At 41.2% G+C, this 576716-nt stretch overlaps 8 protein-coding genes and 4 long non-coding RNA genes across 16 annotated transcripts in view; 7 read left to right on the top strand and 5 right to left on the bottom strand.

Moving 5' to 3' along the window:
- Nucleotides 1-935, bottom strand: part of LOC139354975 (uncharacterized) — a 1143-nt gene extending 208 nt beyond the window's left edge. The window contains exon 1 of the mRNA XM_070999249.1: nucleotides 1-935. This exon is cut by the window's left edge and continues 208 nt beyond it. Within this exon, the coding sequence (XP_070855350.1) occupies nucleotides 1-935 (935 nt within the window).
- Nucleotides 936-143778: 142843 nt separating this feature from the next.
- Nucleotides 143779-145899, top strand: LOC139354974 (uncharacterized). The gene has a single exon (XM_070999248.1). It carries the CDS (start codon nucleotides 143779-143781, stop codon nucleotides 145897-145899), a length of 2121 nt encoding a protein of 706 aa, XP_070855349.1.
- Nucleotides 145900-147556: 1657 nt separating this feature from the next.
- Nucleotides 147557-148363, top strand: LOC139354973 (uncharacterized). Its single transcript, XM_070999247.1, has one exon. The coding sequence runs from the start codon at nucleotides 147557-147559 to the stop codon at nucleotides 148361-148363; it is 807 nt and encodes a 268-aa protein (XP_070855348.1).
- Nucleotides 148364-159755: 11392 nt separating this feature from the next.
- LOC139354989 (uncharacterized) lies at nucleotides 159756-162381 on the bottom strand. Its single transcript, XM_070999261.1, has 3 exons — nucleotides 162322-162381; nucleotides 162151-162225; nucleotides 159756-162094 (listed from the first exon to the last, which is right to left on the bottom strand). The coding sequence occupies exon 3, from the start codon at nucleotides 161889-161891 to the stop codon at nucleotides 161358-161360; it is 534 nt and encodes a 177-aa protein (XP_070855362.1). The 5' UTR covers nucleotides 161892-162094; nucleotides 162151-162225; nucleotides 162322-162381; the 3' UTR covers nucleotides 159756-161357.
- Nucleotides 162382-189009: 26628 nt separating this feature from the next.
- On the bottom strand, nucleotides 189010-190087 carry LOC139354972 (uncharacterized). Its single transcript, XM_070999246.1, has 2 exons — nucleotides 190005-190087; nucleotides 189010-189709 (listed from the first exon to the last, which is right to left on the bottom strand). The coding sequence occupies exons 1-2, from the start codon at nucleotides 190085-190087 to the stop codon at nucleotides 189010-189012; spliced, it is 783 nt and encodes a 260-aa protein (XP_070855347.1).
- A 21469-nt stretch (nucleotides 190088-211556) lies between these two features.
- Nucleotides 211557-213081, bottom strand: LOC139354971 (uncharacterized). The gene is made up of 2 exons (XM_070999245.1): nucleotides 212349-213081; nucleotides 211557-211564 (listed from the first exon to the last, which is right to left on the bottom strand). The coding sequence occupies exons 1-2, from the start codon at nucleotides 213079-213081 to the stop codon at nucleotides 211557-211559; spliced, it is 741 nt and encodes a 246-aa protein (XP_070855346.1).
- A 55197-nt stretch (nucleotides 213082-268278) lies between these two features.
- On the top strand, nucleotides 268279-270706 carry LOC139354955 (uncharacterized). Its single transcript, XM_070999232.1, has 2 exons — nucleotides 268279-268443; nucleotides 268498-270706. The coding sequence occupies exon 2, from the start codon at nucleotides 268518-268520 to the stop codon at nucleotides 269367-269369; it is 852 nt and encodes a 283-aa protein (XP_070855333.1). The 5' UTR covers nucleotides 268279-268443; nucleotides 268498-268517; the 3' UTR covers nucleotides 269370-270706.
- A 24731-nt stretch (nucleotides 270707-295437) lies between these two features.
- LOC139354980 (SH2 domain-containing protein 3C) lies at nucleotides 295438-543283 on the bottom strand. Of its 5 annotated transcripts, XM_070999252.1 has the most exons (5): nucleotides 542341-542634; nucleotides 481273-482253; nucleotides 342886-343320; nucleotides 295847-296253; nucleotides 295438-295791 (listed from the first exon to the last, which is right to left on the bottom strand). In XM_070999252.1, exons 1-5 carry the CDS (start codon nucleotides 542632-542634, stop codon nucleotides 295662-295664), a joined length of 2247 nt encoding a protein of 748 aa, XP_070855353.1. In that variant the 3' UTR covers nucleotides 295438-295661. The 5 variants fall into 5 exon arrangements, with proteins under 5 accessions (XP_070855353.1, XP_070855354.1, XP_070855357.1 ...); XM_070999253.1 differs by lacking the exon at nucleotides 342886-343320 and having other exon boundaries at nucleotides 542341-543216; XM_070999256.1 differs by lacking the exon at nucleotides 481273-482253 and having other exon boundaries at nucleotides 542341-543132.
- Nucleotides 392833-394278, top strand: LOC139354981 (uncharacterized). The gene is made up of 2 exons (XR_011605779.1): nucleotides 392833-392982; nucleotides 393966-394278. It is a non-coding gene; the product is annotated as an uncharacterized lncRNA (long non-coding RNA).
- LOC139354976 (uncharacterized) lies at nucleotides 406996-411029 on the top strand. The gene is made up of 2 exons (XR_011605778.1): nucleotides 406996-410324; nucleotides 410809-411029. It is a non-coding gene; the product is annotated as an uncharacterized lncRNA (long non-coding RNA).
- On the top strand, nucleotides 526219-528581 carry LOC139354983 (uncharacterized). The gene is made up of 3 exons (XR_011605781.1): nucleotides 526219-526830; nucleotides 526898-527170; nucleotides 527236-528581. It is a non-coding gene; the product is annotated as an uncharacterized lncRNA (long non-coding RNA).
- Nucleotides 543284-554635: 11352 nt separating the features above from the next.
- LOC139354982 (uncharacterized) lies at nucleotides 554636-555959 on the top strand. Its single transcript, XR_011605780.1, has 3 exons — nucleotides 554636-555347; nucleotides 555580-555750; nucleotides 555817-555959. It is a non-coding gene; the product is annotated as an uncharacterized lncRNA (long non-coding RNA).
- The last annotated feature ends 20757 nt before the right edge of the window (nucleotides 555960-576716 follow it).

Below are 576716 nucleotides of genomic sequence, written 5' to 3'. Positions count from 1 at the left end.
GCTGCGTTCTCGCTCTTCCACAGCAGTCCAATTTCAAATCTGCCGTCCTCAAATCTGGCTGTCGAGTTCATGATGGCTATGGCACGATAGTCAGCTTCAGAATATAGGTGGGCACGTCGAGGAGTCTCTACTGCGAAGGTTTGCTTAATGGCCTCGTGTAAGGCGGTGTCTGCTTCGTAGCATCTGCACTCATGGATGTTAACGTGTCCCTCTGGGTTAGATCTTCTGTTCGGAGGGATTTGCAACGTCCAGCCCAGTCGAGTTTTGGAAGCAATTGGCTGGCGCCACGCTCCCTCCCGGATTCTAAGAGGTACGGCTAAATTCCAGTTATCCGCTCCAACGATTATAGTTGGTCGCACGTTGGCATATGAGGCAATTGGTAGTCCTTTAAAGTACGGGAACTTCATGGCGAGCTCCTTCATGTTGGCGGACTGCATTGGTAAGTTTAGGCTTCTGACGCTGCGAGCATCTCTCAGTTTAAATTTGGCTCCGATCTGCGTGTTGATGACACGTAAAGTCGCTGTTTTAGAAGTTTCTTCGACATGGGTTGTATTGTCGGTCCATTTCAGGCAGAGTGGGTGTGGTACGCCTGTCACCCCCAGCTTCTGGAAGATAGTTTCTTCGATCAGCGTTACTGATGATCCTTCGTCTAGATAGGCAAAGGTGTTAATTTGTTGAGTCTTATAATCGATTTTGATTGGTACGATACGGAAATTAGTTTGATCCGCATGTCTATGGGCGAGAATGTGACCGCTCTCCAGCTCGGGTGCTGTTGCCTGGCGCTGGTGTTCGGCGCGGTAGAGGGGATGGTGACGTTCGCAACAGTTGTTTATGTTGCATGTCTTCCTTGAAATGCACAGACTTCGGTGCTTGTTGAGGCAATTGAGGCACAAGTGATGGGTGCGGGACACGTCCCATCTTTCTGCCGTGATCATAGCGGAGAAGTTAGGGCAGGTTTGAATCTTGTGGTCTCCGGCATCGCATATCACGCATTTCCCCCTTAACTCGAAGTGGTTCCTCACTCGCCAAATGGTAATTAAGGCGTTCGCTGCGCCCAAATGCTGGCAACTCCCTGGGGATCGCTTGACGAGCGGTAATCTGCGAAGGTGTTGGAATGCCAGAGGTCAGCATTCTTTTGTGGCTGCGTCTGGTCCTAATAAGCGCTCTGCGGCTTCGGCTTCCTTTGGCCTGATCAGCTGTTGCTTAACCGGGGCCGGACCATGTGAGGTTAGGTTCGATAAACCGCATGGCGTTTGAGCGGTCTTTTCACCTACCGCTGAGATGCCACCCACTGCCATGCTAGTGGTCGTGACCGTCGTCGACGCGGATTGCGTATTTATGTTGCTGGGTTCCAGAGGAGAAGCTTGATATGACGGGTTGTGATCCGCGTGATTAGTTACGTAATTTATTACGATTATTTTTAAAGATTGTTGAGGCCAGCGCCACCCTGTCCTCGACTTTTACGTAGCACGTCCCCGTTCTAATAAAACTCGTAGGTTAACATATATCCAATTTATTATTCAATATATAACTGCTGGCTGTATAGCGTTACATATAGCCGTGAGACAAAGAAGTAAGGGAACCGCTTTAAAAACAATCGTAGCAGACGGTGGCTGATGCTGTACTGAATAAGCGCGGGCGAAGCAAGTGCTCGCGTACCCGACAAGTGCGCTTAAAGCTTATGTAGAACGGTACAATTCCAGCCACTTATCTGCTGATTGGAACATTATAGCGAGCTCATTGGGTCTGTCTATTGTAACAGATTTCGGCGTCGACAACCATTGATAACAGCTCAACAAATTAGCATTACACCCATTATTTCGAACAACGGTTATTTACTTCTGAACACAGGGACTATAAAAATACCTCTAAAGTATGAACATCGTATGAATAAAATAAGTGAAACTAAAATATTTGAAACATATCAGAAATTTATAAAATACGAAATCAAATTTAAAAACTAATGAAAAAGAGTTGGAAGATAAACTACAAAACATACAAGAAAAATTAATTGAAAACAAAGAATTTAATGAAATAATTCAAATAAAAATAAAAGAAAAACAAGAAGAAGAGGTTTTGCACATTTTTAGATATTCCCTAAGTATATTCCTAGAATACAATGAAGATTTACAAATGAGTTTACAATTAACAAGAGTTAGAATATTTAATCCTAAAGAAAAATGACTATCAATCAAAACTTCAGCTTGGCTAAGCAGTCAAACTAAAGACACTTTTATTCTAGCCCATATAAATAATATATAAAGAAACATAAAATTATAAAATTATTCAATATCCAGATATATTATCTGGCAGACAAATTGATATATATGATAATTATGAATATTTTGTAAGTGACGAAAAGAAAATATTTTACTTGGAAAATTCACCAAATTAATTAGCAAATATATTAGACCAAAAATTTATAATCACTGATCAATGTATCTCTCAAATCCTTACTAATCAATTTGCGAAATGTCAACACACTTTTGTATCAGAAAATGAATCTGTAAAATATATTGATCCTCACATCATTATTACTTATACAGGGTGGCCCACGAAAGATTTTCAACATTTTTCTTTTTATTGGATAGCCGCCAACATTGCGGTTTATGTTAGGTTAGGTTAGGGCGGCTGTGAATTGTGATACCGCAGGTCCCGTATCTAGTAGTTTCCGCCTGTGTTAAGCTGATCAGCATGTCTTCCACCCGGAAGATTTTATAAAGGCAATTTTTGAGATTAATCGCTGATATTTCGGTAAGACCGTCGATGAAGGGTCTTCTTAAGTGTTTCAGTCGGAGTCTGCATAGGGCTGGGCAGAAGCAGAGTAGGTTTTCTACCGTTTCGTCTTCTTCCACATCCCTGCAGCTTCTGCAGAAATCATTTTGCGGGGCTTTTAGTCTGACGGCATGTGTGCCAACAAGCCAGTGGCCTGTAAGAGCTCGAATCAACATGCCACACTCTGTGCGGCTGAGTTTAAGTAATTCCGAGGTTTTTTTGTTGCTTATCACAGAACATGTCTGATGAGAGATACGACACTGTGGTGCGTTTTGCCAACGGGTGTTGGCTAGTTTGTTAAAGTAGTTTTATATATTTAGCTTGCAAGTTGTCATGGGCATACCGACATTCTCCTTTCCTGGGAGGAGAGGCTTGGTGGTGCCCTGCCTGGCTAATTCGTCCGCTATGCAGTTGCCTACGATGTCCCGGTGACCCGGAACCCATATTAGGCTGATAGTAAACTGATTAGCCATCTCGTGGAGAGGTCTGCGACAGTCTGCTATTGTACGGGAGTTGGTGTTTGTCGAGTAGATCGATTTAATAGCCGCTTGGATGACACTATATATGTCTAGGTGTCCTCTCTGGAGGCTAAGGTTCCTTAAACAGGTTAGTGCTTCTTTTATAGCGTGGACCTCCGCCTGAAAGACGCTACAGTGGTCCGGCAGCCTGAATGACTTCCTGATATCTAATGGTTCGGAGTATACACCTCCGCCAACTTGTCCTTCTTATTTGGAGCCATCTGTATAGAAGCAGATTGCGTCCGTCGTGCCTGGTCGGCCCTGGTTCCATTCCTCTCTATATGGAATCAGGGCCTCAGGGGGTGTGGGACTAAATTCAATGAATTTGCATAGATCCGTTATCTTCGGAATCGATTTATCAAGCTGGAGAATTTTAGCATGACTATAAAATTGGGCTTTCCATTGCCCTGTTTCCCTGCTAAGTCCAGGCTAGGGAGGTTCAAAATCGCATCCAGCGCTTCATTCGGGGTGGTTCGAAGGGCTCCACTAATACACAAAGCCGCCATTCGCTGTACTTTGTTTAGAGGAGTCAGTATGCATTGTTTGTGCAGAGCGATCCACCACAGAGCCACCCCGTATAGTAGGATTGGCTTGACTACCGCTGTGTATATCCAGTTGACTATTCTAGGGGACATGCCCCATCTTAGCCCAATTGCTTTTTTACAGGAGTAAAGTGCAATGGTCGCTTTCTTGGTTCTCTCTTGGTTCTAACCCCAAGTATCTGGCTTCACTGGACAAGAAAAATTAATTAAAATGCTCGCCGAAAATGAAAATCAAGTTTTTTATGAAACAGCTGATAAGTTATACAACTAGAAATTCATACTGAATGTGCCTGGGAAAACCAGGGCTGATAATATATGAAAGAACGAAAATTTCTTTGCTAATAATTGTTTTTCTCAGAAGGGGAACAAATGTCTGTGGCAGCGTTATGGGCGTCAGAGTATGCGTGGCAAACTATTTTAAAACAAGGAAGAACGCTATAGTCGAGTACCTCGACTATCAGATACCCGTTACTCAGCTAAAGGGACCAAAGGGAAATGGAGATATGCAAGCAGCAAATCGAGATTTAAATACGCCACCTACCGGCGGTAGACAGATTTAAGCGTTATGGGCGTTAGAGTGGGCGTTGCAAAATTTTTTTTGGATCAATCGATAGGTATTGACGAGACCAATACATATAAGTTAAAATTTTTTATCTAGCATGAAAACTATGGCCGTCACAGGTTTGGGCGGTTTGTGGGCGTTAGAGTGGGCGTGGCAATTTTTTTTCGGGTCACTCGATAGGTATTGATGAGAAGAATACACTTATGTTAAAATTTTTATTCTAGCATCAAAATTGTAGGAGCCACAGTTTTGGGCGGTTTGTGGCCGTAAGAGTGGGCGTGGCACATTGCTGAAACAAACTTGCGCTGCGTAAGAAGCTTAGGAATCTGCACGCCAAATCTCAATAGCCTAGCTCCCATAGTTTCCGAGATCTCAGCGTTCATCCGGACGGACAGACAGACGGACAGACGGACATGGCTAGATCGACTCGGCTAGTGATCCTGATAAAGAATATATATACTTTATGGGGTCGGAAACGCTTCCTTCTGCTTGTTACATACTTTCCGACGAATCTAGTATACCCTTTTACTCTACGAGTAACGGGTATAAATACAAAAAATGATATTCCCAATAGTATAAGATAGTATGTCAAAAAGACCGAAACTATAATTTGTTTCATATTATTTTCCCACCAATTTTCCGATCGTTCCTATGGCAGCTATATGATATAGTCATCCGATTTTGATAAAATTTAGTTCGAAATACAAAACTAATTAAAAAATGTTATTTCCAAGCTTAGGAGGTTATATGCTAAAAAACACCAAATATATAATTTTTTTAAATTTTTTTTCCGATTATTCCCATGGGAGCAATAAGATATAGTTGTCCGATCCGCCTGGTTCCGACTTATATACTACCTGCAAAAGATATAAGACTTTTGGGAAAGTTTCCGCCCGATTGCTTTAAAACTGAGAGACTAGTTTGCGTAGAAACGGACGGACAGACGGACAGATGGTCAGACGGACACGGGTAGATCGACTCGTCTAGTCATGCTGATCAAGAATGTATATACTTTATCGGAAACGTCTCCTTCACTGCGTTGCAAACTTCTGACTAAAATCAATATACCCTCTGCAAGGGTATAAAAACACCGAAGCTATAATTTTTTTCATATTATTTTCCCACCAAATTTCCGATCGTTCCTATGGCAGCTATATGATATAGTCGTCCGGTTTTGATAAAATTTAGTTCGAAAGTCAAAACTAAGTAAAAAATGTTACTTCCAAGCTTAGGATGTTATATGTTAAAAAACACCAAAGATATAGTTAAAAAAAAATTTTTTTTCTATTATTCCTATGGGAGCTATAAGATATAGAGGTCCGATCTGGCTGGTTCCGATTTATAACAATATAAAATTTACAACAAATATATTTCAAAAAATTAATACCGACTAATGTAAAAATGATATTACCGAAACATCGTTTTTACCATTTCGAACATATCAAATTGATATGTGCCGTATCAAGGCCGAATTGATACTGGATTTCATTGCATTGTTTGTGCAGAGCGATCCACCACAGAGCCACCCCGTATAGTAGGATTGGCTTGACTACCGCTGTGTATATCCAGTTGACTATTCTAGGGGACATGCCCCATCTTAGCCCAATTGCTTTTTTACAGGAGTAAAGTGCAATGGTCGCTTTCTTGGTTCTCTCTTGGTTCTAACCCCAAGTATCTGGCTTCACTGGACAAGTATATTCCTAGAATACAATGAAGATTTACAAATGAGTTTACAATTAACAAGAGTTAGAATATTTAATCCTAAAGAAAAATGACTATCAATCAAAACTTCAGCTTGGCTAAGCAGTCAAACTAAAGACACTTTTATTCTAGCCCATATAAATAATATATAAAGAAACATAAAATTATAAAATTATTCAATATCCAGATATATTATCTGGCAGACAAATTGATATATATGATAATTATGAATATTTTGTAAGTGACGAAAAGAAAATATTTTACTTGGAAAATTCACCAAATTAATTAGCAAATATATTAGACCAAAAATTTATAATCACTGATCAATGTATCTCTCAAATCCTTACTAATCAATTTGCGAAATGTCAACACACTTTTGTATCAGAAAATGAATCTGTAAAATATATTGATCCTCACATCATTATTACTTATACAGGGTGGCCCACGAAAGATTTTCAACATTTTTCTTTTTATTGGATAGCCGCCAACATTGCGGTTTATGTTAGGTTAGGTTAGGGCGGCTGTGAATTGTGATACCGCAGGTCCCGTATCTAGTAGTTTCCGCCTGTGTTAAGCTGATCAGCATGTCTTCCACCCGGAAGATTTTATAAAGGCAATTTTTGAGATTAATCGCTGATATTTCGGTAAGACCGTCGATGAAGGGTCTTCTTAAGTGTTTCAGTCGGAGTCTGCATAGGGCTGGGCAGAAGCAGAGTAGGTTTTCTACCGTTTCGTCTTCTTCCACATCCCTGCAGCTTCTGCAGAAATCATTTTGCGGGGCTTTCAGTCTGACGGCATGTGTGCCAACAAGCCAGTGGCCTGTAAGAGCTCGAATCAACATGCCACACTCTGTGCGGCTGAGTTTAAGTAATTCCGAGGTTTTTTGGTTGCTTATCACAGAACATGTCTGGTGAGAGATACGACACTGTGGTGCGTTTTGCCAACGGGTGTTGGCTAGTTTGTTAAAGTAGTTTTATATATTTAGCTTGCAAGTTGTCATGGGCATACCGACATTCTCCTTTCCTGGGAGGAGAGGCTTGGTGGTGCCCTGCCTGGCTAATTCGTCCGCTATGCAGTTGCCTACGATGTCCCGGTGACCCGGAACCCATATTAGGCTGATAGTAAACTGATTAGCCATCTCGTGGAGAGGTCTGCGACAGTCTGCTATTGTACGGGAGTTGGTGTTTGTCGAGTAGATCGATTTAATAGCCGCTTGGATGACACTATATATGTCTAGGTGTCCTCTCTGGAGGCTAAGGTTCCTTAAACAGGTTAGTGCTTCTTTTATAGCGTGGACCTCCGCCTGAAAGACGCTACAGTGGTCCGGCAGCCTGAATGACTTCCTGATATCTAATGGTTCGGAGTATACACCTCCGCCAACTTGTCCTTCTTATTTGGAGCCATCTGTATAGAAGCAGATTGCGTCCGTCGTGCCTGGTCGGCCCTGGTTCCATTCCTCTCTATATGGAATCAGGGCCTCAGGGGGTGTGGGACTAAATTCAATGAATTTGCATAGATCCGTTATCTTCGGAATCGATTTATCAAGCTGGAGAATTTTAGCATGACTATAAAATTGGGCTTTCCATTGCCCTGTTTCCCTGCTAAGTCCAGGCTAGGGAGGTTCAAAATCGCATCCAGCGCTTCATTCGGGGTGGTTCGAAGGGCTCCACTAATACACAAAGCCGCCATTCGCTGTACTTTGTTTAGAGGAGTCAGTATGCATTGTTTGTGCAGAGCGATCCACCACAGAGCCCCGTATAGTAGGATTGGCTTGACTACCGCTGTGTATATCCAGTTGACTATTCTAGGGGACATGCCCCATCTTAGCCCAATTGCTTTTTTACAGGAGTAAAGTGCAATGGTCGCTTTCTTGGTTCTCTCTTGGTTCTAACCCCAAGTATCTGGCTTCACTGGACAAGAAAAATTAATTAAAATGCTCGCCGAAAATGAAAATCAAGTTTTTTATGAAACAGCTGATAAGTTATACAACTAGAAATTCATACTGAATGTGCCTGGGAAAACCAGGGCTGATAATATATGAAAGAACGAAAATTTCTTTGCTAATAATTGTTTTTCTCAGAAGGGGAACAAATGTCTGTGGCAGCGTTATGGGCGTCAGAGTATGCGTGGCAAACTATTTTAAAACAAGGAAGAACGATATAGTCGAGTACCTCGACTATCAGATACCCGTTACTCAGCTAAAGGGACCAAAGGGAAATGGAGATATGCAAGCAGCAAATCGAGATTTAAATACGCCACCTACCGGCGGTAGACAGATTTAAGCGTTATGGGCGTTAGAGTGGGCGTTGCAAAATTTTTTTTGGATCAATCGATAGGTATTGACGAGACCAATACATATAAGTTAAAATTTTTTATCTAGCATGAAAACTATGGCCGTCACAGGTTTGGGCGGTTTGTGGGCGTTAGAGAGGGCGTGGCAATTTTTTTTCGGGTCACTCGATAGGTATTGATGAGAAGAATACACTTATGTTAAAATTTTTATTCTAGCATCAAAATTGTAGGAGCCACAGTTTTGGGCGGTTTGTGGCCGTAAGAGTGGGCGTGGCACATTGCTGAAACAAACTTGCGCTGCGTAAGAAGCTTAGGAATCTGCACGCCAAATCTCAATAGCCTAGCTCCCATAGTTTCCGAGATCTCAGCGTTCATCCGGACGGACAGACAGACGGACAGACGGACATGGCTAGATCGACTCGGCTAGTGATCCTGATAAAGAATATATATACTTTATGGGGTCGGAAACGCTTCCTTCTGCTTGTTACATACTTTCCGACGAATCTAGTATACCCTTTTACTCTACGAGTAACGGGTATAAATACAAAAAATGATATTCCCAATAGTATAAGATAGTATGTCAAAAAGACCGAAACTATAATTTGTTTCATATTATTTTCCCACCAATTTTCCGATCGTTCCTATGGCAGCTATATGATATAGTCATCCGATTTTGATAAAATTTAGTTCGAAATACAAAACTAATTAAAAAATGTTATTTCCAAGCTTAGGAGGTTATATGTTAAAAAACACCAAATATATAATTTTTTTAAATTTTTTTTCCGATTATTCCCATGGGAGCAATAAGATATAGTTGTCCGATCCGCCTGGTTCCGACTTATATACTACCTGCAAAAGATATAAGACTTTTGGGAAAGTTTCCGCCCGATTGCTTTAAAACTGAGAGACTAGTTTGCGTAGAAACGGACGGACAGACGGACAGATGGTCAGACGGACACGGGTAGATCGACTCGTCTAGTCATGCTGATCAAGAATGTATATACTTTATCGGAAACGTCTCCTTCACTGCGTTGCAAACTTCTGACTAAAATCAATATACCCTCTGCAAGGGTATAAAAACACCGAAGCTATAATTTTTATACCCGTTACTCGTAGAGTAAAAGGGCATACTAGATTCGTCGGAAAGTATGTAACAGGCAGAAGGAAGCGTTTCCGACCCCACAAAGTATATATATTCTTGATCAGGATCACTAGCCGAGTCGATCTAGCCATGTCCGTCTGTCCGTCTGTCCGTCTGTCCGTATGAACGCTGAGATCTCGGAAACTATGAGAGTTACAATACTGGGATTAGGCACGCAGATTCCTGAGATTCCTGCGCAGCGCAAGTTTGTTTCAGCACAGTGCCACGCCCACTCTAACGCCCACAAACCGCCCAAAACTGTGGCTCCTACAGTTTTGATGCTAGAATAAAAATTTTAACTGAAATGTATTGTTCTCATCAATACCTATCGATTGACCCAAAAAAAAGTTTGCCACGCCCACTTTAACGCCCACAAACCGCGAAAACCTGTGACGCCCACAATTTTCATGCTAGATAAAAAATTTTAACTGAAATGTATTGGTCTCGTCGATACCTATCGATTGATCCAAAAAAAAATTTGCCACGCCCACTCTAACGCCCATAACGCTTAAATCTGTATACCGCCGGTAGGTGGCGCATTTTAATCTCGCTTTGCTGCTTGCATATCTCCATATAGCTGAGTAACGGGTATCTGATAGTCGAGGTACTCGACTATAGCGTTCTTCCTTGTTTTCATATTATTTTCCCACCAAATTTCCGATCGTTCCTATGGCAGCTATATGATATAGTCGTCCGGTTTTGATAAAATTTAGTTCGAAAGTCAAAACTAAGTAAAAAATGTTACTTCCAAGCTTAGGATGTTATATGTTAAAAAACACCAAAGATATAGTTAAAAAAAATTTTTTTTTCTATTATTCCTATGGGAGCTATAAGATATAGAGGTCCGATCTGGCTGGTTCCGATTTATAACAATATAAAATTTACAACAAATATATTTCAAACAAGGAAGAACGCTATAGTCGAGTACCTCGACTATCAGATACCCATTACTCAGCTATATGGAGATATGCAAGCAGCAAAGCGAGATTAAAATGCGCCACCTACCGGCGGTATACAGATTTAAGCGTTATGGGCGTTAGAGTGGGCGTGGCAAATTTTTTTTTGGATCAATCGATAGGTATCGACGAGACCAATACATTTCAGTTAAAATTTTTTATCTAGCATGAAAATTGTGGGCGTCACAGGTTTTCGCGGTTTGTGGGCGTTTAAGTGGGCGTGGCAAACTTTTTTTTGGGTCAATCGATAGGTATTGATGAGAACAACACATTTCAGTTAAAATTTTTATTCTAGCATCAAAACTGTAGGAGCCACAGTTTTGGGCGGTTTGTGGGCGTTAGAGTGGGCGTGGCACTGTGCTGAAAAAAACCTGCGCTGCGCAGGAATCTCAGGAATCTGCGTGCCTAATCCCAGTATTGTAACTCTCATAGTTTCCGAGATCTCAGCGTTCATACGGACAGACGGACAGACGGACAGACGGACAGACGGACAGACGGACATGGCTAGATCGACTCGGCTAGTGATCCTGATCAAGAATATATATACTTTGTGGGGTCGGAAACGCTTCCTTCTGCCTGTTACATACTTTCCGACGAATCTAGTATACCCTTTTACTCTACGAGTAACGGGTATAAAAATTAATACCGACTAATGTAAAAATGATATTACCGAAACATCGTTTTTACCATTTCGAACATATCAAATTGATATGTGCCGTATCAAGGCCGAATTGATACTGGATTTCATTGCATTGTTTGTGCAGAGCGATCCACCACAGAGCCACCCCGTATAGTAGGATTGGCTTGACTACCGCTGTGTATATCCAGTTGACTATTCTAGGGGACATGCCCCATCTTAGCCCAATTGCTTTTTTACAGGAGTAAAGTGCAATGGTCGCTTTCTTGGTTCTCTCTTGGTTCTAACCCCAAGTATCTGGCTTCACTGGACAAGAAAAATTAATTAAAATGCTCGCCGAAAATGAAAATCAAGTTTTTTATGAAACAGCTGATAAGTTATACAACTAGAAATTCATACTGAATGTGCCTGGGAAAACCAGGGCTGATAATATATGAAAGAACGAAAATTTCTTTGCTAATAATTGTTTTTCTCAGAAGGGGAACAAATGTCTGTGGCAGCGTTATGGGCGTCAGAGTATGCGTGGCAAACTATTTTAAAACAAGGAAGAACGCTATAGTCGAGTACCTCGACTATCAGATACCCGTTACTCAGCTAAAGGGACCAAAGGGAAATGGAGATATGCAAGCAGCAAATCGAGATTTAAATACGCCACCTACCGGCGGTAGACAGATTTAAGCGTTATGGGCGTTAGAGTGGGCGTTGCAAAATTTTTTTTGGATCAATCGATAGGTATTGACGAGACCAATACATATAAGTTAAAATTTTTTATCTAGCATGAAAACTATGGCCGTCACAGGTTTGGGCGGTTTGTGGGCGTCAGAGTGGGCGTGGCAATTTTTTTTCGGGTCACTCGATAGGTATTGATGAGAAGAATACACTTATGTTAAAATTTTTATTCTAGCATCAAAATTGTAGGAGCCACAGTTTTGGGCGGTTTGTGGCCGTAAGAGTGGGCGTGGCACATTGCTGAAACAAACTTGCGCTGCGTAAGAAGCTTAGGAATCTGCACGCCAAATCTCAATAGCCTAGCTCCCATAGTTTCCGAGATCTCAGCGTTCATCCGGCGGACAGACAGACGGACAGACGGACATGGCTAGATCGACTCGGCTAGTGATCCTGATAAAGAATATATATACTTTATGGGGTCGGAAACGCTTCCTTCTGCTTGTTACATACTTTCCGACGAATCTAGTATACCCTTTTACTCTACGAGTAACGGGTATAAATACAAAAAATGATATTCCCAATAGTATAAGATAGTATGTCAAAAAGACCGAAACTATAATTTGTTTCATATTATTTTCCCACCAATTTTCCGATCGTTCCTATGGCAGCTATATGATATAGTCATCCGATTTTGATAAAATTTAGTTCGAAATACAAAACTAATTAAAAAATGTTATTTCCAAGCTTAGGAGGTTATATGTTAAAAAACACCAAATATATAATTTTTTTAAATTTTTTTTCCGATTATTCCCATGGGAGCAATAAGATATAGTTGTCCGATCCGCCTGGTTCCGACTTATATACTACCTGCAAAAGATATAAGACTTTTGGGAAAGTTTCCGCCCGATTGCTTTAAAACTGAGAGACTAGTTTGCGTAGAAACGGACGGACAGACGGACAGATGGTCAGACGGACACGGGTAGATCGACTCGTCTAGTCATGCTGATCAAGAATGTATATACTTTATCGGAAACGTCTCCTTCACTGCGTTGCAAACTTCTGACTAAAATCAATATACCCTCTGCAAGGGTATAAAAACACCGAAGCTATAATTTTTTTCATATTATTTTCCCACCAAATTTCCGATCGTTCCTATGGCAGCTATATGATATAGTCGTCCGGTTTTGATAAAATTTAGTTCGAAAGTCAAAACTAAGTAAAAAATGTTACTTCCAAGCTTAGGATGTTATATGTTAAAAAACACCAAAGATATAGTTAAAAAAAAATTTTTTTTCTATTATTCCTATGGGAGCTATAAGATATAGAGGTCCGATCTGGCTGGTTCCGATTTATAACAATATAAAATTTACAACAAATATATTTCAAAAAATTAATACCGACTAATGTAAAAATGATATTACCGAAACATCGTTTTTACCATTTCGAACATATCAAATTGATATGTGCCGTATCAAGGCCGAATTGATACTGGATTTCATTAAATTGACCATCATATCAGATCAATTTTTTTTTCTGTGCACAAGTCCTGTTTTTAAGAGTGACAATATTGTGGGGTTTTTTTGACGACACTTTTGCACTTCCGGGTCTCGGATTTTTCTTCTCACTTCTCACGGATTACTCGGAGGTTTGGCCGAAACGTCGAATTTTTACGAACTACGCGAAACGCGGTACTTGTTATCCTTCGCGGCTTTTAATCAGGTCCGTGTTCGGGCGCCAGTGAAAAGATTGATTATTATTTTGATATAAAGAAAAATATCAAACTTCTCTTTATTGAGTTGGACTAAGAACTGATTTTACTTAAGCTAAACAATTATTCATTATAACTACGCGTCGATCCATCGCTGCCACCGTCTCTGCCGTTGCTGCTGTTTCTGCGAACGTTCTTTATTGTCATTGGCTGCTGCTCTTCATCGCTGTCGCTGTTGACCATATTTAGTTGTTATTGGCCAATGCATTTAAGCTATTGATATTGTTGTGAGCACTTGGCTGAGTTCGATCAACTTTGGAAATTGGCTATTCTGCATTCCCACGGTCGCTAATCAAAAGGTGCAAGCTTAGCGCAAGTGGCTTCGCTCGTTTGATTTTTATTGGTGGAATTGGTTGTGCAATCAATGCTTACTTCTACTTCTGTCAACTTTGGCTATTCTGCATTCCCACGATCGCTAATCAAAAGGTGCAAGTTCAGCGCACATGGAAATTTAGACAGATTTAAGCGTTATGCGGGTTAGAGTGGGCGTGGAAAACTTTTTTTGGATCAATCGATAGGTATTGACGAGACCACTTGACTGAGTTCGATCAACTTTGGAAATTGGCTATTCTGCATTCCCACGGTCGCTAATCAAAAGGTGCAAGCTTAGCGCAAGTGGCTTCGCTCGTGTGATTTTTATTGGGGGAATTGGTTGTGCAATCAATGCTTACTTCTACTTCTGTCAACTTTGGCTATTCTGCATTCCCACGATCGCTAATCAGAAGGTGCAAGCTCAGCGCACATGGAAATTTAGACAGATTTAAGCGTTATGCGCGTTAGAGTGGGCGTGGAAAACTTTTGTTGGATCAATCGATAGGTATTGACGAGACCAATGCATTTCAGTTAAAATGTTCTCTCTAGCATGAAAATTGTGGGCGCCACAGGTCTGGTGGGTTTGTGGGCGTTAGAGTGGGCGTGGCAATCCTTTTTTTGATCAATCGATAGGTATTGACGAGACTAATACATTTCAGTTAACATTTTTTATCTAGCATGAAAATTGTGGGCGCCACAGGCTTGGGCGGTTTGTGGGCGTTAGAATGGGCGTGGCATATTCGCGTAACAAACTTGCGCTGCGTACAAGGCTACGAAATCTATATCTGAGATCCCATTTTTCTATCTTTGATAGTTTCCGAGATATCCGCGTTCATATTAACGATTTTTTGAAGTTTGTGGGCGTTAAGGTGGGCGTGGCAAACTTTTTTTTGAGTCAATGGATAGGTATTAATGAAAACAATACATTTCAGTTAAAATTTATATTCTAGCATCAAAACTGTAGGAGCCACCGTTTTGGGCGGTTTGTGGGCGTTAGAGTGGGCGTTAGAGTGGGCGTGGCACATTGCAGAAACAAACTTGCGCTGCGCAGGAATCTCAGAGATCTGCATGCCTAATACCATTATTGTAGCTCTTATAGTTTCCGAGATCTTCGAGAGCGTTCATACGGACAGACGGATATGGCTAGATCGACTCGGCTAGTGATCCTGATGAAGAATATATATACTTTATGGGGTCGGAAACGCTTCCTTCTGCCTGCTACATACTATCCGACGAATCTAGTATACCCTATGAGTAACGGGTATAAAAATCCAATTCGATTAATTCGCGCTTTAAAGTTTAAAAAAAAGTTCCAATAGTGAAAACAAAACTAAGGATCAAAGAACATTAAACATGTCAAATCCACCAGCATTACTGCAGTTGTCTGAGATTCATCTGAATCAACTAGTCGGACAAATCAAGGAGCTACATTATTTCGATGGAAATCCATCAGAGGACAATCGCCGATTCCGCTCAAGCAGTCATCGAGGAGGAGAAATCCAACGCATGGGGAACAACAAAAATGGCCTTAATCAAAGCTTTTGAGGACCACAGGCCATACGAAGACATCATACAACACGTTCGTGACAGGGATTGTATATGTCGGATAATTGGAGCCTTCTCCATGCAAGTTCTCATTAGTCGCAGGTCGATTGCTTGTTGTTGCATATTGAGTTCTGGCTGATGCAGCGAGTCTTCGTTGCCTTTGTTGCTCATAATAATTAAACTTTTAGCAGTCCTCAATTGTACACCACGTTATATCTCAGGACGAAAAGAAAAAGGGAGCAACCAGACCTAGCAACGCAACGAAGCCACACAAAACCTCAAACTGAGTCCCCATCATACCAGAACTGGTATGTACAGTTTTACCCATGGTCATACCTTAAAGTATCATGCCTAACGAAAGACTAAATTACCTCCTCTCCGACACGGCCATACTGACATATACACGTCTATAATAAACATCTGAATTTCATTCCAATTTATAATTTTTATTGAATGCTTCCGAAGAACTTAACCACATAATCTCAAATCCATATAATGTTCATTAACATAACTTTACTTCTATTTTTAACATGTAGGATATTTTAACATATCTCTGTTATATTCTCTTATAACCCATTTTTTTTTGTTTATATTTCCAAACAAGAGGTCAATAAAATATTTTCAAATTATACATTAATCAGTTCAAATCATTAATTCGTAAATCAAAATTCATAACTAGACTTTTACTAGCCAGCTTTTAAATTCTTCGCCATACATTGGCTTCAGACATTTTCAAACAAATTAAATTGTCCATCGCCAAAAAACATGGCTTCAAAAATTCATCAACCACATTACTCGTCCATCGCCCATAACTTGGCTTCACGAATTCATCAAATACATTACTCGTTCTCAAATACATTATGGTTCTGTGTAGACTTTAAAACGTATAGGTCTCCGTCCAATACCTCGACCACCAAAAACGGTCCTCTAAACTTTGGATCTAATTTCGTTTGCTGTCTCTCGCTGTTTTTAAGCAGCACAAAGTCACCCACACAGAACCTTATTACTCTAGCCTTATTTTTATCAAATTTTGTCTTCTCATATCTAGCGGAATCCTCCATGTTCTTAGTGGCCAACTCCCTTGATTTAATCTTGTCAATTTCATCTTCGGTATCACTAATAGGTATTAACCCCAGTGGTCGCCCAACTTTACCAATCAAAAATTCTGAAGGACTACACTTAGTGCTACGATTAACTGTACAGCTTAGAGCTAACTGTACATCCCCCAGTGCATCCTGCCACGATCTAGAGCTTGTCTCAACAGCCGTCAACAGATTCTTCAGTGTACTCATGGCCCTTTCAACTTGACCGTTTGCTCAACTTGCGCCCGATCCAATTAGATGTGTTCGGAGCAGATCGCCAGCGCCTAGTCATGCGCGCATAGGTGTACGACGGCACCTGCAGCGCTCTCTGCTTATCTTTCGCCTTCTTTCTTATACCACTAAAGCCGTCGCTTATCTATTCAGCAACTACTTTGTAAGCCTGCATATGTCTATATGAAGATCTTGGAGCCAAGCTGTTTACACATTCACAGTCCGTCTGCCGCTCCGAATAAACGCTATACATTTTAATATAACCTATTCGTGCGTTATTAATTATACATATAAGGGTGGCATATTTGTTGTCTTCCCCACAAACATTTGGTGACCCCGACGTGATAGCAGTTTTTATCGGAGTCTGCAGCTTGGTCTCGCGATTGTTTAATATAGTTTAAACAAACGCTTTGTTTCGCTGTCGTTATCGTGCATTCGGGCACAAACATACGAACATACATACATACATAAGTGCATATAAAAGTGCACAGCCGGCCGTTTGATTTTTTGTACATTTTGCGCTGTGAAAAAACACCAAAACTGTGTTGTGCAAACAATTCTTAACAAAGTGAATCGCATTTAATCTTTGTTAATAGCGCATATTACATATATATATGTACATATAGCCATACATACATTCGTTTGCCAGTTACATAATCCGCTGTTGCTAGGCAGGCAATTTATCGGCAAGGACAACAACAACCAAGTTAAAGGTTCCGTTGCATCTCGGCGACGCTTGTTAACCTCCACGTTTTCGCGGTAAAGGGTATACGGTGTTTTGTGCCTCTAACGCGGTCGGACATTTTATTTTATTTCATTTTCATTTCATTTTCTTTCCTTTCTCGTGATTGAAAAATGTCTGATACGGAAAACTCGGTTCGGGCTCAAAATGAATCCACAAGTGACGTCGACTACTACCGAGTCATAGCCCAATCTATTTTGCGGCAAATGAGCTCGATGAAAGGCTATTTAAACGCTGATGTGGTTAATCAGTTTGACGAAGCTGATTTGCTGGCGCGAATGGAATGGATCAATTCCCTAAACCAGGCATTTGATTCTGCGCAGACATCGTTGGAAAGACTGGATTTTGCAGAGATCTCGAGCGACCATCGGATTGAATTTGCTGAAGTCTTCATGGATGTGAAGGCGAAACTAAGCCGAGGCTTGGCGGCTCATCGCAAGTCACAATTGCCGGCTTCAACCGCTGCAAATTCAACATCTATTGACATCACTAATAATGCGGATCTTTCTTTTCGATCTATAAAGCCTCGGTTGCCAAATTTGGAAATTGCTCGTTTTCATGGATCCTACTCTGAGTGGCCGGATTTTCTTGCGACTTTCACTACGGTCATCGGAAATGATGATGAGCTAAGCGACATTGAAAAATTACAATATTTGCGTTCGAGTTTGGGCGGCGTGGCTCTGGAAACCATACGCTCGCTCGAACCCTCGAATGCTTATTTTAAAAAGGCTATGAATTTGCTGGTTAATCGATTTGATAATAAAGTTTTACACTTTCAGGCACATGTTCAGGCAATATTCGGTTTAAAGGTGTCGAGAAGGGATCTTCGAAGGGTCTTCGGGAGCTGAGCGATTGCATGAATTCGCATCTGCGAGCAATTCGAACCCTGGCCAATACGCAACAAATTTTGGATGGACTTTTAATTCACATCGTCACTCGGAAACTGGATCAGAGGACGCGGGAAAAATGGGAAGAGGATTTGTCAATCACTGAGCTGTCTACCTGGGATGCTATGGAGTCGTTTTTGGAAAAGAGGTGCAGGATGATGGAAAACTTGGATCAAGCCTTGGTAACTCAAACACCAGGCCAGCAGGTGGGAAAAAACTTGCACAAATATAACCAAAATACACTTATTGCATCTGCTACTAACTCAAATCATTTGACATGCTTATTTTGCGATGCACGGGATCATTATTTGCCAAAGTGTTCTCGATTTTTAAATTTGAGTCCGAATCTTCGATATAGAGAAGCAAAGAAGTTGCACCTTTGCCTCAACTGTTTGCGCAAGGGGCATAGTTTGCAGCAATGCAAGTCGACTCACTGCAAGTATTGTCGCATGAAGCACCATTCATTATTACACATGAACCATGACCAATCCGCAACATCAACCTCATTTTCATCTCCATCATGCGACCCATCCTCGAGCTCTCAGCCATTACCATCTACTTCATCAGCATTAGTATCATGTTCGCATACATCATCGCATCCTGATCATCATTTACCAAGCCCTCCACCAAAACCATTTATGCCTTGCCGAGCAATTTTAGATTCGGCCTCCCAGCTAAGCTTCATAACCTCTCGCTTAGCTAGCCAACTAAACTTGAATCCCAGAAGATCGCAAACGTCGATTTCTGGGATAGGAGAATCTTCCATGATCTCTGATAAGACTGTCGATATTCTTGTGCAATCACGGGATGCAAGCTATCGTGCGGCATTCACAGCGGTTGTGACTCACAGTATTACTGATTATCAACCCCATTTCAATATAAATGCAACATCGTGGAGGATACCGCAAAACATTTCACTCGCTGACCCTAATTTCAATCAATCACAACGAATTGACCTTTTACTCGGCGCTGGGTTGTTTTTCGAAATAATTTCTATGGGACAAATTCATTTGGATAGGGCTTTGCCAACTCTTCAGAACACTAAGCTTGGTTGGATAGTCTCTGGAGGGCTATCATCGAACATGCCAACTCATAAATCGATTTTACAAGCCAGCATCAAGGACCTAGCTGATCATTCCGATGACACACTTTCCGCCATTGTAAAGCGATTTTGGGAGATTGAGGACTTCACTTCGTCTAAGCCATCTTTATTGCCGGAAGACTTGCGATGTGAGCATTTTTTTACTGAAAATTGCATTCGACTTGGAAACGGCCAATACTCTGTTCGTCTCTTGACCACTTCCGGATTCGAATCTTTAGGTGATTCTTATTGCTTGGCTCGTCGTCGTTTCAAGAGTTTGGAAGCTAAATTAGATAGAAACCCAGCCCTGAAAGCTCAGTATTCAGCATTTTTGAGGGAGTATATCGACCTAGGTCACATGCCTCTTGTAACTAAGGAACCGCCAGAAACACAATTCTTTTTGCCCCACCATTGCGTACATAAGCAGGAGAGCACGAGTAAGAAGCTTCGTGTCGTTTTTGATGGATCTGCTAAATCAACTTCTGGTAGCTCTCTGAACGACTTACTTCTGGCAGGACCAACAATTCAACAAAAAAACTTCAATATACTGCTTCGCTTTCGATTTTTTAAAGTGTTTTTAAATTGAACACGGTGACTTATGGAACCAAGCCAGCTGCCTTCTTGGCCATAAGGGCCATGCATCAACTCTCTTACGATGAGGAGGAATCATTTCCTATTGGAGCAAAAATTGTTCGTAGAGATTTCTATTTGGATGATTTAATATCTGATTGGGACTCAGTTGAGGAGGTGAGAGAAATTCGTCGTCAGGTGAAGGAACTACTGTCGCGAGGCCACTTTCCAATTCTCAAATGGTGTTCGAATGAGTCAGCAGCCCTAGAAGGAGAGTCTGAATGCGACAAGGAGCAGTTAATCAAATTTCACGATGGATCGGATGTTGCCAAGGCATTGGGGTTAGTCTGGGATCCATCTTCTGATCAGCTCCTATTTCATTTTTCTCAACTGCCAACCAATTAACGACCCACTAAGCGGGTTGTATGTCGACGATTGCCAAATTCTATGATCCACTCGGTTTATTACTCCTATTATCACAAAATCTAAGATTTTTTGCAATCTCTATGGAGTGCGAACGTGGATTGGGATGATGCACTGCCAGAGCCCATTCTTTCGTCATGGGGGGAGTTGACCTCACAGTTATCGGTCTTACAGAACTTAAAATTCCCACGATTCGTACTGCGACCGAGGGCTTCCGTTGAGTTGCATGGATTCTGCGATGCTAGCATGTCAGCTTATGGAGCGTGTCTATACTTGCGATCGGAGACCAATGGAGAATCGAAAGTCCATCTGCTCTGTGCCAAGTCAAGGGTAGCTCCATTGAAGGCCTTAACAATTCCAAGACTAGAACTTTCCGCAGCGCTTTTATTGGCTGAGCTAATCGTAAACGCCAAGGAAGCCATAGATTTCGATTGCACCTTTCATTGCTGGCGTGGATTCGGCAACCTCCGAGGGAGTTTAACGTTTTCGTATCAAACAGAATCGCGAAAATTCAGGAGATGACGAAAGACATGTCTTGGCATCACGTTCCTACAAACTTGAACCCGGCAGACGTCGTGTCGCGAGGATGTACCCCAAGAGAATTGTTGGAACATTCCCTTTGGGCTAACGGGCCTCCATTCCTTCTGCAAAGCTCGTCAAATTGGCCGTCCCTGCTAGACTCAGTAAAGGATCTTCCAGAGCGCCGTTCTGTGGCTCTAATTGGGGCCGTTTGCATAGACAGTTCATCAAACTGCAAATTCCTCAACTCTTTTGATAAGTTGCAGCGCGTATTTGCATACATTTATCGATTCATTTCAAATTGCAGAGCCAAATCTGCGTCGTTAAAAGGTCGACTTTCGGTGGAGGAGATAAACTCTGGAACTGTACTTCTTCTGAGGAGCATCCAACAGGTTAACTTGGCGAAGGAGTATGGATCTCTTAGCCAGGGCAAGCCTTTTCTACAGAAAAGCAAGCTGGTTTCGCTTAGGCCTATACTCGGCTCCGATGGGTTACTTCGCGTGGGTGGAAGGCTTCAGAACGCAAACTTGGACTACGATACGAGGCATCCGATACTGTTGCCCAAGGATCATCCAGTCACCAAGGCGATCATCGTTTATTATCATGAGAAATATTTGCATGGAGGATCGCAGGCGCTGCTTGCCGCATTACGGCAAAGGTACTGGCCGATTGGAGGCCGCAAGTTCGTCGCCAGCGTTATCAACAAATGCGTCCGATGTTTCCGAATGAAGCCTGTTACTTGGGAGCACGTCATGGGTAGCCTTCCAGCAAATAGAGTGCAGCCTAATCCAGCTTTTCATACCACAGGAGTGGACTATTGTGGGCCATTCTATCATAAGGCAGAGGCCAGAAATAAGGCACCCCACAAGTGCTATATCGCCGTCTTTGTCTGTTTTTCCACGAAGGCTGCTCATTTGGAAGTGGTCCAGGATCTCACGACGGATTCTTTCATCGCAGCGCTGAGGAGATTCATCAGCCTTTGAGGCAGTCCGCGTACCATTTGGAGCGACAATGCTACAAACTTTGTCGGTGCAAAGAGAGAGCTTGCCGAGCTGAAAGAGCTCTTTTTGAGCGAGCAGCACACAGCATCGATATCTTCCGTCTGTTTAGCTGATGGGATCGATTGGAAGTTCATCCCTCCGCGTGCCCCGCACTTCGGCGGTTTATGGGAGGGCGCTGTGAAGTCAGCTAAATTTCACTTCTACAGAGTCGTCGGTGCATCCATCTTAGCCATCGATGAATTAAGAACTCTTGCATATGAGATTTCTATGCGGTTGGACGCATAGTTTTGCTTAAGGAGGACAACGTTCCACCCTTGAGATGACAGCTTGGATGCATCCAGGAAGTCATACCCGGCGGTGACGGAATCATCAGAGTAGCTATGGTCCGCACAGCTACGGGTCTGATCAAGAGAGCCGTCGCCAAGCTAGCCGTTCTGCCCATCGATTCCGAGATAGTTGGAACCTTACCCCTTCCAACGGGGGGAGTATGTTCGGAGCAGATCGCCAGCGCCTAGTCATGCGCGCATAGGTGTACGACGGCACCTGCAGCGCTCTCTGCTTATCTTTCGCCTTCTTTCTTATACCACTAAAGCTGTCGCTTATCTATTCAGCAACTACTTTGTAAGCCTGGATATGTCTATATGAAGATCTTGGAGCCAAGCTTTTTACACATTCACAGTCCGTCTGCCGCTCCGAAGAAACGCTATACATTTTAATATAACCTATTCGTGCGTTATTAATTATAAACATAAGGGTGGCATATTTGTTGTCTTCCCCACAAACAAGATGTAATTGTATTTTTTGGCTAAAACAAAATTGCACAAGCTTTGTGCGCGTGAAGCTGCGCCCCTGATCGGCAATTAAATGTGTTGGCACGCCAAAAATGGCAATCGAAGATTTCATTGCGTTTATACAAGTATTAGTATCCAAGGAAAAGGTGTGAAATACATAAACGTATTTTGTTAAAGCGTCGATTTGAACAATAATATATTCTTTACGATCACTTTTTTCGCTCAATTTTCCAGATATATCTATGTGAACAGTGTGCCAAGAAATGCTTATTTTTGGAATTGGGTGTAATTCCATTTGAGGTTTTCCTGACGTACCCTTAGAAACTCTGCATGTAATGCAATTCTCCACAAATCGTCGAACATATTTTGCCATACCCGAAAACCAGTAATGATCGTACACTTTATCCAGTGTTTTCTCCCAACCTAGATGCATGATAGACTCATGTACCTGATTTATAACTAACCAGCGAAAAGTACGAAGCACTACAGGTAAACAACGAGTTCTTGAATTCCTCTGAATCTTTCTATACAAAAAAGTTGATCTAATTTTATAAGTGGCAACTAATGCCAATGGTAAATCGTCATTCTTCAACTTAGTTAAGATTTCAGATATTTCTTTTCCGATATTTCTGTTAAGTCAATTCGTTTTTCTTCTATTTTATTTGGTACTGACTTATTTTTTGGACACACCGGGTTCCTATATAGAAAGTCGACGTGTGCCATACATTTACCTTCTCTGTATTCAATTTCGAATTCAAGTGTTTGTAGAAACTCCCACCAACGATAAATCCTAGGTGACAACTCGACTTTATTTCGAGAGGATTTGATTGAATTACAGTCAGTAAAAATCACGAATTTTCTCCCATGCAGATAGTGACGGAAATGTTTCACGATAGCCAACGTTTCTAATTCATATGATGTATATCTGGACCCACAGGGGCTAGTTGCTCTGCTAAAGTATTTAACCACATGGGGCTTAGAGTTTATACGCTGCAAAAGGACGGCACCATACCCGATAGAGCTGGCGTCGGTATGCAGTTCTATCGGAAATTGAGGATCAAAAATAATCAAGACATCAAGACACTAAAACGTCTAATACGAGTTTCAAACGCTCATACGCTTCTTCCTTCGTTTCTGAAACAATTAATATATCGCCCATATAAACAATTACAAACGAATGAGCAAGACTGCCGAGTGTGTTTAATACAGCTCTCTGAAACACTGAAGGTGCGTTTTTTAATCCAAAAGGGATCGCAAGAAATTCGAACTGCCCATCAGGAGTTACAAAAGCAGTATATTCGATTGATTCAGGGTGATTTGAAATCTGGTAATACCCACTAGCCATGTCAAGAGAAGTGAAATATTTAGCTCCCCTAAGTCTAGCTATTTGATCTGATATTAACGGTATTGGAAACTTATCAGCTACGGTATTTTTATTTAATTCTCTATAATCAACACAAAGTCTTGCTGAGCCGTTTTTCTTCTTTACTAATAATCCAGGACTCGCAAATGGTGAGTTACTAGGCCTGATAACTTTATATTCTTTAATTTTAGCACGTACTAACTCCCGTTCACTTGGACTAAACCTGTATGGTCGCCTTTGCACAGTCTTAGTCGATTCAATCAAACGAATACGCATTTCCCCAGTACTCACACGCGTTTGCGGAGTGCCATTGATAAAAGCTTTAGAATGTTGCTTTAGCAATGATATTAAAATTTCTTTTTCATTTTCTACCATTTCAGTTTCAATCTTATCGAAATTTGTAGGCTGAGCGGTTTCACAAATGTTTACAACTTTAGTTTGAACAATTTTAAAATTATCGTAGGAGACTTCTACTGAAAACCCTTGAGCCAATATTTCTCTGCCGATTACAATATTATTTTTCAAACATTCGTCTGGTACTAATTGAAAGGAATTCCCATCAATCACAATGTTTGATTCAACTTGTGCGGTACTGTAAGTATTGGAATAAAGAAATAACGCTATGAATTCTCTTACCAATTAACTTATTAGAAACGCTTTCCTTAATTAATGAGCACTCAGCTCCCGAATCAAAGGTAATTAGAAACCCAGTTGCCGAAACCTGGGATCCAGATCTGCAGTCTTGCTTTTTGTGGCCTAGTTTTCCACACCGGTAACATTTGATTTCTCCAGTCCTAGCTCGCTTCGCCTCTGGTTCCCAGTTCGATGTATTAGGGCGCTCAGGAATCTGCACGCCAAATCTCAATAGCCTAGCTCTTATAGTTTCCGAGATCTCAGCGTTCATCCGGACAGACGGACATGGCTAGATCGACTCGGCTAGTGATCCTGATCAAGAATATGTCAGGGGCTGAGACATTTGCTGGTCTCCTTCTTGCATATTGTTGCAGATGCGCAGTGAGTCGCGGTCAACGTCTTCTCCGTTCAGATATCAAAAGCAAAGTGAAGTCGGCTTCCTTCTGCCGGCTTCTTCTGACACACGTCAAAATGACACACGTCATCTAATTGCAAATTCCTTTCTTTTCTCTCTCTCTCATTTGCAATTCCTTTTTGGTCCTTCTCTCTCTCAGAGTCCTTGACCTTGACCATGACCGCGCCACACTCGGCTGAGACGACACTCTCTCTCGTTCTCAATCCACGCTCTCAGCAATTGTGCAAATGACAGGAACCACAAATAACCTAGTGACTAGTTTATTTTATTCTTTATTCTATCTCTTTCTTAACGCTCTACAGTTTCTTTTACATTTTCTTTCTTCTTATACATCTCCGACACGGCCATCCTGACTTTCACACGTCCTCGTGTGCATACTGTAACACTAGGTTGGTATCATTCTTGCTTTATTTCTCTTTTCATCTTTTACATCTTTCAACATCATTCTTAGCTTAATAATTAGTCTACACACACAACTTTATAAATTGCGTCATCAAATGTCGGTTTCGCAGGCTATCTCCCTTTTTCACATCATACAGTAAGTCAAATCAAACTTGTCACACCAGTCAACCGCGCCACACGCCATGACAGAACACTTCTGGTTCCACACTTGTGCCTTCGGCTTGACCTGGTTCAACTTTCTCTCAGTAGCTCGTACTCTTCTGCGCAAACCCGACCATTTGGCTATCCTTGTTATCAAACCACAGTTACAGGCTCTTGCCGCCCCAGGCGACGCTTTGCACCTTTAGTGCCACGATCTGCTCAGATCCAAACTGCATCACACAATATCATCCATACCAGGCATGACTATTGTTGATCAAATCTAGCCCCTGTGTTTGATGTCTCACGACGAGTGTCTTTTTCACCACTGTCACTTTCCTCAATAGTCTCATCAGAGATCTGCTCGTCCGGCAGCCTTCTCAAACTCTCGTGCGAATACTTGTAGGTTCGCTTGCTAGTTAACGATTTTAACAGGTATCGATCACCTTCCAACAACTCGGCAACCACAAAAGGTCCTTTGAACTTAGGATCCAATTTGGTCTGATGCCGCTCTTCACTTCTAAGCAAGACATGATCCCCAACCTTGTGTTTTACAACTTTGGCCTTATTCTTATCAACTCGATTCTTTTCATATTTCGCATTTATTTCAATATTTTCTTTGGCCTGAGCCCTCGCTTGCTTACAATCTATTTTAGTCTCTTCATTTATTGGCAATAAGTCCATTGGCCTGGCCTCTCTTCCAATCAATATTTCTAATGGGCTATACTTTGTTACCCTGTTCGTTGTGCAATTCATGGCTAACTGTACTTCACTGAGTGCATCCTGCCAGGAACGTTCACCTATCTCTACCGCTGTCAACATACTCTTCATCGTGCTCATGACTCTTTCAACCTGTCCATTGGCCCTACTTGCACCTGTTGCTATCAAATGTAACTCTATTTTATGCATTGAACAGAACTCACGAAATTTCCCACAAGAGAAACTCCTGCCTTGATCTGCTATGATACGGTTAGGTACCCCAAAAAGTGATATTGTTGATTTTACAGCCTTAATACAGTTTTCTGCATCTAAATGCAAAGTATGATATAGGTGAACAAATTTAGTAAATGCGTCTATTTGTACTATGACATATTCCTTGGTATCATTTCTACCACTCAGCTTTCCACTAATATCAATGTGCACAGTATGCCAAGGTATCTCAACTTTCGGAATTGGATGCAATTCCATTTGAATTTTCCCTGATGGAGGCTTTGCTAGTTTGCATTTGATGCAGTTTTCTACAAATTTTCGTACATACTTGGACATATGCTCGAACCAATACTGCTCATAAACCATGTCTAACGTTTTCTGCCACCCCAAATGCATGATTGCTTCATGGACGTGATTTACTACAGACCACCTAAAGGCTCTTGGGATTACAGGTAGACAGCGTGTTTTTCCATTTCTCTGAATTTTCCGATACAGAATTCCTGCTCTTAGCTCATACGTCTTTGCTAAACTCTCCAACAACTCTCCATCATTCAAATGGACTATAATTTCCCTTACACACGAATCACGCTGCTGCTCAGCTACAAGCCAGTTGTCTGTCACCTCTGTCAGGTCGATGCGGACTTCGGGTACTCTATTGGTTGTCTCACATTCAATGACAATCGGATTTCTGGATAAAAAGTCCACGTGCGCCATGCGATTTCCCTTGCGGTACTCTACAGTGAAATCAAATGATTGCAAATATGCCCACCAACGGTGAACTCTCCGCGTTAGTTCTATTTTAGCACGACTTGCTTTCAATGAACTACAATCTGTGAATATTACAAACTTTCGACCGTGAAGGTAATGTCGGAAACTTTTTACAGCGTTGTATACTGCCAGAGTTTCTAATTCGTATGAATGATACCTCGATTCTGGGGGCGATGTACACTTGCTAAAGTATTCGACCACTCTAGGCTTACCGTCTATTTTGTGCATGAGAATGGCACCATAGCCACTTGCACTTGCATCTGTATGCAGCTCTATGGGATATTGTGGATCAAAAATAATTAAAACTGGATCATGTGTTAGTACTGAGATGATCTTCTGCCGTATTTCTTCATGCTCAGCTTTCCAAACGAAACTACTAATTTTGGAAGTCAACTGATATAACGGTTTCATCTGTTCAGAGAACTGTGGGACAAATTTACGGAAGTACGACGCTAATCCTATAAATTGTCGTAATTGTGAAACATTCTTTGGTTGAGATAGTCCAGCCAGAGCTTGTATTTTTCGCGGATTTGGTTCAATACTACCATCCTTGACCAAGTAGCCAAGATATTCTATTTCAGTTTTCAGAAAAGAGCATTTTTTTATATTAAATGAAAATCCTGCTTCCGATAGAGCCTTTAGCACAACTGTCAATCTTTCAAATGCTTCCTCTTTTGACCTTGCTACTATCACTACATCATCAATGTAAACAATTGCATAGGAGTACGCCAGGTCACCCAGTGCTCGCGCTATAGCTCGCTGAAAAATCGAAGAGGCATTCTTCAGCCCAAATGGCATAGATAGAAACTCGTACTGGCCCTCAGGGGTTACAAAAGCAGTTCGCTCTATAGATCCTACATCTATTGGAATCTGATAAAACCCACTAGCCATATCTAAACAAGAGAAGTATTTACCCCCACGCAGTCTGTTTACTTGATCTGATATTAGAGGCAAAGGATATTTGTCAACCACTGTATTTGCATTTAGCTCTCTATAATCTATGCACAAACGATCACTGCCATCTTTCTTCTTAACTAACAAGATTGGACTCGCGAATGGAGAATTACTTGGACGTATTACATTTGCCGCCAACATTTCTTTGATTTTATCTCTAACTAATTCCTTTTCATCTACGCCAAGTCGATATGGACGTCTCTGCACAGTCTTGTTGGCATCTAATAAACGAATTTCTAATTCTCCAGTCGTGACACGTCTGCTCGGTATTCCAACAATAAAATGCTCAGTGTATTGGTCAACAATGTTCTTCAATTTAGACTTATCATTATCACTTAAATCATAATTTTCATCAAATAGCTTATCATAATTTGTAATAGTTTCATCGGATATTGAATTAATTTGTTTACTTTTAAAAATACTAAATTTATCAGCATCCATCGTTATGCCAAAGCCAAGTGCCAAGATTTCACGACCAATCATTATGTCATGTTTCAAATGCTCGTCCATAACTACATTAAACATGATTTCCAAATTAAATTTACAAATTTGTATGGTGGACAGTATTTGTAAATTACAGTGTACAACATTTGTTCCAATTCCTTTTAGAATGACTAAATTATTAAATCTTTTTCCGGCCAGTTTGACTGCTAACTTTTCCTTTATTAAGGAGCACTCGGCACCCGAGTCGAAAAAGAATGGAAAGGCCTCACCAAATTGATATAAAATTCCTTTCGGCTCCAACACTGCACAGACATCTACTCGCTTCTCGTTCATACTGCTACTCGATGCTGCTGTTCCCTTCATACATGCCGATGCAATATGACCGACGATTCCACATTTAAAGCAAGTCACGCCAGTCCTGTCTCGTCCCGCCAGTGGTCTTCCAAACGATTGATTTGGTTTTGATTGTTCTGCCTTCCTTTTACGGCAGTCCAGCATTTTGTGTCCAGAAATTCCACAGTAATGGCACTTCATTGGTGTGTGTGCCTTGAATCTCTTCCTGTCGGGGCCTATCGAAAGATCTGAAGCCAAATGCTCACTTCGCTTGCTGTATGCGTACGCCTTCAACTGCTGCTGTAGTTCATTTCTGTTCGTTATATTGGTGGTGAACAGTAGACGCTGCAGTCTAGTGTCGATTTGTGACGTGTGTGCCAGCACGAAAGAAACAGCTATCTCTTCGATGTCCATCGACTTCCATTTTGTCAAAAGTGACGTCACTAATCGGCTACCGTACGCTGACAAACACTCGCCCGTTTTCGGCCGTCCGTTGAGAATGTTCAATAAGGTGGCGGCCGGCGTCTCAGAATCGTCGTAGCGCTGAACAAACAACTCTTGGAATTGTGGCCAGGTAATACCAGCGTAGCTGATCTGTGCAAGCCATTGGGAAGCGCTCCCTTCTAGTGCTCCACTCAGCGACATAACCAGCGCACTGCCCTCCAGAGGATGCTCCGTGAGAATCATGTCGGCTGTTTTGCGCCACGCGCTGGCGTCAGCTTCAGCCGCGTCTGGATTAAACTTTGGTAGTCTCAATGATTTTTCACTTGTTGTTGTTGAAGCAGGCTGCTGCATTGTTTTTAGTATTTCGATGAATCGTAGATTTTGTGCTTCCAACAGAGATCGCCATTCACTATCACGCTGGGCCTGAGCCGATCCCACTTCTGATGTCAGGGGCTGAGACATTTGCTGGTCTCCTTCTTGCATATTGTTGCAGATGCGCAGTGAGTCGCGGTCAACGTCTTCTCCGTTCAGATATCAAAAGCAAAGTGAAGTCGGCTTCCTTCTGCCGGCTTCTTCTGACACACGTCACACGTCACACGTCATCTAATTGCAAATTCCTTTCTTTTCTCTCTCTCTCATTTGCAATTCCTTTTTGGTCCTTCTCTCTCTCAGAGTCCTTGACCTTGACCATGACCGCGCCACACTCGGCTGAGACGACACTCTCTCTCGTTCTCAATCCACGCTCTCAGCAATTGTGCAAATGACAGGAACCACAAATAACCTAGTGACTAGTTTATTTTATTCTTTATTCTATCTCTTTCTTAACGCTCTACAGTTTCTTTTACATTTTCTTTCTTCTTATACATCTCCGACAAATATATAAACTTTATGGGGTCGGAAACGCTTCCTTCTGCCTGTTACATACTTTCCGACGAATCTAGTATACCCTTTTACTCTACGAGTAACGGGTATAAACACCGAGGCTATAATTTGTTTCATATTATTTTCCCACCAATTTTCCGATCGTTCCTATGGCAGCTGTATGATATAGTCGTCCGATTTCATAAAAATAAAATTTGAAATTCAGAACTAATTAAAAAATGTTATTTCCAAGCGTAGGAAGTTATATGTTAAACAAGAAAGGAAGTTATCTTCGGCAAGCCGAAGCTTGTATACCCTTGCAGTTATATTTATTAAATTTAACAAGCAAGAACGCTATAGTCGAGTACCTCGACTATCAGATACCCGTTACTCAGCTAAAGGGACCAAAGGGAAATAGAGAGATGCAAGCAGCAAAGCGAGATTAAAATACGCCACCTACCGGCGGTAGACAGATTTAAGCGTTATGGGCGTTAGAGGCAAATTTTTTTTGGATCAATCGATAGGTATTGACGAGACCAATACATTTCAGTTAAAAGTTTTTATTCTAGCATCAAAACTGTAGGAGCCACAGTTTTGGTCAGTTTGTCGGCGTAAGAGTGGGCGTGGCACATTGCTGAAACAAACTTGCGCTGCTTAATAAGCTCAGGAATCTGCACGCCAAATCTCAATAGCCTAGCTCTTATAGTTTCCGAGATCTCAGCGTTCATCCGGACAGACGGACATGGCTAGATCGACTCGGCTCGTGATCCTGATCAAGAATATATATACTTTATGGGGTCGGAAACGCTTCCTTCTGCCTGTTACATACTTTCCGACAAATCTAGTATACCCTTTTACTCTACGAGTAACGGGTATAACAATAAGTTCAAATGTATGTAATCAGTATCTTTATAAATAAAATTGAAAACAATGGGCTGTGCCAAATCCCTAATAATTTTGTTATTATACCCGTTACTCGTAGAGTAAAAGGGTATACTAGATTCGTCGGAAAGTATGTAACAGGCAGAAGGAAGCGTTTCCGACCCCATAAAGTATATATATTCTTGATCAGGATCACTAGCCGAGTCGATCTAGCCATGTCCGTCTGTCCGTCTGTCCGGATAAACGCTGAGATCTCGGAAACTATGAGAGCTAGGCTATTGAGATTTGGCGTACAGATTCCTGAGCTTCTTACGCAGCGCAAGTTTGTTTCAGTAGACTGCCACGCCCACTCTAACGCCCACAGACCGCCCAAAACTGTAACTCCTACAGTTTTGATGCTAGATAGAAAATTTTAACTGAAATGTATTAGTCTTGTCAATACCTATCGATTGACCCAAAAAAAATTTTGCTACGCCCACTCTAACGCCCACAAACCTCCCAAGAAAAAAAGCTATGACGTCAGAGCCAGACAATGCGAAATGTTTTTACGCGTGTATGTGTGTGTATGTAAATAGTTGCTGGCCGAACTTAGCTGCAAAGAAAAAACCACTGCCGGCGCTCAGAGAAAGCAAAGTGCGCGGCTAACTTATTCTATTGCTTCTTACGCAGCGCAAGTTTGATTCAGCAATGTGCCACGCCCATTCTAACGCCCACAAACCGGCCAAGCCTGTGGCGCCCACAATTTTCATGCTAGATAAAAAATTTTAACTGAAATGTGTTGTGCTCGTCAATACCTATCGATTGACCCAAAAAAAAAAAGTTTGCCACGCCCACTCTAACGCTCATAACGCTTAAATCTGTCTACCGCCGGTAGGTGGCGCATTTCCATCTCGCTTTCTGCTTCCATATCTCCATTTCCCTTTGGTCCCATTATCTGAGTAACGGGTATCTGATAGCCGAGGTACTCGACTATAGCGTTCTTCCTTGTTTTATTTATTTATTTATCTAATGCCAACAAATAGTATTAAACTAAGCGCTAACAGTGGTTTTTTTTGGAGCCATAGCAGCTTAGGCCTTCGTCTCGGGGCTTAAGTTGTGGGTTTACTGTGGGATTATATACATATTTACAAGATTATACTATTTATGGGATCCTTAGATTCTAATTGTATTTACATTGATGTTTATTTATATTTTGTGCATTATTTTTGAACTGTTTAGGAACTTTATGATGTTGTGGGAGTTTGAGTTTAAGGGATTGGCTATTATTTTCTTATTATTTTTTATAAAAGACCTATAAAAGACCCAAATTTACAGCAACAGGACACCATTTTTAAAATTTAGCTGAACATTAAAAAATATCAAAAAAAATCAATATATCGATATTTTTTTATGATATTTCTTTATATCATCGTGTGATATTTTTCAAACAGCAAATATCATCGATACGATATTTTTTCAAAATCCAACAACCCTAATACATACACACATACAACCCTGATGCATGCTTACTAATGTACGTACATATGCCTGGCCATCTCAACATATGTACATAAGGGAAAAAGTCACGTAGCGTAACGTAAGGCAACGTAAGCACGGTAACCCACGTACCTTCTTTCGCGGTAAACCCTACAAACATTTCGAAAGCGACATTTACAATACAGTCCACATTATTTCTAATTTCCAAATATAAAAAGAACAATTTACACACATATATTTCCGAGTTTCCACAAACACACAAATCATACGCCCATACATACACACATATAACCCTGATGCCTGCTTATTAATGTAAGTACATATGCCTGTCCACGGCAACATATGTACATAAGGAGAAACGCTCATAAGTTCATACGGTACACCCTACAAAAATTTCAACAACGATATTTATTATATGAATATGTATAAGAATATTATCAAAAATCAAAATAACCTGATTCCACCGAACACCACACGATACGCCTTTCCAGAATTTGCATGATATTTATTTCATCAGCGCTAATTCGCACACATCGGCGGCTCACATCCATTAAATAAAAATAAATAAATACTTTTTTTCCAAGCCGTGACGGTGCGAAATATATATTAATTTTCCCATTCCTAGCGCTCATTTCCGCAGCACAGCAAACAACTGCAAGTATCTTGCAGAGCATTTGTTCCGAATTCTCGTTATTTCTTCGCACATCAAGTAGTTGATGTGCGACTGTTCCGTTTCCACATATTCCAAAGGTACACTGGAGCTGCAACGCTAATAGTGAACACAAGCGGGCCGCTTCCAATTGCCATAACGGGAAAACGGAGCAGCCACTGCGAAATATTAATTTTTTTTTTTTGGTTTTTTTTTAAATTGAATTAAATTAATTCCATACGATTCCAATCCTGTGATCCGCAACAGTGTGACTACACTCCAGGACAGACTTTTCCGGGTGGGTTTAATTTTTACAAAGCAAACAAGGGCGGCCCAGATAATCTGAGTTCTGGAATGCCAGGTCCAAGCCCAGTAGCCCCAAAGTCGATCACAAAGGCAAAGAGCGAAACATCCTTAGCCACCCATGAAGACCACAAGAAGCTGTCTGTTAGACGAAGGTTAGGCCACAAATCCAGACCAAGTCCATAAAGTGTCTAACAACTCGTTCTCAGGAAAAGAAGAGTAACGAAATTGCATTTGCAGCCCTCGCGCGGTTCATCACGGTGTCCGACCGTATGAGCCATTTCAGAGCGACGATTGAAACTCCAGGGTCGTCATCTCCGTCCTGCAAAGTCCGTAAGGAAAAAGTCCGCTTACTCTGGGACAAAGCTGAGAAAGAATTTGAAGCGTATCTAGACACGATTTCCAGCATTACGACTGAAGGGGCGGAAGAGATACTGGCGACTCTGCACCGAAAATATGAATATTGCTATTCGGTGTACGAGGAGCTAGCGGTTCAGCTCAGTGAGCTTATCGACCGAGCCAATTCTCAGCATCCGCCCACGAGCACCAATAATCAATCCTCCTACATTCCGTCGGGGTGCCGGTTACCGCCATGCGATACTGAAGTATTCGAAGGGGACTTATGTCAACAATTCTAGGTTGACATCGGTCGAAAAACTTTTTCATCTCAACGCTAAAACTAGCGTCGAGGCTAAGGCAATCGTAGCCAAGTCCCCTCTCACAAATGAGGGTTTCGACTCAGCATGGGCAGCGCTTCCAGACCGTTTCGAAAATAAGAGACTGCTAGTAAACAGCCAACACAATTTATTTTTAATTAGAGTTCCGTAAGTTCTGAATCTGGCCATGGTCTGAAAGACTTACATAGCACAATCCATGGGTGTTTAATAGCGCTGGCTCATTCCAACATTTCCACAGAGAACTGTCTCCTGGTATTCCTGTGCGCCAGCAGATTACCAAAACTGACACTCTCCTTATGGGAGCAGCCCTTTCATCCAAGTCCGACATTCCGACCTGGGATGAAATGAACACGTTTCTTAGCGACCGGCCTGATAACTTTATATTCTTTAATTTTAGCACGTACTAACTCCCGTTCACTTGGACTAAACCTGTATGGTCGCCTTTGCACAGTCTTAGTCGATTCAATCAAACGAATACGCATTTCCCCAGTACTCACACGCGTTAGCGGAGTGCCATTGATAAAAGCTTTAGAATGTTGCTTTAGCAATGATATTAAAATTTCTTTTTCATTTTCGACCATTTCAGTTTCAATCTTATCAAAATTTGTAGGCTGAGCGGTTTCACAAATGTTTACAACTTTAGTTTGAACAATTTTAAAATTATCGTAGAAGACTTCTACTGAAAACCCTTGAGCCAATATTTCTCTGCCGATTACAATATTATTTTTCAAACATTCGTCTGGTACTAATTGAAACAAAACAACCAAGGAATTCCCATCAATCATAATGTTTGATTCAACTTGTGCGGTACTGTAAGTATTGGCATTACCTGTCCCCTTTAAAGAAATAACGCTATGAATTCTCTTACCAATTAACTTATTAGAAACGCTTTCCTTAATTAATGAGCACTCAGCTCCCGAATCAAAGGTAATTAGAAACCCAGTTGCCGAAACCTGGGATCCAGATCTGCAGTCTTGCTTTTTGTGGCCTAGTTTTCCACACCGGTAACATTTGATTTCTCCAGTCCTAGCTCGCTTCGCCTCTGGTTCCCAGTTCGATGTATTAGGGCGCTCAGGAATCTGCACGCCAAATCTCAATAGCCTAGCTCTTATAGTTTCCGAGATCTCAGCGTTCATCCGGACAGACGGACATGGCTAGATCGACTCGGCTAGTGATCCTGATCAAGAATATATAAACTTTATGGGGTCGGAAACGCTTCCTTCTGCCTGTTACATACTTTCCGACGAATCTAGTATACCCTTTTACTCTACGAGTAACGGGTATAAACACCGAGGCTATAATTTGTTTCATATTATTTTCCCACCAATTTTCCGATCGTTCCTATGGCAGCTGTATGATATAGTCGTCCGATTTCATAAAAATAAAATTTGAAATTCAGAACTAATTAAAAAATGTTATTTCCAAGCGTAGGAAGTTATATGTTAAACAAGAAAGGAAGTTATCTTCGGCAAGCCGAAGCTTGTATACCCTTGCAGTTATATTTATTAAATTTAACAAGCAAGAACGCTATAGTCGAGTACCTCGACTATCAGATACCCGTTACTCAGCTAAAGGGACCAAAGGGAAATAGAGAGATGCAAGCAGCAAAGCGAGATTAAAATACGCCACCTACCGGCGGTAGACAGATTTAAGCGTTATGGGCGTTAGAGGCAAATTTTTTTTGGATCAATCGATAGGTATTGACGAGACCAATACATTTCAGTTAAAAGTTTTTATTCTAGCATCAAAACTGTAGGAGCCACAGTTTTGGTCAGTTTGTCGGCGTAAGAGTGGGCGTGGCACATTGCTGAAACAAACTTGCGCTGCTTAATAAGCTCAGGAATCTGCACGCCAAATCTCAATAGCCTAGCTCTTATAGTTTCCGAGATCTCAGCGTTCATCCGGACAGACGGACATGGCTAGATCGACTCGGCTCGTGATCCTGATCAAGAATATATATACTTTATGGGGTCGGAAACGCTTCCTTCTGCCTGTTACATACTTTCCGACAAATCTAGTATACCCTTTTACTCTACGAGTAACGGGTATAACAATAAGTTCAAATGTATGTAATCAGTATCTTTATAAATAAAATTGAAAACAATGGGCTGTGCCAAATCCCTAATAATTTTGTTATTATACCCGTTACTCGTAGAGTAAAAGGGTATACTAGATTCGTCGGAAAGTATGTAACAGGCAGAAGGAAGCGTTTCCGACCCCATAAAGTATATATATTCTTGATCAGGATCACTAGCCGAGTCGATCTAGCCATGTCCGTCTGTCCGTCTGTCCGGATAAACGCTGAGATCTCGGAAACTATGAGAGCTAGGCTTTTGAGATTTGGCGTACAGATTCCTGAGCTTCTTACGCAGCGCAAGTTTGTTTCAGTAGACCGCCACGCCCACTCTAACGCCCACAAACCGCCCAAAACTGTAACTCCTACAGTTTTGATGCTAGATAGAAAATTTTAACTGAAATGTATTAGTCTTGTCAATACCTATCGATTGACCCAAAAAAAATTTTGCTACGCCCACTCTAACGCCCACAAACCTCCCAAGAAAAAAAGCTATGACGTCAGAGCCAGACAATGCGAAATGTTTTTACGCGTGTATGTGTGTGTATGTAAATAGTTGCTGGCCGAACTTAGCGGCAAAGAAAAAACCACTGCCGGCGCTCAGAGAGAGCAAAGTGCGCGGCTAACTTATTCTATTGCTTCTTACGCAGCGCAAGTTTGATTCAGCAATGTGCCACGCCCATTCTAACGCCCACAAACCGGCCAAGCCTGTGGCGCCCACAATTTTCATGCTAGATAAAAAATTTTAACTGAAATGTGTTGTGCTCGTCAATACCTATCGATTGACCCAAAAAAAAAAAGTTTGCCACGCCCACTCTAACGCTCATAACGCTTAAATCTGTCTACCGCCGGTAGGTGGCGCATTTCCATCTCGCTTTCTGCTTCCATATCTCCATTTCCCTTTGGTCCCATTATCTGAGTAACGGGTATCTGATAGCCGAGGTACTCGACTATAGCGTTCTTCCTTGTTTTATTTATTTATTTATCTAATGCCAACAAATAGTATTAAACTAAGCGCTAACAGTGGTTTTTTTTGGAGCCATAGCAGCTTAGGCCTTCGTCTCGGGGCTTAAGTTGTGGGTTTACTGTGGGATTATATACATATTTACAAGATTATACTATTTATGGGATCCTTAGATTCTAATTGTATTTACATTGATGTTTATTTATATTTTGTGCATTATTTTTGAACTGTTTAGGAACTTTATGATGTTGTGGGAGTTTGAGTTTAAGGGATTGGCTATTATTTTCTTATTATTTTTTATAAAAGACCTATAAAAGACTTAAATTTACAGCAACAGGACACCATTTTTAAAATTTAGCTGAACATTAAAAAATATCAAAAAAAATCAATATATCGATATTTTTTTATGATATTTCTTTATATCATCGTGTGATATTTTTCAAACAGCAAATATCATCGATACGATATTTTTTCAAAATCCAACAACCCTAATACATACACACATACAACCCTGATGCATGCTTACTCATGTACGTACATATGCCTGGCCATCTCAACATATGTACATAAGGGAAAAAGTCACGTAGCGTAACGTAAGGCAACGTAAGCACGGTAACCCACGTACCTTCTTTCGCGGTAAACCCTACAAACATTTCGAAAGCGACATTTACAATACAGTCCACATTATTTCTAATTTCCAAATATAAAAAGAACAATTTACACACATATATTTCCGAGTTTCCACAAACACACAAATCATACGCCCATACATACACACATATAACCCTGATGCCTGCTTATTAATGTAAGTACATATGCCTGTCCACGGCAACATATGTACATAAGGAGAAACGCTCATAAGTTCATACGGTACACCCTACAAAAATTTCAACAACGATATTTATTATATGAATATGTATAAGAATATTATCAAAAATCAAAATAGCCTGATTCCACCGAACACCACACGATACGCCTTTCCAGAATTTGCATGATATTTATTTCATCAGCGCTAATTCGCACACATCGGCGGCTCACATCCATTAAATAAAAATAAATAAATACTTTTTTTCCAAGCCGTGACGGTGCGAAATATATATTAATTTTCCCATTCCTAGCGCTCATTTCCGCAGCACAGCAAACAACTGCAAGTATCTTGCAGAGCATTTGTTCCGAATTCTCGTTATTTCTTCGCACATCAAGTAGTTGATGTGCGACTGTTCCGTTTCCACATATTCCAAAGGTACACTGGAGCTGCAACGCTAATAGCGAACACAAGCGGGCCGCTTCCAATTGCCATAACGGGAAAACGGATCAGCCACTGCGAAATATTAATTTTTTTTTTTGGTTTTTTTTTAAATTAAATTAAATTAATTCCATACGATTCCAATCCTGTGATCCGCAACAGTGTGACTACACTCCAGGACAGACTTTTCCGGGTGGGTTTAATTTTTACAAAGCAAAAAAGGGCGGCCCAGATAATCTGAGTTCTGGAATGCCAGGTCCAAGCCCAGTAGCCCCAAAGTCGATCACAAAGGCAAAGAGCGAAACATCCTTAGCCACCCATGAAGACCACAAGAAGCTGTCTGTTAGACAAAGGTTGGGCCACAAATCCAGACCAAGTCCATAAAGTGTCTAACAACTCGTTCTCAGGAAAAGAAGAGTAACGAAATTGCATTTGCAGCCCTCGCGCGGTTCATCACGGTGTCCGACCGTATGAGCCATTTCAGAGCGACGATTGAAACTCCAGGGTCGTCATCTCCGTCCTGCAAAGTCCGTAAGGAAAAAGTCCGCTTACTCTGGGACAAAGCCGAGAAAGAATTTGAAGCGTATCTAGACACGATTTCCAGCATTACGACTGAAGGGGCGGAAGAGATACTGGCGACTCTGCACCGAAAATATGAATATTGCTATTCGGTGTACGAGGAGCTAGCGGTTCAGCTCAGTGAGCTTATCGACCGAGCCAATTCTCAGCATCCGCCCACGAGCACCAATAATTAATCCTCCTACATTCCGTCGGGGTGCCGGTTACCGCCATGCGATACTGAAGTATTCGAAGGGGACTTATGTCAACAATTCTAGGTTGACATCGGTCGAAAAACTTTTTCATCTCAACGCTAAAACTAGCGTCGAGGCTAAGGCAATCGTAGCCAAGTCCCCTCTCACAAATGAGGGTTTCGACTCAGCATGGGCAGCGCTTCGAGACCGTTTCGAAAATAAGAGACTGCTAGTAAACAGCCAACACAATTTATTTTTAATTAGAGTTCCGTAAGTTCTGAATCTGGCCATGCTCTGAAAGACTTACAGAGCACAATCCATGGGTGTTTAATAGCGCTGGCTCATTCCAACATTTCCACAGAGAACTGTCTCCTGGTATTCCTGTGCGCCAGCAGATTACCAAAACTGACACTCTCCTTATGGGAGCAGCCCTTTCATCCAAGTCCGACATTCCGACCTGGGATGAAATGAACACGTTTCTTAGCGACCGGTACCGAACGCTGGAGGCGATTGAGGATATGAAACCCAGCACCAGCAAGCACTCTAACACAAAGAGTCAATCCGTTTCCAGGAAGCTCAACTCCTTCGAAGCTAAGGTGGTCACAAAACCAAAGAATTGCGATCTGTGCTCAAAAGAGAGTCATCCAGTGCGCTTATGCCAGCGTTTTCTCCAGATGTCTGTGGATGCGCGAACGAACTACATCAAAAAAAAGCAGCTTTGCCTAAATTGTTTCGCGAGAGGCCACCAGCTACGTGAATGTACTAGCACTCACAGCTGTTTCACATGTCGAGCGCGGCATCATACACTGTTGGATAAAGGCAACCCCAATTCCCGTGGATCAACTTCCGCAATAAGTTCTTCAGCAGTCCCACAAAATCCAGCGGTACAGGGGCCCGCCACCGGCTCAGAAAATCTGTCCCGTGTGCAGAACTATTTAGCAACCGGTGCTAGAGCGGTTTTGCTAGGCACGGCTATTATTGACATATGCCACTTGGGAACGAACTACAGGGCTCGCGCTCTGATAGACTCGGGTTCTGAGGCTTCGTTTATTACGGAACGCCTGTTCAATCTGATTAAGCTGCCATTCCGCCATATCCAAGCCCAAGTTTCGGGCTTAAATCAGACCGTTTCCGCTCAGACGACCAGGCTCTGCCATTTTTCTATTCCAGCCCTTAATAAGTCAGGCCTTCAGCTAGAAACCGCAGCTTACGTTTTGCCTGAATTGGCCGGAAAGCGAGATGCGTTGATTGATTTACCTGCCATCCCCCTGGCAGATCCAACATTTTTAGAGAGTTCCCAGATAGATGTTCTGATCGGAGCCGACATTTTACCGTCCGTGTTGCTGAGCGGCACGCGCACAAACATTTGTGGTTCTCTCGTTTGAAAAGAGACTTTCCATTAAAACAGCAATATGACTCAGTCATTCAAGAGTATTTGGATCTGGGTCACATGAGAAAAGTCCCCCCGTCTTACGATTCTCCAAGCTATTATCTTCCACACCACGCGGTGGTCAAACCTGAGAGCACCACCACCAAACTTCGCGTGGTATTCAATGCTTCTAGCCCTTCAGCAAATGGGACAAGCTTGAACGATATTCTTCATGCTGGTCCAGTTCTACAATCTGATTTAACCATTCAGATTTTGAAGTGGCGTTATTTCCAATACGTGTTCAGTGCAGACATTACAAAGATGTACCGTCAGATCTGGGTCGATCCCAAGCATACGCCGTTCGAAAGAAATTTATTACGGAATAAAGAAGGAGAAGTAACCGATTTCGAACTAAAAACCGTCACCTTTGGTATCAACTGTGCACCTTTTCTGGCACTCCGAGTACTCCAACAATTGGCAGATGACGTAGAAAAGGACTTCCCCAAAGCAAGCAATATTGTTCTGCATTGTATGTACGTAGACGACGTTCTAGCAGGGGCCAATTCCATTCAAGAGGCTCAACTTGCGATCAGCGAGCTTCACCACGCCCTTAACCACGCTGGGTTCCCATTGAGAAAGTGGACAGCTAATCAGGAGAGCATACTCGAAGATATCCCAAACGAGCATCTACTCCACGACGACTTTCGTGACCTTAATTCCGAAAGTTTTGCAAAAAAAAATGGTGTTCGGTGGAATGCAACCTCGGATGTGTTCTATTTTGTCCCACCGCCAGTTTCGATTGAATCTACTTATACGAAGGGAGAGGTTCTTTCTCAAATCGCGAAACTTTTTGACCCAGCCGGATGGCTGTCCCCGTTTATTGTCCGCTCAAAAATCTTTATGCAAGAGATTTGGTTGCAAGAGTTGGGCTGGGATGAAAATATCCCCACAGAAATGAATCAAAGATGGCAAGAATTTTTGCGCAGCTATTCCGAGCTTGAACAGATCCGTATTCCAAGGTGGATTGGTTTCCAGCCAGAGGTGAAGGTAGATCATCATGGTTTTTGTTATGCGTCGCAGAAGGCATACGGGGCTGCAATGTACTTGCGGGTTGAAGTAGGCCATAACATTATGACACGTCTGCTTACCGCCAAAACCCGAGTCGCCCCTATTAAAACGGAGTCCCTTCCACGGCTCGAGCTGTGTGGGGCATTGTTGTTGTCAGAAATGATCGCAGCTATCCTTCCGAATATGCCAATTACCAATTCCGACATTTTCTGCTGGACTGATTCCACCATCGTCCTCGCATGGTTAAATAAACCGGCATGATACTGGACCACGTTTGTAGCCAACCGAGTGACCAAGATTACTCAGGTGACAAGCGCTGATCATTGGGCGCATGTGCGATCTGAGCACAATTCCGCGGACCTAGCCAGTCGAGGCGTGTCGCTGCGGGATCTGGTTCATAGCCAACTCTGGTGGGAAGGACCGGATTGCCTACAACAGCCAAAAGACAAGTGGCCAACACTGGGGCTTACACCTCCAGTCACAGACTTAGAGCAGCGGGCTGTGAAGGTCAATTTTCGCGAAGGGCCCATCCGAAGATTTTCTGGAACGGTTCTCCAAGTTGGACAAGGCTCTGCGTACGTGTTACGGTTCGTTCAACGCTGCCGCAAGATGCCGAGGGGCCCAGCTGATCGGCCTACCAAGGAAGAGGTCCGAGAAGCTGAAAGAGCCCTTATTCTATATGCTCAGCAGGAGGAAGAGCTTAAATTCCTAAACGATAAGCGTCCAATTCCAGTTTCCAGCCCGATAGCCAACTTGTTTCCATTCATAGACCAGCGAGGCCTGTTAAGGGTATGTGGTCGCATTACAGCCACAACGGCCCTTCAGTATGACGAGCGGCATCCTATTATACTGCCATACAACTGTCGACTAGCGCGTCTGCTCGTCCTTTTTTCACACCAGATTTCCCTGCATGGCGGCAATCAACTCGTGGTACGCCTCATCCGATCGAAGTATTGGGTTTCTAAAATCAAGAATCTGGTAAAAGCTGTGCTAAGTTCCTGTAAGGTGTGCACTATTTACAAGAAGAGAGTACAGACCCAATTGATGGGCGATCTTCCTACCGATCGAGTTTCCTTTTCCAGGCCATTTACATATACTGGCATTGATTATGCAGGCCCGTTTGAGATAAAAAACTATACAGGCAGAGCATGCCTTATTACCAAGGGATATGTTTGCGTGTTTGTGTGTTTCTCCACAAAGGGTATCCATTTAGAGCCTACGTCCGACCTGACAACAGAGAAGTTCCTCGCGGCATTTGCCCGATTAGTAGCGAGAAGAGGTTGTCCTCAGTGGGTCCATTCGGATAATGGCAAAACCTTTGTGGGGGCAGCGACTCCACTTTCTCTGCCATCAGGGAATTTTGTGGCGGTTCATTCCTCCAGGAGCTCCACATATGGGAGGATTGTGGGAGGCTGAAGTGAAAAGCTTTAAAGCACTTTTTTACAAGTCGACGTCAAGTCGGAAGTATACGTTTGAAGAGTTCTCAACTCACCTAGCCAAAGTTGAAGCATGCCTCAATTCCAGGCCGCTGTCTCCCATGTCCGAAAATCCTTCTGAGTTGTTGGCATTGACGCCAGGCCACTTTCTGATTGGGGGTCCGTTGCTTTCCACAGCTGAACCCGAAATTAAGGGCGAAGCTAAGTCGATTATAAATCGCTGGCAACACCTAAAGGCCCTGCATCAGCAGTTCAGTGTGCGATGGAAAGAGGAGTACTTAAAGGATCTTCACAAGCGCAATAAGTGGCAGAATCCTTCCAGAGATATCCAAGTCGATGATATGATGGTCGTCAAAGAAGATAATATGCCATCAAACGAGTGGCTGCTCGGCAGAGTTGTATCTGTCTTTCCAGGGGCCGATAGTAGAGTTCGCGTAGTCGAAATCCTTACCGCTCGAGGGACTATAACGCGTCCCATCCACAAGCTAGTACTTCTCCCTATGGAGGCCAAGGCAACCTCCGCTCTTCCGCAATACTGCCTTCAGTCCTCATGCTTCAAAATCCGTTTACAATTAATACTAAATGCGCTTATCTTTTTTATTAAAGCATTAAAACCATGGCTCCACGTCCTCGCAGCGCCCAAACTTTGGACGACAGAGGTTCACGAGGTACTCGATCCTACCGCTGCCGAGTCTGTCGGGGAATCCATCCTCTACGGATGTGCAACCGTTTCCTGAGGCTCAGCACTGAGAAGCGGCTCCGCGCCGTTATCATCAACATATAATGTGCGAATTGCCTGGCCCACCAGAATTCCGAAGGAGTATGTCGCAGCGGAGACACGTGCAAAAAGTGTGGGCAGGACCACCACACGCTGCTCCATTTGCATGAATCTTCCAGTTCGCGACACCGATCAGTTTCTCCGTTGCGACCCTCGGCGACGTCACCACGACCTTCAGCTTCCGGTTTACGCTCGCCAAATCCAACGCCAAGCTCGCGGAACCATTCCCGGTGTTCCGACCAGTTCGAAGCGCCAACTGCAGCTCCATTTGTGGCGTCTCTGTTGCAGCACTGGAGTGTGCAAATCATCCCGACGGCCATCGTGGTTCTCGACACGGGAACCAATAAGTATGAGACGGGGGCCCTGATCGACCCGTGCACCCCAGTAAGCACCATCGACCGGTCGCTGGCCGCGGCGTTCGGTCTTCCCACTACGAGCGTCGGAGACGAGACGGTCTGTTCGTCGACCTTAAGGTCACGAACGGGCACCTTCAAAATCGACGTGGTTAGACGCAACTTCGGCACTCGCACTCCAATCCCTGCCCTAGCCGACGATGTTCGCGCTAAATTTAACGATATCCGCCTCGCTGACGAACAATTTCATCGTCCGGCAACTATATCCCTGGTGTTGGGCTCTGACGTGTATCGTGACGTCATCCAACCCGGGTTCCTGAATCTGGATGAGGGGTTGCCGATTACACAAAGCACTGTGTTCGGCTGGATTGTCTCGGGATCATGTCGACAGTCTTAAGGTGCCAAACGAGGTCTGATTTGGTTGCTACGTTTGTCGTCGTCCGCGCCAAGGTGGCGCTACTGGTAATGTTAGTGGTTAACAAACGAGAGCAGTTACGTCCAGATGGTCTTTCATCTCGCTCTCGGACTGTTAGCAGTCTCCACCCCCGCTCTCCTAACATTAAAGTTAAGTTCAAGCTGTTAGTGCTAAGTTACCATCGAAAGCCCACGCTGTGGCTAATAAAAGTGAAGTTCCAAGTGAAACGAAACCCAAGTAGTTTTCTGTGCCTTGAAGCATATTTCTTCCAGGAAATTCCCCACCCCAAGCTTGAGGAACCCAGGAAAGCCGCCACTCTCCACTTTAACAAGATTTGGATTTGTAATTTACTATTAAAAGTACAAATATGAACATGCTTAGCCAAAGAAAAATTTGCGTGCATTGTAAACGCTTTCCGTAACCAAAAACTAAAACCACCCTGCAGTACCATTCAGCGCTTATTGAGCACTCAATCACTGCAAAAAGTTCATCACTGAGCGCACAATTTGTATGGAATTGAGTGCTTAAATTAACATAGGCATGTCCTAGGGCTCATCAGTGCACAAAAACTAGCACGCATTGAGCGCTTCTTTGAGCACCCTTTTGAGCGTTTTTTTGAGCAGCAAAAAAACACACGTTCAACACATGTTGAGCGCTCGATTAAGCAGCGGAAAAAGCACACACTCAGCACACGTTGAGCGCTCGAGGGGTTCCCGGTGTTATCGGGGTCGTTGGCTCTTCAGCATCTTGGGCCGGCGTTGCCTTTTTTTGTGCAACACAAGTTTTTATCGCACCGCACTGCCTTCTGCAGCGCCTTTTCGGGAGGCTCCGAGGGCTCCACCAGAGCGATTGCATCTAGTTATAGAAGAAAAATTAGTTTTGAAAATAGAAAGAGACGAGAATAAAAACAAGGAAGAACGCTATAGTCAAGTACCTCGACTATCAGATACCCGTTACTCAGCTAAAGGGACCAAAGGGAAATGAAGATATGCAAGCAGCAAAGCTAGATTAAACTACGAGTAACGGGTAAAAATACGCCACCTACCGGCGGTAGACAGATTTAAGCGTTATGGGCGTTAGAGTGGGCGTGGCAAATTTTTTTTAGATCAATCGATAGGTATTGACGAGACTAATACATTTCAGTTACAATTTTTTATCTAGCATGAAAATTGTGGGCGTCACAGGCTTGGGCGGTTTGTGGGCGTTAAAGGGGGGGTGGCCTTTTGGGTCAATCGATAGGTATTGATGAGAACAATACATTTCAGTTAAAATTTTTATTCTAGCAATAAAACTGTAGGAGCCACAGTTTTGGGCGGTTTGTGGGCGTAAGAGTGGTCGTGGCACATTACTGAAACAAACTTGCGCTGCGTAAGAAGCTCAGGATCTCAGCGTTCAACCGGACAGACGGACATGGCTAGATCGACTCGGCTAGTGATCCTGATCAAGAGTATATATACTTTATGGGGACGGAAACGCTTTTTCTGCCTGTTACATACTTTCCGACGAATCTAGTATACCCTTTTACTCTTTGAGTAACGGGCATTAAAATATACCACACGTTAATTATATATCTTTGTATTATTTATTAACATTTTTTTTCTTTTGCATTTGCTGGAAAACTAACACTTTTCCAGGGACTAAAAATTGAGACATTTATTTAAATAGCCATGTTTGTTTACGTACGCAAAAATAAAAACTGTGATTAAATATTACTTGTTGAACTAATAAGCTTTTTTATTAGTTATTGCTAAATTAAAATACGAATTTCAGGCTGCATTTGGCTTGTTAACAATTTATTAGCGAGAGAGAGCACAGCAGGCGAGACGAGAGTGCATTTAATGTCGAGATCAGAATTCGTACTACTTTTACAAAGGGACAGCCAGCCGAATGCTGGACCCAAGAATGCAAGTACACAAAAAACGGGAGAGCTAGATAGAGAGAGCTACCTTTCGCGATGCAATTAATATAAGAGATCGAATTAAGTTAATTAGGTGCTGCGGCTGCGTGACCCTACAGACTCTCCCCGTTGGAAGCCTGGGTTTCAACATCATCCTTAAGGGGAAGCAAACACAGCTTGTTTACTGCTCGCTTTGTCACTCCTGATGCTGTCTTCAGAACGGCAACTCGAGCAACCCCATCTCCACCGAACAGAAGCTCGATCACTCTGGCGAGGGGCCACTTCATGGGAGGCAAGTTTTCGCCCTTGACCAGATCTATGTCATCGACAACCAGGCCAGGTTTTGGGGTGCGCCACTTGGAGCGCTGCTGCAGTAATGTTAGGTATTCTTCCTTCCATCGGGACCAAAAGATCTGCTGCAAGTAAGCCACGCGTTGCCATCCGTCCAAGCGATTGAAGTTAAGACTGGTCACATCCACCATTGAAAAAATGTGCTGGGGTTAATACATCCAGCTGGGTTTTCTGAAATCGAGACTAATGGTCGAGAATTAACAACCGCCGAAATGTGACACACCAGGGTCCGCAACTCCTCAAAGGCTAAAACAGCAGTGCCAACAGCGCGGTAGAAATGATGCTTAGCGATCTTCACAGCCGCTTCCCAAAGACCGCCAAAGTGTGGCGACCTAGGAGGAATGAAACACCAATCAATAGCCTCCGCTAGGCAAAAGTCCAACGTAGCTCTCTGGTGATCACTGCTGAGGAATAGGCGCCTTAGTTCGAGCAGCTCATTGCGAGCGCCAACAAAGTTGGTTGCATTATCAGACCAAATCTGCCGCGGCCTTCTTCTAGTGCATATAAATCGTTTGAGGCCATGTAGAAACGAACCGTGGAGAGATCCTTGATTAACTCCAAATGAATAGCGTTCATTCATTTGTTTCGCCACGTAACAAATGAAGACACAAACGTAGCATTTTACTGGAGGCCTGCTTCGCGCCTCTGGCTTGTAGAAAAATGGCCCGCAAAAGTCAATGCCAGTGTTTCGAACGCATGAGATCCATCAAGTCGCTCCTTTGGAAGATCCGCCATTATATGCTCCACTACTCGAATCTTCATTCGAAAGCATCTAATACATTTGTTTACTGCCTTCTTCACCGTCTTCCTCCCCTTAATAGGCCAATACTGGAATCGAATTATGTCGAGTAATGCCCGTGGCCCAGTGTGCAGATTGCGTTCATGAAAGTGAGTAATAATGGCAATAGTGACCGAATGACTCCGTGGTAATATAAATGGATAACGCCCATTAAAATCCAGAGAAGAATTTCTCAGCCGGCCATCCGCGCTAAGAAGCCAAAATTGGTTAATAAATGGCGAAAAAGATGCGAGCGAGCTGGAGGAGTGCACCATTCCCTTTGACTGCAATGACGAAGCAACACCAGCGTACCGCCTTGAAGGTCAGACACCGTGAGCGTAGGGCGATGGATGCGATATAGACGTATCCGAAAATTCTTTGAAGGGCAGCAAAGGAATTGGCACATTTGGAACTGGCCACTATGACTCCGTATGGAGATTTTGTTAGTATAATCCTCCGGCGAACCTCAAGCGTTGGCTTTTCAGCAGTGATTGGGGTCGACCAGTCAGCTTTGGGGCCACAGAGAAATTTTGAGCCCAGAGAGGGGACTCGTTGAGCTCAGCAGGAAAAGCACCTCGGGAGAGAGTGTCAGCTGGATTTAAAGAAGTTGGAACACATCGCCACTCCACTGACTCAGTTAGCTCTTGAATGGCAGCTACTCGGTTCGCTACAAAAATATTGAATCTGGACAGCTCGTCTCTGATCCATGAAAGCGCAACAGCAGAGTCGCTCCAGCAGTAAACCTTTCCCTCAAATGCACTCGTCCCAGCCACTTCTGCGATGAGCCTAGACAGGAGTTCCGCCCCACATTTCCAACTTGGGCACAGTGAGTGTTTTCAAGGGGGCTACCCTTGACTTTGACCAAAGTATTTGAGATCGGCCGTTGCAAACGATGTAGACACAGGCACCATATACTTCTATGCTGGCATTACAAAATCCATGAATTTCACTCTCAGAGTTTGGAGATCGAACCAGCCGAGGAAATGACGAATGCTTAATCTGCCCAAAACTCGTACATATAGCACTCCATTCCGTATTCTGTGACCCAGGAAGGCTTTCATCCTAGGATAACTTCTCCTTGCGCAGTTGTTGAAGGAAAATTTTCGATTTTGTGATCACTGGTCCAACCAACCCGAGAGGATCGTAAAATCGCGCTATTGCAGACAGGACAGATCGCCTGCAGGGGCTTGATGTTGACTGTAAGACGGAAAAGGAAAACAATAGTTGGTCAGAAAATGGATCCCAAGCGAGGCCTAAGGTTTTTGCAAAATCAGTGCCATCATCAAACTTTAAATAGGACTCCTTATCCTTGTCTGCAAATCCATCCAAAACAGCCGACACATTTGAGCACCACTTTCTAAGCTTAAATTTTCCCTTGGCTAGAAGTTTTGATGCCTGATCCATAATGATGACTGCCTCTTCCTTGGACTTGGCTCCAGATATCAAATCATCCACATAAAAATCGCGACGAATGACCTCAGCCCCAAGCGGAAACGCTGTATGCTCGTCTGCTGCCAACTGATGCATAGCTCGCACAGCCAGAAATGAAGCTGGCTTCGTGCCATAAGTAACGGTGTCTAGCTTAAACACCCGCAATTGGTCCTGGGGGGAGTCCTTCCATAAAATTCATTGCAAATGGTTGTCCTCAGGCTGAACCCTAACACAACGGTACATTTTACAAATGTCTCCTGTGATTGCTACTGGGTGTGAACGAAACCGAAGAAGAATCTGGAACAGCTTAGGCTGAATAACAGGACCTGCCATAAGAACATCGTTGAGAGAATAGCCTGAGGAACTGGCCGCCGATCCATCAAAAACTACGCGAAGCTTTGTAGTGGAGCTATCTTCCTTTATGACGCAATGATGAGGCAAGAAGTATCGGCACGACCCGATGTCAGCGGCAGAAACTGATGACATATGTATTCCTTTATGAATGCTGCATATTGAGCCTTCAAGGCTGGCTGACGATTCAACTTTCTCTCTAGGGACAAGAATCTTCGATAAGCTTGCTGGTAGGACTCTCCCAAAAGATCTAGATTGAACTTGGCAGGCAGCCGAACAGAATAATCACCAGCTGGCAAACGAACGACGTGTCTTCCGAAATGTGCTTCACAGTCCAGTTCTTCCTAAGTGGGGCCTATAATTGACTCGGCGCAGCTTTACACTTCCCAAAATCGTCGAAGAAGATCATCTAACCGATCGAAACTATTCTCTCTACTAGCGAGAAGTACATCTTGAGACGACATTAAGGAAGAGCCATTGGAAACCTCTAGAAACAACCCAACCCAGACGCGTCTTTTGAATTAGGCGTAATCCAGGTGGGAGCTTGATTTGGCCAACGCACAACATCTCGAAAAAGAGGCTGGCTCCGATTGAAAGATCCACCCGCTGGGGAGCATAAAACCTTGGGTCAGCTAACTGTATATTTTTGGGTATATTCCAGCTGCCAATGTCGACGTTGAAGCTAGGCTGTCGCTCTGTTATGTTCGGAGCAATCACCGCTGTAATGTTGGCTGAGTATTACTGAATCGTAATATTGACCGAGTGACCGTCCGTCACAAAACTGGAATCTCCTATTGCAGTTAAAGATGCTGAAGATTTTATTTTCTTTACTTGAAGCTGATTTGCGAATCGGGACGTTATTAGATGCAGTTGGGAGCCCGAATCGAGTAGAGCTCGACAGGGAACGAAAACCCCGGAACGGTTTTTTACTAAAACGCTAGCCGTTGCTAAGAGCACAATATCATTTCTAAACTCCTGTGCAATAAGAGCAGTCGAAGTGGAAGGAAGTACAGAGGGTGAGGCAGAGGAAAGTGCTTTTTGAAGCTGTGCTCCTTCTTGTGAAGGAAAGGAAGGTGAGTTTCCCAGGTGAAGCAGGGTGTGGTGCTTAGATCCACATGTACGACAACTACTAGAGCTGCATTGCCGAACTTGATGACCAGCCTTAAGACAATTTATGCAAAGACCGAGCCGTTTCGCTTTTTGAAGCCTATTCGCAGGATCCAGGATTTTAAAATTCTGACAATAAGAAATGGAATGCCCCGTATCATTACAGAATGTACAAATCCAAGGGTTAGCATTCGAGGCAACAAATGCTGATCTACGCGCATTGGGTATTCTGTTACTTCCCACCTGATTGCCTGGCGCATAGTTTGCCATGGCGAACCACTCTGCACCGCCTTAAGTCCCAGGATCTCAGTAATGTGTGCCTGAAAAACCAAACGTCGATTATCAAATCTATTTTTCAGCAAATCTAATTTCCAAGGAGCGAATAGTTTCCAACGCTGCGTCCCTCAGGCATGATCGTAGATGCTGCAGCTTTTCTACGTTGGTGAGGTCCGGATGGCTATCTATGATCGTGGTTAACATAGAATAAAAGTCAGACCAATTTGCATAGCCTCCAGCGAATTTTGGAAGGTCCAGTGGGGGCAGCAATGCTGCCCTATGTCGAGGCTGACGCTGCTGGGGGCCGAAAACTCCCGGAGTGATGCCGTCAGCAAAAGTTGAATGCGAAAGAAGCTGTGAGGCGCGCTTTGAAATTTCGAATCGAACCGATGACTTCAGAATTACGAGAATGTCATCAAATTTCTCACTTAAATCACTTTCAATTTCCTCGAAATCCAATTCTTCGAGCTCGCCGAGCACCTTTTTAAATGACTCTTGAAGCTCATCAATCAACTCCAACCTCACATGAAGATCGGATTCGTCGCATGAAGTCAACGCCGCACTTGATAGGGAATCCACTAAACGCTCCACTCTATTAAATAAAGCCGTTGCCTTGCACTTTAAAAATATTGCCCTGCTTGCATCAGCGGTAACATCTCCAAAAGTTCCCGTAGGCATGGCTACAACAACAACAACAACAGCAGCAGACCAAATGCCCGAAATTCGGCTTCAGCGGGAAGATAAGCGCAAAGCCAACGAGGGAATAACAGCCCGTTACTTGGCTATGTACGCTTCTATGTATGCTGATTTTGCGCCTTATATGTAAATTTCCGCAATCACCAACTGCTATTTATTTATAGCGCTCACTGCATTTGAGGCCTTATGATTGTTGCTCCGCCAATGCACCGCAGCCGCAAGAACGAAAAAAGTCAATAAATAGACTTGTATGATTTGCACTTAGTATGTATTATTTATGCACAAATCACGTCGGGTCACCAATGTTGAACTAATAAGCTTTTTTATTAGTTATTGCTAAATTAAAATACGAATTTCAGGCTGCTTTAGGCTTGTTAACAATTTATTAGCGAGAGAGAGTACAGCAGGCGAGACGAGAGTGCATTTAATGTCGAGATCAGAATTCGTACTACTTTTACAAAGGGACAGCCAGCCGAATGCTGGGCCCAAGAATGCAAGTACACAAAAAACGAGAGAGCTAGATAGAGAGAGCTACCTTTCGCGATGCAATTAATATAAGAGATCGAATTAAGTTAATTAGCTGCTGCGGCTGCGCGACCCGACATTACTTTTTAACGAAATTTATCCACAAACATAAGTTTTAATAACGAACTTCTCTTATTTTTGATCTCTAGGAACTATGCACTCAATAAGATTTTTAAGTTCTTTCACAGATTCATTTATTTGTTTATTTATATGCATCATTTGATGTTTTTCACGTTAAAAATTAATATTTTCCAAAGTTACCCTGCAGTTCCACAATTGAGTTAAGCGCCCAATCATCACGAAGCCGACTGCGACGTCGGCAGAGAAGCCAGCGACGCCGGCAGAGCTGAGCGCAAAGCGACGCGCTCTCAGTCGGGTCCGCAAAGAGAACGCACAAAAAGTAATTTTGGGCTCTCTCTCTCTCGCCATGTCTCAGACGGAAAAGTGCGTGTGATGGGAAGGAGGCCCAGCAACTAAAATATATAGACTTTTGTGCACCCTTGCCTTTTGAATAATGCGACATTTGTTCGTAAATGATAAAACAACCATTTAAAATAAAAGGTTTCTGTTTTAAAATATGTGTATTTCTTAAACAAATTTATAGGTTTATTAATATTATTTAATAATATGTGAAGTTTTAAGAATATATTTTTATAAATCGATTTGCATAGTCGGATATGTCTATAAATACCCTGCTTTTATGTGCAAGATGCATAGACCAAACGGGACATGCCAAAAAAAACAGAACAACAACGGATTAGCGGAACCGTTGTTGTTGTTGCTTGTTGTTTTTCTGGAAGGCACGCGACTTTTTTCGTCTTTATACCCGTTACTCGTAGAGTAAAAGGGTATACTAGATTCGTCGGAAAGTATGTAACAGGCAGAAGGAAGCGTTTCCGACCCCATAAAGTATATATATTCTTTATCAGGATCACTAGCCGAGTCGATCTAGCCATGTCCGTCTGTCCGTCTGTCTGTCCGTCCGGATGAACGCTGAGATCTCGGAAACTATGGGAGCTAGGCTATTGAGATTTGGCGTGCAGATTCCTGAGCTTCTTACGCAGCGCAAGTTTGTTTCAGCAATGTGCCACGTCCACTCTTACGCCCACAAACCGCCCAAAACTGTGGCTCCTACAGTTTTGATGCTAGAATAAAAATTTTAACATAAGTGTATTCTTCTCATCAATACCTATCGAGTGAAAAAAAAAATTGCCACGCCCACTCTAATGCCCACAAACCGCCCAAACCTGTGACGGCCACAGTTTTCATGCTAGATAAAAAATTTTAACTGAAATGTATTGGTCTCGTCAATACCTATCGATTGATCCAAAAAAAATTTTGCCACGCCCACTCGAACGCCCATAACGCTTAAATTTGTCTACCGCCGGTAGGTGGCGTACTTAAATCTCAATTTGCTGCTTGCATATCTCCATTTCCCTTTGGTCCCTTTAGCTGAGTAACGGGTATCTGATAGTCGAGGTACTCGACTATAACGTTCTTCCTTGTTTTCACTTGGGTTTACTGATGTGAAGGAGTTAGAATTGCACGCAATCAAGGTAGTTAAATAAAATAAACCAGTGGTTTAAAAGTGATACCTATACGATTCCCAGGTAAGTCTGTCGCAGACCAATATTAATTTAATCAGTAAGAGAAAAACAAGTTAATGTATATTAAAAAAATGGAAAATACAAGATTCCCAAAAAAACATGTGGCGGAAAAAAATAGCTATGAAAAATATTAATTTTTGATGTGAAAAACAACAAATGATGCATATAAATAAACAAATGAATTAATCTGTGAAAAAATTTGAAAATCTTATTGAGTGCTAAGTTCCTAGGGACCAAAAATAAGAGATGTTTGTTTTTAAAACTTATGATTTTTTACTTTTATTTTTGTGTAAGTAAACAAACATGGCTATATATATACATATAGCACTCCATTCCGTATTCTGTGACCCAGGAAGGCTTTTATCCTAGGATAACTTCTCCTTGCGCAGTTGTTGAAGGAAAATTTTCGATTTTGTGATCACTGGTCCAACCAACCCGAGAGGATCGTAAAATCGCGCTATTGCAGACAGGACAGATCGCCTGCAGGGGCTTGATGTTGACTGTAAGACGGAAAAGGAAAACAATAGTTGGTCAGAAACTGGATCCCAAGCGAGGCCTAAGGTTTTTGCAAAATCAGTGCCATCATCAAACTTTAAATAGGACTCCTTATCCTTGTCTGCAAATCCATCCAAAACAGCCGACACATTTGAGCACCACTTTCTAAGCTTAAATTTTCCCTTGGCTAGAAGTTTTGATGCCTGATCCATAATGATGACTGCCTCTTCCTTGGACTTGGCTCCAGCTATCAAATCATCCACATAAAAATCGCGACGAATGACCTCAGCCCCAAGCGGAAACGCTGTATGCTCGTCTGCTGCCAACTGATGCATAGCTCGCACAGCCAGAAATGAAGCTGGCTTCGTGCCATAAGTAACGGTGTCTAGCTTAAACACCCGCAATTGGTCCTGGGGGGAGTCTTTCCATAAAATGCATTGCAAATGGTTGTCCTCAGGCTGAACCCTAACACAACGGTACATTTTACAAATGTCTCCTGTGATTGCTACTGGGTGTGAACGAAACCGAAGAAGAATCTGGAACAGCTTAGGCTGAATAACAGGACCTGCCATAAGAACATCGTTGAGAGAATAGCCTGAGGAACTGGCCGCCGATCCATCAAAAACTACGCGAAGCTTTGTAGTGGAGCTATCTTCCTTTATGACGCAATGATGAGGCAAGAAGTATCGGCACGACCCGATGTCAGCGGCAGAAACTGATGACATATGTATTCCTTTATGAATGCTGCATATTGAGCCTTCAAGGCTGGCTGACGATTCAACTTTCTCTCTAGGGACAAGAATCTTCGATAAGCTTGCTGGTAGGACTCTCCCAAAAGATCTAGATTGAACTTGGCAGGCAGCCGAACAGAATAATCACCAGCTGGCAAACGAACGACGTGTCTTCCGAAATGTGCTTCACAGTCCAGTTCTTCCTAAGTGGGGCCTATAATTGACTCGGCGCAGCTTTACACTTCCCAAAATCGTCGAAGAAGATCATCTAACCGATCGAAACTATTCTCTCTACTAGCGAGAAGTACATCTTGAGACGACATTAAGGAAGAGCCATTGGAAACCTCTAGAAACAACCCAACCCAGACGCGTCTTTTGAATTAGGCGTAATCCAGGTGGGAGCTTGATTTGGCCAACGCATAACATCTCGAAAAAGAGGCTGGCTCCGATTGAAAGATCCACCCGCTGGGGAGCATAAAACCTTGGGTCAGCTAACTGTATATTTTTGGGTATATTCCAGCTGCCAATGTCGACGTTGAAGCTAGGCTGTCGCTCTGTTATGTTCGGAGCAATCACCGCTGTAATGTTGGCTGAGTATTACTGAATCGTAATATTGACCGAGTGACCGTCCGTCACAAAACTGGAATCTCCTATTCCAGTTACAGATGCTGAAGATTTTATTTTCTTTACTTGAAGCTGATTTGCGAATCGGGACGTTATTAGATGCAGTTGGGAGCCCGAATCGAGTAGAGCTCGACAGGGAACGAAAACCCCGGAACGGTTTTTTACTAAAACGCTAGCCGTTGCTAAGAGCACAATATCATTACTAAACTCCTGTGCAATAAGAGCAGTCGAAGTGGAAGGCAGTACAGAGGGTGAGGCAGAGGAAAGTGCTTTTTGAAGCTGTGCTCCTTCTTGTGAAGGAAAGGAAGGTGAGTTTCCCAGGTGAAGCAGGGTGTGGTGCTTAGATCCACATGCACGACAACTACTAGAGTTGCATTGCCGAACTTGATGACCAGCCTTAAGACAATTTATGCAAAGACCGAGCCGTTTCGCTTTTTGAAGCCTATTCGCAGGATCCAGGATTTTAAAATTCTGACAATAAGAAATGGAATGCCCCGTATCATTACAGAATGTACAAATCCAAGGGTTAGCATTCGAGGCAACAAATGCTGATCTACGCGCATTGGGTATTCTGTTACTTCCCACCTGATTGCCTGGCGCATAGTTTGCCATGGCGAACCACTCTGCACCGCCTTAAGTCCCAGGATCTCAGTAATGTGTGCCTGAAAAACCAAACGTCGATTATCAAATCTATTTTTCAGCAAATCTAATTTCCAAGGAGCGAATAGTTTCCAACGCTGCGTCCCTCAGGCATGATCGTAGATGCTGCAGCTTTTCTACGTTGGTGAGGTCCGGATGGCTATCTATGATCGTGGTTAACATAGAATAAAAGTCAGACCAATTTGCATAGCCTCCAGCGAATTTTGGAAGGTCCAGTGGGGGCAGCAATGCTGCCCTATGTCGAGGCTGACGCTGCTGGGGGCCGAAAACTCCCGGAGTGATGCCGTCAGCAAAAGTTGAATGCGAAAGAAGCTGTGAGGCGCGCTTTGAAATTTCGAATCGAACCGATGACTTCAGAATTACGAGAATGTCATCAAATTTCTCACTTAAATCACTTTCAATTTCCTCGAAATCCAATTCTTCGAGCTCGCCGAGCACCTTTTTAAATGACTCTTGAAGCTCATCAATCAACTCCAACCTCACATGAAGATCGGATTCGTCGCATGAAGTCAACGCCGCACTTGATAGGGAATCCACTAAACGCTCCACTCTATTAAATAAAGCCGTTGCCTTGCACTTTAAAAATATTGCCCTGCTTGCATCAGCGGTAACATCTCCAAAAGTTCCCGTAGGCATGGCTACAACAACAACAACAACAGCAGCAGACCAAATGCCCGAAATTCGGCTTCAGCGGGAAGATAAGCGCAAAGCCAACGAGGGAATAACAGCCCGTTACTTGGCTATGTACGCTTCTATGTATGCTGATTTTGCGCCTTATATGTAAATTTCCGCAATCACCAACTGCTATTTATTTATAGCGCTCACTGCATTTGAGGCCTTATGATTGTTGCTCCGCCAATGCACCGCAGCCGCAAGAACGAAAAAAGTCAATAAATAGACTTGTATGATTTGCACTTAGTATGTATTATTTATGCACAAATCACGTCGGGGTCACCAATGTTGAACTAATAAGCTTTTTTATTAGTTATTGCTAAATTAAAATACGAATTTCAGGCTGCTTTAGGCTTGTTAACAATTTATTAGCGAGAGAGAGTACAGCAGGCGAGACGAGAGTGCATTTAATGTCGAGATCAGAATTCGTACTACTTTTACAAAGGGACAGCCAGCCGAATGCTGGGCCCAAGAATGCAAGTACACAAAAAACGAGAGAGCTAGATAGAGAGAGCTACCTTTCGCGATGCAATTAATATAAGAGATCGAATTAAGTTAATTAGCTGCTGCGGCTGCGCGACCCGACATTACTTTTTAACGAAATTTATCCACAAACATAAGTTTTAATAACGAACTTCTCTTATTTTTGATCTCTAGGAACTATGCACTCAATAAGATTTTTAAGTTCTTTCACAGATTCATTTATTTGTTTATTTATATGCATCATTTGATGTTTTTCACGTTAAAAATTAATATTTTCCAAAGTTACCCTGCAGTTCCACAATTGAGTTAAGCGCCCAATCATCACGAAGCCGACTGCGACGTCGGCAGAGAAGCCAGCGACGCCGGCAGAGCTGAGCGCAAAGCGACGCGCTCTCAGTCGGGTCCGCAAAGAGAACGCACAAAAAGTAATTTTGGGCTCTCTCTCTCTCGCCATGTCTCAGACGGAAAAGTGCGTGTGATGGGAAGGAGGCCCAGCAACTAAAATATATAGACTTTTGTGCACCCTTGCCTTTTGAATAATGCGACATTTGTTCGTAAATGATAAAACAACCATTTAAAATAAAAGGTTTCTGTTTTAAAATATGTGTATTTCTTAAACAAATTTATAGGTTTATTAATATTATTTAATAATATGTGAAGTTTTAAGAATATATTTTTATAAATCGATTTGCATAGTCGGATATGTCTATAAATACCCTGCTTTTATGTGCAAGATGCATAGACCAAACGGGACATGCCAAAAAAAACAGAACAACAACGGATTAGCGGAAACGTTGTTGTTGTTGCTTGTTGTTTTTCTGGAAGGCACGCGACTTTTTTCGTCTTTATACCCGTTACTCGTAGAGTAAAAGGGTATACTAGATTCGTCGGAAAGTATGTAACAGGCAGAAGGAAGCGTTTCCGACCCCATAAAGTATATATATTCTTTATCAGGATCACTAGCCGAGTCGATCTAGCCATGTCCGTCTGTCCGTCTGTCTGTCCGTCCGGATGAACGCTGAGATCTCGGAAACTATGGGAGCTAGGCTATTGAGATTTGGCGTGCAGATTCCTGAGCTTCTTACGCAGCGCAAGTTTGTTTCAGCAATGTGCCACGTCCACTCTTACGCCCACAAACCGCCCAAAACTGTGGCTCCTACAGTTTTGATGCTAGAATAAAAATTTTAACATAAGTGTATTCTTCTCATCAATACCTATCGAGTGAAAAAAAAATTGCCACGCCCACTCTAATGCCCACAAACCGCCCAAACCTGTGACGGCCACAGTTTTCATGCTAGATAAAAAATTTTAACTGAAATGTATTGGTCTCGTCAATACCTATCGATTGATCCAAAAAAAATTTTGCCACGCCCACTCGAACGCCCATAACGCTTAAATTTGTCTACCGCCGGTAGGTGGCGTACTTAAATCTCAATTTGCTGCTTGCATATCTCCATTTCCCTTTGGTCCCTTTAGCTGAGTAACGGGTATCTGATAGTCGAGGTACTCGACTATAACGTTCTTCCTTGTTTTCACTTGGGTTTACTGATGTGAAGGAGTTAGAATTGCACGCAATCAAGGTAGTTAAATAAAATAAACCAGTGGTTTAAAAGTGATACCTATACGATTCCCAGGTAAGTCTGTCGCAGACCAATATTAATTTAATCAGTAAGAGAAAAACAAGTTAATGTATATTAAAAAAATGGAAAATACAAGATTCCCAAAAAAACATGTGGCGGAAAAAAAAAGCTATGAAAAATATTAATTTTTGATGTGAAAAACAACAAATGATGCATATAAATAAACAAATGAATTAATCTGTGAAAAAATTTGAAAATCTTATTGAGTGCTAAGTTCCTAGGGACCAAAAATAAGAGATGTTTGTTTTTAAAACTTATGATTTTTTACTTTTATTTTTGTGTAAGTAAACAAACATGGCTATATATATACATATAGCACTCCATTCCGTATTCTGTGACCCAGGAAGGCTTTTATCCTAGGATAACTTCTCCTTGCGCAGTTGTTGAAGGAAAATTTTCGATTTTGTGATCACTGGTCCAACCAACCCGAGAGGATCGTAAAATCGCGCTATTGCAGACAGGACAGATCGCCTGCAGGGGCTTGATGTTGACTGTAAGACGGAAAAGGAAAACAATAGTTGGTCAGAAACTGGATCCCAAGCGAGGCCTAAGGTTTTTGCAAAATCAGTGCCATCATCAAACTTTAAATAGGACTCCTTATCCTTGTCTGCAAATCCATCCAAAACAGCCGACACATTTGAGCACCACTTTCTAAGCTTAAATTTTCCCTTGGCTAGAAGTTTTGATGCCTGATCCATAATGATGACTGCCTCTTCCTTGGACTTGGCTCCAGCTATCAAATCATCCACATAAAAATCGCGACGAATGACCTCAGCCCCAAGCGGAAACGCTGTATGCTCGTCTGCTGCCAACTGATGCATAGCTCGCACAGCCAGAAATGAAGCTGGCTTCGTGCCATAAGTAACGGTGTCTAGCTTAAACACCCGCAATTGGTCCTGGGGGGAGTCTTTCCATAAAATGCATTGCAAATGGTTGTCCTCAGGCTGAACCCTAACACAACGGTACATTTTACAAATGTCTCCTGTGATTGCTACTGGGTGTGAACGAAACCGAAGAAGAATCTGGAACAGCTTAGGCTGAATAACAGGACCTGCCATAAGAACATCGTTGAGAGAATAGCCTGAGGAACTGGCCGCCGATCCATCAAAAACTACGCGAAGCTTTGTAGTGGAGCTATCTTCCTTTATGACGCAATGATGAGGCAAGAAGTATCGGCACGACCCGATGTCAGCGGCAGAAACTGATGACATATGTATTCCTTTATGAATGCTGCATATTGAGCCTTCAAGGCTGGCAGACGATTCAACTTTCTATCTAGGGACAAGAATCTTCGATAAGCTTGCTGGTAGGACTCTCCCAAAAGATCTAGATTGAACTTGGCAGGCAGCCGAACAGAATAATCACCAGCTGGCAAACGAACGACGTGTCTTCCGAAATGTGCTTCACAGTCCAGTTCTTCCTAAGTGGGGCCTATAATTGACTCGGCGCAGCTTTACACTTCCCAAAATCGTCGAAGAAGATCATCTAACCGATCGAAACTATTCTCTCTACTAGCGAGAAGTACATCTTGAGACGACATTAAGGAAGAGCCATTGGAAACCTCTAGAAACAACCCAACCCAGACGCGTCTTTTGAATTAGGCGTAATCCAGGTGGGAGCTTGATTTGGCCAACGCACAACATCTCGAAAAAGAGGCTGGCTCCGATTGAAAGATCCACCCGCTGGGGAGCATAAAACCTTGGGTCAGCTAACTGTATATTTTTGGGTATATTCCAGCTGCCAATGTCGACGTTGAAGCTAGGCTGTCGCTCTGTTATGTTCGGAGCAATCACCGCTGTAATGTTGGCTGAGTATTACTGAATCGTAATATTGACCGAGTGACCGTCCGTCACAAAACTGGAATCTCCTATTGCAGTTAAAGATGCTGAAGATTTTATTTTCTTTACTTGAAGCTGATTTGCGAATCGGGACGTTATTAGATGCAGTTGGGAGCCCGAATCGAGTAGAGCTCGACAGGGAACGAAAACCCCGGAACGGTTTTTTACTAAAACGCTAGCCGTTGCTAAGAGCACAATATCATTTCTAAACTCCTGTGCAATAAGAGCAGTCGAAGTGGAAGGAAGTACAGAGGGTGAGGCAGAGGAAAGTGCTTTTTGAAGCTGTGCTCCTTCTTGTGAAGGAAAGGAAGGTGAGTTTCCCAGGTGAAGCAGGGTGTGGTGCTTAGATCCACATGTACGACAACTACTAGAGTTGCATTGCCGAACTTGATGACCAGCCTTAAGACAATTTATGCAAAGACCGAGCCGTTTCGCTTTTTGAAGCCTATTCGCAGGAGCCAGGATTTTAAAATTCTGACAATAAGAAATGGAATGCCCCGTATCATTACAGAATGTACAAATCCAAGGGTTAGCATTCGAGGCAACAAATGCTGATCTACGCGCATTGGGTATTCTGTTACTTCCCACCTGATTGCCTGGCGCATAGTTTGCCATGGCGAACCACTCTGCACCGCCTTAAGTCCCAGGATCTCAGTAATGTGTGCCTGAAAAACCAAACGTCGATTATCAAATCTATTTTTCAGCAAATCTAATTTCCAAGGAGCGAATAGTTTCCAACGCTGCGTCCCTCAGGCATGATCGTAGATGCTGCAGCTTTTCTACGTTGGTGAGGTCCGGATGGCTATCTATGATCGTGGTTAACATAGAATAAAAGTCAGACAAATTTGCATAACCTCCAGCGAATTTTGGAAGGTCCAGTGGGGGCAGCAATGCTGCCCTATGTCGAGGCTGACGCTGCTGGGGGCCGAAAACTCCCGGAGTGATGCCGTCAGCAAAAGTTGAATGCGAAAGAAGCTGTGAGGCGCGCTTTGAAATTTCGAATCGAACCGATGACTTCAGAATTACGAGAATGTCATCAAATTTCTCACTTAAATCACTTTCAATTTCCTCGAAATCCAATTCTTCGAGCTCGCCGAGCACCTTTTTAAATGACTCTTGAAGCTCATCAATCAACTCCAACCTCACATGAAGATCGGATTCGTCGCATGAAGTCAACGCCGCACTTGATAGGGAATCCACTAAACGCTCCACTCTATTAAATAAAGCCGTTGCCTTGCACTTTAAAAATATTGCCCTGCTTGCATCAGCGGTAACATCTCCAAAAGTTCCCGTAGGCATAGCTACAACAACAACAACAACAGCAGCAGACCAAATGCCCGAAATTCGGCTTCAGCGGGAAGATAAGCGCAAAGCCAACGAGGGAATAACAGCCCGTTACTTGGCTATGTACGCTTCTATGTATGCTGATTTTGCGCCTTATATGTAAATTTCCGCAATCACCAACTGCTATTTATTTATAGCGCTCACTGCATTTGAGGCCTTATGATTGTTGCTCCGCCAATGCACCGCAGCCGCAAGAACGAAAAAAGTCAATAAATAGACTTGTATGATTTGCACTTAGTATGTATTATTTATGCACAAATCACGTCGGGGTCACCAATGTTGAACTAATAAGCTTTTTTATTAGTTATTGCTAAATTAAAATACGAATTTCAGGCTGCTTTAGGCTTGTTAACAATTTATTAGCGAGAGAGAGTACAGCAGGCGAGACGAGAGTGCATTTAATGTCGAGATCAGAATTCGTACTACTTTTACAAAGGGACAGCCAGCCGAATGCTGGGCCCAAGAATGCAAGTACACAAAAAACGAGAGAGCTAGATAGAGAGAGCTACCTTTCGCGATGCAATTAATATAAGAGATCGAATTAAGTTAATTAGCTGCTGCGGCTGCGCGACCCGACATTACTTTTTAACGAAATTTATCCACAAACATAAGTTTTAATAACGAACTTCTCTTATTTTTGATCTCTAGGAACTATGCACTCAATAAGATTTTTAAGTTCTTTCACAGATTCATTTATTTGTTTATTTATATGCATCATTTGATGTTTTTCACGTTAAAAATTAATATTTTCCAAAGTTACCCTGCAGTTCCACAATTGAGTTAAGCGCCCAATCATCACGAAGCCGACTGCGACGTCGGCAGAGAAGCCAGCGACGCCGGCAGAGCTGAGCGCAAAGCGACGCGCTCTCAGTCGGGTCCGCAAAGAGAACGCACAAAAAGTAATTTTGGGCTCTCTCTCTCTCGCCATGTCTCAGACGGAAAAGTGCGTGTGATGGGAAGGAGGCCCAGCAACTAAAATATATAGACTTTTGTGCACCCTTGCCTTTTGAATAATGCGACATTTGTTCGTAAATGATAAAACAACCATTTAAAATAAAAGGTTTCTGTTTTAAAATATTTGTATTTCTTAAACAAATTTATAGGTTTATCAATATTATTTAATAATATGTGAAGTTTTAAGAATATATTTTTATAAATCGATTTGCATAGTCGGATATGTCTATAAATACCCTGCTTTTATGTGCAAGATGCATAGACCAAACGGGACATGCCAAAAAAACAGAACAACAACGGATTAGCGGAACCGTTGTTGTTGTTGCTTGTTGTTTTTCTGGAAGGCACGCGACTTTTTTCGTCTTTATACCCGTTACTCGTAGAGTAAAAGGGTATACTAGATTCGTCGGAAAGTATGTAACAGGCAGAAGGAAGCGTTTCCGACCCCATAAAGTATATATATTCTTTATCAGGATCACTAGCCGAGTCGATCTAGCCATGTCCGTCTGTCCGTCTGTCTGTCCGTCCGGATGAACGCTGAGATCTCGGAAACTATGGGAGCTAGGCTATTAAGATTTGGCGTGCAGATTCCTGAGCTTCTTACGCAGCGCAAGTTTGTTTCAGCAATGTGCCACGCCCACTCTTACGGCCACAAACCGCCCAAAACTGTGGCTCCTACAGTTTTGATGCTCGAATAAAAATTTTAACATAAGTGTATTCTTCTCATCAATACCTATCGAGTGAAAAAAAAAAATTGCCACGCCCACTCTAACGCCCACAAACCGCCCAAACCTGTGACGGCCACAGTTTTCATGCTAGATAAAAAATTTTAACTGAAATGTATTGGTCTCGTCAATACCTATCGATTGATCCAAAAAAAATTTTGCCACGCCCACTCGAACGCCCATAACGCTTAAATTTGTCTACCGCCGGTAGGTGGCGTACTTAAATCTCAATTTGCTGCTTGCATATCTCCATTTCCCTTTGGTCCCTTTAGCTGAGTAACGGGTATCTGATAGTCGAGGTACTCGACTATAACGTTCTTCCTTGTTTTCACTTGGGTTTACTGATGTGAAGGAGTTAGAATTGCACGCAATCAAGGTAGTTAAATAAAATAAACCAGTGGTTTAAAAGTGATACCTATACGATTCCCAGGTAAGTCTGTCGCAGACCAATATTAATTTAATCAGTGAGAGAAAAACAAGTTAATGTATATTAAAAAAATGGAAAATACAAGATTCCCAAAAAAACACGTGGCGGAAAAAAAATAGCTATGAAAAATATTAATTTTTGATGTGAAAAACAACAAATGATGCATATAAATAAACAAATGAATTAATCTGTGAAAAAATTTGAAAATCTTATTGCGTGCTAAGTTCCTAGGGACCAAAAATAAGAGATGTTTGTTTTTATAACTTATGATTTTTTGTATTAATAACATTAAAGCACAATTTTTATTTTTGTGTAAGTAAACAAACATGGCTATTTAAATAAAAATCTCAAACATCTCTAATTTTCCGTCCCTGGAAAAGTGGTATTTTTTCCGCATCTGCAAAATAAATAAATAACTTAATAAATAATAAAAAAAATACATAAATAATTTTTTACAACAAAATAAAATAAATCAAGTGACCGAAAACAAAAGTTTGCAAATTTCTTCTCGATATTTTTTTAATTTTCTTATATTTTTAGACAAGGCTGATGGTAAATCTATAAAAAAATGGAAGGCTAAGTCGTTCCATCTTAAGCATATTATCCGAGGAACTTGTTCTGTCCCACAACTTGGAGGGGGGCAAAACAAGAAGAGGCTCAGACTACCCAAATTTCGCCCGTGCCTTATTAAGTAAGTTTTTGTTGAGGCTGAAAACTATTGTTTGTAAGTTTAATTTTTAAAAGACTTCTGGGATTTTTACATTGAATGCCAAAGATAACATTTCTTTTATTATAAATAAATCTTACAAATAACGATTACTTTCGGTCACTCGTTTTTATTCTCGTCTTGTTTTATTTTTAAAACTAATTTTTTTCACTGAGCGCTCAATGAGCGCACAATTTGTATGGAATTGAGTGCTTAAATTAACATAGGCATGTCCTAGGGTTCATCAGGGCACAAAAACTAGCACGCATTGAGCGCATTTTGAGCGCTTTTTTGAGCAGCAAAAAAAGCACACGTCCAGCACATGTTGAGCGCTCGATTTAGCAGAGGAAAAAGCACACAATCAGCACACGTTGAGCGCTCATTCAAGCAGCGAAAAAGCGCACATTCAGCACACGTTGAGCGCTTAGCAGCAAATAAAATTTTAGTTGTAATTTTTATTTTTATTTGTTTGCTTTAAAATTTGAGCTCGGGGGTTTCCGGTGTTATAGGGGTCGCTGGCACCTCCTCCTCAGTATCTGGTGGCGGCGTTGCCTTCTGCAGCGCCTTTCGGGAGGCTCCGAGGGCTCCATTTCTTTATAGATTTACCTTCAGCCTTGTCTAAAAATATAAGAAAATTAAAGAAATATCGAGAAGAAATTTGCAAACTTTTGTTTTCGGTCACTTGATTTATTTTATTTTGTTGTAAAAAATTATTTATGTATTTTTTTTATTATTTATTAAATCAATTATTTATTTTGCAGATGCGGAAAAAATACCACTTTTCCAGGGACGGAAAATTAGAGATGTTTGAGATTTTTATTTAAATAGCCATGTTTGTTTACTTACACAAAAATAAAAGTAAAAAATCATAAGTTTTAAAAACAAACATCTTTTATTTTTGGTCCCTAGGAACTTAGCACTCAATAAGATTTTAAAATTTTTTCACAGATTCATTCATTTGTTTATTTATATGCATCGTTTGTTGTTTTTCACGTCAAAAAATAATATTTTTCACAGCTATTTTTTTCCGCCACGTGTTTTTTTGGGAATCTTGTATTTTCCATTTTTTTAATTACATTAACTTGTTTTTACTCTCACTGATTAAATAAATATTGGTCTGCGACAGACTTACCTGGGAATCGTATAGGTATCACTTTTAAACCACTGGCTTATTTTATTTAACTACGTAATTGCGTGCAATTCTAACTCCTTCACATAAGTAAACGCAAGTGAAAAAGACGAAAAAAGTTGCGTGCCTTCCAGAAAAACAACAAGCAACAACAACAACGGTTCCGCTAATCCGTTGTTGTTCTGTTTTTTTTTGGCACGTCCCGTTTGGTCTATGCATCTTGCATATAAAAGCAGGGTATTTATAGACGTATCCGATTATGCAAATCGGTTTATAAAAATATATTCTTAAAACTTCACATATTATTAAATAATATTAATAAACCTATACATTTTTTTAAGAAATACAAATATTTTAAAACAGAAACCTTCTATTTTAAATGGTTGTTTTATCATTTACGAACAAATGTCGCATTATTGAAAAGGCAAGGGTGCACAAAAGTCTATACATTTTAGTTGCTGGGCCTCCTTCCCATCACACGCACTTTTCCGTCTGAGACATGGCGAGAGAGGGAGAGTCCAAAATTACTTTTTGTGCGTTCTCTTTGCGGACCCGACTGAGAGCGCGTCGCTTTGCGCTCAGCTCTGCCGGCGTCGCTGGCTTCTCTGCCGATGTCGCAGTCGGCTTCGTGATGATTGGGCGCTTAACTCAGTTGTGGAACTGCAGGGCAACGGCACAATGTGCAACTTACATACATACTGACAAATAAGAGATACATACATAACTCTCGGCTACTATTAGAAAAAAATGGAAAAAATCTATTATTATTATGATACCGAAGCCCGGAAAAGACCACACAATTCCGTCATCCTACAGACCAATTAGTCTATTATCGTGTCTGTCTAAGCTGTTCGAAAAATGCCTTCTAACTCGCATAACACCATATCTAGGAGCACACAATGTTATCCCTGCTCATCAATTTGGATTTCGTCAAAACCATGGAACAATCGAACAAGATAACAGAATAACATCAGAAATACGCACAGCCTTTAAGCATCGGGAATACTGCAGCGCAATATTCCTCGAAGCCTATTCAAGCCTTCGATCGAGTGTGGCTAGATGGCCTCATGCACAAAATCAAAACACACTTACCTGATTACACTCACAAGCTTCTTGAGTCGTATCTATACAACAGGACCTTCGCAGTAAGGTGCAATACAACAACATCCGACGACTACATTATCAAAGCTGGAGTCCCGCAAGGAAGCGCGCTAGGGCCTACTCTGTTCCTCCAATACACAGCGGATATTCCCACGAACGAGCAGCTAACAACATCTACGTTCGCTGACGACACCGCAATTTTAAGTCGCTCGAGGGGCCCAGGCCGATCCACAACACAGCTAGCAAACCACCTCCTCGTAGTAGAGAGGTGGCTATCTGATTGGCGGATTAAAATAAATGAACAAAAATGTAAACACATAACGTTTACTCTCAACAGGCAAACATGCCCTCCACTATTATTGAATAATACGCAGATTCCCCAAGTCAACGATGTAACGTTTCTCGGCGTCGACCTTGACAGACGACTAACCTGGAGAAGACACATCGAACGCAAGAAAGTACATCTAAAACTAAAGGCCAGCAGCTTCCACTGGATTCTTAACGCTCGTTCGCCCCTGCGTCTGGACTACAAGGTTTGGCTCTACAACTCCACTCTCAAGCCCATCTGGACATATGGCTCCCAGCTGTGGGGGAACGCCAGCAGAAGCAACATAGACATTATACAGCGCGTTCAATCGAAAATCCTGCGAACTATCACTGGGGCACCATGGTATATTCGCAACCAAAACATCCACAGGGACCTTAGCATTCTTACCGTAAAAGATAAAATAGACAAACAAAAAGCGTCCTACACAACGAAAAACTCTCTGTGCACCCCAATCGCCTCGCAAGAGGCTTGACTTGGGTTTCCAGCCGATCCCGTCTACAACGGAACGACCTGCCAAGCCAGCTATAACTTTCGGGCCCCTTTAGCACAACATCAGTCATATGACTGTGAGTTAGATTAATTAGTCTAATATTTGATACACTTATTGTTAGTATCCAAAGGGAGAAGATTCAATAAATAAATAGCAAAGCATTTAAAAAAAAAAAAAAAAAATTAAACATATAAATGTGAATATGATTAATATTAACGTAACTGGTATTTGAGTTTGTTTACTTTGAATAAGTGGATTTATAATGTTAATATTATCAAATGAGAGTTCTGAATCATTGGATATAATATATTCGGATACTAAAAAATCTGTATATTTTCGAGCTGTGATGTATTCCAATATCTTATTGTCTACATTGGTGTAGGAAATATTATTAATTATAGAGGTGCCATTAAAAGTAATTAAATATAACCCATTTAAATGAGTGTCATTAACTGTATTTTTTCCATTTACAAAAATGGCTCCATCTTGGATTACATCTACATTTATATATTTTTATCTGACTTTTTTACAAAAAGATTTTTCTCCATTTAGTAATCTGTTGAAACAAGAACCATCTGGATTAAGTGTGCAATAATTATTAAATTTTTCTGTCTTAAAATTAGACATTACATAGTACTTATTTCTACATTTTGCGACGTGATTATCATGTGAAATAGATCTTGAATTGTAAACGTCACAACGATCGTTAATAATAGGGTATTTTATGTAAATTATAATAAGATCTTAGGTTAGGTTAGGTAGGAGTGGTTGGAGATTAGATACTAATCCCCTCACTTAGGCCACAATGGGCCCCTTGTGATACCACATGATCTCTAAACAGATCCGTTTCCCTAGTTCATGAGTTATCTGCTTTCGCGAAGTATTCTTATCTTCTTAAGAAACATAAGAGTTTTTGGATGCTTATGTCCTGAATGGCTGCAAGGTTCGAAAGTGTGTAGCTACCTAGGGTTTGAAAGCGCTTTAGGCTATGCGCTGGGCAGAAGCATAGGAGGTGTTCGATGCTCTCCTCTTCGTCTATCTGTTTGCAGCTGCGGCAGAAGTCGTGGTTACTTAGTCCCAGCCTTAGCGCATGAGTCCCTATAAGACAGTGGACCGTGAGGGCATTTAGGAGAGTGGAGATGTCCTCCCTGCTACATTGTAGGAGAGTTTTTGTTCTTTTCGAGTTGTAGTTTGGCCATGTGAGTCTAGAATTGTGGCATGTTGAGATTGAGTTCCAACGGTTGTTGGAAAGTGTATACAATCTCTGCCTGAGATGGAGCTTGCAGGTAGCCATGGGCATACCTACCGTGTCCTTATCACGAAGGATATCGGCGGTTGTCCCCTGTCTTGCTAGCTCGTCTGCTATGCAGTTGCCCTCAATATTGCGGTGTCCAGGCACCCAGATGAGGCATTCAGAGGTTGTTTTTGAGTTCGTTGTGTAGGAGTCGAGGGCCCTGAGGGCTGCTTGACTGTCCGAGAAGATGAAAATATCTATGTCTTGATGTATAGACGTGTTCAGGTGGGTAATGGCTTCCTGAATTGCCATGACTTCTTCTTGGAAAACACTACAGTGGTCTGGTAGGCGGAATAAGACTTTTATGTCTAGTTCGGGGGAAAAGGCTCCCCCACCTGTTTGGGAGTTAAGCTTGGAGCCGTCTGTGTATATGTTGACGGCGTTTACGAATTGGGGTTGGAGGTTGTCCCAGTCTGTACGGGTGGGTATAAAGATCTTGTATCTTCTTTCGAAGTTGACTATGGATGGGACGTAGTCTGTACTACGTGGTAAGGGTGAATGTTTTGATAGGATATTGGACTGACCCGTAGAGCCTGTTGTCCATGCCGCAGCTTCGCGGAGCCTCAGCGCTGTTGCAGATGCCCAGCTTTGGGCAAGTAGGTCCAGGGGTTGGAGATCGAGAATTGTGTTTAGTGCCTTCTTTGGATCTTGTGAAGGATCCGGAGGTTGCAGTTCTTGTCTAGAGAAGGCCACCAAACGATGTTTCCGTAGAGGAGAATGGGCCTGACTATTGCAGTGTATAGCCAGTAAACTATCATGGGGGAGAAACCCCACTTCCTCCCTATGGCTTTTTTACAAGCGAAGAGGGCTATGGCCGCTTTGCGTGTGCGATCTAGGATATTGTCTATTCAGAGAAGCTTTTTGTCAAGGATAACACCTAGGTACTTTGCTTGGTTGCTAAGGGTTAGGCGCGTTTGGTGTAGTTTTGGGAGAACTAGATTTGGTATCTTATACTTCCTTGTAAAGAGAACTAGTTCGGTCTTTTCTGGGTTAACTCCCAGTCCACAGACAGCCGTCCACCTGGAGAGGGTGGATAAGGCTGTCTCCATTAGATTGCAAAGAGTTTGCGGGAATTTGCCCTGCAGTAGGATATCCACGTCACCCGCGTAGGCTACCACTTTAGTGCCCGACTCTTCTAGAAGTGATAGCAGTTTGTTGACCACTAAAACCCAAAGAAGAGGTGAGAGTACGCCCCCTTCTGGGGTTCCTCTCTTGACATTCCTGGTCGAGTGGGCCGATCCCATAGTGGAGTACACTACTCTGCTGGTTAGCATGGTGTGTATGAGTCCCAATATGGGCCGCTCAATGCCCAGTTCAGTCAGAGCACCAGTAATCGCCGTTGGGGGACGTTGTTAAAGGCGCCTTCTATGTCTAGAAACGCTGCAAGAAAGTATTCCTTATTGCGGAAACCTCTCTCTATACTGAACACTAGAGAGTGGAGGGCGGTATCTGTTGATCTACCCTTACGGTACGCATGCTGTGCGTCAGAGAGTAGGCTATGGTCGATGTTTAGTCTGATATGGGTGTCAATTAGCCTTTCCAGGGTCTTCAACAAGAAGGAAGAGAGACTAATCGGGCGGAAGTCCTTTGGGTTGGTGTGGGAGGGCTTGCCGGCTTTCGGTATAAAAATTACCTTAACGTCCAGCCACCTTGTTTTAATATGGTTTAGAGCAAGGCAGCCGTGGAAGATGGCTGTCAGCCAGGGTAGGGACATATCTAGTGTCCGTTGTAGCTGGGCCGGGAAGAACCCATCTGGGGCGGGTGATTTGAAGGGCTTAAAAGAGTTGACAGCCCAATGAATGCGACCTGGGTTTGTAAAGTTGTCAATACTCTGGTCGTCTAAGTTCTCCTCTATGTGGAGGTCCTCCACTACATGGGTGTTCTTAGGGAAGTGGGTGTCTAACAGTAGTTCAATGGTTTCCTGACTGTTTTCCGTCCAGCTGTCAACATTGGTTTTTAGATAGCCAATGGTTGCTGGAGCTTTTGCTAGAATTCGTCTGAGTCTGGATGCCTACGCAGTAGATTATATGCTACTGCAGAAGTTAGCCCAAGCTCTTCGTTTTGATATTTTATTTTACTTTTTGTATAGGCTTAGTTTTGTATGGTATAAATTCCAGGAGGATTCGCTATTGTTGTATTTAGCTCTATTGAAGTAAGTTCTACACTCACTTTTAAGGTTCGCCAGGGTTGCGTTCCACCGAGGGGGTTTGTGCTTTGTTTTGACTGTTCTGCTTGGGCAAGCCCATTTTAATGCTTCACCGCAGATATCAGTAAAAGTGTTAACTAGGTTATCTAATTCTTGACGGTTGCGTATGTGTGTCGATGGAGCGTGTAGGTTCCTGTTGAGGAGATTTTTGTAATATCCCCAGTTTGTTAATCTTAGATTAGTGATGTTCTGGCGAGAGGACAGTCTAGAGTTATTGTAAATTCTATGTATCGGTGGTCTGAGAATGAGTGTTCGATCCCCACCTCCCACGCTTATAGCTTGTTAAGTAGGGGATCAGATATTAGTGTAATGTGTAGTACTTCCCTCCTATTTCTAGTGATGAAAGTTTAGAATAGATTTTATTGAAGGAGATAGTCGTAGAGTAACTCACCCATTTCGTTGGTGTTTGTACTTACCCATTGTGTGTGGTGTGAGTAAGCGTCCCCACCCAGGATGAGTTCCCTAGACGAGTGAGTGCGTATGAGTTGTTGTGTAGTGGTGTTTGGTATTGGCCCTTCGTAGTCGTGAGCCAGATAGAATGCTGCTATGGTGTGATGAGAGTGTTCGTTTAGCTCCAGTCTGACCATGGTGAGGTCGCCTTCGCTAAACTGTGGAATAAGAAATGTATTAAAGTGTGTCTTTGTAAGAATGCAGGTTCTGGTTTTACCCTTATCCTTGGTGTAAAATAGCTTGTATAGGGGGGTTGATAAGCCACAGATGTTGTTACCAACAATCCATGGCTCTTGAATGAGGACTACGTCTATGTTGCCTGTTCCCAGGCGGGTGAGGAGGGCAGCGGATGCTGCCTTGCTGTGGTGCAGGTTAATTTGCAGAAACTGCACCATCTTTGGGACCGAGGTCGGGCTGGGTACCCTCCGCTTCCTCCGCTATGTCCTGGAGAACAGTGCGCCCTGGTCGGGTTGTGTCCTGGGTGCACAGCTGCTTCAGGCTCTCTGTCAGCTCCGAGTTGGTTGACACGTAGCCGGTGAGGGTGGCCTCCAATTCCAATTCGTCGTCGCTCGGGGGTTCGTACGACGCACAGGCAGCCAGGTTGTCTGCCGCTAACTTATCCGTGTCGTAGATTCGTAGCTGCACCTTATCGAACCCGTAGTTCACCCGGTATTGTTGGGCTTCGAGGGGTTCCAAGCAGGCCTGGTTCAGGAGGATAACCACGTTCATGGTGACGCGATCGGTTTTCTCCACCTTGACCACCTTCCAACCGTCTGTTGGAAGTTTCGCGTTGAACCTGGTCAGCAGGCTGAGTATAGCCTCTGGTTCCGATGGTTCCGACGGCAGCCACACCCTCGCTCTCGGTCGAGACGGGATGTCTGCAGCCTCACAAACTGCCAGCTTGGCCGCGGGGTAGACCTTGCCGACTTTGGTAATTGCAGCCTTGTAGAGTGCTGCCGATCTCTCGTCTTCGCAGGCGATCAACTTTACATTGCCCTGGTACCACCCTGCATCTGTGCAATCGGGTGGCGGGTCTGGGTTTTCGTCCAGCACTTTCAAGGCCACTGACGCAAGGGCCCGTCTAACCAGACCCCATTGGTTTCTTGGGATCCTACCGCCTTCATCGCTCTGGTCGATGACACCAATGATCTTCCGATCCTTTACCACATCCGCAAAGGATCTCGACCATGTGCCGCGGTTGGTTACTTTAGCCTTCTTGCTCGCTGGTTGAGCTGTCTCCATCGACCTCTCTCGCTTGTTGCTGTTGCTGGTAGTCATTGCGATGTCGAAGTCTGGGATAACCGCCTTTGCCCAGGCTATGTCCTCTTGGATTTTCAGGTAATCCAATTTTGACGTCTGATCCTCACGTATCGGATTGGTGGCCAGCCGTTTGAGGATCCTAAAAGCTTTCTTTCGTTCAAGAGGTCCGGTCTGGTTAGGTGGTATCCTCTTAAACTCCTTTGCCCTGGTACTCACCACGAGACCGGCTTTTGCGCTCCCCTCAGGTTGGTGTAGCTGGTTAGCCACACCTACGCTGGTGGGAGGCTTGGGCTTGTAGCTATGGCGAGTTGGGCTTAGCCGGCTGCGTTGGCAGGGGTAGACGTCACATGGACTGGGGTAGTCGGAGCCGTGATCTTGCTCTTCTTATCGTCGTTGGTTACGACTTCCGACTTTTTGAGAGTGTCGGGCTCTTGTTTGGTACAGTCTTTATTGTTTTTATTAGTTAAATTCTTCATGTTAAATCCCACGAGCTGCGGAGAAGGGACAGGTCCACCCGGGCAGAGATCCGCTGTACCCGGGTAAGGCTAACTTAGAACAGGCGGTCCCACTTGCCTGAGCTCACCGTTTGAGACTGAGTTATTTGATGACTCGGGCTCCCAGCCAGATTGACTCTCGGCACGGTACGAGTGACACCTTAGTCCAGACCGGGGTGAGATGAGTTGTGTGGGTAGAAAAGAGGTAGGTTCAAAGAGTGTGGGAAGACGTGTATGTGTGAGCTATTTGTCGGAGGCGGCAGCACAAGCGCGACGTCGGTACTGCTACGGCGCGTTGGGGGCTTGGCGGTAGACGGGCCGTGTCCAACTTCCACGCTTGTTCGTAGCTACCCTGGAGAACCAGGGCGCTCGCTATCCGCAACCTGCGACCCCTTCGGTAGCCTTCAGCTCGGCGCACTCTGAGCCATTCCACTAGCTTTTTGGCCGATCTTGATGCAAAGCGATTTTAAATTCAGATATATCTAAAAGGTCTGTTATAACTACAGGTCTATTTTCGTGTTTATAAATTTCTTGTATAGAAATTTTAGTATTAAATACATCGATTTTGGCGACTGTAATTGTGTCCATTAAATTCATAAGATCGTAAGTAAGCAAACGCAGACGATATTTTCTAAGCGGAATTTCTTGATCTTTAAAGGCTGTTTTGAATTCTTCAGATAAAGATTTTATCTCTTTAAATACTTTAGAATTAATAACGAATTGATCGTTATTATTTTGTATTAAATCATCGATTTTATTTTGGACAGTTATGAAATCATCATGATCTGGTGTTCCCGCTATCCATTTCCAAATAGTGCCTATTTCATTAATGCCTCTTTTCGATCTACTCGGTACAATTTGGGAGATAAGTATTTGGATAATTTTTAAATCGTGGGATATTTCCCAAAGCAAATTGTTGCTGTCGTGACTCTTTAGAAATTCTGTTTCAAGATTAATTATATCTGTATAAAGGCTTATATTAGTTATATGAAATAAATCTGCGTATGATTCATAAATAAGAACATCTTTTGTATCCTTTTAAAGAAGGAAATCATGGTTCGTGTAATCCAAAATTTCGGATTTGGTTGTAGCTACCAGCAGTAATAAGTACATTATTGAAATCATTATCTGTAATTTGAAACAAATTATTTAATATTATCTTTATGAATCGTACGGTTTCTGTTATTTATAATAACTTTATTAGGGAGATTTTCCTTAACTACTTGTTTTTTGTATCTAGAATTAAGCTTGTTTCTTTCCCCATGTTCCTTTTCGGAAATTACCTCTCCTACGTGATAATTCTTATTTTGTCTGTCTTTATTGTGGAAATGCAACGTTTTCTCTTGAGCTTGTTGCAATAATTTAGGCATATCTTCGTGTTTGATTTTATTAAATAGTATGTCAAGATTTTGTCTTATTTTGTCTATCTTTATTGTGGAAATGCATCATTTTCTCTTGAGCTTGTTGCAATAATTTAGGCATATCTTCGTGTTTGATTTTATTAAATAGTATGTCAAGAGGTCGTTGGTTGGTTATTGAGTGAATTGTTAAGTTATATTTTTGTGCTGCTTTAATAATAATTTCGGAACAATCAATTAAATTAAGCTCATACTTAATGCAGCGAGCAATTTCTGTTAAAGTAGAGTGTGCCCTTTCTATTTGTCCGTTAGACGAGGATCTGCAAAGAATAGAGATATCCCATTTCTTAGAGCAAAAAATTTGGAATTGGCATGAGGAGAAACTTGGTTCGTTATCTATCATCAAAGATATGGCTAGTGGAAATTGTTGTAAAATTTTTGAAACTTTATTTTTTATATTTAGTTTATTGGGGATTTCTTTTACGACCAAATATTTCGAATAGGAATCTATACAAGTAATGAATATACGACTTTGGGCGTAATATATGTCAAGATGCAAATTTTCACCTTCTCTTTCTGGAGTAGGTGCTTGACCGATAGGAATCTGTACTGGGTGTCTGTTGTATTTGTTTTGATTGCAGATTGTGCAATTCTTTATAAACTCCTTTAGCTTTTTGTATAAATTAGGTCAATAATAAAAGCTAGTTATTTGTTTATAATTTTCATCAAGCCCTCTATGAGCTCTACAATGAGTTTCTGTGATTATCACAGATCTGTCTTCAGCGTCTTCGACATCCTGGACAGATGTCTAAGTGTATAAAAATGTATTTATAAAATTGTCTTTAAGTGGTTTTTAAATTCTATAAAAATCTTCTACAGTACAGTGAACTCCTATTGTTATATTGGGTGGAATGTATTCTCTTAATATTGATATTAAATTTTCTGGGTTTTTTTTAAGGGTTTTCGGGTTTCTTGTATAACATTCTCAAAACTACTATCTGCTGAATGCTGAGTATTTTGATCTGAGACCGATTCATTACTTTCCGTTAAGTTATTAATTTGTATCCTTGATAAAGCGTCCGCAACAACATCTGTTGCTCCTGGCTTATAAATTATTTGGGGTGAATAGCTTTCAATAAAAGAAAACCATCCTTTCATTTCGATATTTGGATTTTTTTGAGAAATGGAAAATGAAAGAGGTTTGTGATCGGTATAGATCTCGATGTTGTTAACCCCATATAAGTAATAACGAAGGTTTTTAAAAGCCCATACTGTGGCTAAAAGTTCCTTTTTATTTGTCGCTTATAATTGTTCAGTTTTGGTTAGAGTTTTTGAAATAAATGTGATTGGTTTTCCTTCCTGAGAAAGAACCGCACCAATTGCTAAGTCAGACGCGTCAGTTGTTAGGGTACATTTTTATACCCGTTACTCGTAGAGTAAAAGGGTATACTAGATTCGTCGGAAAGTATGTAACAGGCAGAAGGAAGCGTTTCCGACCCCATAAAGTATATATATTCTTGATCAGGATCACTAGCCGAGTCGATCTAGCCATGTCCGTCTGACCGTCTGTCCGTCTGTCCGTCTGTCCGTCTGTCCGTCTGTCCGTCTGTCCGTCTGTCTGTCCGTCCGGATGAACGCTGAGATCTCGGAAACTATGAGAGCTAGGCTATTGAGATTTGGCGTACAGATTCCTGAGCTTCTTACGCAGCGCAAGTTTGTTTCAGTAGACTGCCACGCCCACTCTAACGCCCACAAACCGCCCAAAACTGTAACTCCTACAGTTTTGATGCTAGATAGAAAATTTTAACTGAAATGTATTGTTCTCATCAATACCTATCGATTGACCTAAAAAAAAGTTTGCCACGCCCACTTAAACGCCCACAAACCGCGAAAACCTGAGACGCCCACAATTTCCATGCTAGATAAAAAATTTTAACTGAAATGTATTGGTGTCGTCAATACCTATCGATTGATCCAAAAATAATTCTGCCACGCCCACTCTAACGCCCATAACGCTTAAATCTGTCTACCGCCGGTAGGTGGCGCATTTTAATTTCGCTTTGCTGCTTGCATATCTCCATTTCCCTTTGAGTAACGGGTATCTGATAGTCGAGGTACTCGACTATAGCGTTCTTCCTTGTTTAATATAGTCCGGTTGTACTAGTTCTACTTGTGCTATTTAATTTTCTTTGAGCTCGTTAAAAGCTCTTACAGCTGAATCATCAAACTGTATTAAAGTTTTACGTGATGCTTTTTTTAGATACTTTGCCGTTTTGGCCTTCTAAATATTTTGTTAAAGGTTTAGCTATCTTTGCGTCATTTTGCACAAATTTTATGTAACATCCTGTAAGGCCTAGGAAGCTTTTAAGCGCTCGAATATTTTTAGGGATCGGATGTTTTACAATTGTAGAAATTTTTTCGGGATCGGTTTTGATCACATTGTGAGAGACAACGTAACCGAGAAAGTTTGTTTCTAATTTAAAGAACTCTGATTTTTCAATAAAAATTTTCATGTTTGCGTTCAGCAAAATTTTAATAATGACAATTAAGTCTTTGTAATTGTTTTTGAAAATATTGTTTTGAAAATTGTTTTTGAAAATATTATTATGTCATCCATATAAACATGACATGTTTTACCCACTTGTTCTCTCAAAATATCGTCCATCTCTCGTTGGAATATTCTAGGAGCGTTTGTCAAACCGAAGGGCATTCTTAGGAATTCGTATTTCCCATTATTTATTGAAAACGATGTTTTTTGAATGTCAGGTTCGTTCATCAGAATCTGATGAAATCCAGATTCCAAGTCAATTGTTGAAAAGTATTTGGCTTTTCCGAGATTTGATAAAATCACTGAAGGGTCCTGCATTGGATACCTATCAGGTATAGTATTTTTATTAAGTTTTTTATAATCAATTACGAGTCTTAGTTTTGGAGTTCTATCTTCATTGAAACCCTCTTTTTGGTACCACTAGTACAGGGGAATTATAAGGACTTCTACTTGACCTTATAATTTCTTTTTTTAGCATTCGACTTATTTCAGAATTTACAAAATCTGAAGCTGATAGAGCGTAAGGGTATTGTTTGCTGTAAATGGCCCTATCATTTTAATATTTCATTCTCCAGATCTTTTCTTTGATCTGCAGATGATTTTTTTATGTTCTTTACTTTTTGGTTGTCGGATAGTTCAACGGCGTGATCAGAATTTTTCAATTCCGAACTTTTATTTATATTGGACGTTGATGCACTATGGTCAGTACAAACAAGTGGCCCTACGACACCAAGCAAAGCTTGTTACGCGCGGAGCCCATTACCGTTTTGGGCGAGTAAACATAATCGCGGACAAAGAAAAAGACAATGTAACAATAGACAATTAAAAATACAGGTCAATATACGAATAGACAAAATACATCAAGTAAAACTAATTAGTTACTAGGGAGGATAGTATTATTGATTTAAAGATAGGAAGTGAGTCAGTAGTAGATATTAGATGATATAGTCTATTATAATCATTGCAAAGTACTCTAAAAGGTTCATGCATTGCGTAATTAGAGATACAGTGATTTAATACTAAAGGAATATAGTTTCTAGTGAATCTATTTGGCACATTAAAATGCAGGCGACCCAGTAACTCGGGACTCTCTACATCACCATGAATAAGATTTCTAATAAACGTAATACCAAGCATAGTTCTACGGTTAGCTAACGATGGTAAGTTAATTAGAAGTAGTCTACTAGAGTAGGATGGTAGTATTAGGCTTGTATCCCAGTTAAGTCTCCGTAAGGCAAATATTAAGAAGTTTTTTTGCACAGACTCAATCCGGTCTATATGCACCCCATATTGGGGACTCCAAACAGGAGCGCAGTACTCAAGAATTGGTCGGACTAATGAAATAAACAAGGTCTTTGTGACATAGGGATCATCGAATTCCTTCGACCACCTTTTGATAAATGCAAGCACGCCCCTGGCTTTATTTACCATAGTAGTAATGTGATCGGAAAATTTAAGTCTAGGATCCATGTAGACTCCAAGGTCGTCGGCATGCGTTATCCTATCTAACGCACAACCACTCAAAGTATACGTTGAGTAGTGGGGGCTGACACGAAAAAAGGTCATTAGTTTACACTTAGAACCATTTAAATTCAATTCATTATCCATGCACCATGTTTGAAATGCATTTAGATCCGATTGTAAAGCTAAACTTTGTGCGGGGTCATTATATTGCAGGCACAACTTAACGTCATCTGCGTACATAAGAACCCGTGACTTCGTTAAGACTAATGGAAGGTCATTTATAAATAATGTAAACAGGAGCGGACCGAGATGACTTCCTTGTGGTACACCGGAAGTAACTCGGATTAGGGATGACAAAGAGTTTTTAAAAATGACCCTTTGAGTCCTATCATTCAAATAACTTAAAATCCACCTAAGAAGATCACCTGAAAACCCTAAAAGGTCCAATTTCCGGACTAAAATCGGGTGACTTACAGAATCAAACGCCTTACTAAAATCAGTGTAGACCACATCAGTCTGACGATTCTTTCTAAAACCTCCTATAACAAATGAAGTAAACTCCAAAAGGTTGGTTGTCGTTGACCTACGTTTTATAAATCCGTGTTGACAAGAGGAAATAAGGGACCTACAACTGTGTTGTAAATGAGGCGTAATAATGTTCTCAAAGAGCTTCGGTATAGCTGATAGCTTTGAAATACCTCTGTAATTACATGCGTTCAATTTACTCCCTTTTTTATGAAGCGGGATAACAAACGATTCCTTCCATCTGTGTGGGAAATCGGATGTTTCTAAAGACAAAGTAAACAGTTTGTGCAATGGTCTACACAAAGTCTCAGCGCAATACCTAAGCACACATCCAGGGACTCCGTCAGGACCCGGAGAGTTGACTGGTTTGACCCTTTGCAATTCTAAAAGAAGTGAGCTTTTACTTATAACAGGACAACAAATAAAGTTTGATTTAGGAATGACATATGGGTAAGACTGATCTGGAGGACTTGATGTTGAATAGGTGGTTTGAAAAAACTGTGCAAAAAGATCGGCTATGGCTTGATCAGTGCTAGCAGCCGAATTTTCAAATTTAAGTGATGATGGGTAACTAGAAGATTTACGCTTTGTGTTAACAAAATTATAAAACTGTTTTGGATCCAGTGTAAACTGGGTCTTGCAACGAGCTAAATAGTTTTTATAACACTGGGCGTTAAGCACGGTGAAATCAGACCGAGCACTTAAGTATCGGGAAAAGGCAGCTTGTGAACCTGAAGCTCTAAACTTTTTGTAGAGTCTAGACTTTACATTTTTAAGTCGTGCCAGCTCTTTGTTAAACCACGGAGGTTGGTTTGAAATTTTGGGATAATACGTAGGAACGCATGTATCAAAAACTTCGTTTAATATGTTATAAAATATAATAACCGCTTCATTTATATTAGTACTTAAGTATAGATTGGACCAATCCGAGCAAGCTATAAGGCTATTAATGAGTGCAAAGTTCGCTTTACGAAAGCAGGGGATGCGTTTAGCTATTTTTTCAGATACTTCATACACTTTTGTACCCGTGTCAATAGTCAGCTCTAGCGTTGGGTGATAAGGGTCTTCTGGTAAAGTAATTGCAGAGGTTCTAGCTATGCAGACACAATCTGGACTGGAAACAAAGCATAGATCCAGTAATCGTCCTAAGAAATTTAATACATGATTTACTTGAGACAATGAAATATCAAGCAAACCGTCAAGAAAATCATGCTGCGTTGAAGGTAACAATATATTTGAGGTTTCGACGGTGGACCATGTCGCCCTAGGTATATTAAAGTCACCTAAAACTATTAACTGATCCCTATCTGATAGTTTACTTGAAATAAACTGGATAGCGGACAGATGATTCGCATATGTCGGGAATTCCGATGATGGCGGAATATATGAACATGTTATGTATATAGAAATACCCGGAAGGGATAGTTTTATACACAGAAATTCAATGTCATTTATTTCGTCGGACGTTATTACTTCAGACGTTAATTCTGAGTCAACTGCAATTAAAACTCCACCTCCACGTCGGGACGGACGATCAAGCCTGTAAGTTGTGTACTTACTTGGAAAAACTTCGGAACTTAGAACTTCCGGTTTTAACCAGGTTTCTGTAAAAACAATAACATGGGAAGACAAGGAAAAACTATCAGTATACAATTTGGTTAACTTTCTTTGTAAACCTCTTGTATTCTGATAATAAAGCTGAAGAAAAGAATCTAGTTTTTTGAGATAGATGAGGATGTAGATGTGGATGGCTCTTTAAAGGGATTTCCAACTTCCTTTGAACGAATTTTCTTTTTTTTAGCTTCGTACTCTTTAACAAAAATGCCAACAGGCCAAAAATTGGCTGAGCACATAGTTGCAAAATGAGCACAGGGAACACCGATCTTAAAAGATGATACTTCCCTAGCATATGGAAAATTAAATCGTTCAACCTTTAGATCATCAATCTGAACTTTGTTACGGATATAGGCCGTAATGTCCAGCGATGAAAGGTCAGGATTTAGCCTAGAAACAAAAATTTGTTTCCGCTGCGGTACACAGGTGACTGTTTTAGGTACCACGCATGTGACAGGTTTAGGTACTACGGCATTTACGGCTGCACTACCAGTTTCATTCGGTACTCCGGACGTTAAGTCAACATGCGGCGTTGGAATTATTAAAGTACTGTTTATAGCAGATTTTTCGGGCGTCTCATGCGGCAAAATCTCGCGTCATTTGCATTCGGAAACCGAATCTTTTTTAGCTTTCGACCTCAGTACCATTTGTGCGGCGGCTGAGATCGACTGCTGTGTTGCAGACCCCGGATCGCCAGAGAGAGTTACACTAGCGGCTACCGTGGGTTGTCTATCGACCGCGATCTTTTTACGCTTAGGTGAATCGGGCTCAGATAGCATACGGCTAGTGAGCTGCGACTCAAGCGCCACAAGCAGATCCGTATTTTTACGGCTGTTCCGGATTAATTCCGTAACAGTGCTTTTTGTAAGCCGCCTTATAGAGAGTGCCTGGGTTTCATAGGCAATGCATTCATCACAATAGTAGCGCAAGCCACTTCTCATGTCGATTGCATCGCGTACCAGGCCCGAATAGCCAAGGCATTTTGCATGAAAAATATTCTCACACGAATGGCACGGAATGCTCTGTTGTCCAGCCGAAATTAACGACTTGCATTTCTTTAAATTGCAGACAGCCATTATCGCGATATTCCGAACCACAGTGCCAAGAGAATAAAGCTACGCAAGTAAAAGAGAGAGTTAGAGAGCGGGAGAGAATGAGCGGGAGTAAGTAAGCTGGGGGAGCGTAAGTTTTAGATGTTCCAAAAACAAAGTTATAAGCGGGAGTGCGGGAGAGCGGGTAACTACCGTTTAGACACTTACCGCTCCAGACAGCGTTTGGAAGAAAAGAAGAAGGCAATTAGAAAAAAACTATAACAACAAACACTGCACAGAGATTAGACGTGCAAACAAATTTTGTTAATTTAAACACAAAACAATCACTATGCACTCGCGAAGCGAACGGATGTTGTTAGGGACATAAAAACTTATATAGACGTATGAAAATATGAATTAAACCCCGATGGTTTATGGACAAAAAGAACAAAAATTCGGAGCGCAAGACAAAAACACGACCGTTCACTGAAAGTTCTCTAGGAGAATGTCGGATTTTTGTCGGATAGTTCAACGACGGCGTGTTCAGAATTTTTCATTTCCAAACTTTTATTTTTGTCGGATTTCTCAACGACGGCGTGTTCGGAATTTTTTAATTCCAAACTTATATTTTTGTCGGATTTTTCAACGACGGCGTTTTCAGGATTTGTATATCCCAAACAAAATTCGCTTTGATTACCCATTTCAGATTCGGATTTGATTTGAGCCTTTTCATCAAAGTATTTTTTTAATATAAATTAATTTAATGGAAGAATAGTGTTTTCTTCTGTTAAAGAATGTTGGTTTAAAATGTTTCCGTTATCATAATTTAATTTTTCTTCTATTCCATTATATTTAATAACTCCCTTAGCTGTATCGATTACAGCTCCTATTTTTTTCAATAGGTTATAGCCGACCAGCAAATCTGAGTCTAGCCCTTCTATTTCATAAAAAGTATATCGCGTATCAAAAATAGTTATCATATGATAATATTTAATTATTGAATATCCATTCACTGTGTATGGTACCCTTTTATTTTGGGCTTGCCCTTGCTGAGTGTTCTGGGTCTCAAATTTTGTTGTTTGATCCCACTTGTTCTGGCTATAATTATTATTTTTATATTTATTATAGCTTTGATTTAGCCGTTGTTAGCCCTATTCTGAACCTGGATAGACTCGTCTACCTCCATGGTTCTGGCTTATTTTGTGGCTGCCCTAGATGTTCCACTGATTTTGTTGGTTATTATTAAATCTACCCTGGTTCCAGGAATTATTTTTGTTCTGATTATAATAACCATAAGTATTTTTGTTCTGGTTGTTGTCATGATTAAACCTTAAATTATTATTGTTTCGCTGGTTATTGTAATTGTTGTATTGTTGTCTTTGCTTGTGGTTGAAATGTGTTTGACCATTTCCACCAGAGTTTGGTTCACTATTTTTTCTTTGAGTTGTTAAGAAACTATTTGCGAAATGCGCCCTCATGTTGTTGCTTTCCAATTCCTGAACTATGACCATTGCATTCGGTAGGTCAGGTGGATTCATTGAGAAAATTGTATCTGAAATTTGGCCGTTGAGGCCGGTAATGAAAACTCTAAGAGCAGTCTTTCTATGTTTTTCATTCCTTTCTGCTGTTGTCGGTTTGTTTCTACCGTAGGTCATAATTGTTTTATTAATAAGTAGAGCTAATTTTCTATTAACTGTACCATAATAATCCATAATGGATAATTTTCCCTGAACCGAAACACTTAGTTCCTGTTCAATAATATGAATAGGACGTTTGTCGCTAAAGACAAAGTCAAGTCCGGCCATTATGGCATCGAAATTTAATACCATACCATTATGGGTTAAGGCTTCGTTTGCCATTCCTGTCATTTTGTTTCTTAATATTGATAAGGCGGAATAAAATCTTTCACTCCCTCGCTTTCGCTTACATATTTATCTTCTTCTTTTTTATATTCTCTAAAAGATTTGATGATCTCATAAGATGTGTCGCACTTGATATTTGGATCTATAATCTCTATCTGATAATCCTCAACCGATTTAATTTTATGAGAAAGCTGCGATCTTAAGTTAACGATCTCTTCCTTTAATGGATTCAATTCAAAATTTACAATTTGTTTTATTAAATCTCCTACATTTAACATTGTATTGATTGTAATCGCCTGATGTTCTTGAGGCGGATTTATGTGGAGTCTTTTATTTGCTCCGTTCTGGCTTGTTGAAGGTTCTGACATTTTGAGAATATTTTCGAAATCAGAAATTAATTCTTCTGCTTTGTATAAATATATTTTTATTTTTACAAATTTCTTATTAAATAATAATAATAATCAAAAATAGATAGTACCGCTCACGAATCGTCCTCCTCATTTTTCTTGTTGTTGTTTTTGGGGTCGTGTTTTCTTGGATGATGATCCTGCTTGGGGTCGTCCTTCCTTTTTTGTATCTTGGGGTCTTCTTTCTTTCTTCGGGTTTTTAAATTGGGGTCTTCCTTCTTTCTTCAGTGTTTATTTCTGGGCGAGGGATTGCCCTTCAGCCTTTTTTCTTTAAATGTCTTTTTGTTGATGATTTCGAAGATTTGTTTGTTAATTTTTGTTTTTAAATATTTTTTTGAGTTAAATTTTTTTTTCCGATGGTTATTAGATTCGATTAATTTTTTGACACTTTTTAATTTTTAGATTGCCCGAGCAGTGAATTTATGTAACGATCACTATTTTGTAATTTGAGATTTAGGGGGATTATTCCATTAATTATTTTCCACCTTAGTTTTTTTTGATCAACACAAACTTTTTCTTTTTTTGCCGGTTGTATAGAGTTTAAGGGGATTATTGCATTTATTAATTTCCACCTTATTTTTATCAACACAGGCTTTATATATTCGTCGGTTGTATCAGGTTGTTGGCCGCGCAAAATTCCTTTTTCACTTTTAAACTTTTTTGGGTTTATTTAAAAGCTTTGCATTAGAATTTTTTAATCACACGTCCCCACGTTGGGCGCCAATTAGGTTTCTCACTAGTGAATTGATTAAAAAAATGTATTCTTATTTTTAGCAATCACTTATTCACTATTATAATTTTTCCATAGGTCGAACTTATTTAACTCACTGCTCTTGTATTTTTTCTCGAATTGTTGTACTGCTCGATTCGGATCTCAAAAACGGACTGCCTGCTCTCTAGTTCAATGATCAATAATCAAACCTCGGCTTAAGAGATTTTATCCCCAAAAATTGATGAAGAGAATGACTCAAGAGAGTCGGAAAAAAGGATGATGCAATTTGCCAATTAAATTCGAAGTCCAATCTTGGCCGGAAATTGGTGTCTACATTACCGAAGTTTAGGGACCGCTTTGGGGATCTTTTTGTTTACGTTAGCGGACTCGGGACTCACTTGGCGCTCCGATTGTTTACAATATCGGTTTGGATGGTTACAGCATCAGTTTGATTCGGACTGCGTGAAATTGATCTGGGTGGGAATGATTTGGAGGCCTGGTTGACAGAAATAGCTGACCACGGATTTATCTCGGGTCTGTCAGAGTTATTTGGAAATTAGCTCTCGGCTCAAATTTGTTTATAAATTGGGTAAGAGCTCCTAAATAATGTGTCATATAACTTGTATGTATAGACAGATGCACGCGATTTTCATTGCTTTTCATTAAATGTTGCTTATTCTTGAAAGTCTTTCACAAATTTTCTGTTATTACACAATTAATTAAGGTTTCAAACTGGAATCTTATACGATTGTATAAAAACTATAATTATAAGTTAATCACAATTAAGAAATTGTAGTAAATAAGTAAACATATGTAAAAAAAAGTGACCCAATGTAAATATCTAAAATAATGTGTCAATAAGAAATACTGTAAATATTTTGTACAAACTGTAAATAGGTAAGAAAACGTACTTGAAAATATAACAAAATAAATAATTAAAAAATTTAGTATATTATTTTTATACCCGTTACTCGTAGAGTAAAAGGGTATACTAGATTTGTCGGAAAGTATGTAACAGGCAGAAGGAAGCGTTTCCGACCCCATAAAGTATATATATTCTTGATCAGGATCACTAGCCGAGTCGATCTAGCCATGTCCGTCTGTCCGTCTGTCCGGATGAACGCTGATTTGGCGTACAGGTTCCTGAGCTTCTTACGCAGCGCAAGTTTGTTTCAGTAGACTGCCACGCCCACTCTAACGCCCACAAACCGCCCAAAGCTGTAACTCCTACAGTTTTGATGCTAGATAGAAAATTTTAACTGAAATGTATTTGTCTTGTCAATACCTATCGATTGAATTGAATTTTGCTACGCCCACTCTAACGCCCACAAACCTCCCAAGAAAAAAAGCTATGACGTCAGAGCCAGACAATGCGAAATGTTTTTACGCGTGTATGTGTGTGTATGTAAATAGTTGCCGGCCGAACTTAGCGGCAAAGAAAAAAGCCCTGCCGGCGCTCAGAGAGAGCAAAGTGCGCGGCTAACTTATTCTATTGCTTCTTACGCAGCGCAAGTTTGATTCAGCAATGTGCCACGCCCATTCTAACGCCCACAAACCGCCCAAGCCTGTGGCGCCCACAATTTTCATGCTAGATAAAAAATTTTAACTGAAATGTGTTGTGCTCGTCAATACCTATCGATTGACCCAAAAAAAAAGTTTGCCACGCCCACTCTAACGCCCATAACGCTTAAATCTGTCTACCGCCGGTAGGTGGCGCATTTCCATCTCGCTTTCTGCTTGCATATCTCCATTTCCCTTTGGCCCCATTATCTGAGTAACGGGTATCTGATAGTCGAGGTACTCGACTATAGCGTTCTTCCTTGTTATACCCGTTACTCGTAGAGTAAAAGGGTATACTAGATTCGTCGGAAAGTATGTAACAGGCAGAAGGATGCGTTTCCGACCCCATAAAGTATATATATTCTTGATCAGGATCACTAGCCGAGTCGATCTAGCCATGTCCGTCTGTCCGTCTGTCCGGATGAACGCTGAGATCTCGGAAACTATGGGAGCTAGGCTATTGAGATTTGGCGTGCAGATTCCTGAGCTTCCTACGCAGCGCAAGTTTGTTTCAGTAGACTGCCACGCCCACTCTAACGCCCACAAACCGCCCAAAACTGTGGCCCCTACAGTTTTCATGCTAGATAGAAAATTTTAACTGAAATGTAATGTTCTCAACAATACCTATCGATTGACACAAAAAAAAGTTTGGCACGCCCACTTTAACGCCCACAAACCGCAAAACCCTGTGACGCCCACAATTTTCATGCTAGATAAAAAATATTAACTGAAATGTATTGGTGTCGTCAATACCTATCGATTGATCCAAAAAAAATTTGCCACGCCCACTCTAACGCCCATAACGCTTAAATCTGTATACCGCCGGTAGGTGGCGCATTTTAATCTCACTTTGCTGCTTGCATATCTCCATTAAGCTGAGTAACGGGTATCTGATAGTCGAGGTACTCGACTATAGCGTTCTTCCTTGTTTTAGTATCCCATCTACAACAATGTACATTTGAAAATATAATATCAAATCTACAACAATATCAAATTTACAACTAATATATTTCAAACAAGAAAGAACGCTATAGTCGAGTACCTCGACTATCAGATACCCGTTATTCAAAGGGAAATGGAGATATGCAAGCAGCAAAGCGAGATTAAAATGCGCCACCTACCGGCGGTAGACAGATTTAAGCGTTATGGGCGTTAGAGTGGGCGTGGCAAATTTATTTTTGGATCAATCGATAGGTATTGACGACACCAATACATTTCAGTTAAACTTTTTAATCTAGCATGCAAATTGTGGGCGTCACAGGTTTTCGCGGTTTGTGGGCGTTAAAGTGGGCGTGACAAACTATTTTTTGTGTCAATCGATAGGTATTGTTGAGAACATTACATTTCAGTTAAAGTTCTATCTAGCATGAAAACTGTAGGGGCCACAGTTTTGGGCGGTTTGTGGGCGTTAGAGTGGGCGTGGCAGTCTACTGAAACAAACTTGCGCTGCGTAGGAAGCTCAGGAATCTGCACGCCAAATCTCAATAGCCTAGGTCCCATAGTTTTCGAGATCTCAGCGTTCATCCGGACAGACGGACAGACGGACAGACGGACATGGCTAGATCGACTCGGCTAGTGATCCTGATCAAGAATATATATACTTTATGGGGTCGGAAACGCTTCCTTCTGCCTGTTACATACTTTCCGACGAATCTAGTATACCCTTTTACTCTACGAGTAACGGGTATAAAAATTAATACCGACTAATGTAAAAATGATATTACCGAAATATCGTTTTTACCATTTCGAACATATCAAATTGATATGTGCCGTATCAAGGCCGAATTGATACTGGATTTCATCAAGTTGACCATCATATCATATCAATTTTTTTTTCTGTGCACAAGTCCTGTTTTTAAGAGTGACAATATTGTGGGGTTTTTTTGACGACACTTTTGCACTTCCGGGTCTCGGACTTTTCTTCTCACTTCTCACGGGTTACTCGGAGGTTTGTCCGAAACGTCAAATTTTTACGAACTACACGAAACGCGGTACTTATTGTCCTTCGCGGCTTTTAATCAGGTCCCTGTTCGGGCGCCAGTGAAAAGATTGATTATTATTTTGATATAAAGAAAAATATCAAACTTCTCTTTATTGAGTTGGACTAAGAACTGATTTTACTTAAGCTAAAAAATTATTCATTATAACTACGCGTCGATCCATCGCTGCCACCGTCTCTGCCGCTGCTGCTGTTTCTGCGAACGTTCTTTATTGTCATTGGCTGCTGCTCTTCATCGCTGTCGCTGTTGACTAAATTTAGTTGTTATTGGCCAATGCATTTAAGCTGTTGATATTGTTGTGAGCACTTGGCTGAGTTCGATCAACTTTGGAAATTGGCTATTCTGCATTCCCACGGTCGCTAATCAAAAGATGCAAGCTTAGCGCAAGTGGCTTCGCTCGTGTGATTTTTATTGGGGGCATTGGTTGTGCAATCAATGCTTACTTCTACTTCTGTCAACTTTGGCTATTCTGCATTCCCACGATCGCTAATCAAAAGGTGCAAGCTCAGCGCACATGGAAATTTAGACAGATTTAAGCGTTATGCGCGTTAGAGTGGGCGTGGAAAACTTTTTTTTGGATCAATCGATAGGTATTGACGAGACCACTTGGCTGAGTTCGATCAACTTTGGAAATTGGCTATTCTGCATTCCCACGGTCGCTAATCAAAAGGTGCAAGCTTAGCGCAAGTGGCTTCGCTCGTGTGATTTTTATTGGGGGAATTGGTTGTGCAATCAATGCTTACTTCTACTTCTGTCAACTTTGGCTATTCTGCATTACCACGATCGCTAATCAGAAGGTGCAAGCTCAGCGCACATGGAAATTTAGACAGATTTAAGCGTTATGCGCGTTAGAGTGGGCGTGGAAAACTTTTTTTGGATCAATCGATAGGTATTGACGAGACCAATGCATTTCAGTTAAAATGTTCTCTCTAGCATGAAAATTGTGGGCGCCACAGGTCTGGTGGGTTTGTGGGCGTTAGAGTGGGCGTGGCAATCCTTTTTTTTGATCAATCGATAGGTATTGACGAGACTAATACATTTCAGTTAACATTTTTTATCTAGCATGAAAATTGTGGGCGCCACAGGCTTGGGCGGTTTGTGGGCGTTAGAATGGGCGTGGCATATTCGCGTAACAAACTTGCGCTGCGTACAAGGCTACGAAATCTATATCTGAGATCCCATTTTTCTATCTTTGATAGTTTCCGAGATATCCGCGTTCATATTAACGATTTTTTGAAGTTTGTGGGCGTTAAGGTGGGCGTGGCAAACTTTTTTTTGAGTCAATGGATAGGTATTAATGAAAACAATACATTTCAGCTAAAATTTATATTCTAGCATCAAAACTGTAGGAGCCACCGTTTTGGGCGGTTTGTGGGCGTTAGAGTGGGCGTTAGAGTGGGCGTGGCACATTGCAGAAACAAACTTGCGCTGCGCAGGAATCTCAGAGATCTGCATGCCTAATACCATTATTGTAGCTCTTATAGTTTCCGAGATCTTCGAGAGCGTTCATACGGACAGACGGATATGGCTAGATCGACTCGGCTAGTGATCCTGATGAAGAATATATATACTTTATGGGGTCGGAAACGCTTCCTTCTGCCTGCTACATACTATCCGACGAATCTAGTATACCCTATGAGTAACGGGTATAAAAATCCAATTCGATTAATTCGCGCTTTAAAGTTTAAAAAAAAGTTCCAATAGTGAAAACAAAACTAAGGATCAAAGAACATTAAACATGTCAAATCCACCAGCATTACTGCAGTTGTCTGAGATTCATCTGAATCAACTAGTCGGACAAATCAAGGAGCTACATTATTTCGATGGAAATCCATCAGAGGACAATCGCCGATTCCGCTCAAGCAGTCATCGAGGAGGAGAAATCCAACGCATGGGGAACAACAAAAATGGCCTTAATCAAAGCTTTTGAGGACCAGAGGCCATACGAAGACATCATACAACACGTTCGTGACACCCCGTACCAAGGAAGCATCAGTAAGTTCGTCAACGAATTAAAAACCAGATCATCAAAAGGACTTTATAAGTTAGAATTCAAACCAGATCAAACAGACAGATTAATTTATACAAGCTCTTTAAACAAAACAATTAGGGATTGTATATGTCGGATAATTGGAGCCATGCAAGTTCTCATTAGTCGCAGGTCGATTGCTTGTTGTTGCATATTGAGTTCTGGCTGATGCAGCGAGTCTTCGTTGCCTTTGTTGCTCATAATAATTAAACTTTTAGCAGTCCTCAATTGTACACCACGTTATATCTCAGGACGAAAGGAAAAAGGGAGCAACCAGACCTAGCAACGCAACGAAGCCACACAAAACCTCAAACTGAGTCCCCATCATACCAGAACTGGTATGTACAGTTTTACCCATGGTCATACCTTAAAGTATCATGCCTAACGAAAGACTAAATTACCTCCTCTCCGACACGGCCATCCTGACATATACACGTCTATAATAAACATCTGAATTTCATTCCAATTTATAATTTTTATTGAATGCTTCCGAAGAACTTAACCACATAATCTCAAATCCATATAATGTTCATTAACATAATTTTACTTCTATTTTTAACATGTAGGATATTTTAACATATCTCTGTTATATTCTTTTATAACCCATTTTTTTTTGTTTATATTTCCAAATAAGAGGTCAATAAAATATTTTCAAATTATACATTAATCAGTTCAAATCATTAATTCGTAAATCAAAATTCATAACTAGACTTTTACTAGCCAGCTTTTAAATTCTTCGCCATACTTTGGCTTCAGACATTTTCAAACAAATTAAATTGTCCATCGCCCAAAAACATGGCTTCAAAAATTCATCAACCACATTACTCGTCCATCGCCCATAACTTGGCTTCACGAATTCATCAAATACATTACTCGTTCTCAAATACATTATGGTTCTGTGTAGACTTTAAAACGTATAGGTCTCCGTCCAATACCTCGACCACCAAAATCGGTCCTCTGAACTTTGGATCTAATTTCGTTTGCTGTCTCTCGCTGTTTTTAAGCAGCACAAAGTCACCCACACAGAACCTTGTTACTTTAGCCTTATTTTTATCAAATTTTGTCTTCTCATATCCAGCGGACTCCTCCATGTTCTGTGAGGAGTTGAATAACTCCCCACAAATAGAAGCAGCAGCAGATGGCCGGCCGCGTAGTAACGGCGCGGCGAGGAGATCGAGAGAGTTTGGAGACCAACGAAGGAGAGCGAGAGAGTTTGGAGACCAATGAAGGAGATCGAGAGAGTTTGGAGACCAACGAAGGAGAGCGAGAGAGTTTGGAGACCAATGAAGGAGAGCGAGAGAGATTGGAGACCAAGGATGGAGATCGAGAGAGAATGGAGACTTCGCGGGCAGAGCAAGAGTGCCGTATGCAAAAGGGGATAACGGAACTCCACCGGACTTTGGACTCTCCCGTGAACTTTGGACCGGGAGAGGAAGTGCCACATCTCGGCAGTGGAGCGGCACACAGGCGTGCCACAAGCGGCACGGGAATCAGCGGAACGGCAGCAGTGGGCGGAACATCTATTGGAAGCGGTACATAAAGGACAAGTGGGTCATCCAGGAGGCACGAACTTTGGACCCAGAGTGGAGAGATCCAGCGGGCCGTGCGCAAAAGGGAAATAACGGTGCTTGGAGGCCCTATATAAGGCCGCAGAGCGCTGGCAGCTGGATCAGTCGATCAGGAGGAGTCAAACCTTCAAGATCAATTAAAGTACCAAATAAACAGTCAGTCAAGCAAATAATCTACGAGGGAGCTACAACCAAGCGAGTCGTCGGAAGCAGCGCCGAGGGAGCATCGAAGGAGCAAGATCGCCACGTCGAGACGTTCGGAATTAGGACATCAGGAATCTCCGAATTGAGACACAGGTGGCTGAGTTCTGAAAGGCATCACGCGGCTAAGTCAAGGCGTTTGTTTCTAACTTTGTCACGACCACACCCTGGCGAGTCGCCCGGCGGGTCTGTCAGAGACAAGCAAAAGAGTCCTACGACGAAGAGCCGTCAGCTTGGGGAGGAAAGTTGTCTGCGACCCAGCGTACCTTGCCCGACCAAGCAGGACCTGGCGTGACGGACGAGCGGTAGATCGATTTGCGGTTTCAAGAGGCGGCAGCCTGGAGAGCCCTGCGATTACCGGCGAAGTTCCCGAGCAGCGACCGCCCAGCTCCCCGAGCGCCAGAACAACGAGATACTGGTCAGAAGACAGCGCAGAGGACATCGACAGCGACGCCAGCAGACATTTCCGGCAGCCACGTTACCATCGCCGCGCGGAGCTCATTGGGGAGCGCAGGAGCGTCGCGGACGTCACGCATTAGGGTGAAGCCGGGTGGAACGTTCGTCTGCGCTAGGCGTAAAGCGAAGTGAACCGCTAGACAGCCTCCGGGCGGCAGCCTTGACTGTCAGCGCGAACTGAGCAAGAACCTAGCGGGACCGTCCGGGACAGAGCAAGGGACAGGTATTGCCTCGAAAGGCGTCAGCCTGGAGAGCAAGGCTTGTTCACCCTAGTCTGAGAACGGTGACGCTTCCCTAAGCCCACAAGGCCGAACTCTCTGCGGGTCTAAGGCGCAATAAGCGACCCCGAGGCAACGCGTCGGCAAGCAAGCAGAGGCGGCCACTACGAGCGTCCCGAGACCCAGGAGCCAAGCGGAAGCCGAGTCAACGCGTCGACAAGCCAGAAGGAGGAGCACCAGCAGCCGGCGGAACCAGAACAAGGAGATACAGAAGCCTGCATAGCCACACACCCGCTGTACCAATACCACGAGAATAAATCCCACTGTTACCATTTGAACACTTTGTTTTCTCACTGATCTACGGGCAATCACCTCATATAAATTTGGTGGGACGAACGCACAATCTTCTGAGCTAGCCGCACGAATCTCGTAGCGAGCAGACATACAAAATCAGTTCGTTACATCTGGCGCCCAACGTGATTGTCGCAACAGTGAGAACAGCACAGTAAAAATGGGAAAGAAGTGGATTTACCGCCTCAAGCAGGAAGACTTCGCCCATGTCGCACAGAGGCTCAACGTCGCCCTGGAGGGCAGGCTAGACGACATGAGGAAGACACTATCGGAATACTACTCCGAAACAGAGAACGATCCACAACTCGTCGACATCTGGGCCGAGCTAGAGGCGACATACTACGACAGAGCCGGCCCAAGCATTACGTTAACGAACGCTGAAGGGGACAACCTGGTGGCAAGCCTGAGCGTTGACAACATGCAGAAAGAGGCCCACAGGAGAGAATCAAGCCAAGAAAAGAAAGCAGCAGCGCTGATCCCGAGACCAAGCCAGTCGGACTATGCAAAGGTCGCTAAGCAGGTCCGCGAATGGTCGTTCAGGTTCGACGGGGCGGAAAAACCATTCGAGTTCCTGGAGCAGGTAGAATGGTCCGCCAACACTTACGGATTGGAGCTTGATATGATCCCTCGAGCGATGCCGGAGTTGCTAAAAGGAAGGGCCTTGAAATGGTTCATCGCCAACAATAAGCAATGGAGAACATGGGCAGAATTCATTGAAAGCTTCCACACATATTTCCTGCCAAGAGACTTCTTCACCAGGCTGGCGGACCAGGTCCGGCAAAGGAAGCAAGGCTTCAGCGAGTCGTTCAAGGACTACATGATCGACATGCAGACGATGGTGAGGCCACTTAACTATTCTACAAAAGAGAAGTTAAGGGTCATTAAAGAGAACTGCACCCCAAGCCTACGAATGTTCTTAAGAGCATACAAAGTGTCGGACCTGGACACGCTAATGATCCTAGCCGATGAGTACGAAGAACTTGAAAAGGAACGGGAAGTCTTCGCACAGGAGAACAAGTTCTCAAAGACAAAGTCGGCGTCACCAACACAGGTGACATGCAGGAGATGCGAGAAGGAAGATAACCAGGACACACGAGGAAACGACCAATGGTCACCACCACACCAAGCCAGACGACAGCAGGCAACAGACGCACCACGCGGAGGCCATTGGGCACCACCCCCACAGCAACAGTGACAGCCAAACAATACCTTGTGGAGACCGCCAAGCAACACACAGAGGCCACAAGAGGCCACCCATATCACAGACCCGCAGGAGGCCTGTCGGAAATGCGGTGGGAACGGACACTGGGCTAGAGGATGTCGAAACCAGCGGCTGCTGTTTTGCTGGATATGCGGCAAGGTGGGTGTCAGGAGCGTCGATTGCTGCCAACGATCGGGAAATGGCCAGGTGCGGCGGAATTGATGCGCAGCTCGAGGTGGAGGTCAAATTCGGCAACAAACAAGTGACCATGAGCCTGTTGATTTTACCCGGAGTAGTGGATCCATTAGTGTTGGGATGGAACTTCCTGAAACAAGTCGGAACCGAGATAAGGTGTGCTGGACACGAGATAATAATACCAGCCAGGAACCGACACAATGGATGGCTTGAGGAGAAGCTATCAGTAGCAGTCGTTCAACAAGTAAACGAGTTGGACGATACTACAGCGTTACTTGAAACAGAGCTGGCAGACTTCAGCACAATGTCGGGAACATCGAATATGGCAGAACACCAGATCAAAATGAAGGACGACAAGCCAATCAAGCAGAGATACTACCCAAAGAACCCAAAAATTCAAGGGGAAATCAACGCAAAGGTGGACGAGCTTCTCCAAATGGGGTTCATAGAGCATTCAAAGAGCCCATACAGCTCCCCCATCGTGATGGTGAAAAAGAAGACAGGCAAGTGGAGACTGTGTGTCGACTTCAGGCAGATCAACGCGAAGTCAGTGAAGGATGCCTACCCAATGCCCCGCATAAACTACATCCTAGATCAACTAAGAGAAGCGCGGTACATCAGCAGTTTGGACCTGAAGGATGGATACTGGCAGATCCCACTGGAAGAAAGTAGCAGGCAATATACAGCATTTACGGTACCAGGCAAAGGACTGTTTCAGTGGAGGGTAATGCCGTTCGGACTTCACTCGGCGTCGGCAACGTTTCAGCGAGTCTTGGACCAAGTAATTGGCCCCGAGATGTCACCTCACGCACTCGCTTACCAGGATGACATAATAGTGATCGGTCGCACGCTGGAAGAACACAAAAGAAACCTGAGGGAAGTGTTCCGGCGTCTAAAGGAGGCAAATCTGAGGCTGAATCCAGAAAAATGCCAATTCTTCAAAAAGGAGCTGCTGTACCTGGGTCATCGAGTGACTAGCGAGGGAATAGGAACCGATCCAGAAAAAGTAGCCGCCATCGCCGAACTAGAACCGCCATCGACTGTCAAAGAGCTCCGGCAATACCTAGGAGTAGCGTCGTGGTACCGCCGGTTTGTACCAGATTTTTCCAGAATCGTCAAACCCCTGAACGACCTGCTGCCCAAAGGCAGTAAGTGGGAGTGGACACCAGAGCACCAGATGGCGTTTGAGGAGGTTAAAGCAAGACTCGTGGCAGATCCAGTGCTAGCATGCCCGGACTTCAGTAGAACTTTCATCCTGCAAACAGACGCCAGCGACTACGGCATCGGAGCGATACTGACCCAGGACACCGAAAAGGGCGAAAGAGTAATCTCCTACTCAAGCCGAACACTGAACGGCTCGACAACGGAGAAGGAGTGTTTGGCGATCGTCTGGGCGATCCGGAAGCTCAGGCCATATCTGGAAGGTTACCACTTTAAGGTAGTAACCGACCACATGGGCCTGAAGTGGCTCAACAGCATAGAAAGCCCTTCAGGAAGGATCGCCCGATGGGCCCTGGAGCTACAACAGTACGACTTTGAGATAGCGTACAGAAAGGGTCAGCTAAACGTGGTGGCCGACGCATTATCAAGACAACCACTACCGGAAACGCTACGAGGTTTAAAAGAGGCATCGGCAACTACAGCTTCAGGAGGGTGCAGCTGGATCAAGGACATGGGCGAAAAGATAAGGACCCAACCGCAGAAGTACCCGGACTATGTTATGGATGGTGAGACACTGTACAGAAACATACCTCACCGAGCAGGCAGTGAAGACGTCGCGTCATGGAAGATGTGCGTCCCGAAGTCGCTACGAGAAACAGTGTTGAGGGAAAACCACGACGCACCGTCCGCGGGACACGTAGGAAGCCGAAGGACAATTGCACGGTTGGCAGCCCGATACTACTGGCCAGGCATGCATAGAGACGCCCGAGCCCACGTACGAAAATGCGAGATTTGCATGCGGTTTAAGCCCAATCAGATGCAGGCGGCTGGGAAGATGTTGACCCAAGTGCCGGAGGAACCATGGGCCACGGTATGTGCAGACTTCGTTGGACCCCTACCAAGATCTAAGCACGGGAACCAAATGCTGCTGGTCATGATAGACAGGTTTTCGAAATGGACGGAACTGGTGCCCCTACGCAGTGCGACGGCAGAGTCGCTCAAGAAGGCATTTAGGGAGCGCATAATCGCAAGGTACGGGGTCCCGAAGGTGGTCATAACGGACAATGGAGTACAGTTTGCAAGCCGCATATTTAAAAATTTCCTGGCTGAGATGGGTATCAGTCAACAATTCACCGCGCCATACACACCACAAGAGAATCCAACCGAACGAGCAAACAGAACGGTCAAGACCATGATTGCGCAGTTCGCAGGGCAGGACCAGAGAAACTGGGACGAGAAGTGGCCGGAGATTATGCTAGCAGTGAACACGAGCACATCGGAATCCACCGGCCATACACCGGCGTTTCTTACCCAGGGAAGGGAACCACGTCTACCCAGCAGCCTATACGATAAGGAAACCCTAGGAACCGGACGAGCTACGGAGACCCCTGAGGAAAATGCCAACAAACTAAGAGAGGTATTCGAGATCGTGCGGCGAAATATGGAAAAGGCGTCCCAGGACCAAGCCAGACACTACAATCTGAGAAGGAGACAGTGGTCACCAGCGGTGGGCAATATAGTGTGGGCCAAGGAACATCACCTGTCCAAAGCGGCAGAAGGATTCGCTGCAAAACTAGCCCCGAGGTACGATGGCCCTTACCAGGTGGTAGATTTCGTCTCTCCAGTGATCTGCAAAATTCACCACACACAGTCGAAGAAAGAAAGGACAGTTCACGTTGGCGAGCTCAAGCAACAACAAAACGAGCAGACAGCAGAAACGTCAGGTACGAGGCGACAGGATTAGGCGTCAGGCCGAAGCGAGAGTCATCCATACGCCACACGGAAAGGACAATCAGGATAGAACAAGAACATGGATAAGGATCACACGTTGATCCAGACTGCGAGGCCACAGGATTAGGCGTCAGGCCGAAGCGAGAGTCATCCACACGCCACGCAGAAAGGTCAACCATAAGGGTAGGGCACAAGGACGTGGATAGGGATGGATAATGATCCCGACCGCAAGGCAACAGGATTCAGCGTCGGGCAGTGCCAGAGTCATCCGCGATAACGCCAGGCGGAAGGAACACTTACAAAACGGCACAAGGATACGGGTAAAGTAGAAGAGAGTATGCGTGGAAGGAGACAAGCAACACAAGACGCGCAGTCCAGACATACACCGCAGCATCCGGAGATTCTATACGGAATGCGCCGGACGAGCTCGTCTAGTTGTTACCCGAGGAAAAGGGGAGGACGGTACAGAATCTGATCCACACCGTAGCCAGCTGGTCACAAAAAAAAAAAAAAACAAAACAAGAAAAGGAACGGGGCGTGCATGGGCCGCACCAGCAACCTGAAATTTAAAGGAGGCTTAATGCAGGAAGCAGAAACGGACATCATAAATACTTACCTGCTGTCCTGGTTGCGAAGCGAATGCGAAGTCCTCTCCGCAACCGCTCTCAAAAGCTGCCAATGTGGAGTCAGATGCTGCCAACAGAGGACGAGTGAAGGGCGAGAGAGGACGAAAGGATGAGATGAAAAGGAGTGAAGGAAATGCAAAGGAAACTTACCTATGAATTTCATAGTATGAAAGTTGCAAAATCACAACGAGCCAGGGAAGGGGGCGCGTCGATAGGCGATCGATTGGCACTGGACGATAGTGCGATCGATGGGCACACGACAATGGAAATATCGGCCAAGGTGGAAATATCGCAAACGAGCAGGTGGCAACGCCGCACCGTCGGTATCGATATGCGAATAAATATCGATCACGCACGAATGGTGTGACCAGGCGGAGGAAACATGGAAAGGAGTGAGACGCAGCAATGAGCAGCGAGCTGGGGATCGATAGCCCAGGAGTATCGATGTCCCAGTGGGAACACAGGAAATATCGGCGCGGGAGATTTAAAGTTGCTACGAGGCGGATGACCCCGCTGTAGAAACTCAAGGGAGTTAAGAGCGTCGAGGGAGCATCGAGGGAGCAACGAGGGAGCGCCGCGGGAATCACAAGGATTCAAAGGCTAGGATAAGCAAGGAAACGCCGGAGAGTAGGAACCAGTCTTAAATGTTTCCCGAAGTAAGGGGGGAATGTGAGGAGTTGAATAACTCCCCACAAATAGAAGCAGCAGCAGATGGCCGGCCGCTTACCAGATACGCGGCGAATTCGCGTAGTAACGGCGCGGCGAGGAGATCGAGAGAGTTTGGAGACCAACGAAGGAGAGCGAGAGAGTTTGGAGACCAATGAAGGAGATCGAGAGAGTTTGGAGACCAACGAAGGAGAGTGAGAGAGTTTGGAGACCAATGAAGGAGAGCGAGAGAGATTGGAGACCAAGGATGGAGATCGAGAGAGAATGGAGACTTCGCGGGCAGAGCAAGAGTGCCGTATGCAAAAGGGGATAACGGAACTCCACCGGACTTTGGACTCTCCCGTGAACTTTGGACCGGGAGAGGAAGTGCCACATCTCGGCAGTGGAGCGGCACACAGGCGTGCCACAAGCGGCACGGGAATCAGCGGAACGGCAGCAGTGGGCGGAACATCTATTGGAAGCGGTACATAAAGGACAAGTGGGTCATCCAGGAGGCACGAACTTTGGACCCAGAGTGGAGAGATCCAGCGGGCCGTGCGCAAAAGGGAAATAACGGTGCTTGGAGGCCCTATATAAGGCCGCAGAGCGCTGGCAGCTGGATCAGTCGATCAGGAGGAGTCAAACCTTCAAGATCAATTAAAGTACCAAATAAACAGTCAGTCAAGCAAATAATCTACGAGGGAGCTACAACCAAGCGAGTCGTCGGAAGCAGCGCCGAGGGAGCATCGAAGGAGCAAGATCGCCACGTCGAGACGTTCGGGATTAGGACATCAGGAATCTCCGAATTGAGACACAGGTGGCTGAGTTCTGAAAGGCATCACGCGGCTAAGTCAAGGCGTTTGTTTCTAACTTTGTCACGACCACACCCTGGCGAGTCGCCCGGCGGGTCTGTCAGAGACAAGCAAAAGAGTCCTACGACGAAGAGCCGTCAGCTTGGGGAGGAAAGTTGTCTGCGACCCAGCGTACCTTGCCCGACCAAGCAGGACCTGGCGTGACGGACGAGCGGTAGATCGATTTGCGGTTTCAAGAGGCGGCAGCCTGGAGAGCCCTGCGATTACCGGCGAAGTTCCCGAGCAGCGACCGCCCAGCTCCCCGAGCGCCAGAACAACGAGATACTGGTCAGAAGACAGCGCAGAGGACATCGACAGCGACGCCAGCAGACATTTCCGGCAGCCACGTTACCATCGCCGCGCGGAGCTCATTGGGGAGCGCAGGAGCGTCGCGGACGTCACGCATTAGGGTGAAGCCGGGTGGAACGTTCGTCTGCGCTAGGCGTAAAGCGAAGTGAACCGCTAGACAGCCTCCGGGCGGCAGCCTTGACTGTCAGCGCGAACTGAGCAAGAACCTAGCGGGACCGTCCGGGACAGAGCAAGGGACAGGTATTGCCTCGAAAGGCGTCAGCCTGGAGAGCAAGGCTTGTTCACCCTAGTCTGAGAACGGTGACGCTTCCCTAAGCCCACAAGGCCGAACTCTCTGCGGGTCTAAGGCGCAATAAGCGACCCCGAGGCAACGCGTCGGCAAGCAAGCAGAGGCGGCCACTACGAGCGTCCCGAGACCCAGGAGCCAAGCGGAAGCCGAGTCAACGCGTCGACAAGCCAGAAGGAGGAGCACCAGCAGCCGGCGGAACCAGAACAAGGAGATACAGAAGCCAGCATAGCCACACACCCGCTGTACCAATACCACGAGAATAAATCCCACTGTTACCATTTGAACACTTTGTTTTCTCACTGATCTACGGGCAATCACGTCATATAAATTTGGTGGGACGAACGCACAATCTTCTGAGCTAGCCGCACGAATCTCGTAGCGAGCAGACATACAAAATCAGTTCGTTACAGTTCTTAGTGGCCAACTCCCTTGATTTAATCTTGTCAATTTCATCTTCGGTATCACTAATAGGTATCAACCCCAGTGGTGTATATGATGTATATCTGGACCCACATTGGCTAGTTGCTCTGCTACTAGAGTTTATGCGGTGCAAAAGGACGGCACCATACCCGATAGAGCTGGCGTCGGTATGCAGTTCTATCGGAAATTGATGATCAAAAATAATCAAGACAGGCTTGTTTGTTAATACACTAATGATTTTACTGCGAATTTGTTCATGCTGTGTTTGCCAATCAAAACTATTCTTTTCAGATGTTTGAAAATATAAAGGGTTCATCAGTTGAGAAAACCCCGGATTGAATTGACGAAAATATGACGCTAACCCAATGAATTGTCTTAGAGAAGCAACTGACTTCGGAGGAGGCAACGCTACTAGTGATTATATTTTGTTAAGATTTGGGCGTATCTCCTCCGCTTGTATCTCATAGCCAAGGTAGCGAACCTACAGTTTTCAAGAAAAACCACTTTGAAATGTTAAAAGAGAATCCTGCCTTCACTAAAACGTCTAATACGAGTTTCAAACGCTCATACGCTTCTTCCTTCGTTTCTGAAACAAATAATATATCGTCCATATAAACAATTACAAACGAATGAGCAAGACTGCCGAGTGTGTTTAATACAGCACTCTGAAACACTGAAGGTGCGTTTTTTAATCCAAAAGGCATCGCAAGAAATTCGAACTGCCCATCAGGAGTTACAAAAGCAGTATATTCGATTGATTCAGGGTGCATTGAAATCTAGTAATACCCGCTAGCCATGTCAAGAGAAGTGAAATATTTAGCTCCCCTAAGTCTAACTATTTGATCTGATATTAACTGTAATGGAAACTTATCAGCTACGTTATTTTTTTTTAATTCTCTGTAATCAACACAAAGTCTTGCTGAGCCGTTTTTCTTCTTTACTAATAATCCAGGACTCGCAAATGGTGAGTTACTAGGCCTGATAACTTTATATTCGATCAATTCTCTAATTTTAGCACGTACTAACTCCCGTTCGCTTGGACTAAACCTGTATGGTCGCCTTTGCACAGTCTTAGTCGATTAAATCAAACGAATACGCATTTCCCCAGTACTCACACGCGTTTGCGGAGTGCCTTTGATAAAAGCTTTAGAATGTTGCTTTAGCAATGATATTAAAATTTCTTTTTCATTTTCGATCATTTCAGTTTCAATCTTATCAAAATTAGTAGGCTGAGCGGTTTCACAAATGTTTACAACTTTAGTTTGAACAGTTTTAAAATTATCGTAGGAGACTTCTACTGAAAACCCTTGAGCCAATATTTCTCTGCCGATTACAATATTATTTTTCAAACATTCGTCTGGTACTAATTGAAACAAAACAACCAAGGAATTCCCATCAATCATAATGTTTGATTCAACTTGTGCGGTACTGTAAGTATTGCCATTACCTGTCCCCTTTAAAGAAATAACGCTATGAATTCTCTTACCAATTAACTTATTAGAAACGCTTTCCTTAATTAATGAGCACTCAGCTCCCGAATCAAAGGTAATTAGAAACCTATCACCATTGACCAGCATACTCGATTGAGGCTCCACTATAGCGCACATCTCCACTCTTTTTTCCGTTCTTACTCCCAATCCGGTATTCTGCACTTTTTTTTGACAATTAGTGGATATGCGTCCCGGCTCCTGACATCTGTAGCACGTTACGTTTGTCCTTCCATGACGGGGCTGCCCTGACCGCCACTCCTTTCCAGTTGCCGAAATTTGGGATCCAGGTCTGCAGTCTTGCTTTTTGAGGACTAGTTTTCCACACCGGTAACATTTGATTTCTCCAGTCCTAGCTCGCTTCGCCTCTGGTTCCCAGTTCGATGCATTAGGGCGCTCAGGAATCTGCACGCCAAATCTCAATAGCCTAGCTCTTATAGTTTCCGAGATCTCAGCGTTCATCCGGACAGACGGACATGGCTAGATCGACTCGGCTAGTGATCCTGATCAAGAATATATAAACTTTATGGGGTCGGAAACGCTTCCTTCTGCCTGTAACATACTTTCCGACGAATCTAGTATACCCTTTTACTCTACGAGTAACGGGTATAAACACCGAGGCTATAATTTGTTTCATATTATTTTCCCACCAATTTTCCGATCGTTCCTATGGCAGCTATATGATATAGTCGTCCGATTTCATAAAAATAAAATTTGAAATTGAGAACTAATTAAAAAATGTTATTTCCAAGCGTAGGAAGTTATATGTTAAACAAGAAAGGAAGTTAACTTCGGCAAGCCGAAGCTTGTATACCCTTGCAGTTATATTTATTAAATTTAACAAGCAAGAACGCTATAGTCGAGTACCTCGACTATCAGATACCCGTTACTCAGCTAAAGGGACCAAAGAGAAATAGAGATATGCAAGCAGCAAAGCGAGATTAAAATACGACATCTACCGGCGGTAGACAGATTTAAGCGTTATGGGCGTTAGAGTCAAATTTTTTTTGGATCAATCGATAGATATTGACCAGACCAATACATTTCAGTTAAAATTTTTTATCTAACATGAAAACTGTGCGCGTTACAGGCTTGGGCGGTTTGTGGGCGTAAGAGTGGGCGTGGAAAACTTTTTTTTTGGATCAATCGATAGGTATTGATAAGAACAATACATTTCAGTTAAAATTTTCTATCTAGCATGAAAACTGTAGGAGCCACAGTTTTGGTCGGTTTGTGGGCGTAAGAGTGGGCGTGGCACATTGCTGAAACAAACTTGCGCTGCGTAATAAGCTTAGGAATCTGCACGCCAAATCTCAATAGCCTAGATCTTATAGTTTCCGAGATCTCAGCGTTCATCCGGACAGACGGACATGGCTAGATCGACTCGGCTAGTGATCCTGATCAAGAATATATATACTTTATGGGGTCGGAAACGCTTCCTTCTGCCTGTTACATACTTTCCGACAAATCTAGTATACCCTTTTACTCTACGAGTAACGGGTATAAAAATACAAAAAATGATATTCCCAATAGTATATACATATGTCAGAATACACCGAAGCTATAATTTGTTTCATATTATTTTCTTACCAATTTTCCGATCGTTCCTTTGGAAGCTATACGATATAGTCGTCCGATTTTGATAATATTTAATTCGAAATTCAAAACTAATTAAAACAAGGAAGAACGCTTTAGTCGAGTACCTCGACTATCAGATACCCGTTACTCAAAGGGAAATGGAGATATGCAAGCAGCAAAGCGAAATAAAAATGCGCCACCTACCGGCGGTAGACAGATTTAAGCGTTATGGGCGTTAGAGTGGGCGTGGCAAATTTATTTTTGGATCAATCGATAGGTATTGACGACACCAATACATTTCAGTTAAAATTTTCTATCTAGCATCAAAACTGTAGGAGTTTCAGTCTTGGGCGGTTTGTGGGCGTTAGAGTGGGCGTGGCAGTCTACTGAAACAAACTTGCGCTGCGTAAGAAGCTCAGGAATCTGTACGCCAAATCTCAATAGCCTAACTCTCATAGTTTCCGAGATCTCAGCGTTCATCCGGACAGACAGACGGACAGACGGACAGACGGACAGACGGTCAGACGGACAGACGGACAGACGGACAGACGGACAGACGGACAGACGGACAGACGGACATGGCTAGATCGACTCGGCTAGTGATCCTGATCAAGAATATATATACTTTATGGGGTCGGAAACGCTTCCTTCTGCCTGTTACATACTTTCCGACGAATCTAGTATACCCTTTTACTCTACGAGTAACGGGTATAAAAATGTTATTTCCAAGCTTAGGTGGTTATATGTTAAAAAACACCAAATAATTTTAAATTTTTTTTCCGATTATTCCTACGGGAGCTATAAGATATAGTTGTCCGATCTGGCTGGTTCCGACTTATATACTACCTGCAAAAGATATAAGACTTTTGAGAAAGTTTCACCCCGATATCTTTAAAACTAAGAGACTAGTTTGCGTAGAAACGGACGGACAGACGGACATAACTAGATCGACTCGTCTAGTCAGTCTGATCAAGAACATATATATTTTATGGGGTCGGAAACACCTCCTTCACTGCGTTGCAAACTTCTGACTGAAATCAATATACCCTCTGCAAGGGTATAAAAACACCGAAGCTATAATTTGTTTCATATTATTTTCCCACCAATTTTCCGATCGTTCCTTTGGAAGCTATATGATATAGTCGTCCGATTTTGATAATATTTAATTCGAAATTCAAAACTAATTAAAAAATGTTATTTCCAAGCTTAGGAGGTTATATGTTAAAAAACACCAAAGATATAATTTTTATACCCGTTACTCGTAGAGTAAAAGGGTATACTAGATTTGTCGGAAAGTATGTAACAGGCAGAAGGAAGCGTTTCCGACCCCATAAAGTATATATATTCTTGATCAGGATCACTAGCCGAGTCGATCTAGCCATGTCCGTCTTTCCGTCTGTCCGTCTGTCCGGATGAACGCTGAGATCTCGAAAACTATGGGAGCTAGGCTATTGAGATTTGGCGTGCAGATTCCTGAGCTTCCTACGCAGCGCAAGTTTGTTTCAGTAGACTGCCACGCCCACTCTAACGCCCACAAGCCGCCCAAAACTGTGGCCCCTACAGTTTTCATGCTAGATAGAAAATTTTAACTGAAATGTAATGTTCTCAACAATACCTATCGATTGACACAAAAAAAAGTTTGCCACGCCCACTTTAACGCCCACAAACCGCAAAACCCTGTGACGCCCACAATTTTCATGCTAGATAAAAAATATTAACTGAAATGTATTGGTCTCGTCAATACCTATCGATTGATCCAAAAAAAATTTGCCACGCCCACTCTAACGCCCATAACGCTTAAATCTGTATACCGCCGGTAGGTGGCGCATTTTAATCTCGCTTTGCTGCCTGCATATCTCCATTTAGCTGAGTAACGGGTATCTGATAGTCGAGGTACTCGACTATAGCGTTCTTCCTTGTTTTGACTGCTGTTGCTGTTGGTGATTTCCTCCACGGGCGGTAGTTGTGTGCTTGCAGTATGGCGAGTAGTAAAGGGCCTTTGCATTCCCTTGGACACTCCTTTTTAGAGCGAGCATTTCTTTTTTGTGAGGAGGTTGGATTTTAGTTCTATTATTGGCATTTGATATTGCAGTGTTGGTGGTAATGTGCGCGGTTTCGTTTTCTGAATTTTTGCTAAAAATAGTTGTTTTACGTGGTAAAGCTTCACCGATTTCTTCCAACTATTTTTTCACCATTTAATAGTTATTACAACTTAGCCTTTCTGTTTTTAAGGAGTTGCACCACACCGCTTCTTTTTCCACACATACCACTCTACTCACTGCATTTTGAATTGGTTGCCATGCTCTCCTAATATTGTTGTCGAAATAGGTTTGCCATGAAATATATTTGATGTATTCTCCAGTTGCCTCTGCTCCAGTTTTTGATATTACTGGATTATGGTTTGATGTTGTTGGTTGATGGTTTTGATGTTGTCCTCCAGTTTTTTATATAATTGGTTGGTAGATTGATGTTGTTGGTTGATGGTTTGATGTTGTCCTAGATCCTTCCAGGATCTTTGGTCGCTTCTCTGGTTCTTGATCGAATGATTGACATCATACAATTTTAGCTTAAATGAAGCTTTAAATCGAGGCGCACCGCTGCTGCTGAGGACAGTAGCAGAGCGGCTGCATTATATATTATGTATTTATATATGTTTATGATTATATAAGACTGATTATATGTGACTGAAGCCGGCAGCATAAGAATGCTGACCATGCATTTATGCAATTCAAGTGTTTATGTACACATTGTAACAATGTGTCACAGTGTTTTAGTTAATATTATTTACTGTACTTGAGTACATTGGTCATACACTACACCCCAACCGACAGCGCGTTGGGGCACCTCATTTTTTTTACCCGCCGCTTTTGACTGAAAGTGTACAGCTATGCAGTGCAGTCCCTACGGTATTTTTTTTGGTTGTGGACCGACGCACACTGGGCCAGCCGATCCGATTTCTTGCCAAAAATACGTTTTTTTTTCAGAAAATGACCAGACCGAGTATGGAGTCCTTTTAATAATACATTAAACTAATTTATGCCAAAGTTTCAAAAAATTCGTCCAAGTAGTTTTCTTTTACCGTATTTTTAAATTAAAAAATTCATCAAATATTGATGGAAAGGAAAAAATTTTGAAGTCAAAGATGCTGATGTAGCTGTTTGACTTCTTCACAAAGCTTTTCGGAGTCATTATTTTCAACAAGTTAAAAATATTAAAAAGCTCGAATGTCTTACTTGTTTCCTAAAAAAAACTTTTTCGTTGATTTTTACTGACTTTGTAGCAAATGAGTACTTTGCTCAAATGGAGTCATCACATCAAAAATAAATTCTTTGATTCGTTTACTAAAATCGCTCAACGCCGACTCAATGCTGTTTTGCCTTAGTTTTCAGTAATTTTAATTTTAATTGAAAGCTTAATTTTAAGTCGAACCATTTTAATGAGCTTTACTAAGAATGCCCACAAGTATGCCGTATTTTTTTTCTTGAGGTTTTAATGTACGTTTTGCGCGCCAACATTTGATTTTTCTTTTGTAAACTTTACTATGATCTTAAATAAATAAAAAATAAGGCAAACTTTTGTGATGACTTCAGAATATGTCAAACTTACATTAAGCAAATTAAAAAACAATATTTTACAAACAATTTTTTTTCTAATAATTTCATTATGGGAATCTAAAGAGATAACAAGAAGAAAAAAATAGAAAATGTTGCTAAGTCGATTATTAAATAAACGTTAAATTGGGAGCCTCCGAAAGTAGCAATTTTTAACGGTTCGCCACAGCTTCTGGAGCTCTGAAACAACGCGTGCTCAGCAGTCTCATGGACCGCTTGGACATAGTTTCCGGGGAAGTGAAGCCGATGGAATCTCGTATCCTGACACTGGAGCGCAAGGTTTCCGATCCTCGCTCCATGAGGGACCAACTGGTTGAACTGGTGAAGACGTTGGACAGGGGGGGTGGCGAACCTACAAACAACGGATGAGAGGTTGGGTGAACTGGAAGCCAGGCTGGCAGCGCAATGCAGGGAGACTAGCTCGTGTGAACCGTTGTCGAAGGCTAAGATCTCAGAGCTGACTCCACCACCAAGAGTTTCTGATATCTTCCGAGCAAAAAAATCACCTCGCACGCGAAAAGGTCAAGCTGCTTAGACAAATTGGAATGTACCGACGCGAGCACAAAAAACAACTAAGCTTGCAGTTTTTGGGTCTTAATTCAGAAGCGGTCACTTATGTTAATCAACATCTGTTAAAAGAGAAGGTCGATGAGAAGGTGCCTATTGCATCAAGAGTATTGTGGAACTGTTGTCGCTTACGTCCGACCCACCAACTCTCTGACCCACTAACTACGTATTCCACTATTAACACTTCAAATTGATTTCACTCTTAATCGAAATAGTATTCTCTTTTTTATGATAAGTTTAAAAGTAATTTACTAACGGTTTGTGTTAACAACAATGCAGGATGAGGATGTTTATTCAATAGCTAGTGCAATGATAAAAAGAATAAGTAGATATAAAAATGGTCTCAAAATCGTTCATATAAATGCACAAAGTCTGTTAAAGAACATTGATGAGCTTACATTTCTTTTTACTCAATCTAATATTGATAAGATCTGCGTGTCCGAGACGTGGTTTGTACATGATTTATGTTATTTGTCTATTGCTTGTAATGGCTTTAATGTGTTTCGTTCCGATCGTAATGGGAATGCCCTAGGTGTTGCTATATATTTGAATACGAAGATTCAATGTAAAGTGGTACTTAAACAAACAAGTGAAAGTACTATTTAATATATTCTCCTATAAATTGCCAGTATATCCCATGAAAGAAGCCTGTTGGATTGTATATACACACTAATCGTTCAATTGACTACGAGTCTTATATAAATGCTATTACAGACAATTCAATGGAGTACATTAGCATCATATTGGAAGGCGATTTCAATATCAAATTATTGTCAGAAAACCATCTCGTGGATATTCCGTTAACAAAACGATCCCCACGTACTATAGCATCAACTATTATACACTACTTGAGGTATTCTTTCTTAATTACCCTAGCAAAATTGCACATTATGACCAGGTTTCTGTACCAGCGTTCTCTATACATGACTTTATGTTTTTAACATGGGACTTGGCCATAGATTAACGATCCAATTATTTTACGTATAGATATTTTAAAAATATAGATTATAATAAACTAAAGATGGAATTTTTTGTTGTGACTGGTCATGTATTTATCGTTTTCGTCATGTAAATTGCCAGTTAGATGTTTTGAGCAACAATGTCCAGTATTCGTTTAAAAAGTCTGTGCCCTTAAGAACCATGAAATATTATATCAAGCCCGTCAGCGAGATATTGATTACTTTCTGTGAAGGCGATAGAAAATGCAAGAACTTCGTATTAACTATAAGGAGGCTAGGTTAAAGGCTATCAAAATGATAAAATCAGCAAAGAGAGAACATTACAATATACAATTTAATAACTGTGTTTACCAGTCCTCTGTGATACCAGTTCTAGCCTTATGTGTATAAACCAAATTGATGCCCCAACTGGTGTTCTGCATGCTATAAATCTTGATAATATAAGTCCAAAATTCGATACATTTTTGCTCCCTTTTTTGTTAGCCTATATTACTCACATTTTTATGAAAATGGAAAAACGATAAATTCTTCCAATTCCTAAGCCGAATAATGAATGTCTCTATGCCTATATCAATTTTACCTTTCCTCTCAAAAACATTTTTGCTTTAGCTTAAGCTTTTAATTCAATTGGAACTTATGTGTTTAACTTAAAACGTTTTGACCATTTATCAAATCTGACATATAATATAGTTCGTCTTAAGTTGACCACGTTGATCGATCCTAGAACTTTCATACTCGTTCATAAAATAGTGACGACCGGAGAACCAACTTATCATTTCAATAAACTTAATCCAGCTACATCACAAAGAACCAAAAATGATATATGCCATAGAATACAAACGCTATGCTCGAAAACGCAAATTTTTATTAATCTTCCGCATCAATACAAATCAAGGAAGAACGCTATAGTCGAGTACCTCCACTATAAGATACCCGTTACTCATCTAAGGGGACCAAAGGGAAATGGAGGTATGCAAGCAGCAAAGCGAGATTGAAATGCGCCACCTACCGGCGGTAGACAGACTTAAGCGTGTCAAATTTTTTTGGACCAATCGATAGGTATTGACGAGACCAATACATTTCACTTAACATTTTTTATCTAGCATGCAAATTGTGGGCGCCACAGGTTTGGGAGGCTTGTGGGCGTTAGAGTGGGCGTGGGATATTCGCGAAACAAACTAGCGCTGCGTACAAAGCTACGGAATCCAAATCTGAGATCCGAATTCTCTATCTTTGATAGTTTCCGAGAAATCCACGTTCATATTTACGATTTTTTGATGTTTGTGGGCGGTTTTGGGCGTTAAAATTGGCGTGGCAAACTTTTTTTGGGTCAATCGATAGGTATTGATGAGAACAATGCACTTCAGTTAAAATTTTTATTCTAGCATCAAAACTGTAGGAGCCACAGTTTTGGGCGCTTTGCGGGCGTTAGAGTGAGCGTGGCACTCTGCTGAAACAAACTTACGCTGAGCAGGAATCTCAGGAATTTGCATGCCTAATCCCAGTATTGTACCTCTTACAGTTTCCGATATCTCAGCGTTCATACGGACAGACGGGCATGGCTAGATCGACTCGGCTAGTGATATTGATCAAGAATATATATACTTTATGGGGTCCGAAACGCTTCCTTCTGCCTGTTACATACTTTAAGACGAATCTAGTATACCCCTTTACTCTACGAGTAGCGGGTATAACAATTAGGAGCGCAACTCTATTTTATAATAAAATTAAAGAACTTTTAAAAACATAGTAAAAACAAAACAAAAATAAAATAAAACAAATAAAACCAAGAAAAACAAGAAAGGAAGTTAACTTCGGCAAGCCGAAGTTTGTATACCCTTGCAGTTATAATTATTAAATTTAAAAATACAAAAAGAGGTATTTCCAATAGTATAAGATTTTAATTAAAAATCATTGAAGCTATAATTTGTTTCATATTATTTTCCCATGAATTTTCCGATCGTTTCTATGGCAGTTTTTATAAAATTAAATTCGAAATTTAGAACTAATTAAAAAATATTATTTCCTAGCTTAGAAGGTTACATGTTATGATATAGTCGTCCGATTTTGATTAAATTAACATTCGCATCAAAAGTAAAATATTTACGAGTTATGAAAGAAAAAAAAGATAGACGACCTTTTTTAGGTTTAAAAAAATGTAGTCCCTCTTTTTCTAAAATCAAAGACAATTTTCACCTTTAAATAAAAAAATGGCAAAATAGATAAGAAAACCTTATATTTATATTAAGAAAACAAGGAAGCACGCTATAGTCGAGTACCTCGATTATCAGATACCCGTTACTCAGCTAAATGGAGATATGCAAGCAGCAAAGCGAGATTAAAATGCGGCACCTACCGGCGGTAGACAGATTTAAGCGTTATGGGCGTTAGAGTGGGCGTGGCAAATTTATTTTTAGATCAATCGATAGGTATTGACGAAATCAATACATTTCAGTTAACATTTTTTATCTAGCATGAAAATTGGGGGCGTCACAGGCTTGGGCTGTTTGTGGGCTGTAAAGTGGGCGTGGCAAAATTTTTTTTTAGGTCAATCGATAGGTATTGATGAGAACAATACATGTCAGTTAAAATTTGTATTCAAGCATAAAATCTGTAGGAGCCACAGTTTCGGGCGGCTTGTGGGCGTTAGAGTGGGCGTGGCACTCTTCTGAAACAAACTTGCGCTGCGTAAGAAGCTCATGAATCTGCACGCCAAATCTCTAAAGCTTAGCTTTTATAGTTTCCGAGATCTCAGCGTTCATCCGGACGGACAGACAGACGGACATGGCTAGATCGACTCGGCTAGTGATCCTGATTAAGAATATATATACTTTATGGGGTCGGAAACGCTTCCTTCTGCCTGTTACATACTTTCCGACGAATCTAGTATACCCTTTTACTCTACGAGTAACGGGTATAAAAAGTCTAAAAACTGTCGTTCTATGGTAAATTTTGTAAATTATGTTTCCAATTAATTTTTTTTTATCCAGAAAGTTTAATTTTTTTGTAATTGGTTTTATTTCTAAAAAAAATAATTTTTTGAGTGTACATATTTACTAACTAAAGTAAGAGAAAACGCTATGCCCCTGATCATTACATACCCGTTACTCAGTTAAAGGGAGTGCGACAAAGAGGAAGATATGCTTGCTTGTGCCTAGCGCAGCCCAGCCTATAACGCCAACTAGCCTATAGCGCCCATACCTGCTTGGTGGCGTATTAGTAAAAGAGCTGATGTGCTGCATTTGGTGTGCTGAAACTGCAAAATATGTATTATTAGTTGGCTATAATTTTTTAATGAATGGACCGATTTCAATAAATTGATGGGTAAAATTGACGAAAAAGTAAAGCGTTTCCCAACCATCGAATTGTCAATTTTACCCATCAAATATTTTCTCTTACGTAATACGTAAACGTCAGTGTTACTATATAAAATAGTTGTGTTGGTGGTATGGACCCAACCCATGGGTTTTAGTTAAATAACTATTTTTATAGTTATCGAGGCCATAAAATATAGGTAAGTGCATCTTTTAATAGAAGATATATACCTATAAAGTTGATCAAATTGTTAATAATAATTATAAATACGTCACCGTAGCATGGTAATTTATAAGCAAAATAAAAAAAATAATTTCAAATTGCACTTTTAAATGTGTACAGTGACTTTCAGCAAGTGTGGAAGTATGTTTAAGACTTTAGAGAATATATGTTTTAAGTAAAGTGCTTAGTTTTCAGAGATCTGCTTGGGAGTCTAGGTGTACGAGACGCTAGACCCGGTTGGGAACTATAGTAATAATTATAAAGTTATATATGTCAGACATTTGCTGGTCTGCTTCTTGCATATTGTTGCAGATGCGCAGTGAGTCGCGGTCAACGTCTTCTCCGTTCAGATATCAAAAGCAAAGTGAAGTCGGCTTCCTTCTGCCGGCTTCTTCTGACACACGTCAAAATGACACACGTCATCCAATTGCAAATTCCTTTCTTTTCTCTCTCTCTCTCATTTGCTATTCCTTTTTGGTCCTTCTCTCTCTCAGAGTCCTTGACCTTGACCATGACCGCGCCACACTCGGCTGAGACGACACTCTCTCTCGTTCTCAATCCACGCTCTCAGCAATTGTGCAAATGACAGGAACCACAAATAACCTAGTGATTAGTTTATTTCATTCTTTATTCTACCTCTTTCTTAACGCTCTACAGTTTCTTTTACATTTTCTTTCTTCTTATACATCTCCGACACGGCCATCCTGACTTTCACACGACCTCGTGTGCATACTGTAACACTAGATTGGTATCATTCTTGCTTAATTTCTCTTTTCATCTTTTACATCTCTTAACATAATTTTTTTATAACAAACAAATAATATACATACACAACTTTATAAATTTCGTCATCAAATGTCGGTTTCGCAGGCTATCTCGCTTTCTCACATCATACAGTGAGTCAAATCAAACTTGTCACACCAGTCAGCCGCACACACCATGACAGAACACTCCTGGTTCCACACTTGTGCCTTCGGCTTGACCTGGCTCAACTTTCTCTCAGTAGCTCGTACTCTTCTGCGCAAACCCGACCATTTGGCTATCCTTGTTATCAAACAACCACAGTTACAGGCTCTTGCCGCCCCAGGCGACGCTTTGCACCTTTAGTGCCACGATCTGTTCAGATCCAAACTGCATCACACAATATCATCCATACCAGGCATGACTATTGTTGATCAAATCTAGCCCCTGTGTTTGATGTCCCACGACGAGTGTCTTTTTCACCACTGTTACTTTCCTCAATAGTCTCATCAGAGATCTGCTCGTCCGGTAGCCTTCTCAAACTCTCGTGCGAATACTTGTAGGTTCGCTTGCTAGTTAACGATTTTAACAGGTATCGATCACCTTCCAACAACTTGGTAACCACAAAAGGTCCTTTGAACTTAGGATCCAATTTGGTCTGATGCCGCTCTTCACTTCTAAGCAAGACATGATCCCCAACCTTGTGTTTTACAATCTTGGCCTTATTCTTATCATCTCGATTCTTTTCATATTTCGCATTTATTTCAATATTTTCTTTGGCCTGAGCCCTCGCTTGCTTACAATCTTTTTTAGTTTCTTCATTTATTGGCAATAAGCCCATTGGCCTGGCCTCTCTTCCAATCAATATTTCTAATGGGCTATACTTTGTTACCCTGTTCGTTGTACAATTCATGGCTAACTGTACTTCACTGAGTGCATCCTGCCAGGAACGTTCACCTATCTCTACCGCTGTCAACATACTCTTCATCGTGCTCATGACTCTTTCAACCTGTCCATTGGCCCTACTTGCACCTGTTGCTATCAAATGTAACTCTATTTTATGCATTGAACAGAACTCACGAAATTTTCCACAAGAGAAACTCCTGCCTTGATCTGCTATGATACGGTTAGGTACCCCAAAAAGTGATATTGTTGATTTTACAGCCTGAACAAAGTTTTCTGCATCTAAATGCAAAGTATGTTATAGGTGAACAAATTTAGTAAATGCGTCTATTTGTACTATGACATATTCCTTGGTATCATTTTTACCACTCAGCTTTCCACTAATATCAATGTGCACAGTATGCCAAGGAATTTCCACTTTCGGAATTGGATGCAATTCCATTTGAATTTTCTCTGATGGAGGCTTTGCTAGTTTGCATGTGATGCAGTTTTCTACACATTTTCGTACATACTTGGACATATGCTCGAACCAATACTGCTCATAAACCTTGTCTAACGTTTTCTGCCACCCCAAATGCATGATTGTTTCATGGACGTGATTTACTACAGACCACCTAAAGGCTCTTGGGATTACAGGTAGACAGCGCGATTTTCCATTTCTCTGAATTTTCCGATATAGAATTCCTGCTCTTAGCTCAGACGTCTTCGCTATTCTCTCCAGCAACTATCCATCATTCACTGGACTATAATTTCCCTTACACACGAATCACGCTGCTGCTCAGCTACAAGCCAGTTGTCTGTCACCTTTGTTGTCTCACATTCAGTGACAATCGGATTTCTGGATAAAAAGTCAACATGCGCCATGCGATTTCCATTGCGGTACTCTACAGTGAAATCAAATGATTGCAAATATGCCCACCAACGGTGAACTCTTGGCGTTAGTTCTACTTTAGCACGACTTGCTTTCAATGAATTACAATCTGTAAATATTACAAACTTTCGACCGTGAAGGTAATGTCGGAAACTTTTTACAGCGTTGTATACTGCCAGGGTTTCTAATTCGTATGAATGATACCTCGATTCTGCGGGCGATGTACACTTGCTAAAGTATTCGACCACTCTAGGCTTACCGTCTATTTTGTGCATGAGAATGGCACCATAGCCACTTGCACTTGCATCTGTATGCAGCTCTATGGGATATTGTGGATCAAAAATAATTAAAACCGGATCATGTGTTAGTACTGAGATGACCTTCTGCCGTATTTCTTCATGCTCAGCTTTCCAAACGAAACGACTAATTTTGGAAGTCAACTGATATAACGGATTCATCTGTTCAGAGAACTGTGGGACAAATTTACGGAAGTACGACGCTAATCCTATAAATTGTCGTAATTGTGAAACATTCTTTGGTTGAGATAGTCCAGCCAGAGCTTGTATTTTTCGCGGATTTGGTTCAATTCCACCGTCCTTGACCAAGTAGCCAAGATATTCTATTTCAGTTTTCAGAAAAGAGCATTTTTTTATATTAAATGAAAATCCTGCTTCCGATAGAGCCTTTAGCACAACTGTCAATCTTTCAAATGCTTCCTCTTTTGACCTTGCTACTATCACTACATCATCAATGTAAACAATTGCATAGGAGTACGCCAGGTCACCCAGTGCTCGCGCTATACCTCGCTGAAAAATCGAAGAGGCATTCTTCAGGCCAAATGGCATAGATAGAAACTCGTACTGGCCCTCAGGGGTTACAAAAGCAGTTCGCTCTATAGATCCTACATCTATTGGAATCTGATAAAACCCACTAGCCATATCTAAACAAGAGAAGTATTTACCCCCACGCAGTCTGTTTACTTGATCTGATATTAGAGGCAAAGGATATTTTTCAGCCACTGTATTTGCATTTAGCTCTCTATAATCTATGCACAAACGATCACTGCCATCTTTCTTCTTAACTAACAAAATTGGACTCGCAAATGATAATTACTTGGACGTATTACATTTGCCGCCAACATTTCTTTGATATGGACGTCTCTGCACAGTCTTGTTGGCATCTAATAAACGAATTTCTAATTCTCCAGTCGTGACACGTCTGCTCGGTATTCCAACAATAAAATGCTCAGTGTATTGGTCAACAATGTTCTTCAATTTAGACTTGTCATTATCACTTAAATCATAATTTTCATCAAATAGCTTATCATAATTTGTAATAGTTTCATCGGATATTGAATTAATTTGTTTACTTTTAAAAATACTAAATTTATCAGCATCCATCGTTATGCGAAAGCCAAGTGTCAAGATTTCACGACCAATGTCATGTTTCAAATGCTCGTCCATAACTACATTAAACATGATTTCCAAATTAAATTGACAAATTTGTATGGTGGACAGTATTTGTAAATTACAGTGTACAACATTTGTTCCAATTCCTTTTAGAATGACTAAATTATTAAATCTTTTTCCGGCCAGTTTGACTGCTAACTTTTCCTTTACTAAGGAGCACTCGGCACCCGAGTCGAAAAAGAATGGAAAGGCCTCACCAAATTGATACAAAATTCCTTTCGGCTCCAACACTGCACAGACATCTACTCGCTTCTCGTTCATACTGCTACTCGATGCTGCTGTTCCCTTCATGCATGCGGATGCAATATGACCGACGATTCCACATTTAAAGCAAGTCACTCCAGTCCTGTCTCGTCCCGCCAGTGGTCTTCCAAACGATTGATTTGGTTTTCATTATTCTGCATTCCTTTTACGGCATTCCAGCATTTTGTGTCCAGAAATTCCACAGTAATGGCACTTCATTTGTGTGTGTGCCTTGAATCTCTTCCTCTCGGGGCCTATCGAAAGATCTGAAGCCAGATGCTCACTTCGCTTGCTGTATGCGTACGCCTTCAACTGCTGCTGCAGTTCATTTCTGTTCGTTATATTGGTGGTGAACAGTAGCCGCTGCAGTCGGCTGAACAGACGTGTGTGCCATCACGAAAGAAACTGCTATTCCCTCGATGTCCATCGACTTCCATTTTGTCAAAAGTGACGTCACTAATCGGCTACCGTACGCTGACAAACACTCGCCCGTTTTCGGCCGTCCGTTGAGAATGTTCAACAAGGTGGCGGCCGGAGTCTCAGAATCGTCGTAGCGCTGAACAAACAACTCTTGGAATTGTGGCCAGGTAATACCAGCATAGCTGATCTGTGCAAGCCATTGGGAAGCGCTCCCTTCTAGTGCTCCACTCAGCGACATAACCAGCGCACTGCCCTCCAGAGGGTGCTCCGTGAGAATCATGTCGGCTGTCTTGCGCCACGCGCTGGCGTCAGCTTCAGCCGCGTCTGGATTAAACTTTGGCAGTCTCAATGATTTTTCACTTGTTGTTGTTGAAGCAGGCTGCTGCATTGTTTTTAGTATTTCGATGAATCGTAGATTTTGTGCTTCCAACAGAGATCGCCATTCACTATCACGCTGGGCCTGAGCCGATCCCACTTCTGATGTCAGGGGCTGAGACATTTGCTGGTCTCCTTCTTGCATATTGTTGCAGATGCGCAGTGAGTCGCGGTCAACGTCTTCTCCGTTCAGATATCAAAAGGAAAGTGAAGTCGGCTTCCTTCTGCCGACTTCTTCTGACACACGTCAAAACGACAAACGTCATCCAATTGCAAATTCCTTTCTTTTCTCTCTCTCTCTCATTTGCAATTCCTTTTTGGTCCTTCTCTCTCTCAGAGTCCTTGACCTTGACCATGACCGCGCCACACTCGGCTGAGACGACACTCTCTCTCGTTCTCAATCCACGCTCTCAGCAATTGTGCAAATGACAGGAACCACAAATAACCTAGTGATTAGTTTATTTTATTCTTTATTCTATCTCTTTCTTAACGCTCTACAGTTTCTTTTACATTTTCTTTCTTCTTATACATCTCCGACACATAAAATTATTTTTGCATACTTTTGTGAAAAAGATTAATAAAGCCACTATTAACATATGTTAGTTGCGTTTACGTGATGTGATAACTATCAAAAATGGTTATCCTAACTGTTAAATTATACACAAAACAAAAGCAAATACATATACAAGCAGTTTTAATATAAATTAACATTTTTTATAGTCACTTACCTATCTGCATTGGTCAATTTTACCGACCACCTTTGTTTTTGTGTAATGGAAATGGTAATAATGGTAATGGCTTCTAAAATAAATTGGTTTTGTATTCCGCATAAGACAGATAAGAACTATCAAAGAAAACATGTTGATCATGTACGGATTTACTGTTTGGTATGGAATTATTACATGAACATGTTCGTACCATGATACTATGATCTATGGCTGAAATGCAAATATCTAAACATTTTCAAAGAATCATAAAAAAAAGAATTTGGAAAAATTCATGGGTTGATAAAATACTTGTATCATTCAAACGGAATACAAATGACCTTTCCATTGACGCCAAAAAGTATATATGATGGACGTTGATGCACTACGAGCAGTAGAAAACAAGTGGCCCAACGACACCAAGCGCGTGCATGTTACGCGCGGGCCTCTTTTATAATTTTGGGCCAAAAATGCGTGTTCGCGAGGAATATACAAAAAACAAAATAGAGACAAAATTAAAGAAGCAACTATGAATGAAGCACATGAGTTAAAATATTAGTTTTTAATACCGGGATAGAAGTTAAAGTGCAAATTAAATTATAAAGGTTGTTATAATTATTACATAGAACGCGAAAGGGCTTGCGCAAAAAACAATTTGATGTACATCGTGGCAAATTTAGGGGATAATAATTTCGTGTTAGACTAACAGGAACAATGAAAGTTAGGCGACTTACAATAATACTCTTATAATAGTTTGCATAAAAATAGTACCAAGCATTGTTCAACGATTTACAAGTGTAGGTAAATTAAGCAATAGTAATCTACTCTGATAAGAAGGTAGCCTTACGTTTTCATCCCAGTTCAAACTACGAAAAGTAACAAGAAGAAATTTTTTTGTACCGACTCAATACGGTCAATATGCACTTGATATTGCCGAAGAGAGTAACTAACAAAAGTAGGAGTACCCATATAAAAAGTCATAACGTTGCATTTAAGACAGTTCAAATTTAAGAGGTTGTACTAACACCATCCCTGAAAACAATCAATATCTGACTGTAAGTTGAAACAAGACGCTATATCATTATATGATAAACAAATCTTAAAATCATTAGCATACATTAGTACACGAGAATGTGCTATGATAGAGGGAAGATCGTTAATAAACAAAGTAAACAGCAAAGGGCCCAAATGACTACCCTGTGGCACTCCAAATGTCACGTAGATCAATTTTGACGCAGCATTCTTGAATATAACCCTCTGAGCCCTACCATTCAAATAACTTGAAATCCTAGTTAATAGATTACATGGAAATCCAGGCTGATTTAATTTGAATAAGAGCAGAGAGTGGTTGACAGAGTCAAAGGCCTTACTAAAATCTGTATATAAAAGGTCCGTCTGCATTTTTTCTTAAATCCATTTATTACAATGGATGACAATTCAAGAAGGTTGGTGGTGGTCGATCTAAGCTTAACAAAACCATGCTGGCACAGTGATATTACCGAGGAACATAAATGTTGCAAATGAGAAGTAATAATACGTTCAAATGCTTTAGGAATTGCCGACAATTAAGAAATACCTCTATAATTCTGGGCATCCGCCTTCGCTCCCTTTTTGTGAAGTGGAATGATAAAAGAGTCCTTTCAGATAGTAGGAAAAACTGATGATGAAATAGACAAATTAAAAATTTTTAAGAATCGGTTTACATAGGGTTGACGCACAAAACTTAAGCACACACTCGGGTAGTCCATCTGGACCGTGAGAATAAGTTGGCGTTGTTGTTTCTAAGTCTCTTAAGAGAGAACTTTCCGTAATTACAGGGGTAAAAATACAATTTGCCCTATTAAAGGGTGTAACGAACTGATTTTTATTGTCTGCTCGCTACGAGATTCGTGCGGCTAGCTCAGTATATTGTGTGTTCGTCCCACCAAATTTATATTAACGTGACCGCCCAGTAGCTCAGTGAGAAAGCACAGAATTCACGGGTTCGTATTGGGTTTTATTGCGGTTATATTATTACAAGTGTCTTAGTCGCTTGGTTGGCTTTGACTCGTTGCTTGTGACCTTCGGTGCTTCCGACGGTCCTGGATGACTCTACGGCCTCTCGCCTTGATGACTCGGTGCTCCCGTCCTGTAGCTCCCTGAAGATACTCGCAGCTCCCTGAAGATCCTCGTCGCTCCCTGAAGATCCTCGCAGCTCCCTGAAGATGCTCGCTCGCGGTTCACTTCTCACGCGTGACTTGGTGACTGCTGGCAACGACTCGGACTCGCGAGGGGTATCGGCCGTACGGGCTTAGGGAAGCGTCACCGTTCTCAGACTAGGGTGAACAGAAGCTGCGCTCTCCAGGATCGCTCCTTTCGACACACCGCCGCCTGTCCCTTGCTCTGTCCCGGATGGTCCCACTGGGGTTTCTGCTCAGCCCGCGCGGACAGTCAAGGCGGTAACGCCAGGAAGCTGCCTCGCGCCTTACTTCGCTTCCACGCCTAGTGTAAACGAACGTTCCACCCTAGCCTCACCCTTTTGCTTTTTGTCCGGGACGTTTCCGTGTGGCTTTTGGTACTCGGGGTTCGGGCACGCCGCTCCGGGACCTCGCAAGTCGAATCCGTAGGGCTCTCCTGGACATTTCCACTCGAGACCGTACCGATCGACCGCTCTCCCTTCTGGCTTGTTATATTTGTGGTTCGGGCACGCCGCTCCGGGACCTCGCAAGTCGAATCCGTAGGGCTCTCCTGGACAATTCCACTCGAGACCTTACTGATCGACCGCTCTCCCTTCTGGCTTGTTATACTCTTTCCAGGCGTAACGCCAGGACTTTGTGGACAGGGTTAATCGACCGCCTTGACCTAGCCGTGTGATGCCCTCCGGATCTCAGCTACCTGCGTCTCAATTCGGAGATTCCTGGTATCCCAATCCCGAACGTCTCGACGTAGCAATCTCGCTCCTTGTAGGCTCCCACGGCGCTGCTTCTCTGGCGACTCGACTTGCTGCTGCTCCCTTGTAGGTTATCTGGTTGTTTGATTGTTCACTTTGGTATCTGAGTGATCTTGACGGTTTGACTCCTTGTGATCGACTGATCCAGCTGCCAGCGCTCTGCGGCCTTATATAGGGCCTCCAAGCACCGTTATTTCCCTTTTGCGCACGGCCCGCTGGATCTCTCCACTTTGGGTCCAAAGTCCGTGCCTCCTGGATGACCCACTTGTCCTTTATGTACCGCTTCCAATGGATGTTCCGCCCAGTGCTGCCGTTCCGCTGATTCCCGTGCCGCTTGTGGCACGCCTGTGTGCCGCTCCACTGCCGAGATGTGGCACTTCCTCTCCCGGTCCAAAGTTCACGGGAGAGTCCAAAGTCCAGAGGAGTTCCGTTATCCCCTTCTGCATACGGCACTCTTGCTCTGCCCGCGAAGTCTCCATTCTCTCTCGATCTCCATCCTTGGTCTCCAATCTCTCTCGCTCTCCTTCATTGGTCTCCAAACTCTCTCGCTCTCCATCCTTGGTCTCCAATCTCTCTCGCTCTCCTTCATTGGTCTCCAAACTCTCTCGCTCTCCTTCGTTGGTCTCCAAACTCTCTCGATCTCCCCGCCGCGCCGTTACTACGCGAATTCGCCGCGTATCTGGTAAGCGGCCGGCCATCTGCTGCTGCTTCTATTTGTGGGGAGTTATTCAACTCCTCACATTCCCCCCTTACTTCGGGAAACATTTAAGACTGGTTCCTACTCTCCGGCGTTTCCTTGCTTATCCTAGCCTTTGAGTCCTTGTGATTCCCGCGGCGCTCCCTCGTTGCTCCCTCGATGCTCCCTCGACGCTCCTAACTCCCTTGAGTTTCTACAGCGGGGGTCATCCTCCTCGTAGCAACTTTAAATCTCCCGCGCCGAAATTTCCTGTGTTCCCACTGGGACATCGATACTCCTGGGCTATCGATCCCCAGCTCGCTGCTCATTGCTGCGTCTCACTCCTTTCCGTGTTTCCTCCGCCTGGTCACACCATTCGTGCGTGATCGATATTTATTCGCATATCGATACCGACGGTGCGGCGTTGCCACCTGCTCGTTTGCGATATTTCCACCTTGGCCGATATTTCCATTGTCGTGTGCCCATCGATCGCACTATCGTCCAGTGCCAATCGATCGCCTATCGAGGCGCCCCCTTCCCTGGCTCACGGTGATTTTGCAACTTTCTAGGTAAGTTTTCGCATTTCCTCACTCCTTTCTATTTCATCCTTTCTCTCTCCACACGACCTCTCTCGCCTCTCGTCTCTCTCTCTCGCCCTTCAATCGTCCTCAGCCGGCTGAGCCTGGTTTTACGTTGGCAACACTCGAACGCTGGTGCGGAGAGGACTTCGCATTTGCTTCGCTGCAGGTAAGTATTTTGGTGTCGCTTGGCTGCTTCCTGTATTAACCCAATATTGATTTCAGGACGCTGAAGCTGCCATGTATGCCCCTTACTTCTGGCCCCTGTTTCAGCCGCGTTTCCCGTTCTATGTCGGTTTTTTTCCTTTTTTTTTTAAACTCTGTTTTTTTCGGTTTATTTAATTTTTATTTTTTCTCCTCGAACACTCTCATGCCCGCCAGCCCCAACCGGACGCGGAACGCGCGCCCCTCTCTCCATACGCGCACGCTGCGCCTGCCGCCCAGGATGCGAGCCTCCTGCACCACCGGTGTCTCCGCGATCCCTTCGGGCCACTCCGTCTCCGCGATTTCTAGCCATCGCTGGCCTTCCGGCGCCGACACCGTCCGCGACAACTTTGGCCGGGCCACCACCTCGGACACTTCGGGCGCCGAGTGCTGCCGCTTGAGCGGAGGACGGCCGTTTCTCACGGGCTCAGGCCACACCCAGGGTCCTCGCTCCAGATGCTCCGCGGTTCCTGCGCTCCCGGTAGGCGTTGGCGTCGACGGCCCTGTCCTTGGCGTTGCTGGTCCGGTGCTCGGCGTCGGTGGTGCCCACTGCTCCGGTCTGCCACGGGTCCTGGGGTCCAGCGGGCTCACCCGGGGACCACACTCTTCCCAGATCCGGGGTTCTTCCGCCGCTGCCGTCTCCTCCGCGGGTCCCTCCGGCCAGGTCCAGACGACCGTCTGTTGTCGCCACCTTACCCCTTCGGCCACGAACGTCCGGGTGCTGTGGCTCACGTGGGCCGCCGGGATATCTGTCCGGATGTGTTGCTGCTGCGGTGGTGGCTGCCGCTGCGGTGGTGGCTGCTGCTGTGGTGGCTGCTGCTGTGGTGGCTGCTGCTGCTGTGGTGGCTGCTGCTGCGGTGGTGGCTGCTGCTGCGGTGGCTGCTGCTGCTGCGGTGGCTGCTGCTGCTGCGGTGGCTGCTGCTGCGGTGGCTGCTGCTGCGGTGGTGGCTGCTGCGGTGGTGGCTGCTGCGGTGGTGGCTGCTGCTGCGGTGGCTGCTGCTCGTGCCTCGGCGTGGGCGGTCGCGCTGGCGTCCACCGTGGTGACCCCTCGTACCGCGGTGTGGGCGGGATTTCGGGCAGCCACCGCGGAGGCGAGGACGCCCAATCGTCTGCCACTTCTTGCGGCGTGGTGCAGGGTTCGGGCGCATACCTCGGCGTAGGTGGGTACCCCGGGTTTTCCCACAGCTGCGCCTCCTCCTCCTCGGCCATCCGTAGTTGGGCCTGCCACTCCGGCGTCTCCTCCATCGCCTTCAACCGCCGCTCCTCGTCTCGCCTTCGCGCCTCGCACTTGCGCCGAAATTCCCATGTGGCCGCTACCACAGCCTCGGCATGGCTACTGAGAGCCAGCTGGTCTTGGGGCGACTCTTCGCTGGCCCACTCTACCTCCGCCGCGCCAGTCGGGATGCGGCCGTCGGCCCTGTTGACCGCTTTGCGAAGCCGCCATCGCCGTTGCTCCACCCGTGGGTCCTCCACCAACTCGACGTCGCTGTCGGAGCTGATTACCGGATCGGGGACGCCCCGCCCGGAGATCCGCCGCGAGGTTCGGGTAGGCCGGGCTGCCGACCATCCTTGCCCCGGGCTAGATCCTCCGGACGGCTGGTGGGCAGCCATCATCCTGCGCGCTTCGCTTCTTGTTACACGTGTGCTCATGATTGCTCGTTGATTTTGATTGTGCAGCTGGAGCCTGGGCTCCCTTTAACGACACCTCGGTTCCGAGCCTTCCTCTTTGCTCAATCCCGCTATTTCCATCGGCCTCTCCTTCTTACTACTCAGATCTACGGTACAGCTCTCTGCTCTGTACCGTCTTCCCTCTTCCTTCGGCAGACTTTTGATGCGTGTTTTTTCTTTTCCTCCGATCAGTCCCAATCGAGACCTTAGACGCTCTGGTTCGCTCCCTTTGTGTTCTTAACGTTCTCCTGATGTCCTTTATGTGTTTCATTGCGCCTTTGTAGATGACCTGTAGTATCCTTGGAGGTATCCTTGGAATTTGTTCGTAGTATCCTTTGGGAATCCTTGCAGGTATCCTTGGACTCTTTCCGTAGTACCCTTTGGGAATCCTTGGACGTATCCTTTGACTCCTTTCGTAGTGTCCTTTGGTCATCCTTGGAGGTATCCTTGGACACCCTTCGTAGTATCCTTTGGGCATCCTTGGGGGTATCCTTGGACTCCTTTCGTAGTATCCTTTGGGCATCCTTGGAGGTATCCTTGGGATCCTTTCGTAGTGTCCTTTGGTCATACTTGGAGGTATCCTTGGGCACCCTTCGTAGTATCCTTTGGGCATCCTTGAAGGTATTCTTGGACACCCTTCGTAGTATCCTTTGGGCATCCTTGGAGGTATCCTTGGGATCCTTTCGTAGTGTCCTTTGGTCATCCTTTAGAGGTATCCTTGGGCATCCTTCGTAGTATCCTTTGGGCATCCTTGAAGGTATTCTTGGACACCCTTCGTAGTATCCTTTGGGCATCCTTGGAGGTATCCTTGGGATCCTTTCGTAGTGTCCTTTGGTCATCCTTGGAGGTATCCTTGGACACCCTTCGTAGTATCCTTTGGCCATCCTTGGAGGTATCCTTGGGATCCTTTCGTAGTATCCTTTGGTCATTCTTGTGGGTATCCTTGGACTTTTAATGTTGTTTTGCATCTGTTGTGTGTGGACCCACCTTTGGCGACCATTGCCTCCTCCTTAGGTTATAATGCCTAGCCTGGTCCTGGGATGCTTTCTCCAGGTTCCGCCTTACAATCTTGAAGATTTCCCTGAGTTTGTTAGCATTCTCTTCCGGGGTCTCTGTCGGTCGTCCGGTCCCTACGGTTTCTCTGTCGTATAGGGCGCTCGGTAGTCTTGGTTCTCTGCCTTGGGTAATGAACGACGGTGTGTAACCTGTGGATTCTGAAACGCTCGTGTTTACTGCCAGCATGATTTCTGGCCATTTTTCGTCCCAGTCTCTTTGGTTCTGCCCTGCGAACTGCGCAATCATTGTTTTCACCGTCCTATTGGCTCTCTCAGTCGGGTTCTCCTGTGGGGTGTATGGAGCTGTGAACTGTTGCCTGGCTCCCATTTCGGCCAGGAAACTCTTGAAGGTTTTGCTGGTAAACTGGACTCCGTTGTCCGTTATGACTATTTTGGGGACCCCATACCTCGCGATTATGCGTTCTTTGAAAGCTTTCATTAGGGATTCGGCCGTCGCGCTTCGCAGCGGCACCAACTCAGTCCACTTGGAGAACCTGTCTATCAATACCAGCAGCATTTGGTTGCCGTGTTTCGAACGCGGCAGGGGTCCGACGAAGTCCGCACATACCGTAGCCCATGGTTCCTCTGGCACCTGCGTAAGCATTTTCCCAGCCATTTGCATCTGATTCGGCTTGAACCTCATGCATGTCTCGCATACTCGCACGTGGGCTCGGGCGTCTCTGTGCATTCCTGGCCAGTAGTACCGGGCTGCCAGACGTGCTATTGTCTTTCGGCTTCCTACATGGCCAGCCGCCGGTGAGTCGTGGTTCTCCTTCAGCACCGTTTCCCGCAGCGCTTTCGGGACGCACATCTTCCATGTTGCAACATCTTCGCTGCCCGCTCTATGGGGTATATTCCTGTACAGGGTGTTACCCTCCATCACGTAGTCTGGATACTTTTGCGGCTGGGTCCTTATCTTTTCGCGCATTTCCAGAATCCAGCTGCATGCTGCAGAAGCTTCCGCCGCCGACGTCTCCTTGATCCCTCGAAGCGTTTCCGGCAGTGGCTGCCTTGACAAAGCGTCTGCCACCACGTTGAGTTGCCCTTTCCTGTACGCTATTTCGAAGTCGTACTGCTGCAACTCCAGGGCCCATCTGGCGATCCTCCCTGAAGGGCTCTCTATGCTGTTGAGCCACTTCAGTGCCATGTGGTCGGTTACTACTTTAAAGTGGTAACCTTCCAGATACGGCTTGAGCTTTCGGATTGCCCAGACGATTGCCAAGCACTCCTTCTCGGTTGTTGAGTAATTCTTCTCAGCGCCGTTGAGCGTTCGGCTTGAGTAAGAGATTACCTTTTCGCCTCGTTCAGTTTCCTGGGTCAAGATTGCCCCGATGCCGTAGTCGCTTGCGTCAGTTTGCAAGATGAATGGTTTGTCGAAGTCCGGGCATGCCAGTACGGGGTCTGCGACGAGTCTTGCCTTCACCTCTTCGAACGCCGTCTGATGTTCCTGTGTCCACACCCATTTATTGCCCTTGCGTAGCAGATCGTTGAGAGGTTTGACTATTTTTGCGAAGTCAGGTACAAACCGGCGGTACCATGATGCTACGCCCAGGTACTGTCGGAGCTCTCTTACTGTCGATGGTGGTTCTAGTTCGGCGATGGCTGCTACCTTTTCCGGATCCGTGCCTATTCCTTCGCTAGTCACTCGATGACCGAGATATAACAGCTCTTTCTTAAAAAATTGACACTTCTCCGGGTTTAATCTCAGATTTGCCTCCTTTAGTCGTCGGAAAACTTCCTTTAGGTTGGCCTTATGTTCTTCCAGCGAGCGCCCGATCACTATGATGTCGTCCTGGTAAGCAAATGCGTGCGGCGACATTTCCGGGCCGATCACCCGGTCCAGCACCCGTTGAAAAGTCGCAGACGCCGAATGAAGTCCGAATGGCATTACTTTCCATTGGAATAAACCTTTCCCCGGCACTGTAAATGCCGTATACTGCCTGCTGTCCGCTTTCAGTGGGATTTGCCAGTACCCATCCTTTAGGTCCAAGCTGCTGATGTACCGTGCTTCCCTCAGTTGGTCGAGAATATAATTTATTCGGGGCATCGGGTAGGCATCCTTTACAGATTTGGCGTTTATTTGCCTAAAGTCGACGCACAGTCTCCATTTGCCCGTCTTTTTTCTAACCATCACGATGGGAGAACTGTATGGGCTTGTTGAGTGTTCTATGTATCCCATTTGGAGAAGCTCGTCCACCTTCGCATTGATCTCCCCTTGAACTTTCGGATTCTTGGGATAGTATCGCTGCTTTATTGGTTTGTCGTCTTTCATCGTGATCTGATGCTCTGCCATGTTTGATGTTCCCTTCATGCTGCTGAAAGTCGATAGCTCTGCCTCCAGGAATTTCGTCGTGTCGTAATCTTCGCTTGCCCGTTGTACGACTGCCACCGACAACTTTTCCTCGAGCCATCCCTTGTGACGATTCCTGGCCGGTATTATCACTTCGTGTCCAGCGCACTTAATTTCGGTACCGACTTGTGTTAGAAAGTTCCATCCCAACACCAATGAATCCACTACTCCTGGTAGTATCAGCAGGCTCATGCTCAGTCGCTTGTTCCCGAACGCAATTTCCACCTCCAGCTGCTCATCGATTCCGCCACATCTTCCGTCTGCCAACCTAACTTGCCGTCGTATCCTCGTAATCTTTCCGAGGGCAGCCAGGTCGTCCGCCAGCTCTTTGCTTATAAAGCTTGCTGTTGCCCCGGTGTCGATTGTGGCCTTGTATGTGCCCCCACCAATCGTCACCGCTGCGGACAACTGCTGCTCCTCCTCGATCAGCTTTCCCGTTAGTTTGGAGAGGTAGCATCTTGCGACCCCCGCTCGCCTCTCTGCGGCTGAGATCGCTGGGCATTTCCCGCCTGCTGGCAGCATTCAACGCTCCTGACGCCTACTCTCCCGCACACCCAGCAGAACAACAGGCGTTGGTGCCGACATCCCCGCGCCCAGTGTCCATGACCGCCGCACTTTCGGCAGGCCTCCTGGGGGTCTGTGATGTGTGTCGTTTCACGAGGCCTTTGTGTTGTACTTGGTGGCCTCCAAACATTGTTTGCTGGTTGCATCTGTTGCTGTTGTGGTGGTGTCCATTGGCCTCCGCGTGGTGCTCCTGTTGCCTGCTGCCGTGGTACTCGGTTAGGTGGCGACCATTGGTCGTTTCCCCGCGTCTCCTGGATTCCTGTCTCTTCGCATCTTCTGCATGTTACCTGCGCTGGCGATGACGACTTGTTCTTCGAGAATTTGTTTTCTTGCGCGAACGCTTCCCGCTCCTTTTCCAGTTCTTCATACTCGTCTGCTAATATCATCAGCGTGTCCAGGTCCGACACTTTGTATGCCCTTAGGAAGATCCTTAGACTGGGGGTGCAGTTCTCTTTAATGACCCTTAACGTCTCTTTCGTAGAATAGTTAAGTGGCCTCACCATCGTCTGCATGTCGATCATGTAGTCCTTGAACGACTCGCTGAAGCCTTGCTTCCTTTGCCGGACCTGGTCCGCCAGCCTGGTGAAGAAGTCTCTTGGCAGGAAATATGTGTGGAAGCTTTCAATGAATTCTGCCCATGTTCTCCATTGCTTATTGTTGGCGATGAACCATTTCAAGGCCCTTCCTTTTAGCAACTCCGGCATCGCTCGAGGGATCATATCAAGCTCCAAACCGTACGTGTTGGCGGACCATTCTACCTGCTCCAGGAACTCGAATGGTTTTTCCGCCCCGTCGAACCTGAACGACCATTCGCGGACCTGCTTAGCGACCTTTGCATAGTCCGACTGGCTTGGTCTCGGGATCAGCGCTGCTGCTTTCTTTTCTTGGCTTGACTCTCTCCTGTGGGCCTCTTTCTGTATGTTGTCAACGCTCAGGCTTGCCACCAGGTTGTCCCCTTCAGCGTTCGTTAACGTAATGCTTGGGCCGGCTCTGTCGTAGTATGTCGCCTCTAGCTCGGCCCAGATGTCGACGAGTTGTGGATCGTTCTCTGTTTCGGAGTAGTATTCCGATAGTGCCTTCCTCATGTCGTCTAGCCTGCCCTCCAGGGCGACGTTGAGCCTCTGTGCGACATGGGCGAAGTCTTCCTTCTTGAGGCGGTAAATCCACTTCTTTCCCATTTTTACTGTGCTGTTCTCACTGTTGGGACAATCACGTTGGGCGCCAGATGTAACGAACTGATTTTTATTGTCTGCTCGCTACGAGATTCGTGCGGCTAGCTCAGTATATTGTGTGTTCGTCCCACCAAATTTATATTAACGTGACCGCCCAGTAGCTCAGTGAGAAAGCACAGAATTCACGGGTTCGTATTGGGTTTTATTGCGGGTATATTATTACAAGTGTCTTAGTCGCTTGGTTGGCTTTGACTCGTTGCTTGTGACCTTCGGTGCTTTCGACGGTCCTGGATGACTCTACGGCCTCTCGCCTTGATGACTCGGTGCTCCCGTCCTGTAGCTCCCTGAAGATACTCGCAGCTCCCTGAAGATCCTCGCCGCTCCCTGAAGATCCTCGCAGCTCCCTGAAGATGCTCGCTCGCGGTTCACTTCTCACGCGTGACTTGGTGACTGCTGGCAACGACTCGGACTCGCGAGGGGTATCGGCCGTACGGGCTTAGGGAAGCGTCACCGTTCTCAGACTAGGGTGAACAGAAGCTGCGCTCTCCAGGATCGCTCCTTTCGACACACCGCCGCCTGTCCCTTGCTCTGTCCCGGATGGTCCCACTGGGGTTTCTGCTCAGCCCGCGCGGACAGTCAAGGCGGTAACGCCAGGAAGCTGCCTCGCGCCTTACTTCGCTTCCACGCCTAGTGTAAACGAACGTTCCACCCTAGCCTCACCCTTTTGCTTTTTGTCCGGGACGTTTCCGTGTGGCTTTTGGTACTCGGGGTTCGGGCACGCCGCTCCGGGACCTCGCAAGTCGAATCCGTAGGGCTCTCCTGGACAATTCCACTCGAGACCGTACCGATCGACCGCTCTCCCTTCTGGCTTGTTATATTTGTGGTTCGGGCACGCCGCTCCGGGACCTCGCAAGTCGAATCCGTAGGGCTCTCCTGGACAATTCCACTCGAGACCTTACTGATCGACCGCTCTCCCTTCTGGCTTGTTATACTCTTTCCAGGCGTAACGCCAGGACTTTGTGGACAGGGTTAATCGACCGCCTTGACCTAGCCGTGTGATGCCCTCCGGATCTCAGCTACCTGCGTCTCAATTCGGAGATTCCTGGTATCCCAATCCCGAACGTCTCGACGTAGCAATCTCGCTCCTTGTAGGCTCCCACGGCGCTGCTTCTCTGGCGACTCGACTTGCTGCTGCTCCCTTGTAGGTTATCTGGTTGTTTGATTGTTCACTTTGGTATCTGAGTGATCTTGACGGTTTGACTCCTTGTGATCGACTGATCCAGCTGCCAGCGCTCTGCGGCCTTATATAGGGCCTCCAAGCACCGTTATTTCCCTTTTGCGCACGGCCCGCTGGATCTCTCCACTTTGGGTCCAAAGTCCGTGCCTCCTGGATGACCCACTTGTGCTTTATGTACCGCTTCCAATGGATGTTCCGCCCACTGCTGCCGTTCCGCTGATTCCCGTGCCGCTTGTGGCACGCCTGTGTGCCGCTCCACTGCCGAGATGTGGCACTTCCTCTCCCGGTCCAAAGTTCACGGGAGAGTCCAAAGTCCAGAGGAGTTCCGTTATCCCCTTCTGCATACGGCACTCTTGCTCTGCCCGCGAAGTCTCCATTCTCTCTCGATCTCCATCCTTGGTCTCCAATCTCTCTCGCTCTCCTTCATTGGTCTCCAAACTCTCTCGCTCTCCATCCTTGGTCTCCAATCTCTCTCGCTCTCCTTCATTGGTCTCCAAACTCTCTCGCTCTCCTTCGTTGGTCTCCAAACTCTCTCGATCTCCCCGCCGCGCCGTTACTACGCGAATTCGCCGCGTATCTGGTAAGCGGCCGGCCATCTGCTGCTGCTTCTATTTGTGGGGAGTTATTCAACTCCTCACATTCCCCCCTTACTTCGGGAAACATTTAAGACTGGTTCCTACTCTCCGGCGTTTCCTTGCTTATCCTAGCCTTTGAGTCCTTGTGATTCCCGCGGCGCTCCCTCGTTGCTCCCTCGATGCTCCCTCGACGCTCCTAACTCCCTTGAGTTTCTACAGCGGGGGTCATCCTCCTCGTAGCAACTTTAAATCTCCCGCGCCGAAATTTCCTGTGTTCCCACTGGGACATCGATACTCCTGGGCTATCGATCCCCAGCTCGCTGCTCATTGCTGCGTCTCACTCCTTTCCGTGTTTCCTCCGCCTGGTCACACCATTCGTGCGTGATCGATATTTATTCGCATATCGATACCGACGGTGCGGCGTTGCCACCTGCTCGTTTGCGATATTTCCACCTTGGCCGATATTTCCATTGTCGTGTGCCCATCGATCGCACTATCGTCCAGTGCCAATCGATCGCCTATCGAGGCGCCCCTTCCCTGGCTCACGGTGATTTTGCAACTTTCTAGGTAAGTTTTCGCATTTCCTCACTCCTTTCTATTTCATCCTTTCTCTCTCCACACGACCTCTCTCGCCTCTCGTCTCTCTCTCTCGCCCTTCAATCGTCCTCAGCCGGCTGAGCCTGGTTTTACGTTGGCAACACTCGAACGCTGGTGCGGAGAGGACTTCGCATTTGCTTCGCTGCAGGTAAGTATTTTGGTGTCGCTTGGCTGCTTCCTGTATTAACCCAATATTGATTTCAGGACGCTGAAGCTGCCATGTATGCCCCTTACTTCTGGCCCCTGTTTCAGCCGCGTTTCCCGTTCTATGTCGGTTTTTTTCCTTTTTTTTTTAAACTCTGTTTTTTTCGGTTTATTTAATTTTTATTTTTGCTCCTCGAACACTCTCATGCCCGCCAGCCCCAACCGGACGCGGAACGCGCGCCCCTCTCTCCATACGCGCACGCTGCGCCTGCCGCCCAGGATGCGAGCCTCCTGCACCACCGGTGTCTCCGCGATCCCTTCGGGCCACTCCGTCTCCGCGATTTCTAGCCATCGCTGGCCTTCCGGCGCCGACACCGTCCGCGACAACTTTGGCCGGGCCACCACCTCGGACACTTCGGGCGCCGAGTGCTGCCGCTTGAGCGGAGGACGGCCGTTTCTCACGGGCTCAGGCCACACCCAGGGTCCTCGCTCCAGATGCTCCGCGGTTCCTGCGCTCCCGGTAGGCGTTGGCGTCGACGGCCCTGTCCTTGGCGTTGCTGGTCCGGTGCTCGGCGTCGGTGGTGCCCACTGCTCCGGTCTGCCACGGGTCCTGGGGTCCAGCGGGCTCACCCGGGGACCACACTCTTCCCAGATCCGGGGTTCTTCCGCCGCTGCCGTCTCCTCCGCGGGTCCCTCCGGCCAGGTCCAGACGACCGTCTGTTGTCGCCACCTTACCCCTTCGGCCACGAACGTCCGGGTGCTGTGGCTCACGTGGGCCGCCGGGATATCTGTCCGGATGTGTTGCTGCTGCGGTGGTGGCTGCCGCTGCGGTGGTGGCTGCTGCTGTGGTGGCTGCTGCTGCTGTGGTGGCTGCTGCTGCGGTGGTGGCTGCTGCTGCGGTGGCTGCTGCTGCTGCGGTGGCTGCTGCTGCTGCGGTGGCTGCTGCTGCGGTGGCTGCTGCTGCGGTGGTGGCTGCTGCGGTGGTGGCTGCTGCGGTGGTGGCTGCTGCTGCGGTGGTGGCTGCTGCGGTGGTGGCTGCTGCTGCGGTGGCTGCTGCTCGTGCCTCGGCGTGGGCGGTCGCGCTGGCGTCCACCGTGGTGACCCCTCGTACCGCGGTGTGGGCGGGATTTCGGGCAGCCACCGCGGAGGCGAGGACGCCCAATCGTCTGCCACTTCTTGCGGCGTGGTGCAGGGTTCGGGCGCATACCTCGGCGTAGGTGGGTACCCCGGGTTTTCCCACAGCTGCGCCTCCTCCTCCTCGGCCATCCGTAGTTGGGCCTGCCACTCCGGCGTCTCCTCCATCGCCTTCAACCGCCGCTCCTCGTCTCGCCTTCGCGCCTCGCACTTGCGCCGAAATTCCCATGTGGCCGCTACCACAGCCTCGGCATGGCTACTGAGAGCCAGCTGGTCTTGGGGCGACTCTTCGCTGGCCCACTCTACCTCCGCCGCGCCAGTCGGGATGCGGCCGTCGGCCCTGTTGACCGCTTTGCGAAGCCGCCATCGCCGTTGCTCCACCCGTGGGTCCTCCACCAACTCGACGTCGCTGTCGGAGCTGATTACCGGATCGGGGACGCCCCGCCCGGAGATCCGCCGCGAGGTTCGGGTAGGCCGGGCTGCCGACCATCCTTGCCCCGGGCTAGATCCTCCGGACGGCTGGTGGGCAGCCATCATCCTGCGCGCTTCGCTTCTTGTTACTCGTGTGCTCATGATTGCTCGTTGATTTTGATTGTGCAGCTGGAGCCTGGGCTCCCTTTAACGACACCTCGGTTCCGAGCCTTCCTCTTTGCTCAATCCCGCTATTTCCATCGGCCTCTCCTTCTTACTACTCAGATCTACGGTACAGCTCTCTGCTCTGTACCGTCTTCCCTCTTCCTTCGGCAGACTTTTGATGCGTGTTTTTTCTTTTCCTCCGATCAGTCCCAATCGAGACCTTAGACGCTCTGGTTCGCTCCCTTTGTGTTCTTAACGTTCTCCTGATGTCCTTTATGTGTTTCATTGCGCCTTTGTAGATGACCTGTAGTATCCTTGGAGGTATCCTTGGAATTTGTTCGTAGTATCCTTTGGGAATCCTTGCAGGTATCCTTGGACTCTTTCCGTAGTACCCTTTGGGAATCCTTGGACGTATCCTTTGACTCCTTTCGTAGTGTCCTTTGGTCATCCTTGGAGGTATCCTTGGACACCCTTCGTAGTATCCTTTGGGCATCCTTGGGGGTATCCTTGGACTCCTTTCGTAGTATCCTTTGGGCATCCTTGGAGGTATCCTTGGGATCCTTTCGTAGTGTCCTTTGGTCATACTTGGAGGTATCCTTGGGCACCCTTCGTAGTATCCTTTGGGCATCCTTGAAGGTATTCTTGGACACCCTTCGTAGTATCCTTTGGGCATCCTTGGAGGTATCCTTGGGATCCTTTCGTAGTGTCCTTTGGTCATCCTTTAGAGGTATCCTTGGGCACCCTTCGTAGTATCCTTTGGGCATCCTTGAAGGTATTCTTGGACACCCTTCGTAGTATCCTTTGGGCATCCTTGGAGGTATCCTTGGGATCCTTTCGTAGTGTCCTTTGGTCATCCTTGGAGGTATCCTTGGACACCCTTCGTAGTATCCTTTGGCCATCCTTGGAGGTATCCTTGGGATCCTTTCGTAGTATCCTTTGGTCATTCTTGTGGGTATCCTTGGACTTTTAATGTTGTTTTGCATCTGTTGTGTGTGGACCCACCTTTGGCGACCATTGCCTCCTCCTTAGGTTATAATGCCTAGCCTGGTCCTGGGATGCTTTCTCCAGGTTCCGCCTTACAATCTTGAAGATTTCCCTGAGTTTGTTAGCATTCTCTTCCGGGGTCTCTGTCGGTCGTCCGGTCCCTACGGTTTCTCTGTCGTATAGGGCGCTCGGTAGTCTTGGTTCTCTGCCTTGGGTAATGAACGACGGTGTGTAACCTGTGGATTCTGAAACGCTCGTGTTTACTGCCAGCATGATTTCTGGCCATTTTTCGTCCCAGTCTCTTTGGTTCTGCCCTGCGAACTGCGCAATCATTGTTTTCACCGTCCTATTGGCTCTCTCAGTCGGGTTCTCCTGTGGGGTGTATGGAGCTGTGAACTGTTGCCTGGCTCCCATTTCGGCCAGGAAACTCTTGAAGGTTTTGCTGGTAAACTGGACTCCGTTGTCCGTTATGACTATTTTGGGGACCCCATACCTCGCGATTATGCGTTCTTTGAAAGCTTTCATTAGGGATTCGGCCGTCGCGCTTCGCAGCGGCACCAACTCAGTCCACTTGGAGAACCTGTCTATCAATACCAGCAGCATTTGGTTGCCGTGTTTCGAACGCGGCAGGGGTCCGACGAAGTCCGCACATACCGTAGCCCATGGTTCCTCTGGCACCTGCGTAAGCATTTTCCCAGCCATTTGCATCTGATTCGGCTTGAACCTCATGCATGTCTCGCATACTCGCACGTGGGCTCGGGCGTCTCTGTGCATTCCTGGCCAGTAGTACCGGGCTGCCAGACGTGCTATTGTCTTTCGGCTTCCTACATGGCCAGCCGCCGGTGAGTCGTGGTTCTCCTTCAGCACCGTTTCCCGCAGCGCTTTCGGGACGCACATCTTCCATGTTGCAACATCTTCGCTGCCCGCTCTATGGGGTATATTCCTGTACAGGGTGTTACCCTCCATCACGTAGTCTGGATACTTTTGCGGCTGGGTCCTTATCTTTTCGCGCATTTCCAGAATCCAGCTGCATGCTGCAGAAGCTTCCGCCGCCGACGTCTCCTTGATCCCTCGAAGCGTTTCCGGCAGTGGCTGCCTTGACAAAGCGTCTGCCACCACGTTGAGTTGCCCTTTCCTGTACGCTATTTCGAAGTCGTACTGCTGCAACTCCAGGGCCCATCTGGCGATCCTCCCTGAAGGGCTCTCTATGCTGTTGAGCCACTTCAGTGCCATGTGGTCGGTTACTACTTTAAAGTGGTAACCTTCCAGATACGGCTTGAGCTTTCGGATTGCCCAGACGATTGCCAAGCACTCCTTCTCGGTTGTTGAGTAATTCTTCTCAGCGCCGTTGAGCGTTCGGCTTGAGTAAGAGATTACCTTTTCGCCTCGTTCAGTTTCCTGGGTCAAGATTGCCCCGATGCCGTAGTCGCTTGCGTCAGTTTGCAAGATGAATGGTTTGTCGAAGTCCGGGCATGCCAGTACGGGGTCAGCGACGAGTCTTGCCTTCACCTCTTCGAACGCCGTCTGATGTTCCTGTGTCCACACCCATTTATTGCCCTTGCGTAGCAGATCGTTGAGAGGTTTGACTATTTTTGCGAAGTCAGGTACAAACCGGCGGTACCATGATGCTACGCCCAGGTACTGTCGGAGCTCTCTTACTGTCGATGGTGGTTCTAGTTCGGCGATGGCTGCTACCTTTTCCGGATCCGTGCCTATTCCTTCGCTAGTCACTCGATGACCGAGATATAACAGCTCTTTCTTAAAAAATTGACACTTCTCCGGGTTTAATCTCAGATTTGCCTCCTTTAGTCGTCGGAAAACTTCCTTTAGGTTGGCCTTATGTTCTTCCAGCGAGCGCCCGATCACTATGATGTCGTCCTGGTAAGCAAATGCGTGCGGCGACATTTCCGGGCCGATCACCCGGTCCAGCACCCGTTGAAAAGTCGCAGACGCCGAATGAAGTCCGAATGGCATTACTTTCCATTGGAATAAACCTTTCCCCGGCACTGTAAATGCCGTATACTGCCTGCTGTCCGCTTTCAGTGGGATTTGCCAGTACCCATCCTTTAGGTCCAAGCTGCTGATGTACCGTGCTTCCCTCAGTTGGTCGAGAATATAATTTATTCGGGGCATCGGGTAGGCATCCTTTACAGATTTGGCGTTTATTTGCCTAAAGTCGACGCACAGTCTCCATTTGCCCGTCTTTTTTCTAACCATCACGATGGGAGAACTGTATGGGCTTGTTGAGTGTTCTATGTATCCCATTTGGAGAAGCTCGTCCACCTTCGCATTGATCTCCCCTTGAACTTTCGGATTCTTGGGATAGTATCGCTGCTTTATTGGTTTGTCGTCTTTCATCGTGATCTGATGCTCTGCCATGTTTGATGTTCCCTTCATGCTGCTGAAAGTCGATAGCTCTGCCTCCAGGAATTTCGTCGTGTCGTAATCTTCGCTTGCCCGTTGTACGACTGCCACCGACAACTTTTCCTCGAGCCATCCCTTGTGACGATTCCTGGCCGGTATTATCACTTCGTGTCCAGCGCACTTAATTTCGGTACCGACTTGTGTTAGAAAGTTCCATCCCAACACCAATGAATCCACTACTCCTGGTAGTATCAGCAGGCTCATGCTCAGTCGCTTGTTCCCGAACGCAATTTCCACCTCCAGCTGCTCATCGATTCCGCCACATCTTCCGTCTGCCAACCTAACTTGCCGTCGTATCCTCGTAATCTTTCCGAGGGCAGCCAGGTCGTCCGCCAGCTCTTTGCTTATAAAGCTTGCTGTTGCCCCGGTGTCGATTGTGGCCTTGTATGTGCCCCCACCAATCGTCACCGCTGCGGACAACTGCTGCTCCTCCTCGATCAGCTTTCCCGTTAGTTTGGAGAGGTAGCATCTTGCGACCCCCGCTCGCCTCTCTGCGGCTGAGATCGCTGGGCATTTCCCGCCTGCTGGCAGCATTCAACGCTCCTGACGCCTACTCTCCCGCACACCCAGCAGAACAACAGGCGTTGGTGCCGACATCCCCGCGCCCAGTGTCCATGACCGCCGCACTTTCGGCAGGCCTCCTGGGGGTCTGTGATGTGTGTCGTTTCACGAGGCCTTTGTGTTGTACTTGGTGGCCTCCAAACATTGTTTGCTGGTTGCATCTGTTGCTGTTGTGGTGGTGTCCATTGGCCTCCGCGTGGTGCTCCTGTTGCCTGCTGCCGTGGTACTCGGTTAGGTGGCGACCATTGGTCGTTTCCCCGCGTCTCCTGGATTCCTGTCTCTTCGCATCTTCTGCATGTTACCTGCGCTGGCGATGACGACTTGTTCTTCGAGAATTTGTTTTCTTGCGCGAACGCTTCCCGCTCCTTTTCCAGTTCTTCATACTCGTCTGCTAATATCATCAGCGTGTCCAGGTCCGACACTTTGTATGCCCTTAGGAAGATCCTTAGACTGGGGGTGCAGTTCTCTTTAATGACCCTTAACGTCTCTTTCGTAGAATAGTTAAGTGGCCTCACCATCGTCTGCATGTCGATCATGTAGTCCTTGAACGACTCGCTGAAGCCTTGCTTCCTTTGCCGGACCTGGTCCGCCAGCCTGGTGAAGAAGTCTCTTGGCAGGAAATATGTGTGGAAGCTTTCAATGAATTCTGCCCATGTTCTCCATTGCTTATTGTTGGCGATGAACCATTTCAAGGCCCTTCCTTTTAGCAACTCCGGCATCGCTCGAGGGATCATATCAAGCTCCAAACCGTACGTGTTGGCGGACCATTCTACCTGCTCCAGGAACTCGAATGGTTTTTCCGCCCCGTCGAACCTGAACGACCATTCGCGGACCTGCTTAGCGACCTTTGCATAGTCCGACTGGCTTGGTCTCGGGATCAGCGCTGCTGCTTTCTTTTCTTGGCTTGACTCTCTCCTGTGGGCCTCTTTCTGTATGTTGTCAACGCTCAGGCTTGCCACCAGGTTATCCCCTTCAGCGTTCGTTAACGTAATGCTTGGGCCGGCTCTGTCGTAGTATGTCGCCTCTAGCTCGGCCCAGATGTCGACGAGTTGTGGATCGTTCTCTGTTTCGGAGTAGTATTCCGATAGTGCCTTCCTCATGTCGTCTAGCCTGCCCTCCAGGGCGACGTTGAGCCTCTGTGCGACATGGGCGAAGTCTTCCTTCTTGAGGCGGTAAATCCACTTCTTTTCCATTTTTACTGTGCTGTTCTCACTGTTGGGACAATCACGTTGGGCGCCAGATGTAACGAACTGATTTTTATTGTCTGCTCGCTACGAGATTCGTGCGGCTAGCTCAGTATATTGTGTGTTCGTCCCACCAAATTTATATTAACGTGACCGCCCAGTAGCTCAGTGAGAAAGCACAGAATTCACGGGTTCGTATTGGGTTTTATTGCGGGTATATTATTACAAGTGTCTTAGTCGCTTGGTTGGCTTTGACTCGTTGCTTGTGACCTTCGGTGCTTTCGACGGTCCTGGATGACTCTACGGCCTCTCGCCTTGATGACTCGGTGCTCCCGTCCTGTAGCTCCCTGAAGATACTCGCAGCTCCCTGAAGATCCTCGCCGCTCCCTGAAGATCCTCGCAGCTCCCTGAAGATGCTCGCTCGCGGTTCACTTCTCACGCGTGACTTGGTGACTGCTGGCAACGACTCGGACTCGCGAGGGGTATCGGCCGTACGGGCTTAGGGAAGCGTCACCGTTCTCAGACTAGGGTGAACAGAAGCTGCGCTCTCCAGGATCGCTCCTTTCGACACACCGCCGCCTGTCCCTTGCTCTGTCCCGGATGGTCCCACTGGGGTTTCTGCTCAGCCCGCGCGGACAGTCAAGGCGGTAACGCCAGGAAGCTGCCTCGCGCCTTACTTCGCTTCCACGCCTAGTGTAAACGAACGTTCCACCCTAGCCTCACCCTTTTGCTTTTTGTCCGGGACGTTTCCGTGTGGCTTTTGGTACTCGGGGTTCGGGCACGCCGCTCCGGGACCTCGCAAGTCGAATCCGTAGGGCTCTCCTGGACAATTCCACTCGAGACCGTACCGATCGACCGCTCTCCCTTCTGGCTTGTTATATTTGTGGTTCGGGCACGCCGCTCCGGGACCTCGCAAGTCGAATCCGTAGGGCTCTCCTGGACAATTCCACTCGAGACCTTACTGATCGACCGCTCTCCCTTCTGGCTTGTTATACTCTTTCCAGGCGTAACGCCAGGACTTTGTGGACAGGGTTAATCGACCGCCTTGACCTAGCCGTGTGACGCCCTCCGGATCTCAGCTACCTGCGTCTCAATTCGGAGATTCCTGGTATCCCAATCCCGAACGTCTCGACGTAGCAATCTCGCTCCTTGTAGGCTCCCACGGCGCTGCTTCTCTGGCGACTCGACTTGCTGCTGCTCCCTTGTAGGTTATCTGGTTGTTTGATTGTTCACTTTGGTATCTGAGTGATCTTGACGGTTTGACTCCTTGTGATCGACTGATCCAGCTGCCAGCGCTCTGCGGCCTTATATAGGGCCTCCAAGCACCGTTATTTCCCTTTTGCGCACGGCCCGCTGGATCTCTCCACTTTGGGTCCAAAGTCCGTGCCTCCTGGATGACCCACTTGTCCTTTATGTACCGCTTCCAATGGATGTTCCGCCCACTGCTGCCGTTCCGCTGATTCCCGTGCCGCTTGTGGCACGCCTGTGTGCCGCTCCACTGCCGAGATGTGGCACTTCCTCTCCCGGTCCAAAGTTCACGGGAGAGTCCAAAGTCCAGAGGAGTTCCGTTATCCCCTTCTGCATACGGCACTCTTGCTCTGCCCGCGAAGTCTCCATTCTCTCTCGATCTCCATCCTTGGTCTCCAATCTCTCTCGCTCTCCTTCATTGGTCTCCAAACTCTCTCGCTCTCCATCCTTGGTCTCCAATCTTTCTCGCTCTCCTTCATTGGTCTCCAAACTCTCTCGCTCTCCTTCGTTGGTCTCCAAACTCTCTCGATCTCCCCGCCGCGCCGTTACTACGCGAATTCGCCGCGTATCTGGTAAGCGGCCGGCCATCTGCTGCTGCTTCTATTTGTGGGGAGTTATTCAACTCCTCACAAGGGATAAGGGTAGTTAGGACTGGACCAAGCAGCCGAACTAAAAGTAGTTTGGAAAAACTCGGCAAATAAATCAGCAATATCAGAATCCGTCGATGCCTCCATTGGATTAAAACGTACCGATGAAGGCAACGCCGAATACTTACGCTTGGCATTAACAAAGTTATAAAATTGCTTCGGATCATTTGAAAATTCAAATTTACATTGACTTAAATACATAGAATAGCAATGACTATTGAGAACATTAAAATCCGATCGAGCCACCACATATTTCGATAAATAAGTTGGCTTACCCGATTTATAAGTGTTTGTTTTCCGGTTTTTAAGTCTCTGAAGCGCATTGGTGAACCAAGGAGTCCTATTTAACTTTGAAGGAAGCCTATCAGGAACGCATTCATTCAAAAAAAATATTTAACACTATATAGAATAGTTCAGTGGCACTTTCAATATCCATACAATTGTACAAGTCTATCCAATTATATTGAGAAATCATACGTTAAGTTTATTATAGTCACATTTTCGAAAACAACCATTTTTAGTTGGAGAAACTAAAGGAGAGAGGGTATCAATGCATGGGAGGCAGATTGTAAATTCCATTGGTCTTCAGGTACAACAAGAGCGTCAATTCTAGATACCGTGACTCCAGACGGGTCTAAAACAAACACAAGACCTAATTGTCTATTTAATGAATTCCGTATAAAGCGTACTTGCTGTAACACAATTCTAAAATACCATCTACAAAATCATGGACGGATAAGGGTAAAGCGACAAGTGAGTCAGTAGGAGGAGACCAAGAAACACCAGGGAGATTAAAGTCAACAAACAATCAAAAGGTCTCTGTTAGAAAGAAGGGATAGAACAGATTTAATCGCAGACAGATGGTGCTCATAAATTATTAAATCAGAGCCAAGTGGAATATAGGAGCATGTAACAAAAATAAATAGGGATTGCAAGGAAACTTTCACACTAACAAATTCAATTTCGATAGGGATATCAAAGTGAATTCTCTCAGATGTTACGCTAGTGGTAACTGCAATCAGCACACCGCCTCCCCTACGTGAGGAGCGATCGGTCCTATAGGCATTAAAATTGTTTGACAGAACTTCTGGTTTCAGCCAAGTTTCCGTAAAAGCTAAAATATCTGCAGTAAATGCAGAGGAGTCAGCATAAAGCTTGGGTAGCTTCATATTTAGTCCCCTAACATTTTGATTGTCCAAAAATAAAGTTTTTAGTTTTTTGGCGCAGTGGTAGGCCTTTTATTTGTTCTCGGTTTATTGGGAACCAATTCTTTTATTACTAAATCATCATTAAGCCGGTCGGCAACGTAGCCGGCACTGAAGATTTTTTACCACAAGACTTCTAGAAACACTGACTCCACCGGAGTCAGCTGTATCTATATTCGCAGTTGGTTCACTTACCCCTGTGTCAACAGAAACTGCTGCAGCTACCAAGTTCGGATTTGGGGTGGATACCATGATCGTATTAACTCCCGCTAAGCTGGCTTTTTTGCGTTTAGGCGACTTAGTTAGTAATTTTTATACCCGTTACTCGTAGAGTAAAAGGGTATACTAGATGCGTCGGAAAGTATGTAACAGGCAGAAGGAAGCGCTTCCGACCCCATAAAGTACATATATTCTTGATCAGGAACGCTAGCCGAGTCGATCTAGCCATGTCCGTCTGTCCGTCTGTCTGTCTGGATGAACGCTGAGATCTCGGAAACTATAAGAGCTAGGCGTGCAGATTCCTGAGCTTCTTGCGCAGCGCAAGTTTGTTTCAGCAGAGTGCCACGCCCACTCTAACGCCCACAAACCGCCAAAAACTGTGGCTCCTACAGTTTGGATGCTAGAATAAAAATTTTAACTGAAATGTATTGTTCTCCTCAATACCCACGCCCACTTTAACGCCCACAAACCGCCCAAGCCTGTGACGCCCACAATTTTCATGCTATATACCAAATTTTAACTGAAATGTATTGGTCTCGTCAATACCTATCGATTGATCCAAAAACAAATTTTCCACTCCCACTCTAACGCCCATAACGCTTAAATCTGTCTACCGCCGGTAGGTGGCGCATTTTAATCTCGCTTTGCTGCTTGTTGATGAACGCATTGCAGCCGTTATTTAATTTTGAATCTTATTCTCTTTGGTATATGAAATACTAACTTTTGCCTTTTTAATGTATTTTGGTGCTGCGTCACACTTAAGAGATTTTTTAGGACTTAGTGTTAAGACTACAACGGAAAGCATCGGACACACAAGAAAATGTGACAAAATTTAATCATTGAAATACAGTCCACTCAAATCGGGAAATAAAACGTTTTTATTCTACACCATATCTTTGGTCCTTCTAGCCAGATTTAGTTACTGATTAACATGGATCAGTTTAAACTTTTGAAGGCAGCTAGAAGCCGTGCGAAGGCAAGCATTACGCGTTTGCTAACGGCGTCTCAAGATCCACGTGCGGGATCAAAATGGAAGCTTGATGAAATACAAGTTTCATTGGAAAGGCTCAACATCGTATGGAAAGAATTCGAGTCCATCAGCGACCAAATGGTCCTTTTTGACGAAGAGGAAGGGTACGTCGATCCAGCCATCGACAACGAAAGGTACGAGGACAAGTACTTGCAAGCGAGCACATTATTTCGCAACCTCATACGCACCTGTGAAGAATCTCAAGAGAATGAAAGAGAAGCCAATAACTTCAGAAACTCTGGCAACCCTGATGAGGCCGCACCAATGGCATCAGGAGTGGGAAACGAAAACCTAGTTCGTTTTCTGGAACAACAGCAGCAGCTCAACGAGCGTTTGGCTGAGCAACAAGCAACGCTTTTAAGGGCAAGCTCGGCAGCAAATGTAATGCATAATGAACTGCCAAAAATCCACATCAAGTTATTCACTGGCGACTACAAGGAGTGGCCAGCCTTTAAAAACATCTTCGAGAGTACGATCCATAGCAAGCAGCATTTGACAGAAATACAAAAGTTGCACTACTTGAAAACGTACATCACTGGCGAAGCAGCTGACTTTATACGACATATGCCAATAACGGATGCAGCTTACGAGGCTGCTTGGACTTGCCTAATTGATCGGTACAATAGACCACGTCACATTGTTAACACTCTGCTGGAGACATTTGTTAACTTACCTTCGACCGCCAGAGCAGATGTAACGGTTCTGCGCAAGGTGACGGACGGAGCCACCGAAATTGTACGCGGCCTGGATGCAGCAGGGCAAACTAATAGGGACTGCTGGATTATACACTTCATTCTGGCCAAAATCGATGCTGAAACCCGTCGCAAATGGATCGAAGGGAGCCGGGAACTGGAATCTCCGTCTGTGGATGATCTACTCAAGTTTTTAGACCGACGTTGCGAGGAATTCGAGCTCAGCAAAAGTGAATCAGACATAGACTCCACGGTTGGCCCACAACATGGCAAGGCAAAGCGATCGTCACACGTTTTAGTATCAACGGAAGCAAACACTTGTGTGAAGTGTAACTCGAAGGAGCACAAGATCTACGCCTGCTCAAAGTTTGGTGAATTGTCAATCGAGCAGAGACGCACATTTGTTAAAGCAAAATCACTGTGCTTTAACTGCCTTAAGCCTGGGCATGTGTCGCGAAAGTGTGAATCCAAATTCACATGCAAGTTTTGCCACAATCGTCACCACTCTCTGCTACATGCAGATATTCTTGGTTCGCAAGCCGCTGTCGCTTCGACACACTCACGAGATGATGAAAGACACATCCCAAGCGCTCCCGAAGATGCTACCGTCACCATCAGCCATATCGCACGGGCACAAGGGGCTCCCACAGCTGAATCCTTGTGCAACGAATCAACAACAGTAACACAGCCAAAAGGGCTACGTAAAAGTGCATTGCCAACCGCTCTAGTGTTTGTAAGAAACGCAACAGGATCGCACACTACCTGCCGTGTGCTTTTGGACAGTGGCTCGGAACTGTCGTACATCTCCGAGCGGTGCGTACAGGCGCTCGGACTGGCACGCTCACCGTCACGAATCTTGGTGACCAGAATTTCATCAATCAAAGCTGAGACAACTAGAGGCTGCAGCACACTGGACTTGCAGTCAAGGATCTCAGATCACACAATGAAGGTACGTGCCCACGTACTCAGCAAAATTAGCTCCACGTTGGCAAGACATGATATCGCCGCCTCAGCACTCAAGGCATTCGCTGGCTTTGAGCATGCGGATTCTGACTATCAATCGTTGGCGCCAGTTGATATACTCCTGGGCAGCGACTACGTTTGGACCGTATTCACCGGTCAAAAGATGTTCGACAACCAGGGCAATATCATCGCCATTTCGACCATATTTGGATGGGTCATCACATCTATCGTTACTACCGGATGTTCATTTACAACAACAATGCACACGGCTATTGACATTGACGAATCGCTAAAACGCTTTTGGGAGCTGGAGGATGTCAACCAGGAATTCCATGGGAAACCGGAGGACGATGAAGTTGAGCAGCACTTTGTGAAGACGCACACTCGGGACTCTAAGGGGCGTTACATCGTCGAACTTCCGTTCAAAACCTCCATGGAACAGTTTTCGGATACTTTACAGGGAGCGCTAACAAGATTCAGGGGTGTAGAGCGCCGCCTAAAGAAAGACCCCAATCTGCATTCACAGTACGTACAATTTGCGTGAGTATCTTGAGTTGGGCCACATGCGAGAACTATCGCCAGAAGACATTGACAAAAAGCCGAGCTTTTACTTGCCACATCATCCTGTAATTACCCAAAAATTACGCGTCGTATTTGACGGCTCATTCAAGGACACGAATGGACGGTCCTTAAACGAAGCTCTGCACATTGGACCCAGCATTCTACGAAACCTTTTCTCGATTTGTATGGGTTTCAGAATGTTCAAGTTCGTATTTTCAGCAGATATTGTCAAAATGTATCGACAAATCTGGGTGGCTGCCAACCATTGTGGCTTTCAGCGAATTGTTTGGAGAGAAGATGAAATGACTCCTATTAAACACTATGAACTGTCCACGGTAACATACGGCACATCCTGCGCACCATTTTTAGCAGTGAGGGTCCTGGATCAGTTAGCTCACGACCATCAACACGAATTTCCTACCGCTGCAAAGATCTTGAAGGAGCAGTTTTATATGGACGACGTACTGACCGGAGCACATACCGAGGAGGAGCTCATTCGCAATCAAAATGAGTTGATCCAGTTGATGAAATGCGCAGGCATGGAACTTGGTAAATGGGTTTCCAATTCATCACGTGTTGCTGACAGATCTCTCGCTACAACCGAAGTGCAAGGCAAAGGATCCAATTCTACAGCAAAGGTTCTTGGCATTCATTGGGATCCCGAAGAGGATATGTTTTCCTACAAAGTTTGCCTCACAACAAATCCGCACAACACCAAACGCCAAGTGCTGTCAGATGTGGCACGCATCTTTGACCCGCTGGGTATTCTGTCGCCGGTGGTAGTGCAGTTCAAAATTCTGTTCCAAGAATTGTGGCTACTCGATCTCGGCTGGGACACGGAGCTCCCTCCAAAAATTGCGGACTGGTGGAATAAATGCCGTAACGACCTACACATCCTTCGAGATCTACGCCTGCCACGGTTTGTCCAAAACAATGAAGATCACATCGAACTGCATGGATTTTCAGATGCATCCATCAAGGCATATTCCGCAGTCATCTATAGCAGAGTGGTACGAGCAGATGGCACCGTATCTGTTTCACTCATAGCAGGAAAAACCAGAGTTGCTCCGCTGAAGCAGCAGTCTCTATCGCGTCTCGAACTGTGTGGCGCTTTGCTACTGAGCCGACTTTTCTTATCAGTCAAGGCTGCGCTACAACACAAGGACATTGAAGTACATGCATGGTGTGACTCAACCATAGTCTTGGCCTGGCTTTCACATCCTCCATCCAAGCTTAAAACATTTGTAGTCAATAGAACCTCAGAAATACTCGAAGCCTTACCGCGCAACGCATGGCATCATGTAAACACAAAGGAGAATCCGGCGGACTGCGCCACACGAGGAATGCTTGCTTCAGACCTTCTCCATTTCGACTTATGGTGGATGGGACCTTCATGGCTGCAAGATCCAGAAATGCTTGCGGTAAAGTTGACCTCTAAAAAGTTCTGTTCTTCACTTTTAGAAAACCATGAAAAAGAGGAAGTGAAGACCACCGCATTAACCGCACAGGAAACCTCCTCATTGTCACCAATCGAAGCTTTGACTCAACGCGTCTCGTCCTGGACAAAGCTGGTACGCGTTGTAGCTTACGCCTTACGCTTCATCCAAAAGACCTAATCTGTAACGTTGGCAAATGGAAAGATGCTCACCTTTGAGGAGATTCAGGCTGCTCGCGTTCTTTGCCTGCAAGAGGCTCAGAAATGTTTCATGGAAGACCGCAAACTACTGACGGAAAACAAGCCACTTCACAGCCGCTCCCAGTTGGTGAAGCTCTCGCCGATTATCTGCAAAGATGGCCTTCTTCGAGTTGGTGGACGACTGGACAACTCACAATTACCAGCTGATGTAAAACACCCTATACTGCTTCCGAAGTCGAACCGCATCACAAGAATGATTTTGGAGCACGAGCATACGACAAATCTTTATCCAGGAGTTTCTGCACATTTTGTAATTGTTCGTCAAAGGTACTGGATCTTTGGTGCGCGCAACCTGATAAGAAATCTGGTTCACAACTGCATCAAATGTTTTCGCCAACGTAAACTCACGGAGCACCAATTCATGGCCGATCTACCAGGCATCCGTATAACAGAAGCCGACAACGGGACGAATTTTGTGGGTGCCAAACGGGCACTAGATGAGATGCAGCAACTTTTATCTTCGCAGGAGCATCAACGCAATCTAGCACAATCGCTGGCCAATGATGGAATCAAATGGAGTTTTATACCTCCCCATTCGCCACATTGGGGAGGGAAGTGGGAGTCATCAGTACGTTCCGTCAAACTACATCTGCGTCGAGTTGTGGGAAAAACTGTTCTAACCTGTGAAGAAATGCAAACTCTTATTGCTCAGATCAGTGCAGTGGTGAACTCGCGACCGCTATGCTACACACCTGACACCGACCTCACCTGGGCGCCCATTTACAACTGTTCCAGAGGGAGATCTGACTAATTTGCCGATCAATCGTCTGGACTATTGGCAGCACTTGCAATCGATGTATCAAGGGTTTTGGAAACGCTGGCACCAAGAGTATTTAACATCCTTGCAGCAACGCCAAAAGTGGAACAACAAGGAACGCAACATCGCTGTAGACTATGTAGTCCTCGTCAAGGACTCAAATCTCCCTCCAGCAGCTTGGATACTAGCCCGTGTAGTGAAAGCTCATCCTGGACCAGATGGACTTGTACGCGCTGTAAAACTTAAGACGTCTACTGGAGAGATGACACGGCCCATCACCAAGTTAGCAGTACTGCCTAATTCTGAAACATTGTTTCAGGGCGGCCCGGGATGTTGATGAACTCATTGCAGCCGTTATTTAATTTTGAATCTTATTCTCTTTGGTATATGAAATACTAACTTTTGCCTATTTAATGTATTTTGGTGCTGCGTACACTTTAGAGATTTTTTAGGACTTAGTGTTAAGACTACAACGGAAAGCATCGGACACACAAGAAAATGTGACAAATTTAATCATTGAAATACAGTCCACTCAAATTGGGAAATAAAACGTTTTTATTCTTCATCAGTGCGGATGTCGGAAATTTTGGGATTGCAGTTTCACTTTTGGCCCAAGACAATGGTGTGCTTTTCATATATCTGAGCTTGCAATATTACATTAATTTGGCTTGGGAATTCTTTTTGGATTGTTTTCATTATTCAGATGATATGAACTGTATTACTTAGTTATATATTAAAAGTAATTTATTTTCTTGAGCTGATTAGCATTTTCATCGACCAGAAAAGTTGATCTAAAGGTCTGCCTTCAAGAAAGTCTTTACTTAACTTCACGGTATATTAAAACCTTATTATATTGATTTGTTCAGATTATTTGAGTCTCGGAAATAAAAGTATATATTAATCTATGTTAAATACTTGAATATGGAAGGTATCTTTGAATGGTTGATTGCAGCTCGTAAGTTTTATATGAAAATATTTTAAAGATTTTTTTTCAAGATTTACTTTATATATCAAAATTTCAAATCGGGAAATAAAACGTTTTTATTCTACACCACTGCTTGCAGATCTCCATTTAGCTGAGTAACGGGTATCTCATAGTCGAGGTACTCGACTATAGCGTTCTTCCTTTTTATACCCGTTACTCGTAGAGTAAAAGGGTATACTAGATTCGTCGGAAAGTATGTAACAGGCAGAAGGAAGCGTTTCCGACCCCATAAAGTATATATATTCTTGATCAGGATCACTAGCCGAGTCGATCTAGCCATGTCCGTCTGTCCGTCTGTCCGTCTGTCCGGATGAACACTGAGATCTCGGAAACTATGGGAGCTAGGCTATTGAGATTTGGCGTGCAGATTCCTGAGCTTCCTACGCAGCGCAAGTTTGTTTCAGTAGACTGCCACGCCCACTCTAACGCCCACAAACCGCCCAAAACTGTGGCTCCTACAGTTTTGATGCTAGATAGAAAATTTTAACTGAAATGTAATGTTCTCATCAATACCTATCGATTGACCCAAAAAAAAATTTGCCACGCCCACTTTAACGCCCACAAACCGCAAAACCCTGTGACGCCCACAATTTTCATGCTAGATAAAAAATTTTAACTGAAATGTATTGGTCTCGTCAATACCTATCGATTGACCCAAAAAAAAATTTGCCACGCCCACTTTAACGCCCACAAACCGCAAAACCCTGTGACGCCCACAATTTTCATGCTAGATAAAAAATTTTAACTGAAATGTATTGGTCTCGTCAATACCTATCGATTGATCCAAAAAATTTGCCACGCCCACTCTAACGCCCATAACGCTTAAATCTGTATACCGCCGGTAGGTGGCGCATTTTAATCTCGCTTTGCTGCTTGCATATCTCCATTTAGCTGAGTAACGGGTATCTGATAGTCGAGGTACTCGACTATAGCGTTCTCCCTTGTTTGTTATTAAATTGGGCACAAACGGAATAGAACCCCTCATTAAGCAGTTCAAAAGCACCTGAGAGATTCAAAAGGCTGTCTCGAGTCTGCTTCATAAAGCCGCTCATCTCAACTACCGTTTCCTTGCAGGATCCACATGACCACCTGAGACCAGAATTCAGATCAATGAAGTGTTTTACTCTGCCAGTTAATGCAGCGCATTTAACGTGCATCATCGATTCGCAGAGCCAGCAGAAAATAAAAGGGTCTTTAGTTGAAGACGAAAGACTACAATTTTTCTTAGAGCAGACCTCAAGTAAATTTGGCACTAGGATCAAAATTCAAAACCACAGAGGCACAAAACACGCTTATTAATTTAAATGTAAGAGCACGAGAGAGTAAATCTTCTATCGGCTGAGCGTTGCTTGTGGGAAACTGACAACTTTACGCAGGAACAGTTACAATTTAAGCAAGCAAGAGAGTGAGAGAAAATAGGACAATAGCACACCAAAAGAGTGTTATTACATATGTAATATAGAGCGGGATAGAGAGAGGGAATAAAAGAGTTAAAGCAAATTTAGTGAGTGTAAAATTACACTAACAAAGCATGGAGATTAAACAAATCTAATAGAAATGTTAAAATAACTATAATTACATACCCGTTTTCTGGGAGATCTAATCGAAAACACTTACACAACTGTTAGACTAAGCTTTGTTAATAAACAAACACAAAACACTCGCAAAAAGTCACTGAAATAATAATCACTGAAGTTCTTGAAGTAAGTTCAAATTATAAGTATATTTAACTTTTGTCATGTGTAAATACTTTTGACCACCCTGACCTGTATAATTATCAAGTTACTGTTAAAACGAACCAAACAAGTCACATTTGCACAAAATCCATGGTAAAATAGATTTAATTTTGTATATAATAGCTTTGCATTGTTAGGCCGGAAACATAATTGCGTCTAAAATTAGAATTTTAGTATTAACCAACCTAAGAAGGTACATGTTATTCATTAACGTCATTAAAATCGACTATTGATAATAACCTAACCTAACATTAATCATATTATTTAAGTATCCACATAACAAAAATGGTGTATAAAGTGGGTAATTAAGTTATTACATGTTTATTTGTTTTTCTTATTTGTAGCCTATTTATTTGTTCGGAAAAAATTATTATAAAAAATAATAAATTGGTAAACCGCAAACCTATTAATTAAAAACATAGAGATACCAACAAAATTTTCTTTAAAACAAGAAAGGAAGTTAACTTCGGCAAGCCGAAGCTTGTATACCCTTGCAATTATATTAATTAAATTTAAAAATACAAAAAATGATATTCCCTATAGTATATATGTTAAAAAACACGGAAGCTATAATTTGTTTCATATTATTTTCTAACCAATTTTCCGATCGTTCCAATGGCAGCTATATTATAAAGTCGTCCGATTTTGATAAAATCAAATTCGAAATTCTTAACTAATTAAAAATTGTTATTTCCAAGCGTATAAGGTTATATGTTACAAAACACCGAAGCTATAATTTGTTTCATATTATTTTATATGATATAGTCATCCGATTTTGATAATATTTAATTCGAAATTCAAAATTAATTTAAAAATGTTATTTCCAAGCTTAGGAGGTTATATGTTAAAAAACATCAAAGATATAATTAAAAAAAAATTTTATTTTCCGATAGTTCCTATGGGAACTATAAGGTATAGTTGTCCGATCCAGCTGGTTCCTTAAACCTTTGTCCGGGTCCTCCAAATCCTTGGCCAACGCTCCTGAAAAAATGTTTCGGCATATGTTAAAAAAATGCCTTTTATTTGTTATGTGCATATTTACCTTTTAGAGCTGTGTTTCACCCTTTGCAGGATTTTTATTGGCGCAAAACCCATTGAATACTGTGAGGAGTTGAATAACTCCCAACAAATACAAGCAGCAACAGATGGCCGGCCGCTTACCAGATACGCAGCGAATTCGCGTAGTAACGGCGCGGCGAGGAGAGTTTGGAGACTTGGATGGAGAACGAGAGAGTTTGGAGACCAAGGATGGAGAGCGAAAGAGTTTGGAGACCAAGGATGGAGAACGAGAGAGTTTGGTGACCAAGGATGGAGAGCGAGAGAGTTTGGAGACCAAGGATGGAGATCGAGAGATAATGAAGACTTCGCGTGCAAGGCAAGAGTGCCATGTACAATAGCGGATAACGGGACTCCACCGAACTTTGGACTCTTCCGTGAACTTTGGACCGGGAGAAGAAGTGCCACATCTCGGCAGTGGAGCGGCACACAGGCGTGCCACAAGCATCACGGGAATCAGCGGGACGGTAGCAGTGGGCGGAGCATCGATCGGAAGCGGTACGTGAAGGACAAGTGGGTCAACCAGGAGGCACGGACTTTGGACCCGGAGTGGAGAGATCCATCGGGCCATGCGCAAAAGGGAAATAAGGGTTCCCGGAGACCCTATATAAGGCCGCAAAGCGCTGGCAGATGGATCAGTCGATCGCAAGGAGTCAAACCGTCAAGATCAATCAGATACCAAAGTGAACAATCAAACAACCAGATAATCTACAAGCAAGTCGAGTCGGCGGAGAAGCAGCGCCGTGGGAGCCTACGAGGAGCAAGATTGCTGCGTCGAGACGTTCGGGATTGGGATACCAGGAATCTCCGAATTGAGACGCAGGTAGCTGAGGTCCAGAGAGCATCACACGGCTAGGTCAAGGCGGTCGATTAACCCTATCCACAAAGTCCTGGCGTTACGCCTGGAGAGGGTATAACAAGCCAGAAGGGAGAGCGGTCGATCGGTACGGTCTCGAGTGGAATTGTCCAGGAGAGCCCTACGGATTCCACTTGCGAGGTCCCGGAGCGGCGCGCCCGAACCCCGAGCACCAAAAGCGCGGAAACGTCCCGGACCAAAAGCAAAAGAGTGAGGCTAGGGTGGAACGTTCGTTTACACTAGGCGTGGAAGCGAAGTAAAGCGCGAGGCGTTCCGCCCTGACTGTCCGCGCGTGCTGAGCAGAAACCCCAGTGGGACCATCAGGGACAGAGCAAGGGACAGGCGGCGGTGTGTCGAAAGGAGTGATCCTGGAGAGCGCAGCTTCTGTTCACCCTAGTCTGAGAACGGTGACGCTTCCCTAAGCCCGCACGGCTGATCCCCCTCGCGAGTCCGAGTCGTTACCAGAAGTTACCAAGCCACGCGTGAGGAGCGAGCAGCGAGTGAGCATCTTCAGGGAGCTGCGAGGATCTTCAGGGAGCTGCGAGGATCTTCAGGGAGCTCCAGGACTGGAGCACCGAGTCGTCAAGGCGAGAGGTCGTCGAATCGATCAGGACCGTCGGAAGTACCGAAGGCCACAAGACGAGGCAAGGCCAACCAAGCTACCAAGACATTTGTAATAATATACCCGCAATAAACCCACTACGAACCCGAGAATTCTGTGCTTTCTCACTGAGCTACTGGGCGGTCACGTTAATATAAATTTGATGGGACGAACACACAATATACTGAGCTAGCCGCACGAATCTCGTAGCGAGCAGACCACAAAAATCAGTTCGTTACATCTGGCGCCCAACGTGGTTGTCCCAGCAGTGAAAGCAACTTAAACAGAATGGGGAAGAAGTTGATGTACCGGCTTAAAAAGGAGGGCTTAATGTCACCCTGGACGGCAGATTAGAGGACATAAGAAAAGCATTATCCTTGTTTTACTCAGAAACGGATAATGACCCACACCTTCTTGACATCTGGGTCGATTTGGAAGCTACATACCACGACAAAGGTGGCCCCAGCATCACGTTAACGAACGCCGAAGGGGACAACTTAGTAGCAAGCCTGACCGTTAACAACCTACAAAAGGAGGCAAACAGTAGAGACTCAAGCCAAGACAGGAAAATAACAGCGCTGATCTCGAGACCCAGTCAGTCTGACTATGCAAGGATCGCTAAACAGGTCCGCGAACTGTCGTTCAGGTTCGACGGGGCGGAAAAACCGTTTGAGTTCCTGGAATAGGTGGAATGGTCCGCCAACACATACGGCTTGGAGTTAGACATGATTCCCCGAGCGATGCCTGAATTGCTGAAGGGAAGTGGTTTATCGCCAACAACAAGCAATGGAGAACCTGGGCGGAGTTCATAGATAGTTTCCACACATACTTTCAACCGAGAGACTTCTTCACCAGGCTGGCGGATCAGGTCAGGCAACGGAAGCAGGGCTTCAGCGAGTCGTTCAAAGACTACATGATCGACATGCAGACGATGGTGAGGCCACTTAATTATTCCGCTAAAGAGACCCTAAGGATCATCAAGGAAAACTGCACCTCCAGTCTAAGGATCTTCCTAAGGGCATACAAAGTGTCGGACCTGGACACGCTGATGATATTAGCAGACGAGTATGAAGAACTCGAAAAGGAGCGGGAAGCGTTCGCGCAGGAAAACAAATTCTCGAAGACCAAGTCGGAATCGCCAGCGCAGGTAACATGCGGAAGATGTGAAGAGACAGGAATCCAGAAGACACGGGGAAACGACCAATGGTCGCCACCTAACCGAGTACCACGGCAGCAGGCAACAGGAGCACCACGCGGAGCCCAATGGACACCAGCACAACAGCAACAGATGCAGCCAGCAAACAATGTTTGGAGGCCACCAAGTACAACACAAAGGCCTCGTGAAACGACACACATCACAGACCCCCAGGAGGCCTGCCGAAAGTGCGGAGGTCATGGACACTGGACGCGGAGATGTCGGCACCAACGTCTGTTGTTCTGCTGGGTGTGCGGGAGAGTAGGCGTCAGGAGCGTCGAATGCTGCCAGCAAGCGGGAAATGCCCAGCGATCTCAGCCGCAGAGAGGCGAGCAGGGGTCGCAAGATGTTACCTCTCCAAAGGAGGAGCATTAGTTGTCCGCAGCAGTGACGATTGGTGGGGGCACATACAAGGCCACAATCGACACCGGGGCAACTGCAAGCTTTATAAGCAAAGAACTGGCGGACGACCTGGCTCCCCTCGGAAAGATTACGAGGATACGATGGCAAGTTAGGTTGGCAGACGGAAGATGTGGCGGAATCGATGAGCAGCTGGAGGTGGAAGTCGAGTTCGGGAACAAGCGACTGAGCATGAGCCTGCTGATACTACCAAGGGTAGTGGATTCATTGGTGTTGGGATGGAACTTTTTAACACAAGTCGGTACCGAGATTAAGTGCGCTGGACACGAAGTGATAATACCGGCCAGGAATCGTCACAAGGGATGGCTCGAGGAGAAGCTATCGGTGGCAGTCGTACAACGGGCAAGCGAAGATGACGACACGACGAAATTCCTGGAGGCAGAGCTATCGAGTTTCAGCAGCATGAAGGGGGCGTCAAACATGGCAGAGCATCGATGAAAGACGACAAACCAATAAAGCATCGATACTATCCCAAGAATCCGAAAGTTCAAGGGGAGATCAGTGCGAAGGTGGACGAGCTTCTCCAAATAGGATACATAGAACACTCAACAAGCCCATACAGTTCTCCTCCCATGGTGGTGTAAAAAAAAGAAGGGCAAATTGAGACTGTGCGTAGACTTTAGGCAAATCAACGCCAAGTCTATAAAGTATGCCTACCCGATGCCCCGAAGAATTTATATTCTCGACCTTGAGTCTCCAACTCTCCCGTGTGCAGTCGCTTTATTGAACGCTCTACAAAATAAACGATATTCCGCGGAAAAAACCATTTATAAAATTGAAGAAAGTCTATAGCCGCCTAAAATACCACCAGCCCTATCCGCGAACAACGCAACATAGTGCTAATAAACAAAGTTGACTCTATAAATCAGAAAATAAATTCTTGCTGAACAACAAGTGCGGTTGTGCGTGCACCTTCAGTGAGAGACAATCGGTGCGGCAGCATCTTCGGAGTGCAAGAGAGAAAAAGGTTGCCCCATCAGCTACTTTATCGCTGATATTCACTATTGTCGATAAGGCAGTTTGTCGGTAAAGCAGTGAGTGGTTGCAAGCTAAGCTACAACTTAAACTTAAAGATTAAATCTGAAAGATACAATACAAACACAACCGACCTAACCTTAACCAAATCAAACAATAAATACACTTAAAAAAGTCATGGGTTCTTCTGCTCCACCCACTAAACGTACCCGCAACAATGCTGGAACTGCCAGCGAACGCATCTCGGATGTAAATTCGCCTCAGCTTCTGGAGCTCCTAAAGACTCGGTTCGAGGAACAAACCGAGAAAATTGAGTCGGCCGTTCGGGAAGCTGAACAGCGAATGATCAGAAGCCTTATGGATCGCTTGGACAAAATCGCCGGGGAAGTAAAGCAAATGGATGCTCGTGTCCTGACGTTGGAGCGCGAGGTTGCCGATCTTCGCTCCATGCGGGACCGAATGGGTCAGCGGGCTGAGACGCTGAACCGGGAGGTAGAAAATCTACAAGCAGCAGGTCAGAGGTTGGGTGCACTGGAGGCCAGGATGGCAACGCAATGCAGGGAAACTAGCTCGTGTGATCTGAGGGTTCATGGAGTTCCCTATGTCGAAGGTGAAGATCTCAGAGCGCTCTATCACAAGCTATGCTTTAATCTCCAGCTGACTCCACCACCAAGAGTCTGCGATATCTTCCGAGCAAGGAAATCACAGCAAACACATGTGGATCCGGTGATAATAATTAAAATGCTAAACCCACGCGAAAAGATCAAGCTGCTTGGTCAAGTCGGAATGTACAGGCGCGAGCACAAGAAACAACTTAGCTTGCAGTTTCTGGGTTTCAATTCAGAAGTTAAAAGAGCATTATCTCATCTTTAAAGAGGCTATGCGTATGAAAAAACATAAAATGATTACGGCTGTCTTTACACGACGCGGCCTTGTGCACGTACGCTGCACTCGAAGAGAGGGTGTCTGTTGCATTAACAGTATGGAGGAACTTTCGTCCATTAATCTTTCGCCTGATCCACATTCTACATCTCTCACTAACGCTTCGGCTGGACCTGAAGCTGATAGCTTTCGTTCTTAAGCGTATAAATCGTATCCTCTTAATTAAGATAGGCTTAAAACTAGTTTACGTTAAGAAATGTATAAGATACACATTGAATATTGAGATTGCGCCCCTAATAATCATTGATAGCAACAATGCAGGATGAGGAAGTTTGTTCCATAGCTAGTGCCATGATAAAAACTATAAGTAGTTATAAAATTGGTCTAAAAATTGTTCACTTAAATGCACAAAGTTTGCTAAAGAAGATTGATGAGTCTAGATTCCTTTTCACTCAGTCTAATGTCGATGTGATATGTGTGTCTGAGACGTGGTTTTTCGTCTATTATTTGTGAAGGCTTTAATGTTTATCGGTCCGACCGTACTGGTCATGCAGGAGGTGTTGCTATATACGTGAATGTGAAGCTGAAATGTAAAGTGGTACTTAAACAGCCAAGTGACAGTACTATCGAGTACATTCTATTAGAACTTCCCAATAAATCCCATGGAAGAACCCTTCTAGGTTGCATATATAGACCGAATCGGACAATTGATTACGGGTCATTACTTAATGTTGTTTCAGACATTTCGTTGGAGTACACTGACATCATATTGGCAGGTGATTTTAACAGCAACCTATTGTCAGAAAGCCATCTCGTAGATAACTTTAAGTCCCTAGGTTTGTTTTCCGTAAACGAAACGATTCCCACGCACTATAGCAGCCACTGTGATACATTACTTGACTTATTTCTTATCAATGACCCTAGCAAAATCATACATTATGACCAGGTTTCTGTACCAGCCTTCTCCAGACATGACCTAATATTTTTAACATACGACTTGACCTTTGACATCAAAATCAATTCTTTTACGTATAGAGATTACAAAAATATAAACTATAATTAATTAAAAACGGAATTTTTGTGTTGTGACTGGTCATGTATTTACCATCTTCGTCATGTAGATTGTCAATTAGAGGTTTTAACCAACAACGTCCAGTATTTGTTCAACAAGTTTGTGCCCCTTAGGACCAAGGTGATTAGGCCAATGCAAAATCCATGGTTCAGTAGTGAAATTAAAAACCTAACCCGTCAGCGAGATGTAGCTTACCTCCGGTGGAAGCGATACAAAACTGATGAATTTCGAAAACAATACAAAGAGGCTAGGGTAAAAGTAAACAAAAAGATAAAATCAGCAAAGAAGGAGCATTATAACATACAATTTAATAACTGTGTTAACTCAAAAAACAGATGGAACAAACTAAAACGGTTAGGTATTGGAAAGTGTAAGCAACAGACAGAGTCTGAGGTGGATGTCGAATTAATAAACAAAAAGTTTTTGGAAATAGATGTACCTGAAGCAACATGCAATCTGTACCTGAATACTCAACCCCTCTGTGATAATAGGTTTAGCTTTATATGTATAAACCAAAGTGATGTCCTAGCTAGTATTCTGCATGTCAAGTCTGATGCTGTTGGTCTCGATAATATGAGTCCAAAATTTGTTAAGCTTTTGCTCCCCTTAATGTTGCCCCATGTTACATATGTTTTTAACACGGCTAATACAACGTCTTCATTTCCGTTAATATGGAAAAACGCCAAAATTTTCCCAATTCCTAAGCCAAACAATGACTATAGACCTATTTCAATATTACCGTTTCTATCAAAAGTCTTTGAAAACCTTATGTCCTCACAGATTAAACTATACTTAGCTAATAATTCTCTACTTGACGAAAAACAATCAGGATTCCGTAAGAAAAGGAGTTGTATTACTGCAATCACTAATATTGTAGAGGATATAAGACAAGAACTGGACAGTAACTGCGTAACGTTTTTGACGCTCCTTGACCACAGCAAGGCTTTTGATTCTGTGAATCATAACATTCTCTGTACCAAGCTTAGGAATATGTTTAATTTCTCAACTAATGCGACGAAGCTTATTAGGTCGTACTTAACGAATAGGTTTCAAGCAGTCGTCTCTGGAACGCAAGTTTCTTCTCTCCGGAACTTATCCAGGGGAGTGCCACAGGGATCTGTGCTAGGCCCTTTATTGTTTTCTATATATGTCAATGATCTCCCTAGTATCCTGTCTGAGTGTGCAGTACATTTATATGCTGATGATGTCCAAATATATGTTAGTAGACCCGTAACTGAAATACATGACTGTGTCCGTATAAGTAATAAAATGTTGTGGCTAATTGAAAAATGGGCAAAGGAAAATGGCTTGGGTATAAATCCTAAAAAATCGAAGTGCTTGGTAATTGGTAAAAAGCAACTTTCAACACTTTCACTCCAAAAATTATACATAAACCATACGCCGATAAGCTATGAAGTGAATGCAGTTAGTCTAGGCATAACATTTAACAATACTTTATCATGGAGCAACCATATAGCCAAAGCGACAGGGCGTACATATGCTCTGCTGAGAAAATTTTCATTCTCCAAATCGTTCTTAACTGAGGAAGTTAGACTATTAATCGCCAAAGTTATCCTCCTGCCCACTCTCTTTTACGGCATAGAAATTTTTGGAAATTGTGATTCGCGGGATTTGCGTACATTAACTGTAGCTTTTATTTCAGTTGTCCGTTATGTGTTTAACTTAAGACGTTTTGACCATGTATCAGAACTGACATATAAAATACTTGACCTTAACTTGACCTCCTGGATCGATCTCAGAATTTTAATCTTCTTTCACAAAATAGTGACGAGTGGAGAACCAAAATATCTTTTCAATAAACTTACCCCAGCCACATCTGTAAGAACCAAAAATTACATATGCCCTCGAATATAAACACTGTGTTCGAGAAGGCAATTTTTCATAAATGGTATCCGGCTATGGAACAATCTACCGCACCAATACAAAACAATTAGGAGCGCAACTCAATTTTACAATAAAGTAAAAGATCTTTTAAAATACCAGTACACATAAGTATAAAAATTAAATGAAATGAAATAAAACAAAAAAAAAAAAATAAAAAAAAATAAAAAAAAAAAATATATATATTTTAAAAACAATAATAATTGTAACTAAGAAAATACGAAAATTTGATGTTAGTCATTAATATTAATTAAGATCGAGAGAAATTGTTTTAATAACTTACAAATAATTATAATATAAAATATCAACTCAATGTGACTAGCGCGATAATTATAAGTGTGCACTTGTAGCGCTAGGATATAAATAAATAAATAAAAAATAACTGAGGGAAGCACGGTACAACAGCAGCTTAGACCTAAAGAATGGGTACTGGCAAATCCCACTGAAACAGACAGCAGGCAGTATACGGCGTTTACAGTGCCGGGGAAAAGTTTGTTCCAATGGAGAGTAATACCATTAGGACTTCATTCGGCGTCTGCGACCTTTCAACGGGTGCTGGACCGGGTGATCGGTCCCGAAATGTCGCCGCACGCATTTGCTTACCAGGATGACATCAGTAGTGATCGTGCGCTCGCTGGAAGAACACAAGGCCAACCTAAAGGAAATGTTCCGACGGCTAAAGGAGGCAAATCTGAGGTTAAGCCCGGAGAAGTGCCAATTTTTCAAGAAAGAGCTGTTATGTCTTGGTCATCGAGTGACTAACGAAGGAATAGGCATGGATCCGGAGAAGGTAGCAGCCATCGCCGAACTAGAACCACCATCGACAGTAAGAGAGCTCCGACAGTACCTGGGCGGAGCATCATGGTATCGCCGGTTTGTACCTGACTTCGCAAAAATAGTCAAACCTCTTAACGATCTGCTACGCAAGGGCAATAAGTGGGTGTGGACACAGGAACATCAGACGGCGTTCGAAGAGGTGAAGGCAGGACTCGTCGCAGACCCCGTACTGGCATGCCCGGATTTCGACAAACTATTCATCTTGCAAACTGACGCGAGCGACTACGGCATCGGGGCAATCTTGACCCAGAAAACTAAACGAGGCGAAAGGGTAATCTCTTACTCAAGCCGAACGCTCAACGGCGCTGAGAAGAATTACACAACGACCGAGAAGGAGTGCTTGGCAATCGTCTGGGCGATCCGAAAGCTCAATCCGTATCTGGAAGGTGACCACTTTAAAGTAGTAACCGACCGCATGGCGCTGAAGTGGCTCAACAGCATAGAAAGCCCTTCAGGAAACCCGACGGGACATCACATCCGGACGGACATACCGGCGGCCCACGTGAGCCACAGCACCCGAACGTTCGTGGCCGAAGGGGTAAGGTGGCGGCAGCAGACTGTTGTCTGGACCTGGCCGGAGGGACCCGCGGAGGAGACGGCGGCGACGGAGGAGCCCCGAATCTCGGAGGAGAGTGGTCCCCGGGTGAGCCCGCTGGATCCCAGGACTCGTGGCAGACCGGAGCATTGGGCCCCACCGACACCGAGCACCGGACCGACGACGCCAAGGACAGGGCCATCGACGCCAATGCCAACAGGGTGCGCGACGGTAACCGCGGAGCCAGATGAACCGCTGGAGCGAGGACCCTGGGAGTGGCCCGAACCCGTGGAAGGTGGCCGACCTCCGCTCAAGCGACAGCACTCGGCGCCCAAAGTGTCCGAGGTGGTGGCACGCCCGAAATTGTGGCGGACGGTGTCGGCGCCGGAGGGCCAGCGATGGCGAGAGATCGCGGAGCACGAATGGCCCGAAGGGATCGCGGAGGCACCGGCGGTGAAGGAGGCTCGCATCCTGGCAGGCGCAGCGTGCGCGTATGGAGAGAGGGGCGCGCGTTCCGAGTCCGGTTGGGGCTTGCGGGCACGAGAGTGTTCGAGGAGCGGCCGAATAAAGTTTAAATAAAAGAAACGAAACAGAGTTTAAAACCGGCATAGGACGGGAAACGCGGCTGAAACAGGGGCCAGAAGAAAGGGGCACACATGGCAGCTCCGGTATCCTGAAATTCACATTGGGTTAATACAGGAAGCAGCCAAACGATACCAAAATACTCACCTGCAGCGAAAAAAATGCGAAGTCCTCTCCGCACCCGCTCTCGAGTGTTGCCAGCGTGGAGCCAGGCTCAGCCGGCTGAGGACGATTGAAGGGCGAGAGAGAGAGACGAGAGCGGTAGTATGGAGAGAGAAAGGATGAAATGGAAAGAAGTGAAGAAGTGCGAAAACTTACCTAGAAAGTTGCAAAATCACCATGAGCCAGGGAAGGGGGCGCCTCGATAGGCGATCGATGGGTACACGAAAATGGTAATATCGGCCAAAGGTTCAAATACCACAACGAGCAGGTGGCAACGCCGCACCGTCGGTATCGATATGCGAATAAACATCGATCACGCACGAATTGTATGACCAGGCGGAGGAACCAATAAAAGGAGTAGAACGCAGCAATGAGCAGCGAGCTGGGGATCGATAGCCCACGAGTATCAGCCCCAGTGGGGTCATGAAAAATATCGGCGCGGGAGATTCAAGTTGCTACGAGGAGGATGACCAGCGCTGTAGAAACTCAACGGAGTTAAGAGCGTCGAGGGAGCGCCGCGGGAATCACAAGGACTCGAAGGCTAGGATAAGCAAGGAAACGCCGGAGAGTAGGAACAAGTTTTAAATGTTTCCCGAAGTAAGGGGGAATGTGAGGAGTTTAATAACTCCCCACAAATAGAAGCAGCAACAGATGGCCGGGCGCTTACCAGATACGCGGCGAGTTTGGAGTCTTGCATGGAGAACGAGAGAGTTTGGAGACCAAGGATGGAGAGCGAGAGAGTGTGGAGACCAAGGATGGAGAACGTGAGAGTTTGGAGATTAAGGATGGGGATCGAGAGATAATGGAGACTTCGCGGGCAAGGCAAGAGTGCCGTGTGCAAAAGCGGATAACGGGACTCCACTGGACTTTGGACTCTCACGTGAACTTTGGACCGGGAGAAGAAGTGCCACATCTCGGCAGTGGAGCGGCACATAGGCGTGCCAGCCAAGCATCACGGAAATCAGCGGCACGGTGGCAGTGGGCGGAGCATCGATCGGAAGCGGTACGTGAAGGACAAGTGGGTCAACCAGGAGGCACGGACTTTGAACCCGGAGTGGAGAGATCCATCGGGCCATGCGCAAAAGGGAAATAACGGTTCCCGGAGGCCCTATATAAGGCCGCAGAGCGCTGGCAGCTGGATCAGTCGATCACAAAGAGTCAAACCGTCTAGATCAATCAGATACCAAAGCGAACAATCAAACAACCAAGTCGAGTCGGCGGGGAAGCAGCGCCATGGGAGCCTACGAGGAGCCAGATTGCTGCGTCGAGACGTTCGGGATTGGGATACCAGGAATCTCCGAATTGAGACGCAGGTAGCTGAGGTCCAGAGGGCATCACACGGCTAGGTCAACGCGGTCGATTAACCCTATCCACAAAGTCCTGGCGTTACGCCTGGAGAGAGTATAACAAGCCAGAAGGGAGAGCGGTCGATCGGTATGGTCTCGAGTGGAATTGTCCAAGAGAGCCCTACGGATTCGACTTGCGAGGTCCCGGAGCGGCGTGCCCGAACCCCGAGCACCAAAAGCCACGCGGAAACGTCCCGTACCAAAAGCAAAAGGGTGAGGCTAGGGTGGAACGTTCGTTTACACTAGGCGTGGAAGCGAAGTAAAGCGCGAGGCAGCTTCCTGGCGTTCCGCCTTGACTGTCCGCGCGGGCTGAGCAGAAACCCCAGTGGGACCATGTGGGACAGAGCAAGGGACAGGCGGCGGTGTGTCGAAAGGAGTGAGCCTGGAGAGCACAGCTTCTGTTCACCCTAGTCTGAGATCGGTAGCCCGTACGGCTGATCCCCCTCGCGAGTCCGAGTCGTTACCGAGCGAGCAGCGAGTAAGCATCTTCAGGGAACTGCGAGGATCTTCAGGGAGCTGCGAGGATCTTCAGGGAGCTCCAGGACTGGAGCACCGAGTCGTCAAGGCGAGGGGTCGTCGAATCGATCAGGATCGTCGGAAGTACCGAAGGCCACAAGCGACGAGGCAAGGCCACCCAAGCTACCAAGACATTTGTTATAATATACCCGCAATAAATCCACTACGAACCCGAGAATTATGTGCTTTCTCACTGAGCTACTGGGCGGTCACGTTAATATAAATTTGGTGGGACGAACACACAATATACCGAGCTAGCCGCACGAATCCCGTAGCGAGCAGACCACAAAAATTAGTTCGATACAATACCTTCAAAGTTTACGTACTTAAAACTAAGATCAATGCACAACATCTTAAACTTAATGTAACCCTTACGTGACTTTTTTATTTTCACTTTAAAAAACAAAAAAAGTAAATCTGCTGCGCACAACTTAAATGTCTTGCTTCCTTTTCAACAACTCAAACAGAATGAACCAAGTCTTCCTCTCACCCCATTTACTTGATTTTTACTTTTGTTTTCTCTTCGCCGTTGGCGCGTGCCACTGCACCTATACCCTTTCTAAAGCGAAAAATATCCGACTGAATAATTTAGTTAAATATACAATACAAAATTTCTAAAAATGTTGATATTAAAATGTTTTAAATATTTAAATCAATTTTAACGTACTCAATTTCTATAACTTAACTAAAATATTAAATTGTAATATTAATGTATAATACGTAAGCATAACATTAAAAGTAAATTCGACTTACTTAATGTAACTATAATCAAATAAAATATTCTTTTATAAAACAATATTAGTTGTTTTTTTTCGATGTACAATTATGCCTAAAGCCTAAAATATTAGGGCATTCACATGTCGCTGCGCCACGAAAATTTTTCAGCCGAAACATTAGTCGCTAGCCGAACATAACGAAGAGACTCAAACGAGTGCAGGCAGATTATAAGACAAAGAAAGAGAGGGAACCTCCGAATATCTGCCTCTCTTTGTTGCACGATCGTTTCCGTAGGCAGTCTTCTACGCGGCGCCGACTTCTCTGGTGACGTCAACAGCGGCACAGCGTTTTAGGCAGAAAAAAAAGACAAAAAAGCTTTTTGCCTTGAGCCATGTCACCGCGTCCCTACTGCAGAACTGAAGGGTTTGTTTACGCTATAATACTGGGATAAGCCATGCAGATTCCTGAGATTCCTTCGCAGCGCACGCTTGTTTCAGCAATGTGCCACGCCCACTCTAACGCCCACAAACCGCCCAAAACTGTGGCTTCTACAGTTTTGATGCTAGAATAAAAATTTTAACTGAAGTGTATTATTCTTATTAATACCTATCGATTGAGTTTGCCACGCCCTTTTTAACGCCCACAAACTTCAAAAAAACGTAAATATGAACGCGGATATCTCGAAAGCTATCAAAGGTAGAGAAATGGGATCTTAGATTTAAATTCCGTAGCCTTGTACGCAGCGCAAGTTTGTTACGCGAATATGTCACACCACAGAGTATTTATAGACATATCCGACTATGCAAATCGTTATATAAAAATATATTTTTAAAACTTCACATATTAATAATATTAATAAACATATACATTTTTTTAAGAAATACAAATATTTTAAAATCCAAACTTATTATTTTAATTGGTTGTTTTAACATTTACGAAAAAATGTCGCATTATTTAAAAGGCAAGGGTGCACAAAAGTCTATACATTTTAATTGGTGGGCCTCCTTGCCTTCACCCGCATTTTTTCAGCTGAGACATGGCGAGAGAGGGAGAGCCCAAAGGTACTTTTTGTGCGTTCTAATTGCGGACCCCGACTGAGAGCGCAGCTCTTTGCCGCCGTTGCGCTCAGCTCTGCCGTCGTCACTGGCTGCACTGCCGACGTCGCAGTCGACTTCGTGTTGATTGGGCGCTTATACTCATGCATATGTATGTATGTATATACGAAATATTTTGACACCGATTTGTAACTGTACACCGGGGGGTAGCGCGGTACCGTCGGTGCTGGTAGAATAGCGTGGGAGGCGGCGGCGGGAACTGCTGCGCTGGGCTTCGGTGGTTTGCTGCTGGTGCGGCTGGCGTACGTTGGATACGGCGGACTGCGTCCTATCTGTAGGGGAGAAAACACACGATGCGCGAAGTGTCCCGGTGACCGAAAGAAAGTACGCAAAAGGTTCACTTTACAAATTAGGCGGGGGAGCGACCGCGGTGTATTGAATATGACTGCCAAAATCAAACTGCTTAAGTCTAATCTGAAATCCGCGTTCCAAAGCGTAGCAGAGACTTCACGAAGAGGAGCTGGGAACAGAGCGGGAGAGCGAGAGAGAGCGGTGCAGTAGGAGAGCGGTGCAATCGGATAGCGGGACCGGGGTCCAGATTCGCAGGACAGTGGGCCTGAACAGTAACGAATCCCGGGATCACTTCGAAGCAAGCGGTTCTCCTGATCGGGTGTAAAAGTGTTTAATAGAGTTTGATAGACAAAACGCATAATTTCATTTAAGTGTAATATAAGATTGAAAAGTACAGTAAAAAGGTGAGTAAAATAAAAATACAATAATTACTTAATATTAAGGCATGTACATGTCCATTTTTTTTTGTCGCATATTTTATTTGTATACCCTTACAGAGGGTATATTGATTTCAGTCAGAAGTTTGCAACGCAGTGAAGGAGACGTTTCCGACCCCATAAAGTATATATATTCTTGACCAGCATGACTAGACGAGTCGATCTAGCCATGTCCGTCTGTCTGGCCGTTTCTACGCAAAGTAGTCTTTCAGTATAAAAGCTATCGGGCTGAAACCTTCCCAAAAGTCTAATATCTTTTGCAAGTAGTATATAAATCGGAACCGGCCGGATCGGACCACCATATCATATAGCTTCCAAAGGAATAATCGGAAAAAAAAATTATATCTTTGGTGTTTTTTAACATATAACCTTCTAGGCTTGGAAATAACATTTTTTAGTTATTTTTGAAATTCGAATTAAATTTTATTAAAATCGCACGACTATATCATATAGCTGCCATAGGAACGATCAGAAAATTGGTGGGAAAATAATATGAAACAAATCATAGCTTCGGTGTTTTTTAGCATATAACCTCCAAAGCTTGGAAATAACATTTTTTAATTAGCTTTGATTTTCGAACTAAATTTTAACAAAATCGAACGACTTTGTCATATCGCTGCCATAGGAACGATCGGAATATTGGTGGGAAAATAATATGAAACAAATTATAGCTTCGGTCCTTTTTGACATATTATCTTATACCATTGGGAATATCATTTCTTGTATTTTTAAATTTAATGTTTATAACTGCAAGGGTATACAAGCTTCGGCTTGCCGAAGTTATCTTCATTTCTTGTTGTGTTTCTTCTTTGATGTTTATTTGTTATTATTTATTAAACTAACAAAGCTCAAAAGAACATTACATTTAAAAACAAAACAGCAGAGAACGCTATAGTCGAGTACCTCGACTGTCAGACACCCGTTGCTCAGCTAAAGGGACCAAAGGGAAATGAAGATATTCAAGCAGTAAAGCGAGATTGAAATGCGCCACCTGCCGGCGATAGACATTTTTAAGCGTTATGGGCGTTAGAGTGGGCGTGCCAAATTTTTGGATCAATCGATAGGTATTGACAAGACCAATACATTTCAGTTTATATTTTTTATCTAGCGTGAACATTGTGGGTTTGGGCGATTTGTGGGCGTTAAAGTGGGCGTGGCATCTTCGTGTAATAAACTTGCACTGCGTACAATGCTACGGAATCTAAATCTGAATTACCAATTCTCTATCTTCTATAGTTTCTGAGATATCCGCGCTCATATTTACGATTTCTTGAAGTTTGTGGACAGTTTGTGGGAGTTAAAGTTGGCGTGGCAAACTTTTTTATGTTAATCGATAGGTATTGATGAGGACAATACATTTCAGTTATAATTTTATTTTAGCATCAAAACTGTAGGAGCCACAGTTTTGGGCGGCTTGTGGGCGTTAGAGTGGGCGTGACACTTTGCTGAAACAAACTTACGCTGCGTAAGAAGCTCAGGAATCTGCATGCCGATTCTCAATAGCCTAGCTCTTGTAGTTTTCGAGATCTCAGCGTTCATCCGGACGGACAGACAGACAGACAGACGGACATGGCTAGATCGACTCGGCTAGTGATTCTGATCAAGAATATATATACTTAATTACTTTACTCTACGAGTAACGGGTATAGAAAGATATACGGTTGGGTAAAAAACATGAAGAGGATAACAAATACGCGAAAGAAATGAAGAATATGAAAGGAAATTAAGTGAAAACCCGCGCTAAATTGATAAAAGGAGTAGAATGCACGAGAAGGAAAACACTAAAAAGGCTCTAAAAAGACGCTTTGCTGCCGTTGCATTCGGCTCTGTGGCGTCGCATTCGTTTCACCTACTTCTTTATTATATTTTTTTGTTCTCTCACGTGATTTTGCTCATCTTTGGGTTAATTTACTGATCCAACAGTCTCTTAAGAGCGAATTCGGTTTATATTTGTATACATATGTGCTGTTCTTTACAAGCCGAACGGAATTCGCAAAAAATAATAATTTTTAAAAATAAAAACATATTAAATTAAAAACAAGGTAGAACGCTATAGTCGAGTACCTCGACTATCAGATACCCGTTACTCAGCTAAAGGGACCAAAAAGAAATGGAGATATGCAAGCAGTAAAGCGAGATTGAAATGCGACATCTACCGGCGGTAGACAGATTTAAGCGTTATGGGCGTTAGAGTTGGCGTGGCAAATTTTTTTTTGATCAATCAATAGGTATTGACGGGACCAATATATTTTTTATCTAGCATGAAAATTGTGGGCGCCACAGGCTTAGGCGGTTTGTGGGCGTTAGAGTGGGCGTGGCATATTCACGTAACAAACTTGCGCTGCGTAAGAGTCTACGGAATGTAAATCTGAGATCCCAATTCTCTATCTTTGATAGTTTCCGAGATATCCGCGTTCATACTTAGGTTTTTTTGAAGTTTGTGGTCGTTAAAGTGGGCGTGGCAAACTTTTTTTTGGGTTTATAAATAGGTACTGATGAGGACAATACATTTCAGTTAAAATTTTTATTCTAGCACCAAAACTGTAGGAGCCACAGTTTTTGACTGTTTGGTGGCGTTAGAGTGGGCGTGGCACATTGCTGAAACAAACTTAAAAGGATTGCTTACAAGGACTGTAACAATTTTAATTCGTTTGGCAAAAATATCGGTGAAAGCCTAAAAGAAAAAATTAAGAAAATTGAAGCTATGAAGGTGAATTATGTGATTGATGTTTATAACAGAAACTTCTGATATCAAACAAAAACACTTCTTAACGAGGTAAAAATCTAGTGACGATCGCACCTTCAGCAAACAAATGTTCTGATATCAACTTTTGTGACGAAAATGTATTATACGGACTACTACATAAATACAATTTCTTATCCGTCCTAATTTTGCTTTCACTTGGGTTTTCTTACTAAGATGCGCAGCGAGTCGCAATTGCTAATGTTGTCCGTTCGAAGGTTCTCGAAAGAATGAAATCTAAACACTTTTCTACTCTGGACAACTCTATCGGGTCCTTGTCATTCTGTAGTCACTTGTCATTCTTTTAATTTATTCTCTACTCCCTTCACACTCTCCTTCTTGCAACAACAATTGCGCCATGCTCAGATAAGGTGAGTTCCCACATAGCCACGCTCTTGAAAGCCTTAAACGGTATTAAAAGGTCACATTTCTTTCTCTCAACTCTTTATTTCTATTGACAGGTTTCTCTCCGTTACATTGATTTTATTTCACATTAAATATTAATATTACTAATTCTTTCGACACGGCTACCCTGACTATAACACGTCCTCGTCTGCATGGCTTGGCATCACAGCTTGCTAATCTGAAACAAATTCGAAGTTACTCGTTTGCTTTAATTATGACTTTTTTTTGTAACCCTTAATACGCATCTTGTGTTTTCAAATGACAGTTTAGCAGGATAACCCTCTCTCATTAGTAGCTTGTACTCTCCGACCATTTGGCTTACAATTTGTCACAACACAGTACAGGTGCCACAATCTCTCATTAGATCAAACTTAACCTCTGTGTGTGATGTCCTGTGCACCTCTCCTAGGTGACAGATCTCAACTCATCTCCTGCGTCTATTTCAACGCCATCACTCTCTTCGACAAACTCAGATGCAACTCGTTTATCTGGTAATTTTCGCAAGCTCTCATGCGGATACTTGTACGTTCTTTTACTAGTCAATGATTTAAACAGGTAACAATCACCTTCGACCAATTCTTTTACCACAAATGGTCCCTCGAATTTGGGATCTAAATTCGTTTGATGCCGTTTCTCACTTTTTAACAAGACATGATCGCCAATCCCATGTTTCACAATTTTTGCCTTATTTTGGTCAACTCTACTTTTATCATATGCTTCATCATAAGCTTCTGCCCTAGCTTCCTTACAGTCTACTTTAGGTTCAGCTATTATGAGTAACATGCCCAAAGGTCTTGCCTGCTTTCCTATTAGTTATTCTAAAGGGCGGAAATTAGTCACCCGATTACTAGTACAATTCATAGCTAACTGGATGTCAATCAACGCATCCTGCCAAGAGCGTTCTCTTGTCTCAACTGCTGTCAACATTCCTTTCAACGTGATCATCACGCGATCCACTTGGTCGTTTGCACTGCTTGCCCCTATTGCAATTAAATGTAATTGAATTTTATTTGATGAACAGAAGTCACGGAATCGACCACTAGCAAAGCTCCTACCTTGATATTCAATGATACGACTAGAGACCCCAAAAAGTGATATACCTGCCTTTACTGCGCTGATACAATTTTCAGAATCCAAATTCAGGGTGTGATATATGTAGGAAAACATACTTGGTAAATGCGTCTATTTGTACTGTAATACGAGGGTGGTCCAATAAGTACTTAGCCTCCAAAAAAAAACGAAAATATTGGAAAAATGGCGATTTATTTCTCAAAATAATCTCCTTTTAGCTTGATACATTTGACCCAGCGATGCTCCAACTTCTTCAAACCGTCTGAAAAATACGTTTTCTCAAGGTCTGCAAAATAGGCCTCTGAGGCGGCGACGACCTCCTCATTCGACGCAAATTTCTGTCCAGCGAGTGACTTTTTCAAGTTTGGAAACAAAAATAAGTCACACGGGGCCAAATCTGAAGAACATGGTGGATGGGGTAGCAGTTCGTAGCCCAAATCGACCATTTTGGCCTTGGCGAGGGCGGAAGTGTGAGCTGGTGCGTTGTCATGATGGAAGAGCACTTTTTTCTTCGCCAAATGGGGCCGTATTTTCTGCAATTCGGCGGCGAATCGGCCCAATAAATCGGCATAGTGCAGCCCTGAAACCGTTATGCCCTTCTCCAGGTGGTCGATGTATATCAACCCTTGTGAATCCCAAAAAACGGGGGCCATCACCTTTCCGGCCGATGGGACGACTGTTCCTTGGTCTCTGGTGTGTACCAGTTGATCCATGTTTCGTCGACGGTCACGAAACAACGCAGAAACTCCTTCGGATTGCGCTTAAAAAGCGTCAAACACTACTCTGAAGTGGTCTCACGGTTGCGTTTGTTGTCCGGAGTCAGCAAACACGGCACCCATCGCGCCGACAGCTTTCTCATGCCCAAAATGTCATGCAGGGTATGACCCACGCGGTCTTTTGACATGCCTACTGTCTAAGCTATCTCGCGAATCTTCAATCGGCGGTCTGCCAATACGAGATCGTGGATTTTTGTCACGTTATCCTCCGTGGTAGCCGTTTTCGAGGCACCTGGGCGTGGCTCATCAAAAACCGACGTGCGACCACGTTGAAACTCGTTAAACCAATTTTTGACGGTCGCCATCGAAGGAGAAGAGTCACCGTACACAGCATCCAAGCGCTCTTTAATTTTGCTGCGCGATTTCCCTTCCAAAAACAAAACTATTAGTCCGATTCTGTTGATATTTCGACAGTAGCCGTCTACGAGAATGTACTACACGATAGTAAATTTCTCTTGCGATAGTGACGCCATCGAGCGGTGAGGCTAAGTACTTAAGTCAAGTCATTTTTGCCGCTCAGTTTTCCACTAATGTCAATGCCAGGGAATTTCTACCTTGGGAATGGGGTGCAGTTCTATTTGTACCTTGCCTGTTGAGGGTTTGGAGAGCTTACAGGTTATACAGTTTTCCACAAACTTTCTGACATACTTCGACATATTTTCAAGCCAATATTGTTCATATACCTTGTTTAAAGTCTTCTGCCATCTAAGATGCATTATGATTAATGACCGACCACCTAAAGGCTCTCGGAATCACTGCTAAGCAACAAGTCTTACCACTTCTCTGAATTTTGCGATACAACATTCCGGCTCTAATTTCATAAGTTATAGCTCTGTCAACTTGCATCTCACCTCCATTTATGTGATTCATGATATCAACTTTGAGTTCCCTTTCTATATTCTACGCTAAAATCGAATGCCTGCAAGAACGCCCACCATCGGTGTATACGTGGTGTCAGTTCTGTCTTGGTGCGACTCGCTTTTAAGGAATTGCGGTCAGTATGGATGATTAACTTTCTACCATGCAGATAATGTCGTAAATGTTTCACAGAATTATACACGGCTAAGGTCTCTAGTTCATATGAATGATATTTTGATTGTGAAGCCGATGTACACTTGCTGAAATATTCGATCACCCTACATTTGCCGTCAATTCTGTGAAGGAGCATTGCACCGAAGCCATCCGCGCTGGCGTCTGTATGCAATTCGATCGGAAGCCCAGGGTTGAATATGGTCAGCACCGGGTCACTTGTCAACACGTCAATAATCTTTTTACGTATTTCTTCATGATTCTGCCAGTTAGCTGATACAATGGTTTCATCTGTTCAGAGAATCGTGGAACAAACTGTCTAAAATATGAAGCCTATAAATTGTCTTAACTGCGTGGCAGTGAGTTGGTTGAGTTAATGCGGATAAAGCTTCTATTTTTCTAGGATTGGGTTTAATTTCGCCATTTTTAATATAAACCCCGAGATACTCTATTTCTGTCTTAAAGAATGTGCACTTCTTTATGTTGAATGAAAATCCGGCATCTGACAAGGCTTTAAGCACATCTTTCCATCTTGTAAAAGCTTCTTCTTTGGAGTTTGCGACTATCAACACATCATCAATATAAACAATTGCATACGAGTATGCCAAATCACCTAAGGCTCGTACTATCGCTCTTTGAAATATTGACGAAGCGTTCTTCAAACCGAATAGCATAGCAAGGAACTCGTATTGGCCTTCTGGAGTCACGAAAGCTGTTTTCTCGATGGAATCAGTGTGAATCGGTATCTGATTTATGTTCATCAATTAGACGAATTTCTAATTCTCCTGTAGTTATACGCCTGTGTGACATGCCAGTTATGAATCTATCTGAGAATTCACTAAAAATAGTTCTTAATATTAACTTATCATTATCAGCTAGTTCCACATTATCGTTAATCAGATTTTCTAAGATGCTTATCGAAGTTTCATTACTCCCTACATTGACAATTTGATTCATATACATTGTGAATTTGTTTGCATCTATCATGACACCAAAACCTAGCTGCAATATTTCTCAACCAATTATAATATCGTACTTAAGGTACTAGATGAAGAAGGACTTCTACATTAAATTCGGAAATATTTACAGTTGCCAATATTTGTAAGTTACTTTTAACAATGTTATCACCTATTCCTCTTAGAACTACCGTGTTATATATCCTTTTTTCAGCCAGCTTGTTGCAGAGTTTTTCCTTGACCAAAGAGCATTCGGCATCCGAATCGAAGAAGAAGATAAAACTCTCACCCATTTGCTTCATAATACCAGATGGCTCCAACACTGCACACATGTCGACTCGCTTCTCGTTGTTGTAGTTGTGCGTCAAAGTCGTTCCCTTTGTACATGCAGATGCAATGTGACAGGATTGCCACACTTGAAGCAAGTAACTCCTGACCTCTCTCGTCCAGTGAAAGGTTTGCCAGTATGATGAATTGGTTTTGCGTCGTTTCTCTCTTCTCCCTTCTTTTTGCGGCATTCAAACGCTTTATGCCCCATCTTGCCGCAATAATGACATTTGATTTGCGCCTGCGCCTTAAACCTCTTCCTGTCCGGTCCTTGATCCAATCCAGAGTTGTCGCTCACTTTGCTGAACGCAAACGCCTTTAAAAGTTGCTGCAGTTCATTCCTAGTTTTTATGTTTGTACTGAAAACGGAACTTTGCAGCCTGGGATCGATTTGGGACGTGTGGGCCAACACTAAAGAAACAGCTATCTTCTCTTGGCTCATTCCTTTCCACTTCGTTAGCAGTGACGTCACCAGCCTGCTGCCATATACTGATAAGGACTCGTTTGCATTCGGCCGTCCGTTGAGATGGTGGCAGACGGTGGCTCGATGCCTTCATAGCGGTGTAAAAACATTTCCTTGAATTCCAGCCATGACATTCCAGGGAAGCAAATTTGGGATAGCCATTGCGAAGAGTTTCCAAGCAGCGATTTGCACTAGTGCTCCGCCTTCCAGTGGACGCTCGGATATGATCATATCCACTGTTTTACAGGCACATTAAACATGTGCAATGTCACCGAAATATTTTGCAAGGCTGCAGCCGATGTTGCTCGCACAGTATTCAGCAACTTTAGGAAGTTTTGGTTTTGTGTCTCTAAAATCGCCTGCAACACACCGCCAGAATGTTCTTGTGGCGATGGGAATCGACCTTCTGATGTCGGAGAAAGGGGTCTCTTCGCCGCTTCGCGAGTTGATTTATCCGTCATGATTTTGCTTTCACTTGGGTTTTCATACTAAAATGTGCAGCGAGTCGCAATTGCTTGTGTTGCCCGTTCGAAGGTTCTCGAAAGAATGAAATCTAAACACTTTTCTACTCTGGACAACTCTATCGTGTCCTTGTCATTCTGTAGTCACTTGTCATTCTTTTAATTTATTCTCTACTCCCTTCACCACTTCACTCTCCTTGTTGCAAAAACAATTGCGGCACACTCGGCTAAGGTGAGTTCCCACCTAGCCACGCTCTTGAAACCCTTAAACGGTATTAGAAGGACACACTTCTTTCTCTGAACTCTTTATTTCTATTGACAGGTTTCTCTTCGTTACATTGATTTTATTTTACATTAAATATTAATATTATTAATTCTCTCGACATATATATATATATATATATATAGTGACATATCTATGCACATGTCCACACACACATACACCACCCTAGAATCTACACTTCAGACTACCTTAGTACTTTAACCAGCCTGTATCTAATTGCAAGTGCACCCAAAGTCTAGACTAAACATCTTGAACGAATGAAGTTACACTATCAACTCGTTCCCACACTTTTGGACCCTCAATGAAAAATTACCATGTGAAAGAAGTCCCAAGATCTAGACTAAACATTTGGATTGAGCCGCCGGTGCATTATCAATTAACAATCCAAAGGGCAATTAGAAAACTCACTCAATGAAAAGCGAAAATTCCGTGAGTATACAAAACGATAAATATCGAGATCTGGCATATAATCTACACTGGTCGGCATAAGTATTTTGACAAACAAGAAATATACTCATAATATGAACTTACTTCTTGTAAAATTTGGCATCAATGGAAAGGTAATTTAAATGCCGTTTGAATGATACAATACATTTCTTAACCAATTCAGTACTTATTTAAAAGGACGAATTTGTGTAAACACCTACTTTTTAAACTTTTTTCCTCGACTTGAAAACTTAAATTTTTTGATTGAAAAAGTTTCTTTAAACAAAAATAACAGTAACTGCAAAAATAATTTTTCAAAAATCATTTTGCTTATATTTTTTATGAATTTTTAATGTTGACAATGTCGGAAAAAATTTGTATGAAAAAAGAAAATTATGGCTCGAATTCATGTTTCTAAGCATTTTCAATTTGATGAGAACAATACATTTCAGTTAAAATTTTGTATTCTGGCATCAAAACTGAAAGAGCCATAGTTTTGGGCGGTTTGTTGGCGTTACAGTAGGCGTGGCACATTGCTGAAACAAACTTGCGCTGCGCAGGAATCTGAGGAATCTGCATGCCTAATCCCAGTATGGTAGCTCTTATAGTTTCCGAGATCTCAGCGTTCATACGGACAGACGGACAAGACTAGATCGACTCGGCTAGTGATCCTGATCAAGAATATATATACTTTATGGGGTCGGAAACGCTTCCTTCTGCCTGTTACATACTATCAGACGAATCTAGTATACCCTTTTACTCTACGAGTAACGGGTATAAAAACCCAATTCGGTCAATTCGCGCTTTAAAGTTAAAAAAAAGTGCCAATAGTGAAAACCAAACTGAGGATCAAAGAACATTAAATATGTCAAATTCACCAGCATTACTGCAGTTGTCTGAGATTCATCTAAATCAGCTATTATATCGATGGAAATCCATCAGAATTAAGCCGCTATATTGCCAGAGTAAAGTATTTACTCCAACTACACCCCACCTAAGATGTTCGTCAAATCCACATCATCTATGGAGCCATTGAGAGGACAATCGCCGATTCCGCTCAAGCAGTCATCGAGGAGTAGAAATCCAACGCATGGGGAAGAACAAAAACGTCCTTAATCAAAGCTTTTGAGGACCACAGGCCATAGGAAGAATTCATACAACAACAGTAAGTTCGTCAACGAATTAAAAACCAGATCATCAAAAGTACATTATAAGTTAGAATTATAACCAGATCAAACAGACAGATTAATTTATACAAGCTCTTTAATCAAAACAATAAGGGATTGTATATAAAGAAAACTTTCTGATAGATTGTATAACTCTCTGTCCAAAAAAGATAGGTGATCTATATATATATAAAAAGATATAACAACACTTGCCAACTTAAAAAAAACAGCAATGGTTTAAGGTCATTGGGATGCAGACCCTTTTGAAAATGATAAGCCTAGGCGCTACGATAGTCCAAGGAATTAGGGAAGTACACATCAATACTATTATAGTCAAGTGTAATTCTCATTCGTATAATAATAATTCAAATAGTTTATGGTTTGTCTTCAAACCAAGGTAAGTCCTGCACTTAAGTTAAACACAGAACTTGGATGCTTAGATTATAATATATATTTTGTACTTTGTTACAACTGAGTGATGGTTCAGAATTGAGCTCTCTTTTCTTAGTGGGCTTTTTAGCGTGGTTATTCAAGGAGTGTGCCCAGAGAGGTTTTTTGATACCTATGGTTTTGTTAATGAATAGATGTAATAAAATTAAGTATTAAACAGACAACCTCCCAATGAACAAATAATAATGCAAGCTTAGATTGTGTGAACCGCACGCTCTCAACGCCAGAATCGAAGTGAACGAGAATATCAAGAGAGAAAAAGAACAACGAGAAGATAGGAAAAAGAAGCACGATAGTCCCGTTTCCTTAAGCGGTTGCCTAGGAAACCAAGACATCGGAATGTGCGTCTACCTCTCGTACACATACATTCATGCAAACATGAATTGCACAATTATCCATGTGACTTTTGTATATTTGAACATGCAAACTCCAACACGCCGCCTCAAAAGTTACATTGATTATCACTTCAATTCCTGACGTGAGTTTGTGCTTTAGTTTTAATTTGTTTCTTCATGTCATTTCTTTTCTTTTTCAATTCTGGGGATACATTAGATCCAGCATTTGCTGCAAGAGTTGGGGAAACCCAGTAAAACCCAACTAGATCCATACAAATATTAACATAATTAAAGCTTTGACAAATGAAATTAAACAGGAATAAACAGTAAATATGAAAATTGAAATTAATTACTTCATGAGATCCATTTGAAAAAATAAACAAGAATATGAATTCAATTCAATTACTTAAGTCTTAGTAAGTAAAAAAAAATAATCATAAATGACTTCATGGGATCCATTTCATGTTTTGCTTCGATGGATTTTCAGCAACAGTTCACCAGGTTCGTAGTTGGATTATTCAAAAAGACCCAGCTGGCTTCTCAGGGAAAAAAACCGGGCAGATGGTAATGGCTTCGTTAATATGTCGGCTAGTTGCAGATCTGTGGGAATATACTGTACACAAATTAGTTTCTTTTCAATTTGCTCTCTTGTAAAGTGATATTTAATATCTATGTGCTTTGTTCTCTTATGGCAAGTAGGATTATTTGCAATACTTATACAACCTTGGTTGTCTTCAAAAATATTAATAGGACCACTTAATTCTAGATTAATCTCATTTATTAGCGATTTTAACCAAAGAGCTTCTCTTACACCTTCAAACAAGGCCATGTATTCTGCTTCAGTAGATGAAGCAGCAACCGACTTTTGCTTCATGGTACTCCATGAAACCAAACAATTTTCAAACATTTTAAAAAGGTACCCCGTGGTACTTCTTCTGTCAGTTTCATTTCCAGCCCAATCGGAATCTACATAGCCTGTAAGAATATTATTAAAATTAGCTACCTTCTTGAATCTAAGCTTGATATTAACAGTTGCCTTCAGATATCTAAGAACTCTCTTAAGGCATTTCCATAGTTCCTTATTGTTGTTGTTTGTATATCTGCTTAGAATACTTATTGAAGTACTTAAGTCGGCCCTGTGCATAACATTATGTACATCACACAACCAATTAAATTTCTCCACGGTGCATCACATAATTCTTCTGATTGTAGAGCTGTATAGTCTAACTTACTTGGGAGGGGAGTACTAACTGAACTACACTCTTCCATATTAAATTTTCTCAATACATTTTTAATATATGCTGACTGACTAAGACAAATCTCTCCATTAGTTCTATCAATTTTTATGCCAATAAAGTGTCTAATTTCACGTAAATCGGTCATTTGAAACTTGTCATGAAGGTAAGACTTAAAATTGGACATTGTATCAGATTTGTTTGTAGCAATTACTACATCGTCCACATATAACAAGACATATATATTTCTCGAAATATCTCCCTTATCCAAAATATAAATACACCGATCAACTCCTAAGTTTTTAAATCCAACATCCTTCAACACACTTTCAAAAACTTCGAACCAACATCTAGCAGCTTTCTTAAGACCATATATAGCTTTATTAAGTTTACATACTTTATTTTCATAAGAGTGATTCAGGCCTTTTGGAACGCTCATGTAGATTTCATCCTTTAGAGTTCCGTTTAAAAAGGCAGTTTTTACGTCCATATGATGAACCATTAAATCGTATTGATTTGAAAGTGCCAACAAAAATCTAAAACTGGAAATTCGTGCAACTGGTGCAAATGTCTCATCGTAATCAGTCATATATTCTTGAGTGAAGCCCCGCGCTACAAGTCTTGCTTTGTACTTTACTATGTTCCCAAATTCATCTTGTTTTATACTAAATACCCATCTGCAATCAACTATGTTTTTATTTTCTGGCTTATGCACTAGGGATCAAGTATTATTTTGAAAATTAGAATGAAGTTCATCTTGTATAGCTTTCTCCCAGAAAGATCTGTCCTCACGAAACTTAATTTCATCAAAGGTATTAGGAATATCATTTAAGCATATTTGAGTATTCATGAGACATCTTTCTAAAAATCGATATGATAATTTGGGTCTACTTTTAATTCTTTCACTGCGTCTGATTTCTTCTTCACTTTTATTTTCTTTTAATTTATCACCAGCTTTAACAACTGGATCGGCATTCTCTAGACATGTGGAATTTTCATTGAGTTGTTCACTTAACTCAGAATCAACAGATTCATTATTTTCTATCAAAGGAAAAACCAACTCTTCATTTCCTTTACTTAAAGATTCATTATTTTGTTCAACAGTATTACTTTGAACCTCAGAATCTTCCCCATGTAAAACTCTTGATTTTAACATGTTTATTTTATCCACCACAACATCTCTTGCTGTCATAAATTTCCTCGATTCCTCAGACCACAACTTATAACCATTTGGCTCATATCCAACAAGTATAGCTTTAATTGACTTTTCGTCAAACTTTCTTTTTCGTATTTTATTCAAAGCATATACCGTCGAACCAAATATTTTAAGATATTACAATGTTGGCTTTTTGTTATGCCACATCTCAAATGGCGTTTTATTAATCCTTTGCAATGCTCTACTTGGGGATCTGTTAATTAAATAGGTTGCTGTTAAAACAGCCTCACCCCAAAAATGCTTATTGAGCTTAGCACAACTGATCATAGATCGAGCCTTTTCGGTGATTTTTCGAATCATCCGTTCTGATACACCATTCAATTGTGGAGTATGAGGAACCGTTAAATGATAGCTGATGTCTTTTTCGACACAGAAATCACGCATTTCGTTAGAAAGATATTCCCTTCCATTATCGATATACAAATTCACAATTTTTAAATTGAAGTGAGCCTCGCTCTTCGCTACGAAGTCTTTGAAAACAAAAAACACATCCGACTTATAAGTTATTAAATAGGTCACACAGTAATGTGTATACTGATCAATAAAGACTACATAGTAGTTCTTATTATCAATGGTAGAGGGTGTTATTGGACCACAGACATCGGAATGGACAACAAACAATGGTCGTGTAATATTTTCTTTATTTTTAAATTTTTGAAACTTTAATCTAGCTTGCTTGCCATTTATACAAGCCTCGCATAATTCATGGTTTAAATCAATATTGTTTAATATATTATTATCTTCAAAAAGACTATTTCGTTTTATTTCTAAAAATTTTCCTACACTTATGTGGCCTAATCTTTCATGCCATAATCGATACTCAGCACTATTAGAAATTTTAGTCGTAAATATTTTACTGTTCAATTGAAATTTTATAACAGGTACATTGTACTCACATATTCCATCAAAGGCCAATTTACCATTTTTAGATACTTTTACACCTTTAGGGTTAAATTCGATGGTCATGCCTGCATCCTGCATCTTCTTTACCGATAGTAGGTTGTGTGGAATATCCTTACAATACAAAACGTTTTGCAAGGTGATTTTGTTTCCGCAGCTGTTAAGATTGACCACTCCTTTGGCTGTAGCGTATATAAACTCTCCACGTTTGGCAATCTCGATGGCCACATTTGATTGCAAACACTCATATTCGGAGAACAATGCTGTGTCATTTATAAGGTGGTCCGATGCTCCTGAGTCTAGGATAAACTCAGCTTCGCTTGACTTTGAATTGGAAGTTGCATTTCTCAACATGAAGGCAAAACTACGCTCTGCTTGGGCTGTTGCTGCTGTTGCCATCTGAGCCTGCCCATCTTTTCTTTTATTTTCACTAAAGTTCTGATTCGGCTGCCTTTTCAAAAGAATACAATCCTTCTTTAAATGACCTGGCTTACCGCAATGAAAACATTTTGGTTTCGGTTTGAAACTTGGCTTAAACTGAATCTTCTTGAACTTCTGCATTGGATTATTTTTAAATTTTATATCTTTTAACTCCTTTTTACTTACTGCTTGCAAAACTTGAACACTCGTATCCTTGCTTATATTCCTAAGCTTAATCTCTTGGTCAAGAAGTCGTGTTTTTACAAAAGCTAATGTTAAGTTACTTTCAGATAGAGTCTCTATTGCGGTTATAACTCCATCATAACTGGGTGGAAGAGTTAGGAGTAAATGGGAAATTTTATCCATATCATCTAACTTTACTCCTGACGCGATAAGTTCAGTAATGAGATCATCGAAGAAATTAAAATGATTAAGGAGTGAAGAGTAACCTTTTAATTTCATGGCTAAAAGTTTCTTTCGCAGAGATAGTTGCGATGCCAAGCTTCTTCTCTCATAAATTGCATCTAAGTTTGCAAAAATCTGCTTAGCAGTGCTTTCACTGTTAGCGTAAGATAAGAAAGCATCACTTAAATATTCAATTATTAAACTTTTTGCATTTCGTTCTGCCTTTTTTATCTCATCAGTCACTTCTGCATGAGTTTCATCTATGACCCTCAAAAGATCGTGCTCTTCTAACAGCGCTCTCACTCTGAACTTCCATATTGAATATTTTTCACCGTCAAACGGTTTGATATTTCTTTTCCCTTTATCCATTGTATGGTTCTCTATCAAAAAACAGCACCCCAATAACTACCTCCTCAGCAACACCAACAGCAACCCTTCACAGCAATGTTTAGCAACAGCGGCCAGCAACTTTCAACAGCATTAACGTCGCTCAACACTGTCCAGCAACAATGTCTTTCAGCAGCAGCACTGTCTGGCAACACTGTCCCGTCGCAACGTGGAGATTTGCGGCAAATTTGTCGAAGCGTTTGTATGTGTGCGTTCAGGAAAGATTTCTCGGCGAATTCGTAAGTGTGTTCTAGAAAGATCACGGCGAATTGGTTCCTGGAAATAGAAAAATGTTTTGCCACGAATTTGTCGCAGCGTTATCCACAAAACTAATTTAATCCTCTTTATTGTACAGGAATTCCTTTTTGTTCTTCATGGACCACTCCGCACGTATGTACATATATGTACATACATATGTAGATGCGCATATTCGAATGCACACACACACATATAATTAGTTCACTTTTATGCACTTTCAAATTGTAACAATTAAAGCACTATTATTTATTCACTGCAATTGTGTCTGGGCCCATAACCTATGGTTTTGTTAATGAATAGATGTAATACAATTAAGTATTAAACAGACAACCTCCCAATGAACAAATAATAATGCAAGCTTAGATTGTGTGAACCGCACGCTCTCAACGCCAGAATCGAAGTGAACGAGAATATCAAGAGAGAAAAAGAACAACGAGAAGATAGGAAAAAGAAGCTCGATAGTCCCGTTTTCTTAAGCGGTTGCCTAGGAAACCAAGACATCGGAATGTGCGTCTACCTCTCGTACACATACATTCATGCAAACATGAATTGCACAAATATCCATGTGACTTTTGTATATTTGAACATGCAAACTCCAACAATACCAATCTTTCCTGAGGAGTTTTTAGCGATGCCAGATGGCACAAAACATGATCGCCCCAGTACTCCCCTTAGACTTCATGATGTAAAACGAAAAGGGAGTCTAATTGTACGACGAGGTCTTGAAGATTGGTTAACAGCAGGGGTCGTTACGGTGTCTTCGATCCTGTTGCTGAAGTCACTGGATGGATTTGAGGGTGAAATAATTGGCTGCGGAGTTTCGATGAAGGCGGGCTTGAGTCGGTCTATAGACACCTTAATGCATCGAGTGCCGGTGTTTATGGTAAAGTATTTGCATTTCTTTTCTTTCACTTCAAAAGGTCCATCGTAAGGCGGTTGTAGGGATCCACGGACGGTGTCGTTGCGTAGGGAGACGTGAGTTGCCTGTTTCAGCTCTTTAAAAACAAATGGCTTAGAGGAGTCGTGATGTGCCGTCTGGATGGGCCGTATTTCTCGCATGATTTCCTCCAGTTCCTTTGCGAAGTCAATTTGCGGTTGATATGGAACTTTTGATGAAAAAATTCTCCAGGAAGGCGAAGGGTTGTTCCGTACAGAAGTTGTGCTGATGTTGTTTGGATGTCTGGCTTGAATGCTGAACGCAACCCGAGCAGGATCAGTGGAAGTTTTTGTGGCCAATTTACACGATTTTTGAACATAATGGCTGCTTTTAAAGTTCTGTGCCAGCGTTCGATGATTCCGTTTGCTTGCGGGTGATATGCTGTTGTGCGAAGGTGATCTATTCCTAGCAGTCGTGACAGTTCATGGAACAATTGGGACTCAAACTGTCTGCCCTGATCCGTTGTGATGCAGGCTGGAACTCCAAATTTTGAGATCCACGAGCCGATGAGTGCAGAGGCTACCGTGTTGGGGTGCATGTCCTCGATTGCGATGGCTTCTGGCCAAGGTGTATAACGGTCAATGATTGTTAAACAGTTTCTATATTGACCTGACTGTGGTAATGGTCCGATGAGATCTAAATTGATGTGGTCGAATATTTGTGTAGGAAGCGTGAACTGCTGCAGCGACGAGCGGACATGTCTGGAAATCTTCGATTTTTGGCAAGGTGTACAGTGTTTAACAAATTGAGAAATCTCCTTGTGCATTGAGGGCCATACGAAGCGTTGCTTGATAAGCTTTATCGTTGATCCAACTCCTCTGTGAGAAATGTTGTGTAGTTTTCTGATGACGTTCTTCCTTAGAGGCTCCGGAACAAAAGTTCGCACGCTGGAAGTAGATAAATCGCAAATTATTGAGTTGGTAGAGTTGGGAATGCTGATTGACTTCAACTGCAATGCAGAGGTGTTGTCGTTCAGTAGCCGTTTAAGTTCTTCGCAACTTGCTTGTGCGATGCTGAGTTGGTTGTGGTCAATAATTTCGCGTTCGATGGTTGAGATGCGGGAAAGCGCGTCAGCGGTAGTGTTTTCAATTCCAGCCACATGCACGATAGAGGTAGTGAATTGGCTAATGAAATCCAATTGTCGAAGTGGCCGTGGGGAGGCTTTTTCAGGCTTTTGCGAAAAAGCGTGTACCAAAGGTTTATGGTCTGTGCGAATGTCAAACGTTCTTCCTTCTTGCATGTCGCGAAAGTGTCTGATGCTGAGCTATATAGCGCGCAGCTCTCTATCATATGTGCTATACTTGCGTTGCGTTTCAGTTAATTTTACACTGAAAAGTCCCATTGGTTGAAACTGGCCGTACACGACTTGATGTAGTACTGATCCTACTGCGAAATCGCTTGCATCTGTGCAGAGAGAAAGTGGCGCAGAGGGTGCTGGGTGTACAAGTAACGTTGCCTCTGCAAGAGTTCGCTTACATTCATCAAAATCGTTCATGGTGGCGGCAGTCCAAGTGATTGGAGTTGAGTCATTCTTCTTATTTCCAGGGATAAGTTGGTTTAGCGGTGCCTGATGTTGAATTGCATTTGGCAAGAATCGGCTGTAGAAGTTAATCATTGCCAAGAACCTGCGTAGCACCTTTGCGACTTTGGGCAGAGGGAAATCCGAAATGACCTTTACCTTCCCTGGCAGTGGTTTGATGCCGTTTGAATCGATATGATGGCCTAAGAAATTGATCGACGTCTTTCCGAAACTACATTTAGCTGGATTAATGGTGAGGTTGAATTGGCGCAGTCGTTCAAATCCATCTCCGAAAATGCGGAATGCATGTATCGTTGGAATGTTTGCGCCGCGTTTCACAGTCCGAAAGTCATGTGGGTGAATTCGAATAATCCAAAAGGTGTAGTTATGGCCGTTTTGGGGATGTCTCGAGCCTCGATGGGAATTTGATGGTATGCTCGGTTTAAATCGATCTTTGAAAATACGTGCTTCCCCAAAAATATGTGAGTGCAGTCTTGAATGTGTGGTAAGGGATACCGATCTGGGGTGGTTTGGGCATGAGAGCTCGGTAATCGCCGCATGGACGCCATTTACCAGTAGCCTTACGGACCATGTGTAACGGGGAGGCGTAAGGGCTTTTTGACGCGCGGCAAACGCCGAGGTTGATCAGATACTGGAACTCACTTTTTTCTGCTTAGAATTTTTCTGGAGTAAGTCTTCTGGGCCTAGCGAATGGTGGAGCGCCTTTGGTTTCAATGAAGTGTGTGACATTGGCGGTTGTTGATTGAGGAGGAGATGAGTTAAGCTGTGTGATGTCCTTAAATTCTTCCAGTAGCTTGGAGAATTCGCAGTGAATGTTATGTGTCCTGATCTCCGCAATTGATTGTTGACTAAATATACCGCAGCACGATAGGCGTGTTTCGACATCAACTAACCTCGAGTTTTTAAGATCAACCAGGAGATTACAGTGCTGCAAGAAGTCTGAGCCAGTGATTGGTATTTTCGTATCGGCTATGATAAAAATCCACGTAAAAGGACGGCGCAAGCCGAGATCCAGCGTAAGGCGGGTGGTACCACAAGTATGGATTGCTGTTCCATTGGCTGCGAATAGTCTATGGTTATTATTAGCTTTGATGTCTCGATTAATTGTTTTTGTTGGGATAACAGATACGTCAGCTCCAGTGTCGATGAGAAAGCTTTTACCCGATTTGGAGTCCGGAACGAAGAGACTGTTGGAGGATGAAATTCTGCAGATATTTACTTTGAACAATGGGTAGCGGTTTGAGGCATTTGCGTTACGACCGTTGGATCTGCCCTGTTGATTTCCAACAGTGGAGCTTAGTTTTTTGAATTGTTGTTGGCATGGAAAGAGCACGGTTGGATGCAATGTTGGGCACTGTCTGCGTACTTGTTGTGGTACCAGCAAAATTGAGGGTTAGAATTGTCCCTGGATGGTGTGTTACTGCGGAAGCTGTTGTTGCTGGTCGATCGATTGTAGCTCCGACCGCGTTGCTGATTGGTGGTGCCAAGGAGCTGACTTAGCTTGTTGTTGATCTGCTGTAGCATCTTGTCATTGTCATCCAGGCGTTTAACCAGCTGTGTGATGCGATCCTCCTGTGAAGCGTGGTGGGTGTTTTGCTGTGATACTGCACACATGTGATCCGAAGTGTCGTAGTTAAGGAAATTCATCACAGCATCGGCAGCAGTTGCAAGCTGGGCGAGGGTGGTGTTGAGAGAGCTTTCGAGCAGACCTACGATTACAGCACGCGCTGGAGGTGGAAAGCGCTTGATCCAGTAGCGGCGTACAACCGATTCGTCATTGGTGGCGTTAGTTTGCTGTAGTTGGCTGAGTAGATGACTTGGACGACCGTCACCTAGTTGAATTCATGTCGCAAGTCTGTCGGGGCGCACCATCTCTGATTCGGCAAATTTTGACAAAATTTTGACGAAAAAGCTTGCTTGAGGGTTTTTTTTTTTTTATATTCATTTATTTTATACAACTATATACATTAAAAGTGAGTTCAAGAACAGGAGTAGGGGGCCGTGGTTGCGCGGTATCACCGCAAGGTATTGCTTCGCGCAATGGTAGCCACCTAGGCTGTTACTTCTCTCCTCTCGTTATCGGTGCGACGCAGCGTTCGCAGTACGCTCGCTGCGTAGGCTGCCGTCGCTTCCCAATTCGCCTCCTTCAGCAGCATGAGGGGCACAAAGGTTTCTGGCCGAACTCTTGCCCCGGTGGTCTCCGTGAGTATCTGGCGGTCATAGCCAAAGCGGCGACATTCAAAAAGGACATGATGAGCGTCCTCGACAATGCCACTGCCGCACTCTGGGCAACCGTCCTCCGTGTCGTGCCCAAAGCGCTTAAGGAAGCTTCGGAAGCAGCCGTGTCCACTCAGCGCCTGCGTGAGCTAAAAATCCACCTGCCCGTGCTTCCTATTTAGCCATGGCTCTATGCTGGGGATGAGCTGGTACGTCCAGCGACCCTTGCTGGAGATGTCCCAGGCTGCCTGCCAATTGACGACGCTCTGCATCCTGGCCCTTCTCTTCACCTCGGTCTTGGTACTGCGGTCCGCCTGTTCGCCTGCTAGAGCCGCGCGAATCTCCTTGGCCTCTCGCACCAGTTCACACAGGGGAACTTGGCCTGCGATGACAAGGGCTGCGTCGTCCGAGATCGTCCTGAAGGCACACAGGCGGTACGTCGAGTTAACACCTCGCATGTAGCTACTCACAGCAGTGGCCTCAGCCCACAGTGGAGCAGCGTACAGCAACTGCGACTTGACAACAGTCGCGAGGAGCCGGCGTCTGTCCTGCTTCGGTCCCCTGGTATTCAGCAGGATCCTGCAGAGCGATCCTGTGGTTTCGCTTGCCTTCTTGTTTACGAACTCCAGGTGTTCGCGGTAGGAGAGGCGGGTGTCCAGCATTACTCCCAGGTACCTTATGGCACGCTGAGAAGTTATCGTTGTCCCTCCGATCTGAATATGCGCCGACTCCACTGCTTTCCTGCTTGAAATCAGCACCGCCTCAGTTTTGTGTGAGGCCAGCTCTAGGCCCGCCAATGCGAGCCACTCCTCCACTGCTCGAATTGCGCAGTTTGCAGCTGCCTCCACGGCCGCAACTTCCTTGGCCACCACAACCAGCGCGACATCATCCGCAAAGCCCACAATGTTGGTGCTGCTCGGCAGTGAGAGCTTCAGAACACCGTCATACTTGTACATCGTGTTCCAGAGGGCCCAGTACCGAGCCCTGAGGAACCCCGGCTGTCACCTCGTAAGTCCTGGGGCCCACAGAGGTATCTAGGACCAGCTCCCTTTTGCTGAGGTAGCTGTGCACTACATTCAGCAGGTAATCCGGGATGTTGAAGGACCGTAGTGCCTCCAGTGTCCTCCCCCAATCGGCTGAGTTGAACGCGTTCCGTATGTCCAGCATGACCACTAGGCAATACTTTTTCGTCCCACCTTTCCATCTGGTACCCGCGATGGCTTTAGCAGCAATGTTGGTGACCCTTTCTATCGCGTCCAGTGTAGATTTCCCTTTCCGGAAACCGTACTGGTTGGAAGTCAGTCCACCGGCATCCTCCATAGCAGCGTTAAGTCTTGTTGCAATGACCCTTTCGAAGATCTTGCCTATAGTGTCCAGCAGGCAGATGGGTCTATAGGAAGAAGCTTCGCCCGCTGATTTCCCTGGCTTCGGCAGGAGCAGAAGTTTTTGGCGCTTCCACCTGTCGGGGAAGGTCCCTTCCAGCAGGCACGAGTTGTAGAGCGATGCTACCGCGCCCGGATGGAGGGATAGCAGGGTCTTCACTGCCCTGTTCGGGACCAAATCCGGCCCGGGTGCCTTCCTGCTCTTCAGGTTCCTTGCCACAGACAATAGTTCCGTCTCCGTGACCGGACATATCTGGCTACCAATTTGTCGCGTCCATCGGGGGATGCAATGACGGCGACCCTCTATAAACAGCACTTGGACAATGCCTTCCAGGACCGCCGGGTCAGTAGGCGACCTGTTGCCGGCACTCACACGCTTGACCACCGTCTTGTAGGCTCTTCCCCATGGGTCGTTTCCAGCTCGTCACAGAGCTTGAGGTAGCTCTCCCTCTTGCTGTCCCGAATCGCCAGTTTGAGTGCCTTTTTTGCACTCTTAAAGCTAGAGTTGCAGGCAGAAAGGTTTCCGGTGCCTCTCGCCCTTTGGACTAACCTCCTGGCTCGAAGGCAGGTCCTGCGCAAGCTGGCGATTTCAGTAGCTCCACCAGTACACTGGCGCGTGGTGCTTCCGAAAGGTCTAACGCTGCTGCATGCTTTGGTCACAGGCTTCCTCCAGTCTGGCTGCCAATTTGTTCGCTGCTACATCTGCCGAGTCCAGCTCAGATACAGCCAATCCCTCCAGTGCGCTGGCAAAGGTCTGTGTCCTAAAGGTGTCCTGGCGGTAGGCTTTTCCTGGCCCGGTCATCGGCTGGCTTTGGCACGGTGGACCGCCAACTGTCAGCAGGATGGCCTCATGGTCGCTGGCCGTGAACACCTCGTCTATCCTCCAGCGTGAGCTACGGGATAACGAGCTGCTCGCGAACGATAGGTCTATGATTGAACCGGCCCCAGCTCTGTTGAAGGTGTGCTGGGAGCCCTCGTTCAACAGGACGATGTCCAGTAACGCAATTGCTTCAAGGATGGTGCGCCCCCTGGCGTTGGTATAGAGGGAGCCCCATTCCTCGGCCCAGGCGTTAAAGTCGCTTCCGATCACCACGTTGCTCCTTCCTCTCAGGTCGCTGATCATCCATGTGCCGCCTACGTTCGCTCGGACAAATCCCTCTACTGCCCTCGTGTCCCGCATTGGTGGAACACTCACACCGCAGAGCCACAGTGCCGCTTTGCCTGTGCGATCCGTGACCCAATCGCTTCTGCTTTCCACTCTGTAGGGCTCACTGAGTATCGCCACCTCAGAACCCAGCTCGCGCACCGTCTGCTTCAGGAGGTCCTGCGCGGCCCTGCAATGGTTCAGATTTAGCTGAATCAATTGCATGACGGTCGAGGTCTCCCTGTCCCGCTGGTTGTGGCTGGGCAGAGTCTGCTTCCTGCCTGGTGCCTGGTCTCCTTTCTTCCTTACTCACAAAGCTGCCTATCAGCACAACACAGGCCTGGGAACATTCCTTGGGCAACAACGTGGAAATCCCCACCTTCACAAAGCTGGAGGTGTTTCTTCACAATCGATTGGTCAGCATCGACCTAATTGGGAGTAGGAAACCAGCCGTTCCAGTTAGATCATCTATACAATCGACCAACCATTGCCAGACAACCATACCATCGGGAAACTCCACTGTTAGGGGACACAGCTTCCACAGCACTCTTGAGTCTGGATCTATCATGTGGTCGCTCTGTCAACAGTCACGTTCTAAGACGGTGCCCAGACTTCCTTGCCGAGGACTGTGCCGCGCGTAAGGTTATAGTCGACCGCTCGAAGGCATGCATCAATTGCCTTAGTGTTTCCCATTCTCTTAGTCAATGCAGCAGCAACCGAAACTGCTCGCAATGTGGTCAACGGCACCACACTTTGTTATATTTCCCGAATGCTCAACATTCATTTTTCATTGACTCCTGGAGTATCCCGACAGCATGCTTCAGACTCTGGTCGGAGCGCAGTTGCCTCCCATCTGAACTCAACAACCCTTCTTGCTACTGCACTGGTTGGGATCGTAAATAACGCTACCGGGCAGTCAGCTTAAGTTCGAGCTCTCATCGATCATGGCTCGGAAGCCTCCCTAATCACGGAAAACATCGTTCAAGCGCTTAGACTCAAACGGCATCCTGTACGAGCTGAGATCACGGGAATTGGTAATACTTCGCATAATCAGTGCAGGCACAGCACCGACTTCACCATAATCTCATGTTCAGGATCGGATTTTAATGCCTACGTATCCTCAGCCTTCATCCTTCGGTCACTAACAGGTCATTTACCAAAACAAAATGTAAACATTAAGTCCTGTAAACATCTCCAAGGGTTATCCTTTGCAGATCCTAATTTCATCAAGACGGGTCGCATTGACCTACTTATCGGTGTTGACATTATCCCGCAATGAATGCTTCCGGACATAAGCAAAGGGACGGTTGCAGAACCAATTGCACAAAACACACAGCTGGGCTGGATAGTTTTTGGACCAGCTGAAGCAGCCCAGACGACTTCAATCTCCATTCGTTGTAATTTGGCAAACCTAAACAACATGGTACAGAGGTTTTTCGAATTGGATCAGGTCTCCACAACAAGACAACTCAACGCAGAGGAAAAATGGTGTGAAGACCATTTTCAACAAACTCATATCCGTCAGCCGAATGGGAAATATCTAGTTCGTTTGCCTTTAAAAACGTTGTTTGACCCCACACAGGTGATCGGCCGATCAAGGCAAATCGCATTAAACCGTTTCCACGCCCTGGAAAGGAATCTTAATCATCGGCCAGATTTCAGTCAACAGTATGCCAGCACTATTCAAGAGTACTTTGATCTAAAGCAGATAAAAGAGGTAAAAGGTAGTGAGGAAGAACACACTAGGATCAACGCTCAAAGGCAACTCTCAATCTCTGCGTGCACCGTTCCACATCATGCTGTGATCAAAGACGACAGTTTAACTACAAAGATGCGCGTCGTATACGACGCTTCGTGCAAAACGTCTAACGGGAGGTCTTTGAATGATATTTTATGCACCGGTCCCGCCCTACAAAACGATCTTGGAGGAGTTATACTCAACTGGCGTCTCCATCGGTATGTCTTCGTGGCCGATATAACGAAAATGTATCGCTGCATAGATATGCATGAAGAAGATGCCCAGTATCAGCGAATTTTCTGGCGCGATGAAAAGGGACTCATCAAGGAATATTTTTTGACTACAGTAACGTTTGGCACTGCCTCGGCACCCTTCACAGCAATTCGAGTCATACATCAGCTTGCGTCCGACGAGCGCGAACGCTATCCTCTGGCCGAGCATGTCCTTAAAAAAGAAATCTATGTGGACGATGTTCAAACAGGACACGAGACCATCGACGGAGCTCTAAAAATTTGCAATAATGTCATCGCAGCTCTGCAACCAGCAGGCATGGAGCTCAAGAAGTGGGCATCCAACCATCCAGATATCTTAGAAAGCATCCCAACTACAGATCTCTCTAACAGTAGCATTTTTGAGATAGACAATAAGGACTCCATTAAAACTTTAGGGTTGTATTGGCATCCAAACAAAGATGGTTTTGGTTTTAGTCTTAAGTTTTCTCTCAATCCTATATTCCTAAATTCACCATCGCTGCGAAAATCCTGTTGAAAGAAGTTTGGAGTTTTCGTATCGAGCGCAAGGACGAGCCCCCCGCATCATTAGATTGGGACGACCCATTGCCAGATCAACTCGCCGAGCGGTGGCGACAGCTCATTCAAGACCTCCCCGACATTGAAGAGATACACATCCCTCGTTGGTTAGGCTTCGATTTAAGGCATGTCTCGACGTTGCAACTACACATGTTTTGTGACGGATCATCCATGGCGTATGCAGCATGTGCTTATCTTCGAGCTAGTTGTACGGATGGTTCCGTGCAGGTTAACTTAGTAGCCGCCCGCAGTCGAGTCACACCTGTTAAGCCGCTAACAATTCCGAGAGTTGAGTTATCCGAAGCCCTGCTGTGTACACAATTAGCCGATTGAATTGTCAATCAACTTCAAGCATCACATCACACCATATCCGTACACTACTGGTCGGATGCAATGATAGTGCTGTATTGGATCAGCGGTGACCCTAGGCGTTGGAAGACATTTGTGTCGAATAGAATTGGAGCAATCCTGGAGGCAAGCTCGCCATCGCAGTGGAGACATGTTCTTACGCAAGAAAACCCAGCAGATTGTGCTACACGCGGACTCACCCCTTCCCAGCTGAAACACCACACGCTTTGGTGGAACGGACCACATTGGCTGCATCTTTCAGAGGAGCATTGGCCAGTCAATCCAGTTCAGTCCCCAAAATCAGAACTTATTTCAGGAGAGCAATCCTTAAAGCACATCGGAGCCCACATTTGTATGCAACCATTTATCGAATCATATTCCTCCTATAATAAACTCTTATTCGTTACAGCCTACGTCAAACGATTCATTTATAATACTCGTCACAAAAAAGCGGATAGACTCACCGGCCCTATTCAGGTATCTGAATTTCAACAGGCTTTGTTCGCACTGGTGCGGATGGTTCAACAAGAAGTCTATTCGGAAGAATTATCAAGACTACGATCCAACAAATTTCTATCCAAACACAACAAACTCAGCCAGCTATCACCGTTTCTCGACGATGACGGGCTCACGAGAGTTAAAGGCAGACTTAAGAATGCTTTGCAGCTCTCCATGTCTCAACGCACACCAAAAATCCTTCCAAAGGCCCACCATTTGACGATTTTGGTTATAAGGAACGCTCATCACAACACCTTACATGGCGGCGTGCAACTAACTTTATCTACAATTCATCAAGTTTTCTGGATCGTCAACAGTAAACAGGCAGTAAAAAGGATTCTGCGACAGTGCGTAACCTGTTTCGAACACCGGCTGTCACCATCAAGCCAACTGATGGGAGATTTACCAGCGCACCGTGTCAATCCGCCCAAACGGGCGTTCGAAGCAACTGGAGTTGATTACACTGGTGCGATTGAGATAAAGTCATCCAGATTCAGAGGTCACACTTGCTATAAAGCATACGTTTCAGTTTTTATTTGCTTAGCGAGCAAAGCGATTCATTTGGAAGCAGTCACGGGAATGTCGGCACAGCATTTTCTGTGGGCGCTGCAGCGCTTTATCGGACGTAGGGGTTTTTGTCAACATCTATACAGCGACTGTGGAACCAACTTTATCTCATCCGACAAGTCTCTAAAGCTGTGGACCAATGAATTCTATAAAGGAATTGAAGAGACAGTAGTTCCTGAACTTACTCGTCGAAACATTCAGTGGCATTTCAATCCTCCACATAGTCCAAACTTTGGAGGACTCTGGGAATCCAACGTAAAGGCTATTAAAACCCATCTTTATCGATCGTTTAATGGGATTCGAATGACGTACGAGCAGCTGTCTACCATTCTCGTCCAGATAGAAGCGTGCTTGAACTCTCGGCCATTATGCCCCTTAACGTCTGACTTAGATGATTTGCAAGCTCTCACCCCTGCACATTTTTTAATCGGGGATTCGATGATGTCACTCCCTGAGCCTAGTCTTAAGGATTCTTCATTGAACACAGAGTTCCTGAATGGTCAAAGGATGTTTCGCCTCTTTTGGAGAAAATGGAGTGCAGATTGGCTATCTCATCTGCAGGCGCGAACTGACAATCTTCAGCGTAACGACATGATCATCATCAAGGATGATCGAACTGGTCCTTCTGACTGGAAATTAGGGCGAATCATCGACTTACATCCTGGGGCCGATGGGCTCGTTCGAGTAGCTACAATTAAGACCTCAACGGGTATTTACAAGAGGTCTGTGTCAAAGATTTGTCGTTTGCCCTTGCCAAGATTTACTGAAGAGTCTAGCCCAAGTACACAACCCATGCACCTTTGAATATACCCGCATTCACTCCATAACACACTGCAACCTTTTCAGAGTTTAAGCATGGTCTAAGGCTTTGAATACTGGGTCCAGTATTGGGGGCGGCATGAACGGGTGTTTCTGTCGATTAGGAGAAGCTGGACAGCTGTTTTCTGGCGACACTGAGAAGCAGTGGACAACAGCAGTTTTAACAGCGAATGTTAGATTTCTGCTGCTAATGTTAGCAGCACGACACTACGAAGAAGACATAAGGAGAAGCTGGTCGCGTTTATAATCGAGCTTTTATATTTCCTAATTTGTAAAACAAAGTTAGCAATAAGTCAAAGATTGAAAGTATACAAATGAATATAACTAGTGAAGTTCAACATATTTCTGAGTTTTTATTACAAAGTGTGTGAAAGACCCCCAGAGTAGACTTCTGATCAACTTTGACGATCGGGTGCGAATCGTCACAACATGATGAGATCCACTAGAGAATCCCAGTGGGAAGGAACATGCCGAGTGGGACTTTGCTCGATCTCCGACGAGCTCTCCATTGAGGAACCACTGGACTCCACCTCCACCAACTACTTGGCAACTAAAGCGGAGATGGAGGACGCACCGGCTTCTATAGGGAGGAGGAAATAAGGTCGCCTGCTAAGGGCCAGCTGGAGGAGCCATCACCAGCCATTACCAGGATGCTGGGCGACTAAATGCAGCATCAGGCGGAACAAGCCCGTTCCCAATCCGACTCCCACTTCCTCAAGGTCCAATATGCGTATTGGGATTCGGAGCTGAACTACAGATGGGGCGGGAAAGATACTTTACATAAGTAAAACATTCCTTTTATTTGTATGTTCATTTCTTTGTGCACCAGCAGACTTTTCTTTTTTTATTTGTTCCAGTTGATTTGTTTTCCGTTTGTCAACAAACCCAGCTTTTTGACAGTAAGACCATGCTACATGCATTGCGGGTGAACTTTGAAAACTTCGGTCACACTGCAAAGAATAAGATTTTTCGACTAGTGAAACTCTTAGCAGGAAATTACAGAAAAAATACCAGATTTAGCAAGTGAATTTCGATGAACGCCGTTAGCCGCGGCTTAAAAAATACAAAATTTAATCTTTGGCGGTGTTCGTGCAAACGCGGCGTGGAAACTATAAATTAAAAATGGAAGGAAAACCCCAAAATCGACTGCAGGAGGTCAATGCAGATGAAATAAGACGCCTAATCCAAGCTGCTGCCCATTAATGTGGGATTTCACCGACGGGAAGCAATACCACAACAGGGCAAGTACGCAGAATAGTTGCAGTACTGGAGGATATCCGGAGGAACATGTCGAGTGGGACCTCGCTCTCTACATGGACATCCTGACGGTCGCGTCCTCGCAAAGAAAGTATGATCTGGACGTTCTACTAATAGAAGTATATTTTTAGCAGAACCACCAGTATTACGATCTCCGACTACCTATCCATTAGGGCTGGTGTCCGCATACCACCACCACCAGCTACTTGGCAGCTTAAGCGGAGCTGTAAGACGCGCTGGCTTCTATAGTGATGAGGAAAATAGGGCGCCCGCTAAGGAATAGGTATTGCCAACATGCTGGGCGACTTTTTGCAGCATCAGCGGATCAACCCCGTTCTCAATCTGGCTCCCACTTACTCAAGGTCCAATATGCCCATTGGGACTCGAAGCTGGACTGCGGTGGCGCGGGAAAGATGGCGAAACATCCGTGGGACGAGAAGGAAGCTTTAAACTACTAATTTACAAAAATAAAAACATTTGATGAACATTTAATTTATATTAATTTTAGTTTATTTGTGCACCAGCAGACAATTCTATTTTAAATTGGTCCAATTGATTTGTTTTACGTTTGGCAACAAACCAAGCTGCTTGACAGTAAGACCATGTTACATGCTTTGCAAGTGAACTTTCAAGACTTCGGTCTCACTACAAAGAATACGATTTTTCGACTCGAAGCTGGACTGCGGTGGCGCGGGAAAGATGATAGCCGATCTGAGTACTAGGCTAAAAAAGGAATGCTGAAAACAAAATATGCGTGCGTGTGTGTATACATAATGCATTTGCAGCTTACGGGGGGAAATGAGAAGCGTGTAAACACAAGTTATTTATAATACCCACTGATATCTTTTAACAGCTTTAACGCATTTCAATCAAAGGGCATAACTAATACCATATTACAAACTAATTTTGTTATTCTCAAACTGAAACTGCATTTCTATGTTTAATCAAAAACAAATGCTAAAAAAAATAGTTTCAGGACTTTTCTTCACTCCCGTCTTCAAAATCCCACTAGTGAATTAATTAAAAAATTTTTTTTTTTTTTTATAATCACTTACTCACTATTACAATTTTTCAATAGGTCGAACTTATTTTATTCACTGCTCTTATACTTTTTCTCGATTTGTTCTACTGCTCGATTCGGATCTCAAAAACGGACTGGCTGCTCTAGTTCAATGATCAAAAATCAAACCTCGGCTTAAGAGATTTTATCCCCAAAAATTGATAAAGAGAATACCAATTAAATTTGAAGTCCAATCTTGGCCGGAAGTTGGTTTTTACATTAGCGGAGTTTAGGGACCGTTTTGGGGATCTTTTTGTTTACGTTAGCGGACTCGGGGCTCGCTTTGGGGATCTTTTGCTTACGTTAGCGGACTCAGGGCTCGTTTGGGACTCCGATTGTTTACAATATCGGTTTGATTGGGACTGCGTGAAATTGATCTGGGTGGGAATGATTTGGAGGCCTGGTTGACATAAATAGCTAACCACGAATTTATCTCGGGTCTGTCAGAGTTATTTGGAAATTAGCTCTCGGCTCAAAGTTGTTTATGAATTGGGTAAGTGCCCCTTAATAATGTGTCATATAACTCCCCACATGTTGGGGCGGTGCGGCTTGATCGTTGAAATAGTTGAAGCCCCAAGATCGAATGGTACGCATAAAAATACGAGGGTACTTTTGGGTTTTTACGCGACGTGCGTAGGTGTTTATTAGTACACTTTGAAACATGAACTGCTTAAGCCTAACTTAACTTAAGCGCTCCAGAGCAGAGCGGAGACTTAGGGGAGAGATGGAGAGGGAGAGCGGACGGCAGTGCGAGCGCGCGAGATGTAGACATCTGGATAAAACTGCCGCTCGACACTGCCTCCTGAAATTAAACGCCCTTTTGACGTGAACACCCGTTGCGAGGACACCCGTAGCAAGAACCTCAGGATAGTAGGCTCAGGAACATGTTGGAAGTGTAGATCGGTCGTCCGTATGTAGGAGAGTGTGGTGGGCCTTTCCACACTTGAGCAGTACTTCTGGATATGTACTTTCTGAAGCCGATTCTGGGGGCTTAGCCGTAGAAAGTGGTGGCACTTCCGTAGAGGATGGATCTTTTGGCAGACTCGGCATTGGTAGGATTTAATACCTCGATAGGTATTGATGGGGACAATACATTTCAGTTAAAATTATTTTTCTAGCATCAAAACTGTAGGAGCCACAGTTTTGGGCGGTTTGTGGGCGATAGAGTGGGCGTGGCACTCTGCTGAAATGAACTTGCGCTGCGTAAGAAGCTCAGGAATCTGAACGCCAAATCTCAATAGCCTAGCTATTATAGTTTCCGAGATCTCAGCGTTCATCCGGACAGACAGAGAGACGGTCATTTTCACCCACACCTATCAAAGACACTCAAAGAATTTTTTTTGGGTGCAGCAAAACCAGATTGAAATGCGCCATTTACCCGCGATCTCAATATATGGTTATGTGGGTTATATGGTAAGCCACGCCTACCTTATTTATCCAGCGGCAAAATGATCTTTTCTGACAAAAAAGCCTTTTGTAGAAAGCTTTTTTTCAAGTGGCAACTTTGCCTTTATTAGGGTCAACTTGATGTTCTTCGTAACAAAGACTTTTTGACACTCAATAGTATCACGTTGACACCTAAATAGGGGCATATTGATGACTATTTTTTTTTAGGTGTGCTTGCATATCTCCATTTCCCTTTGGTCCCTTAAGCTGAGTAACGGGTATCTGATAGTCGAGGTACTCGACTATAGCGTTCTTCCTTGTTTTGTATTGAAGTGTGTAACCTATTTACTTAATACGAAATTTAGTTTTATGACTTCCTGACCTACCTTAAAGGTTCGATCCCGAGAACGTAAGTCATATGCTTTGCTGTATCGGATCGAACTATGATGACTTTACTCGGAAATGGACCAATAAAGTTCAAGCAAATAGGTTGGAACGGCCTTTCACTTGTGGCTTGGCAACCCATGGTGGACGAAGACGATGAGTCGGGTGTTCGGACGTTTTGCATATCTCACACTGGGCTATGTACTTTCGAACACCTACCACCATGTTGGGCCAATAGAAGTGTCACCGTAGTTGGAAAGAAGTTGGCTGGTCGTGTGCCGAATGGATTGCGCATATCCTCAGTTCCGTTGGAACTAACAGCTTCAATTCGGACTTATCGATTTTGGAACTTCCAGTTGCAAAACCAGTCCTATAATAAAAGTGATCGTCAATGACACGGAAATCTTTTAATTGACAATACTCAGTCAATTGAAAAGCATCTGAATGCAAGTCAATCTCTGAAAGTATCTATACGGCCATGATATCTTCTTGAATCGAACGTGATAAAGCGTCGGGTACGACGTTTCGAGTCCCCTTGCGGTGCTCGATTTCAAAAACAAATCTCCCGTTGAGATCTTTTTAATTCGTTAGCCATCGTAGGGTTGAATGATCGGTAACGACTTTGAACTTATGACTCTCCACATACATGCGACACTTTCTGATGGCTAACAACACGGCAAGGCACTCTAACTCTGTTACTGTATAGTTGCGCTGAGCACCATTCAACTTATGCGACATATACGCGATGGGACGCTCATTCCCTGATTCATCGCACTCCACCAACACCATACAGGGATGCATCGCATTGCATTAAGAACGGCATTTCATATTCAGGGTGAACTTAAAACGGAGCAGAGCAAAGCTTGGACTTGACTTCGTCAAAAGCAAGATGAGCTTCGTCGTTCCATAAAGGTTTTTCCACGAAGTAGATTAGTCAGAGGAAATGTTATCGTCGAATATTGGGGTATAAATCGACGATACCAGCCATACATCCCAATACATCTTCTTAAATGTTGTTGGCTTTTGGGTATGGGAAATCCAGAGACAACATTAACCTTTTTGGGATTTACTTGAAGTATCCCTTCACCTAACCTAGATATTCGGCTTTCTTAGGACAAAACTGGCTCTTTTAAATGTTGATGGTTTCCAGCATGGCGAATACAAGATGCAACTTCGGCAAGGTGTTTTAGATGATCTTCAAAACTAGATGACATGTTTAGAGTAAACGAATGTATGCTATTTCATTTGATACGGGATGACTTCGTCCATAAGGCGAGACATTGTCTGAGGGGCGTTGCACAGTGCAAAAGGCCTTCGCGTGAATCGGTTTAGTGGTCTATTTCGCAGCAAAAGTTATTGTGCAGATTTGTACAGGCTTAGCCTATGTTACAAGAGTTGGGGGTACACAGTATGAGGGAGTGAGACAAGCATAGTGTTTCTTAAGAGTAACAGGGATGTATGTATGTGTTTAATAATAGTGTGACCTAACTTAATGTAGAACAGATGCTTAGGGATATGTATGTGTGTGTGTGTGTGTGTGTCTGCTTGCTACAATTCGGCCATCCTGACCAGAGAGCTCCTGATCTCTTAACTATTTGCATTATTAATCCATGGTCGTATATTTGCTACTGCCCAAACTCCCTTATAAGGAAGCCTCGACTGTTGAAAACCTTCGACATCCTCCAAGACATACCTATCATTACGAAGAACCTTTGTCGCTCTGTATTTGAATTTGGAATTTTGGAATTAGTTTTTTGGATACGCCTACATGAGAATCGAAGTTTTTGATCGTTACTAAATCGTCCGTCTGGTATTCTTTAGCAATCTTTCTCTTAAGGTCTGTGCGTAACGTATTGTATTCTTGCAGCTTCTCGATGATCTGAGTAGCTTTTTCTCTAATTACTTCTAAATTCCTACTTTCTCTATCTTTATTTAACTCTTCTAATTTCTCTTTTAAGCTATCTATAACTTTTCCTTTTTGAGACACTCCGAATAAGACTTGACTTGGGTGCTGACTAACTGATCTTTGAATCTTATTATTAAGTGCCTGTTCAACTGTTTCTAAAACTGTATCCCAGAACAATCCCTTGTCTGGATCACTCAATTTAGCGATCATGGGTCCTATGCTTCTATTAACTCTTTCGACTTGCTCATTAGCCTGCGGCGATCCAGTGGCTATCTTAATGTGTTTCACTTCGTTTTCCTCTAAGAAGTCATGAAATTCTTTAGATGTGAAGCATGTCCCACGGTCTGAAATCACGCATCGCGGCCTACTATACGACCTGAAATAGTCCTTTAATGCTACTATTGCTTCCCTAGACTTTGTAGTTTTTGCCGGATAAAGTCTTACAAACTTTGTAAATGCGTCCTTAATCACCAGTACGTGTTTGTTAGCTCTACTCTTGTCTACCGGGCCATAATGGTTTATGTGTATGACATCAAAGGGAATGCTTACTTTGGGGATGCTGTGAAGGAAACCTTCGTTTTTACCAGACTTATCAGAATAGGCGATACATTTCAAACAATTATTAATGTGCCGCTTGCATTATTCACGAACTTTGGGTAACCAGTAACTTTTTGAGATAACTTCTACCATCTTATCTATTCCAACATGTCCTAATTGATCGTGGTAACTTAAAAGAACGTGGCTTTCCATTTCGCTTGGCACATAAAATAAAAGACCATTCCTATCCTTTTTTCTGTAAATTATTCCATTCCGCATCTCATAATCCTTTAATTCTGTTTCCTGAAGTTTCTCAGCTATACTTTTAATTTTCTCATCTCTACTTTGACATATAACTAAGTTTTCTTCAAATGAATTGGAATCGATTGACAGTATGTGTGTGTTCCTGCCAAGTGCATTGCGTACGCTTGCCGGCTCTATGTTCTAAAGTGTAGTCATAATCTTGAAGAAAAAGTGCCCACCTGGCAATTCATGGGCATAATTCCTTTTTATTTAACGCCAGGGTAAGAGCACTACAATCTGTAACTATTTTGAACTGTATTCCTTTAAGATAGATTCTAAAGCGTTGTAACGAGTAAACTACAGCGAGCGTTTCTTATTCAAAACTGTGGTACTTCGCCTCCACATCCGTCGTGCGTTTGGAAAAATAGAATACGGGGTGAAACTAACTATCTTTCTTTTTCTGCATTAAAATTGAACCAAAACCTAGGGCGCTAGCATCGCAATGTAACTCTGTTGGGTCTTTTGGATTGTACAAGGACAGAATAGGGGCTTCCAAAAGATTTACTTTTAATATTTCAAAACACTCTAACTCTTTCGCACCAAATTCGAACTTTCTGTCCTTTCTTACAAGATCATACAACGGCTTTGCTTTTGTTGAAAAATCTTTGACAAAGCGTCTGAAATAGGAGCACAGTCCAAGAAAACTTTGAACCTCATGCGTTTTTGTCGGTACAGGGAAGTCTTTTACTGCTTGCATACCTATCGAATCAGGTTTAATACCCTCTCCCGATATTGTATATTCTAAATACTTTATTTCTCTTTGAAGGAATTCACACTTGTTAACCTAAGCTCAAGCCTGTTATCTACCAGTCGTTTAAGTACCTCCGTTAATATCTCCATATGACTTTTACTATCTTTCGTTGCTATTAAAATATCATCCATATAAATTAAAACCTTATCTTCTTTAACCAAATCGGCAAAGATTTTGTTCACAAATCTTTGAAAAACTGCTGGTGCGTTTCGTAAACCAAACGGCATTCTAAGCCATTCATACTGACCCATAGGTGTTGTAAAAGCGGTATACTTAATTGAATCCTCATGCATGTGCAAAATAGTTTTTTCAGACAGTTTATCAATAAGGTCATCTATTAAGGGGGTTGGGTAGTTATCTTTAAGCATGTTTTTGTTAAGGGTTCGGTAATATACGCACATTTTTAATTCTCCAGACTTTTTCTTTACTAGAATTATAGGCGATGCATACTCAGACTCGCTTACTCGAATAATACCGTTTTTTATGTAATCGTCTAATAAATTTTGAACTTGACTTTTCTCTGCGTATGATAAACGCTTTGGAGGGTAATTGAACGGTTTAGTTGTATCAAAATTCAGTTTCATTTCCCATTTTACTAAGGGGATCTCCGGCCGTTCCGGTTTCGTATAAAACTTATTAAAAATATCTATCAGTTTTTTTCTTAACGCAAACTCACACTTGTCGCTAATATTTAACAGGTTGCATTCGGCTGGATCAGGGTATTCAATTGACATAATTTCTGACTCGAAATGATCGCTTGGCTGGACACTTAAATTTTGACTTGACTCTATCATTTTACACGAATCACTTTGTGTTTCTTTGTAACCACAATAAACCTTAATAATCATTTAGACAATCATCTTTCTCACAGCTATCAGTAGAACAATCGTTTCCAATCTGACCAACATTTGAGCAATAAATTCTAAAACTGCTATCCTTCTCACTATTACTATCATCTGAGCGATCATTTGCAATACAACTATCTTTTGAACAAATATCCTGTAAACGATCATCAACCCCACTGTCATTTAAACGATCATCAGCACAACTATCATTTGAACGATCATTAGCAAAACTATCATTTGAACGGTCATTTTTCCTAACAATCTTAAAGTTACAAATGTTCATAAAATCTCTTCCCAAAACAGTGCTATATGCCATCGATTTGTTTGCCACAATTAGTAATTCGAAATTAAACTTCACTTTATTCATAATAACAAAACATGATATCTTTCCATATATATCTAAAGGGCTGTGGTTCAAGCCAAAGTAATGCGATAAATTGTTTTCATTCGGTATTTTGGACGTTGATGCACTATGGTCAGTACAAACAAGTGGCCCTACGACACCAAGCAAAGCTTGTTACGCGCGGAGCCCATCACCGTTTTGGGCGAGTAAACATAATCGCGGACAAAGAAAAAGACAATGTAACAATAGACAATTAAAAATACAGGTCAATATACGAATAGACAAAATACATCAAGTAAAACTAATTAGTTACTAGGGAGGATAGTATTATTGATTTAAAGATAGGAAGTGAGTCAGTAGTAGATATTAGATGATATAGTCTATTATAATCATTGCAAAGTACTCTAAAAGGTTCATGCATTGCGTAATTAGAGATACAGTGATTTAATACTAAAGGAATATAGTTTCTAGTGAATCTATTTGGCACATTAAAATGCAGGCGACCCAGTAACTCGGGACTCTCTACATCACCATGAATAAGATTTCTAATAAACGTAATACCAAGCATAGTTCTACGGTTAGCTAACGATGGTAAGTTAATTAGAAGTAGTCTACTAGAGTAGGATGGTAGTATTAGGCTTGTATCCCAGTTAAGTCTCCGTAAGGCAAATATTAAGAAGTTTTTTTACACAGACTCAATCCGGTCTATATGCACCCCATATTGGGGACTCCAAACGGGAGCGCAGTACTCAAGAATTGGTCGGACTAGTGAAATAAACAAGGTCTTTGTGACATAGGGATCATCGAATTCCTTCGACCACCTTTTGATAAATGCAAGCACGCCCCTGGCTTTATTTACCATAGTAGTAATGTGATCGGAAAATTTAAGTCTAGGATCCATGTAGACTCCAAGGTCGTCAGCATGCGTTATCCTATCTAACGCACAACCACTCAAAGTATACGTTGAGTAGTGGGGGCTGACACGAAAAAAGGTCATTAGTTTACACTTAGAACCATTTAAATTCAATTCGTTATCCATGCACCATGTTTGAAATGCATTTAGATCCGATTGTAAAGCTAAACTTTGTGCGGGGTCATTATATTGCAGGTACAACTTAACGTCATCTGCGTACATAAGAACCCGTGACTTCGTTAAGACTAATGGAAGGTCATTTATAAATAATGTAAACAGGAGCGGACCGAGATGACTTCCTTGTGGTACACCGGAAGTAACTCGGATTAGGGATGACAAAGAGTTTTTAAAAATGACCCTTTGAGTCCTATCATTCAAATAACTTAAAATCCACCTAAGAAGATCACCTGAAAACCCTAAAAGGTCCAATTTCCGGACTAAAATCGGGTGACTTACAGAATCAAACGCCTTACTAAAATCAGTGTAGACCACATCAGTCTGACGATTCTTTCTAAAACCTCCTATAACAAATGAAGTAAACTCCAAAAGGTTGGTTGTCGTTGACCTACGTTTTATAAATCCGTGTTGACAAGAGGAAATAAGGGACCTACAACTGTGTTGTAAATGAGGCGTAATAATGTTCTCAAAGAGCTTCGGTATAGCTGATAGCTTTGAAATACCTCTGTAATTACATGCGTTCAATTTACTTCCTTTTTTATGAAGCGCGATAACAAACGATTCCTTCCATCTGTGTGGGAAATCGGATGTTTCTAAAGACAAAGTAAACAGTTTGTGCAATGGTCTACACAAAGTCTCAGCGCAATACCTAAGCACACATCCAGGGACTCCGTCAGGACCCGGAGAGTAGACTGCTTTGACCCTTTGCAATTCTAAAAGAAGTGAGCTTTTACTTATAACAGGACAACAAATAAAGTTTGATTTAGGAATGACATATGGGTAAGACTGATCTGGAGGACTTGATGTTGAATAGGTGGTTTGAAAAAACTGTGCAAAAAGATCGGCTATGGCTTGATCAGTGCTAGCAGCCGAATTTTCAAATTTAAGTGATGATGGGTAACTAGAAGATTTACGCTTTGTGTTAACAAAATTATAAAACTGTTTTGGATCCACTGTAAACTGGGTCTTGCAACGAGCTAAATAGTTTTTATAACACTGGGCGTTAAGCACGGTGAAATCAGACCGAGCACTTAAGTATCGGGAAAAGGCAGCTTGTGAACCTGAAGCTCTAAACTTTTTGTAGAGTCTAGACTTTTCATTTTTAAGTCGTGCCAGCTCTTTGTTAAACCACGGAGGTTGGTTTGAAATTTTAGGATAATACGTACGAACGCATGTATCAAAAACTTCGTTTAATATGTTATAAAATATATTAACCGCTTCATTTATATTAGTACTTAAGTACAGATTTGACCAATCCGAGCAAGCTATAAGGCTATTAATGAGTGCAAAGTTCGCTTTACGAAAGCAGGGGATGCGTTTAGCTATTTTTTCAGATACTTCATACACTTTTGTACCCGTGTCAATAGTCAGCTCTAGCGTTGGGTGATAAGGGTCTTCTGGTAAAGTAATTGCAGAGGTTCTAGCTATGCAGACACAATCTGGACTGGAAACAAAGCATAGATCCAGTAATCGTCCTAAGAAATTTAATACATGATTTACTTGAGACAATGAAATATCAAGCAAACCGTCAAGAAACGTTAATGATATTACTACTTAGAATGTTTTCAACGCAGGATAACTTCGTAAAACTAATTGTACTCCCAGAATCGATTAGGCATTCTGTGAAGAGGCACTGATTAGACTGTGAATTAAAGTAAATTTTAAACGGTCTCACATATTCATTTTTGGTTGCGTTCTTCTTCTCGTTGCAATGAGATATCAGGTGCTCCAAGCTTCCACAACCGTAGCAAGCGCCGTACGCGCGCTTAGGCTTGCGGCAGTCGGCCGCGAAGTGACGCACGGAGTTACAGTTGAAGCATCTTACAGCGGGTCCGGCCTGATTTCCGGAAACGACTTTGTGGCGTCCAAATGCGAGAGATGGTTTCCGCAATGTTACTTTGGAGAATGCCTGCAACAGCTGGGCAGACGAATTAAAACAGTGCATGTGTGCCTGTTGCCGTAGAAGAGTATCCGGTATTCCTTCGATGATACTGTCGATTAATTCCTCGTCGTCTATCCGTATGTGTGCAGCCAACAGGGTCTTGTCGTTGAAGTACGTAGCAAAGTCTTCAGCTGGTTGCCACTTTCGCTCCTGGACATTATCTTGCTCTCTTTTGACTGAAAAGCCTCTGCGAGTTGAGTTAATAGGTCCTGGACTGGTAAGGACAGAAAGTTCTCAGAAGAGTGCAACCAAATTTGAGCGCGGTCTTTCAACTTTAACATAACAAGCATGCGCGTTATGTCTTCACTCAGCTTGTACATTTTTATGATCGCGTTGAGCTGTGCGATCCACGTGTTAACTGGCACTTTGCTGTTAACAGCACCGTCGAAAGGTGGAAGGTGGAACCATGGTCACCAAAGAATTGTTGTTAAAAATGGCTGTATAAGGCCTGGCAGCCTCTGCAACAATATTCCCCAAATCCGATAGGGTGACATTGGTTTGATTTGGTGTGGAAACATTGTTCTGGATTTCTGGCAAATTGCTCGTCGAAGGTGCGGTCACTCTATTCAATGGCTGACGCCGGGAAACTTCCAGTTTGAGAAACTCATTTTTCAATTCGACGACTTCTAAATGGCGCTTCAGAGATTCCAATTGCATGGAAATTTCTGGAACGCACATGTTGTTGTTGGCGGCTTCGTCGTTGTTTTGGGCATCCAGCGATGTAGCCCCGACATCGTCCTGATCGGTTCCTTGAACTGCAGCAGTATTTGACCATTCCTCAGGCCCAGCTTCAATGTCGGTCATGTCCTTCGGGTCCAGTACTGGACAATCTCCTCGGGCTTCGGGGGGCACACCATTCAACCGCGCTGCTAGTGTTGCCTTGGTGCCGCTTTTCGGTAACCCAAGTTTTTCCAGCCAACATCGAAGTTCTGATGCTGTGTAGTCGTCTGCAGCGATGGTGTCCATGATTACGCACAATTTTAAATAACTCACTTAATAGCTTTTGCTTTATTTTACACGTAGGCAGAGTTAGGGACGCGAGAAAAAATTTTTCGCGGTAATCCCACTTCTGAAATTGTAGACGGCACTTTCTAGGTGCTTCTTCTTAGGCGGTCGCAGCAAAAGTGCTCTTTATTGTGCAGATTTGTACAGGCTTAGCCTATGTTACAAGAGTTGGGGGTACACAGTATGAGGGAGTGAGACAAGCATAGTGTTTCTTAAGTGTAACAGGGATGTATGTATGTGTTTAATAATAGTGTGACCTAACTTAGTGTAGAACAGATGCTTAGGGATATGTATGTGTTTTTTTTTTTTTTATATTCATTTATTTCATACAACTATATACATTAAAAGTGAGTTCAAAAAACAGGAGTAGGGGGCCGTGGTTGCGCGGTATCACCGCAAGGTATTGCTTCGCGCAATGGTAGCCACCTAGGCTGTTACTTCTCTCCTCTCGTTATCGGTGCGACGCAGCGTTCGCAGTACGCTCGCTGCGTAGGCTGCCGTCGCTTCCCAATTCGCCTCCTTCAGCAGCATGAGGGGCACAAAGGTTTCTGGCCGAACTCTTGCCCCGGTGGTCTCCGTGAGTATCTGGCGGTCATAGCCAAAGCGGCGACATTCAAAAAGGACATGATGAGCGTCCTCGACAATGCCACTGCCGCACTCTGGGCAACCGTCCTCCGTGTCGTGCCCAAAGCGCTTAAGGAAGCTTCGGAAGCAGCCGTGTCCACTCAGCGCCTGCGTGAGGTAAACATCCACCTGGCCGTGCTTCCTACTTAGCCATGGCTCTATGCTGGGGATGAGCTTGTTCGTCCAGCGACCCTTGCTGGAGATGTCCCAGGCTGCCTGCCAGTTGACGACGCTCTGCATCCTGGCTCTTCTCTTCACCTCGGTCTTGGTACTGCGGTCCGCCTGTTCGCCTGCTAGAGCCGCGCGAATCTCCTTGGCCTCTCGCACCAGTTCACACAGGGGAACTTGGCCTGCGATGACAAGGGCTGCGTCGTCCGAGATCGTCCTGAAGGCACACAGGCGGTACGTCGAGTTAACACCTCGCATGTAGCTACTCACAGCAGTGGCCTCAGCCCACACTGGAGCAGCGTACAGCAACTGCGACTTGACAACAGTCGCGAGGAGCCGGCGTCTGTCCTGCTTCGGTCCCCTGGTATTCAGCAGGATCCTGCAGAGCGATCCTGTGGTTTCGCTTGCCTTCTTGTTTACGAACTCCAGGTGTTCGCGGTAGGAGAGGCGGGTGTCCAGCATGACTCCCAGGTACCTTATGGCTCGCTGAGAAGTTATCGTTGACCCTCCGATCTGAATATGCGCCGACTCCACTGCTTTCCTGCTTGAAATCAGCACCGCCTCAGTTTTGTGTGAGGCCAGCTCTAGGCCCGCCACTGCGAGCCACTCCTCCACTGCTCGAATTGCGCAGTTTGCAGCTGCCTGCACGGCCGCAACTTCCTTGGCCACCACAACCAGCGCGACATCATCCGCAAAGCCCACAATGTCGGTGCTGCTCGGCAGTGGGAGCTTCAAAACACCGTCATACATCGTGTTCCAAAGCAGAGGGCCCAGTACTGAGCCTTGAGGAACACCGGCTGTCACCTCGTAAGTCGTGGGGCCCACAGAGGTATCTAGGACCAACTCCCTTTTGCTGAGGTAGCTGTGCACTACATTCAGCAGGTAATCCGGGATGTTGAAGGACCGTAGTGCCTCCAGTGTCCTCCCCCAATCGGCTGTGTTGAACGCGTTCCGTATGTCCAGCGTGACCACTAGACAGTACTTTTTCGTCCCACCTTTCCATCTGGTACCTGCGATGGCTTTAGCAGCAATATTGGTGACCCTCTCTATCGCGTCCAGTGTAGATTTCCCTTTACGGAAACCGTACTGGTTGGAAGACAGTCCACCGGCGTCCTCCATAGCAGCGTTAAGCCTTGTTGCAATGACCCTTTCGAAGACCTTGCCTATAGTGTCCAGCAGGCAGATGGGTCTATAGGAAGAAGCTTCGCCCGCTGGTTTCCCTGGCTTCGGCAGGAGCAGAAGTTTTTGGCGCTTCCACCTGTCGGGAAAGGTCCCTTCCAGCATGCACGTGTTGTAAAGCGATGCTACCACGCCCGGATGGAGGGATAGCAGGGTCTTCACTGCCCTGTTCGGGACCAAATCCGGCCCGGGTGCCTTCCTGCTCTTCAGGTTCCTTGCCGCAGACAATAGTTCCGTCTCCGTGACCGGACATATCTGGCTCCCAATTTGTCGCGTCCATCGGGGGATGCAATGGCGGCGACCCTCTGGAAACAGCACTTGGACAATGCCTTCCAGGACCGCTGGGTCAGTAGGCGACCTGTTGCCGGCACTCACACGCTTGACCACCGTCTTGTAGGCTCTTCCCCATGGGTCGTTTTCCAGCTCGTCACAGAGCTTGAGGTAGCTCTCCCTCTTGCTGTCCCGAATCGCCAGTTTGAGTGCCTTCTTTGCACTCTTAAAGCTAGAGTTGCAGGCAGAAAGGTTTCCGGTGCCTCTCGCCCTTTGGACTAACCTCCTGGCTCGAAGGCAGGTCCTGCGCAAGCTAGCGATTTCCTCGCTCCACCAGTACACTGGTGCGTGGTGCTTCCGAAAGGTCTTTCGCTGCTGCATGCTTTGGTCACAGGCTTCCTCCAGTCTGGCTGCCAATTTGCGCTGCAGAATCTCTCCTCCAGACAGGCGTTGTCTGCTGTTCTTTGTCGGCGCTCTGCAGGCTTCGAGAGCATTTCGCGCACACAATTGCAGCACCTTGCCCATTCACCCTGATACTGTCGTCCTTGCCGCCCTCTCTGTTCGCCTCTAGGATGTTCGTGTGGAGCGCCTTCATGCGCACGAACGTCTCCCTCGTGGCGACAGTTATGTGGCGCGCCGTCTTGTCCATCATCTTGGGGGATACCTCCTGCAGAAGCTTCCCCAGCTCCAAGAGATCCTCCAGACAGGTTGCCTCGTGGGAGGCCTTGCTCCTTTTGGCCGGCGTTGTCCTCTGCGAGTTAGCTGGGCTCGCAGGATCACGCGTCCTCTTAGGGGTATCCTTAGCTTCCTCGGTGTCTACGATCAGCTCATCGACTTGGGTTGTCGAAGGTGCCGGCGAGCGGGCGAGCTTGCTGCCCTTCTTAAATGCCGCTGCAACTCCGTCGGTCCCATCTTCCCTCGGCTGGCGGGGAGAGTACGGGTTTGTTTGTGGTGGGTTATTGACAAGATCGTGCACTTGATCCAGGTATTTGGGATCAGTATACGCAATTACTGCTGCGTATTTCTCCTGCTCTTTGCGTGCACCGAGACCTTGCAGCCAAAACCAGCTTTCCAGTTTGTTGAAAAACATTTCGATGTTGGTGATGAAATGTAGTTGAGGGAAGGGCATCTTGGCAAATACCGAGTTCACAGAACTCGCATCAGGAATATGCAGTGGTTCCTGCGCGTCGACGAAGTCTTCGTTATCCGGCATTGTTTGAGGTTATGTTGAAGTTCTGAGTAAGTCGAGGTGCGTTCGCTTTGATTGCAGATGTTCGAATCGTCTGGGGTCACCAATTATGGTTTGTCTTCAAACCAAGGTAAGTCCTGCACTTAAGTTAAACACAGAACTTGGATGCTTAGATTATAATATATATTTTGTACTTCGTTACAACTGAGTGATGGTTCAGAACTGAGATCTCTTTTCTTAGTGGGCTTTTTAGCGTGGTTCTTCAAGGAGTGTGCCGAGAGAGGTTTTTTAATTCCAATCTCTTCTAAGGAGTTTTTAGCGATGCCAGATGGCAGAAAACATGATCGCCACAAGTTCAACAAATCTTCAAAGTTCATTAAATAGAAACCAAATTTTCCCTCAAAACCAGAGAATTTATCATGAGTATAGGAGAAACTTACACCAAGGTAGGGCCCAAAAACCTTTAAATTTCCAAGCATCAACGTCAAATAACTCCCCGAATGCACCTGTTAAAAGACAAGGGCATAACGACAGTGTAGAATGGACGTAAATTTCAGCAAATTGACTCGGATACAGAAAGTGTTGCCCATATGTCGGAGTAATGTAAAAAGGAAATCTTCTTAGAGCCATGATAGATACAGGGTCATCTATCAATATAATGACAAAAAACTTTGGAGAAAATGAAGAGCAATATGAAAAATTAAAAGTGTGTACTATAAATGGATCAATGCCCTGCAAGCATTTTCTATCGCGGAAGGCACTATTAAGTGACTTCAAGAAGATGAAAACGATCGTCCGCGATATCGCATTCGGATCGCGGAAGTGACTCCCGTCGGGAAGAAATGTGCCACTTCGCCGACACTTCTCAAAGTCACTTCTGCGTTGCTTCTGGAAAAGTCGCCGAAGTGACTCCGAAAATTGCGAAATTGCGTCAAATTGAGACGGATAAGAATTTCCTAAAATATAAAAATTATTATTGTGTAATATGTATACACTCAAAAAACTATTTGCCCCAAACTTTAGAAATCTGCAAAAAAAAAAAAAAGTTTGGGCCGAATAGTTTTTAGAGAGCATTAATTTTATTTAGTTTCCATACAACTTGTATTTTTGTTTAATTTTTTATGAAATAGTTGGTTTTGGAATATAAATAAACATTAACTGATACAATTAATACTTACCTGCACCGGTGTTAGAATCCATTTTTTTTATTTTCTACACGAAAGGAAAAATAGCGAAAGTGTTTTGTGTGTTTTTTAATATTATTGCTTTGTTTTTAATGTTGCTAAGGTTAAAGCTAATACTTTCATTTGTTAAAATCTCATCTACTTTAAAAATACCAAAATTTGATGAATTGTAAGGTTGATTAAAAAGTGGTTGTAAATTTATAATAATTTTACCTTCAAAAAACGGAACCTTTTCTATCTTTTTAATTTTGTTAATAAGGACAACATTTTCATTGACATAACAAATATTGTTGGGCAAATCAACAGAGAAGTAAAAGTTATTAGTTTTTAAAAAACTATACAGTTCCTCGTTATCAGAAAGTTGTCGACCAAATATTATATCAGCATTTTTTTGCTTCCTTTTGAGGGTATAACTCTTTTCAATATGTCTGTTGTAAATTTGGGCAGCAGCATTGTTTGATTTTTTAACCGGTTTTTTTATAGTTTGTAGGTAATTTTCAAAACGGAAAGCGCTTATTGTTTCTATAGACCCAAAAGATTTTGCTTCCTCGTGAATATGAAGCAAATAATGAAAATTAAAAGTCATGAAGCAAGGGTCATATAACGAGGATACTTCTATTACAAAACCTATTAAGAGATTTTGGGCCATTTTAATATCTGCCAAAGAACAATTGCTATTTAACAATATACGTATTGCTAGGGATAAATTTAAAAAGTGTTCGTACCTCTTTTCGGATAGAATTGGTTTTAAAACAAACGGCCCATAATACAACAAAAATTGTCTAAGTTCCGTGGCTTTGAAACGATCAAGCTCGTCCAAGGACCTAGACTTACGAGAAAATTCGTACGGGCAAGATTTTTTTAAATTTTTTAGTTCGCTTGAAAGCTCACCAATTTTCCATGAAGTTAAGGAATACGGTTCTCCTTTTTTCTTTACCCAAGACTTTAGGAGAGTCCTTACTACTCCAAGGCAAACAATATGCATGTAGTCCAACCCAACTTGTTTAACAATATCGATAGAAAGTATTTCTAAAACAGTTAAATCTTTTTTGTTGTGGTGTTCAGGTTGACTTCTGCTTCTAAATGAGTTGTTATCCCGATGAGGGTCCATCCCAATTTTTAAAAAAGCAACTCGATTTTTAACCATTTCCCCTTTTTGAAGGCACCTTGTGCAAGAATAATAACCTGAATGTCCTTTTATTCCTAAAACAAATGATCGGGCTGGAGCATCCATAATAAAGCATCTGATCCCTACGCTGTACAACTTGTTTTTGTATGCGAACCCATTTTCGGCAAGTTCCTTTACTTCATTTACAAATTCACTCAGGTATTCGTCAGCGTTTTTCACACCTATCAACATTACTTCTGGATAACCAGGAACATTACATAATATGGGCCAAACATTTTTTGACGAACTTTTTCATAATGGCAAGCCATCAACATTTACATCCATATTTATTATTTCTGACTCATAGTCATTTACCATTAAAAAATCTGTAAGCGCGTCAGACAAACCGTAATGGGTATAAAAGCCGTCCCCCATAGTTCGGGCTACAACTTCTTTAGGAGTTTTTTTCAAGGTTCTAGAATCTTTGGGCACATTCATGTTATTATACCTTAATAATACCAAAAGTTCGTTCAAAACATTATTGGCAATGTTATTTTTTATAGCCCATCGCCTTAACTGCTCAGCGAAAGTCTCTGGGCTATCGCTGTCACTACTCTCGTCAGAACTAGTATAAATGTTGTCAAAATCTCCATCTGTTCCGTCAGGTACATCAATACATACTTCGTCAGGTATAGCAACATCTACTTCGTCAGGTGTATTAGCATCAACAATAACAGGCACATTATTACACTCTTTTGTTAATTTACAAACATCTAAAAATATTCTTTTAGACGAGCTGGCAACATTTGTTGATTCCTCAGTCTCGTAAATAGCTGAAAATAATCGTGCAGCTTCACGCTTAGCACGCAATTTAGCAGCCTTTGTTAGTAGGGACATTTTAAAATCGAAGCAAATTTTATTCTTATTTTTTTTTTATATTATTATGTTTGTTTAAATTGAAATCTAAGGTATAGTTAAAATTTTTTTTTGTTTTTTGTTTTTGTAAAATGGTTACTATCGCCTTTCTATCGTCCAGAAGTTACTTAGAAGTTACTTCTACGCGATACATGTATATTTTGTTTTTGTAAAATGTGTACTATCGCCTTTCTATCGTCCAGAAGTTACTTAGAAGTTACTTCTACGCGACACATGTATATTTTGTTTTTGTAAAATGTGTACTATCGCCTTTTTATAGCGCAGAAGTGTCTCAGAAGTTACTTCTTCGCGATCGCGACCCTTTTTGTTTTTGTAAAATGTGTACTATCGCCTTTCTATCGTCCAGAAGTGACTTAGAAGTTACTTCTACGCGACACATGTATTTTTTGTTTTTGTAAAATGTGTACTATCGTCTTTCTATCGCGCAGAAGTTACTAAGAAGTGACTCCTGGACGACAGGCGAAGAAATATCGCCCTTTTGCTTGCAGGGTGGAATTAAATAAAAGTATAACATTGGATCCTTGAAAAATCTGACCAGTTAAACAAAAATTTTTTTGAAATAAAGATTAAAGAGGATAGGACCGCATTAGAATGCCTTAATCCGCATTTATCAAAGGATCCATTATTTAATTTTTCCATCAATAATGAACAAAAAAATCTAATGAACACAGTTTAGAACACTTGAATGAAGAAGAAAAAGGAAGTTTAAAGAAGGTTTTATTTGAATATAATGATATTCAGTACAGGGAAGGTGACATTTTGACTTTTGCGAGTACTATAAAACATTCAATACAAACAAAACATGTAGACCCAGTATACAAAAAACCATACAAGTACCCTCAAACTTTTGACGAAGAAGTCAACAAACAAATAAATGAAATGATTGGACAGGGAATAATTCGTAAATCAAAATATCCCTATTGTTCAACAATTTGGATAGTTCCAAAAAAAACGATGCATCAGGCAAAGTGAAGTTTAGATTAGTAGTAGATTACAGAAATTTAAATGAGATCACTGTCAATGACAAATTCCCGATACCCAGAAGGGATGAAATATTAGACAAATTGGGTAGGTGCCAATATCTAACAACTATTGATTTAGCTAAGGTTTCCATCAAATTCAAATGGAACAAGAGTCAATAGCTGAAACAAAACACGGTCATTACGAATATACACGAATGCCATTTGGTCTTAAAAGAGGCCCCGCTACATTTCAAAGATGAATTAACAATTCAATAGAAGATTTAATATATAAAGATTGTTCGGTAAACCTAGATGAATCCGTTTCATTGAAAGATCACATTCTATCATTGTAAAAGGTATTTCAAAAGTTACGAGATGCAAATCTAAAACTGCAACTAGACAAATGTGAATTCATGAAAATGGAAACAGAGTTCTTAGGCCACATAGTAACTACTACAGGTATTAAGCCAAACCCAAAAAAAAGTGTCATTATAAATTTCCCATTATCAAAAACTCCAAATGAAATTAAATCATTTCTAGGGTTGTGTGGATTTTATCGAAAATTCATACCGGACTTTGCCCATATCATAAAACCAATGGCAATGAATATTAAAAAAAGGCGCCACAATTAATATCAAAGATAAATCTTACATAGAAGCATTTAAAAAATTAAAGTCTTAATTACACCAGACCAAATTTTAATTTATCCCGCCTTTAGTAAACCATTACCTTTAACAACAGACGCAAGCAACATGGCGATAGGAGCAGTATTTTCACAAAATCATAAATCAATCTGTTATGCTATAACTCTTAACGAACCCGAAATAAATTACGCTACCATAGAAATATTTATCAATAGTATGGGCTACCAAATATTTTAGATCAAATTTACTCGGCAGGTCTTTTGAAATATTAAACGGTCATAAACCTTTAGTTTGGTTAAACAACATAAAAGGGCCAAATATGAAACTACAAAGATGGAAAATAAAATTAAACGAATCAGACTAAATATTGGCCAGGAAAAGAAAATGATGTAGCTGACGCATTATCCAGGACTAAAATAGAAGAGACAAGGAAGAACGCTATAGTCGAGTACCTCGACTATCAGATACTCGTTACTCAGCTAAAGGAACCAAAGGGAAATTGAGATATTCAAGCAGCAAAGCGAAGTTGAAATGCGCCACCTACCGGCGGTAGACAGATTTAAGCGTTATGCGCGTTAGAGTGGGCGTGGTAAATTTTTTTGGATCAATCGATAGGTATTGATGAGAACAATACATTTAAGTTAAAATTTTTATTCTAGCATCAAAACTGTAGGAGCCACTTTTTTGGGCGGTTTGTGGGCGTTAGAGTGGGCGTGGTACTCTGCTGAAACCAAATCTCAATAGCCTAGCTCTTATAGTTTCCGAGATCTCAGCGTTCATCCGGACAGACAGACGGACAGATGGACATGGCTAGATCGGCTTGGCTAGTGATCCTGATAAAGAATATATATACTTTATGGGGTCGGAAACGCTTCCTTCTGCCTGTTACATACTTTCCGACGAATCTAGTATACCCTTTTACTCTACGAGTAACGGGTATAAATATAAACGAGATACTTTTAAAGAAAACATTCCAGGACAAACACCCAGCAGTGAAAATGCAACAGTCCACAGTGCTCAAGAAGACAACCAAAATTATATTTATATAACCGAGAGACCATTTCATTTTTTTTCCGGACAAATCGAATTAATTATTTGAAATGAAAAAAAATGATTTATGAAGAAATTACAGAGACTTTAGCAAAATAAATATTTAAAGAATACTTGTGTACTAAAAAGAGCGCAATATATTTCCATAATGACTCCGATTTTCTTACACTACAAAAAGCTTATTCAAATCAGATATCTAGTAGAGAAACTTAAAAGAGAAATTAATGGAATTACAACAGCAAAACGTGGTTAGAGAGGTCTATTTAAGAGGTCTAATCCAAATTTTTTCTCGGAACATTGGATCAAAACAAGAAAGGTTGTTAACTTCGGCAAGCCGAAGTTTGTATACCCTTGCAGTTTTAATTATTAAATTTAAAACAAGGAAGAACGCTATAGTCGAGTACCTCGACTATCAGATACCCGTTACTCAAAGGGAAATAGAGATATGCAAGCAGCAAAGCGAGATTAAAATGCGCCACCTACCGGCGGTATACAGATTTAAGCGTTATGGGCGTTAGAGCGGGCGTGGCAAATTTATTTTTGGATCAATCGATAGGTATTGACGACACCAATACATTTCAGCTAAAATTTTTTATCTAGCATGCAAATTGTGGGCGTCACAGGTTTTTGCGGTTTGTGGGCGTTTAAGTGGGCGTGGCAATATTTTTTTTGGGTCAATCGATAGGTATTGATGAGATCAATACATTTCAGTTAAAATTTACTATCTAGCATCAAAACTGTAGGAGTTACAGTTTTGGGCGGTTTGTGGGCGTTAGAGTGGGCGTGGCAGTCTACTGAAACAAACTTGCGCTGCGTAAGAAGCTCAGGAATCTGTACGCCAAATCTCAATAGCCTAGCTCTCAAAGTTTCCGAGATCTCAGCGTTCATCCGGACAGACAGACGGACATGGCTAGATCGACTCGGCTAGTGATCCTGATCAAGAATATATATACTTTATGGGGTCGGAAACGCTTCCTTCTGCCTGTTACATACTTTCCGACGAATCTAGTATACCCTTATACTCTACGAGTAACGGGTATAAATACAAAAAATGAGGGAACATCATTTTAGTTTAAGATAATATGTCAAAAAACACGGAAGCTATAATTTTTATACCCGTTACTCGTAGAGTAAAAGGGTATACTAGATTCGTCGGAAAGTATGTAACAGGCAGAAGGAAGCGTTTCCGACCCCATAAAGTATATATATTCGTGATCAGGATCACTAGCCGAGTCGATCTAGCCATGTCCGTCTGTCCGTCTGTCCGTCTGTCTGTCCGTCCGGATGAACGCTGAGATCTCGGAAACTATGAGAGCTAGGCTATTGAGATTTGGCGTACAGATTCCTGAGCTTCTTACGCAGCGCAAGTTTGTTTCAGTAGACTGCCACGCCCACTCTAACGCCCACAAACCGCCCAAAACTGTAACTCCTACAGTTTTGATGCTAGATAGAAAATTTTAACTGAAATGTATTGTTCTCATCAATACCTATCGATTAACCTAAAAAAAAGTTTGCCACGCCCACTTGAACGCCCACAAACCGCGAAAACCTGTGACGCCCACAATTTGCATGCTAGATAAAAAATTTTAACTGAAATGTATTGGTGTCGTCAATACCTATCGATTGATCCAAAAATAATTTTGCCACGCCCACTCTAACGCCCATAACGCTTAAATCTGTCTACCGCCGGTAGGTGGCGCATTTTAATTTCGCTTTGCTGCTTGCATATCTCCATTTCCCTTTGAGTAACGGGTATCTGATAGTCGAGGTACTCGACTATAGCGTTCTTCCTTGTTTTCATATTATTTTCCCACTAATTTTCCGATCGTTTATATGGCAGCTATATGATATAGTCGTCCGATTTTAATGAAATTAAATAAGAATCTCAGAACTAATTATTAAATGTTGTTTCCAAGCGTAGGAGGTTATATGTTAAAAAATACCAAAGTTATAATTTGTTTCATATTATTTTCCCACCAATTTTTCGATCGTTCCTATGGCAGCTATATGATATAGTCGTCCAATTTTGATAAAATTTAATTCGAAATTCAAAACTAATTAAAAAATGTTATTTCCAAGCGTATGAGGTTATATGTTAAAAAACACCAAAGAAATTTTTTTTTAAATTTTTTTTCCGATTATGCCTATGGGAGCTATAAGATATAGTTGTCCGATCAGGCTGGTTCAGATTTATATACTACTTGCAAAAGATATAAGACTTTTGGGAAAGTTTCAGCCCGATAGCTTCAAAACTGAGAGACTAGTTTGCGTAGAAACGGACGGACAGACGGACATGGCTAGATCGACTCGTCTAGTCATGCTGATCAAGAATATATATACTTTATGTGAAACGTCGGAAACGTCTCCTTCACTGCGTTGCAAACTTCTGACTGAAATCAATATACCCTCTGCAAGGGTATACAAATTAATAGTTCATAACACTGATTTAAATATGACTATGGATGTTATAAATAACGGAATTGAAGTAATTAGAAAATTAAACGAAGACGGAGAAATGGAGCAACAAGACAACGTTTTAATATTTCATTTACAACACTTTACAGAATATCTAAGTGATACCGAATTAGGGATGCAGCTGACAAGATTAGGTTTATTCAACCCAAAATTATTAAAACACGATTATTTGAAAAACATGAACCCTGAGAAATTGTTGGCTTAAAACAGAACAAATGAAATTTTGAATATTTCTTATATCCCTTAGGAAATATTTAAATCTCCCGTTTTTTTGAAATTATTCCTTATCCCGATGAAAATAACAATATTTTAACAAAAAATATATTCGACAAATATTTCCTATATGAAGATAAAGTATTTAACAAAGAAACAGGAAAAATTGTATTTGATGAATATATAAATGGAATAATTAGACAAGAAAAACTGAATGCAAGTATAGAACCAAATATCTTATTGACATGGAATATCCCTAAAACATTGTTAAATCAAAATTGCATTAATAAAGAAATTTCTATAGTTGGAATTAACCTCGTTAAAATCCTTAATTTTTTTGTACAATTTGATGAATTCTCTCTTTTAAATACATTGTTAGATTACACACAGAGCGTTTACGTAAATTATAATGTAACAAAGTTAGAACCATTACCTTATATTCAAACGAAAGAGATAATAGAATCACACTCAAAATATTATAATGTATTCCACATAATTACTTTAACAACCTTTGTTTTCATTATTGTAAGCATTTTATTGTACCAAGAAAACTTATTGTAAAAAATGTAAAATCAATTGAAGAAACACCAAAAAAAACAGAATTTGTAAACGATCTACCAAATCAGATTAACATAGAAGAAAATTTAATGTTATACCCAACACTATCCACTTGAGGTCAGGCCAAGTTCATACGATGTAGTGTGAGTTGTCCATAGCTCCACATAACTCTATGCACATGTCCACACACCCACACACTTAGACCACCGCAGACAACCTTAGTACTTGGACTAGCCTGTATTTAATTGCAAGTGCACCCAAAGTCTAGACTAAACATCTAAAACGAATAAAGTTACACTATCAACTCGATACCACATTTTTTGACCCTCAGTGGAAAATTACCATGTGAAAAACGACCCAAGATCTAGACTTAACATTTGGATTGAGCCGCGGTGCATTATCAATCAACAATCCAAAGGCAACTAGAAAACTCACTCAATTAAATCTAAAGCTAAAGCCTCAAAGCCGAGGTATGATTGTCGAAGAAGCTTATGATAAGAAGCGAGTTTAGTTTGAGATTTGTTAATAGCAAGTCGGTGTTCTTCCAACATAAAAATAAGATTGTAACCAGTTTAAAAATAAATTAAACAAAGTTTTTTTATATAAAACTTATGGTACTAACTTGTAATGATAAATATTTATATACATATATACATATACGGGTTGGATGACTCTGAAAATTGTTACTTAACTACAATTTTGCGGTTGGTCCCATTAAAATATAATTGTTGGGGCGGTGCGGCTTGATCGATGAAATAATTGAAGCCCCAAGATCGAGTGGTACGCATAAAAATACGCGGGTACTTATGGGTTTTTACGCGACGTGCGTAGGTGTTTATTAGTACACTTTGAAACATGAACTGCTTAAGCCTAACTTAACTTAAGCGCTCCAGAGCAGAGCGGAGACTTAGGGGAGAGATGGAGAGGGAGAGCGGACGGCAGTGCGAGCGCGCGAGATATAGAAATCTGGATAAAACTGCGGCTCGACACTGCCTCCTGAAATTAAACGCCCTTTTGGCGTGAACATTCTCCCAACCCCCCCCCCCCCCCCCCCCCCCCCCCCCCTTGCGAGGACACCCGTAGCAAGAACCTCAGGATAGTAGGCTCAGGAATATGTTGGAGGTGTAGATCGGTCGTCCGTATGTAGGAGAGTGTGGTGGGCCTTTCCACACTTGTGGCAGAGATGACCACTGCGGCAGGAGTCCTTGGAATGATTGTGAGCCAAGCAATTGGAGCAGTACTTCTGGATATGTACTTCCTGAAGCCGATTCTGGGGGCTTAGCCGTAGAAAGTGGTGGCACTTCCGTAGAGGATGGATCTTTTGGCAGACTCGGCATTGGTAGGATTTAATACCTCGAGTACGTCTGCCATCCAAGGCGGGGTATGGAACCCAATATTCGGATGGAGTATTCTTAGGAGGAACTTTTTGTACGGAAACTTGCGTTGAATAGGACGAAATGATGTGTGGAACTGAGGCGGATACTGGCCTTGGAGGGTCGGATGGAATCGTCGGAGTAGTAGGGCCGCTGTTTCGATGAAGCAATGTGTGATGCCGATCTTGGCAAGTGAGACAGTTGTGAGCGCTTGTGCAATCCCGGAATTGATGGCTACTTGCAAAGCAATTGGAGCACAACTGCTTCCTTTGGATATAGGCTAAGCGATCTTCTACCGTCATCTGTAGGAAGCGTGGACATATACGCACGGGGTGGTTCTTCTTCGAACACAGATCGCAGCCTTTGGTTATCGGAACTAACCTTGTGTTGAAGGAATTTATTTTTGGAAATTCTGCCTCTCGATTTGTGTCTTTGGACTGGACGTGGTGGAAATTGGCAGATCGGAAGCTATCGACGGCCTCAAGAGTTAGATGGCGCTCCGTCAAATATGAATCAAGCTCAAGCCACGTAGGAATTTCGGCTTTATTTTGGATGGATTGCTCCCATAATGAGAGAGTGAGCTTTGGTAGTTTTGTCGAGCACATATAAACCAGGATAGGGTCCCAATTCTCAATATTAACACCGGAAAATTTTAAGGAAGTTAAGCAACCTTGAAAAGTGCGTTGAAGTTCCTTTAAGGCTGCTCCCGACTCCTGTGCTATGGATTGCACATTGAAAAGTGTTTTCAGGTGACTGTTCACCTGCAATCGCTTATTTTCGAAACGCTCAGTTAGATTATTCCAGGCTGAGCGAAAGCCATCATTGGTGAGTGGGGATCTTGAAACTATGGAATGAGCTTCGCCACTTGTTTTTGAATTTAAGTGGAATAATTTTTCAACGGGCGTTAGGCTCGGATTGTCAATGTATATTGCCGTGAAAAGGTCCCGGAAAGTCGGCCAGCGAAGATAATCGCCAGAGAAAACCTCTGTGTCGATAGGAGGGAGCCGACAGCCATAAGACGTGAAATTTTGGGACGGAGTTACTGGAGCTTGAGGTATTTGGGAGGAGCCTTTTTGGATTTGTTCCATCAGCTGCGCGGCAAATATTTCATAAGTGGAGTACGTTTGGTAATACTTGGACTTTAGTATGGATTTTGTTTCTGCGGCGCTCTCGCCTGCAGCTATAATGCAGTCGGAGCATATGTCGTATGCTGCCTTTACCGTTTGCCACAAGGAATTGAGGTGATCGCGACGGATTTTACAGGCGGATAACGTTGGTGTAGGAGCACCTGGAGCGTTCACAGTGGCCTCAAAATGGATCAGACAGTCAGCTGTGGCCATAAATCGGGTTAAAGCGGATTTTACTGATGTTGCCATGACGTTAAATAATTTAGAATTTTAATTCTGATGTAAGGAAACGGATTGGAATCAAATTGGAATTTAGGAACCAATTAAGATTGTAAATATATACGGTCACACTGTCGGATAGGCAATAAATATTTATTATATCGAATGGTCGGACATATGTAAGGAATTACGGACTTTAATATTGTTTGTTTGAAAGGAACACTTTTTGTGAGCTCTTGACCCACTGTGCACTGGTGATATACGGTATACGTATGTATGTACACTGTACGTATGTATATATGTGGGGTGCGAATAGCAGAATAACGTTGCGGGAATGGGAAAGACTTCGCTTATGTTTGTATGTCGGTGCGTTTGTTTGTCACCTGCACAACTAAATTGCAAACGATTTGCTGTAGTAAATTTGTGGATATTGTCACTTTGTTTTTAATTTTAGAAATAGTTTAGCCGTATTTGTAGGTCGAGAAAAGTAGTTGGAGTGGACTGTATTAGATTGTTTTTGTAAATATACACATGCAGCTGGAACACAGTAAAAAATAAAGAGTGCAAATCTTAAGGGAAAATTTTATGACCGGGAATTTTTTACTGCGGCTGAGTTATATTTTACACACGATTGGAATTGAAAATATATTTGACAAATATTTTCGTTGAATAGTAGCACTGAAATATTTACTGAAATTGTTTCAAGTGTGCAACTGTGGGCAAAGGAAACTGGAATATTGTCGGGCACAAGTAACGGAATTGAAATACATATATTAAATGCCGTTGCGTCGGATTAATCTCTTTTGGATTTAGACAATATATCATACAGAAAGTTAGTCGAAATAGGGTTCGAAAAACTGGCTGTATGACCGGCAATTATAGTAAGCGGAACTTATCTGGAGTGTTTCAAGCCTGCTGGGACAAAATCAAAGGAAACTCCAGGAGAGGAAAGTCCAAAGATTTTGAAATCCTGCTCGAACTGGACCAAAATGTTGGGGCGGTGCGGCTTGATCGATGAAATAATTGAAGCCCCAAGATCGAGTGGTACGCATAAAAATACGCGGGTACTTTTGGGTTTTTACGCGACGTGCGTAGGTGTTTATTAGTACACTTTGAAACATGAACTGCTTAAGCCTAACTTAACTTAAGCGCTCCAGAGCAGAGCGGAGACTTAGGGGAGAGATGGAGAGGGAGAGCGGACGGCAGTGCGAGCGCGCGAGATATAGAAATCTGGATAAAACTGCGGCTCGACACTGCCTCCTGAAATTAAACGCCCTTTTGGCGTGAACAATAATATTGGTCAATTGGACTAAGAGTTTTTTATGTGTAAATATAACAAATTTTTTTAAGCGTACTTCGCTAAGATGTTATTCATATTTTCCCCATCCATCTATCATAACGAATTTTCATTTCCGGGTAGTACAGTGCATTATTTTACCTCCAATTCCAGATTCAGAAGCTCGACCAGGCCTGGCACTTTTTAAGGCAGCCGTATACGGAGAGAGCAATTACCTTTGAGCAATAGATTCTCCAACCTATTTGGTTTTGAGTTCCATCTTGAGGGTCGGGAATCTTACATTTTCAGACATACTTGTCTTTGATACCAGTGTCCTCTTGTTAAATTTATTGAACTCATTAATTACAATGCTCATCTGGGTTTTCTGATTCAAGATGTAGGTTGAGCTGTCTGGACTTGGTGTAGCTGTTAGACGTCGTTATAAGCTGATCACTAACTGTTTTTAGATGGTTACTATCTATTTAATAGATGTTTACTATTTGTTTACTAGTTGCTATTAGCTGGGTACTAGCTGTTATTAGATGTTTTTATCCGTTTAGTAGTTGTAAACTAGTTGTTTAAGAGTTGTTATTAGCTGGGGACTATCTATTATCAGCTGTAATGAACTGTTATAGTCTTTTGTTAAGAATGATCTAAAATTTCTGTCCTTTAGACGACTTTCGATATTGTCGCATTGTTTATTGATTTTGCAATTGTTGCACTACCACTCGCTAAACTACCAGGAGCGCTGAGGGCTGTCAAGATCGGCACGATAGGGAGTATTTGGTACTGTGAGTAGTTGAATAACTCCCCACAAATAGAAGCAGGAGCAGCAGCAGATGGCCGGCCGCTTACCAGATACGCGGCGAATTCGCGTAGTAACGGCGCGGCGAGGAAAGGACGGAGAACGAGAGAGTTTGGAGACCAAGGATGGAGATCAAGAGAGTTTGGAGACCACGGAGCGGATAAGGAGAGAGTGGAGACTTGCCGGGCAGAGCAGGAGTGCCATGTGGGAATAACGGGACTCCACCGTACTTTGGACTCTCCCGTGAACTTTGGACCGGGAGAAGAAGTGCCACATCTCGGCAGTGGAGCGGCACACAGGCGTGCCGCAAGCATCACGGGAATCAGCGGGACGGCAGCAGTGGGCAGAAAATCGGTTAGAAGCGGTAAGTGAAGGACAAGTGGGTCAACCAGGAGTCACGGACTTTGGACCCGGAGTGGAGAGATTCAGCGGGCCGTGCGCAGAAGGGAAATAACGGTTCCCGGAGGCCCTATATAAGGCCGGAGAGCGCCGGCATCTGGATCAGTCGATCACGAGAGTCAAACCATCAAGATCAGGTAAAATACCAAAGTGAACAGTCAGTCAACCAAGTAATCTACGAGGGAGCCAAAACCAAGCGGTTCGTCGGAAGCAACGTCGTGGAGCAAGCATACACGGAGCAAGATCACCACGTCGAGACGTTGGGGATTGGGACATCAGGAATCTCCGAATTGAGACACAAGTGGCTGAGTTCCAGAAGGCATCACACGGCTAAGTCAAGGCGTTTGTTTTCCAACTTTGTCACGACCACACCCTGGCGAGTCGCCCGGCGGGTCTGTCAGAGACAAGCGAAAGAGGCCTACGACGAAGAACCGTCACCTTGGGAAGGAAAGTTGTCTGAGACCCAGCGTACCTGGCCCGACCAAGCAGGACCTGGCGTGACGGAAGAGCGGTGGATCGATTTGCGATTTCAAGAGGCGTTCACCTGGAGAGCCCTGCGATTACCGGCGAAGTTCCCGAACAGCAACCGTCCAACTCCCCCAGTGCCAGAACACAAAGCTACTGGTCAGGAGACAGCGCAGAGGACATCGGCAGCGACACCACCAGACATTTCCGGCAGCCACGTTACCATCGCCGCGCGGAGCTCTTGGGGAGCGCAGGAGCGTCGCGGACGTCAAGCATAAGGGTGAAGCCGGGTGGAACGTTCGTCTGCGCTAGGCGTAAAGCAAAGTGAACTGCTAGGCAGCTTCCTGGCGGTACCCTTGACTGTCAGCGCGATCTGAGCAAGAACCTAGCGTGACCGTCCGGGACAGAGCAAGGGACAGGTATTGCCTCGGAAGGCGTTGGTCTGGAGAGCAAAGCTTCCCTAATCCTACAAGGCCAAATTCTCTGCGAGTCTAAGGCGCGACAAGCGACCCGGCAGGCGCGTCGGCAAGCGAGCAGAGGCGGCCACTACGAGCGTCCCAAAACACAGGAGCCAGCGGACGTCGAGTCAACACGTCGACAAGCCAGAAAGAGGAGCACTAGCAGCCGGCGAAGCCAGAGCAAGGAGATACCGAAGCCAGCCCAGCCACACACCCGCTGTACTAATACCTCGAGAATAAAGCCCACTGTTACCATTCCAACCCTTTGTTTTCTCACTGATCTACGGGGCAGTCACGTCATATAAATTTGGTGGGACGAACACACAATCTTCTGAGCTAGCCGCACGAATCACGTAGCAAGCAGACAACAAAAATCAGTTCTTTACATCTGGCGCCCAACGTGATTGTCCCAACAGTGAGAACAGCACAATAAAAATGGGAAAGAAGTGGATTTACCGCCTCAAGAAGAATTACTTCGCCCATGTCGCACAGAGGCTTAATGTCGCCGTAGAGGGCAGGCTAGACGACATGAGGAAGGCACTGTCGGAATACTACTCCGAAACAGAGAACGACCCACAACTCGTCGACATCTGGGCCGAGCTGGAAGCAACATACCACGACAGAGCCGGCCCAAACATTACGTTAACGAACGCTGAAGGGGACAACCTGGTGGCAAGCCTGAGCATTGAGAACATGCAAAAAGAGACCCACAGGAGAGAGTCAAGCCAAGATAAGAAAACAGCAGCGCTGACCCCGAGACCAAGCCAGTCGGACTATGCAAAGTTCGTTAAACAGGTCCACGAATGGTCGTTCAGGTTCAACGGGGCGGAAAAACCATTTGAGTTCCTGGATCAGGTAGAATGGTCCGCCAACACGTACGGCTTGAACTTTGGTATGATCCCTCGAGCGATGCCGGAGTTGCTTAAAGGAAGGGCTTTGAAATGGTTCATCGCCAACAACAAGCAATGGAGAACCTGGGCAGAGTTCATAAAAAGCTTCCACACCTATTTTCTGCCAAGAGATTTCTTCACCAGGCTAGCGGACTAGGTCAGGCAACGGAAGCAAGGCTTCAGCGAGTCGATGGTGAGGCCACATAACTACTCTTCGAAAGATACGATAAGGGTCATTAAAGAGAACTGCACCCCAAGCCTACGGATTTTCTTAAGAGTAACAAAGTGTCGGACCTGGATACGCTAATGATCCTAGCCGATGAGTACGAAGAACTTGAAAAGGAACGGGAAGTCTTCGCACAGGAGAACAAGTTCTCAAAGACAAAGTCGGCGTCACCAACACAGGTGACATGCAGGAGATGCGAGAAGGAAGATAACCAGGACACACGAGGAAATGACCAATGGTCACCACCACACCAAGCCAGATGACAACAGGCCACAGACGCACAACGCGGAGGCCAATGGACACCACTCCTACGGCAACAGAGACAGCCAAACAATACATTGTGGAGGCCGCCAAGCAACACACAGAGGCCACAAGATGCCACCCACATCACAGATCTACTGGAGGCCTGTCGGAAATGTGGGGGGGGGGGACAGACACTTGGCTAGAGGCTTTGGAATCCAACGGCTGTTATTCTGCTGGATATGCGGCAAGGTGGGTGTCAGGAGCGTCGATTGCTGCCAACGATCGGGAAATGGCCAGCGATCTTAGCCGTAGAGAGGCGGGCGGGGATCGCACATTGCTACCTCTCCAAACTAACGGGCAAGCTAATCGAGGAGGAGCAGCAGTTGTCGGCAGCTATGATGATTGGTTGGAACAGCTACAAAGCCACCATCGACACCGGAGCAATGGCAAGTTTCGTTAGCGAAGAAATGGCGGACAATATTGCTGCTCTAGGAAGGATTACAAGGACGAGACGGCAAGCTAGGTTGGCAGGCGGAAGATGCGGCGGAATTAATGCGCAGCTCGAGGTGGAGGTCAAATTCGGCAACAAACAAGTGACCATGACCCATTAGTCACTCCATTAGTGTTGGGATGTTACTTCCTGAAACAAGTCGGAACCGAAATAAGGTGTGCTGTACACGAGATAATAATACTAGCCAGGAACCGACACAATGGATGGCTCGAGGAGTATCTATCGGTAGCAGTCGTTCAACAAGTAAACGAGTTGGACAATACTACAGCGTTCCTGGAAGCAGAGCTGGCAGACTTCAGCGCAATGACGGGAACATCGAATATGGCAGAACACCAGATCCAAATGAAGGATGACAAGCCAATCAAGCAGAGATACTACCCCAAGAACCCAAAAATCCAAGGGGAAATCAACGCAAAGGTGGACGAGCTTCTCCAAATGGGGTTCATAGAGCATTCAAAGAACCTATACAGCTCCCCCATCGTGATGGTGAAAAAGAAGACAGGCAAGTGGAGACTGTGTGTCGACTTCAGGCAGATCAACGCGAAGTCAGTGACGGATACCTACCATATGCCCCCCATAAACTACATCCTGGATCAACTAAGGGAAGCGCGGTACATCAGCAGCTTGGACCTGAAGGATGGATACTGGCAAATCCCACTGGAAGAGAGTAGCAGGCAATACACGGCGTTCACGGTACCAGCCAAAGGTCTGTTTCAGTGGAGGGTAATGCCGTTCGGACTTCACTCGGCGTCGGCAACGTTTCAGCGGGTTTTGGACCAAGTAATTGGCCCCGAGATGTCACCTCACGCATTCGCTTACCAGGATGACATAATAGTGATCGGTCGCACGCTGGAAGAACACAAAAGAAACCTGAGAGAAGTGTTCCGGCGTCTAAAGGAGGCAAACCTGAGGCTGAATCCAGAAAAATGCCAATTCTTTAAAAAGGAACTGCTGTACCTGGGACATCGAGTGACTAGCGAGGGAATAGGAACAGATCCAGAAAAAGTAGCCGCCATCGCCGAACTGGAACCGCCATCGACCGTCAAAGAACTCCGACAATACCTAGGAGTAGCGTCGTGGTACCGCCGACTTGTACCAGATTTTCCCAGAATCGTCAAACCCCTAAATGAACTGCTGCACAAAGGCAGTAAGTGGGAGTGGACACCGGAGCACCAGATGGCGTTTGAGGAAGTAAAGGCAAGACTCGTGGCATATCCGGTGCTAGCATGCCCGGACTTCAGTAGAACTTACATCTTGCAAACAGACGCCAGCGACAACGGCATGGGAGCAATACTGACCCAGGACACCGAAAAGGGCGAAAGAGTAATCTCCTATTCGAGCCCAACACTGAACGGCGCGGAGAAGAACTATTCAACAACGGAGAAGGAGTGCTTGGCGATCGTCTGGGCGATCCGGAAGCTCAGGCCATATCTGGAAGGCTACCACTTTAAGGTAGTAACCGACCACATGGCCCTGAAGTGGCTTAACAGCATCGAAAGCCCTTCAGGAAGGATCGCCAGATGGGCCCTGGAGCTACAACAGTACAACTTTAAGATAGCGTACAGAAAGGGTCAGCTAAACGTGGTGGCCGACGCATTATCAAGACAACCACTACCAGAGACGCTACGAGGAGTAAAAGAGTCGTCGGCAACAATAACTTCAGGAGGGTGCAGCTGGGTCGAGGACATGGCCGAAAAGATAAGGACCCAACCGCAGAAGTCGTCGCGTCATGAAAGATGTGCGTCCCAAAGTCGCTACGAGAAACAGTGTTGAGGGAAAACCACGACGCACCGTCTGCGGGACACGTAGAAAGCCGGAGGACAATTGCACGTTTGGCAGCCCGATACTACTGGCCAGGCATGCATAGAGACGCCCACGTAAGAAAATGCGAGATTTGCATGCGGTTTAAGCCCAATCAGATGTAGGCGGCCGGGAAGATGCTGACCCAAGTGCCGGAGGAACCATGGGCCACGGTATGTGCAGACTTCGTTGGACCCCTACCAGGATCTAAGCACGGGAACCAAATGCTGCTGGTCATGATAGACAGATTTTCGAAATGGACGGAACTGGTGCCAATGCGCAGTGAGTTGCTCAAGAAAGCGTTTAGGGAACGCGTAATCGCAAGGTACGGTGTCCCGAAGGTGGTCATAACGGACAACGGAGTGCAGTTTGCAAGCCGCATCTTTAAAAGTGTCCTGGCTGAGATGGGTATCAGTCAACAATTCACCGCACCATACACACCACAAGAGAATCCGACCAAACGAGCAAACAGAACAGTCAAGACCATGATTGCGCACTTCGCAGGACAGGACCAGAGAAACTGGGAGCAGTGAACACGAGCACATCGGAATCCACCGGCCATACACCGGCGTTTCTTACCCAGGGCAGGGAACCACGTCTACCCAGCAGCCTGTATGATAAGGAAACCTTAGCACTGGACGAGCTACGGAGACCCCTGAGGAAAATGCCAATAAACTGAGGGAGGTATTCGAGATCGTACGGCGAAATATGGAAAAGGCGTCCCAGGACCAAGCCAGACACTATAATCTGAGAAGGAGTGTGGGCCAAGGAACATCAAATACCCAAAGCGGCTGAAGGATTCGCTGCAAAACTAGCCCCGAGGTACGACGGCCCTTACCAGGAATGTGAGGAGTTGAATAACTCCCCACAAATATAAGCAGCAGCAGAATTCGCATAGTAACGGCGCAGCGAGGAGCGGACCACACCCTGGCGAGTCGCCCTGCGGGTCTGTCAGAGACAAGCGAAAGAGGCCTACGACGAAGAACCGTCAGCTTGGGTAGAAAAGTTGACTGAGACCCAGCGTACCTTGCCCGACAAAGCAGGACCTGGCGTGACGGACGAGCGGTGGATCAATTTGCGGTTTCAAGAGGCGTTCGCCTGGAGAGCCCTGCGATTATCGGCGAAGTTACCGAACAGAAACCACCCAACTCCCCGAGTGCCAGAACACCAAGCTACTGGTCAGGAGACAGCGCAGAGGACATCGGCAGCGACGCCAGCAGACATCTCCGGCAGCCACGTTACCATCGCCGCGCGGAGCTCATTGGGGACCGCAGGAGCGTCACGGACGTCAAGTATTAGGGTGAAGCCGGGTGGAACGTTCGTGTTTGTGCCTAAACGAAGTAGACACTTCCGGGTCACACCGCGGGACAAGGGGGTAATGAGCACTTATCGCTGGCACGGGGACGCTTTGCTGGCAGGACGATCGCGCCGCAGGACGAAGGTTACTGCGATGCCGGACCACAGGCGATGCGGAACTGCGCTGAGGTTGAGCTAACGTAGGTTAGCTGCTTGTGGAGATAGTGTATTACGAGCCCTATTCCCAGAGGTAGGAAGTAGAACCGCGGAGTTATGGGATGTGTTGATAACTGATTTATTCTTCATTTGGAACATGTTTATATACTACTTGGAAGACGGAAGTTTAGTGTAATGATTAGTGAAGTAAACTATATTCTAAAGTAGGTCAGGGAATTATGATTATGGTAGCAGTTTGCGTAGTTGGCTTTGCGTAGTTGGCTGACACTGCAAAATGTGCTGACTGCATTGGCGGGTCAGTGTGCCGTTGAGTCGGTGAGACGGTGAGTTAGTGAGACATATAATATGCTGATCAGCAATTCTCATATGCAGTAAGTGCTACTAAGCGCCTGGTACTGTTCCCAACTTGGATACTGCTTGATTTGTTGAGTGTGGTCATGTTGAGTACCTTTGGGTACGAACAGTTAGTCTGCGCTAGGCGTAAAGCAAAGTGAACTGACAGGCAGCTTGCTGACGATAGCCTTGACTGTCAGCGCGATCTGAGCATGAACCTAGCGGGACCGTCCGGGACAGAGCAAGGGACAAGTATTGCCTCGAAAGGCGTTGGCCTGGAGAGCAAAGCTTGTTCACCCTAGTCTGAGAACGGTGACGCTTCCCTAAGCCCACAAAGCCGAATTCTCTGCGAGTCTAAGGCGCGACAAGCGACCCCGAGGCAGCGCGTCGGGAAGCGAGCAGAGGCAGACACTAAGAGTGTCCCAAGACACAGGAGCCAGCGGACGTCGAGCCAACACGTCGACAAGCCAGGAAGAGGAGCACTAGCAGCCGGCAAAGCCAGAGCAAGGAGATACCGAAGCCAGCCCAGCCACACACCCGCTGTACTAATACCACGAGAATAAATCCCACTGTTACCGTTCCAACCCTTTGTTTTCTCACTGATCTACGGGGCAGTCACGTCATATAAATTTGGTGAGTCGAACACACAATCTTCTGAGCTAGCGGCACGAATCTTGTAGCGAGCAGACAACAAAAATCAGTTCGTTACAGTAAATGAACCCATTGATCGTTAAATTGATTTAATAGCACTCAATATGTCCTGTTTTTTGTTTTTTAATGTCTTATTAGCAACATAAATAACGGTCTGAAGGTTTGTCTTCTTAATTTTCTTCTTTGTTATCTCTATCTTTCTTTCTTAATCCATCCCATCCCAAATTTTTTCATGGCTTTCATTGTATTTGTAACAAAGTATGCTGCTGCTTTCTAACCGATACTGCTATCTGGTGCTTTGACACGCGACCAGAATTTGTTGATCAATATGAAGTCCGCACTGTGTCGTTCTCTCAATGTCTGCTTTTGAGAACATGCAATATCATACTGTTTGCAAGCTTCATCCAATTGGTTTATTCCTTGATCAGCGCGTTCCAAGCTTTTCTGTAACTTTGTTCCCGGTCCACAAAAATTATATCATACAGAGCTTATCGAGCTTACCATTATAAATACGACTGAAACGATTATAAAAACGTTTTTCCCACTTTATTGATGTTGAATCATCAAAGACTTATTTTTCAAAAAAAAATTTTAATTTTAAATATTAATAATGAAAACGAGAAAAATCTACCGCCCCGACATAGGAGTTCTCTTACAGAACATAATATGGGCTCTAATTCTTGGAATCCTTAGAATCCTTTGAATTGTGGTAAAACTAAAAGTTGACCAAAACAGCGATTTGGTGAATTTACGTGGTGATTAATATAATGATTATTTATGATAAATGACCTAGCTTATATCCTCAGACGTGCCCTACTAATTGTGAAGCTATAAAAAAGGATCGATAGTAAAAAAAACCGCACTTTGCGCGTTTTATTTTGAAATTTGTTGAAGAGTTAAAGGCGGGAGCGCAATAAAGCTTTCTTAGCTTTCGCGAATTCGCCCCGTTTCTCGCCACTAGTTAAGATAGGCTTAATGAAAATGTAAAATTAAAATAAAAGTTTAGTAGTCATATGAGAATCATTGCGTTCACTCCCTTTCGTTATCGAATAAATCCCGGATCCCTGCAAACACAAGTTTTCGCGTTTTCCTTAATACAAAACAGTATTCAATTTTCATGGTGACCCCGACGTGAGTTGCAGTGGAACTCGATTTTTTGGTGAAACAAACACAAATCGCGCCGGCTTTCTTAAAAACATTGAAGTTGTTGGTGCAATTGTTGCCGCTGCTAATTCTTCGTTGCTGCCGCTGGAAAGTCTTGGACGCTGTTTAGCTGCAGTTTTTTGGGTTTCATTGCCGCTGCTGGACCGCTGTTGTTGTGGTGCTCCTCATCGCCAAGTTCACCGCTCGCTATCCTCTTCACCCCAGAAGGAAATCATATGGATTCAAACAGCGAAGTTGCCGATGGGTGTGAATCGTTTCCACAGGTATAGAGTGCTGAATGTTGAAAGTTAATCTGTGACGTGTCTTAAATTGTGTATTGGACCATCTTTCACCTTTTTGCATTCGTGTGAAAAAATTCGGTAGATAGCGAGTATTCTAACCAAGAAACAAATAAAACTTGCATGCACTAACGATTACAATTCTGATATATACATGCAAGTTATCCAGCTCATGATCCCAGCCTCCTTACCTAGTTTATACACAAACACTTTATATACAACTCTTAGCTGAGAACGCCTTCCAGCTCAAGTGCCCAGCCGCCTTACCCAAGTCGTAAACAATTTCCTATAAACATTTCTCAGCTTTCCCACAGAATCCCAATTAGCTCCACCACTTCAGTTGAAGTTCATTATTTAGATTCAATTGCGCCGCGGTTCTTCTAACATAAACTAAGCTGGGTCCAGCTAATGTAAACACAAGCATCCGGTCAACACACGGCGAGCCTAAAAACTGCAGCGTTATCCGTTTAGCAATCGAGCAGAGAATTTGATCATCCAATTTCCCGACTCTCTTGAGTCCAACTCTTGTCCAACTTTTAATGAGTTCTCCAATTCTCTTAAGCCAAGGTTTGCTTATCAGATAATCGGCCCTTGGCCAGGAAGTCCGTTTTTGCATTTGAAGATCGGTTCAATCAAATAATAACTGTAAACAATAAAGTAAAAGTCGATATTAAGGAAAAGTTGTAACTTAGTGAATAAAAAATAAAAATACATTTTTTTAAATATTTCACCAGTGAAATAATTGGCGCCCAACGTGGGGCCATTCGTAATTTGTTCTAACTAAATCTTTAAAATAAATTACTAACGGTTTTAAAGTAAACAAGAAAGAACGCTATAGTCGAGTACCTCGACTATCAGATACCCGTTACTCAGCAAAATAGAGATACGCAAGTAGCAAAGCGAGACTAAAATGCGCCACCTACCGGCGGCATACAGATTTAAGCATTATGGGCGTTAGAGTGGGCGTGGCAAATTTTTTTTGGACCAATCGATAGGTATTGTCGAGACCAATACATTTCAGCTAAAATTTTGTATCTAGCATAAAAATTGTGGGCGTCACAGGCTTTTGCGGTTTGTGGGCGTTAGAGTGGGCGTGGCATATTCGCGTAACAAACTTGCGCTGCGTATAAGGCTACGGAATCTAAATCTGAAATCCCAATTCTCTATCTTTGATAGTTTCCGAGATATCCACGTTCATATTAACGATTTTTTGAAGTTTGTGGGCGGTTTATGGGCGTTAGGGTGGGCGTGGCAATTTTTTTTGGGTCAATCGATAGGTATTGATGAGAACATTACATTTCAGTTAAAATTTTTATTCTAGCATCAAAACTGTGGCTTCTACAGTAGAAGCCACAGTTTTGGGCGGTTTGTGGGCGTTAGAGTGGGCGTGGCACTCTACTGAAATAAGCTTGCGCTGCGTAAGAAGCTCAGGAATCTGCACGCCAAATCTCAATAGCCTAGCTCTTATAGTTTCCGAGATCTCAGCGTTCATCCGGACAGACAGACGGACAGACGGACATGGCTAGATCGACTCGGCTAGTGATCCTGATCAAGAATATATACACTTAATGGGGTCGGAAACGCTTCCTTCTGCCTGTTACATACTTTCCGACGAATCTAGTATACCCTTTTACTCTACGAGTAACGGGTATAAAAAGAACTCTAGTAAAAACCTAATCAACCAATAAAAAGTTCGCGTTGAAAACAAAGGATTAAATTAATAAATGAAATAATCACCTTTACTTACAACAATACGCTAATTAATAATCGACATAATAAACAAAAAAAAACTGGACGGACTAAAGAAAAAAAACCAAACAATTCACAAAATTAGACAAAAATTTAATAGCTGTGGAAGTGTAAGCTGATTCAAAAAAAATACCCACTCAGAAATAAATTCAAATACAATTACAAATCCAAAAACCAATTCAACAAGAAGGAAGAGCGGAGGGCAATCCCTCGCTAAACAGTTACGATCACAAAATAAATCGAAGGAAGAGCTGAGGACAATCCCTCGCTAAACATTTACAACCAAAAAATAAATCGAAGGAAGAGCTGAGGGCCATCCCTCGCTAAAGCAACCAAGAAAGATGACCCCAGCAGGATCATCAAAGGAAAACAGAAGACATCCCAATAAATCAAGGAAGAAAAGAAGACAATTAGTGAGCGTATACTGCTTATTTTTATACCCGTTACTCGTAGAGTAAAAGGGTATACTAGATTCGTCGGAAAGTATGTAACAGGCAGAAGGAAGCGTTTCCGACCCCACAAAGTATGTATATTCTTGATCAGGAGCACTAGCCGAGTCGATCTAGCCATGTCCGTCTGTCCGTCTGTCTGTCCGGTTGAACGCTGAGATCTCGGAAACTATGAGAGCTAGGCTATTGAGATTTGGCGAGCAGATTCCTGAGCTTCTTACGCAGCGCAAGTTTGTTTCAGTACAGTGCCACACCCACTCTAACGCCCACAAACCGCCCAAAACTGTGGCTCCTACAGTTTTAGTGCTAGAGTAAAAATTTTAACTGATATGTATTGTTCTTATCAATACCTATCGATTGACCCAAAAAAAGTTTGCCACGCCCACTTTTACGCCCACAAACCGCGAAAACCTGTGAACGTTCGTGTTTGTGCCTAAACGAAGTAGACACTTCCGGGTCACACCGCGGGACAAGGGGGTAATGAGCACTTATCGCTGGCACGGGGACGCTTTGCTGGCAGGACGATCGCGCCGCAGGACGAAGGTTACTGCGATGCCGGACCACAGGCGATGCGGAACTGCGCTGAGGTTGAGCTAACGTAGGTTAGCTGCTTGTGGAGATAGTGTATTACGAGCCCTATTCCCAGAGGTAGGAAGTAGAACCGCGGAGTTATGGGATGTGTTGATAACTGATTTATTCTTCATTTGGAACATGTTTATATACTACTTGGAAGACGGAAGTTTAGTGTAATGATTAGTGAAGTAAACTATATTCTAAAGTAGGTCAGGGAATTATGATTATGGTAGCAGTTTGCGTAGTTGGCTTTGCGTAGTTGGCTGACACTGCAAAATGTGCTGACTGCATTGGCGGGTCAGTGTGCCGTTGAGTCGGTGAGACGGTGAGTTAGTGAGACATATAATATGCTGATCAGCAATTCTCATATGCAGTAAGTGCTACTAAGCGCCTGGTACTGTTCCCAACTTGGATACTGCTTGATTTGTTGAGTGTAGTCATGTTGAGTACCTTTGGGTACGAACAGTTAGTCTGCGCTAGGCGTAAAGCAAAGTGAACTGGCAGGCAGCTTGCTGACGATAGCCTTGACTGTCAGCGCGATCTGAGCATGAACCTAGCGGGACCGTCCGGGACAGAGCAAGGGACAAGTATTGCCTCGAAAGGCGTTGGCCTGGAGAGCAAAGCTTGTTCACCCTAGTCTGAGAACGGTGACGCTTCCCTAAGCCCACAAAGCCGAATTCTCTGCGAGTCTAAGGCGCGACAAGCGACCCCGAGGCAGCGCGTCGGGAAGCGAGCAGAGGCAGACACTAAGAGTGTCCCAAGACACAGGAGCCAGCGGACGTCGAGCCAACACGTCGACAAGCCAGGAAGAGGAGCACGAGCAGCCGGCAAAGCCAGAGCAAGGAGATACCGAAGCCAGCCCAGCCACACACCCGCTGTACTAATACCACGAGAATAAATCCCACTGTTACCGTTCCAACCCTTTGTTTTCTCACTGATCTACGGGGCAGTCACGTCATATAAATTTGGTGAGTCGAACACACAATCTTCTGAGCTAGCGGCACGAATCTTGTAGCGAGCAGACAACAAAAATCAGTTCGTTACAGTAAATGAACCCATTGATCGTTAAATTGATTTAATAGCACTCAATATGTCCTGTTTTTTGTTTTTTAATGTCTTATTAGCAACATAAATAACGGTCTGAAGGTTTGTCTTCTTAATTTTCTTCTTTGTTATCTCTATCTTTCTTTCTTAATCCATCCCATCCCAAATTTTTTCATGGCTTTCATTGTATTTGTAACAAAGTATGCTGCTGCTTTCTAACCGATACTGCTATCTGGTGCTTTGACACGCGACCAGAATTTGTTGATCAATATGAAGTCCGCACTGTGTCGTTCTCTCAATGTCTGCTTTTGAGAACATGCAATATCATACTGTTTGCAAGCTTCATCCAATTGGTTTATTCCTTGATCAGCGCGTTCCAAGCTTTTCTGTAACTTTGTTCCCGGTCCACAAAAATTATATCATACAGAGCTTATCGAGCTTACCATTATAAATACGACTGAAACGATTATAAAAACGTTTTTCCCACTTTATTGATGTTGAATCATCAAAGACTTATTTTTCAAAAAAAAATTTTAATTTTAAATATTAATAATGAAAACGAGAAAAATCTACCGCCCCGACATAGGAGTTCTCTTACAGAACATAATATGGGCTCTAATTCTTGGAATCCTTAGAATCCTTTGAATTGTGGTAAAACTAAAAGTTGACCAAAACAGCGATTTGGTGAATTTACGTGGTGATTAATATAATGATTATTTATGATAAATGACCTAGCTTATATCCTCAGACGTTCCCTACTAATTGTGAAGCTATAAAAAAGGATCGATAGTAAAAAAAACCGCACTTTGCGCGTTTTATTTTGAAATTTGTTGAAGAGTTAAAGGCGGGAGCGAAATAAAGCTTTCTTAGCTTTCGCGAATTCGCCCCGTTTCTCGCCACTAGTTAAGATAGGCTTAATGAAAATGTAAAATTAAAATAAAAGTTTAGTAGTCATATGAGAATCATTGCGTTCACTCCCTTTCGTTATCGAATAAATCCCGGATCCCTGCAAACACAAGTTTTCGCGTTTTCCTTAATACAAAACAGTATTCAATTTTCATGGTGACCCCGACGTGAGTTGCAGTGGAACTCGATTTTTTGGTGAAACAAACACAAATCGCGCCGGCTTTCTTAAAAACATTGAAGTTGTTGGTGCAATTGTTGCCGCTGCTAATTCTTCGTTGCTGCCGCTGGAAAGTCTTGGACGCTGTTTAGCTGCAGTTTTTTGGGTTTCATTGCCGCTGCTGGACCGCTGTTGTTGTGGTGCTCCTCATCGCCAAGTTCACCGCTCGCTATCCTCTTCACCCCAGAAGGAAATCATATGGATTCAAACAGCGAAGTTGCCGATGGGTGTGAATCGTTTCCACAGGTATAGAGTGCTGAATGTTGAAAGTTAATCTGTGACGTGTCTTAAATTGTGTATTGGACCATCTTTCACCTTTTTGCATTCGTGTGAAAAAATTCGGTAGATAGCGAGTATTCTAACCAAGAAACAAATAAAACTTGCATGCACTAACGATTACAATTCTGATATATACATGCAAGTTATCCAGCTCATGATCCCAGCCTCCTTACCTAGTTTATACACAAACACTTTATATACAACTCTTAGCTGAGAACGCCTTCCAGCTCAAGTGCCCAGCCGCCTTACCCAAGTCGTAAACAATTTCCTATAAACATTTCTCAGCTTTCCCACAGAATCCCAATTAGCTCCACCACTTCAGTTGAAGTTCATTATTTAGATTCAATTGCGCCGCGGTTCTTCTAACATAAACTAAGCTGGGTCCAGCTAATGTAAACACAAGCATCCGGTCAACACACGGCGAGCCTAAAAACTGCAGCGTTATCCGTTTAGCAATCGAGCAGAGAATTTGATCATCCAATTTCCCGACTCTCTTGAGTCCAACTCTTGTCCAACTTTTAATGAGTTCTCCAATTCTCTTAAGCCAAGGTTTGCTTATCAGATAATCGGCCCTTGGCCAGGAAGTCCGTTTTTGCATCCGAGAAGATCGGTTCAATCAAATAATAACTGTAAACAATAAAGTAAAAGTCGATATTAAGGAAAAGTTGTAACTTAGTGAATAAAAAATAAAAATACATTTTTTTAAATATTTCACCAGTGAAATAATTGGCGCCCAACGTGGGGCCATTCGTAATTTGTTCTAACTAAATCTTTAAAATAAATTACTAACGGTTTTAAAGTAAACAAGAAAGAACGCTATAGTCGAGTACCTCGACTATCAGATACCCGTTACTCAGCAAAATAGAGATACGCAAGTAGCAAAGCGAGACTAAAATGCGCCACCTACCGGCGGCATACAGATTTAAGCATTATGGGCGTTAGAGTGGGCGTGGCAATTTTTTTTGGACCAATCGATAGGTATTGTCGAGACCAATACATTTCAGCTAAAATTTTGTATCTAGCATAAAAATTGTGGGCGTCACAGGCTTTTGCGGTTTGTGGGCGTTAGAGTGGGCGTGGCATATTCGCGTAACAAACTTGCGCTGCGTATAAGGCTACGGAATCTAAATCTGAAATCCCAATTCTCTATCTTTGATAGTTTCCGAGATATCCACGTTCATATTAACGATTTTTTGAAGTTTGTGGGCGGTTTATGGGCGTTAGGGTGGGCGTGGCAATTTTTTTTGGGTCAATCGATAGGTATTGATGAGAACATTACATTTCAGTTAAAATTTTTATTCTAGCATCAAAACTGTGGCTTCTACAGTAGAAGCCACAGTTTTGGGCGGTTTGTGGGCGTTAGAGTGGGCGTGGCACTCTACTGAATTAAGCTTGCGCTGCGTAAGAAGCTCAGGAATCTGCACGCCAAATCTCAATAGCCTAGCTCTTATAGTTTCCGAGATCTCAGCGTTCATCCGGACAGACAGACGGACAGACGGACATGGCTAGATCGACTCGGCTAGTGATCCTGATCAAGAATATATACACTTAATGGGGTCGGAAACGCTTCCTTCTGCCTGTTACATACTTTCCGACGAATCTAGTATACCCTTTTACTCTACGAGTAACGGGTATAAAAAGAACTCTAGTAAAAACCTAATCAACCAATAAAAAGTTCGCGTTGAAAACAAAGGATTAAATTAATAAATGAAATAATCACCTTTACTTACAACAATACGCTAATTAATAATCGACATAATAAACAAAAAAAAACTGGACGGACTAAAGAAAAAAAACCAAACAATTCACAAAATTAGACAAAAATTTAATAGCTGTGGAAGTGTAAGCTGATTCAAAAAAAATACCCACTCAGAAATAAATTCAAATACAATTACAAATCCAAAAACCAATTCAACAAGAAGGAAGAGCGGAGGGCAATCCCTCGCTAAACAGTTACGATCACAAAATAAATCGAAGGAAGAGCTGAGGACAATCCCTCGCTAAACATTTACAACCAAAAAATAAATCGAAGGAAGAGCTGAGGGCCATCCCTCGCTAAAGCAACCAAGAAAGATGACCCCAGCAGGATCATCAAAGGAAAACAGAAGACATCCCAATAAATCAAGGAAGAAAAGAAGACAATTAATGAGCGTATGCTGCTTATTTTTATACCCGTTACTCGTAGAGTAAAAGGGTATACTAGATTCGTCGGAAAGTATGTAACAGGCAGAAGGAAGCGTTTCCGACCCCACAAAGTATGTATATTCTTGATCAGGAGCACTAGCCGAGTCGATCTAGCCATGTCCGTCTGTCCGTCTGTCTGTCCGGTTGAACGCTGAGATCTCGGAAACTATGAGAGCTAGGCTATTGAGATTTGGCGAGCAGATTCCTGAGCTTCTTACGCAGCGCAAGTTTGTTTCAGTACAGTGCCACACCCACTCTAACGCCCACAAACCGCCCAAAACTGTGGCTCCTACAGTTTTGGTGCTAGAGTAAAAATTTTAACTGATATGTATTGTTCTTATCAATACCTATCGATTGACCAAAAAAAATTTGCCACGCCCACTTTTACGCCCACAAACCGCGAAAACCTGTGACGCCCACAATTTTCATGCTAGATAAAAAACTGAAATGTATTGGTCTTGTCAATACCTATCGATTGATCCAAAAAAAAATTTGCCACACCCACTCTAACGCCCATAACGCTTAAATCTGTATACCGCCGGTAGGTGGCGCATTTTCATCTCGCTTTGCTGCTTGCATATCTCCATTTAGCTGAGTAACGGGTATCTGATAGTCGAGGTACTCGACTATAGCGTTCTTTCTTGTTATACCCGTTACTCGTAGAGTAAAAGGGTATACTAGATTCGTCGGAAAGTATGTAACAGGCAGAAGGAAGCGTTTCCGACCCCATAAAGTATATATATTCTTGATCAGGATCACTAGCCGAGTCGATCTAGCCATGTCCGTCTGTCCGTCTGTCCGTCTGTCCGTCTGTCCGTCTGTCCGTCTGTCCGTCTGTCCGTCTGTCCGTCTGTCCGTATGAACGCTGAGATCTCGGAAACTATGAGAGTTACAATACTGGGATTAGGCACGCAGATTCCTGAGATTCCTGCGCAGCGCAAGTTTGTTTCAGTAGAGTGCCACGCCCACTCTAACGCCCACAAACCGCCCAAAACTGTGGCTCATACAGTTTTGATGCTAGATAGAAAATTTTAACTGAAATGTATTGTTCTCATCAATACCTATCGATTGACTCAAAAAAAAGTTTGCCACGCCCACTTTAACGCCCACAAACCGCGAAAACCTGTGTCGCCCACAATTTTCATGCTAGATAAAAATTTTAACTGAAATGTATTGTTCTCATCAATACCTATCGATTAGTCCAAAAAAAAGTTTTCCAGGCCCACTTTACCGCCCACAAACCGCGAAAACCTGTGACGCCCACAATTTTCATGCTAGATAAACAAATATAACTGAAATGTATTGGTCTTGTCAATACCTATCGATTGGTCCAAAAAAAAATTTGCCACGCCCACTCTAACGCCCATAACGCTTAAATCTGTATACCGCCGGTAGGTGGCGCATTTTAATCTCGCTTTGCTACTTGCATATCCCCATTTAGCTGAGTAACGGGTATCTGATAGTCGAGGTACTCGACTATAGCGTTCTTCCTTGTTTTATATGTATTATAAGCAAAAAATTTAAATAAAATCAAACAAGGTGGAAGACTTAATTAACGATTTTGAAAGAATTCTCACCATGCCTCAACCCCAACCAGCAATGGCTTCTAGCAGCCAAGCTAATAACCAAATGAGCGATTTAATTGCACATACTGTCAATAATGAGTTTAACCCTTTAAGGAATGAGATCGTGAGTCTAAAAGCACAACTAAATCAAAGTATAAGCAAGGAAGAACGCTATAGTCGAGTACCGTTACTCAGCTAATGGGACCAAAGAGAAATGGAGATATACAAGCAGCAAAGCGAGATAGAAATGCGCCACCTACCCGTGATCTCAATATATGGTTGTGTGGGCGGTAGACAGATTTAAGCGTTATGGGCGTTAGAGTGGGCGTGGCACACTTTTTTTTCATCAGTCGATAGGTATTGACGAGACCAATACATTTTAGTTAACATTTTTTATCTAGCATGAAAACTGTGGGCGCCACAGATTTGGGCGGCTTGTGGGCGTTAGAGTGGGCGTGGCATATTCGCGTAACAAACTTGCGCTGCGTACAAGGCTACGAAATTTAAATCTGAGATCCCACTTCTCTATCTTTGATAGTTTCCGAGATATCCGCGTTCATATTTACGGTTTTTTGAGGTTTGCGGGCGTTAAAGTGGGCGTGGCATAGTTTCCGAGATCTCAGTGTTCATACGGACAGACGGACAGATAGACAGACGGACATGGCTAGATCGACTCGGCTAGTGATCCTGATCAAGAATATATATACTTTATGGGGTCGGAAAACCTTCCTTCTGCCTGTTACATACTTTTCGACGAATCTAGTATACCCCTTTACTCTACGAGTAACGGGTATAAAAAAGTTGAAGATTTTCAAGTAGAAGCCATTGACCCAAATATTAAATGTGAAACTTCATTTGAAATTATCAAATCAGTCAGGGAATTTAAAGGTGAAGAAGACAAATATGTGAGTTGGAGAGAATCAGCAGAAATAGCCATGGAGCAATATGCTAGAGGTAGCGAAATATTATTTTCTGCATTGTCACTCTTGAGAAACAAATTAGCTGGTTCAGCAAACGATGCCCTAACACATAATGGAACACTACTAAATTTTGACGCCATAATGGCAAGGTTGGACTTTGTTTTTAGCGACAAACGTTCAACTCATATAACTGAACAAGAGTTAGGAGTCTTAGTCAAGGGAAACTGTCCATAATGGGATATTATGGGTTAGTTAATAAAAAACTTACTCTTCTAATTAATAAAAACATTATGACTTACGGCAGAAATAAACCATAAACTGCTGAAATGAATGGAAAACACAAAAAGACGACAGACGTCATATTTTCTATGAATCCAAAAGACTTACCGAACGGTATGGTAATAGTATAAGAAATAGAAAGCAACAATTCGCAAACAATTTGCCATCATCACAGCGCAAGACTTATGAGTCCAGCTTATACGGGTACCAAACCTTAAATAATAAACGCAGGCAAAGTAACCATAATAACTATAATAAAAATCAAAGGAATACTAATAACTTGAGGTTTAACCAACCCGATAGTCAGAAGAGAACTAATTATAATCAGAATAAAAATCATAATTGGAATCAGGGCAGTCAGTGTAATCCACAATATAATTCCCATAATCAATGGAATTCCGATAAAGCTCAGCAAAGCAAGCCAAACCCGATGGACGTAGATGAATGCCTACAGATTCAGAATAGGCCAAAGCATAATCAGAGTTATAACAATTATAGCAACAACAACTATAATCAGAATAGATGGAATCAAATTAAAAAGCCAGAGACACAAACAACTCAGCAAAACCATCCACAGAACAAAAGAAAACCAACAGGTGCGGTTAACCAACCGGCAAATAAAACTATGCAGTTAAATAATATCGAAGAGGATCATTTTTTAGGCCAGAATCCGGAGTAGGATTACCCTACTTGATGCGATATGATAGCAAGATAAACAAAAAACGTACCATTTTAATTAACACACGAGCAACCTCCTGCTGTATCAGAGAAGGGATTTATAAAAACAAAAACGAGCTTCCTATATATAAAAGAGTATCTATGGTTAATGGATATTCTATATTTAATTTATTTTAATTATATCTGAAGAGGCAAATCAAAGCAAAACAAGTTTGGGACTCAAAAATCCCGAACACGTCGTCGTTGATATATCCAACAAAATTACAAGTTTGGGATTAAAAAATCCTAAACAAGCCGCCGTTGAATTATCCGACAACAATGAATTAAAGAAATGGATTTGGAAAATGATATAATAAATATTATCAATAAAGAGCACTCGAAGATAAACATGCAAGTCCCTTTCAGGACTGATATTCGCGGTGAAATAAACACCGAAAACGATTGAGCTATTTATAGGAAACAGTATCCCTATGCTCTATCGGCTTCAGATTTCGTAAAATCTGAAGTTAGTCGCATGATGAAAGAAGGAATTTAAGACCAAGCAAAAGCCCTTATAATTCTCCTTTTTTAGTGGTACCAAAAAAGGGTTTTGATGAAGATGGTACCGCAAACGTAGATTAGTTATAGACTATAAAAAACTAAATAAAAGCACCATTCCGGACAGATATCCAATGCAAGATCCTTTGGTGATTTTGACAAGCCTTGGGAGCGAAATACTTTTCCACGATCGACTTGGAGTCTGGGTTTCACCAGATCCTCATGAAAGAGACAGACATTGAAAAAATAACGGAAAATATGAATTCTTGAGAATTCCATTTGGGCTAACGAACGGTCCCAGAATATTCCAACGTGCAATGGATGATATTTTGAGAGAACAAGGATGTAAAACATGTCTTGTATATATGGATGACATTATTACATTTTCTAAAACAATCATAATTAATATATTGCTGAACGCAAACATGAAAATTTCAATTCAAAAATCAAAGTTCTTCAAATTAGAAACCACATTTCTTGGTTACTTTGTTTCTCGCAATGTAATCAAAACCGACCCCGAAAAAAAATCTACAATTTTAAAATATCCAATTCCAAAAAACTTTCGAGAGCCTAGAAGTTTCTTAGGCCTTACCGGCTATCACAGAAAATTCGTACAAAAGTACTCAAAAATTGAAAAACCTCTAAGAAAGTATTTGGAAGGTCAAAATGGAAAAGTTTCCAAAAAAATGTCCCGTATAACTTCCCTATAGTTGGACCATTCAGCTGTAAGAGCTTTTAACGAGCTCACAGATAATTTACTTGCGCAAATCGAATTGGTACAACCAGATTATAACTACCGATGCGTCCGATTTAGCTATTGCAGCTGTTCTTTCTCAGGAAGGAAAACCAATAACCTTTATTTCAAAAACTCTAACTAAAGCCGAGCAAATATATGCAACCAATAAGAAAGAACTTTTAGCAATAGTTTGGGCATTTAAAAATTTGGGAAACTATTTATACGGCGTTAACAACATAGAAATCTATACAGAATACCAACCACTGTCTTTCTCGATCTCTCAAAAAAATCCAAACATCGAGATAAAAAGATGGTACTCATTCATTGAAAGTTACTCTCTTAAAATAATTTATAAACCAGGATCTACTAATGTAGTTGCTGACGCCTTATTAAGAATTCAAATTAACAACCTAACTGACAGTAACGAGTCGGTCTCAGATCAAAACACTAAGCATTCAGCAGAGAGTAGTTTTGAGAATATACAAGAAACCCGCAAACCCTTAAACCAGTTTAAGCAACAATTACTAATAGCAACGGAGAGGTATACAATACATGAGATGGTCAATATATTCGGAAATACCAGACATATAATAGAATCTGATACCCCGGAAAATTTGGTATCAATCATAAGGGATGTGAGGAGTTGAATAACTCCTCACAAATCTAAGCAGCAGCAGCAGCAGATGGCCGGCCGCTTACCAGATACGCGGCGAATTCGCGTAATAACGGCGCGGCGAGGAGAGGATGGAGGACAAGGGAGTTTGGAGACCAATGATGGAGAACGAGAGAGTTTGGAGACTAAGGATGGAGATCAAGAGAGTTTGGAGACCAAGGAGCGGATAAGGAGAGAGTGGAGACTTGCCGGGCAGAGCAGGAGTGCCATGTGGGAATAATGGGACTCCACCGTACTTTGGACTCTCCCGTGAACTTTGGACCGGGAGAAGAAGTGCCACATCTCGGCAGTGGAGCGGCACACAGGCGTGCCGCAAGCATCACGGGAATCAGCGGGACGGCAGCAGTGGGCAGAACATCGGTTGGAAGCGGTACGTGAAGGACAAGTGGGTCAACCAGGAGTCACGGACTTTGGACCCGGAGTAGAGAGATTCAGCGGGCCGTGCGCAGAAGGGAAATAACGGTTCCCGGAGGCCCTATATAAGGCCGGAGAGCGCCGGCATCTGGATCAGTCGATCACGAGAGTCAAACCATCAAGATCAGGTAAAATACCAAAGTGAACAGTCAGTCAACCAAGTAATCTACGAGGGAGCCACAACCAAGCGGTTCGTCGGAAGCAACGTCGTGGAGCAAGCATACACGGAGCAAGATCACCACGTTGAGACGTTGGGGATTGGGACATCAGGAATCTCCGAATTGAGACACAAGTGGCTGAGTTCCAGAAGGCATCACACGGCTAAGTCAATGCGTTTGTTTTCCAACTTTGTCACGACCACACCCTGGCGAGTCGCCCGGCGGGTTTGTCAGAGACAAGCGAAAGGGGCCTACGACGAAGAACCGTCACCTTGGGAAGGAAAGTTGTCTGAGACCCAGCGTACCTTGCCCGACCAAGCAGGACCTGGCGTGACGGAAGAGCGGTGGATCGATTTGCGGTTTCAAGAGGCGTTCACCTGGAGAGCCCTGGAGCTCATTGGGGAGCGCAGAAGCGTCGCGGACGTCAACCATTAAGGTGAGGCCGGGTGGAACGTTCGTCTGCGCTAGGCGTAAAGCAAAGTGAACTGCTAGGCAGCTTCCTGGCGGTAGCCTTGACTGTCAGCGCGATCTGAGCATAAACCTAGCGGGACCGTCCGGGACAGAGCAAGGGACAGGTATTGCCTCGAAAGGCGTTGGCCTGGAGAGCAAAGTTTTTTCACCCTAGTCTGAGAACGGTATCGCTTCCCTAAGCCCACAAGGCCGAACTCTCTGCGAGTCCAAAGCGCGACAAGCGACCCCGAGGCAGCGCGTCGGCAAGCGAGCAGTGGCGTCCCGAGACACAAGAGGCAGCGGACGTCGAGTCAACGCGTCGACAAGCCAAGACGAGGAGCACCAGCAGCCGGCGGAACCTGAGCAAGGAGATACCGAGGCCAGCCCAGCCACACACCCGCTGTACTAATACCACGAGAATAAATCCCACTGTTACCATTCCAACCCTGTGTTTTCTCACTGATCTACGGGGCAGTCACGTCATATAAATTTGGTGGGACGAACACACAATCTTTTGAGCTAGCCGCACGAATCTTGTAGCGAGCAGACAACAAAATCAGTTCGTTGCAGGGAATATATCCCTCCTTACATAACAATAGGTGTTCACTGTACTTTAGAAGACTTATACAAAATTCAAAATCCACATCAGTCGATTTAGCGTCGCTTGTGATTTTTGTCAATTTGTCATTAATATCTGTGATACTGGTGCCTTGCTTTGTGACTTAGTCCTGTTTATGTTTAATTGTCTTTTTTATTGTTGAAATTTTAACAAAACCTAACTCTGTTTTTAGCCTGTGCATTTTATTATTGTAACTTCTGTACGCTGTGGTGCATTTGTTTCAATAGCCTTTGTTGTTGTTTTCCATAACTTTCTTGTAATCTCTCCCGTTTCTTGTCGTCTAAATTGTTGTCCTGTATATTTTGTTTGTGTTTCGCAAGCCACGCTCAGTCGACAGCCACTCTGTCGCGCTCTCTAGCTCTCGCAGTCTCCACGCTCTTATACTTTTGAGTTCTTGTGTTGCTTGTGTGTCTACATATTTATTGTTTGATCCCAGTGTCAAATTAAGTGAGGAATTTATAATTCTTTTGATTTTTGGGTTTTATAAATCCATTTTTTTTCTTAAATTAAAATACTTAAAAATGTCTCTTTTTTGTTCCAAAAAAGATTGTCAGCTTGGATCGTCACCTAATGACGTTTTTGTTTACTGTCGTCCCTGCAACATAGTAATACATCCGAAATGTACTGGACTTTTTGGCAGAGTAAAAGACTATATTGATCTGCGTGTTGGTTTTTCGTGGACTTGTGCCTCATGCGTTGAAATTGACCGTGATTTGGATGGCTATGTTGCGCTGACCAATGATCGTTTTATGAAACTGTTTAAAAAACTTATGCTGATTTCAATAGCCTAGCTCTTATAGTTTCCGAGATCTCAGCGTTCAGACGGACATGGCTAGATCGACTCGGCTAGTGATCCTGATCAAGAATATATATACTTTATGGGGTCGGAAACGCTTCCTTCTGCCTGTTACATACTTTCCGACGAATCTAGTATACCCTTTTACTCTACGAGTAACGGGTAGAAAAAGAACTCTAGTAAAAACCTAATCAACCAATAAAAAGTTCGCGTTGAAAACAAAGGATTAAATTAATAAATGAAATAATCACCTTTACTTACAACAATACGCTAATTAATAATCGACATAATAAACAAAAAAAAACTGGACGGACTAAAGAAAAAAACCAAACAATTCACAAAATTAGACAAAAATTTAAAAGCTGTGGAAGTGTAAGCTGATTCAAAAAAAATACCCACTCAGAAACAAATTCAAATACAATTACAAATCCAAAAACCAATTCAACAAGAAGGAAGAGCGGAGGGAAATCCCTCGCTAAACAGTTACGATCACAAAATAAATCGAAGAAGGAGCTGAGGACAATCCCTCGCTAAACATTTACAACCAAAAAATAAATCGAAGGAAGAGCTGAGGGACATCCCTCGCTAAAGCAACCAAGAAAGATGACCCCAGCAGGATCATCAAAGGAAAACAGAAGACATCCCAATAAACCAAGGAAGAAAAGAAGACAATTAGTGAGCGTATACTGCTTATTTTTTTATATGTATTATAAGCAAAAAATTTAAATAAAATCAAACAAGGTGGAAGACTTAATTAACGATTTTGAAAGAATTCTCACCATGCCTCTACCCCAACCAGCAATGGCTTCTAGCAGCCAAGCTAATAACCAAGTGAGCGATTTAATTGCACATACTGTCAATAATGAGTTTAACCCTTTAAGGAATGAGATCGTGAGTCTAAAAGCACAACTAAATCAAAGTATAAGCAAGGAAGAACGCTATAGTCGAGTACCGTTACTCAGCTAATGGGACCAAAGAGAAATGGAGATATACAAGCAGCAAAGCGAGATAGAAATGCGCCACCTACCCGTGATCTCAATATATGGTTGCGTGGGCGGTAGACAGATTTAAGCGTTATGGGCGTTAGAGTGGGCGTGGCACACTTTTTTTTCATCAGTCGATAGGTATTGACGAGACCAATACATTTTAGTTAACATTTTTTATCTAGCATGAAAATTGTGGGCGCCACAGATTTGGGCGGCTTGTGGGCGTTAGAGTGGGCGTGGCATATTCGCGTAACAAACTTGCGCTGCGTACAAGGCTACGAAATTTAAATCTGAGATCCCATTTTTCTATCTTTGATAGTTTCCGAGATATCCGCGTTCATATTTACGGTTTTTTGAGGTTTGTGGGCGTTAAAGTGGGCGTGGCAAACTTTTTTTTTGCGCTGCGCAGGAATTTCAGGAATCTGCATGCCTAATCCCAGTATTGTAGCTTGTATAGTTTCCGAGATCTCAGTGTTCATACGGACAGACGGACAGATAGACAGACGGACATGGCTAGATCGACTCGGCTAGTGATCCTGATCAAGAATATATATACTTTATGGGGTCGGAAAACCTTCCTTCTGCCTGTTACATACTTTTCGACGAATCTAGTATACCCCTTTACTCTACGAGTAACGGGTATAAAAAAGTTGAAGATTTTCAAGTAGAAGCCATTGACCCAAATATTAAATGTGAAACTTCATTTGAAATTATCAAATCAGTCAGGGAATTTAAAGGTGAAGAAGACAAATATGTGAGTTGGAGAGAATCAGCAGAAATAGCCATGGAGCAATATGCTAGAGGTAGCGAAATATTATTTTCTGCATTGTCACTCTTGAGAAACAAATTAGCTGGTTCAGCAAACGATGCCCTAACACATAATGGAACACTACTAAATTTTGACGCCATAATGGCAAGGTTGGACTTTGTTTTTAGCGACAAACGTTCAACTCATATAACTGAACAAGAGTTAGGAGTCTTAGTCAAGGGAAACTGTCCATAATGGGATATTATGGGTTAGTTAATAAAAAACTTACTCTTCTAATTAATAAAAACATTATGACTTACGGCAGAAATAAACCATAAACTGCTGAAATGAATGGAAAACACAAAAAGACGACAGACGTCATATTTTCTATGAATCCAAAAGACTTACCGAACGGTATGGTAATAGTATAAGAAATAGAAAGCAACAATTCGCAAACAATTTGCCATCATCACAGCGCAAGACTTATGAGTCCAGCTTATACGGGTACCAAACCTTAAATAATAAACGCAGGCAAAGTAACCATAATAACTATAATAAAAATCAAAGGAATACTAATAACTTGAGGTTTAACCAACCCGATAGTCAGAAGAGAACTAATTATAATCAGAATAAAAATCATAATTGGAATCAGGGCAGTCAGTGTAATCCACAATATAATTCCCATAATCAATGGAATTCCGATAAAGCTCAGCAAAGCAAGCCAAACCCGATGGACGTAGATGAATGCCTACAGATTCAGAATAGGCCAAAGCATAATCAGAGTTATAACAATTATAGCAACAACAACTATAATCAGAATAGATGGAATCAAATTAAAAAGCCAGAGACACAAACAACTCAGCAAAACCATCCACAGAACAAAAGAAAACCAACAGGTGCGGTTAACCAACCGGCAAATAAAACTATGCAGTTAAATAATATCGAAGAGGATCATTTTTTAGGCCAGAATCCGGAGTAGGATTACCCTACTTGATGCGATATGATAGCAAGATAAACAAAAAACGTACCATTTTAATTAACACACGAGCAACCTCCTGCTGTATCAGAGAAGGGATTTATAAAAACAAAAACGAGCTTCCTATATATAAAAGAGTATCTATGGTTAATGGATATTCTATATTTAATTTATTTTAATTATATCTGAAGAGGCAAATCAAAGCAAAACAAGTTTGGGACTCAAAAATCCCGAACACGTCGTCGTTGATATATCCAACAAAATTACAAGTTTGGGATTAAAAAATCCTAAACAAGCCGCCGTTGAATTATCCGACAACAATGAATTAAAGAAATGGATTTGGAAAATGATATAATAAATATTATCAATAAAGAGCACTCGAAGATAAACATGCAAGTCCCTTTCAGGACTGATATTCGCGGTGAAATAAACACCGAAAACGATTGAGCTATTTATAGGAAACAGTATCCCTATGCTCTATCGGCTTCAGATTTCGTAAAATCTGAAGTTAGTCGCATGATGAAAGAAGGAATTTAAGACCAAGCAAAAGCCCTTATAATTCTCCTTTTTTAGTGGTACCAAAAAAGGGTTTTGATGAAGATGGTACCGCAAACGTAGATTAGTTATAGACTATAAAAAACTAAATAAAAGCACCATTCCGGACAGATATCCAATGCAAGATCCTTTGGTGATTTTGACAAGCCTTGGGAGCGAAATACTTTTCCACGATCGACTTGGAGTCTGGGTTTCACCAGATCCTCATGAAAGAGACAGACATTGAAAAAATAACGGAAAATATGAATTCTTGAGAATTCCATTTGGGCTAACGAACGGTCCCAGAATATTCCAACGTGCAATGGATGATATTTTGAGAGAACAAGGATGTAAAACATGTCTTGTATATATGGATGACATTATTACATTTTCTAAAACAATCATAATTAATATATTGCTGAACGCAAACATGAAAATTTCAATTCAAAAATCAAAGTTCTTCAAATTAGAAACCACATTTCTTGGTTACTTTGTTTCTCGCAATGTAATCAAAACCGACCCCGAAAAAAAATCTACAATTTTAAAATATCCAATTCCAAAAAACTTTCGAGAGCCTAGAAGTTTCTTAGGCCTTACCGGCTATCACAGAAAATTCGTACAAAAGTACTCAAAAATTGAAAAACCTCTAAGAAAGTATTTGGAAGGTCAAAATGGAAAAGTTTCCAAAAAAATGTCCCGTATAACTTCCCTATAGTTGGACCATTCAGCTGTAAGAGCTTTTAACGAGCTCACAGATAATTTACTTGCGCAAATCGAATTGGTACAACCAGATTATAACTACCGATGCGTCCGATTTAGCTATTGCAGCTGTTCTTTCTCAGGAAGGAAAACCAATAACCTTTATTTCAAAAACTCTAACTAAAGCCGAGCAAATATATGCAACCAATAAGAAAGAACTTTTAGCAATAGTTTGGGCATTTAAAAATTTGGGAAACTATTTATACGGCGTTAACAACATAGAAATCTATACAGAATACCAACCACTGTCTTTCTCGATCTCTCAAAAAAATCCAAACATCGAGATAAAAAGATGGTACTCATTCATTGAAAGTTACTCTCTTAAAATAATTTATAAACCAGGATCTACTAATGTAGTTGCTGACGCCTTATTAAGAATTCAAATTAACAACCTAACTGACAGTAACGAGTCGGTCTCAGATCAAAACACTAAGCATTCAGCAGAGAGTAGTTTTGAGAATATACAAGAAACCCGCAAACCCTTAAACCAGTTTAAGCAACAATTACTAATAGCAACGGAGAGGTATACAATACATGAGATGGTCAATATATTCGGAAATACCAGACATATAATAGAATCTGATACCCCGGAAAATTTGGTATCAATCATAAGGGATGTGAGGAGTTGAATAACTCCTCACAAATCTAAGCAGCAGCAGCAGCAGATGGCCGGCCGCTTACCAGATACGCGGCGAATTCGCGTAATAACGGCGCGGCGAGGAGAGGATGGAGGACAAGGGAGTTTGGAGACCAATGATGGAGAACGAGAGAGTTTGGAGACTAAGGATGGAGATCAAGAGAGTTTGGAGACCAAGGAGCGGATAAGGAGAGAGTGGAGACTTGCCGGGCAGAGCAGGAGTGCCATGTGGGAATAACGGGACTCCACCGTACTTTGGACTCTCCCGTGAACTTTGGACCGGGAGAAGAAGTGCCACATCTCGGCAGTGGAGCGGCACACAGGCGTGCCGCAAGCATCACGGGAATCAGCGGGACGGCAGCAGTGGGCAGAACATCGGTTGGAAGCGGTACGTGAAGGACAAGTGGGTCAACCAGGAGTCACGGACTTTGGACCCGGAGTAGAGAGATTCAGCGGGCCGTGCGCAGAAGGGAAATAACGGTTCCCGGAGGCCCTATATAAGGCCGGAGAGCGCCGGCATCTGGATCAGTCGATCACGAGAGTCAAGCCATCAAGATCAGGTAAAATACCAAAGTGAACAGTCAGTCAACCAAATAATCTACGAGGGAGCCACAACCAAGCGGTTCGTCGGAAGCAACGTCGTGGAGCAAGCATACACGGAGCAAGATCACCACGTCGAGACGTTGGGGATTGGGACATCAGGAATCTCCGAATTGAGACACAAGTGGCTGAGTTCCGGAAGGCATCACACGGCTAAGTCAAGGCGTTTGTTTTCCAACTTTGTCACGACCACACCCTGGCGAGTCGCCCGGCGGGTCTGTCAGAGACAAGCGAAAGAGGCCTACGACGAAGAACAGTCACCTTGGGAAGGAAAGTTGTCTGAGACCCAGCGTACCTTGCCCGACCAAGCAGGACCTGGCGTGACGGAAGAGCGGTGTATCGATTTGCGGTTTCAAGAGGCGTTCACCTGGAGAGCCCTGCGAATACCGGCGAACTTCCCGAACAGCAGCCGCCCAACTCCCCGAGTGCCAGAACACCAAGCTACTGGTCAGGAGACCGGCATCCACGTTACCATCGCCGCGCGGAGCTCATTGGGGAGCGCAGGAGCGTCGCGGACGTCAACCATTAAGGTGAGGCCGGGTGGAACGTTCGTCTGCGCTAGGCGTAAAGCAAAGTGAACTGCTAGGCAGCTTCCTGGCGGTAACCTTGACTGTCAGCGCGATCTGAGCATGAACCTAGCGGGACCGTCCGGGACAGAGCAAGGGACAGGTAATGCCTCGAAAGGCGTTGGCCTGGAGAGCAAAGCTTTTTCACCCTAGTCTGAGAACGGTATCGCTTCCCTAAGCCCACAAGGCCGAACTCTCTGCGAGTCCAAAGCGCGACAAGCGACCCCGAGGCAGCGCGTCGGCAAGCGAGCAGTGGCGTCCCGAGACACAAGAGGCAGCGGACGTCGAGTCATCGTGTCGACAAGCCAAGACGAGGAGCACCAGCAGCCGGCGGAACCTGAGCAAGGAGATACCGAGGCCAGCCCAGCCACACACCCGCTGTACTAATACCACGAGAATAAATCCCACTGTTACCATTCCAACCCTGTGTTTTCTCACTGATCTACGGGGCAGTCACGTCATATAAATTTGGTGGGACGAACACACAATCTTTTGAGCTAGCCGAACGAATCTTGTAGCGAGCAGACAACAAAATAACATACATAACAATAGGTGTTCACTGTACTTTAGAAGACTTATACAAAATTCAAAATCCACATCAGTCGATTTAGCGTCGCTTGTGATTTTTGTCAATTTGTCATTAATATCTGTGATACTGGTGCCTTGCTTTGTGACTTAGTCCTGTTTATGTTTAAATGTCTATTTTATTGTTGAAATTTTAACAAAACCTAACTCTGTTTTTAGCCTGTGCATTTTATTATTGTAACTTCTGTACGCTGTGGTGCATTTGTTTCAATAGCTTTTGTTGTTGTTTTCCATAACTTTCTTGTAATCTCTCTCCCGTTTCTTGTCGTCTAAAATTTTTGTTTGTGTTTCGCAAGCCACGCTCAGTCGACAGCCACTCTGTCGCGCTCTCTAGCTCTCGCAGTCTCCACGCTCTTATACTTTTGAGTTCTTGTGTTGCTTGTGTGTCTACATATTTATTGTTTGATCCCAGTGTCAAATTAAGTGAGGAATTTATAATTCTTTTGATTTTTGGGTTTTATAAATCCATTTTTTTTTCTTAAATTAAAATACTTAAAAATGTCTCTTTTTTGTTCCAAAAAAGATTGTCAGCTTGGATCGTCACCTAATGACGTTTTTATTTACTGTCGTCCCTGCAACATAGTAATACATCCGAAATGTACTGGACTTTTTGGCAGAGTAAAAGACTATATTGATCTGCGTGTTGGTTTTTCGTGGACTTGTGCCTCATGCGTTGAAATTGACCGCGATTTGGATGGCTATGTTGCGCGACCAATGATCGCTTTATGAAACTGTTTAAAAAACTTATGCTGATTTCAAAGAGTTTAAAGCCGACCTCGATACTAAAAAAATGTCCGTAGGGTTACCTAAACGCAAAAAGACCGCTCCTTCAAAACCTGTTGAAGTAAAGGCATCAATTCCGAATCCCAACTTAGCTTCAAATATTTTTACCCGATCGGTAACGGCAGCTATGTCGGCATCTACTGGCGCTTGGGGACCTAAAGCTTCACTGCCAGCAGTACCCATAGTTACCAAAAGCTCTGGAGGAGTCCCTGTTTCTGCTAGTCAGTCTAAGGGGTCAAACACTACGCAGCTTTCTGTGCCTACAGGTGAAGTTAGCTCTATAGGAGTCCCTAGGCTCGATAATCAGACGAACGATGTTCAGATTGCTGGTGGTGGAGGAAAGAGCATCTCGGTTGTTCCATATAGGAAGCAATTATTTGTGTCTCGTTTAACACCTGAAACCACATCTGCAGATGTTTTGGAATTTATACAACAGGAATTCCCATCTCAAAACATCACAGTGGAGGAGTTTAAATTTGCATATGTTCTTAGGATATACAGCTGTGTTCATTGAAATAGCAGTGCATACGACCTGCACGTATAAAATCGAAAAACACTATTATAAACACATCATTGAAACAAAACTTAAATACAACAGTTTTAATTATTTATTTTTAAAAAATTTAGCTGTTTTTTCCTGTTGGGTACTTCAATATTTTAGCAAATATGGATATTTTTAAAAAAGAAAGACTGAATTATGGTGTTCATTGAAATAGCAGTCTTAAAAGAAAAATATGATAAAATTCAATATGGTTCATTAATAACTTAATCCTACTAAATATCGATTTGATTGTATGGCCTTTATTGGCTATTACAGGCTAACACCTACGTGTCATGGAGTGACAACAAATCGCTTAAGTCCCTCGATAAGTTCTCAATCGGATTTAAATCCGGGGACTGTGCTGGACTCGGCATTACGTCAATTTGTTTTTGGCTAAATGTTGGTGTGGCAAATTTGTTGGTGTGTTTAGGATCATTGTCCTGCTGAAATGTCCATATTAAGGACATTTCATCATCAGTATAACCCAGAATGACGTTTCTCAGTATATTTACGTAAACATGTTGGTCCATGATCTCATCGATCAAACGTATGGGGCCCACACCGCTATATGAGAAATTTGCCCATACCATGATTTCAAGGCCATCTGCCTAACGGTCTTGAGATTTTGTTTTGGGTGGTACCCGGTGTTTGGTGGTCGACGGACATACTATTTTGAACCTGTTCCACCAAAAAACATCAGCTAAGACTCATCTGTCCAAAGGATATTTCGCCTTTTGAAAGTGGCTAGTTCAAGTGGCTTTTGGCAAACTTCAACTTGTCTTTGGGGTGTCTTTTTCCAAGTAATGGCTCCTTTGGTGGACTTCTAGCATTCAAATTTTCATCGAACAGACTTCGGAGAATAGTGCCATCCCTGATTCCCAAGCTCACATCCGCTTTCATAGTCCTATAGGATGCACAAGGATAAGTTTTGCTGAAGCGCACTTTGCGAACGTCCTCTATAATTGTGGTTTTCTGTATCGCATAACGTTTTTTGGGCTTCGGTTCATAGTTTATGGCATTGTAACTTATTTTGGCTGTACATTTTAAGGGACTTTGAATATATTGATACGTTTTACCCTCCTTTCTAAGCTCAATCACTTTTTCCTTTCTCCCTTGAAGCAATGATCTCCTCTACCCACTAAAGTTTATTTTTTTTCTATAGTTATAGTGTATTATGGTTCAATTTATAATAATAGTCTTCATTAAAAACCTATTTTTACCAAGTTACAAACATTTTCGGGACTTTTCCTGGAGGAAAATCAAAAACTGCTATTTTAGTGAACAGCCGAAATGTTGTGTCCATGTGCAAAAATATGAAAGGAACCCAAAAACAGACCAAATCTAATGGGGTTTTTGGTTATTTTGTATCTCTATGATCCATTCTACAAAATAAATGTACTAGCGATTAACTAACGAAAAGGACTATGCTTATAAACCGTTATATAGTTTCGCTTCTGTCGCACTGCTATTTTAATGAACACAGCTGTATATATAATATCTGCTCCTCCGGAAGTATTTAGTGTACTAAATTCTAAAAGTTTTTGGCTTAATGATGAATTGGTTATTTAAGAATTTGTTCCAAACAGACGGAGAACTAATAATAGGCCTTCCACGCCTTTCCTGCGCCAAAAAACTGAGCAGTTTATTTTTGGCCTATCAAAATGTTAGGGGCCTTAATATAAAGCTACCTAAGCTTCATGCTGACTTCTCGGCCTTTTCTGAAGACATCCTTACCTTTACTGAGACTTAGCTGAAACCGGAGATATCAGACTCTGAAGTTCTGCCCAAAAATGTTAATACGTATAGAACTGATCGCTCTCCTCGTAGGGGGTGGGGTGCTGATTGCCGTTACCTCTACTTTAACATCGGAGACAATATACTTTCTTAATCCCAATGATGTCGAATTCGTTGGTGTCAAAGTTTTTTTTAAATCTTTTTATATTTATGTAACTTGTTCTTATATTCCACCTGGATCCGACTTAACAATTTATGAGCAACATTTGTCTGCAATAAAAACTGTTCTATCTTATCCTTCCGAAAGTGATCTTTTGATTGTTTTGGGTGACCCCTTTATCTGACCATGACTTCGATGAAGGTCTGTTAGAATTATCATTACAGCAAGTAAGCTTTATACGTAGTTCACTAAACAGACAATAAGATCTTGTATTTGTTTTAGATCCGTCTGAAGTCACGGTATCTAGAATTGACCTACTAGTTGTGCCAGAAGACCGGTGTCATCCCACATTAGATCTTACAATTTATTTTCCCTGCGTTGATACCCTCTCTCCTTTACTTTCTCCAACTACAAGTAGATGCTTTCGTAAATGTGACTTTAGTAAACTCAACAACTTGATTTCACAATATAACTGGGCAAATTTTTTTAATTGCTTTGATATTGAAAGTGCTACGGAACTATTTTATAGTGTCCTAAACTCTCTTTTCTGTGAGTGTGATCCTGATAGTTTTCCTCCTAAGTTAGACAGGCCTCCTTGGTTTACCAATAAGTTGCAAAGACTTAGAAACAAACTTCTATAAAAGCTACAAAAAGTCGGGTAGGCCATCCGATTTTTCAAGGTATTTGGTGGCTCGTACTAATTTTAATGTACTTAACAGTCATTGCTATTCCTTGTACTTGAACCGATATAAGCTTGAATTTTCAAAGGATCCGAGGCAGTTTTATAACTTTGTCAATGCTAAGCGAAAGTCTTCAGCATTGCCATCATCTGTACGATTAAACTCCATTGAGGCATCTACGGATCTCGAAATTGCAGATTTATTTGCTGAATTCTTCCAATCTACTTATAGTTCTGTTTCTTGGTCTAATTCTAGCTACCCTAATCACTTAAACAGGGCAAATTGTATCTTTTCTCTTTTAATCACCGAAAGTTCTCTCTTAAGTGATTTAGAAACTATAACGCAAATTACTCTCCGGGGCCAGATGGACTCCCTGGGTGTGTGCTTAAGTTTTGTGCCCGAACTATTTGTAAACCCATTTTTAAACTATTTCATTTGTCTATCTCATTATCTGTTTTTCCTTCTATCTGGAATGATTCTTTTATTATTCCACTCCACAAAAAGCGAGCGAAGGTTAATGTTCAGAACTATAGAGGAATCTCCAAATTGTCTGGCTCTCACTTGCAACATTTGTGCTCCTCTTTAACATCTCCGTGTCAACATGGTTTTGTTAAGGGAAGATCGACCACCACTAACCTGCTGGAATTGACATCTTTTGTAATAGATGGATTTAACAAAAAATTGTAGACAGACGTTTTATATACAGATTTTAGTAAAGCCTTTGGCTCTGTAAACCACTCTTTTCTTTTATTCAAATTAGATCAGCTCGGGTTTCCGAATAATCTATTAACTTGGATTTCAAGGTATTTGAATGGTAGATCCAAGATGATCAACGTGACATCTGGAGTGCCTCAGGGCAGTCATTTAAGGACCTTTGCTGTTTACTCTGTTTATAAATGATCTTCCCTCTATCGTAACTCACTCTCGTGTACTAATGTATGCTGATGATGTTAAGCTTTCTTTTTCATATAATAATATTGAGTCTAATTTCTGCTTGCAATCAGACATTAATAGATTCCAGGAATGGTGTCAGTACAACCTTTTGAATTTAAACTATCTTAAATGCATCTTTATGACTTTTTATAAGGCTTCAGAACATGTTCCTGGACCGAATATACTCAGTAAACGATTTAGGTGTACTCCTAGATCCTAAACTAAAATTTGACTCCCACATAACGTCTACTGTAAATAAAGCTATGAGTGTTCTTGGGTTTATAAAGCGATGATCTAAAGAATTTGATGATCCATACACTACCAAATTATTATTTACCTCCCTAGTCCGTCCTAATTTAGAATATTGTTCTTCCGTTTGGAGTGCACATTGACCGTATAGAGTGCGTACAGAAACAATTTCTTCTTTTTGCCTTACTGGGAACTCGTGAACCGTATTTCTCCGAAATAAAAATGGGCCCGCGCGTAACAAGCACGTGCTTGGTGCAAGTGGCCCAAACACTTTTTTGTACTGCTCTTAGTGCATCATAGTTCAACAATACCAAAAAAAAAAAGAAACTCACGAATAAATTCCTATATACAAAAATATTCGTCCAAAATGTAGAAAACGCTGAGGACATAGCATTAATAATCGAAGAAACTCATTGTAGAGCACACAGGGGACGGGACGAAAATTACAAACAAATTAACAGACTATACTATTGGCCAAATTTGAACAAAAATCTCCAGGAGAGAAAAACTACAGAACTGTACGACTTGTAATAATAACAAATATAATAGACACCCCGTACTAATTACTTTTGGTACAGAACCCATCCCAAATAAAGAAGGAGAAAATCTGCATGTTGACATTTTTTACGCGCAGAATTTAGTGTTCATTACTTGTATTGATTCATATTCAAAATACTTAGTTGTAAAGGAGATTCAAAATAAACTCAACATAGAAACCAAAAGTTTAGAAATAATGCTACATTTTTACTTGCTAAAACTTTAATGATGAATAACGAGCCTAGTTTTTCATCAACACAATTTAAATCTTTCGCACAAAGATGCGGTATGAATTTATATTTCGCGGATCCTCGCCATAGTACGTTCAGTGGGCAAATAAAAAGGGCTTATTCAACCCTTACAGAAAAAGCTCTTTGCATCAAAGATGAACTTAACTTAGTTGATTAATCTGAAATTATTATTAAAGCATTTATGAGAAAAAACACGGGGAAAGGAATAAGCTTAATCCTAGATACAACAAACAAGTAGTTAAGGATAATTTACATAATGAGGCTAAAAGAGAACATCAAATCTTAAACACGTTTTGTCTTAAATTACAGAAAATGAATTCAATAATATATGCATTATTGATAGTAGTGGCCACCAATACTAAAATAATGGCTTACACGAACCATGATTTTTTCCTCTGCAAGGATACAAAAGACATTCTTATTTATGATTCATACGCTGACCTACTTCATATAACTAATTTAAGTTTATATAAAGACATAATCAAATTCGAATCAACGCACATAAACAAAAGAAATCAGAATTTACAGTGGGAAATTTCCTATGATTCAGATGTTATTAAAATGCTTCTCTCACAAATTTTACCAGGAAGGGCAAAAAGACGAATCAATGAATTAGGCACCCTTTGAAAATATATAGCAGAGACTCCCGATCATGATGATTTAGTAACGGTACAAAACAAATTGATGATTTAATCCAAAATAAAAACAATTAATTTGTTAGTAATTCTAAATTATTCAAAGAAATAAAAACTATATCTGAGAATCTTCAAACAGTTCTTTCAAACCAAGAATTTCCATTCAGAAAACACCGTCTTCTCTTGCTCACTTACGATCTGATTAATTTAATGGATACAATTACATTAGCAAAAATTGATGGGTTTCAACAGTAAAATTCTAAACGCTGAAGAAATCCAAGAAATATAGAAACACGCACTGAAACCTGTAGTAATTACTGACAATGAATTAGGCACCCTTTGAAAATATATAGCAGAGACTCCCGATCATGATGATTTAGTAACGGTACAAAACAAATTGATGATTTAATCCAAAATAAAAACAATTAATTTGTTAGTAATTCTAAATTATTCAAAGAAATAAAAACTATATCTGAGAATCTTCAAACAGTTCTTTCAAACCAAGAATTTCCATTCAGAAAACACCGTCTTCTCTTGCTCACTTACGATCTGATTAATTTAATGGATACAATTACATTAGCAAAAATTGATGGGTTTCAACAGTAAAATTCTAAACGCTGAAGAAATCCAAGAAATATTGAAACACGCACTGAAACCTGTAGTAATTACTGACATATTAGATATATATAAATTTAAAATCGCCATACATCAAGAGTTTAATGTAATATATATAAAATACTCCACCATAACAAACCGTTGCGAAGTGTATAACGCAAGATCCATCTCACACAATAATGGAAAACTATTAATTGATAATCATGTCGCCAAATGTAACAATAGGTACTATGTAATTTCTAATTTTAAGACAGAAATATTTAATAATTATGGCACTTTAAGCCCAGAAAGTACTTGTTTTACTAGGCTACTAAATGGAGAAAAATACCTTTGTAATAAAATCAGGGAATATAATAAACAAATTGATGTAATCCAAGAAGGTGCCATTTTTATAAATGGTTATAATACTGTTAATGATACTCATTTAAATGGGTCATTTTTAATTACTTTTAACAGTACTACTACAATAAATACTACATTAATCTGGACCATAAGATAATAGAATATATCACTGCTAAACAGTATAATAATTTTTTAGTATCCGAATATCTTATGTTAAATGATTAGGAACTATCATTCGATAACATAACCTAACATAACTCATAAACCCTTTTATTCAAATTGAACAAACTCAAATCCCAATAACGTTAATACTGATCATACTAACTTTAATATATTTAATTATCACGCTTATATTTAAATTCAAAAAATATCTAATATGCAAACAACGTCAAATTCATATTGAAATAAGCGCCGAAAATAATATGTCCGAAAATGCAAATACCACTGAGGATAAAATTGTAGTCGAACTGACACAACATCTAAATTCAGTTTATCGATCACTTCCAATGAATCGGGACAATTCAATTTAGAAGGGGGAGGGTTATCCAGCTCATGATCCCAGCCTCCCAGCCTATACAATTCTTAGCTGAGAACGCATTCCAGCTCAAGTGCCCAGCCGCCTTACCCAAGTCGTAAACAATTTCCTATAAACAATTCTTAGCTGGGAACCGTTTACTCAGCTTTCCTACACAGAGAGAATTATTCAAGTAATTTGCCCTCAAATTGAGTATTTTTGTACTCAAAAATTCAGCATGAACAAAAATTCTCACTTTGAGTGCAAAATACTCACTTTTAGTACAAATTTCTCAAAAAATTTGTACTTAAATTGAGTACACTTGTGCTCTTTGTTGAACATTTTTTTTCAATATGAGTACAAACTGCACTTATTTTAAGAAAAATTTTGACTTGAATTTTAGAAACGAGTATCCCCTTTTCCCATACTGAGAAATTCCAAGCGCTCAAATTGAGAAACAAGTTCTTAATAGTGAACTTCTAAATTTTCAAATGAAGAACTTTTGTACTTAACCCGCTCCACCCATTCCCAAAAAAAGGGTAAAAATATTTTTTTTCATTTTATTTTGTTCTACAGATATATATATATGTACATATGTACATATTATTATACCCGTTACTCGTAGAGCAAAAGGGTATACTAGATTCGTCGGAAAGTATGTAACAGGCAGAAGGAAGCGTTTCCGACCCCACAAAGTATATATATTCTTGATCAGGATCACTAGCCGAGTCGATCTAGCCATGTCCGTCTGTCCGTCTGTCCGTCTGTCTGTCCGGATGAACGCTGAGATCTCGGAAACTATGAGAGCTAGGCTATTGAGATTTGGCGTAAAGATTCCTGAGCTTCTTACGCAGCGCAAGTTTGTTTCAGTAGACTGCCACGCCCACTCTAACGCCCACAAACCGCCCAAAACTGTGGCTCCTACAGTTTTGATGCTAGAATAAAAATTTTAACTGAAATGTAATGTTCTCATCAATACCTATCGATTGACCTAAAAAAAGTTTGCCACGCCCACTTTAACGCCCACAAACCGCAAAAACCTGTAACGCCCACAACTTTTATGCTAGAAAAAAAATTTTAACAGAAATGTATTCGTCTCGTCAATACCTATCGATTGATCCAAAAAAAATTTGACACGCCCACTCTAACGCCCATAACGCTTAAATCTGTATACCGCCGGTAGGTGGCGCATTTTAATCTCGCTTTGCTACTTGCATATCTCTATTTAGCTGAGTAACGGGTATCTGATAGTCGAGGTACTCGACTATAGCGTTCTTCCTTGTTTTTTATTTCAGTTTGTGTTCCGTGTTCTAGGTTATGATATTTTTCCTTAGCTGGCTGGTCTATTGTTATTGTTACCAAATATTGTATATATATATGCATGTATAAGCATGAAACAATAAAATTAGAATGTTATTAAATGTACATTTAAAAAGCATTTAAAAAATTATATGTGTATGTACAGCTGTGTTCATTAAAATAGCAGTGCGACAGAAGCAACACTATATATCGGTTTATTAGCATAGTCCTTTTTGTTAGTTGATCGTAGTACATTTTTTTTGTAAAATGGATCGTAGAGATAAGAAACAAGTAAAAGTCCCGTTAGATATGGTTAGTTTTTGGGTTATTTTCATATTTTTGCACACAAGCACAACGTTTTGGCTGTTCACTGAAATAGCAGTATTTGATATTCTCCCACGAAAAGTGCCGAAAACTTTTGTAATTTGGTGAAAAGTGAGTTTAATTAAGATCATTATTACAAATTATACGACAATACACAATAATTATGGAAAAATGATTATTTTAGTGGGAAGAGGACCTCATTGTTCCAAGGGAGAAAGAGAAAAAATCATTGAGCTTAGAAAGATGGGCAAAACATATCAAGAAATTCAGAGACTCTTAAAATGTTCTGCCAAGATGATTTCCAATGCTATAAATCATGAATGGAAGCCCGAAAAACGAGGCGCGACACCCAAAACCACAATTTTAGAGGACCGACGCATAGTGCGCTTCTGCAAAACTAATCCTTTTGCATCCTCTAGGGATATAAAAGCGAACCTGAGTTTGGGAATCAGTGATGTGACTATTCGCCGAAGACTGTTGGACAAAAATTTAAATGCGCGAAGCCCGCGAAAGGTGCCATTACTTGGTAGAAGACATCTCAAAGCCAGGATGGAGTTTGCCAAACGCCACTTGAATTGGCCACTATCCAAATGGCGTAATATCCTTTGGACAGATGAGTCCAAACTGGTGTTATTTGGTGGAACATGCTCAAGACAGTATGTTCGTCGACCACCAAACACCGAGTACCACCCAAACTATACGCTTAAAACCGTTAAGCATGGTGGCCTAAAAATCATGGTATGGGCATGTTTCTCATACAGCGGTGTGGGCCCTATACATATGGTCGATGGTATCATGGACCAACAGGTGTATGTAAATATATTGAGAAACGTTATGATGCCTTATGCTGAGGATGAAATGCCCCTAATTTGAACATTTCAGCAGGACAATGATCCAAAACATACCAGCAAATTGGCCAAGGAGTGGTTTAGCCAAAACCAAATAGACGTAATGCCGTGGCCAGCACAGTCCCCTGATCTAAATCCGATCGAAAACCTGTGGGGGGACATTAAGCGATATGTGTCGAAGAAATCCCCGACTTCTAAGCCGCAGCTTTGGCAAGTTGTGCAGGAGGGATGGGGCCAGATTCCCCGCAAACGTTGCGAGGACTTAGTGGACTCCATGCCACGTAGGTGTGAGGCTGTAATAGCCAATAAAGGCTATTCAACAAAATATTAGATCGTAATCAAATCGTTATTTAGTAGAATTAAGTTATTTATAAGCTACATTGAATTTTATCAAATTTTTTTTTTAGCACTGCTATTTCAATGAACACCATAAAGCAGTCCTTTTTGTTTGTTATTATCCATATTTTCTTTAATATTGAAGTACCTAAGATGATGTAACGAACTGATTTTGTATGTCTGCTCGCTACGAGATTCGTGCGGCTAGCTCAGAAGATTGTGTGTTCGTCCCACCAAATTTATATGACGTGATTGCCCGTAGATCAGTGAGAAAACAAAGTGTTCAAATGGTAACAGTGGGATTTATTCTCGTGGTATTGGTACAGCGGGTGTGTGGCTATGCTGGTTTCTGTATCTCCTTGTTCTGGTTCCGCCGGCTGCTGGTGCTCCTCCTTCTGGCTTCTCGACGCGTTGACTCGTCCTCCTCTGGATCCTGGGTCTCGGGACGCTCGTAGTGGCCGCCTCTGCTTGCTTGCCGACGCGTTGCCTCGGGGTCGCTTGTTGCGCCTTAGACCCGCAGAGAATTCGGCCTTGTGGGCTTAGGGAAGCGTCACCGTTCTCAGACTAGGGTGAACAAGCCTTGCTCTCCAGGCTGACGCCTTTCGAGGCAATACTGCCCCTTGCTCTGTCCCGGACGGTCCCGCTAGGTTCTTGCTCAGTTCGCGCTGACAGTCAAGGCTGCCGCCCGGAGGCTGTCTAGCGGTTCACTTCGCTTTACGCCTAGCGCAGACGAACGTTCCACCCGGCTTCACCCTAATGCGTGACGTCCGCGACGCTCCTGCGCTCCCCAATGAGCTCCGCGCGGCGATGGTAACGTGGCTGCCGGAAATGTCTGCTGGCGTCGCTGTCGATGTCCTCTGCGCTGTCTTCTGGCCAGTATCTCGTTGTTCTGGCGCTCGGGGAGCTGGGCGGTCGCTGCTCGGGAACTTCGCCGGTAATCGCAGGGCTCTCCAGGCTGACGCCTTTCGAAACCACAAATCGATCTACCGCTCGTCCGTCACGCCAGGTCCTGCTTGGTCGGGCAAGGTACGCTGGGTCGCAGACAACTTTCCTCCCCAAGCTGACGGCTCTTCGTCGTAGGACTCTTTTGCTTGTCTCTGACAGACCCGCCGGGCGACTCGCCAGGGTGTGGTCGTGACAAAGTTAGAAAACAAACGCCTTGACTTAGCCGCGTGATGCCTTTCAGAACTCAGCCACCTGTGTCTCAATTCGGAGATTCCTGATGTCCTAATCCGACGTGGCGATCTTGCTCCTTCTATGCTTCCCACGGCGCTGCTTCCGACGACTCGCTTGGTTGTAGCTCCCTCGTAGATTACTTGCTTGACTGATTGCTCACTTGGTACTTTGACTGATCTTGAAGGCTTGACTCCACTTGATCGACTGATCCAGCTGCCAGCGCTCTGCGGCCTTATATAGGGCCTCCACGCACCGTTATTTCCCTTTTGCGCACGGCCCGCTGGATCTCTCCACTCTGGGTCCAAAGTCCGTGCCTCCTGGATGACCCACTTGTCCTTTATGTAGCGCTTCCAATAGATGTTCCGCCCACTGCCGCCGTTCCGCTGATTCCCGTGCCGCTTGTGGCACGCCTGTGTGCCGCTCCACTGTCGAGATGTGGCACTTCCTCTCCCGGTCCAAAGTGCACGGGAGAGTCCAAAGTCCAGTGGAGTTCCGTTATCCTCTTCTGCATACGGCACTCTTGCTCTGCCCGCGAAGTCTCCATTCTCTCTCGATCTCCATCCTTGGTCTCCAATCTCTCTCGCTCTCCTTCATTGGTCTCCAAACTCTCTCGCTCTCCATCCTTGGTCTCCAATCTCTCTCGCTCTCCATCATTGGTCTCCAAACTCTCTCGCTCTCCTTCGTTGGTCTCCAAACTCTCTCGATCTCCACCCTTGGTCTCCAAACTCTCTCGTTCTCCCCGCCGCGCCGTTACTACGCGAATTCGCCGCGTATCTGGTAAGCGGCCGGCCATCTGCTGCTGCTTCTATTTGTGGGGAGTTATTCAACTCCTCACATTCCCCCCTTACTTCGGGAAACATTTAAGACTGGTTCCTACTCTCCGGCGTTTCCTTGCTTATCCTAGCCTTTGAGTCCTTGTGATTCCCGCGGCGCTCCCTCGTTGCTCCCTCGATGCTCCCTCGACGCTCTTAACTCCCTTGAGTTTCTACAGCGGGGGTCATCCTCCTCGTAGCAACTTTAAATCTCCCTCGCCGATATTTCCTGTGTTCCCACTGGGACATCGATACTCCTGGGCTATCGATCACCAGCTCGCTGCTCATTGCTGCGTCTCACTCCTTTTCATGTTTCCTCCGCCTGGTCACACCATTCGTGCGTGATCGATATTTATTCGCATATCGATACCGACGGTGCGGCGTTGCCACCTGCTCGTTTGCGATATTTTCACCTTGGCCGATATTTCCATTGTCGTGTGCCCATCGATCGCACTATCGTCCAGTGCCAATCGATCGCCTATCGAGGCGCCCCCTTCCCTGGCTCGTGGTGATTTTGCAATTTTCATGGGTAAGTTCCTTTTACATTTCCTCTACTCCTTCTCATCTTATCCTTCTCTCTCCTTTCGTCCTCTCTCGCCCTTCACTCGTCCTCTATCGGCTGCATCGGACTCCATTTTGGCAGCTCTCGAGAGCGGGTGCGGAGAGGACTTCGCATTCACTTTGCAACCGGGACAGCAGGTAAGTAATTGGCGTTCATTTCTTCTTCCTGGACTAAGACCATTCGACTTACAGGTTGCTGGAGTGGCCCATGCATGCCCCGTTCTTCTTCCAGCCACCCCAATCCAACTCTGGGCCCCGTACCCCTTCTCTTGTTGTTTTGGAAAACCCTTGTGTTGTTTTGTGATTTTTTTTTTATTTATTGTGCGAAAACCCGGATGCCCGCGACTCCGAGCCTCACCCGGTATCTCCTCCCGCCATCGCAGACCAGGACGCACCGCCTGCCGCCCTTCCGCCGTGCCGTCGCGACCGCGGGTGCTTCCTCAATGCCCACCGGCCACTCGCTCCTGGCGACCTCGCGCCAACCGCCTTCCTCCGGCGCCGATACCTGCCGCATGAACTGCGGCCGCGGGCGCGTTGATCCGGGCGTCGAATTTTGTCGTTGTAGTGGAGGCCTTTGGGTGGCCGGTGGCTCGGGCCACACCCATGGTCCTTTCTCCGGTGACTCCGCCTCCCCCGTCGTTACCGTCGTCGCCGGTGTTGGCGGGCCCGTGCTTGGTGTCGGCGGGACCCATGCATCCTGTCGGCTCCTCGTCCGGGGGTCTCGAGGGTTCACCTTCGGTGCCCCCTCCTCCCATATCCTGGGCACCTCCGTCGTCGGTCCTGTCGCGGGCCCCTCGGGCCACGTCCACGTCACCGTCTGCTGCCGCCACCGCATACCCTCGGCCTCGAACGCCCGTGTGCTGTGGCTCACGTGCGCGGCCGGCACCTCCGTCCGCACCACCGACGGCTCGTCCGCCCTTGCCTGGTGGACGTCCTCCTCCTCCGGTTGCGGCATCGGCTGCGCGGTCGACTCCTCGCTCGGCGTCTGCTCCTCAGGTCGTCGTGGCTCCGCGTATCGCGGCGTGGGTGGCCGGGCCGGCCTCCACGGCGGGCGCCAGATGTAACGAACTGATTTTGTATGTCTGCTCGCTACGAGATTCGTGCGGCTAGCTCAAAAGATTGTGTGTTCGTCCCACCAAATTTATATGACGTGATTGCCCGTAGATCAGTGAGAAAACAAAGTGTTCAAATGGTAACAGTGGGATTTATTCTCGTGGTATTGGTACAGCGGGTGTGTGGCTATGCTGGTTTCTGTATCTCCTTGTTCTGGTTCCGCCGGCTGCTGGTGCTCCTCCTTCTGGCTTCTCGTCGCGTTGACTCGTCCTCCTCTGGATCCTGGGTCTCGGGACGCTCGTAGTGGCCGCCTCTGCTTGCTTGCCGACGCGTTGCCTCGGGGTCGCTTGTTGCGCCTTAGACCCGCAGAGAATTCGGCCTTGTGGGCTTAGGGAAGCGTCACCGTTCTCAGACTAGGGTGAACAAGCCTTGCTCTCCAGGCTGACGCCTTTCGAGGCAATACTGTCCCTTGCTCTGTCCCGGACGGTCCCGCTAGGTTCTTGCTCAGTTCGCGCTGACAGTCAAGGCTGCCGCCCGGAGGCTGTCTAGCGGTTCACTTCGCTTTACGCCTAGCGCAGACGAACGTTCCACCCGGCTTCACCCTAATGCGTGACGTCCGCGACGCTCCTGCGCTCCCCAATGAGCTCCGCGCGGCGATGGTAACGTGGCTGCCGGAAATGTCTGCTGGCGTCGCTGTCGATGTCCTCTGCGCTGTCTTCTGGCCAGTATCTCGTTGTTCTGGCGCTCGGGGAGCTGGGCGGTCGCTGCTCGGGAACTTCGCCGGTAATCGCAGGGCTCTCCAGGCTGACGCCTTTCGAAACCACAAATCGATCTACCGCTCGTCCGTCACACCAGGTCCTGCTTGGTCGGGCAAGGTACGCTGGGTCGCAGACAACTTTCCTCCCCAAGCTGACGGCTCTTCGTCGTAGGACTCTTTTGCTTGTCTCTGACAGACCCGCCGGGCGACTCGCCAGGGTGTGGTCGTGACAAAGTTAGAAAACAAACGCCTTGACTTAGCCGCGTGGTGCCTTTCAGAACTCAGCCACCTGTGTCTCAATTCGGAGATTCCTGATGTCCTAATCCCGAACGTCTCGACGTGGCGATCTTGCTCCTTCTATGCTTCCCACGGCGCTGCTTCCGACGACTCGCTTGGTTGTAGCTCCCTCGTAGATTACTTGCTTGACTGATTGCTCACTTGGTACTTTGACTGATCTTGAAGGCTTGACTCGCACCGTTATTTCCCTTTTGCGCACGGCCCGCTGGATCTCTCCACTCTGGGTCCAAAGTCCGTGCCTCCTGGATGACCCACTTGTCCTTTATGTAGCGCTTCCAATAGATGTTCCGCTGATTCCCGTGCCGCTTGTGGCACGCCTGTGTGCCGCTCCACTGTCGAGATGTGGCACTTCCTCTCCCGGTCCAAAGTTCACGGCACTCTTGCTCTGCCCGCGAAGTCTCCATTCTCTCTCGATCTCCATCCTTGGTCTCCAATCTCTCTCGCTCTCCTTCATTGGTCTCCAAACTCTCTCGCTCTCCATCCTTGGTCTCCAATCTCTCTCGCTCTCCGTCATTGGTCTCCAAACTCTCTCGCTCTCCTTCGTTGGTCTCCAAACTCTCTCGATCTCCACCCTTGGTCTCCAAACTCTCTCGTTCTCCCCGCCGCGCCGTTACTACGCGAATTCGCCGCGTATCTGGTAAGCGGCCGGCCATCTGCTGCTGCTTCTATTTGTGGGGAGTTATTCAACTCCTCACAATGAACAAGTTGTTAAATTATTTAAAAATAAATATATTAAGCTTTTATAACTTAATTTGGTCTCAAAGTTGTGTTTATAATAGTATTTTTCAAATGTGAACGTGTAGGTCGTAAGCACTGCTATTTCAATGAACACAGCTGTATGTACAGTGTACATTGAAACTAACAAAACTAGACACGTGCTTCACGCCACTTACAACCGCACACACATACATATTAATGTACACGCTTTGGCAATATTTTGGCAGTGTTTGTTAATTGTATTATTATTTAGCGCATTATAAATACAGTTTAAATTAAAAAACTTACCCTCGAGATACGGAAGGGTCGCACGAATGTCCAATTCACTAGAATACTTTTTTAGCTTTGTGTTACGCGCACGTCTTCACTTTGCCAAATCACACGGCAAATGACAGTCACACAAATGCGGCGCGCACCACTTTTCACACCCATTAATGAGAGAGAGACAACCATATACGCAACGAAATAAAGGCCGCTCATCTCTCGTCTCGTTCGCAGAACGGAATTCTCTAGAATACTTTATGAGAATTCGCAACTCATTTTTGAGTATATCGGTTACTCATATTGAGAATATTAATTCTTAAGATGGAAATTGAAGAACACATTTCCTCAAACTTAGAATTTTGTGATCAATTCAAGTTATTTTTCTTAAAATGAGTTCAACTTTTCTCAACATGAGTATTTTCCACAAATTCTATACTTAATTTGAGTACATCCTTAAAATGAGAATACAAATACTCAATTTGAGAACGTCATAATTTTCTCTGTGTACAGAATCCCATTTAGCTCCCCCACTTCAGTTGAAGTTCATTATTAAGATTCAATTGCGCCGCGGTCCTTCTAACATAAACTAAGCTGGGTACAGCTAATGTAAACACAAGCATCCGGTCAACACCCGGCGAGCTAAAAAACTGCAGCGTAATCCGTTTACCAATCGAGCAGAGAATTTGATCATCAAATTTCCCGACTCTCTTGAGTCCAACTCTTAATGAGTTCTTCAATTCTCTTAAAACGAGGTTTTCTTATCAGATATTCGCCCTTGGCCAGGCAGTCCGTTTTTGCATCCGAGAAGATCGGTACAATCAATTAATTGTGAACAGTTGATTAAAAGTCGATATTATGGAAAAGTTGTAACTTAGTAAATAAAAAACATAAAAGAACGCTATAGTTGAGTACCTCGACTATCAGATACCCGTTACTCAGCTAATGGGACCAAAGGGAAATGGAGATATGCAAGCAGCGAAGAGAGATTGAAATGCGCGGCCTACCGGCGGTAGACAGATTTAAGCGTTATGGGCGTTAGAGTGGGCGTGGATCAATGGATAGGTATTAATGAGACCAATACATTTCAGTTAAAATTTATTATCTAGCATGAAAATTGTGGGCGCCACAGGCCTGGACGGTTTGTGGGCGTTAGAGTGGGCGTGGCAAACTTTTTTTTGGGTCAATCGATAGGTATTGAATAGAACAATACATTTCAGTTAAAATTTTTATTCTAGCATCAAAACTGTAGCGTTGAATTGCGTTGAGCCGCCAGCCATACACACATACTTACACACTGACAGCGCGGCTCGTTCTTTCGAGTTCTCTTTCGTCGTTTTCGTTTTCGATCGCTTGAGCTTGGCGTGCGCTCCCCTGCACAACGTGCGCTCGGCATATTATTGTGATTGAATTATTAAAATAATAGGATTCTTTAAATTGATTTAACTCATTAAATAACTCCCCGACACTGCTTGCGTTCGGCTTTTAATTTTTATAAAAATAAAAAATTACTTAATAATAAAAAAAAAATATTAAAAAAATGCCGAAACCAGAAATTGGTAACAAGGAAATGGAAAAGTTGAGAAACCAACGAGATGGATATATGAGAATTATAGAGCGAACGCCAAGATATTTAAATGAGGGTCGATTCTTGTTAAATACGGTTGAGTTATAATGCCGATTAGAAATCCTAGATAAGCACATTGAAAATCATTCAAAATCAAGTCGAAGCGAAAGATGGAGATGATGTGTACCGCGAAGAGTAAGATGGGACTGTCTTAAAAGTAAAATCGTTGCAAATTTCCATAATTGCAGAAACAAGGCGGAGAAGCGTTGACAATTCCGCTCCGCCGGCAACGGGTGTGCGACCCCAATGCCGTTTGCCGAGCGTCGCTCTTCCAAACTTCAGCGAAAAGCATTCCGAATTTACAAATTTTATTAGCCTTTTCGAAACGTTTGTTGACAAAGATGACACGTGTTTGGCTGAAGACGTGTTAGAAAAAGTCAGGGCATTTCAAGTCACCGCGGATAATTATCCAAAGGCCCTGGGTATCCTAAAGCGGGTGTACGATAAAGATTGTTTCATTTTTTTGACAATATATCGACCCTGTTTAATTTGCCAAAAATGTCCCAGTCATCAGCTTCTGCCTTGAAAAACCTCGACACAGTCACAGCGCTGTACGATTTTCTTTTGTCCATTGGGGATGGCAAACGTATCACGAATGCCATCCTAATCCATTTAGTAATGGGCAAAGTCTGTATACTAAAAGAAAGTGGGAAGAACAGCTGGTCTACACATCGGTTCCTCTTTGAAGCGAGTGTGATTCGGCCCTGAACAAGCGCTATCAACATATGGTTGCCGAAGAAGAGTGCAAGACAAAAATTGTTCAGCAGAGCCAGGCTTATCCTAAGAAGAATGGAATCAGGAGTTTTTCGTTTGTCGCTGCCATCGATCCTGATCCTGATATGTCTGTTTTGCAACTTAGCAGAACATCAAGTAGGAAATTTGATTTTGCAAAAAGGGTGCCCTTGTGCATTAACTGCCTTCGAAAGGGCCACACGGTAAAAAAATGCATATCGAAAAGATGCAAAGTGTGTAAGTCACTCCACACATTGCTTCACATTTATTCGCCGAATTCAAATCTCGCGTTGCCACCTCCTTCTCAGGCCACGCTCTTAAAGAATACTCCATCCACTTCGCAAGTTTTGCATGCGACTGCATCGGATAGAGTTATTCTTGCCACAGCCATCGTGAGCGTGCAAACAAAAAGTGGCGAGGTAGTTTTGGCTCGAGCGTTGCTCAATTCTGGTTCACGAGTACATTTTGTGACCGATGAGCTCGCTCAGAGACTTAAGATTAAGAGAGAGGACGTGTGTTTGAGGTTTCGGGGCATTGGTGGAACTTACGCTCAAGCAACCTAGAAAATATACACGATATTCAAGTCGCGAGTGGGTAGCAGTCAGTTGTCATCCAAATTTTACATTCTAAAAAATATTTCTGGTTATCATCCGGATCAAACGGTAAACACCAGCGGTTGGAGGGTGCCTGAAAATATTCAATTGGCAGATCCATTCTTCTTCAAGCCCCAGAAAATAGGTCTGCTTATAGGCGGAGACTCGTTCTTTAAACTGTTGTCAGTCGGCCAAATATAGCAAGGGGCAGAGTTTCCCATTTTACAAAAAACAGTTCTCGGCTGGACAGTGTCAGGGAGATGTGCCTCAGAAAAAATAAAAGACACAGAAAAATTGGTACATCTGAGCTTCCAGGAGGAAGTGTTGGAGTCAATCGACACCATTGAAACTCTGGTCTGTGGAGGACTTGCCACCCAAGGCCAAGGTCCATACACCTTAGCAGCAGCTTTGTGAGCAACACTTTGAGAAATATACCCAAAGATTGCCCAAATACTCTTGGTTTATCCTTTGAAGTTGCGAAACGTAGATTTTTGTCGCTTAAAAGGAGATTGTCCAAGGATCCATCATAAAAAAAAAATGTATCTTGAATTCATGGAAGAATTTGTAACCATGGGCCACATGTCCTTCACTGATAATAAAATTCCAGATAGTCCGCACTATTTCATTCCGCACCAATGCGTGCTGCGACCTTAAAGCACCTCAACAAAGTTGAGAGAGGTATTCAACGCCTCGAGCGGTACATCGACGCAGGACGCGTTGAATGACATATTGACAGTAGGCCCCACCATTCAAGAGGAGCTGTATTCGACGCTGCTTCGTTTTACATTTTTTACATTTTTTACATTTACTTGGACGTTGATGCACTATGGTCAGTACAAACAATTGGCCCTTACGACACCAAGCAATGCTTGTTACGCGCGGAGCCCTAAACCGATTTGGGCAAGTAAACGAAATCGCGGACATGGAAAAAGACGACATAACAATAGACAGTTTTAAAATACATGCTCACATAGAATGGCTAGTAACATAGAAATTTACAAATTATTGGAAGATAGAAAATACATAAGTTTATCATAATTAGTTGCATTAGGGCTATCAAACAGTAAGACGTGACACAGTGCATTATAGTCGTCACAAAGAACCCGAAGGGACGAAAACGACGAACTGTTCTACAGGGTACATTCCAGTTGAGGGAACTAAGAAGGAAGGGAGAGTCATTAATTAATTTATGCAAAAACATAACTCCATGACACTTTCTACGATGGTTCAGGGTTGGTAAGTCCAGCAGGCGCAACCTCGCATGATAAGAGGGCAATCGACTTCCTGTGTCCCAGCTTAAACCTCTCAAAGCAAATAAAAGGAATTGTTTTTGAACGGACTCTAACATATTTTGGTAACAGCTAATTTGAGGTGACCATATACACGAGCAATATTCCATTGAGGAACGAACAAGAGAAACATACAAAAGCTTTGTTGTGTATGGATCATCAAACTCCCTTGACCAGCGCTTCATAAACGCCAGGAGACTTCTGGCTTTGTTAGTTATAGTAGATATATGGTCTTTAAAACTAAGTTTATGATCAAATAGAACGCCAAGATCCTGAACAGAAAAAATACGTTTAAGGGCGTTATTACCGATACAATAAGAATACAGAGATGGACTACAACGATAAAAGGTCATAAAGTTACATTTAGAATAGTTCAAATTCAACTTGTTAATCATGCACCACGTATACAAACAATCAAGATCTAATTGAAGGTCATTATATGAATTAGGTAAACACATGGACAAACATAGCTTGACATCATCTGCATACATTAAAACAGTTGACGATTTTATAACATAAGGTAGATCATTAATCATTAAGCCAAAAAGTAAAGGTCCCAGGTGGCTACCCTGTGGCACTCCAGAAGTAACATTAATTATTTTGGAAGTATTATTATTAAAACAGACCATTTGAGTTCTATTAGAAAGGTAGGAAAGTATCCACTCTAGTAGGTTGGGTGGAAAACCTAAAAGGGACAATTTATAAATAAGAATCCTATGGTTCACTGAATCAAAAGCTTTAGAGAAATCGGTATAAATCACATCAGTTTGATGATGTGTCAGAAAACCTCTAGTGATTAAAGACGTAAATTCAAGTAGGTTTGTAGAAGTAGAGCGACATCTAGTGAAGCCATGCTGACAAGGTGAAATAATAGACCTGCAATGATGCTGCAACTGACAGGTAATAATTTTTTCAAAAAGTTTAGGAATAGAACTGAGTTAAGCAATACCGCGATAGTTTGAGATATCGGACTTGTTCCCTTTTTTAAACAATGGGATAATAAAGGATTCCTTCCATATGGATGGAAATCTACATTGACTTAGGGACAGATTAAATATCAATGTTAAGGGAAGAGCAAGATAAGATGAACAATTCATAAGTATACAACGTGGTATTCTATCAGGACCCGGTAAAAATGAGAGCTTGAGAGTATTAAGACTCTGAAGAACATCAGATACATCAATCACTGGTTTGAAGATAGAGTCCAAATGAGGTAGCGGGTATGGATAATCTTTGATAATGACATTATTGCATTTCGTATAAGTGGATTGAAAAAAGTCTGCGAATAAGTTGCAAATATCATTATCATCAGATGCTACCTTATTATTGAGAAAGAGAGAGAGAGCTAGATTTTCGTTTAGAATTGACGAAAGAAAAGAAAAGCTTAGGATTGCTTTTGAAATACCGCTTACAACGAGCCAGGTAATTTTTGTAACAATCAGTATTGTACTGGACAAATTCCACCTTAGCTGAGCTATATTTGGTGAAGTGTCTGTAAGCCGGATATTTTGAAACGTTTAAATAGTCTTGTTTTTTTATTCTTCAGATAAGATAGTTGACGGGTAAACCATGGAGAGCTGTAAGAATTCTTCATGGAGGAAAGAGGGACATGTTCTTCAAATGGACGGTAAAGGATCTCATAAAAGTGCCTAACTGCATCATCAACAGGAAGGTCAACTAGAAAGGACCAGCTTACTGTCGATAAAGATTCCACTAGTCTGCCGTAATCAGTCCTCTTAAAACACAAACTAGGCTGTACATTTATTGCAGTCCTAGGATTATTAAAAAATCCATTAATACAGAGCTGAAGGGTAGGATGATAACAATCTTCAGGTAAAGATAGTGACGAAATACGACTGACTTCAGCATCGCTACTATCAAAAACAAAGATTAAGTCAAGAAGGCGACCAATATGATTGGGAATCCTGTTAACTTGCTGCAAAGATAGTTCAACAAGACCATCAATGAAATCATTTTGCATCCTAGGAATCATTGCCAATGAGTCCTTACTCTCCAACCAAGAGATATTGGGAAGATTAAAGTCACCAAGCACAATAAGTTGGTCAGTTTCAGTAAGCAACAAGGAGATAGAATGTATGGCGGACAGGTGCAGTAGATACACGTTAAATTCAGAGCCGGGAGATATATACGAGCAGGTTAAAAAAATGTTTCTTTTTGGGAAAGATAATTTTACGGAAATAAATTCAATACCTGATGATTCAGAAATATCAACAAACTCAGAAGTTAAATTGGATTTGACTCCAATAAGAACGCCTCCTCCTCGACGGGTCTGACGATCCTTCCGATAAACAAAAAAGTTATTAGACAAAATCTCACTATCGTGTACGGATGGGTTAAGCCAGGTCTCAGTGAGTACAATAACATTGGCCTCAAAAACTGAACTATTTATATAAAGCGTAGAGAGTTTACTACGGTGACTCTTTCCTGGATCTTCGTGCGACAAAACGAAACACACTGTCGGTGACTGCCCGACTTTTTTATCCGCTTGTCCTATTGTGTCCTCTAGTGACAAGGGCAAAAATGTTGTTGCAGGAACTGTGGCTTTGAAAGTTAGCCTGGGACGATTCGCTGCCGATGCAACTGCAGACTTCTTGGGAAGCTTTCAGGAACGCTGTTGCAGCTGCCCAAAATCAAGGTATCGCGATTCGTTCATACAGACGCCAAAGTCCCGGCAGAAATATATGGTTTCGCTGACGCTTCCATACGAGCATATAGAGCGTGCATCTACGTTCGCACTAATTGCGCTGAAGGTTTAAAAGTATCTTTATTGACAGCAAAATCCAAATAGCTCCCCTCAAGACGAAAACTTTACCCCGCCTTGAGTTGTGCGCAGCTCACTAGCGGATCTTTACAATCGTGCTTAGTTTTACGATGACAAAAGTGTTCCTATGGACGGACTCGGATTTCACTCTTCATTGGATCAAAACGCACCCGTCGTCATTGTCGGTTTTCGTCTCAAGCCGAGTGTTTGTGCCTAACCGAAGTAGACACTTCCGGGTCACACCGCGTGACAAGGGGGAAAGGAGCACTTGTCGCTGGCACGGGGATGCTTTGCTGGCAAGACGATCGCGTCACGGCAATGGTAACGAAGGTTACTGCGATGCCGGACCACAGGCGATGCAGAACTGCGCTGAGGTTGAGCTAACGTATGTTAGCTGCTAGTGGAGATAGTGTATTACGAGCTCTATTCCCAGAGGTAGGAAGTAGAACCGCGGAGTTATGAGATGCGTTGATAACTGATTTAGTGAAGTACGCTATATTCTAAAGTAGGTACGTAGGTCAGGGAGTTTTGATTATGGTAGCAGTTTGTGTAGTTGGCTCGGCAGACACTGCAAAATGTGCTGACTGCATTGGCCGGTCAGTGTGCCCGTGAGACGGTGAGTTAGTGAGACATATAATATGCTGATCAGCAATTCTCATATGCAGTGGGTGCTACTGAGCGCCTGGTACTGTTCCCAACTTGGCTACTGCTTGATTTGTTGGGTGTGGTCATGTTGAGTACCTTTGGGTACGAACCTTCTCCCCCGCCCATTGAGGGGTACCCTCAATTAAGTCGTGATGACCGAATTGTATAGGAAGCACCTAACAAATCATTGATTAAGGTGGATCTTTCCTTCAACTGCGGTCGTAGAACTCGTAGAACTTGATCATTTGGTACGTCTATGGTATGTGGACATTCTGCAACAAAACTAAGATATTTCTTGGTTAAGTTTAGAAATGTTGAACCAAAGTCAGCCTTCTTGTAGGTTTGAGATGAGAAGTTGGTTCTATATTCATCGGATTTTTATCTTTTGTTGGCTCATAAGCAGCGTTTGGTCCTGCAAAATCCCCTCTGCCATCTATCAGAATAGGGTTGATTTCCGAATCAGATGAGGTTTCTTTATTGAGATAACCTGTGATTACATAACCAAGCCTAGTGCCTTATGCCAAAGGTTTATTAGGTCCTAGTTCAAGATGTTCACCGGATATTACACGAGAATACACCTCAACCCCTAAGGTTAGGTCAATGGGTCCAGGTTGCCGAAAGTCAGGATCTGCTAACGGCAGTCCCTCGGGAACATTAAGATCGGTATCAATTGGTACTGACGGTTGGTCTGTAATGACTGTGGGAATAATAAATACCTCTATTAGTGTTTCAAACCCTGATGTAACTGATGAGAGCTTTAGTGTTGATCTAGTTGCTGTTGATATTTTTCCTCCTATCCAACATATCTCAATCGGTGACCTTTGCTTAAGAGATAGCAGATCTGCCATTCTCCTTGAGATAAGATTCATCTGTGATCCACATCTATTACAGCGCGACATGTTTGTAATTGACCGTTTGGCCCTTGTAATGATACCTTTGCGGTCGCAAGCAGAGTATATCCTCCTACGTCGTCGTAGCCTGCAATGGTTACTGCACCGGCCACTGGATTGCTAGTCGATCCTTGGTGTAACAGTGAATGATGCCGTTGCTGGCAGACTTGACAAATGGTCGGTGATCCACAGTTTTCAACCATATGAGCTGTAGACAAACAATTTGTGCATGCTCCTACTTGAATAATGGCTTGGCGCCGTGCTTTGGGGTCCATTTGCTGGACACGGCTACATGCTCTAAGATTTTGTTGTCCTAGGTGACAAATCATACAGCTCTCTTCGTTGCGAACTGACTGATGGCGGAGTGTTGCTGTAGGTTGAGCGCTTATCGTCTCCAGCATGCAAGCGCGCCGCTCAACAAACGTCAGTACACTCCATAACTTTGGAATTTCCGTTGGTGCATCCGCTATATTTTCCAGAGCAGCTAGCGACTGCTGGTCTAGTTTTCTTCTGATAAGAAAGCACAGGATTGGATCCCAGGATTTTGTGCTGACATCGAGGTTTTTAAGAGTACTTATTGAGTTTTTTATAGTGTCATGTAAGGCCCTTAGTTGGCGCGAGGAGCGGTCAATCATTTTTGCTATGGCGGCGAATACTAGTATTTTTCCGCTCTGGTACCTGGCCTTCAAACCCAACCAGGTGTCGTCATAGCCACCCTGTGAGAAGGCTGTGTCTGTCAAAACGTTCCTCGCTTCACCACGAAGCGAACTCTGTAGAATATGTAGTTTTTGTCTGGTCAAATATGGTTTATTATGTACCAATTCCACAAAGAGATCATGGAACCGTGGCCAGTCTAGATACTCGCCGTTGATCTTTGGAATGCTATTTGGCGGAAGTGCCAAGTTTAGGCTCATTGGCGCGTCGTTTTCTCGAAGCGGGTTCATTTCGTATTCCTGGTATAATGTGTGGAATTGAGCTAGCTCTGCTTCTGCCAGGGCTGCGGCCCCAGGTGTGCTGACCAATTCGTCGTGGGCTTGCCTCAGTAACGCCCCATGGAGATCCAGGTGCCTTTGTAGGGCTGGGGTGACGTTTGGGGCGATCGAGCTTAATGTTTATGATGACTCCAATTCGTTGCATCTTCTCTGCAACTGTCGGATCACCGTGTCAATTGCGGAACCTCCTTTGACTTGATCTCTTGTTGTGATCTTGATGTTGGCCGACGTTCGACTCGGGGCCTTTGGAAGCCCGCTTCCAGTCGGCATGTTGTCCAGAAAGATATTCTGATATTTTTCAACCAGCTCCTTAACTGCTACTAATCGTGAAGAGTACTCACTTCCAATGGGTAATGCCGCTTGCTGGACTTCTTCATCTAGGTCGCAAAACTGCTGCCAGAGAACGTTTAACTGATTTAGCTTACCGGAATAATAGCCGTCTCGGTGGCGTCGGTCGGCAAAATCCTTGCCATAATTCTTAATGAGCTGTTGGATTTTCCGGCTCGTTTTGGGTGTCTAGTAATCGATTGTGTAAATCGATTCTTGTGTGACTTGTTTCCTCAATGAATGAAGTAGACATATTGTGTGTCTTGGAAACAAAGAATCTTGTGAAGCTGGATGAAGCTGAGTATCCTGTGAAGCTGGAAGAAGAAGCGTATCCTGTGAAGCTGGATGAAGCTGACGTTCCTGTGACGCTGTAAGAAGAAGCGTGTTCTGTGAAGCTGAATGAAGTTGTGAGTCCTGTGAAGCTGGATTAAGCTGAGTATCCTGTAAAGCCGAAGTTCCTATGACGCTGGAAGAAGAAGGGAATCCTGTGAAGCTGGATTAAGCTGAAGTTCCTGTGACGCTGGAAGATGAAGCGAATCCTCTGAAGCTGGATTAAGCTGAAGTTCCTGTGACGCTGTAAGAAGAAGCGTGTCCTGTGAAGCTGAGTGAAGCTGTGAGTCCTGTGAAGCTGGATTAAGCTGAGTATCCTGTGATGCCGAAGTTCCTGTGACGCTGGAAGAAGAAGCGAATCCTGTGAAGCTGGATGAAGTTGAAGATCCTGTGACGCTGGAAGAAGAAGAGTATCCTGTGAAGCTGGATTAAGCTGAAGTTCCTGTGACGCTGGAAGAAGAAGCGTATCCTGTGAAGCTGGATTAAGCTGAAGATCCTATGACGCTGGAAGAAGAAGGGAATCCTGTGAAGCTGGATTAAGCTGAAGTTCCTGTGACGCTGGAAGATGAAGCGTGTCCTGTGAAGCTGGATTAAGCTGAAGTTCCTGTGACGTTGGAAGAAGAAGCGTATCCTGTGAAGCTGTATTAAGCTGAAGTTCCTGTGACGCTGGAAGAAGAAGCGTATCCTGTGAAGCTGGATAAAGCTGAAGTTCCTGTGACGCTGGAAGAAGAAGCGAATCCTCTGAAGCTGGATTAAGCTGAAGTTCCTGTGACGCTGTAAGAAGAAGCTGTAAGTGAAGCTGAATGAAGCTGTGAGTCCTGTGAAGCTGGATTAAGCTGAGTATCGTGTGAAGCCGAAGTTCCTGTGACGCTGGAAGAATGAGCGAATCCTGTGAAGCTGTATGAAGTTTAAGTTCCTGCGACGCTGGAAGAAGAAGCGTATCCTGTGAAGCTGGATAAAGCTGTGAGTCCTTTAGTGGGAAGGGGGTTGCTTGAGTGTGATCCTTTGTTGTTAAAGGATAACGTCAAGGTCACCAATGTTTGTGCCTAACCGAAGTAGACACTTCCGGGTCACACCGCGGGACAAGGGGGTAAGGAGCACTTGTGGCTGGCACGGGGACGCTTTGCTGGCAAGACGATCGCGTCACGGCAATGGTAACGATGGTTACTGCGATGCCGGAACACAGGCGATGCGGAACTGCGCTGAGGTTGAGCTAACGTATGTTAGCTGCTAGTGGAGATAGTGTATTACGAGCTCTATTCCCAGAGGTAGGAAGTAGAACGGCGGAGTCATGAGATGCGTTGATAACTGATTTACTCTTCATTTGGTACATGTTTATATACTACTTGGAAGACGGAAGTTTAGTGTAATGATTAGTGAAGTACGCTATATTCTAAAGTAGGTAGGTAGGTCAGGGAGTTTTGATTATGGTAGCAGTTTGTGTAGTTGGCTCAGCAGACACTGCAAAATGTGCTGACTGCATTGGCCGGTCAGTGTGCCGTTGAGTCGGTGAGACGGTGAGTTAGTGAGATATATAATATGCTGATCAGCAATTCTCATATGCAGTGGGTGCTACTGAGCGCCTGGTACTGTTCCAAACTTGGCTACTGCTTGATTTGTTGGGTGTGGTCATGTTGAGTACCTTTGGGTACGAACACCGAGTTTCAGAGATTTGAGAGTGGTCGGGGATAAGTAATTTGGCGATATGTCCCTACGAAAGTAAACCCAGTGGACATCGTGTCACGGGGATGTGACGTTGAGGAACTTACAGCTTCCATTTGGTTCGCTGGGCCGTCGTTTTTGCTCGATGCAGAAATAGATTGGCCTGTAAGTCGACACGTTTCCGTTCCTGTTGATGTCGTTTCGATGGAATCACGCAAATCAGCATTAGCGGTTGTGGTAATACCAGAGCCCAAATGTGTGCATCAGAAAATAAAGTCCTTTTCGTCCCACATAAAGCTTCTAAGAGTTTCCCGTTGTTGTTGTCAAAGGGCTCACCGTTTTTTAAGACCTACGTGTCATACCTGCACGTTACAAATTGTCACGCTGGCCCTCGAGCACTTGTAAGTCTGTTGCGAGAAAAGATATGGTTGGTTAATGCGCAGGAAGCTTGCCGCCGAACAGATCGTTCTTGCATTCGCTGCTTTCGGTGCAAGCCTCAACTCTTGACGCAAATCATGGGGAAATTGCCATCAGACAGAGTTCGAGCACTCCGTCCATTTAATATCTGTGGTGTTGATTTTTGTGGCCCATTTAACACAACGTGTCGTATTCGTGGTAAGCCACCGTACCATACGTTTTTTTTTTTTGTGTTAGTGGTGGTTTAAAGCATCGAAAGCCAACTCGGAGCTGAGCTAGCTTGCCGAAGTCTGGGACTCTAACCCAGTAAAAAGTCCACAAAAACACATGTTCTGCGTCTTCATTATCCGACTCGCAGAGTGGGCAGTGCGGATAACGTTCATGCTTAAACCTATTCAGATAGTATTTAAAGCATCCATGTCCCGTCAACAGTTGCGTTAAGTAGAAGTCCACATGTCCATGCTTACGTCCCAGCCATCTCTGCAGTTCTGGGATGAGCTTATACGTCCATCGTCCTTTGCTACTATTTACCCACCTCTCTTGCCACTTAGCAATGGTGAGTTCTCTACACCTTTTAAGTAGGGATTCTGCAGTTGCGACCCCTGTGCTGCCTGCGCGGATGTTAGCTGATTCCACAGTCAGCAGATCAATCTGTATGCCTCCCGATATTACCAGTGCCGCGTCATGGGATACCGTGCGGAACGCACTGCATACCATTAGGGCACACAATCTCTGCACGGAGTCGCCGTCTTGCATATAACTTCCATTTTTTGTGGCTCGAGCCCATATGGGAGCAGCGTACATCAGCGTCGATGTGACAGCACTAACCAGTCCTGGTTGCCTTGGTCCCCGAGTGTTCGGTCCTACTTGCCTTGCCACTAGCGTACGCTAGATGTTCTTTGAAAGAAAGCCGGTGGTCGATCATGACGCCCAAGTATTTTAGGCTTGGGCGCGATGTAATTGTGGCTTCTCCAATTTTGATAGTAGCCGCCTCCACTTTCTGCCTGCAACTTATCAGGACTGCTTCAGTCTTGTGCGCTGCCAAGGCGAGTCCCTTGGAGTCGAGCCATGCGCTTGCTCGTTTCCCCGCTTCGTTGCAGATTCTTTCCGCATCTGGTAGTTTCTTTGTCGTAACCACTATGGCCACGTCATCCGCGAAACCAATAAGTCGTGCCCCTTCGGGCATCGTGATCCTAAGTATCCCATCGTACATGACATTCCATAATAAAGGGCCTAGGACTGATCCTTGAAGAACTCCCCCGGTGACCCTGTGGGTCGATTGCCCGGAATCAGTTTCATACAGGAGCAGGCGGCCTTCAAAGTAGCTCGCTATTATTCTCTGTATTTAATGTGTGGTGCCAGCTGGCGGAGTTGAAAGCGTTTTTTACATCCAACGTTGCCGCTATGCCTTTTCCCCTCAATGGCTTTAGCTGCGATTTCACACAGTTTACCGACGGCGTCGATGGTGGATAGTCCCTTCCGAAAACCATACTGCATCTCTGAGAGGCCGTTTGTTTCGACAAGGGCACCTTCTAGCCGGGAGTGGATTATTCTTTCGAGAATTTTACCCACCGTGTCCAGCATGCAGAGTGGCCTATACGAAGAAGGCTCCTCCGCGGGTTTTTCTCCCTTTGGTATGAGTACCAGCCGCTGTGTTTTCCAGCGGCTAGGGAACACACCTTCCGTTAGGCATGCATTATACATGTCAACGTACTCTTTAGTATTTGCTTTTATGGCAATTTTGAGGACTTTATTCGGGATTCCATCTGGTCCCGGTGCCTTGTCGTCCAGTATTGTCTTCAAAACCTTTGTGACGAGTTTATATGCGAAGCCCCATGGGTTGGAGTCTATTTTTTCGCATATATTGTTAAAGCACCTGCGTTTGCTCTCTTTTATAGTTTTTTCCAGGGCTCGTCTTTTTTCCCTGAAATATATATGAAGTGCCTCAAATTCGGGCCTTCCTCTTGAGCGTTGGTATGCGCGTTTTGCCCTGTGGCAGTCTTTCCTGGCTTCCGCAATGGACTGGTTCCACCAGTATGCAGGTCTTCCTCTTGATGGGGTTTTCCCCCTTCTCTGCATAGATGCATCACAGGCTACTTTGGTGTATTCTGCGATGTGGTTTGCCCTTTCTTCAGCTGAGCCGCTTGTGGAGAGGTCCTCGAACAACATCTGTACCATCTCCACGTCTAGCGTTTCTATTTTGTAACCTGGCACGGTCTTAGGAACTCGTGGTGGGCCACTTCTAGAATTTATCGTGCAGATTATTGCTGCATGGTCACTACCCGTGTAGGTGTCACTAACCTCCCAGCTGGAGCCCGAGGCCAATCCAGCGTTCACAAATGTGAGGTCAATGATAGAACTGGTGCCGGCTCTTGAAAAAGTCGGTTTTGTTCCAGAGTTCAGCAGCTCTAGGTCAAGATCGGCGAAGCTCTCAAGTAGCGCCTTTCCCCTCGCGTTGGTTCGGGGGGAGCCCCACTCCGTAGCCCAGGCATTAAAGTCCCCGGCAATTACGGCGGGGCGATTTTCCCGGGCATCTTCTGCAATCTCTTAGAGCGCAGATATTGCCTGGGAAAGCCTAAGGCTAGGCGGCAGGTAACAGCTATAGAAAGCTATACCATTCACTTGGGCCCTAGCGAAGCAATTTCCGCATTTTTTCTTGCTTATCTGTCGCTTTGGATTACCGCAGTCCATATTGCCGATTTTTTGCTATTATTTGTTACCCATTCTCCGGAATTTTTATTCCTGTATTGCTCGCTTATGAGTTTTTCTCGATGACATTTTGCTCTAGCAACGATTGGGCAACCTCGCAATGGTTTTGGTTTATCTGAAGGAACTTCATTTACCCCTAAGCCCTTGCATAGCCCTCCTGAAGTACGGGCATTTCCCACTCATTGTTGGGTGATCGCAATCTTTCTCCTTCTTGCGTTTGCATAGCATGCAGCAGGCCTTTGCTTTGCAGCCTCTGGCTTGGTGCTCCTTTGCGCCACAGTTGTAGCAGCATTTTGAGCCGTCCTCCAGGACCCTGCAATTCCCTGCTATATGGTTAAACTCCATACATTTAAAACACCTTTTAGGTGTTAGCTTTGGGCGGACTCTACACCAGGTCCATCCCAGCCTAATTTTGCCCTTCTCCAAGAGTCGCCTTCCTATGTCGGGCATAACTCTTAGTGTGGCGGTTTGGGTGCCTCCGTATGCCACCCTTAGGTTTACCACCGCGGATTCTGGCAGTTTCACATCGAACTGTGACTGAACCGCACATAAGATGTCCGCTTTGTCGGTGGTCTCATCGATGTCTTTTACCTCGATCAGCATTGTCTCAGTCAGCGCTCTGGCGTCGACATTGTTGCCCAGGACAGCCTTCATTTTGGTCTGAAGTTCTACGGTTTTAGGGTCAGAGACCTTGTTTAGAATGACTAGGAGTTTCCCCTTTTCTGTTCGCCTAACGGCCTTTACTGTTTGTCCTAGCTCCTTTAGCTGTGGTTCAGCCTTAACCTTTTTAAGGATGTCGTCATAGAACCCTCCAGCGGAGGCTGCGATGACTATCGCGTCGTTCCGTGGCGGTCGCACCTTGGGCTTCCTAGCCTTCTGCTTCACCTATGTCCACTCCTATGGCTTCTTCCCAGGTTTTTGGGGCTTGCTGGTGCTCACTGTCCCAGCATGTTTCCCCTTACTTGCACCTTGATTGGCCTCACTTGCCGGTGCCTTATGCATCGCCTTTTTCGCTAGTACCGCTTACGTCATCCCAGTTTCTTGACCCCTGGGTCGCTTGCTGGTGCCGCTCGCGAGCACTTCTGCGCAGGTTTTTTTAGCTATCTCCTCTTTTGCACAGCCGACAGGACTTCCCTCTGGAGATAGTCAATTTCGTCGACTATGTCCCTCATGGGGTTTGTTATGGAACTCTTTCCTTCCATTAGCTTCTTCAGCTCCCTGGCCTTTGATCCCAGGCCAGTCAGCTGTTTCAGCATATCCCCCTGCTCCTCATCAGCAGCTTTTGGGCTGCTTTTTTCTCCTGCTGGGGGGTGCCAGGCTGCCTGCCACTGCACTCCACCCTTTTTTCTGGCAATCTCGCCATTACACTGCTTTTTTTAAACGGGTCAGCTCCCGTGTTGGCCCAGTCAGGTAGACTGGACAAAGGCGTGTGGAAGCCGTCGGCGTTTGCCGGCGTGCCCCCACTACTGGTTGGCCCAACCCCTAGGATAGCGCCAGGGTGCTGTGCCCCCGATCCCCTGCCCGCCATTTCCCCGCCTGGGGATTTCGATGGTACTGCAGGAAACTTGGATCTTTACCCGCAGTATCCTGCTGTTCTTCGATCGGACTTTGGAAATTATTTAAATAGAAAGATAAATCTTATTACTAAGGTTTATGGATTTTATTTTCAAATTGTTTTAAAATAGCCGCCCAAAATTCCCTACGTGCTACGGCACGCACTTATGTGCTTGGCCTGCACCCTGTCCGAAGCTTGCTGCTATAGCACCCGCAGCCCCTTTCGCACACTACGATCAGCTGGTCGCGCAAGCGCTTTCCACCACCGATTCAGCGTTTGCGAAAAAAAAAGAAAGCGCGAGTGAAAAAAATTGGCAACTGGGAAGCAGATATGCCTCCCCTCCCTCACCTACGACCGGCCCCTGCCTGGCCGCCAAACCTGTTGGGGATAGAATCCCAAGCTGCTCCTGGATGTCGTCCACGGCCTCCCGTCCACCAGCTGATGTCCAGGTGCGTGTCCAAAGTGCTCCACGCCGGATGGCCGGCTGCACTTCTGGCTTTCACAACTCACTGTCACCGTACCATACGTGGCGTTGTTTGTATGTTTTGCGTCCAAAACGGTCCACTTAGAGTTAGTGTCTGACCTCACCACTGATGCATTTTTGTTGAGTCAAAGCGGGATTCCGGAGAAGGTGTGGTGCGACAACGCGACGAACTTCGTAGGAGCAGATCGCCACCTGAAAGACTTCCAGTCCCGCTTGGAAGAGGAGGGCGAGTTTGCGTTCATACCGCCCAGAGCATCTCACTTCGGCGGACTTTGGGAGGCAGGTGTGAAGTCTGCAAAGCACCTGTTCCTTCGGACGGTCGGCGAAGACATCCTATGCGCGGAAGAGCTCGGAATTCTCCTCACTCCAGGGCCCTCGGAGCGATCAGCAGCGATCCGAACGACGGCGAAGCCCTAAACCAAGGCCATCTTCTGATCGGCGGCCCCTTTCTGGCTTCACCATCAGCAGCGCTCCCGGACCAAATCAGCCCAACCTGCTTGCGACGATGGCGCAGTGTCTCGTCTCTCAGGCACAGGTTTTGGCAGCGATGGTCCCGGGAGTACGTCTCCAGCCTCCAGGCGAGGAGCAAGTGGCACCAGGAGGTTCCAAACGTCGCCGTGGAAGATTTCGTCGTCGTCGCCGAGGACAATCTTCCGCCGCAGCAGTGGATGATCGGGCGTGTCGTGGCGGCGCTGATGGCAAGGTTCGAGTGGCGGACGTAAGGACCAAGGATGGCAGGTACCGGCAAGCGATTCATAGGCTGGCGTTTCCGCCTGTGGTGTGCTGAGGACGGCGGACCTTCAGAAAGAGCGGTGTTTGCGCACTATTTTGAAATTTGTTGAATAGTGTAAGGCGGGAGCGGGAGCGCAACAAAGCTTTCTTCGCTCTCGCGAATTCGCCGTCTCTCGCCCCTTGTTAAGATAGGCTTATGAAAAATGTAAAACGAAATTAAAGTTCAGTTGTCATATGAGAATCATTGAGCACACTCCCTTTCGTCATCGAATAAATCCCGGATACCTGCCATCACCAGATTTCGCGATTTCGATAATACAAAACAGTGTTAAATTTTTAACCACTTTTTTTTGGAATAGTTGTATGGCTTACTTTTTGGATGAAATTAAGTACTCTTACTCTTTCAGTGAACGGTCGTGTTTTTGTCTTGCGCTCCGAATTTTTGTTCTTTTTGTCCATAAACCATCGGATTTTAATTCATATTTTCATACGTCTATATAACTTTTTATGTCCCTAAAAACATCCGTTCGCTTCGCGACTGCATAGTGATTGTTTTGTGTTTAAATTAACAAAATTAGTTTGCACGTCTAATCTCTGTGCAGTGTTTGTTGTTATTGTTTTTTCTAATTGCCTTCTTCTTTTCTTCCAAACGCTGTTTGGAGCGGTAAGTGTCTAAACGGTAGTTACCCGCTCTCCCGCACTCCCGCTTATAACTTTGTTTTTGGAACATCTAAAACTTACGCTCCCCCAGCTTACTTACTCCCGCTCATTCTCTCCCGCTCTCTAACTCTCTCTTTTACTTGCGTAGCTTTATTCTCTTGGCTCTGTGGTTCGGAATATCGCGATAATGGCTGTCTGCAATTTAAAGAAATGCAAGTCGTTAATTTCGGCTGGACAACAGAGCATTCCGTGCCATTCGTGTGAGAATATTTTTCATGCAAAATGTCTTGGCTATTCGGGCCTGGTACGCGATGCAATCGACATGAGAAGTGGCTTGCGCTACTATTGTGATGAATGCATTGCTTATGAAACCCAGGCACTCTATAAGGCGGCTTACAAAAAGCACTGTTACGGAATTAATCCGGAACAGCCGTAGAAATACGGATCTGCTTGTGGCGCTTGAGTCGCAGCTTACTAGCCGTATGCTATCTGAGCCCGATTCTCCTAAGCGTAAAAAGATCGCGGTCGATAGACAACCCACGGTAGCCGCTAGTGTAACTCTCTCTGGCGATCCGGGGTCTGCAGCACAGCAGTCGATCTCAGCCGCCGCACAAATGGTTCTGAGATCGAAAGCTAAAAAAGATTCGGTTTCCGAATGCAAAGGACGCGAGATTTTGCCGCATGAGACGCCCGAAAAATCTGCTATAAACAATACAATAATAATTCCAACGCCGCATGTTGACTTAACGTCCGGAGTACCGACTGAAACTGGTAGTGCAGCCGCAAATGCCGTAGTACCAAAACCTGTAACATGCGTGGTACCTAAAACAGTCACCTGTGTACCGCAGCGGAAACAAATTTTTTTTTCTCGGCTAAATCCTGACCTTTCATCCCAGGACATTACGGCCTATATCCGTAACAAAGTTCAGATTGATGATCTAAAGGTTGAACGATTTAATTTTCCATATGCTAGGGAAGTATCATCTTTTAAGAGTACGAAGCTAAAAAAAAGAAAATTCGTTCAAAGGAAGTTGGAAATCCCTTTAAAGAGCCATCCACATCAGCATCCTCATCTATCTCAAAAAACTAGATTCTTTTCTTCAGCTTTCTTATCAGAATACAAGAGGTTTACAAAGTAAGTTGACCAAATTGTATACTGATAGTTTTTCCTTGTCTTCCCATGTTATTGTTTTTACTGAAACCTGGTGAAAACCGGAAGTTCTAAGTTCCGAAGTTTTTCCAAGTAAGTACACAACTTACAGGCTTGATCGTCCGTCCCGACGTGGAGGTGGAGTTTTAATTGCAGTTGACTCAGAATTAACGTCTGAAGTAATAACGTCCGACGAAATAAATGACACTGAATTTCTGTGTATAAAACTATCCCTTCCGGGTATTTCTATATACATAACATGTTCATATATTCCGCCATCATCGGAATTCCCGACATATGCGAATCATCTGTCCGGTATCCAGTTTATTTCAAGTAAACTATCAGATAGGGATCAGTTAATAGTTTTAGGTGACTTTAATATACCTAGGGCGACATGGTCCACCGTCGAAACCTCAAATATATTGTTACCTTCAACGCAGCATGATTTTCTTGACGGTTTGCTTGATATTTCATTGTCTCAAGTAAATCATGTTTTAAATTTCTTAGGACGAATACTGGATCTATGCTTTGTTTCCAGTCCAGATTGTGTCTGCATAGCTAGAACCTCTGCAATTACTTTACCAGAAGACCCTTATCACCCAACGCTAGAGCTGACTATTGACACGGGTACAAAAGTGTATGAAGTATCTGAAAAAATAGCTAAACGCATTCCCTGCTTTCGTAGAGCGAGCTTTGCACTCATTAATAGCCTTATAGCTTGCTCGGATTGGTCTAATCTGTACTTAAGTACTAATATAAATGAAACGGTTAATATTTTTTATAACATATTAATCGAAGTTTTTGACACATGCGTTCCTACGTATTATCCTAAAATTTCAAACCAACCTCCGTGGTTTAACAAAGAGCGGGCACGACTTAAAAATGTAAAGTCTAGACTTTACACAAAGTTTAGAGCTTCAGGTTCACAAGCTGCCTTTTCCCGATACTTAAGTGCTCGGTCTGATTTCACCGTACTTAACGCCCAGTGTTATAAAAACTATTTAGCTCGTTGCAAGTCCCAGTTTACACTGGATCCAAAACAGTTTTATAATTTTGTTAACACAAAGCGTAAATCTTCTAGTTACCCATCATCACTTAAATTTGAAAATTCGGCTGCTAGTACTGATCAAGCCATAGCTGATCTTTTTGCACAGTCAAACCACCTATTCAACATCAAGTCCTCCAGATCAGTCTTACCCATATGTCATTCCTAAATCAAACTTTATTTGTTGAACGCATGTAATTACAGAGGTATTTCAAAGCTATCAGCTATACCGAAGCTCTTTGAGAACATTATTACGCCTCATTTGCAACACAGTTGTAGGTCCCTTATTTCCTCTTGTCAACACGGATTTATAAAACGTAGGTCAACGACAACCAACCTTTTGGAGTTTACTTCATTTGTTATAAGTGGTTTTAGAAAGAATCGTCAGACTGATGTGGTCTACACTGATTTTAGTAAGGCGTTTGATTCTGTAAATCACCCGATTTTAGTCCGGAAATTGGACCTTTTAGGGTTTCCAGGTGATCTTCTTAGGTGGATCTTAAGTTATTTGAATGACAGGACTCAAAGGGTTATTTTTAAAAACTCTTTGTCATCCCTAATCCGAGTTACGTGCGGTGTACCACAAGGAAGTCATCTTGGTCCGCTCCTGTTTACATTATTTATAAATGACCTTCCATTAGTCTTAACGAAGTCACGGGTTCTTATGTACGCAGATGACGTTAAGTTGTGCCTGCAATATAATGACCCCGCACAAAGTTTAGCCTTACAATCGGATCTAAATGCATTTCAAACATGGTGCATGGATAATGAATTGAATTTAAATGGTTCTAAGTGTAAACTAATGACCTTTTTTCGTGTCAGCCCCCACTACTCAACGTATACTTTGAGTGGTTGTGCGTTAGATAGGATAACGCATGCTGACGACCGTGGAGTCTACATAAATCCTAGACTTAAATTTTCCGATCACATTACTACTATGGTAAATAAAGCCAGGGGCGTGCTTGCATTTATCAAAAGGTGGTCGAAGGAATTCGATAATCCCTATGTCACAAAGACCTTGTTTATTTCATTAGTCCGACCAATTCTTGAGTACTGCGCTCCTGTTTGGAGTCCCCAATATGGGGTGCATATAGACCGGATTGAGTCTGTGCAAAAAAACTTCTTAATATTTGCCTTACGGAGACTTAACTGGGATACAAGCCTAATACTACCATTCTACTCTAGTAGACTACTTCTAATTAACTTACCATCGTTAGCTAACCGTAGAACTATGCTTGGTATTACGTTTATTAGAAATCTTATTCATGGTGATGTAGAGAGTCCCGAGTTACTGGGTCGCCTGCATTTTAATGTGCCAAATAGATTCACTAGAAACTACATTCCTTTAGTAATAAATCACTGTATCTCTAATTACGCAATGCATGAACCTTTTAGAGTACTTTGCAATGATTATAATAGACTATATCATCTAATATCTATTACTGACTCACTTCCTATCTTTAAATCAATAATACTATCCTCCCTAGTAACTAATTAGTTTTACTTGATGTATTTTGTCTATTCGTATATTGACCTTTATTTTTAATTGTCTATTGTTACATTGTCTTTTTCTTTGTCCGCGATTATGTTTACTCGCCCAAAACGGTGATGGGCTCCGCGCGTAACAAGCTTTGCTTGGTGTCGTAGGGCCACTTGTTTGTACTGACCATAGTGCAACAACGTCCAAGATAAAAAAAATTAAGTACGAAATAAATGGATGTGAGATTGATAGAACACGATTGGTCGCTACAACGACAACCTAAAAAATTAATATCTCTGGATAATCTTCAAGGTCAAAATCTATTAAATTCTGGATAGATCACTGGAGACAAAATTTGTTGGGATTTTCTGAGGACTATAAAAAAGTTTTATTAAATTGTAAGCATAAACTAGTGTTGATGCTAACTAAAAATCTTTGCAATGTGTTTGAACAAAGCAGAAATGATCAAACTTTTAAACTGAAAATGTCGAATATAACCTGGAAAATTCCCCATGTAACTCCGAGCGATTTTGCAAAAAATAAGATGTACGATAGCGAGTAGCTCTAAAACAAGAAAATAATTTTAGGTATATCATATTAAAGTTGACACCAGAAAACAAAATTAATAAAACGAAATTTCATGAGGAAACTGACCAATTTATTGAACAATTTAAGGATGAGATAATTGACCAGCACTTTCAATATCTTCTAAACATAAAAACTATGTTCATGAATCACGGTGGACATGATCTCTAAACTACGAATTATGGTCAACACTTGTCATTCTGTAATCTCAAATTGACATCGGAAACATGCGCCTGTCAGAAAATTAATTTCATTTTGTTTGGAACATATTTCCTTGATTAAGGTATGTCGGCTACTTGCGAGTTGTTGCGCGGTCGTGACTTTAACCCCTATTAGCACTCAGCCTGTGCGTTGGCGTGAGTTCCATGATCATATCAGTAACGGTGCGCCTTCAGGCTAGTGCATGTATCCCTTTTATTGCGGTCAGGTAATGGACAGGTGCGCATATTTGGGTAACTCTTGCTTAAGTCCTTTTTATGACATGTTTATAAACCATTTGTGGAAAGTAAAGAATCTTACACAATTTTCGAGTTGATCGTTCTGGGGCGAAAATTAAAAAGTATGTTTGAAAATATTTCCACAGCTGAGAATCATAAACTTTTGAGATTTATTTAACTGGGTTTCTTTTGATTTTTTAATTAGTTTTGCAATCACAGGGCACATCTTCCCCAAGATATCAATCTTAAGATATTATGGGTGTGCGACCTTTCTCACGTACACAACAACACCTGTTGAATATTAAATGCTCATAGTGCGGAGAAAGGTCACGTGATCAGTGTTTTCAGTTGGGGGTGTGGGGTGGTGGCAATTAGTATACTCTTTATGGACATGATCGTGACATTTTTTTTATATCTGAACCATTAAAATCTTTGTTCTAGAACCCGCATATATTAACGGGGGGACGTGGGCCATTAATATGCTATTTAGTAAAGGGGCTGAGGTCTTTACTGTCTCTAGCTGAATATTACGGGGAGATCCAAAAAATAACGGACCGGTCGAAATTTGTCTCTGTTAGAAAAAGAAAAGAGAAGGAATATCCGAATATTTGCCTCTTTTACGCTGCGCCAACTTCTCTGCGACGTCGACAACAGCACACTATTTTTGGCACAAAAAAAAGCTTTTTGCCCCCCTATTACGAAACTTTGAAATCAATATGCAGATATTTATGTTTAGGTTTTCATTAATATATATTTCCTGATCTATAGTAAATTAGGTTATTAAATAGATGAGTAATGATATTTTTCGTAATAAATTCAAAACATTGATTATAGTTCAGAGTGAGTGCTCTTCAGAAGTTGCCCAAGAATGATAACTAGTAGGGTTATGTTTTGATTCCCCCTTCAGATTGTTTACGCATACAATTCAAAATTTGACTTAACTTTAATGAAATAATATTTTAACTGTAACATAGAGTGGACTTGTGTTCTTGCTGAAATTATATACGTGTATATACTCTAATTTTCTTAGGATCTAGCGATATTGTACATAGTAAGATAAATACGAGGCATACAAAATGTGCGACGTTCCATTAATTACATTAAGTTAATTTGATATGAAGAAACTACAGTCCATATTATTTTTCAGATTACTTTTCGGCCAACGTGCAAAACTTGTCGGCCATCAGGGTTAGCACCTTTTCCAGCTTGCTGTGACGATCTTCTGCCTTTGCATTTGCTCCAGAACTGCCCCATAGAAATTTCACATGGAACTCGGTTCTACAAAACCAAAACGTGTTAGATGGCTACAAGAAAATGGGTTTCTTAATATTACCGAAAAGCATCTGATAGAAGCTCATCCAACCTAGGTATGGCGTCCTCAAGAATAATTTTAGCATTCTTACGATACAAACCCAAGTTCTTTAGAAAGCCCCGCGACGCATCTAGGTGCTGGAAATTAATGGCCATGCCGAAGTCGTCCGCCTTTGATTCCCAAGGAGCTATACAGGTGTGGTATAGAGCAGGGCGATCATCGATGTTAGAGTGGTTTATGATGTCCATGACGGGCCGATCGACTAATAATGCGTAAAGAAGAACGTGAGGAACGGTTGTGTTTGGGGCCTGTGGATTAGAGGCCTCGTTCATGATGCTTAGCGTAGGGCGTAACTTGGCCTCGAAGATAAATGCGCTCTCCGTATACTGCTGCCTTAGAATGTGCCAGGCCTGATCGAGCTTTTGAATCTGCCGGAAATGAAAATACGTTATGAAAATATGAAAACATCTAGCGAAGTACGCTTAAAAAAACTTTTATATTTACACAAAAAAAACTGTTGGTCCAGTTGACCAATACTATATTTAAATTGGACCAACTCCAAAATTGTAATTAAGTATTTATTTTTAGAGTCATGGTTGGATGGTTGGATATAATATATATTTATATATATAAATGTCAGTGTAAAATATTATATTATAAGTAAAATATAAAAAAGGTATCTTTTAACTTTATAGTATATATATATATATATATATATAAAATTGGTAAAACTATTAATTGAATTCATAGACACTTCACTGTAGCATGGTATTGGCACAGTAAAAACAGTAATTTTCAAATTACACTTTTCAAAAGTGAGTTCATTATACAGCATTTAGAGGTGTGGACGGTACTTGACTTTCAGCTAGTCTTATAGTATGTTAAGGACTTTACAGAATATATGTTTAAAGTAAAGTATAAACATTTCAGAGTTTGGCTTGATTCAAGATGGATAAAGGTGGTTCTTGGTAAAGTTAGACCCCTAGAATACAAAAGAGAGAAATAAAAGAATTGTTTATGGATAGGTTTTTTTAAAGATTTTATAAGGGAAATGTTGTTGGTAAAACTATGTTGTTAATTATATCGGGTCGCGCTTAACTATTATTTTTTATTATTAATTTTTCCGAATAAATGAATAGTCTACAAATAAACTTGTTATAATTACAGATACTCGCTTAAATACTACTTTCTTTTAAGGAAAATTTGGTTGGTATTTCTATGTTTATAATTAATCGGTTTTCGCTTTACCAATTTATTATTATTATTAATAAATAAATACGCTACAAATAAGAAAAACAAATAAACATTTAATAATTACAATTACTCACTTTATACACCATTTTTGTTATATGTATAATTATCATGCTATTGATTAATTTAATTTATATATGTTTATTTGTTTAAAAATTTTTTATCGACTACCGGTTATTATCAATAGTCGATTTTAATGACGTTAATGAATAACATGTACCTCCTTAGGTTGAAATTCTAATATTAGACGCAATTATATTTCCGGCCTAACAATGCAAAGCTATTATATACAAAATGAAAAATATTTTACCATGGATTTTGTCCAAATGTGGCTTGTTTGGTTCGTTTTGACAGTAACTTGATAATTATACAGGGGTGGTCAAAAGTATTTACGCGTGTCAAAAGTTAAATATACTCATAATTTGAGCTTACTTCAAGTACCTCTTGGCATCAATGGAAAGGTCATTTGCATTCCGTTTGAATGATACAAGTTTTTTCTCAACCCATGAATTTGTCAAAAAACGTTTTGCTTATATTTTTTGTGATTCTTTGAAAATGTTTAGAAATTTGAATTCCAGCCATACATCTAGTATCATGGTACGAACATGTTTCTGTAATAATTCCATACCATACAGTAAACCCATACATGACCAACATTACTTTGATAGCTCTTATCTATCATATGCGGAATACAAAACCAATTTATTTTAGAAGTTTTACTATCATTACCATTACCATTACACAAAAAACAAAGGTGGTCAGTAAAATTTACCAATGCAGATAGGTAAGTGACTAGAAAAGAAGTTGAAGCCGAATTTTTTTTACCCTTGCAGTTATAATTATTAAATTTAAAAATACAAAAAATGATATTTCCAATAGTATAAGATAATATGTCAAGAAACACCGAAGCTATAATTTGTTTCGTATTATTTTCCCAACAATTTTCCGATCGTTCCAATGGCAGCTATATGATATAGTCGTCCGATTTTGATAAAATTAAATTCGAAATTCAGAACTAATTATAAAAATGTTATTCCAAGCGTAGGAGTTTATATGTTAAAAGACGACAAAGATATAATTTTTTTTAAATTTTTTTTTCCGATTATTCCTATGAGAGCTATAAGATATAGCTGTCCGATCCGAAAAAAATGTTACTATACTATTATTTATATTTATTTATTTATATTTTGTTTATAATTTTACAGTATATAGTTGCGTTAACATGATGTGTGTGTTTTGCTATAGTAAGTAGTTGACTAACTACCAAAAATGGTTATCCTAGCATATAATCTTTTTCACTAAAGTAGGCAACAATAATCTTATTTTACTTTATAATTATAACTATAATTCCCAAGCTGGTCTAGCGTCTCGTACACCTAGACTCCCAAGCAGATCTTTGAAAACTAAGCACTTTACCTAAAACATATATTCTCTAAAGTCTTAAACATACTTCCACACTTGCTGAAAGTCACTGTACACATTTGAAAGTGCAATTTGAAATTACTTAATTTATTTTGCTATTAAATTACCTACAGTGACGTATTTATAAATATTATTAATAATTTGATCAACTTTATAGGTATATATTTACTATTAAAAAATTAACTTACATATATTTAATGGGCTCGATAACTATAAAAATAGTTATTTAACTAAAACCCATGGGTTGAGTCCATACCACCAACACAACTATTTTATATATTAAAACTGACGTTTACGTATTACGTAAGAGGAAATATTTGATGGGTGAAATTGCCAAATCAATGGTTGGGAAACGCTTTACTTTTTTTGTCAATTTTACCCATCAATTCATTCATACAAAAGTTACAGCCAAATAATAATACATATTTTGCAATTTCACCACACCAAATGCAGCAAATCAGCTTTTTTACTTATACGCCACCAAGCCGCTAGGGGCGCTATGGGCTAGTTGGCGTTATAGGCTGGGCTGCGCTAGACACAAGCAAGCATATCTTCATCCCTGTCACACTCCCTTTAACTGAGTAACGGGTATGTAATGGTCGGGGTCATAGCGTTTTCTCTGACTTTAGTTACCAAATATGTACACTTAAAAAATTATTTTTCTTAGATATAAAACAAATTACAAAAAAAATTAAAATTTCTGGATAAAAAAAAATTTTAATAGAAGCTAAATTTACTGAACTGCAGAGAAATTCACCATAGAATGACAATTTTTAGACATTTTTTTCTTAATAAAGAAAACGTTTTTTTCCCTTATATAAGATATCCTCATCTATTTTGCCGTTTTTTATTTAAGGGTGAAAATTGTCTTAGCTTTTAAAAAAGAGGGACTACATTTTTCTAAAACTAAAAAAGTCGTCTATCTTTTTTTCTTTCTTAACTCTTAAATGTTTTAATTTTTATGCAAATTTTGAGTTAAGTAATCTGATTTTAAACTTTAATCACTGTTCTAATACTATTTTACCAACGTAAAATATATATTGTATTATTAAATTAATCAATAAATATTCACAAACAAAAATAAATGGACAAATAGGGGATATAACTAGAAAAGAGCTAGGTTATAAAAAAAAAATTAAACCTAGAACCCAAGAGAACAACATTTTGAACAGACTTTGTAGACATGTTTTTTTTTAAACTCAGGGCTAGCAGCCTACGGCACCAAAGGTACGTAAATTTTCTAAAATTCAGTGAAATTTTATTCTTAGTGTTGAAAAATAGTTTTAGATTGCAAAAGTTATTTTTGTTCGATAGAAAACAGCGCCATTGATTTTAAAAATATAGTTTTTCTAATACAGGGTAAACCGCCATTGAAGCAAAATGATAGGCGAAGTTCGTGGTTTTTCGATGACCGCGCACATTGAAAATTCGAAACTCAATCTTGTGAGACAGCGCATTCATACCCTCTAAAACCATTTAGCGCTTTTTAAGCACTGAATCATTTCAAAGTTATGAACAATGTTTTTCAGTTTCATAATTAATTATTAATAACTAACATCAGATGTTCGTAGTAAAATTACATTATTATTATTACATTATAATTATGTTTTTTTTTTGGTTTTATTTTATTTTATTTCTGTTTTGTTTTTACTATGTATGTACCGCATACAAAGCCATATATGGCTTCTCAATTTCAATAATTTTTTTGCAATAAAACGGTACATATACTAAACCGTTTGTTATCACTTACTCTCTTTCAACTATTTTCTGTTACTCAGAACTTCTTTGTGTTGCCTTATCTCAAGTTTCAATCAGTTTTGTGCTCGCGTCTGAAGCAGACGAACGAAAGTGAGTTGTGGTGAAATTAAAATTAAAATTACTACACTAATAATCAGTTTTATCACTGAAAAGTATTTTTTTGTAAGAGAATATAAAGTTTTCGTTCATAAAAAATAGAATTTGACTATAGGTGAGAATCACATATACTATTCTATGCAAAAAACTGAGGACGCCACATATGGCTCTACATGTATATGCAGTAACGCGTGCAAATTAATAACTTCACTTGTGAATTATTTAAAAAAATTTATTTTTATTTTTTATTCACTAAGTTTAAACTTCACAACATTTCCTTAGTATCGACTTTTGTTCTTGGCGGTTCACAATTAACTTCTTATACAACCGATCTTCTCGGATGCAAAAACGGAATGCCTGGCCAAGGGCCGCTTATCTGATAATCAAACCTCGGTTTAAGAGAATTGGGGAACTCATTAAGAGTTGGACAAGGGTTGGACTCAAGAGAGTCGGGAAATCGGATGATCTAATTCTCTGCTCAATTGCCAAACGGATTACGCTGCAGTTTTGGGGCTCGCCGGGTGTTGACCGGATGCTTGTGTTTACATTAGCTGGACCCAGCTTAGTTTATGTTAGGAGGACTGCGGCGCAATTGAATCTTAATAATGAACTTCGATTGAAGTGGGGGAGCTAATTGAGATTCTGTAGGAACGCTGAGTAAGGGGATCCCAGCTAAGAATTGTTTATAAGAAATTGTTTACGACTTGGGTAAGGCGGCTGGGCGCTCGAGCTGGAAGGCGTTCTCATCTAAGAATTGTATATGAAGAGTTTGTTTATAAATTGGGTAAAGAGGCTGGGATCATGAGCTGGATAACTCTCCCCCTTCTAAATTGAATCGTCCCGATTCATTGCAAGTGACGGATAAACTGAATTTAGATGATTTGTCAATTCGACTATAATTTGATCCTCAGTGGTATTTTCATTTTCGGACATATTATTTTCGGGGGTTATTTCAATATGAATTTGCCGTGGTTTGAATATTAGATATTTTTTGAATTTAAATACAAGCGTGATAATTACATATATTAAAATTAACATGATCAGTATAAATGTTATTGGGATTTGAGTTTGTTTAATTTGAATAAATGGGTTTAATATGTTAATGTTATCGAATGAAAGTTCCGAATCATTTGACATAAGATATTCGGATACTAAAAAATCATTATACTATTTAGCAGTGATATATTCTATTATCTTATGGTCCAGATTAGAGTAGGGTATATTATTTATTGTAGTAGTACTATTAAAAGTAATTAAAAATGACACATTTAAATGAGTATCATTAACAGTGTTATAACCATTTATAAAAATGGCTCCTTCTTGGATTACATCAATTTTTTTATTATATTCCCTGATTTTATTACAAAGGGATTTTTCTCCATTTAGTAGCTTAGTGAAACAAGTACTTTCTGGGCTTAAAGTGCCATAATTATTAAATATTTCTGTCTTAAAATTAGAAATTACATAGTACCTATTGTTACATTTGGAGACATGATTATGTGAGATGGATCTTGCGTTATACACTTCGCAACGGTTTGTTATGATGGGGTATTTTATATATATTACTATTTAATTCTTGGTGTACGGCGATTTTAAATTTTGACATATCAGTAATTACTACAGGTTTATGTTCGTGTTTATATATTTATTGGATTTCTTCAGCGTTCAAAATTTGTGTTGAAAACATCTATTTTTGCTAATGTAATTGTATCCATTAAATTCATCAGATCGTAAGTGAGCAAGCGAAGACGGTGTTTTCTGAATGGAAATTCTTGATTTGAAATAACTGTTTGAAGATTCTCAGATAGGGTTTTTATTTCTTTAAATAATTTAGAGTTAATAACAAATTGATTGTTATTATTTTGGACTAGATCATCAATTTTATTTTGCACCGTTATCAAATCATCATGATCGGGAGTCCCTGCTATCCATTTCCAAAGGGTGCCTATTTCATTAATTCCTCTTTTTGCCCTACTTGGTAAAATTTGTGAGAGGAGCATTTTAATAATGTCTAAATCATAGGAAATTTCCCACTGTAAATTATTATTTTTGTTTGTGTGTGCTGATTCGAGTTTGATTATATCTTTATATAAACTTAAATTAGTTATATGAAATAGGTCAGCGTATGAATCATAAATAAGAATGTCTTTTGTATCATTGTAGAGGAAAAAATCATGGTTCGTGTAATCCATTATCAATAATACAAATATTATTGAATTCATTTTCTGTAATTTGAGACAAACTGTGTTTAAGATTTGATGTTATCTTTATGAATCGTGCGATTTCTATTGATAACCTTATTATGTAAATTCTCCTTAACTACTTGTTTTTTATATCTAGAGTTAAGCTTATTCCTTTCCCCGTGTTTTTTCTCATAAATGACTTCCCCTACGAGATAGTCCTTTTCCTTTCTACCTTTGTTGTGAGAACTTAACATTTTCTCTTGTGCCTGTTTTAATTACTGTGGAATATGTAGTATCATGTTCGATTTTATTGTATAATATATCGTACGGTCGTTGGTTGGTAATGGAATGTATTGCCATGTTATATCTCTGAGCTGCTCTAATTATAACTTCAGAATAATCAACTAAGTTAAGTTCATCTTTGATGCAACGAGCAATTTCAGTAAGAGTTGAATGAGCCGTTTCTATTTGTCCATTGGACGTACTATGGCGAGGATCTGCGAAATATAAATTAATACCGCATCTTTGTACGAAAGATTTAAATTGTGTTGATGAAAAACTAGGCTCGTTATACATCATTAAAGTTTTAGCAAGTGGAAAATGTTGCAATATTTCTGAAATTTTGGTTTCTATGTTGAGTTTATTTTGAATCTCCTTTACAACTAAGTATTTTGAATGTGAATGAAGACAAGTAATGAACATTAAATTCTGAGCGTAAAAAATGTCGATTTGCAAATTTTCTCCTTCTTTATTTGGGATGGGTGCTTGCCCAATAGGAATTAGTACAGGGTGTCTATTATATTTGTTGCTATTACAAATTGTACAGTTCTTTATGTACTCCTGTAGTTTTTTATTCAAATTTGGCCAATAGTATAGTCTGTTAATTTGCTTGTAATTTTCGTCCAGTCCCCTGTGTGCTCTACAATGAGTTTCTTCTATTATTAAAGCTCTGTCTTCAGGGTTTTCTACATCTTGGACGAATATTTTTGTATATAGGAATTTATTCGTGAAATTTTCTTTAAGTGGGTTTTGAATTTTGTATAAGTCTTCTAAAGTACAGTGAATACCTATTGCTATGTTAGGAGGAATATATTCCCTTAAGATTTATACCAAATTTTCCGGGGTATCAAATTCTATTATATGTCTGGTATTTCCGAATATATTGACCATCTCATGTATTGTATACCTCCCCGTTGCTATTAGCAATTGTTGCTTAAACTGGTTTAAGGGTTTGCGGGTTTCTTGTATATTATTCTCAAAACTACTCTCTGCAGAATGCTGAGTGTTTTGATCTGAGGCCGACTTGTTACTGTCCGTTAGGTTGTTAATTTGAATTCTTGATAGGGCGTCAGCAACTACATTAGTAGATCCTGGTTTATAAATTATTTTGGGAGAGTAACTTTCAATGAATGAGTACCATCTTTTCATCTCGATGTTTGGATTTTTTTGAGAGATCGAGAAAGACAGTGGTTGGTGATCTGTATAGATTTCTATGTTGTTAACGCCGTATAAATAGTTTCGCAAATTTTTAAATGCCCAAACTATTGCTAGAAGTTCTTTCTTATTGGTTGCATATACTTGTTCGGTTTTAGGTAGAGTTTTTGAAATGAAGGTTATTGGTTTTCCTTCCTTTTTGCGTAGCTTTGTACAAATTTTTTGTAATAGCCGGTAAGGCCTAGGAAGCTTCTAAGCTCTCGAATGTTTTTTGGAATTGGATACTTTAATATTGTAGATATTTTTTCGGGGTCTGTTTTGATTACATTGTGTGAAACAACGTAGCCAAGAAAAGTGGTTTCTAATTTGAAGAACTTTGATTATACCCGTTACTCGTAGAGTAAAAGGGTATACTAGATTCGTCGGAAAGTATGTAACAGGCAGAAGGAAGCGTTTCCGACCCCACAAAGTATATATATTCTTGATCAGGATCACAAGCCGAGTCGATCTAGCCATGTCCGTGTGTCCGTCTGTCCGTCAGTCTGTCCGTCCGGATGAACGCTGAGATCTCGGAAACTATAGGAGGTAGGCTATTGAGATTTGGCGTGCAGATTCCTGAGCTTCTTACGCAGCGCAAGTTTGTTTCAGCAATGTGCCACGCCCACTCCAACGCCCACAAACCGCCCAAAACTGTGGCTCCTACAGTTTTGATGCTAGAATAAAAATTTTAACTGAAATGTATTGTTCTCATCAATACCTATCGATTGACCCAAAAAAAGTTTGCCACGCCCACTTTAACGCCCACAAACCGCAAAAACCTGTGACGCCTACAATTTTCATGCCAGATAAAAAATTTTAACTGAAATGTATTGGTCTCGTCAATACCTATCGATTGCCACGCCCACTCTAACGCCCATATCGCTTAAATCTGTCTACCGCCGGTAGGTGGCGTATTTAAATCTCGATTTGCTGCTTGCATATCTCCATTTCCCTTTGGTCAGTTTAGCTGAGTAACGGGTATCTGATAGTCGAGGTACTCGACTATAGTGTTCTTCCTTGTTTTTCAATTGAAATTTTCATATTTGAGTTCAGCAATATATTAATTATGACGATTAAGTCCTTGTAGTGTTGTTCTATTGTTTTAGAAAATATAATAATGTCATCCATATATACGTGACATGTTTTACCTACTCGTTCTCTCAAAATATCATCCATTGCACGTTGGAATATTCTGGGAGCGTTCGTTAGCCCAAATGGCATTCTCAAGAATTCATATTTTCCGTTATTTACAGAAAATGAGGTTGTTTTAATGTTTCTTTCATTAGAATCTGGTGAAACCCAGACTCCAAGTCGATCGTGGAAAAGTGTTTAGCCTTTCCAAGATTTGACAAAATCACTGAAGGATCTTGCATTGGATGTCTGTAGCTATATAGTCTATAGCTAATCTTATTTTTGCAGTACCATCTTCATTAAATCCTTTTTTTTGGTACCACTAAAACTGAAGAATTATAAGGGCTTTTGCTTGGTCTTATAATTCCTTCTTTTAACATCCGATTAACTTCAGAGTTTACGAAATCTGAAGCCGATAGAGCATAGGGACACTGTTTGCTATAAATAGCTCCATCGTTTTCGGTGTTTATTTCACCGCGAATATCAGTCCTGAAAGGGATTTGCATGTTTATCTTCGAGTGCTCTATATTGATAATATTTATTATCTCATTTTCCAAATCCATTCTTTGGTTTGGAATTGATTCACTCATATTGTTTATTTCATTGTTGTCGGATAAATCAATGACGGCTTGTTCAGGATTCTTTAATCCCAAACTTGAATTTTTGTCGGATACTTCAACGACGGCGCGCTCAGGATTTTTGAATCCCAAACTAGAATTTTTGTCGGATACTTCAACGACGGTGTGTTCAGGATATTTTAATCCCAAACTTGTTTTGCTTTGATTTGCCTCTTCAGACTCAGTTCTGATTTTGGCTTTTTCATCAAAGTGTTTTCGTATAATAAATTCCTTTAATGGAAGAATTGTTTTTTCTTCAGATAAGGAAAGTTGGTTAAAAGAACTGTCATTATCATAAATTAATTTTTCTTCTTTTCCCCCATATTTTATTACTCCTTTTTCTGTGTCTATTACAGCTCCTATTTTTATACCCGTTACTCGTAGAGCAAAAGGGTATACTAGATTCGTCGGAAAGTATGTAACAGGCAGAAGGAAGCGTTTCCGACCCCACAAAGTATATATATTCTTGATCAGGATCACTAGCCGAGTCGATCTAGCCATGTCCGTCTGTCCGTCTGTCTGTCCGTCCGGATGAACGCTGAGATCTCGGAAACTATGGGAGCAATGCTATTGAGATTTGGTATGCAGATTCCTGAGCTTCTTACGCAGCGCAAGTTTGTTTCAGTAGAGTGCCACGCCCTTTTTAACGCCCACAAACCGCGAAAACCTGTGACGCCCACAATTTTTATGCTAGATAAAAAATGTATTGTGAAATGTATTTATCTTGTCAATACCTATCGATTGATCCAAAAAAAATTGTCACCCCCACTCTAACGCCCATAACGCTTAAATCTGTATACCGCCGGTAGGTGGCGCATTTTAATCTCGCTTTGCTGCTTGCATATCTCTATTTAGCTGAGTAACGGGTATCTGATAGTCGAGGTACTCGACTATAGCGTTCTTCCTTGTTTTTAATAGCTTGTAACCTATTAGAAAATCTGATTTTAACCCGTCTATTTCATAAAATGTGTAACGCGTGTCAAAGATCGTTACCATGTGATAATGTTTAATTATAGAATATCCATTAACCGTAGATACTCTTTTATAAATAGGAAGCTCGTTTTTGTTTTTATAAATTCCTGTTTTGATATAGCAGGAGGTTGCTCCTGTGTCAATTAAGATTTTAAGCTTTTTATTTATCTTGCTATCATATCGGATTAAGTAGGGTAGTCCTACTCCGGATTCTGGCCTAAAAAATGGTCCTCTTCGATATTATTTAATCGCATAGTTTTGTTTGCCGGTTGGTTAACCGTACCTGTTGGTTCTCTTTTGTTCTGAGGATTATTTTGCTGAGTTGTTTGTGTCTCTGGCTTTTTATTCTGATTCCATTTATTCTGATTATAGTTGTTGTTACTATAATTGTTATAACCCTGATTGTACTTTGGCCTATTCTGAATCTGTAAGGATTCATCTACGTCCATCGGTTCTGGCTTGCTTTGCTGAGCTTTTTTGGAATTCCATTGATTATGGGAATTATATTGTTGATTATACTGTCTGCCCTGATTCCAATTAAGATTTTTATTTTGATTATAATTGTTTCTATTCTGGATATCGGGTTGATTAAACCTCAAGTTGTTTGTATTCCTTTGATTACTTTGCTTGGGTCTATTATTTGAGTTTTGGTACCCGTATAAATTTGGCTCATAACTCCTGCGCTGTGATGATGTGAAATTGTTAGCGAATTGGGCCCTCAAATTATTGCTTTCTAGTTCTTGTACTATTACCATAGCGTTCGGTAAGTCTGGGGGATTCATAGAAAATATGACGTCTGAGATATGGCCGTTGAGGCCAGTTATGAATACTCTTAGAGCTGTCTTTTTGTGTTTTTCGTTCATTTCAGCAGTTAAAGGCTTATTTCTGCCGTAAGTCATAATGGTTTTATTTATTAGAAGAGTTAGTTTTTTATTAACTAACCCATAATATTCCATTAGTTCCTTAGTACTCCTAAGACTTGCTCAATTATATGGATTGGACGTTTGTCGCTAAAAATAAAGTCCAACCTTGCCATTATGGCGTCAAAATTTAGTACTGTTCCATTGTGTGTTAGGGCATCGTTTGCTGTACCAGTTATTTTGTTCCTCAAGATTGATAATGCAGAAAAGAACCTTTCCCTACCTCTAGCATATTGCCCCATGGCAATTTCTGCTGATTCCCTCCAACTCACATATTTGTCTTCTTCTCCTTTAAATTCCCTGACTGATTTGATAATTTCAAAGGAAGTTTCACATTTAATATTTGGGTCAATGACTTCTACTTGAAAATCTTCAACCTTTTTTATATTTTGATTTAGTTGTGCTTTTAAACTCACGATCTCATTCCTTAAGGGATTCAATTCATTATTTACAATATGTGCAATTAATTCGCTCACTTGGTTATGAGCTTGGCTGCTAGAAGCCATTGTAGGTTGTGATAGGGGCATGGTGATGTTGGTCGTTAATGAGGTCTTCCACCTTGTTTGATTTTATTTAAATTTTTCTGCTTATAGTACTTAAATAGAATATAAACAAGGAAGAACGCTATAGTCGAGTACCTCGACTATCAGATACCCGTTACTCAGCTTTATGGAGATATGCAAGCAGCAAAGCGAGATTAAAACGCGCCACCTACCGGCGGTATACAGATTTAAGCGTTATGGGCGTTAGAGTGGGCGTGGCAAATTTTTTTGGATCAATCGATAGGTATCGACGAGACCAATACATTTCAGTTAAAATTTTTTATCTAGCATGAAAATTGTGGGCGTCACAGGTTTTCGCGGTTTGTGGGCGTTAAAGTGGGCGTGGCAAACTTTTTTTTGGGTCAATCGATAGGTATTGATGAGAACAATACATTTCAGTTAAAATTTTTATTCTAGCATCAAAACTGTAGGAGCCACAGTTTTGGGCGGTTTGTGGGCGTTAGAGTGGGCGTGGCACTGTGCCGAAACAAACTTGCGCTGCGTAAGAAGCTCAGGAATCTGCACGCCAAATCTCAATAGCCTAGCTCCCATAGTTTCCGAGATCTCAGCGTTCATCCGGACGGACAGACAGACGGACAGACGGACAGACGGACAGACGGACATGGCTAGATCGACTCGGCTAGTGATCCTGATCAAGAATATATATACTTTGTGGGGTCGGAAACGCTTCCTTCTGCCTGTTACATACTTTCCGACGAATCTTTTACTCTACGAGTAACGGGTATAAAAATATACAGTATACGCTCACTAATTGTTTTCTTTTCTTCTGGATTTAGTGTGATATCGTCTGTTTTTCTTTGATGATCCTGCTGGCGTCGTCCTTCTAGGTTGTTTTTAGCCAGGGATGGCCCTAAGCTCTTCCTTTAATTTATTTTTCGGTCGTTAATTTTTAGCGTAGGATTGCCCTCAGCTCTTCCTTCAATTTGGTTTCTGGTCGTCGCTGTTTAGCGAGGGATTGCCCTCAGCTCTTCCTTCTTGTTGGATTTGGTACTTGAATTTATAATTGTTTTTGAATTTTGTTTCTCAGTTGTTTTTTGTATCATCTTTCACTTTCACAGTTTTTAAATTTTTTGTATCAGCTTTCACTTTCACAGTTTTTAGATTTTTTGTTTAACTTTGTAAATTGTTTGGTTTTATTTTTTGAGACCGTTTAGTTTTTTGTTAAGCCGAAGGTTTATTATGTCGATTACTAATTAGTAGATTGTTGTAAGTAAAAGGGGATTATTTCATTTATTAATTTCGTCCTTTTATTTTTAACACAAACTTTTTTGTCGGTTGGGTTTTTATTAGACCACGCAAGTTCCTTTTCACTTTAAAACCGTTGGTTATATATTTTAAAGCCTTATTTAGAACAAATTAGGCGTGGCCACTCGTTGGGCGCCAACTAATAACTTCACTTGTGAATTATATTAAAAAATTTATTTTTATTTTTTATTCACTAAGTTTAAACTTCACAACATTTCCTTAGTATCGACTTTTATTCTTGGCGGTTCACAATTAACTTCTTATACAACCGATCTTCTCGGATGCAAAAACGGACTGCCTGGCCAAGGGCCGCTTATCTGATAATCAAACCTCGGTTTAAGAGAATTGGGGAACTCATTAAGAGTTGGACAAGGGTTGGACTCAAGAAAGTCGGGAAATCGGATGATCTAATTCTCTGCTCAATTGCCAAACGGATTACGCTGCAGTTTTGGGGCTCGCCGGGTGTTGACCGGATGCTTGTGTTTACATTAGCTGGACCCAGCTTAGTTTATGTTAGGAGGACTGCGGCGCAATTGAATCTTAATAATGAACTTCGATTAAAGTGGGGGAGCTAATTGAGATTCTGTGGGAACGCTGAGTAAGGGGATCCCAGCTAAGAATTGTTTATAAGAAATTGTTTACGACTTGGGTAAGGCGGCTGGGCGCTCGAGCTGGAAAGCGTTCTCAGCTAAGAATTGTATATGAAGAGTTTGTTTATAAATTGGGTAAAGAGGCTGGAATCATGAGCTGGATAACTTGCATGTTTTTATTCTATGTACATACGGATTATTAGCATATTAGCTTAACAATTGCACTTGTTTTCTTTTAGAAATGAATGCACAATTATTTTACGGTAGTTTGCAATACGTGAACGAAATCGATGATCCGTTTCTAAGTGATGATGACAGCATAGCCGATTCCGAAGACAAAGTTGTTGAAAATCAAAAAATCCAAGAGGAAGATCTTTATATTTCGGAGACCGATGAAAGTAGTTCCGATGAGATCTGTGAAAAGCCGTGCACTTCTAAAGCAAAGCCAAAGCCAGTGCCAAGAAAAAATACAAAAGCACCGATATGGAAAGCTGGTCACTTACCACCGTATTTGGATGAGACCTTTCCATTTCAAGGAAATACCAATCATTCAACTTGTATCAATGAACTGGAGACACCGGCAGACTTTTTTAATTTTTTTTTCAACGACGATCTGATGAATTTCTTGGTTGATCAGTCAAATCTATATGCACTCCAAGTTGATATAAATAAGCCCGCTAGTATTACTGGAATCTATCTATTGGAATTCGGCTCTTGGTCAAGAAATTATACATGGCACAATGAATTGCAACCGATGAGTTGCACTTTAACAATAATACCGATAATAATAACGATATGAAGTTGGCAGGGGAAACCGGGTTTGACAAGATTCGCCCGGTGCTGGACAAAATCCGTAATCAATTACTGCTCGTACCTAAGGAAGAATATTTGGTGGTTGACGAGCAAATTATTCCCACGAAGTGCCGTCACCACTTAAAACAATATAATCCCGCAAAACCTCACATTTGGGGCTTCAAAAATTTTGTCTTGAGTGGAGTATCAGGTCTTAGCTACGACTTTAATATTTTTGTGATACATATCCGGAGGGAGCGCCTAATTTGGGAGTAAGCGAAAATATTGTATCTAGGCTATCGGCAACCGTACCAAAAGGAAAACACTACAAATTATTTTTCGACAATTGGTTCAATAGTCCAAATCTTGAAGTCTACCTTATGAAAAATGGTATATTAGCTTTAGGTACGGTAAGAATTAATCGAGTACCCAATTCAAAGATGCCAACTGAAAAAGAGTTGAAAAGCCAAGGACGTGGAAGCGTGGTCGAAAAAGTAGCTATGATCGATGGAGTTCAGCTTGGCCTCTTGGTTTGACAATAAAGTAGTCAACATTCTTTCTAGTTACGTGGGAAGCAATCCTGTTACAACAAAAAAACGATTCAGTAAGAAAGACAAAAAGTATGTAGAAATCAACTCTCCTAAGGCAGTTGATGTTTACAATAATTATATGGGTGGCGTTGACTTACTGGATTCTTTTCTTGGAGTTTATAGAATTCAATTGCGCTCAAGAAAATGGTATAAGAAAATATTTTTTCACATTATTGATATGTGCGTAGTGAATTCATGGATTCTATGGCGTCGTAAGTCAGATCAATATATGCCACTCTTCGATTTCAAGCTTTTAATAGCTGAGCACCTGTGCAAGGCAGGAAAAGTAAAGAAGCGCGGACGACCTGCGATGACTCCAACTTCATCCCCGTGTACAAGTAGGGAAGGTACTCCTACTACCAGCAAAAGACGAAAGCGCCAGGAAAATCCATTGAATTCTGTTCGGGAGGACCATATTGGGCATTTTCCCACCTGGAAAAAGCAAAGGCAACTCTGCAAAAACGATTGTTCTTTCCGCTCATACACCTTTTGTGAGAAATGGTATGTATTTCTATGCTACAACGACAAAAGAAACTGTTTCACCAACTTTCACATGAAGTAATGTATACATGCATACAGAGCCATACATGGCAAACTCTGGAATCAGCCGAATGCATACAAAGCCATATATGGCCCCATTTCCCCCATCCCAAACTATGCCCCCAAAAAAAAAAAGTCCAAATATATATTATTTTGGCCTTAGTAAACACATAATTACATTCAAAAAATGTTTTCCTTTATTATTTCTATGCTCATGTAGTAGAGGGTTAATTTTATTATAAAATTGAGTTGCGCTCCCAATTGTTTTGTATTGATGGGGAAGATTGTTCCATGACCTAACACCATTACAAAAAATGGCCTTTTCGAGCATAGCGTTTGTATTCTAAGGCTTATATAATTTTTGGTTCTTTGTGATGTAACTTTATTGGAACGATAAGTTGGTTCTCCGGTCGTCACTATTTTATAAAAGAGCATGAAAGTTCTAAGATCGATCCACGTGTTCAACTTAAGATCAACTATATTATATGTCAGATTTGGTACATGGTCAAAACGTCTTAAGTTAAACACATAAAGGCCAATTAAATTAAAAGCTAAAGCTAAAGCAAAAATGTATATGAGAGGAAAGGTAAAATTGATATAGGCATAGATACATTCATTATTCGGCTTAGGAATTGGAAGAATTTTAGCGTTTTTTCATTTTTATAAAAATATGAGTAATATAAGGCAAGAAAAAAGTTTATCAAATTTTGGACTTATATTATCAAGACCTACAGCATGCAGAATACCAGCTGGGACATCACTTTGGTTTATACACATAAGGGTAGAACTAGTATCACAGAGGGGTTGAGTATTCAGGTAAATATTAAATGTTGCATCAGGTACCCCTATTTCTAAAAAGTTTTGGTTTAGTATTTCAACGTCCACCTCAGACCTTCTCTGCTGATAACATTTTCCTAACCCTATTAGCTTATTTCAGCGGTTTTTTGAGAAAACACAGTTTTTAAATTGTATATTGTAATGTTCTCTCTTTGCTGATTTTATCTTTTTGATAGCCTTTAACCTAGCCTCCTTATATTTAATACGAAATTCTTGCATTTTGTATAGCTTCCACCGGAGCTAATTAACACCACGGACTTTGCGTTGGTTGAATCACTTTGGTTCTTAAGGGCACAAACTTTTTAAACAAATACTGGACATTGTTGTTCAAAACATTTAACTGGCAATCTACATGACGAAAACGATAAATACATGACCAATCACAACAAAAATTTCCATCTTTAGTTTATTATAATCTATATTTTTAAAGTCTCTATACGTAAAATTATTGCTTTTGTAATCTAAGGCCAAGTCCCATGTTAAAAACATAAAGTCATGTAAAGAGAAAGCTGGTACAGAAACCTGGTCATAATGTGTAATTGTGCTAAGGTCATTAATAAAAAGTATTTCAAGTAGTGTATAATAGTTGATGCTGATATGGTTTTCTGATATTGAAATCGCCTACCAATATGATGTTATGCACTTAATTGAATTGTCTGTAATAGCATTTATATATGACTTGTAGTCAATTGAACGATTAGTGTGTATATACCCAACAGGGTTCTTTCATGGGATATACTGGCGAATTCTAGGAGAATATATTCAATAGTACTTTCACTTGTTTGTTTGAGTACCACTTTACATATAATCTTCGTTTTGGCATATATAGCAACACCTCGGGCATGCTCAATACGATCGGAACGAAACACATTAAAGCCATTACAAGCAATAGACAAATAACATAAATCATGTACGCAGATCACATCAATACTAGATTGAGTAAAAAGAAATGTAAACTCATGAATGTTCTTTAACAGACTTTGTGCATTTATATGAACGATTTTGAGACCATTTTTATATCTACTTATTGTTTTTATCATTGCACTAGCTATGGAATTTACGTCCTCATCCTGCATTGTTGTTATCAATGATTATTAGGGGCGCAATCTAAATATTCAAAACGTTAGTAACTAGTTTCTCGTAGTAAATTATTTTTAAACCTATCTTAAAAAAAAGAATACTATTTCGCTTAAGAGTGAAACCTATTTGAAGTGCCAATAGTGAAATACGTAGTTGGTGGGTCAGAGAGTTGGTGAGTCGGACGTAAGTGACAACAGTTCCACCATACTCTTGATGCAATAGACACCTTCTCATCGAGTAAAGCGTACATGCACAAGGAACCGTATAGTAAAGACAGCCGAGAGAACTTTATGCTTTTTTTATAAGCATAGACTCTTCGAAGACAAGATTAAAAGATCATTATTTCAACAGATGCTCATTAACATAAGTGACCGCTTCTGAATACAAACCTAAAAACTGCAAGATTAGTTGTTTTTTGTGTTTGCGCCGGTACATTCCCATTTGACTGAGCAGCTTGACCTTTTGGTGGAGCCAGCAGAAGATTAAAGAACAGATTATGGTGAAGCGTTCTGAGATCTTAGCCTTCGACAAAGGTTCACACGAGCTAGTCTCCCTGCATTGCGCTGCCAGCCTGGCCTCTTATGCTGGAAGGAGAACTGTCCTTCTTTTCTTGCTGGCCTAGAGACTCAGTCAAGATTAAATGAACACAAATTTAACGGCAGTTGCCGGAGTTGTTTTAGCATAGAACTTTTGTTCTTTATTTAATGAACGCCAAGAGGGAACTGACTTACAGCTAACAAAAAATTTGACTTCATAGCGGCCACGCAAATATGCTGTGCTTGCCGGCTATGCATGGGCATCCGTCCAGACGCTGTGTCAGCAGTTTGGCCGGAGCGAGCTCTTGGACGATCGGTCATTGTCGTCGACTGGTTGACTTAGTTAACTACTCCCCCCTCCGGAATGAGGCCGCCCTCGGCCGACCCTATTTGGTCAATCATCTCTTTTAGCTGGGCCGCAGTTCTTCCGGCCTGGGTGACTCGCCGATAGGTCAAACCGATGCAGATCAACGCGCTGCATAATGCTCCATCTGATATGACCGATAGTCGTTGACCTCCATCCCGAATTTTTTGATATGTTCCAAGTTACGTTCACTCTAACGGTGAAGGTATGGAAGACTGAGAACGTTGCGCTCCATGGTGACATTCAAGGAAGGTGAGCTGGCTACTCCTGGAGCCCTTTTCTGGGCTGTGTCATGATTGACAAATCGGGTCTCGTTGACCGTGGCACTCTCGGTAAAGGTGATGAGGAATGTACCCCGTATATGGACATAAATGCCATTGTCCACACTCACACGAGCCGGACGGTCGCTATAATGACAATCCAATCTTCGATGTAAGTAACGGAATGCAGGTCACTTTGCTGGATCTCGCAATGCGCCGTGCCTCCAGCGTGGAGTTCTTGAGCGCATGATCTTAGCGCCAGCTTGCAAAACGCAGCCCCTGGTGTTGTGGAGCAATTCTTTACCGTGTGGATCTATCCATCGCATTCCGCTACTACGTTATCCTCCAGCCTGAGCATGGTGTCGTGATGCGACATGGGAAAAATAGTAATCTTATTGAAGGCTGACTTAATTTTAGGAAATTTAATAATAAAGTGTAAAATCTTAACGGATTGTAGGATTTTAACGGATGCTACGGACAAAACGTCTTTAATCGCGGTCTCGGTGGGCTCTTCCATCCACACACTTTCCAGGTCTGCATGATCTAGTATGCTAGTCCTAACGATATTAACTTTAGCAAGAGCTACTGCGAGCATTACATTTTGCAGCTCCATTGCGATCATCCTATTTCGAGTTAGTAACATCTCGAATAGGTATCCCGTATCAATTTGGGATTCTTTAGCCGACCTCAAAAGTCGATAGACAGTTGTGGAAATTCTATTGATTTGGTCATGTACTTTGTCATTGATATTTACTTGCCTATTGTTTGCATTTATGAGTTGAAATTCATTAAATTTAATTTTTTCAAAATCTTCAGCGTCTGGCGTTTCCGCCACTACTTTCAACGCCGTACCTAGGAAGTATAAACTCCTGGCTACCCTATGATGGATGCTCAATGAGTCGAGCAGGTCTCGCAGGTGAGCGACATCAACGCTCAAGAGTTTTTGCATGTGCGACTGGGGGAACATGTTGGTCATTCCGTCAGTCTCTTCTACCACGCGCCTATATTCTGAGAGATTTGCTGAGTGTTTTACTAATGCGAATTCCTCCCATACCAAAATTCGACCATCAACGATGGGAATGTATTTAGTATTTAAGTAGTCCGTGATGCGTGCCGATGTTATGGTCAAAAGGAATAGCCGGGGTATGGATGTAAACCTGTAATTCGGATATACTGTAATGTTTGTTCAAACGGGGTAGCCCACCACAAAAGCATGTATAATGAACACGATTAAAAATAATAGTAATAAAAAAACTTACGTCAAGTGGCTAGGGATAAAAGTAATAAAAAAAAAAAAATTATTAGGCGAGCGATAACATGATTATGCTTGGCCTACTTAAGGTTGTCCTTTTGGACCACCCTCCCCTTAATGAGGACTGTGGTCCCCATGTCCGCTTCCACAGTTTTCTCTTCACACAATGGTGAGATTTTGTTGACTAGTCGTCTGTTGGATTTCACTAGGACTTTTTTACCAACTTCGAACACCCTGGTTTGACGGAAAGCATTTTCCCTATTTCGGAGTTTATCCTGGGCGTGTTTAATCTTATCCTGTACCTCGTATTGTGGGTCATTCGATTGTGTTAGAACCACGTCGGCTGGCTTCCTGTCGATGACCGAATGGATAGATTTGTTATATCTGGCAGTGGCCAGCAGAATTAACTCAACGGTGTCACTAATACCTTTATCAATTTTAAGACATCTAGCAAGCTCTATCAGAGTGCTGTGGAAACGTTCCACTTGTCCGTTTGAGACACTGTAAAGGGGCGGTGCATTTGAAATGCTAACGCCGAAATGGTTTTCTAGCATGGTCAAAATGGTGTGCGAGTTCAACGATGGTTCGTTGTCGCAATATACGATCTTGGCTCTAGGGAAAATATTCATGAGCTGCAGCAGAGCCGGCTTGAGATCCTCTATGGTTCTAGAGGGAATTGGCTGTACCATGGCAAATTTCGAGAATTTGTCAACGCACGTGAGGAAATATTTTTTGTCTGTGGAGAAAATGTCTATATGTAACATTTCTTCTACATGAGATGGGACTGGTGTTTCACCAAGCTCATGTTTTTTGGGATGTCTGTCGTATTTTGCCTTACCGCATGTCTTGCAATTGGCTACAATCTCACTCGCTAGCTTGGCCATTTTCGGGAAGTAGTATTCTGTGAGCCCTGTTATGCTCGACAGTGAGAACTTCTCGCCTCTCAGCGACTGCAAAAATATTCGTTACGCGGATTTGGTGGCAGGGAATTGCCGAACCAATTCGTCCTGTATCATCGCTAGCGTGTGCAAATCGCAATGAATGGCGTTTACGCCTTTAGGAACAACAATGTCCGCGAGCTCCTCAAGCAATGACACCTTGCATGTGAAGTCAATGTTATGCCGTTTTTTGTTTCCGAAGAGTATGAAGCTGCGTTTTGACGGAAAGCGAGGTACCTGCAGAGTTATAGGGTTTTGAAAGCAATTCAAAGGCTTGTCCGTTGTTGTGAATCGATGATACCCTCATGTTGGCATCGTGCAGGCTCTTAAGAACCCAATCTACGTGCCGAATGTGGGAGTTTTCGTCCTCTGAGAAAACGATAACATCATCAACATAGACATAGCAAAATTTCCGATCTGCTCTCGCAGTATATCGTCAATTGTTCTTTGAAAAATGCTGGCTGCATTTTTTAATCTAAATGGAAATCTGCGAAACTAGTATTTTTCTCCATTAACGAAAAAGAAAGTTTTTTCACGGTCGCGTTCTGCCAGTGTGATTTGATGATAACCGGACTTCAAGTCCAGTGTTGTGAAATACTTGGCCTTGCCTAAGTTTCCTAATATCATCGAGATGTTCGGCATGGGGTATCGGTCGGGTATTGTTTTCTCGTTCAGCTTGCGAAAGTCCAACGCCAAACGCATTTTCCGCTTGCTAGTTTCTTTGGTACCCTTTTTATCTACTACCCATATTGGGTTATTGTAGGGGGATTTCGACTTTTGCATTATGCCATTTATTAACAGATCTTGAATTTCGCCATTGACGAAATCGGCTGCTCCCATTGAATATGGGTAAAGTTTGGCATAGATGGGCTCCTCATCAACAGTTCTTATGGTAGCTACCACCGACGTGTTGTAAGGTAGGGCCTCATTAGGGTCTGCGAACGCTTTTTCCTGTCGCTGACCATTTTCAAAAATGCTTTTCTGACCAAAAGTGGTGCATCCGGGCATGAGTGAAAATCAATATTCTCTTTTTCGGTGCCACATTTGAGGCAACCCGAAGCTAGACAAAGTGATGCCCCTGCCTGTTTTAACAGGTCGAGACCAATGATTGCATCAAAGGAGGACAAGTCAGGTAAAATGAAGAATGTGGCCTTTAAATTAAAAATTGACACGAAGCATTTCTTCGTGATAGTGGTGACGCTTTAAATGGAGCGAAGTTTAAACGGAGTTTTTACCGGGCGGACGCCTTTCAATCCTTCGTATGGTCGGATGAAATTCTTAGCCGCGCCAGTATCGATGTCGATCCCCGCTACTCTTCGTCTGATGAATGGTAGCAGGGATTTTCCCCTAAAAAATTAATGGCATCCGAGTCATACTCGCAGATGACGTCGTCGTCTACCTTTTCCGCTGCACTAGAGGCAGCGCCGGCGTATGCCTTGTCAGAAGTATTTGCGCCCTGAGTAGTGAGGTTAACTCTTTGCCTCTTGTGAGGGCCCGAGCGTCCAGACGCGGCCGCCTTCGCGTTCTGGTAAGCCGGGGCGTGGGACGGCTGTAACAATTTGGAAAGCGACGGATCCACGTCCATGGTCTCCGGAGTGCTTCTCGGAAGCCTGTCGCTGCGTGGAGCAGAGTGTACTTGCCCCTTGTAGTTTTTAGTAAAGTGCGGGTTCTTCCCGGCACCTATTTGAGAATTTGTTTGTGGAGGGGCTTGTTGCCGTTCCTGCAATTTTGGGAATTGCTTGCGGTCTTTATCCTCTTGGTTCCTTGCAAACGTTGTTGCGAAGATGTATCTCTAATGGTTGGATTCGACTTCCTGCGCCAAGGCGAGAGCTGTCGGCATGTCTTTGGGTTTTGCCGAGAAAAGCACATCCGTGAGGCTGCGCTTTAGCCCGGAGATAAATACCAGCAAAGCGTCTTCACGGAATTTATCGCACAATACCTTAGCCATGGCCGTTTCATATGTCATATTGACCTTGTTTGTTAATAAGGTGAATTTCTTCTCAACCTCGTCATAGTACTGTAACAAAGTTACACCTGTATGACGGTTCGGAGCTGATCGGGATTCATATTAGTAGGGGGTACTGGGGGCCTACGTATTGGTGTTGAGGTTCGGACCTTCCCTTCAGTTTTGGACTCTGAGTCGCTCGAGTGTGGTTTCTTGTTCCTATATGTGAGAAACGGAGTTCTCATGGGCAGCTGAATTCAACTGCACAGAAATCCGTGCGCGCAAGCAAAAGCGCTACATAAACAAAAACAAAGCCGTAAGGCTGTAGGGGTCGCGGGGGCTGAGTCGCCGCCTCAGCAACGGTGGATGAGAGCTCGCCGAACTGAGCTGTTGCCTTGCCAAGTAGTGACATGGTGAAGGGGGCGCGGGGCCTGAACCTCCGCTAAGGCAAACAAAGAAAAATAAAAACAAAAAATTGCCACAATAAGACAACTAAGACTGCGAAGCTAATGTCAAGAATTCGAGGATAAGCCAAGAGACATATAAAAGCTGAATTAAATGCACACAATCAAAGGAAGTAATGAGGCGGTGTTTTTATTAATTATGATCAGTTAGCTTCGGTTGAGATATTTAACTTCCAAATTTTTTGTATGGGTGCACCAAAATATTCATTTATTTATTCATAAAAAGGAAAATATAATGCAAACAATATGCAATAGTAAATATCTTGAATAGCAAACTGTCACTATTAATTATATATTCTAATGATATATAATTATTTTGTAAAAAATATATATATAATGTAATATTTTTATAATATCAGTCACTCGCAGCAGTCACTATGTTGAAAGGCCGGCTGGCCGTTTACGATTCAATGCAGAGTTGTTGTGATACGTTAATACGTAGGTGGGCGCGGGGGTGTCCCTCGCTGTAACTTCTTCCCAGACGGGCCGGTTGGCCGTCGTTCATCAGTTGTAGAATTAGGAAGATTATGCTGGAAGGAGAACTGTCCTTCTTTTCTTGCTGGCCTAGAGACTCAGTCAAGATTAAATGAATACAAATTTAACGGCAGTTGCCGGAGTTGTTTTAGCATAGAACTTTTGTTCTTTATTTAATGAACGCCAAGAGGGAACTGACTTACAGCTAACAAAAAATTTGACTTCATAGCGGCCACGCAAATATGCTGTGCTCCAACGCCTGATTTTTTTTTCAAACTTTCCATATCAACGTGTTTTTGTGTCCTGATTACGGGAAAAATAGTCAAAGTTGGGGCACATAACGGGATCTTGGAAAATAACGGTAAAAACCGTAAAAATTTTTGATTTTTGGTGTTTTTTCCGAAAATATAAGGAAAATTAAAAAATGTCTCAGACAAAAACAAAAGATATTTATAAAACGGATATTTTTTGTTAAAAACATTGTTTCCGAAAACTTAATGGTTTTCGAAAAAAACGGAAAAGAAATATTTTAAATAGGAGGTGAACATTTAAAAATATTGCATTATCCCGCCATAAAAATGGCGTCAGATAGTTTCGATTAATCGATAACAGCGTTTTTGGTGATGGACCTTTTTCGACTTTTTTTACGATATTTCGTGCTCATGTTTCTTTTTCCCATTTAGCGAAATATACAATCACTATGCATTCAAAGCTTGAACTGAGAGGACCTGAAAATGGAAGAACTTAATTTGTTCAAATTGGTCTCCATTCTGAGCACCCGGGAGAGTTCTTTGCAATGGCTGCGGGATGTCAGGTTAATACCCAAAGACCGCTATTGCCTTAAACATAAGCAGAGCATGATCAGGAAGTAAAGCGCCGCATAGAAAATTTTTTTTAACAAAAATCGAGGCGTTTTTTGTTAAAAAAAATATTTGTTTGCGACATTAGAAATGCATTTTATATATTTTTTGGTTAATACATTATATTTCCGTTTTATAATTTGAATTTGATTTTGTTTTCTTATCTTATTTTTAATTACGACAACTGAAATGCTCTTTCCAACATTTCTATTTTGCTTATTCTTTTCATTTAGACTTTATTATTTTAATTTCGTGTTCCTAAATATTTTAATGCCGTTCTCGTGTATTGGTCGTTCCATCACTAAAACATCGAGTGACATCGATATCAATATCGACACGCCGATATAACAACAAGCTTTCGTGCGATATATCGGTCAAAATAACGCAAGTGTGCTCCAACTGTTTCTTTCTTTCAAACCTTGTGAAAATGTAATCTTATTTAGCGTTGGCCGGAGCGAGCTCTTGGACGATCGGTCATTGTTGTCGCCCGGTTGACTTAGTTAACTTGTATGTGATGGTAAAGTACGATGGTCTGTGAAGTTGAAAATGTATATATAGGCAATGTGTATATAGGCAAAATAAATTAAACGCCGTGTTGTGTTTTTAATTTAAATGAAATTGATGTTAGGTAACTACCACGAAAGATTGTGTAGTTATTTCGCGGATTTCACAATTCAATTTATTTTGTTTTTATTATATTTTTGCACATATGGACAAGTTTTTGTGGGACTAGATTTAGACACGTCCGTTCTGTTTGTGTGAAAAATTGTGCTGATTTTAACACAGGCATTCCATGCCCTTTTCTCCCCTTAAAAACATTAAAAATTAATTAAAATTAAAACTTAAATTGATTATGGATTTAACGGGCTAGCTACACATTTGGCCGGTAAAAAAAACTTAGGTTCCCCAACGCGACAGCTTGGGGTGTAATGTATGTAGTGTAGCTTATATCCAATGACAACAGTACAGTAATATCAACTTGTGAAGAATCACATTTTCGACATTAACATTATAGCTTATGTAAGAACCCACTGAAGGGAGTAAAATAGATTTTAAATTTTTGCCTTATGACTTATAAAATAACCGCGTACTCATTTGTAAATAGCTTCCAAAGGAAACAATCAGAGCCAAAAAGCCAGTAAAATAGTTAGATAGTCAGCTTTACCAAATCCTAGGTACAGAAACCCCGCAACAAGGCTACCCAACCGATGAAAATCTAGCCAGGGCACAGCTCGATCGCAGCAAGAAACTCACCACGATCTAAAAAGGAGGAATTTTGGGAAAAAGAGAGACGGTCACACGGAAAGGGAGGAACCAAGATCCACGTGACGAAGACACGAGGCTTTTTGCTAAAAACCCGGGAACGAAGACGGTCGCGGTTCGCGTTGGTATCGTATTTCTACGGGTAAAAGAGACATTGAACTGCACCAGCCACACTGCACAGGAAAGTAGCTGCCGGCAACCCAGGATCAAAAGGATTAACACGCGAGCGACTCCATTTAGCAACTAGGCTGGAAGATACAGAGTGAGAGGAGTGAAGGGCGTTAGGAAAACAAGTGCGAGTGGTCAGGAAAATAACAATAAACAGAAATATTGTTCGATTGTGGAAATTGAAAAGACCGGCAGTATTTTGTTTGGCAAAATTGCGTTTTCCCTGCGGTTGCGCGGGCGGTATTGTTTTAGCTAGTTTCCCTGTGGCTGCGCGGGCGTGGTAGCTCTGACTAGCATGACTAGACGAGTTGATCTAGCCATGTCCGTCCGTTTCTACGCAAACTAGTCTCTCAGTTTTAAAGCTATCGCGATGAAACTTTCCCAAAATTCTTATTTCTTTTGCCGGTAGTATATAAGTCGAAATAAGCCGGATCGGACCACTATATCTTATAAATCCAATAGGAATACTAGGAAAAAAATTATATCTTTGGTGTTTTTTAACAGATAACCTCCTAAGCTTGGAAATAACATTTTGTAATTAGTTTTGAATTCCGAATAAAATTTTATCAAAATCGGACGACTATATCATATAGTTGCCATAGAAACGATCGGAAAATTGGTGGGAAAATAATATGAAACAAATTAAAGTTTCGGTGTTTATTGACATATTATCTTATACTATTGGGAATATTTTTTTGTATTTTTAAATTTAATAATTATAACTGAAAGGGTATACAAGACTTGGCTTGCCGAATTAAACTTCCGTTCTTGTTTTTTTTTTAATTGTCTTACAAATAAACACACTGATATGCATACAAAAGTATTACAAAACAAGGAAGAACGCTATAGTCGAGTACCTCGACTATCAGATACCCGTTACTCAAAGGGAAATGGAGATATGCAAGCAGCAAAGCGAGATTAAAATGCGCCACCTACCGGCGGTAGACAGATTTAAGCGTTATGGGCGTTAGAGTGGGCGTGGCAAATTTATTTTTGGATCAATCGAAAGGTATTGACGACACCAATACATTTCAATTTTTTATCTAGCATGCAAATTGTGGGCGTCACAGGTTTTCGCGGTTTGTGGGCGTTTAAGTGGGCGTGGCAAACTTTTTTTTAGGTCAATCGATAGGTATTGATGGGAATAATACATTTCAGTTAAAAGTTTCTATCTAGCATCAAAACTGTAGGAGTTACAGTTTTGGGCGGTTTGTGGGCCTTAGAGTGGGCGTGGCAGTCTACTGAAACAAACTTGCGCTGCGTAAGAAGCTCAGGAATCAGTACGCCAAATCTCAATAGCCTAGCTCTCATAGTTTCCGAGATCTCAGCGTTCATCCGGACAGACAGACGGACAGACGGACATGGCTAGATCGACTCGGCTAGTGATCCTGATCAAGAATATATATACTTTATGGGGTCGGAAACGCTTCCTTCTGCCTGTTACATACTTTCCGACGAATCTAGTATACCCTTTTACTCTACGAGAAACGGGTATAACTACTGTCCAACAAATTTCCACTCCCTCGAATTGATGACATTTTGGATCAAGTAGGAAGAGCAATGTATTTTTCACGCCTTGACTTAATGTCAGGTTTTTATAAAATTGACCACCATTTGTTTTAAAAATTGCACCATATTCATTTCAGAGAAAGTATTTGAGAAAGAATAATCTGAAACTACATCCACAAAAATGCTAATTTTTTATGCACTAAGTGAGATTCCTAGGTCATAGGTGCACAGATAAAGGAATACTCCCAGATGACAAGAAATATGATGTCATTATGAATAACGCAGTCCCACAGCACTACTGGGCAAGAATTATCAGCAATTCACTGGCAATATCACATTTCGACCATATATTTATGGAAAACATTTTACAATCAAAACAGACCACAGACCCTTAACGTATTTATTTTCAATGGTCAATCCAAGTTCTAAGTTGACCCGTATGCGATTAGATCTAGAAGAATACGACTTAATAGTCGAGTATCTAAAGGGAAAAGACATTTTTGTGAAAGATGCCCTATCTAGGACAACAAAAACTGAACTTAAAAATGTAACCCAAAGTAAAAAGAAAAATTCCTGCGCAGGAGAGAAACTAGAAGATTTGTCTATACAAACTCTTGACGCTTCTAAGCCCAACTTATATGATGTCATAAGTAATGACGATGTACGGGAAGTTGTGGCCTTGCTAATAACGAAAAATCAATGTTTCTTTAAACATGGAAAAAAAATGATAGAAAAAATTGATGTTAGCGATCTGTACACCAAGCTTAAAAAGAAGGCGGTATACACAAGATAAGACAACTCAAATTGGCACCGAGCAAAAATACACTTGAAGTAATTTTAATTTAATATTTCAAAAATGTGGGCAATATATTATTGAACACATTAATGGTAGCGCTACTCAAGCCGGTGACCCATTATAGAAACAGAAAAAGATCAAGAAGCGATACAGTTTACATATCATGACGACAAGGAGATCATGCAGGCATAGCAAAGACCATAAATAAAAAATTACATTATTTACTTTTGGAGAAATATGACTCGTTAAGTAAAAGAATACGTACGTGAATGTAATAAAGGCCAATTATCAAAAACGAGAGTTCATACTAAAACTCCATTAACCATAACAGATACACCAACTAATGCTTTTGATAGAGTGATAGTGGACACAATCCGTCCGTTACCAGGAACAGAAAATGGCAACGAATACGTAGTCACTTTAATATGTGATCTTACGAAGATTTAGTAGCCATCCCAGTTGCAAGTAATAACGCAACAACTATTGCAAAAGCTATATTTGAATCTTTTATTCTGAAGTACGGTCCAATTAAGACGTTCAATATGGACATGGGAACAGAATACAAAAATTCAATTATAAATAAACTGTGCAAATACTTAAAAATAGACAATATAACGTCTACAGCACACCACAACCAGTCAGTTGGATCAGTAGAAAGAAGCCACAGAACCTATATATCTGTTGACAAAACAGATTGGGACGTTTAAGTTTTATATTTCGTTTAATGTTTTACCACAACACCCTCTATAGCCAAATTTCTTCAATAGCGAACCAATCATAGATCCATTGTATAATGTAGATGACATAGATTAGAAACAGAAAATAAAAGAGCTAGGAGGATACTCGAACAGAATAAGGCTTGAAACAAATACAAAAGGTAGAGAGGTAGTTAACTAAATATTAAGATAGGAGATTAAGACTTACTAAGAAATGAAGCAGGTCATAAGTTAGATCCCGTTTACATAGGACCATTTGATGTCAGAGAAAATAAAGATAATAATAATATAATAATAAAAACTAATAAGAATAAAGAAGAAAAAGTTCATAAGGATGGATTAATGAAATTTTTTTTTTTTTACATGTCCACACACGTACACATACATGCTCACATTAGGTAGTCACCCTCGAGACACCCTCTAAGAAATAAGAACGCAAATTTAATTGTCAACAAGCCAACGGAAAATTACCGAACTATAAGCAAGCCAGCGGAAAATTACCATGAAACACAAAACCACAGTTTATAGATTAAACAATTAGAAGGAGCCGCTGTTCAGACTATCGGCACGTTCCCACAATTCAGGATAGTCAGATTTCGGGACCCAAGTCTGGAGTCCACAGTTTAAATTCAGATAGTCACTCAATAGCAATAAGTCCCACTCCCAAAGCTCTAAAGCTCAAAACCGAGGTGTGATCGTAAATGAAGTTGGAGTTTGACAGTGAGTTCAGTTTGAGATCAAAAGTCCTTTAAAAAGTCACCGGTACTGATCAACTAGAAGGATAATACTAAACGACTAGTTTATCCCGATCAGCGAAAGCATCCGTGAACAAACAAAAGACAATCATCGAGATCCGCATAAGAATCTATGTGTAAATCTCGCACGAAGAACTTACAACAATAAAATCCAATTCGGTCAATGTGCACTCAAAAACATAAAATAAAAGTGCCAATATTGAGAAACAAAAAGTCTATGTGTAATTTCCACAGCCAGTAGACTAAATTAAAACACAAATCGGTCAATACGCGCTAAAGAAAATTTAAAGTGCAAATATTGAAAAAAACAATAAAAATGGCAAACCCCTCAGTTCGACAAATCCACATCATATACGGAGCCATAGAGAGGACCATTGTCGACTCAGCCCAGACAGTCATTGAAGAGGAGAAGTCAAATACATGGATAACAACAAAAGCAGCCCTAATCAAAGCCTTCAAGGATCACATGCCATACGAGGACATCATACAACATGTTCGGGACATCCCATGTCAAGGAAGCATTAGTAAGTTCGTTAATGAACTAAAATTTAGATCTTCAAAAGTACATAATAAGTTAGAGTTAGAATCAGACCAAATAAAAAGATCAATTTATGCAAATTTTTTTAATAAAACAATTAAAGATTGTATGGAGAGAAAACTTCCCGATAGATTATATAATTCCCTATCCAAAACGAATATCTCAACACTTGCTAACCTAAAATAAGCGGCAATGATTTTAGGTCATTGGGACTCAGACCCTTTTGACAATTATAAACCCAAACGTCAAAATAACCGAAGGAATTCTGGAGGTAACCTTTCGCATGAAAATCATTACTATCAAAAATATAGTTATCCAAGATATAATTACAATAACAATTTAAACAATTCAACAAATCCTTAAGGTTTACCGAACAGAAATCAAATTCCCCCTAGAAACACGGAAAATTATCATGAGTTAAGGAGAAACTTAGACCAATGTAGGGCTTAAAACCCTCTAATTTTCCAGGCATCTACATCAAATAATTTCCCAAACGCACCCGTCAAAAGACAGAGAGAAAACAAAGGTGCACAGAATAGAATGGATGTAAATTTTCAGCAAACTGCCTCGGATATAGAAAGTATGTCAGAGTGATGATTAAGGGAAAACTCCTTAGAGCAATGATAGAAACCGGGTTATCTATCAATTTAATGACAGAAAATTTTGGAAACAATAAAGAACAAGAAGAGAAATTGAAAGTATTTACAATAAACGGATCAATGGAACTAAAGAAAAGAATAACATTATATCCTTGCAAAATTTGTCCGACTAACCAAAAATTTTATTTACATACATTTTCCAACAATTACGATATCCTAATAGGCAGAGACTATTTAAAAGACAGTAAGACAAAAATAGATTACGAAAAAGAAACAGTTATGCTAGGAGACACACTACTTTATATAAAGTTTGGCGAAAACGATATAGTAAAGGGCAAGACTGCAGTAAAATGCCTTAGTCCACCATCAGTTGAAAAAAAGATTGAAGAGGATAAGACCGCATCAGAATGCCTTAATCCGCCCTTATCAAAGGACCAATCATTTAATTTTGCTATCAATAATGAACTTAAAGAATGCAATGAATACAGACTAGAACATTTAAATGAGGAAGAGAAGGAAAATTTAAAGAGGGTTTTATTCGAATATACTGACATCCAGTACAAGGAAGGTGAAAATTTGACTTTTACAAGTACTATCGGCATTCGATACAAACAAAACATGAGGACCTAGTATATAGAAAGCCATAAAAATACCCTCAAACTTTCGACGAGAAGGTCAATCAAAATCTCCCTATTGCTCACCAACTTGGATAGTTCCAAATAAAGTGATGCCTCAGGAAAACCGAAATTCAGACTAGTGGTAGATTACAGAAATTTAAATGAAATCACTGTCTATGATAAGTTCCCAATACCCAGAATGGATGAAATATTGGACAAATTAGGAAGATGTCAGTATTTCACTACCATTGATTTAGCCAAAGGATTCCATTAAATTCAAATGGAATCAGAATCAGTAGCAAAAACAGCATTCTCAACAAAACATGGTCATTACGAATACACTCGAATGCCATTTGGCCTTAAAAACGCCCCCGCTACCTTTCAAAGATGTATGAACAATTTATTAGGGGATTCAATCTATAAAGATTGTTTAGTATATCTAGATGATATTCTAATTTTTTCCACTTCATTGGAGGAACATATTCTATCATTGAAAATGGTATTCCAAAAACTACGAGATGCACAAATGGATAAATGCGAATTCATGAAAAAAGAAACAGAGTTCCTAGGTCACATAGTAACAACTACAGGCTTAAAGCCGAATCCAAAAAAAATAAGTGCCATTATAAATTTCCCGATAACAAAAACCCCAAAAGAAATAAAATAATTTCTAAGATTATGTGTATTTTATCGGAAATGCATACAAAACTTTGCAAATATTGTAAAACCAGAGACAATAAAATCAAAGAAAGGTGCAAAAATTAACACTAAAGACAAACCATACATAGAAGTATTCGAAAAAATTAAAATCTTGATTACATCCGATCCCCAATTAATTTACCCCGACTTTAGTAAGTTTTGCTCTTTGACAACAGACGCAAGCAACATGGCGATAGGAGCAGTACTATTTCAAAATCATAAACCCATTTGTTATGCCAGCAGAACCCTTAACGAACACGAAATAAATTATTCCACCATAAAAAAAGAACTCTTAGCAATTGTATGGGCTACCAAATATTTCCGCTCATATTTATTCGGCAGACCTTTCGAAATGTTAAGCGATCACAAAATTTAGTTTGGTTAAACAATATTAAAAAACCGAATATGAAATTACAAAGATGGAAGATAAAACTAAACGAATACGACTATCAAATTAAATATTTGCCAGGAAAAGAGAATTATGTAGCCGACGCATTATCTAGAACTAAAATAAAAGAAACCATGTATACAGACAAAACCAGAAGAAACCACTAGTAATGCAGATGCAATAGTACACAGTGCTCAGGAAGACAATCAAAATTATATTTCTATAACTGAGAGACCGTTTAATTATTTTTCCCGACAAATTGAATTAATAAAAGGAAACGAAGACACAACTGAAGAAACACACTATTAAAATTATTTATAAAGAAATGACAGAGACTTCAGCTAAAGAATTAATTAAAGAATACTTATGCACTAAAAAGAGCGCAGCTTATTTCCATAATGACTCAGACTTTCTCACATTCCAAAAAGCCTATGCTGAAATTATAAACGCATATCATTTAACAAAATTAGTAAGATGTACGACTAGACTAGAAACAATTTTGAAAAGACATAAAGAACTTTTACACCCAGGAACCAAAGAAACTACTAAATGGTTTAGAAAAAAATAGTATTTTCCTGATTATCAAAAGTTAATTCAAAATATAATAAATGAATGTTAGAGTTTGTAATATCGCTGTTCACGCCAAAAGGGCGTTTAATTTCAGGAGGCAGTGTCGAGCGGCAGTTTTATCCAGATTTCTATATCTCGCGCGCTCGCACTGCCGTCCGCTCTCCGTCTCCATCTCTCCCCTAAGTCTCCGCTCTGCTCTGGAGCGCTTAAGTTAAGTTAGGCTTAAGCAATTCTTGTTTCAAAGTGATACAATAAACATCTACGCACGTCGCGTAAAAACCCCAAAATACTCCCGTGTTTTTTGGGTACCACTCAATCTTGGGGCTTTAATTATTTCATCGATCAAGCCGCACCGCCCCAACAATCGCTAAAACAGAACACACACTCATAAAATTATTTTTCTAAGTACTAGAAAAATCGCCCTAAACATGAAATCGCCCTAACTTTAAGAAAAATCGCCCTAAATATAGGAAAAATCGTCATAGAAAATATGTTCCAGGGTTAATTTTTTTTTAAATTTCTATTATTTAGGACGAATTTTTCCGAGCATATGCTTTTAATATTTTCTCATATTTAGGGCAAATCGCCTTAATTCATAAAACAAAAAATCATCCAAAATCGCCCTTGAAACTAGAAAATCGCCCTTGAAATTTGAAAATCGGTGGCTTAGCGGTCTAATGCGTTGAACTTTCAAACTCATCTAAATGGCGTGAGTTCGAGCCCACGAAGAGTCAACATTTATTTTTCTTTTTTGTGCAAGTTTTTTAGAATAGAATTCATGAACAATTTTGTGTGCTACAGTCACCGACTACCAGTCATCGTGTGCGGACGTCTTTGTTCTTTCTCATTGTTGATCTTCGGAACCTGTGCTCAGCATACCTCAACCCCCCTCCGAGTGCACATACGTCTGCCAAAACAGACGGAAAAACACGCGCGATTATGGGCCCCGAGCCCCCCAATCTTCAGGGTAATCGCTTTGCTGTGCTAGGCGAGAGCCCCAAATCAAAAAAGAAAAGACCTTACCAAAAACCTACGGAAGAGTTTCCTGAACTTCCAACTCCAGTTCAAAAAATCCAAAGTTTATAATCGTAAAAACAAAAGACTCCCAAAAACCAATCTGTCACTACTCTTGCTTCGCTGTACACAAGGCACTACAAACCATTAGCAAGGAAATAATTTCCATTTCTACGCTTAGAGATGGAAATCTATTAATGCTAGTTACCACCAAACCAGTGGCCGATAAATTCTTCCGTACCACCCACTTACCTGGCTTATGTGACGTCGAATTCAATTACCACGAATCTCTTAACTTTGTGAAGGGAACAATATACGCACCATGCCTAAACAACATCCCAGAAGAAGAAATTGTGAAAGAGCTACGAGCCCAAAACGTGCATTCGGTATTCAAGTTTACTAAAACCATCGACAACGCCACCAAACCCTCGGGAGTGATTCTGGTCACTTTTGGTCTCTACAATCTTCCCAGTAAGCTGGACATCTCTTGGTACAGTGTCAAAGTAAGGGAATACATACCGAACCCAATGCGGTGCAATAAACTGCCAGAAGATCGGACATACAGCTAGAAACTGTGCTGATCCAACCATGTGCTCCACCTGCAATCTTGCCCCTCACCCGCCCTGCTCACGCACCGAGTGCGCGAACTGCTCAGGCCTACACCCCGCCTCCTCACCTGCTTGCCCAGCGTACCAACAGCAAAGAGACCTACTAAAAATTAAAACAACAAAAAAATGCAGCATGCGTGAAGCTAGAATCATTCAAAAACAACAACTACAACAATCATCATCAACAATCAATCACTCGGCTTCCTTCGCGAAGGTTGCTTCCTCTCAATCGACTTCGGTAACGGCTTCGAAACCGAAGCAAGACTCTCTGCAAGCAGAAGACAACAACAAACCATCAACCAGCAAGCAAAGCACAACCAATGTAACACAAAAAACAAATGTAACCCCCTCCCCCACCACTCCTCCAACGCCCTTGCCGGGCTCCCCCCATTTCCCCCTTTCTCCCCACTACCCCAAATCACCACCGTCACCACAAACGCAAGATAAAAACCCCATGATCAAAGACCGACTAAAAAAATCTCGCGCTTTCATTAACGAAGCGCAACGGTTTCTAAAAAGTTTAGATTCGGACCACAGTATTTTTGCAAATGAAAATTTGTCCACACACTCCGAGTTTAGCCAAGCAAAAAACCTATCTGACTCTGAATCTCTAATGGAACAAGATCTCTAAAAGCGCCCCAAATACCCCCTTTTTTTCCTTATTTAAATAAATGCCTTTAAAAATCACCCAATGGAATATAAATGGATTTATAAACAATTACAACCAACTGTCTCTACTCATTAATGATAATTCGCCCGACATTATATGCCTACAGGAAACCCATTTGCCCAACGGTTCAAATAACTTTGTTTGCCCTAAGGCCTATTTAGCTTATTTCTGTAACCTACCCCATAACACGTCAGCCAAACAAGGTATTGGAGTGCTCATTAAAAGACACATCCCCCACAAAATACCCACAAATAGATTACATCAAACATATTATGCTCAGCACTCCAGCTTGATCTGGACCGGCCCATTACCATTATAAATATGTACATCCCACCTTGCCAGAGTTTCAGGAGTACCGACATCATTGACTGTTTAAACCATATGTCCGGACCCTTCATAGTGTTGGGCGACTTCAACTCTTGGAGCCCGCTATGGGGATCGCCAAAATCCAACTCCCGGGGGAAAGCCCTGGAGCGTACAATTGCTGACCTAAATTTAATCACACTTAATGACGGCTCCGCCACTCACCTCTCGACCCACAATACTCTTACTCATGTAGATATCTCCCTGATATCCCCGCAACTTGCGCACATATGCGACTGGTCTATCGCTTCTAATTTGTATGGCAGCGATCACTTCCCAATCACAACATTGGTATCAATCCGTTTCAGTGCTGATAAATCTCCACCGTTACCTAAGTACAAAACCGACTTGGCCAATTATAAGAGTTTTAAAACAAAATGCACGAGTATCTCATTGACATGGAAAACTGGTAGCCTTAACAGCCAAATTGCCCAAATTACTAAATGTATAAGGGCGACGGCAAGCTGCAGCACACAAGGCCAAAGTCCCCTGGTGGAACAATTCTCTCCAGGAGCTTAGGGACGAAAAACAAGATCTCTTTCACAAGTACAAATCGGACCTTACAATTCCGAATCTTTTACTCTGCAAAAGAGCCAACTCTTGCTTCAGAAAGGCTGTACTAGCTGCCAAACGCACCTGCTTTCAAAACTTCACTTCCCGAATCTCACCTTTCACTACCCCCAAAAAGATATGGTCCGATGTCAAGCGCCTAGCTGGGGTACGCCCCACCCCTATAAAATATTTAAAAACGGAAACTGGTCTCCTTACCTGTCCAAAGAAAATTGCAGAGCTATTTGGAGATTGTTGGTCAGAGTACTTGGCCGACCATAGCTTCTCTCAGCAGTACTGTCAATCTAAGCAAACCTATTTAAACCACACCTACCAACCCATTTCCACATCTCTTTCCTCGAGGCAACTTGACTTAAATTTTACAAAGCTGGAATTAGAAATCGCAATTCAAACGGCAAAGGGCAAAAGTCCCGGCTTTGACAGAATTTCGTATCCCATGCTTAAAAACCTACCACCAGCGGTTAAAGATAAACTTTTAGAGGTCTTTAACACAATGCTCCAAACAGGATCCTATCCACATACCTGGAAGTCGGCCACGGTAATCCCCATACCTAAACCAAACAAAACAAGCCCAGAAATTAATAGCTTCCGTCCCATTTCATGACCAACAGAACTTTCAGGGTCAGAGTCAATAACTCAACATCAAATCTACATAAGCTCCACAATGGCATTCCTCAGGGCTCTCCACTTTCGGTGGTACTCTTTATGATTGCTTTTGAGCAAATATCTTCAATTTTCAACAGACACAAAGACATTTCCATTTTATTGTATGCTGATGACGCATTTATTTACACCAACAAGAAAGATCTCAATTCCGTTAAAGATACCTTCTCAAACGTTCTGGACGAACTGGAACAGTGGGGCGCTTCATCTGGGGCATCTCTTTCCATTAGAAAATGTCAGGTCCTACACATTTGCCGAAAACAAAATTGCAACTTTCCCGAAATTGTATTTAAAAACAAAGTCATTCAACAAACCAATCATTTAAAAATCTTAGGAATTACCTTCGACTCTAGGCTTACATTTAAAGAACACTGCCTAAGACTTAGAAAGCAGTTAGAGTCTCGTCTCAATATAATTAAATTTTTAAGCTCAAAATACTCTCATGTACATATAAATACTTTAACTAACATAACAAGGGCATTAATACTCTCAAAAATAGATTACGGGCTCCCGATATTCGGCTGGACTGCAGCCTCCAATATCAAGAGTATTCAACCACCATACCACGCAGCTGTACCCAGATCTATCTACGCCTTTCCGACCTCTCCGACCAAGTGCACTCTAGCGGAGTCCGGACTACCCAGCATCACCCACAGGATAAAAAAAGCTACAACCCGACTCTTACCAAAATTATATACCACTCCAAATCGGTTATTAGCCGACGACTTCAAAAACATTTTTAAAGAAAGAAGGAGATACAAATATCCCTCTACTCTCCGGATATGCGCCAGCTTTAGCAAGAAATTGGACCTACCCCCACCAAACAGATTTAGATCGTCCGGGCCATCTCCACCCTGGTCTCGGAACCAACCAAACATCAACACCAAACTGCATATCTCCACAAAAAATCATACTCCCAGCTCAGTTCATCGCACCCGCTTTTAAAACGAAAAAGAACTCCTCGGTGAAAAACATTGGCCTTTTACTGACGGATCCAAAACTTTGGAATCAACCACTTTCGCAGTTATCGACGCTAACAACACCATCTTAGCGGGAGGGGCGCTCCCCCTCTACAATTCTATATTCGTGGCAGAAGCTATGGCTATATTACTAGCCTGCCGCTTTGCCACCAGTAAAAACGGAGAGTTTGTTCTGTGCACTGACAGTCTGTCGTCACTCCTGGCAATAAATAACCCCGAGTATCGCGATCCCACCATAAGAGAGATACAAAGACTAACAAAAGAACATCCAAAAAAATAACACTCTTTTGGGTCCCAAGCCATCAAGGCATAAAGGGTAACGAAGACGCTGACCAGGAAGCCCACAACATTGGCCACTCATCAACATTCATTTTCACTCCAATAAACAGCAAGGACATACACAAGCTAATAGATCGCAACTTGGAAAACCAAAAGATGGAGGAATGGTCCACTTTCACCCATAGATACCGCAAATTTAATCCCACATGTACAAAAATACCTCTCCCAGCGGCAATTGGGAGACGACAATGCAGTACCTTTATCCGGCTTCGTATAGGACACACCAAACACACACACGAACACCTATTAAAAGGCATAAACAATCCGATCTGCAGTCTCTGCGGAGGAATCCCTAACACCGACCACCTTTTAGACAATTGCCCTGGACTGGCCAATATTAGAGCCCACCTGTTCAGCTCACAGCCCCCTTCCCAAATCCTCGGTTGCCCACCCGTAGAAAATATTAAAAAAATGTACGAGTTTATAAGTAAATCAAAGCTAGCAATATAATAACAAACTAAGCCCATAAAAAACCGCATGTACAGATTTAAACACAGCAGATTAGTTACAGTCAGAGTCGAAGGCCTCCGCAGCCAGTGCTCGGAAATTTAGTATTAAGTTTAACATTGTATGATAAGCTTAATTTGTTGAATAAATAAATAAATAATTTTGTGTGCAGAGGCAAACAAAATTTTTGAACACGTCAAAATAACAAATAAAAAAAATGTATATTACATTAAAATAATAGTTTTTAATGATTAAGTCTAATTGGGTAAAATAAATCATAATATGTTGTCATTAGTGAGACAACTTCTTATAATTAAATTGAGAATTTGTTCTTAGAACAAATAGAGACATGGAACCTTTTTGCGCGTCGTCTAACGCGATGCGTCTTTGGTGCAGCGGTAGTGCTCTCGACTGCGATCCCAGCGGTCGTGAGTTCGATTCTCGCTGCGACCACGAAGATTTTTCTCAAGAAGTAAGTTGTTTTATATTTATCTTATTTCCCTGATTCTGTTTAATGACTACTTTCAGTTCGTATGACTCTAATTAGCAGTTTTCCAACGTGCGTGGAGCGGCCAAATAACAACCTTGCCCTTCTCACCCTCTCAAATTATAGTAAAAAAGGACACTAAGTCAAAATTCCCGGAAAAAGTACCGCAGATAATGTTTGCTGAGAACCAGCAAACATGTCCAAACACGTTTTTTTTATAAAAATTAGTTTTAATATTTAGGGCACTTGCTCTTGTTTTTAGGGCGCTTCACCATAATTTCAAGAAATACCGTCGTTGATGCTTAATTTGTTTTCATATGTTAAGGGTATTTGCCTTTAAAACAGAAAAATCGGCCAAGATTTAAGAAAATTAACCCTAGATCTAAGAAAAATCGCGCTAAATGTAAGACCAATGTAATAATTTGTTAGATACTAGCGTTCAAAACACTGATTTACATATGATTATCGATGTCATAAATAACGGAATCAAAAAAACTAACAAACTAAAAGAAAAACGAAAAAAAAGATCAACCAGTTAACGTTTTAATATTTAACTTACAACACTTTACAGAATATGTATAAGATATCGAATTTATAATGCAAAGGACAAGATTAGGACTATTTTATCCAAGACTATTAAAACACGATTATTTAAAAAATATGAGCCCTGAGAAATTGTTAAAAATCAAAACTTCCACTTGGCTTAAAGCAAACACAAATGAAATTTTGATTATTTCCCACATTCCTTCAGAGATAGTTAAATCTCCCGTTTTTGAAAGTATTCCTTATCCCGATGAAAATAACAACATTCTAACAGAAAATATACTTTATAAATATTTCCTATATGAAGATAAAATATTTAATAAAGAAGTAGGGAACATTGTAATTGATGATTGTATAAATGTAAGAATTAGACAGGAAAGCACTGAATGCAAATACACTAAAACTTATAAAAATTTGCAAAATTATTATCTTGAACCCAATATTTTACTGACATGGAATATCCCTAAAACATTGCTGAATCAAAATTGCATTAATAAAGGAATTCCTATAGTCGGAAGTAACCTCGTTAAAATCCTTAATTGTTCAAGACAATTAGATGAATTCACTCTTTCAAATTCAATGTTAGATTACACACAGAGTGATTACATAAATAATAATAACACAAAATTGGAACCATTGTCCTATATTAAAAAAAAATAAATAATAGAATCACATACAAAATATTATAATGTATTTCAAATAATTACTTTAACAACCTTTTTAATCATTACTATAAGCATTCTATTGTATTTATGGTATAAGTTTAAGAGCATCACAAGTAAACTTATTGTAAAATATGTAAAATCAAAGGAAGAAACACCAAAGGGCACAGAAATTGCATACGATCTACCCAATCAGATTAACATAGAAGAAAATGTGATGTGGGTGGATGGGGGAGTGACATATCCATAGTACCACCCTGCAGTACCATTCAGCGCTTATTGAGCACTCAATCACTGCAAAAAGCTCATCACTGAGCGCTCAATGAGCGCACAATTTGTATGGAACTAAGTGCTTAAATTAACATAGGCATGTCCTAGGGTTCATCAGTGCTCATAAGATAGCACGCATTGAGCGCTTTTTTGAGCACCCTTTTGAGCGCTTTTTTGAGCAGCAGAAAAAGCACACGTTCAGCACATGTTGAGCGCTCGATTAAGCAGCGGGAAAAGCACACATTCAGCACACGTTGAGCGCTCATTCAAGCAGCGAAAAAGCGCACATTCAGCACACATTCAGCGCTCATTCAAGTAGCGAAAAAGCGCACATTCAGCACACGTTGAGCGCTTAGCAGCAAATAAAATTTCAGTTGTAATTTTTATTTTTATTTGTTTATTTTAAAATTTGAGCTCGGGGGTTTCCGGTGTTATCGGAGTCGCTGGCACCTCCTTCTCAGCATCTGGTGCCGGCGTTGCCTTTTTTTGGTACAACTCAAGTTTTTAACGCACCGCATTGCCTTCTGCAGCGCCTTTTCGGGAGGTTCCGAGGGATCCACCAGGGCGATTGCATCTAGTATTAGAAAAAAATTAGTTTTAAAAATAAAACAAGACGAGAATAAAAACGAGTGACCGAAAGTAATCGTTATTTGTAAGATTTATTTATAATAAAAGAAATGTTATCTTTGGCATTCAATGTAAAAATCCCAGAAGTCTTTTAAAAATTAAACTTACAAACAATAGTTTTCAGCCTCAACAAAAACTTACTTAATAAGGCACGGGCGAAATTTGGGTAGTCTGAGCCTCTTCTTGTTTTGCCCCCCCTCCAAGTTGTGGGACAGAACAAGTTCCTCGGATAATATGCTTACGATGGAACGACTTAGCCTTCCATTTTTTTATAGATTTACCATCAGCCTTGTCTAAAAATATAAAGAAAATTAAAAAAATATCGAGAAGAAATTTGCAAACTTTTGTTTGCGGTCACTTGATTTATTTTATTTTGTTGTAAAAAATTATTTATGTATTTTTTTTTATTATTTATTAAATCATTTATTTATTTTGCAGATGCGGAAAAAATACCACTTTTCCAGGGACGGAAAATTAGAGATGTTTGAGATTTTTATTTAAATAGCCATGTTTGTTTACTTACACAAAAATAAAAATTGTGCTTTAATGTTATTAATACAAAAAATCATAAGTTATAAAAACAAACATCTCTTATTTTTGGTCCCTAGGAACTTAGCACTCAATAAGATTTTCAAATTTTTTCACAGATTCATTCATTTGTTTATTTATATGCATCGTTTGTTGTTTTTCACGTCAAAAATTAATATTTTTCACAGCTATTTTTTTCCGCCACGTGTTTTTTTGGCAATCTTCTATTTTTCATTTTTTCAATATACTTTAACATGTTTTTACTCTCACTGATTAAATAAATATTGGTCTGCGACAGACTTACCTGGGAATCGTATAGGTATCACTTTTAAACCACTGGTTTATTTTATTTAACTACCTTAATTGTGTGCAATTCTAACTCCTTCACATAAGTAAACCCAAGTGAAAAAGACGAAAAAAGTCGCGTGCCTCCCAGAAAAACAACAAGCAACAACAACAACGATTCCGCTAATCCGTTGTTGTTCTGTTTTTTTGGCATGTCCCGTTTGGTCTATGCATCTTGCACATAAAAGCAGGGTATTTATAGACATATCCGACTATGCAAATCGGTTTATAAAAATATATTCTTAAAACTTTACATATTATTAAATAATATTAATAAACCTATAAATTTGTTTAAGAAATACAAATATTTTAAAACAGAAACCTTCTATTTTAAATGGTTGTTTTATCATTTACGAACAAATGTCGCATTATTCAAAAGGCAAGGGTGCACAAAAGTCTATATATTTTAGTTGCTGGGCCTCCTTCCCATCACACGCACTTTTCCGTCTGAGACATGGCGAGAGAGGGAGAGCCCAAAATTACTTTTTGTGCGTTCTCTTTGCGGACCCGACTGAGAGCGCGTCGCTTTGCCGCCGTTGCGCTCAGCTCTGCCGGCGTCGCTGGCTTCTCTGCCGACGTCGCAGTCGGCTTCGTGATGATTGGGCGCTTAACTCAATTGTGGAACTGCAGGGCACATACTCCTATGTACATGTCCACACACCTTCACATACATGCTCACATTACGCAGTCACCCTCAAGACACCCTCTAAGAAATAAGAACCCAGATTTTATTGTTAACAAGCCAACGGAAAATTACCGAACTATAAGCAAGCCAGAGGAAAATTACCATGAATCAAAAAACCACAGTTTATAGAATAAACAATTAGAACGAGCCGCTGTTCAGACTATCGGCACGTTCCCACACTTCAGGGTACTTAGATTTCGGGACCCAAGCAACAGCAAGTCGGTGTTCTTCCAACCCAAATTATTGTACCCAGTGTAAGAGTAAATTAAATAAAGTTTTTTTTATAAAACACTTATGGTACAGACATTTAATTATGTATATGTTTAAAGATTTGGCCATTTCAACAAAAAATAAAACTTAAAAATATAAAAAAAAAATTTTTACATATATACTTTATAAATGGTATTTTAAAATAAATATAAGCGGCACAAAAAAAACAAAAATTAAAAAAACTTCATAAAATTACGTTATTTTTCAAAAAGAGGGAGATGTAGTGTATGTAGCACTGCTTATATCCAATGACCACTGTACTTAAGTACAGTAATAAATAATATCAACTAAAACACTGTGATACTTTGTTGCAATGTGTTCATAAACACTTGACTTAAGTTCAAGTGTTATATGATCCTACATTAAGGCGCATAAGGAATAAATGCATGGTCAGCATTCTTATGCTGCCCGGCTACAGTCACATATATGAATATATAAATAATATATGCTTACATAACATTCTCCTCATAAATATATATAAATTATATAAAATGCAGCCGCTTTGCTGCTGTTCTCAGCAGCAGCACTGCCCTTCGATTTAAGGCTTCATTTAAGCAACAATTTTTACATATCAATCATTCGAGCAAGATCCAGAGAAGCGACCTCTACAGTCGCTCTCTAAATAAATATTTAGACCAAAAAGATATCATATGGATGATTTCTATGGAAACTTCAAACCTGTTACAGGGGCTCATCAGCTGGGGTTTCAAAGCTTTCCCCAAATAAATCACAAGCAAAAATCAAAACTGTGGGTGTTATTATATTTTCCAACCAGAATTTCACGAGCTTTAAGCGGTTCTGGAAGTCCTTTGGAGCCGAACTTCAAAAACTCATTTTTAAGGGCACCCCCATCTGTTTTCCATAAGTTTAGCTCTTACGGTTTGGCCCAGACCGAAAACCGTTTTCGGGGCACCTGGGCGTGGCTCATCAAAAACCGACGTGAAACCACGTTGAAACTCGTTAAACCAATTTTTGACGGTCGCCATCGAAGGAGAAGAGTCTCGGTACACAGCATCCAAGCGCTCTTTGATTTCTTCTTTCTCCATTTTTCTAAAATCCGCGGACACGTCCGATTCCACACGTAGTCAAAACAAAACAAGGAGGAACGCTATAGTCGAGTACCTCGACTATCAGATACCCGTTACTCAGCTAAAGGGACCAAAGGAAAATAGAGATATGCAAGCAGCAAAGCGAGATTAAAATACGCCGGCGGTAGACAGATTTAAGCGTTATGGGCGTTAGAGTGGGCTTAGCAAATTTGGATCAATCGATAGGTATTGACGACACCAATACATTTCAGTTTAAATTTTTTATCTAGCATGAAAACTATGGGCGTCACAGGTTTGGGCGGTTTTTGGGCGTTAGAGTGGGCGTGGCAAACTTTTTTTTGGGTCAATCGATAGGTATTGATAAGAACAATACATTTTTATTCTAGCATCAAAACTGTAGGAGCCACAGCTTTGGGCGGTTTGTGGGCGTAGGAGTGGGCGTGGCACATTGCTGAAACAAACTTGCGCTGCGTAAGAAGCTCAGAAATCTGCACGCCAAATCTCAATAGCCTAGCTCTTATAGTTTCCGAGATCTCAGCGTTCATCCGGACAGACAAACAGACGGACAGACGGACATGGCTAGATCGACTCGGCTAGTGATCCTGATCAAGAATATATATACTTCCTTCTGCCTGTTACATACTTTCCGACGAATCTAGTATACCCTTTTACTCTACGTGTAACGGGTATACCTACGGGTCCGATTCTGCTGGAATTTCGAAAGTAGACGTCTACGAGAATATACTACACGATAGTAAATTTCTCTTGCGATAGTGACGCCATCGGGCGCTGAGGCTAAGTACTTATCGGGCTGCCCTCGTAGAACAACACATGATTTAAAACTTAACCAATGCATTTGAGAAAGAATAATCTGAAACTACATATTAAAGTCCTGAAAGTCACTAGGTGCCTACCAAAGTAAACAGAAAAATTCCTGCGCAGGAGAGAAACAAGAAGATTTCTCTAAACAAACTCTTGACGCTTCTAAGCCCAACTTATATGATGTCATATGTAATGACGATGTACGGGAAGTTGTGGCCTTGCTAATAACGAAAAATCAATGTTTCTTTAAACATGGAAAAAAAGGGATAGCAAGAATTGATGTTAGCGATCTGTACACCAATGGAACTCTCGATTTAGGTAACTTCTTCCACAAGCTTAAAAAGAGGCCGGTATACACAGGAAAAGCCAACTCAAATTGGCACCGAGCAAAAAGACACTTGCAGTAATTTTAATTTAATCTTTCAAAAATATGGGCAATATAATATTGAACACATTAATGGTAGCGCTACTTAAGCCGGTGACCAATCATAGAAACAGAAAAAGACCAAGAAGCGATACTGTTTACATATCATGACGACAAGGAGATCATGCAGGCATAGGCAAATTAAAAAAAAGACATTATTTACTATTGGAGAAATATGACTCGTTAAGTAAAATAAATATGTATTCTTTTACTTAACGAGTCCTATTTCGTAAATGTAATATTTGACAAAAATCAAAAGCTAGAATTCATACTCAAACTCCATTAACCATAACAGATACACGATCTAATGCTTTTGATAGAGTGATAGTGGACACAATCCGTCCGTTACCAGGAACAGAAAATGGCAACGAATACGTAGTCACTTTAATATGTGATCTTACGAAATATTTAGTAGCCATCCCAGTTGCAAGTAATAACGCAACAACTATTGCAAAAGCTATATTTGAATCTTTTATTCTGAAGTACGGTCCAATTAAGACGTTCAATATGGACATGGGAACAGAATACAAAAATTCAATTATAGATAAACTTTGCAAATACTTAGAAATAGACAATACAACGTCTGCGGCACACCACAACCAGACAGTTGGATCAGTAGAAAGAAGCCACAGAACCTTTAACGAATACATTCGTTCCTATATATCTGTTGACAAAACAGATTGGGACGTTTAACTTTTATATTTCGTTTACTGTTTTAACACAACACCCTCTATAGCACATAATTATGGTCCCCTCAGCCCAAACCGAAAATTGACTTTTAAAACTTATAGAGAGTACGATACCTTCCATCATGGCAACCATTCTTTTAATCGGACTATTAGTAAAAATGTAATATTGTTTAGCTGCGTAAGAGGTTTGTGATAGTCGAGGCTCTCGACTATAGCGTTCCTTTATAGTTTTACCTGGTGCATGCACAATCCCAACATGATGGCACAGAAAGCAAACAGATTTCCTAGGGCTGTTTTAGTCTCCACTGCTACCTGAATCCATTTACTGAGCAGTTGTGCACGGTCCAGATCCGTTTGACAGGTGAGTATCGTCACGGCTACCATCAGCTTAATGCACTGTGTCCGCTCGATTATATCCTCACGGAAAAGCTTACCGTGGGGGAGAGTCAGCAGCTCCAGACCCGAGCAGCTCAAATAGTAGTTCTCCTCGTTTGATGGCTCCTCCAAAAATAGGGCGATGTCGATGCGGGTTATGTGCTCCGCCAGTAGTTTTGGGCCCGTCTCTATCAGCATCATTTTAAATGTGTTAAGACCATCGCCGTCTAACGGGTTGTTCTCCACAGATGGCAATAGTAGAGTGACAAAATTGTCAAAATCAAACTTGCTCGCCTAAAATAAGAGAGAATGTATTTTTGTACTATATATTAACTATAACTAAAATTAATTGAAAAAAAGTTGTAACAGATCTGAGTAGATCAAGAACGAGTAAGTTGACATAACCGTTGGCAGGAGGGAGGTGGGACCCCTGCACTCCAGTTAACGGTTATAATCATCAAATTTTACGCAAAAGTTATCCTCGATGGACCACGAAACTACTGCGCGGTCAGCTATGGCCCTTTGGTTGAGTGTTTTGATATACAAATAAAATGCGATATTCTACGACTTGCTGTAAAAATACATGGGGGATCTGAATACAAATTCAACTCTTCACTTAAAAATATGTCTACTTCAGTTCTGAGCTCACAAAATTCGACAAAAAAAATTAGTTTTTTAAGCTATTGGCTGTAGAAAAGAAACATAAGGATTGAAGGTCAGCAAATACCAAAATCTTTATACCCTTCAAAATTTTCGGGACGATACCCTAGAAGGTACTGTTTCCCCTTTCATAAGGCGCAAAAGAATAAAACACAAAGTACCAATACCGGTTGCTAAAAATCTTGTTAGTACGTGAATATATTTACCTGACTTGGTTTTCCACAATTCTTTGATCTGGCACTGCTGAAGCTCTTAGAAATTGAATAGGTATTTTAATTTTTGCCTAGCATATTCAGTCAAAATTATCTCTCGAACAAATTACGAGAATTTGTTATAATGTTATTGGTAATACATTGTCGGCACGATAAAAGAAATCGACTAAACTTATTTGGAATTTTTTACTTGAGGTCAAAATGACTTATTGACTTAGATTTGACGAGTTCGCCACCTTAACCTTTCCTCCTCTACAGTTACCTATGGTACTGCTAAAAATTGCTAGAGGATATAGGAGATAAATGTTAAAATCTGCTAATCAGTGGAGTTATAAGAAATGATTTTTGTATGTACGATTTGATGACAGGGTCAGATAGCATTGAAGAATCCACATAAATAATTAAAGGGGTCTCATTGGAGTTAGGAAAAGTAGGGATGAATTTAAAAAAAGAAAATAAAATGGATTTCGAATCATCATAAAATTATTGAAAATGTCGAAAATGCTGAAAAATACAAAACAATAAGCATTGCAGAGACTGAGGGCTTCAATGAGAACCTTTTATGGATGAATTTTAGTTTTGCGTTTAATTTGCATAAGTAAAATAATAGTATTATCGAACCCAAAATATACGATCCATTAGAATGGCTATTATCGGTTACAATTGTTTAGAAATTAATAATGCAAGGGCTTTAGTTAGTGAAAAATAACTCGGACCCTGAACTAGTTGTGAATAATTTAAACAAGTGGATGTTGTACGAAGAAAAATTAAAATATTTTTAAAATATTAGGACTCCAAGATGAATAAAAGCACATATAAATATTGCTGTTCAGCATCACGTTTTTGCAGATGCTTGCGAAAAAGCTAACTTGGATAAGCAATCGGAACTGCAATGATACATTTATTAGACGTACAGCGTATGATATCAAAATATTAATAGACATAGCGTGGTGTCATGTGAAATCGGAAGATAACCCGACAAACATTGTTTCCAGAGGTATTTATGCACCAAATCAAAAGATTGCTCAATTTGGTGGAATGGGCCAAAATTGCTTTTAATGTCTAAAGAAAAATTGACATATATTCAACTGAAACAAAATGGCGATACAGCTGTTAGTGCTGTAATCACGAGCACAGGAACAACATTTCTTAATTACTTGAAAAATATTCAAGTTTTCAAAAATTGGAGCGGAAGCGAACGACATTTAAAGGTTATATTTCAGTGTTTGTGTGTATGGCTACTAAAGTCATTCACTTAGAAGCTGTTAGTGACTTAACTTTCCATGCATTTGTAGCAGCATTAAAAATAATTATATTTAGAAAGGCGAAATGAACTAAAATATTTACGGATAATGGTACTAATATGGTAGGTGCTGCTCGGAAGTTGAATGAAGAATTTCTAGAAGCCATTAAACATACTAGTATAGTACTTTCAGAAATTAAGAGCGACAAAATGCAGTGGTATTTTATGTGTTAAATTCAATCCAGTTGGGGATAATAATTTGACTTACGAAGACATTTAAGGACTGTTATGTCAGATAAAAGCATTGTTAAGTTAAAGAGCATTATATACTACGGGGAGGATAATGAAGTTTTAACACCCTGTAATTTTTGAATAGGTAGACCACTATTAGATGTGATTGAACCAATCCAAGACAATGAGAAAATTGGTAGACTATAGGTGGATACTAGTTCAAAAAGTGAAAAGATATTTTCGAGTGAAGTTGAAGGACGAATATCTTTACACACTGCAGCAAAGATATAAATGGAAAAAGGGAATTCCAAATATAGAACAAGGGCATGTTGTGCTCTTGATATCATCCAAACCATCAAATCCAAGGTGGGTCCTACGCGGGACGACTACTACTGGCTCAAGAGATGGTTGGCTTAGGCCTTCCAGCGTTAACAGGCTGCCGACGTATTGGAGCTTGGGCAAGCGGCAGCCCTCGAACTGCCAAGAAAGCTGATTTAGGGTACGGGTATACTTCAGAGGTGGCCTATACCTGTGATCTAACAGTTTTCCTAGGAAGTTTAATTAAAGCAGTAGCGGAAAAGAACTGCCGAAAGGGTTTTCACTATCCAGCACGTTTTTGGGGCACACGAGGTAATGCCAATCACGAACGGACTGCAATCGGCCACATCCAATAGGAATATTCTCTTTCACTTATGCAAAAACGACCATGGTTTGGGTTTTGTGCAACTTAAATGGCGTGATAGACTTTGTCAATGGCGCTTCGAACTTAACCTTGTGGCGTTTTAAGATCACTTAGACGAAGATCTGATACGAATACTTTTGCGGGTTGTGAAAGATAATTACTGCGTTTATGCGATGGCCATTTCACGCTTTCATTTCAGGAAATGGTCCGATTCGTGTGTGCATAAACACCGTTTCATGAATTCGACAACACACGAAAGTTGACTATGAGTTCAATCTGAAACTCCGGTAACTCTATACAATTATACAAATTATTTTTCAATTCAGTGCCAATGAAAACTAGTTTTCATCTTTTATTTTGACGTTAGAAAAACTGTTATACTGGCTTGCACACACTTTATCTTTAATATTAGCAAGATTATTTCATGCGAATCAAAAAAATATTCGGTTTAATTATCGCTCACACCTTTTTCCACCGGTTCGGCATCTCTGTCAGCTGAGATTGATAAAATGCATGAATTCGGCCACGTCGCATAAACCATAAATCATGAAACCCTTAGCATAAACACAGTAAATGATTGCAACCAGGTGGGCGTTTATATACCGAACATTTCCAAACACCCAAGTTTTTATACCCGTTACTCGTAGAGTAAAAGGGTATACTAGATTCGTCGGAAAGTATGTAACAGGCAGAAGGAAGCGTTTCCGACCCCACAAAGTATATATATTCTTGATCAGGATCACTAGCCGAGTCGATCTAGCCATGTCCGTCTGTCCGTCTGTCCGTCTGTCCGTCTGTCTGTCCGTCCGGATGAACGCTGAGATCTCGGAAACTATGGGAGCTAGGCTATTGAGATTTGGCGTGCAGATTCCTGAGCTTCTTACGCAGCGCAAGTTTGTTTCGGCACAGTGCCACGCCCACTCTAACGCCCACAAACCGCCCAAAACTGTGGCTCCTACAGTTTTGATGCTAGAATAAAAATTTTAACTGAAATGTATTGTTCTCATCAATACCTATCGATTGACCCAAAAAAAAGTTTGCCACGCCCACTTTAACGCCCACAAACCGCGAAAACCTGTGACGCCCACAATTTTCATGCTAGATAAAAAATTTTAACTGAAATGTATTGGTCTCGTCGATACCTATCGATTGATCCAAAAAAATTTGCCACGCCCACTCTAACGCCCATAACGCTTAAATCTGTATACCGCCGGTAGGTGGCGCATTTTAATCTCGCTTTGCTGCTTGCATATCTCCATAAAGCTGAGTAACGGGTATCTGATAGTCGAGGTACTCGACTATAGCGTTCTTCCTTGTTATTTCTTGGAACGTCATGGAAATATTGAAACAAGTTAACGGCGCTGAACAATGCAGCTGATACGAAAACGCTAAGCTAAGATTACCCTATGCTGCCTTAAATTATACACTAATAGGGGTTTAATAAAACTATTGGTTTTGGTTTCTCTTGCTGCAAAATGATAGCCGAGCATTCAATCCAGAATGACGACCATTACAAACAGACTATTTACACTGGGGTTGAGTTATTGTGTTATTGGGTTATTAGTTTACTTATAGTTAGTTAACTTTTAGTAATGAAAGGGCAAATAAATTAAATCGGGGTAAGTTTACATTTATATTAAAAAAATAAACCCCGGAATCAGCTTATACCGGTTTCAGTAGCTACACCGATATTTTAAGATTTAACGTTCAGCTAAAACACATGGAGCAAAGAAAAAGATTTTCTAATGGAAAAAAAAATTGAAAGAAAAAGAAAATTGAAATTTTGGGGCAGTTTGGACTCGCTTATTGTACCAATTTAAACTAAACTTAATTCCGAATTTCTGTTTTTTAGACTTTTAAGTCAAGCCGTTTTTGCTGCAGGAGCTACTTTCCATTTTTTTTATTGGTCCTCATATTAGAAGTTATGCTAAAATATTTTTTAAATTTCTTACATATGACAATTCAATTTTTTTATCTTAATTTTTATTTTTGTGTATTAAGTTTTTGATATTTTTTTATGTTCTATTTTGCAACATTTTGTTCGTTGTTAGTCACTGCAACGCAGTGAAGGAGACGTTTCCGACCCCATTAAGTATATATATTCTTGGGCAGCATCACTAGACGATTCACTGAGATCCCGGAAACTATATTGATATTTGGCGTGCAGATTCCTGAGCTCCTTACGCAGCGCAAGTTTGATTCAGCAAGGTGCCACGCCCACTCTAACGCCCACAAACCGTCAAAAACTGTGGCTCCTACAGTTTTGATGATAGAATACAAATTTTGACTGAAATGTATTGCTCTCATCAATACCTATCGATTGACTCAAAAAAAAGTTTGCCACGCCCACTTTAACGCCCACAAACCGCCCAAGCCTGTGACGCCCACAATTTTCATGCTAGATACAAAATTTTAACTGAAATGTTTTGGTTTCGTCAATACCTATCGATTGATCCAAAAAAATTTGCCATGCCCACTCTAACGCCCATAACGCGTAAATCTGTCTACCGCCGGTAGGTGGCGCTTTTTAATCTCGCTTTGCTGCTTGCATATCTCCATTTCCCTGACTTAGCTGAGTAACTGGTATCTGATAGTCGAGGTACTCGATTATAGCGCTCTTCCTTGTTTTTTATACAAGCCGTTTTTGCTGCAGGAGCTATTTGCCCTTTTTTTTATTGGTCCTTATGTTTAGAAGTTAAGATGGATTGAGTGTCTGTAGTGTTGTAGTGGCATTCGGTAATATGGGGGAACTTTAAGTGTTCTTTTGCTGCTAAGTCTGTTCTGTCGTTACCAGGGATATATTTGTGAACTGGAATTCACAGCAATTTAATATTTGGTTGGTGGTGGTTAAAGATGTCTCGATCACGGGAAGTGTAGATGGATTGAGAAAACGATCGAAATCAGCGAAGCTTTTATTGTGTTCATATTAATTTTTCATTAATTTTCCGATCATTCGTATGTCAGCTAAATTACATATTTGTTAGAATTTTTAGAAATTAAATTCGAAACTCGAATATTCCTATATAACGGCGGACAGACAGACATGACTAGATCGACTTGTCCGATGATGCTGATCAAGAGCAAATATACTTTTTTGGGCCGGAAATGTCTCCTGAACTGCGATGCAAAATTCTAACTAAAATCATAATATTCCCTTTAATAGCATTAAAATGCCATAAATACTGATACGTCGGCATATCAGTGCCCGAGTCTGAGAAGAACTTGGGCCGAGGGGAGTTGCGTCCTGAGCCGGCACGCTGGCTGCCGGCTAAGCTTTCTGTATTTGGGGTGGGTCCTTCGGAAACATCTCCCTCTGTAACGTTACGAGAACAAATATATCGTGCCTAAAAATTGGATAGAATATGTAAAGTCTGTCTACACTACTCCACAAGCACGATGGGGCTGTGTTTCGGCCACATACCTTCCCTGGACACGTCGTGTGCCAAATGGATCTTCGCGGGCCATGCTATACGATCCCCTAATATCTTAGTCGACAGTCGAAAGTTATACTATTGCACTATGGGGAATTTGACCACTTTTTCTTGACTCATTTTTGAAAAATCGTTAAAAATTGGTTTTGTTTATCAGAATGTATTAGGATAACATGAAGCCTGTTAAAGCCTGTTTTTATTTCAACGAGGTGGCAGCGCTTGTAAGTCGCCTTTTATTCTTAATAGTTTAAATTGTCAAAAAGTATAAAGCTAAACAAAGCACTGCAGTTTTTGATATACCATTAGGCTCAGTTAGTATAAAAGTGCACTTTTGCGCACTTACTTTTAAATTTGTCTTGTAAGAGCTGTACCTAGTAATGCATATTTCTCACAATTTTGTCTCGTAAATGCCAGCTTCGATGGTTTCTTAAAAAACAGTGTGCAACTTTTGGATTTTAAAAATCTAAGCCGCTGCTCCGATCAAGATGATTTTAAGATGAACAGTTATTCTATGGTCCAAATGCTAAAGTTTTTTTTTCAAATATCTAGCATTTTTATACCCGTTACTCGTAGAGTAAAAGGGTATACTAGATTCGTCGGAAAGTATGTAACAGGCAGAAGGAAGCGTTTCCGATCCCACAAAGTATATATATTCTTGATCAGGATCACTAGCCGAGTCGATCTAGCCATGTCCGTCTGTCCGTCTGTCCGTCTGTCTGTCCGTCCGGATGAACGCTGAGATCTCGGAAACTATGGGAGCTAGGCTATTGAGATTTGGCGTGCAGATTCCTAAGCTTCTTACGCAGCGCAAGTTTGTTTCGGCACAGTGCCACGCCCACTCTAACGCCCACAAACCGCCCAAAACTGTGGCTCCTACAGTTTTGATGCTAGAATAAAAATTTTAACTGAAATGTATTGTTCTCATCAATACCTATCGATTGACCCAAAAAAAAGTTTGCCACGCCCACTTTAACGCCCACAAACCGCGAAAACCTGTGACGCCCACAATTTTCATGCTAGATAAAAAATTTTAACTGAAATGTATTGGTCTCGTCGATACCTATCGATTGATCCAAAAAAAAATTGCCACGCCCACTCTAACGCCCATAACGCTTAAATCTGTGTACCGCCGGTAGGGGGCGCATTTTAATCTCGCTTTGCTGCTTGCATATCTCCATATAGCTGAGTAACGGGTATCTGATAGTCGAGGTACTCGACTATAGCGTTCTTCCTTGTTTAAAGTATTTTTATACAATTTTTTTCTGATTTTTGAGTTATTATGCAGCATTTTTTTGCAGAAGCGAGCGCCCGTTGAGATAATCAAACGCCAATAGAGCAATGGCCGAGAGAGCAAGGCCGACACAGCAACAGCAAGAGAACTGATAAGAGGGAGATTAATTTCAAATCTTGTAATGAAAAGGTCAAATCATAAAGGAAAGACATTTGTAAATTCCTTAAGCTTTGTTTTTGCCCCTCCCTCTCCTCACAACGTTCTCAATCCTTCCACAACCTTGATCCCATCCTATCTATAGCTAACCCCACAATCGACAACTTCAACATCATCTCAAACTTCCTGATCAAAGCTAAAATTATTAATAAAATTGTGAGGAGTTGAATAAAATAGAAGCAGCAGCAGATGGCCGGCCGCTTACCAGATACGCGGCGAATTCGCGTAGTAACGGCGCGGCGAGGAGAACGAGAGAGTTTGAAGACCAAGGGTGGAGATCGAGAGAGTTTGGAGACCAACGAAGGAGAGCGAGAGAGTTTGGAGACCAATGAAGGAGAGCGAGAGAGATTGGAGACCAAGGATGGAGATCGAGAGAGAATGGAGACTTCGCGAGCAGAGCAAGAGTGCCGTGTGCAAAAGGGGATAACGGAACTCCACCGGACTTTGGACTCTCCCGTGAACTTTGGACCGGGAGGGGAAGTGCCACATCTCGACAGTGGAGCGGCACACAGGCGTGCCACAAGCGGCACGGGAATCAGCGGGACTGCAGCAGTGGGCGGAGCATCGATGGAAAGCGGTTCGTGAAGGACAAGTGGGTCAACCAGGAGGCACGGACTTTGGACCCAGAGTGGAGAGATCCAGGGGGCCGTGCGCAAATGGGAAATAACGGTTCCCGGAAGCCCTATATAAGGCCGCAGAGCGCTGGCAGCTGGATCAGTCGATCACGAGGAGTCAAACCTTCAAGATCAGTTAAAGTACCAAGTAAACAGTCAGTCAAGCAAATAATCTACGAGGGAGCTACAACCAAGCGAGTCGTCGGAAGCAGCGCCGTGGGAAGCATACAAGGAGCAAGATCGCCACGTCGAGACGTTCGGGATTAGGACATCAGGAATCTCCGAATTGAGACACAGGTGGCTGAGTTCTGGAAGGCATCACGCGAATAAGTCAAGGCGTTTTGTCACGACCACACCCTGGAGAGTCGCCCGGCGGTTCTGTCAGAGACAAGCAAAAGAGTCCTACGACGAAGAGCCGTCAGCTTGGGGAGGAAAGTTGCCTGCGACCCAGCGTACCTTGCCCGACCAAGCAGGACCTGACGGACGAGCGGTAGATCGATTTGCGGTTTCAAGAGGCGGCAGCCTGGAGAGCCCTGCGATTACCGGCGAAGTTCCCGAGCAGCGACCGCCCAGCTCCCCGAGCGCCAGAACGACGAGATACTGGTCAGAAACAGCGCAGAGGACATCGACAGCGACACCAGCAGACATTTCCGGCAGCCACGTTACCATCGCCGTCACGCATTAGGGTGAAGCCGGGTGGAACGTTCGTCTGCGCTAGGCGTAAATCGAAGTGAACCGCTAGACAGCCTCCTGGCGACAGCCTTGACTGTCAGCGCGAACTGAGCAAGAACCTAGCGGGACCGTGCGGGACAGAGCAAGGGACAGGTGCTGCCTCGAAAGGCGTCGGCCTGGAGAGCAAGGCTTGTTCACCCTAGTCTGAGAACGGTGACGCTTCCCTAAGCCCACAAGGCCGAACTCTCTGCGGGTCTAAGGCGCAACAAGCGACCCCGAGGCAACGCGTCGGCAAGCAAGCAGAGGCGGCCACTACGAGCGTCCCGAGACCCAGGATCCAGAGGAGGACGAGTCAACGCGTCGAGGAGCCAGAAAGAGGAGCGCCAGCAGCCGGCGGAACCAGAGCCAAGAGATACCGAAGCCAGCCCAGCCACACACCCGCTGTACTAATACCACGAGAATTAATCCCACTTTTACCATTTGAACCCTTTGTTTTGTCACTGATCTACGGGCAATCACGTCATATAAATTTGGTGGGACGAACGCACAATCTTCTGAGCTAGCCGCACGAATCTCGTAGCGAGCAGACACACAAAATCAGTTCGTTACAAAATATAATTTAAATAAAATAAAAATAAAATCAAAAATAAGCATAAAAATAAAACACTGTAAATATCTAACCATGTAGAAAATAAGCTAGATTCAAATAGACAAAAGAAAACAAAATGAAATTATACTAAACCAGAAGAGCTGAAGGCCTATAGCTGCTATAGCTCATGACCACTGTTAGCATTTAGTTTATAATTATTTGTTAGCATTATATAAATAAATAAATAAATAAATTCCTTAAGCCTAGTACTCAGATCGACGAATACCGCGAGCTAACTATAGGAGTGAGCGAAAGGCAAATACGCGACTAACGCTTTTCGTCGGGTCTGTTTTTCAGCGCGGTACTCAGATAAGCTAAGGAAATACCAGAAAAAATACCAGTTTTCGAGAGTGATTTTCTAATCTTTGGCGGTGTCGTGCAAAGGCGATGTGGAAACTAAAAATTAAAAATGGAAAGAAAACCCCAAAATCGGATGCAGGAGGTCAGTGCAGATGAAATAGGACTCCAAATCCAAGCTTATGCCCTTTATTGTGGGATTTGAACGACAGGAAGCAATTCCACAAAAGAGGCAAATTCGCAGAATAGTCGAAGTGCTGGAGGAGATCCACCAAAGAATCCCAGTGGGAAGGAACATGCCGAGTGGGACTTCGACCTCTACATGGACATCCTGCCGGGCGCGTCCTTGCAAAGAAAGTAAGATCTGGCCAAAAGAATTTGGTTACGTTGAACTAATAGAAGTATCTTTTTAGCAGAACCACAAGTAAAACGATCTCCGACAACCTCCCCATTAGGACTCCGGACACCACCACCACCAGCTACCTGGCAGCTTAAGCGGAGCTGGAAGACCCGCTGGCTTTTATAGGGAGGAGGAAAATAGGGCGCCCGCTAAGGAAAAGTTGGAGAAGCCATAGCCAGCCACTGCCAGGATGCTGGGCGACTTCCTGCCGCATCAGCGGATCAACCCCGTTCTCCCACTTCCTCAAGGTCCAATATGCCTATTGGGACTCGGAGCTGTACTGCGGTGGAGCGGGAAAGATGACGAAGCATCCGTGGGACGAGAAGGAAGTTTTAAACTACTTATTTACATAAATTAATACATTCGTAAAACATTCCATTTATTTTTATTTAAATTTCTTTGTTTACCAGCAGACTCCTCCTTTTTAGATTTCTCCAATTTATTTGTTTTCCGTTTGGCAACAAACCCAGCTGCTTGACAGTATGACCATGCTACATGCGTTGCGGGTGAACTTTGAAAACTTCTGTCACACTACATAGACTAGTGAAACTCTTAGCCGATCTGAGTACTAAGCTTTATCATTTGAGAGCCAAATAAAAAACTGAAATTTGGTTTTCAAAACCTTAACCTACTGCTGATTTTTTGATAGACGGCTTATTTTTATTTTATTTAGGTTTCATTTTTCAATGTTGATTATTAAACTTAGGACTAGCATTTTTGACCAAGTACAGGAGTTTGAATTGTAAGCAAACATAAAAGATACTTTGCAGATACACAAAAAAAATTATTTATTTGATATGCGCATGGTAAATTTATGTTTTTTAGACACATGTAATTTTTACCATGAAATAATGCCATATTGATACCAAAACAAGTCAAGTTTTCGATTTCTCTCTTTTCGGAAATTCCTTGGCATCGAAAAAGAGAGGATATAGCAATATGGCGACATCAATCACGTGAGTGAAAGCGAAATAGATATATTCGAAATTCGAATTGGTCTTCTTCGATCATGTTGACTCGCTTGCACTAACATACGTTTTAGCCAGACATTGTCAGTGTATCACTTAGCGCAGAAAATATGCGCAGAAGATATGCTGCTTGCATATCTCCATTTCCCTTTGGTCCCATTAGCTGAGTAACGGGTATCTGATAGTCGAGGTACTCGACTATAGCGTTCTTCCTTGTTATACCCGTTACTCGTAGAGTAAAAGGGCATACTAGATTCGTCGGAAAGTATGTAACATGCAGAAGGAAGCGTTTCCGACCCCATAAAGTATATATATTCTTGATCAGGATCACTAGCCGAGTCGATCTAGCCATGTCCGTCTGTCCGTCTGTCTGTCCGGATGAACGCTGAGATCTCGGAAACTATGAGAGCTAGGCTATTGAGATTTGGCGTACAGATTCCTGAGCTTCTTACGCAGCGCAAGTTTGTTTCAGTAGACTGCCACGCCCACTCTAACGCCCACAAACCGCCCAAAACTGTAATTCCTACAGTTTTGATGCTAGATAGAAAATTTTAACTGAAAAGTATTGTTCTCATCAATACCTATCGATTGACTTAAAAAAAAGTTTGCCACGCCCACTTAAACGCCCACAAACCGCGAAAACCTGTGACGCCCACAATTTGCATGCTAGATAAAAAATTTTAACTGAAATGTATTGGTGTCGTCAATACCTATTGATTGATCCAAAAATAAATTTGCAACGCCCACTCTAACGCCCACAACGCTTAAATCTGTCTACCGCCGGTAGGTGGCGCATTTTAATCTCGCTTTGCTGCTTGCATATCTCCATTTCCCTTTGAGTAACGGGTATCTGATAGTCGAGGTACTCGACTATAGCGTTCTTCCTTGTTTTTATTTTGATTTCTTTGTGCACCACCAGTCTTTTCTTTTTTAAATTTCTCCAATTGATTTGTTTTCCGTTTGGCAACAACAAGCCGCTTGACAGTAAGACCATGACACATGCATTGCGGGTGAACATAGAAAACTTCGGTCACACTACAAAGAATACGATTTTTCTAGTAGTGAAACTCTTAGCCGACCTGAGTACTAGTCTTTAAAACAAATATTTAGGAAGATAGTCGAAGAAAAATACCTAGCCCCAGCAGAAGAACAGATAAAATTAGTAAGAAACCAGATAATTTTTTTTTGTAGGCGATGAGGTTCCAATTCAAATAGAATCTTTTTAAGAGTTAGAAGGGGACATTTTTATTAATGGAAGATAGGGACAGTTTTTTTTATTGAGCCAATGAATTCTTCTGGCATCGGTATATATCTAGTTAATTTAAAAGTGCCTTCTAGTATAAAAAGATTTTCAATAATGGAATTTAGGAGAAAAGCGGTAGCCATTCCTTTTTTAGCAAAAAATAGTAGCAGTTCCAAGTTTGCATTTTTTTTTAATTGAACTTTTAGTTTTTTTTGTAAAGGAGGTGTTAGTCTGTAGGCGTAATTTTCTTGTGAGTCGAGGATATTTATTGCGACGGCGCTTTAAATATCTTTTGAAGATTCACCTACCTTGGTTCGAGTATCAAAAAAAAAAAAAACTGCATTTGTATTATTTTATTTATTATTTCTTTTTATTTTCTTTATTTACAATTATTGTTAATTTATTCTTTATTATTATTTTCCTTAATTTTTGGTTATTTTTTAAAATTTTATTTAATTCTAACTATTTACTAATATTTTCTTTGTTTACAATTATTGTTTATTTTCTGTTTATCATTATTTTCATTTATTTTTGTTTATTTTTTATAATTTGATTAATTTATAATTTTTTTACTTGATTTAATTATTTTTTTGTTTTTTTTTACATTTTAAAATTAGTATGTCGCAACCAGATTCAATAGTTCGTCGAGTCCAGTTTGATTTGGAAGGTAAGTGTAAACACAATAAATTAATTTTCTTGTTTCAATATCCATAGTGACTGCATTAACACAATATTTTATTTACAGAAACCCCATTGGTCTCTAGTGAGTTAATAAATGTGTGCTATTGTGTAATTTTGTAATTTTTATTCTTTTTTTTAAAGATTCAACTGAACGACAAAAGGCAGTGTTGAAAGGTATGTTTTAAAACCCTACACTGAAAATAGTAATCGCCCCGATTTTTAGAAATTTGTCGTCAATGTCGATTTATTTTATAAATATTGAGTACGATAAATTTTCAAAAAATCCGGCCGAATACTATTTAATATTAAAAAAAAAAAAAACAAAAATTGGTTTAACGAGTATCAACGTGGTCGCACGTCGTTTTTTAATGAGCCACGGCCAGGTGCCCCGAAAATGGCTACCACGGAGCATAACGTGATAAAAATCAACGATCTCGTATTGGCAGACCGCCGATTGAAGATGAGCGAGATAGCTGAGACAGTAGGCATGTCAAAAGACCGCGTGGGTCATGTCCTGGATGCAATTTTGGGCATGAGAAAGCTGTCGGCGCGATGGGTGCCGCGTTTGCTCACTCCGGACAACAAACGCAACCGTGAGACCACTTCAGAGCAGTTTTTGATGCTGTTTAAGCGCAATCCGAAGGAGTTTCTGCGTCGTTTCGTGACCGTCGACGAAACATGGATCCACTGGTACACACCAGAGACCAAGGAACAGTCGAAACAGTGGACTTTACCCGGCGAACCTGCTCCGAAGAAGGCGACGACTGTCCCATTGGCCGGAAAGGTGATTGCCACCGTCTTTTGGGGTTCACAAGAAAAAAGTGATTTTCCATCATGACAACGCACCGGCTCACACTTCCGCCCTCGCCAAGGCCAAATTGGTCGAATTGGGCTACGAACTGCTACCCCATCCACCATATTCTTCAGATTTGGCCCCGTGTGACTTATTTTTGTTTCCAAACTTGAAAAAGTCACTCGCTGGACAGAAATTTGGGTCGAATGAGGAGGTCGTCGCCGCCACAGAGGTCAATTTTGAAGACCTTGAGAAAACGTATTTTTCAGACGTCAAGTCTGGATCAAGTGTATCGAGCTAAAAGAAGATTATCATGAGAAATAAATCGCCACTTTTCCAAAATTTTCGTTATTCTTTTGGAGGCTATGTACTTATCGGACCACCCTCGTATGTATGTATTTTAAATTCTATATTTTCAAAATTGAAATCTCATGGAAAAAATTCTTCATTTTACAAGTGATTTCACTTGGGACGTGTCACATGCAAGTGATTTCATAAGTGAGAACTCATTGGAAATATTCTGCATTTCACAAGTGATTTCACGTGGGACGTGTCATCGGCACGTGACAGGCCATACGACAAATGAATATAAGGAACAAGTGAAATCCCGTGGGACTTCGAAAACTTTTCATTTGAATTTTCACTTGTAAAAAGGCGGACATCCCATACAATTGTCTATATGGAGTGTCACTTGTTCTTCACTTGTGCAAGAGGACATATCACACAGGATTCACAAGGTGATTCACAAGTGAAAGTTTTTTTGGAACTGAAGGGTATGTACACACATACGTATGTACGTAGGCGTGTGTATGTGTAGTGGCTGTGCCAGCGTGAAAACAAAATTTATAAGTATGTCTATATAACATTAAACTTTAATTTAACATATAACATTTAAAATGCGCTTAAATTGATGTTTAATTAAGGTTTCAAATGTTAGCGAGCATTTTCAAGCTTATGTGGTGGGTGCCGAACTGGAATCTTATAGGATTGTATAAAAACTATAATTATAAGTTATTCAGAATTAAGAAACTTTAATTAATAAGTATACATAAGAAATAAAACAAGGAAGAACGCTATAGTCGAGTACCTCGACTATCAGATACCCGTTACTCAGCTAAATAGAGATATGCAAGCAGCAAAGCAAGATTAAAATGCGCCACCTACCGGCGGTATACAGATTTAAGCCTTATGGGCGTTAGAGTGGGCGTGGCAAATTTTTCAATCAATCAATTTTTTCAATTGATAGGTATTGACGAGACCAATACATTTCAGTTAAAATTTTTTATCTAGCACAAAAATTGTGGGCGTCACAGGCTATCGCGGTTTGTGGGCGTTAAAGTGGGCGTGGCAAACTTTTTTTGGGTCAATCGATAGGTATTGATGAGAACAATACATTTCAGTTAAAATTTTTATTCTAGCACCAAAACTGTAGGAGCCACAGTTTTGGGCGGTTTGTGGGCGTTAGACTGGGCGTGGCACTCTGCTGAAACAAACTTGCGCTGCGTAAGAAGCTTAGGAATCTGCACGCCAAATCTCAATAGCCTAGCTCCCATAGCTTCCGAGATCTCAGCGTTCATCCGGACAGACGGACAGACGGACATGGCTAGATTGACTCGGCTAGTGATCCTGATCAAGAATATATATACTTTGTGGGGTCGGAAGCGCTTCCTTCTGTCTGTTACATACTTTCCGGCGAATCTAGTATACCCTTTTACTCTACGAGTAACGGGTATAAAAAGTATAGTATTCGGCCGTATTGTTTGAAAATTTATCGCTTATTAATAAAATAAACCGACATTGACGACAAATTTCTAAAAATCAGGGCGATTACTGTTTTCATTCTATTTTGATTTTTTTTTAATTTTTTTGTAGTATATATAAATTACAAATTCAGAAGAGGTTCTCCAGATCCGCAGGGAAATCTCTGTCGTAATGCAAAGATTGACATTTTGGCGGACAAACTGGCGGAAACCACCGCCATTTTAAAGGTGTCGTTTGCTCCTGACAAGGATTTTTCGGGCGTGGTACCATTTCCGTTAAAAACGGAAGAAGAATTGGATGAATTCGAAAATTCCTTTACCCCGGAGCATATCGGTTTATACGTAAGTATCGAGCAAGACCGACTTTTTTTTGCATTTCCTTATTTTTATTTTTTTATTTCTATTTGCAGACAAAGAAAATATCAAAAATTATTTGAAGCGAACCGCTGTCAAAGCGGTTCAAACTTACCATAGCGGAAGACATTATAAGCAACTACAATTTGGACGTGTCCAACGGGAAATAGTCCCTCAGATCCCGTATAGGGTTATACGAAGTTCTTAAAGGTAAATATTCAAATAAACAAGTAAAACGCATTTCTAAACATATGACATTACATTTTTTTTTAGGAGCGTTGGCCAAGGACTCCGAGGACCCGGACAAATGTTTGAGAAAGGAGATGACAAGTGTTAAAAATAAGCTTACAAAACAAAATAACAGAAACAATAATTGTCCATTATTTGAAAATTTGAATTATACCATCTAATTAAAATGAAATAAAACGTAATTGAATGCGAGGGCAGTCCGATAAGTACTTAGCCTCACCGCTCGATGGCGTCACTATCGCAAGAGAAATTTACTATCGTGTAGTACATTTTCGTAGACGGCTACTGTCGAAATTTCAGCCGAATCGGACCCGTAGTTTTGTTTTGACTGCATGTGGAATCGGACGTGTCCGCGGATTTAAGAAAAATGGAGAAAGAGCAATATCGGTCTGTGACTCGGTTCTTGTTTTTGAGAGGGAAATCGCGCAGCGAAATCAAAGAGCGCTTGGACGCTGTGTACGGTGACTCTTCTCCTTCGATGGCGACCGTCAAAAATTGGTTTAACGAGTTTCAACGTGGTCGCACGTCGGTTTTTAATGAGCCACGGCCAGGTGCCCTGAAAACGGCTACCACGGAGCATAACGTGATAAAAATCAACGATCTCGTATTGGCAGACCGCCGATTGAAGATACGCGAGATAGCTGAGACAGTAGGCATGTCAAAAGACCGCGTGGGTCAAATCCTGGATGCAATTTTGGGCATGAGAAAGCTGTCGGCGCGATGGGTGCCGCGTTTGCTCACTCCGGACAACAAACGCAACCGTGAGACCACTTCAGAGCAGTTTTTGATGCTGTTTAAGCGCAATCCGAAGGAGTTTCTGCGTCGTTTCGTGACCGTCGACGAAACATGGATCCACTGGTACACACCAGAGACCAAGGAACAGTCGAAACAGTGGACTTTACCCGGCGAACCTGCTCCGAAGAACCGTCTTTTGGGGTTCACAAGAAAAAAGTGATTTTCCATCATGACAACGCACCGGCTCACACTTCCGCCCTCGCCAAGGCCAAATTGGTCGAATTGGGCTACGAACTGCTACCCCATCCACCATATTCTTCAGATTTGGCCCCGTGTGACTTATTTTTGTTTCCAAACTTGAAAAAGTCACTCGCTGGACAGAAATTTGCGTCGAATGAGGAGGTCGTCGCCGCCACAGAGGCCTATTTTGAAGACCTCGAGAAAACGTATTTTTAGACGTGTTAAAGAAGTGTGAGCATCGCTGGGTCAAGTGTATCGAGCTAAAAGGAGATTATCATGAGAAATAAATCGACACTTTTCCAAAATTTTCGATATTCTTTTGGAGGCTAAGTACTTATCGGACCACCCTCGTATGTATGTATTTTAAATACTATATTTTCAAAATGGAAAACTCATGGAAAAAATTCTGAATTTTACAAGTGATTTCACTTGGGATGTGTCACATGCAATTGATTTCATAAGTGAAAACTCATTGGAAATATTTTGAATTTCACAAGTGATTTCACGTGGGACGTGTCATCGGCACGTGACAGGCCATACGACAAATGAATATAAGGAACAAGTGAAATCCCGTGGGACTTCGAAAACTTTTCATTTGAATTTTCACTTGTGAAAAGGCGGACATCCCATACAATTGTCTATATGGAGTGTCACTTGTTCTTCACTTGTGCAAGAGGACATATCACACGGGACTCACAAGGTGATTCACAAGTGAAAGTTTTTTTTGGAACTGAAGGGTATGTACACACATACGTATGTACGTAGGCGTGTGTATGTGTAGAGGCTGTGCCAGCGTGAAAACAAAATTTATAAGTATGTCTATATAACATTAAACTTTAATTTAACATATAACATTTAAAATGCGCTTAAATTGATGTTTAATTAAGGTTTCAAATGTTAGCGAGCATTTTCAAGCTTATGTGGTGGGTGCCGAACTGGAATCTTATAGGATTGTATAAAAACTATAATTATAAGTTATTCAGAATTAAGAAACTTTAATTAATAAGTATACATAAGAAATAAAACAAGGAAGAACGCTATAGTCGAGTACCTCGACTATCAGATACCCGTTACTCAGCTAAATAGAGATATGCAAGCAGCAAAGCGAGATTAAAATGCGCCACCTACCGGCGGTATACAGATTTAAGCCTTATGGGCGTTAGAGTGGGCGTGGCAAATTTTTCAATCAATCAATTTTTTCAGTTGATAGGTATTGACGAGACCAATACATTTCAGTTAAAATTTTTTATCTAGCACAAAAATTGTGGGCGTCACAGGCTATCGCGGTTTGTGGGCGTTAAAGTGGGCGTGGCAAACTTTTTTTGGGTCAATCGATAGGTATTGATGAGAACAATACATTTCAGTTAAAATTTTTATTCTAGCACCAAAACTGTAGGAGCCACAGTTTTGGGCGGTTTGTGGGCGTTAGAGTGGGTGTGGCACATTGCTAAAACAAACTTGCGCTGCGTAAGAAGCTTAGGAATCTGCACGCCAAATCTGAATAGCCTAGCTCCCATAGCTTCCGAGATCTCAGCGTTCATCCGGACAGACGGACAGACGGACATGGCTAGATTGACTCGGCTAGTGATCCTGATCAAGAATATATATACTTTGTGGGGTCGGAAGCGCTTCCTTCTGTCTGTTACATACTTTCCGGCGAATCTAGTATACCCTTTTACTCTACGAGTAACGGGTATAAAAAGTATAGTATTCGGCCGTATTGTTTGAAAATTTATCGCTTAATTAATAAAATAAACCGACATTGACGACAAATTTCTAAAAATCAGGGCGATTACTGTTTTCATTCTATTTTGATTTTTTTTAAATTTTTTTGTAGTATATATAAATTACAAATTCAGAAGAGGTTCTCCAGATCCGCAGGGAAATCTCTGTCGTAATGCAAAGATTGACATTTTGGCGGACAAACTGGCGGAAACCACCGCCATTTTAAAGGTGTCGTTTGCTCCTGACAAGGATTTTTCGGGCGTGGTACCATTTCCGTTAAAAACGGAAGAAGAATTGGATGAATTCGAAAATTCTTTTACCCCGGAGCATATCGGTTTATACGTAAGTATCGAGCAAGACCGACTTTTTTTTGCATTTCCTTATTTTTATTTTTTTATTTCTATTTGCAGACAAAGAAAATATCAAAAATTATTTGAAGCGAACCGCTGTCAAAGCGGTTCAAACTTACCATAGCGGAAGACATTATAAGCAACTACAATTTTGACGTGTCCAACGGGAAAAAGTCCCTCAGATCCCGTATAGGGTTATACGAAGTTCTTAAAGGTAAATATTCAAATAAACAAGTAAAACGCATTTCTAAACATATGACATTACATTTTTTTTTAGGAGCGTTGGCCAAGGACTCCGAGGACCCGGACAAATGTTTGAGAAAGGAGATGACAAGTGTTAAAAATAAGCTTACAAAACAAAATAACAGAAACAATAATTGTCCATTATTTGAAAATTTGAATTATACCATCTAATTAAAATGAAATAAAACGTAATTGAATGCGAGGGCAGTCCGATAAGTACTTAGCCTCACCGCTCGATGGCGTCACTATCGCAAGAGAAATTTACTATCGTGTAGTACATTTTCGTAGACGGCTACTGTCGAAATTTCAGCCGAATCGGACCCGTAGTTTTGTTTTGACTGCATGTGGAATCGGACGTGTCCGCGGATTTAAGAAAAATGGAGAAAGAGCAATATCGGTCTGTGACTCGGTTCTTGTTTTTGAGAGGGAAATCGCGCAGCGAAATCAAAGAGCGCTTGGACGCTGTGTACGGTGACTCTTCTCCTTCGATGGCGACCGTCAAAAATTGGTTTAACGAGTTTCAACGTGGTCGCACGTCGGTTTTTAATGAGCCACGGCCAGGTGCCCTGAAAACGGCTACCACGGAGCATAACGTGATAAAAATCAACGATCTATTGGCAGACCGCCGATTGAAGATACGCGAGATAGCTGAGACAGTAGGCATGTCAAAAGACCGCGTGGGTCAAATCCTGGATGCAATTTTGGGCATGAGAAAGCTGTCGGCGCGATGGGTGCCGCGTTTGCTCACTCCGGACAACAAACGCAACCGTGAGACCACTTCAGAGCAGTTTTTGATGCTGTTTAAGCGCAATCCGAAGGAGTTTCTGCGTCGTTTCGTGACCGTCGACGAAACATGGATCCACTGGTACACACCAGAGACCAAGGAACAGTCGAAACAGTGGACTTTACCCGGCGAACCTGCTCCGAAGAACCGTCTTTTGGGGTTCACAAGAAAAAAGTGATTTTCCATCATGACAACGCACCGGCTCACACTTCCGCCCTCGCCATTCACAAGGTGATTCACAAGTGAAAGTTTTTTTTTGAACTGAAGGGTATGTACACACATACGTATGTACGTAGGCGTGTGTATGTGTAGTGGCTGTGCCAGCGTGAAAACAAAATTTATAAGTATGTCTATAAAACATTAAACTTTAACTTAACATATAACATTTAAAATGCGCTTAAATTGATGTTTAATTAAGGTTTCAAATGTTAGCGAGCATTTTCAAGCTTATGTGGTGGGTGCCGAACTGGAATCTTATGGGATTGTATAAAAACTATAATTATAAGTTATTCAGAATTAAGAAATTTTAATTAATAAGTATACATAAGAAATAAAACAAGGAAGAACGCTATAGTCGAGTACCTCGACTATCAGATACCCGTTACTCAGCTAAATAGAGATATGCAAGCAGCAAAGCGAGATTAAAATGCGCCACCTACCGGCGGTATACAGATTTAAGCCTTATGGGCGTTAGAGTGGGCGTGGCAAATTTTTCAATCAATCAATTTTTTCAATTGTTAGGTATTGACGAGACCAATACATTTCAGTTAAAATTTTTTATCTAGCACGAAAATTGTGGGCGTCACAGGCTATCGCGGTTTGTGGGCGTTAAAGTGGGCGTGGCAAACTTTTTTTGGGTCAATCGATAGGTATTGATGAGAACAATACATTTCAGTTAAAATTTTTATTCTAGCACCAAAACTGTAGGAGCCACAGTTTTGGGCGGTTTGTGGGCGTTAGACTGGGCGTGGCACTCTGCTGAAACAAACTTGCGCTGCGTAAGAAGCTTAGGAATCTGCACGCCAAATCTCAATAGCCTAGCTCCCATAGCTTCCGAGATCTCAGCGTTCATCCGGACAGACGGACAGACGGACATGGCTAGATTGACTCGGCTAGTGATCCTGATCAAGAATATATATACTTTGTGGGGTCGGAAGCGCTTCCTTCTGTCTGTTACATACTTTCCGGCGAATCTAGTATACCCTTTTACTCTACGAGTAACGGGTATAAAAAGTATAGTATTCGGCCGTATTGTTTGAAAATTTATCGCTTAATTAATAAAATAAACCGACATTGACGACAAATTTCTAAAAATCAGGGCGATTACTGTTTTCATTCTATTTTGATTTTTTTTAAATTTTTTTGTAGTATATATAAATTACAAATTCAGAAGAGGTTCTCCAGATCCGCAGGGAAATCTCTGTCGTAATGCAAAGATTGACATTTTGGCGGACAAACTGGCGGAAACCACCGCCATTTTAAAGGTGTCGTTTGCTCCTGACAAGGATTTTTCGGGCGTGGTACCATTTCCGTTAAAAACGGAAGAAGAATTGGATGAATTCGAAAATTCCTTAACCCCGGAGCATATCGGTTTATACGTAAGTATCGAGCAAGACCGACTTTTTTTTGCATTTCCTTATTTTTATTTTTTTATTTCTATTTGCAGACAAAGAAAATATCAAAAATTATTTGAAGCGAACCGCTGTCAAAGCGGTTCAAACTTACCATAGCGGAAGACATTATAAGCAACTACAATTTTGACGTGTCCAACGGGAAAAAGTCCCTCAGATCCCGTATAGGGTTATACGAAGTTCTTAAAGGTAAATATTCAAATAAACAAGTAAAACGCATTTCTAAACATATGACATTACATTTTTTTTTAGGAGCGTTGGCCAAGGACTCCGAGGACCCGGACAAATGTTTGAGAAAGGAGATGACAAGTGTTAAAAATAAGCTTACAAAACAAAATAACAGAAACAATAATTGTCCATTATTTGAAAATTTGAATTATACCATCTAATTAAAATGAAATAAAACGTAATTAAATGCGAGGGCAGTCCGATAAGTACTTAGCCTCACCGCTCGATGGCGTCACTATCGCAAGAGAAATTTACTATCGTGTAGTACATTTTCGTAGACGGCTACTGTCGAAATTTCAGCCGAATCGGACCCGTAGTTTTGTTTTGACTGCATGTGGAATCGGACGTGTCCGCGGATTTAAGAAAAATGGAGAAAGAGCAATATCGGTCTGTGACTCGGTTCTTGTTTTTGAGAGGGAAATCGCGCAGCGAAATCAAAGAGCGCTTGGACGCTGTGTACGGTGACTCTTCTCCTTCGATGGCGACCGTCAAAAATTGGTTTAACGAGTTTCGCACGTCGGTTTTTAATGAGCCACGGCCAGGTGTCCTGAAAACGGCTACCACGGAGCATAACGTGATAAAAATCAACGATCTCGTATTGGCAGACCGCCGATTGAAGATACGCGAGATAGCTGAGACAGTAGGCATGTCAAAAGACCGCGTGGGTCAAATCCTGTATGCAATTTTGGGCATGAGAAAGCTGTCGGCGCGATGGGTGCCGCGTTTGCTCACTCCGGACAACAAACGCAACCGTGAGACCACTTCAGAGCAGTTTTTGATGCTGTTTAAGCGCAATCCGAAGGAGTTTCTGCGTCGTTTCGTGACCGTCGACGAAACATGGATCCACTGGTACACACCAGAGACCAAGGAACAGTCGAAACAGTGGACTTTACCCGGCGAACCTGCTCCGAAGAACCGTCTTTTGGGGTTCACAAGAAAAAAGTGATTTTCCATCATGACAACGCACCGGCTCACACTTCCGCCCTCGCCATTCACAAGGTGATTCACAAGTGAAAGTTTTTTTTGGAACTGAAGGGTATGTACACACATACGTATGTACGTAGGCGTGTGTATGTGTAGTGGCTGTGCCAGCGTGAAAACAAAATTTATAAGTATGTCTATAAAACATTAAACTTTAACTTAACATATAACATTTAAAATGCGCTTAAATTGATGTTTAATTAAGGTTTCAAATGTTAGCGAGCATTTTCAAGCTTATGTGGTGGGTGCCGAACTGGAATCTTATAGGATTGTATAAAAACTATAATTATAAGTTATTCAGAATTAAGAAATTTTAATTAATAAGTATACATAAGAAATAAAACAAGGAAGAACGCTATAGTCGAGTACCCCGACTATCAGATACCCGTTACTCAGCTGTAGGGACAAATGGGAAATGAAGATATGCAATCATATGCGCTACGGAAACTAAATCTGAGATCCCAATTCTCCCTCTTTGACAGCTACCGAGATATCCGCGTTCATACTTACGATTTTTGAAAGTTTGTGGGCGGCTTGTGGGCGATAAAGTGGGCGTGTCAAACTTTGTTTGGACCACTCGATAGGTATTGACGAGATCAATACATGTCAGATAACATTTTTATTCGAGCATCAAAACTGTAGATGCCACAGTTTTGGGCGGTTTGTGGGCGTTAGAGTGGACGTGGCACGCTGCTGAAACAAACTTGCGCTGCTTAAGGTGCTCAGAAATCTGCATGCCAAGTCCCAATAGCCTAGCTCTTACAGTTTCCGAGATCTCAGCGTTCATCCGGACGGACAGACAGACGGACATACCTTGCAGTTCCACAATTGAGTGTAAGCGCCCAATCATCACGAAGTCGACTGCGACGTCGGCAGAGCAGCCAGCGACGCCGGCGACCTGAGCGCAACTGCGGCAAAGAGACGCGCTCTCAGTCGGGGTCCGCAAAGAGAACGCACAAAAAGTACTTTTGGGCTGTCACTGTCTCGCTATATCTCAGCTGGAAAAATGCGGGTGAAGGCGAGGAGGCCCAGAAATTAAAATAGCTGGAATTTTGTGCACCCTTGCCTTTTAAGCAATGCGACATTTTTTTGTAAATGTTAAAACAACCAATTAAAATAACAGATTTGGGTTTTAAAATATATGTATTTCTTAAAAAATATTGTATGTTCATTAATATTATTTATTAATATGTGAAGTTTTAAAATATATATAAATATAAATATATAAATAAAATATATTGAATAAATATGTTAAAATATATTTTAATATAACGATTTGCATAGTCGGATATATCTATAAATACCCTGCTTTTATGTGCAAGCTGCACATTAATTATTTCAGTTGCGAATAATTTAAAAAAATTTATTTTAATTTTTTATTTACTAAGTTACAACTTTTACAACTTTTCCTTAATATCGACTTTTATTCTTGGCGGTTCACAATTAACTTCTTATACAACCGATCTTCTCGGATGCAAAAACGGAATGCCTGGCCAAGGGCCGCTTATCTGATAATCAAACCTCGGTTTAAGAGAATTGGGGAACTCATTAAGAGTTGGACAAGGGTTGGACTCAAGAGAGTCGGGAAATCGGATGATCTAATTCTCTGCTCAATTGCCAAACGGATTACGCTGCAGTTTTGGGGCTCGCCGGGTGTTGACCGGATGCTTGTGTTTACATTAGCTGGACCCAGCTTAGTTTATGTTAGGAGGACCGCGGCGCAATTGAATCTTAATAACGAACTTCGATTGAAGTGGGGGAGCTAATTGGGATTCTGTGGGAACGCTGAGTAAGGGTTTCCAATCTAAGAATTGTTTATAAGAAATTGTTTACGACTTGGGTAAGGCGGCTGGGCGCTAGAGCTGGAAGGCGTTCTCATCTAAGAATTGTATATGAAGAGTTTGTTTATAAATTGGGTAAGGAGGCTGGGATCATGAGCTGGATAACTCTCCCCCTTCTAAATTGAATCGTCCCGATTCATTGCAAGTGACGGATAAACTGAATTTAGATGATTTGTCAATTCGACTATAATTTCATCCTCAGTGGTATTTTCATTTTCGGACGTATTATTTTCGGAGGTTATTTCAATATCAATTTGCCGTGGTTTGAATATTAGATATTTTTATACCCGTTACTCGTAGAGTAAAAGGGTATACTAGATTCGTCGGAAAGTATGTAACAGGCAGAAGGAAGCGTTTCCGACCCCACAAAGTATATATATTCTTGATCAGGATCACTAGCCGAGTCGATCTAGCCATGTCCGTCTGTCCGTCTGTCCGTCTGTCCGTCTGTCTGTCCGTCCGGATGAACGCTGAGATCTCGGAAACTATGGGAGCTAGGCTATTGAGATTTGGCGTGCAGATTCCTGAGCTTCTTACGCAGCGCAAGTTTGTTTCGGCACAGTGCCACGCCCACTCTAACGCCCACAAACCGCCCAAAACTGTGGCTCCTACAGTTTTGATGCTAGAATAAAAATTTTAACTGAAATGTATTGTTCTCATCAATACCTATCGATTGACCCAAAAAAAAGTTTGCCACGCCCACTTTAACGCCCACAAACCGCGAAAACCTGTGACGCCCACAATTTTCATGCTAGATAAAAAATTTTAACTGAAATGTATTGGTCTCGTCGATACCTATCGATTGGTCCAAAAAAAAATTTGCCACGCCCACTCTAACGCCCATAACGCTTAAATCTGTAGACCGCCGGTAGGTGGCGCATTTTAATCTCGCTTTGCTGCTTGCATATCTCCATTTAGCTGAGTAACGGGTATCTGATAGTCGAGGTACTCGACTATAGCGTTCTTCCTTGTTTGAATTTAAATACAAGCGTGATATATTAAAATTAAATTAGTATAAATGTAATTGGGATTTGAGTTTGTTTAATTTGAATAAATGGGTTTAATATGTTAGTGTTATCGAATGAAAATTCCGAATCATTTGACATAAGATATTCGGATACTAAAAAATCATTATACTGTTTAGCAGTGATATACTCTATTATGTTATGGTCCAGATTAGAGTAGGGTATGTTATTTATTGTAGTAGTACTGTTAAAAGTAATTAAAAATGACCCATTTAAATGAGTATCATTAACAGTATTATAACCATTTATAAAAATGGCTTCTTCTTGGATTACATCAATTTGTTTATTATATTCCCTGATTTTATTACAAAGGTATTTTTCTCCATTTAGTAGCCTAGTAAAACAAGTACTTTCTGGGCTTAAAGTGCCATAATTATTAAATATTTCTGTCTTAAAATTAGAAATTACATAGTACCTATTGTTACATTTGGCGACATGATTATCAATTAATAGTTTTCCATCATTGTGTGAGATGGATCTTGCGTTATACACTTCGCAACGGTTTGTTATGATGGGGTATTTTATATATATTAAAACTAATTCTTGGTGTATCGCGATTTTAATTTTTAATATGTCTAATATGTCAGTTATTACTACAGGTTTCTGTTCGTGTTTATATATTTCTTGGATTTCTTCAGCGTTCAGAATTTTAGTGTTGAAAACATCTATTATTGCTAATGTAATTGTATCCATTAAATTCATCAGATCGTAAGTGAGCAAGCGAAGACGGTGTTTTCTGAATAGAAATTCTTGGTTTGAAAGAACTGTTTGAAGATTTTCAGATTGGGTTTTTATTTCTTTAAATAATTTAGAGTTAATAACAAATTGATTGTTATTATTTTGGATTAAATCATCAATTTTATTTGTCACCGTTATCAAATCATCGTGATCGGGAGTCCCTGCTATCCATTTCCAAAGGGTGCCTATTTCATTGATTCCTCTTTTTGCCCTACTTGGTAAAATTTGTGAGAGAAGCATTTTAATGATATCTAAATCATAGGAAATTTCCCACTGTAAATTCTGGTTGCTTTTGTTTATGTGTGTTGATTCGAGTTTGATTATGTCTTTATATAAACTTAAATTAGTTATATGAAATAGGTCAGCGTATGAATCATAAATAAGAATGTCTTTTGTATCCTTGTAGAGGAAAAAATCATGGTTCGTGTAATCCATTATTTCGGAATTGATGGCCGCTACTATCAATAATACAAATATTATTGAATTCATTCTCTGTAATTTAAGACAAACTGTGTTTAAGATTTGATGTTATCTTTATGAATCGTACGATTTCTATTGTTTATGATAACTTTATTATGTAAATTCTCCTAAACTACTTGTTTTTTTTTTTGTATTTAGAGTTAAGCTTATTCCTTTCCCCGTGTTTTTTCTCATAAATGACTTCCCCTACGAGATAGTCCTTTTCCTTTCTACCTTTGTTGTGAGAACATAACATTTTCTCTTGCGCCTGTTTTAATAACTGTGGAATAGTATCATGTTCGATTTTATTGTATAATATATCTTACGGTCGTTGGTTGGTAATGGAATGTATAGTCATGTTATATTTCTGAGCTGCTCTAATTATAACTTCAGAATAATCAACTAAGTTAAGTTCATCTTTGATGCAACGAGCAATCTCAGTAAGGGTTGAATGAGCCCTTCCTATTTGTCCATTGGACGTACTATGGCGAGGATCTGCGAAATATAAATTAATACCGCATCTTTGTGCGAAGGATTTAAATTGTGTTGAAGAAAAACTAGGCTCGTTATCCATCATTAAAGTTTTAGCAAGTGAAAAATGTTGCAATATTTCTGAAATTTTGGTTTCTATGTTGAGTTTTTTTTGAATCTCCTTTACAACTAAGTATTTTGAATATGAATCAATACAAGTAATGAACATTAAATTCTGAGCGTAAAAAATGTCGATATGCAAATTTTCTCCTTCTTTATTTGGGATGTGTGCTTGACCAATAGGAATTAGTACAGGGTGTCTATTATATTTGTTACTATTACAAATTGTACAGTTCTTTATGTACTCCTGTAGTTTTTTGTTCAAATTTGGCCAATAGTATTTATTTAACAAATTAAGCTAAGCATACAATGACTAACTTAATTGCAAAAAATACCGAGCACTGGCTGCGGTGGCCTTCGACTCTGGTTGTAATTAACTTGTTCTATGTATTTATTATGGTTTTATTTATATATATATATATACATTTGTTTTTCATATTTTAACTTAACTTTTATATTGAGAGCTTTGCTTTTTTAATGAATTCGTGCATTATTTTGATGTTTTCTGCGGGTGGGCATTCTAAGGTTTGTGTGGGTAGCTGGGGCCCAAAGAAGTATGATCTGAGGCTAGACAGACCGGGACAATCATTTAGTAGGTGGTCAATGGTCGGAAGTCCACCGCAGAGACTACAAATTGGATTATTTTGGCCTTTTAATAGGTGCTCGTGTGTTTGTTGAGTGTGTCCTATTCGAAGTCGGATAAAAGTGCTGCACTGGGGTCTACCGGTCGCAGCTGGAAGATGTATTTTGGTGCATGTAGGATTAAAACTCCTGTACCTATGGTTGAAACTATTCCATTTCAGCATCTTTTGGGTTTCCAAGTGGTTATATGTAAGGTTGTGTATATCGTTGCAATTAATGGGTGTAAAGATGAAGGTTGGTGAGCGGCCCATATTGTGGGCAGCCAGGTCTCCGTCTTCGTTTCCTCGTATGCCCTGATGGCTAGGGACCCAGAAGAATGTAATTTTTGTGGAATACTGTTTGCCTATCCTTTGTATCTCCTGTATGGTGGGGTCGCAATACTCGGGGTTATTTATTGCTAATAGAGAAGAGAGGCTGTCTGTGCAGACAACAAATTTCCCCTTGTGATCGATTGCAAAGCGGCAGGCTAATAATATAGCAGTGGCTTCTGCAATGAATATGGAATTGTAAAGGGGAAGGCCTCTCCCCGCTATGATGGAGTTGTTAGCGTCTACAACCGCGAATGAGGTTGATTCCGATGTTTTGGATCCGTCGGTATACAGCCAATGTTTTCCCCCGAGGCGCTCTTTTTCGTTTTGAAATCGGGTGCGATATACTGAGCTAGGAGTGTGACACTTGCTTGAGATACGCAGGTTGGTGTTTATAATCGGTTGTTTCCGAGCCCAGGGTGGAAATGGCCCGGGCGGCTTGAAGCGGTTCGGTGGGGGTAGATCCAATTCTTTGCTGAAGTTGGCGCATATTCGGAGAGTATAAAGGCATTTATACTTCCTTCTATCCTTGAAAGTGCTCTTGAAGTCGTCAGCCAGTATCCGATTTGGGGTGGTGTACAATTTTGGAATTAGCCGGGTGGTTGTTTCTTTTACCCTTGTGGGGATGCTGGGTAGTCCTGATTCCGCAAGTATGCACTTTATAGGTGACGTAGGAAACGCGTAGATTGATCTGCGTGCAGCTCCATGGTATGGTGGTTGAATTTTCTTGATATGTGTGGCTGCGCACCAGCCGAAGATCTGGAGAACGTAGTCTATTTTGGAGAGCATTAATGCTCTGGTTATGTTTATAAGAGTATTAATATGTACATGAGAATACTTAGAGCTAAGAAATTTAATTATATTTAGGCGAGATTCTAGCTGTTATCGTAATAGTAAGCAGTGTGTTTTAAATGTAAACCTAGAGTCGAAGGTAATCCCTAAAATTTTCAGATTCTCCGTATAGCTTATACTTTTATTCCTGAATACAATTTCGGGAAAGTTACAATTGTGCTTACGACATATATGTAGGACCTGGCATTTTTCTATGGAGAGTGAAGCCCCGGATGAAGCACCCCATTGCTCCAGCTCTTCCAAAACTTCAGAGAAAGTTTCCTTGACAGAATCGAGATCTTTTTTTTTGGTAAAAATAAAGGCATCGTCCGCATACAGCGAGATGGATATATCTTTATGCCTGTTAAAGATGGAGGTGATCTGCTCAAAGGCAACCATAAAGAGCAACACCGATAAAGGGGAACCCTGAGGTATACCGTTGTGGAGCTTGTGTAGTTTAGAGGTGGAGTTGTTAACTCGGACCCTAAAAGTTCTATTGGTCATAAAGGCTTTGATAAGGTTATAAAGCCTTGGACCAACACCCCAGAGTTCAAGTTGGTGTAACACTGAATGTAACCCTACGCGGTCGAAAGCCTTTTAAAAATCCGTAGCCAGAACGGATACGTGATTTTTTGTAGAAAGGGCCTTCGACGTGAAGTGTTGAAATCTCAGCAGAGCGTCCATGGTAGAGTGCCTCCTTTTAAATGCCACTTGGTAGTGAGAGATTCGGTTTTTTTGGGTGATATACCACATGAGTCTACGAGCTATCATTTTTTCTATTATTTTCCCAAGGCAGGAGAGGAGCGAGATAAGACGGAAACTGTTTGTGATGTGCTCAGATTTCTTTGGCTTCGGGATAGGGATTACTGTGGCTGATTTCCAGACGTGTGGGTAGGAACCAGTGACAAGAGTGAGGTTGAAGATTTCAAGGACCTTTTCCTTAAGGGTGGGGGGAATATTTTTCAGCACTGCATACGAAATTCTGTCGTACCCAGGACATTTCCCTTTGGAAGTTCGAATAACAAGTTCCATTTCCAAGAGACTGAATTTTTGCTCAAGTTGCTTCGCAGCATTGCATATTGAGTTTGGTTGGTATATGCTGTTTACGTAGCTTTGTTTTTGATCGACGTAATTCCGAGAGAAATTACAGTCTGCAGAGTAATTTGACCAGGTATTACCAAATTCCTCAGCTATTTGACACTCACTGGTAACAAACCCAGCTAGGGTTTTTAGGCACTTTATTGGGGTGGGAGGCACTCCCGCTAGGCGCTTTACATCGGACCATATCTTTTTTGAGCTAGACAGGGGCGAGATTCGTGAGGTAAATTTTTCCAGGCAGGATCGCCTAGCAGTCAGGACGGCCCTTTTGAACCGAGAATTAGATTTCTTGTAATTCAAGAGGTTTGAAGTGGTCAAGTTGGACTTGAAAGTGTAGAACAAAGCTTGTTTTTCATTTCTAAGCTCCTGAAGGGTGCTATTCCACCAGGGAACTTTGGCTTTGTGCCGTATACACTTGATTTGCGGAATACTGCGATTGACCGCGGCACGGATGCATTTGGTTACTTGAGCGACTTGGTGGTTAATGGAGTTTGGTTTCCACTGTAGAGGAAAGTTGGCACATTCACTCTCGAATAGTTTCCAGTTTGCTAGATCGGTTTTATATTTTGGCAAAGGAGGGGAACTGTCTGGACTGGGGTTCAGACACAGAACAATTTGAATGGGAAAGTGATCGCTGACATGTGGAGATTTGAAAACTGACCATTCCGAAATATGTGCCAGTCGTGGAGAAATGAAAGATACATCTACATGTGTGAGTGTGTTATGGGTGGAAATGTGGGTTGCTGAGCCATCGTTTAAGGTGATCATATTGGAATCGACTATGGCCCGCTCTAAGGCTTTGCCACGCCCATTGGATCCAGGCGAACCCCATAGTGGGCTCCATGCATTAAAGTCACCTAACATTAGAAGGGGACCCGTAAACTGATTTCTTATATTTAAAATGTCGCTGCTAGTGAATGCCTGAGAAGGGGGAATGTATATATTTATAATAGTAATTAGCCTATCAAGACTGAGTTGAAGGGCCGTACTAAGAATATTTGTATTTAATGCTTTGTAGGTGTGAGGAATATGCTGCTTTATGAGCACACCAATACCTTGCTTGCTTGTGGTATTATGAGAAAGGTTTTGAAAATAGCCAACAGGCTTTTGGGCAGATGAAGTTTTGGAAGTTATGGGGCAAGTGGGTTTCTTGCATGCATAAAACATCGAGGGAGAGGTCGTTTAGGATTAGTGTAAGTTCATTGTAGTTATTGAAAATACCATTTATGTTCCATTGAAGAATTTTGACAGGCATAGAGGATAGAAAGATTATGTTTTACGTTTAGCATTTCATTTCATAGTTCAAATGTTTTTAAAAGACTTGATCCATAGAAGAATCAGACTCGCTTATTGTGTTTTTTGTTTGGGATTCAGAATGATTTGAATCTAAGGGATATTTAGGGGAACTTAATTGATCTGTTTCATTTAGAAAGTCTCGCACTTCTTTGTTGAGAGCTCGAGACTGCTTGATCAAATCATACGATTTTCGGGTGGAGGTTGTGGGAGGAGAGGGGGAGGTGCGGGAAGGAATTGAAGGTCTGGTGGAAGGGGAAGAGGAGGGAGAGGGGGAGGGGGAGGGTGCAGGTGCAGGAACGGCAGAAATTTCTTGCGCTTTGGATGCTGCTGCGGTTGTCTGGTTGCTGATAGTCTGCTTGTTTTGTTGGAGCGTTGCTGTTGTCGTTGGTGTTGTCGATGGTTGTTGTGGAGCGACGACGGTCGCGAAGGTGGCCGAAGTTATTTTTGGCGATAAGGTTTGTTGTTGCTGCTTGTGGATGATTTTGGCTTCGCGCATGCTGCATTTCTTTGAAGTTTTGATTCGGAGTATTTCTTTTTGCTGTTGATATGACGGGCAGACGGGTGAAGAGCAGTTTGCGCACTCAGTTCTGGTGCATGTTGTAGGTGCGTGAGGGGGGAGGTTACAGGTACAGCACATGGCAGTGTTTTTACAGAATTTTGCCGTATGTCCAAGTTCTTGGCAATTTTTCACCTCATTGGATTGGGTATATATTCCGTAACCTTGACTGTGTGCCAACAAGTGTCCAGTTTGCTCGGAAGGTTGTATAAATCAAAGGTTACCAAGATCACGCCAGTGGGCTTGATGACCCCTTCATTTGTCCGGGTGAATTTAAATACGTCATGGACGTTCTGGGATTTCAATTCGGCCTTTATCTCAGCTTCGGGAATGTTGTTTAAGTAAGGCGCATAGATGGTCCCCTTAACAAAGTTAAGTGCTTCGTGGTACTTAGCTTCAATTTTGCAAATACCGTGTAGACGATCGGTTTTAAGAAATTTTTCGGCTACATCTTTGGTTTTAACCAGAATCAGCAGATTCCCGTCTCTGAGGGTGGAAATTGAGATTATCTCTTTGCTGATGATGTTGAGTGCTCGATGAACAGCGAAACAGGAAAATTCGGAAATGGTTTTGGTTGAGTTTTTTGCGGTTATGATAATGAACTTTGGGTTCTTTTGCACAGTTTCTGGGAGTTCTGGGAATTCCTCGGAAAACTTTTGATATGGTCGTTTTTTCTTTTTGGTTTTTGGGCTTTCACTGAGGACAGCAAAGCGGTTTTCCCCCAGATTGGGGGGCCCGGGGGGCATGGTCACTATTTGCTTGCTGTTAGGTGGAGTTCGGGTGTTCGTTAGAGATAAGAAAAAATTTGATCGTAACTCGCACGAATAGAACTGCCGGGAGAAAAGTTACAGACGTCCGCACTCGATGAGAGGTAGTCGGTGACTGGCCAATAGTATAGTCTGTTAATTTGCTTGTAATTTTCGTCCAGTCCCCTGTGTGCTCTACAATGAGTTTCTTCTATTATTAATGCTCTGTCGTCAGGGTTTTCTTCATCTTGGACGAATACTTTTGTATATAGGAATTTATTCGTGAAATTTTCTTTAATTGGATTTTGAAATTTGTATAAGTCTTCTAAAGTACAGTGAATACCTATTGTTTTGTTAGGAGGGATATATTCCCTGAACATTGATACCAAATTTTCCGGGGTATCAATTTCTATTATATGTCTGGTATTTCCGAAAATATTGACCATCTTATGTATTGTATACCTCCCCGTTGCTATTATCAATTGTTGCTTAAACTGGTTTAAGGGTTTGCGGGTTTCTTATATAACATTCTCAAAACTACTCTCTGCAGAATGCTGAGTGTTTTGATCTCAGACCGACTCGTTACTGTCCGTTAGGTTGTTAATTTGAATTCTTGATAGGGCGTCAGCAACTATCCTGGTTTATAAATTATTTTGGGAGAGTAACTTTCAATGAATGAGTACCATCTTTTCATCTCGATGTTTGGATTTTTTTGAGAGCTCGAGAAAGACAATGGATGGTGATCTGTATAGATTTCTATGTTGTTAACGCCGTATAAATAGTTTCTCAAATTTTTAAGTGCCCAAACTATTGCTAAAAGTTCTTTCTTATTGGTTGCATATATCTGTTCGGCTTTTGTTAGAGTTTTTGAAATGAAGGTTATTGGTTTTCCTTCCTGAGAAAGAACAGCACCAATAGCTAGATCGGACGCATCGGTCGTTAAAGTGAATTTTTATACCCGTTACTCGTAGAGTAAAAGGGTATACTAGATTCGTCGGAAAGTATGTAACAGGCAGAAGGAAGCGTTTCCGACCCCATAAAGTGTATATATTCTTGATCAGGATCACTAGCCGAGTCGGATTAGCCATGTCCGTCTGTCCGTCTGTCCGTCTGTCCGTCTGTCCGTCTGTCCGTCTGTCCGTCTGTCCGTCTGTCCGTCTGTCCGTATGAACGCTGAGATCTCGGAAACTATGAGAGTTACAATACTGGGATTAGGCACGCAGATTCCTGAGATTCCTGCGCAGCGCAAGTTTGTTTCAGTAGAGTGCCACGCCCACTCTAACGCCCACAAACCGCCCAAAACTGTGGCTCCTACAGTTTTGATGCTAGAATAAAAATTTTAACTGAAATGTAATGTTCTCATCAATACCTATCGATTGACCTAAAAAAAAATTTGCTACGCCCACTCTAACGCCCATAACGCTTAAATCTGTATACCGCCGGTAGGTGGCGCATTTTAATCTCGCTTTGCTGCTTGCATATCTCCATTTAGCTGAGTAACGGGTATCTGATAGTCGAGGTACTCGACTATAGCGTTCTTCCTTGTTTATTATAATTAGCTTGTACCAATTCGATTTTTGCAATTAAATTATCTTTGAGCTTGTTAAAAGCTTTTAGAGCTGAATCGTCCAACTGTATGGAAGTTTTACGGGACATTTTTTTGGATACTTTACCGTTTTGACCTTCCAAATACTTTGTTTGCGGTTTTGCAATTTTTGCGTAGCTTTGTACAAATTTTCTGTAATAGCAGGTAAGGCCTAGGAAGCTTCTAAGCTCTCGAATGTTTTTATACCCGTTACTCGTAGAGTAAAAGGGTATACTAGATTCGTCGGAAAGTATGTAACAGGCAGAAGGAAGCGTTTCCGACCCCATAAAGTATATATATTCTTGATCAGGATCACTAGCCGAGTCGATCTAGCCATGTCCGTCTGTCGTCTGTCTGTCCGGATGAATGCTGAGATCTCGGAAACTATGGGAGCTACGCTATTGAGATTTGGCGTGCAGATTCCTGAGCTTCTAACGCAGCGCAAGTTTGTTTCAGTAGAGTGCCACGCCCAATCTAACGCCCACAAACCGCCCAAAACTGTGGCTCCTACAGTTTTGATGCTAGAATAAAAATTTTAACTGAAATGTAATGTTCTCAACTCAAACTCAAAGTTTGCCACGCCCACCCTAACGCCCATAAACCGCCCACAAACTTCAAAAAATCGTAAATATGAACGTGGATATCTCGGAAACTATCAAAGATAGAGAATTGGGATTTCAGATTTAGATTTCGTAGCCTTATACGCAGCGCAAGTTTGTTACGCGAATATGCCACGCCCACTCTAACGCCCACAAACCGCGAAAACCTCTGACGCCCACAATTTTTATGCTAGATAAAAAATTTTAACTGAAATGTATTGGTCTCGACAATACCTATCGATTAGTCAAAAAATTTGCCACGCCCACTCTAACGCCCATAACGCTTAAATCTGTATACCGCCGGTAGGTGGCGCATTTTAATCTCGCTTTGCTACTTGCATATCTCTATTTTGCTGAGTAACGGGTATCTGATATTCGAGGTACTCGACTATAGCGTTCTTCCTTGTTTGGAATTGGATACTTTAATATTGTAGATATTTTTTCGGGTCTGTATTGATCACATTGTGGGAAACAACGTAGCCAAGAAATGTGGTTTCTAATTTGAAGAACTTTGATTTTTCAATTTAAATTTTTATATTTGCGTTCAGCAATATATTAATTATGACGATTAAGTCCTTGTAATGTTGTTCTATTGTTTTAGAAAATATAATAATGTCATCCATATATACGTGACATGTTTTACCTACTCGTTCTCTCAAAATATCATCCATTGCACGTTGGAATATTCTGGGAGCGTTCGTTAGCCCAAATGGCATTCTCAAGAATTCATATTTTCCGTTATTTACAGAAAATGAGGTTGTTTTAATGTTTCTTTCATTAGAATCTGGTGAAACCCAGACTCCAAGTCGATCGTGGAAAAGTGTTTAGCCTTTCCAAGATTTGACAAAATCACTGAAGGATCTTGCATTGGATGTCTGTAGCTATATAGTCTATAGCTAATCTTATTTTTGCAGTACCATCTTCATTAAATCCTTTTATTTGGTACCACTAAAACTGAAGAATTATAAGGGCTTTTGCTTGGTCTTATAATTCCTTCTTTTAACATCCGATTAACTTCAGAGTTTACGAAATCTGAAGCCGATAGAGCATAGGGACACTGTTTGCTATAAATAGCTCCATCGTTTTCGGTGTTTATTTCACCGCGAATATCAGTCCTGAAAGGGATTTGCATGTTTATCTTCGAGTGCTCTTTATTGATAATATTTATTATCTCATTTTCCAAATCCATTCTTTGGTTTGGAATTGATTCACTCATATTGTTTATTTCATTGTTGTCGGATAAATCAATGACGGCTTGTTCAGGATTCTTTAATCCCAAACTTGAATTTTTGTCGGATACTTCAACGACGGCGCGCTCAGGATTTTTGAATCCCAAACTAGAATTTTTGTCGGATACTTCAACGACGGTGTGTTCAGGATATTTTAATCCCAAACTTGTTTTGCTTTGATTTGCCTCTTCAGACTCAGTTCTGTTTTTGGCTTTTTCATCAAAGTGTTTTCGTATAATAAATTCCTTTAATGGAAGAATTGTTTTTTCTTCAGATAAGGAAAGTTGGTTAAAAGAACTGTCATTATCATAAATTAATTTTTCTTCTTTTCCCCCATATTTTATTACTCCTTTTTCTGTGTCTATTACAGCTCCTATTTTTATACCCGTTACTCGTAGAGCAAAAGGGTATACTAGATTCGTCGGAAAGTATGTAACAGGCAGAAGGAAGCGTTTCCGACCCCACAAAGTATATATATTCTTGATCAGGATCACTAGCCGAGTCGATCTAGCCATGTCCGTCTGTCCGTCCGGATGAACGCTGAGATCTCGGAAACTATGGGAGCAATGCTATTGAGATTTGGTATGCAGATTCCTGAGCTTCTTACGCAGCGCAAGTTTGTTTCAGTAGAGTGCCACGCCCTTTTTAACGCCCACAAACCGCGAAAACCTGTGACGCCCACAATTTTTATGCTAGATAAAAAATGTATTGTGAAATGTATTTATCTTGTCAATACCTATCGATTGATCCAAAAAAAATTGTCACCCCCACTCTAACGCCCATAACGCTTAAATCTGTATACCGCCGGTAGGTGGCGCATTTTAATCTCGCTTTGCTGCTTGCATATCTCTATTTAGCTGAGTAACGGGTATCTGATAGTCGAGGTACTCGACTATAGCGTTCTTCCTTGTTTTTAATAGCTTGTAACCTATTAGAAAATCTGATTTTAACCCGTCTATTTCATAAAATGTGTAACGCGTGTCAAAGATAGTTACCATGTGATAATGTTTAATTATAGAATATCCATTAACCGTAGATACTCTTTTATAAATAGGAAGCTCGTTTTTGTTTTTATAAATTCCTGTTTTGATATAGCAGGAGGTTGCTCCTGTGTCAATTAAGATTTTAAGCTTTTTATTTATCTTGCTATCATATCGGATTAAGTAGGGTAGTCCTACTCCGGATTCTGGCCTAAAAAATGGTCCTCTTCGATATTATTTAATCGCATAGTTTTGTTTGCCGGTTGGTTAACCGTACCTGTTGGTTCTCTTTTGTTCTGAGGATTATTTTGCTGAGTTGTTTGTGTCTCTGGCTTTTTATTCTGATTCCATTTATTCTGATTATAGTTGTTGTTACTATAATTGTTATAACCCTGATTGTACTTTGGCCTATTCTGAATCTGTAAGGATTCATCTACGTCCATCGGTTCTGGCTTGCTTTGCTGAGCTTTTTTGGAATTCCATTGATTATGGGAATTATATTGTTGATTATACTGTCTGCCCTGATTCCAATTAAGATTTTTATTTTGATTATAATTGTTTCTATTCTCGATATCGGGTTGATTAAACCTCAAGTTGTTTGTATTCCTTTGATTACTTTGCTTGGGTCTATTATTTGAGTTTTGGTACCCGTATAAATTTGGCTCATAACTCCTGCGCTGTGATGATGTGAAATTGTTAGCGAATTGGGCCCTCAAATTATTGCTTTCTAGTTCTTGTACTATTACCATAGCGTTCGGTAAGTCTGGGGGATTCATAGAAAATATGACGTCTGAGATATGGCCGTTGAGGCCAGTTATGAATACTCTTAGAGCTGTCTTTTTGTGTTTTTCGTTCATTTCAGCAGTTAAAGGCTTATTTCTGCCGTAAGTCATAATGGTTTTATTTATTAGAAGAGTTAGTTTTTTATTAACTAACCCATAATATTCCATTAGTTCCTTAGTACTCCTAAGACTTGCTCAATTATATGGATTGGACGTTTGTCGCTAAAAATAAAGTCCAACCTTGCCATTATGGCGTCAAAATTCAGTACTGTTCCATTGTGTGTTAGGGCATCGTTTGCTGTGCCAGTTATTTTGTTCCTCAAGATTGATAATGCAGAAAAGAACCTTTCCCTACCTCTAGCATATTGCCCCATGGCAATTTCTGCTGATTCCCTCCAACTCACATATTTGTCTTCTTCTCCTTTAAATTCCCTGACTGATTTGATAATTTCAAAGGAAGTTTTACATTTAATATTTGGGTCAATGACTTCTACTTGAAAATCTTCAACCTTTTTTATATTTTGATTTAGTTGTGCTTTTAAACTCACGATCTCATTCCTTAAGGGATTCAATTCATTATTTACAATATGTGCAATTAATTCGCTCACTTGGTTATGAGCTTGGCTGCTAGAAGCCATTGTAGGTTGTGATAGGGGCATGGTGATGTTGGTCGTTAATGAGGTCTTCCACCTTGTTTGATTTTATTTAAATTTTTCTGCTTATAGTACTTAAATAGAATATAAAAAATATACAGTATACGCTCACTAATTGTTTTCTTTTCTTCTGGATTTAGTGTGATATCGTCTGTTTTTCTTTGATGATCCTGCTGGCGTCGTCCTTCTAGGTTGTTTTTAGCCAGGGATGGCCCTAAGCTCTTCCTTTAATTTATTTTTCGGTCGTTAATTTTTAGCGTAGGATTGCCCTCAGCTCTTCCTTCAATTTGGTTTCTGGTCGTCGCTGTTTAGCGAGGGATTGCCCTCAGCTCTTCCTTCTTGTTGGATTTGGTATTTGAATTTATAATTGTTTTTGAATTTTGTTTCTCAGTTGTTTTTTGTATCATCTTTCACTTTCACAGTTTTTAAATTTTTTGTATCAGCTTTCACTTTCACAGTTTTTAGATTTTTTGTTTAACTTTGTAAATTGTTTGGTTTTATTTTTTGAGACCGTTTAGTTTTTTGTTAATTAATTATGTTAATTTATTATGTCGATTACTAATTAGTAGATTGTTGTAAGTAAAAGGGGATTATTTCATTTATTAATTTCGTCCTTTTATTTTTAACACAAACTTTTTTGTCGGTTGGGTTTTTATTAGACCACGCAAGTTCCTTTTCACTTTAAAACCGTTGGTTATTTATTTTAAAGCCTTATTTAGAACAAATTAGGCGTGGCCACTCGTTGGGCGCCAACTAATAACTTCACTTGTGAATTATATTAAAAAATTTATTTTTATTTTTTATTCACTAAGTTTAAACTTCACAACATTTCCTTAGTATCGACTTTTATTCTTGGCGGTTCACAATTAACTTCTTATACAACCGATCTTCTCGGATGCAAAAACGGACTGCCTGGCCAAGGGCCGCTTATCTGATAATCAAACCTCGGTTTAAGAGAATTGGGGAACTCATTAAGAGTTGGACAAGGGTTGGACTCAAGAGAGTCGGGAAATCGGATGATCTAATTCTCTGCTCAATTGCCAAACGGATTACGCTGCAGTTTTGGGGCTCGCCGGGTGTTGACCGGATGCTTGTGTTTACATTAGCTGGACCCAGCTTAGTTTATGTTAGGAGGACTGCGGCGCAATTGAATCTTAATAATGAACTTCGATTAAAGTGGGGGAGCTAATTGAGATTCTGTGGGAACGCTGAGTAAGGGGATCCCAGCTAAGAATTGTTTATAAGAAATTGTTTACGACTTGGGTAAGGCGGCTGGGCGCTCGAGCTGGAAAGCGTTCTCAGCTAAGAATTGTATATGAAGAGTTTGTTTATAAATTGGGTAAAGAGGCTGGAATCATGAGCTGGATAACTTGCATGTTTTTATTCTATGTACATACGGATTATTAGCATATTAGCTTAACAATTGCACTTGTTTTCTTTTAGAAATGAATGCACAATTATTTTACGGTAGTTTGCAATACGTGAACGAAATCGATGATCCGTTTCTAAGTGATGATGACAGCATAGCCGATTCCGAAGACAAAGTTGTTGAAAATCAAAAAGTCCAAGAGGAAGATCTTTATATTTCGGAGACCGATGAAAGTAGTTCCGATGAGATCTGTGAAAAGCCGTGCACTTCTAAAGCAAAGCCAAAGCCAGTGCCAAGAAAAAAGACAAAAGCACCGATATGGAAAGCTGGTCACTTACCACCGTATTTGGATGAGACCTTTCCATTTCAAGGAAATACCAATCATTCAACTTGTATCAATGAACTGGAGACACCGGCAGACTTTTTTAATTTTTTTTTCAACGACGATCTGATGAATTTCTTGGTTGATCAGTCAAATCTATATGCACTCCAAGTTGATATAAATAAGCCCGCTAGTATTACTCGAATCTATCTATTGGAATTCGGCTCTTGGTCAAGAAATTATACATGGCACAATGAATTGCAACCGATGAGTTGCACTTTAACAATAATACCGATAATAATAACGATATGAAGTTGGCAGGGGAAGCCGGGTTTGACAAGACTCGCCCGGTGCTGGACAAAATCCGTAATCAATTACTGCTCGTACCTAAGGAAGAACATTTGGTGGTTGACGAGCAAATTATTCCCACGAAGTGCCGTCACCACTTAAAACAATATAATCCCGCAAAACCTCACATTTGGGGCTTCAAAAATTTTGTCTTGAGTGGAGTATCAGGTCTTAGCTACGACTTTAATATTTTTGTGATACATATCCGGAGGGAGCGCCTAATTTGGGAGTAAGCGAAAATATTGTATCTAGGCTATCGGCAACCGTACCAAAAGGAAAACACTACAAATTATTTTTCGACAATTGGTTCAATTTGCCAATTCTTTTGCTGCCCTTCAAAGAATTTTCGGATACGTCAATTAGTTTAGTAATCGCATGCGTCTCCCTACGCTCACGGTGTCTGATCTTCAAGGCGGTACTCTGCTCTTGTCTCGCCTTGTCCAGCGCTCACATTTGTGGGATGACATCAAATCATTGCAGTCAAAGGTATTGGTGCACTCATCCAGCTCGCTCGCATCTCTCTCGCCATTCATTAATCAATTGATTGATCTGATGGTCGGCTAAGGAATTCCTCGCTGGATCTTAATGGGCGTCATCCAATTATATTACCACGGAGTCATTCGGTCACTATTTCCATTATTGCTCACTTTCATGAACGCAATCTGCACACTGGGCCACGGGCACTACTCGGCATAATTCGATTCCAGTATTGGCCTATTGGGGGGAGGAAGACGGTGATGAAGGCAGTAAACAAATGTATTAAATGCTTTCGAATGAAGCCTCGAGTAGTGGAGCATATAATGGCGGATCTTCCAAAGATACGACTTGATGGATCTCATGCATTCGAAGTCACTGGCATTGACTTTTACGGGCCAGTTCTCTACAAGTCAGAGGTGCGAAGCAGGCCTCCAGTAAAATTTGTTTCGCCACAAAGGCTATTCATTTGGAGTTGATCAAGGATCTTTCTACGGTGTCGTTTCTACATGGCCTCAAAAGATTAATATGCACTAGAAGAAGGCCGCGGCAGATTTGGTCTGATAATGCAACCAACTTTGTTGGCGCTCGCAATGAGCTGCTCGAACTTAGGCGCCTATTCCTCAGCAATGATTATCAGAGCTACATTGGACTTTTGCCTAGCGCAGGCTATTGATTGGTGTTTCATTCTTCCTAGGTCGCCACACTATGGCGGTCTTTGGGAAGCGGCTGTGAAGATCGCTAAGCATCATTTGTTTGCTATTTGCTGTTTTAGCCTTTGAGGAGTTGCGGACCCTGGGGTGTCACATTTCGGCGGTTTGTAATTCTCGACCATTAGTCTCGATTTCAGAAAACCCCGCTGATCTGGATGTATTAATTCCAGCAAATTTTTTGAATGGTGGTCCGCCTTCCTCTTTCGTCGAGCCGGATGTGAACAGTCTTAACTTCAAGAGAAGAAGATCTTTTGGTCCCGATGGAAGGAAGAATACTTAACACTACTGCAGCAGCGCTTCAAGTGGTGCACCACAAAACCTGGCCTGGTTGTCGATGACTTAGTTCTGGTCAAGGACGAAAACATGATTGATTCTGTTTGGTGGAGATGGGGTAGCTCGAGTCGCCGTTCTGAAGATAGCATCAGGAATTCTGAATTCCATCTCTTATATTAATTGCATCGCGAAAGGTATCTCTCAGCATTCGGTCATTCGGTGATCTCGACGTTAAACGCACTCTCGTCTCGCCTGCTGCGCTCTCTTTCGCTAATAAACTGTTAGCAGGCATAAAGCAACCCAAAATTTCGTATTTTAATTTTGCAATAACTAAAAAAAAGCGTATTAGTTCAAAAAATACTTATAGTAATTATAATCAAAATAAAAATAATTCCTGGAACCCGAGCAGGTTTAATCAACAAAATCAATGGAACCACAGAGTAAGCCAGAGCCAATGGAGATTAAAACAAGGAAGAACGCTATAGTCGAGTACCTCGACTATCAGATACCCGTTACTCAGCTAAATGGAGATATGCAAGCAGCAAAGCGAGATTAAAATGCGCCACCTACCGGCGGTATACAGATTTAAGCGTTATGGGCGTTAGAGTGGGCGTGGCAAATTTTTTTTTGGATCAATCGATAGGTATCGACGAGACCAATACATTTTAGTTAAAATTTTTTATCTAGCATGAAAATTGTGGGCGTCACAGGTTTTCGCGGTTTGTGGGCGTTAAAGTGGGCGTGGCAAACTTTTTTTTGGGTCAATCGATAGGTATTGATGAGAACAATACATTTCAGTTAAAATTTTTATTCTAGCATCAAAACTGTAGGAGCCACAGTTTTGGGCGGTTTGTGGGCGTTAGAGTGGGCGTGGCACTGTGCCGAAACAAACTTGCGCTGCGTAAGAAGCTCAGGAATCTGCACGCCAAATCTCAATAGCCTAGCTCCCATAGTTTCCGAGATCTCAGCGTTCATCCGGACGGACAGACAGACGGACAGACGGACAGACGGACAGACGGACATGGCTAGATCGACTCGGCTAGTGATCCTGATCAAGAATATATATACTTTGTGGGGTCGGAAACGCTTCCTTCTGCCTGTTACATACTTTCCGACGAATCTAGTATACCCTTTTACTCTACGAGTAACGGGTATAACAAGAAAGGAAGTTAGCTTCGGCATGCCGAAGCTTATATACCCTAGAAGCTATAATTATTAAATTTAAAAAAACAAAAAATTATATTCCCAATAGTATAAGATAATATGTCAAAAAACACCGAAGCTATAATTTGTTTCATATTATTTTCCTACCAATTTTCCGATCGTTCCTATGGCAGCTATATGATATAGTCGTCCGATTTTGATAAAATTTAATTCGAAATTCAGAACTATTTAAAAAATGTTATTTCCAAGTTGGAGGTTATATGTTGAAAAACACCGAAGCTATAATTTGTTTCATATTATTTTTCCACCAATTTTACGACCGTTCCTATGGCAGCTATATGATATAGTCTTCCGATTTTGATAAAATTAAATTCAAAATTTAAAACTAATTAAAAAATGTTATTTCCAAGCTGAGGAGGTTATATGCTAAAAAACACCAAAGATATAATTTTTTTAAATTTGTTTTTCCTATTATTCTTATGGGAGCTATAAGATATAGTTGTCCGATCCGGCTGGTTCCGACTTATATACTACCTGCAAAAGATATAAGACTTTTGGGAAAGTTTCAGCCCGATAGCTTTAAAACTGAGAGACTAGTTTGCGTAGAAATGGCTAGATCGACTCGTCTAGTCATGCTGATCAAGAATATATATACTTTATGGGGTCGGAAACGTCTCCTTCACTGCGTTGCAAACTTCTGACTGAAATCAATATACCCTCTGCAAGGGTATAACAACTCATACAAAATACATTCAAAACCGCCGAAAAAAACCTCTGCAACCGCTTTTAATAGCTACACAGAGAGAATTATTCAAGTAATTTGTACTCAAATTGAGTATTTTTGTACTCAAAAATTCAGCATGAACAAAAATTCTCACATTGAGTGCAAAATACTCACTTTCAGTACAAATTTCTCAAAAAATTTGTACTTAAATTGAGTACGTTTGTGCTCTTTTTTGAACATTTTTCCTCAATATGAGTACAAACTGCACTCATTTTAAGAAATAATTTAGCTTGAATTTTAGAATCGAGTATCCCCTTTTCTCAAACTGAGAAATTTCTAGCGCTCAAAATGAGAAACAAGTTCTTGATAGTGAACTAATAAATTCTTAAATGAAGAACTTTTGCACTTAAACCCGCTCCACCCATTCCCAGAAAAAAGGTAAAATATTTTTTTTCATTATATTTTGTAATACAGTTATATATATACAAACATATTATTATACCCGTTACTCGTAGAGTAAAAGGGTATACTAGATTCGTCGGAAAGTATGTAACAGGCAGAAGGAAGCGTTTCCGACCCCATAAAGTATATATATTCTTGATCAGGATCACTAGCCGAGTCGATCTAGCCATGTCCGTCTGTCCGTCTGTCCGTCTGGCCGTCTGTCCGTCTGTCCGTCTGTCTGTCCGGATGAACGCTGAGATCTCGGAAACTATGAGAGTTAGGCTATTGAGATTTGGCGTACAGATTCCTGAGCTTCTTACGCAGCGCAAGTTTGTTTCGGCACAGTGCCACGCCCACTCTAACGCCCACAAACCGCCCAAAACTGAAACTCCTACAGTTTTGATGCTAGGTAGAAAATTTTAACTGAAATGTATTGTTCTCATCAATACCTATCGATTGACCTAAAGTTTGCCACGCCCACTTAAACGCCCACAAACCGCGAAAACCTGTGACGCCCACAATTTGGATGCTAGATGAAAAATTTGAACTGAAATGTATTGGTGTCGTCAATACCTATCGATTGATCCAAAAATAAATTTGCCACGCCCACTCTAACGCCCATAACGCTTAAATCTGTCTACCGCTTTTTATTTTCGCTTTGCTGCTTGCATATCTCCTTTTCCCTTTGAGTAACGGGTATCTGATAGTCGAGGTACTCGACTATAGCGTTCTTCCTTGTTTTTTATTTAAGTTTATGTTCCATGTTATGGGTTATGATATTATTCCCTTAGCTGTCTGGTCTAGCGAAGAGCAAAGAGGCTGAAAAAAAAAACGTTATTGTTAGCAAATATTGTAAATATATAGCATATATATGTACATAAGCATGAAACAATAAAATTAGAATGTTATTAGATGTACATTTAAAAAGCATTTAACAAATTATATGTATGTATGTATGTATGTATGTACAATGTACGTATAAACTAACACAACTAGACTGCTTCACGCCACTTACAATCACACATACATACATATTAATGAACACGCTTTGACAATATTTTTGCAGTGTTTGTTTATTTTATCATTATTTAGAACATTATAAATACAGTTTAAATTAAAAAACTTACCCTCGAGGTACGGAAGAGTCGCACATACATATGTCCAATTCACTGAAATAGTTTTTCACCTTTGTGTCTTGCGCACGTCTTCACTTTGCTAAATCACACGGCAAATGACAGTCACACAAATGCGGCGCGCACCACTTTACGCACCCATTAGTGAGAGAGAGACAACCACATACGCAACGAACTTAAGGCCGCTCTTGTCTCGCCTCGTTCGCAGTACGGAATTCTCTAGAAATTCTTATGAGAATTCGCTACTCATTTTTGAGTTTATCGGTTACTCATAATGAGAATATTAATTCTCAAGTTGGAAATTGAAGAACACATTTCCTCAAACTTAGAATTTTGCGATCAATTCAAGTCCTTTTACTTAAAATGAGTGAAGCTTTTCTCAACATTAGTTTTTTCCACAAATTTTGTACTTAAATTGAGTACATCCTCAAATTGAGAATACAAATACTCAATTTCAGAACGTCATAATTTTCTCTGTGTACCACTTTACACACCCATTAGTGAGAGAGACAACCATATACGCAACGAACTAAAGACCGCTCATCTCTCGTCTCGTTCGCAGAACGGAATTCTCTAGAACCCATTATGAGAATTCGCAACTCATTTTTGAATATATCGGTTACTCATATTCAGAATATTAATTCTCAAGATGGAAAATGAAGAACAAATTTCCTAAAACTTAGAATTTTGTGATCAATTCAAGTTATTTTTCTTAAAACGAGTGCAACTTTTCTCAATATGAGTTTTTTCCACAAATTTTGTACTTAAATTGAGTACATCCTCAAATTGAAATTACAAATACTATATTTGAGAACGTTATAATTTTCTCTGTGTACTCTTAGCTTAAGGCTTAGGAAATTCGAATGGTTGCATCGCGACATCTTATGCCAAGGTTGGCTGGACCTTAACTGACCATTTATTCGTATCTTGATTACACAGAGATTGCCTTTCCTAAACCTGTGTCAAAGTTGCACACCTATATTTACCTACATAAATCGATAGGTACCCTTCAGTTCCAAAAAAAAGTTTCACTTGTGAATCACCTTGTGAATCCCGTGGGATATGTCCTCTTGCACAAGTGAAGAGCAAGTAACACTCCATATAGACAATTGTATGCGATGTCCGTTTATTTTTCGAATTTTTCAATTGTTCCTTATACACATTTGTCGTATGGCCTGTCACGTGCCGATGACACGTCCCACGTAAAATCACTTGTGAAATTCAGAATATTTCCAATGAGTTTTCACTTATGAAAGTATAGAATTTAAAATACATACATTTTTAATTACATTTAAATTCATTTTAATTAGATAGTATTATTCAGATTTTCAATTATGGGACAGTTATTGTTAGTATTTCCGTTTTTTTTTGTTTTGTTAGTTTGTTTTTCACGTTCGTCATCGCCTTTCTCAAACATTTGTCCGGGTCCTCGGAGTCCTTGGGCAACGCTCCTGAAATAATGTATGGGCATAAGATTAAAAAATTCGTATTACTTGTTTATTTGTATATTTACCTTTTAGAGCTGTGTATAAACCCTTTGCGAGATTATTTTTGGCCCAAAACATTTCTTCATCCTTTCTCGGCTAACGGAACCCAATGAATACCTTCAAAACTTACGTACCTTAAACTAAGATCAATGCACCACATCTTAAACTTAATGTAACACTTACCTGACTTTATTATATTAACTTAAAGGAACGATTAAAGTTACTCTGCTGCGCACAATTAAAATGGATGCATCCCTTTCAATCACTCAAACAGAATGCACCAAGTCTTCTTCTCACCCCTTTACTTGATTTCATTTATTTAAGTTTACTATAATCAAAAAATTTACTTTTATAAAACAATATAGTTGTTTTTTTTTATATACAATAATGCTCCTAAGACATTAGGGCATTCACATGTCGCTGCTCCATGAAAATTTTTCCGCAGAAATGTTAGTTGCTAGCCGAACATAACAGAGAGACGCAAAAGAAATAACGGATCGACCGAAATTTGTCTCTGAGAGCGCCGAGTGCAGACAGATTATAAGACAAAGAAAGAGAGGGAACCTCCGGATATCAGGCTTTCTTTGTTGCACGTTCGTTTTCGTACTCAGTCTTCTAATCTGCTGCATACAAGGCTACGGAAACTAAATCTAAGATCCCAATTCTCTATCTCTGATAGTTTCCGAGATACCCGCGTTCATACTTACGATTTTTTGAAGTTTGTGGGCGTTAGAGTGGGCGTGGCAAACATTTTTTTTGGTCAATCGATAGGTATTAATGAGAACAATACATTTCAATTTAAGTTTTTGTTCTAGCACTAAAACTGTAGGAGCCACAGTATTGCGCAGTTTGTGGGCGTTCGAGTAGGCGTGACACACTGACGAAACAAACTTGCGCTGCGCAAGAAGCTTAGGAATCTACATGCCAGGTCCCAACTGTCTAGCTTTTGTAGTTTCCGAGATCTCTGCGTTCATCCGGGCGGACAGATAGACGGACAGACGGACATGATCGACTCGGCTAGTGATCCTGATCAAGAGTAAATATACTTTACGGGGTCGGAAACGCTTCCTTCTGCCTGTTACATACTTTCCGACGACTCTAGTATACCCTTTTACTCTACGAGTAACGGGCTTAAAAATACTTTGATCAGATCTGAATCTGAAGTGGGTAACCAAAGCGAATTTAGTTTGGGATATAAAATACAATACAAATCCTGAATTATCCGACAACCACAAAATATACAATATAAAACAAGGAAGAACGCTATAGTCGAGTACCTCGACTATCAGATACCCGTTACTCAGCTAAAAGAAGCAAAGGGAAATGGGGATATTCAAGCAGCAAAGCGAGATAGAAATGCGCCACCTACCGGCGGTAGACAGATTTAAGCGTTATGGGCGTTAGAGTGGTATTGACGAGAGCAATACATTTCAGCTAAAATTTTTATTCTAGCATCAAAACTGTAGGAGCCACAGTTTTGGGCGGCTTGTGGGCGGGGCACTCTGCTGAAACAAACTTGCGCTGCGCAGGAATCTCAGGAATCTGCAGGCCTAATTCCAGTATTTAAGCTTGTATAGTTTCCGAGATCTCAGCGTTCATACGGACAGACGGACAGACGTACAGACGAACATGCACTGGTAGAAAAAACACGAAGTGAAATCAAATATATTTTTATTTTATAATATATAAATATAATAAAATAATATATACATTACTAAATTGACATATAAAAGTTATTAAACTTAAGGACTTATTTGTACATATTTTGTTATTTTCTTCCCCATTACTTTGACCTCTATTGTAAAGTAACGGCACGCGACAGAATTTGTCCGTCCTTTTTGCACACATGCATATGTATGTATGTACATATATACGAAATATTTTGACACTCCGCTTTGTAGCGAATCCCGCAATCACTTCGAAGCAAGCGGTTCTCCTGATCGGATGAAAAAGTGATTAATAGAGTTTTAGTTTTTAGAGAGAGAGTTTTAGAGACAAGTGTTCATTTAAGTGAAGTAAAAAAGTGAAAAGTACAGCAAAAAGGTGAGTCAAATAAAAATACAATAATTACTTAATATTAAGGCATGTGCATGTCCACGTTTTTTTGTCGCATTTTTCCTTGAGTTTCTTCTTTGTTGTGCGCGTTATTATTTCGTGATAATTTAGATAATACATTTGAAGAAATTAAAGCTTAAAAGAGCATTACAATTAAAACAAAAAAAAGACATACGGTTGTGTAATTAACATGAAGTGGATAAGAAACACGCGAAAGAAATGAAGAATATTAAAGGAAATTAAGCGAAAACCCGCGCAAACAAGATAAAAGGAGTAGAATGCACGAGAAGAAAAACACTAAAAAGGCGCTAAAAAGACGCTTTGCTGCCGTTGCATTCTGCTCTGTGGCGTCGCAGTCGTTTCACCTAAATCTTTATTATATTTTTTTGTTCTTTCACGTGATTTTTTTCTTTGAGTTAATTTACTGATCCAACATCCTTTTAAGAGCGAATTCGGTTTATATTCGGAATTCACAAAAAATAATTTTTCGCATTTTCGATTTTATTAAGTTTTTTTTTACGAATAATTCGGTAAGTGGTAAACACGTGTTTCAGGAATTGGCCGATATTACACTTATCTAATTTTTAATTTTTTTAAAATAAAAGCAAATTAAATTAAAAAAATATTTTGGTCTTATTTAAATCCTTATACATAAAACAACCTACTCGAAACTTAATATAATACTACTTAACTTTTTCTTTATATATATAAATTGATTACAACATATTGTACCCTGTACCCTGAGAAAGAAGCAAGGAAAAGGTTTTTTGGTTTTATGAAGAGCAAATACAAAACAAAGAGTGTCATAAACTATTAAAGACAGCTCAAAAAACTGTATCAATCGGTAATATGTAATTTTAATAAATTTAAACTAAACTTTTTGCAGGTTAAATTTTATCTTCTTATAATACGCTTGACTTTTTCTAAATTATGCCATTACCAAAAATCTAATAATATATTCTTGTTCACAGATTCCAAGGACTACATTTACTCTATATTGTCTGTACTGTCGGCCGTCATTAAGGAAACCAACAAGCGAAAGAATTTCTCACTACTGGACTCGGAAAGTTTTGAACGCACATGCAGGCGTAGGAATGTTGCAAACTTTACTAGCTGCCCAATGCATATGTATTATATAAATTCTAAGGGTTACGTTAAGTACAAATGTATTTAAAACAAAAATAATGATAACGTGTTAGTATGGTAAAAAAAAGAATGTAAGCAGAAAAATTGTTTGGATGATATGTTTAAGTTTATTTTCAATAAAAACACATTGCATACTTATTTGTGGCTTTTTTAAATATAAATCAAGCTTGTTTTAAACTACGGATCGGTTTAAATTGAATATGCACCATAATAATATGGCTTAAATACTATATTTAAATCAAACATAAAGTACAGTTCTTTTAACGGGGATTATATTTAATTTAAATACAATTTGTATTTATATTAAAGTTCATCCCAGTCTGATTTAAATATGAGAATTATTTAATCCAAATAAAAATATGCTGAGTTTGAGGGCGGGCTATAATTATTTTAACTATAAAAACCATTTAAATGAAATGTTCAATTTACTGGAACTAAATATGAAAATATTTAAAATAAATATAAAAATATAATACTTTTTAATATGGAACATATTTAATTTAATTATTTTGTACTATTTTAACATATTTGATCGAAATTAAAAAATCGTTGGATTTACTACGAAATTATTCAAAAAGTATTTAACTATTTAACGTTTTCGTTTTTACGATTTTCATGTTAGGTTCTAAACCGCTGGGAAAAATAGTTGAAACGTTGGCGAAATAGTGACATTTACGATGTTTTTTCTACCAGTGTGGCTAGATCGACTCGGCTAGTGATCCTGATCAAGAATATATATACTTTATGGGGTCGGAAACGCTTCCTTCTGCCTGTTACATACTTTCCGACGAATCTAGTATACCCTTTTACTCTACGAGTAACGGGTATAAATATTCCTTAAAGATAAGTCAAACCCCCTCTGTACTAACTTCAAGCCAACTAAATAAAAAGCCAAATCCTCTAACAAAAACAAACATACCACTAACAGCGACAGTGAATCAGTTTAACAGCCACAGATCTCCCCTGCTCTAAGGTTCAACCTCAGAACTTCTTACACTATCAAAATGTCACTAACTTTAATTCAATGGAATATTCAAGGATATACAAATAACTATAATAACCTCCTAATCCTGATTAAAAAATACTCTCCGCATATCATTACGCTTCAAGAAACACACATACAACACACTATCAACATACCAACTCCAATAAATTACATACTACTAACAAACATATGTAGCTACCAACAGATTTGGCGGCGTAGCGCTATTAGTACACAAGTCAATTCAATATTCTATAGTAAACATTCCAAACGACCTTGAAGCTCTAGCAATACACATTAAATCCAAAGAGAACATGCACATAAGGACAACATACATTGCTCCAAACAGAACCGTCACAAACCAAATGCTTGAAGACACTTTGTACAATAACCAAACACCCTCACTAATTCTAGGAGACTTTAACGGATGGCACCCTGCCTGGGGTTCCCCGAAAACTAATTCTCGAGGAAAAACAATACAACAATTTATTGACAACACACATCTAATCTTACTAAACGACAAATCCCCCACACACTTCTCAACACACAATACATACACGCATATCGACCTTTCACTTTGCTCAGCAACACTAGCCCCACACGCCAAGTGGGAAATACTTAATGATCTCCACGGTAGCGACCATTTTCCATTTCCCTCCAAACAAGATAAACAAATTTTCAAAACCATTTTTTATATTAAAAAAAGCCAACTGGGAGCAATACGAGACTCTCACACACAAACATAACGAAATATTTCCCACTTCAGTAAATGTCAATAAAGAAGCCGCACAAATCAACAAAATTATACTACATAGCGCAAACATTTCCATCCCACAAACCTCAGTAAATACAAAACCCCCCTGGTGGAGCAAAAAACTAGCCCAGTTAAAAAAAGAAAAGCAATTAGCTTGGAAAGCACTTAATCGCAACATCAACCTTACAAACATTATACACTACAGACGCTTAAACGCCAAGTACAGGTTTGAAATAAAAAGAAGAAAAAGCGAAGCTTTCAGCTCCTTTACATCCACTATACAACCAGAAACTTCTTAATCCAAAATATGGGGCAACATAAGACGCTTCTGCGGCCTTAACCCAATCAAACAAATTCACGCCATACTTAATCCCAAAAACAACACAACAACAACAGATACTCTCGAAATAGCCAACTCCTTCTCCCAACACTTCTCAGAGCTCTCAAGCGACCTAAACTTTTCAGACGAATTCCGAAATAACAAATATAAAATCAACACAGCCAAATCTATCGAGAAAAACATAACTTACCTTGAATTGTTTGCAGCACTACAAACACTTAAAGGATTCACTCCAGGATTAAACAGAATTTCATACGAAATGATACGCAACAGCTCCCCTACCACAAAAAACAGAATAAAAAACCTTTTCAACCAAATTTTCGACAGCCACATACCTCAAGCCTACAAAATAAGCCTAGTCATTCCGATTCTTAAGCCAAAAACTGACAAAACAAATATCTCTTCATACAGACCCATTTCCCTCAACTGCTGTCTAGCAAAAACACTAGACAAAATCATAGCAAAAAGACTATGGTGGTTTGTGACCCACAACAAACTTTTAAATGCAAACCAATTCGGCTTTAAAAAAGGCAAATCGACTTCGGATAGTCTACTATACGTAGACCATCTTATTACGAAGTAAAAGAGGCACACCTCCCTCGTTACTCTTGACTTTGCAAGAGCCTTTGATCGAATAGGGGTGCACACTATAATTGATCAACTACAGGAATGGAAAACAGGCACAAAAATAATTAATTACGTCAAGAACTTCATGCTGAAACGTAAAATAATTGTCAGAGTCGGTCCGCACATGTCAAATTCACTCCCGTTATGCAATGCACTATGGCAAGAGCCTTTGATCGAATAGGGGTGCACACTATAATTGATCAACTACAGGAATGGAAAACAGGCACAAAAATAATTAATTACGTCAAGAACATCATGCTGAAACGTAAAATAATTGTCAGAGTCGGTCCGCACATGTCAAATTCACTCCCATTATGCAATGCACTATGGGGACTTTGACCCGTTTTTTTGGCATAAATGTGTTTTTCACAAGTATTTCAAATTTCGATATATTGATGTTATCGAATTAGGAACAGATCAAAATGTCATGTTCCATAACAGAAATGTTAATTTAACAGCCCACTATTAATATAACAGCTGTCAAACTCAGCTGCTGCAAGCGGAAAGCACATGTTTACGTTGGGGCTAATTTTTGAGTGAAAAGTTAAATACATATCTTTTGAACGACAGCTCGTAAATCGTTGAAATTTAAAATGAATATTCATTCTTCAGGTGTGTACTATGTGTTATAACTAACATATTGCTCATTTTGAAGTCTTCGTAAACCTTTTGGAACAAAATTTCAACTTTGAAGAGAGTTTACAAAAAATGTTGAGATTTGTTGAGTAAGTGTCCTAGTCCATGTTGTAGACTGATTAATTTCTATTAAAAAGAATCTAGACTCAAACTGCGCTTTTTGCGACTTTTCGCGAAAATTAAATTTGTAGGTAGCAACCTCTCGATTGGCAATGCGGCCCTGTTAGATGTTTGGCGCAAGCAAAAGTGCGGCCGTGACAAGCAGAGTGCCGTATTGTCTTTTATTTGTCAGCACATCAACGACAGTTTCCTTCAAATTAATGAAACTCGTGTAAAAGAGAAAGCACGAATGTTTTCGGTAAATTTATCGGTACTATGGCAAAAATGCCATAGAAAAATCGACAAGTTCACAGAAAAATATGCTAATTGGATGGAAGGCAATCTAAGCTTAGATTTAATTGGAAACAAAAGCATAGCAAAGCCGAAAAAAAAATTAGCTGGACGCCCAAAGATTACATTCTCTTTAAAGGGTACAAGAGGCCAGAGGAAGGATGCAGCAGCCCTCTCAACGGCGCAGAAACACAATTCTAAATTATTGATTCAAGCGGCCAGCATAGCTTCTCGCAGACAGGGGTTCATCGATCTAGCTGCTGTACTAAAAGTACTTGCCTTTAGTCCAACAAAAGCCAAAACTATTAGGACATTTTTAAGCAATCCCGTAAAAACCTATGTCCGTTCTACCGCTGAGGAGGCTTTGGCCTTAATACTTGATCAAAGTTTAACAAAAGATCAATATTGTGCAATTCGAGAGGACGCAAAGACCAGGAATGCAGACATTTATCCACACTATAAGATGGTAGCGGAAAAGAAAAAGCACTCGAGAATATTACAATAACAGATACCGTTGCAAAAGTTGCCCTTCAAGATCTTCTAGATCATACCACGGCGAGGATAGTGGCTTATCAAGAGGAGACTATTGTAACGTCTATGAAAAACCAGCAAGCAACCCTCTCATCGGCCGAATTAATATTGAACTATGGGCTTGATGGCAGCACGGGACAAGCAAATTACAATCAGGCATACAGTAACGGCCAGTCTAATAACGACGATTCATCACTGTTTGCTTCGACTGTCACTCCTCTTCGCCTAATAGATTCGGCTGGCAATGTTTTGTGGAATAATCGTACTCCGCAAAGCATACGATTTTGTCGACCCTTAAAACTGGAGTTTTTGAAAGAATCGAAAGCTGTTGTTATACAAGAAAACTTACATATACAAGAGAAAATTAAAAATTTAATACCATGCAAGGTAATCCTTAATGACAAGCAAATCATCATTTATGTAAAGTTTAGTCTGTATCTAACAGTGATTGACGGCAAAGTACTTAATGCATTAACGAATACAAAATCATTCCAAGCCTGCCCCATTTGCAATGCGACACCAAAAGATTTTTTGATGAATAAAAATTTTAAATGCTTTCAGTTCGTACCTATTTTGGACAATTTAAAACATGGGGTAAGTCCGTTGCACTCCTGGATTCGATTTTTCGAATTTGTACTCCATACTGGTTACAAAATCAGCGTAAGAAAGTGGAGAATTACGAGTCCAGAGGACAAAATTCTGGTTTCCGAACGAAAGAAGTACATCCAGAAAATGTTTCGGGAGAGACTTGCGTTAAAGGTGGATCAGTGTTTTGTTGGGCGGCACGCCCACTTATCCAAATTGAATCTGATGGTGTGCCTACCACTAGAAAAAAAATGATCAAAATATCTTGCGTAGTTCAAAAGTTATTAATTTATGCCAAAAAAAAGGGTCAAAGTCCCCATAGTGCAATGGTATCCCACAAGGATCTCCTATATCGGTAATCCTATTTCTTATCGCATTCAACAAGCTCTCAAACATAATAACTTTACACAGAGAAATTAAATTTAACGCATACGCCGACGATTTTTTTCTCATAATAAATTTCAACAAAAACAAAAACCTTAACTTCGACCTAGACAACTTATTACAAGACATAAACAGCTGGTGCTCATACTCAGGGGCATACCTATCCTTAGCTAAGTGCCAACACCTCCATATTTGCCAAAAGCACAATTGCACCAGCACAATAAGCTGTAGCAATACACCAATACAACAAGTAACTTCACTAAAAATCTTAGGGATAACCATAAACAGTAAATACAAAAGGGACACACACATAAAATCACTTCTTCCATCACTACACCAAAAATTAAATATCATTAAATGCCTCTCCAACCCTAAATTCAATTGTAATACACAAACACTACTTCACGTCGCGAAAGCAACAGTCATAGCAAAATTGGAATATGGCCTGTTTCTATACGGACACGCTCCGAGAAGCGTGCTAAACAAATTAAAAACACCCTTTAACACAGCAATTCGACTAGCCCTTGGCGCCTACCGAACCACGCCCATAAATAACTTGCTATACGAAGCCAACATCCTCCCATTACAGCAAAAACGAGACTTCCAAACAGCCAAACTCACAAAAAACCTGATATTTTCGAAAGATACACCAACACACAAACTTGTCAGACAAAGAAAACCAAAAAAAAAACCCATCAACCATAGACCGCACAATAAACCTTTGTCAAGCACTAAATCTACCCTATGAACCAGTAAAACTACACAAATACCAACCACCTTGGGATCTCCCAAATCTCATAGACACAACATTTAGAGCGTACAAGAAAAAAATCACACCACCAGAGACATACAGGAAACTATACGAACATACCAAAGACAACCATAAAACTCACAAATTCATATTTACGGACGGATCAAAAATGAACTCCACCATATCATATGCACTCACAACAGATACTTATATCATTAAATATGGTATCCTACCCCCATACTCATCAGTACTCTCCGCAGAAATAATATCCATCCTAGTAGCGATCGATCAAGTCAAAAGCACAAGGGGAAAGTTCATGATCTGCTTTGACTCTCTCTCAGCAATTGACGCCATAAGAAACACAAACAACAACAATTTTTACTCTAACAAAATCGGATCACTTCTTACAAAACTATCCCCAAAAATTAAAATATTGTGGATCCCTGGCCATGTAGGCATAGCAGGCAACGAGCTAGCCGACCAAACCGCAAAATCGTCGAGCAATATGCCCCTTATTTACACCCCAAACATCAACTTAACAGACATAAACAGGCACTTAAAACTAGAATTCCTAACAAGAAATAAACTAAACATAGAACACTGCAATCAATGGTATAAAAACATTAACAAAGACAATTCAAACATCGAAAATTATTGCAGATCCTTCCATCCCAAATCGAGCAGACTCGATCAAATTAAAATTATACGCCTCAGACTAGGCCACACAAAACTTACACACGAGCACTACTTTAATCAAAACCAAACCTCATCCTGCCCCTTTTGCCCTACAAAACTATCTATCTTCAAAAACACAAACCCGATAAATCTCCTCAATGAACTCAACCCAGATAATTTAGAAAAAAACTTACTTTTCTTAAAAGCTTCAAACCTATACCACAAAATTTAATAAAATACCCCAAATGTACATAAATAACAAGGAAGAACGCTATAGTCGAGTACCTCGACTATCAGATACCCGTTACTCAGCTAAATAGAGATATGCAAGTAGCAAAGCGAGATTAAAATGCGCCACCTACCGGCGGTATACAGATTTAAGCGTTATGGGCGTTAGAGTGGGCGTGTCAAATTTTTTTTTGGATCAATCGATAGGTAATGACGAGACGAATACATTTCAGTTAAAATTTTTTATCTAGCATACAAATTGTGGGCGTCACAGGTTTTCGCGGTTTGTGGGCGTTAAAGTGGGCGTGGCAAACTTTTTTTTAGGTCAATCGATAGGTATTGATGAGAACATTACATTTCAGTTAAAATTTTTATTCTAGCATCAAAACTGTAGGAGCCACAGTTTTGGGCGGTTTGTGGGCGTTAGAGTGGGCGTGGCAGTCTACTGAAACAAACTTGCGCTGCGTAAGAAGCTCAGGAATCTTTACGCCAAATCTCAATAGCCTAGCTCTCATAGTTTCCGAGATCTCAGCGTTCATCCGGACAGACAGACGGACAGACGGACATGGCTAGATCGACTCGGCTAGTGATCCTGATCAAGAATATATATACTTTATGGGGTCGGAAACGCTTCCTTCTGCCTGTTACATACTTTCCGACGAATCTAGAATACCCTTTTACTCTACGAGTAACGGGTATAAAAATGTACCAACTTAGTAGCCAAAATACAACGAACAATATGTAATCAAACTAATAGACTTAATATCATTAACCTTAAAAGCCGAAGGCCTTGTTGCCAGCGCTTTACCAACTAAGTTAGTCTAGTTTTGTAAACTTCTCTATCTGTAATAACAATAATAATACTATATGAAGAGTATTTAGCAAATTAAATTATCTTTTCAGAGATATATAGCACGTTTCTGTAGCATTAATAATTAAGATACTATAAGCATTTATACACTACTTTTTTATACACCCATAGGGTTTCCAAAACCCTAAAACTAAGATGGGATGCATACAAACCCACAAACAAAGGGACAAACATTTTCATTTTGGGAAGAAGAAGAAAATCTTGTTTTTTGAATTACTTTTGAACGGGATTTCAACAATGATGAGGTGTCATTCGACGCGTATTCTCAGTAAGAATAGAACTAGCTAAACAGCCTGCGGCTTTTATCCCCACCGTATCCAGCAGCTCTAATTTTCTAAATTTTTACTTTTACACTTTAACCGCTTTTTCTCCCAAACAAATCTATATTTCGAAAGTCTTGGTATGCAAGCTTCTTAGTTAGTGCGATACCTTTCGATTGGTGTATCACGATCGGACCATAATGGCAGTTTTTCAATTCTGCGACTATATATAGTAGTTGTCTTCGCACGCTCTCTTGCGCGCTTCGCCACTACGTGTACTGCCGTCCACTGTAATATTAAGGACAAATTCTAGAAACCTGATCCAAGCATGTAGAGGACTCACCCCGAAATGTAAAGCTTCAAGCTTGGGGGTAAGGCTAAAATCTTTCGTTTCCAGTACTTTTGTTGGGGTGACACCACAAATTGGACAACATTGAGTTGATTTAGTACCAGTTAGTACGTTTAGTACTTTCCCATCAATGAGTGTCATATTCATTTTAAAGGTTACTGCCACATTATCAACGTCATCCAGTATACAAGCAAACGTTTTCAGATTATCTAATTGAAAGTCTAAAAGTCTTTTTTCCATAATTATGTGAAAACTAGTTTCTTTTACAAATTGAATTTTAAGCGGCCTGCAAAATCGAATAGACTGAGGTGTTCTGTTAACCCAGGTGTTTCACTGAAATGAGTCAATCATTTTTATGGGTATAACAGAAGTAACAAACAAAGAGTGATCTGAAAGCTGTGCTTGAAAACATCGGACTGCATTTTAATTAGTCGCAGTGCAATATGATTCAAAAGGTTTGTAGTGACATTGCATTTAAGCTTCTATCACTTGATTGTAACTCGGATAAATGTCTCTGTGATGATTTATGTTCAAAGCCCTAGTGTTGACATATTGCTGTTTGGTTAATTTCCAAGATGTAGGCTAGAGCTTCATTTGGTATAAGTTGACTTGGTGTTTGCAATTGAAGTTGCTTTCTTAATTCCGTTGTGTATTCAGGTCCTGTTATCGTTTCTTTAAGGACCAGGGCCACGTTCGTATTACATTGTCTCTTAGCGGAAACTGCTGCAGCATGCATAAACAAATCTGTATTGTGGTCTTTTTCATTTGCTAGTTCAGATGCCAATTTTTTTTTCAATATTGGGCCTGCGTTTGTATACGACAACGTTGGGCGTCCAGGTTGTTGTGGTATCTTACAGCTTTCTTTTAAGGCGTTATATACCTTTTTTATTTTCAAAAAATCGAACATTTTTTATTGCTTTATCTTAAAGAACAATTCCTTGGGAAAATTTTCCCATATTTTCATAGAGATTCCAGCAGTAGAAAAAAAGTTACAGCGCTCCTAACCGCGCTCCTCGTCGCGCGCATAAACTGAACTTGAAACTTTAAACGCAAATATCTCGAAATGGTGCTTCTTGAAAAATGACTTTGCGGTGATATGGATTGGCGGAAAACTACTGAACCGATTTACTTCAAATGTTTTTTTTAAATGTTCGTAATGAAATTTTTCTGTGCTTGAACGATCGACTTTTCACGCACAAACTTTTTTTTCGCCGAAATGAATTTTTTAGTGAAATTTCTAGCGACCAAAAAGTTTATTTTTAGCATAAAACGTTCCCGTATGCACAAAAAAAAAATCTTAAAAACGAGCGTTCAAGCACAAGGAATTACACTAAACTAATGAAATTTGTTTACTTTTATGGTTTCAGTTGACCTGTTCGACCTGGGGAAGTATCACCGCAAGGCTCTTCAAAAAAGGGCCTCTAAGGGAAACAGCCACCCCTTAAAAACTATTTAATATTTTTCCACTAAATTTTGCAAAAACATTGTTAATAAAGTGTACTGTCAAAAAATTAAAACATTCGTGTAATGAAATAATTGCTACATACCTAAAAAAAATCCAAACTTTCCTCTTTTTCTGCGACAAAGAAGGTATATAACCCCTTAATGAAATTGATATTTATGACGACGTCCATTTAGCATTCTTTGATTTAAAACGATCGACCATATAGTTACATTTTGGAAGTTTTTCTTTTATAAGGATTCAAAATAACTTTTTTTTTATTTATGTCTACTCTTTTTTCATCTTCTACTTAGAAATGTATAATATACAGTGAATCTTCAAATTCCATTAACTTAAGTTTGTTCGGACAGATAATTTTTATTTTCGCGCACAAACGTAGACAAAACAAGGAAGAACGCTATAGTCGAGTACCCCGACTATCAGATACCCGTTACTCAGCTAATGGGACCAAAGGGAATTGGAGACATGCAAGCAGCAAAGCGAGATTAAAATGCGCCACCTACCGGCGGTAGATTTAATCTTTATGGGCGTTAGAGTGGGTGTGCCAAATTTTTTTTTGGATCAATCGATAGGTATTGACGAGACCAATACATTTTAGTTAAAATTTTTTATCTAGCATGAAAATTGTGGGCGTCACAGGTTTGGGCGGTTTGTGGGCGTTAGAGTGGGCGTGGCACATTGCTGAAACAAACTTGCGTTCATTCGGACGGACAGACAGACTGACATGGCTAGATCGACTCGGCTAGTGATCCTGATCAAGTATATATTCTTCTTTATGGGGTCGGAAACGATTCCGTCTGCCTGTTACATACTTTCCGACGAATCAAGTATACCCTTTTACTCTACGAGTAACGGGTATAATAATTTTGCGTTCTTTTGAAAGCTCATAAAAAGCTTCAATGAAGCTTTTGAATACAAAAATACAAAACATTAACATAAAAATTTCGACTTTTGCCAAAAAATTGGACTCTTGGACCATAGTGCCTTGTGTGAGATGGATCTTGCGTTATACACTTCACAACGGTTTGTTATGATGGGGTATTTTATATATATTACTATTAATTCATGGTGTATGGCGATTTTAAATTTTGATATGTCTAATATGTCAGTAATTACTACAGGTTTCTGTTCGTGTTTATATGTTTCTTGGATTTCTTCAGCGTTTAGAATTTTAGTGTTGAAAACATCTATTTTTGCTAATGTAATTGTATCCATTAAATTCATCAGATCGTAAGTGAGCAAGCGAAGACGGTGTTTTCTAAATAAAAATTATTGGTTTGAAAGAACTGTTTGAAGATTCTCAGATAGGGTTTTTATTTCTTTAAATAATTTAGAATTAATAACAAATTGGTTGTTATTATTTTTGATTAAATCATCAATTTTATTTTGCACCGTTATCAAATCATCGTGATCGGGAGTCCCTGCTATCCATTTCCAAAGGGTGCCTATTTCATTGATTCCTCTTTTTGCCCTACTTGGTAAAATTTGTGAGAGAAGCATTTTAATGATATCTAAATCATAGGAAATTTCCCACTGTAAATTCTGGTTGCTTTTGTTTATGTGTGTTGATTCGAGTTTGATTATGTCTTTATATAAACTTAAATTAGTTATATGAAATAGGTCAGCGTATGAATCATAAATAAGAATGTCTTTTGTATCCTTGTAGAGGAAAAAATCATGGTTCGTGTAATCCATTATTTCGGAATTGGTGGCCGCTACTATCAATAATACAAATATTATTGAACTCATTCTCTGTAATTTAAGACAAACTGTGTTTAAGATTTGATGTTATCTTTATGAATCGTACGATTTCTATTGTTTATGATAACTTTATTATGTAAATTCTCCTAAACTACTTGTTTTTTTTTTGTATTTAGAGTTAAGCTTATTCCTTTCCCCGTGTTTTTTCTCATAAATGACTTCCCCTACGAGATAGTCCTTTTCCTTTCTACCTTTGTTGTGAGAACATAACATTTTCTCTTGCGCCTGTTTTAATAACTGTGGAATAGTATCATGTTCGATTTTATTGTATAATATATCGTACGGTCGTTGGTTGGTAATGGAATGTATAGTCATGTTATATTTCTGAGCTGCTCTAATTATAACTTCAGAATAATCAACTAAGTTAAGTTCATCTTTGATGCAACGAGCAATCTCAGTAAGGGTTGAATGAGCCCTTCCTATTTGTCCATTGGACGTACTATGGCGAGGATCTGCGAAATATAAATTAATACCGCATCTTTGTGCGAAGGATTTAAATTGTGTTGAAGAAAAACTAGGCTCGTTATCCATCATTAAAGTTTTAGCAAGTGAAAAATGTTGCAATATTTTTTCAATTTTGGTTTCTATGTTTATTTTGGATCTCCTTTACAACTAAGTATTTTGAATATGAATCAATACAAGTAATGAGCACTAAATTCTGAGCGTAAAAAATATCGATATGCATTTTCTCCTTCTTTATTTGGGATTGGTGCTTGACCAATAGGAATTAATACAGGGTGTCTATTATATTTGTTACTATTACAAATTTTACAGTTTTTTATGTACTCCTGTAGTTTTTTGTTCAAATTTGGTCAATAGTATAGTCTGTTAATTTGCTTGTAATTTTCGTCGAGTCCCCTGTGTGCTCTACAATGAGTTTCTTCTATTATTAATGCTCTGTCTTTAGGGTTTTCTTCATCTTGGACGAATACTTTTGTATATAGGAATTTATTCGTGAAATTTTCTTTAATTGGATTTTGAATTTTGTATAAGTCTTCTAAAGTACAGTGAATACCTATTGTTTTGTTAGGAGGGATATATTCGCTTAACATTGATACCAAATTTTCCGGGGTATCAAATTCTATTATATGTCTGGTATCTCCGAATATATTGACCATCTCATGTGTTGTATACCTCCACGTAGCTATTAGCAACTGTTGCTTAAACTGGTTTAAGGGTTTTCGGGTTTCTTGTATAACATTCTAAAATAACATTACATTCTCAAAAATTATTTTGGGAGAGTAACTTTCAATGAAAGAGTACCATCTTTTCATCTCGATGTTTGGATTTTTTTGAGAGATCGAGAAAGACAGTGGTTGCTGATCTGCATAGATTTCTATGTTGCTAACGCCGTATAAATAGTTTCGCAAATTTTTAAATGCCCAAACTATTGCTAAAAGTTCTTTCTTATTGGTTGCATATATTTGTTCGGCTTTAGTTAGAGTTTTTAAAATAAAGGTTATTGGTTTTCCTTCCTGAGAAAGAACAGCACCAATAGCTAGATGGTTTTGTAATAACCAGGTTGCACCAATTCGATTTGTGCAATTAAATTATCTTTGAGCTCGTTAAAAGCTCTTACAGCTGAATCATCCAACTGTATGGAAGTTTTACGGGACATTTTTTTTGGATACTTTACCGTTTTGACCTTCCAAATACTTTGTTAGCGGTTTTGCAATTTTTGCGTAGCTTTGTACAAATTTTCTGTAATAGCAGGTAAGGCCTAGGAAGCTTCTTAGCTCTCGAATGTTTTTTGGAATTGGATACTTTAATATTGTAGATATTTTTTCGGGTCTGTTTTGATTACATTTTGGGAAACAACGTAGCCAAGAAATGTGGTTTCTAATTTGAAGAACTTTGATTTTTCAATTGAAATTTTCATATTTGCGTTCAGCAATATAATAGTTATGACGATTAAGTCCTTGTAATGTTGTTATATTGTTTTAGAAAATATAATAATGTCATCCATATTGTTGGGGCGGTGCGGCTTAATCGATGAAATAGTTGCAGCCCCAAGATTGAATGACACCCAAAAAACACGAGAGTATTTTGGGGTTTTTACGCGACGTGCGTAGATGTTTATTGTATCACTTTGAAACAAGAACTGCTTAAGCCTAACTTAACTTAAGCACTCCAGAGCAGAGCGGAGACTTAGGGGAGAGATGGAGAGGGAGAGCGGACGGCAGTGCGAGCGCGCGAGATGTAGACATCTGGATAAAACTGCCGCTCGACACTGCCTCCTGAAATTAAACTCCCTTTTGGCGTGAACATTCTCCCCCCCCTTGCGAGGACACCTCAGGATAGTAGGCTCAGGAATATGTTGGAAGTATAGATCGGTCGTCCGTATGTAGGAGAGTGTGGTGGGCCTTTCCACACTTGTGGCAGTGATGACCACTGCGGCAGGAGTCCTTGGAATGATTGTGAGCCAAGCAATTGGAGCAGTACTTCTGAATATGTACTTCCTGAAGCCGATTCTGGGGGCTTAGCCGTAGAAAGTGGTGGCACTTCCGAAGAGGATGGATCTTTTGGCAGACTCGGCATTGGTAGGATTTAATACCTCGAGTACGTCTGCCATCCAAGGCGGGGTATGGAACCCAATATTCGGATGGAGTATTCTTAGAAGGAACTTTTTGTTCGGAAACTTGCGTTGAATAGGACGAAATGATGTGTGGAACTGAGGTGGATACTGGCCTTGGAGGGTCGGATGGGATCGTCGGAGTAGTAGGACCGCTGTTTCGATGCAGCAATGTGTGATGCCGATCTTGGCAAGTGAGACAGTTGTGAGCGCTTGTGCAATCCCGGAATTGATGGCTACTTGCAAAGCAATTGGAGCACAACTGCTTCCTTTGGATATAGGCTAAGCGATCTTCTACCGTCATCTGTAGGAAGCGTGGACATATACGCACGGGGTGGTTCTTCTTCGAACACAGATCGCAGCCTTTGGTTATCGGAACTAACCTTGTGTTGAAGGAATTTATTTTTGGAAATTCTGCCTCTCGATTTGTGTCTTTGGACTGGACGTGGTGCAAATTGGCAGATCGGAAGCTATCGACGGCCTCAAGAGTTAGATGGCGCTCCGTCAAATATGAATCAAGCTCAAGCCACGTAGGAATTTCGGCTTTATTTTGGATGGATTGCTCCCATAATGAGAGAGTGAGCTTTGGTAGTTTTGTCGAGCACATATAACGATGTAGAAATCTGGATAAAACTGCCGCTCGACACTGCCTCCTGAAATTAAACGCCCTTTTGGCGTGAACAGCGAGGAAGTACTAGATGCCATAACATGCCTGGACAATGACTGCTGATATTCTGCAACAACTAGCCCATATTATCCGTTTCGCCTGGAGCTGTCGAGTATTGGTAGTATTCTATTAAGAGAAAGCCGTCTGATCATCCCCCAACAACTACGACAAAGAGTTTTAACACTAGCAAATGAGGGACACCCTGGAGAAGCAGCAATGACAAGGCGAGTGAGATCAAAAGAATTATGGCCAAAAATTGACAGGGATGCAGAAAAATTTGTCAAGGATTGTCGTGACTGTATATTGGTATTTTTACCAGATAATCCAGTCCCAATGAGACGCTATGCATTTCCGAGTAGCCCATGGGATGGGTAGCCACTGATTTGTTAGGACCGTTGCCAAATAATGAGCACTTGCTAGTTCTCATCGATTACTGTTCTAGATACATAGAAGTATAATTTGTACAATCAATAGGATCGAAGGTGCTTATTGAATAGATGTCCGAAATTTTTTGTAGATTGGGGTATCCAAAAAAGTTAAAAACAGACAATGGCAAAAAATATGTGAGTGTAGAGCTTAAAAAATATTGTGAGACGAATGGAATTGACCTCATTACAACCCCTCCATATTGGCCTCAAGCTAATGGCGAGGTAGGAAATATGAATAGGTCATTAGTAAAGCGGTTGAAAATAGGACATGTTAATGATAAAAAAATATAAACATCAGATTCAAAAATGTATGTTATCCATCCGAGCTTATACTCAATCGCACAATTAGAGAAAAGATTCCGGGAGTTCAGGATATAGTAGGGGAAGTGGGAGAATCTGAAGAGAGAGATAGGGATTTTATTAATAAGAAAAAAAGAAAAGAGGTGGCAGACAAAACTAGAAGAGCCACGGAATCTAAAATACAACTGGAAGATAAAGTAGTGCTAAAGAACGTGATTTTTCCTAACAAGTTAACTCCTAATTTTGATAAGGTAATTCAGATAGATGGAAGCGTAGTAAAGATATCGGGAGGAGGTAAAACGTATTTGAGAAACATAAGTCATAAGAAGATCTCAGTGGGTTCTCAGTGGTGCCTCACTTGGAACACAGCAACCACCGCTACCGCAAGCCGAATCGATTCCCGATATCTCCGTGGAGCAGCCTTCAGACGCTCAGCAGAACTTGAAGCTGAAGCTGAAAAATATTGAAGGGATGTGGCAGCAAGCAAGCGTTGCTGAGAGCGGAGAGCATTCTGACTCTCATTGAGTCAGTCGTTTATATACACTTGTAAAGTGCGGATCGCACCGAGGAAATAATAATTATTTTTCGTATATCTGAGTAATTGCGTGCAGTTGGTTTGGGCAACTTGCAGGTCATTACAGTTTCTATAGATCAAAAATAAGACATGTTTGTTTTTCTAACTTATGTTTCTGGTTAAAATTCGTTAAATATGAATATTAATAACATTAAACCACGGTTTTTAGTTTTGTGTGTGTAAACAAACATGGCTATTTAAATAAAAGTCTAAATTTTCAGTCCCTGGAAGTGTTAGTTTTCGCGCAAATGCAAAATAAAAAAAAATTTTAATAAATATTACAAAGATATTTAAATAACGTGTGGTATATTTTCCTTTATAATTTTTTTTACAAAAAAAATAAAAAAATCAAGTGACTAAAACCAAAAATTTCAGAACTTCTTTAGTTTAATTTAATAAAAGTCTTCAGTGATTTTCTTTAAATGCCAAAGATAACATTTTTTTGTTATAAAAAAAACTTACAAATAACGATTACTTTCGGTCACTCGTTTTTATTCTCGTCTCGTTCTATTTCCAAAACTAATTTTTATTCTAATACTAGATGCAATCGCTCTGGTGGAGCCCTCGGAGCCTCCCGAAAAGGCGCTGCAGAAGGCAATGCGGTGCGTGAAGAATTTGAGCTGCACCAAAAAAAAGGCAACGCCGGCCCCAGATGCTGGCGAGGAGGTGCCAACGACTCCGTTAGGACCGGGAACCCCCGAGCCAACATTTTAAGATAAAGATATAAATAAATAAAATAAAATAAAGAGAAATTAAATAAAACTGTAAATATATTTGTTGCTACGCGATGAAAAGGTGCCTAACATGTGCTTTTTTGCTGCTTAAACGCTCAACGTGTGCTTTTTCTGCTGCTTAAAAAAGGGCTCAAAAGGGGACATGTACAATACAAATACATATGTATGAGCCCTGCAGTACCATTCAGCGCTAATTGAGCACTCAATCACTGCAAAAAGTTTATCACTGAGCGCTCAATGAGAGCACAATTTGTATGAAAATGAGTGCTTAGATTAACAGAGGCATGTCCTACGGCTCATCAGTGCTCAAAGCAGCAGAAAAAGCACACGTTCAGCATACGTTAAGCAGCAGAAAAAGCACTCGTCCAGCACATTTTTAGCGCTTGTTATACCCGTTACTCGTAGAGTAAAAGGGTATACTAGATTCGTCGGAAAGTATGTAACAGGCAGAAGGAAGCGTTTCCGACCCCATAAAGTATCACTAGCCGAGTCGATCTAGCCATGTCCGTCTGTCCGGATGAACGCTGAGATCTCGGAAACTATAAGAGCTAGGCTATTGAGATTTGGCGTGCAGATTCCTGAGCTTCTTACGCAGCGCAAGTTTGTTTCAGCAGAGTGCCACGCCCACTCTAATGCCCACAAACCGCCCAAAACTGTGGCTCCTACAGTTTTGGTGCTAGAATAAAAATTTTAACTGAAATGTATTGCTCTCATCAATACCTATCGATTGACCATCTTGGCGTGAACAGCGAGGAAGTACTAGATGCCATAACATGCCTGGACAATGACTGCTGAAATTCTGCAACAACTAGCCCATATTATCCGTTTCGCCTGGAGCTGTCGAGTATTGGTAGTATTCTATTAAGAGAAAGCCGTCTGATCATCCCCCAACAACTACGACAAAGAGTTTTAACACTAGCAAATGAGGGACACCCTGGAGAAGCAGCAATGACAAGGCGAGTGAGATCAAAAGAATGGTGGCCAAAAATTGACAGGGATGCAGAAAAATTTGTCAAGGATTGTCGTGTCTGTATATTGGTATTTTTACCAGATAATCCAGTCCCAATGAGACGCTATGCATTTCCGAGTAGCCCATGGGTATGGGTAGCCACTGATTTGTTAGGACCTACAGTTTTGGTGCTAGAATAAAAATTTTAACTGAAATGTATTGCTCTCATCAATACCTATCGATTGACCCAAAAAAAAGTTTGCCACGCCCACTTTAACGCCCACAAACCGGCCAAGCCTGTGACGCCCACAATTTTCACGCTAGATAAAAAATTTTAACTGTAATGTATTGGTCTCGTCAATACCTATCGATTGATCCAAAAATTGTCCACGCCCACTCTAACATCCATAACGCTTAAATCTGTCTACCGCCGGTAGGTGGCGCATTTTAATCTCGCTTTGCTGCTATCTCTATTTCCCTTTGGTCCCTTTAGCTGAGTAACGGGTATCTGATAAAGCATAACGTTCTTCCTTGTATTATTAACAGTATATTGAACGTTTTTTCGCCCTCCTTGTATTTTTATCTTCTTATTAGACTGCGATTAAGAAAATTGGTAGAAAAAGTGCAAGCAAATCATATGTGTTCCTTGCAAAATAATTAAACACAACATTTCCTTTAAAAGTAGCTAAAAATGATAAAATGTAAATTTTTTCAGTTTTCAGGAAAATTTCTTCAACAAAAAAAGTGAAATGAAATGAAATATGAAAACATGGCCAATTAATTACGAAAATACGCAAAAATTACGATGATTATGAAGATTTTTTTGTTTCGGTCCTGGTTGACCATTTGACGGTTAACTAGTTAAAATCAGCTTTGCGTAAAAATATAACAAAAAACTTTAAAAAACAAGAGAAGAAATTCTGAAATTTTTCTTTTCGGTCACTTGAAATTTTTTTTTTTTTGTAAAAAACTATAAAGAAAAGTATACCACACGTTTTTTATATATCTTTGTATTATTTATTAAACATTTTTTTATTGTGCATTTGCGGGAAAACTAACACTTCTCCAGGGACTGAAATTTGTAACTCTTATTTAAATAGCCATGTTTACGTACACAAAAATAAAAATTGTGGCTTAATGTTATTAATATTCATTTTTAACGAATCTTAACCACAAACATAAGTTTTAAAAACAAACATCTCTTATTTTTGTCCCTAGGAACTTTGCACTCAATAAGTTTTTTAAATTCTTTGTTTATTTGTTCATTTGTTTATTTGTATGCACCATTTGTTGTTTTTCACATCAGAAATTAATATTGGGAATCTTGTATTTCTCTTATTTTTAATATACATAAACTTGTTTTTTTTCTCACTGTTTAAAAAATTATTGATCTGCGACAGACTTACCTGGGAATCGTTTCGCTATTACTTTTAAGCCACTGGTTCATTTATTTATCAAATTTAATTGCTGGTATTTTTAACTCTTATACATAAGTAAACGCAAGTGAAAAAGACAAAAAATGGCGCGTGCCTTCCAGAAAAACAACAAGAAACAACAACAACGGTTCCGCTAGTCTGTTGTTGTTCTGATTTTTTGGCATGTCCCGTTTGTCTATATATGTATATATATATAAAAGTCGGGTATTTGTAAACCTATCCGACTATGCAAATCGTTATATAACAAGGAAGAACGCTATAGTCAAGTACTTCGACTATCAGATACCCATTACTCAGCTAAAGTAACCAAAGTTAAGTGGAGATAGCAGCAAAGCGAGATTAAAATGCGTCAACTGCCGTCGGTAGACAGATTTAAGCGCTATGGGCGTTAGAGTGGGCGTGGCAAATTTTTTTTTGGATCAATCGATAGGTATTGACGAGACCAATACATTACAGTTAAAATATTTTATCTAGCGTGAAAATTGTGGGCGTCACAGGCTTGGGCGGTTTGTGGGCGTTAATAAATAATATTAATAAACATTTACATTTTTTTTAGAAATACAAATATTTTAAAAAGTACTTTTTGTGCGTTCTGTTTGCGAACCCCGACTGAGAGCGCGTTTCATTGCCGCTGTTGCGCTCAGCTCTGCCGGCGTCGCTGGCTGCTCTGCCGACGTCGCAGTCGATTTCGTGATGATTGGACGCTTATAATCAATTGTGGAACTGCAGGGAGTATACAAACTTTCGATCACATTCATTAACAATATCTTTTTACGCAATCTCAAAAGATTATATGTATTTTCATAGATTTTACAATAATGGGAATGATGATGAAATAATAGGGAGCGAGATATTTCTTAGGTTATTAGCAAGTGTATAAGTAGACGCGAATAAAGGCGATAGAGCAAGCGCACAATGTACTCTCTGGTAGAGCCTAAAGAGAGGGAAACAATGCAGAACATTAGATTGACAGTGGTGTGGCAAGGGGGTAGGGCTTAAGTTAAATGATAAATGGTTTCAACAAAACCCTCTTCACTACACATTTTGATCCTCTTATTGACTTTATTTAAAAACCACGAAGTTTGAAATTTGACTGTTACATTCGATAAAATAAATAAACTATATTAAATTTATGATTTCGGCCCGCAACAGTAAATATTTATTTACCTACACGTAAATTTTCTGCTGTAGCGTGCCGAATATATAAATTTATTTTATCGAATGTAATATCATTTTTCGTCACAATTGTTGATATCAGAAATTTTTGTTAAGAGTGCTTTCGCCACTACCTTTTACCTCGTTAAGAGGTGTTTTTGTTTGATATCAGAAGTTTTTTTTTGCACAAGAGTTTAAGTACCCCAATACCATGACTAGGAGTCGTCCCCATATGGCTTGGCTATTGAAAAATTAAACACACAGATTCGACCCTTAATCTTAGCTGAACGCCACCTTAAATTAGGCACTGTAGCGTCATTACCAGTCGGCACCCTCGAGGAGCGTTCAGTATGGGAATCTCAAGAACTGTATAGTTTCAGATTCCAACAGAAATCTGTCGTTTCTTACATTTCCCGCCGAACTAGAGGGTTTTTCCAAAGTGGTAGAACAAATATATCATGTTTCCTATTTCAAGGAAAGGACCCTAAAACCATAACATTTACCGTTTGAAAAAATCGAATAAGAATTTTTTCCATCAAATTGGTTTTTTCTTGTTCATTCCAATAAGTATGAAATATTACGTGTACGGAGCTGAAACGAGTTGCACTTTTTATCGCTTAATATCTTCCAAACGGTAATTTTTATGGCAAAAAGTGTTATACATCAAAAGTTGAGAAATCGCTCGACTCAATTTTGAGAAAATAGTCAAAAAGTGGTTTTAAAAAATAACTTTTTATCGTAACTCTAAATCTATTATACTAAGACAATTTTACTATATAAAGAGTATTTAGCAAATTAAATTATCTTTTCAGAGCTATATAGCACGTTTCTGTAGCATTAGTTGTTTAGATACTATAAGCATTTTTAATCTGGCCTTTTTTTTGATTTTCCGCTAAACTAGCGGGTTTTTCCATAAGTCGTAGAACAAACGTTTTCTAGCTTTTCTCAAGCTACTTTATACATGATAACAAACTCATATTAAAAAGATACTCATTCGCCGAAGATTTCCAAGTTTTCCCAAAACACAAACGTTGTAGGGAGTCCTAAAACTACTCATAAATATCAAGACTGGAGAGCGCCAAGCAACAGCGGAGAAGGCGAGTTTTGAGACTGGAAAAAAGGAGGGACACGAACCGAAGGAGAAGGAGCTGACGAGGTCAAAATTCCAGCCCAAGACAAACAATAAAGTTGACCGATTTGTCCCAATCGGGTATCTTGCATTTTCGTGGGTCACGGGCTGCTATGCAACATAAATATAAAACAATATCTCTGGGTTAGTCGCGTCGTTTAAGTAGAGCGTAGAACGGTCGAAAACAGTTCGTTACATCATAATTTAAAAACAAGGAAGAACGCTATAGTCGAGTACCTCGACTATCAGATACCCGTTACTCAGCTATATGGAGATATGCAAGCAGCAAAGCGAGATTAAAATGCGCCACCTACCGGCGGTATACAGATTTAAGCGTTATGGGCGTTAGAGAGGGCGTGGCAAATTTTTTTTTGGATCAATCGATAGGTATTGACGAGACCAATACATTTCAGTTAAAATTTTGTATCTAGCATGAAAATTGTGGGCGTCACAGGTTTTCGCGGCTTGTGGGCGTTAAAGTGGGCGTGGCAAACTTTTTTTTGGGTCAATCGATAGGTATTGATGAGAACAATACATTTCAGTTAAAATTTTTATTCTAGCATCAAAACTGTAGGAGCCACAGTTTTGGGCGGTTTGTGGGCGTTAGAGTGGGCGTGGCACTGTGCCGAAACAAACTTGCGCTGCGTAAGAAGCTCAGGAATCTGCACGCCAAATCTCAATAGCCTAGCTCCCATAGTTTCCGAGATCTCAGCGTTCATCCGGACGGACAGACAGACGGACAGACGGACAGACGGACATGGCTAGATCGACTCGGCTAGTGATCCTGATCAAGAATATATATACTTTGTGGGGTCGGAAACGCTTCCTTCTGCCTGTTACATACTTTCCGACGAATCTAGTATACCCTTTTACTCTACGAGTAACGGGTATAATAATAACAAGAAAAGACTGCTTTGATTTTGATTTAATATAAACTGCTTTAATTAATTCTGGGGAAACCCATGGAGGTCCCACGTCAAAATTTGTAGGGTTCAACAAGGATTATGTTTAGAACATTATACTAATTTTTTATAAAAATTAAAAATGCCGATTTGCAGAAAACCGCGATTGAATATTTTTTTTTAAGTTTGGACTATAATTTGCTTGGAAATTGTTATGGGAGTTATTTTTATCTGAAAGGTTGGCAAAAATAATAATTAAGGAGAATTTTTGGTTATTTTTTACACCGTGTAATTTAAAGTTATACACAATCTTAACAAAAAAATGGCATCGCCATATCTTTGCTTCTGTCAAATGGATAAATTTTTTAATTTTTTTAAATCCTGTATAAATGGTAAAATTCGTGATAAAAATATGAAACCGTTTTGAGACCATAAAGAATATCTCGATACGTTTCACAAAGAATCACTCATATATATTTTGTTTTTGTAAATTGTGTTCTATCATGTTTCTATCGCGCAGAAGTTACTAAGTGACTTCTGGACGACAAGCGATAGAAATATCGCCTTTTTGCTTGCAGGGAAGGAATGCGGCAATTTGACTATTCAGTTCACCCAGAAAAAAAAGAACGAAAAAAATCAAGAACATTTTTCATGAAATGCGAACAATCCGTTCTCCATTTTTAGTTCTCACATTTCGAACGTTTGTTCACGAAAATCGAACGGTGTTGGTAACAATTTCTACCGACGAACAACTTGGTTCCAAATTGCGAAAAATGTTCTCAGATATCGAACGCCGTTCATGAAAAAGCTGCGATAAACGCGGTAAAGTCTATCGAAATCGATAAATTATCAACATCGTTCATAAAAACATGTATGTAGGTCTAGTGTCCCGACTTTCCGCACTCGAAAAAATCGCTCGGCGGTCCAGCTGCTAGAGCGTCCGCCTCCGACTCATGGAAGCACAGGTTCGAGTCCGCAAGAAGACGGTTGTGAATTGTAAGTTTTATTAAAATATTATTTCTAATGTTTATATGTACATCTATTTATAACAAATTCTTTGTCTTCAGCAAAATAACCAAAATACATTGAATTCTAGCAACAACAAAATATAAGGTGGGAAATTTAATAAATCTCTACCAGGCGTCCAGAAAGTCTAGCGTGTACACAAACCTCGTTTTTTTTTTAGATTTTTATGTTCTCAGATTAAGCCCGAAATGTTCTTAAACTGACACCATTCGTTCGGAACCCGACCTAAAGTTTCGGTCACATTTTACGAACGACCGTTCATGAACTGTCAACAAACGGGCTCACGCACTTTTTGACAACGTTTGGTCTTGATTTTTGAACGTTTCGAACGGATTTTTTTCTGGGTGTTGCAATATGAATTTCAACAGTAGCGGTACATTTCACGCTGCATGGCAGCCCCAATAACAACAGAAGCACAATTTGCAATTGCAATTGGAACAGCAAAAGCAGCAGCTTCAGTTGTTCCAGTAATGAGTAAGGACTCGAGGGTAGGGGGTGAGATTCCGGTTCGTGGGTACGCACGGTCACTTTCTCCTGCTCATTCTCAGAAGATAACAAGGGGTCACAATATTTGAAATGCAATGAAACGGGAGGATTCCTTGGGATACCAAACACACTGATTATGGGATGTGTAAATGCTTGCAATTAAAAACAACTCATACAAAATACATTAAAAACCGCCGAAAAAAAAACATCCGCAGCCGATATTAATAGCTACTCTTAGCTTAAGGCTTGGGAAATTCGAATGGTTGCATCGCGACATCTTATGCCAATGTTGGCTCGACCTTAACTGGCCATTTATTCGTATCTTGATTACACAGAGATTGCCTTTCCTTAACCTGTGTCAAAGTTCTACACCTATATTTACCTTCATCATAACCCCTCGTACACCACGTTCACCCCCAGTAATTTATCACTCCTTGTATTCGTTTTCCTTCTAATAACCATTTGACTGGGGTATTTGACTGGCCCTTATATTCGAGAACGAATCGGATTGGTTCTAGGAGTACAACATGCCTGCTTACACTCCCTGTAGATGTCAACCTGTTAAGTGAACATTCTAGACTATAACAAGGATGAACCCTATAGTCAAGTATCTCGGCTATATACCTGTTACTCAGCTAAAGGGACCAACGGGAAATGGAGATATGCAAACAGCAAGGCGAGATTAAAGTGAGCCACCTACCTGCGGCCTCAATATATGGTTATGTGGGCGGTAGACAGATTTAAGCGTTAGAGTGGGCGTGGCAAACTTTTTTCCGTATGAACGCTGAGATATCGGAAACTGTAAGAGCTACAATACTGGGATTAGGCATGCAGATTCCTGAGATTCCTGCGCAGCGCACGTTTGTTTCAGAAATGTGCCACGCCCACAAAACGCCCAAAGCTGTGGCTCCTACAGGTTTGATGCTAGAAAAAAAGTTGTATCTGAAATGTATTGGTCTCATCAATACCTATCGGGCAATACGCCAGAAGTATTGAAAAGTTTTATTCTGCCTTATAAATATTAAGAAAATATTTAACGGAAATGGCAAATGATGCCCTAACACATAATGGTATGGTATTAAATTTCGATGCCATAGTGACCAGACTTGACTTTGTCTTTAGTGAAAAACGTCCCATTCATATTATCAAACAAACGTCCCATTCATATTATCAAACAAGAATTGATTGTATTGAGTCAGTAAAAATTATCCCTAATGGATTATTTTGGCTAATAGAAAATTAACTCTATTAAACAATCAAACAAAAACAACTCTTAACGAGGTAAAAAGTAGAGGCGAAAGCGCTCTTAACAAAAATTTCTGATATCAACAATTGTGACAAAAAATGATATTACGTTCGATAAAACAAATAAACTATATTAAATTATATTACAATTTAAAAAGAAATCGTTCGACTCAATTTTGAGAAAATAGTCAAAAAGTGGTTTTAAAAAATAACTTTTTATCGTAACTCTAAATCTATTATATTCCCTAGCGGGTTTTTCCATAAGTCGTAGAACAAACGTTTTCTATTTTAAGCTACTTTATACACCCATAGGGTTTCCAAAACCCTAAAACTAGGATGGGATGCATACAAACCCACAAACAAAGGGACAAACATTTTCATTTTGGGAAGAAGAAGAAAATCTTGTTTTTTGAATTACTTTTGAACGGAACGTCAGATTTCAACAAATGAGGTGTCATTCGACGCGTACTCTCAGTAAGAATAAAACTAGCTAAACAGCTTGGGGCTTTTATCCCCACCGTATCCAGCAGATCCAATTTTCTAAAATTTTTCTTTTACACTTTCACCGCTTTTTCTCCCAAATAAATCTATATTTCGAAAGTCTTGGTATGCAATCTTCTTAGTTAGTGCCATACCATTCGATTGGTGTATCACTCGTTATGATCGGACCATAATTGCAGATTTTCAATTCTGCGGCTATATATAGTAGTTGTCTTCGCACGCTCTCTTGCGCGCTTCGCCACAACGTGTACTGCCGTCCACAGTGATAAATCTATTATGACTTATGGTAGGAATAAACCAATAACAGCAGAAATTAACGAAAAGCATAAGAAGGCAGCTCTCAGAGTTTTCATTACCGGCTAAATCTCGGACACAATTTTCCCAAAAAATCCTTTTGACTTACCAAATGCAATGGTAATAGTTCGAGAATTAGAAATTATCAACATGAGGGCTCATTTCGCAAAAAGTTTCTCAACTTCTCAGGGAAAATATATCGAGCCAAGCTCGGGTGGAATCGGAGAAACACATTTAAACCACAAACCAAGACAGCAAAACAATAATTATAACAACCAGAGGAACAATAATAATTTAAGGTTTAACCAATACAATAATCAAAACCTAAATACTGTCGGGTCACGCAGCCGCAGCAGCTAATTAACTTCTGAATTCGATCTCTTATATTTATTACATCGCGAAAGGTATTTTACTCTAATCTAGCTCTTTCATTTATGTGTACTTGCATTTTTGGGCTCAGTATTCGGCTGGCTGTCCTTTTTTAAAATCAGTACGAATTCAGATCTCGATATTAAACGCACTTCGTCTCGCCTGCTCTACTCTCTTTCGATAACAAATTGCTAACAAGCATAAATCATCCCGAAATTTCGTATTTTAATTTTACAATAACTAATAAAAAAGCTTATTAGATTAACATTGGTGGCGCCGACGTGATTTGTACATAAATAAAACTAAGTGCCAATCATATAAGTCTATTTATTGACTTTTTCGTTCCCGCGGCTGCGGTGCATTGGCGGAGCAACAAATCATAAAGCCTTAAATGCAGTGAGCGCTGTAAATAATTAGCAGTTGATGATCATCAATCAGTTATACATAGGAGCGGACATAGCCAAGTAACGGGCTGTTATTCCCTCGTTTGCTTTGCGCTTATCTTCCCGCTGATACCGAATTTCGGGCATTTTGTCTGCTGGGTTTGTTGTTGTAGCCATGCCTACGGGAACTTTTGGAGATGTTACCGCTGATGCAAACAGGGCAATATTTTTAAAGCGCAATGCAACGGCTTTATTTAATAGAGTGGAGCGCTTAGTAGATTCCCTATCAAGTGCGGCGTTAACTTCATGCGACGAATCCGGTCTTTATGTGAGGTTGGAGTTGATTGATGAGCTTCAAGAGTCATTTAAAAAGGTTCTCGGTAAGCTCGAAGAATTGGATTTCGAGAAAATTGAAAGTGATTTAAGTTAGAAATTTGATGACATTCTCGTAATTCTGAAGTCATCGGTTCGATCCGAAATTTCGGACGGCAACTACGCAATTGCTTTAGATTTGCTGCAAAATAGATTTGATAATCGACGTTTGGTTTTTCAGGCACACATTACTGAGATCCTGGGACTTAAGGCGGTGCAGAGTGGTTCCGTCTCGACACTTCGGGAGCTGTCCGATAAGTTCAACGCTCATATTCGTGCTCTCAAAGGACTGGGCACGACGGAACAAATCGCAGGATGCACCATCGTTCAAGTCCTGTTCCAAAAGTTGGATCCGGCAAGTCAGGCAAAGTGGGAAGAGCGTTTAGAGGACCCTGCCTTCGTCAATTTAATTGCTACGTGGGAGTCAATGGCATCATTTCTGGAGCAGCGATGCAGGACGTTGGAGACTATGGATTTCGCCACGGCAAACTGTGCGCCGGGCAAAAAGGTGGGAAGTAAGAGAATACCCAATGCGCGTAGATCAGCAAAAAAAAAAAACGAACCCTTGAGGTTCGCCGGAGGATTCTACTAATAAAATCTCCATACGAACACATAGCGGCCAGTTTAAAATTTGCCAATTCTTTTGCTGCCCTTCAAAGAATTTTCGGATACGTCAATTAGTTTAGTAATCGCATGCGTCGCCCTACGCTCACGGTGTCTGATCTTCAAGGCGGTACTCTGCTCTTGTCTCGCCTTGTCCAGCGCTCACATTTGTGGGATGACATCAAATCATTGCAGTCAAAGGTATTGGTGCACTCATCCAGCTCGCTCGCATCTCTCTCGCCATTCATTAATCAATTGATTGATCTGATGGTCGGCTAAGGAATTCCTCGCTGGATCTTAATGGGCGTCATCCAATTATATTACCAAGGAGTCATTCGGTCACTATTTCCATTATTGCTCACTTTCATGAACGCAATCTGCCCACTGGGCCACGGGCACTACTCGGCATAATTCGATTCCAGTATTGGCCTATTGGGGGGAGGAAGACGGTGATGAAGGCAGTAAACAAATGTATTAAATGCTTTCGAATGAAGCCTCGAGTAGTAGAGCATATAATGGCGGATCTTCCAAAGATACGACTTGATGGATCTCATGCATTCGAAGTCACTGGCATTGACTTTTACGGGCCATTTCTCTACAAGTCAGAGGTGCGAAGCAGGCCTCCAGTAAAATGCGACGTTTGTGTCTTAATTTGTTTCGCCACAAAGGCTATTCATTTGGAGTTGATCAAGGATCTTTCTACGGTGTCGTTTCTACATGGCCTCAAAAGATTAATATGCACTAGAAGAAGGCCGCGGCAGATTTGGTCTGATAATGCAACCAACTTTGTTGGCGCTCGCAATGAGCTGCTCGAACTTAGGCGCCTATTCCTCAACAATGATTATCAGAGCTACATTGGACTTTTGCCTAGCGCAGGCTATTGATTGGTGTTTCATTCCTCCTAGGTCGCCACACTATGGCAGTCTTTGGGAAGCGGCTGTGAAGATCGCTAAGCATCATTTGTTTGCTATTTGCTGTTTTAGCCTTTGAGGAGTTGCGGACCCTGGGGTGTCACATTTCGGCGGTTGTAATTCTCGACCATTAGTCTCGATTTCAGAAAACCCCGCTGATCTGGATGTATTAACCCCAGCAAATTTTTTGAATGGTGGTCCGCCTTCCTCTTTCGTCGAGCCGGATGTGAACAGTCTTAACTTCAAGAGAAGAAGATCTTTTGGTCCCGATGGAAGGAAGAATACTTAATACTACTGCAGCAGCGCTCCAAGTGGTGCACCACAAAACCTGGCCTGGTTGTCGATGACTTAGTTCTGGTCAAGGACGAAAACATGATTGATTCTGTTTGGTGGAGATGGGGTAGCTCGAGTCGCCGTTTTGAAGATAGCATCAGGAATTCTGAATTCGATCTCTTATATTAATTGCATCGCGAAAGGTATCTTTCAGCATTCGGTCATTCGGTGATCTCGACGTTAAACCCACTCTCGTCTCGCCTGCTGTGCTCTCTTTCGCTAATAAACTGTTAGCAGGCATAAAGCAACTCAAAATTTCGTATTTTAATTTTGCAATATTAAAAAAAAAGCGTATTAGTTCAAAAAATACTTATAGTAATTATAATCAAAATAAAAATAGTTCCTGGAACCCGGGCAGGTTTAATCAACAAAATCAATGGAAGCCAGAGCCAATGGAGATTAAAACAAGGAAGAACGCTATAGTCGAGCACCTCGACTATCAGATACCCGTTACTCAGCTAAATAGAGATATGCAAGTAGCAAAGCGAGATTAAAATGCGCCACCTACCGGCGGTATACAGATTTAAGCGTTATGGGCGTTAGAGTGGGCGTGGCAAATTTTTTTTTGACCAATCGATAGGTATTGTCGAGACCAATACATTTCAGTTAAAATTTTTTATATAAAAATTGTGGGCGTCACAGGTTTTCGCGGCTTGTGGGCGTTAGAGTGGGCGTGGCATATTCGCGTAACAAACTTGCGCTGCGTATAAGGCTACGGAATCTAAATCTGAAATCCCAATTCTCTATCTTTGATAGTTTCCGAGATATCTACGTTCATATTTACGATTTTTTGAAGTTTGTGGGCGGTTTATGAGCGTTAGGGTGGGCGTGGCAAACTTTTTTTTGGGTCAATCGATAGGTATTGATGAGAACATTACATTTCAGTTAAAATTTTTATTCTAGCATCATAACTGTAGGAGCCACAGTTTTGGGCGGTTTGTGGGCGTTAGAGTGGGCATGGCACTCTACTGAAACAAACTTGCGCTGCGTAAGAAGCTCAGGAATCTGCAAGCCAAATCTCAAAAATCAAATCTAGCTCCCATAGTTTCCGAGATCTCAGCGTTCATCCGGACAGACAGACGGACAGACGGACATGGCTAGATCGACTCGGCTAGTGATCCTGATCAAGAATATATATACTTTATGGGGTCGGAAACGCTTCCTTCTGCCTGTTACATACTTTCCGACGAATCTAGTATACCCTTTTACTCTACGAGTAACGGGTATAATAGTTGTGAACTGTTGAATAAAAGACGATACTAAGGAAATGTTGTGAAGTTGTAACTTAGTGAATAAAAAATAAAAATAAATTTTTTTAAATAATTCACGAGTGAAATTATTAATTGGCGCCCAACGTGGGGCCACGCCTATTTTGTTCTAAGTAAAGCTTTAAAATAAATAACCAACGGTTTTAAAGTGAAAAGGAACTTGCGTGGTCAAAGAAAAACCCAACCGACCAAAAAGGTTGGTGCTTAAAATAAAAGGAGGAAATTAATAAATGAAATAATCCCCTTTTACTTACAACAATCTGCTAATTAGTAATCGACATAATAAACGTTCTGTTTAATAAAAAAAAATAAACGGTCTCAAAAAATAAAACCAAACAATTTACAAAGTTAAACAAAAATTTAAAATCTGTGAAAGTGAAAGCTGATACACAAGGTATCAACTGAGAAACAAAATTCAAATACAATTACAAATTCAAATATCAAATCCAACAAGAAGGAAGAGCTGAGGGCAATCCCTCGCTAAACAGTGACAACCACAAATCAAATTGAAGGAAGAGCTGAGGGCAATCTCTCGCTAAAAATTAACGACTGCAAAAATAAATTGAAGGAAGAGCTGACGGCCATCCCTCGCTAAAAACAACCAAGAAGGACGACCCTAGCAGGATCATCAAAGGAAAACAGACGATATCACATTAAATCCAGAAGAAAAGAAAACAATTAGTGAGCGTATACTGTTTATTTTTTATGTTTTATTTAAGTACTATAAGCCGAAAAATTTAAACAAAATCAAACAAGGTGGAAGACCTCATTAACGATTTTGAAAGAATTTTCACCATGCCCCTACCACAACCTGCAATGGCTTCTAGCAGCCAAGCTAATGAGATCGTGAGTTTAAAAGCACAACTAAATCAAAATATAAAAAAGGCTGAAGATTTTCAAGTATAAGTCATTGACCCAAATATTAAATGTGAAACTTCCTTTGAAATTATCAAATCAGTCAGGGAAATTAAAGGAGAAGAAGACAAATATGTGAGTTGGAGGGAATCAGCAGAAATAGCCATGGGGCAATATGCTAGAGGTAGCGAAAGGTTCTTTTCTGCATTGTCAATCTTGAGGAACAAAATAACTTGCACAGCAAACGATGCCCTAACACACAATGGAACAGTACTAGATTTTGACGCCATAATGGCAAGGTTGGACTTTGTTTTAAGCGACAAACGTCCAATCTATATAATTGAACAAGACTTAGGAGTACTAAGTCAAGGGAAACTGTCCATAATGGAATATAATGGGTAAGTTAATAAAAAACTAACTCTTCTAATAAATAAAACCATTATGACTTACGGCAGAAATAAGCCATTAACTGCTGAAATGAACGAAAAACACAAAAAGACAGCACTAAGAGTATTCATAACTGGCCTCAACGGCCATATCTCAGACGTCATATTTTCTATGAATCCGCCAGACTTACCAAACGCTATGGCAATAGTACAAGAACTAGAAAGAAATAATTTGCGGGCCGAATTCGATACCAATTTCACATCATCACAGCGCAGGAGTTATGAGCCAAATTAATTCGGGTACCAAAACTGAAATAATAGACCCAAGCAAAGTAACCATAATAACCATAATAGTAGTCAAAGGAATACTAACAACTTGAGGTTTAATCAACCCGATAGCCAGAATAGAAACAATTATAATCAAAATAAAAATCTTAATTGGAATCAGGGCAGACAGTATAATCCACAATATAATACCCATAATCAATGGAATTCCAATAAAGCTCAGCAAAGCTGGTCAGAACCGATGGACGTAGATGAATCCTTACAAATTCAGAACAGGCCAAAGTACAATCAGGGTTATAACAATTATAATAACAACAACTATAATCAGAATAAATGGAATCAAAATAAAAAGCCAGAGACACAAACCACTCAGGTACGGTTAACCAACCGACAAACAAAACTATGCGATTAAATAATATCGAAGAGGACCATTTTTTAGGCCAGAATCCGGAGTAGGGTTACCCTACCTAATCCGATATGATAGCAAGATAAATAAAAAGCTTAAAATCTTAATTGACACAGGAGCAACCTCCTGCTATATCAAAACAGGAATTTATAAAAACAAAAACGAGCTTCCTATATATAAAAGAGTATCTACGGTTATTGGATATTCTATAATTAAATATTATAACATGGTAATGATCTTTGACACGCGTTACACATTTTATGAAATAGACGGGTTTAAATCAGATTTTCTAATAGGTTACAACCTATTAAAAAAAATAGGAGCTGTAATGGACACAGAAAAAGGAGTAATAAAATATGGGGGCAAAGAAGAAAAATTGATTTATGATAATGACAGCTCTTTAACCAACTTTCCTTATCTGAAGAAAAAACAATTCTTCCATTAAAGGAATTTATTATACGAAAATACTTTGATGAAAGGGCCAAAATCAGAGCTGAGTCTGAAGAGGCAAATCAAAGCAAAACAAGTTTGGGATTAAAATAAAAAAAAGGATTTAATGAAGATGGTACTGCAAAACTAAGATTAGTTATAGACTATAAGAAACTAAATGAAAACACCATTCCCGACATATATCCAAAGCAAGATCCTTCAGTGATTTTGTCAAATCTTGGAAAGGCTAAACACTTTTCCACGATCGACTTGGAGTCTGGGTTTCACCAGATTCTAATGAAAGAAACAGACATTAAAAAAACCTCATTTTCTATAAATAACGGAAAATATGAATTCTTGAGAATGCCATTTGGGCTATTCCAACGTGCAATGGATGATATTTTGAGAGAACAAGTAGGTAAAACATGTCACGTATATATGGATGACATTATTATATTTTCTAAAACAATAGAACAACATTACAAGGACTTAATCGTCATAATTAATATATTGCTGAACGCAAATATAAAAATTTCAATTGAAAAATCAAAGTTCTTCAAATTAGAAACCACATTTCTTGGCTACGTTGTTTCCCACAATGTAATCAAAACAGACCCGAAAAAATATCTACAATATTAAAGTATCCAATTCCAAACAAGGAAGAACGCTATAGTCGAGTACCTCGAATATCAGATACCCGTTACTCAGATAAATAGAGATATGCAAGTAGCAAAGCGAGATTAAAATGCGCCACCTACCGGCGGTATACAGATTTAAGCGTTATGGGCGTTAGAGTGGGCGTGGCAAATTTTTTTTTTAACCAATCGATAGGTATTGTCGAGACCAATACATTTCAGTTAAAATTTTTTATATAAAAATTGTGGGCGTCACAGGTTTTCGCGGTTTGTGGGCGTTAGAGTGGGCGTGGCATATTCGCGTAACAAACTTGCGCTGCGTATAAGGCTACGGAATCTAAATCTGAAATCCCAATTCTCTATCTTTGATAGTTTCCGAGATATCCACGTTCATATTTACGATTTTTTGAAGTTTGTGGGCGGTTTATGGGCGTTAGGGTGGGCGTGCCAATTTTTTTTTGGGTCAATCGATAGGTATTGATGAGAACATTACATTTCAGTTAAAATTTTTATTCTAGCATCAAAACTGTAGGAGCCACAGTTTTGGGCGGTTTGTGGGCGTTAGAGTGGGCGTGGCACTCTACTGAAACAAACTTGCGCTGCGTAAGAAGCTCAGGAATCTGCAAGCCAAATCTCAAAAATCAAATCTAGCTCCCATAGTTTCCGAGATCTCAGCGTTCATCCGGACAGACAGACGGACATGGGTAGATCGACTCGGCTAGTGATCCTGATCAAGAATATATATACTTTATGGGGTCGGAAACGCTTCCTTCTGCCTGTTACATACTTTCCGACGAATCTAGTATACCCTTTTACTCTACGAGTAACGGGTATAAAAACATTCGAGAGCTTAGAAGCTTCCTAGGCCTTACCTGCTATTACAGAAAATTTGTACAAAGCTACGCAAAAATTGCAAAACCGCAAACAAAGTATTTGGAAGGTCAAAACGGTAAAGTATCCAAAAAAATGTCCCGTAAAACTTCCATACAGTTGGACGATTCAGCTCTAAAAGCTTTTAACAAGCTCAAAGATAATTTAATTGCAAAAATCGAATTGGTACAAGCTAATTATAATAAAAAATTCACTTTAACGACCGATGCGTCCGATCTAGCTATTGGTGCTGTTCTTTCTCAGGAAGGAAAACCAATAACCTTCATTTCAAAAACTCTAACAAAAGCCGAACAGATATATGCAACCAATAAGAAAGAACTTTTAGCAATAGTTTGGGCACTTAAAAATTTGAGAAACTATTTATACGGCGTTAACAACATAGAAATCTATACAGATCACCATCCATTGTCTTTCTCGAGCTCTCAAAAAAATCCAAACATCGAGATGAAAAGATGGTACTCATTCATTGAAAGTTACTCTCCCAAAATAATTTATAAACCAGGATAGTTGCTGACGCCCTATCAAGAATTCAAATTAACAACCTAACGGACAGTAACGAGTCGGTCTGAGATCAAAACACTCAGCATTCTGCAGAGAGTAGTTTTGAGAATGTTATATAAGAAACCCGCAAACCCTTAAACCAGTTTAAGCAACAATTGATAATAGCAACGGGGAGGTATACAATACATAAGATGGTCAATATTTTCGGAAATACCAGACATATAATAGAAATTGATACCCCGGAAAATTTGGTATCAATGTTCAGGGAATATATCCCTCCTAACAAAACAATAGGTATTCACTGTACTTTAGAAGACTTATACAAATTTCAAAATCCAATTAAAGAAAATTTCACGAATAAATTCCTATATACAAAAGTATTCGTCCAAGATGAAGAAAACCCTGACGACAGAGCATTAATAATAGAAGAAACTCATTGTAGAGCACACAGGGGACTGGACGAAAATTACAAGCAAATTAACAGACTATACTATTGGCCAGTCACCGACTACCTCTCATCGAGTGCGGACGTCTGTAACTTTTCTCCCGGCAGTTCTATTCGTGCGAGCTACGATCAAATTTTTTCTTATCTCTAACGAACACCCGAACTCCACCTAACAGCAAGCAAATAGTGACCATGCCCCCCGGGCCCCCCAATCTGGGGGAAAACCGCTTTGCTGTCCTCAGTGAAAGCCCAAAAACCAAAAAGAAAAAACGACCATATCAAAAGTTTTCCGAGGAATTCCCAGAACTCCCAGAAACTGTGCAAAAGAACCCAAAGTTCATTATCATAACCGCAAAAAACTCAACCAAAACCATTTCCGAATTTTCCTGTTTCGCTGTTCATCGAGCACTCAACATCATCAGCAAAGAGATAATCTCAATTTCCACCCTCAGAGACGGGAATCTGCTGATTCTGGTTAAAACCAAAGATGTAGCCGAAAAATTTCTTAAAACCGATCGTCTACACGGTATTTGCAAAATTGAAGCTAAGTACCACGAAGCACTTAACTTTGTTAAGGGGACCATCTATGCGCCTTACTTAAACAACATTCCCGAAGCTGAGATAAAGGCCGAATTGAAATCCCAGAACGTCCATGACGTATTTAAATTCACCCGGACAAATGAAGGGGTCATCAAGCCCACTGGCGTGATCTTGGTAACCTTTGATTTATACAACCTTCCGAGCAAACTGGACATTTGTTGGCACACAGTCAAGGTTACGGAATATATACCCAATCCAATGAGGTGAAAAATTGCCAAGAACTTGGACATACGGCAAACTTCTGTAAAAACACTGCCATGTGCTGTACCTGTAACCTCCCCCCTCACGCACCTACAACATGCACCAGAACTGAGTGCGCAAACTGCTCTTCACCCGTCTGCCCGTCATATCAACAGCAAAAAGAAATACTCCGAATCAAAACTTCAAAGAAATGCAGCATGCGCGAAGCCAAAATCATCCACAAGCAGCAACAACAAACCTTATCGCCAAAAATAACTTCGGCCACCTTCGCGACCGTCGTCGCTCCACAACAACCATCGACAACACCAACGACAACAGCAACGCTCCAACAAAACAAGCAGACTATCAGCAACCAGACAACCGCAGCAGCATCCAAAGCGCAAGAAATTTCTGCCGTTCCTGCACCTGCACCCTCCCCCTCCCCCTCTCCCTCCTCTTCCCCTTCCACCAGACCTTCAATTCCTTCCCGCACCTCCCCCTCTCCTCCCACAACCTCCACCCGAAAATCGTATGATTTGATCAAGCAGTCTCGAGCTCTCAACAAAGAAGTGCGAGACTTTCTAAATGAAACAGATCAATTAAGTTCCCCTAAATATCCCTTAGATTCAAATCATTCTGAATCCCAAACAAAAAACACAATAAGCGAGTCTGATTCTTCTATGGATCAAGTCTTTTAAAAACATTTGAACTATGAAATGAAATGCTAAACGTAAAACATAATCTTTCTATCCTCTATGCCTGTCAAAATTCTTCAATGGAACATAAATGGTATTTTCAATAACTACAATGAACTTACACTAATCCTAAACGACCTCTCCCTCGATGTTTTATGCATGCAAGAAACCCACTTGCCCCATAACTTCCAAAACTTCATCTGCCCAAAAGCCTGTTGGCTATTTTCAAAACCTTTCTCATAATACCACAAGCAAGCAAGGTATTGGTGTGCTCATAAAGCAGCATATTCCTCACACCTACAAAGCATTAAATACAAATATTCTTAGTACGGCCCTTCAACTCAGTCTTGATAGGCTAATTACTATTATAAATATATACATTCCCCCTTCTCAGGCATTCACTAGCAGCGACATTTTAAATATAAGAAATCAGTTTACGGGTCCCCTTCTAATGTTAGGTGACTTTAATGCATGGAGCCCACTATGGGGTTCGCCTGGATCCAATGGGCGTGGCAAAGCCTTAGAGCGGGCCATAGTCGATTCCAATATGATCACCTTAAACGATGGCTCAGCAACCCACATTTCCACCCATAACACACTCACACATGTAGATGTATCTTTCATTTCTCCACGACTGGCACATATTTCGGAATGGTCAGTTTTCAAATCTCCACATGTCAGCGATCACTTTCCCATTCAAATTGTTCTGTGTCTGAACCCCAGTCCAGACAGTTCCCCTCCTTTGCCAAAATATAAAACCGATCTAGCAAACTGGAAACTATTCGAGAGTGAATGTGCCAACTTTCCTCTACAGTGGAAACCAAACTCCATTAACCACCAAGTCGCTCAAGTAACCAAATGCATCCGTGCCGCGGTCAATCGCAGTATTCCGCAAATCAAGTGTATACGGCACAAAGCCAAAGTTCCCTGGTGGAATAGCACCCTTCAGGAGCTTAGAAATGAAAAACAAGCTTTGTTCTACACTTTCAAGTCCAACTTGACCACTTCAAACCTCTTGAATTACAAGAAATCTAATTCTCGGTTCAAAAGGGCCGTCCTGACTGCTAGGCGATCCTGCCTGGAAAAATTTACCTCACGAATCTCGCCCCTGTCTAGCTCAAAAAAGATATGGTCCGATGTAAAGCGCCTAGCGGGAGTGCCTCCCACCCCAATAAAGTGCCTAAAAACCCTAGCTGGGTTTGTTACCAGTGAGTGTCAAATAGCTGAGGAATTTGGTAATACCTGGTCAAATTACTCTGCAGACTGTAATTTCTCTCGGAATTACGTCGATCAAAAACAAAGCTACGTAAACAGCATATACCAACCAAACTCAATATGCAATGCTGCGAAGCAACTTGAGCAAAAATTCAGTCTCTTGGAAATGGAACTTGTTATTCGAACTTCCAAAGGGAAATGTCCTGGGTACGACAGAATTTCGTATGCAGTGCTGAAAAATATTCCCCCCACCCTTAAGGAAAAGGTCCTTGAAATCTTCAACCTCACTCTTGTCACTGGTTCCTACCCACACGTCTGGAAATCAGCCACAGTAATCCCTATCCCGAAGCCAAAGAAATCTGAGCACATCACAAACAGTTTCCGTCTTATCTCGCTCCTCTCCTGCCTTGGGAAAATAATAGAAAAAATGATAGCTCGTAGACTCATGTGGTATATCACCCAAAAAAACCGAATCTCTCACTACCAAGTGGCATTTAAAAGGAGCCACTCTACCATGGACGCTCTGCTGAGATTTCAACACTTCACGTCGAAGGCCCTTTCTACAAAAAATCACGTATCCGTTCTGGCTACGGATTTTGAAAAGGCTTTCGACCGCGTAGGGTTACATTCAGTGTTACACCAACTTGAACTCTGGGGTGTTGGTCCAAGGCTTTATAACCTTATCAAAGCCTTTATGACCAATAGAACTTTTAGGGTCCGAGTTAACAACTCCACCTCTAAACTACACAAGCTCCACAACGGTATACCTCAGGGTTCCCCTTTATCGGTGTTGCTCTTTATGGTTGCCTTTGAGCAGATCACCTCCATCTTTAACAGGCATAAAGATATATCCATCTCGCTGTATGCGGACGATGCCTTTATTTTTACCAAAAAAAAAGATCTCGATTCTGTCAAGGAAACTTTCTCTGAAGTTTTGGAAGAGCTGGAGCAATGGGGTGCTTCATCCGGGGCTTCACTCTCCATAGAAAAATGCCAGGTCCTACATATATGTCGTAAGCACAATTGTAACTTTCCCGAAATTGTATTCAGGAATAAAAGTATAAGCTATACGGAGAATCTGAAAATTTTAGGGATTACCTTCGACTCTAGGTTTACATTTAAAACACACTGCTTAATATTACGATAACAGCTAGAATCTCGCCTAAATATAATTAAATTTCTTAGCTCTAAGTATTCTCATGTACATATTAATACTCTTATAAACATAACCAGAGCATTAATGCTCTCCAAAATAGACTACGTTCTCCAGATCTTCGGCTGGTGCGCAGCCACACATATCAAGAAAATGCAACCACCATACCATGGAGCTGCACGCAGATCAATCTACGCGTTTCCTACGTCACCTATAAAGTGCATACTTGCGGAATCAGGACTACCCAGCATCCCCACAAGGGTAAAAGAAACAACCACCCGGCTAATTCCAAAATTGTACACCACCCCAAATCGGATACTGGCTGACGACTTCAAGAGCACTTTCAAGGATAGAAGGAAGTATAAATGCCTTTCTACTCTCCGAATATGCGCCAACTTCAGCAAAGAATTGGATCTACCCCCACCGAACCGCTTCAAGCCGCCCGGGCCATTTCCACCCTGGGCTCGGAAACAACCGATTATAAACACCAACCTGCGTATCTCAAGCAAGTGTCACACTCCTAGCTCAGTATATCGCACCCGATTTCAAAGCGAAAAAGAGCGCCTCGGGGGAAAACATTGGCTGTATACCGACGGCTCCAAAACATCGGAATCAACCTCATTCGCGGTTGTAGACGCTAACAACTCCATCATAGCGGGGAGAGGCCTTCCCCTTTACAATTCCATATTCATTGCAGAAGCCACTGCTATATTATTAGCCTGCCGCTTTGCAATCGATCACAAGGGGAAATTTGTTGTCTGCACAGACAGCCTCTCTTCTCTATTAGCAATAAATAACCCCGAGTATTGCGACCCCACCATACAGGAGATACAAAGGATAGGCAAACAGTATTCCACAAAAATTACATTCTTCTGGGTCCCTAGCCATCAGGGCATACGAGGAAACGAAGACGGAGACCTGGCTGCCCACAATATGGGCCGCTCACCAACCTTCATCTTTACACCCATTAATTGCAACGATATACACAACCTTACATATAACCACTTGGAAACCCAAAAGATGCTGAAATGGAATAGTTTCAACCATAGGTACAGGAGTTTTAATCCTACATGCACCAAAATACATCTTCCAGCTGCGACCGGTAGACCCCAGTGCAGCACTTTTATCCGACTTCGAATAGGACACACTCAACAAACACACGAGCACCTATTAAAAGGCCAAAATAATCCAATTTGTAGTCTCTGCGGTGGACTTCCCACCATTGACCACCTACTAAATGATTGTCCCGGTCTGTCTAGCCTCAGATCATACTTCTTTGGGCCCCAGCTACCCACACAAACCTTAGAATGCCCACCCGCAGAAAACATCAAAATAATGCACGAATTCATTAAAAAAGCAAAGCTCTCAATATAAAAGTTAAGTTAAAATATGAAAAACAAATGTATATATATATATATAAATAAAACCATAATAAATACATAGAACAAGTTAATTACAACCAGAGTCGAAGGCCACCGCAGCCAGTGCTCGGTATTTTTTGCAATTAAGTTAGTCATTGTATGCTTAGCTTAATTTGTTAAATAAATACTATTGGCCAAATTTGAACAAAAAACTACAGGAGTACATAAAGAACTGTACAATTTGTAATAGTAACAAATATAATAGACACCCTGTACTAATTCCTATTGGTCAAGCACACATCCCAAATAAAGAAGGAGAAAATTTGCATATCGACATTTTTTACGCTCAGAATTTAATGTCCATTACTTGTATTGATTCATATTCAAAATACTTAGTTGTAAAGGAGATTCAAAATAAACTCAACATAGAAACCAAAATTTCAGAAATATTGCAACATTTTTCACTTGCTAAAACTTTAATGATGGATAACGAGCCTAGTTTTTCTTCAACACAATTTAAATCCTTCGCACAAAGATGCGGTATTAATTTATATTTCGCAGATCCTCGCCATAGTACGTCCAATAGACAAATAGGAAGGGCTCATTCAACCCTTACTGAGATTGCTCGTTGCATCAAAGATGAACTTAACTTAGTTGATTATTCTGAAGTTATAATTAGAGCAGCTCAGAAATATAACATGACTATACATTCCATTACCAACCAACGACCGTACGATATATTATACAATAAAATCGAACATGATACTATTCCACAGTTATTAAAACAGGCGCAAGAGAAAATGTTATGTTCTCACAACAAAGGTAGAAAGGAAAAGGACTATCTCGTAGGGGAAGTCATTTATGAGAAAAAACACGGGGAAAGGAATAAGCTGAACTCTAAATACAAAAAAAAAACAAGTAGTTTAGGAGAATTTACATAATAAAGTTATCATAAACAATAGAAATCGTACGATTCATAAAGATAACATCAAATCTTAAACACAGTTTGTCTTAAATTACAGAGAATGAATTCAATAATATTTGTATTATTGATAGTAGCGGCCACCAATTCCGAAATAATGGATTACACGAACCATGATTTTTTCCTCTACAAGGATACAAAAGACATTCTTATTTATGATTCATACGCTGACCTATTTCATATAACTAATTTAAGTTTATATAAAGACATAATCAAACTCGAATCAACACACATAAACAAAAGCAACCAGAATTTACAGTGGGAAATTTCCTATGATTTAGATATCATTAAAATGCTTCTCTCACAAATTTTACCAAGTAGGGCAAAAAGAGGAATCAATGAAATAGGCACCCTTTGGAAATGGATAGCAGGGACTCCCGATCACGATGATTTGATAACGGTGACAAATAAAATTGATGATTTAATCCAAAATAATAACAATCAATTTGGTATTAACTCTAAATTATTTAAAGAAATAAAAACCCAATCTGAAAATCTTCAAACAGTTCTTTCAAACCAAGAATTTCTATTCAGAAAACACCGTCTTCGCTTGCTCACTTACGATCTGATGAATTTAATGGATACAATTACATTAGCAATAATAGATGTTTTCAACACTAAAATTCTGAACGCTGAAGAAATCCAAGAAATATATAAACACGAACAGAAACCTGTAGTAATAACTGACATATTAGATATATTAAAAATTAAAATCGCGATACACCAAGAATTAGTTTTAATATATATAAAATACCCCATCATAACAAACCGTTGCGAAGTGTATAACGCAAGATCCATCTCACACAATGATGGAAAACTATTAATTGATAATCATGTCGCCAAATGTAACAATAGGTACTATGTAATTTCTAATTTTAAGACAGAAATATTTAATAATTATGGCACTTTAAGCCTAGAAAGTACTTGTTTTACTAGGCTACTAAATGGGAAAAAAATACCTTTGTAATAAAATCAGGGAATATAATAAACAAATTGATGTAATTCAAGAAGGAGCCATTTTTATAAATGGTTATAATACTGTTAATGATACTCATTTAAATGGGTAATTTTTAATTACTTTTAACAGTATAATAATTTTTTAGTATCCGAATATCTTATGTCAAATGATTCGGAATTTTCATTCGATAACATTAACATATAAAACCCATTTATTCAAATTAAACAAACTCAAATCCCAATAACATTTATACTGATCATATTAATTTTAATATATGTAATTATCACGCTTGTATTTAAATTCAAAAAAAATCTAATATTCAAACCACGGCAAATTGATACTGAAATAACCTCCGAAAATAATACGTCCGAAAATGAAAATACCACTGAGGATGAAATTATAGTCGAATTGACAAATCATCTAAATTCAGTTTATCCGTCACTTGCAATGAATCGGGACGATTCAATTTAGAAGGGGGAGAGTTATCCAGCTCATGATTCCAGCCTCCTTACCCAATTTATAAGCAAACTCTTCATATACAATTCTTAGCTGAGAACGCTTTCCAGCTCGAGCGCCCAGCCGCCTTACCCAAGTCGTAAACAATTTCTTATAAACAATTCTTAGCTGGGAAACCCTTACTCAGCGTTCCCACAGAATCCCAATTAGCTCCCCCACTTCAATCGAAGTTCATTATTAAGATTCAATTGCGCCGTAGTCCTCCTAACATAAACTAAGCTGGGTCCAGCTAATGTAAACGCAAGCATCCGGTCAACACCCGGCGAGCCCCAAAACTGCAACGTAATCCGTTTGGCAATTGAGCAGAGAATTAGATCATCCGATTTCTCTTGAGTCCAACCCTTGTCCAACTCTTAATGAGTTCCCCAATTCTCTTAAACCGAGGTTTGTTTATCAGATAATCGGCCCTTGGCCAGGCAGTCCGTTTTTGCATCCGAAAAGATCGGTTGAATAAGAAAATAATTGTGAACCGTTGAATAAAAGTTGATACTAAGGAAATGTTGTGAAGTTGTAACTTAGTGAATAAAAGATAAAAACAAGGAAGAACGCTATAGTCGAGTACCTCGACTATCAGATACCCGTTACTCAAAGGGAAATGGAGATATGCAAGCAGCAAATACGCCACCTACCCGCGATCTCAATAAGTAGGTTTGTGGGCGGTAGACAGATTTAGGCGTTATGGGCGTTAGAGTGGGCGTGGCAAACTTCGTTCCGTATGATCGCTGAGATATCGGAAACTATAAGAGCTACAATACTGGGATTAGGCATGCAGATTCCTGAGATTCCTGCGCAGCGCACGTTTGTTTCAGAAATGTGCCACGCCCACAAACCGCCCAAAGCTGTGGCTCCTACAGGTTTGATGCTAGAAAAAAAGTTGTATCTGAAATGTATTGGTCTCATCAATACCTATCGGGCAATACGCCAGAAGTATTGAAAGTTTTATTCTGCCTTATAAATATTAAGAAAATATTTAACGGAAATGGCAAATGATGCCCTAACACATAATGGTATGGTATTCAATTTCGATGCCATAGTGACCAGACTTGACTTTGTCTTTAGTGAAAAACGTCCCATTCATATTATCAAACAAACGTCCCATTCATATTATCAAACAAGAATTGATTGTATTGAGTCAGTAAAAATTATCCCTAATGGATTATTTTGGTTAATAGAAAATTAACTCTATTAAACAATCAAACAAAAACACCTCTTAACGAGGTAAAAAGTAGTGGCGAAAGCGCTCTTAACAAAAATTTCTGATATCAACAATTGTGACGAAAAATGATATTACATTCGATAAAACAAATAAACTATATTAAATTATATTACAATTTAAAAAGAAATCGTTCGACTCAATTTTGAGAAAATAGTCAAAAAGTGGTTTTAAAAAATAACTTTTTATCGTAACTCTAAATCTATTATATTTCCTAGCGGGTTTTTCCATAAGTCGTAGAACAAACGTTTTCTATTTCAAGCTACTTTATACACCCATAGGGTTTCCAAAACCCTAAAACTAGGATGGGATGCATACAAACCCACAAACAAAGGGACAAACATTTTCATTTTGGGAAGAAGAAGAAAATCTTGTTTTTTGAATTACTTTTGAACGGAACGTCGGATTTCAACAAATGAGGTGTCATTCGACGCGTACTCTCAGTATGAATAGAACTCGCTAAACAGCTTGGGGCTTTTATCCCCACCGTATCCAGCAGCTCCAATTTTCAAAATTTTTTCTTTTACACTTTCACCGCTTTTTCTCCCAAACAAATCTATATTTCGAAAGTCTTGGTATGCAATCTTCTTAGTTAGTGCGATACCTTTCGATTGGTGTATCACTCGTTATGATCGGACCATAATTGCAGATTTTCAATTCTGCGGCTATATAAAGTAGTTGTCTTCGCACGCTCTCTTGCGCGCTTCGCCACTACGTGTACTGCCGTCCACAGTGATAAATCTATTATGACTTATGGTAGGAATAAACCAATAACAGCAGAAATTAACGAAAAGCATAAGAAGGCAGCTCTCAGAGTTTTCATTATCGGCTAAATCTCGGACACAATTTTCCCAATAAATCCTTTTGACTTACCAAATGCAATGGTAATAGTTCGAGAATTAGAAATTATTAACATGAGGGCTCATTTCGCAAAAAGTTTCTCAACTTCTCAGGGAAAATATATCGAGCCAAGCTCGGGTGGAAACGGAGAAACACATTTAAACCACAAACCATGACAGCAAAACAATAATTATAACAACCAGAGGAACAATAATAATTTAAGGTTTAACCAATACAATAATCAAAACCTAAATACTGTCGGGTCACGCAGCCGCAGCAGCTAATTAACTTCTGAATTCGATCTCTTATATTTATTACATCGCGAAAGGTATTTTACTCTAATCTAGCTCTTTCATTTATGTGTACTTGCATTTTTGGGCTCAGTATTCGGCTGGCTGTCCTTTTTTAAAATCAGTACGAATTCAGATCTCGATATTAAACGCACTTTCGTCTCGCCTGCTCTACTCTCTTTCGATAACAAATTGTTAACAAGCATAAATCATCCCGAAATTTCGTATTTTAATTTTACAATAACTACTAAAAAAGCTTATTAGATTAACATTGGTGGCGCCGACATAAATAAAACTAAGTGCCAATCATATAAGTCTATTTATTGACTTTTTCGTTCCCGCGGCTGCGGTGCATTGGCGGAGCAACAAATCATAAAGCCTTAAATGCAGTGAGCGCTGTAAATAATTAGCAGTTGATGATCATCAATCAGTTATACATAGGAGCGGACATAGCCAAGTAACGGGCTGTTATTCCCTCGTTTGCTTTGCGCTTATCTTCCCGCTGATACCGAATTTCGGGCATTTTGTCTGCTGGGTTTGTTGTTGTTGTTGTAGCCATGCCTACGGGAACTTTTGGAGATGTTACCGCTGATGCAAACAGGGCAATGTTTTTAAAGCGCAATGCAACGGCTTTATTTAATAGAGTGGAGCGCTTAGTAGATTCCCTATCAAGTGCGGCGTTAACTTCATGCGACGAATCCGGTCTTCATGTGAGGTTGGAGTTGATTGATGAGCTTCAAGAGTCATTTAAAAAGGTTCTCGGTAAGCTCGAAGAATTAAATTTCGAGAAAATTGAAAGTGATTTAAGTGAGAAATTTGATGACATTTTCGTAATTCTGAAGTCATCGGTTCGATCCGAAATTTCAAAGCGCGCCGCACAGCTTCTTTCGCACTCAACTTTTGCTGACGGCATCACTCCGGGAGTTTTCGGCCCCCAGCAGCGTCAGCCTCGACATAGGGCAGCATTGCTGCCCCCACTGGAGCTTCCAAAATTTGCTGGAGGTTATGCAAATTGGTTTGACTTTTATTCTATGTTTACCACGATCATAGATAGTCATCCGGACCTCACCAGCGTAGAAAAGCTGCAGCAACTACGATCATGCCTGAGGGACGCAGCGTTGGAAACTATTCGCTTATTGGAAATTTCGGACGACAGCTACGCAATTGCTTTAGATTTGCTGCAAAATAGATTTGATAATCGACGTTTGGTTTTTCAGGCACACATTACTGAGATCGTGGGACTTAAGGCGGTGCAGAGTGGTTCCGTCTCGACACTTCGGGAGCTGACCGATAAGTTCAACGCTCATATTCGTGCTCTCAAAGGACTGGGCACGACGGAACAAATCGCAGGATGCATCATCGTCTAAGTCCTGATCCAAAAGTTGGATCCGGCAAGTCAGGCAAAGTGGGAAGAGCGTTTAGAGGACCCTGCCTTCGTCAATTTAATTGCTACGTGGGAGTCAATGGCATCATTTCTGGAGCAGCGATGCAGGACGTTGGAGACTATGGATTTCGCCACGGCAAACTATGCGCCGGGCAATGAGGTGGAAAGTAAGAGAATACCCAATGCGCGTAGATCAGCAAAAAAAAAAAACGAACCCTTGAGGTTCGCCGGAGGATTCTACTAATAAAATCTCCATACGAACACATAGCGGCCAGTTTAAAATTTGCCAATTCTTTTGCTGCCCTTCAAAGAATTTTCGGATACGTCAATTAGTTTAGTAATCGCATGCGTCGCCCTACGCTCACGGTGTCTGATCTTCAAGGCGGTACTCTGCTCTTGTCTCGCCTTGTCCAGCGCTCACATTTGTGGGATGACATCAAATCATTGCAGTCAAAGGTATTGGTGCACTCATCCAGCTCGCTCGCATCTCTCTCGCCATTCATTAATCAATTGATTGATCTGATGGTCGGCTAAGGAATTCCTCGCTGGATCTTAATGGGCGTCATCCAATTATATTACCAAGGAGTCATTCGGTCACTATTTCCATTATTGCTCACTTTCATGAACGCAATCTGCCCACTGGGCCACGGGCACTACTCGGCATAATTCGATTCCAGTATTGGCCTATTGGGGGGAGGAAGACGGTGATGAAGGCAGTAAACAAATGTATTAAATGCTTTCGAATGAAGCCTCGAGTAGTAGAGCATATAATGGCGGATCTTCCAAAGATACGACTTGATGGATCTCATGCATTCGAAGTCACTGGCATTGACTTTTACGGGCCATTTCTCTACAAGTCAGAGGTGCGAAGCAGGCCTCCAGTAAAATGCGACGTTTGTGTCTTAATTTGTTTCGCCACAAAGGCTATTCATTTGGAGTTGATCAAGGATCTTTCTACGGTGTCGTTTCTACATGGCCTCAAAAGATGAATATGAACTAGAAGAAGGCCGCGGCAGATTTGGTCTGATAGTGCAACCAACTTTGTTGGCGCTCGCAATGAGCTGGTCGAACTTAGGCGCCTATTCCTCAGCAATGATTATCAGAGCTACATTGGACTTTTGCCTAGCGCAGGCTATTGATTGGTGTTTCATTCTTCCTAGGTCGCCACACTATGGCGGTCTTTGGGAAGCGGCTGTGAAGATCGCTAAGCATCATTTGTTTGCTATTTGCTGTTTTAGCCTTTGAGGAGTTGCGGACCCTGGGGTGTCACATTTCGGCGGTTTGTAATTCTCGACCATTAGTCTCGATTTCAGAAAACCCCGCTGATCTGGATGTATTAATTCCAGCAAATTTTTTGAATGGTGGTCCGCCTTCCTCTTTCGTCGAGCCGGATGTGAACAGTCTTAACTTCAAGAGAAGAAGATCTTTTGGTCCCGATGGAAGGAAGAATACTTAACACTACTGCAGCAGCGCTTCAAGTGGTGCACCACAAAACCTGGCCTGGTTGTCGATGACTTAGTTCTGGTCAAGGACGAAAACATGATTAATTCTGTTTGGTGGAGATGGGGTAGCTCGAGTCGCCTTTCTGAAGATAGCATCAGGAATTCTGAATTCCATCTCTTATATTAATTGCATCGCGAAAGGTATCTCTCAGCATTCGGTCATTCGGTGATCTCGACGTTAAACGCACTCTCGTCTCGCCTGCTGCGCTCTCTTTCGCTAATAAACTGTTAGCAGGCATAAAGCAACCCAAAATTTCGTATTTTAATTTTGCAATAACTAAAAAAAAGCGTATTAGTTCAAAAAATACTTATAGTAATTATAATCAAAATAAAAATAATTCCTGGAACCCGAGCAGGTTTAATCAACAAAATCAATGGAACCACAGAGTAAGCCAGAGCCAATGGAGATTAAAAATAGGACCAATAGCGGTTATAAACAAGGCTATAACAAATATCAAAATAAAAATTATAATCAGAACAAACTAATAGAAATGATACCCATAACATTCAGCAAGGTCAACCCCAAAATAATAGGGTACCAACTGGAAGTGTTAACTGACAATATTGAGGAGGACCATTTTTTTTAGACAAAAGTTAGGATTAGACTTACCCTACTTAAGAAATGATAGTAAAATAAAAAAGAAGTTAAAATGTTAATTGGCACTGGAGCAATCTCGTGCTATATTAAAATAGGAATTTATAAAAATAGAAATGAGCTTCCGATATATAAAAGAGTATCCACAGTAAATGGATTTTCAATAACTAATCACTATCATATGATAACTATATTTGATACACGATATAAAATTTATGAAATAGAAGGGTTTGATTCAGATTTACTAATTTGTTTTAACCTTTTGAAAAAATACACAGAGAAAATTATGACGTTCTCATATTGAGTATTTGTATTCTCAATTTGCGGATGTACTCAATTTAAGTACAAAATTCGTGGAAAAAACTTATGTTGAGAATATCTGCAATCATTTTAAGAAAAAGAACTTGAATTGATTACAAAATTCTAAGTTTGAGGAAATGTGTTCTTCAATTTCCAACTTAAGAACTAAATCTCAAAAAAGAATTGGATTTTCTCATAATGAGATCTAGATTGTAAGTGGCGTGAAGCACGTGTCTACTTTTTTTTGGTTTCTATGTACATTGTACATACATACATACAAATATTATTTTCAAAATGCTTTCAAATGTACATTTAATAACATTCTAATTTTATTGTTTCATGTTTGTATATATATATATATTAACAATATTCTTTCTCAGCCTCTTTGCTATTCGCTAGACCAGATAACTAAGGGAAAAAATGTCATAACTTAGAACATGGAACACAAACTTAAATAAAAAATAATATGTATGTATACATATTACTGTAATACAAAATAAAATGAAAAAAAAAAATATTTTACCCTTTTTTTCTGGGAATGGGTGGAGCTGGTTAATAGAACATTTCTTCATTTGGGAATTTAAAAGTTCACTATCAAGAACTTGTTTCTTATTTTGAGCGCTCGAAATTTCTCAGTATAAGAAAAAGGGGATACTCCTTTCTAAAATGCAAGCTAAATAATTTCATAAAATGATTGCAGTTTGTACTCATATTGAGGAGAAATGTTCAAAGAAGAGCACAAATGTACTCAATTTAAGACATTTTTTTTTGAGAAATTAATATTATGCACTTAAAGTGAGAATTTTTGTTTATGCTGAATTTTTGAGTACAAAAATTCTTAATTTGAAAGCAAATTACTTGAATAATTCTCTCTGTGTACGAGCTGTGATTGATACAGTTAAAGGGGTAACTAAATATAACGGAAAAGAAAAGAAATTAAATTATGATAACGGGCACATTTTAATCCAACTCTTCTTAACCCTCTAGTGCCCAAGACCGCCTCCAGACGGGTAAGGTTAAAAACACCGTTATTTTAGTCTTTTCATTCCTTTTGACTCGGTTTTGCGTTTTTTCTAATTCGGGGAAGTACAAAAAATTAAGTTCGTTGCGTTTGGAATACATATGTACTAGAGCTTGCGCAAGCTGCTGTAGTCATTTGAAGCAGAAAATTTGTGCAACTCGGACGAAATAATTATTTGCAAATTAAGTGCAAAATATAAATATTTTTTTAAAATATTATAAAAAGTTTGTTGCTGGAAAAAAATATTGTACCGTGTTGCTGATAGTCTCAAGGACTCAAAAAACGAAACCCACACTAAAAATAAGATTTCGTTAGCTTTCTATAGCTTTTATAAGGTATCCCGTCTAGAGGCGGTCTTGGGACAATTCGGGAAAAAAAAATTATAAGGTAAGTTTGAAAGTGGAACAACCTATGACATATTTAAGTACAAATAATTGCTTCAGTAGACATGGAGCGACGACAAGTGAATAAGCTATCAGCTCTTTCCGACGTGGAGATTGAAAAATTTTTAAATTCAATTGATATTGACATTGATACGGACGGAGAAGAAGAATTGGAGGAAGATTTGACTGATGATGTTTGCGAGGCAGCGCGTCCTGTCAATGAGGAAGATGAAGAAGCGATTGAGAAAGTTATACATATGTCGGATTCTATGTTGGCTAGAGAGATTTGTGTAACTTCAAGCGGAAGTCCTACTCCTTTTGCAAAATTTGGACGGACATATTGGTCGATATAAAATTCCCGTAAAGAGCAACAAGTATACAAATCGACTATTTACACATATGCTTGATTTAGCCATGGTAAACGCTTACATTTTGTTCCACCGAATAAACCAGCCGGACGCTAATAACACAAAATACCAATTGCCAAACTTCCGGTCAGAGGTTGCAAATGTGCTTTGCATGCTACAAACTCCTTATCGGCCAAAAGGACCCGGGCGCCCGCGACAAGTTGATGGAAAGGAAAATAAATGCACAGGGAAGAAAACTTTCCTTCCGATTAATGATGTACGTTATGATAAAGTCGAGCATTTTCCAATGTTTTTATCACGCGCTGACAAAAAAACCTGTAAGCTTCCTGGTTGTACATCGGAAACTCAAATTGTCTGCCGAAAATGTAATATAAACCTGTGCTTTTCCCAGAAAAAAGACTGTTTCTATGATTTTCATCACAAATAAGTAATCAAACTTTTTGTACCCAAATATTCGAAGCTTTGTGAATTTAAGTAACTTTAGTTTTAATTGTTGTTTTATTTGTTTTTGGAGCCTTTCTTTAAGTAACTTATAATAAAACGTGTAAACAAAAGAATTGATTGCCTAATTTTTTGTTGGCCTCCTTCCCAAAGCCGCCTCTAGGCGGTACAAGGATATAGTCCTATAAAACTGGATCCATGCAAAGTAAAAGTTTTTCTAAAACAAACATTCACTTTTGATACATAATGAATTCAAAAATAATTTTTTTTTTGGAAAAGAAAATTTGGGCACTAGAGGATTAACAGAAGAAAACACCATTCTTCCATTAAAGGAATTTATATTAAAACAAGGAAGAAAGCTATAGTCGAGTACCTCGAATATTAGATACCCTTTCCTCAGCTAAAGGGATGAAAGGGAAATGGAGATATGCAAGCAGCAAATACGCCACCTACCCGCGATCTCAATATACAGTTATGTGGGCGGTAGACAGATTTAACCGATATGGGCGTTAGAGTGGGCGTGGCAAACTGGGTCAATCAATAGGTATTGACGACACTAATACATTAGAGTTACGATTTTTTTCTAGCAAGAAAATTGTGGGCGCCGCAGGTTTGGGCGGTTTGTGGGAGTTAGAGTGGGCGTGGCATATTAGCGTAACAATCCATTGGAAAGGGCTTGAAAAATGCTTTCTAATGACACCAAACGAGTAGTGGGAATATACGTCAAGCCCTTTCCAATGGCGTAATTTTCTCTGCTGTAAAATAAAAACTGCACATTTTGAACAAAACTCACAAAATTAAAATTTCACACCCTTGCGCACAAGCAGTCATGAGTAAGGACTCAAGGGAAGAGGGTAAGATTCGGGTTCGTGGGTACGCACGTTCACTTTCTCCTGATCATTCTCAGAAGATAACAAGGGGTCACAATAAAACGGGAGGATTCCGTGGGATACCAAACACACTGATTTTGGCATGTGTATATGGTTGCAATTAAAAACAAGGAAGAACGCTATTGTCGAGTACCTCGACTATCAGATACCCGTTACTCAGCTATATGGAGATATGCAAGCAGCAAAGCGAGATTAAAATGCGCCACCAACCGGCGGTATACAGATTTAAGCGTTATGGGCGTTAGAGTGGGCGTGCCAAATTTTTTTTTGGATCAATCGATAGGTATCGACGAGACCAATACATTTCAGTTAAAATTTTTTATCTAGCATGAAAATTGTGGGCGTCACAGGTTTTCGCGGTTTGTGGGCGTTAAAGTGGGCGTGGCAAACTTTTTTTTGGGTCAATCGATAGGTATTGATGAGAACAATACATTTCAGTTAAAATTTTTATTCTAGCATCAAAACTGTAGGAGCCACAGTTTTGGGCGGTTTGTGGGCGTTAGAGTGGGCGTGGCAATGTGCCGAAACAAACTTGCGCTGCGTAAGAAGCTCAGGAATCTGCACGCCAAATCTCAATAGCCTAGATCCCATAGTTTCCGAGATCTCAGCGTTCATCCGGACGGACAGACAGACGGACAGACGGACATGGCTAGATCGACTCGCCTAGTGATCCTGATCAAGAATATATATACTTTGTGGGGTCGGAAACGCTTCCTTCTGCCTGTTACATACTTTCCGACGACTCTAGTATACCCTTTTACTCTACGAGTAACGGGTATAACAAGAAAGGAAGTTAGCTTCGGCAAGCCGAAGCTTATATACCCTAGCAGCTATAATTATTAAATTTAAAAAAAACAAAAAATTATATTCCCAATAGTATAAGATAATATGTCAAAAAACACCGAAGCTATAATTTGTTTCATATTATTTTCCTACCAATTTTCCGATCGTTCCTATGGCAGCTATATGATATAGTCGTCCGATTTTGATAAAATTAAATTCGAAATTCAGAACTAATTAAAAAATGCTATTTTCAAGCGTAGGAGGTTATATGTTTGAAAACACCGAAGCTATAATTTGTTTCATATTATTTTTCCACCAATTTTACGACCGTTCCTATGGCAGCTATATGATATAGTCTTCCGATTTTGATAAAATTAAATTCGAAATTCAAAACTAATTAAAATATGTTATTTCCAAGCTTAGGAGGTTATATGCTAAAAAACACCAAAGATATAATTTTTATACCCGTTACTCGTAGAGTAAAAGGGTATACTAGATTCGTCGGAAAGTATGTAACAGGCAGAAGGAAGCGTTTCCGACCCCATAAAGTATATATATTCTTGATCAGGATCACTAGCCGAGTCGATCTAGCCATGTCCGTCTGTCCGTCTGTCCGTCTGTCTGTCCGGATGAACGCTGAGATCTCGGAAACTATGAGAGCTAGGCCATTGAGATTTGGCGTACAGATTCCTGAGCTTCTTACGCAGCGCAAGTTTGTTTCAGTAGACTGCCACGCCCACTCTAACGCCCACAAACCGCCCAAAACTGTAACTCCAACAGTTTTGATGCTAGATAAAAAATTTTAACTGAAATGTATTGTTCTCATCAATACCTATCGATTGACCTAAAAAAAAGTTTGCCACGCCCACTTAAACGCCCACAAACCGCGAAAACCTGTGACGACCACAATTTGCATGCTACATAAAAAATTTTAACTGAAATGTATTGGTGTTGTCAATACCTATCGCTTTATCCAAAAATAAATTTGCCACGCCCACTCTAACGCCCATAACGCTTAAATCTGTGTACCGCCGGTAGGTGGCGCATTTTAATCTCGCTTTGCTGCTTGCATATCTCCATTTAGCTGAGTAACGGGTATCTGATAGTCGAGGTACTCGACTATAGCGTTCTTCCTTGTTTTAAATTTGTTTTTCCTATTATTCTTATGGGAGCTATAAGATATAGTTGTCCGATCCGGCTGGTTCCGACTTATATACTACCTGCAAAAGATATAAGACTTTTGGGAAAGTTTCAGCCCGATAGCTTTAAAACTGAGAGACTAGTTTGCGTAGAAACGGACGGACAGACGAACAGACGGACATGGCTAGATCGACTCGTCTAGTCATGCTGATCAAGAATATATATACTTTATGGGGTCGGAAACGTCTCCTTCACTGCGTTGCAAACTTCTGACTGAAATCAATATACCCTCTGCAAGGGTATAACAACTCATACAAAATACATTCAAAACCGCCGAAAAAAACCTCTCCAACCGCTTTTAATAGCTACACAGAGAGAATTATTCAAGTAATTTGTACTCAAATTGAGTATTTTTGTACTCAAAAATTCAGCATGAACAAAAATTCTCACATTGAGTGCAAAATACTCTTTTTCAGTACAAATTTCTCAAAAAATTTGTACTTAAATTGAGTACGTTTGTGCTCTTTTTTGAACATTTTTCCTCAATATGAGTACAAACTGCACTCATTTTAAGAAATAATTTAGCTTGAATTTTAGAATCGAGTATCCCCTTTTCTCAAACTGAGAAATTTCTAGCGCTCAAAATGAGAAACAAGTTCTTGATAGTGAACTAATAAATTCTTAAATGAAGAACTTTTGCACTTAAACCCGCTCCACCCATTCCCAGAAAAAAGGTAAAATATTTTTTTTCATTATATTTTGTAATACAGTTATATATATACAAACATATTATTATACCCGTTACTCGTAGAGTAAAAGGGTATACTAGATTCGTCGGAAAGTATGTAACAGGTAGAAGGAATCGTTTCCGACCCCATAAAGTATATATATTCTTGATCAGGATCACTAGCCGAGTCGATCTAGCCATGTCCGTCTGTCCGTCTGTCCGTCTGACCGTCTGTCCGTCTGTCCGTCTGTCCGTCTGTCTGTCCGGATGAACGCTGAGATCTCGGAAACTATGAGAGTTAGGCTATTGAGATTTGGCGTACAGATTCCTGAGCTTCTTACGCAGCGCAAGTTTGTTTCAGTAGACTGCCACGCCCACTCTAACGCCCACAAACCGCCCAAAACTGAAACTCCTACAGTTTTGATGCTAGGTAGAAAATTTTAACTGAAATGTATTGTTCTCATCAATACCTATCGATTGACCTAAAGTTTGCCACGCCCACTTAAACGCCCACAAACCGCGAAAACCTGTGACGCCCACAATTTGGATGCTAGATGAACAATTTGAACTGAAATGTATTGGTGTCGTCAATACCTATCGATTGATCCAAAAATAAATTTGCCACGCCCACTCTAACGCCCATAACGCTTAAATCTGTCTACCGCTTTTTATTTTCGCTTTGCTGCTTGCATATCTCCTTTTCCCTTTGAGTAACGGGTATCTGATAGTCGAGGTACTCGACTATAGCGTTCTTCCTTGTTATACCCGTTACTCGTAGAGTAAAAGGGTATACTAGATTCGTCGGAAAGTATGTAACAGGCAGAAGGAAGCGTTTCCGACCCCATAAAGTATATATATTCTTGATCAGGATCACTAGCCGAGTCGATCTAGCCATGTCCGTCTGTCCGTCTGTCCGTCTGTCCGTCTGTCCGTCTGTCCGTCTGTCTGTCCGGATGAACGCTGAGATCTCGGAAACTATGAGAGCTAGGCTATTGAGATTTGGCGTACAGATTCCTGAGCTTCTTACGCAGCGCAAGTTTGTTTCAGTAGACTGCCACGCCCACTCTAACGCCCACAAACCGCCCAAAACTGTAACTCCAACAGTTTTGATGCTAGATAAAAAATTTTAACTGAAATATATTGTTCTCATCAATACCTATCGATTGACCTAAAAAAAGTTTGCCACGCCCACTTAAACGCCCACAAACCGCGAAAACCTGTGACGCCCACAATTTGCATGCTACATAAAAAATTTTAACTGAAATGTATTGGTATCGTCAATACCTATCGATTTATCCAAAAATAAATTTGCCACGCCCACTCTAACGCCCATAACGCTTAAATCTGTCTACCGCCGGTAGGTGGCGCATTTTAATCTCGCTTTGCTGCTTGCATATCTCCATTTAGCTGAGTAACGGGTATCTGATAGTCGAGGTACTCGACTATAGCGTTCTTCCTTGTTTTTTATTTAAGTTTATGTTCCATGTTATGGGTTATGATATTATTCCCTTAGCTGTCTGGTCTAGCGAAAAGCAAAGAGGCTGAAAAGAAAACGTTATTGTTAGCAAATATTGTAAATATATATGCATATATAAATATGAAACAATAAAATTAGAATGTTATTAAATGTACATTTAAAATGCATGTATGTATGTATGTACATTATACATAAAAAACTAACAAAACTAGACACGTGCTTCACGCCACTTACAATCACACATACATACATATTGATGTACACGCTTTGGCAATATTTTTGCAGTGTTTGTTTATTGTATCATTATTAAGCACATTATAAATACAGTTAAAATTAAAGAACTTACCCTCGAGGTACGGAAGGGTGGCACAAATGTCCAGTTCACTACAAAAGTTTTTTAACTTTGTGTTACGCGCACGTCTTCACTTTGCTAAATCACACGGCAAATGACAGTCACACAAATGCGGCGCGTACCACTTTACACACCCATTAGTGAGAAAGAGACAACCATATACGCAACGAACTAAAGACCGCTCATCTCTCGTCTCGTTCGCAGAACGGAATTCTCTAGAACCCATTATGAGAATTCGCAACTCATTTTTGAGTATATCGGTTACTCATATTCAGAATATTAATTCTCAAGATGGAAAATGAAGAACACATTTCCTCAAACTTAGAATTTTGTGATCAATTCAAGTTATTTTTCTTAAAACGAGTGCAACTTTTCTCAATATGAGTTTTTTCCACAAATTTTGTACTTAAATTGAGTACATCCTCAAATTGAAATTACAAATACTATATTTGAGAACGTCATAATTTTCTCTGTGTACTCTTAGCTTAAGGCTTAGGAAATTCGAATGGTTGCATCGCGACATCTTATGCCAAGGTTGGCTGGACCTTAACTGACCATTTATTCGTATCTTGATTACACAGAGATTGCCTTTCCTAAACCTGTGTCAAAGTTGCACACCTATATTTACCTACATAAATCGATAGGTACCCTTCAGTTCCAAAAAAAAGTTTCACTTGTGAATCACCTTGTGAATCCCGTGGGATATGTCCTCTTGCACAAGTGAAGAGCAAGTAACACTCCATATAGACAATTGTATGCGATGTCCGTTTATTTTTCGAATTTTTCAATTGTTCCTTATACACATTTGTCGTATGGCCTGTCACGTGCCGATGACACGTCCCACGTAAAACCACTTGTGAAATTCAGAATATTTCCAATGAGTTTTCACTTATGAAAGTATAGAATTTAAAATACATACATTTTTAATTACATTTAAATTCATTTTAATTAGATAGTATTATTCAGATTTTCAATTATGGGACAGTTGTTGTTAGTATTTCTGTTTTTTTGTTTTGTTAGTTTGTTTTTCACGTTCGTCATCGCCTTTCTCAAACATTTGTCCGGGTCCTCGGAGTCCTTGGGCAACGCTCCTGAAAAAATTTATGGGCATAAGATTAAAAAATTCGTATTACTTGTTTATTTGTATATTTACCTTTTAGAGCTGTGTATAAACCCTTTGCGAGATTATTTTTGGCCCAAAACATTTCTTCATCCTTTCTCGGCTAACGGAACCCAATGAATACCTTCAAACCTTACGTACCTTAAACTAAGATCAATGCACCACATCTTAAACTTAATGTAACACTTACCTGACTTTATTATATTAACTTAAAGGAACGATTAAAGTTACTCTGCTGCGCACAATTAAAATGGATGCATCCCTTTCAATCACTCAAACAGAATGCACCAAGTCTTCTTCTCACCCCTTTACTTGATTTCATTTATTTAAGTTTACTATAATCAAAAAATTTACTTTTATAAAACAATATAGTTGTTTTTTTTTATATATTGTACAATAATGCTCCTAAGACATTAGGGCATTCACATGTCGCTGCTCCATGAAAATTTTTCCGCAGAAATGTTAGTTGCTAGCCGAACATAACAGAGAGACGCAAAAGAAATAACGGATCGACCGAAATTTGTCTCCAAGACAAAGAAAGAGAGGGAACATCCGGATATCAGGCTTTCTTTGTTGCACGTTCGTTTTCGTACTCAGTCTTCTAATGTGCTGCATACAAGGCTACGGAAACTAAATCTAAGATCCCAATTCTCTATCTCTGATAGTTTCCGAGATACCCGCGTTCATACTTACGATTTTTTGAAGTTTGTGGGCGTTAGAGTGGGCGTGGCAAACATATTTTTTGGTCAATCGATAGGTATTAATGAGAACAATACATTTCAATTTAAGTTTTTATTCTAGCACTAAAACTGTAGGAGCCACAGTATTGCGCAGTTTGTGGGCGTTCGAGTAGGCGTGACACACTGACGAAACAAACTTGCGCTGCGCAAGAAGCTTAGGAATCTACATGCCAGGTCCCAACTGTCTAGCTTTTGAAGTTTCCGAGATCTCTGCGTTCATCCGGGCGGACAGACAGACGGACAGACGGACATGGCTAGATCGACTCGGCTAGTGATCCTGATCAAGAGTAAATATACTTTATGGGGTCGGAAACGCTTCCTTCTGCCTGTTACATACTTTCCGACGACTCTAGTATACCCTTTTACTCTACGAGTAACGGGCTTAAAAATACTTTGATCAGATCTGAATCTGAAGTGGGTAACCAAAGCGAATTTAGTTTGGGATATAAAATACAATACAAATCCTGAATTATCCGACAACCACAAAATATACAATATAAAACAAGGAAGAACGCTATAGTCGAGTACCTCGACTATCAGATACCCGTTACTCAGCTAAAAGAAGCAAAGGGAAATGGGGATATTCAAGCAGCAAAGCGAGATAGAAATGCGCCACCTACCGGCGGTAGACAGATTTAAGCGTTATGGGCGTTAGAGTGGTGTTGACGAGAGCAATACATTTCAGCTAAAAATTTTTATTCTAGCATCAAAACTGTAGGAGCCACAGTTTTGGGCGGCTTGTGGGCGTTACAGTGGGCGGGGCACTCTGCTGAAACAAATTTGCGCTGCGCAGGAATCTCAGGAATCTGCAGGCCTAATTCCAGTATTTAAGCTTGTATAGTTTCCGAGATTTCAGCGTTCATACGGACAGACGGACAGACGTACAGACGAACATGGCTAGATCGACTCGGCTAGTGATCCTGATCAAGAATATATATACTTAATGGGGTCGGAAACACTTCCTTCTGCCTGTTACATACTTTCCGACGTATCTAGTATACCCTTTTACTCTACGAGTGACGGGTATAAATATCACCTGCAGATCAAAGAAATGATTTGGAGAATGAAATGTTGAAATATTGAAGAAATATGCAGATCCCTCTTAGGACAGATATACGCAGTGAAAGAAATACCGAAAATGATAGAGCTATTTATCTGGATTTTATTAGATCCTCATGAATGAAACAGATATTCAGAAATCCTCATTCTCAATAAACAATGGAACACGAATTCCTAAGAATGCTTTTTGGGCTAACAAACGCTCTTAGAATATTTCAACGAGCAATGGATGATGTTTTAGGAAAACAAGTGGGTAAAACGTGTCGTGTTTATTATTAAATTTAATTGTCATATTAAAATTTTGTTGAACAGAAGCATTAAAATTTCGATTGAAAAATAAAAGTTCTTTAAATTAACAAGGGAGAACGCTGTAGTCGAGTACCTCGACTATCAGATACCCTTTACTCAGCTAAAGGGACCAAAGGGAAATGGAGATATGCAAGCAGTAAAGCGAGATTGACTTGCGCCACCTACCCGTGAGATCAATATGTCGTTATGTGGGCGGTAGACAAATTTAGGCGTTATGGGCGTTGGAGTGGGCTTGGCACATTGTTGAAACGGGTATGAAAACTAACTTTCTCTGTTACGTTGTTTTCCACAATCTAAGGAAAACCGATTCCGATAAAAATTTCTACAATTATAAAATATCCAATTCCTAAAAATATTCGAGAGCTTAGAAGCTTTCTTCGCCTAATAGGATATTACAGAAAATGTATTACAATTTATGCAAAGATTGCGAAACCTTTAACAAAATATTTAGAAGGCCAAAATGGCAAGTATCTTAAAATACATCACGTAAAACGTAATACAGTTGAAAGATTCCGCTGTAAAAGCGGAATATAATCAGTACTACCAGATTACATTAAAAAATTTACTCTAACAGCTGATGCATCTGATTTAGCTATTGGTGCTGTTCTTTCTCAGGAAGGAAAACCAATAACATTTTTTTTAAAAACTTTAACCTGCTCAAAATATAAACCGATCACATGATGTGGTCAACTTGTTCGTGGACAGCCAAGCGGCGATAAAATCCATGCAGTCGTCAACGGTCAGTTCCAAAAATGTAATGGCGCGCAGGGAGGCACTAGACAGCCTCAGCACGACCAAGTCTGTGCGGATATATTGGGTTCCCAGCCACAAGGGCATCGATGGCAATGAGACAGCTTACGTTCTTGCAAAGGAGCGCGTAGAGCTGACGAATGACAGAACGGAGAATGTGCCTATCTCCCTCCGAACGCCACAAAGTGCACTGGAGAAACATTCGGGCACGCGAGCAAAAAGCAGGTGGAGGAATACCAAGACTTGCCGAATCGCAAGAATAATGTGCAAAGAGTGCAATGATAAACTCAACCACTATGTACCGCACGGAAAGACTGGAGACTTTTAGTGGGAATCCTCACAGACCACTGTCTGGCCGCATCACTCGCAACCACACTCGGAATACTATACAGCCGCACCTGCAGAAAATGCGATGAATCGGGGGCTATCGAAACCCTGGAACATCTTATCTGCAATTGCCCGGTTCTCTCACAAGCAAGAAGAAGATACCTCGGTGCCCCAGTACTGGCATCACTAGGAGATGCCTCCAGCAGGAAACCAGGCGAACTTCTTGCCTTCGCCAAAAACACCTCGATCCTTGTGGACATAAAATCCTCTAAACTCATCTCAATGTTCATACAAATCAACCGGACAAGTAAGGGCCATATTGGCCAGTGCGTGACCCCGTGAGGGCCGTCCGGGTTAACCGAACCGAACAATTATGCGCAACAAATAAGAATGAACTTTTAGCCATAGTATGGGCTTTTAAAAATCTGGGGAATAACTTATATGTGTTTAACAACATCGAGATTTACACAGATCATCAACCTCTTTCACTCTCAATTTCTCAAATAAATAGAAATATCAACATGAAGAGATGGTATTCCTTCATTGAAAGTTGTTCACCCAAAATTATTTATCCAAGGATCCAAATAAACAACTGAACGGAAAGTATCGTTTTGGTCCCAGATCAAAACAATCAGCATTCAGCAGAGAGTAGTTTTGAGAATGCTATAGAAGAAACCCGAAAACCAGTTTAAGCAACAAATACTAATATTTATTTATTTATTTATATAAAGCTAGCTTAAAGTTAAAACTATAGGCTAACTAAATTAAGAGCTCTATTAGCTAAGGTCTTCAGCTCATCTGAGGTGATGAATTAACAGCATTTTTATATACATTTAAATTTTAAACTTAATTTGGGCTTTTTCAAGAAATGTGATGCTTTGTATGGTGTTGTCGGGGGTTGGGTTTGAGATGGTGTTGATGGGGTTAAGTGATTGGAATGATTCTGATCTGTGTTGGGATAAGGAAGGGCAGTGTATAATGATATGTTGGATGTCTATTGGGGAGTGGTGGCAGAATGTGCATGTGTTGGGAAGTGTTCTATCCATGTAATGGGCATTAGTCAGTTTGGTATGTCCTAGTCGTATCCGGTGTAAAAGTATTTGTGTTTTCTTATTGGTGTTTGGGGGTATCTGATAGATGGATTGCGGTGAGGTCTGTAGCATTTGTTTGTACCAAGGCGATACATTGTTGTAGATGTCAGCTTGTTTTGATTGTATGTGCTTTTTCAAGATGTGTGATATGTCGTTAGAGTTGTTGTTTGCGGAGTAGGAAAGGGGGTATTTGTGGGCCTCTTTGACAAATGCTAATAGCAACGGGGAGGTATTCATTACACGAGTCGATTAATGTATTCGGAAATACTAGACAAATAATAGAGTATGACACTCCAAAAAATTTAATATCAATATTAAGGAAATATATTCCACCTAATATAACTGTTCGTACCCAAAGGTACTTAACATGACCACACCCAACAAATCAAGCAGAAACCAAGTTGGGAACAGTACCAGGCGATCAGTAGCACTCACTGCAGATGAGAAGTGCTTATCAGCATATTATATGTCTCACTAACTCACCGTCTCACCAACTCAACGGTACACTGACGCGCCAATGCAGTCAGCACATGTTGCAGTTTTAGCCGAGCCAACTGCACCATAATCATAATTCCCTGACCTACTTTAGATTATAGCTTATTTCACTAATCATTACACTAAGCTTCCGTGTTCCAAGTAGTATATAAGCAGGTATCAAATGAAGAATAAATCAGTTATCAACGCATCTCATAACTCCGCGGTTCTACATCTGGGAATAGGGCTCGTAATACACTATCTCAACTAGCAGCTAACCACGTTAGCTCACCCTCAGCGCAGCTCCAGCATCGCCTGTGGTCCGGCATCGCAGTAACCATCGTTACCATTGCCGCGACGCGATCGTCCTGCCAGCAAAGCGTCCCCGTGCCAGCGACAAGTGCCCATTACCCCCTTGTCCCGCGGTGTGACCCGGAAGTGTCTACTTCGGCTAGGCACAAACAATAACAATAGGGGTTCACTGTACTTTAGAGGACTTTTATAGAAATAAAAAATCACTCAATGATAATTTTATACAAAAATTTGTATGCACAAAAACATTTGTCCAGGATTTCGAAAACCCTGAAGACAGATCGCTTTTAATCACAGAAACGCATTGTAGGGCTTTTAGAGGGCTTGATGAAAATTGCAAACAAATAACTCTACTATATTATTGGCCTAATTTATCCAAGAAACTTAGGGAGTTTATAAAAAATTTCACTATCTGCAATCAATACAAATATAACAGACACTTATTTAACGATTTTCAACGTGGTCGCACGTCGGTTTTTGATAAGCCACGCCCAGGTGCCCCGAAAAAGGCTACCACGGAGGATAACGTGACAAAAATCCACGATCTCGTATTGGCAGACCGCCGCTTGAAGATACGCGAGGTAGCTGAGAAAGTAGGCATGTCAACAGACCGCGTGGGTCACATCCTGGATGCAATTTTGGGCATGAGAAAGCTGTCGGCGCGATGAGTGCCGCGTTTGCTCACTCCGGACAACAAACGCAACCGTGAGACCACTTCAGAGCAGTGTTTGACGCTGCTTAAGCGCAATCAGAAGGAGTTTCTGCGTCGTTTCGTGACCGTCGACGAAACATGGATCCACTGGTGCACACCAGAGACCAAGGAACAGTCGAAACAGTGGACTTCACCCGGCGAACCTGCTCCGAAGAAGGCGAAGACTGTCCCATCGGCCGGAAAGGTGATGGCCACCGTTTTTTTGGATTCAGAAGGTGTGATCTACATCGACTACATCGAAGGGAAAAACGGTCACAGGGCTGTACTATGTCGAATTATTGGGCCGATTCGCCGCCGAATTGCTGAAAATACGGCCCCATTTGACGAAGAAAAAAGTGCTCTTCCATCATGACAACGCACCGGCTCAAACTTCCGCCCTTGCCAAGGCCAAATTGGTCGAATTGGGCTACGAACTGTTACCCCATCCACCATATTCTCCAGATTTGGCCCCGTGTGACTTCTTTTTGTTTCCAAACTTGAAAAAGTTACTCGCTGGACAGAAATTTGCGTCGAATGAGGAGGACGTCTCCTTCACAGAGGTCTATTTTGCAGACCTCGAGAAAACGTATTTTTCAGACGGGTTAAAGAAGTTGGAGCATCTCTGGGTACTAAGTAGTGAAAGAAATTTCGAATAAACTAAATAAGCTTAATTCTAGATATACAAAACAAGTAGTTAAGGAAAATCTTTCGAATAAAGTTATTATAAAAACAGAAAGATAATATTAAATAATTTGTCTCTAATTCCAGATAATGATTTAAATAATGTACTTATTATTGCTAATAGCTACAACCAGTTCAGAAATTATGGATTATACAAACCATAATTTCTTCTTTACAAGGGTAACAAAGATGTTTTTATTAATGAATCATCCGCAGAATTATTTCATATAACTAATTTTAGTTATTTTAGAGATATAATTAATCTTGAAACAGAATTTTCAAACAATGACGACAGCCATAATTTTCATTGGGACATATCCCACGAAATAAAAATTATTAAATTATAATTGATAGAATTATCACTAGATAAAAAAGAGGTATTAATGAATTAGGCACCATTTGGAAATGGACAGCAGGAACACCAGATCATGACGATTTCATAACAGTCCAAAATATAATCGATGATCTAATACAAAATAAAAACGATCAGTTTGTTATTAATTCCAATATATTCAGAGAAATAATATCTTTATCTGACAAAGTTTTAAACAGAAAGTAAGAAAGTCGTCTGCGCTTGCTTACTTACAATCTAATGAATTTAATGGACACATTTATACTCTTACAAAATGTATGCATTTTAAAAATGAAGACATGCAAGAAATACTTGAACAGAAACCTGTAATTATAACTGACCTTTTGGAAATATCTGAAATTAAAAGAGCTTTTCACCAAGATCTTATTATAATATACATAAAATGCATGAAGATGGAAAATAACAATTGATAATCACGTCGCAAAATGTAGAAATTAGTATTCCGTAATGTCTAATTTTAAGACAGAAATATAAAATAGGTCTTGCACAACAAACTCAGAAGGTTCTTGTTTTACCAGATTACTAAATGGAAAAAAATCGTTTTATAACCAAATCAGAGAAAACAAGGAAGAACGCCATAGTCGAGTACCTCGAATATTAGATACCCGTTACTCAGCTAAAGGATTTAAAGGGAAATGGAGATATGCAAGCAGCAAATACGCCACCTACCCGCGATCTCAATATGTAGGTTTGTGGGCGGTAGACAGATTTAGGCGTTATGGGCGTTAGAGTGAGCGTGGCAAACTTCTTTCCGTATGATCGCTGAGATATCGGAAACTATAAGAGCTACAATACTGGGATTAGGCATGCAGATTCCTGAGATTCCTGCGCAGCGCACGTTTGTTTCAGAAATGTGCCACGCCCACAAACCGCCCAAAGCTGTGGCTCCTACAGGTTTGATGCTAGAAAAAAAGTTGTATCTGAAATGTATTGGTCTCATCAATACCTATCGGGCAATACGCCAGAAGTATTGAAAGGTTTTATTCTGCCTTATAAATATTAAGAAAATATTTAACGGAAATGGCAAATGATGCCCTAACACATAATGGTATGGTATTAAATTTCGATGCCATAGTGACCAGACTTGACTTTGTCTTTAGTGAAAAACGTCCCATTCATATTATCAAACAAACGTCCCATTCATATTATCAAACAAGAATTGATTGTATTGAGTCAGTAAAAATTATCCCTAATGGATTATTTTGGTTAATAGAAAATTAACTCTATTAAACAATCAAACAAAAACACCTCTTAACGAGGTAAAAAGTAGTGGCGAAAGCGCTCTTAACAAAAATTTCTGATATCAACAATTGTGACGAAAAATGATATTACATTCGATAAAACAAATAAACTATATTAAATTATATTACAATTTAAAAAGAAATCGTTCGACTCAATTTTGAGAAAATAGTCAAAAAGTGGTTTTAAAAAATAACTTTTTATCGTAACTCTAAATCTATTATATTTCCTAGCGGGTTTTTCCATAAGTCGTAGAACAAACGTTTTCTATTTCAAGCTACTTTATACACCCATAGGGTTTCCAAAACCCTAAAACTAGGATGGGATGCATACAAACCCACAAACAAAGGGACAAACATTTTCATTTTGGGAAGAAGAAGAAAATCTTGTTTTTTGAATTACTTTTGAACGGAACGTCGGATTTCAACAAATGAGGTGTCATTCGACGCGTACTCTCAGTATGAATAGAACTCGCTAAACAGCTTGGGGCTTTTATCCCCACCGTATCCAGCAGCTCCAATTTTCAAAATTTTTTCTTTTACACTTTCACCGCTTTTTCTCCCAAACAAATCTATATTTCGAAAGTCTTGGTATGCAATCTTCTTAGTTAGTGCGATACCTTTCGATTGGTGTATCACTCGTTATGATCGGACCATAATTGCAGATTTTCAATTCTGCGGCTATATAAAGTAGTTGTCTTCGCACGCTCTCTTGCGCGCTTCGCCACAACGTGTACTGCCGTCCACAGTGATAAATCTATTATGACTTATGGTAGGAATAAACCAATAACAGCAGAAATTAACGAAAAGCATAAGAAGGCAGCTCTCAGAGTTTTCATTACCGGCTAAATCTCGGACACAATTTTCCCAAAAAATCCTTTTGACTTACCAAATGCAATGGTAATAGTTCGAGAATTAGAAATTATCAACATGAGGGCTCATTTCGCAAAAAGTTTCTCAACTTCTCAGGGAAAATATATCGAGCCAAGCTCGGGTGGAAACGGAGAAACACATTTAAACCACAAACCAAGACAGCAAAACAATAATTATAACAACCAGAGGAACAATAATAATTTAAGGTTTAACCAATACAATAATCAAAACCTAAATACTGTCGGGTCACGCAGCCGCAGCAGCTAATTAACTTCTGAATTCGATCTCTTATATTTATTACATCGCGAAAGGTATTTTACTCTAATCTAGCTCTTTCATTTATGTGTACTTGCATTTTTGGGCTCAGTATTCGGCTGGCTGTCCTTTTTTAAAATCAGTACGAATTCAGATCTCGATATTAAACGCACTTTCGTCTCGCCTGCTCTACTCTCTTTCGATAACAAATTGTTAACAAGCATAAATCATCCCGAAATTTCGTATTTTAATTTTACAATAACTAATAAAAAAGCTTATTAGATTAACATTGGTGGCGCCGACGTGATTTGTACATAAATAAAACTAAGTGCCAATCATATAAGTCTATTTATTGACTTTTTCGTTCCCGCGGCTGCGGTGCATTGGCGGAGCAACAAATCATAAAGCCTTAAATGCAGTGAGCGCTGTAAATAATTAGCAGTTGATGATCATCAATCAGTTATACATAGGAGCGGACATAGCCAAGTAACGGGCTGTTATTCCCTCGTTTGCTTTGCGCTTATCTTCCCCCTGAAACCGAATTTCGGGCATTTTGTCTGCTGGGTTTGTTGTTGTTGTTGTAGCCATGCCTACGGGAACTTTTGGAGATGTTACCGCTGATGCAAACAGGGCAATATTTTTAAAGCGCAATGCAACGGCTTTATTTAATAGAGTGGAGCGCTTAGTAGATTCCCTATCAAGTGCGGCGTTAACTTCATGCGACGAATCCGGTCTTCATGTGAGGTTGGAGTTGATTGATGAGCTTCAAGAGTCATTTAAAAAGGTTCTCGGTAAGCTCAAAGAATTGGATTTCGAGAAAATTGAAAGTGATTTAAGTGAGAAATTTGATGACATTCTCGTAATTCTGAAGTCATCGGTTCGATCCGAAATTTCGGACGGCAACTACGCAATTGCTTTAGATTTGCTGCAAAATAGATTTGATAATCGACGTTTGGTTTTTCAGGCACACATTACTGAGATCCTGGGACTTAAGGCGGTGCAGAGTGGTTCGGTCTCGACACTTTGGGAGCTGTCCGATAAGTTCAACGCTCATATTCGTGCTCTCAAAGGACTGGGCACGACGGAACAAATCGCAGGATGCACCATCGTCCAAGTCCTGTTCCAAAAGTTGGATCCGGCAAGTCAGGCAAAGTGGGAAGAGCGTTTAGAGGACCCTGCCTTCGTCAATTTAATTGCTACGTGGGAGTCAATGGCATCATTTCTGGAGCAGCGATGCAGGACGTTGGAGACTATGGATTTCGCCACGGCAAACTATGCGCCGGGCAATGAGGTGGGAAGTAAGAGAATACCCAATGCGCGTAGATCAGCAAAAAAAAAAAACCAACACTTGAGGTTCGCCGGAGGATTCTACTAATAAAATCTCCATACGAACACATAGCGGCCAGTTTAAAATTTGCCAATTCTTTTGCTGCCCTTCAAAGAATTTTCGGATACGTCAATTAGTTTAGTAATCGCATGCGTCGCCCTACGCTCACGGTGTCTGACCTTCAAGGCGGTACTCTGCTCTTGTCTCGCCTTGTCCAGCGCTCACATTTGTGGGATGACATCAAATCATTGCAGTCAAAGGTATTGGTGCACTCATCCAGCTCGCTCGCATCTCTCTCGCCATTCATTAATCAATTGATTGATCTGATGGTCGGCTAAGGAATTCCTCGCTGGATCTTAATGGGCGTCATCCAATTATATTACCACGGAGTCATTCGGTCACTATTTCCATTATTGCTCACTTTCATGAACGCAATCTGCACACTGGGCCACGGGCACTACTCGGCATAATTCGATTCCAGTATTGGTCTATTGGGGGGAGGAAGACGGTGATGAAGGCAGTAAACAAATGTATTAAATGATTTCGAATGAAGCCTCGAGTAGTGGAGCATATAATGGCGGATCTTCCAAAGATACGACTTGATGGATCTCATGCATTCGAAGTCACTGGCATTGACTTTTACGGGCCAGTTCTCTACAAGTCAGAGGTGCGAAGCAGGCCTCCAGTAAAATGCTACGTTTGTGTCTTAATTTGTTTCGCCACAAAGGCTATTCATTTGGAGTTGATCAAGGATCTTTCTACGGTGTCGTTTCTACATGGCCTCAAAAGATGAATATGAACTAGAAGAAGGCCGCGGCAGATTTGGTCTGATAGTGCAACCAACTTTGTTGGCGCTCGCAATGAGCTGCTCGAACTTAGGCGCCTATTCCTCAGCAATGATTATCAGAGCTACATTGGACTTTTGCCTAGCGCAGGCTATTGATTGGTGTTTCATTCTTCCTAGGTCGCCACACTATGGCGGTCTTTGGGAAGCGGCTGTGAAGATCGCTAAGCATCATTTGTTTGCTATTTGCTGTTTTAGCCTTTGAGGAGTTGCGGACCCTGGGGTGTCACATTTCGGCGGTTTGTAATTCTCGACCATTAGTCTCGATTTCAGAAAACCCCGCTGATCTGGATGTATTAATTCCAGCAAATTTTTTGAATGGTGGTCCGCCTTCCTCTTTCGTCGAGCCGGATGTGAACAGTCTTAACTTCAAGAGAAGAAGATCTTTTGGTCCCGATGGAAGGAAGAATAGCATCAGGAATTCTGAATTCGATCTCTTATATTAATTGCATCGCGAGAGGTATCTCTCAGCATTCGGTCATTCGGTGATCTCGACGTTAAACGCACTCTCGTCTCGCCTGCTGTGCTCTCTTTCGCTAATAAACTGTTAGCAGGCATAAAGCAACCCAAAATTTCGTATTTATACCCGTTACTCGTAGAGTAAAAGGGTATACTAGATTCGTCGGAAAGTATGTAACAGGCAGAAGGAAGCGTTTCCGACCCCACAAAGTATATATATTCTTGATCAGGATCACTAGCCGAGTCGATCTAGCCATGTCCGTCTGTCCGTCTGTCCGGATGAACGCTGAGATCTCGGAAACTATGGGAGCTAGGCTATTGAGATTTGGCGTGCAGATTCCTGAGCTTCTTACGCAGCGCAAGTTTGTTTCAGCACAGTGCCACGCCCACTCTAACGCCCACAAACCGCCCAAAACTGTGGCTCCTACAGTTTTGATGCTAGAATAAAAATTTTAACTGAAATGTATTGTTCTCATCAATACCTATCGATTGACCCAAAAAAAAGTTTGCCACGCCCACTTTAACGCCCACAAACCGCGAAAACCTGTGACGCCCACAATTTTCATGCTAGATAAAAAATTTTAACTGAAATGTATTGGTCTCGTCGATACCTATCGATTGATCTAAAAAAAAATTTTCCACGCCCACTCTAACGCCCATAACGCTTAAATCTGTATACCGCCGGTAGGTGGCGCATTTTAATCTCTCTTTGCTGCTTGCATATCTCCATATAGCTGAGTAACGGGTATCTGATAGTCGAGGCACTCGACTATAGCGTTCTTCCTTGTTTAATTTTGCAATAACTAAAAAAAAGCGTATTAGTTCAAAAAATACTTATAGTAATTATAATCAAAATAAAAATAATTCCTGGAACCCGGGCAGGTTTAATCAACAAAATCAATGGAACCACAAAGAAAGCCAGAGCCAATGGAGATTAAAACAAGGAAGAACGCTATAGTCGAGTACCTCGACTATCAGATACCCGTTACTCAAAGGGAAATGGAGATATGCAAGCAGCAAAGCGAAATTAAAATGCGCCACCTACCGGCGGTAGACAGATTTAAGCGTTATGGGCGTTAGAGTGGGCGTGGCAAAATTATTTTTGGATCAATCGATAGGTATTGACGACACCAATACATTTCAGTTAAAATTTTTTATCTAGCATGCAAATTGAGGGCGTCACAGGTTTTCGCGGTTTGTGGGCGTTTAAGTGGGCGTGGCAAACTTTTTTTTAGGTCAATCGATAGGTATTGATGAGAACAATACATTATACATACATTCAGTTAAAATTTTCTATCTAGCATCAAAACTGTAGGAGTTACAGTTTTGGGCGGTTTGTGGGCGTTAGAGTGGGCGTGGCAGTCTACTGAAACAAACTTGCGCTGCGTAAGAAGCTCAGGAATCTGTACGCCAAATCTCAATAGCCTAGCTCTCATAGTTTCCGAGATCTCAGCGTTCATCCGGACGGACAGACAGACGGACAGACGGACAGACGGTCAGACGGACAGACGGACAGACGGACAGACGGACAGACGGACAGACGGACATGGCTAGATCGACTCGGCTAGTGATCCTGATCAAGAATATATATACTTTATGGGGTCGGAAACGCTTCCTTCTGCCTGTTACATACTTTCCGACGAATCTAGTATACCCTTTTACTCTACGAGTAACGGGTATAACAAGGAAGAACGCTATAGTCGAGTACCTCGACTATCAGATACCCGTTACTCAGCTAAAGGGACCAAAGGGAAATGGAGATATGCAAGCAGCAAATCGAGATTTAAATAAGCCACCTACCAACGGTAGACAGATTTAAGCGTTATGGGCGTTAGAGTGGATCAATCGATAGGTATTGACGAGACCAATACATTTCAGTTAAAATTTTTTATCTAGCATGAAAACTGTGGCCGTCACAGGTTTGGGCGGTTTGTGGGCGTTAGAGTGGGCGTGGCAATTTTTTTTCGGGTCACTCGATAGGTATTGATGAGAAGAATACACTTATGTTAAAATTTTTGTTCTAGCATCAAAACTGTAGGAGCCACAGTTTTGGGCGGTTTGTGGGCGTAAGAGTGGGCGTGGCACATTTCTGAAACAAACTTGCGCTGCGCAAGAAGCTCAGGAATCTGCACGCCAAATCTCAATAGCCTAGCTCCCATAGTTTCCGAGATCTCAGCGTTCATCCGGACGGACAGACAGACGGACAGACGGACAGACGGACAGACGGACATGGCTAGATCGACTCGGCTAGTGATCCTGATCAAGAATATATATACTTTATGGGGTCGGAAACGCTTCCTTCTGCCTGTTACATACTTTCCGACGAATCTAGTATACCCTTTTACTCTACGAGTAACGGGTATAATTATAATCAGAACAAACTAATAGAAATTATACCCATAACACTCAGCAAGGTCAACCCCAAAATAATAGGGTACCAACTGGAATTGTTAACTAACAATATTGAGGAGGACCATTTTTTTTAGACAAAAGTTAGGATTAGACTTACCCTACTTAAGAAATGATAGTAAAATAAAAAAGAAGTTAAAAATGTTAATTGGCACTGAAGCAATCTCTATATTAAAATAGGAATTTATAAAAATAGAAATGAGCTTCCGATATATAAAAGAGTATCCACAGTAAATGGATTTTCAATAACTAATCACTATCATATGATAACTATATTTGATACACAATATAAAATTTATGAAATAGAAGGGTTTGATTCAGATTTACTAATTTGTTTTAACCTTTAAATACACAGAGAAAATTATGACGTTCTCATATTGAGTATTTGTATTCTCAATTTGCGGATGTACTCAATTTAAGTACAAAATTCGTGGAAAAAACTTATGTTGAGAATATCTGCAATCATTTTAAGAAAAAGAACTTGAATTGATTACAAAATTCTAAGTTTGAGGAAATGTGTTCTTCAATTTCCAACTTAAGAACTAATATTCTCATCATGAGTATTCGAAAATCTCAAAAAAGAATTGGATTTTCTCATAATGAGATCTAGATTGTAAGTGGCGTGAAGAACGTGTCTAGTTTTTTTAGTTTCTATGTACATTGTACATACATACATACAAATATAATTTTCAAAATGCTTTCAAATGTACATTTAATAACATTCTAATTTTATTGTTTCATGTTTGTATATGTATATATATTAACAATATTCTTTCTCAGCCTCTTTGCTATTCGCTAGACCAGATAACTAAGGGAAAAAATGTCATAGCTTAGAACATGGAGCACAAACTTAAATAAAAAATAATATATATGTATACATATTACTGTATTACAAAATAAAATGAAAAAAAAAATATTTTACCCTTTTTTGGTTAATAGAACATTTCTTCATTTGGGAATTTAAAAGTTCACTATCAAGAACTTGTTTCTTATTTTGAGCGCTCGAAATTTCTCAGTATAAGAAAAAGGGGATACTCCTTTCTAAAATTCAAGCTAAATAATTTCATAAAATGATTGCAGTTTGTACTCATATTGAGGAGAAATGTTCAAAGTAGAGTTTTAAGACATTTAAGACATTTTTTTTGAGAAATTAATATTTTGCACTTAAAGTGAGAATTTTTGTTTATGCTGAATTTTTGAGTACAAAAATTCTTAATTTGAAAGCAAATTACTTGAATAATTCTCTCTGTGTACGAGCTGTGATTGATACAGTTAAAGGGGTAACTAAATATAACGGAAAAGAAAAGAAATTAAATTATGACAACGGGCACATTTTAATCCAACTCTTCTTAACAGAAGAAAACACCATTCTTCCATTAAAGGAATTTATATTAAAACAAGGAAGAAAGCTATAGTCGAGTACCTCGAATATTAGATACCCTTTCCTCAGCTAAAGGGATGAAAGGGAAATGGAGATATGCAAGCAGCAAATACGCCACCTACCCGCGATCTCAATATACAGTTATGTGGGCGGTAGACAGATTTAACCGATATGGGCGTTAGAGTGGGCGTGGCAAACTGGGTCAATCAATAGGTATTGACGACACTAATACATTAGAGTTACAATTTTTTTCTAGCATGAAAATTGTGGGCCCCACAGGTTTGCGCGGTTTGTGGGAGTTAGAGTGGGCGTGGGATATATGCGTAACAAACCATTGGAAAAGGCTTGAAAAATGTTTTACAATGACACCAAACGGGTAGTGGGAATATACGTCAAGCTTTTTCTCTGCTGTAAAATAAAAACTGCACAATTAAAACAAAACTCACCAAATTATAATTTCACACCTTCGCGCACAAGCAGTCATGAGTAAGGACTCGAGGGTAGGGGGCGAGATTCCGGTTCGTGGGTACGCACGTTCACTTTCTCCTGCTCATTCTCAGAAGATAACAAGGGGTCACAATATTTTAAATGCAATAAAACCAATAATACCAAACACACTTATTATGGGATGTGTATATGTTTGCAATTAATATCCGTGTTCATACTTACGATTTTTTAAAGTTTGTGGGCGGCTTGTGGGCGAGATCTCAGTGCTCATACGGACAGACGGACAGACGGACATGGCTAGATCGACTCGGCTACTGATCCTGATCAAGAATATATATACTTTATGAGGTCGGAAAAGCTTCCTTCTGCCTGTTACATACTTTCCGACGAATCTAGTATACCCTTTTACTATACGAGTAACGGGTATAATGACATCACAAAAATTGGGCAGTGTGGCAGTCTATGCGTCTGAGTCTGGAACGAGTGTACCACTTGCAGACCGTCCAAGTATCTATTTGTCTGATAGGTGCAATCTCTTTAATTTTCTTATGTTCACATGTCTGGAATGTGTAAGATCAAATCTGTTTGTGTTTGTGTGAGAGACGAGTTTTGATCTGAAGCGAGTGACAGTCTTAGTGACAGATGTGCAAACAGGATTAATTTTGAGATCTTGAAAAATGGTAGTGTTTCTTAGCATATATCTTAGAATATTTGCTTGGCTGGAGTTAATTCTTTTTATAGACGTGTTACATTTACTGGGTTTTTTACCAGTGAAGTATACACGTGTATTTTCAAAGATACATTTTTGTTTTCGTCCCAGAACGCTGAAAAGGTAAATTGTCTAAGATTCTCTCATTTCCACAAGTAGTTCTAAAGCATGTCATAAACTGGACTCAAGCAAGAGCTACCCGAACATGCGCTCCTTTCCATGAGTTTGTGAGTCGTCCATTTATTTATTTATTTATTTATTTATTTCGCCAACAGTTGGTACCTTAACTGGCTACTTGTCTATTACTAAACTAAATACTAAGGGACGAAAGGTAATTGTAAAGGGTTTTCCTAATTAATTCCCTAGGGGAGCATGGGTCCAGCCGCATGTGAGATGGAAGTTTGTTCCAGTAGAACAAGGCTCTACACAGAGGCTCATTAAAAGCATAGTTAGCTCTATATGCCGGAATAAAAAAAGGTTCAAATGACCTTAAAGACCTACCAGGTACGGAAAAGCCTATGCTACTCAGCAATGCAGGGCAGTCTATTTTGGAGGACAGCAGGTCACAAATAAAAACTAGTGCGCTAGTTGTTCTACGATCTTGTAGGGAAGAAAGGTGCACAAGACGACATTTCGCAGAGTAAGAGGGAACCGGGTCATTAAAGTTTAGAGAAAGAAGGGCAAAAGATAGAAATTTTTTTTGAACACGCTCAATACGATTGATGTGTGTAGTTCCAGTCGGACTCCAGACAAACGAAGCATATTCCAATCTGGACCTAATGAACGAAGAAAATAGGCTTAGTTTCGTGTACGGATCTTTAAATTGCGTGGAATTTCGTTTTACAAAACCATACATAGCGTATGCCTTTGGAATTATGTAGTTTATGTGATCCATAAAAGTAAATTTGGTATCAAACATAACTCCTAGGTCCAGTGATTCATTTCTTAAGGAAAGAACATGGGAACTAATGGAATAAGAGCTAAGGACATTAATTAATCGTTTGCTGTACCTAACGTAGAAACATTTTGACACGTTCAGAGGCAACTTATTACGAGAACACCAATTTCCCACTTTTACTAGGTCATTTTGAAGAAGTTCACTATCGGAGATTGAATTCACAGACCTAAATATTTTAAGATCGTCCGCAAACAACAGGAATTCAGAATTTGTTATGCAATAGCTTAAATCATTAATGAAGATGATGAATAGAAACGGACCCAATGCACTTCCCTGAGGAAGGCCAGAAGTAGCCACATACGGGTTTGAGAAAACACCATTGCACTCTACTCTATAAATCCGCCCATCTAAATAAGATTTAAACCAATTTAATATTGATGAATGAAATCCCAATTTCTGCAATTTTGCCAATAAAGCATTATGGGAGACTTTGTCAAATGCTTTGGCGAAGTCGGTGTAGACTACATCAACTTGATGATGACTGATAAACGAGTGGATGCAAAAAAGATTAAACGTAGCTAAGTTAGTGGTAGTTGACCTTCCAGGCATAAAACCATGTTGGTTAGGACTGATGATCCGACCAGCAAGAAAAGTTAGCTGCTTAGCTACAATTCGTTCAAACATTTTTGAAACATTTCTTAGCTTTGCAATTGGCCTATAATTTGAAACAATGTTTTTGTAACCAGACTTGAATATAGGAGAAACTGTGGCAAGTTTCCATCTATGCGCAAATACGCCAGTGGAAAGAGACTTGTTGAAGATCATTTTTAGGGGCTCACAAAGAACACCTATACAGTTCTTCAAAATAAATGGAGAAAGGCCATCGCAGTCTAATTTTCCTGAGTCGTTAAAACTCTCAGCCGCCATATGACAGTCCAAATCAGTAACATCCAAGCACCCAATATTTAGCATCGTGGCAATGGCACCGAGTGAATCATCGTCATTCCACAGCGAGCTCGGTTCAAAGTTAGATACAAAGTACTTAGCAAATAGATTAGCGACCCCAATATCAGAAGAAGCTGAAAGACTTTCATATGACATATGGGAAGGAAAGTAGGAGGTTGTACGTTTAGAATTGATAAAGTGCCAGAATGACTTAGGATTGGTAATTAGTTTACACTCTATATCAGCAATATATTGGCTGTATAAGAATTTATTGAGGAACTCAAACTCACGCTTATGTTGTTTGTACCGATCAAAGTCGGCAGCTTCACCGCTTTCTATGTAGCGCTTATAGAATTTATTTCGGAGATTTTTGTATTTTTTTAGTCCTTGTGTGTACCATGGTAGTCTATAAGAACTTTGAACTCTAGTTTTAGCATATCTGCCTTTAATAGTAGAGAGAAAAGATATAAAAACTTCATAGGTTGTATTCACATCCGCATGCGAGAGGACTTCCGCCCATCTGATATTAGAAATATCACTACGGATAGAATCTAAACTGCTAGAATTAATATAGGTAAGAGGCAAGCGAGAATTATTTGGTGAGAAAATATAACAAGTAATTAAGATTAATAGGGGCTTGTGATGAGCATCACACGCGGCTAGAGGATTATCGCTGCAGCATAGAGTAAGGCATAAATCAGGGTGTACAAAAATTAGATCTAGAAGCTTATTTAAGTTATTAAAAACATGGTTAATCTGGACTAATCCCATACTAAGAAGCTCATCGATGACTAAGATTTCATGGGGAAGATGCAGATTACTGGGAACCATTGCTGAAGACTCAAGATCATGAGCCCACACGAGCGAAGATAGGTTGAAGTCGCCCAAAACACATATATATTGGCCATCTTCCAGCTCCTGGTATAGGTGGGCAATGTTGTCAACATGCGCTTTATATAAATCAAAACTGCTGCTTGGGGGTATGTATGATACTGTCAGGAAAATTGTTTCCGTAGGACCAGCGAGAGATACACAGAGTTGGTCGAGCAGAGAATCCTCGTTCTGGAGACAAATAGCAATGCAACGCAGCTCACGCCGCACAGCAATTAAAACTCCGCCACCTCTGGAGCATCGTGTTTTAACGGAATCTCGATCCTTACGGAACACATGATAAAGATTTGTATCGAAGAATTCATTATCGAAGAAATCCATGTTGAGCCAGGTTTCAACAAAAATGATGACGTCATGATCACCATGAGACGTTGCCTGGAAAAGGGATTGAGCTTTCGTACGCATACCACCGATATTTTGAAAATAAATATTGAAATTTGTATTGTTAGCGCATATCCGGTCATCCATGGTCATGCTATCAATAACTGGTCCAGCATCATGGCCCGAATCCGTAAATTTAAATGCTGATCAGCAATTCTCATCTGCAGTCTGTGCAACTGGGCGCCTGGTACTGTCCCCAACTTGGCTAATGCTTGATTTATGTGGTGCTGGTCATACTAAGCAACCTTGGGTTCGAACAGTGATATTGACACAGGTCTGATGCTAGATGTGTGTGTCCTGGGCACAGCAAAGATGAAATTAATTAATATCCTTTTAAAACAAAACTATTTACATTTCCTTTTACTCGCCTAGAGCTGTTTAACATCATACGAAGGTCTGAGTATGACTTGTTTGAGGAACAGTCTCAGCACTTAGAAAACTTGTATGAAAAACTTAAAGGGTTATTCCAAAATTAAACATGTAGAACACGAGGTCGCTACGAGAAAGTGTGTGAAGAATCCGGCAACCGAGCCAAGTTTCGAAAAATCCATAACTTGAGAGAACAACATTCTTCGACAGTGCTAGCTTTAGCTACTCAATATAAACTTAAAATTGAACGTATATACCATTATATATATACCCTTAAGTTCTAGAGTATGCTCGGTGGAGTAGGTTCTAACATGTCAGAAGATAAAAAGTTTTTTTTTTGTACCAAAAACACTGTTCCGCTATCGACGTCAGCACTGAAGTCGGCGCAGCGTAAAAAACTGCCGACGAAATCGGTCGTGCAACAAAGAGAGGCAGGTTTCTTATAATCTGCCTGCACTGGGAGCTCGCAGGTCAGGTAAGTGTTACGTTAAGTTTAAGATGTTGTGCATTGATGTAAGTTTAGTGTACGTACATTTTTTAAGTTTTATAAGTTTTACGAAATAACCTAGAAAATTCTGCTTCCGGTATCCGAAAGCAGCATCATGAAATGTTTTGTGCCATAGGAAAAAATTCTAACAAAAGGTTATAAACAGCTCTAGAATGTAAATGTACAAATATACAAGTTCAACAAATTTTTTAATCATATGCCCTTATATACCCAGGAGCGTTGGCCAAACATTCCGAGGACCCGGGTGAATACTGAGTCCATTCTACCGGCACAAGTTGGCTCTACAGAAACACAATCTGCGGTAGAAACAAGTCTCCCGAGCCAAGGCCAGAATAGTGTCACACTTTCATCTTCATCTTATATTATGTTGTTTGCTGAGACATGGTTGAAACCGGAGAAATTCTTCCTGGAACCCAGGCAAGGAGGTGGAGTCTTAATTGCCGGGGACTCTACCCTCACGTCGGAATATTGAAATTATATGTGTAAGGCTATATTTACCTGGTAGCCTATGCTACTCAGCAATGCAGGGCAGTCTATTTTGGAGGACAGCAGGTCACAAATAAAAACTAGTGCGCTAGTTGTTCTACGATCTTGTAGGGAAGAAAGGTGCACAAGACGACATTTCGCAGAGTAAGAGGGAACCGGGTCATTAAAGTTTAGAGAAAGAAGGGCAAAAGATAGAAATTTTTTTTGAACACGCTCAATACGATTGATGTGTGTAGTTCCAGTCGGACTCCAGACAAACGAAGCATATTCCAATCTGGACCTAATGAACGAAGAAAATAGGCTTAGTTTCGTGTACGGATCTTTAAATTGCGTGGAATTTCGTTTTACAAAACCATACATAGCGTATGCCTTTGGAATTATGTAGTTTATGTGATCCATGAAAGTAAATTTGGTATCAAACATAACTCCTAGGTCCAGTGATTCATTTCTTAAGGAAAGAACATGGGAACTAATGGAATAAGAGCTAAGGACACTAATTAATCGTTTGCTGTACCTAACGTAGAAACATTTTGACACGTTCAGAGGCAACTTATTACGAGAACACCAATTTCCCACTTTTACTAGGTCATTTTGAAGAAGTTCACTATCGGAGATTGAATTCACAGACCTAAATATTTTAAGATCGTCCGCAAACAACAGGAATTCAGAATTTGTTATGCAATAGCTTAAATCATTAATGAAGATGATGAATAGAAACGGACCCAATGCACTTCCCTGAGGAAGGCCAGAAGTATCCACATACGGGTTTGAGAAAACACCATTGCACTCTACTCTATAAATCCGCCCATCTAAATAAGATTTAAACCAATTTAATATTGATGAATGAAATCCCAATTTCAGCAATTTTGCCAATAAAGCATTATGGGAGACTTTGTCAAATGCTTTGGCGAAGTCGGTGTAGACTACATCAACTTGATGATGACTGATAAACGAGTGGATGCAAAAAAGATTAAACGTAGCTAAGTTAGTGGTAGTTGACCTTCCAGGCATAAAACCATGTTGGTTAGGACTGATGATCCGACCAGCAAGAAAAGTTAGCTGCTTAGCTACAATTCGTTCAAACATTTTTGAAACATTTCTTAGCTTTGCAATTGGCCTATAATTTGAAACAATGTTTTTGTAACCAGACTTGAATATAGGAGAAACTGTGGCAAGTTTCCATCTATGCGCAAATACGCCAGTGGAAAGAGACTTGTTGAAGATCATTTTTAGGGGCTCACAAAGAACACCTATACAGTTCTTCAAAATAAATGGAGAAAGGCCATCGCAGTCTAATTTTCCTGAGTCGTTAAAACTCTCAGCCGCCATATGACAGTCCAAATCAGTAACATCCAAGCACCCAATATTTAGCATCGTGGCAATGGCACCGAGTGAATCATCGTCATTCCACAGCGAGCTCGGTTCAAAGTTAGATACAAAGTACTTAGCAAATAGATTAGCGACCCCAATATCAGAAGAAGCTGAAAGACTTTCATATGACATATGGGAAGGAAAGTAGGAGGTTGTACGTTTAGAATTGATAAAGTGCCAGAATGACTTAGGATTGGTAATTAGTTTACACTCTATATCAGCAATATATTGGCTGTATAAGAATTTATTGAGGAACTCAAACTCACGCTTATGTTGTTTGTACCGATCAAAGTCGGCAGCTTCACCGCTTTCTATGTAGCGCTTATAGAATTTATTTCGGAGATTTTTGTATTTTTTTAGTCCTTGTGTGTACCATGGTAGTCTATAAGAACTTTGAACTCTAGTTTTAGCATATCTGCCTTTAATAGTAGAGAGAAAAGATATAAAAACTTCATAGGTTGTATTCACATCCGCATGCGAGAGGACTTCCGCCCATCTGATATTAGAAATATCACTACGGATAGAATCTAAACTGCTAGAATTAATATAGGTAAGAGGCAAGCGAGAATTATTTGGTGAGAAAATATAACAAGTAATTAAGATTAATAGGGGCTTGTGATGAGCATCACACGCGGCTAGAGGATTATCGCTGCAGCATAGAGTAAGGCATAAATCAGGGTGTACAAAAATTAGATCTAGAAGCTTATTTAAGTTATTAAAAACATGGTTAATCTGGACTAATCCCATACTAAGAAGCTCATCGATGACTAAGATTTCATGGGGAAGATGCAGATTACTGGGAACCATTGCTGAAGACTCAAGATCATGAGCCCACACGAGCGAAGATAGGTTGAAGTCGCCCAAAACACATATATATTGGCCATCTTCCAGCTCCTGGTATAGGTGGGCAATGTTGTCAACATGCGCTTTATATAAATCAAAACTGCTGCTTGGGGGTATGTATGATACTGTCAGGAAAATTGTTTCCGTAGGACCAGCGAGAGATACACAGAGTTGGTCGAGCAGAGAATCCTCGATCTGGAGACAAATAGCAATGCAACGCAGCTCACGCCGCACAGCAATTAAAACTCCGCCACCTCTGGAGCATCGTGTTTTAACGGAATCTCGATCCTTACGGAACACATGATAAAGATTTGTATCGAAGAATTCATTATCGAAGAAATCCATGTTGAGCCAGGTTTCAACAAAAATGATGACGTCATGATCACCATGAGACGTTGCCTGGAAAAGGGATTGAGCTTTCGTACGCATACCACCGATATTTTGAAAATAAATATTGAAATTTGTATTGTTAGCGCATATCCGGTCATCCATGGTCATGCTATCAATAACTGGTCCAGCATCATGGCCCGAATCCGTAAATTTAAATGCTGATCAGCAATTCTCATCTGCAGTCTGTGCAACTGGGCGCCTGGTACTGTCCCCAACTTGGCTAATGCTTGATTTATGTGGTGCTGGTCATACTAAGCAACCTTGGGTTCGAACAGTGATATTGACACAGGTCTGATGCTAGATGTGTGTGTCCTGGGCACAGCAAAGATGAAATTAATTAATATCCTTTTAAAACAAAACTATTTACATTTCCTTTTACTCGCCTAGAGCTGTTTAACATCATACGAAGGTCTGAGTATGACTTGTTTGAGGAACAGTCTCAGCACTTAGAAAACTTGTATGAAAAACTTAAAGGGTTATTCCAAAATTAAACATGTAGAACACGAGGTCGCTACGAGAAAGTGTGTGAAGAATCCGGCAACCGAGCCAAGTTTCGAAAAATCCATAACTTGAGAGAACAACATTCTTCGACAGTGCTAGCTTTAGCTACTCAATATAAACTTAAAATTGAACGTATATACCATTATATATATACCCTTAAGTTCTAGAGTATGCTCGGTGGAGTAGGTTCTAACATGTCAGAAGATAAAAAGTTTTTTTTTTGTACCAAAAACACTGTTCCGCTATCGACGTCAGCACTGAAGTCGGCGCAGCGTAAAAAACTGCCGACGAAATCGGTCGTGCAACAAAGAGAGGCAGGTTTCTTATAATCTGCCTGCACTGGGAGCTCGCAGGTCAGGTAAGTGTTACGTTAAGTTTAAGATGTTGTGCATTGATGTAAGTTTAGTGTACGTACATTTTTTAAGTTTTATAAGTTTTACGAAATAACCTAGAAAATTCTGCTTCCGGTATCCGAAAGCAGCATCATGAAATGTTTTGTGCCATAGGAAAAAATTCTAACAAAAGGTTATAAACAGCTCTAGAATGTAAATGTACAAATATACAAGTTCAACAAATTTTTTAATCATATGCCCTTATATACCCAGGAGCGTTGGCCAAACATTCCGAGGACCCGGGTGAATACTGAGTCCATTCTACCGGCACAAGTTGGCTCTACAGAAACACAATCTGCGGTAGAAACAAGTCTCCCGAGCCAAGGCCAGAATAGTGTCACACTTTCATCTTCATCTTATATTATGTTGTTTGCTGAGACATGGTTGAAACCGGAGAAATTCTTCCTGGAACCCAGGCAAGGAGGTGGAGTCTTAATTGCCGGGGACTCTACCCTCACGTCGGAATATTGAAATTATATGTGTAAGGCTATATTTACCTGGTAGTTTTATATAAATCACCTGCTCGTACATTCCGCCTGCATCTGAATTCCCGAAGTATTTAAATAATCTTTTCGCTATACATTCAGTCTCAAATAAGCTGACCAATAGAGACCAATTTGTAGTTCTAGGAGATTTTAATATACCTGGAACTTCGTGATCAACAGATGAAAAATCTAATGTCTTACTTACACCAGCCCATCATGAACTCACTGATATATCTTTGTCTCAGTCGACATTGGTGCTGTTTTAGTAGAAAAACAAGGAAGAACGCTATAGTCGAGTACCTCGACTATCAGATACCCGTTACTCAGATAAAAAACTTTAAAATAAGTTAGCCGCGCACTTTGTTCTCTCTCCCTTGCTCTCATTTCTCGGCTCTGCTTTTGTTTCAGCCAGCGCCAAGAATGAGAAAGCATGCTTGCTAAACATACACAATTTTAAGGCACATTCTGTATTTCAAAATATTTGGTTGAATAGCTTTGTTTGAAAGAATTCTATTTGCCGCGGATATTAGATTGCAATTTTTTACGTCCACACACATGCATAAATACATATGTATGTATGTATGTCGTTTTCTGGCTCTAGTGTCAAGGCTTGTCCTAACTACTTTGGTTTGAGAGCATTGGACTGAAAACGGAAAAGTTTTTTTGGGACAATCTGTAGGTATTTATTAAGCTAATTCATATTCTTTGAAAGAGATAAATAAAGATGTACAGATCTTTAAAGGTTTTTGCCCGTCAATGGGACAAATGGATAAAGGGTTAATTATTCAATAGAATAAGTTAGCCGCGCACTTTGCTCTCTCTGAGCGCCGGCAGGGCTTTTTTCTTTGCCGCTAAGTTCGGCCGGCAACTATTTACATACACACACATACACGCGTAAAAACATTTCGCATTGTCTGGCTCTGACGTCATAGCTTTTTTCTTTGGAGGTTTGTGGGCGTTAGAGTGGGCGTAGCTAAATTTTTTTTTGGTCAATCGATAGGTATTGACAAGACTAATACATTTCAGTTAAAATTTTCTATCTAGCATCAAAACTGTAGGAGTTACATTTTAGGGCGGTTTGTGGGCGTTAGAGTGGGCGTGGCAGTCTACTGAAACAAACTTGCGCTGCGTAAGAAGCTCAGGAATCTGTACGCCAAATCTCAATAGCCTAGCTCTCATAGTTTCCGAGATCTCAGCGTTCATCCGGACAGACGGACAGACGGACATGGCTAGATCGACTCGGCTAGTGATCCTGATCAAGAATATATATACTTTATGGGGTCGGAAACGCTTCCTTCTGCCTGTTACATACTCTCCGACGAATCTAGTATACCCTTTTACTCTACGAGTAACGGGTATAATCAGTGATGTCAACTAAGCGATTACATTGTTTTCGCAAGGCTGGTTTTCGGAGGCTAAACTTTTATAAATCAGTCTTTGATTGGTCCGATCTCTACTCCTCCTAAAATATAGATGCTATAAATATTTTGTACTCTACAGCAAATTCGTTTTTCAATTCAAGTGGTCCGTTTTACTATCCACTAGTCTCCAACAAGCCACTTTGGTTCAGTAAGGAGTTAACACCCCTAAGTAATAGTCCAGACTTTATAGGAAATACAAAGAAACCGGTTCTCAATCTATTTATTCTAAATATTTAAGTGCACGGTCTAGTTTTACCGTGCAAAACTCTCTGTGTTACAAAAACGATTTAAGTCGTTATAAAGTCCAATTCTGTCAGAATCCGAAAAAGGTTAATAATTTTGTTAACACTAAATCCACCAATTATCCTTCCTCGCTACCTCGCAAGTTTTTTCAAACGACATGTTTTACTTTACCTCATTCTTCACAGCCCTAATCTTACACTGTATCCAAGTCGAATTTAATATTCTGACCCTCCTTTAACCTGGTCCCAATAAATTTCCTGGTTGCGTGCTTAGATACTGCGCAAATTGTTTACCTTGTCCTTAGAATCTTCACAATTTCCCTACATGTAGAAGGAACCGTTTGTAATTCCTCTCCGCACGAAGGGTAGCAAAGTGGAAGCAAATAATTAAAGAGGTATCTCTAAATTGTCAGCGATCTCAAGCTTTTCGAAAATATTATTACTCCCCATTTATGTAGGTCAGTTATATCTTTTTGACAACACGGGTATAATAAACGTAGATCAACAACCACTAACCTTTTGAAACTTATTTTATTTGTGATAAGGGAACCTAAAGAATAATTTACTTTATTTATAACGACCTTTCCCAGTTAAAACTAATTATCGTGTACTAGTGTACGCAGCTGATGTTATATTATACGTGCTTTACAAGGATACTTCTTGCCAGTCCGATTTGAATAATTAGAAAACGTGGTGCTTTTTGTCGTGCAGTCCTCAATGTGCGACATACATACTCATTGAATAAAATAACGATCTTGGTGTTTTGTTGGACCATCTGATCACACTTCGTCCATGGTGAATAAAGCTAGGGGTGCGCTATGTTTTTTAAAAGGTGGTCAAAAGAATGTGATGATTTTTATTTTTATAAAACCTTATTTATTTTGCTTTTCCGGCCGATACTTGAGTATGGATCAATCGTCTGGAATCTCCATTACGGAATACATGTTGATCGTGTCGAATCTGTACAGAAGAACTTTTTGCTTTTTGCTTGAACGATGCTTGGAATAGTCTTTATTTATAACGTTATTCGAGGTGAAATTGGTAGCACCGACTTGGTTAGCCTGCTAAACTTTCCTGAACCATGCAGATTAGCAAGAAATTACATTCCCCTAATTTTAAATCATTGTATATTTAACTATGACTTGCATGAACCTTTCAGGGTGTTATGTTCTGACTATAATATACTTTATCTTATTATGTCCATATCTGACTCTCCGATTCTCTTAAAACAATTAATATTACGTTTTCTAGCACAGAATTAGATCCTACTTCTTTTCCTCGGACTATATATTTATTTTTCCATTTGCCATTTGGTCGGTTGGGCGGGAGATGTGGCCGTGCGATCCCGCGCATATAGGTAGGAGCCACAGTTTTGGGCGGTTTGTGGGCGTTAGAGTGGGTGTGGCACAATGACGAAACAAACTCGCGTTGCGCAGGAATCTCTAGAATCTGCATGCTAATCCTAGTATTGCAACTTTTATAGTTTCCGATATCACAGCGTTTATGAGGACAGACAAACTTGGCTACATCGACTCGGCTAGTGATCCTTGTCACTATATTCCTTCCTTCTACCAGTTACATACGTTCCGACGAATCATAGCAATTTTGGAGGAAAAATGTTAAGTAATGAAATTGAATACCTTTATTTAACCAGCAATAGTGCTTTCGATTTGCAACCGATCTTTGCAAAGTTGGTCCTAACATTTAAAGGACACACTTATCTTATGTATGACTTGTTCAAAATAATTTATTCAATTTTTCTTTAGGTGCTAGAACTCAAAAGAAAACAAGGAAGAACGCTAGAGTCGAGTACCTCGACTATCAGTTACCCGTTACTCAGCTAATGGGACAAAAGTAAAATGGAGATATGCGAGCAACAAAGCGAAATTGGAATGCGCCACCTACCCGCGATCTCAATATACGGTTATGTGGGCGGTAGAAAGACTTAAGCGTTATGGGCGTTAGAGTGGGCGTGGCAAACGTATCGATAGGTATTGACGAGGCTAATATTTTGTTTCTAGCATGAATATTGTGGGCGCCACAGGCTTGGGAGGTTTGTCTGCGTTAGAGTGGGCGTGGCAAACTTTTTTTGGATCAATCGATAGTTATTGACGAGACTAGCACATTTCAATTAAAATTTCTTTTCCAGCATGAAAATTGTGGGCGCCGCAGATTTGGGCGGTTTGTGATCGTGGCATAATCGCGAAACAAACTTGCGCTGCGTACAAGGCTACGGAATCTATATCTTAAATCCCAATTCTCTATCTTTGATAGTTTCCGAGATATCAGCGTTCATATTTACGATTTTTTTAAGGTTTTTATGGGCGGTTTGTGGGCGTGGCAAACTTTTTTGTAGGCCAATCGATAGGTGTTGATGAGAAAAATACATTTCAGTTAAAAATTTTATTCTAGAATTAAAATTGTATGAGCGACAGTTTTGGGCGGTTTGTGGGCGTGGTACACTGACCAAACAAACAAGCTCAGGAATGTACATGCCAAGTCCCAACTTTCTAGGTTTTGTAGTTTCATCGTTCATAGATCTCATCGTTCATACGGACGGACAGACAGACGGACAAACATACAGACATACGGACAGGGCTAGATCGACTCGGCTAGTGATCCTGATCAAGAATATATACACTTTATGGGGTCGGAAACTCTTCCTTCTACCTACCTACGCAACTAAAAAACGATTACCTTTTTCATACTCAAACTTACCGTTATAACTTCTTCTTTTGCCATTGTAAAAAGCTCTTCTTCGGCGGCAAGGACATCAAATTCTTTGAAACTTTTTAGGGTCTCATTTAAGACCGAGGTGTTTATGAATCGGGGATTCTTAATAACTACACCCCGCTGTATGCTTGGTTCGAACGCATCCCCTAGAGTAGAGTCGCCGGATCCATTGCCCGAATCTGATCCACTGGCCTGGTACGCCAGCACCGCTACTATGGGTTCCTTGCGCGGCTTAGGCGGTGGACTGGGCGGTCGAGAGTCCGATGGCGATTCTACGCTGCAGTTCCTAGCCAGGCTCGAGATCCGTGCCATTGAATTTTGAGGCAGCGCTTGCGCCGCAGTAGTGTTGGGTCTTGGCAAAGAGTGGGTGGTGAATTTACTCTCTAGGTGCTGTTCGCTGGTGGGGTTACATCTGGCGATCGTCTGGAAGCGGACAATGACGTTCTGATTTTCGTTTTCCAGCTCCTGCGTATGCTGATGCTGTTCCTGAAGCTTGTTTATGTTGCTAACCAACAGTGCCTGGGCTGGCGTGAGGCTCTGGAAGCGCTGTTGCTTCTTGCAAGGCAGCGGTGGGGTTATCTCTCGTCGTGCCCGTGGAGGCGAGCAGTGCGGGCTGGCCGGAGAGCCAGCCTTTGGAGAGAGCTGTTGCTTCTTGGTATCAAAGCGAAAAAGCACAGAAACGCCTGTTCCCACTCCTCCATTACTGTTTATTGGCGAGTTAAGAGGACTCAGACTTCGGAGACCTGCCAGCATCTGCGTGTGGAGCTGGTTGCCCACGATTTTGTGGCCGTAGAAGGATAGCGGATAGGTCCGATTGCAGGGAAATTGAATAAGAGCCCCCGACGCCGACGAGATTGGCTTTCCAGATCCCACGTAGAAAGTAATCAAGTCGGGCACGGTATCGAAGGCATCCTCTTCGAATTGGAACTGTACCCGTTCGTAAACTGTCTCCGGCTGTATAACCAACTGAAATGTATAGCAAAATACAGAATTATACAGAAAAACAAGGTAATAAATATTATTTTATATAATAACATGAAATTTAACAATAAAGCACAAAGAAAAGAAAGGGGCAGTACCCATATGATATTGTCTCTTCAATTTAAACATAACAAACAAATACGATTGCATATTAACATGAGAAATATTAACAAGAGATGACGCTATAGTCGATAGCCTCGACTATTAGATACCCGTTACTCAGCTTAAGGGAGTGCGAGAAGGGTGGAGATAACACACCTAACCTAACACGCCACTTGGCCTACAGCGCCGCCAACACACAGCGTAATTGAGAAATCAGCTATTTTGCTGCAAGTGGTGGGATCTCGATTGAATTGGCAAAATGTTGATTATTATTTGCTTATAACTTTCTGATGACTGGTCCAATTTCAATATTTATTGGTATGTAGATGGGTATTAATATTAAAAACAAAATCTCATTTAAATTTTAACAGTGGGACCCTGCTGAAATAAACTTGAGCTACGCAGGAAGACCAAAAATCTGCATGCCAAGGCCTAGCATTCTAGCTCTTATAGTTTCCGAGATCTCACCGTTTATACAGACAGACGGACAGACAGACAGACGGACTCTACTAGTGATCCTGATCAAGAATATATTTACTTTATGGGGTCGGAAACGCTTTCTTCTACCTATGACATACTTTCCGACGAATTTAGTTTACGCTTTTACTCTACGAGTAACGGGTATAAACACCAATTACATATGTTGATATTAATCCGTAACACTTTATTATGAATTCTTGACAAATTGGTATGAGGTTTATGTCAAATTTGATTTTGAAAAGTCTGCGACAAAATAGTATGGCTGTATATTTGTAATTTCTTGGTATTGGTACCAGAGCCGGTTATGGCGGAAAGAGGGAAAGATAAAGAAGACGACAAAAGCGGTGGTATATTAGGTAGCGAGAACACCATTAATTTCCACATACAGCTACAATCAGCTAAAGTAACAAGTTGAGCAATTCGCAGTGTGGACAGAGCTTAACATATTACGCACTTTTCAGGCACGATATATTTATTCTCGTTATGTTAGAGAGTTTTCCAAAGAAATCACCCTAACAAATGGGGCCTAATAACCTGTACTTTCGCTGAAGACGGACGATTTTTTTTAATCGCTCCCGAAATCGTTTTGCCTATCGTTGGATTTTCTTATCTTTTTCGATACGCCGCTTCACTGTGTATTGTTATATTTGAACAAAATCATAATGCCGCAGGAAACTGGCCATCTAAATAGGTTTGTTGTTGGTCTCTCATACGGCCACTCAGCGTTGCAGCTTTCCGTTACAAAGCTAGCATTTATCGTAAACGAAATCGCGCTTAGAACATCGCCTACATATCACGCTCTCTCTGCACCTCTCTTCGTTGGACAGATTGCCGCTGGACTTATCGCCCTACTGCTCTCTAATCCGATCTCCCTGCTAGCTTCCCTATCAAATATCAATTACTCTTCAACTGCTACTTAAATGACTCTCCTTTGCTGCGCCAAGAAATGCGAATTTAGCGGTACCATCTCAGGAGATAATTTCTTGATGTGCTGGCTGTGTGATAACTGCTCACATATTAAATGTGGTGGTGGATCATAACGGTATAATCGGTGATATTGTTGGGAAACGCAGCCAATTCTCCTGGGCTTCTTCTTCATACCAAAACGTTACCCCAGAAATTCGGTCTCAATTTAATGTTCTCACTGACATATTTGATTCCGTCGAATCTACATTTCTGGGCCTTAAACTTCTAAGCAAATCCCCCAGGCGAAAAATTCCCAATAATCAACTCAACGTTGGTTTCATTGCCGAGCATCTCTGCTCCGCCGATTACTAGCAATACATCTGAACCAGTATTACCTAACGCCTCAAACAATGATAACTCACATACAGCTCTTAAAACTACTACTAATGTTCATGAAACCGCTAACACCGATCGTACTAAAATGGATTCAACTTCTGTACATACCGAAGTGACCGATGCTGCTCCTAGCACCTCTTCCTCCGCACCCCTCGTCTGGAACTGCTGAAGGTACCAACGTTTCTGCAAATGTTCCAAATCTAGATAAATTGCCATTAATGTACATATGTTGCTCGCCCATCTGAAATACCATTGCACTCATTCAAACTTCGGAAAGATATATTTGGTGTCTCGCCTGTCTCTTGATACTACGCCGGCAGCCGTCAAAAATCATCTGTGCTCCAAGTTAAATGCTACTCCTGATAATTTTATTATTAACAAATTTGATTTTAACCACGCGCGTAAAATTTCATTATACAAACTTTTCTTCCATACAGTTTCCTATCTGAAGCTTTGAATCCTTCATTATGGCCTTTTGACACTATTGTTAATGAATTTCTGCCTAAAAACTACCGGGTCAAAAACTATGTTTTTTTTTATTATTAATTACCAAAAAGTACGCAGTCTTTTGGGTTAACTCATCCAAATGCACACTAATAGCGCGACATTTGACTTTGATGCCATCGCCTTGACAGAAACCTGGCTTAATTCTTCAGTTTCTGATAACGAAATCTTTGTTCTTATATTTACTTATAGAACGGATCGTCCTTCTTTTGCTGGTTGTGTCCTTATCGTGGTAAATAACCATTTTTCCTCCAAGTTGTTTCCCATTGCTAACGATGCTGGTATTGAATTCGTTGCAGTAAAAGTTAGAATTGACTCAGCTTTCATCTTTTTTGACCTGTTTATATATTACTCCAACGTCTGATTCCGTAGTATATTTAAGCCACTTATCTACCATTTAGTTTGTCATGTCTGTAGTGGTGACTTTAACCTCCCACATATTTCTTCAAATTCCCTGTATTGACTCAAATATTTTTCCACCTAACATTTGTCATGATTTTATCGATGGGATAACAGACATGTCAATCGCTTAGATCAACTCTGTTAAAAATAGTCGGAATAGACTTTTGGACTTCATGTTCGTTAGTAATGCTGCTCTTGCCACAATTTCTAGAGTAAACGCAATTTCCCTTCCTGAAGATCATTATCACCCAACTTTATCAATATCTGTTGAGCTTTTAACCAATCTTACAAATTGCCCTTATTAACAGCTTGTCCGATAAAATGTAAAATGGGAAACAGATTATACTCGTCTAGATTTGTACTTTATTAGCAATCCAATATTGGGTTACCGCTGTATTCCATTTTTCAACTCCATTTATGCTGCCTTCACTTAAAGAAAAAACCGTTCTCAGCGTTCTTGATTTCAGTACTTTCGATCTCAAAAGTGAGCCAAGATCGACTTATACTAAAAATCCTAAGATCGTCATCGAAGTCTTCTCGGTTTGCGAACTGACTTTTGATAATGGTAATTCTTGATTTCGGTATGAATCGTTCTCGGTTTCAACATCGAATCGTTTCTTGATGAATTTTTTACAACGTACTATCTTAAATGATAATTGTATTCTACAACTATTTTTATACCCGTTACTCGTAGAGTAAAAGGGTATACTAGATTCGTCGGAAAGTATGTAACAGACAGAAGGAAGCGTTTCCGACCCCATAAAGTATATATATCCTTGATCAGGATCACTAGCCGAGTCGATCTAGCCATGTCCGTCTGTCTGTCCGGATGAACGCTGACATCTCGGAAACTATAAGAGCTAGGCTACCGAGATTTGGCGTGAAGATTCCTGAACTTCTTACGCAGCGCAAGTTTGTTTCAGCAATGTGCCACGCCCACTCTTACGCCCACAAACCGCCCAAAACTGTGGCCCCTACAGTTTTGATGCTAGAATACAAATTTTAACTGTAATGTATTGTTCTCTTCAATACCTATCGATTGACCCTAAAAAAGTTTGCCACGCCCACTTTAACGCCCACAAACCGCCCAAACCTGTGACGGCCGCAGTTTTCATGCTAGATAAAAAATTGTAACTGAAATGTATTGGTCTCGTCAATACCTATCGATTGATCCAAAAAAAAATTTACCACGCCCACTCTAACGCCCATAACGCTTCAATCTGTATACCGCCGGTAGGTGGCGCATTTTAATCTCGCTTTGCTGCTTGCATATCTCCATTTCCCTTTGGTCAGTTTAGCTGAGTAACGGGTATATGATAGTCGAGGTACTCGACTACAGCGTTCTTCCTTGTTTTTACAATAAACATAAACCTTACTTAAATTTATCTGGGAATTAAAAATTGCTTAGTTTTAAATAGCATAAAGTTATTGTTACTTAAACCTTCTTCCACTCCATCAACCCTGAAAAGCACACGGATCCCAATCGGTGGGATGGCGTCTTTAATTCCATAATTTTTTATATACTGAAGGCACTTGTAAGAAACCCTTCTTCAGTTCTGCAGTAGGGCCGCGGTGACATGGCTCAAGGCAAAAGCTTTTTTGTTTTTCTTTTGTGCCTAAACCGCTGTGCCGCTGTTGACGTCAGCAGAGAAGTCGGCGCAGCGTAGAAGACTGCCCACGAAAACGATCGTGCAACAAAGAGAGGCAGATATTCGGAAGTTCCCTCTCTTTCTTGTCTTATAATCTGCCTGCAGTCTGCGCTCGCAGAGACAAATTTCGGCTGGTCCGTTATTTTTTTGCGTCTCTCCGTTATGTTCGGCTAGCGACTAATATTTCGGCGGAACAAATTTTCATGGAGCAGCGACATGTGAATGCCCTAATAAAAAAAACAACTAATATTTTTTTATAAAAGTAAATTATTTGATTGAAATAAAATTAAGTAAATTGAACTTAATTATAATGTTATGTTTACTTATTATACATTTTTATTACAATATAATTTTTTAGTTTAGTAATGGAAATTTGATTTTATATTTTATTTTTTTATTAATTTGATTTAAATAACTAAAACATTTTAATATTAACATTTTTAAAAATTCGTATTGTATTTTTTACTTAGGAAGTAAAAATTATACAGTCGGATATTTTTCGCTTTAGAAAGGGTATAGGTGCAGTGGCACGCGCCAACAGCGAAGAGAAAACAAAAGAAATCAAGTAAAGGGGTGAGAAGAAGACTTGGTGCATTCTGTTTGACTGATTGAAAGGGATGCATCCATTTTAATTGTGCGCAGCAGAGATATTTTAATCGTTTCTTTAAGTTAATATAAAAAAGTCATTAAGTTTAAGATGTGGTGCATTGATCTTAGTTTAAGGCACGTAAGTTTTGAAGGTATTCATTTCCGAAAAAGGATGAAAAAATGTTTTGTGCCAAAAATAATCTCGCAAAGGGTTTATACACAGCTCTAAAAGGTAAATATACAAATAAACAAGTAACAAGAAAGGAAGTTAGCTTCGGCAAGCCGAAGTTTATATACCCTTGCAGCTATAATTATTAAATTTAAAAACACAAAAAATTATATTCCCAATAGTATAAGATAATATGTCAAAAACACCGAAGCTATAATTTGTTTCATATTATTTTCCTACCAATTTTCCGAACGTTCCTATGGCAGCTATATGATATAGTCGTCCGATTTTAATCAAAGTAAATTCGAAATTCAGAACTAATTAAAAAATGTTATTTCCAAGCGTTGGAAGTTATATGTTGAAAAACATCGAAGCTAAATTTGATTCATATTATTTTTCCACCAATTTTCCGATCGTTCCAATGGCAGCTATATGATATAGTCGTCCGATTTCGATAAAATTTAATTCAAAATTCAAAATTAATTAAAAAAAGCTTAGGAGGTTATATGCCAAAAACACCAAAGATATAATATTTTTAAATTTTTTTCCGATTATTCCTATGGGAGCTATAAGATATAGTTGTCCGATCCGGCTGGTTCCGACTTATATACTACCTGCAAAAGATATAAGACTTCTGGGAAAGGTTAAGCCCGATAGCTTTAAAACTGAGAGACTAGTTTGCGTAGAAACGGACGGACAGACGAACAGACGGACATGGCTAGATCGACTCGTCTAGTCATGCTGATCAAGAATATATATACTTTATGGGGTCGGAAACGTCTCCTTCACTGCGTTGCAAACTTCTGACTGAAATCAATATACCCTCTGCAAGGGTATAAAAAGCATTTTTTAATCATATGCCCATACATTTTTTCAGAAGCGTTGGCCAAGGACTCCGATGACCCGGACACATGTTTGAGACGATGATGAACGTAAAAAACAAACTAACAAAACAAAAAAATCAGAAATACAAACAATAATTGTCCCTTAATTGAAAACCTGAATAGCACGATCTAATTAAAATGAATTTAAATGTAATCAAAAATGTAATTCTATATTTTCAAAAGAGAAAACTCATGGGAAAAATTCTGAATTTCACAAGTGATTTCACTTGGGACGTGTCACATGCAAGTGATTTCATAAGTGAAAACTCATTAAAAATATTCTGAATTTCACAAGGGATTTCACGTGGGACGTGTCATCGGCACGTGACAGGCCATACGACAAATGAGTAATGAGTGAAATCCCGTGGGACTTCGAAAAATTTTCATTTGAACTTTCACTTGTGAAAAAACAGACATCCCATACAATTGTCTATATGGAGTGTCACTTGTTCTTCACCTGTGCACAAGTAAAATTTTTTTTGGAACTGAAGGGTAATTATTAGTTTACGTTACGCACGTCTATGTTGTGAATATATGTATGAATGCAAAACAGTGATTACAACTCATTTCGTTTTGTTAAGAAAAACGTGTTCGAATAAAAATCAAAGATAATGACACACAAATTGTAAAAAAATCATTTAACTTACGCTGTAAATATGGAAGGCCTTTTATTAGGTTGATTTCCTGGAGCAGGTCCTCCAATTTTTGTCACTCAATAAACCGCACAGTTTCGACATGTACAAATAAGTGAATTTGCTGCGATATAGACACCGATTATTTCGATGACGGTAATTTTAAGAGATGAGTTCGGTCTTTTTCCTCTCACTCTCATTTGTTCTACGTCTTCCCCTTACATCCCCCGTTAATAACCGCAAGACCGAGATTGATTTTAGTTCGGAATACTAAAATCGACATCGCTTCCGTCATGAAACCGAGAAGAAAAATGTGAGAAGACACAATACTAACACCGAGAAGAACCGATTACGGTTTTTTCCGTTCTCAATTTTTCTGGGTGCTGGAAGATTTTGTCCCATCATAAGCTGTATCTACTTTTTCCAAGCCCACGTGTTTTCCCAAACATTTGTCGTGTCTAAAACCACTACTACACCATATCTCTACTATATAGCGCACACTTATCACATATGCTAATTCCCTCTCACAGAGAGCGTCGTTTTGGAAGGAATGTTCTTTATTGACGTTTCATACTTAGCAGGTCCTAATAAGCCAAGCTGCAGTATAAAACACTGTGCGCAGAATCTGTTATTTCCGATTGCACATTTTGCCTGCTTAGAAAAAAGTTCTCGAGTGGACATTAAAAACAAGGAAGAACGCTATAGTCGAGTTCCTCGACTATCAGAGACCCGTTACTGAGCTAATAGGACCAACGAGAAATGGAGATCCACAAGCAGCAAAGCGGGATTGAAATGCGCCGTGATCTCAATATGTGGTTATGTGGGAGGTAGACAGATTTAAGCGTTATGCGCGTTAGAGTGTGCGTGGCAAACTTTTTTTTTTGAATCAACCGATAGGCATTGACGAGACCAATACATTTCAGTTAAAATTTTGTATCTAGCATGAAAATTGTGGGCGCCACAGGTTTGGTCGGTTTGTGGGCGTTAGAGTGGGCGTGGCAAACTTCTTTTTGGATCAATACATTTCAGTTAAAATTTTGTATCAAGCATGAAAATTGTGGGCGCCACAGGCTTGGGCGGTTTGTGGGCGTTAGAGTGGGCGTGGCATATTTGCGTAACAAACTTGCGCTGCGTACAGGGCTACGGAATCTAGATCTGAGATCTCATTCTTCTACCTTTGATAGTTTCCGAGATATCCGCGTTCATATTTAAGATTTTTTGAAGCTTGTGGGCGGTTTGTGGGCGTTTAAGTGGGCGTGGCCAATTTTAGAGTAGGCGTTAGAGTAGGCGTGGCACGCTGCTGAAACACACTTGCGCTGCGTAAGAAGCTCAGGAATCTGCACGCCAAATCGCAATAGCCTAGCTCTTATAGTTTCCGAGATTTCAGCGTTCATCCGGACAGACGGACAGACGAACATGACTAGATCGACTCGGCTATACTTTATTGGGTCGGGTCCTCCTGCCTGTTACATACTTTCCGACGAATCTAGTATACCCTTTTACTATAATTATAATTTCAGCGCCATTGCCACACTGTCAGTTATTCCTAAACTTCTGCAACATCTTATCACTCTTCCCTCATATACCCCTTCTCAGCATGGTTTTAATAGGCATCGATCAACGACGACCAATTTTCTTGAATTCTAATACTTGATTAATCGAGGGTTTCAGTACCGTCTACAAGCTGACGTTATAGTCACAGATTTTAGCAAGGCTTTCGATTAAACCATTTACTGCTTCTACTCAAACTTTCTTATTTGGGATTTCAAAATATCATTCTAAAGTGGATAGAGTCATATTTATCGAACCGCACCAAACGGGTTATTTTTATGAATGAGCTATCTCATATTGTTCATGTTACTTCTGGTGTTCCCCAAGCCAGTCACCATGGGCCTTTACTTTTCGTACCTTCATTCATTCATAAGGGTCTTGAGTTTAACACTGCTTCTATCTGACATAACATAGTTGATATTTCTTCGTAAGTCAAAATAGTATCCCCAATTACCCGTTTTAAATTATTTTTTTTGGATTAACACTTGCTTCCTAAATACCACCGAAGTGAGGTCCTGCCGGTGGGATAAAATGACACTGAAATGTGTCGTACTTAATTTCTGAAACTACTCTACTAGTTTGTTCAATGGACTCTAGAAATTCTTCATCTAACTTCCGAGCAGCACCCACAAAATTCTTACCATTATCCGGAAATATATTAGTTCATTTCCCTCTTCTAAATATATTTATTTTTAATGATGCTAAAAACTAACAGCTTCTAAGTGAATGGCTTTTGTAGCCATAAACACAAACACTAAAATATATCCTTTTGCCCCCCTATTTTTTAAGAAGGGATATGAAGCATTTGCATGTACTTTGTCTATTTCTCACACAAGTAACACATTTTCGAAATTACCATATTGATATATTGTTGCCTTTAACCCACCCTAAGAATTTAATCTTTGTCTAAGGATGGGTGCACCTCTAATATTTTACTTTTTGACTCGATTTCTACGGAAATTGCAAGCATACTATACCTGACATTAATTAACGCTCTTGTTGTTTTTTAATAAAAAGTATTCTTCTTTCGCTACAATCCGGTCTAATTTTTTAAAACTTGAATATTTTTTAAGTAATTAAGGTATGATTTTTTCTGTGCTCGTGATTGCAGTACTAACATCTGTATTGTCTTTTTCTTCCAATTGAATCTTTGGGCAATTATCTTAAAGCGTTGAAAGTCATTTTGGTCCATTCCACCAAATTGAGCAATCTTTTAACTTGGTGGTACAAATACCTTTATAGGCAAGTCTGACAGGTTATCTTTTGACTTCACAAGACTCCATTCTGTAAAGGGAATACTGTAAAAGGGTATACTAGATTCGACGAAAAATATGTAGCAGGTAGAAGGAAGCGTTACCGACCCCATATACAAGGTGAGTTCCAAAGTAAACAGGTCTTTTTTAATCTAGCGCCCTCTAGTGGCGCCATCTATATGTCAACTGGTGCGTTAGAATCTGCTATCGTTTATCGACTTCCAGTAAAAATTTTATGACATTTCATCTGTTGAAAGTAAGGTTATTGCGTTTTAAGTGTCAGTATGTTTTTGTCATCGGTGCGAAAATGAGCTTCGAACAAAGAGCCAACATTAAATCTTGTTTTAAAATTGGTTAAACTTTTACCGAAACGATTCAATTGATGAAACAAGTTTATGGCGATGATTGCCTATCCCGTAGCAGAGTGCACGAGTGGTTTCAACGTTTTCAAAGTGGTCGTTAGGACATAAATGACGATGAACATGTGGGCCAACCAAAATCCGTGATCACCGAGAATTCCATCGAAACTGTGCGTCAATTCATAAAAAATCAGCCGAAATCATCATTGAAATTCATGGAAATAGAATTGAACATCTCCAAAACATCGATTTATCGCATTTTGACCGAACATTTGGGCTTACAAAAGGTGTGTGCACGGTTTGTTCCGCACAAATTGACTGACGTCCAAATATTGCTCAGAATTCAACATTCGAAGGACATCATTAAAGAGGCAAAAAAATCCCGAACTTCCTTCACAAGATTGTGACTGGTGACGAAACGTGGTGTTTTCAATATGATCCCGAAACAAAACGCCAGAGTACTGAATAGTAGGCGCCGGACGAGCCGAAACCCAAAAAATCGCGTCTGGAGAAGTCAAAAGTGAAGACAATGCTGATTTATTTTTATGATTCCAAGGGTATTGTCCACAAAGAATTTGTTCCACCCGGCCAAAACGTTAATGCGGTATTCTACCTTGGAGTTTTGAAGCGTTTGGTGCGCCGTATTCGACGTGTTCGGCCCGAATATCGCGAAGATGGAAGTTGGCGTTTGTTGCACGATAATGCGCCGTCTCATGGATCGACGCTTGTGTGCGACTATTTGACCAAAAATCACATTTTAACCATCAACCACTCCCCGTATTCACCTGATGTGGCACCGTGCGACTTCTACCTTTTCGGAAAAATGAATTTGCCGATGAAAGGAAAGCGTTATGAAGACGTAGAGGCCATTCAAAAGGCTTGCACCGGCATACTGGCGGCCATACCGGGCAACGAGCTAAAACACTCGTTCGACATGCTTTTGGACCGTGCAAAACGCTGTATTAAAGCAGAAGGAGACTATTTTGAATAAAATAAAGTGGTTTTGCCGAAAAAACTATTTGTTCCGTCTTTTTTTTTTAAGTCCTGTTTACTTTGGAACTCACTTTGTAGTACATATATTCTTGATCATGTCCGTCTGTCCGTATAAACGCTAGATGGTTGGGATTAAGCATGCAAATTCTAGAGACTTTAACGCAGGGTAAGTTTATTTCAGCAATGTGCCACGCCTACTCGAACAAGCTGCGCAAAACTGTGTCGCCCACAGTTTTGATGCTAGAAAAACAATTTTAGCTGAAATGTTTTGGTCTCGTCAATACCTATCGCCCACAAACCTCCTGAGAAGAAAAGCAATGACGTTAAAGCCAGACAATAAGAAATATAATTATGCATATGTGTGTGTGTAAATAGTTGTAGGCCGAACTAAGAAAGAGCAGCTGCGCACTTTGCTCTATTACTCTAATAAATAATTAACAATTTAAGCAATTTGTCGTTTTTGTCCTACCCCCAATCTCCACAAAAAGCTCGACACAAATTTCAATTATCTAATTCCGATTATGTTTAAGTGAACTTTAAACTGCTGAAAAACAATAGTAGGGGCGCGGGTGGGAGCTCCTCGCTCTCTGCATTACCCCCTCTCAGTTCTGACCTGCAGTGCATTCACATAAGCGAAAAAGAAAGAGACGGAAGATCTTTTACCCAGTGATAAAAGTCACTAGAGGGCAGTAAAAGGACCGAAAATTTGTGAACGTAACTGCGCTGTAGATCTTTTTGTTTTCCCATTAGTCTACGATTAACTCTCGTATGGCGAAACCCGTGTTCCTTATTTATTCTTTCTTCAAGAAAAGTTGAAAATGTACAATGATAGAACACAAATTGAACTGTAAACTTAAGAGAATGTCTACTTTAGTTCTGAGCTTAAATTGAACAAAATAAGTTTTTTACTTTCTAATTTAAAAAAAATTAAACAAGAAGTAATTGTTTTTTTTAGCTATCGGCTGTAGAAAAGAAACAAATAGCAACAAATACCAAAACAAATTAAATGTTTATACCCTGCAAAATATTCGTCACAATACCCTACAAGGTACAGTTGCCACTTTCATAAGGCGCAAAAGAATAAAACACAAAGTACCAAGAACTGTTGCTAAATATCTTGTTATTGCGTGTATATTTTTATCTGACTTGGTTTTCCACAAATCTTTAATCTTGCACTGCTAAAATCCTTATAAATTGAATAGGATTTTTAATTTTTGTTCCACCTTTTTAGTCAAAACAAGGAAGAACGCTATAGTCGAGTACCTCGACTATCAGATACCCGTTACTCAGCTAATGGGACCAAAGGGAAATGGAGATATGCAAGCAGGAAAGCGAGATTGAAATGCGCCACCTACCGGCGGTAGACAGATTTAAGCGTTATGGGCGTTATAATGTATATTTATTATTATTATTATTTATTAATATGGAAAGTTTTAAAAATATATTTTGATATAACGATTTGCATTGTCGGATATGTCTATAAATACCCTGCTTCTATGTGCAGTGGAAGGAGCATAGACCAAACGGGACATAGCAAAAAACAAAACAACAACAATGCTTGTTGTTTTTCTGGGGTGAACTTCCTTTTAGCTCCAACGCCCGATTTCGTTCAAACTTTCAGTATCCACGTTATTTGGGGTACTGATTACGGGAAAAATAGTCAAAGTTGGCGCAAATAACGGGATCATGGAAAATAACGGTAACGGTTCACCCTAAAATTTTTGTTTTGAGCAATTCACTTATCTCGATTCCTATATCTCGTTATTACATTACATTATAAATATTTATTATAACTATTTTATTATTATTTATTATTCATAAATATAACAAGAAAGGAAGTTCACTTAGGTAAGCCGAAGTTTGTATACCCTTGCAGTTTAAAGAAATAATTAATGTTTGTAACACCATGTTAAATTTTTAATAATTGTTGCTAGCTGAAAAGTTAAAATATTCTATAACCCAGAGTCAAAGAAAATATGATCAAAATCAACAAAGCACATATTTTTAAAAATTATTATTTAATTATTTCTCTGACCGTTTCTTTAACAGATATATGTTAGAGTCGTCCGATTTTTATGAAATTTACTTCGAAATTCTTACAAACACAAAAAATAATATTCCCAATAGTGTAAGATAATATGTCAAAAAACACCGAAGCTATGATTTGTTTCATATTTTTTTCCCACCGATTTTGCGATCGTTCCTATGGCAGCTATATGATAAAGTCGTCTGATTTTGATAAAATTTAATTCGAAATTCAAAACTTATTAAAAAAATGTTATTTCCAAGCTTAGGAGGTTATATGTTAAACAAGGAAGAACGCTATAGTCGAGTACCTCGACTATCAGATACCCGTTACTCAAAGGGAAATGGAGATATGCAAGCAGCAAAGCGAAATTAAAATGCGCCACCTACCGGCGGTAGACAGATTTAAGCGTTATGGGCGTTAGAGTGGGCGTGGCAAAATTATTTTTGGATCAATCGATAGGTATTGACGACACCAATACATTTCAGTTAAAATTTTTTATCTAGCATGCAAATTGAGGGCGTCACAGGTTTTCGCGGTTTGTGGGCGTTTAAGTGGGCGTGGCAAACTTTTTTTTAGGTCAATCGATAGGTATTGATGAGAACAATACATTATACATACATTCAGTTAAAATTTTCTATCTAGCATCAAAACTGTAGGAGTTACAGTTTTGGGCGGTTTGTGGGCGTTAGAGTGGGCGTGGCAGTCTACTGAAACAAACTTGCGCTGCGTAAGAAGCTCAGGAATCTGTACGCCAAATCTCAATAGCCTAGCTCTCATAGTTTCCGAGATCTCAGCGTTCATCCGGACGGACAGACAGACGGACAGACGGACAGACGGTCAGACGGACAGACGGACAGACGGACAGACGGACAGACGGACATGGCTAGATCGACTCGGCTAGTGATCCTGATCAAGAATATATATACTTTATGGGGTCGGAAACGCTTCCTTCTGCCTGTTACATACTTTCCGACGAATCTAGTATACCCTTTTACTCTACGAGTAACGGGTATAAAAACACCAAAGATATAATTTTGTTAAACTTTTTTTTCCGATTATTCCTATGGGAGCTATAAGATACAGTTTTCCGATCAGGCTAGTTACGACTTATATTTTACCTGCATAATAAATAAGACTTTTGGGATAGCTTTAAAACTGAGAAACTAGTTTGCGTAGAAAGGGACGGACAGACGGACATGGCTAGATTGACTCGTCTAGTTATGCTGATCAAGTATGTATATACTTTATGGGGTCCTTCACTGCGTTACAAACTTCTGACTGAAATCAATTTACACTGATAAAAAATGGAATAGTAAACTTAAATATCCGCCTATTGAATACAAAAATTTAAATTTAATACAAAAAACATTGAATTAAATACGAAACATATTAAATTGCATAGCTTAATACTAAAATATTTCAATTAAAGAAGAGCATATTAAAATTACATTGGGTTATCTTTTTTTATCATTAATGTCATGTTTACATTTAAAATGTTTTATATTAATTTTGAATATTCAAAATATTTTATTTTAGAATTTTTAATATTTAAATTAAAATTTTTTGTAAGAACAATATTGAAAGTGTCAATTTAAACCGGTTTTTCAATGTTTATACATACAAATGTATTATTAAAAATATATTTAATTTTATTTATCACACTTAAATGTGTTTCATATTTAAATATTAGTTTCTGCCCTGTCCGTTTTTAAGTACGGTAATATTTAAAATAAATGTTTTAATTTTTTTCCAAAAAGATTTATTTCATAAACCGTATACTCATGTATATACATCTTTTCAGACCGAACATTATACATTTTTAAAACCAAATTGATATACCTACACACATTTATTCCTTCGCGTTTGCTTTAATCAATGATTCTTCTTCTTTAACACTAAGCGACGCGTGCCATTGAAAAGTTTGCAGCCGAAGAATTTGGACGTGTCGGGCCTTTATAAAAAAGTGAAGTTGGCATAAAAATATCAAATTCAAATTGATCGCGCCATCAAAAAATCATGTGAAGTTTCTTTCAAAGCCAAAAAGGACATTTTTCTGGGCTTGTCTTTTTCTTTGAACTGTATTCGGCCATACATCTGATGTACAATTATAGGAATTATAGGGTTCAAAATTATAGGAACTACCAATATTCATAAGATAACAATATTTAACTATTGTATTTCAGTTTATATTCTTTATTTAATACTAAGTGGTGTATCCTTTTTTGGAAATAACAGCTGCGCAGCGTCTTGGAATGGAGTCAACTAGGTCCTGGCATCGCTTTATGGAAATTTGAGTCCAGGACTCCTTAATTACTCCCCAAAGGGATCCGATAGATCCCTTCTTGACGTCCGACCATAGATTCTCAATTGGATTAGGGTCTGGAGACTGCGGAGGCTACTCCATAACGTTCACAGAGTTGTCCCCAAACCTTTTCTTTGCCTTCATGCTGGTATGTCTGGGGTCATTATCTTGTTGAAAGACCCACACGAGCGGCATTTCATACTCTGCGAAAGGTAGCATAATGGTATCCATGATATCCACGTATACGTGCTGATCCATGATAGCCTTAATCCAATGTATCGGGCCTACTCCGTAATAGGAAAAGCTTGCCCATACCGTCACACTACGCCCTACATGCTTTATGGTCTTTGTGGTATACTGGGACCTAAATTCCGAATCCCTTGGACGTCTGAAATACGATTCTTTTCCACCAAACATAATCACCTTGCTCTCACCTGACCGTAAAATATTCCTCCACTGATCGGGTGACCAATTTGCAAGATTCTTGGCAAACTTCATTCGCTTAGAAATATGTCTGGCATTTAAAAGTGGTACCTTTCTCGGGCTGCAGGCTTTTAGGCTATGTTCCCAGAGATATGTACGCACAGTTTGTACCGTCGCATTTATTTTAAGCACCTTTTTAAGCTAAGTAGCAGATTTGAAAGAATCCTTCTTGTTCTGACGAATAAATCGAATGACGTGAAGGGGGGTTATAGATTGTGTTCGTCCTCGTGTTTCAGGTTTTTCTTTATAGTTCATAGCGTTCTTAATCATTATACCCGTTACTCGTAGAGTAAAAGGGTATACTAGATTCGTCGGAAAGTATGTAACAGGCAGAAGGAAGCGTTTCCGACCCCATAAAGTATATATATTCTTGATCAGGATCACTAGCCGAGTCGATCTAGCCATGTCCGTCTGTCTGTCCGTCCGGATGAACGCTGAGATCTCGGAAACTATGGGAGCTAGGCTATTGAGATTTGGCGTGCAGATTCCTGAGCTTCTTACGCAGCGCAAGTTTGTTTCAGCAATGTGCCACGCCCACTCTTACGCCCACAAACCGCCCAAAACTGTGGCTCCTACAGTTTTGATGCAAAAATAAAAATTTTAACATAAGTGTATTCTTTTCATCAATACCTATCGAGTGACCCAAAAAAAAAATTGCCACGCCCACTCTAACGCCCACAAACCGCCCAAACCTGTGACGGCCACAGTTTTCATGCTAGATAAAAAATTTTAACTGAAATGTATTGGTCTCGTCAATACCTATCGATTGCCACGCCCACTCTAACGCCCATAACGCTTAAATCTGTCTACCACCGGTAGGTGGCGTATTTAAATCTCGATTTGCTGCTTGCATATCTCCATTTCCCTTTGGTCCCTTTGGCTGAGTAACGGGTATCTGATAGTCGAGGTACTCGACTATAGCGTTCTTCCTTGTTTTATTTAAACATCCGACCAATCGACCAACTTCTCTGTAAGATTTTTCATCCTTTATCAACTTTTGGATCATTTCACGCTTTTCCTCAGTGCAATGCTTTCCACGTCCCATTTTAATGGTATTATCAAACTATATATATCCAAAATATTGAAATTATAGATACATTTAATGGACCCGTGCTTTGTATTAAGGCTAATCGGCAAAATATGGGGTTTTTGCTTATAAATGTGGTAGTGGCGCTTTTTTTGTGCCATTTTTTGGGATTTAAAACACTTAAAAATAAATTTATAGGCAGGATTTAAAAATAAGGTAACACATTTTTTGGTTAGAAAGAATACTAAAGAGTACAAAAAAATTTTGTGTTGAAAAAAACAAGCACTGAAAACAATTTCATTTTACCCAGCAGAAAATGTATTGAAGTGGTGCTCTTATTTTTTTTGCCACTGTATGTATAAAAGTTAAATTGAAACTATCAAATTATTTCACCCATACTTCGTTTTCGTAGAATCCAACAAATTAGCGCTAGGCGTCACATGCATACATATACATACAAATGCACGTAGTGGATAAAAAGAAATCTAACTAAAGTGAAGTTTGTATTAATTATTAAGTGGCTTACATTTTTCGGTTCCCACAAACGTATGTTAATTAAATTCGTCGTGTGTAGATGATTTAAAAAAATGTATTTCTTAGTTTAAAACTCGGGTGTTAAACCTTTATTCTTAATACACAATTAATACAAGACACTTTTAAGACTTGTGAACCAATCGCGGTCTCGGACAAAATAGGACTGCCCTCTTAATTCTAAAAATTTATCCATTTAAAAATTCCTCGGCCAGAAGCTTTTCTTTCTTAAGCTTCTAGAACTTTAATTTTGGTTTAAAATAAAAACTTATGCTGAAACGGTCGCATCTCGTTGTTAAACGAAATTATGCTGACCGATGCAATTTGGTTGAAAATCGGAATTCTGTGGGCTTCGAACGAAAGAGTTTGGGCTTCGAACGGAAGCTTGTGTTTACTTTACGATTGGTTTATTTATCTTAGCAGGACGGTTAAGCGCGGCCCTCGAAGTTAATGGAAAAGGCAAAGGTAGAATTTAAGCAAAGGCAATGGCAATGTCGCTGAAGAAAAGGGCAACATAGCTGAGATTGAATTAAAAAATGTGTTTATAAATTCCATAAGTGGAACCGTTTTACGGGCTGGATAACTCTCCCCCTTCTAAAATGGATCGACCCGATTCAATATGAAATTAGTCTAATTAATCTCTTAATTCTATTAAAAAATTTGTTTGGTTAATAAATTTTTCTGGTTCTGGCCGTTGTTTTTTGGTTACAAATAATATAGCATTTTTGTATTTTATTATAAGTAAAAAATCAAATATATAATGATTAAAATTAATAATTCAGATTGTGATATAAAAAGTGATATTTAAGTATTGTTAATTTTAATGAAAGGATTTAAAATGTTTATATTATCTAAAGAAAGTTATGAGTTGTTTGATAATATGTAATCGGATATTTCATAATTTTTGAAGTGGTTCGTAGTTATGTAGTTAAGAATTTTGTTTTCCATATATGAAATATTATTAATTTCGGCTGTACCATTAAATGTTATCGAAAATGAACCATTTAAATGGGAGTTGTTAACTATATTGTTACCATTTATAAGAATGGCACCATCTTGTATGATTTTTTTATTTTTTCTCCTATTTTTTTACAAGTGGATTTCTCACCATTTAAAAAGCGGGTAAAACAAGTTTCTTACTTAATTAAAGTACAATAATTATTTAAAAGTTCGTTCTTAAAGTTAGACATTCCATAAAACATATTTGCGCATTTTGCGACTTGATTGCTTAATACTAGTTTTCCACCGATTTGGGAAATCGCTCTAGTTTGATATATTTTGCATCTGTTATTATCTGTTATTATTGGGTATTTTATATAAATTATTACAAGTTCTTTTTGCAGTGTGATTTTAAAAACAGAGATGTCCATTAAGTCAGCAATAATTACTGTTTTTTGTTCATGTTTTAATATTTTCAAGATGTCATCATTGTTTAATATTTTGGTGTTAAAAACGTCAATTTTTGTTAGTGTGATTGTGTCAATTAAATTTTGCAGATCAAATGTTAATAATCGTAAGCGATGTTTTCGCAGTGGTAAATCGTGATCAATAAAAACATTTTTAAAATCAACAGAAAGAGATTATATTTCTTTGAACAATTTGGAATTGATAATAGATTGCTTCAATTACTTCTTTACTTTTTATATTATCTGATTCCAATTTTATTATTTCTTTATAAAAACCTAAGTTAGTTACGTGGAATGGTTCTGCGTATGAATCGTACGTCAATACGTCTTTATTGTCCTTGACTTGTATAGTCAATTATTTCTGATTTTGTTAATAAAATAAGATGTAGTATGAGCACCTTATAAAACATTTTCTGGAAAAGGTTAAAAAAAAGTAACATATAAATATTTAGAATTTTATATTATCTTTGTGAATAATTCTATTTCTATTGTTGATTATTATTTTGTTAGGTAAATTTTCTTTAACTACTTGTTTTTTATATCTAGTTTTAAGTTTATTTCTTTCCCCGTGTTTCTTTTCATAAAGTACCTGTCCTACATGATATACTTTTTCTTTTCTGTTTTCATTATGTGTTTCTAACATTTTCTCTTGTGTATTTTTTAAAATTTGAGGAATGTTATCGTGCTCTAATTTATTATATAGTACGTCAAAAGGTTTTTGGTTCGTTGCAGAATGAATGCTCTGATAATATTCTTGATCGACTCTTATTACTATTTCGGAATAGTCGGTTAAATTAAATTAAATTTTCTGGAGTGTCAAATTCTATTATATGTCTGGTATTTTCGAATATATTTATCGGCTCATGTATTGTATACCTCACCATTGCATATAGCAATTGTTGCTTAAACTGGTTTAAGGGTTTAAGGGTTTCTTGTATAACATTCTCAAAACTACTCTCTGCTGAATGCTGAGTGTTTAGATCTGAGACCGATTCGTTACTGTCAGTTAAGTTGTTGATCTGAATTCTTGATATGGCGTCTGCAACTACATTAGTTGTACCTGGCTTATAAATGACTTTTGGAGTGAAACTTTCTATGAAGGAGTACCAGCGTTTCATTTCGATATTAGGATTTTTATCAGAGATTGCGAAAGATAATGGTTGATGATCGGTTTGAATTTCAATTCCAATCACTCCGTATAAGTAGTTTCTTAGATTTTTAAGAGCCCATACTATGGCTAAAAGTTGTTTCTTATTAGTTGCATAAACTTGTTCCGTTTTAGTCAAGGTTTTTGAAATAAAAGTAATTGGTTTACCTTCTTAAGATAATACTGCACCAATTGCGACGTCCGAAGCGTCGGTGCACAGAGAAAAAAACGGAACAATACCCGTTTGATATTGTCTCCTCAATTTTCACATATCACCTTTTACATATCAAATTGATACGAATTCATTTCTAATTGATATGATTTTGCATCATTTTAATGTACACTCGCATTAATTTGATATGTTTTTTATATCAAACGTAACATCGAAAAGTTTTCGAAAAACGAGTATGACTGTGCTTTCGTATTTTTTGTGTATTAATGGTATATAGTATATTTGTATATTTGTTTGAGTGAATTGCCGCGGTCACTCTAACATTCAACGAAATGAGAAATTGTACAAAAGTGAAACATTTACATACATATGTTGTTTATTTTTTTTGCAAATGGTAGTATCTCGTTTTCAATTGTAATTACTTGATTTTTGTCTAATTCTAACATAATTATTTCTTGGACACTGTAACGTGCTTTTCGGTGGCTGACTACACAGACTGCACTACACAAAGTCAAATGGCTGGCCAAGATGCCGAACTGGGCAAGTTGGCGTCCACCACTTCGCTGGAAAACTTCTATCGAGGACAGAAGAAGGACTTCCTGGCACTGATGCAAAGCTACAGGAGGCATACGATTACAGCGTGATCGGTCATTTATTGCTAGGTCCTGGAATTATTTTTATGTGTTCGAACATACGAATAAGATATGGCAACATAAGGGATCAAAATTGATATGCAAAAATACCCGATTGATGACCAGTTTTAGTATTTTATTTTCTCTTTTTCTCTTCCGTCTTGATTTTCTCCTTTCTTTGGGACTACCAGAACTGGTGAATTATAAGGGCTTCGACTTGGCCTTATAATTTCTTCTGCTAACATTCTACTGATTTCGATATTCACGAACTCGGTGACAGATAAAGCGTACGGATATTGTTTCCCGTATATTGGCCTGTCGTGAATAAGATTTATTTCCCCCTTTATGTCTGTTCTAAAAGGAATTTGCATATTTATCTTTGAATGCTCTTTTTCAATATAGAGAACTATTTTTTCCTTTAGTCCGTCTAATTGATCAGTACCTATATTGTTTATCTGTTGTTTGTCGGATAACTCAACGACGGCGTGCTTGTAATTATACCCGTTACTCGTAGAGTAAAAGGGTATACTAGATTCGTCGGAAAGTATGTAACAGGCAGAAGGAAGCGTTTCCGACCCCATAAAGTATATATATTCTTGATCAGGATCACTAGCCGAGTCGATCTAGCCATGTCCGTCTGTCCGTCTGTCCGTCTGTCCGTCTGTCTGTCCGTCCGGATGAACGCTGAGATCTCGGAAACTATGAGAGCTAGGCTATTGAGATTTGGCGTACAGATTCCTGAGCTTCTTACGCAGCGCAAGTTTGTTTCAGTAGACTGCCACGCCCACTCTAACGCCCACAAACCGCCCAAAACTGTAACTCCTACAGTTTTGATGCTAGATAGAAAATTTTAACTGAAATGTATTGTTCTCATCAATACCTATCGATTGACCTAAAAAAAAGTTTGCCACGCCCACTTAAACGCCCACAAACCGCGAAAACCTGTGACGCCCACAATTTGCATGCTAGATAAAAAATTTTAACTGAAATGTATTGGTGTCGTCAATACCTATCGATTGATCCAAAAATAATTTTGCCACGCCCACTCTAACGCCCATAACGCTTAAATCTGTCTACCGCCGGTAGGTGGCGCATTTTAATTTCGCTTTGCTGCTTGCATACCTCCATTTCCCTTTGAGTAACGGGTATCTGATAGTCGAGGTACTCGACTATAGCGTTCTTCCTTGTTTTTATATTTCAAACGATTTTTATTTATTTGATTTTTGACGGTAATTACTTCGTCGGCACTCTCAGGATTTTGAGTTCCCAAGATATTTGTATTTTTATTGACGGTATTTACTTCGTCGGCACTCTCAGGATTTTGAATTCCCAAGCTTTTTTCACTACTTTCCACAAATAATGAATCTGTGTTTTCGCTATTTTTTTCATCAAAATATTTTTATATAATAAATTCTTTTAACGGAAAAATATTATTTTCTTCAACTAAACTTATTTCATTTTTTTCCTCATTATCATAATATTTTAACATTTCTGTTTTCCCTTTTTATTCCAAGACTCCCTTTTCTATATTTATTATAGCTCCAATTTTTCTTAATAAATTAAATCCAATTAGCAGATCAGATTCTAATCCTTCGATTTCATAAAATAATTGTCTTGTTTCAAATATATTTATAATATGGTACCTTATAATTGAATACCCATGAACTGTAGTTAGCTTTTTGTATATTGATAACTCATTTTTATTTTCGAAAATTCCCTTTTTTATGTAGCAAGCAGTGGCTCCTGTATCTATTAAAATCTTTAACTCCTTTTTGGTTTTTCGGTCTGTCCTATTTAAATAAGGCATTCCCCTGTAGGAGGAATGATCTTCGTTGAAATTATTTAATCTGGTTACTTTATTAGCTGGCTGATTTACTGTTCCATGTGGTTCCCTTTTCTGAGCTTGAGTTGGCTCTCTATTTTGATTAGTGCGATAGGAATTTGATCGATTATTATTTTGATAATAATTATTATTATAAATTATTATTCGGCTGCCGATTGTAATTAGGCTTATTCTGGAGTTAAATCGATGGATCAACATCCATTGGCTCGGCGGCTTGTTTCTTTTGATTGTTATTTTGATTATCGTTTTGCCAAAATTTTCCCTTTTGTGGCCAATTATAATTCTGGTTATTACTCCAATTATTTCCCATTTTATTAGTATTATTGTTCTGTCGTTTTTGATGAAATCGTAAGTTGTTTCCCTGATATTTATTTTCATTTTTAAATCCATTAAACCTGTTTGCAAATTGAGCACGGAAATTGTTTGATTCTAATTCTTGGACCTTTGTCAAAGCATTTGGCAAATCTGGTGGATTTAATGAGAAAAGAGTTTCTGAGAAATTTCCATTTAGCAGTCATAAAGCATTGCTTCTTATTGTTTTGTTTGTTTCTTTGGCAATTACGCATTTCATTTTTCATTTCATTTTTTTTTTTGACTTCATTATAGTATTCTGTAACTGTCATTCGTCCCTGCCTGAGGATTCTTAGTTCTGACTAGAGAATATGTATTGGTCGTTAATCGCTATATATAAAGTCCAATTTTTATTTTATTTATTTATTTATATCCTAGCGCTACAAGTGCACACTTATAATTATCGCGCTAGTCACATTGAGTTGATATTTTATATTATTATTATTTTTAAGTTATTATAACAATTTCTCTCGCTCTTAATTAATATTAATGACTAACATCAAATTTTCGTAGTTTCTTAGTTACAAATTTTATTGTTTTTAAAATATATATATTTTTATTATAATTATTATTATTTTTTTTGTTTTATTTCATTTCATTTAATTTTTATACTTATGTGTACTGTATTTTAAAAGATCTTTAACTTTATTGTAAAATTGAGTTGCGCTCCTAATTGTTTTGTATTGGTGCGGTAGATTGTTCCATAGCCGGATACCATTTATGAAAAATTGCCTTCTCGAACACAGTGTTTGTACTCGAGGGCATATTTAATTTTTGGTTCTTACAGATGTGGCTTGGGTAAGTTTATTGAAAAGATATTTTGGTTCTCCACTCGTCACTATTTTCTGAAAGAAGATTAAAATTCTGAGATCGATCCAGGAGGTCAACTTAAGGTCAAGTATTTTATATGTCAGTTCTGATACATGGTCAAAACGTCTTAGGTTAAACACATACGCAAATCCCGCGCATCACAATTTCCAAAAATTTCTATGCTGTAAAAAAAAGTGGGCAGGAGGATAACTTTGGCGATTAATCGTCTAACTTCCTCAGTTAGGAACGATTTGGAGAATGAAAATTTTTTCAGCAGAGCATATGTACGCCCTGTCGCTTAGACTATATGGTTGCTCCATGATAAAGTATTGTTAAATGTTATCCCTAGATAAACTGCATTCACTTCATAGCTTATCGGCGTATGGTTTATATATAATTCTTGGAGAGAAAGTGTTGAAAGTTGCTTTTTACCAATTACCAAGCACTTCGATTTTTTAGGATTTATACCCAAGCCATTTTCCTTTGCCCATTTTTCAATTAGCCACAACATTTTATTACTTATACGGACACAGTCATGTATTTCAGTGACGGGTCTACTAACATATATTTGGACATCATCATCATATAAAAGTACTTCACACTCAGACAGGATACTAAGGAGATTATTGACATATATAGAAAACAATAAAGGGCCTAGCACAGATCCCTGTGGCACTCCCCTGGATAAGATCCGGAGAGAAGAAACTTGCGTTCCAGAGACGACTGCTTGAAACCTATTCGTTAAGTACGACCTAATAAGCTTCGTCGCATTAGTTGAGAAATTGAATGTTATGATTCACAGAATCAAAAGCCTTGCTGTGGTCAAGGAGCGTCAAAAACGTTACGCAGTTACTGTCCAGTTATTGTCTAATATCCTCTACAATATTAGTGATTGCAGTAATACAATTCCTTTTTTAGCAAACTTTGTGCATTTAACTGAACAGTAAACTAGTTTTAAACCTATCTTAATTAAGAGGATACGATTTATACGCTTAAGAACGAAAGCTATAAGCTTCAGGTCCAGCCGAAGCGTTAGTGAGAGATGTAGAAAGTGGATCAGGCGAAAGATTAATAGACGAAAGTTCCTTCATACTGTTAATGCAACAGACACCCTCTCTTCGAGTGCAGCGTACGTGCACAAGGCCGCGTCGTGTAAAGACAGCCGTAAGGATTTTATGTTTTTTCATACGCATAGCCTCTTTAAAGATGAGATAATGCTATTTTAACAATTGCTCGTTAATATAAATTAACGATTCTGAATTGAAACCCAGAAACTGCAAGCTAAGTTGTTTCTTGTGCTCGCGCCTGTAAATTCCGACTTGACCAAGCAGCTTGATCTTTTCGCGTGGGTTTAGCATTTTAATTATTATTACCGGATCCACATGTGTTTGTTGTGATTTCCTTGCTCGGAAGATATCGCAGACTTTTGGTGGTGGAGTCAGCTGGAGATTAAAGCATAGCTTGTGATAGAGCGCTCTGAGATCTTCACCTTCGACATAGGGAACTCCATGAACCCTCAGATCACACGAGCTAGTCTCCCTGCATTGCGTTGCCAGCCTGGCCTCCAGTGCACCCAACCTCTGACCTGCTGCTTGTAGATTTTCTACCTCCCGGTTCAGCGTCTCAACCCGCTGACCCATTCGGTCCCTCATGGAGCGAAGATCGGCAACCTCGCGCTCCAACGTCAGGACACGAGCATCCATTTGCTTTACTTCCCCGGCGATTTTGTCCAAGCGATCCATAAGGCTTCTGAGTATTCGCTGTTCAGCTGCCCGAACGGCCGACTCAATTTTCTCGGTTTGTTCCTCGAAGCGAGTCTTTAGGAGCTCCAGAAGCTGAGGCGAATTTACATCCGAGATGCGTTCGCTGGCAGTTCCAGCATTGTTGCGGGTACGTTTAGTGGGTGGAGCAGAAGAACCCATTACTTTTTTAAGTGTATTTATTGTTGGATTTGGTTAAGGTTAGGTCGGTTGTGTTTGTATTGTATCTTTCGGATTTAATCTTTAAGTTTAGGTTGTAGCTTAGCTTGCAGCCACTCACTGCTTTACCGACAAACTGCCTTATCGACAATAGTGAATAGCTGCCTTATCGGCGATAGCGTAGCTGATGGGGCAACCTTTTTCTCTCTTGCACTCCGAAGATGCTGCCGCACCGATTGTCTCTCACTGAAGGTGCACGCACAACCGCACTTGTTGTTCAGCAAGAATTTATTTTTTGTTTTATAGAGTCAACTTTGTTTATTAGCACTATGTTGTGTTGTTCGCGGATAGGGCTGGTGGTATTTTAAGCGGTTATAGACTTTCTTCAATTTTATAAATGTTATTTTCCGTGAAATATCGTTTATTTTATAGAGCGTTCAATAAAGCGACTGCACACGGGAGAGTCGGGGACGTTAGAATGAATGAATCTAGATAAGATTGCTCGAAAGTTTAAAACGGTGCCATGATTGGTAACAGCATCATGGGCAGCTCCCATAATTTTATTTCGTAAAATTGTTAAGGCGATAATATATTGTTCACTTTGAATTTTATAAAGAGTCATTACAGTTTATGCCGCTTCCCTCCAACCTACATATTGTGTTGGTTTCCCGGTGAATTTTGGTAAAGATTTAACACTTCAAGTGTTGTATCGCGTTTTATAGTTGGGTCGATTGTTTGTATTTTATAATCCTCCACAGTGTTTGTATCTGTGGCTAACCTTCCTTCTAAACCTTCACTTCATTTAATTGAACATTTATCAATCTATTTATTAATTCCACTGTTAAGCCATCGGCTATACTAACTGCAGAAAATATTTCACCAAAGCTACTTATCAAATCTTCCAGATTGTTTCTTGATATTATTTATTAAATCGCGAATTTATCTTATTTTTTATTAATGTTTAAATATTATTTTATTTTTTTCAATTTCCCTGATCTTAATCATTAATTTTTTATTATTGAAAATTAATTTCTCACGAGACTGTCCCTATGGGGTTGATCTTCCTTCCTGGATTCAGTAAAGATAAATGGCCCTCCTTCTTCAGTTTTTCTTGTTTCAGCGAGCTGTGTTTTATTTTGTTGTTGTTTTTGTTAGTTCTTGTTTGCTTAAATGTTTTAGTTAAATGCGTTTCTGGTTTTAAATAAGTTTTTGCGTTACTTGAAATTTATTTATTTTGTGCGTTGTTTTACTTATTTTGTGTTCTTGTATTTTTATACATTTAAGATTTTGGTACACCTTTGTTTTAAATTCACGTTTAAATAAATTATTTCATTTATTAATTTCCATTTAATTGTTGTTAAAGATCACTGTCACTTTGTAGCGTCGTTTGGTGGATTTTTTAATTTCTCCACTAGAAATGTTGAGTTGTTGGCCGCGCTAGCTATACTCGTATATATTCTTGATCAGCATCACTAGCCGAGTCGATCTAGCCATGTCCGTCTGTCCGTCTGACCGTCTGTCCGTCTGTCCGTATGAACGCTGAGATCTCGGAAACTATAGGAGCTACAATACTGGGATTAGGCATGCAGATTCCTGAGATTTCTGCGCAGCGCAAGTTTGTTTCAGCAATGTGCCACGCCCACTCTAACGCCCACAAGCCGCCCAAAACTGTAACTCCTTCAGTTTTGATGCTAGAATAAAAATGTTAACTGAAATGTATTGTTCTCGTCAATACCTATCGATTGACTCAAAAAAAAGTTTGCCACGCCCACTTTAACGCCCACAAGCCGCCGAAACCTGTGACGCCCAGAATTTGCATGCTAGATAAAAAGTTTTAACTGAAATGTATCGGTCACGTCAATACCTATCGATTGATCTAAAAATAAATTTGCCACGTCTACTCTAACGCCTATAACGCTTAAATCTGTCTACCGCCGGTAGGTGGCGCATTTTAATCTCGCTTTGCTGCTTGCATATCTCCATTTCCCTTTGGTCCCTTTAGCTGAGTAACGGGTATCTGATAGTCGGGGTACTCGACTATAGCGTTCTTCCTTGTTTTTTATTTTAAAACTCGGGTGTTTAACCTTTATTCTTAATATACAAGTAATACAAGACACTTTTAAAACTTGTGAACCGATCGCGGTCTCGGACAAAATAGGACTGCTTTCTTAATTCTAAAAATGTATCCAACGAACCTGGGCCAGAAGCTTTTCTTTCTTAAGCTTCCAGAACTTTAATTTTTGTTTCTCGTTGTGAAATGAAATTATGCTGACCGATGCAATTTGATTGAAAATCGGAACGCAATATGGACTGAACTTAGAACGCAATCCCAGTCGTAAGTTGCGGAAAGGGTTTTAAAAAAACATAGTTCTGGGTCGTACCTTTTTTACGCAAAACAGCACGCATGCAAATTTTCCAAGGCAAATGTGCGTGCTGGGTGCATTCTATTGCGGTGCCTTCTAGAAGTGTTTCAGAATAATGCATCCAGAAGCATGCCCAAACACCCGTTTCGGGAACGTATTCCGAAAGAAATAGTTCTGGGTCGTATCTTTTTTACGCAAAACAGCACGCATGCAAATTTAACTAGCAACTGTGCGTGCTGGGGGCTTGCTTATTGCTTTCTGCCACCAATTTTACATCAATATTTTCACAGGTAAGTAAAGTGTAGATAATTTAGTTCAATATGAACACAATAAAATAACACAGTACATGTACACTGAACATTCAAACTAAAAACATATTAAACAAATAAAATAATAACTATTTGTATGTAAATTGTACATACAAAATGAACATATTGTATATTTGTAATGTATATACACATATTTCAAAATATATAATTGAATTGCGTAAATGACAAAAGTACATAAACAAGAAGGAAGGCACCAAAGCACCCTACAGAAGGGGAGTTACTCCGATTAAAAATTAGTTGCGTTCTTGAATATTGAAATGAAAATAAATATGAAATTGAAATCCAGTTTTATGTATTCCTGGGGAAAACTTCCAGATATTTGGTTTTTGAATGCTTCTAGGTGCATTCCTGGGTACATGTTACAGGTGCATTAAAAAAGAGTACTCCCAGAAGGAGTTTAGTATGTTGCTTCCAGGTGCATTAAAAAAGAGTGCACCCAGAATGTGTTTAGTTTGTTTCTTCCAGGTGCATTCCAGATATATGCTTTTAGAAGCATTCAACGGGTGCATTCTCTTTTGTCCCGCACCCGTGTAAAAAGAATGGACAGACTCATCACTTCCGGAACACCTTTTTGATGCCATTTCATAATGAAAGAACGCATGCTCGAATGCTTTCATTTACGACTGGGAGGCTACATAGAGGTAGAAGAGTTCCTAGTCTTCAGGGGTCAGTCACGATTCCTGGTGGGTAGTCAAACGACTCGCTGTTCTGCTTCGAATCGGCTACTTGGTTCCTGCGGGGCGTTAATAGATGGGACTGCCTTGACTGCTGGTATTTGGTGGGGACGGGTAAGATCTCCCAGACCCGTAAAATCCAGGGTAATTCGCTCTCCTACGCCGGACGACTAATATTGGCTCATGAGATGGTTGGCTTCGCTGGCGTATTGGAGCTTGGGCAGCCCTCGAACTGCCAGTAAAGCTGATTTAGTTTAGGGTACGGGAAGAAATCTTCCGGAAGGGTTTCCACTTCCCAGCACGTGTTTGGGGCACATGAGGTTATGCCATTCACGAACGGACTGCAATCTGCCACATCCGATAGGAAATTCTCTTTCATTTATGCAAAAACGACCACGGTTTGGGTTTTGTGCACTTTAATTTGCGTGATAGACTTTATCAATGGCGCGTCGAACTTAACCTGGTGTCATTTTTAAGATCACTTAGACGACGGTCTGATAAGAATACTTTTGCGGGTTGTGAAAGAGACTGATTGCACCCGCGTGGTCGTTTTTATACCGAAAATTTCCAGACTCTCAAGCTTTTATTTCTTGGAACGTCTTGGAAATTTGGACCAAGTTGGAGACGCTGAACAATGCAGTTGATACGCAAAAGCTGAGCTAAGATTACCCCTCTCTGCCGTAAAGTATACTCTAATAGGGGCTTAATAAAACTATTGGTTTGGTTTTTCTGGCTGCAAAATGATAGGCAAGCATTCAGTCCAGAATGACGACCATTACACAACCCGATAATATTTTTTCTTTAGATGCAATATTAGCGGGAATTACCTACGAATGTCCTTGGCGTGATAAGTTCCTACCTCTTTTCCTGCAAGTTTTCAAGTTGGTAATAACAATTTCCAAGTTTTTTTGGAATCCAACATTTCACAAATTAGGGACCTAAAATTAAAATTCTGTACGAATTTACTCTGAGTAAAATTTCGACGATACACTTCCTGTCCTTCCCGGAACGATGTCGTCTTTGCTCGCAAATTGTATTGCCGGGCATTGCGATAATAGGCACGACGGATATTCGCTTGGATATCTTTTCGCAAAAGAGCAAGATTATCTGATCGAGATATAGGTACTATAGGTTCCTCTAAAAGCGATAAGTCTTTGAGTAACTTATAATCGGAGCCGTGCGTTATTATATCCAGTCCGAATAAAGCACGGTATGGGGAACATCCTATCGATTGATGCAAAGATGATCTCAAGGAACAGGTTATACTAGTAATGTGCAAGTCGCACTCGGTTTGATCGTTTTTTAAGTACGAACGGACCGCACCCAATAGGGAACGATTTACCTGCTCGGCCGCATTACTTTGTGGCGAGTAAAGCGCGGTATATACGTGGTTTCTGCCTAATTCGGTAAGAAAAGCGTTAAATTCCGTTGCCTTAAATTGGGTACCGTTGTCGCTTACTATAGTTTCGGGAACGCCTATACTGTGAAACACATATTTTAGTAGAAACTTTAATTTTGCCGACGACGTGAATTTTTTCAATGGTTGGAGCCAGGGATATTTTTCTAGAATGGTCAAGTACTATTAGTAGACCAACATGTCCCTGCTTAATACGCGGGTAAGGGCCGAGCAGATCGATATACAGACGTTAAAGTAGTCTGTACGTTGGACAGTGTATAGTATAGTTAGGCGCTTTGTTCTCCTTACAGGCGTCACAAGATCGATTATAGTCTCTAACATCTTTTGATAAGCCTGGCCAAAATAAATTTCGACGTATCTTTGCTATGGTCTTTTGCATTCCCGCATGAGAGGAAGTAACGCTATCGTGGGCTTGTCGGATAACCTCTTCTCTTAAGGTTTCGGGAACGCACAGTTTCCATGCCAAATCTTGCATTTGGTTTCCGTCTGCATGTGCGGTACGAATATGCAAAAATTGATCTACTATCTTAATGTCTGGGAATTTATTTAGATTGTTCGTAAACTTGATTTTTAACGCCGCGTATGTGTCTTCCTGAAAAGCGTCGGAACTTTGGTCTTTTATGGGGGCCATGTCTATTGCAGAGATTTCGTTTTCACATAGCCTAGATAGGGCGTCAGGAACAACATGGTCTTTTCCTTTGCGATGTGAAAAAGTAAATTTAAATTGCTGCAAGCGAAAAATCCACCGAGCAAGTCTGCAAGACACGTTTTGCTGCCTCATAAGCCAAAGTAAGCTTGAATGGTCAGTAACTAATTCAAATTCTTGTAATTCTAGATAGCAACGAAACTTTTCAATCGCTAATACTACAGCCAAACACTCGCGTTCGGTTACGCTATAATTGCGTTGCGAACGACTCAGTTTTTTCGACATGTCGCTAGCATCACAGTGAAGATAAAATTTATTATCAAAGATCGGATTTGTTAAAACGGGAGCTGAGGTCAAAATGGTTTTTAACTTATCCATTGCTACTTGAGCTTCGGCAGGCCAGCAAAACTTTACCTTTTTAGAAAGAACATCTGTGATTGGGCAGGCGAGATCAGCAAAAATGTTGTATAAATCGTCGATACCACTCACAAACTCCGAGAAATCCACGAACTTGTTTTAGGTTTTTTGGCGGTGGCCAATTTATAATACACGAAATTTTTGCCGAGTCGGTGCAAATACCTCCACTACCAATGACATATCCTAAGTAGTTGATGCTTGTTACCCCAAATTCATTTTTGTCTACATTAAGAGTAAGATTGGCTTTGCGGAATTGCTCTGCAAGCCGAACCAATACCGACAAATGGGATGCAAAATCTTCCGTAACGACGCAAAGGTCGTCTAGGTAACCAAAGACACAATGGCGAAGATCTGGGGGTATGATCTGATCCATTAAACGACACATTGTGGACGGCGGTTTACATAGGCCGAAAGGCATAAACTTGAACTGGTATAACGGTCGACCAGGCACCGTGAATGCCGTTAAAGGCCTCGATTCTGAGCTGAGCTGGATCTGCCAGTAGGCATCTTTTAAGTCTAGCTTGGAAATGATATTAGCTTTTGGTAACCTCGAAAAAATCCCGTCAATGCTAGGCAAAGGATAAGCATCCTTTTTGGTGGCCTATTTAAGTCTCCGCGCGTCAAGGCAAAGTCGAACTTTGTTAGGCTTGACTACCAGACGCATCGGGGAGCTCCACGCGCTCACGGAAGGCTCAATAACATCCAACTGTAGCATACGATCAATTTTCGCACACAGTAGTTTTTCTACTGCGGGACTTACAGGGTAGAATCGTTCTTTAACCGGTAATGCATTTCCCATCTCGATTGTATGTTCTATTAGGGTCGTACGACCTAATCCATCTGATGCTTTTGGAAATAGTTGCTTAACTACTGCTAGTTGTTGACTTTGTGTAGCAGTAAACGGATATAGGTTTTCACCTGAAAGCTCACTGATTTCTTTAGACGCGATTTGGAAGCGATGTGGAGCGATTTGGAAAGTTCTCCAGAAGTCATGGCCTAGAATTAGTTTTTGTTTTATGCTGGGAATAATATATAGTCTCATAGGCTTTTTAATGTTGTTGTAGCTAATTTCGGTATCAAGGAAACCTGTTATAGCTTGATTTTCCCCGCCTGCTGTTTTCGCTCGCGACTTAAAGGGCTTGTATTCCGACAAATTTGAAAATTCTTACAGTGCCAGCTCTGCTCCAATGCAACTAATGTTTGCCCCAGTGTCCAACAGACCAAGTTCTTTCAACTGTAGGATCGACACTTCGGCATAACTTCGCAGGCCAGTGGAGTTGTTAAAGATAGTCGAAATCTGTACTTTTTTATTTCTCTTAACCTCAGCATAATATGACTTTAATCTATTAGTACGCCTATTTATTTGTGGATCTTTCACCTGAAATATACGGCTTCTTACTTCTAAATAGTTTTGTTTTCTCTCTTCATATAGGCGAAATGGCATTGAAATTATATTTCCTTTCGCTTGTTTATCTATTACTGTATTTTGACTTACATTTGCGAGGGCATTCGGTTCTTGGCGAATGCACCCACTTGTCGGTTTTCCGACTGCTTTTGGAGGCAATTTGGACATTGGCGAGTAGGCGTTTTGCTTTCCACAGCACAGTGGTCGGGCTTATTTATCTAGTAGTAGTCAAATTAAAAATGAATACAACAGTGTTTTTACTTTTATTCCGCTGTAAAGGTTGAGATTTCGCATGCGATTCTGTGAAGCGCACATTTAAAGACGCAGAGAAGGAATAAAAATCGTTTCGAAAAGCGTACAAAGTATTTCGAAATTCCGTTTTACGATATGTCGCACAAGCCTGTAGCTTTAGTAGTTACGAGTGTACTAAATATAGTTATTTATAGCTGCTTTCCTGTCAAAGTAATGACTTTTTCCAAAACTAAAGTTTCTTATATTAAACTTTTTAACGTCGTCTTAAATTTCCGGGACCTTTAGATAGAGTTTGAATACACAGAAAAAAGGCCAATGCAACGCCCACAAACCGCTCAAAACCGTAGCTCCTACAGTTTTGATGCTAGAATAAAAATTGTAACTGAAATGTATTGTTCTCGTCAATACCTATCGATTAATCCAAAAAAATTTGCCACGCCCACTTTAACGCCCACAAACTTCAAAAAATCGTAAATATGAACGTTGATATCTCGGAAACTATCAAAGATAGAGAATTAGGATCTCAGACTTAGATTCCGTAGCGTTGTACGCAGCGCAAGTTTGTAACGCGAATATGCCACGCCCACTCTAACGCCCACAAACAGCCCAAACCTGTGACGCCCACAATTTTCATGCTAGATAAAAAATTTTAGCTGAAATGTATTGGTCTCGTCAATACCTATCGATTGATCCAAAAAAAATTCTGCCACGCCCACTCTAACGACCATAACGCTTAAATCTGTCTACTGCCGATAGGTGACGCATTTCAATCTCGTTTTGCTGCGTGCATATTTCCATTTGTTTTTGGTTCCTTTAGCTGAGTAACGGGTATCTGATAGTCGAGGTACTCGGCTATAGCGTTCTTCCTTGTTTGACTCGAAGCGATTGGTGACAATGAGCAGCTTTCCCGTACGGTTAATGCGGTGGTCTTCACTTCTTCTTTTTCATGGTTTCCTGAAAGGGAAGAATATAGCTTCTTACAGGTCAACTTTACGGCTAGAATTTTTGGCACTTGCAGCCATGAAGGTCCCATCCACCATAAGTCGAAATGGAGCAGGCCCGAAGCAAGCATTCCTCGTGTGGCGCAGTCCGTCGGATTCTCCTAAGGCTTCGAGTATTTCTGATGTTCTATTGGCTACAAATGTTTTAAGCTTAGATGGTGGATGTGAAAGCCAAGCTAAGACTATGGTTGAGTCGCACCATGCATGTACTTCAATGTCCTTGTGTTGTAGTGCAGCCTAGACTGAAAAGAACAGTCGGCCCAGTAGCAACGTGTCGCACAGTTCAAGACGCGGTAGAGACTGCTGCTTCAGCGGAGCGACTCTGGTTTTTCCTGCAATGAGTGAAACTGATACGGTGCCATCTGCTCGCACTCTGCTATAGACGACTGCGGAATATGCCTTGATGGAGGCATCTGAAAATCCATACAGTTCGATGTGATCTTCATTGTTTTGAACAAACCGTGGCAGGCGTAGATCTCGAAGGATGTGTAGGTCGTTACGGCATTTATTCCACCAGTCCGCAATTTTCGGAGGAAGCTCAGTGTCCCAGCCGAGATCGAGTAGCCACAATTCTTGGAACAGAATTTTAAACTGCACTACCACTGGCGACAGAATACCCGGCGGTTCAAAAATGTGTGCCACATCTGACAGCACTTGGCGTTTGGTGTTGTCCGGATTTGAATGCCACGAACTTTTGCTGTAGAATTGGATCCTTTGCCTTATACTTCGGTTGTAGCGAGAGATCTGTCAGCGACAACTGATGAATTGAAACCCCATTTATCAAGTTCCATGCCTGCGCATTTTATCAACTGGATCAACTCATTTCGATTGCGAATGTGCTCCTCCTCGGTATGTGCTCCCGTCAGTACGTCGTCCACATAGAACTGTTCCTTCAAGATCCTTGCAGCGGTAGGAAAGTCGAGTTGATGGTCGTGGGCTACCTGATCCAGGACCCTCTTTGCCAAAAATGGTGCGCAGGATGTGCCGTATGTTACCGTGGACAGTTCGTAGTGTTTAATAGGAGTCGTTTCATCTTCTCTCCAAACAACTCGCTGATAGCAACCATTGTGGCAGCCACCCAGATTTGTCGATACATTTTGACAATATCTGCTGACAAGACGAACTTAAACATTCTGAGACGCATACAAATCGAGATAAGGTTTCGTAGAATGCTGGGTCCAATGTGCAGAGCTTCGTTAAAAACCGTCCATTCGTGTCCTTGAATGAACCGTCAAATACTACTCGTAATTTTTGGATAATTACAGGATGATGTGACAAAAAGCCGAGCTTTTATGTCAATGTTTTCTGGCGATAGTTCTCGCATGTGGCCCAACTGAAGATACTCACGCATAAATTGCACCCCTGAATATTGTTAGCACTCCCTGTAATGTATCCGAAAACTGTTCCTTCGAGTTTTTGAACGGAAGTTCGACGATGTAACGCCCCTTAGAGACCCGAGAGTGCGTCTTCACAAGGTGCTGTTCAACTTCATCGTCCTCTGGTTTCCCATGGAATTCCTGGTTGACATCCTCCAGCTCCCAAAAGCGCCGTGGCGATGCGTCAATGTCAATAGCCGTGTGCATTGTTGTTGTAGATGAACATCCGGTAGTAACGATACATGTTATGAACCATCCAAATATGGTCGAAATGGCGATGATGTTGCCCTGGTTGTCGAACATCTTTTGACCGGTGAACATGGTCAAAACGTAGTCGCTGCCCAGGAGTATATCAACTGGCGCCAACGACTGATAGTCAGAATCCGCAAGCTCAAAGCCAGCGAATGCCTTGAGGGCTGAGGCGGCGATATCGTGTCTTGCCAACGTGGAGGTAATTTTGCTGAGTACGTGGGCACGTACCTTCATTGTATGATCTGAGATCCTTGACTGCAAGTCCAGTGTGCTGCAGCCTCTAGTTGTCTCAGCCTTGACTAACGAGATTCCGGTCACCAAAATTCGTGTCGGTGACCGTGCCAGTCCGAGTGCCTGTACGCACCGCTCGGAGATGTACGACAGTTCCGAACCACTGTCCGAAAAAGCACCCGGCACGTATTGTGCGATCCTGTTTCGTTTCTAACAAATACTAAAGCTGTTGGCAATGCACCTTTTCGTAGCCCTTGTGGCTATGTTGCGGTTGTTGATCCGTTGCACAAGGATTCAGCTATGGGAGCCACTTGTGCCCGTGCGATATTGCTTATGGTGACCGTAGCATTTTCGGGAGCGCTTGGGATGTGCCTTTCATCATCTCGTAAGTGAAATAAGGCTATCCCACAACCATGGACTTCTAAATTATTTCGAAGATAGACTTCACTATTTTGGCGGGATCACTAAGAACGCTAAACGATTCTTGTTAAAAATTCTTAAGACAGTGTTAATATCTGTGTTAATTGTAAAAAAAATAATTGTAACAAGCTGTGAAATCGCTTTTTTAAGTTACAGCTGACGGTTGTAAATCATGCCCATCATTATTTAAATAAAATATGTTCAACTTCAAATATAAGTGTCCTTTTAGCAGAACCGCCAGTAATGAAATCTCCGGCAAGCTCTCCATTGGGGAATCGCGGGACTCCTCCACTACCAGTGACTTGGCTGCTAAGGACGGTGCTGGAGAATGCGCTGAGGGAAGAGGTATATGTGAATATGTGAATATTCTTACGAAAGTTGATGTAAGATATAATAACACTAGTTTACAGCTAAAATGAGGGATGATTCGAACGCTTATCGAGATGTGCACTACTTTAAAGATACGGTCCATACGAACCAAAAAAAGCCATATTTGCACAAAATCCATGGTAAATAAGTTTAATTTTATTTGTCTTAGCTTTGCATTCTTAGGTCGATAACAGAACTGCGATTCAATTTTTTATTCCAGTATTGACCAACGTCAGAAGTTTCTTGTTATTCCCTTAGGCAGTAGTTTAAAGCTTCCTTCTGGTCCGACATAAGCTTTGACATTTTCTCCACCTTGGCAGTCACTAAATAGTGCCTTCCACGATAGAAAATGCTTGCAGGGGATAAGTACCCTTCAGTTCCAAAGAAAAAGTTTCACTTTTGAATCACCTTGTAAATCCCGTGGGACATATTTTCTTGCCCATGTGAAGAACAACCCTTCAGTTCTGCAGTAGGGACGCGGTGACATGGCTCAAGGCAAAAAGCTTTTTTGTTTTTTTTGTGTGCCCTTAACGCTGTGCCGCTATTGACGTGAGCAAAAACGTCGGCGCAGAAGACTGCCTACGAAAACGATCGAGCAACAAAGAGCGGCAGATATTCGGAAGTTCCCTCTCCTGCACTCGGCGCTCTCAAAGACAATTTTCAGCCGATCCGTTATTTCTTCTGCGTCTAGCAACTAACATTTCGGCGGAAAAATGTTCGTAATATTTTGGGATCATTATTATATATAGAAAAAAAAACTAATATTGTTTAACAAAAGTAAATTTTTTGATTATAGTAAAATTAAGTAAATTGAATTTACCTATAATGTTATGTTTACTTATTATACCTTTTTTATTTAAATATAATTTTTTAGTTTAGTTATACAAATTTAGACCGTTAAAATTGATTTCAATATTTATAACATTTTAATATTAACGTTTTTAAAAAATTCATGTTGTATTTTTTTTTCTCAACATGTAAAAATTATATAGTCGGATATTTTTTGCTTTAGAGAGGGTATAGGTGCAGTGGCACGTGCCAACAGCGAAGAGAAAACAAAAGAAATTAAGTAAAGGGGTGAGAAGAAGACTTCGTGCATTCTGTTTGAGTGATTGAAAGGGAAGCATCACTTGTTCCCAATACTCATTTGTCGTATGGCCTGTCACCTGCCTGTGACACGTCCCACGTGAAATCACTTGTAAAATTCCTAATATTTCCGATGAGGTTTCCACTTATAAAATCACTAGCAAAATCACGTCCCATATTTTCAATGAGTTTTCACTTATGAAAATATAGAATTTTATTTACTTTTAAATTTATTTTAATTACATTGTGTTTTTAGGTTTTCTGTTATCAAACAAAAACACATTTTAACGAGCAAACAAAAGTTCTGAAATCAACTTTTGTGACGAAAATGTATTATACGATCTACTAGATATATACAATTTCTTAATTTTTTACATCCGGCACTATTTATGAAAATCGTATAGCCAAACCCAAGCATATTGAATAGCAGCGTGCCGAATGTAAAAAAATTAAGAATTTGTTTTTATCTAGTAGTAGTCAAATTAAAAATTAATACAACCGTGTTTTTACTTTAATTCCGCTGTAAAGGTTGAGATTTCGCATGCGATTCTGTGAAGCGCACATTTAAAGACGCAGAGAAGGAATAAAAATCGTTTCGAAAAGCGTACAAAGTATTTCGAAATTCCGTTTTACGATATGTCGCACAAGCCTGTAGCTTTAGTAGTTACGAGTGTACTAAATATAGTTATTTATAGCTGCTTTCCTGTCAAACCCCACAAACCGCTCAAAACCGTAGCTCCTACAGTTTTGATGCTAGAATAAAAATTGTAACTGAAATGTATTGTTCTCGTCAATACCTATCGATTAATCCAAAAAAATTTGCCACGCCCACTTTAACGCCCACAAACTTCAAAAAATCGTAAATATGAACGTTGATATCTCGGAAACTATCAAAGATAGAGAATTAGGATCTCAGACTTAGATTCCGTAGCGTTGTACGCAGCGCAAGTTTGTAACGCGAATATGCCACGCCCACTCTAACGCCCACAAACAGCCCAAACCTGTGACGCCCACAATTTTCATGCTAGATAAAAAATTTTAGCTGAAATGTATTGGTCTCGTCAATACCTATCGATTGATCCAAAAAAAAATTCTGCCACGCCCACTCTAACGACCATAACGCTTAAATCTGTCTACTGCCGATAGGTGGCGCATTTCAATCTCGTTTTGCTGCGTGCATATTTCCATTTGTTTTTGGTTCCTTTAGCTGAGTAACGGGTATCTGATAGTCGAGGTACTCGGCTATAGCGTTCTTCCTTGTTTGACTCGAAGCGATTGGTGACAATGAGCAGCTTTCCCGTACGGTTAATGCGGTGGTCTTCACTTCTTCTTTTTCATGGTTTCCTGAAAGGGAAGAATATAGCTTCTTACAGGTCAACTTTACGGCTAGAATTTTTGGCACTTGCAGCCATGAAGGTCCCATCCACCATAAGTCGAAATGGAGCAGGCCCGAAGCAAGCATTCCTCGTGTGGCGCAGTCCGTCGGATTCTCCTAAGGCTTCGAGTATTTCTGATGTTCTATTGGCTACAAATGTTTTAAGCTTAGATGGTGGATGTGAAAGCCAAGACTATGGTTGAGTCGCACCATGCATGTACTTCAATGTCCTTGTGTTGTAGTGCAGCCTAGACTGAAAAGAACAGTCGGCCCAGTAGCAACGTGTCGCACAGTTCAAGACGCGGTAGAGACTGCTGCTTCAGCGGAGCGACTCTGGTTTTTCCTGCAATGAGTGAAACTGATACGGTGCCATCTGCTCGCACTCTGCTATAGACGACTGCGGAATATGCCTTGATGGAGGCATCTGAAAATCCATACAGTTCGATGTGATCTTCATTGTTTTGAACAAACCGTGGCAGGCGTAGATCTCGAAGGATGTGTAGGTCGTTACGGCATTTATTCCACCAGTCCTCAATTTTCGGAGGAATCTCAGTGTCCCAGCCGAGATCGAGTAGCCACAATTCTTGGAACAGAATTTTAAACTGCACTACCACTGGCGACAGAATACCCGGCGGTTCAAAAATGTGTGCCACATCTGACAGCACTTGGCGTTTGGTGTTGTCCGGATTTGAATGCCACGAACTTTTGCTGTAGAATTGGATCCTTTGCCTTATACTTCGATTGTAGCGAGAGATCTGTCAGCGACAACTGATGAATTGAAACCCCATTTATCAAGTTCCATGCCTGCGCATTTTATCAACTGGATCAACTCATTTCGATTGCGAATGTGCTCCTCCTCGGTATGTGCTCCCGTCAGTACGTCGTCCACATAGAACTGTTCCTTCAAGATCCTTGCAGCGGTAGGAAAGTCGAGTTGATGGTCGTGGGCTACCTGATCCAGGACCCTCTTTGCCAAAAATGGTGCGCAGGATGTGCCGTATGTTACCGTGGACAGTTCGTAGTGTTTAATAGGAGTCGTTTCATCTTCTCTCCAAACAACTCGCTGATAGCAACCATTGTGGCAGCCACCCAGATTTGTCGATACATTTTGACAATATCTGCTGACAAGACGAACTTAAACATTCTGAGACGCATACAAATCGAGATAAGGTTTCGTAGAATGCTGGGTCCAATGTGCAGAGCTTCGTTAAAAACCGTCCATTCGTGTCCTTGAATGAACCGTCAAATACTACTCGTAATTTTTGGGTAATTACAGGATGATGTGGCAAGTAAAAGCTCGGCTTTTTGTCAATGTTTTCTGGCGATAGTTCTCGCATGTGGCCCAACTGAAGATACTCACGCATAAATTGCACCCCTGAATATTGTTAGCACTCCCTGTAATGTATCCGAAAACTGTTCCTTCGAGTTTTTGAACGGAAGTTCGACGATGTAACGCCCCTTAGAGACCCGAGAGTGCGTCTTCACAAGGTGCTGTTCAACTTCATCGTCCTCTTGTTTCCCATGGAATTCCTGGTTGACATCCTCCAGCTCCCAAAAGCGCCGTGGCGATGCGTCAATGTCAATAGCCGTGTGCATTGTTGTTGTAGATGAACATCCGGTAGTAACGATACATGTTATGACCCATCCAAATATGGTCGAAATGGCGATGATGTTGCCCTGGTTGTCGAACATCTTTTGACCGGTGAGCATGGTCAAAACGTAGTCGCTGCCCAGGAGTATATCAACTGGCGCCAACGACTGATAGTCAGAATCCGCAAGCTCAAAGCCAGCGAATGCCTTGAGGGCTGAGGCGGCGATATCGTGTCTTGCCAACGTGGAGGTAATTTTGCTGAGTACGTACCTTCATTGTATGATCTGAGATCCTTGACTGCAAGTCCAGTGTGCTGCAGCCTCTAGTTGTCTCAGCCTTGACTGACGAGACTCCGGTCACCAAAATTCGAGTCGGTGACCGTGCCAGTCCGAGTGCCTGTACGCACCGCTTGGAGATGTACGAAAGTTCCTGATGTCATTGATGCGGCCTCATCAGGGTTGCCAGAGTGTCTGAAGTTGTTGCCTTCTCTTTCATTCTCCTGAGATTCTTCACAGGTGCGTATGGGGTTGCGAAATAATATGCTTGCTTGTAAGTAGTTGTCCTCGTACCTTTCGTTGTAGATGGCTGGATCTTCGTACCCTTCCTCTTCGTCAAAAAGAGCCATTTGGTCCCTAATGGACTCGAATTCTTTACATACTATGTTGAGCCTTTCCAATGAAACTTGTATTTCATCAAGCTTCCATTTTGCTCCCGCACGTGGATCTTGAGATGCCCTTAGCAAACGCGTAATGCTTGCCTTCGCACGACTTCTAGCTGCCTTCGAAAGTTTAAACTGATCCATGTTTATCAATAACAAAATTTGGCTAGAAGGACCAAAGATATGGTGTAGAATAAAAACGTTCTATTTCCCAATTTGAGTGAACTGTATTTCAATTATTAAATTGTCACATTTTTCTTGGTGTCCGATGCTTTCAGTTTTAGTCTTAACACTAAGTCCTAAAAAATCTCTAACGTGTGGCGCAGCACCAAAATATATTAAAAGGGCAAAGTTAGTATTTCATATACCAAAAAGAGAACAGGATACAAAATTAAATAACGGCTGTAATGCTTTCATCAACACCCACCTTATGTTTTGTTATTGCTAGAATTGTATACTGTATCGCATAATAATGTATATTGGTTACTTTGCTGATGACAAAGCTAATTTATTTATTAATAGAAGTACAGATAAACATTATAAAAATTATTTTTAAAAAAAACTTACAATTCACAACCGTCCTTTCGCGGAAAAACCGTCTTCCACTGGAAGAATTTTTCGAAAGCGGACAATCGAGACACTAGACCTACAGCGTTCTCCCCATTTCTATCAAGGCATTTTTCAGTGAAGCGTTCACAATTACACCTAAATGTGCATGATTTGACCACGCGGCGTTCGGTTTTTATGAACGGAACTTAGCGAACGGATTGTTGTCAAATCATAAAATATGTTCTGGATTTTTTCGTTCTTTTTTTTCTGGGTGTTGGCGTAAGAGTGGGCGTGCCAAACTTTTTTTCGGGTCAATCGATAGGTATAGACGAGACTAATACATTTCAGTTAAATTTTTGTTCTAGCATGAAAATTGTGGGCGCTGGAGGTTAAGGTGGTTTGTGGGCGTTAGAGTGGGCGTGGCAAACTTGTTTTGGACTAATCAATAGGTAATGACGAGACTGATATATTTCAGGTAAAATTTTTTATCTAGCATGCAAATTGTGGGCTCCACAGGCTTGGGCGGTTTTTGGGCGTGAGAGTGGGCGTGGCACATTCGCGTAACAAACTTGCGCTGCGTACAAGGCTACGTAATCTAAATCTGAAATTCCTTTCTATCTTTGATAGTTTCCGAAGTATCCGCGTTCCTATTTACGATTTCTTGAAGCTTGTGGGCGTTAAAGTTGGCGTGGGCAACTTTTTTTAAGTCAATCGATAGCTATTATTTATCATTTAAATTTGTATTCTAGCATCAAAACTGTAGGAGCCACAGTTTTGGGCGGCTTGTGGGCGGTAGAATGGGCGTGGAACCTTGCGCTGCGCAAGAATCTCAGGAATCTGCATGCCAAATCCCAATTGCCTAGCTCTTATAGTTTCCGAGATGTTAGCGTTCATACGGACAAACGGACAGACGGACATAACCAGATCGACTCGGCTAGTGATCCTGATCAAGAATATATATACTTCCTTCTGCCTTTAACATACTTTCCGACGATTCTAGTATACCCTTTTACTCTACGAGTAACGGGGATCAATATTGCTTAATAAAATGTTTTCATTTGTTTTTATACCCCTTATTCGTAGAGTAAAAGGGTATACTAGATTCGTCGGGAAGTATAAGGTAGAAAGTATATATTCTTGATCAGGATCACTAGCCGAGTCGATCTAGCCATGTCCATCTGTCCTTCCGTCCGTATGAACGCCGAGATCTCGGAAACAACATAAGCTATAAAATAGGAATTTGGCATGTAGATTCCTGAGCTTCTTGCGCAAGTTTGTTACGCGAATATGCCAAGCCCACTCTAACGCCCACAAACCACACAAGCCTGTGGAGCCCACAATTTTCATGCTAGACAACAAATTTTAACTGAAATGTATTAGTCTCGTCAATACCTATCGATTGATCCAAAAAAAGTTTGCCACGCCCACTCTAACGCCCGTATACTGACTTTACCTGTGGCGCCCACAGTTTTCATGCTAGAACAACATTTTAACTGAAATGTATTGGTCACGTCAATACCTATGGAATGACCCAACAATGTTTGTCACGCCCACTCTAACGCTCATAACGCTTAAATCTGTCTACCATCCACATAACCATAACCATGCTGCTTGCATATCGTCATCTCCGTTTGATCCCTTTAACTCGAATATAGCGTTCTTCTGCGTTATAAATTTTGCCCAAGATGTTTTAAAACGTTCTTTTCTTAATGTGAAGGCATACCTTTCTCTGATTAGCACTCGTTGCATTTAGACGCGTTTCTCTTTCGCTACGGATTCTTAATCGCTTGTGTTGATTTACCTGACGAGGCAATTAAATTTCTTAGTAATACACCTAGTCTGGCGATGTGACAGGTGTGTTTTGAGTAATGATTCACACTTTAAAATTCGTGATGGCAGAGCTTCGTGACCTGAATTAGTGAAGTGTCTCAACAATAAACTAAATTCAAAGTTCCTAAAGGCCTTTCCCACTTTCTGATATTTCTAGGGTCAGCCAACGTAAAAAGTGGTGATACCATTGGCACCAGCTTCGTTGGCTGCCTGTCAAGTAGACCGCGCAGACCCTACACCCCCCGCACAGGTTCCTGCAACGGCCAAAAACCATAAGAAGCATGAAAGGAACAAAAGGCATATAATTAGTTAGGCCGCTAGCTGTGATCAACTCGAAGTTGTGCCGAGCAATAAAATTTTGCATATTGGCAAGTTCAGAGCACACGTAAAATCGGAGTCGGTGTGTGGATTTTTTGCGAACAGGCTAGGGGTGGATACAGCCAGCATAATTTGCAAGCCATTAGTTAATAATGGTATTGCAGATGTACCCGAGCAACACTTTCAGACTGTGTAAAGTGATGAATTCTCGCCCAATCCAATCAAAGTCAGCCGACTCATACACAGAGATTGGAAAATCAACAGACCAAAAACAAAAAATAAGTTTCAAAAAACACCCAAAAATCGGTGCTATTGGCTTCGATGGTTTTGCGGGACATTTTTTCACAAGTAATCAACTAAGCTTCGTTCTCTCAATATCAGCCGCCGCAGGTTCCTCCAGCTGCTGCTTGCTTTTGCCTATATTCTGGACTCTTTAACGCTCTTAGTGCACTCTTTGCTTGTCGTAAGCTCCTTGTCCTCCTCGTAAGCTCCTTGTTTGGAAACTCTCTTCAACATCATATTATGGAAGTTTAAAGAGATTCTGGTTTAGCATCATCCGGATCGGACTTGCTCCTCTTCAATGAAGCGCTCTCTCAAGATTTAAGAGTTCGGCCAATGCTCTCTAGCACTTGGCGCATTTTAACTTCATCATCTTCAGCTTCTGGCTTAGCATCATCTGGATTGGAATTACTTCTCTTCAATAAGGCGCTCTCTCAGGATTTAAGAGTTCGACCAACGCTCTCTAGCACTTGGCGCTCTTCAGCTTCATCGCAATCTTTAGGATATGTGTATATGGATTGCATACATCACGACAGAGAATGAGGTGAGTGAAGTCCAGATTTTAAAGGCTAGCCTAAACATTACATCTTTCGGTATCTATTTCCAAAGTATTGATGGTATGCGCACCGATTCGCAGTCTCTCAACTTGGCCGCTTCACAATGTGACTGCGATAAACTTTATGAAGATTTCCGCAAGGATCGAGGTGCTTTAAAATCGAAATGCGCTGTAGGTGAAGGCGTCCTTGTTGCTGTACGGCGTCACTTGCGTTGTACATCTGCTGGTTAGGCCGGACTTTGGAATAAAAGCTAAGTTTAAGTAATATTCCACTTTCAGAATATCATGCCCATCACCAGCCTATATTATTATTGATCTCATGCCATATTTTTCCAACTAACAGATCAATTACGACTTTAACTTATATCAGTGCTAGCAACATAAACTTTATTTGCAATGACATTTCTAATACTAATTGGGCTGATATTCTTTCGCATGCTAATGTTGATACTTGTTATGATCATTTTATTTCTATTATTTCTCTTATTATTAGTAGGTATGCAGAAAATAGAGTTCAATTCTTATAAACTACGCTACATTTGTTGCATTCAATTTCGAGCCAACTTCTTCTTTGAATGATGAAGTAACACTTCTTTCCATTGCGTTCCTATTAAATATAGGTAGTCTAGTCTGAATGACTCTGAAAAAATAGATTGCGATGGCCTTTAGGGCTTTATTCTACAAAATTGTATAGATGTTCTGCGTGGTCCCCTCAATGTTATATTTAACAAGTCACTCTCCAGTGGCACACTCATTCATAGATGGAAACTAGTGTTTTGTGTTTTTCAACATATAAACTCCTCCGCTTGGAAATAACAATTTTTAGCTCCTACGCTTGGAAATAACACTTTATTATAAGTTCTAAATTTCGAATTTAATTTTATAATAATCGGACGACTATATCATATAGCTGCCATAGGAACGATCGGAAAATTGGTGGAAAAATAATGTGAAAGAAATTATAAATTTTGTGTTTTTTGACATATTATCTTATACTATTGGGAATATCATTTTTTGTATTTTTCAGAATTTCGAATTAAATTTAATAATTATAACTGCAAGGGTATACAATCTTCGGCTTGCCGAAGTTAACTTCCGTTATTGTTTTCTACTCATTTTATTCATAAATGATGTAAGCAAGTGCATATAGGACTCTGAGTTTTTGTTATTTGCAAATAAATTATTCAAGTCGGTAAACTCAACTTCGGATTGTGCACTCCTCCAAAATGATTTAAATTGATTAGGCAATTGGTGCTCCCGGAATATGCTTCCACTGAATTTTTCAAAATGTTTCTTAGTTTGATACAGCAAACGAATAAATTCTGTTATCTGCTCGTATTCTGTTAATAGTCATCTCCTTGCCACAAAAAACGAATGCCTTGACTTCGAAATTGTTTTCGATTCTAAATTTCTGTTTATTGAAAACATGAACTACATAATTATGTAGTTGTAATTACTAAGGCATATGTACTGCAAGGATTCAATAAGCGCAATGCAACACATTTTTCTGACCCATATACTTAGCTAAGCTTATTCTCTTCTTTTGTTCGTTCCAAATTAGAATACGCAGCATTTGCTTGGAACCCGACGGCAGTCGTTCATATCCGACTCGTTGAGCAAGTGCAAAAGCTTTTCTAGCTTTTTATACCCTTGCAGAGGGTATATTGATTTCAGTCAGAAGTTTGCAACGCAGTGAAGGAGACGTTTCCGACCCCATAAAGTATATATGTTCTTTATCAGCATGACTAGACGAGTCGATCTAGCCATGTCCGTCTGTCCGTCTGTCCGTCCGTTTCTACGCAAACTAGTCTCTCAGTTTTAAAGCTATAAGTCGAAACCAGCCGGATCGGACAACTATTTCTTATAGCTCCCATAGGAATAATCGGTCAAAAAAATTTAAAAAAATTATATCTTTGGTGTTTTTAGCATATAACCTCCTAAGCTCGGAAATAACATTTTTTAATTCGTTTTGAATTTAATTTTATCAAAATCGGACGACTATATCATAAAGCTGCCATAGGAACGATCGGAAAATTGGTAGGAAAATAATATGAAACAAATTATAGCTTCGGTGTTTTTTGACATATTATCTAATACTATTGGGAATATCATTTTTTGAGTTTTTAAATTTAATAATTATAGCTGCAAGGGTATATAAGCTTCGGCTTGCCGAAGCCAACTTTCTTTCTTGTTTCCCTTTAAAGCCTCCATTTCGCCGATCCCGCTCCTTCTTATACTGCTAAATGCCGTCTTGTGCATCTTTCCTCACTTCAATGTAGAAGAAATGTAATTCGTTGCTCTTCATACTCGGGTTTTGAATTTATTCACCAGTTTGCCACATAGCATGCGTTTGGACCCTTGTTCGTCTAGGGATATTAATAAAAAAACTTCCTCATGTATATCTCTAGTAATTGGTAGTAACTATTTATTTATTTAAACAACTATATTTATTTAAACAACTATATTTGTTTTAACAAATAGTTTCGCGGCTTTTCCTCACACCCGTCTTCAACATCCAAGTAGAATTATAATAAAAGCACGATTACTGAAAACATGGTATGCTTGCCTATGTGTGTATACATATTTGCTTTTATATTTACGTTTTATATAAGTTTGTGGGCGTAAAAGTAGGCGTGGTAAGCTTTTTTGGGCCAATCGATAGGTATTGACGAGAATAATACATGTCTGTTTTTATACTAATTCTAGCATTAAAACTGTAGGAGACACAGTTTTGGGCGGTTTGTGGGCGTTAAAATGGGCGTGGCACATTGACGAAGCAAGTTTGCACTTCGCAGGAATCTCCAGAATGCATAATCCCAGTATTGCAGCTTTTATAGTTTCCGAGATCACAGCGACTCGGCTAGTCATCCTGACACTCCTTGCGGAGTGTGATTCAACAGCGGGGCTTTTGAAAAAGACAAATCACTCGTGCGCATAACAATGCCACGAAATTTGTGAAAGATATTCAGTCAATCCCGACATTAGTCGCGCGATTGGCCCAGCTACAGGACAACTATTTGCGGCTTGTGCGGCTTACGGAGGATTTGTACGCCTACGAGTCTGAAGAGGGTTGGGAAGACCCTGCTGAAGACGTTGATATATACGAGGAAAGACACTACGCTACATACGCTATTCTCAGTAATACGCTTGAAGATTTAAAGGCTGAAGTCGCTAACAATACTCTTCTTGTTTCCGATCAATGATTCAACACTACTCGCAGAAGCCTTGTGGACTTTCAGTTCGAGCGAATCAAGCTCCCAACCTTTTCAGGGAATTATGAGGATTGGAAACATTTTTCGGACATGTTCACGGCATCGATTGCATCAAATACGAATTTCACTGATTGCCAAAGATTTCACTATTTTAAATCCTACCTGTCTGGCGTGGCGCTCGCATTAGTGAAACATATTCCCGTGACTAATGAAAACTACAGTGAAGCCTGAGACAAGTTGGAAAAGCGATACAACAAAAAACCGCTTATTATCCGATCATTTATGAACAGTTTTTTAACGTTACCTAGTGCCACAACCAGTAGCATCAGCACTGTGCGTAAATTGGTTGACGGCGCAGATGAAGTTATTCGTGGGTTAAGAGCACTTCAGTGCGATGAACGAGGTCCCTGGTTAATTTGTATATTATTATCAAAGTTAGATCCTGAAACTCGACAATCATGGGCCCAGCGCGCAGAATCTGAAAATTCCAGTGTGACCATCGACCAATTTCTAACTTTTCTCACATCTCACTGCGACACCTTTGAAGCCTGCCAACTCGGTCGCGCGCTTCAAGCTCGACGATCTGCTGCTACTCATCATGCTGACGCCCACCAAAGACGCGACGAAAACAAGTGTTTATATTGCCAGCAGACTCATCAACTGTACAGGTGTGACCAATTTCTAACGTTGGACATCGCAGCTCGCCGAGAATTCATGAAAACCAGATAGCTCTGTTTTAACTGCCTCAGCGCTTCACACATGGTCGGCAATTGCACATCGAAACACACATGCCGGGTCTGCCGCCGCAAACATCATACATTGGTCCACGACACGCCGCAGCCTTTTCGAACTGGAGAGCCTAATGAGTCGCCTAGCGTAAACACCGACAATCTGCCCTCAACACCTCAAGCTAGATCTTTCAGCACAAACAATCAACTTCGCACTCACGAAGATACACCATCAGGCAGCGTTCCTCCCTGGAAAATATTCCGTATGCAGGTTCGCAAACCCTATTGCCAACCATTCTCGCAGACGTCGACGAAGCTTGGGGAAACACAACAAAATGCAGAATGCTCTTAGGCACGGGATCCACCATTACTTTGGCATCGGAATCATTTGTTCAGCGGATTGGCGTGCATCGAACGCATGCACGAATTTCAATTTTTGGTCTGGGCGCAAACAACGCCGGTCATTTCAGCACTTCCCTTAGCAGATCCGACGTTCTGCACTCCTGGATCTATAGATGTCATCGTTGGATCTGATCAACTATGGTCTTTATATACCGGAGAAAGAAAATATTTTGGTAAGGACTATCCCATCGCTCTCCATACAATTTTTGGTTGGATTATTGCAGGCTCGTACACTGCCTGCGACGACCACATCACTCCGGCCGTGACCCATCACGCGAATCTCGACACGATGGTTCGATCGTTCATGGAAATGGACAATGTGCAACCTAACCAGTCTCTCTTGGACTCCAGTGATCCCACAGAGAGTCATTTCGCAAACACTCACACGCGCTCCGAAGACGGGGTCTATATCGTCGAGTATCCCTTCAAGGATGGAGCCCCGCCTATCGACTCATCTCTTCCCCAAGCCACCAACCGCCTAGTCTCATTGGAGCGACGGTTTCGTCGACTTCCGGAACTCAAAAAACAATTCGAGGAGTTTTTGGATGACTACTTGCAACGCGGTCATATGGACGCGGTAATGGACGACCCTGACACTTGCGTTTATCTACCGCACCACGCTGTCATCAAGCAGGATAGCCTGACGACCAAATGTCGGGTGGTCTTCGATGGATCTGGGAAAGACAGTTCTGGAATCTCCTTAAACGACAGACTTCATATTGGACCACCGGCTCAGCGGGACTTGCTTGGGGTTTGCCTACGTTTCCGGCAGCTGTTCAGAGGGATTCAAGTTTCCAGGTGTCACACGAATTTTCAACGAATTGTGTGGCGCAAAAATGAGAATGAACGTATGCTTCGTTTTCGGATGTTAACATTCACGTATGGCCCAGCGCCATCTCCATTTCTGGCCGTTCGAGTTTTGAAGAAACTAGCTGACGATCATCGCCTCGAGTACCCGGCCGCATCACAGGCAATATCACAAGATGCTTATGTGGACGATATCCCAACTGGATGCGATTCGGTAGAATTTCTTTTGCTGCTGCTGGAACCTTCTACAATCATTACCTGAAGAGGATCGATTTTATGACCCAATAAAGCTCACCAAAGGTTCACCCATGGAATCGCCCGTCAAGGTCATTGGAATTCAGTGGAATCCAGGTCGTGATGTAATGTTCGTCAAACCCAGAGAATTCGATCTCAGCATTGTCCCCACGAAACGAGAACTATTATCGCAACTTTCCAAGATCTATGACCCACCCGGAATTGCAGCGCCTACCACCGTGCTTCTCAGGCTCATCTTCCAAGAAAGTTTGACCACTGTAATACACTGAGACGAACCTATTCCTGAAGCCCTGAATGCACGCTGGAGGGCATTAGTAGAGGATTTATCGTCGCTAACACAATGCCAAGTACCTCGGTATATTGCTGCACCCTACCAACACATCCAACTTCACAGATTCGCAGACGCATCCATGCACGCGTACTGTGCTGTTGCTTATAGTCGAGTAGCATCGGATGGGAAGTTCCACATAAATAAATAAAAATAAATAAATAAAATCAGTCTCAGTTCCACGCCTGGAACTGAACGCCGACGAGTTCCTCATCAACAAAATCTTATCCTGGACTCGGCTCATAAGGGTAACTAGCTATTGTTATCGCTGCCTTCCCCATCAACCGCTTGGAACGATGGACTCAACTACAAGCAATGGTTCAAGGCTTTTGGAAACGCTGGCATATGGAGTACCTCACCTCTCTGCACGAGCGCACCAAATGGCAACTGGAAGACGATAATTTGAAGGTCGACACACTGGTAGTGCTTAAGGAACCAAATTTACCTCCATCGAAATGGATTCTAGGACGTATCCAGGAGGAACACGCCGGACAAGACGACAAGGTCCAAGTTGTTACCGTAAAAACCGCCCAAGGAGTCTTGAAGCGGCCAATTACCAAATTGGCGATCTTGCCCCTTTGCTGAACAGCCGTTCAGGGGGGGCGGTATGTTGGGGAACCAGACACCCTATACATTTATTCTTGTAAACTTTATCTCTCGCTCGCCTGTGTTATCTATTTACACATACACGCGCATGAAGCGCAGCTTAATCGTATGTACGTGCAAGAGCTTTGCCAAATGCATTGCCTCGGTCAGTACTTTTCCATTCATCTCTTACGGTAACGTGTTTACGACTTAATTCAGCCTACTCTTGTAGTAATATACCCAGCTACAGTAAGTCACATTTTTGCTACCAACGCAACCAGAGCGCATCGAGATTGATTGTACTAAATTATATTGAATGTTCGGTTAAGACAAATAAAAATCAATTTAAACAGTTACACTTCTGGCGACTAATTTGTTAACAGTAAGAAATCAATAAAATATTTGCATGGTTTCCTCGGGGAAACCACATAAAAACACGCCAAAACCCTTAACTCTATGGTGGTGTGGAATTAAGGAATGTTTTAAATTTAGTTTAAGAAGGAAGGATAAAAGCAAGTCAAAAGTAAAGGAATATATAACGATCTGTTAACGAAATTTTTGCAAGCGAAGCTCCTGGCGACCTTTCTAGTAGTATATATCAAGCAAAAACACCGCTTAACGGGGTACAAATCAGGATCATATATAACCTTTTGTGACGAAAATACGATCTACTGAATAAATACGCTTTCTAAATTTTTCTCATTCGAGACGCTTTAAAAAATCGTACAGCTAAACACAGGTATATTGAATTGCAGAGTGCCGAACGTAAAAAATGTAGAAAGTATTTTTATTTAGTATATCGTATAATACAAGGTGAGTTCCAAAGTAAACAGGACTTTAAAAAAAAAGACAGAACAAATAGTTTTTTCGGCAAAATCAATTTATTTTATTCAAAATAGTCTCCTTCTGCTTTAATACAGCGTTTTGCACGGTCCAAAAGCATGTCGAACGAGTGTTTTAGCTCGTTGCCCGGTATGGCCGCCAGTATGCCGGTGCAAGCCTTTTGAATGGCCTCTACGTCTGCATATCGCTTTCCTTTCATCGGCAAATGCATTTTTCCGAAAAGGTAGAAATCGCACGGTGAATACGGGGAGTGGTTGATGGTTAAAATGTGATTTTTGGTCAAATAATCGCACACAAGCGTCGATCCATGAGACGGCGCATTATCGTGCAACAAACGCCAACTTCCATCTTCGCGATATTCGGGCCGAACACGTCGAATACGGCGCACCAAACGCTTCAAAACTCCAAGGTAGAATACCGCATTAACGTTTTGGCCGGGTGGAACAAATTCTTTGTGGACAATACCCTTGGAATCGTAAAAACAAATCAGCATTGTCTTCACTTTTGACTTCTCCAGGCTCGATTTTTTGGGTTTCGGCTCGTCCGGCGCCCATATTGAAAACACCACGTTTCGTCACCAGTCACAATCTTGTGAAGGAAGTTCGGGTTTTTTTTTGCCTCTAATGATAACCTTCGAATGTTGAATTCTGAGCAATTTTTGGACGTCAGTCAATTTGTGCGGAACAAACCGTGCACACACCTTTTGTAAGCCCAAATGTTCGGTCAAAATGCGATAAATCGATGTTTTGGAGATGTTCAATTCTATTTCCATGAATTTCAATGATGATTTCGGCTGTTTTTTTATGAATTGACGCAAAGTTTCGGTGGAATTCTCGGTGATCACGGATTTTGGTTGGCCCACATGTTCATCGTCATGTATGTCCTCACGACCACTTTGAAAACGTTGAAACCACTCGTGCACTCTGCTACGGGATAGGCAATCATCGCCACAAACTTGTTTCATCAATTGAAATGTTTCGATAAAAGTTTTACCAATTTTAAAACAAAATTTAATGTTGCTTTGTTCGAAGCTCATTTTCGCACCGATGACAAAAACATACTGACACTTAAAACGCAATAACCTCACTTCCAATAGATGAAATGTCATGAAATTTTTACTGGAAGTCGATAAACGATAGCAGATTCTAACGCACCAGTTGACATATAGATGGTGCCACTAGAGGGCGCTCTAGCGCCCTGTTTACTTTGGAACTCACCTTGAACATATTCGTCACAAAAGTTGATATCAGAACTTTCGCTTGTTAAAGGTGCAATCGTCACTACATTTTTACGAAGAACGACGACAAATCATGTTAGGAAGGCGTACACAGTATTTCAATACACCTATCCAAGGGCATAAAGCACAAGCATGTAGCTTTAAATATTCACAAGTTAAGGGCGTACGAAATTTAGCTAAATAAAAGTGGTTGAGCTAAAGCTTCTTATATTAAGCTGTTTAACATCATCTAACATTTTCAGGACTTTAATATAAAGTTTGGATACGAAAAAAAATTCAATTCTCAGACAGGGTTCGATGTTCTGAACTGGTAAATTCCTTTCTAACGACAAGCAGCACAAGCCTGTAGCTTTAGTAGCTCAAAAGTTACGGGTGAACAAAATTTAGCTATTTAAAGGGTTTCCAAAAGCGGTAGATCTAGGGATTCTTATACAAAGTTGTTTTGAGTAATCAAAAAAAGGTTTTAAGAAAAAGGGTAAAAAATGTGAATAAAAAACTTTCGCCCATAACTTTTTAACGGTGGTATTTAGACAAATGTGGGATATGGATATTTTGAGGGATTTACAGCAGCCTATTTAATTTCATATGGTGACACACTGTTCAGATTTCCACAACCTCATAGCATATTTCATCCGCCAAAAAAACGCAAAACAGTTCCCTATCCCTTTCCATCAAAGTGATCTATATCCATTACCCTCTTTCATTAGAAATTACGCCATATAAATTTAAGCAAGTCAGTTGATGTGGATATTTTGTCAGAGGAAGTCGTGGAGTTTAAATAAATAACCTTTATTTCTTTAATTTTCTTAACTGTACCCGAAATAAACATTTTAATTTGTAATACCCTACAAATTATTGGGGGCTCGTCCGGGATCAATAAAAGAACAAAGAGAAAACTGTGCGAATGAAGTAAGAGCTGAAAAGAAACAGTTAAAAGTCGGGGAAGTACCTGTTATAGAAACAATTAAAGCCGAGAAAAATGTAAACAGTTAAACAAATCGACTTTGTGTGTTTGAACGATTACGAAGACCACAAAAGAGTGTCAAAAATTTTGCAAAACTTCATTGTGTGCGTGCCCACAAAACTAACGCGCTAAAACCCGCAACGAAATAATGTACGCAGTATAGAAAGACAAGCAATACAGATGAAACACGATGAAAAATTCGACGAAAATTTGATGCAGTGCCTGTGATTGAATTTTGACGACACGGTCGCAGGTGAAAACGAAGGTAGCAATTACCTGTGAGCGGAGAACAACGAGAGGTGATCCTTGCGACGAAGGCGAGGGTGTTATTGGCGAGAGAAGAGAAGGACGACAGCAACGGAGTGGCCTCTTGCTACTTTTGCTACAACAAAAGTTTCCCTGTAGCGAAAAGAGAAGCTGCAAGAACTTGCAAACGACGCAGTTTTAAAAAAGTTGCCGGGGCTATCAAGCAGTGCTGTGTGTCGACAGAGTACGAGCTGGAGTAGCTGAGTGGACTGGAATTGGCAAAATTCAGGCAGTTGTAGAAGACAGAAAAATCCAATTCGGCGTGGTAAGCGACAGAGGCGATTTCACGTGTTTAATCTGATTAAAACTTTTTTTGATCACACGAATTGTTTAACGGTAATTAAATTATTACTTTGTGTCTAAATGTTTAAATATTGAATTGTACCACTGTTTGTACCACTGTTTGTAAACGCATTACCATGGATGCTAGAACGATCCTCGCTATGACAGTGCCTCTTCTAAGGGCAAAGTTATCCGAACTAGGTTTGAATACATCAGGCAGAAAAGGAGCTTTGCAGGATCGGTTGTTCGATCATTATGGATTACTTGTGGCTGACAATGAGGACGGCGATGCTGATGAGGATGGTGTGAGTGTTCGTGGTTCTTCCAATTACCAAGAAGCGGTTCAATTTACTAGCTCGAGATTTACCCCACGCGATATTCAGGACAGTGTTTCATCATTTTCAGGCTCCGAAAGAAAGATGACGTTGCAATTACCGTGGGTTGGGATAATTTGCAGAAATTTATTTATGCCAAGCAACTTCTGATTGGTGCAGCCAAGCTTTATATCAAAAGTACAAGTGGAGTTAGGGGTTGGATTGAGCTGAAAAACGCGTTGAAGGTAGAATTCGGTAAAAAACTATGTTCGGCAGAAATACACAAAATGTTGCGCAAAAACAACCAAAAGAAACATGCATCGAATATCTTTATAGTTTAATGGAGATCAGCAAACCGATAAATCTTGATGAGGAAAGTCTAGTATCGTACTTCATAAATGGCATCCCAGATAGCAAGGTCAACAAGGCAGGGTTGTATCGAGCGAAATCCATTAGGGAACTTACGAAAAGATAAGAAAGCTGCGAAGGGACTCTTTTACAAAAAGATGAAAGCTGAGGGAGTGACATTCATAGCAATGATTGATTCGGGATGTGATCTGTGTTGGATGAGAGAGGACATTTTCAAAAGTTTTGACGGCTTGAAGCTAAAGCCAAAAGTTAAGCACCTAAGAGGTATCGGCAAGGGCGAACTTGTGACCGTAGGATGCTTCGACGTCGATCTTGAAGCAGGTGGCGTATGCTTCTCAGTAACTTTCCATGTCGCTAAACAGAATGTACTCGAGTACGCTGCGGTCGACGAGACTTTGCATCGACATTTAATGGAATGTGTGTCACGGAGATAGTCGAGGAAAGTTCTGCCCTTGATAAAATTAATTTATCTCACCTAGACGACAGCCAAAAGCTAAAGGTACAGCAGCTTGTTTCAGAGTACAAGCCAATAAAATCGATAGAGATTTGAGAATCGTTTTGGAAGACGACATTCCTGTATATCAACGCCCCAGGCGCACGTCATACGATAACAAGTGTTTCATAGAGAAGCAATTGCAGGAATGGTTGGCAGAGGGAATTATTGTACCCAGCTCCTCAGAGTATGCTTCGCCAGTGGTCCTGGTAGCTAAGAAGGACGGATCCAGATGATTTTTTTGCGATCGTCGACTCAATCAAAAAATGAAGGACAATTTTCCGATGAGTCTAATTGACGATGTTCTCAACAACAATTCTCCTGCTTTTTTCTGCCGATATGTGACGGTTACATTGAGGGATCTCATTCAAGCGCAAACGATCTTTGTCTATATGGACGATATAATCGTGCCAAGTAAGAACGATTATGAAGGACTGAAGGCGTTGGAGAGTGTAGCTTCGGCGCTTCATTAAAGACTACGCCCTCACAGCAAAACCCTTAAGCGACCTTCTTCGGATGAAAAGCAACAAAGAGGATGACAAAAATCTCACGTTGACAGAGCAAGGATTACTTTCGTTTAACCTCTTGAAACAGCTACTAGTGTCAGCACCAGTTCTCAAACTGTTCGATCCGATAGCTAAAACCGAAGTACATACAGATGAAAGCAAGTATGGCTTTGGAGGCATTTTAATGCAGAGAGACTCGGAGGATCAGCAGTTTCGTCCTGTAGAGTTTATGAGCAGGATGACAAACGGTTGTGAAGAAAAGTACAGTTCCTACCAGCTCGAGTTTTTAGCAATCGTAAATGCGTTGAAAAAATGGCGAGTTTACCTCCTTGGTAGGCTTTTTACCGTGATGAAGGATGACCTACCACCAAGAGTTGCAAAATGGGCCATGGCAAGAGTTTGAATTTAAGGTAGAAGGGAAGAAGACTCGCGATATTCTGGAAAAGTCGTATTATTTCCCTGGAATTCAACAAAAGGTAGAACGAGTTGTCAAAGGATGCGTGGATTTCCTGATCGTCGACTCCAAGCGTGGAAAAAAGGAAGGGTTACTCAGTCCCATTGACAAGGCTCAGGAACCTCTCGGAACCTATCACATAGACCACGTTCGACCCCTCACCGACACGAAGAAACGCTATATCCACATTTTGGCTGTCGTGGATGGATTTTCCAAGTTTGTTTGGCTTTATCCAACAAAGTCGACTGGAACCGAAGAAGTCTTAGAAAAACTGGAAAAGCAAGCAGCAGTATTCGGCAATCCTCGCCGCGTAGTTACTGACAGGGGCACCGCTTTTACTTCAGGACTCTTTAATGAGTACTGCAACCGTGAAGGAATCCAGCTTCTACACATCACCACAGGCGTATCCAGAGGTAACGGCCAAGTGAAAAGAATTAACAAAATTTTCATCCCGATGATCAGCAATATGTGCAGGAAAACCCTCTGAATTGGTACCGTCACGTAGATAGAGTTCAGCAGATAATTAACAACACTCCACCTCGAACAACTACACTGGTCGGCATAAGTATTTTGACAAAACAAAAGTTAAATATACTCATAATTTGAACTTACTTCTTTTAAACTTTTCAATAAATACTGAATGGGTTAAGAGATGTATTGTATCATTCAAACGGCATTTAAATTACCTTTCCATTGATGCCAAAAGTTTACAAGAAGAAAGTTCAAATTATGAGTAGTTCAAATACAGTCCGTTCCAAATCTTGACCGGATTAAACATAAGAAAGAGGGACGACGAATTCTCGAAACTTTTTGAAAACTTAAAATTAAAAGAACTAAATGACGAGCGTGAAGATATACGAAAGAAAGCTCAGCAAAATATAGAGATAGTCCAGCAAGAAAACAGAAGGAGTTTTAACAAAAAAAGGAAGGTAGAAATTGAATATGCTTTAGGTGAATTGGTTGCCATAAAAAGAACACAGTATGGAACTGAAATGAAACTCCGTCCAAAATTCTTCGGCCCATATAAAGTAACTAAAAAACTTAATCACGGGCGCTATGTAGTAAAGAAAGAAGGCAATCAGGAGGGACCAAATATTACTACGACAGCAGCCGAATATATGAAAAAATGGAGTTCATTCAGGGGCGAATGAAGATTCAGTATAGCCGATTTTGAGGGACTTACAGCAGCCTATTTAATGTCATATGGGGACACACTGTTCAGATTTCCACAACCTCATAGCATACTTCATCCGCCAAAAAAAAGCAAAACAGTTTTATCCCTTTTCATCAAAGTGATCCATAACCCTCTTTCACTAGAAATGACGCCATATAAATTTAAGTAAGTCAGTTGATGTGGATATTTTGTCAGAGGAAGTCGTGTCATCCATAGAGTGCGAAAGTCGTGGAGTTTAAATAAATAACCTTTGTTTCTTTAATTTACTTAACTATACCCGAAATAAACATTTTAATTTGTAATACCTTTCACAAATCATGCCAGAAAGGCGTACAAAGTATTTCGAAATACCTTTCTAACGACTTATAGCGCAAGCTTATTGCTTTTTCACAAGTTACGTGTGTACGAAATTTAGCTATTCATAGCTGTATTTCAAAAAACTTAAATAACGTTCTGGGACAAACTGACAAACAAAATACAATTTTCATTTTGCGAATTCTCCCAAAAAGTCGAGGCACTAGACTATCAAATACTCGTTACTCAGTTAAAGGGACCAAGGGGAGATGAAGATGTGCAAGCAGCAAAGCGAGATTGTAATGCGCCAGCTACCTGCGATCTCAATACATGGTTATGTGGGTGGCAGACAGATTTAAGCCCTATGGGCGTTAGAGTGGGCGTGGTATTGCAAAAACTAAAAGGATTGCATTCCAAGACTTAAAAAGAAACCATTAATTTGGGAGAAAGAGCGGCAAAAGTGTAAAAGTGAAAATTTAGAAAATTTGATCTTTTGGGGCCGGTGGGGATAAATACCCCCAGCTATAAACATACTTGTATTTTTACTTAAAATACGCGTCGAATGACACCTAAGCAACGCGTCACCAACACCTCAGAAATCTATAAATAGCTAAAAATAAAAATAGCTAGATACATTTTGTACACCCGTAACTTGTGAACTACTAAAGCTACGGGCTTGCGCTATATGTCGTTAGAAATGTATTTTAAAGTACTTTGTACGTTTTTCTAAAATAATTTTTCTTCTCAAAAACGGCGTTAACGATTTCAAATTTAACGGGAAAACAGCTATATATAGCTAAATTTCGTACACCCGAAACTTGTGAATTTTTAATGCTACATGTGCTGTATGTCGTTAGAAAGGTACTTTAAAATCTAAATGCCATCGTTTAAAAATTAAGGAAAAACTTTTTTTATCTCTATTTTTTAGTTATTTTTTTATTTTTTAAGATTCTTCAACTTTGGACAACATTGAATTATAAATTTATTTATTTTAGGGTCATGGAATCATTTAGAAACTTGAACTCTACGGCTTTTCGAAATGTTAATTATATGATTGATGCTTTAGTCAAAAACTCTCTCTGACGAAGCGGAAGTTTGTTTTTAAGCGGGGTGCCACGCCCACTTAAACGCCTTTAACGCTAAAACCTTTATAGCACAAACATTTTTGTTCTTTGTATGAAAAGTAAACGAGATTATGTTTTGTTCAAATCGGACCACCCATTAAAAAGTTATACCCAAATAAGGAAATTGACCCTAGGTGTCACATTGGCGTTGTGTACAATATTGGGAACATTTACATACATACCTCCATCTCCCGTTCTTTGTTTTGTTTATCAATATATTTCTACCTATCTACAAACTGTTATGTTTCGTTGGAGCAAACAAGTGGCGATTACCATACTCGGTAATTTGCTCCAACGAAAAAGTTGCTTTTCTGCTCGCAAATCTCCATCTCCCTTTCGTTCCCTTTAGCTGAGTATCGGGTATCTGATAGTCGGAACTCGACTATACAGTTCTTCCTTGTTTTGTTGTCCATTCGAAAGCATAAGAACTACAGAAATCACTAATAACTGTGCAAAGTCCAGTTGGCTTTTCTGAACTCACCTTGTTCAGTACGAAATGCAGAACGGCTGCTTTGCTACGGCAGCTGAGCACGTAGTTGTCACGCTGGGAGGCGCAATCGCGTACCAGGAAGTCTCCCTCGCGCTCTACAATGTCCTCCGCGCGCTGGCGGGGCAGGGCTCCGTGGTACCACGCGTAGGAACGTAGTTCGCGGGTGTCCAGGCTCAGCTCCCATTCAAGTGCCCTCTTCAGGGCAATGGCCTCCTGTTGCTCACTGGGACTGGGCTGTGCGGTGGCCAGCGGGGTGGAAGCGTTGCTTCTGCCGTAGCTCTCCATCTTACCGTTTTTAATGGCCCAATGGGGACTGTTGCACTTGACCGCGGTACTCAGTTCCTCGTAGCAGGATGGGAGTTAAATTCCCTTATTTTGGGTAATTTTGTTTTAACACAGGCTATTCCTCTCGCAAGCGGCTCGAGAGAAATTAGCTCCCACACGATTTGCTCTTTTATAGATGAACAACTGTATGTGTAAAATTTAAGTGTTAAACTCAAGTTGTGTTACTAATTTTTTACGAAAATTAATTTCGCTTTAGGGTTTTAGGGTTTTTTGAAAGTTTTAGAGTTATTTATCACGCAGCTGGCCTTATAACAGGAGAGCACTTTTCAGTCCTGTCGTAATGTAAGTAGTCTGATCTCTTTGTCGCTCAAATATGCTTTAACAAGTTTACGACAATAACCTCGAGTGTGGTGTACATTTAGGGGTTGCTCACTGCTCCCTCCTGCACATTACTGCGCGCTGTTTGTTTCGGGTTTTGCTTTCACGATAGTTTCAAGTCCTTTTATGGAAAATTTGGAGCATGCGCGAGCTATATGTTATTGATTTCTACGCAATGGAAAAGGAAATCTTGTGGATGTTGTCTATCGTAACTTACTAGTACTGAAATGTAATTTTTGGAAATCAAATTATACTCTTCCGCAGAAATGTAGCTTTCATGACGTAAGCGAAAGATGTTTACTCCGTTATGAAAGGAAACAACACATGTACATATGTGAAATTTAACCGACAAAACAAGGAAAATCAAAAAAGGAAGTTAACTTCGGCATGCCGAAGTTTGTATACCCTTGCAGTTATGAGAAATAACCAATGTTAGTAACACCATGTTAAATTTTTAAGGGTTGTTGCTAGCTTCAGTGATATTAAAAAAAAATAATTATTTCCCAATAAATATTCCCAATAGTGTTAGACAATATGTCAAAAAACTCCGAAGCTATAATTTGATTCATATTATTTTTCCACCAATTTTCCGATCGTTCCTATGGCAGCTGTATGATATAGTCGTCCGATTTTGATAAAATTAAATTCGAAACTCAGAACTAATTAAAAAATGTTATTTCCATAATATTATATGTTTAAAAACACCAATGATATATTAAAAAAAAATTTTTCGAATATTCCTATGGGAGCTATAAGATATAAGGTATATTAGATCCGACTTATATACTACCTGCAAAAGAACGAAGACTTTTGGGAAAGTTTCCGCCCGATAGCTTTAAAACTGAAAGACTAGTTTGCGTAGAAACGGACGGACAGACGGACAGACTTACATAGCTAGATCGACTCGACTAGTGATGCTGATCAAGAATATATATACTTTATAGGGTTGCAAACTTCTGATTGAAATCATAATACCGTTTGCAAGGGTATAAAAAGTGCCCTGACTACACTGAAATAATTTATAATGTAAAGGATAATGGTAGTTCCTGGTAAAAAAAAGTCAAAAATATTTTATAGATATTTTAGTTATGTTTTTTAAAGAAAATTTGTTGGTATGTCCGTGTTTTTAATTGTATCCCGAGTTGCGCTTAAGCCATTTAGGTGATATATCTCTTAGTTTACAGTAGGGATGTCGAAAATATATCAGGATATCGATATATCGATTGTATTTTTCAAAAAATGTATTATCATAGCGATATTTTTTTGGGCCGACACATTGAATTCGATATTATTTGTAAATAATATTTAGGTCCTATTTAATTGTTGGTCACTTTAAAGCCTTTGCCAACCCCGACAAAACGCAAAAATTAGCGCAAAAAAATTTTTCACTGAGTTTACAATGAACTCAGCAAAGTGCACATCGTGTTGTAAAATAATTAATACTAGTGGAAACACATCCAACTTTACATCGCAATCGAAAAATAAACACCTAGATGACCGGTGTCGTTTCCAAACTCGTGATTATTGCATACAAATGTATAAAGAACTTAAGCTTTAATATTAGCATTCCTGTATTTAATAAAAAATGTAAAATTAATTTGATACAATTTTTCGATTTTTTAAATTTTTTCATAACATGTTTGTTAAAGCAACCCAGTCGTACCGTCAAGCATGTAGTGCTTGATTCCATAATAATTTCCATAGGAAAAATTTAGGGGTTGGCACCACGTAAACTTTTTCAGGGGGTTTCAGTGCCATTTTTTTCAACGAAGCGTTCGCTGCTCGTGTACATAGGAAATTCCATAGGACAAGTTCAGGGGGAAATATTGCCTTAGAGGCGAGCACAAAGAAAATTATTTTTAAAACAAACTTATATATATAAATATGTTCTCCCCGAACATTTAAAACCTAATCAAAAGGTAAAAACTTAGTTAACGTTGCTTGTGAAACAAAATAAATTTTTACCTATACTTAAATATGTCAAAATATATAAACATTAGCAGATTGTAACTCTTAAATTGTCCAAATAATAATGATTAAAATTAATAATAGTGTGTGACGTACAATGACCTTTAAAAGCATGTAAATAAATATATTCTAATGCAAAAAGTAAGTAAAAAAATATTGGTACAAATTTCGATATCTAAAATATACATATATCGAAATCGAAATTTAAAAAACAAAGTAATTTATTGCGTACTATCTTAAAATAATGATAAGTATATTGAAAAATTGGTAGAGATTTAGTTGTAGGTTTAAGAATCGTAATTTAAAACAAATTTTAGTTTTTAAAAATCAAAAAGGAAACACTAAATTGCAACTCAGGGATGCAACAATGCTATCGAATGCACATGCCATTAACTGTAGTAAGATCTATATAAATGTTAATAAAACTAGATTTGTGTTACTGGCGGAGCCTGCCACAGTAGCGAGTGTGGCCGTTGTTATACCCGCTACTTGTAGAGTAAAAGGTTATACCAGATTAGTCGGAAAGTATGTAACAGGCAGAAGGAAGCGTTTCCCACCCCATAAAGTATTTATATTCTTGATCAGGATCACTAGCCGAGTCGATCTAGCCATGTCCGTCTGTCCGGATGAATGCTGAGATCTCGGAAACTATTACTATGTTTATGCGATGCCAAATTCACGCTTTCATTTCGCGATTTCAGCCGATTCGTGTGTGCATAAAGGCCATTTCGCGAATTCGGCAACACACGAAAGTTGTCTATGAATTCAACCTCAAAGCGTGAAATGGTGACAATTAAGTTCCGGTAACTCTATACAATTATCGGAGTTGCCAGATCGATATAAATATATAAATACACCTTACATTTAACAAATTATTTTTTCATTCAGTGCCAATAAAAACTCATTTTCATCTTTTATTTTGACGGTAGAAAAATGTTATACTGTCTTGCACACACTTTATCTTTAATACTAGCAAGATTAGTTCATGCGAATCGAAAAAAAATAATCGGTTTAATAATCGCTAACGCCTTTTTCCACCGGTCCGGCACCTCTGTCAGCTGAAATTGATAAAATTCATGAATTCGGCCGTGTCGCATAAACATGAACAAATTTTATTTCACGCTTTTAAAAAATCATGAATCCTTCAGCATAAACATGGTATATAAGAGCTAGGCTATTGATATTCGGCGTGTAGGTTCCTGAGCTTCTTACGCAGCGCAAGTTTGTTTCAGCAGCGGGCCACGCCCACTCTAACGCCCACAAACCGCCAAAAACTGTGGCTTCTACAGTTCCGATGCTAGAATAAAAATTTTAGCTGAAATGTATTGTTCCTATCAATACCCACCGATTGACCCAAAAAAAAAGTTTGACACGCCCACTTTAACGCCCAAAAACCGTCCAAACCTGTGAAGCCCACCATTTTCATGCTAGATAAAAAATTATAACTGAAATGTGTTGGTCTAGTCAATACCTATAGATTGACCCCCAAATAAAATTTTCCACGCCCACTCTAACGCCTATAACGCTTAAATCTGTCTACCGCCGGTAGGTGGCGCATTTTAATCTCGCTTTGCTGCTTGCATATCTCCATTTCCCTTTGGTCCCTTTAGCTGAGTAACGGGTATCTGATAGTCGGGGTACTCAACTATAGCGTTCTTCCTTGTTTTTGTATATGTATGTACAAATTACTTTCGTCACTGGTAATATTTAAAAAAAAAAGTTTTATTATTTTATTAAACTTGGTGTTAAATCCTTTTTTCTTCTTCACTTTTACAAGACTTATTTATTATTTTCGAACCGATCGCGGTCTTGGACAAAATAGCACTCAATCTTAATTCTAAAAAACTCTCCAATGAACCTCGGCCAGAAGCTTTCCTTTTCTTAAGCTTCCAGAACTTTAATTTTTGTTTAAAATAAAAGCTTATGCTGAAACTGTCGCATCTCGTTGTGAAATGAAATTATGCTGACCGATGCAATTTGATTGAAAATCGGAACGCAATATGTTCTGAACTTAGAACGCAATACTGTGGGCTTTGAACGGAAAAGTTTGGGCTTCGAACGGAAGCTTGTGTTTACTTTACGATTGGTTTATTTATCTTAGCAGGACGGTCAAGCGCGGCCCTCGAAGTAAATGGCAAAGGCAAAGGCAGAGTCTTTAAACAAAGGCAATGTCGCTGAAGGCAAGGGTAACATAGCTGAGATTGAATTCAAAAATTTGTTTATAAATTCCATAAGTAAAACCGTTTCACGGGTTGGATAACTCTCCCCCTTCTAAAATGGATCGTCCCGATTCAATATGAAATTCATTTAATTGATCTCTTAATTCTGTTAAAAAATTTTCTTGGTTAATAGATTTTTCTGGTTCTGGCCGTTGTTTTTTGGTTACAAATAATATGACATTTTTGTATTTTATAAAAAGTAAAAAAATAAAATATATAATGATTAAAATTAATAATATAAAGGTAAGTGATATTTAAGTATTATTAATTTTAATGAAAGGATTTAAAATGTTTATATTATCTAAAGAAAGTTCTGAGTTATTTGATAATATGTAATCGGATATTTCATAATTTTTGAAGTGGTTCGTAGTTAAGTAGTAAAGAATTTTGTTTTCCAAATTGGTATAAGAAATATTATTAATTTCGGTTGTACCATTAAATGTTATCAAAAATGAACCGTTTAAATGAGAGTTGTTCACAATATTGTTACCATTTATAAGAATGGCACCATCTTGTATGATGTCTATTTTTTTATTTTTCTCTCTTATTTTTTTACAAGTGGATTTCTCGCCATTTAATAAGCGGGTAAAACAAGTTTTTTCATTATTTAAAGTGCAATAATTATTAAAAAGTTCGTTCTTAAAGTTAGACATTTCATAAAACATATTTGCGCATTTTGCGACTTGATTGCTTAATACTAGTTTCCCATCGATTTGGGAAATCGCTCTAGCGTAATATATTTCGCATCTGTTTTTTATTATTGGGTATTTTATATAAATTATTACAAGTTCTTTATGCAGTGCGATTTTAAAAACAGAGATGTCCATTAAGTCAGCGATAATTACTGGTTTTTGTTCATGTTTTAATATTTCCATAATGTCATCATTGTTTAATATTTTGGTATTAAAAACGTCAATTTTTGCTAGTGTGATTGTGTCAATTAAATTTTGCAGATCAAATGTTAATAATCGTAAGCGATGTTTTCGCAGTGGTAAATCTTGATCAATAAAAACATTTTTAAAATCATCAGAAAGAGATTCTATTTCTTTAAACAGTTTGGAATTGATAATAAATTGCTTATTATTATTTTCAATTAATTCATCGATTGTATTCTGTATTTTAATAAAATCATCATGATCCGGAGTTCCAGCTAACCATTTCCACACAGTGCCTATCTCATTTATCCCCCTTTTTGACCTAGTTGATATTAATTGGGATAAAATTAATTCGATTACTTCTATGTCATATTTAATTTCCCATTGTGACCTTTTATTAGTATCCCTTTTTATATTATCTGATTCCAATTTTATTATTTCTTTATAAAAACTTAAGTTAGTTACGTGGAATAATTCTGCGTATGAATCGTACGTCAATACGTCTTTATTGTCCTTGAATAAAAGATACTCGTGACTTGTATAGTCTATTATTTCTGATTTTGTTAATAAAATAAGGTGTAGTATGAGCACCTGATAAAACATTTTCTGGAAAAGGAAAAAAAAAGTAACATATAAATTTTTAGAATTTTATATTATCTTTGTGAATAATTCTATTTCTATTGTTGATTATTATTTTGTTAGGTAAATTTTCTTTAACTACTTGTTTTTTATATCTAGTTTTAAGTTTATTTCTTTCCCCGTGTTTCTTTTCATAAATTACCTGTCCTACATGATATACTTTTTCTTTTCTGTTTTCATTATGTGTTTCTAACATTTTCTCTTGTGTATTTTTTAAAATTTAAGGAATGTTATCGTGCTTTATTTTATTATATAGTACGTCAAAGGGTTTTTGGTTCGTTGTAGAGTGAATGCTCTGATAATATTCTTGATCGACTCTTATTACTATTTCGGAATAGTCGGTTAAATTAAATTAAATTTTCTGGAGTGTCAAATTCTATTATATGTCTGATATTTATCGGCTCATGTATTGTATACCTCACCATTGCATATAGCAATTGTTGCTTAAACTGGTTTAAGGGTTTAAGGGTTTCTTGTATAACATTCTCAAAACTACTCTCTGCTGAATGCTGAGTGTTTAGATCTGAGACCGATTCGTTACTGTCAGTTAAGTTGTTGATCTGAATTCTTGATATGGCGTCTGCAACTACATTAGTTGTACCTGGCTTATAAATGACTTTTGGAGTGAAACTTTCTATGAAGGAGTACCAGCGTTTCATTTCGATATTAGGATTTTTATCAGAGATTGCGAAAGATAATGGTTGATGATCGGTTTGAATTTCAATTCCAATCACTCCGTATAAGTAGTTTCTTAGATTTTTAAGAGCCCATACTATGGCTAAAAGTTGTTTCTTATTAGTTGCATAAACTTGTTCCGTTTTAGTCAAGGTTTTTGAAATAAAAGTAATTGGTTTACCTTCTTAAGATAATACTGCACCAATTGCGACGTCCGAAGCGTCGGTGCACAGAGAAAAAAACGGAACAATACCCGTTTGATATTGTCTCCTCAATTTTCACATATCACCTTTTACATATCAAATTGATACGAATTCATTTCTAATTGATATGATTTTGCATCATTTTAATGTACACTCGCATTAATTTGATATGTTTTTTATATCAAACGTAACATCGAAAAGTTTTCGAAAAACGAGTATGACTGTGCTTTCGTATTTTTTGTGTATTAATGGTATATAGTATATTTGTATATTTGTTTGAGTGAATTGCCGCGGTCACTCTAACATTCAACGAAATGAGAAATTGTACAAAAGTGAAACATTTACATACATATGTTGTTTATTTTTTTTGCAAATGGTAGTATCTCGTTTTCAATTGTAATTACTTGATTTTTGTCTAATTCTAACATAATTATTTCTTGGACACTGTAACGTGCTTTTCGGTGGCTGACTACACAGACTGCACTACACAAAGTCAAATGGCTGGCCAAGATGCCGAACTGGGCAAGTTGGCGTCCACCACTTCGCTGGAAAACTTCTATCGAGGACAGAAGAAGGACTTCCTGGCACTGATGCAAAGCTACAGGAGGCATACGATTACAGCGTGATCGGTCATTTATTGCTAGGTCCTGGAATTATTTTTATGTGTTCGAACATACGAATAAGATATGGCAACATAAGGGATCAAAATTGATATGCAAAAATACCCGATTGATGACCAGTTTTAGTATTTTATTTTCTCTTTTTCTCTTCCGTCTTGATTTTCTCCTTTCTTTGGGACTACCAGAACTGGTGAATTATAAGGGCTTCGACTTGGCCTTATAATTTCTTCTGCTAACATTCTACTGATTTCGATATTCACGAACTCGGTGACAGATAAAGCGTACGGATATTGTTTCCCGTATATTGGCCTGTCGTGAATAAGATTTATTTCCCCCTTTATGTCTGTTCTAAAAGGAATTTGCATATTTATCTTTGAATGCTCTTTTTCAATATAGAGAACTATTTTTTCCTTTAGTCCGTCTAATTGATCAGTACCTATATTGTTTATCTGTTGTTTGTCGGATAACTCAACGACGGCGGGCTTGAAATTTTTATATTTCAAACAATTTTTATTTATTTGATTTTTGACGGTAATTACTTCGTCGGCACTCTCAGGATTTTGAATTCCCAAGATAATTGTATTTTTATTGACGGTATTTACTTCGTCGGCACTCTCAGGATTTTGAATTCCCAAGATATTTGTATTTTTATTGACGGTATTTACTTCGTCGGCACTCTCAGGATTTTGAATTCCCAAGATAATTGTATTTTTATTGACGGTATTTACTTCGTCGGCACTCTCAGGATTTTGTATTCCCAAGCCTTTTTCACTATTTTCCACAAATAATGAATCTGTGTTTTCGCTATTTTTTTCATCAAAATATTTTTTTATAATAAATTCTTTTAACGGAAGAATATTATTTCTTCAATTAAACTTATTTTATTTTTTTCTCATTATCATAATATTTTAACTTTTCTGTTTTCCCTTTATATTCCAAGACTCCCTTTTCTATATTTATTATAGCTCCGATTTTTCTTAATAAATTAAATCCAATTAGCAGATCGGATTCTAATCCTTCGATTTCATAAAATAATTGTCTTGTTTCAAATATATTTATAATATGGTAATACCTAATTATTGAATACCCATGAACTGTAGTTACCTTTTTGTATATTGATAACTCATTTTTATTTTCGAAAATTCCCTTTTTTATATAACAAGCAGTGGCTCCTGTATCTATTAAAATCTTTAACTGCTTCTTGGTTTTTCGGTCTGTCCTATTTAAATAAGGCATTCCCCTGTAGGGGTCTGGTCTAAAAAATGATCTTCGTTGATATTGTTTAATCTGGTTACTTTATTAGCTGGCTGATTTACTGTTCCTTCTGGTTCCCTTTTCTGAGCTTGAGTTTGCTCTTTATTTTGATTTGCGCGATAGTTATTTGATCGATTATTATTTTGATAATAATTATTATTGTATCTACCTCGATTATTATTTGCCTGCCAATTATTATTCGGCTGTCGATTGTAACTAGGTTTGTTCTGGAGTTGAATCGATGAATCAACATCCATTGGCTCGACGGCTTGTTGCTTTTGATTATTATTATGATTATCGTTTTGCCAAAAATTTCCCTTTTGTGGCCAATTATAATTCTGGTTATTACTCCAATAATTTCCCGTTTTATTAGTATTATTGTTCTGTCTTTTTTGATCAAATCGTAAGTTGTTTCCCTGATATTTATTTTCATTTTTAAATCCATTAAACCTGTTTGCAAATTGAGCACGGAAATTGTTTGATTCTAGTTCTTGGACCTTTGCCAAGGCATTGGGTAAATCTGGTGGATTTAATGAGAAAAGAGTTTCTGAGATAGATCCATTTAGCCCAGATATAAAAATTCGTAAAGCATTGCTCCTTATTGTTTTGTTTGTTTCTTTGGCAATTACGCTGTCCTTTCCGTATGTCATTATGGTTTTGTTTATTAGTAGTGTAATTTTTTTATTGACTTCATTATAGTATTCTGTAACTGTCATTCGTCCCTGCCTGAGGATACTTAGTTCTGACTCAAGAATATGTATTGGGCGTTTATCGCTATATATAAAGTCCAATCTAGATAAGATTGCTCTAAAGTTTAAAACGGTGCCATGATTGGTAAGAGCATCATGGGCAGCTCCCAAAATTTTATTTCGTAAAATTGTTAAGGCGATAAAATATTGTTCACTTTGAATTTTATAGAGACTCATTACAGTTTCTGCGGCTTCCCTCCAACCTACATATTGTGTTGGTTCACCCGTGAATTTTGGTAAAGATTTTACCACTTCAAGTGTTGTATCGCATTTTATAGTTGGGTCGATTGTTTGTATTTTATAATCCTCCACAGTGTTTGCATCTGTGGCTAACTTTCCTTCTAAACCTTCTATTTTCCTGCTCACTTCATTTAATTGAACATTTATCAATCTTTTTATTAATTCCACTGTTAAGCCGCCTACTGTGGCTATACTACCTGCAGAAAAATTTGGTGCTGAACCTCCGGTTGCCATGGTTAGATTTATTTCACCAAAGCTATTTATTAAATCTTCCAGATTGTTTAATATTTTTTGTTTTTTTTTTTTTTTAAATCGTGAATCTATCTTACTTTCTATCAATGTTTAATTCCCTGATCTTAGATTATAATTTTTAATTTAATTATTTTTATTGAAAATTAATTTCTCACGAGACTGTCCCGATGCGGTCTTCCTTCTGCGAGGTTGTAGGTTGATCTTCCTTCTTTGTTATTTTGGTCGTAGTCGTGTTGAATTTTGGCGAGGGATTGCCCTTCAGCCCTTCCTTCCTTCCTTCTTTGTTATTTATTGAAATATTCCAGTTTTTTTTTTTAATTATTGTTTAATTATTGATTTTTATTTTTCTTTCTTTTTTAATTTGTTTTTTTTTGTTACTATGTTTTAAATATTACTTTTTGGTTTTCACTGAATTTATTATTTTGTTTTTGTTGTGTGTTCTTGCACTGGGAATTAATTTATTCGGTCCACCTTTATTATATTTTACCAGCTTATTTAAATGGATTATTACATTAATTGATTTCCATTTAAAGTTTTAAATCACGATCACTTGTCACAATGTTATGTGTCGTCGATTTATGGTGGATGTTTTGATTTTTCCACTAAAAATTTGAGTTTTTGGCTGCTCGAGTTCCTTTTTTAAATTTAATTTTTAATTTTCATTAAATTGTTTTTTTTTAGAACTTTTGATTAAGCAGCCCCACGTTGGGCGCCAATTACTTTCGTCACTGGTAATATTTAAAAAAAAAAATTTTATTATTTTATTAAACTTGGTGTTAAATCCTTTTTTCTTCTTCACTTTTACAAGACACTTATTTATTATTTTCGAACCGATCGCGGTCTTGGACAAAATAGCACTCAATCTTAATTCTAAAAAACTCTCCAATGAACCTCGGCCAGAAGCTTTCCTTTTCTTAAGCTTCCAGAACTTTAATTTTTGTTTAAAATAAAAGCTTATGCTGAAACTGTCGCATCTCGTTGTGAAATGAAATTATGCTGACCGATGCAATTTGATTGAAAATCGGAACGCAATATGTTCTGAACTTAGAACGCAATACTGTGGGCTTTGAACGGAAAAGTTTGGGCTTCGAACGGAAGCTTGTGTTTACTTTACGATTGGTTTATTTATCTTAGCAGGACGGTCAAGCGCGGCCCTCGAAGTAAATGGCAAAGGCAAAGGCAGAGTCTTTAAACAAAGGCAATGTCGCTGAAGGCAAGGGTAACATAGCTGAGATTGAATTCAAAAATTTGTTTATAAATTCCATAAGTGGAACCGTTTCACGGGTTGGATAACTTACATATGTTCTTATGTGTAAATTTGTTTGGTTTACAAACATTTTGGTTTGGCGTCGGATTAGTTTAATAGAAAATAACAATGTATTGTTATGTATGTATGTGTATTAAATGTTGTATTTTAAAAATATTATTTTTACTACATTTTGTATTTATTTTAACAGAAGCCACCAGGTCTGACGGCTCTAGTTTCAAGAACCACACCAAAAGGCAAAGAACAGGGCGTACAAAGATGCATCCAGGACTAAAAAAAATAACCAAAAAGGACTAAAATAATTTTTAGTGGCCAAAAGTTCCTTACTAGTCTTTAATTTTTTATGTATATTAAATAACTAGCTAAATAAAGCATATTTTGAAGAACAAAAAAAATTTAAGCCAAATTATTTTGAGATTTTGTTTGAGGCAATTCTGAAGAAATTTTCTTTAACCAATTCCATTGGAATTTCCTATATCCAATTCCATAGTAATTTCCTATATCCAATTCCATAGTAATTTCCTATATTCAATTCCATAGGAATTTCCTAAATACAATTCCATAGGAAATTCCTATGTAAAAAGGCGGGGGAAATTCAGGGGGTGAGGCCCCCAAAAAAAAAGGGACCCCCTGAATTTCCCTGGTCTTTTTCCATAAGAATTTCCTATGTAAAGCGGTCACAAACGTTTCAGTACTAAAAATTTAGGACAGCCTTAATAAAAGCGAATGGACTTTGTCCATAATGGGGATGTGAAACCTGCAGCCCTTTTCCATAGGAAAAATGTACATAATATGTACAAGATCCGACTGGGATAATATTATGGGTACTGTGCGCTGTGAATTTTAATTGACCAGCCTGTGATGTCCTCTCCCAATAAAATTTAAATATTTTGAAAAAATATAAAATATCATCGATATATCGATATTTTAAATTGATATTTTCAAATATCATTATGATATTTTTTCAAAAACCAAATTAGATCGATACGATACCCTTCAGTTCTGCAGTAGGGACGCGGTGACATGGCTCAAGGCAAAAAGCTTTTTTTGTGCCTAAAACGCTGTGCCGCTGTTGACGTCAGCAGAGCAGTCGGCGCAGCGTAGAAGACTGCCCACGAAAACGATCGTGCAACAAAGAGAGGCAGATATTCGGATATTTCCCTCTCTTTCTTGTCTTATAATCTGCCTGCAGTCCGCGCTCGCAGAGACAAATTTCGGCTGGTCCGTTATTTTTTTTTGCGTCTCTCCGTTATGTTCGGCTAGCGACTAATATTTCGGCGGAAAAATTTTCGTGGAGAAGCGACATGTGAATGCCCTAATATTTTAGGAGCATTATTGTGTATCGAAAAAAACAACTAATATTGTTTTATAAAAGTAAACTATTTGATTATAGTAAAATTTAGTAAATTGAATTTACTTATAATGTTATATTTACTTATTATACATTCTTATTACAATATAATTTTATAGTTAAGTTATAGAAATTTAGTCCGTTAAAATTGATTTAAGTATTTAAAACATTTAAGTATTAACATTTAAAAAAAAATCGTATTGTATTTTTTACTCAAGAAGTAAAAACTATATAGTCGTATATATTTCACTTTAGAAAGGGTATAGGTGCAGTGGCACGCGCCAACAGCGAAGAGAAAACAAAAGAAATCTAGTAAAGGGGTGAGAAGACTTGGTGCATTCTGTTTGAGTGATTGAAAGGGAAGCATCCATTTTAATGGTGCGCAGCAGAGTTACTTTAATCGTTTAGTTAATATAATAAAGTCAGGTAAGTGCTACATTAAGTTTAAGATGTTGGGCATTGATCTTAGTTTAAAGTACGTAAATTTTGAAGGTATTCAATGGGTTCCGTTAGCCGAAAGTGGATGACGAAATGTTTTGTGCCAATAAAAATTCTGCAACAAGCTATAAAAGGTAAATATACAATTAAACAAATAAAACGCATTTTTTAAACATATGTTTTTTCAGGAGCGTTGGCCAAGGAACGGCGATGTCTAACGTTAAAAATAAGCTTACGAAGCAAAAAAACAGAAACAATAATTGTACAATTTTTGAAAATCGAAATAGTACCATATAATTAAAATGAATTAAAATGAAATGAATTAAATTCTATATTTTTTTAATTGAAAACTCAAGGAAAAATTCTGATTTTCACAAGTGATTCACTTGGGACGTGTCCCTTGCAAGTGATTTCACAAGTGAAAACTCAAGGAAAAATTCTGATTTTCCCAAGTGTTTTACTTGGGACGTGTCCCTTGCAAGTGATTTCACAAGTGAAAACTCAAGGAAAAATTCTGATTTTCCCAAGTGATTCACTTGGGACGTGTCACCGGCACGTGACAGGCCATACGAAAAATGAGTATAAGGAACAAGTGAAATCCCGTAGGACTTCGAAAAATTTTCATTTGAATTTTCACTTGTGAAAATGCGGACATCCCATACAATTTTCTATATGGAGCGTCACTTGTTCTTCACTTGTGCAAGAGGACATGTCCCACGGGATTCACAAGGTGATTCAAAAGTGAAACTTTTTTTTTTGGAACTGAAGGGGAGGAGCCATCACCAGCCATTGTCAGGATGCTGGGCGACTTCATGCAGCAACAGGCGGAACAACCCCGTTCCCAATTCAGCTCCCACTTTCTCAATGTAAAATATGCCTATTGGGACTCGGAGCTGGACTACAGATGGCGCATCCGTGGGACGGGAAGGAAACCTTAAACTTCCCTTCAGTTCCAAAAAAAAAGTTTCACTTGTGAATCACCTTGGGAATCACCTGGGACATGTCCTCGTGCACAAGTGAAGAACAAGTGACGCTCCATATAGAAAATTGTATGGGATGTCCTCATTTTCACAAGTGAAAATTCAAATGAAAATTTTTCGAAGTCCTACGGGATTTCACTTGTTCCTTATACTCATTTTTCGTATGGCCTGTCACGTGCCGGTGACACGTCCCAAGTGAATCACTTGGGAAAATCAGAATTTTTCCTTGAGTTTTCACTTGTGAAATCACTTGCAAGGGACACGTCCCAAGTGAATCACTTGGGAAAATCAGAATTTTTCCTTGAGTTTTCAATTATAAAAATATAGAATTTAAAATACATACATATTTAATTTCATTTTAATTCATTTTAATTATATGGTATTATTTAGATTTTCAAAAATTGTAGAATTATTGCTTCTGTTTTTTGCTTCGTAAGCTTATTTTAAACGTTAGTCATCGCCGTTCTTAAACCTTTGTCCGGGTCCTCTGAATCCTTGGCCAACGCTCCTGAAAAAACATATGTTTAAAAAATGCGTTTTATTTGTTTAATTGTTTATTTACCTTTTATAGCTGTGTTTAACCCTTTGCAGGATTTTTATTGGATCAAAACATTTCGTCATCCACTTTCGGCTAACGGAACCCATTGAATACCTTCAAAATTTACGTACTTTAAACTAAGATCAATGCACAACATCTAAAACTTAATGTAGCACTTACCTGACTTTATTATATTAACTAAACGATTAAAGTAACTCTGCTGCGCACAATTAACATGGATGCTTCCCTTTCAATCACTCAAACAGAATGCACCAAGTCTTCTCACCCCTTTACTTGATTTCTTTTGTTTTCTCTTCGCTGTTGGCGCGTGCCACTGCACTTATACCCTTTCTAAGGCGAAATATATCCGACTATATAATTTGTACTTCTTAAGTAAGAAATACAATACGAATTTTTTAAAAATGTTAATACTAATACTACTAATGTTTTAAATATTGAAATCAATTTTAACGGACTAATTTTCTGTAATTACACTAAAAAAATATATTGTAATAAAAATGTATAATAAGTAAACATAACATTATAAGTAAATCCAAATTACTTAATTTTACTATAATCAAATAATCTACTTTTATAAAACAATATAAGTTGTATATTTTCGATACACAATAATGCTCCTAAAATATTAGGGCATTCACATGTCGCTGCTCCACGAAAATTTTTTCGCCGAAATATTAGTCGCTAGCCGAACATAACGGAGAGACGCAAAAAAAAAACGGACCAGCCGAAATTTGTCTCTGCGAGCGCGGAGTGCAGGCAAATTATAAGACAAGAAAGAGAGGGAAATATCCGAATATCTGCCTCTCTTTGTTGCACGATAGTTTTCGTGGGCAGTCTTCTACGCTGCGCCGACTGCTCTGCTGACGTCAACAGCGGCACAGCGTTTTAGGCACAAAAAAAAAACAAAAATAGCTTTTTGCCTTGAGCCATGTCACCGCGTCCCTACTGCAGAACTGAAGGGGATCCATATAGAAAATTGTATGGGATGTCCGCATTTTCACAAGTGAAAATTCAAATGAAAATTTTTCGAAGTCCTACGGGATTTCACTTGTTCCTTATACTCATTTTTCGTATGGCCTGTCACGTGCCGGTGACTCGTCCCAAGTGAATCACTTGGGAAAATCAGAATTTTTCTTTGAGTTTTCACTTGTGAAATCACTTGCAAGGGACACGTCCCAAGTGAAACACTTGGGAAAATCAGAATTTTTCCTTGAGTTTTCACTTGTGAAATCACTTGCAAGGGACACGTCCCAAGTGAATCACTTGTGAAAATCAGAATTTTTCCTTGAGTTTTCAATTAAAAAAATATAGAATTTAATTCATTTCATTTTAATTCATTTTAATTATATGGTACTAATTCGATTTTCAAAAATTGTACAATTATTGTTTCTGTTTTTTTGCTTCGTAAGCTTATTTTTAACGTTAGACATCGCCGTTCTTAAACCTTTGTCCGGATCCTCTGAATCCTTGGCCAACGCTCCTGAAAAAACATATGTTTAAAAAATGCGTTTTATTTGTTTAATTGTATATTTACCTTTTATAGCTTGTTGCAGAATTTTTATTGGCACAAAACATTTCGTCATCCACTTTCGGCTAACGGAACCCATTGAATACCTTCAAAATTTACGTACTTTAAACTAAGATCAATGCCCAACATCTTAAACTTAATGTAGCACCTACCTGACTTTATTATATTAACTAAACGATTAAAGTAACTCTGCTGCGCACCATTAAAATGGATGCTTCCCTTTCAATCACTCAAACAGAATGCACCAAGTCTTCTCACCCCTTTACTAGATTTCTTTTGTTTTCTCTTCGCTGTTGGCGCGTGCCACTGCACCTATACCCTTTCTAAAGTGAATTATATATCCGACTATATAGTTTTTACTTCTTAAGTAAAAAATACAATACGATTTTTTTTTTAAATGTTAATACTTAAATGTTTTAAATACTTAAATCAATTTTAACGGACTAAATTTCTATAACTTAACTATAAAATTATATTGTAATAAGAATGTATAATAAGTAAATATAACATTATAAGTAAATTCAATTTACTAAATTTTACTATAATCAAATAGTTTACTTTTATAAAACAATATTAGTTGTTTTTTTCGATACACAATAATGCTCCTAAAATATTAGGGCATTCACATGTCGCTTCTCCACGAAAATTTTTCCGCCGAAATATTAGTCGCTAGCCGAACATAACGGAGAGACGCAAAAAAAAATAACGGACCAGCCGAAATTTGTCTCTGCGAGCGCGGAGTGCAGGCAGATTATAAGACAAGAAAGAGAGGGAAATATCCGAATAATCTGCCTCTCTTTGTTGCACGATCGTTTTCGTGGGCAGTCTTCTACGCTGCGCCGACTGCTCTGCTGACGTCAACAGCGGCACAGCGTTTTAGGCACAAGAAAAAAAACAAAAAAAGCTTTTTGCCTTGAGCCATGTCACCGCGTCCCTACTGCAGAACTGAAGGGTTATAATTTACATAATTATCGTTTAATTTATTTTAATTTTTATTTCTTAGGGCACCAACAGACTCTTCTTTTTTAAATTGCTCCAATTGATTTGTTTTCCGACTGGGAACAAGCCCAGCTACTTGACAGTAAGACTATTAGCTATTAGAAACTATTAGCCGATTTGAGTACTAGGTTTAGAGGTAGAGGTTTTGCAAATATTTAATTGAATTCTTATTATACCTATTAGCTTCTCATCTACTGAAGAGTTATGATGATTACGCTGGAAGGGTAACTGCCCTCCGTTCGCTGCTGGCCTAGAGACTCAGTCAGTGTTTAAGTAATAAGAAGTTATACGGCGGTTGCCGGAGTTATTTCAGAATGAACTTGTGTTCTTTAGTCTTTGAATGTTGGAAATGAACTGAATCTTAAAGCTAACATAATTGAACTTCATAGCGGCCACTCCAATGGGCTGTGCTTGCCGGCTATGCAAAAGCTTCCGGCCAGACGCTGTGTCAGCAGTTTGGCCGGAGCGGACTTTTGGGCGATTGGTTAATGGGTATAAAAAGTGCCCTGACTACACTAAAATAATTTATAATGTAAAGGATAACGGTAGTTCCTGGTAAAAAAGTCAAAAATATTTTATAGATATTTTAGTTATGTTTTTTAAAGAAAATTTGTTGGTATGTCCGTGTTTTTAATTATATCCCGAGTTGCGCTTAAGCCATTTAGGTGATATATCTTTCAGTTTACAGTAGGGATGTCGAAAATATATCAAGATATCGATTATATTTTTCAAAAAAAAATATTATCATAATATCGATTTTATTTGTAAATAATATTGTTGCAATTGGAGTCGAGTGGGACCGACGTTATCGATAGGTTAGGTCGATAGGGCGATAGCTGCAGCAGCGGGATGAGTCTGGCGGGCGATCTGGCCATTTGAAGACTAATCCCGGTTCGCTCTGGGATTACTTCAAATGGCCCATGTATCCAATGACCCAATGGTGAGAGAGACCATGTAATATGGCGGGGGGCGATGATCAGCAGATATCGTGATAGTCGCGGCCACACTGTCCAACAATCAAGGCAGATGCAGCTAGGAGTGAGAGTATAAATTTTCATTGTGCTTTAAATTAAATAGTGAGTTATGTTAAAGTTCTAAAGTAGTTCGGTATTTAATATTTATCATTTATAAAGGCAGCCAGGGTCCCAATACAAAGGGCCCCGGAAGAATTTATTTGGATTCTACTGACATCGCCATACTTCGCCATACCAACCAGCCCGACTTGGCTGCCCAGCAACCGGTGTCCGTTCGACCCTTGCCGACGACCATCCAGGAAGGCCTTGCACAGTCGACGCCGACGACGTCAACATTTCCCGATGAGACCGTTCCGGCGTACCGCGTCCTCCTCGTCTCAGGAACTTCCAGCGGTCGCATTGCGGCGCTGAGAAGTATCGCCATTTTGTCTGGCAGCCAAATCTCGGACTGCCCTTGCACAACTCACCGGAGAGCGCCGTTTTCCCGTGTGGAGATCCGTATCGCTGCTGGCCTCCGACGGGAAGTCATCAGCCCGGGCTATAATCGCCTCCAGGCCCGGCCCAACAGTGGCTGAAACTTAGCAGAAATTAAATACACGTGTACCTCGATTATATATATTGATATCTACTTACCTGTTTGTGAGCTTATCCGGAGTTAGACCCGAGAGCCTTATTTGTCCTCGTTGTTTGCCTAAAATTAAAAAGGTCGCGAGCATTAGTTAAATGGTATAGCTTACAGTGCAGTTACGTACCTTTTTGGCCTGTCCCTTCTTTTCCCTTGGAGCTCCTCAGGATTAGGTGACCATACACACGCGCATCGCTCATGTTCCTTTGAGGGCCGCGTTTCCATGCGAGCTCTACCAATACATGGCTGGTAGAGCATAGTTTCCACGGCGCCTGTACCCTTTTCCAGCAAAACGAATCATCTGCTTTGACCGCGTAAATACCCGAGACGGCGACCAGGTTTCGGTCTTAAAGGCTGAGGAAGGATAAATCTGTTAAGAGGAGCATGTATATAAACGATTGTACTTACGATATTTATTAAACCTTTGTAATACCCATTATGTGTGAGTAAACTTTCCCAGTGGGGGAGATGGAACCGCCGTAGTCGCGAGGAGGGGGCTCCTGCCGACTACGAATGGCTGGTGCCCTGCAGCATCTTGAGGGCATCCATGGTTGGGTGGGAGCGCTTGGCTAGGTCACCGATAGCCACCAAATGTAATCCATTTTTCCGTCAATATTTGTAGAATTTTGCTTTGTTTGCGTTTTTTTTGTCATTAGTGATGACCGATAGTTTAGTAATGTGAGACCGTGAAGTATCGATATTTATGTTGCGAGCTGTGGCATTAGGGGTACTCTGCCCTGAGGAACGACTGAGCTAGCGGCACTGCCACCAAAAAAAGCAGTTCGTAACATATTGGCGCCCAATTTAAACAAAATAAATTGTCGAGGCGACGACGTCTCGCCCATTTATGACCATGACGCCACCGCCATCACGACCTATGGCTTGTAACATAGATTGCAATTGCTTGGGAGTGGTGACGGGGAAGTCAGCTGAGTAGGGAAGTTGGAAGTAGAACGGGAGGCACGTCGACATTGCCGACGATTCGCTCCTGGTCACAGGCTTACCAGTGAACCGGTGATGGCATCTTGGGGCAAACCAAGATTTGCATCAGGGGATGCACTGAAGAGAATCTGTGATAATTTCTGTGATAGAGTAGTTTTAAAGCTTGTATTTTGTTATTTATTTATTTGAAATGTTTTTTTGTTAGGATGTTGGGTTCCTGGGTTTTTCTCCCCGTCCTGGATTTCTAATTTTATGTCGGTTGTGAACTTAATTGCGTAATCGTGACCCGTAGCAACCCTACGCGCTGCACGGTTACCTCGATTTAAAATAGAAAAAAGGGGCGGGATAGAAAAGCCAAAAGGAGCCAAACCAGCCGATGTCCTTAACTGGCAGCTATCACCACGGGTGATAGCTAGTCCAGTTGACGAACGGCTAGGCGGAGACGGGAAAATAGGATTTTTGGAGGAAGCGCAAGACAGTTAGGTCAGAAGCCCACCCCGAGGGTCAGTTCCATATCCCCAAGTCAAGAGTAGCAGAAAGAAAAAAATAATTGAAAAAATAGGAGATTTTGAAAGGTGTTGGAAAGTGAGGAAGATTTGTTTATTGTTATTTATTTTTGCTATTAGTTATTTTCGTATTTATTTTGATATTTATTATATTATTTATTATTGTATTTATTTGTGGTCTTATTTATTTATTTATTTATCATATTTATTATCATATTAGTAGTTATTAAGTATTTATTTAAAAATTCTTGGGAAGTATGTCCGAGGGTAAGGACGTCAGGGATAGGCACGGCCACCAGCTCAGGTCGATGGGTCCTCCTGGCGACGACATGGACGATGTCTGGTCCACGGATGTAGAGGGTGCTGCTGGGTTGCCGCGGATATCGCTGGCTGGGGGGTTACCCAGAACGCCGGTAGGCGGTAGTGCGGTGGATCGGATTCGGGATCAACCGGCGGATCTGGAGCACCATCGGTCGCCCAGGGTCCTTGATTTTAAGGCAATCTTCGAGGCGCAGGATCAACTTCTGGTTCCGGAGCAGACGGGTCCACAAAAGCCGAACACGGAACGGGATACTGCAGCGGAGACTGCGATGAACGCAGCGCTGGCACAAGCGGCCCAAACGTATCGGGCATCGCAGGAGTTGGAGTTAGCCAGGCGTTGCGGGAAGACATCAAGAACGGATTCATCGACATGATGAAGTTGTTGAACGACGTCCTTACGCCAGCCGAGGGCAAACCGCAGCCGCTCCAGGAGGGTGTGAGTCGCCAAGTGTCGATGGTGCTCACCCCGTTGTGTCCAGAAGGCGGCGCAAATGGCCCAGCGGGGATTCAGCAGCGGCAGGATACAGGAGGATGCGACCGAAGGCCGCCGGAATTGCCGCCCAGGCAGCGACCTCCACTGCCGGTAAATGACTCGCCAGGGATCGACAGCAGCCTGAGCCAGGAGCCGGAGTATCATCCGGAAGGCAGGAGCGATCGCCACGCACGGCCATGGCGCAACGAGGACCGAAGGACGGCGGATTTTCGGGACGAGCCGCGGTTATACGCCAACGCGGGAGCCGGCAACGGAAACCGCTACATCCGAGTGGACCGCTGGTTCGCCGCTCATTCGGCGGCGAGGACGATGGCCATTCCGTGGACGACTTCGTGTTCCGTCTGGAGTTCCTGCAATGTCAATGTCCGTGGAGTGAAGTTCTGCGCAACTTCCACGTTCTCTTATCGGGCAGAGCGAAGGAGTGGTACTGGGTACATGTACGCCAGTCCAGAGTGGAAACTTGGGCCCAGCTGCGCAGGGCTCTGATGGATCGGTTCCGTGGCCACCAGACGGAATACGAAAGGATGCACGAGCTTCTTCAACGTGAGCAACAGCCAGGAGAGAGCGCGAATGACTACATCCATGCGATGCAGCAATTCGCCTCACGCCTAAAAAAACCAATGCCAGAGCGGCAGTTGGTTAAGGTGGTGAAAAAGGGCTTGAGGGACGGTATCGCTAGATATGTTTACGCGATGAACGTACTTACGGTAGACGAACTTCGGGAAGAGTGCGTCGAAGTGGAGAGGAGTTTCGGTCGTCGAGGGCGTGCTGCTTACCTGCAGCAGAACAAGGTACGGGTCAGCGAGGCGCACGTACGGGACGAAGTCGACGAGCAGCGACACCTGGAGGTGGACGAGTCCGAAATCCATTTAGGCCAGGTTGCTGGAATTGCGGGGCTGCGGAGCACGGATTCCAAGATTGTGGAGGAGATTTTGTTTCCGGTGCGGCAAGCTGGGCGTGATTTCTCCAAAATGTCCCGATTGCGCGGAAAACGGTCGGCTGGGCAGTCCGAAAGCGGGAGGGACTCGCCCAGGATAGAATCCCGCGAAGTAGTTCCGAAGAAAGAAGACGAAAACAAGAATATACATAGTCCATCTGATAGTCATAAGTACTTGTTAAGATACCTGCCGGAGGATGAGAGGCTTCGCCGTTGTATGGAGGCACGGAACAGGATTTTTGCGGAGCGTCAGCTGAGCGGCATGCGTCTAGTCTCACGGAGAGTCCAGAAGGCAAGGGAGCGCTTCACGATGCGGAGATCCAGACGACGAGAGGTGGTGGCGGTCGTTAAACGCATAGATGCCGCCGATCCTAGACCCTTCGCCGACGTGGAGACCTTGGGCAAGCAGCTCACCGGCTTGTTGGATACAGGCGCCAGCGTAAGTGTGCTGGGCAAAGGCTGTCGAGAGCTCGTGAAAGCGCTGGGAGTTACCGTCCAACCGTATTTTTCGGTAGTCCGTACGGCTTCTGGCGAAGATCGATCCATTATCGGACGCTTGGAGCTGCCTGTGAAGTACAAAGGCGTAAGTAAGCCGGTCACGTTCTACCTGTGCCCATACCTGGAACAAACGGCGTACTTCGGAGTCGACTTCTGGCGAGCCTTCGGACTAGCTCCAGCCGTCGTGGGGAAGCCGGCGACGAGAGGCGTCAAGGCAGCGGAGGAAATCCATGCCAGCCAGATGGAGCACTATGCCGACCAGGAAGATGAGGACGAGGTAAGGGAGGAACCCGAATCCTGGAGCCTTTCTGCGAAGGAAAAGCTGGCGTTAGGCAAGGTCAAGGAGGAGTTCCTTACCTTTGAAAGGGACGGCCTCGGAGTCACCAGCATGGAGAGGCATTCCATTGAGCTGTTGGAAGGAGCTCGGGTCTTTAAGGATCGTCCGTATCCGATGTCTCCGGCGAAGCAGAAGGTGGTCGAAGACGAAATCGACAAGATGTTGGAGCTGGGTGTCATCGAGGAGAGCAAAAGCCCGTGGAGCAATCGCACAACAGTGGTGTCGAAGCCAGGGAAAGACCGGTTCTGCCTGGATGCCCGGAAGTTGAACGCCTTGACTATCAAGGATGCATACCCTCTGCCCAGTATAGAAGGAATCCTCTCCAGAATAGATCAGACGCATAACATCTCCAGCGTTGACCTGAAGCTTGCATTTTGGCAGATCGAACTGGATGAGAAAAGCAAGGAGTACACTGCGTTCACGGTTCCAGGCAGGCCGTTGTACCAATTCCGAATGATGCCGTTCGGGCTGTGCAACGCGGCACAACGCTTGGTACGGCTCATGGATCGGGTGATACCAGCGGAGCTCAGATCCAACGTCTTCGTCTACTTGGAAGACCTGCTAATCCTAGCTCCAGATTTTCAGACGCACCTAAAATACTTGCGTCGAGTAGCCCACAGTCTGAAATCAGCCGGATTGACCATAGGGTTAAAGAAGTCGAAGTTTTGCTTCAAGTCTTTGACTTACTTAGGGTTTATAGTCGGAAGTGGACTGCTGCGGATGGATCCTGGACGTGTTTCGGCAATCCAGAAGATGCCTTACCCGAAATCCATGAAGGAAGTACGTGCCTTCCTCGGCACAGCGGGATGGTATTGACGGTTCGTCAAGAACTTCGCTACGCTAGCCGCACCACTCTCCGAGTCCTTGAAGAAGGCTGGAAACACAAAGTTTTCCCTAAGTCCCAGCGACACCCAGGCAGTGGATGACCTGAAGTTGGCCTTGACGAGCTCTCCGGTCCTGGTTCATGCGGATTTCAAGAAGCATTTCTTCATCCAGTGCGACGCATCCCACGTTGGCGTCGGCGCGGTATTGTTTCAGCGGAACCAGGACGGAGACGAGCAGCCCATAGCGTTCTTCTCGGCCAAGATGAACAAACACCAGGTTAACTACTCGGTCACGGAAAAGGAATGACTGGCGGCCATCCTAGCTATTCGGAAGTTCAGACCGTATGTGGAAGGGATGCCCTTCACATGCATTACCGATCACGCCAGCCTTAAGTGGTTGATGACCATGAAGGATCTGTCCGGACGACTCGCAAGGTGGTCTCTCCAGCTGCAGGGCTACGATTTCAGCATTGAACATCGTAAAGGCGCACTCTGTCCGCATCATAGAGGAAGTCCGGATAGGTCCTACGGAGTTACTGGGATTCGAGACGACCGAATTTGCTGCGGAGGATTATACGGAGTTAGTGCAAGACGTGGAGTCCAACAGGGAGCACTTACCGGACCTCAAAGTGGACGGCGGACTAATCTTCAAGCGCATGAAGAATCCGAAACTGGAGGGATCCGAATGGAAGCTGTGGATCCCGCAAAGCCTGACGCACAGCTTGGTAGAGCGTGCTCATTCGGACCCCAAGGCTGGCCATGGTGGGATGACGAAGACCTAGGAGATCCTGCGACGCCAGTTCTATTGGCCAGGGATGACCATCCAGATACGGGAATACGTCCGGAGTTGCGAGGTGTGCAAGGAATCCAAGGCGCCAAACTTCCGGATGCAGGTTGGAATCGGAAGAAGGGTAGAGACGGAGAGGCCATTCCAGAAACTGTACATCGACTTCCTGGGCAAGTATCCGAGGTCCAAGAGTGGACACGCCTGGATATTTATCGTGGTGGACCACTTCTCGAAGTACACCTTCTTAAAGGCGATGAAGGAGGCGACGGCGTCGAACGTTGTAAATTTCCTGGTAAACGAGGTATTTTACAAGTTCGGGGTGCCTGAGACGATACATTCGGACAACGGCAAACAATTCGTATCCAAGGCGTTTGAGGAGATGATCGATGGCTTCGGTGTACAGCACATGAGGACTCCCGTATACTCACCACAGAGCAATGCCGCGGAGAGGGTAAACCGAAATGTCTTGGCCGCAATTCGCAGCTTCTTGTACGAAGATCACCGGGAATGGGATGCACATTTGCCGGAGATTGAGGTGGCCATCCGAAACACTGTCCACTCAGCCACAGGGGAAGCGCCGTTCTTCACTGTATTAGGCCATCACATGTTCCTCAACGGTTCCAGCTACAAACTAGCCAGACGACTCAGGTCTCTGGTCGACCATAAAATGGCCGGAATGCAGACCAAGGACAAGCTTCGGGTTATCCATGCCAAGGTGCAGAAGCAACTGGAGGGTGCATACCAGACGAGCCGGCATCGCTACGATAAGCGAGCCCGTACGCTGCTCGCCAAGCCAGGCCAAGAAGTCTTCCGCCGCAACTTCGTGCTGAGTGATTTCAGCAAATCTTTTAACGCCAAGTTTGCTCGCAAGTTCCTTAAAGCCAGGGTGGTCAAATCCGTCGGCAGCCATGTCTACCTGCTGGAGGATCTCCAAGGCCGCAGTCTGGGAGTGTATCACGCCAAAGACATCCGGTTGTGACCTGAAAGAAGGACAAAACAAAGTATACTAGCATCGCGATCACATCTGCAATACTTCCCGTCATGCGTGGGCCCCGCGTTAGGCGCCGATCGAACTGCAGGATGGTATCAGTGCCGTGTTGAATCCCATCGTATCTCCAAAGCTACCAATTATTTCATCGTTCTGCTGAAACTCCGGGCAGCGCCCCTCGAAATCTTTGGTTGATGTTGCAATTGGAGTCGAGTGGGAGCGACGTTATCGATAGTTTAGGTCGATAGTGCGATAGCTGCAGCAGCGGGATGAGTCTGGCGGGCGATCTGGCCATTTGAAGATTAATCCCGGTTCGCTCTGGGATTACTTCAAATGGCCCATGTATCCAATGACCCAATGTCGAGAGAGGCCATGTAATATGGCGGGGGGCGATGATCAGCAGATATCGTGATAGTCGCGGCCATACTGTCCAGCAATCAAGGCAGATGCAGCTAGGAGTTCTAGTATAAATTTTCTTTGTGCCTTAAATTAAATAGTGAGTTAATTGAAAGTTCTAGAGTAGTTCGGTATTTAATATTTATCATTTATAAAGGCAGCCGGGGTCCCAATACAAAGGGCCCCGGAAGAATTTATTTGGAGTTTTACCGACATCGCCATACCTACCAGCCCGACTTGGCTGCCCAGCAACCGGTGTCCGTTCGACCCGTGCCAGCGACCAGCCAGGAAAGCCTTCCACAATCGACGCCAACGACGTCAACATTTCCCGGTGAGTCCGTTCCGGCGTACCGCGTCCTCATCCTCTCGCGAACTTCCAGCGGTCGCATTGCGGCGCTGAGAAGTATCGCCATTTTGTCTGGCAGCCGAATCTCGGACTGCCCGTGCACCACTCACCGGAGAGCGCCGTTTTCCCGTGCGGAGATCCGTATCGCCGCTGGCCTCCGGCGGAAAGTCATCAGCCCGGGCAATCATCGCCTCCAGGCCCGGCCCAACAGTGGCTGAAACTTAGCAGAAATTGAATACACGTGTACCTCGATTATATATATTTATATCTACTTACCTGTTTGTGAGCTTATCCGGAGTTAGACCCGAGAGCCTTATTTGTCCTCGTTGTTTGCCTAAAATTAAAAAGGTCGCGAGCATTAGTTAAATGGTATAGCTTACAGTGCAGTTACGTACCTTTTTGGCCTGTCCCTTCTTTTTCCTTGGAGCTCCTCAGGATTAGGTGACCATACACACGCGCATCGCGCATGTTCCTTTGAGGGCCGCGTTTCCATGCGAGCTCTACCAATACATGGCTGGTAGAGCATAGTTTCCACGGCGCCTGTACCCTTTTCCAGCAAAACGAATCCTCTGCTTTGACCGCGTAAATACCCGAGACGGCGGCCAGGTTTCGGTCTTAAAGGCTGAGGAAGGATAAATCTGTTAAGAGGAGCATGTATATAAACGATTGTACTTACGATATTTATTAAACCTTTGTAATACCCATTATGTGTGAGTAAACTTTCCCAGTGGGGGAGATGGAACCGCCGTAGTCGCGAGGAGGGGGCTCCTGCCGACTACGAATGGGTGGTGCCCTGCAGCATCTTGAGGGCATCCATGGTTGGGTGGGAGCGCTTGGCTAGGTCACCGATAGCCAGCAAATGTAATCCATTTTTCCGTCAATATTTGTAGGATTTTGCTTTGTTTACGTTTTTTTTGTCATTAGTGATGACCGATAGTTTAGTAATGTGAGACCGTGAAGTATCGATATTTATGTTGCGAGCTGTGGCATTAGGGGTACTCTGCCCTGAGGAACGACTGAGCTAGCGGCACTGCCACCACAGAAAGCAGTTCGTAACAATATTTAGGTCCTATTTAAGCCTCCGTTGTACACCCGGGTCTGGCCAGACCTTATTTGACTTTGAACGTAAATTTAACACATTTCTATTATAGGTAGCGACTTGGCCTTCCAGGCAGCTTCCTAAAATTTAATTCTCTATCGATTTATGCATATGAGGATTTAAAAAGGATCCTAGAACATGACGAAAAAATGGATTTAAAAAGTTACACCTTCGGTTGTACACCCGGGTCTGGCTGGACCCCTACGTATTTACCTGCATTTGTATGGGAATATATGGCATATGCGAGGTCAATTAGAAGCATCGCAGGTATATTTTTTGAATTTCTTACCTCTCATTGGTTTTGGCATATATTGAGCTACCTACAGAAGCAAAAATAATCGAAAATAATTTTTGGGTTTGTGAAGAAATGTTTTGTTTTGTCCTTTTTATACCCGTTACTCGTAGAGTAAAAGGGTATACTAGATTCGTCGGAAAGTATGTAACAGGCAGAAGGAAGCGTTTCAGTATATATATTCTTGATCAGGATCACTAGCCGAGTCGATCTAGCCATGTCCGTCTGTCCGTCTGTCTGTCCGTCCGGATTAACGCTGAGATTTCGGAAACTATAAGAGCTAGGCTATTGAGATTTGGCGTGGAGATTCCTGAGCTTCTTACGCAGCGCAAGAGTGCCACGCCCACTCTTACGCCCACAAACCGCCCAAAACTGTGGCTCCTACAGTTTTGATGGTAGATAGAAAATTTTAACTGAAATGTATTGGTCTTGCCAATACCTGTCGATTGATCCAATAACTCCATTCCCCTTTGGTCCCTTTAGCTGAGTAACGGGTATCTGATAGTCGAGGTACTCGACTATAGTGTTCTTCCTTGTTTGTTCTTTATTTTGGCTCATTTCAAAAAAGGTTGATGAAAGAAAAAGCGATGATTCTGTTGCCAAACGAGTGGCGAACTGAAAAATGACGCTTGGTTTATTCATACGATTTTCGATGTTTGCAAGGACCAATGATTCCGATAAAGTCGTCAGAAAACCGCGTCTCGCATCACTTTTTCTGAGCCCATCAACTTCCTTGCAAATACAAAACGCTGCCAATGCCATGACATCCAACATGTTGCAAAAGAAAGCCAAGGTCCATCGACTTGTTGGCCGTTTTGATGTGAAATGCGTGACCATTTGATCCATACAACCGACACCGGCTTTTTGTGCATTATAATATAGAATGGCCAATGGTTTTTTTGCTTCGCCGTCACACGCTTTATTATAATGAACGGTTGAAAGTAAATTAACCGCTCTATTTTTTTTCGGCCCATAGCTGCAGAATGAAACCAAACAACGACGAAAGCACAGGGCGAGAATTGTCCTTCTTCATTTCTGGTGGAATCTTACGCGATTTTCTGACGACTTTTCACTTTTTCTTTCATCAACCTTCTTTGCAATGAGTCAAAATAAAGAACAAAAAAGGACCAAACAAAAATTGTACTTCTTCACAAACCCAAAAATTATTTTCGATTATTTTTGCTTCTGTAGGTAGCTTAACACATGCCAAAACCAATGAAAGAGGTAAGGAATTCAAAAAATATAACTGCGATGCTTCTAATTGACCTCGTATATGCCATATATTCCCATACAAATGCAGGTAAATACATAGGGGTCTGGCCAGACCAGGGTGTACAACCGAAGGTTTTAGAAAAGGTGTACAACGGAGGGTTAATTGTTGGTCACTTTAAAGCCTTTGCCAACCCCGACAAAACGCAAAAATAAGCGCAAAAAAGTTTTTCACTGAGTTTACAATAAACTCAGCAAAGTGCACATCGTGTTGTAAAATAATTAATACTAGTGGAAACACATCCAACTTTACATCGCAATCGAAAAATAAACACCTAGATGACAGGTGTCGTTTCCAAACTCGTGATTATTGCATAAAAATGCATAAAGAACTTAAGCTTTAATTTTAGCATTCCTGTACTGTAAAAAATGTAAAATTAATTTGATACAATTTCGTCCGCTTATGGCCCTTATGCGGGGGCTAACCTAGCGGACGCTAGGTCCTCGGTCGAATGGTGGTAGAAGTGTTCTACGTCCAGGAATTGTGGTTGTCTGGGCCGTGAATACCTCGGATGGCCGGTCCGGGGATCGCGCCTGGTCCACGGGCAGTCCTCCTCCGACTCGGATTGTCGTGACTCGGCGTAGTACGGCTCCCCGGGCCGTCGGTGATCGTACGGTGAGCTGTATCCAGAGCGTGGGGGTCGACTGAATCGGTCAGCATCGTGGTCGCTGGCGCTATCCTCGTCGTCGTCGAGGCGGTACGAGGCTGGTTGGGACGACGTTGGCTGGTAGCATCGCCGCGACTCCCCGGGTCGGGGACTCCACAGACCTCCGCGAAGTCCAGCAAGGTGAGGGTCGCAGGGATCCTGGGAACCGTCGCCGTACATTCCCATTGAGCTGCCCTCGGCTTCACCTTCGGAGGTGGGGGACTCCTCCTCCTCTTCTTCTTCACGGCAGTCCCCGTAGTTTGCCCCCGGGTAGAAGGCCTCGGTGTCGCCGGTGTCGTCGGATACCATGATTACCTCGTCCATCTGGAATGTTATTGGTATAACCCTACCTTCTGAACTCCCTACCTAACGGTGTAGCTAACATAGGACCCGTCAATCTTAACCTATTACAAGCATTGATCTTAAAACTATTCCGAGGTTCCGTGCGCTTACCGTGCCGGGTTACACGCCCCGGTAATGCCGTCGTCGATCGTGTCGGGGGTGTCCACCGCATAGTAGGGTTTAAGCTGTGAAATATTGGCGATCCGTCGCCGTCGGTCTCCAGGACGCCGCAGGCGTACCAAGTTTGGAGACGTAAACTTCGCGACGGTATAGGGACCAACGGATTTGGGAGCGAGTTTGGCGGCGAGTCCCTCGGCGGCTTTTGATAAGGGATGTTGTGTAAGGATGCTTTCTCGGCCGGGATACAGATCTCAGTCGGATCCAGAGTCCTTTACAAGAAAATTTGTAAATCACCGAAACGCCGGACTAGAGGGTTCCACACCACAGGGGGAACGGGTAACTTTGAGGGGAGTCTTCATCAGAGGTCCTTATTTGCGTCGAAGAAAAGCAGATGACGTTGGTTATGCAGAGTCCGATTCCTGGGCTGCGACCTAACGGGCTGGCCGGAGTCTTGCACTTCGCGTCAGAGGCGAAAAATCCTCCGGGCTGGACCTTCGGGCGAGGCCGAGCCGGGAGATTACTTGGCGGGAGTAAGTCTTGGGTTTCGCGTCGGAGGTGACAAATCCACCGGGCTGGACCTTCGGGCGAGGCCAAGCCGGGAGGTTACTTTGCGGGCGTAAGTCTTGGGTTCCGCGTCGGAGGCGAAAAATCCACCGGGCTGGACCTTCGGGCGAGGCCAAGCCGGGGGATTACTTTGCGGGCGTAAGTCTGCACGAGGGCCGGAGCCGCACGCGAGCCCCAGGATGGCGAAGGAGCTAGGATTGTGGATAAGGCGGGAAGGGCGTCCGCGCGCAAATCCCAAAACTACGGAGGCGGCGGGATTGTGGATACGGCGGGAAGGGTGTCCACGCTCGAATCCCAAAACTATGGAGGAGACGGGAACACTAGGCTTGTGGATACGGCGGGAAGGGTGCCCACGTACGAACCCCACAACTACGGAGGAGACAGGAAGACTAGGCTTGCGGATAAGGCGGGAAGGGTGTCCACGCGCAAATCCCAAATACTACGGAGGTGGTGGGAAAGCTAGGATTGCGGATACGGCGGGAAGGGTGTCCACGCACGAATCCCAAAAACTACGGGGGGAGGCGGGAAAACTAGGATTGCGGATACGGCGGGAAGGGTGTCCACACGCGAATCCCACAACTACGGAGACGACAGGAAGACTAGGCTTGTGGATAAGGCGGGAAGGGTGTCCACGCGCAAATCCCAAATACTACGGAGGTGGTGGGAAAGCTAGGATCGCGGATACGTCGGGAAGGGTGTCCACGCACGAATCCCAAAACTACAGGGGAAGCACGAAAACTACTGGAGCGGACGGGAAGGATGTCCACATCCAGGTCCGAAGCAGCGGTGTGAACGGGGTAAAGTTAGGTTAGCTTTGGTACCTAACTACGAGAAGGAAACACACGATCGAGAGATGCAATTAGATATTCTTCACCGTTTATTCATTTTTGTCCTCACTCGGGTCCGCTACACCGTCTTTAGCACATGAGAAACTGACCGTACTAACCTTAGCTGACTTGCTTATATATATATGTGTGCCTTGTAATCGCCCGCGTGGCCACTCTGCAGAACTTGATCGCCTCCGCTCGGCTATTTCGAGGAGCACGCGTGACTTTTGAACCCTCGCTAAGCCGTGTCCGAATCACACGTCTTTTTCGTTCCGCGATCCCGAGAGAAGAGAGCCGCCACGGTCGCCGCGTGACCCTCCCTCATTTTCCGGCCTTTTCCTCTATTCGGGATTTCTAGTATTTTCCTACTTCTGGTATTTTAGCTCCTTCGCTTTTTTCGCGGACGGGAAGGATGTCCACATCCAGGTCCGAAGCAGCGGTGTGAACGGGGTAAAGTTAGGTTAGCTTTGGTACCTAACTACGAGAAGGAAACACACGATCGAGAGATGCAATTAGATATTCTTCACCGTTTATTCATTTTTGTCCTCACTCGGGTCCGCTACACCGTCTTTAGCACATGAGAAACTGACCGTACTAACCTTAGCTGACTTGCTTATATATATATGTGTGCCTTGTAATCGCCCGCGTGGCCACTCTGCAGAACTTGATCGCCTCCGCTCGGCTATTTCGAGGAGCACGCGTGACTTTTGAACCCTCGCTAAGCCGTGTCCGAATCACACGTCTTTTTCGTTCCGCGATCCCGAGAGAAGAGAGCCACCACGGTCGCCGCGTGACCCTCCCTCATTTTCCGGCCTTTTCCTCTATTCGGGATTTCTAGTATTTTCCTACTTCTGGTATTTTAGCTCCTTCGCTTTTCTAGTATTCAACATGTCTCGATGAACTATCGGTTGGCGTTGCCGCCCAGGGTTCTGAACTTAGCTATGACTTATTTATTCTTAATTAAACTTAACATTTATTATAATTCACTGTATTTCTCTTAAAGTTATAATAACGAAAGTAGTACTTATTGTGGCGCACGCGCCTTCTAGGCGGGTTCGTCACGCCCCCCCTTTCTTCCCGCGGCGCAATGTAGAGGCGCCCGTCGTCCTTGATGGTGACGATGAACTTATAGGCGCCCGCTCCGACGGCTATTCGCACTCGACGTCCGCGACCGATACGGGTAGCCACCTTCGACTCTATCTGGTTTATGACGCTTCGGGGTAGGAAGCGTAAATTGTTGCCCCCGATCCAACCTTCTGGTAGTGGGCATAGGTCGTCCTCCGTGTATGCCGCCCGATCTACCTCCGCCGTGGAAGTGGGTGACGCGCTCGCTTCGGTCACCGGTTGCGCGCGTCTGAGAACCGTGTCAATGGTAGGCTCGGGGAACCTAACTCCCGACAGATCTGTGAGGACTTGCTCGAGCACCTGATTCTCCCATTCAGTAAGTGGTTCGCCAGGGTGGGCGCAACTGGGGGCTCGTTGGGGGTTCCCATCCTCTCGTGTCGTAGACCAAAGGTTCCTCCCGCTCTCCGGGCGAGAACGTTCGACGTAGGCTCTGGAAGGTATGGTCTCGGCCGTCTGATCCTGCTGAGGCGACGCCACAAAGGAACGGCGAAACAGGGGCCTTTCTTCATCATCGTCCTCGGTGTCCGTGACCAACTCGAAGCCGGCCAGATACTCGGAACACGGAACGATCGGTGTTGAGACTTCGACGTCGCGTCTCGAACTGATAGGCCCCTCGTCGTAAGTCAAGCGACGTAGGTCCTGCCGGTTGGGCGGCGAGGTTTGGGTTCCTTGGTCGGACACCTCCTGCGGATGGTCCTCTCTTATTGGGGACGTCTGGACCCCTTGAGAGAGCGTAGCTGGGGTCGTCGAAACTCGTCGGGGAGGAGTTGTTAGGCCTTCGGATCCCTTAGCAGCTTCCCCCTCTAGTTGGGCTGCTACGTCGTACGGCGAACGATCGGCCTCGAGGCTACCTCCTTCGCCGGCTTCAAGTGCCGGGCATGAGGGTGGGGAGGGAGGTTCATCCGCATATGGCCCTTGTGCGGGTAGCCCAGGTACCTTTATAAGTACCGATCGGACGTCGATGCGCATGAGCGACACGTGTCCGGCGTGTCTGCACACCTGATCCTCGGTCGAATGGTGGTAGAAGTGTTCTACGTCCGGAAACTGTGGTTGTCCGGGCCGTGAATACCTCGGATGGCCGGCCCGGAGATCGCGCCTGGTCCACGGGCAGTCCTCCTCCGATTCGGATTGTCGCGACTCGGCGTAGTACGGCTCCCCGGGCCGTCGTCCTTGGGGATGACCGTACGGTGAGCTGTAGCCGGAGCGTGGGGGTCGACTGAATCGGTCAGCATCATGGTCGGCGCTGTCCTCGTCGTCGTCGAGGCGGTACGAGGCCGGTTGGGGCGACGTTGGCTGGTAGCCTCGACGCGACTCCCCGGGTCGGGGACTCCACAGACCTCCGCGAAGTCCAGCAAAGTGTGGGTCGCCGGGATCCTGGGAATCGTCGCCGTCCATTCCCATTGAGCCGCCCTCAGCTTCACCTTCGGAGGTGGGGGACTCCTCCTCCTCTTCTTCTTCACGGCCGTCCCCGTAGTTTGCCCCCGGGTGGAAGGCCTCGGTGTCGCCGGAGTCGTCGGATACCGCGATTACCTCGTCCATCTGGAATATTAGTCTAGACTTATTGGTATAACCCTACCTTCTGAACTCCCTACCTAACGGTGTAGCTAACATAGGACCCGTCAATCTTAA

This window comes from Drosophila suzukii, unplaced genomic scaffold, assembly GCF_043229965.1.
Source record: "Drosophila suzukii unplaced genomic scaffold, CBGP_Dsuzu_IsoJpt1.0 scf_5, whole genome shotgun sequence".
Lineage (NCBI taxonomy): Eukaryota > Metazoa > Arthropoda > Insecta > Diptera > Drosophilidae > Drosophila > Drosophila suzukii.
The sequence above is the reverse complement of the archived record's forward strand: the minus strand, read 5'-3'. Positions and strand labels throughout refer to the sequence as shown.

Excerpts from the sequence above, each read along its gene's own strand:
- LOC139354980 (XM_070999252.1), bottom strand. The coding sequence starts at position 542,634 with ATGGAGAGCTACGGCAGAAGCAACGCTTCCACCCCGCTGGCCACCGCA. Across the intron at positions 482,254-542,340 it reads TGCATTTCGTACTGAACAAG|TTGGTTATACAGCCGGAGAC; the intron begins GTGAGTTCAGAA and ends TATACATTTCAG. Across the intron at positions 296,254-342,885 it reads TGGGATTGTGCATGCACCAG|ATTCAAAAGCTCGATCAGGC; the intron begins GTAAAACTATAA and ends CATTTCCGGCAG.
- LOC139354974 (XM_070999248.1), top strand. The coding sequence starts at position 143,779 with ATGGTCCTTTTTGACGAAGAGGAAGGGTACGTCGATCCAGCCATCGAC.
- LOC139354955 (XM_070999232.1), top strand. The coding sequence starts at position 268,518 with ATGCCCCGTTCTTCTTCCAGCCACCCCAATCCAACTCTGGGCCCCGTA.
- LOC139354972 (XM_070999246.1), bottom strand. The coding sequence starts at position 190,087 with ATGATAGATCCAGACTCAAGAGTGCTGTGGAAGCTGTGTCCCCTAACA. Across the intron at positions 189,710-190,004 it reads GGTATGGTTGTCTGGCAATG|GGCCGCGCAGGACCTCCTGA; the intron begins GTTGGTCGATTG and ends GAACCATTGCAG.
- LOC139354989 (XM_070999261.1), bottom strand. The coding sequence starts at position 161,891 with ATGCGAGCCTCCTTCACCGCCGGTGCCTCCGCGATCCCTTCGGGCCAT.
- LOC139354971 (XM_070999245.1), bottom strand. The coding sequence starts at position 213,081 with ATGTTGATAGGTGTGAAAAACGCTGACGAATACCTGAGTGAATTTGTA.
- LOC139354973 (XM_070999247.1), top strand. The coding sequence starts at position 147,557 with ATGCTCACCTTTGAGGAGATTCAGGCTGCTCGCGTTCTTTGCCTGCAA.